Source organism: Kogia breviceps, chromosome 3 (genome assembly GCF_026419965.1).
Source record: "Kogia breviceps isolate mKogBre1 chromosome 3, mKogBre1 haplotype 1, whole genome shotgun sequence".
NCBI classification, from domain to species: Eukaryota; Metazoa; Chordata; class Mammalia; order Artiodactyla; family Physeteridae; genus Kogia; species Kogia breviceps.
In genome coordinates, this window is record NC_081312.1 from 25,264,685 (window position 1) to 25,833,814 (window position 569,130).

The window sequence follows — 569,130 nt, forward strand, 5'->3', positions numbered from 1 at the left end:
GAAGATCCCACATGCCGCGGAGCGGCTGGGCCCGTGAGCCATGGCCGCTGAGCCTGCGCGTCTGGAGCCTGTGCTCCGCAATGGGAGAGGCCACAACAGTGAAAGGCCCGCGTACCACAAAAAAAAAAAAAAAAAAAAGGTCACAAATGTTAGGTCTGGGGAAACTGGCACTCTGATGCTCTGCAAGTGGCAGTGTAACTTGCTATAACCTCTAAGGCTCAGTTTGGCATCATGTAACCTGTAATTCTGTTGTACATCCCAGTTGGGCCAGGGCAGTCCTGAATGATGTTCCCTTTTCCTCTCAGAAGGGTTCTGGTTTGATGATAAATTATATGGTCATCCTAATTATGTTCTAAAATGTGTACCATTTGACCCAATAAATTTCACTTCTAGTTGAGTCTAAGGGAGTAATTAGAGCTGTCTGCAAGATTTTTGTATAAAAATGTAATAGTCGGGCTTCCCTGGTGGCGCAGTGGTTGAGAGTCCGCCTGCCGATGCAGGGGACACGGGTTCGTGCCCCGGTCCGGGAAGATCCCACATGCCGCGGAGCAGCTGGGCCCGTGAGCCATGGCCGCTGAGCCTGCGCGTCCGGAGCCTGCGCTCCGCAATGGGAGAGACCACAGCAGTGAGAGGCCCGCGTACCACAAAAAAAAAATGTAATAGTCTGTTTGAAATAAGCTCAATATCCAGCAACAAGGAGCTGGTTGATTAAATTCATGTATGTGTTCAATAAATGGTTATTGAGCACTGTTCTTTGATTTGCACAAAGTACCTGCTTTTGTGGTGCTTATATCCTAGTGGAAATGATATAACCATACAGAGGAAAACTATAGCCATTAAAATTCATGTTTTGGAAGAACAAAGATATGAGGAAATACTTGTGTTTAATGAGAAAATCCAGTTAGGAAACCATGCATAGTAACCTAATTCTGTATAGATTGTTTATATATTTTTTAAAAACTGGAAGGATAGGTACACCAAAGTGAATGATAGTGGGATTATAGTTGATGTTTCTTCTATTTGTGCTTTTCTGTATCTCTTTATTTTTACATTGAAAATTTTTTTGTCTTTTTTTAAAAATAAATTTATTTATGGCTGCGTTGGCTTCATTGCTGCGTGCAGGCTTTCTCTGGTTGCAGAGAGCGGAAGCTACTCTTTGTTGTGATGTGCAGGCTTCTCGTTGCAGTGGCTTCTCGTTGGAGAGCATGGGCTCTAGGCGTGCAGGCTTCAGTAGTTGTGGCACGCGGGGTTCAGTAGTCGTGGCTCGCGGGCTCTAGAGCGCAGGCTCAGTAGTTGTGGTGCATGGGCTTAGTTGCTCTGCGGCATGTGGGATCTTCCCAGACCAGGGCTCGAACCCGTGTCCCCTGCATTGGCAGGCGAATTCTTAACCACTGCACCACGAGGGAAGTCCCTGAGTCATTTTTTAAATAAAGAATACATGCTTGAATTTTTTTCCAATTAAAAAAAGTCCTTTACCTTGTAATTCTGCCTCTACTTGAAATATATTAGAATGCAAATCTAAGAACATCAACATTGTCTAACAAGAAGAGCTTGGTGGAGGAAACTATTTTATGTAATAAGATACTATATAACCACTACCAATCACATTTTAGAGACATATTCAGTAATCAGAAGAACTGCTCAATATGTTAACTGAGAAAAACAGCTTAACAACAGAACGCACAGCATTTTACCAGTGCTTTTTGTATGCACAGAAAAGGCTGGAGGGTTATAATCTTACATCTCCCAAATTTTCTATCACCAGCACAAATTGCTCTTTTGAAGGCCTTTGTGATGCTTTTTTGGAAGGGGCAGGTAAGGCACACACTGCACTCAGCAGCAGTAGCTTTGTAGAGTGTCCACTCACCTTTTTAACTGCCCTCATCAGCTCCATTCCAGTCTGAGGCCCTTTCATCTGGCTAAGATGGATCTTGTCACTACTGCTTGTTTATTATTTCAGTAGAGCCTCTTGCCTGTTTCCAGCACCCTACATCAGATTTTTCCTAAAGCATCCCAGGCCCGCAGTGAGACAGAGATGGGCTGAACAGGACAAACTCAGCAAGACTTGGCTTGCCACGTTCTAATTTTCCCAATTCCTTTTTTACTAAGATAAGCTGGTCTTATCCATTTTCTGTTTTCCCTTAATCTAAAAGGTTGGTTTATTAGAATAGGGGAAAAAAATAAAACCCTAATACCCTAGGTAGATTCTACTAAGGCACATTAGAATGGCAATGAGGTGGAAAGGAGCCCGAGGAATGATTATTGATCTCAGTGTGAATGAGGGGCTGGCAGAGCTAGGCAGGAAAGACACCTCACCTGTTTTCTCCTGCTTCGAAGATTACAGTGGAAAAAGCAATGCAAATCTAGTTTCTTGGCCTGCGTAGTACATTTTTATTGAGGATCCTTTTGATCAACTATCCTATCCAAATTTGAGCCCTCATGGAAATGAGTTTGTTGGTTCTTAATTAGATTTATTGGAAAAACAGGTTTCTAAGATAAGATGGTATAGACGATGGGAAGTGAAATAGAGTGGTTATCAGGAAAGCTAAATTTTAATAAAGCTCCAACACTTAGCTGTGTGACCTTGAATAAGTCACTCCACTGAGCCTCAGTTAACCTTTTTTGAGCAACCCAGTTTTCTCACCTTTAAGGAGGTTTGACCAAGTAATCCTGTGTTACCTACCAGCTCCGCAATGCTGGTTCTTCTAAAATGAGAAATTAATCTCAGAGTTTGGCTAAACAGCAAGGCTACCCAGTAAGCAGGATTTTTGGTAAGGAAATCAAGTGTTAACCAAGGGAAAGAGGAGGGTAAGGAGGGGTTAGGGAAATGCAAATCAAAGCAATGAGATGTAAGTAAATGAGATGTTTGTACCCATCTATTGGAAAATTTAAGGAGATTTTTAACCTCTTGACTGTTCTTTTTACTTCCACCCCATTTCTTAATGGTAAATACGGCTCTGCTTTCAAAGTATCCAGAGTCTAATCCCTTCTTTTTGCCTGTAGCGCCCTGACCCAAGCCACTATCATCCGTCAACTGGATTATTATTGCAGTAGCCTTCTGACTTCTTCCATGCTTGTCCCCACCTACTCCTATAGTTGATTCATAGTTTATTCTTAACTGTGGCCAGAGAGAAGTTGTTAACACCTACGGCAGCTCATGTCACTCTGGTGCTCAAAACTTTCTAATGTCACTTGTTGCTCTGAGTAAAAGCCAAAGCCCTTTTAGTTGACTACCAGTCCCTCCCCATCCTGGCCCCCCATTTTCTCTTGGTCCTCTTGCCCACTCTGTTCAAGCCACACTGGCCGCCTTGCTGCCCCTCTGAACAGACCAAGCACATACCTGCCCTTTGAGCTGGACTTGCCTTTGCGTAGAACACTCTCTTCTCTGAGATTTGTACTCACTTCCTTCAAGGAGGGCTCAGAATCAGCGGGGTGAGGCCTGCCTTCACTCTCCTATTCAAAATCTCAACCCCAGTGCCATTCCTCATTTTCTTTACCACGCTATTTTCCATAGCATTTATGACATAAAACTTCATTATAGGAAATAATTTCTTTTCTTTTCTTATTTATTTATTTATTTATTTTTTTTTAATTTTATTTATTTTTTTTTTTAATGCGGTATGCGGGCCTCTCACCGCTGTGGCCTCTCCCGTTGCGGAGCACAGGCTCCGGACGCACAGGCTCAGCGGCCATGGCTCACGGGCCCAGCCGCTCCGTGGCATGTGGGATCCTCCCGGACCAGGGCACGAACCCGCGTCTCCCGCATCGGCAGGCGGACTCTCAACCACTGCGCCACCAGGGAAGCCCATAATTTCTTTTTAATAGTAATTTCTTTTTTCCTTATGTTTAAGAAATAAGGAAATAATATTGTTTCCCCCCACTAGACTCTAAGTGCCCTGAGGCAGAGGTGTGCCCTAGTTTTCTAGAACAGTGCCTGGCACATAGTAGTTTCTCACTATATATTTGTTGAATGAATGGTTGCCCAGTGTTGGTGGGATGTGTGAAAATGAAATTTACATTGATAAAGCTATTATCAGTGTTTAGCTAAATTTTGACCCAGCAATTCTACTTCTAGGTATCTTCCCTATAGAAATGCCTGTCAGGGACACAATGATATGTGTAAGAAGGTGTTCATTACAGTGTTCAAAATAGTGGAAAACTAGAAACAACCCAAATGTTAACCAGTAGGGAAAGAGTTATTTGAATTATGGTTCATACACACTATGGAATATTAATACTATGGAGCCCTTCACAATACTGTACTGACATGAAAAGTGCTCCAGGGGACTTCCCTGGTGGTCCAGTGGTTAAGACTCCACGCTTCCACTGCAGGGGGCTCTGGTCCAGGAACTAAGATCCCACATGCCGCGCAGTGTGGCCGCCCAAAAAAAGGGCTCCAAGACACATTGGTTATTGAAAAACATGAAATAGCAAAATTCTACGTACAGTGTATGAATTAAAATGTAAAAACTAAACAAGACTATTACCTGTATATGCACATACATGTGTGTAAAGATGGGGGAAAAGATACATCCATACGTAACAGTGGGAAGGAGAGGGGTTGGGAGGTGGTAGAAGGGAGTTTTTACTCTATATGCTTCTTTGTGGTCTGATTTCTTTATAAGAACATATTTATGTATTACTCATATAATTTTTTAAAATTATGCATAGCAAACCCTGTAAAGAATTATATTCAAGGGCTTCCCTGGTGGCGCAGTGGTTGAGAATCCGCCTGCCGATGCAGGGGACACGGGTTCGTGCCCCGGTCTGGGAAGATCCCACATGCCGCGGAGCGGCTGGGCCCGTGAGCCATGGCCGCTGAGCCTGCGTGTCCGGAGCCTGTGCTCCGCAACGGAAGAGGCCACAACAGTGAGGCCCGCATACCACAAAAAAAAAAAAAAAAAAGAATTATATTCAATAATGAAAAATGGAGGAAATAAATCTCCAAACTCTCTGGAAGTTTCCTGTTATAAATAAGATCAGGTACTGTATTAAGTGATGCAGAAAGCAACCAGTTTCAGCTGCTCCCACAAAGCCTTTAGTTCTGGTTTCTGGATTGGGATTCTCCGTGGGCTGACTGGGGAATGTATGATCCTATCTATCCAGGCAAGAGAATCAACCTCCATCACGTTTGTGTCTGTCCTAAGCTCAGGTAGCTTGCCACGCCTGGAAACCTTGTTCTACCTCTGCCATGGAAACGCCAGCGTGGGCTTTGGTTGCTAGGGCAGTAAATAGTCAGCCTTAAGGTTGAACCAGTTGGCGAGGGCCACAGTCCTCCCCTGAAAAAGATTATTCTAGGGACATGGATGGCTAGATAGCATTGAAGTCCACAGGGCCCTGAGATTTATTATGTATTATTTGTTAGGTGAGGGAGAGAGGGAGGGAGAGGTAAAATCTGCTGTTCGAGGCACACTGGTGGGTGTTCGTGCGCGTGTACTTTTCCTGGGTTCAGTGTGTGTTCCCTTTTATTAGATGTTAACTGTCCTGTCTCCAAAGTGAGATTAGGCCTGAAAATGTGCCCAATTGACGGCCGGCTGCTCCCATCAACAGGAATGAAGCACTTCCTGAGAGCCACCAGATAGAGGCCCTAAACGTTTTGCCTTCGTTTTTAAGAGGTGCTCGACACAAAGGCTCCAATCTCAACAGCTGTAAAAGAGTCAACAAACCACCTTGCCTGGGTTCTGGCCATGGAAGCTTCTTCTATCTCTGAAGACAACCATGCCATATCTGTGTCATTATCCAACTACTCCTGCCTTTGGAGGGGTCACATGGTAGAAGAATTGCCTACAGGAGTTGCAGAAACATCAGCGTTGCTGCTGCTGTCTGTCAGGCAGCAGCCCTTGTTATTTATTAATCCAGCAACTTTATTAAGCATCTATGCAGTGTGAGTCACTGTGTTATGTGAATGTGATGGGCATTGTTCCTGCCCTCAGGTCCTCCAGTAAGTGGGAAAAATACCTCTGTAAACAGGCAATAAAATATGCTGTGATGAGCCAAGTACAAGGTGCAACAGGAGGGGCATATAACAGAGAGCTGGAAGGGAAAGGCTTCCTACAGTCAGGAACATAAAAGCTGGCAAAGAATGAGCTGGATGTAGCTTCACTACCCTCCTGTGTGGCTAAAGGCCATTTATTATCTCTATTGTTTCTTTGGCCTTGTGGGAATAAAAGCATCTGGAAACTTTTGAGGACTTTTTCAAACCTTAATAGTTTATGATTCTGTGTGATTCATTCGTTTTGTTCATAGCCCTTAGCAATGTCTGCTATCATGTCCTTTGTTCTCTCTATTATCTGTGTCCTCCAAAGAACAAGCTCTCTAAGGGCAGGCTGTCTTCTGTCTCGTTCACTGATATTTCCCTAACATCTAGAATACTGCTTGGTACAGAGCTGCTCAATAAGATACTGTTGGACAATTGAAAATGTTCCAGGCAACCTTTTTTGAGGAGTTTACTGCTTATCCTGAGTGGGAATGTGGCTAGAAGAGGCACTTCCAGCATCATCAACCAAACCCTATCCAAGTGCTCCTTATGCCTTAATCAGGGACCATTCCACTGCAAGACACAAACTTACCAAATTACAAAAAGCACCTGAGGGCAGGAAATGGCACAGAGCCTCCCTGAGAACCAGAAGCAGGAAAGACCCCTGGACCAAAGCACCTGCCACATGTCCTTCCCTCCACCACTCTCTCTGGTCTTTGCTCCCCTCTGCCTGTGTCTGCTTCCTGCGACTGCAGACCCTCTTTGCTGACTTTACTTACACAAAGCTGCCCCCAGGTTGCACCTTAAACCTTCCAGGCTGTTTGCAAGTAGATAAATTAACCCCCATCCAGACTGCTGGAGGAGAATCTGCTTGGTATTCTTCATATTCCCCCTGTGCGGTCAGCTGTGGCCATGGACACAGGGATACTTTGCTCATCAAAATCAAAGGAAGGATGATGGGTGGAAGGAAAGGAAATCATTAGTGGAAGAAATGATGGGCATCTCTACTGACATCCATTGTACAAATTTCCTTCTAGAATGAAGTGCTGGAGAATGTTAACCCCAGTTCACTGGACCCAGACATAATAGAAAGGGGGGCCTATCCATGGCTGACCCCAAGCCCCTTCACCAGAGGCTACTCCCAGGGCCTCCCCCAGACAAGATTCCTCAGTGCCCCCATGACACCTCCCCTGCTTACCACCTCTTGGGCTTTGTGAAAAGGTTGGAGATGAGCGTGAGGCATCTGCTGCCCCCGGACCCCCATTGCTTGGGAGACCAGAGATGATTGAGGCGCTTTCAGCCAGAAAAATATAATTTAAGGGCTTGGCATCTGGCTGGGAACAGAGAGCTGTGTTGCCATGGCAATGCCTCGCTTCATTTAACAGCAGCATATCCCTGAGTTTGGTCACATCCACACTCAGGCACATGTAGCTCCCTGTCAGCAGCCCCCACGATGCACACACACACACACACACACACACACACACACACACACACACACACACACACACACACACACACAACCTCTGGCAGAAATCCCTCTGCAGAAGCAAAGCCCATTCCTGCGCCTGCCTCCCCATCATAGACACCCAAGCTCATACCCTTTCCTGCAACACCTCGGCCAATCACGTGGACTCCAAAAGCACTCCCCCCAGACAGCACAGAGCCCTCCAGGGAATTTAAAGGGCTACATGAGTGCAGAGCCCCCGTACAGGTCCACATGGAAGCCTGCCAGGGTCCATATGCTTTCCTACGTTCCTAACACACAGCCGTATCTCCATCTTCCTTTATAAGTCTTTGTGCATCATCTCCAACCCTTTCATGATGCCCAAGAAGATAAGAAAGAGAGAGAGGAACAGTGGTAGCCCGGTACACAAATGCTTCTTTGTTTTCTAGAGAGGAAAGGGGTTAGGCCAAAACCTTGCAGGTATTTACCCAGAGGCCCCTAAGCACCTACTGAGGTTCTGTTCCTGCCCCTCCCTTAACTCAGGCAGCAGTGGACAGGATGGATCAGGGCAGGGAGACCTGAAAGCACAAGGATTTTCGTAGCAATGATATTTGTGGCGGTGAACAATCAGAAATAACCTAAATGTCCATTAGTAAGGAACAGGTAAATAAATTTAGAGAAAGAGCAAAGAAAGTATAGCTATTTCACTAGATTCCCAATGATAAGAAATAAATGTAATCAGACTTTGAAATAGCTGTATATGTGAAATAGATGTGCATATTATTACTGAGCTATCAAAATGGATGACAGGATTTTCTGTTCTCTTCTGGATCTCTGCCACTGCTTGCTGATCATTAAGTAATTTTCAGAACCACATTTTCACCCATAAAATGTAATGATTCTCCTTGATGAGGTCTTTGTTAAAAAAAAAAAAAGAAGAAGATTGATGATTTCACACATACAATATTCCTGCAAAGATGGTGGTTTGGTCCATCGGCACTGATAATAAAACAGTGCCCCCAAGGCTAGAACAAGAGTGCAAGCTAAAGAGAAAATAGAAGACCTCAGTCTCCAAATGGCAAGTTTAACGCATTGTGATTCCCAGTATGTCCTGAGTGAGGGCCTGTTATATGCAGAGCACTGTGCAAAGCATCAAGTTCCCAGGTCACTATAGGCATAAGAAAAACACCATTAGAAAGATGCCAGGGGTGCCAACCCTAGAGGGAAGAAAGAGGTCACAGGTCACATGCATGGGATAGGACCACAGACAGATAGAAAGGAAGGATATGAGGGAGGGAATTTCTTCCTCACTCCTGACATTTCCTCCCAGTGAAGGAAGCTTAATTAGTGGAACTTCTGGAACTCTCTCTGCCCCACTGCTCCTCCTGCCCTGGTGAGTAGAGTGGTGAAGAGTGAGTAGTGACTTACTGTTAATTTTGGAAAGAATACTTGGGCATCCTTGACTCGGTCCACATCTTGTCTCTCTTGGGTGTGAGCCCACCTGTTGAGTAAACATTCTTCACACCTTCTTGCTTTTACTCTTATAGGGCAGGACCCCTCTGCGAGGGGAAGGACTGTCTCCACTCAGTGTTGGGATTGGGTGGGTATGTCTGCTTAAATTCTGGGTCTCAGTATTAGCAGACTCAGTTGGCTAAAGACTGGTCTCTCTTACTACCAATAAAGGTGATATTTCATCTTGCACGTTTTGTTTGTTTTATGTCTTAACTTATGCAAAACCCAGGCAGGAAATAAGAATGCTAACTTTGGGGAACCCCTTGAAGCCTGCAGTAGTTATCTGTTGCTGCATAACAAACTACCACCAGACTTAAAATGACAAATGTGTATTATCTCACACCGTGTCCCAGGGGCACCGTAGCTGAATGGTCATGAGGCTGCAGGTCAGGGCTGCCTTCGTCTGAAGCTTGTTCAGAGCTAGGGCATCAGCTTCCAGCATGGCTGCTGGCAGGAGGCCTCAGCTCCACCCTACGCAGCCTCTCCACAGGACTGCCTGCGGGCCCCCTTGACACAGCTGAGGGCTTCACCAGAGCAATGATCTAACTGACACAGAGGAGGAAGTCACAGTGCCTTTATAACCTAGTTTCCAACGTTGAACACCATCAGTTTCTCTGTATTCTTCAGACAAGAGTCCAGCCCAGAAGGGGAATTGAGCTCCATTTCTCCAGAAGAGTGTCAAAGAACTCGGGATCTTTCTTAAAACCACAGAGTCCTTGACAAAGGAAAAGTGACTGTGCTCTCTCACACAAGAGGCCAGTCAAGAGCTGGAGAAGGAGAAGCCATTCGTTCAAACAGCTTTTACTGCCCACTAGCTTCTGGGCTTCAAGCTGGATATCACGTGGAAAGACAGAAATAACACAAAATCCTTCACTCAGGATCTGGGTGAAACAGGACACATCCTTTGCTCCCTGCTTTAGCCACAATCCTCTCCTCAAGGCCCAACAGAGGTGCCTACCCAGAGCTCTTAACCTCGTTCTAGACTGTGCTCTGAGCACCCAGAATCCCAAAATTCTCTTCCCAAATGGCCCAAGCCTGCTCGCTGGGCCTTTGCAGGCCTCATCCTCAGGTTCATTTTCCCACCAGCATATGCACCCCTGGGCCCGCAGGTTACTTGCTGGAGTGTGGACAAAGCTTGGCCATGCAGGCTGGGGTGTCCTCACACATGGTGTGGAGAGGAGGCAAGGCAGGGACAGGAAGAGAAGGAAGATGGGCTGGGAGGGAGATGAGAGGTCGGTTGTAAGATGCATGGAGGTCAAGGTGCCCACAGCATACCAGGGGCGTTCCTGTTCTTCCTAACTTGCCAGTGCGCTTGTCCATAATCTAGCAAGCCTGCCTCAGCTGAAGGGCTGATGTGAGTCAGGATTTGACTGCCTCCGTAGCATCCCTTTTAGGCCAGGGACCAGCAGACTGTCAACAACAGGCAGTGAGGTGCCACTTCTGAGCCCAGGCCTCCCTCTAGTGACCAGTCTGGGGACAACAGCTAGAGGCTGTTGGCCACTCTCGTGAATGGACACCTCTTCCAGAACCTACTTTCCCAAACCTGTATCTGATCCTATTGTTCTTTGCTTAGAAACCTCAAATACAAGCAAAATTTCTCAAGCTCCCCACACACCCCTCCGTGGGCTTCAAGTGAAAAATAAAGCCCAGCCCTCAGGCTTCCCTGGTGGTGCAGCGGTTAAGAATCCACCTGCCAATTCAGGGAACACGGGTTCTAGCCCTGGCCCAGGAAGGTCCCACATGCTGTGGAGCAACTAAGCCCGCGAGCCACACCTACTGAGCCCACATACCACAACTAGTGAATCCCACGCGCCTAAAGCCAGTGCTCCACAACAAGAGAAGCCACGACAATGAGAGGCCCGTGCACCACAACGAAGAGTAGCCCCCACTCGCCGCAACTAGAGAAAAGCCCGCAAGCAGCAACGAAGACCCAAAGCAGCCAAAAATAAATAAATAAATTTATTTTTTAAAAAAAAAAAAAAGCCCAAGTCTCTTAGCCTGGTTGACAAGGTCCTTCACAATGTTAAGGAAGCCTACGTTTCCAGGACCCGCCTCTGCCCCACCACCACACACACACACACACGCGTGCGCGCACACACCTCCACCCCCGCAACCTCTGCCTCCCACATGGCACACACACCTGTGCTTAGGTCAGGCCAGAGGGCTTGATCTTTTCGCACCTCTGTTCTTTTGCTGGCAATAAACTGCCCATCAAACAAACTCTTACTCCTCCATAGAGACCCACTTCACTCTTCTTTGTGGCTCCCTGGGGGAGAATTCACGACCCCTCAGGGGGTCCCTCTGAGCACTTTTCTATAGAACAATAGCTAATGCTGACTGAGCAGTAATGCCAGTCCCAGCGCTGAGGGTTCTAGAGGCATTATGTCCTTTAATCCTCACTATAACCCCAAAGCCAGGCGCTATGATCATCCCCATTTTACAGACCAGGAAACTGACCAGGAGAGGGGTTAAGTCATATTCCCATGGACACATGAACAGCAAGCGAGAGTGGGGCAGCCACAGCGCTCTCTTGCGCTCCAAGCCACCTCCTCGACCGCGGCTCTTGGACACATGTCCTTGTTTCCTGCCTAAGAGCCTGAGAGAAGCCTGTTCTTCTGTCTCTGGATCTTGAGCATGGGACATGACCACCCCTGTGACTGGTGCCTGGAAAGCCCTCAGTCTAGTTCCTGAACTAACGGCAGACAGGAAGTGTTTGCCTGCCATTTGCTTTGCCTGCCACACTTCTTCTCAGGTTCTTTGGTTCTGAATCTTTAAAAAAATTTTTTATTTATTTTTGGCTGCCTTGGGTCTTTGTTGCTGCGCACGGGCTTTCTCTAGTTGCGGCGAGCAGGGGCTACTCTTGTTGCAGTGCTCGGGCATCTCATTGCGGTGGCTTCTCTTGTTGCAGAGCACGGGCTCTAGGTGCACGGGCTTCAGTAGTTGTGGCACATGGGCTCAGTAGTTGTGGCTCACGGGCTCTAGAGCGCAGGGTCAGTAGTTGTGGCGCACAGGCTTAGTTGCTCCGTGGCATGTGGGATCTTCCCGGACCAGGGCTTGAACCCGTGTCCCCTGTACTGGTAGGCAGATTCTTAACCACTGAGCCACCAGGGAAGTTCCTGGTTCTGAATCTTGATTCTAAATCTCCCATCTTGTTCCACACTAAGAGCCGGTCACACATTCTTAATAAAGAAGGGCAGACCCGTGGGCATAGTTTGCAGTGTAAAGATTAAGAATAAGAAACAGGGTGTAACTTTAAGCTGGTTGCCAAAACAACTGATCCCTGATTCCCCATCTCTAAATTAATAACCCAAATTGGCGAACTGTCAGGGTTTGTGCTGACACAGCCAGCTGCTCCCACAGGACTCTCTGTGCCCCGGAGGGCCGCCCACAGCCTCTGCTGTCCCCCTTCCCCTAGCGGGACCAGCGTGTGTCATCTGTGCTCCCTCCTTCCTTTCCCTCGACTGCCTGCCTTCTCTGCTCTCTGTCCTCTAATTTAGGCAACAAGCATTAAATTAACACTTTTTTGTCCACCCGAAATACTCAAGTGACGAGGCTGCTATCATTTCTTCCTTTTTTTCTTCAAAATGGAAATACAGGATCATTTTTGTTTTCCTCCTGATTATGAAAGTAATACAGTCTTGTGAAAAATGCAAGCATACAAATGTTGAAAGTAGAAAGTGAAAGTTGCCAGCCATCCCACCTGAACAAGATAATCACTGTTTTCAGTTTGGTTTATGGCATTCCAGATGTGTGTGTGTGTGTGTGTGTGTGTGTGTGTGTGTGTGTGTGTGTGTGTGTGTGTGTGTGTGTGTGTGTGTGTGCGCGTGTGATTCCATATTAGTCTGAATTGTAAATGAAGACCTATCTCATGGTAATTTTATTCCAGCAGTCCTGGGTTGAAACAATAAAGCTGCTACAAGATCCAGGTCAAAAACCAACCAGATTCACCTGAACAGAATTCTCAAACTTCCATGGGGGAGGATTAAAAACAGGGATAGGGAATATTGGAACCGTTGGCTCCAGGAGATTCCTGAGGTCCTTATACCAGTTGGTCATAAAAGGTCTATGTATAAAGTGGCCTTTACTAAAGCCATAGGAACGTCATCTTATACTATTTGCTCGAAGTTCCTACCTACTCATATTACCAAAACTAAGGGAGCCAAGTGACATGGTATTTCCCTCCATAGTAATGAAACAACACTGTTCTCTTGGGTAATTTGCTCTCTTCCCTTTACAAATGAGCAGACCATGGCACAGTGTTGAGGGAGAGAGAGGGAGACGAAACCACTTCAGCAGACAGCAGGCTTTCATCCCTTCCACAAGCACGGACTGTGAAGCTAATACCTGGTTCCTGCCCAGAGAAGCCCACAGACTGTGAGAATAATCCCTCCAGAGTGGGAGGCCCTAAGGGTAAATTTCTCAGCAAAAGGAAAAATGCCAGACCGTGTGAAGCAGGACTCATGCCCCAATGGCTGATTCACACCACCAAACCCCAAGAGACCGAGGCATAAAACCGGGAGAGCAGTTTAATCATTTTCTAATAAGAAGTAAAACTTGTAAACGGATTGATAGCCTCCTTGTGTTTGCTAACCAGCAAGTTCTCTCCCTAAGGGCTTATGACTACAAAGGAAAATAATAACATATAAATAGTAACGATAACAATTACAGTTACTCTGTTGAGTGCATCTTGTGTGCTAGGTATTGTGTTGTGCATTTTATCTTCATTAATAAGTCTCTCTACAACACTATACAGTGGGTACTATTTTTATCCCCACTTTGCATTGGGGTTCAGAAATGTTTAGAGCAAATAAGTGGTGGACCCACAATTCAAACCCAGTTCTTCCTGCCTCTGAGACCCAAGCTCTGAATTTCCCACCTCCCCGGCCTCTCCTCCCATCTGGGAAACTGGATTGCGATCTGGACTCAGAACAAGGGGCATTATGTGGATACTCAAACACAACTCAAATGTAACTGGGCCTCTTTGCAGCCAGTCTCAACACAGTGATGTACAGGGTCTGCATCCCACATACGAAGCACCCACTGTACTAGCTATCTGACATAGAGGACTTGAGCATCCTCGGATTTAGGTATCCGCAGGGGTCCTGGAACCGAGGGACCACTGTACAAAGAAAGCACAGATCTGACTCCCAAAGCGCCAGGGCTGAAAGCCTTATTTTCCTGAAGGTTTTATGAAAAGAAGAGTGAAGAGTTTACACATCATGAAGCTTTCTAAATATTCTGTCTCAACATGTCTGTCTTTTTTTCCAGGTCCCCTGTCCCTCTAGGAACCGTCCCCATCCCTTTCCTCCTCCTGCTCTCCTCCATTCCACCTTCCCTCCTTTGGGAGTCCTCCTCTACTTCTCTCCAGATTTCTCCTCCCTCCTCCAAATCTCTGTCCTGGTTTACCTACTTCACAGATGGCAGATTGATAGCTCGAAACTTAGCCTACAACAGTGTTTAGATTGGCTCACACAGTTATTCAAAAATTTGAATTAGTGACAAAATTTAAAATCAGCAGGTTTCACACATAAATTTAATTTGCAACTTAAGGAAAAAAAGGTGGGTGGGCTTCCCTGGCGGCGCAGTGGTTGAGAGTCCGCCTGCTGATGCAGGGGACACGGGTTCGTGCCCCGGTCTGGGAAGAACCCACATGCCACAGAGTGGCTGGGGCCGTGAGCCATGGCTGCTGAGCCTGCACGTCCAGAGCCTGTGCTCTGCAATGGGAGAGGCCACAACAATGAGAGGCCCGCGTACCGCAAAAAAAAAAAAAAGGTGTCTTTTTTTTTTCTACATAGCAACCACTGGTTGACTGGTTGGAGCTGAGTAGCACCTGCTTTTTCTAGAAGCTCAGATTCTTCCCTTTGTCAGTCTCCTCCCTTCCCCTTGGCCTGCTGACAATGAGTTTGAGGGTCAAGTGCTCTTTGTCATCCTTTTTATCACTAAAGTTATCGCCTGACCTTTTCAGGTATTCGAATTTCCAAGCCCTATTTCTTTATTTGGATACCACAGCATGGTAACTAGTGCAACTAGACTTTGGAGCAGTCCTTGGGATGGGTTTTCCTGGCACGTCTATGAATATACTTGAACACCTTGTAAATGGGACACTGACGGAGAAGACTGTAGTTCTGTACTGGTGTTTATTGAAAATACTAGGCCTGGGCATGTATGCTCATGGGAAATTATCCAAGTAGGTGCACCACAGGAGCACATGCCCTGTGCACTCAATTGAATACCGAGCAAAGGTCAGGTTTATCTCCTAGAGAGTTGCTCTTATCACAGGGTAAGAATCAGTCGGGTAATAAAACATGAATACTTAACACATCACATGGTGATAGTAACATAATATAGAGAGTTTAATGTTTGCTCTAAGATGGGTGCTTCTGATCTGACTTTTATATTTATGATAAGAATAATCTTAGTGCCTAGTGATTCATCTTTGAAATAAACTTTCTCATTTTTACTTCAAGCTTGGGATTCATTTAATTAGAATCCTTGAGATTGTCAGGTGAGCTTTTATCATTTCTAATGAATCCAGTTTCTGTAGTATCTTGCTGTGGTAGACTGTACTGTTGGCTAAGAGTATTCACTGCTTCTCCCTTGGATGAGATTATATGTCCTTGCCTTGTTGACATCAGGCTTGACCATGTGATTTGTTTGGGACAATAAAATGCAAGTGGAAGTGATATGTGTCACTTCAGAGCCAGAGCTCTAACAGAAGTTCATCGTTGTTCTCTCTTCTCTGGACCACGATGAGGAGAGCCAGGATCTGGGGTGAAGGCAACATGGAGCAGAGTCTGCTCCCTGCTGGATATAGAGCCTGAATGAGGAATAAACCTGCGTTACATGCCACTGAGATGTTGGGATCGTTTGTTACGGCAGCATAGGTTAACTTATCCTGACCAAGACATGGGCAAGCAAAGCAGAAATACCAACTCTGATGCCTCTGCTAACACAACAGATCGCAAAAATTTCAATTTTTTTCTGTGTATCAGAATGATTTACATTTTCTCATTCATTGAGAAGTAAATGCCATAAATTTATTTATTTATTTACTTACTTACTTATTTTTGGCTGCGTTGGGTCTTCGTTGCTGCACGCGGGCTTTCTCTAGTTGCCACCCAGTCTGTGGTATTTTGTTATAGCAGCTTGAACAGACGAAGACACCCTTGCAGCTGAGGATCTCTGGTAGCTGCCTGGCATTGCTAATTTCTGGGCTGTCTCACTGTCTCCTTCGGGCTTCTCAGCTTTGCTAGCACCAATTCTCTGCATTAAACTCCCTCTATTTCAAGCGCTCACAGTGGTTTCCCGTTTCCTGATCAGACCCTGAATGATTCACTCTATCATTCTCAAAGACATTGTATGGACTAAGATATATCCAGCTCCCTGCACTGACAACACAGTGTACTGCTTAAGAAAGACACTATCAAATTAGGCTGACCTGAGTTTGAATCCCGACCCTACCCACTTCCTTGTTCAATTGCCAAAGTGTAACATTAGTCTCACTAAGCTTCAGTTTCTTCATCTGCAAAATGGGGATAAAAATATTAAAGTCTAGCCCACAGAGGAAATATGCTTGAAAGGTACTTAGCATAGTGCCTGACACAGAGAAAGTGTTCAGTAAGTGTTAGCTAATAAGATGGGACAGGGCCTGGTGAGAAGCTGACATCGTCAGCCATAATTACCAGAGCATTCTTATAATTTGCGATATGTAATCAGTCTCCTAACAGTACTGGGAGCCTCTTGCGCAGCATCCTAGAAACTTGTTTGTAATCCCCTCGTTTATAATCAGTGTCCAGAACACATTATGGGAGAGTCTCAGAAAGTCAGGTTGGCCCTGATTTCCTAATTACCACAGAACACCTTACATTAGGCCTGCCTTTTTTTCTGTACTACCTACAGCTGGCCCTGAACTCGCCCTTGGTTTCCGGGCCTTTAACCAAAGGACCCCAATATCGGCCTTCCCTGGTGACTCAGTGGTTAAGAATCTGCCTGCCAATGCAGGGGACACGGGTTCAAGCCCTGGTCCGGGCAGATCCCACATGCCGCGGAGCAGCTAAGCCCGTGCACCACAGCTACTGAAGTCCACGCACCTAGAGCCCGTGCCCTGCAACGAGAAGCCACCTCAGTGAGAAGCCTGAGCACTGCAACAAAGCGTAGCCCCCGCTCACCGCAACTAGAGAAAGCCCGCGCGCAGCAACCAAGACCCAACACAGCCAAAAAAAAAAAAAAAGCACCCCGATATCTGCAGTCCTCTCTCCCCTCATCCCTCACCCTTCACATACCCCAGGCAGTCCCCAGCATCTGAGGCCTTCCAAAGCCATCGAAAACCTAAGGAACTGCTGACAATTCCCGACCTGGAGTCAGCAAATGTTTTCTGTAAAGGGCCAGATAGGAAATATTTCAAGGTTTGTTTGCAGGCCACTTACAGTTTGCATGCTAACTACTCAGTTCCACCTTTTTTTTTTTTTTTTTTTTTTTGCGGTACGCGGGCCTCTCACTGTTGTGGCCTCTCCCTTTGCGGAGCACAGGCTCCGGACGCGCAGGCGCAGCGGCCATGGCTCACGGGCCCAGCCTCTTCGCGGCATGTGGGATCTTCCCGGACCGGGGCACGAACCCTTGTCCCCTGCATCGGCAGGCGGACTCGCAACCACTGCGCCACCAGGGAAGCCCTCAGTTCCACCTTTTTAGTGTGAAAGGAGCAGTAAGTGAATGGGCATGGCTGTGTACTAATCAAACTGTATTTATAGACACTGATATTTGACTTTCATATAATTTTTACCTGTCACAACATATTATTCTCTTGAGTTTTAACTACCTAAAATATAAAAAATATTCTTAGCTCTCAGCCTGTACAAAAACAGGTAGCACGCAGAATATGGCCTGCAGGCCATAGTTTTCTGATGGCTTTTACTCAAGTTCCTGTGCTTTTTTAGTTGTTGCCCTCTTTCTTTCCTTCTTTGCTGTGTGACACTGGGTAAGTCACTTAGCCTCTCTGGGCTTCAGGGTTTTTTAAAAATTAAATTATTCTTCAGTTTTATTGAGATATAATTGACATACAATACTGTATAAGTTTAAGGTGTGCAGCATAATGATTTGACATACATATATTGTGAAATGATTACCACAGTAATTTTTTTTTTTTTCTTTTTGGCCCTGCTGGCCAGCATGCAGGATCTTAGTTCCCCAATCAGGGATCGAAACTGCATTCCCCTGCAGTGGAAGCCCGGAGTCTGAACCACTGGACCGCCAGGGAAGTCCCATACCACAATAATTTTAGTTCACATCCATCTGGGCTTCAGTTCTTTCCCAGTAACCCCGGAGTAGTAATAAAGGAGTGTTTATTAAAACCAGCTCTTCGGTGAGGATGGGGCAGGAGAGCAGGTGTTGGTTTTGCTGTTCCTGTTTTCAATCTTTTTTTAATTGTTTAGGTTTCCAGGTAAAAATGTCATTTCAACAAAAGTTCCCCGCGAACGAATTAATTTGGGAAATTACTAATTGATCCAGGGGTTCCAAATCTTTTCCCTGCCTCCTCATTCTTTACCAGCACAAAACAAATCCAACATTTCCAAGAGACGAAATGGTGTAAAAGTTTACTTTCCTCCCTGAGTACTCCCTTATCAGACGATCAGTATGTTTGTTTATGTCTTGTTTATATATTTGTTCTACGCACAAAGTTCCATTCACTCATTAAAGAAACATTTGTGGAGCATCTCCTATGTGCAGCGCACACCCTGGAGGTTCTGAAGTGAACAAAACAGACTTGATTTCTCCCGAAGGAGCGGAGTGATGAAAGAAGGGGCGGGGGTGGGGTGGGGGGATGGCTAGTGCTGTGCGGATGGACCACGTACGAATGCAGGGAAAGAGGGAGGGACAGTTGGATGGAAATCGACCCCAGCTTCTGTGTTCCCAGAATTGTCCAACTGTCACTCTGAACCCCTGCTATCTTACCTCCCCGACTTCCTTCCGGTGCTTTCTCCAAACACAGGCTTCAGTTTCCCGGGCTAGCGCCTGCGCCACCACATCCTTTCCGCCCCTGCCGTCCCCAGCGCACAGGATGGGAAAGAGCTTGGAAGTCACACCCTCCTGCCCCGCAAGCCCCCAGCCCCCCTCCCTCGCGCTTCTCAGCACTGCTCACTGCCCCGCTCACAACCGCCGCCCCATTACTGCACTTACCAGTTCGAGCCACGTGAAAACCTGGCGACCCGCAGGGCGGCGTTCTGGCCTCCACGCCAAGTGTTCTGACCTCTGTAGGGAAACAGTATTAAGGCTGACCCCAATCAACCCCCAACGTTGCTGCCAACTATTGCTAGGGAATGCACACAAACGCACGTTCTCTGGGGGACTTCGGCCTGAAATAGCCTCAAGTCCTGGCTTTCACTCTTCTGGGGTGGGCCTGGGCTGAGAGGTTAGAGGGACGCCTAATCCTACCCTCTATTTTCTCAGTGACAACTCTTTTTCTTCTCTAGGACCAGTCCTTTCTTTCCTTCTTATTTCTTTACCCACCTCTTTTCTTCACTCCTCATTCAAGAGAAGTCCTTACAAGATCGAATTTTGACTTCTTTTCTGAGGAATTTTCAGCAATGCCCAGGGATAGCTTTTACCTCTCAGCTTTTCACCTGCTGTTGGAATCCGTTTCTCTCAGGCTGATTGGCCCCTTCTCACCCACTCCCTAAAGTACTTAACATGATTTTTATCTCCCTTCCTTTCTTCCTCACCCAATATGGTAGACACTTAGGGGTATCTTTTAGCCCCTGTCTCTCCCTTCTTTGAGAACTTCACACACACCGCACTTCTGGGTGAGCCCTTGGCAGCCATGTTTGAGTTTGAGCACATGACCTTGCCTCCATGGTAGTAACTGGGCTAGGGAGGTACGGGACTCACAACTGGGTCAAGCCTAGTCTCTCTTCCAGACTTTGGAACTGAGCTGGAGACTCCAATGGCAACCTGAGCTGGTCTCTTAGGTGGGAAATGCAGACAGGGAAAGCTTTGCCGTGTGAATGTTAAATCAGTGAAAACTGGTTTGTAGAGAAGAAAGAAGGACACAGATTCTCAGAAGCAGAGATGAGGCTAGAAGAGTAACTCCCTAAGGATGTGACAGCTTTCTTGTTCCTGCTTCCTGACCTTTGAGAGCAGCTGCTCTTGGGTTCCTTGAGATTCGCAGTGAATGTGATATATAAGCCTGTGTGAGATAGGATGTATTTTACTGCAAGTAAGAGATAACCTAAATCAGGGGTCCCCAACCAGGCTGCACAGCAGGAGGTGAGCGGCGGGTAAGCCAGCAAAGCTTCATCTGCCACCCCCCAATCGCTCCGCATCGCTCACATCACCGCCCGAACCACCCCCCCACCCGCTGCTGTCTGTGGAAGAATTGTCTTCCACGAAACCGGTCCCTGATGCCAAAAAGGTTGGGGACCTCCGACCTAAATGACAGTTGCTTGAACATTTTTTTCGTTTAGAAAGTCTGGAGGCAGGCATAGTTGGGGTGTGTTCAGTTCAGCTATGTCATTAAGGACCCAGGTTCTTTCCACCTTTTGGCTATGCTACTCAGCATGATGAATTTCCATTCTTGTGCTTGTTGTTGCCTCATGGTCTCAATATCGCTGCCATGGCTCTAGACATCATGTTTTCACATCATTGCATCAAGTAAGAAAGAAGAGAGGAGAGAGGAAGGGGCTCAATTTTTGTTAATAAAGAGAAATACCTCTTTCTCAGAGGCTCCGCAGAAGACTTCCTCTTACGTTGGCTAGAACAGTGTTGAATATCTACTCTACCTGCAAGGGAGGCTGGAAAAGTGGGTGGCAAAGGGGAATTAGATTTCCATGATTAGCTTAGACCAATTATGATTGGTGGGGTTGGCAGGACATCTGCTGTGAAATCAAGGAATTTCCTTCCTGTACCTGAATAAGATCAACAAGGAAGAAGGTAAGAGGGGGAGGGGGGGTTGGTGTTGCATATAAAACAAACAGTGTCTGCCACACCTTCCTCAAACTTCCTGTTCCATTTAGGCTAATTTAACTCTATCTGTTACTTGTAACTAAAAGAATCTTGACTAAGACTCCTGTAAAAAGAGAATGCCTCCTTTCCCATTTCTCTGACTTACCTCCTGCCCCTCCTTCCCCAGGGAGGTGGAAAGGGGTACCTGGTTGGTGTGGGATATGTTCTCCCCTGGGTGGGGTTGCTCTATTGACAGTCCTGGCTAGAAGGATCTGGTTTCTTTCTGTCTCTCTCCACCAGGACCATTGGGAGACAGAAACATGCATATGTGTTGCAGACCCAAACTTTCCCTTAGGTGGACTGCCCAAGGTCTAGATTGGAGGTGAGAAGTTGTCACTCACACACAAGCCACAGATCCCGTATAACAGTAATAAAGGTGACATTTTGTCAGGTGACATTTTTGTAAGCTACGTAATTTGGGGGGCCCAGTACAAAATGAGTCACTGAAAATTTCAAGATGGTGACAGCAGAACATTAAACCAAGTACAGGGCCCTGTGCAATTCACATAGGCCCCAAGCCCATGAATTTAACCCAACACTTTAATTCTGCATCTGGTGACCCTTTTGTCTTACTTCTCAGTTGATTCAGAACTTTAGTGAAGTTAAGGGTATTATTTACTGGGCCCCTTTGAACCCCAGTGACACTTAACTTGGATTTTCAGCAGTTTTCCCTTTCTTTCCCTTCCCAGCACCCCCAATCAATACCCTGATGCATCTACAGTTCTCTTACTCATATCAAGATAGCTGAGATTCACCCCTATATTTTGAAATCTGTCCTTAAGCCTCACCACCAGAATTACAGAAATTAATATGCAGGCTATTGGCTTCGGTGTATACAGCCTTGGGTTCTCACTTTCCCTCTGCTGTTCACTACTAGTATATGGATTTGAGTCTGTTACTGAGCCTCTAGGACAGCGGCCCCAACCTTTTTGGCACCGGGGACCGGTTTCATGGAAGACAATTTTTCCATGGATGGGGGTGGGGCAAGGGGAGTGGGGTGGTGGTTCAGGCGGCAATGTGCGCGATGGGGTTCGCTCGCCCTCCGCTAACCTCCTGCTGTGCGTCTGGGTTCCTAACAGGCCGAGGAGTTGGGGACCCCTATTCTAGGAGATTCAGTTTCTTCATATGCAAGGTGGGCCCAGTGATAATGTATGTTAGCTCTCGGCACACTATAGAAAGTGAATAGTTTTTGAAGGAATATCACAGTCATATCCTCCCTCCCCCCTTTTCCCCTCCCTCCCCCCTTCTCCCCTCCTTCCCTCCCTTCCTTCCTTCCTTTTATTCAATTATTATCAAGTACTCCATGGGCCAGGTACTGAGGTATGTGCTGCTGAAATTACAGAGTTTATAAAACACAGACCCTTTCCTATCAATGAAGACGACCGTATCCTGGTGAGAGTTGGTTATTTTTTTGTTTTGTTTTGTTTAGTAAAGTGTCTTAGGTTTTGTTTTTCACAGCTTTATCATGATGTAATTTATATATATTAAACTTCAACACCTATAGTATACAATGCAGTGAGTGGTTTTTAGTATATTTATAGAGTTGCACCGCCATCACCATAATCTAATTTTAGACTATTTTCATGGCCCACCCCCAAAACCTGTACCCATTAGCAGTCATTCCCAATCCCTTTGCCCTCTCCTTATTCTACCCCACATATACCCCACCACACCCCAGCCCAAGACAATCACTAATTTATTTTCTGTCTCTGGTTTGCCTGTTCTGGACCAATATATAGTTTTTTTTGGTCTGGCTTCTTTCACTTAGCATAACGTTTTCAAGTTTCATGTATGTTGTAGCATGTATCAGTACTTCACTTCTTTTTTATTGCTAAATAATATTCCATTGTATGGATATATGACCCTTTGTTTATCTGTTCAACAGCTGATGTACATTTGAGTTGTTTCTACATTTTAGATATTATGAATGATGCTGCTATGAAGATTTGTATACAAGTTTCTGTATTGACATATGTTTTCATTTTTCCTGTGTAGGTATCTAGGAGTGGAATCACAGGGTCATATGCTAACCCTATGTTTAACATTTTGAGGACCTGCCAAACTGTTTTACAAAGCTGCTGAACCATTGTACATTCCCACCAGCAATGTATGAGGGTTCCAGTTCCTCCACATCCTCATTAACATTTACTATTGTCTGGCTTTTAGTTTTAGCTATCCTAGTGGTTATGAAGTTGTGGTTTTGATTTACATTTCCCAAATGACTAATATTGTTGAGCATGTTTTCATTTGCTTATTAGACATTTGCATGTCCTCTCTGGAGAAATGTTTATTCAAATCCTTTGCCCATTTAAAAATCAAGTTATTTGTCTTTTTATTATTAAACTATAAGAGTTCTCTATATGCTCTGGATACAAGTCTCTTATCAGATGAATGATTTGCAAATGTTTGTTCCCATTCTTTTTTAAAAAAATAAATTTATTTATTTATTTTTGGCTGCGTTGGGTCTTCGTTGCTGCACGCAGGCTTTCTCTAGTTGCGGTGAGCAGGAGCTACTCTTCTTTGCAGTGCGCAGGCTTCTCATTGCTATGGCTTCTCTTGTTGTGGAGCAGAGACTCTAGGCACACAGGCCTCAGTAGTTGTGGCTCGCAGCCTCAGTAGTTGTGGCTTGCAGGCCCTAGAGCTCAGGCTCAGTAGTTGTGGTGCACGGGCTCAGTTGCTCCATAACATGTGGGATCTTCCCGGACCAGGGCTCGAACCCGTGTCCCCTGCATTGGCAGGCAGATTCTTAACCACTTGCCACCAGGGAAGTCCCTATTTGTTCCCACTCTGTAGGTTGTTTTTCTACTTTCTTAATGGTGTCCTTTGAATACTAAAAATTCTTAATTTTGATGAAATCCAATCTTGCTATTTTTTCTTTGGTTGCTTGTGCTTTTGATATCATATGTAAAACCATTGCTAAATCCATAGTCATGAAGATTTATACCATTATTTTCTTCTAAGGATTTTATAGTTTTTAGCTCTTACCTTTAGTTCTTTGACCCATTTTGATTTTGCTCACTTCCTATGTTGTGTCACTCTTACTTGGGCTTTCCTTGTGGTAGCCAAATGGCTTCAGCAGCTGTAGGCTTCACATTCATACAGCACACCTTCTGGAAGAACAGGTAGATTTCCTCGCTCCAAGCATTGAACCCAAATCTCCAGTCTTAACCATGACTGAATCAACTAAGTTCCTGTGTCTGTCCCTGAACCAATCACTGTGGCAAGGCTCCGGGCAATAGTTAACTCTAAATATATGACTATTGACCAGTGAAGGAAGAATGGAATAGATGATGGAGAAGCAACCAGTTGAAATGTGAGATATAGACTGGCAGATTAGCATGGAATGGTCAGCATGGGGAAAGGCAGGTTTGGATTGAAATAGAAGGTGACTCTATAGTTGTCATTTATGTCTTAAAATGTGTTATTGATATAAAACAGAAATAGACTATATTTTGAAATGTTAGAGTATCAGTGTCTTAAAGTAGGTACAAGAAAGTTCCTTTTCCCTGTCAACTGCTTGAGCACCTCTGTTGCATCCCCAGAACTTGTTCTAATTCCTGTGCTTTTCAGGACATCTACTGAGAGAACTTGTTGTGTGACTTTGGAGATACCCCGAGAGCATAAACAACAGAATAGCCCTCTTCTAGATACAAGTTGAAATGGCTCTCCCAGACAGCAGGTACCAGAATTGGTTTTGGGGGTAGTAAAAGGTAGGAAAAAAAGTGCAAAAAAGTTAGGAAATATTGAGGATAGGGGAAGAACCCCAAAAGGCCATTTTAAAGGAAGTTATTTTCTACAAGAATTATGTAGCATTGTCAAGTGAATATAAAGAGAGTGATGGGGTAGACAGCAAAATCTTTGAAGAGTTCTATAATGAAGTGGAAAAGAAATGGCTGCCTCGCCGTAAACAAATTCTGCTTAACTACGTAAACGTCACCACTCCATAGAATACATATGCCACCTTGCCTCAGGACGAATGATCCTTCTTATTTATGTCATTTTTCTTTTAACTATTTTTTTATTGAGGTATACTTTACATATAGTACAATTTAATTTATGTCATTTAAAATTGACAATGCATAACATTCAGAGCTGGTATGGTTGTCTCTGAGTCCTTTGTCACAGTTAATGCTCTCTTAAGGAGTAAATTCTGTCTGTAGAGATGATATTTCTATTTTTCTTCTACAACTACATACACAGAGGATGTTTATTAATTGCTTTGAGATGACAGTTTGATGAAGATGATAAGATATTAATCACTTTAATCAGTTTAAACGTAAATTGGGGGTAAATTTTAGAGGTTAGATTTGGGAAGAGGGAGCATCTAGAACCAGTATTTCTTTTCTTTTCTTTTTTTTTTTTTTGGTACGCGGGCCTCTCCCGTTGTGGAGCGCAGGCTCAGCGGCCATGGCTCACGGGCTTAGTTGCTCCGCGGCATGTGGGATCTTCCCGGACCAGGGCACGAACCCGTGTCTCCTGCATCGGCAGGCGGATTCTCAACCACTGCGCCACCAGGGAAGCCCTCCCCTGCTTCTTGTTATCATCATATTCAACATGAGCAGTATAATGGATATCTGTTGTTTATGCCTGCCCAACGCCCCTTTTTCTGGTAACAGCACCCATCTCTTCCATTTGGGAAACCACTGATCTCCCATTCTCAGAGCCTGTGGCTCAGAATTGGAGGAGTGGGTGGGCACAAGATTCAGGCCTGGCCAATCAATTCAGCATCCACCTGAGACCTGTGACCTGAGCTGGGCCAATGAGAGCTTAGCTAGGACTCTCACTGGGACCTCAGAAAAGAGGCATTCTCTCTCAGCTGAGATTTTAAAGCTGGTGGAAGGCAAGCTTGCCAGCCGTGAGCCATCTTTAACATCACTTGGTGAATCTATCTGGGATTGAAGCCAACCCAGAGGGACGCTAAACCAAGGAGTCTGTTTCTGATTCCTGATCACCTGGATCCAGTCAGATCCACCTCTAGTCTTTCTGGTTATGTGAGCCGAACCTCCTCTACGCTTAATCCAGTTTGAACTCAGTTTCAAAACTTGCAAAGCAGAGTCTTGACTAATACCACCACCATCATTCATAATCGTTATCTGCAACACCACCCCCTCCTCCTTCCTGGAGCTAGACACAAAAGTCCACTTCCTGAAGCAGAGCCTCAGATGATTACAATAATCAGTGGAGCGAGTGCCCACAGGAAGTCCAGGGTGGCAGTGCGGGTGTCGTGGTTGAGTAGGGCAAAGGAAACACCAGGCAGAGCTCTACCACTGAGAGACAGGCTCCAGCTGCCTATTCTTGGAGTGTTCATCTGTCTCATCTCTGAGCTCTGATTGCAGATGCCTTGTTAGATACAGATTAAAATCACTCTACTGGATGCTCAGCAAGCACCCCAAACCAATCAGGAAACATCATTCCTCTTAAAGCTTTGCTTTTGCAATCATTCCTTTGAACAGCTCAGGCCTCACAACAATGCAATTCTAAACTCTTGTCTCAGGGCCTACTAAGTTTTGTGAATGCAAACATTGTCACTGAAAATGATCCAAAAACGTTATTCAAGATTATTCAAGATATTCCAGCAAAAATAGGGCCAGAAACTCTAGGAGAGAAGAAGTAACTCTAAATTCATTGTATTAGCTTAAGAGTAATAAAAAGGGAACTAGCAGACCCATTTCTTGTAAATCAAGACTGTAAATTCGGGGACTTCCCTGGTGGTCCAGTGGTAAAGAATCCATCTTGCAATACAGGGGACGCGGGTTGGATCCCTGGTCAGGGAACTAAGATTCCCACAGGCTGCAGGGCAAGTAAGCCTGAGTGACACAACTTCTGAGCTTGCGTGCCTCAACAAGAGAGCCCACATGCCACAAACTACAGAGCCCTTGTGCCCTGGAGCCTGCACACCACAACTAGAGAAGAGAAAACCCACACACCACAACTAGAGAGAACCCCACGCACCACAACGAAGAGCCCGCACGACATAATGAAAGATCCCACGTGCTTCAACTAAGACCTGATGCAGCCAAAAATAAATAAATAATAAATAAAATCTTAAAAAAAAAAAGATTGTAAGCTCCACAAGAGCAGAGACCATGTTCCTATCTGCTTATCATTGTAATTGCAATACCTAGAATGATGCCCTGAAAAAAAATTTGTTGAATGATTGGCCAAAGTGATAACTGATTTTTTAAAATTAATTAGTTAATTAATTAATTTTTGGCTGCGTTGGGTCTTCATTGCTGCGCGCGGGCTTTCTCTAGTTGTGGTGAGTGGGGGCTACTCTTTGCTGCGGAGCCTGGGCTTCTCATTGTGGTGGCTTCTCTTGTTGTGGAGCATGGGCTCCAGGCACATGGGCCTCAGTACTTGTGGCTTGTGGGCTCTAGAGCGCAGGCTCAGTAGTTGTGGCGTGTGGGCTTAGTTGCTCCGGGGCATGTGGGATGTTTCTGGACCAGGGCTCAAACCCGTGTCCTCTGCATTGGCAGGCAGATTCTTAACTACTACTCCACCAGGGAAGTCCAAAAGAGATAACTGATTGAATGAAGCATGAAAGGTTTGGAAAGGGAAGACCAAGTGATGCCCTCAGAGTCAGGATCAGATCGACTCAGCTCTGAGTTGCCCAGCGCTGGGTTTTGTACCAAAGCAGATTTCTTCTGGAAGGCCCTTTCTACCTTATGATTCTATTGTCATTTTAACTACTTGGACATTGGTCATTTTCGCCTGACCAGTGTTTGTTCCCTTTTTCTATGAGGTCTTCAGTTTCCTTTTGGGAAAGTCCTCTGCTCATTTTTTTTTTTTTTTTTTTTTTTTTTTGCGGTACGCGGGCCTCTCACTATTGTGGCCTCTCCCGTTGCGGAGCACAGGCTCCGGACGCGCAGGCTCAGTGGCCATGGCTCACAGGGCCCAGCCGCTCCGCGGCATGTGGGATCTTCCCGGACCGGGGCCCGAACCCGCATCCCCTGCATTGGCAGGCGGACTCTCAACCACTGCGCCACCAGGGAAGCCCCCTCTGCTCATTTTGTGTCCTCTTTTGGAGAGGTGGATCCTGTTAGGCACCTTCCACCATGAAAGATGAAGGTATCACACCCTTTTCTTTGTTTGCCACCCACCCCCATGGACCAATGTGAGCTAAAGTCAGCCAATCAGATACTCTCTCCCATGACTGACTCTTGGGCAAGTGACTCAAGGATGGAAGGGCTGGTTAGAGCTCATTTATTTTGGTGGTGGTGCACTCACCAGTTTCTGCCACAAACCCTTGCTGAGGTCTTAGCTGCCTAGCCCTCTGGATCTCCCCTCACTCCTGAGTTTTTCTAAGCCTGGTCCCCCAGCCTTCAGCCAGGTCTCTGAGCTGCTAATAACCTTCCAATGAATTCCCATCTGTGCAAGTCAGGCAGCATTAACTCGTGCTGCATGCAACCAAGACCCCTATTTGACAGTGCAGGCCAGCTGCTCCTCCAGCTGTATTGTTTCTCTCACTTTATTTCTCTTCCTAGGCTGCAGTCCTGCATGGCCCTTAAAAAAATACTATACGGGAAGCCTCCTCCTTTAATACTGATTCCAAGCAATTGTTATTTGTCCTTTCCATTCCATTCCTTGTAGTGGACAATGATAGGGTTGTTCCTTCCTTCTCCACAGTGAATCCTCCTTCTCTGTAACTGATTCCTCACATCCAGCAGCTTGACCTTGGGCTTTGACCATCATTGATTGGTCAAGCATTAGATATCTCACCTTAACCTGGACCAATCAGATTTCTGTTTCCTGGGAGTTTATAAGCTTTACCTAGGGAATGTGAAAGTTGTAAGTGGCTGACAGCTAAGCCTCAGAAGTGAGTTGGTTCTACGGGGAAGGTCTATAATTTTCTGTTGCTGAGGTTTGGCATTCTTTTCTGGGTCCCAACACTTACCTATCTTGAGGAGAGTGCCAATAAATATATATAACTCTCTCTTTTTTTAACATCTTTATTGGAATATAATTGCTTTACAATGGTGTGTTAGTTTCTGCTTTAAAACAAAGTGAATCAGCTATACATATACATATATCCCCATATCCCCTCCCTCTTGCATCTCCCTCCCACCATCCCTATCCCACCCCTCTAGGTGGTCACAAAGCACTGAGCTGATTTCCCTGTGCTATGCTGCTGTTTCCCACTAGCTATCTATTTTACATTTGGTAGTGTATAAAATATAACTTTCTTAAGTTTTCTAATATTGGCTTATCTGCAATCAAAACAACCTTAATTCAGTTCACAGTCTTCATGTGATAGGAGGCTCTTTGGAGGCAGGGCCAGATTTTCATTCATTCATCCATTTATTCACTGATCAAACATTTATTGGGCACTTACTATGTTTCAGGTAGGTGCTGAGAACACCAAGAGGAATCAGACAGTCCCCTGAATTCATGGAGCCTGCTCTCTGTCTAGTTAGGGTATTAATGTCTTCAATCATTCATTCATTTAACAAATAGTTCATTTATTCTAATGAACTAATCATCACCAGCACTTATTGAATATTATGTGACAGGCCCTGGCACTAAATCCTTTTCTTATTTAATTCTCATAATTCTATGAGATATGTCCCAATTTACAGACAAAGGAACTGAGTCACCGAGAGGTTAGGCAGCTTTGCCAAAGTCACAAAGCTTCTAAGTGCGGAGATGGGGCTCCAATCCTGTCTGACTACAGAGCTCTTGCTTCTAATCATTGTGTAACCTCCCTCTCAAAATAAAGAATCCCAAAGCAATGTGACATATGCCTACACAGGTGTGTATAAAATTCACAGAGAGGAAAGTGACTGATTTTGCCGAGAGGTTGGAGTTCCAGAAAGGTTTCGCAGCTGAAGAGGTCTGAGCAATCTTGGAGGAGGAGAAGAATTGTAAGCCTGGTGCCGTGCACAGAACTTTGCACGTGAACTCAGTAAAATGATGATAAGGCAGCTTATGCCTCTGGAAGGAGTTGTTTTCCTGTGTACATGGAGGCTGGGGTGTTTCCTACTGCCTTCTGAGGCATCCCTTTTGTGATTTAGCAATGGTGTACAAGATCATCAGATCATTTATATACTATATCATTCATGTTCACAAAAACTTTGTGAGGTAAGTAGTACAGATATTAACTTCGTAAGATGGGCAAGGAAGCCAAGGTTGCTGCTGCATGACTTGTACAAGACCACACATGGAGAGTAAGTGGCAGAACAAGACAAGGCCCTGGTGTCCTACCCTCTGGAGGGAGGGATTGCCTAGCAGGATTCCTTAATCTAGCCAGGCTCCTTAACTGTTACTCTCCAGTAAGGCATTGCTGTTTCCAGCCTCTATACCTAAGCTTCCAAAGGTTCCCTCTCCCAGGATCACCCGCCCCTTCCTTCTCATTTCCAGCTCTCCAAATACTGCTCATCCTTCAAGATCAAGCTCATTCCACATCTTCCTCCCAGGCCTTCTCTAGCTTCATTCAGCCCACTGTCTAAGCCCCAGTTAAATCTGTTAGCCCTGCTTCCAACCAGATTCCTGCCCTGAAAACTTCCTGTATAGAAAGTCTAGACTTGTCGCTGTCAACCAGCCTTCCTCATCAGAACTCCTGTTGCCTAATCACTCCAGCCTTTGGTCAGCCTTTTATTGTTGTTTATTTATTTATTTTAACATCTTTATTGGAATATAATTGCTTTACTATGGTGTGTTAGTTTCTGCTTTATAACAAAGCGAATCAGCTATACATATACATATCTCCCCGTATCTCCTCCCTCTTGGGTGTCCCTCCCACCCTCCCTATCCCACCCCTCTAGGTGGTCACAAAGCACCGGGCTGATCTCCCTTATTGTTTAGTTTATATATGTACATCTTTTCTCTCATAGAATGTGAGCGGCAAACCATATGCTTCTTTTTTAACGTCATATATCGATTGCAAAACTGCGCTCTTTGGGATCATAGTGTTTGTTGACTCCAAGAGTATATCTGTGCTGCCTACCTGCTGTTAGATTATTCAGCTTCTAAATCATGAAAAATGGATATCCTGTCAACGCCCTTTCTAAAGCTCCTAGGGGGTGGGGGAAGAATGCAGGGGCATGAACGCATTCAGCAATTAATAATAACCAACACTTAGTCATGTATACTAATTGCCAGGTCTTGTACAAAATACACTACATGTAATAACTCATTAAATCCTCAGGACCTTTATTAGCATCCCCCCTGAACAGCTGAAGACATATAGAGGTCACTCAGGTAGTAAGTGGCACAGCCAGTATTCAAACCCAGACTGATTCCAGAGTCCATACTCTTAAACATGACACTAAATTTTTTATGGGTAAACAAAAGTTTCTTGCTACAATGTAGATCCATTTCCTCTCTTTCTAATAACTATGGGAATATAGAGCCAAAGAGATGAAAAATAATATGTATACATTATGCTTCTAATATGAGCCAGGTATTGTGATAGGTGCAAAATGGCTTATTCATGTAATTCTTGCAATGAGTCTATGAAGCAGGAAGTATTAACTCCATTTTAAAGAATTTGGCTCCCGAAGTGGTTAACACTCAAGGTTTAGCTTCTGGTTACTGGCAGAGCTGGAACAAGACCAGGTTTCTTGACTTTCAAGGAAGTGTTCTGAAAAGGAAGTTGTACAGAAAACCCTGATAGGGACAGATGTGAAGGGCAAAGAGACACCCGAATCATTACTTAAAATGTGTTAATGTATGATGCACATTGAAGAATGGTGAGGGAATGTCGAAAAAGGCGTACTATAAAAACCCACAGAAGAATTAGCTAATTAAATTAAGGGCTGGGATTCAAACCCGAGAACTTCCTGGGAGGCAAGGGCAGAGAGGGTGCCACCTGTCCAGAAGAGGGAACCCGCTCTAGAGACCTGGTCCCACCCGCGAGCCGCTTTATTCCATCCCGTGATTGGCCAGGTAGGAGCCTGGGGTCCGCCTCCTCCTCCTCCAGATTGGTCAGCGGTCCTCAGGCTCACTACACTCCTGCGCGCCCCGCCTGGTCTCCAGCTCCCGGGCCCAGCCTACGGCGAGCCGCGGCTTCGAGGGGGAGTGGGGTCCCGCCCACAAGTGACGGCCCGGCAGGGAATTGGCGGCGGCGTGCAGCCATTTCCGGTTTCGGGGAGGTTGGAGGGGTGCGGAGCGGGACTTGGAGCTGCTGCCGCCTCGGCCGCCGCTTACGGATCCTGGCTTGCGCCTAGTGCTGCCGAGACGATGCGGACGGAGCCCGGAGGCTGCTGCTGCCGTCGCCCGCTGCGGGCGAACGACTGCGTGGCGAACGGGGAGGTGCGCAACGGGTACGTGAGGAGCAGCGCCGCTACTGCCGCAGCCGCTGCCGGCCAGGTACTGTGGGACCAGGCGGCCGGGCCGGGCTGGGAGCGGTGGGCCGGTACCCCGCGGGCTGGCGCCCTTTCGGAGGGGCGGCGGGGCCGGGCGGCGTCGCGGTGACTGTCCGCGGGGCCGGGCGCGGCTCAGGTGTGCTGGCGGCAGTGTCCGGGCGCTGACTGGGCCTGCCCCGGGCCGGAAGGCTCAAGGGCGGCGCTGGGGCTCTCCCGTCTCTCCGCGCCTGAGGTCTTCCTCTCCTCCCCCCGGAGGTTGGGCTCTACTTCCTCTACCCGATCCCGCCAGAAGTGGGGGCTGCCCCCTAGGAGAGGCAGGGAGTGCCCCCATGGACCCCAGGAGGATCCCCCCGAGGCTCCCTCCTATGGCCTTCGGGTGGCTGCTTCCTCCTAGAGCTCTGAAGCCCTCCAGGGAAAACCACATTTAGGATCCTCAGGAGGCAAAGCAAGTTAGGAGGTGGTACCAGGCGGAAACACACCCAGTTTTTTCCTACCACGTACCTACCTCCGTCTACAAGTAAGGCCTTGGACCACAAGTCTGGCGGTGAACCCGGTCCAGAGCCTAAAAAGTGTTATGGTCTTGGCCCGAGGTGAGACCCCATCTCGGGCTCCAGGTTGAGTTAGGTAGTCCTGCTGACCCCTTGAGCAAGAGTGCTATCCCACAAGGGGATGGTTTAGCCTGGTGGTGACTTGTGATGAGTCTGTACTAATTTCACCAAGGCAGAATCACCAACCCAGTCCAGGCAGTTCTGAAATGTTTTGAAAAGTTCTGAATTCAAGGCAGTAATTATTATCAAGCTTCACGTTCTCTGGACTGACAACTATTCTGCTGAAATGTGTTTTTAATGATGAGCTGGTTAAAAAGATGCAAGGTCAGTGTTGGTGGAAGAGAGTGTTGAGATGTCTGCAGTTGACTTTGGTACTTAAAAATCTCTAAGAAATTAAGGAAATCATTTTTTTTTTTTTTTTCACAAATAGTCCGTTCCCCACGGCAGGAAATGTGACTTGTAATTTGGCATTACCATAAATATCTGGCAGCCTTCTCTCCCAGTCAGTAGATAGGAGAGATAGGCCTGTTACTGTTTGGTGTGAAACAGAAAATAAAGCATTTCTCCGGGTCAGGTTGAGATATTAAGACCACAAGAGGTGGGGGGAAATACATAAAAGAGACTTGACCTCCCCTGAAGTTGTAAGGTGTAAGGCAGCATAATATACAGATTCAAAAAATTTGTTTTCATTTTTGAAGAAATAATTGGGTGAGACAGGAAGTGATAAGAATCAGCTTATTGTAAGCCATGGAAAAAGTTGTTTTCCCAGCAGTGTAAATGGCTAATAAGACAAAATTGTTGTGGTATAAATTGTAAAAGGGAAACCTAATGGTGGGAGTTAGAAAATACATTGCAGGCCAATGAGTGCATTATGATTTTTAAGAGGGAAAAGGAAATAAAGAGCAAGGTGTCCACACGATCGAGGTGCTTTGTGTTTAAGTGCTCTTTTCACACTTACGTTTTGAGTTAGTAGTAAATCAGATTTCTCCCTCCCATAATCCTGAACAGTTTAGCGTTGGTGAGCATGACATTTCTTCAGAGATTGCAGACTGATAAGTTGAAGAAATATCAAGTTGCTAACATGAAATTTAAAAATCTGTATAACTGGAAAATCTGCCTGACTTTTTCTAATACATTTTAGTGAAAAATTTCACTCAAGGCACAATGGTGGCATTTGGAAGAATGGTCTGGTGGAATGTCCTAAAGAATGTTTAAGGCTGCAGTATCCATTTCTAGAAAACAATTTCTCAGGAGTCTTTTTAAAACAAAGACTTTAGGTATGTAGCTTTTACACTACTAGGAGGACTACTGTCTTTGGGGTGTTTTTTTCCCCCTTTTTCCTTAAGCAAAAGAAACTTCATGAGAATCTTTAAAATATTTTTGAAAGTCTTTTTTGTTTCGATTAAAGTGATCTGCTAGTGCTCCCAGCCCTGTGTATTTTTCCCCAGTTTCTGGGGGAAATATTGCCAATTATGCCGTAAAAATACACATAAGATGTCAAGTGCACAGGCGTGTGTCTTGCCTTTACTAAAATAGAGTGTAACAGGGTTTGTTTTTTTTTAATATAAACTTATTTATTTTTGGCTGCGTTGGGTCTTGGTTGCTGCACACAAGATTTCTCTAGTTGCTGCACACAAGATTTCTCTAGCTGTGGCGAGCAGGGGCTACCCTTTGTTGCCATGCATGGACTTCTCATCGCAGTGGCTTCTCTTGTTGTGGAGCACTGGCTCTAGGCACGCGGGCTTCAGTAGTTGTGGCTGCAGGCTCTAGAGCACAATCTCAGTAGTTGTGGTGCACGGGCTTAGTTGCTCTGTGGCATGTGGGATCTTCCCGGACCCATGTCCCCTGCACTGGCAGACAGATTCTTAACCACTGTGCCACCAGGGAAGCCCTGTAACAGGGTTTTCAAACCCAGGATATAAGTTCATTTCCTCACATATTCCACCATTTGTCTTTTAACGAAAAGAAGAGAAGTTAGAAACTTCTAAGATCCCTCTACCCTCTCAGGAGTCTATATGCTTTGCCTCTTTGTTGGATTTGGGTTTAGAGTTTGAGTAAATAGCTCCTGTGGTAGAAAGGATGTTATGAAACAATCAGACGTTACTGTTTTTTGTTTTCTGTTTTTTTTTTCCCAATTTTTTTTTTGTGTGTGGTAAAATACACATAACATAAAATTTACCATCTTAACCATTTTTAAGTGTACAATTCAGTGGAATTAAATACATTCATAATGTTGTGCAGCCATCAACACCATCCATCTCCATAACTCTTTTCATCATGTAAAACTGAAACTCTATACCCATTAAACAGTATCTCTGCATTCTCCCCTCCTCCCAGTCCCTAGCAACCATCATTCTACTTTCTGTCTCTAGGAATTTGACTACCGTAAGTACCTCATATAAGTAAAAGTACTTGTCTTTTTGTGACTGACTTTATTTCCTTTAGCATAACATCCTCATGGTTCATGCATGTTGTAGCATACATCAGAATTTACTTCCTTTTTAAGGCTGAATAATATTCCATTGTATGTATATACCACATTTTGCTTAGCCATTCACGTGTCATTGTACACTCAGGTTGCTTCCATGTTTCAGTTGTTGTGAATAATGACACTATCAACATGGATGTACAAATATCTCTTAGACCATGAATTCTTTTGGGTATATACCTAGCAGTGGAACTGCTGGATCATGTGGTAATTGTATTTTTAATTTTTTGAGGTAACACAGTACTGTTTACACAGTGGCTGTACCATTTTACATTTCCATCAATAGTGCATAAGGGTTCCAATTTCTCCACAATCTCACCAACAATTGTTATTTTCTTTCTTTTTCTTTTTTGATAGTAGCTGTGAGATTATAGGGACAAAAAATATATGTATATAACTTCCTCTGCTGCTGGCATAGAACTCCTAAAACCTGTGTAGTTTCCTTAGTGATAAGAGCGCTAGGAACATCTTTTGTCCTAATGTTTAGTCTTTGACCTCCAGTTTCTGACACAGAGCTCCTAAATCCCTTGACATTTCCTAGACAATAGAAACATCTTTAGTTTTAATGAGCTGACTCTTGGTGGGCTCCTGGATGGGGTCACCAGAAAGACCAAGCCATGAATAGAAGCTTGGAATTCTCAGCCCCAACCCCCAATTCTCCAGAGAGGGGAGAGAGGCTGGAAATGGAGTTAATGATCAATCATGCCTACATGATGAAGCCTCTGTAAAAGTCCCCAAAGTACTGGGTTTAGAGAGCTTCTGGGCTGCTGACTACGTGGAGATGCTGGGAGAGTGGCCCACCTGGAAGCTCCATGACCCTCCCCACATTCCTTGCCCTGCATATCTCTTCCATCTGGGTGTTCATCTGGGTCCTTTATAATAAACTGGTAAACAGTAAGTGAGCAATTTTCCTGAGTTCTGTGAGCTGCTCTACGAAGAGAGCGTCCCAGGAACCTCTGGTTGGTCAGAAGCACAGGTGACAACCTGGACTTGAGATTGGCATCTGAAGTTGAGGTGGAGGCAGTCTTGTGGGACTGAGCCCTTACCTGTGGGATCTGACGCTATCTCCAGGTAGACAGTGATAGAAGTAAGTTAAAGTGTAGGACACCTGCACTTGAAACTAACACAACGTTGTAAATTAACTATATACTTCAATTTTTAAAAAAAGGAAATAACAATGTAGGACACCCAGCTGATGTCACAGTATTGCTTAGTGGTGTGTACCCCGCCGCCCCCAAACATCTGGTCAGAAGTGTTAGCGGCAAGGTAGTGTGAGAGTAAAGGAGAGACATCGCAGGAGAATTAGGTTTTTTCTTTACGGTAGCCATCCTTATGGGTGTAGACATTACTGGGTTTTTTTTTTTTTTAATTTCTTTATTGGAGTATACTTGCTTTACAATGGTATGTTAGTTTCTGCTTTATGACAAAGTGAATCAGCTATACATATATCCCCATATCTCTTCCCTCTTGTGTCTCCCTCCCTCCCACCCTCCCTATCCCACCCCTCTAGGTGGTCACAAACCTCCTAGCTGATCTCCCTGTGCTATGCGGCTGCTTCCCACTAGCTATCCACCCTATGTTTGGTAGTGTATATATGTCCATGCTACTCTCTCACTTTGTGACATTACTGTTTTTTAATGATGACGGTGGATAGAGTTTTCACAAGGAAGAGAAACGGTAATTTTTCCTCCCTACCATTCAGAGGAGTGAGACAAGAGCGTCATCCTTTTTTGAGGTAACAGGTGGCAAATAATATTAAGGAAACTTAGAAAGAGAATTGGAAGCTTTGGCAGAATTAGAGCTGGAAGGAACCTTTAGGGGTTTATGTAATTCATTCCCTTTTCTATTTGTAGGACTTTATTAAAACTAATCTTGATAAATGATTCTATCCTATTTTTAAAGACCTCTAGAGGCTTTGCAGGAAATTTTCTCAGCAGCGATTTGGAGTATTCAGTGATCTTAATTACCAGGAGTTTATTACTGTGGCTTTAACATTTGATTAAATAAATGCCATATTTTGGTTGCACCTGAAATATAATACAGTTGGTTTCTACTTTTAAAGCCCCTTGTTAACATTACTTTCTTTTGGTCTTCCATTTCTTTAAAGAACTTTTGAGATTTGTTCACACATTTAACCTTCCTTAATTAGTTAACAGATATGGAAGAAAAAAATTATCTGCCTTTGAGAGAGTTTGGACCTAAGATTCTTCCCTTTAGGAATAGTTTTAATGAGATATTAGAAGGATGATAGCCTTCTAGCTGCCAGAATAAATAAGATTCTTAAAGAGGAATTGGGGCACAAGTTATGTTCTTATTTAAATGATAAGAAAAGTAGAAAGAACAAAGTGCTGGTTTTGCTTCTTATACTTAGAAGAAGGCAAATGAATAACTAATGAGAGGTGGTTTACTAAGTAGCTACTAGGCTTTTGTTTCCACTGAGAGGAAACATTACCTGGGAAAAGGAGAAGTTAGTTATGACACAGGAACTGGAGGAGTAGCTAGAATGGCCAGTATACCTGTTCAAGTTTTTCGGGGCCTGGTGAGACATCCAGAGACCTCAAAGCTTTGCAGAAATAATGTTGTTAACTGTTTACAACTTGTGGGACTAGATTTTTGTTTCAAACGCTTTTTGTTCCAAGGGGAAGAACATTTCAAGTCTTACTAGTTGGATGTGAAAGATTGTAGAGTCATTTGAGGTACTCAGGAATTCTCTTTAATAAAAATTCTTGGGAAATGAGACCCGTGTTTAATATATAAACCACTGTATTGTTAATATACTATTTTAGAACTTGGATATTCAGGGAATGCAGACTTGCCCACTTTTTAAGGTTGGACTGGGTGCCCCCAGAAACTTCATAGTGTTCTGAACGAGTAGTTAATTGGTTGAGATTCAATCAGATTCCATTTTTGAAAGAAAGAAGCAGTGTTTATTGGCAGGATAGTCAATTGAGAGGATGGGTAGAGGCTGTTTGCATTCTGAGTGGGTGTGCCTTTGATTAAATACATGGTTTGTGGCCTCAAAAGCCAGTTGCCTTCTGAATAGCTTCTAAGGCTTCTATAATATAATTTGTAATTTGTGACCCATTAAACCCATTAAGCAAGTAAGCCTTTTGCTCTTGACTGATTTAAGCTCAGAAAATTTATTTTAACATTTGTTGTCTTTAAGACTACCTTCAAGACCCATTATGAAGGTTAAGGTAGCAATTTTTCCTTTTGTTTTAAAATAATTTTTGCTTCTGATTGTAGAAAAAAATAGATGTGTACTGTAAGACCCTAAAGGATTGAGATAACCCCTGTGTTGGTGGCTCATTTTTATTATTATTATTTTTAAAAATATTTATTTATTTATTTATTTAGCTACACTAGGTCTTAGTTGCAGCACGCGGGATCTTTCATTGCTGCGCAGGGGTTCTTCATTGCAGTGCAGGGGCTTCTCTCTAGTTGTGGTGCGCAGGCTCAGTAGTTGTGGTGTGCGGGTTTAGTTGCCCCGCTGCGTGTGGGATCTTAGTTCCCCGACCAGGGATCAAACCCACGTCCCTGCATTGGAAGGCAAATTCTTAACCAATGGACCACCAGGGAAGTCCCAGCTTTCTGATAATTTCTAAGTACAGTGAAATATGCAGTTATACTGAGACTATGGGTGTGATCCAGCCTTACTCCAAATAATACATATTGAGGTCGGGGAAAATATTCAACAATTTTTATGACTTGGAAAGCTTTAGAAACTACTATACAGATAAAGTACTGACCTTTCAAATGTGGTGGTTTTGAATTATTCTAAATAAGCCTCTTGCTGCCTAATAATATGTAAGCCCCTTCAGCAAACACCTGAGGTTTTACTCTTTGAATTGTGCCTGGTATGTAATATGAGCTCAGGAAATCTTAGTTGAAGGAATGAATGGGTGGTAGTTAAAGCCATGGGAATTGGTAAAGTAGATAGAAGAGTTCATTAAGCAAGAAGAGGAGGCACCAAGGATGTAATATTGGGGAATCAATGTTCTTGCGAGAAGGCAAGCACAAACACACACCACTGCTGCAGAAGGTTGATTGAGAAAGAACAGGAGTGTTGGCAGGTGGTGTGTGAAAGCCCAAGGAAATGGAGGGTGTTTCTTTCTTTTTTTTTTTTTTAAGGAGAATTTATGTATTTAATTATTTAGTTATTATTTATTTTTGGCTGTGTTGGGTCTTCATTGCTGTGCACAGTAGTTGTGGCACACAGGCTCAGTAATTGTGGCTCGTGGGCTCTAGAGCACAGGCTCAGTAGTTGTGGCACACAGGCTTAGTTGCTCTGTGGTATGTGGGGTCTTCCCAGACCAGGGCTCGAACCTGTATCCCTTGCATTGGCCAGGAGATTCTTAACCACTACACCACCAGGCAAGCCCGAGGGTGTTTCTTTAAGCAGTGGTAAGCAACATCTTGGTGGTCAGAAACTGAGAATAATAATAGTAATAAGTATCATTTACTGTGGCCAGGGCTTCACCCAGCCTTTTAACCTATCTGATCTTCACAGGGCCCTTGGTAGGTGAATATTATCTCCATTTTTACAAATAAGACTGAAATCCAAATCATTTAAATAACTGCCCCAGTTAGGAAGTTAATAGAGCCTGGGTTGTATTCTTTGTCTTACTCTATCATGTCACTGGATTTGGCAATTCAGAACTTACTGGTAATTTTTGAGAAGTTTAAATTAGATATTAGGGATGACAATAGATTTCATCTCTTGAAAGTTGGTTATAGAGGCTGATCTTTTCTTGGAATTTTACTGAAATGTACTAGCCTCTCACTACTGCCTACTACCCATACTAGAGAAAATAGTTTGGAGCTTTACGCCCATCACACAAGCTGTGCCACACTCTGAACATATATTTCCAGAAGTGTCCTCTTTTTCTTGGCAGGCAAATTTTGAAAAGTAGGGAGTCCACATTTTTTCTTGCAATCAGGATAAGTTCCCGAATTTTTGTGGGTAAGTATCTCGTATGGAATGGACTAAGATGTGCTTCCAAAGCCAGCTGTGAAACAAACCTATATTTTGACATTACCATATTCCTATTGAAAACTCAAAGATGCAGACCTCCAAGTAGATATGTATGCATTGCAGGATTTCAGTCAGTGTCGTCCTGTGCACTCCGGGCAGTGATGTTCTGCACGGGAGTTACTATTTTCACTTGCCACTCACAGCTCTGTAGCACTTCCCTATCTCTAGATCAGCATCAAGGTATGACAGACGATGTAATAGGAGATTTGCGTACCAGTGCAGCTCTGCCACAAATTCCACATCTTCTTCTGAGCTCTGTTCCACCTCTAACATGTTCTAGGCCTGTTAACACTGTGCCCTCCACTCTGGCTTTGCAGTTGACACAAACTGGAAAGGCAACCCAGTTCGCATCAGTCTCCCTTTTCTGGGAATACTCCCTTATACCAGGGGTGGGTCCCTGGTGGTCACATCTGTGCAATGTGACCGATTTCCTGGGTCATAACTGACTGGCACAGCGGTAGGCACCTATGCCAAAATGAACCCAACAACCGTCTCTCGTGGGATTTAAAATTTCAGTGGGGAGAGTTTGCCCTTACGTAGACTAGCACCTGTGTTACACTCTTTACAAGAGTTTATATACTTGAAAGTTCTAAATTTTTTAGTTTTAAAAACAAGTATTTCTTGAAAATTTGCATATTTTCAATAAGATTTAAAATGAACAGATGTAGTGTTTCTCTTGTAAAGTCAACATACTTTGCATACTATTTTATATGAAAATATAGGAGTTGGAAAAATACAATACTTGCAGAACATTAAACCAACACATTAAAATATGAAGAAAATAAATTCAGTTGACCCTTGAACAACTCAGGTCTGAACTGCACCAGTTCACTTATATGCAGATATTATTCAATAGTAAATACTACAGTACTGCACGGTCTGTGGTTGGTTGAATCCGTGGATGTGGAGAAACCTTGGATATGGAGGGCCAACTATAAATTAAACTGAGATTAACTGCAGCATTGTTCAAGGGTCAGCTTTATCTCCTGAAATTCTATAACCTGGAGATAATACTGTAACATTTTGATATAAATCCTACCATATATTTATATATGTATGTGTGTGTGTGTGTGTGTGTGTGTGTGTGTGTGTATATATATATATATATACACACATATAAATGTGTGTGTGTGTGTATATATATATATATATATAAATGTGAGAGGGAGTGGGTTACAATTTTACATAAAAGAGATCATACTACATCTGTTTTACAGTTTTTTCTCTTAGTATCATGAATATAATCTATCATCAGTCAGTAGAGACAAACATCATTTTTTTACAATGTATTTTTAAAAATATTATTTACCTGTTTATTTGACTTTGTCGGTCTTCGTGCAGCATGCGGGGTCTTCGTTGCGGCATGTGGGATCCTTCGTTGTGGCGCAGGCTTCTCTCTAGGTGTGGTGCACGGGCTCCAGAGTGTGTGGGCTCTCTAGTTGCGGCATGCAAGCTCGGTAGTTGTGGCATGGGCTTAGTTGGCCTGCAGCGTGTGGGATCTTAGTTCCCTGACCAGGGATCGAACCTGCGTCCCCTGCACTTGAAGGCAGATTCTTAACCACTGGACCACCAGGGAAGTCCCTATAATGTATTTTTTTTTTTTTTACTTGAATGAAAGATTCTGTAAATTCTATAGTGCTTTACAATTTTCAAAAGTTTCACACGGGGGAATTCCCTGGCTTAGTCCAGTGGCTAAGACTCCGTGCTTCCACTGCCGAGGGTGCGGGTTCAATTCTTAGTCCGGGAACTAAGATCCTGCAAACTGTGTGGCATGGCCAAAAAAAGAAAAAAGTTTCACACACATGATTTCATATAATCCCATAATAACCCTTTTTCCCCTTACCCCTGTATAGCCCCTCCCCCACAAACATCATTCTTTTAAAGGGTGCATAAATTCCATAGTACAGATACATAGCGTAATTTATTTAACCAATCCTCATGCGTAATGTTTAGACTTTTCTCAGTATTTCTGATATATGAGCCCTTTGTACTTCTCTTCTCTTAACACTTTTGGGTTTTTTTGTTAGGATAAATGCCAAGAAATGAGATTGCTCACTCAGAAGATGTGTGAGTGTGTGTGTGTGTGTGCGCGCGCGTGCGCACGCGCACATGTGTATAAAATCAGAATATCATTTTGTAAAATAAAGGAGATTTAAAGATTAAAAAATTTTTTTTCTGATTTCTAAAATTCAGTGAACCACCATTTAAGTGATCCAAACCGTCTCATTAAATGAATAAAACCACTTTCTCAAAATATAATGTTACACAGAGTCAGCTTGGGTTCCTAAAATTCACAGGTGAAAATGTGTTACAAGCGTCAGTTTCCTCAAATTGATCTTTAAGACAATGCAGTTCCAGTTAAAATCCTACCCTCCAAGTGTTTTTTCTTCTCTTTTTCTCCCTCCCTCTCTCTTATTCTTTCTTTCTTTCTTTCTTTTTTTTGGTACGCGGGCCTCTCACTGCTGTGGCCTCTCATGTTGGGGAGCATAGGCTCCAGACGCGCAGGCCCAGCGGTCATGGCTCACAGGCCCAGCCACTCCGTGGCACATGGGATCCTCCCGGACCGGGGCACGAACCCGCATCTCCTGCATCAGCAGGCGGACTCTCAACCACTGTGCCACAAGGGAAGCCCTCTTATTCTTTCTTGACAAATTGATTCTAAAATGTATGTGCAAAAGCAAAGGGCCAAGAAGAGCCAAGGCAGTTTTGAAGAAAAATTGGGTGGGAGTAGTCATCTTCATTAGATAATAAGACTTGCCATAAAACTACAGTTATTTAGGCAGTAGATTTTGATCAGATAGTATATAAATGGAGCAGAATAGAAAACCCAGGAAGAGTACACTATGAATATGGAATTTGATAGATAAGGGTGGTGGCATTTCAAATCATTGGGGAATGGATTGCCTTTTTATTAAGTGGTGCTGAGACAAGTAGTATGGAAAAAAAAAAAAAGATCCCAACTTCACACCACTCTGTAAAATCGATCCTAGGTTGTTAGATATTCATATGTGAACATCAAAAAACATAAAGCTCTAGCATAAAAAGAAAATGTTTATGATCTTAGCATATAGAGTGATTACCCTAAAGTCATCAAAGCACAACTTTTGTACACAATAGCATCAAAAAGAATTAAATGATTAGGAAAAAATGCAACAGAAAAAGTGTAAGACTTGTACACCGAAAACTACAAAACATTTTGAAAGAAATAAAAAAAGATATAAATAAATGCAAAGACATCCAATGTTCAGGGATTGAAAGATTTAATATTAAGATTAATCTACAAATTCAGTGCAACTCATTGAAATCCCAGCTGGGTTCTTTTTGGTGATATTTACAAGCTGATCCTAAAATTCATATGAAAATGTAAGGGACCCAGAATAGACTAAGTCTTGAAAAAGAAGAACAAAGTTGGAGATCAGTGGAATATAATTGAGAGTCCAGAAATAAACCCTTACATTTATGGACAACTGATTTTTTTTTACAAGAGTAGATAATTCGAGGGGGGGAAAGAATGACCTTTTTAAAACAATGGTATGGGGGGAACTGGATGTCCACTGGTAAAAGGACTAGCTTGGATCCCTGCCTTATACCACGTACAGAAAAATTACTCGAAATGGATCAAAGACCTAAAAATAAGAGTTACAGCTATAAAATTCTTAGGAAAAAACATAGGTATAAACCTTTGCAGACTTTGATCAGGCAGTGGTTTTTTGGCTATGACTCCAAAAGTATAAGCAACCAAAGAAAAAGTAGATAAATTGTACTAGATCAAAATTATAAGCTTGTATTTCAAAGGACACCATGAAGAAAGTGAAATGGCAATCCACAGAATGAGAGAAAATATTTGAAAATCATATAGCAGGTAAGAGACTTGTTATCTAGAATGTATAAAACATTCTTATAACTCAACAATAAAAAGACAACCCAAGGAAGTTCCCTGGCGATCCAGTGGTTAGGACTTCGCACTTTCACTTTCGTGGCCTCAGTTCAATGCCTGGTTGGGGAACTAAGGTCCCACAAGCCTCCATGCAGCAGGGCCAGAACAGAAAAAGACAACCCAGTGTTAAAATGGACAGAAGACTGTGATAGAAGTATCTGTTGGAGACCTCTGCTGTACATGGTAAAGGATAATATCTTTATCGCCTCCGGTACAATTGTGGCTTTGTATGTAGGCAAAGGAAGCAGGTTATTTCCAGGGCAGCTAAGTTAATTAGTGTTAGTTCTGGTTTCCTAAGAACAGACATTTTTTTAGCAGGGGAAACGAAACTCATATAACTATTTATCTCAATCCATGTATAGCTGATAATATGAATAGCAAAAATAGGTAATTATATGAAATAGCAAAAATGAGCACGAAGGTTGAGTTTAAAGTTAAATTCTAATTTTAAGCCACTGATAATTTTAAAACAATCAGATTAAGTTGTATTATCTCTGAAATAATTAAAAGAACATTTGATTCATAGAAAATCTCAGGGATATGACTAAGAAATGGTAACAAATGGAAAATATAGAGACTTGGATTCTCATCCTGATTTTGAATCTGACTTTCTTGTGACTGGACAAATAGCTTAAATTTTCCTTGGTTTTGTCATTAGTAATGTGAAGAAGAAAAGTGAGACAACTTGAGAATTGCTTGTAATAGAAATGCTTCTCACTTTGTGTGCATTTTTCGTCCTCTGCATTTATATATAAATCCCTTTATACAGTATCCCTTAAAATAGTTTCTTTATTCTTTTATCTCAAAAATCATGTTGATCTTTGCATGCTTTTTCTCTTAAAAAATGCAGAATTCTTGAAGACTAGAAAAAGGACTATCTCTTATTTGTATGGTCAGATACCTTGTACAGATCTTGACATGTAGATAGAAATGAAATATTTGTTGAATGAGTAAAAAGAATGTTGATCTTTGCATGCTTTTTCTCTTAAAAATGCAGAATTCTTGAAGACTGTCTCTTATTTGTATGGTCAAATACCTTGTACAGATCTTGACATATAGATAGAAATGAAATATTTGTTGAATGAGTGAAAATAATGAGATGATTATGATGATTTTGAGCTCTTTGGTAGAAAGGGGGCTCTGGGTTCCTAGGGGAGTCTTTGATGTCTGAAAATTATTTTTGCAGTTTTAGAAATGTTAAAAAACTTAAATAGGAATCTACACTTCTGGGGACATGAAATTAAAGGGAGGGATCAAGGGGTGAGAGATTTCCCAAGACTAGCAGTACTGAAATATAAGGTGACTGTAGACTACTGTATACCATGACTTCTCTTTTTCAGTCATACTCCTATTTTCTCTCCCAGCCTCCTGGGAAAGCAGGATTTTTTCATTGATTGCTAGACACTGAATAAAAGACTTAAGTCAGTGTTGTTTTTGCCTTTTGCTGTCTTAGATATGGCAAGGGCCTTAGCACCTCCATCTAACCAGGGATTGAGCTGGGTGGGCTGGGCTGAGTTTTGGGTTTTTTTTAAATAAATTTATTTGTTTATTTTTGGCTGTGTTGGGTCTTCATTGCTGTGCACGGGCTTTTTCTAGTTGCGGCGAGTGGGGGCTACTTTTCATTGCGGTACGCGGGCTTCTCATTGTGGTGGCTTCTCTTGTTGCGGAGCACGGGCTCCAGGCGCGTGGGCTTCAGTAGTTGTGGCACGCGGGCTCAGTAGTTTTGGCTCACGGGCTTAATTGCTCCGCGGCATGTGTGATCTTCCCAGACCAGGGATCGAACCTGTGTCCCCTGTATTGGCAGGCGGATTCCTAACCACTGCATCACCAGGGAAGTCCTGGGCTGAGTTTTTCGGTAGATTCAGTTCACTTTAGTGAGTACAGCGTCTCAAGGATGAGATCCATTGTGTGTTTGTTGTAGGCCCCTCCCTCTGGTATGACTTTACCTCTTAAGCATTGTAAGACTGTGGTTGATTTCAAGTCACCTTTCTAGTCCATCTCTCCAGCTTCTCCAGCACTTAGTAAACGTTCTATGCAGAAAACTGGTCACGTATCTGGGACTCTTCATACTAACCTATATAGCTGTTATAGACTGTTGGTTTTTCTTTCTCTTGGTAGAGTTTCTCTGTGTCTGGCAAGACCAGTTACGATCAGTTCCTGTCAAACTTTGCAAGTACCACGAGGAGAGAAAATGCAATTTCAGCTCACTAAGGAAAGGCTTTTCCCTCTTTGGAATTTTAGGTCATCTTGTCCTCTTTGCATGGAAAACAATTCCTCATTGTCTTTAAAACTACTTCTTGTTTTGAGTAATCTGTTTAGTTTTATGTATTTTTTCTGTGAAAGTGATGGCTTGCCTCTACGTACTACCTCCAACTTGGAAGCAAAAGTCTCAATATTGTTTTCTGATTTTTTTGTTTTTGTTGCTATAAATGTGACAGTTAAATAAACAAGATGGAAATGATTTCTCTTTGTGAAGTCTGGAGATAGACAGGTAGTCCTGGGCAGGTAGGTTATGAGGTATCTTCTTTGTTGTCTTGCCGTCTTTGAGCATGTTGTCTTCAGTTAGCATCTTCAACCACATCTGTGTTCTAGGCCACAGGCAGAAGGAAAGAGAAGTGAAGGAAAGCAATTGCTGTTTTAAAGGATGTAATCCAGCCCTGGTACTCATCATTTCTATTCATTTCCTATTGGCCCAAATTCCTCACACGGTTACCTTTTGCTGCAAGAGAGATTGGGAGTGTGGACTGTAGCTGGGTAGCCTTGTACCCAGCTAAAACTGAGAGAGTCTATTACTAACGGGAACTTATGGAGAATATATACAAGGGGCGGATTAGCTGTCTCTTCCACAGTATGGTATGAGGAAAAGCTCTAACTAGGGTGGGTTTTTTTTTTTCCTAAACAGTCAATTTTCTTCAAATTTTTTTTTACATTTTATTTTATTTTTTTGGCTGCTTTGTATGGCTTCCAGGATCTTAGTTCCCTCACCGGGGATTGAACCTTGGCCCACGGCAGGGAAAGCGTGGAGTCCCAACCACACCACCAGGGAATTCCCTACATCTTAGTTTATTTTTTTGCAAATTAAAGGTACATTGAAAAATAAACTAATGAAGAGAAATGAGAGGTCCAGAGCAGGGGTATCCCAGGCTGGGAACAGGCAAGCCTGGCCACCATCGAGCCTAGCCCTTGTCCTGCCACAGCCAGGTCAGGTTGGGAGATAACCGTCAGCCACTCTGTCAGTACGAAAGCCTGAGTGGTGTCCTGGCAGGAGAGACTAGCCACCTCTGCCTCTCTCCCCAGCAACCCCAGCTTGGAGAGCAGTGATTCCAGCAGGAGCTCAGAGTGGGATGCGGGCTGGCTCTGTGAGGTACTGCAAGTTGATAGCCAGGCTCCCTACAGAACCATCCAGTGTTGGGGCCTCTCCAGCTGGAAAGGAGGCTGATACCTCTCCCAGGTCTTAATACACTTTACAACTCTGTTCCCAAGCTCATTCATCTCTTGATAATGTTCCTCTGTCCACCAGGCGATCACCAATCATTGCAGGAGAGAGAAAGAACAGTGGAAGCAGAGCGAGAAAGCTAGTCAACCACCCTTAGTGACTCTTGTGTTGGCTATTGACTTCCAGGCCCTAGAAGACTGACCCCTTTTCTCTCTACTGTGTATGGTCTATACCCGACTCTTGTGTACCTGTATGTATGTTTATCCCTAATAGAGGAAGTTGTTGATTACACTGAGATGAATTAGCAGCCCCTCTCCCTGGGATCCCTACTCCTTCCCACGTGCCCTTCTCTTCTTGGAGGCTGGCCCAGAGGGACACATAATATTGTGAGGGTCTGGGTGGCTCCAAATCCTCCAACACCAAATCATATACAGTGAACTGAGAAACTACATTCATTACAACAGGATTAGTAGGAAAAGGAGGGTAAAGTGAGGGGATAGGGGCACCTTCCAACAGCAGGACGTGACAGAGCGGTAGGATACTTGAGCCCAGAAAAAACGTGTCTCCTTATACCTTCCCCTTCCTCCAAAGAGGCTGAGGTCAGCTTACATGACTTATAAGATATGGAACTGTCCCAATTTCTCTGCTGTTCTGGGGTACTTTCTGGAAGCTGGCCTGGACCCTATGCTGTTTACCCACTTGCTATAGCTTGGTAGCTGCCAAATCTCCTTGTGCATATTGACAGACAGGGTCCACATCGGATGCTCCCCCACTCAGACTCTTGTCTTCCACTGGGAAGTGTTTGAACAGCATCTCCAGCTTGTCCTCTTATTTCACCATGATAAGCTTCAGGTACCGTCATCTCTGTGCCCTCAAACTATCAACGAGGCCTCGCACCTTCTTGGACAGCAGATTATCCAGAACTGGCAGAACGCTCCAGCCACTGGTGATCTGACTGAAGGAGGAGAAGCCGAAGAGGCTCTGGACAACACCTTGCTGGACACTTGCTCCCACGCAGAGGAAGAGGTTGAGCCCATTCTCCAGCAAGTATTGGGTTGGCCAGAAAGTTTGTTCCATAAGATGTTATGAAAAATGAACGAACTTTTTGGCCAACCCAATATATATCCCCGTTGTTTAGATGCTCTTCAGATGCTCGAACTGCCTGTGGTTCAGTCGTATTCTCAGTGGGGAGACTTGGTTAATGGTAGGAGCTGAGGATAGAAGAAGACGTTGGTCTCAGCCATTTCCGTGGAGGTAACTAGCTGTCAGGCATAGGCGTGGTCATCAGTAGTGACTTCAGCTCCAGGCTGCAGGACGTCACTCTTCAACAAAGAGTTCAGGTAGACTGGGAGTAGCTTCATGCACTCAAGAAGGATCAGCTGTCCCACAGAGGAGGGGCTGGCACAGTTCTTTCTGTAACAGGCCAAGATCTGGGCACACTGAGTGATGAGAGTGTCACAAATAATTTTCACAGGGCTGTTCAGGAGCCCCCAGTATGCAAACTTGGCCATGTAGTTGATGAGCGCGTCAGTCTCACAGTTTCAGTACAGATCAGTCAGCTGGATGCAGCAGTTGAGGGGCAGGTTGTGGATGCAGAGCCATCACTGCCCTGCGCAGCTGGTGTAGAGCAAGGCACACTGCAGGAGGGCTCCACTCTCTTCATTGAGCCAATCGTCATGCTTGAACTCCACAGTCACCGTCTTATCCCCATCCAGCCCAACCAGCTCCACATCTTTTGTGTTGCTCATGTAGAAAGCCCCAAAGAAATCTACAGCACGGATACCAGTGCTTGTCGGGACCCTCTTTACAGCATCAAAGCCAATGACCTTCTGTACATTCTGACCCAGGTTACTAAGGAACCATTCCTGGTCATTCTCCACCTGAAAGCAAGCATATTTATAGACAGAGCCACCACTTAGCTGGGGTGTGACAGAGAGGATGGCCACTTCCACATACTGGTGGGGGAAAAGGAAGAGGTGTACACAGCAGCCTTGGGCCACACACTCTTTGGCCAGTGTCTGATAGGCACCTGTCTGAGGCTGTAACAGAGTCTCCTCCTTGTCTGTGTTGATCAACTTCCTGTCGTCTCTGTTCTTCAGTTTCCCTGGGACCTCTGTAATGGGCAGGGAGGTGTGGAACAGAAATAGCTTCCCTGCACACTCAGCAGCCTTCAGAGCCTCCACGCCAGCCTGGGTAACAGGAGCAAATACTGTTTCTGTCTCCCTTGTGTCTGCAAATGTTTCTGGAATCTGATCCAATAAGCCGGTGATGACTGCCTGAGACTCATTGACGTTGACCAGGAAGCCATCCATCAGTGGCACAAACATGTCACCCACATCAGATACAACCATCATCTGTGGCTGGGCCAATGAGCTCTTCACATTGTAGACGCAGAGCACCTTACTATAGGTGACAAAGTCAACGTGGATTGCTGACTTCTCTGCCCTGCCCTCCCTAGGCAGAAAGTCTAACAGTGACTTGAGCTCCTCACAGAGGAGCCTAACAAGACCACTTCTGACGCCATTGTAGGAGACATCAATCATGAAGATAAGGCAGGAGGGCTGGGGAACTTACTGTTTTTGCAGTAATCTACAGTGGGCAAGAATTCATAAGAGCCCCGGGATAGCTCAGGACGGTCATAAGCATCCACACATTTGCCAGTATGATCCGGATGTTGAAAATTCTTGGGGGGGACATCATTGATACAGCTGCAAAAGCAGCACTGGAAACGCCTCCCTCCCTCAGTGAACTGCATGAAGGGGCACATGTATGCTTTGCAGTGATTGCAGCGCAAAGGGCCAGGTTCCCTGTGGTCAACGGTATATGGTGAAGCCTCCTCTGGGGGCAGGCTTGCCAGCAGCTTGATGACAGCTGCCAGGGGCTCCTGAGCCTGCTAGACACATCACATGTGCATCAGATATATCGGGGACTTGGCATTCCCTTGGTCTTTCACCAGGAAGTTGGTGTTGACTAAAGGTGGCACCTGGCCCCATACACCAGTAACCAGTGGCTCTGAACCCTGGTTGTTCCTGTTACCCTCAATAACCTGAATAGGGCTCGGGATGGCATCAGGGTACAGACGCTTAGGAGGCAATAGATGAGGTGTCCCAGGCTGGCTGCCCAAAGTGTCTGCTCCTGGGTAGGGACTTCCATAATTGGGCTGAGGGCCCTGGGTTGGTCCAGAGGAACCATTTTGTTGCAGCTGGTAGCCTGGCTGCTGGGAGGAGTGCATAGGTGGTGGTGGTCCTGGGAGCCCAGTCATTTGGGTGCCAGAGGGCAGAGCTTGAGGAGGTGAGGACACATGGTTGGGCTCGCTCCCTGGGGGCCCCCCCAAACTCTGTCCAGGCAGGAGTGGACCAGTCATCAAAGGCATTCAAGGACACCCTGAAGCTGGGGGGTGTGAAGCTGGAGGCCTGTGGTGGGACAGATTGCTGGGAAGGCTGGGCCCCAGGATGACCCTGGGCCTGGCTAAGGGGAGGAGCCTGGCCCTGAGGGGAGGAGCCATGCAGACTGGTGTTAGGGAAACTTCTGAGGCTGAGGCAAGTGATGTTGGTGGACCATAGCCTAGACCCGGAGTGGGAGGTGCTGGGGCCACAGCACCACTGATCTGCATTCTGGCCAGCTGAGCAGTCACCTGTGTACTTGTCAGGAGAGGGCCATAGGGCTGAAGCACAGCTGTCTGGCTGACCACGGGAGCCAATGGGACTCTTGAAACACCTGGGGGAGGGGTTTGCCCATAGCCTGGCACTGGGCCGCTGGAGGCTCCACAGGGGATGGGGCTGTGGGTCCTGGTTGCCCACCACAGCCAGATTGATGACACGCTGGGTGGACAGACTGAGGCTCCCCAAATGGCAGCACAGGTGGGGCTGACTGACTTGGTTTCACCCGGCTCCAGATCCAGGTTGGACTTCATTCCTAATGATGTCAAGGCTCCCAGGCTCCACTTCCAGTTCCCTTAAAATCGTGTATTAAATAGTCTATTACTTGCCCTTTAGTTTGTGATTTTACTACTCTGAAAAGTTGGTCTTGTTTAATGGTTATGAGCATGTTCTCTGTAGTTAGAAGAACTTAGCAGACAGATACTGTCTGAATTTTGATTTGTGGCCTTTTATTGCCCTTTTTAAAAAAAATACTAGTTTTGACTTTTTTTCTTTTTTGGCTCTGTCTTCGTGGGTATTATTGAGAACCTGGGAAGAGGTTAGTTGTAGCGGGCAGTTAGAATCTGATGTCCCTTAATATAGGGAAGTAAGTACTTAGGATTTTGAACCAGGTATCCCTTATACTGGATTAGACAGTCAACAATATTCCAAACGCACAAAAATGACAAAGTGGGGAGCCATTTAAAAAAATTTGCTAAAGACGTAAAAGTTTGCAGGCTATGCCAACATATAAAAACCTGTTCAGTAAGTGCAGAAAAGAAGTTCTAAGAATTTTAACGTAGAGTCTGTATCTGTTAAATTTCTTTCAGTTGATAACAACTAACTCTAGCTAAACAAAAAGGTGATTTGTTTCAAGGATGATAGGTATACAACAAAAGAAAAGGAAAAAGTAGGGAGGAATTGATTAACAACTCAGAAAAGGTAAAATGGCAGGAAATAACACAGCGCTTGACACCTTGGCAACAGGAGTTTATGGACCTTTTCTCCAGGACGTTGGCAGTCCAGTGTCCTTCAGACTCCTTCCCCACTGAAATTTTAAATCCCACGAGAGACGGTTGTTGGGTTCATTTTGGCATAGGTGCCTACCGCTGTGCCAGTCAGTTATGACCCAGGAAATCGGTCATATTGCACAGATGTGACCACCAGGGACCCACCCCTGGTATAAGGGAGTATTCCCAGAAAAGGGAGACTGATGCGAACTGGGTTGCCTTTCCGGTTTGTGTCAACTGCAAAGCCAGAGTGGAGGGCACAGTGTTAACAGGCCTAGAACATGTTAGAGGTGGAACAGAGCTCAGAAGAAGATGTGGAATTTGTGGCAGAGCTGCACTGGTACGCAAATCTCCTATTACATCGTCTGTCATACCTTGATGCTGATCTAGAGATAGGGAAGTGCTACAGAGCTGTGAGTGGCAAGTGAAAATAGTAACTCCCGTGCAGAACATCACTGCCCGGAGTGCACAGGATGACACTGACTGAAATCCTGCAGTGCATACATATATACTTGGAGGTCTGCAGCTTTGAGTTTTCAATAGGAATATGGTAATGTCAAAATATAGGTTTGTTTCACAGCTGGCTTCGGAAGCACTTCTTAGTCCATTCCGTACGAGATACTTACCCCCAAAAATTCGGGAACTTATCCTGATTGCAAGAAAAAATGTGGACTCCCTACTTTTCAAAATTTGCCTGCCAAGAAAAAGGGGACACTTCTGGAAATATATGTTCAGAGTGTGGTATAGCTTGTGTGATAGGCATAAAGCTCCAAACTGTTTTCTCTAGTATGTGTGGTAGGCAGTAGCGAGAGGCTAGTATATTTTCAGTAAAATTCCAATAAAGAACCATTTCAGCAGAACTTATTTTAAGGAACAACACAGCGTATCACTGGAAATGAATAGGGTTCATTTAAAGGAAAAGACACAACAGTCCTTTGATTGCTGATGCATAATGGGTGGTTCATACTGGACATTAATTTTAAAAATAATGTCCCAGGCTATCTACCAGGTGGGCAGGTTCTGTTGTGATAGGCAGGTTCTGTCATCCTGCTGTCAAATTAAGCGGGAATGTGTTTATTTGCTTTAAAAAATCATGCTTTTGTGATTTTGTATCTATGTCAGAAATGTAAGCTTCTGTTTTCCAGTAATTACTTCCCCAAAATCGCATAGTTACTTTGTGTCCTTTCATGGGATTCTCGAAACCTCTGCTCAGGATTATTCCTTCTAAGTCATTTTACAGTGTAATGAAAACCCCCTTTTTTTTCTTTTCTGAAACTAAAGAGAGAATACAATACATTATCCAGGACTTTCTTTTGCTACAAAGGACACTCTTAGGACGATTAGCAGAATCTAAATAAAGTATGTATTAGTATTCTAGCAATTTCCTGATTTTGATAATTGTTCTATAGTTATGTAAAAGAATGTCTTTGTTTTTAGAAATATGCACTGAAGTATTAAAAGATAAAGGTACAGTATAACTGCAGCTGACTCAAATGTTCATGAAGAAATTCTCCATCATTCTCTCTACACACACACACACACACACACACACACACACACACACACACACACACATTTTTTCCTGAACCAATTGAGAGTAGGTTATGTGCATTATGTCTCTTTACCTCTGTCTTAGTTCAGGCTGCTATAACAAAATACCATAGATGGGGTGGCTTAAACAACAGATATTTATTTCTCACGATTCTGGAGGCTGGTAAGTCCAAGATCAGAGGTGCTGGCAGGTTCAGTTCTTGGCAAGGACCCTCTTCCTGGCTTGTAGGCAGCCACTTTCTCATAGTATGCTCACATGGCCTTTCCTCAATGGAGATCTCTGCCTTCTCTTCTTATTAGAGCACTAACCACATCAAGAGAGGGTCCCACCCTCATGACGTAAACATAATTACCTCCCAAAGGCCCAACCTTCAAATACCTTCACACTGGGGGTTTAGGGCTTTAACATATGAATGGGGGCAGAGACACAAACACTAAGCCTCTAACATTCTGCCCATGGCCCTCCTAAAAGTCATGTTTTATGGTGTGTGCTTAGTCTTGACTTTAAAAAAATTTCTTCCTTTGCCTTTTTTTTTTCCTTCTTCATTTTCTGGAAAAAAAATTACTGTTCAGGCAAATGTGTCTTGGTATTCATTGGCGTTCTTAAACTTCCGTTGAATAATGATAGAGAGTGTAACACTCTTGTCTGCTTAATGTAAAATTTTTTTTTTTTTTTTTTTTTTTTTTTTTTTTTTTTTTTTTTTTTTTTTTTTTTGCGGTATGCGGGCCTCTCACTGCTGTGGCCTCTCCCGTTGCGCAGCACAGGCTCCGGACGCGCAGGCCTAGCGGCCACGGCTCACGAGCTTGGTTGCTCCGCGGCATGTGGGATCTTCCCGGACCAGGGCACGAACCCGTGTCTCCTGCATCGGCAGGCGGATTCTCAACCACTGCGCCACCAGGGAAGCCCGAATGTAAAATTTTTTGACCTGGAGGGAGTGATATGCTAATATTTTTTCTTGATTGCCTTGTCAACAGTGTAATTCTCAAGTCAGAGTGACTGAAAGGCCTCTTAAGAGCCCTCTTGCATGGTGAATCCAGAATATGAAATATTCTGTAAGGGTTTGATAGCCTGTGTTTGTTTAGAGTGAACTTGATCTCCAGTCCAGTTGAGACTAGAAGGTGTCAGATACGGGTTTTAGAAATGTTCTAATATTAATTGTGTAATCATCTTAAGTTAACCCCTTCTATGACAGAGCAAAGAGCATAATGTGTATTTTCATTTACAAATACTTGTTGAGCTCCTATAAGGTGCCACTTTCTGTAATACTAATAGTAATAAAAGGAAACGTGTTTTTTTTCCCTTTTTTTTTTTGGCCACTCTGCACAGCTTGCAGGATCTTAGTTCCCCAACCAGGGATCAAACCCATGCCCTTGGCAGTGAAAGCTCGGAGTCTAACCACTGGACTGCCAGGGAATTCCCAAAAGGAAACATTATTGAGTACTTATTATTTGTTAGCACTTAATAAATACTATACTGAGTGCTAGTTGTGCAGTGAACAAAATAAGCCTGGTGCTTTCCCTTATAGAATATTATACACGTATAAGATGGTAATACCATTATTTTTATTTGAATCATGTCAGAGATAGCATTCAGCATCTGCATTTGAAGATCAAGTAATTTTGTTTTCTCTGAGTTCTAAGACTTTTTTCACCTATCAAGTTTGCATGTCAGTTGGTCTGTCCATTCTGACTCTGAATGATCATAGTGAACTGTGCTTTGAGGCCACATTGTAAAAGTTACTTCATAATTGAATCTCAGTTCCTTAAAATGCATTTAATTTTATTAAATGAGGCTATGATAGAATCACACAATATTTAAAAGCAAACTAATGATTTAACTTTCTCCTTCCTTCCTAGTCAGCTCAACCAACTGTATAAATTTACTTGGTCTTGCTGGTTTGGGTGTGTCTGAAATAAAGGTGGATCTCTTTTTAAAGAGATCCACCCACAGCATTCCTGGCATATAAATCTGCCACACATTTGTTAGAGACTTAGGAGCTCTGAAAATTGCCTTACTTTTTACTAGTATGTTCAGTTGAGAGAAAATAGTGTAAACAATTTTAGAGTTACAGTGAGTTGGGTACTGGTGTGTTCTTATGGCAAAATATTTTTAGATATAGTTTTTTAAAAAGATAATCAGGGGCTTCCCTGGAGGCGCAGTGGTTAAGAATCTGCCTGCCAGTGCAGGGGACACGGGTTTGAGCCCTGTTCCGGGAAGATCCCACATGCCACAGAGCAGCCAAGCCCACGCGGCACAACTACTGAGCCTGCACTCTAGAGCCCGTGAGCCACAACTACTGAGCCCATGTGCCACAGCTACTGAAGTCCGCATGCTTAGAGCCCGCACTCGGCAACAAGAGAAGCCACCGCAATGAGAAGGCGGCACACTGCAGCGAAGACCCAATGCAGCCAAAAATAAATAAATAAAATAAATAAATTTATTAAAAAACAAGATAATCAGAATGTTATTTTTCTTGTGTTTTAAGTGCTCTTGATTTTGCTTTTTCCAGCTTAATTGCTTGCTTACATGTTATTACTAATTTTTAAACAATTTTCTATCTTCAGATATTGGTTCATTTTTAGCTATTCTGTTCTAAACACATTACAACTTTGCTCCTGCATGAAAATTTAAGCAGTAAATGTTAGCACAAAATTCCACCACGGGGGAAGAGATTGGTGAAGACCTAAGCCAGTTTTACAAATAGTTTTCAGAGGTTCTTTAGGCCATCAAATTGAATCATTACCAACAGATTTCATGTATCATGCCTATCCAAATGTCTTTCCTTTGTCAAATACAGTAATTTGTTTCCAAACTGTTCTAACATGTAGCATTCTAGTAGCTTTCCCAAACTAATATTTAGCCCTTCCATCAGGTTGCCTGAGAGACCAGGAGAGAATCTTTTATTCCTTTGGAATTCTTCTTAACTCTAGTACAATGCTCAGTAGAAAATATGTTCCTGGTAAATTGTGATTGACCATCCTCACAGCAATCAGTTGTTCAGAGTTAAGATTAAAGTTGGCACACAGACTACTTTAGTGGAATTTTTCTGTAAAACAACATTTCCATTAAAATTGACCAAAGAGTAAACAGCTTTCAGCTATGAGATCAAAAATACAGTACCTTGGTGTTTGTATGTTAAAATTTTGATATCCCTAAAGAGGAAACTAGGGATAATCTTATGTTTGGAAAAGGTCACTAGGTCAAGATGAAGGAGGACAGAATGATTTCAGGACTGTTAGTGATCACTCTAACAGCTTTTCCCCTTGTGTTGGATTTCACTTTCTTCTTGTGTTATACAATGCTGGATCACTCTTAATGTAAGCATTTTATTTTTGTGAATAATTTATTTGTGTTACCACTGACAACAAAGGCTAGTATAAACTATGTGTTTCCATAGAGGCCTAATGCTAATAATCATTTGAAATGCTGTGGCTCGGTGGCTTTAAGAATATTTAGCAGTAAAACATTTACAAATATTTTATTCTAAAACTGAATTTATTTTTGATTATTTGTAAGCTAATATACTATTTTCAGGATAGGCTTGCTCTTTGTTGATTTATATTTTTTATTTTCTTCCTTAGGACAAAGAAAATTATGCATTCTCTAACCATAGCATTTTAGGATCTCTTTCATGAAATCAAGTGATAGAAATCAGGGTTAAGCGTTGTTCTTACACAGTCCTTCTCCCCTTGTTTTTCTTTGCTGTTCATCTGAAGTATATATAACTTAAAACTTATTTCCACAGAAAAAAATTATGCCCTGCTTAGAACTTAGCAGATGTTTGGTGGTGGTGGTGGGGGTTGACAATTACTTAGAGAATTCTGAAGGTATGCAAATCTGTAAGGACTCAGATTTTAAGTAGCACTCTGTCTTACCATGACTGAAAGAAACATTTTTAACCTCCCTCTTAGATACATCATGTTACACAGAATGGAGGACTATATAAAAGACCATTTAATGAAGGTTTTGAAGAGACGCCAATGCTGGTCGCTGTGCTTACTTATGTGGGGTATGGTGTTCTCACTCTCTTTGGATATCTTCGAGATTTCTTAAGGCATTGGAGAATTGAAAAGTGTCACCATGCAACAGAAAGAGAAGAACAAAAGGTAATTGTTAGTCTTTGATTCTGTAAATGGAACCCTATTATCTTGCTGTTTTCACTCATTTTTTTCTTTAGATATTTGGGTATACATTAAAATAAAAAATATTCTAGATGCAGTTAAATGAAAACATTCCACAAGGGAAGCTAAAAACAAGGGTAAAGGCATGGAGAAATCAAAGCATTTAACATGTTTTAATTTTATCGTCACAAGAATCTATTCTTTTTTGTGTGTGGTACGGGGGCCTTTCACTGTTGTGGCCTCTCCCATTGTGGAGCACAGGCTCCGGACGCGCAGGCTTAGCGGCCATGGCTCACGGGCCCAGCCGCTTCGCGGCATGTGGGATCCTCCTGGACCGGGGCACGAACCCGTGTCCCCTGCATCGGCAGGCAGACTCTACCACTGCGCCAACCAGGAAGCCCCAAAATAAACCTTTTTAAAGAGTTTTATTGTACATTATTACTGTGTGTGTTTCTGTGTGCTTCTGTGTGTGCTTGCACATACACACATGCTGGCTGTAGGCCAACCATAGAAAAGGGGTGGGAAGGCCAATAGTCCAGTGGTCTTAACATGCTTTGAATGCCGTAGAAAGCTATTACAGATTGACTTAGTAGGAGCACAGAATGGGAGGCATTGTGGCTAGGGTTAGGAGCATAGACTCTGGAATTCAAAGACCTGGATCAGTTCCTGGCACTGCTGGCCAATTCTCTAGGTGGGGAAGCCATTTTGCCTTTCTGAAAATGGGAGTAATAGCCTCTGTAAGGGAGTTCAGGGATACTTAAGAGAAAATATATGTGAAGCACTTGGCAACACATATCATAAGTACTTAGTAATTGGGAACTCTTGTTTCTCTTGATGTGATTATTCATCATCTTTATCCTCATCATATAAAAGTTATCTGGGCATGCATCTGTGTTGGCCTGAATTGTCTTAACGAACATGGCCAAATTTTATAAAGTCAACTTCTGAAAGTGGTACCACCCAACCTTTCTCCCCTGTGATTTTTTTTAAAATTAGCTTTCAGAACTCAATTATGTGCAGAGGTTAATGTGGTGCCTAAATATGTAAATACCAGAATAATACTTGTGTTACTGAACCAGGTCTGTTTGCCCAAGATGCCGCAAGCCAAACACTGAGACTCGGGTTGGTTTACAGGCAAGAGTTTATTCACAAGGCAGCCAAGCAAGGAGACGGAAGAACAAGTCTCAGGTCCACCTCCCTGAAGGCAAGGAGGTCGGCGTATTTATGGTATAAGCAGGTGTGGTCTTAGGCATAGAGAAAGGTAATTAAAGGCAGGGAAAGGGTGAGGTAATCCTTGTTCTGCACTGGCACATCTGGGTTACATGCTTCTTCATATTCAAACTAGTGTCGCCTAGCTTGATCTGAGGGTGGAGTTTTCTGGCCCTCTGATGTTAAAAGGCCATTTACTGAACATCTGTGCAGCCCCAGTTTTAGGGTCAGTGGTCCCAAGCAGCCCCCAGCCAGCTTACACTGGGCAGGAGCTGACTCCAAGTTCCTTTAAAACAACTGGGGCTGTGTGAAAGCTGGGAAGGCCTGCAGTTATAAAAGAGGCAAAAAGAGAGAAAGAAAAAAACTAAGGCGAACTTAATCAATGAAAGCAGTTTACGAGCAAAGGGGTTTTTTTTGTTTTGTTTTTTGCTGTACGCGGGCCTCTCACTGTTGTGGCCTCTCCCGTTGCGGGGGCACAGGCTCCGGACAAGCAGGCCCAGCGGCCATGGCTCACAGGCCCAGTCGCTCCGTGGCATGTGGGATCTTCCCGGACCGGGGCACGAACCCGCGTCCCCTGCATCAGCAGGCAGACTCTCAACCACTGTGCCACCAGGGAAGCCCGAGCAAAGGGTTTTTAACAAGCTGTTCTCTTATCTGTTGTTCTGTAAGACAAGTTCAAGACTTTATCTTAGTTATCAACTTCTGTTAACTCTTCGGGGCACAATTTCACTTGTCAGGATCATCCTATATTTTTCCAGAAGGTTCACAGTCCCCTATCTACAATCAAAACTCTAAAATATCTGAAAACCAAAAGTTGTTTTTAACACATTTGGTGGCAAAACCTGACCTGAACAGATGCGTTGCTCTTTACAGCTCTTTTTTATCCCACTTGGTATGAACAATCATAGCTTTCCTGCAGATATATTAAAGTGTTGGGTTTTGGGGTGCTTCAGATCCCACTGGTTATATATTAATAGATTGCCCTGTGATATTAAGGCCTGTATAGACACTAGAATAGGTGCCTATTTATTTTAAACAATATATAGGATGTTTTCTACGAGACTTAACCTCAAATAGGCTTAAATAATAAAGGATATTTATTGGGTAATTAAGATGACCCCAGACTACTTTTGGTAAGGTCTTCACTGATCCCTAATTAACAAATCCATGAATTTCAATTTTACCTTTTAGGCCAGTAGTAGAAGTCACTTAACTTACGAGTACCTCAAGCCCAACAATCCAATGTGGTCTCAGCTAGGTTTTATTTCTGCTTATCATGGATATGTGCTAGTATATGGGGTTTGTAAAGATCTTCAGCTGTCCATGAGGAAGGTATCCGTAAGGCTGTTTGAACTTGACTCTATCATTGCCACTCACCTACCAGTTAGGCTGTCTCTGGGCAAGCCTCCCTCTACAGTACTTGTTATATTGTGTTGTAACTTTATCTGTGTGCCTCTCCACTACATTAAGAGATCCTTCAGTGTGTAGAGGTTGTGTCCTACTCATTTTTATCCCCAGTGCCTTGCTTAGTGCCTGGAAAGTACTGCTCAGTAAATGTTGGTTCAGTGCCTGAACAAATGAGTATTAGGTTGGCCCTGACTAAAGTCATTTCACAGTGACTAAACTGAGGAGGAAGAAGAGGGGGAGGGGGATGTGGAGCAGGATGGGGTGTGGGGTGTCATTGTTTGCAGAGAGAACTATCATGTTCCTTAATGTATCCCAAGTCTAGCAATGAATCAAACATATATTGAGTGTCCAATAAAAGATTTGAATGAATGAATGAAAAGATAAGTCCTCTAGTTTACCCCTAGTCCTAAAATATTTATAGTGTAAAGTGTATATGTTTTTAGAAACAGACGTTCTTATTGCCTAGAACTAGAACCTCAAATCGTGGTCCCCTTGCATCCCCTTTCTTACTTCATTGCAAGGCTGCAGCGAGTTTGGCTAGCATCCCTTCAGATCTCTACCGAACCTTCTACCTGCAGTCAAAGCTGCTACCCTGGCCACAAGTCCCTGTGTACTACCATCTGTCTCACCTGCTTTTGGTCTTTAACATCCCTCACTGTGACAACTTCCTCACTGTGCAAGCCTGTTCCCTTCTCAGGGACTTAGTTGTTCTCTCCGTGTAAGGAGAGGCAGAGCTCCCTGATCTTGGCGGTCTCTGTTCAGATCAGAGCCCATCCCTGCCCTCCTAACCTCAGACAGCTCTGTCACAGGTTACCCAAAGCTCACCTCATTCTGGTCTGCAGCCCTTTTCTCTTTGGGGTTTAGTAACCCTTCTGGTAGATAGGACCAGACTCTACGTTTTTTCTGGTATTTATATACTAAAAGCAAAAAATACTGCTTTTGGTCGCTAATAAAAATTTGTCCATGTTGGAGTATTTCTCTCAAGTATTTGAGTTAATACCTTTAACATTGATGTGCAGTTTTACGAAGTTGTAAAGAAATGAGATCAAGAAGAGTTAGTACTGTTTACCCATTGAAAAGGACTGGAGACTGGTGTTTTGTTTTTTCCTTTGTGAAATAAATGCATGGTGAATAATAGTTAAAGGAAAGTCCTTAATTAGAATTTGGGTGTCTCTGTTCCAGTTTTAATTGATCCAGTATGTTGAAAGAAAAGACTATCAAATAGGACTTAGTATTTAAGTAATAAATTTCCAGTTGTGACAGACACATTATGGATGTTTTCTCTTAAGGAAATGTAAATGTTAGAACCAATTGCAGGAGAGATGGTATCAGCTACCACAAATTCCTGAGTACTTTGTGACTCTGCTTAGCTTTATTTAAGGAGATTTTTATCTACTGTGAGGCTTATTTAGTAGGCACTTTTAGAGTCCAATGTCATAGAAGGTTGTTAATTTTAAAGTTTTATGTAGAGCCTTCTTTAGCAATGAAAATCTTTTACAGAATAAGGCTTAAACTTTTAATGTGTTTGACTACCTTATTTAAAAGATGAATTTAGATTGGCACCAAGCCAGATCTGAGGGCTAGAAGCTCAGTGATTTGCTGGCTATCATAAAGCTGTAGTACAGTTTTCTTTTTGTTTGGTTTACTCTACCTTCAAGTAGACCTCATGTGGTCTGGTCGCTGTGTTCTGAGCAGAACATTATGCATTAATTAAAGCTCCACTGTGACTTAATTTTTACAGACTTAAATTTTAGCATAACTTAATTTCAGGGAGGAAAGGAGAGCTTTAAATTCCTGATCATGAAAATTCATTTTGAGATTTTTTTTTTAAATTATTCTTTGGCTGCACTGGGTCTTCGTTGCTGTGTGCGATCTTTTTCTAGTTGAGGCAAGTGGAGGCTACTCTTCCTTGCGGTGCGCAGGCTTCTCATTGTGGTGGCTTCTCTTGTTGCGGAGCACGGGCTCTAGGTGCGTGGGCTTCAGTAGTTGTGGTTCATGGGCTCTAGAGCGCAGGCTCAGTAGTTGTGACGCACAGGCTTAGTTGCTCCGCGGTACGTGGGATCTTCCCAGACCAGGACTCGAACCCGTGTCCCCTGCATTGGCAGGCGGATTCTTAATCACTGCGCCACCAGGGAAGTCCCATTTTGAGATTTTTTAAAAAACCGCCCATCCAAGGAAAGAAACCTCAAGTAGGTGTCTTTCTATAACCTACCTTTTAGTGTTTCTTGTTTATAATTTTTCTTTGGATTTGTTTCATTTTGATCCTTGAAAGTATGCAGAGGATGAAATCTTAATTTTGGAATTATTTTTCTTGGTTGAAACTGGAATTATAGGGGTTTTTATGGCATTTCCCCTAATATATTACTGGTGAGGGTGGGGCAGAAGAGCCATGTTTTTAAGGTTTTTAGGAAGGAAAACCACTTAATAACAGAATTGTACAAACCAGGTTGTATTTTTATGAGGCCTGCTTTACTAAGTTAAATTCTTTGGCTCTACTTTCGAGCAGTCATATAGTTACTTGCAACCATTTCTTATAGCTCAATGGTCAAAGCTAAGTAACTTTTACCTGATTGAGTTGTTTTAAAGTAACATAAGGAATCGATGCCTTTCCAGATGTTTTCCATATCAGTTAATTCTGTATAATTGACATCTTAGTCTAAAGTGCTCTTGCATTACGAAAAGGGAGGTTATAAAACTTCAAAGGAACTGTTTAATTTATAGTGTTTTCACCATTTTTTGGCAGGACTTTGTGTCATTGTATCAGGATTTTGAAAACTTCTATACAAGGAACCTCTACATGAGGATTAGAGACAACTGGAATCGGCCCATCTGCAGTGTGCCTGGGGCCAGGGTGGACATCATGGAGAGACAGTCTCATGATTACAACTGGTCGTTCAAGTGAGTCTCGGTTGGGAAATTGTTTCTTGACAATAAAAAAAGAATTTCTTCACTTCAGAAGATATTGTATTGCAATTTGAATATTCTGTCAAAATAGGAGTGGAAGCTGAGAGTATGATACAGCATGATTAGTTTCCTTGCATATTGTTCATTGTTACTGAGATTTTTTTTAAATAAATTTATGTATTTAAATTTGGCTGCGATGGGGCTTTGTTGTTGCACGCGGGCTTTCTCTGGTTGCGGTGAGCGGGGGTGGGGGGGTAGGGGGGGCTACTCTTTGTTGCAGTGCACAGGCTTCTCACTGTGGTGGCTTCTCTTGTTGTAGAGCATGGGCTCTAGGTGGCTTCAGTAGTTGTGGCGCGAGGGCTTAGTAGTTGTGGCTCACAGGCTCTAGAGTGCAGGCTCAGTAGTTGTGGCACATGGGCTTAGTTGCCCCGTGTCATGTAGGATCTTCCCGGACCAGGACTTGAACCCGTGTCCCCTTCATTGGCAGGCGGATTCTTAACCACTGTGCCACCAGGGAAGTCCTGAGATTTTTTTAAATGCATTTTGCTACTACATTTGTCACTGTGTTGGATTATAGTTGAAAACAAAATTGACTTATTAAAAAAACTCACACAAAGAAAAACCATCCTTTCTGTTATGCCATTTACCAGAATCAGTTATCTGAATTTATTTATGGATATTTTGATTTCTCAAATGATTCAAGGAGTGTTTTTACTTAAATGGATTGAATTGTTTAGAAAACTTTTTATATTCATAAGATTTTGTTTTGTTTTTATTGTACAGGCATTACATGGTTGTATGGTCATTATTTTTTTAAAAAGACAAATAATACAAATAAACTGAAGGTCCCCTATGACAGCTAACCACTATCCTTTTGCAAATCCACTTCCCCACAAATCCTCACTTCCCAGAGGTGACCATTGTTATCAGTTTATTGTATATTATTCCTCCATATGTTTTCTATGGCATGTATATATATATATATATATATATATATAGTGTATTAATGGGGTTGCACACAGGTAGTTTTTGATTTACAAAAATGGGATCATACTATAGAAATTATTTTATATCTTGCTTTTTTTACTTGCTAACATACTGGTAACAGCATCCTTCTTGTGTACATTCACAGCAAGCTCACTTTTTGTAGTGGCTGCTTAGTGGTCTACAGTATAGATACATATAATGTAGAGTAGATTGGGCTACATCATCCTGTGTTAAAAACCCCCAAAACCTCAGCATTAAGACAGAAGCAGTTTATTTCTTGTCCATACTTCATGTCCATCTTAGATCGGTGGAGCCTCTGAACCATGTTGTCCTCACTTGGGGTCCCAGGCTGACTGAGCTTCCACCATGTGGAAAGTCACTGGTCTGTGTGCCTGGGAAAGGGACACAGTAGATAAATTGTGTAGTGACTCTTAAAGGATCCTTAAGCGTATATCCTTTTATATGTGTGTAGGAATTGCTGAGTCAAAGATATGTATATCTTTTAATAGAGAAGTACTGTCAAACTGCCCTCCGAAGAAAGGTACTGACTGATATTCTTATCTACAGCGTTTGAGAGTGTTCTGGCCAACACTGGATGTAGTCAGTTTTTATTTTTATTTATTTATTTTAAAAAATTTAAAAAAATTTTTTTTGGCTTTGCCTTATGGCTTGCAGGATCTTAGTTCCCTGACCAGGGATTGAACCAGGGCCACAGAAGTGAAAGCACCAAGTTCTAACCATTGGACTGCCAGGGAATTCCCACGATATGGTCAGTTTTTAAACATCCCTATTGATAAGTAAAAACTGGTATTTTGTTTTAACTTCTGTCTTCCTAATTGGTAGTGAGTTTGAGTTGCTTTTCATCTAGACCATATTCTCTCTACTTCCTATAGATGGTGCTTCCTTTTATATTATCAATAAGTTTATTATCACATGTATTTGATTTGCTTTTGAGTTTCATGAACTTTTATGCTATTGAAATACAGGTACACAGGGAATGTAATTAAAGATGTTATAAACATGGGTTCCTACAACTATCTTGGGTTTGCACGGAATACTGGACCATGTCAAGAGGCAGCTGCCAAAGTCCTGGAGGAATATGGAGTTGGAGTGTGCAGCCCTCGGCAGGAAATTGGTAAGTGTAGTCTCTGTTTGGCCAGCTGATGTTCTTATTCTTAACTTTTTTACTCAGGAGGGAATAGTACTGAGATGGAGCTAGAATACTGTATAGAGCATCCAAATACATACTTTGCCATGTAGTTTAGATCAGGTAAAGAATGCTTTATTTTTCTGAAGGGATGGATGATTTTAATGCTTTCAGTGTGTTTTGAGATGTATTTATCTTTTCCATTACGTTATACTTACAGAATATCTCTAGGAAAGATCCATTAAGTATTTGTTTCATTTATAACTTTAATGTAGACTTTATTGGCTTTTGGAAATGATAGTGGGTGAGAGTACTACTTACTAGTACTTGAGCTCATGGGCATATGAGCGTTAATCTGCTTCCATACTGGTAAATTGGGGCTAATAATAATTCCTACACTATAGGGGTGTTTCAAGAATTAAATAAGCTAATTCATGTAAAGTGCTTGTAACATGGTAAACCCTCAATGAACATTAACTCTTTTATTATTATTACAAGTCTATAAAATGTGAAAGTGAACAGATTTCTACAACGAGATTTAATTAAGTTCAAAGGAGGATTCTTAATTTTTCCATTTTGTTCAAGAGAACTGATAACCATAAAAGTTATAAGGCGGGGCTTCCCTGGAGGCACAGTGGTTGAGAATCTGCCTGCTAATGCAGGGGACACAGGTTCGAGCCCTGGTCTGGGAGGATCCCACGTGCTGCGGAGCAACTAGGCCCGTGAGCCACATCTACTGAGCCTGCGCGTCTGGAGCCTGTGTGCCACAACAGGAGAGGCCATGATAGTGAGAGGCCCGTGTACTGCGATGAAGAGTGGCCCCCGCTTGCCACAACTAGAGAAAGCCCTCGCACAGAAATGAAGACCCAACACAGCAAAAATAAATAAAAAAATTAATAAACTCCTACCCCTAACATCTTATTTAAAAAAAAAAAGTTATAAGACAACTCTCTGGATGTTTATTACTGTGGATCACCCCAAAACTTAGTAGATTAAAACAACAATTCATTATTATTTCACGTGGGTCTATCCCCAGTGATGTGGTTAAGGGAGCATTATGCAGTGATGACATAGAGTAATCATACCGTACATCTTTTTTTAAAGGATACTTTTAAAATTTTATTTATTTATTTTTAGCTGCATTGGGTCTTCGTTGCTGCACAAGCTTGCTCTAGTTGTGATGAGCGGGGGCTACTCTTTGCTGCGGTGTGTGGGCTTCTCACTGCAGTGGCTTCTCGTGGCAGAGCACAGGCTCTAGGTGCGTGGGCTTCAGTAGTTGTGGCGCATGGGCTCAGTAGTTGTGGCTCACGGGCTCTAGAGCACAGGCTCAGTAGTTGTGGGATCTTCCCGGGCCAGGGCTTGAACCTGTGTCCCCTGCATTGGCAGGCGGATTCTTAACTGCTGCGCCACCAGGGAAGCCCACCTTAACGTCTTTACGGAACTTTATATTGTATAAATTTCTTGAACATCTTATTCCTTCTGATCTTTACAACAATGTCATTGGGTAGATAAAACAAATATTATTATTGGTATTTAACAGATAAGAAACAGGCCCAGAGAGGATAAATGACTTGCTTAAGCTTTAAGGACACATGGTATCCAAGTTCAGCAGTCTTTTTTCTCTGCATCTTTTCTCTCTGCATGTAGCCATTTTCATTAATCAGTGTTGTTCGATCCTTAAGGATTTGAGCACTTGATATAAAATTTGAGCATTTGATGTAAAATCATAATACAAAGTGAGTGAAGGTGTTTTTTAACTTGGCTTTTGCTACATAACAGATCATTCCAAAACTTAATGGCTTAAAACAGAAACATGTATTTATTTGCTTGTGATTCTGTAATTTGGAAAGGACTTGACATTTTATCTCAGCTCCATGTGGAGTTGGGTGGAGCATTATGACTGATGATAGAGTATCCAAGATAGTGTCACTTACATGTCTGGCACCTCAGCTGAGTGGTGAGCCCTGCCCCTTCCTTCCATAGTCCCTCATCCTCCAGAGCCCCTCCCTGTCCACGTGGTCTATCTTTACAACAGGCTAGTTAGACTATTTTACATGGCAGCTGACTTCAAATGTATAAAAGCAGAGGCTGCCAGTCCCCTTAAGGCATAGACTTGGAACCAGCATGTGTGAACAGGAATGGGAGAAATTGTTGGCAACCCTTTTTATAGAAATGCCACCACAGGTGCTGCATCTGATTTTATTCAGCTATTGTATTCTTTATGAGCCTTTACTCTTCGTAATACTGACTCCTTCATAGACCTTAGTCTGAAAATGTTATAACACATAGACTATGATTTCTTTTTATAAAGTAATGAGTAATTCTTAAATTGGGGGTTTGGTGGTATTGACTTCATTAACTTCTTCACACAGGAAACCTGGACAAGCATGAAGAACTAGAGAAGCTTGTGGCAAGTTTCTTGGGAGTGGAAGCTGCTATGACATATGGCATGGGATTTGCAACAAACTCAATGAACATTCCTGCTCTTGTTAGCAAAGTAAGATTTAGTCTGTCATTTATGAAAACTCCCTTGTATCTATATTCTTTTGTTTTGTGAGGCATTCAGGCAAGCCAGAAGCTATTGTAAACTTTAAACATAGTTTACCCAAAGATATTTCTATCATAAAATTTTATATAATTTGTGTATAAGTGTATCCCATGGAGACTTTTATCAGTTGAAGCTTTTTCTCTGGAACCCATGATCTTTTCTCCTTCCATTAGATGACTCTTGCCTTCTTCGTTTCATACAGTTTTAAAGGGATTCTCATAAATAAATTCTTAGACTAAAATTATGGAAGAAAGTATGTTTAGTTTGGAAATTATTTATCAGGTGTTTTTTTCTAATAGAAAAATATGAAAATATATAGGTCCCTAATACTTGTTCTTACTGTAATGCATGTTCAGAGATATGTGGGCCAATTATGTATGTGTGTGTGTATATATATATATATATATATATATATATAAAATATATATATGTATAGTATAGGTAATAATATAGGTTAAAAGTAATAATATAGGTAAATAATAAGTTAAAAGTAATATATAGGTATGTATTTTATTTTCTGTGGGTAGAGATTGTGAGGGGACAGTAGAAGAGATAAAAGATAAGAGACCTTGTAAATCACATTTTAACAGATTGGCACTATCAACTTGAAAGGGCCCTCAAGGGCTGGCCCTACACATCTCATTTTAACATTGATATCTAGGCATGGTATATTGAAAAATCAGTGTATTAATGAGCAGAAGACCTGAGATATTTTTGGTTGGTTATATGGTCAGATTTAGCTGTGTGACCATGAGCATGTCACAACCTTTCTGAGCCTCAAATTTTCCTTTGTGAAATGAGGTACTTGGACTAGGTTAACATACATGTATGGTTCCTCAAGGAATAGATGGGACCAATAGAAAACAAAAAGCAAGAGAAGAGATTGAAACACAACTATATTGATATCATATTAGATATGAATGGTTTATGTATCCCAATTAGAAGATAGAGATTGTCAGACTAGAAAAAATTAAATAAGCTTCCACCAGAGACCTACTTTAAATTTAAAGACACAGGGAATTCCCTGGTCCAGTGATTAGGACTCAGTGCTTTCACTGCTGTGAGCCCAGGTTCAATCACTAGTTGGGTAACTAAGATCCTGCAAGCTACACGGCATGGCCAAAATTTTTTAAAAAAATAAAAAAATTAAAGACAGGTTAAAAGTAAAAGGATGGAAAAAGTTATAGCATGTAAACAGTAATCATGATTTATATAATATTATAATATAATAAACTAATAAATACTATATATAATATCAATATCATATATAATATAATATAAACAAAGATTTCAGAACAGATTGATAACTTTGCCATTGTGCAGGCTTTCCTTAATAAGATATAATTATTAATGATTTTAGCATTTTGTAGTTTGTCTAACGAAACCTTTCCCCCCAGCTTCTTACCTTCCTGTGCTTGTGGTTTTGCAGGGTTGCCTGATTCTGAGCGATGAGCTGAACCATGCATCACTGGTTCTAGGAGCCAGACTCTCAGGAGCAACCATTCGAGTCTTCAAACACAACAGTGAGTTTGTTGTGGAATTTACTGCTGGCTTTAGTGTTTAATATTCTTTGCATTAGTGGCAGTGGTAACATTAATTACATTAATAGGAAATATAAGTGAAACTGAAGTAGCAACATTTAAAATGTCTTTCTTGTCCAGTCTTTTAAAAGTTATTATCTTTCTCATTGGAATAAAAATAAAGGCTGAAGGAAGCCTTTTGGTACAAAGTAAAAACATTGTTCTTTTTTTTTGACTTTGAACTTTCTCATCTTCCTAGTTTACAAGTCACTTGTTCAGTATGCATTTGCTAGATGCCTGTGGTATGTCTTGCCATAACATTAGAGGTATTAAGGTGAATAAAGCAAGCTCCCTGGATCTCAAGGATCTCTGACTGGTTGCTAAAGAGACTATAGACAAACCAGTAGTTAGAATACAACAGACGAATACTGAAATGCAGATATGAACAGGTGCTGTAAAAGCACGGAGAAGAGTGGCACTAAGCCAGACCTTTCTCCCTAAATGGAAATATCTGTGCATTATTAAAATAATCCCAATAAAAAGGCATAACTTTCCAAGTTAAAACCCTCATGTAGAGAGGAAAGATTACCAAAGTGTTCAATATCATCATTTACCAAACTGTGTACATGTATAGACAAAAGTCTAAAAGAATATATGCCCAAATGTTAGGTCTGTGCCTCTGGATGGAAGGTTTATGGATGGTAATAACTTTCTTCCTTTTGTCTTTGTCTAAAATGTTTTACAGTGAGAATGGTATATATACAGTATTTTGTTTTATGTAAATGGGGTTTATTAAACACTGTTGTGTGACTTGCTGTTTTCTTGCAACACATCAGGAACTTTGGCAGTACGTGTGACTGTCCTCCTCCCGTAATGCCAGGGTGGCAGGCAGTGCCCTCATTCAGTCCATCTCTCAGTTTGAACATCCAGGTTGTTTCTGAATTTTTCTGCTAGAAACAGTACTACTTAACATTCACATTTTTACTCACTGGTCTGATTAGTACCTTAGGATAAATTCCCAGCAGTCTTTAGAGTGCATGGTTAAAACGGTATAAATTTGCTATGCTTTTCCAGATTGCCTCCAAATACGGTACAAATTTTTACACAGCAGCTCAACTCAAAAACAGTGACTGTTTCTACTTACAGGCCAACATAGGCCATTATGCATCATTTAAAATCTTTTCTAATCTAATAAGTCCAATAACATTAATTTTTATTGCTTTGATTAAGTGTTGAGCAACTTTTTATACAGAGTTTTTGTCTGTATTTCTTTGTAAATTGGCCATTTTCAAACTGTTTCTCTTTTTACTGATTATAAGAGCCCTTTATGTTGCAATATTTTTTATTTTTAACTTTGTTTTTAGTGTCTTGCTGTGCAGACTTATTAAAATGTTTATGTTGTCACATTTATTGTTTTAAGACTTTTGTTTGGATTTTGTGTAATGGCCTTCCCCATTTTTATCTAAATGTTTAATTTACATGGGATTTGGACAGTATACTATGAGAGAGGTATTGAATTTTTTTTTCCTGAGTAGATAACATGGTCAAGCATTCCATAGATATTTCCTTTCATCTAAAATTTTGAAGCAGTGTTTATTTTTCCCTTCCCTTCTGTATATAAACAGAGGAAACTGAAACAATGAGTCCATTTTTACTTGTCTCCTGCTGTTTGCCACACATTGCCCTCTGCAGCAAGACTAGTGGCTTCAGATGAGACTTTTTACTTTGTGGGAGCATCTCCTATCTCTAGGTTAGATAGCAGATAGATTGTTTTGTTATGAATAACAAAGGTGTAAACACAATCACAGCTTTTGGCCATTTTGTGTTTGTAGTATGTGTTTTTATTATCTTATTTCTCTTTTCTACCAATTTGCTCTCTTCTTTTATGAAGAGAGCAAGTTCATGTAAGTTTGTAACCCCTTCCTTCAGTGATGAACAGTAAAGAATATAAAATCAGATTTATGATGGGATGCCTCCCACGCCCGATAAACACACCCTAGACTTAATGTTGCATAAATTTGGGGGCTGGTGGTTCGTAGGGGCATTGTTTCAGGGCAGATATTTTAAGTATGCAGTCTGTAGTGGTGGTAACAGTGGTCTTCAAAGCATTTATCTTTAACAGGAAAATTATGCTCCTCATTAATGGTAGTACTAGCCAAGTGTTTCCTGGGCCTGTTAACCACCTTAATGACCAACAGAGCCAGAAGAACTTGGCTGTGGACAGGCAACTGGTCAAGTCAGACATGGAACAACAATCTCAACTGATGACCAAGCTTGCTAACACACAGATTCATGCATGCCCAGACTGGTGTATTTTCAACCCACTACCAAGACAAAGCATGATTTTATTGAATATATCCTAGGTGAAAGGAAACGGGGTGTACACTTCGAAGTTTTTCTCCCATATTTTGCTTCGTAGGAGGTGTATGTATTTGTAGTAGTTCATTCACACTTTCTTGCTCAGCCTTCTTTGTGCATTTACTTCTGAATGATTAAAGATACAGTTGATTCTGTAAATACAAAAAAAGCTGACTAAATGGCAAGGTATTTCACATGAAACACTGGTCATTTCATAAGCATGCTAACCAACTGAATCAGCTGTGCCACACTCACTTAGTCGAGTTTCTGTGGTTTTGAACACTTGTTACATTCTAGATGAGATTTTAATTCAAGCCAGCAGTAGTTTACCCATTTGGCCCTATCTTTTTCTGCCCAGTTCTAATTATGTTAATGGCCTTTGCTATCTGAGACACACTTCCTGAATAAGAAATGTATATTTGCATCTTAGGAATAAAGTTAGCAAAGAGGAAGATACTTTGTGCTGAAATTATTTTGTGTGTGCCATAGATATGCAAAGCCTAGAGAAGTTGTTGAAAGATGCCATTGTTTATGGTCAACCTCGAACACGAAGGCCCTGGAAGAAAATTCTCATCCTCGTGGAGGGAATATATAGGTAATCCTGCTTTATTATTCTTATGTCTCATTTGCCCCATGGAGTCATAGAAGTTTTAAGCTGAAGGGGACACTAATCTAGACCCCTCTGGAAACTAAGGAGACAGGGTTTCTGACTTGTTAAAATAACTGGCTCTTCTTTTATTCTTTCCATCATGCTGTATGATCTCTAGATCTCCTTTCTATTTGGCTCCTTTATTTTTCCACTGTTTGTAGAGGGGGTTTATACATAGGGGAAAGAATTGGAATATGTTTTCTAATATGTCAACAAATCACACGCCATTTAATTTTAAGAAATATTTTATTTTGCTTACCTATTTGCAGCCCTTGCATCATTTATTCTCTCATCTTCTAATGTTTTTTATTCTTTGCATGTAATTTTTTTTTTTTTTTTTGTGGTACGTGGGCCTCTCACTGTTGTGGCCTCTCCCGTTGCGGAGCACAGGCTCCGGACACGCAGGCTCAGCGGCCATGGCTCACGGGCCCAGCCGCACCGCAGCATGTGGGATCTTCCCGGACTGGGGCATGAACCCGTGTCCCCTGCATCGGCAGGCGGACTCTCAACCACTGCGCCACCAGGGAAGCCCTTTTCATGTAATTTTAATTACACATGCAGTGTGATGCAAAGTCTAATGTTGCCTATAATTACAAACTTTAGAAGAATCTACTGTGACCTCTATGCCTCTGTGGTGAATTAAGATCACTTGTATTCTGGTGTTTGTTTTAAAAGATCCAGTCTCCTTTCCTTTAGACATCTGCCTAGCCATGACATTGTCTATCTTTGCCAGTTTAAAACCACAGGCATGCTTCTTTTAAGGCTGGCTAATTTCCTTCACCATGTGCTGCTTTGTAGTTTAGCCTTCAGAGGGTAATCTTATTTTTTCTTGTTCCCAAATCTTGTTGTAACTCTGAATATGGAAAACTAGTGTAATGAACTCGGCACCTTGTTGATGTTCAATAAATATTAATCCTTTCTTTTTCCTTTGGGGTATAAAAAACCATTGCAGTCTATTCATAGACAAAGATTTAATAAGTGCTGCAAGAGAGTAGTGAGTTCATAACAGAACTGCCTTATAAAATATACTGGAAAAGTAAGTTAAGAACTGTTACGTGTTTTATGTAGAAGACTAATAATATAGATTGCAACTTGGTTCCAATGGTATTGTTGAGACTGAATGAGAAGATTATGGACCACAATTGTAATATATCTGGGGAAAATTTTTTTATTCTAAAGTTGTCTGGAAGTTCACCTGAGTTAGTATGAACCCAAGGAAATAAAGAATTGTTAAAACTGCTAAAATAAAAAAAAAAAACACAGGCAGAGTTGTCAGACCATTAAAAAAGGCAGTAAACTCAAAAAATTCATAATAATAAAGTGTCCAACTCCTAATTTTTGAGAGTTAAGAAGTCTCAGTGTGTGTATTTTGTACCCTGTTTTGCCAGCATGGAGGGATCTATTGTTCGCCTTCCTGAAGTGATTGCCCTTAAGAAGAAATACAAGGCATACTTGTATCTAGATGAGGCTCACAGCATTGGGGCTCTGGGCCCTACAGGACGAGGTGTGGTGGATTACTTTGGCCTGGATCCTGAGGATGTGGACATTATGATGGGAACATTCACAAAGAGCTTTGGTGCTTCTGGAGGATACATCGGAGGGAAGAAGGTAAATGGACCCTGAGAATCAAGCAGTTAAGGTTCATAAAGGTACTGGCTACTAGATTTCGATTTGGTTACTCACATTTAGCAGATAGAGTCCCAAACTTAGATGTGGAGATCCTAAATTTGTTTGTGATTTAGGCGTATAATGCCAGCACACTTCACACTTCAGCTGCCTGGTGAGTGACTCTGATCAACTAAAAGCTGGTTCTGTTCATTGTTTGTTGTTTTCTTATTCGTTCTAAACTACATCCCGGTCTGAGTACAGAATACCCTCCTGTATGAAAGAACACACAGTGGTGCTGCCTGTTTGCCATAGTCTTCTATTGGGTTTGAGTTGTGCTCACTATTTCAAACGCAGTGGGGATGTCATGGGAACCGGTGGGGGATAGAAGACCAGTTTCTTCCCCTGCCCTTGGATTCAGATGCATCTTGGGTGAGCATCAAGACAGGAAGAAAAAAGATTACTTTGCTAGCTCTGGTGTGCTAACAAGGCATTCATTGTATTTTCCAATTCAAAAATTACATAATGAAGGCTTCCCTGGTGGCGCAGTGGTTGAGAGTCCGCCTGCCGATGCAGGGGACACGGGCTCGTGCCCCAGTCCGGTAGGATCCCCACATGCCGCGGAGCGGCTAGGCCTGTGAGCCATGGCCCCTGAACCTGCGCGTCCGGAGCCCATGCTCCGCAATGGGAGAGGCTACAGCAGTGAGAGGCCCGCGTACCGCCAAAAAAAAAAAAAAAAAAAAAAACCATGATGAACTCTGGGGTATTTGAGAATCATTGTAGCATGGTGGAAATGGTTCAACCATGGAGACAGAGCCCTAGGTTTGAGTATTTCCCAAACTTTATGAGACCTTGGGCAAAGTATTTAACCTTTGGATTTCCTTATCAGGAAAACAGATAAATGTACCTGGCTTATAAGATTGTAGTTAGGGTTTAAAAAATATATATGTCCATGCCATAACGTAGAAATAACCTTGAAAGCCTTATGTTAAATTAAAGAAGTCAGTCCCAAAAGGCTAAAGTATTTTTTTTATATGATATATCCAGAATAGGCAAATCATAGAGACAAAAATAGGTTAGTGGTTTCCAGGGGCTCAGGAGACAGGGGAAGTGGAAAGTGACTGCTAATGGGTATGAGGTTTCTTTTTGAGGAAATGAAAATGTTCTAAAATTAGATAGTGATGAAAGTTGTACAGCTCTGTGAATATACTGAAAGCCACTGAATTATACACTTTGAAAAAGTGAATACTATGGTATGTGAATTGTATATCAATAAAACTGTTATTTTTTAAAACTCCAGTATTAGGAAAAAAAACAATGTATGTCAAGTATTTGTACATAGTACATGGTAGGTGCTTAAATGTCCTTAAATAAATGTCCTTAAATTCCTCTTTAAAATTCCTCTTTAAAATTTGACGCTGGGAGTCTTAAAGCATGGACTTGCTCTTAATAATTCATTGTCTTTTAGAGAAACCCCATTATCAGTGGTTTTAGTCAAGTTCAGTAGATAACTAACTTCAATTTTTAAAAGGACCAGGCTCACTTTGGAGAATTGATTGCTTTTTGGTAAGATTTGTTGCTAAACAAAAGGATAGAAAAATAATACTCTGGGAGATCATTGAGGTACAGTGTATTTATGGTTTTTTTGGTTTTGTACAATTTTTAGTATCTACACTGTTTTCTGGCTGCATTTTGTGTCTCCTGTTTTGGTTCTGGAACATAAGCTTCTTTTTGTGCACATTTTATATAAAGACTTAGTGAAGTTAAAAGGTATCAGAGAATAGAGATATACAACTGATTGTTTTGAAATTTTTGTGACTGACAGAGAAGATTTTTTTTTTATTCAGTGAGATGGCTTTAGTGTCCTTATGAAAGACCCAATGAATTTCTGTTTAACTTTTGCCACATTTATATCATTTTATAAATCTCTGTGTATCTGGAGAGGACATTTAGTGTCTTTAAAATTGATATTAGAGAACTGTCTCTTATTCGGGAATGTAAGGATGGGCTTTGTAGGCATGGGATAAGATGCAAATGATATTTTCTGTAATACTTAGAAGTAAGTTGTATCTAAACAGCAATTCAAATGCTTTCTTGTTTAATTTAGCATTGCAGAGCTGTTTATAACATTCAATGATATGTTCTCTAAGTTTAGAGGTCTTCTTTAAAGCTCGTTTTTCTTCCTTTCATGTTGTGGCATGTTTAAAAAACGAAACAGAGAATTCCCTGGTGGTCCAGTGGTCAGGACTCCTCGCTTTCACTGCTGAGGAGTGCGGGTTCAATCCCTGGCCTGGGAGCTAAGATCCCACAAGCTGCGCAGCACAGCCAAAAAAACAAAACAAAACAAAGCCTAAGGATGTTGCCATGTGTCTGACCCAGCTGTTGCTGACAGTGTGCTTTGACCATATTGGTTGATCTCGTGTCTCAGATAGGTGTCCCTATTCCAGTGCTATTGAAGGGAGGAGGCTTCTGTCACCTGGGAGGAAGGCAGTGACATTGCCAGTGAATTCACGCACTGCCTCTAATAATTTGCTTCTATGAACTCCCCAGGAGCTGATCGACTATCTGCGGACACATTCTCATAGTGCAGTGTACGCCACATCACTGTCACCACCTGTTGTGGAGCAGATCATCACTTCTATGAAGTGCATCATGGGGCAGGATGGCACCACCCTTGGTAAGTCTTTTCTTTTCTTGGAAAATTTCCTGGGCTCAGTAAATACTTTGCAACCAAAAGCACTCTTTTTCTTGAGCTTTTTTCCTAAAAGGAGGAATCAGGTATACTAATGGGCAGTGCTGGCAGGTATGTGAAGTCTTGGTTTCTAGGGACACTTTTCAGTGTGTTTACACACATCATGAGAACTAGCCTGGCTCGTTTCCTGTTGAATTTTCTTGTCTACAGATGGTGAGGCTTTAATCTCACTATCCTACGTATTCTCATATCTTAGGTGATAAGTCTTCAGGGTCTTTCTTGAATTGCATAATTTTATGTGAAGATGTAATTCACTGTGTAGCGATGTTTTGTTCCCATAGTATTTTAAAGCTGCTGTTTCCATGAATTAGTGTCCTTGATTTAATGCCTTTTAAAAGAGTTTCTAATTTAACATACAGTATATAATAAAGGTCATCCTGAATCTATTTATTCTGTCTTTGGTGGGATTTGTAGTCCAAACTAGATGCTCTGACTAAAACATACTCAAGTGAACCAACAGTGATGTTCGCTCTCTGATATTTGACTTTTATATCACTAGAGGGCAGTGTTGACTACGGAAAAGTTATAATAAAGGGAAGGGGGACAGCAATTGGATTTTTTTGTTTTGTTTTTTCACTTTGAGAAGAATCTCCATTGTGAGTATGAGACATACATTTGCTTTTTGCATGCTTCTAAAATCACTTTTGCTTTAGTGAAATAGTTCATGTTATCAGCCTTGAGCTCTCTACTCTTCAGCTGTGTAATATTTTGTGGTAAGATTGATCTGATTTGCTTTGAAAAACAAAAAAGTAGTATGTCACATTTTCATTGATTTAAGCCTGTTTTCTTAAATCAGAATTTTCCCTTAATATTTTTTTTGATCTGTGGTACATGCATCCTTGTTATCTCTTGGAAGTGTTGATCATTTTCAGTTTCATAAATTGATTCCTTGGGGAAGAATATAATTCATCAATGTCATGAACACCACATGGAGCCTTGTGAGAAGCTCCCTGCTTACAAAGCTACAAATGTTATCTTCTCTCTCTCATATAAGATATTACTAGAAATAGTGTGCTTTGACCTGAGTGTACATATATGCTCATATATGTAAATGTGTGTGTATCTGTGTTCAGATATGTATATATATGTACATAGCACTTAGCTAGGTGCATCAGCCTTGTTGATTCAGCACACAGATTTAGGTGACTGAAAAACTAATGGTAACAGCTCTCAAAGTTACCTTAGATAATTTCTTTGTCCTATCCGAGAGCATGGATCCATTTGATGCGTGACCTCTGGATAAATGACTTATCTGTGCTCAATAATGAAATCTAGGCTCTACTGGTAGACAGAAAATGAAATATGGTAATTAGATACAGACTCTGGGTTAGCACTCATTTTCCAGTTTATCTTTTGCCTCTCTAACCACCCCCTAAGCTTAGTGGTGTGAAACAACAGCCATCTTATTATGCTCACAGATTCTGCGGGTCAGGAATTCGGTCAGGGCACAGCAGGGATAGCTTGTCTTTGCTCCACAATGTCTGGGGCTTGAACTTGGAAGACCCAGGCGGCTGGGGAAGACTCTGATGGCTGGGGGCTGGGATCATCTGGAGGCTTCTTCACTTACACATCACCTGGGCTGGAGTGACTTGAAGGCTGGGCTCACCTGAGGCTGTTGACCAGAGCACCTTCATGTGTCCTTTCCATGTGGCGTGGGCTCCTCACAGCGTGGTGACCAGGCATCCAGATAGGACCCTGCAGAGAGCAAGCATTCCCAAAGAACCTGCTGAAACCCCGTGACCTTCTGTGATCTGTTGTTAACAAGCAAGTCACCAAGGCCAGCCCAGATTGCAGGGCATAGGGAATCAGACTGCACTGCAAATGGGAGGCAGGTTAAAGAATTTGTGGCAATTTTTAAAACTTGCCACTACCAGCCTTTAGATAATATATTTTAAAATTAGTCCCTAAAACTTTTAATTAGTGTGACAGACTTCTGCTGGTTACGTTGTTTCTCTCCCAGAATAGAGGATAATAAAAATCTAACCATTTCTCATAAAGCCTGCTACCTGATCCTATTTAAATTTGGCCTGATTTCTTTTAGATTTGAGTGGGTTAAGGCAATGCTTATTTTTATGACATCATGTAATGCATCTTTTCATTGTCCTTGAAGAAAAAAAGGTGGAACCAGACAGTATCTTTTTGACTATGCCTTAAGGTGACCTTTAAAAAAGAGGTATCTGCAATTAATTATCTGAGTGTGATTTTATAATAGAAGTCACCTGCCTTAAGAGAAACTTAATCTCATATGTTCAGAACATTGAATTTCATTAATTCTACAAACATTGAGTATCTCACTACGTGTTAGACTCTGTGAATCAGAATCCATAGGCAATGGGCATCCAAGCAGATCATTTGAATGAGGTGTATACTCAGGGGTTACTGGGGCTGTAGAGGGTAGTGGGCTGTTGTATTAATCCCAGAGATTACTGTACCATAGAAAAATTGAAGTTTTATTAATCATTCACCAAATATTTGAGTGCCTGCAGTGTGTGGTAGGTGTTGATTCATCAAAGAATAAAATACCCCCAAATTCCTGCCTTGTGGGGTTTCTAATAAGGGAAATAAATTATATAGTTGCTAGAAAGTGGTAAGTACTCTGGGAAAAAGCAGGAAAGGTAGGTGTTGAGGAGTTGTGGAGACACAGTTTGTAATTCTAAATAGGGTGGTCATTGAGAAGGTAAGATTTTATGGAGCACTTGAGAGAGGTGGGAATTTAACCCTGAAAATCCAGTGCTAGAAGGCCCTGAGATGTAGGTGACTCCATGTTCAGCAATAGTATGAAGGCCACTGTGGCAGGAGCATAATAGTATAGGTAGAGTGCCTGAGGGTGAGTGAGTGAGGTGAGGACAGCGGGGAGAGTCTTGTCCTGCAGGGTTGTTAGGTTGGTATGGAAACACAGACACACTAGTTCTCTTGCCTTGTCTAGTATCAAACTGAAATTCTTGAATAGTTTCTGTGAGCTTTTTAATATTGGCAGGCTGTGTCCTGTTTCAGATAGGTTAAGAATTTTACTGGCCCTTCAGATTTCATGAAAAGTACAGAATATAATATACCCATGATTATATTTTGAAGAAATTTGTCTAGAAAGAGTCAGATTTGCCTAAGACCTATACCAGTGTTTTTCTTTCAGTGAATTTCAGTAGCGCTGGGAGTTGGGAATGGGGGACGCAAAGTGTAACCCATATATGAACAGAAGAGACTGTTACATGATAATACTGATATTGCAAATGGAAGAACTCTTTCTTTACTTTGGTAAATATCTCACATATGATTTCTATTTAGGAATGAGAGGGGAAAAGATCATATAATGTTAGGGCTTGGTCCTAGATTTAATGTTGGTTTAAGGGAATATTAGAAGTAAGAAGCTGGTTTTCTTGTCATGTCCTTACTATTATTCTCTGACTTTTGTTACCAGGCATACAAATATTAAGCATTATTTGAAAAAGCTCATTTTTGACATAATATTTTCTCCTTCTTGTAAGACATAGTAGTTTTATATATTGCATGTTTTTAATTTCTCTATTGTGTAAACTTATTTCATCATAAACAGTCCTTCCTGTGGGGCCACTCCAGAAGCTTTTCTCACCAAACAGGATGCAGACCCAATGGAATTCCCTTGCAGATGGGACTAAAGAGTCACCAGGAACTTGATTTCCTTTTTTTATTTATTTTTTCTTCCTGTTTCATTTTCAAATAATTCAAAGAATTATAGGACTAGAGGCTTTAAATAAGCTACAGTTAGCACAGCATTTATTTATTTATTTATTTATTTACAACTGGTTCTTTTTAGTTATCTCTTTTATACATCTTAGTATATACATGTAAATCCCAATCTCCCAATTCATCCCACCACCCCATCACCCCCCCCCACTTCTCCCCTTGGTGTCCATACGTTTGTTCTCTACATCTGTGTCTCTATTTCTGCCTTGCAAACTGGTTCATCTGTACCATTTTTCTAGATTCCACATATGTGTTAATATAAGATATTTGTTTTTTCTCTTTCTAACTTATTTCACTCTGTATGACAGTCTCTAAGTCCATCCATGTCTCTACAAATGGCCCAATTTTGTTCCTTTTTATGGCTGGCTGAGTAATATTCCATTGTATATATGTACCACATCTTCTTTTATCCATTCATCTGTCGATGGGCATTTAAGTTGCTTCCATGACCTGGCTATTGTAAATAGTGCTGCAGTGAACAGTGGGGTGCATGTGTCTTTTTGAATTATGGTTTTCTCTGGGTATATGCCCAGTAGTGGGATTGATGGATCATATGGTAGTTCTATTTTTAGTTTTTTAAGGAACCTCCATACTGTTCTCCATAGTGGCTGTATCAATTTACATTCCCACCAACAGTGCAAGAGAGTTCCGTTTTCTCCACACCCTCTCCAGCATTTGTTTGTAGATTTTCTGATGATGCCCATTCTGACCAGTGTGAGGTGATACCTCATTGTAGTTTTGATTTGCATTCCTCTATTAATTAGTGACGTTGAGCAGCTTTTCATGTGCCTCTTGACCATCTGTATGTCTTCTTTGGAGAGATGTCTATTTAGGTCTTCTGCCCATTGTTTGATCGGATTGTTTGTTTGTTCTTAATATTGAGCTGCATGAGCGGTTTACATATTTTGGAGATTAATCCTTTGTCCATTGATTTGTTTGCAAATATTTTCTCCTATTCTGAAGGTTGTCTTTTTGTTTTGTTTATACTTCCTTTGCTGTGCAAAAAACTTTTACGTTTCATTAGATCCCATTTGTTTATTTTTGTTTTTATTTCCATTAGTCTAGGAGGTGGGTCAAGAAAGATCTTGCTGTGATTTATGTCAAAGAGTGTTCTTCCTATGTTTTCCTCTAAGAGTTTTATAGTGTCCGGTCTTACGTTTAGGTCTCTAATCCATTTTGAGTTTATTTTTGTGTATGGTGTTAGGAAGTGTTCTAATTTCATTCTTTTACATGTAGCTGTCCAGTTTTCCCAGCACCACTTATTGAAGAGACTGTCTTTTCTCCATTGTATATCCTTGCCTCCTTTGTCACAGATTAGTTGACCACAGGTGTGTGGGTTTATGTCTGGGCTTTCTATCTTTTTCCATTGATCTATGTTTCTGGTTTTTGCCAATACCATATTGTCTTGATTACTGTAGCTTTGTAGTATAGTCTGAAGTCAGGGAGTCTGATTCCTCCAACTCTGTTTTTTTCCCTCAAGACTGCTTTGGCTATTCTGGGTCTTTTGTGTGTGTACAGATATTAAGATTTTTTTGTTCTAGTTCTGTAAAAAATGCCATTGGTAATTTGATAGGGATTGCATTGCATCTGTAGATTGCTTTGGGTAGTATAGTCATTTTCACAATATTGAGTCTTCCAATCCAAGAGCATGATATATCTCTCCATGTGTTTGTGTCATCTTTGATTTCCTTCATCAGTGCCTTATAGTTTTCTGAGTACAGGTCTTTTACCTCTTAGGTAGGTTTATTCCTAGGTATTTTATTCTTTTTGTAGCAGTGGTGAATAGGATTGTTTCCTTAATTTCTCTTTCTGATCTCTTGTTGTTAGTGTATAGGAATGCAAGAGATTTTTGTGCATTAATTTTGTATCGTGCAACTTTACCAAATTCATTGATTAGCTCTCGTGTTTTACTGGTGGCATCTTTAGGATTCTCTATGTATAGTATCATGTCATCTGCAAATAGTGACAGTTTTACTTCTTTTCCAATTTGCATTCCTTTTATTTCTTTTTCTTCTCTGATTGCCATGGCTAGGACTTCCAAAACTGTGTCAAATAATAGTGGCAAGGGTGGGCATCCTTGCTTGCCTTGTTCCTGATCTTAGAGGAAATGCTTTCAGTTTTTCACCATTGAGAATGATGTTTGCTGTGGGTTTGTCATATGTGGCCTTTATTATGTTGAGGTAGTTCCCTCTGTGCCCACTTTCTGGAGAGTTTTTATCATAAATGGGTGTTGAATTTTGTCAAAAGCTTTTTCTGCATCTATTGAGATGATCATATGGTTTTTCTCCTTTAATTTGTTAATATGGTGTATCACATTGATTGATTTGCATATGTTGAAGAATCCTTGCATTCCTGAGATAAACCCCACTTGATCATGGTGTATGATCCTTGGATTGGATTCTGTTTGCTACTATTTTGTTGAGGACTTTTGCATATATGTTCATCAGTGATACTGGCCTGTAATTTTCTTTTTTTGTAGTATCTCTGTCTGGTTTTGGTATCAGTGTGATGGTGGCCTCGTAGAATGAGTTTGGGAGTGTTCCTTCCTATGCAGTTTTTTGGAAGAGTTTGAGAAGGATGGGTGTTATCTCTTCTCTAAATTTTTGATAGAATTCACCTGTGAAGCCATGTGGTCCTGGACTTTTGTTTGTTGGAAGATTTTTAATCACAGTTTCAGTGTCATTACTTGTGATTGGTCTCTTATTTTCTGTTTCTTCCTGGTTCAGTCTTGGAAGGTTATATGTATCTTTCAAAGAATTTGTCCATTTCTTCCAGGTTGTCCATTTTATTGGCATAGAGTTGCTTGTAGTAGTCTCTTAACGATGCTTTCTGTTTCTTCAGTGTCCGTTGTAATTTTTCCTTTTTCATTTCTAATTTTACTGATTTGAGTCCTCTCCCTCTTTTTCTTCATGAATCTGGCTAAAGGTTTATCAGTTTTGTTTATCTTCTCAAAGAAGCAGCTTTGGGCTTCCCTGGTGGCGCAGTGGTTGAGAGTTCGCCTGCCAATGCAGGGGACACAGGTTCGTGCCCCGGTCTGGGAAGATCCCACGTGCCGCGGAGCGGCTGGGCCCGTGAGCCATGGCCGCTGAGCCTGCGCGTCCAGAGCCTGTGCTCCGCAACGGGAGAGGCCACAACAGAATGAGGCCCGCGTACCGCAAAAAAAAAATAAATAAATAAATTTAAAAAAAAAAAAAAAAAAAAAAAAGAAGCAGCTTTTCGTTTTATTGATATTTGCTACTGTTTTCTTTGCTTCAATTTCATTTATTTCTGCTCTGATCTTTATAATTTCTTTTCCTCTACTAACTTTGGGTTTTGTTTGTTCTTCTTTCTCTTTTTCTTCTAGGTGTAAGGTTAGTTTGTTTATCTGAGATTTTTCTTGTTTCTTGAGGTAGGCTTGTATTGCTATAGACTTCCTCTTAGAACTGCTTTTGCTGCATCCCATAGGTTTTGGATCATCGTGTTTTCGTTGCCATTTCTCTCTAGGTATTTTTTGATTTCCTCTTTGATTTCTTCAGTGATCTCTTGGTTATTTAATAACACATTGTTTAGCCTCCATGTGTTTGTGTTTTTTACATTTTTTTCCCTGTAATTAATTTCTAATCTCATAGCATTGTCAAAAAAGATGTTTGATATGATTTCAAGTTTGTTAAATTTATTGAGGCTTGATTTGTTACCCAAGATGTGATCTATCCTGGAGAGTGTTCCATGCGCACTTGAGAAGAAAGTGTAATCTGCTGTTTTTGGATGGAATGTCCTATTAATATCAGTTAAATCTATCTGGTCTATTGTGTCATTTAAAGCTTGTGTTTCCTTATTAATTTTCAGTCTGGATGATCTGTCCATTAGTGTAAGTGAGGTGTTAAAGTCCCCTAGTATTATTGTGCTACTGTCGATTTCCTCTTATATAGCTGTTAGCATTTGCCTTATGTATTGAGGTGCTTCTGTGTTGGCTCATACATATTTATAAATGTAATATCTTCTTCTTGGATTGGTCCCTTGATCATTATATAGTGTCCTTCCTTGTCTCTTGTAACAGTCTTTTTTTTAAGTCTATTTTATCTGATACGAGTATTGCTACTCCAGCTTCTTTTGATTTCCATTTGCATCCCCTGACTTTCAGTCTGTATGTGTCTCTAGGTCTGAAGTGGGTCTCTTGTAGACAGCATACATATGGGTCTTGTTTTTGTATCCATTCAGCAAGCCTGTGTCTTTTGGTTGGAGCATTAAACCATTCACGTTTAGGGTAATTATTGACATGTATGTTCCTATTACCATTTTCTTAATTGTTATGGGTTTGTTTTTGTAGGTCTTTTTCTTCTCTTGTGTTTTCCACTTAGAGAAATTCCTTTAGCATTTGTTGTAGAGCTGGTTTGGTGGTGCTGAATTCTCTTAGCTTTTGCTTGTCTGTAAAGCTTTTGATTTCCCCATCGAATCTGAATGAGATACTTGCCAGGTAAAGTAATCTTGGTTGAAGGTTCTTCCCTTTCATCACTTTAAATATATCATGTCACTCCCTTCTGGCTTGTAGAGTTTCTGATGAGAAATCAGCTGTTAACCTTATGGGAGTTCCCTTATATGTTGTCATTTTACCCTTGTTGCTTTCAGTAATTTTTCTTTGTCTTTAATTTTTGTCAAGTTGATTACTGTGTGTCTTGGCGTGTTTCTCCTTGGGTTTATCCTGCCTGGGACTCTCTGCCCTTCCTGGACTTAGGTGGCTATTTCCTTTCCCATGTTAGGGAAGTTTTTGACTATAAACTCTTCAAAGATTTTTTCGTGTCCTTTCTCTCTCTCTTCTCCTCTGGGACCCCTATAATGTGAATGTTGTTGTGTTTAATGTTGTCCCAGAGGTCTCTTAGGCTGTCTTCATTTCTTTTCATTCTTTTTTCTTTATGCTGTTCCGCAGCAGTGAATTCCACCATTCTGTCTTACAGGTCACTTATCTGTTCTTCTGCCTCAGTTATTCTGCTATTGATCCCTTCTAGTGTAATTTTCATTTCAGTTATTGTATTGTTCATCTCTGTTTGTTCTTTAATTCCTCTAGGTATTTGTTCTTTAATTCTTCTAGGTCTTTGTTAAACATATCTTGCATCTTCTCGATCTTTGCCTCCATTCTTTTTCCGAGGTCCTGGATCATCTTCACTATCATTATTCTGAATTCTTTTTCTGGAAGGTTGCCTATCTCTATCTCATTTAGTTGTTTTTCTTGGGTTTTATCTTGTTCCTTCATCTGGTACATAGTCCTCTGCCTTTTCATTTTGTCTTTCTATGAATGTGGTTTTGGTTCCAAGGGCTGCAGAATTGTAGTTCTACTTGTTTCTACTGTCTGCCCTCTGGTGGACGAGGCTATCTATAGGCTTGTGCAAGCTTCCTGATGGGAGGCACTGGTGGTGGGTAGAGCTGGGTGTTGCTCTGGGGGGCAGAGCTCAGTAAAACTTTAATCCGCCTGTCTGTTGATGGGTGGTGCTGTGTTCCTTCCCTGTTGGTGGTTTGGCCTCAGGCGACCCACCACTGGAGCCTGGCCGGCTCTTTGGTGGGGCTGATGGCGGACTCTAGGAGGGCTCATGCCAAGGAGTACTTCCCAGAGTTTCTGCTGCCAGTGTCCTTGTCCCCGTGGTGAGCCACAGCCACCCCCGCCTCTGCAGGAGACCCTCCAATACTAGCAGGTAGGTCTGGTTCAGTCTCCTATGGGGTCACTGCTCCTTCCCCTGGGTCCTGATGCACACACTACTTTGTGTGTGCCCTCCAAGAGTGGAGTCTCTGTTTCCCCCAGTCCTGTTGACCTGCTGCAGTCAGATCCCTCTAGCCTTCAAAATCTGATTCTCTAGGAATTCCTCCTCCTGTTGCCGGACCCCCAGGTTGGGAAGCCTGATGTGGGGCTCAGAACCTTCACTCCAATGGGTGGACTTCTGTGATATAAGTGTTCTCCAGTTTGTGAGTCACCAACCCAGCGGTTATAGGATTTGATTTTATTGTGATTGTGTCCCTCCTTCCATCTCATTGTGGTTTCTCCTTTGTCTTTGGATGTGGGGTATCTTTTTTGTTGAGTTGTAGTGTCTTCCTGTCAACGATTGTTCAGCAGTTAGTTGTGATTTCTGTGCTTTCGCAAGAGGGAGTGAGCACATGTCCTTCTAGTCCGCCATCTTGAACAGCACAGCATTTTTTGGTTTGCTTTTTTCCCTGGGCCAGTTGCACTACCGTCTATGGGTTCTAATCTCATTACCACACCCTTACCCCTTTGAGACTCAGATTCACTGTTCTGAACATACGGTGTTTGAAAGATGTGTGTGTGTGTGTGTGTGTGTATTTTAAGATCATGAATTTATATATCTTCTCTAAGCTACTCTGTTATTAGAGCTGTTAGCATTTTATATATGATCATAAATTTGAGGCACAATTTCTTTTTTTTTCTTTTCTTTTTTTTTTTTTTTTTTGCCGTACGCGGGCCTCTCACTGTTGTGGCCTCTCCTGTTGCGGAGCACAGGCTCCAGACGTGCAGGTTCAGCGGCCATGGATCACGGGCCTAGCCGTTCCGCGGCATGTGGGATCTTCCCAGACCGGGGCATGAATCCTTGTTCCCTGCATCGGCAGGCAGACTCTCAACCACTGCGCCACTAGGGAAGCCCCACAATTTCACTTTTGAGACTGATTTAGGAACTTAAGGAGCTCATATATTACATCTACAAAAGTATTTATTTTCTTCTTTCTTGGCCCAATATGGACCCTTGTGCATATGTAGTGCACATCTCTTGTTGCTACAATGATTATCTTTCCTATGTCTTTTATTTTTAAATGTGTATATTATTTCATTTTTTGAAACTTCCTGCAACTTCGGACACAAATGGACATTGTAGGGAAAAACAGGAGCATTCTAATCTTCCTTGGTGTTCTTGCTTTTACCTATTGGCTTTAAGGAACTGGGGACTGGAGAAGAGAACTAAAAATTATGAAAAAAAAGTCACAACAATTTAAAATGTTTGTCCCTAAATTCTGTGAAGTAGACCTGTAGTCATATGGCAGAGTTGATGTTTCTCATCATAATTTTTTTGAATACTTATTTTATTTACTTATTTATTTATATTTTTGGCTGTGTTGGGTCTTAGTTGTGGCATGAGGGATCTTTCATTGTGGCTTGTGGGCTCTTCGTTGTGGCACGAGGGCTTCTCTCTAGTTGTGGCACATGGGCTCTGTAGTTTGTGCCGTGCACACTCCCTAGTGGTGGCATGTGGGCTTAGTTGCCCCAAGGCATGTGGGATCTTAGTTCCCCAACCAGGGATCGAACCCACATCCCCTGCATTGGAAGGCAGATTCTTTACCACTGGACCACCAGGGATGTCCCCTCATCATAATGTTTTAAAATCTTTTTCTTATCTGTAAAACAATCACAAACTTACATAAAAGTTGGAAGTACAGCCCAAAAAAACTTTTTTCCTGAACCAGTTGAGAGTTAGTTGCTGCTCTGAAGCCCCATCATCCCAAATGCTTTAGTGTGTACTTCCTACAAAGGCATTTTCCTACAGAACCATAATACAACTGACCACAGCAAGAAATTTACACTAATATGTTAATTAACTAATATGAACATGTTATTAATTATTTCAGTAACTAATAATGATAACATTATTACTGTCTGTTCCTCAGATCAGCGTCCTGAGGCTGTGGATGTGGTTTGGAGTCACCTTTTGTACTTAGTCACGTCTCTTTACTCTTCTTCGTCACAGTTCCTCAGTCTTTCTTTGACTTCCATGACATTGACACTTTTAACAATTACAGGCCAGTTATTATACAGAATATCCCTCAATTTGGGTTCATCTAGTGTTTCCTCATGATTAAGATTCAGCCTATGTATCTTTAACAGGAACAGCACAGAAGTTATGCTGCTTTTTCTCATTGTATCCTCTCTTCATCTTCTCAACTAAAAATATATAACTGTCTTCAGGTTATGTAGTCCTGAAATCGTAGCCACATTTCCCCATGTCTAAGTCAAAATCTGTTGATTCTGCCTGTCACTTCTGCTTATTCCCACTGCCATGTGACTATTTCAGGCCCTGACTCCCTGTTCCTTAAACGGTTGTACCACCCATAACTGCCTTTTCCTTGCTGCAGTCTTTCCTGTACCACTTATTAATCTTCCTAACATACAGCTTCTGTTGTCTGCCTAAAGATGCCGAAATATAGAATAACAGTCTTTAATAACTCCTAGTTGCCTACAGAATAAAGTTCAATTCTTTATATGATGTTTGAGATCCTCTACAGTTTGATTTTAGCTTAACCATCTTTTCCTGTACCCTCATTTAAACCAATTTGATGCCTCTGACAGAATGCTCATCCTCCTGTCACCGAAATTCTGTTCATTCTTCACAACAAACTGAAATGCTGTCTTTTATGACACCTTTGTGCTGATTCATTTTTTCCTTCCAAAAGCCATGTTTCACAACTTTATATCTCACATTTATAATTTTGTCTCACAGAGCCAGTGCTTAATGTTTGAACACAATGTTTTCTTCAAAGTGTGTAAGTCAGTCAGTAGACTTACATGATAGTTGTTACAATTGTTGTCCCAGTCCTAAAATACTAAACATATAATGAAATCTCTAAGCCTTTTCATTGCAATTCTCTAAGCCTTTTCATTGCAATTTTTTAAATTTAAATAAGATTTTTTTAGTTTAAAAAATCTTTAATTTTTTAAACAATTTTTAAAGGTTAATTTCCATTTACAGTTATTACTAAATGTTGGCTATATTCTCTGTGTTGTACCCTACATTCTTGAGCCTATCTTATACCCAATAGTTTGTGCCTCCCACCCCTCATCCCTCTATTGCCCCCCCTTCATTGTAATTTTGACTGTGTATCTCAAGTATTTTATGTTACTGAAGTTTGATTTTTTTCTCTTTAACATGTCGCTAATTGGTTAATAATAGCATAATTCCAATGAGTATATGAAGTTTATTATTGCCACATTCAGCATGTCTAATAATTTTCGGGTTTGTCCTGAATGAATTAAGTTTCTGAGTTCTGTGTATCTTATTAGTATTCATACTTTATTTTTTCTCTTCAGAGTCAGTAGATACCGTCTTAAGTATAAACAACACATTTTGAAATTATGGAATAGTCTTTAGGGAACTCCCTGGCAGTACAGTGGTTAGGACTCGGTGCTTTCACGTCTGTGACCTGGGTTCGGTCCCTGGTTGGGGAACTGAGATTCTGCAAGCCACACAGCACAACCAAAAAAGAGAAAAAAGAAAGAAATAGTCTTTAAATTTATAAAGATAACTAGCCACTAGAAGAATTTTAAAATAGTAATTTTGCAAAAAGTGGTGGTGATTAGTGGAGGAAACATGGAAAGTAGGAGTACAGTTGCCTTATCTAAGCACCATCCAGGGTTGATGGAAGAGGCAGCAGAGGTGTACGTTTATTATTCAGCATTTTGGTTCTAGCCACAAAGAGAGCCAGAAACAGAGCCTGGAACTTCTTGCTGGGAGTGGGAATGGAGGTGGCTGGGTGGAAGAGGGAAACTTCTATTTTTTTTTTTTTTAAATAATTTTCTGTACTATTAGAATTTTATTTTACCAGATTGAATATGTTACTTTTATATTTAAAACTTTTTTTGTTTTAGACTCCCGAGTACATTAATAACTTACATGAAAGTAAATCCTGCCTAAGATAAGTTTGGAAGTAAGCCTTAAACATACACACAAATAGTCTGTGGTTGATTATTGATAAATGTTTTCATCCTTTTTGTGGGAAGACGTGTTATTCTTTGGTGATGAGAGTGTAGAGCCTTCAGAAAAGCTGCAGCATGCAGGGGCAGTTGAGATCCTTTCCCTACCCTACTTTGTAAGCACTCCTTTCTTCTTTCTCCCCATCTTTTCCACATTTCCCCTCCAATTCCTATCCTTTTCTCAAAGAGAGGGCCATGTGACTAGAGTGATGGGTAGATACTGAGAGCCGTCTTACCTAGGAACCACCTAAGAGCTGTCTTACCTAAGATAACAGTGGTTAGGAATTGTGTTTGTATCTTGAGTAGACATACTGAGTTACAACAGGCTGGTGAGCAGAAAAAAATGAGACCTAGGAAATTCTGACAAATTACACAAGACATTTGAAATTCTAGGTTTTACTTCACACGTCACTAATCCATGTCCAGTAATAGAAATTTAGCTGTAAGATCTATTTATGAATCAAGGCAAAATATCTGACCAAAGGAACTAAAATTGCACTTTTCCATTTTCCAGAGTTGCGTTTTGATATATTTTATTTCTGTCCAAAGGTGTAGTTAATAACAAGCACAGCACCTAGCTTAGTATCTGAAATCTAGTAGCCTTTTGACAAATTTGGTGAATGAATGAACACACACATGATCGAGAAATATTAGAAAATGGATGTGTTCTTAAAGTACGTTGCTTGTTAAGCCAGAATGGCCAAATTGTGGAACAAAATAAACTAGATAGGTACATTTTACTAGATAAATTTTAATATGATGACAGAAATAACTTTCTTTGCAGAACACTGCACTTTTTGTACTTCTTAGTATTGAAGGGAACTGAGAGCTCATTCAGGTGGCTGTTGGCATAGGAGGAAGAAAAAGAATACCTTGGGCAGATCGAGGTTTAATTAAAATTCGGTTTGGCTCATTTGAATTAATTCCTATAATAGACTTGTTAATGAGGTGTTAAATTATCACCTTGAGAATCCCAGGAACTGTCAAAAGCTAATTAGAACTGAGAAGCTTTTTTTAAAAATTTCTATTCAGATTCTCTGCCCATCCTTTTTTTTAAAGCTTTTTTTTTTTTTTTTTTTTTAAAGCATTCCAAGATCCCCATGCTGAGGGGGCAGAACTGTTAAAGAAAACAGTCTTTAGAGAGGGTGGCGGTGGGAGTGGTCATAAAGAGAATTTCCTGCTTCTGGAGAGGGGGTGCTGACATCCACTTGTTACCTTTGGCAGGCGGGCTTTTCATTTGGTTGAACCTGGGTACCCTTCTTTCCAATCCCTATGCTTTCTGAGCCTAGGAATATTTGGGTTCCACTTCTTTCTTTATTATTGCGTATCTGCTTTTATATGTAATTTGTTTATTTCACTATTAGAGATTCATCTAAGTAAAAATCAAGTTTTCTAGTGAACACAGTTTAATTCTTAGCCACAGTGCAGTTTAGCAGTATATCTAATGCTGGAGAGCAGTATATCTAATGTTCCTTTCTGGTAACTTACTGCCTAGACCACTGCTGAGAAATATTTAATTCTTCATTTATCAAACATTTCTCAAGCACTTGCTCTGTATCCTGTGGTGGGTATGCTGTTGAGGGGTACAGAGTTGAACAATACATGATCCTTGCCTTTGAAAATGCTTATAGTCTAGTGGTAGGGGTAAGATTCCAGAAAGGACTGGTTTCACAATAATTTCACAATAATAATTTCACAATATTTCACAGTAATTTCACAAATAAATTCTTCTTTTGTTCAGCTTCCCCTTTTCTTGGTTTCCCTCCTTCCTTCTCCTCCTCCCTCACCCCCACCCCCAGAAAACCCCCTTAAACGTCCTTAAATCCAGCTAATTATTTGAAGCAAATTCAGATCTTATTGATTTTACATTTCTTACTACTTTTTCTATCTAAGTGGATTTTTCCTATGGAATGTATATCACTTTAGTAAATTACCAGCAATCAAAGAAAAAGATTTTCTTTCTGTAAAGTAGCCTCTTTATTATCTAGCAAAAAGGGCTTTTTAACGAGTGGCTAAAGCCTTCTGAAACCAGCAAGCAGTATAACCACATTACAGGTAGAGAAAATTGAGCTCACACACAAGATAAGTTTTCTCAATATTTTGTCTTCAAGTAGAATGTGGCTTTCCTGAACTCCATCCACTTCATAATCTATTTTAAATTTTCTGATTTCTTGTCTGCGAATTTTCCAAAAAACAGCTATGTTTAGTTGTGAGTAATCGCCCCTACAAATGAAAGCCTACGTCTTTCCTCTCCATGGATCAGTAACCCCTTTAACCTCTCTCTCTGCTTCAGAAATCTATCCTCAATACTCAAGAGCTTTTGTAGCACGGTCTGTCTATTACTTCTTCCACTCCCATTTCTTTCTTCCAAATCCAAGTGCTAATAAAAATTTCTTGCCACAAGAGTGGTCTCTCCTTTTGTGTCTTGTTTCAGAGTTTGTTTTAAGCTGGCTGTTAAGATGCCCACAGGCAGCAGGCTGGAAGCTAACCTTTGAACAAATGTAGACTTGTTCATTTAGTAGAATGTTGTTATTAATGCACAACATAAATAAGGAGTTTGAGGATGTTCCCCTTGGACAGGAAAGGAGCCCCAAAGTCGATGTCCCTCATATTGGAGAAGATGTGGTAAGATGATATAAGGGAAATAAACTCTTAATTAAACTACTGTGAATAACATTATTATTTTTTTTAAGATTGAAGTGAGTGAACTACCTTAGTTTTATTTCATAATAAAATTAATTTTAAAGATTTTTTTCCATGATTTGATTTTTTTCAGTTACTGTTTGGCTGAGATGAATGACCATTTCTTCTCATCACTTATAATTCGTCAACTTTATAGCCCAGTGTCTGTTTTGGTTGTTGAAGAGGAATAACTTTCTCAATCTTTTCTTTTTTAATATTAATTTAATTTATTTATTTGGTTGTGCCAGGTCTTAGTTGCAGCAGGTGGGCTCCTTAGTTGCGGCTCATGGGCTCCTTAGTTGTGGCATGTGAACTCTTAGTTGTGGCATGCATGTGGGATCTAGTTCCCTGACCAGGGATTGAACCCGGGCTCCAGGCATTGGGAGCACAGAGTCTTAACCGCTGCGCCACCAGGGAAGTCCCTTTCTCAATATTAACACAGTTGGAACTGCTTTTTTCCCAAAAAATTATTTTTTTATTTTTCTTTTCTTTTATTTAATTTTGGCTGCACTGTGCAGCATGTGGGGTCTCAGTTCCCTGACCAAGGATCAAACCTGTGACCCCTGCAGTGGAAGCACAGAGTCTTAACCTCTGGACCACCAGGGAAGTCCCTCCCCCAGAATTATTTTTGAGGGCTTTATCTAGGAGATTTGATTCTAGATTTTCATCAACTTTATTGCAGTTTATAGCCACAGGAATACTTAATATGTATAAATATGTGACAAGATAGATGGACTCTTCTCAGTTAAGAACCAGATATCCTCCTTAAGGCTTTCCTTAAGATTTGACAGCTTTTTGAAGAGCAGTTGATATTTTTTTAATTGTCACCTGTAGTTTAGAAAAAATAAATTATCTGAATACTTGTATCTGCCTGCTATCTATGTTGACAGTGGAATGAGTTTCAGAAGGATCTCATTAAGGTGTACTCTTTCAAAGCCCCTAGCCCCTGTTCTCAAACTTTGTCCATGGACCACCTGCGTCAAAGTTACTTCTAGTATGGTGGTTCGTAACCTTGCTCACACACAGGAAAGCTTAAAAATTAGTAATAATGCCAGTGTCACGTCCCTTTGCAGACCCATGACTATCTGCGGGTGAGGCTCCTGCAGGATGTTATTTAAAAGCACCCCAGATGATTCTAATGTGCAGCCAGGGTTGAGCACCACAGTTATAGAGCTTGTTAAAAATGAGGATTCGAGTCTGTTCCACCAGACCTTGAGTCCTGGTGTACAAGGCCTTAGACTATGTATTTTAAAGAAAATCTCAATTAATAATGCAAACTAACTTTTAAGAGATTTGAGGATTCTCTCTCTATATTTTTTTTTCTTAAGCTCGTTTACATCAATGAGAACCAAAAGCAACTCTACTGATTGGTGGTAATTGGGGAAAAGAAAGGAAATTGGAAGCCAAGATATTTGATCTGTTTCTTTTAAAAGAAAAATAAGGGAAATATTGGCTTGTGGAACAGGAGTTTGGTGGTTATGTTAAGTTGCCAATTTTCATTGTTTTTGGAAATCTAAATGCATTGATGCTTCCTTCTAAAGAGCTGATGATCCTTGCTGAATGAATCAGTGGCATAGGTGAAGTTAGAACAAATTAGGGGAGGGAAAAGAGACAACTATGTTGTCTCTTTATTCAGTAGATTCAGAGACCTATAGATTCAGAGACCTATGTTCAGCTCTTAAGGCTGGTTGGAATTATTTTGTTTTACTTTTTTTTAATGCTACTTGTATTTTTTATAGCCTATTAATTCAGATTCTCAAATTTTGTACGTAACCTACAAAAGGCCTTGCTCACTATATACTATTATTTCTAAATGTTCAATACTAATCAGTTTTGTGGAATTCTTACTTATTGCCTTGCCTTCTGCCTCTGAAACTAGTTTAATTCCAAGCCTCGCCTTCACCAGTGATTGCTGTATTTGCTAACCCTCTTCATCTGTGCGTGGGTGCTTGACCACAGTATGCATATTTCCTCATCCCTTCATGTCTATCTAAAAGTAGCTTGTGATATGTTCCAGTACCAAAGGAGGACAGTAGGACAGTCTTTGGACAAATTAAGCCTTTCTGTCCTAATTGTGAGCTGGCACCCTTTAAAACTCAGTTCCTTAATTTTTCAGAGGCACTTGGCCTCTTTTCTTCCTTTTGTTTAGGGCCCCGTTTCTGGCTCTGCGTTAGCAACCATTTTTAAAAATTCTTGATTATATTGAATCAACAACTTAAAGCCTTGGCCCCTGCTGTTTGTTGCACATCCTGTGGCAGTCCTCAGGAAATCCTAGTTTGGGGCATTAAAACTAATTAAAGGATTAAACTACTACTAGGGAGAGGGTGATAAACAAGTGCTTGTGAAAGGAATTCACTGTGCAGTGCTTGGTGTTAACGGGCTGCTCTAGTTGTTGAGGAGAGAAATAGCAGTAGTAATAATGGGAGAGTAGATTCAAATACGTGTATGCATTCTTGTAGGGAGATAAAGAACCAAAGGGCTGCTTTAGAACAGCATCCCTAGGGTAGGGAGGGGCGGGCTGTCTCCTTTGATGTTCATTAACTTGACAATTGCCCAAGCTGAGCACTTTGATATTTGTTGACAGTCTAGCAAAACGGGCTGCATCTAGAAGATGGTAAACCTAGTTCCCACTCATTTTGCTTCAGTGTTCCAAAATTCCTGAACTCTTTCTTCCTGAAAGTCCCTTATAAATATCCCTTTTACAAGACTGTTTACTGGAGCAGAAAGGTACATTTATTTTCCTGTTCCCTGGAACTCTTAAGAGCCTAACGGGAAGATTTTCTAGTGCCGTTTAATTGGGACTTAAGTGTTATTAAAGTCAGTCTGCCCTGCCTTTTAGCTAATATTTCTTTTACTTTTGTTTTAGGTAACATTTTAATTTTTATTTTATTTATTTATTTATTTATTTATTTATTTTTGGCTGCATTGGGTCTTCGTTACTGCGCATGGGCTTTCTCTAGTTGTGGCTAGAGGGGGCTACTCTTTGTTGCAGTGTGTGGGCTTCTCATTGCGGTGGCTTCTCTTGTTGCGGAGTACGGGGTCTAGGTGTACGGGCTTCAGTAGTTTTGGCACGTGGGTTCAGTAGTTGTGGCTTGCAGGCTCTAGAGCGCAGGCTCAGTAGTTGTGGCGCACAGGCTTAGTTGTTCTGCGGCATGTGGGATCTTCCCGAACCAGGGCTCAAACCCATATCCCTTGCATTGGCAGGTGGATTCTTAACTACTGCGCCACCAGGGGAAGTCCCAAGGTAACATTTTTAAATAGGATACTTTATCCTTCTTTGTCTGAGATCATGTGAAAAACATGAACAGATAAATTCAAGTTCCAGCATAGTGTGGTTTTAAAAATAGCTTCACTGATGTTTTTCTTTACCTCCTATGCTCTATTCTCTCTTCCACCACTACTTCCTTCTCCAGTCCCTTTTGGTATCTTAAGATATTTTTAGATATAATGATGTTACTTTTCATCTACATCTCTGCAGGTGTTCATGTAGAAGTTAAAGAACTAAGGATGACCATAAAGGTCAGTTGATTTGTGTGTTTGCTGGCATTCTTTTGTCTCTCTTGCTCCTTTCCAGGAGGCCATGAGTTGCTGCTCTTCATGATGCATCCTGACTGGATACTTGTGACAAGTACATAATTTATTGATCTAGAAAGTGCTGTGATGAGAGTTGAGAGCATTGCCTGCTGCTTTGCCCCCTCACTTTAGAGCTGTTCAAAGAGAGTGACCATTGATGATTTAAAAAGACGAATGAAGAAGAGACTGATTCTTTTTTTTTTATTTTTTATTTTTTTTATTATTATTTTTTTTATTTTTATTTTTATTTTTATTTTTTTAACATCTTTATTTGAGTATAACTGTTTTACAATAGTGTGTTAGTTTCTCTTTTACAACAAAGTGAATCAGTTATACATATACATATGTTCCCATAACTCTTCCCTCTTTTGTCACCCTCCCTCCCACCCTCCCTATCCCACCCCTCTAGGTGGTCACTAAGTACAGAGATGAACTCCCTGTGCTATGCTGTAGCTTCCCACTAGCTATCTAATTTACATTTGGTAGTGTGTATATGTCCCTGCCACTCTCTCACATCGTCACAGCTTACCCTTCCCCCTCCCCATATCCTCAAGTCCATGCTCTAGTAGGTCTGTGTTTTATTCCCATCCTACCACTAATCTCTTCATGACATTTTTTTTTTTTTTTTAAGATTCCATATATATGTGTTAGCATACGGTATTTGTTTTTGTCCTTCTGACTTACTTCACTCTGTATGACAGATTCCAGGTCTATCCACCTCATTACAAATAACTCAGTTTCATTTCTTTTTATGGCTGAGTAATATTCCATTGTATATATGTGCCACATCTTCCTTATCCATTCATCTGTTGATGGACACTTAGGTTGCTTCCATGTCCTGGCTATCGTAAATAGAGCTGCAATAAACATTTTGGTACATGACTCTTTTTGAATTATGGTTTTCTCAGGGTATATGCCCAGTAGTGGGATTGCTGGGTCATATGGTAGTTCTATTTGTAGTTTTTTAAGGAACCTCCATACTGTTCTCCATAGTGGCTGTATCATTTTACATTCCCACCAGCAGTGCAAGAGTGTTCCCTTTTCTCCACACCCTCTCCAGCATTTATTGTTTCTAGAGTTTTTGATGATGGCCAATCTGGCCGGTGTGAGATGATATCTCATTGTAGTTTTGATTTGCATTTCTCTAATGATTAATGATGTTGAGCATTCTTTCATGTGTTTGTTGGAAATCTGTATATCTTCTTTGGAGAAATGTCTATTTAGTTCTTCTGCCCATTTTTGGATTGGGCTGTTTGTTTTTTTGTTATTGAGCTGCATGAGTTGCTTATAAATTTTGGATATTAATCCTTTGTCAGTTGCTTCATTTGCAAATATTTTCTCCCATTCTGAGGGTTGTCTTTTGGTCTTGTTTATGGTATCCTTTGCTGTGCAAAAGCTTTTAAGTTTCATTAGATCCCATTTGTTTATTTTTGTTTTTATTTCCATTTCTCTAGGAGATGGGTCAAAAAGGATCTTGCTGTGATTGATGTCATAGAGTGTTCTGCCTATGTTTTCCTCTAAGAGTTTGATAGTGTCTGGCCTTACATTTAGGTCTTTAACCCATTTTGAGTTTATTTTTGTGTATGGTGTTAGGGAGTGTTCTAATTTCATACTTCTACAGGTAGCTGTCCAGTTTTCCCAGCACCACTTATTGAAGAGGCTGTCTTTTCTCCAATGTATATTCTTGCCTCCTTTATCAAAGATAAGGTGACCATATGTGTGTGGGTTTATCTCTGGGCTTTCTATCCTGTTCCATTGATCTATATTTCTGTTTTTGTGCCAGTACCATACTGTCTTGATTACTGTGGACTTGTAGTATAGTCTGAAGTCAGGGAGCCTGATTCCTCCAGCTCCATTTTTTGTTCTCAAGATTGCTTTGGCTATTCGGGGTCTTTTGTGTTTCCATACAAATTGTGAAATTCTTTTTTCTAGTTCTGTAAAAAATGCCAGTGGCAATTTGATAGGGATTGCATTGAATCTGTATATTGCTTTGGGTAATACAGTCATTTTCACTATGTTGATTCTTCCAATCCAAGAACATGGTATATTTCTCCACCTATTTGTATCATCTTTAATTTCTTTCATCAGTGTTTTATAGTTTTCTGCATACAAGTCTTTTGTCTCCTTAGGTAGGTTTATTCCTAGATATTTTATTCTTTTTGTTGCAATGGTAAATGGGAGTGTTTTCTTAATTTCATTCTCAGATTTTTCATCATTAGTGTATAAGAATGCCAGAGATTTCTGTGCATTAACTTTGTATCCTACTACTTTACCAAATTCATTGATTAGTTCTAGTAGTTTTCTGGTAGCATCCTTAGTATTCTCTATATATAGTATCATGAAGAGACTGATTCTTTAACGAAGAAAACTTTAGGACCTAGTTAAGGATTAATCCCTGTTCTGCCCAGCTCACACACTACAGTATCATCTAAATGTGAAAAATATATATATCATGAAGTAGAAGTTCCTTCATGGTTTAACCTTGTTAATTACCAATATATTTCTGTTGGCATGAAAATCGACTTCAGTATCTATACATTTGTAAGATTCATAAAATAAGCCAAAATTATCAAAATTTTAACAAGTACCAAATATTTGCTACTACTTATAGAAAAGGTTTTTCCCCTTGTTGTTACCTTTACTTATTCAGTTTTTTTTAAACAAATATTTTGTTTATTTTAATGAAGCTGGTACAGACAGTGTTCATTTAAAACCCATATCCCAGGCCAAAAAGTACCAAAAAGAGCAGTGTTCTGTTGTATACACTTCTGCATGAATAACTTTAACTGCTAATGAAAAGTAGAACTTTTCTGGGATCTTCAAACAAGGTTTTTCTTTCATCTTAAAATGCTTTCTCTGCAGTGAAGCCATCTTTGGAATTAGTCATTATTCTCACCACCTCTGTCATCTTGACTCCAACCTGATATTCCTGCTCTTTGGGTCCAGACCCTCAGATTTTAAAAGTAGCTTTAAGTTAAGGAAAGGGCATTTTTCCACAGTTCAGTTCTCTGAAAAACTTCCATCTCCTACTGAAAGTCACAGTCCAGGAGTAAAGCAATCACATGCTAGAACTTCACGGCCAATTGGAAAGCCGTTATGAACACTCGCGTTAGTCGCTGTTATTTATCACAAGTGTGCAAACGCACAGTCCTGGAAAAGGCGGCCTCTCTGTGCACACATGAAACTTTTAAATATGAAGGAGGCTGAGGTTTGATCCCCAAAACTCAGCACAGTGAAAACAAACAATAATGAATAATGGGCACTAGAATTCAAATTACCAGATGTTTTAAAGAGATGGGGTGCCAGTTTTCAATTCTGTTTTGAACACTACATTACAAAAGAACTATTTTTAAAAATAAAAAAGTATTAAGGGAGAAGAATAAAAAATAAAAATATCTAAACCATTGAATGCCCCTGTTTTTTCCTGATAAACTTCAATCACATCTTCTTCCTCCATTCCCAGTTCTTTTGGAGTGTAATTATCAGCAGTTCTCTGACCTTCAAAGAGAAACCTGAGTGAATTCATGGGAACTCCCTGTCTTTGACAGTATGATTCTTTGAGTTTCTTGTGATGCGTCATCGTTTTCACTTTGAAGTGAATCTCTCTGCTATCCTGTCTGATGACTTTGAGTTTAGTGTTCTCTCCTTCCTTCTTATCCTCCAAGTCCTCAGTTGGAGGTTTTGCCTCCTGTTCAGACATGGTGACAGTGGCGTCCCCCAGGGTCTCCACCCAGCAGTGGCCTCGGGTAGGCAGAACCTTGCTCTAGGATTTACAAATCCGTCTCTTCCCCACAACACAGCACTGTGGCTGGAGGGACTTCCGCTATGCCTCTTACTTGTTCAGTTTTTAATTATTTAGGAAGCCTGCCTGCTCTTGTGGGGATTTATAGAGAGCATGGCTACAAGATTTTTTATTCTAAGATATTTGCTGCTCTATGTGATTTTGAGTAATGTCTCCCATTCAGTTTTTCCTGAACAACACCCTGTCTGTGACAGGGTGCTCTGTTCCCGGGTCCTAGAGAGCTGTTTGTTTTTGCAGTTGATAAAGGATAAAAGAAATACTTGGTCATTTTTATATTTGATGCGAGGAGTGGTTCTTATCTCTTCTTTATAACCAAAACCATTTAAGTGAAGTACAGTAATTATATGGGTTAGTATTCTTTCCAATTCTATGCTTATACTTCAAACGGTAGTACCAGGGATTGTGGCCATTTGCAGAGAGAAGTAGAAAAGAGAGTAGAAGATAAGTGGCTCTAACAGCAGTTAGAAATTGTTCTTAACTTCTAAGTAAAAGTATGGCCATTATTCAAGAAAATTTTCTGTTAAGTATCATCTAAGTCCCATTGGACCTGGAATAACTTGGTCAAATGAATAGATTGGTGTCTCTTGGAGAGGGTTCCACGCTTTCTAAGGCATCAGTGCTAAAATCATCATCATAAAGCATTTGCCTGACTTTCCTTGTGCAGTATTTTTACAGGGAGGTAGAGGGAACGAGGGAGAGAAAGATGTTATAAGGAATCAGCTCATGCAGTTATAGAGACTGACAAGATTCAAGATCTACAGCAGGCAGACTGGAGACCCAAATGATCTAGTCCAGATACCATCAGTCTCAAGATCCAGGAGGAGCTGACGCTTCAGTTCAAGTATGAAGGCAGGAGAAAAAAAAAAAAACAACCAAAATGTCCCACCTTAACAGTCAGGCAAGAGGAATTCCTTCTTACCTGGAGGCCCTTTTTGTCCTATTTTGGCTTTCATCTGATTGGATGTGGCTCACCCACATAGGGCAGTCAGCCAATTTAAATGTTACTCTCATTCAAAACACCCCCACAGACACATACAGAATAATGTTTGACTAAATATCTGGGGCCCATGAAGCCTAGTCAGGGTGTTACATAAAATCAGCCATCACAGGGACCTCCCTGGTGGCACAGTGGTTAAGACTCTGCACTCCCAATGCAGGGGGCCCGGGTTCAATCCCTGGTCAGGGAACTAGATCCCACATGCATGCTGCAGCTAAGAGTTCACATGCCACAACTAAGGAGCTGGCAAGCCGTAACTAAAGAGCCTGTGAGCCGTGACTAAGGAGCCTGTTGTGCAACTAAGGAGCCTGCATGCTGCAACTAAGACCTGGTGCAACCAAATAAATAAATAAAAATAAATATATTTTTTTAAAAAAAGAGCCATCACAGTATCCTCAGTTGATTAGCCCACTTTTTTTGGATACTGAAATTTGCCTCTAATGTTTTTCAGCTTCAGGAGAAGTAAATGAGTGAATAAACTCTGTCTAAGCCTATCAACTTTTTTCCCTCCATATTGGGCTTGGCAGTGAAGACCCAGCTTGGGTCCTAAACTCTGGTTCCCTTGGAATGTTGACAGTTTTACAATATTAAGTTCAGTTAACTTTATATTTTAGTTTCTATTCATTAATTGATTTTTAGTTGGTTCCATACATGATGTTTATACCCTTGGCAGTTTGCTAGAAAGTAGATCATCAGTAACAGCCAAGAAGAACAAATGAATTAATTTGGGAACATTGTTATATGATTCTAATTAAGAAAGTAAGAGACCAACAAGTAAAACTGATGGATATCGAGTTTATGTTTATCTGTACAAATATGAAGATGTGTTTTTATGTTCTGATTTAAGTTCTCATTTTGGAATTTATATATAGTTTTATTTTGTTTGAGTCCTCTTGCTGTATGAATATATGCAGTTCAGGGATCAGCCTGTTAAGGATCCAAATACAGAATTTTAATACTCCTTTTTTTTTTTGGCCACACCGCGTGGCTTGCAGGATCTTAGTTCCCCAACCAGGGATTGAACCCGGGCCCACAACAGTGAAAGGGCTGAGTCCTAACCCTTTAATACTATGTTTAAATGTATTTACCCATTCATTCATTCTTGTTTTGTTTATAGAAGCAATACATGCTCATTTTCAAAAACCCAAATATATGTCACAGAAAATAAACAGGAATAACCTGTGTCAGTTATTTGGCATATGGTCTACAGATTTCTTTTGCATGCACATATATACACCTATATACAAATAATATACATATATACAAATAATAATTTTGTTTGTGTTATTTTTAGCAGTGGCACATAAATAACACCACAGGATTAGAAGAGTTTTGACTAGTAGTCATTGATGGGAGGGAAGAAAATGAGGATATTAATTGCCTGTTTAGCAGTTTTGGAGGACAGTTTCATTCTAGGATTGTTAGAATTTACTCCATAATTTTGGCAAGAAGAAAAAGCAGATGAGTTCTGCTAGGATACTTCCCCTCCCACACAGTGTTTAATGGTGCCTACGAATAACGAAAGATAAGGAAGTCACATTGTGAGAGGTCTGTCAGCTTGTGAATCCAACATAAATGGGGACTCTGACAAAGCATAAAAGAACTGACAATATTTAAAACAAAAAGTCATAAAAATTATAATCATCTTCATCAGTTCATTTAGTCCCATGGAATTAACTCATGGTTTTGATCTTTTGTTAACAGTTTTATGAAGTCATCAATTTCTAAGTTAGAATTCTGTAAATTCTTACCCAGTTCAGTGGTATGATCTGAAAGTTTATGAAAACTTTAGAAACTCGTATCTAAGAGTAAGTGTCAGAGTCCTTTCCAAGAATCTTTCTGACTCTGAAACTTATTTGTAAAAGCATCAGAATAAAACAAAAGCTCTCTGAAAATGACAAAAGACTTAAACCTGGCATGGTTAGAGATCTGATTACAGTGTAGTTGACAAGGAAGTTAGGTTATTTCTGTGACATACAACATTTTAAGATAACTAGAATTATGACTGATAACATTATTCCAGGATATGCCAGATTTCTAGGAATTTCACATAGTTTCTGAAATACTTATAACATATCTATACAGATATAACAATAAAGACAGTTTAGTATTACTTATTTGGAAATGCTTCCCATGTAATTTAATATATGAAATAAGCCTAGTTAGCTTAACATATCCCTTTTTATAAGGAGAGAACCAATCTTTGAGATATTTCAGGGGCCTTGAAATAATATTTCAAAGTTAGTTCTAAGTCAAAAAAGACTTTATTTAAAATTTTATTTGGAAATTTGTCAAAAATATCAAAAGTTTTAAAAATACTTCATCATATAGGATCATAGGTCACTGTGGAACAATGCTTAGTTATCCATTTAATCAAAGTGACAAAGATTTCACAGGCAATTATTGAAGGTTACATATTTAGTACTTTGCAAAACTTAGCTCTTTTAATATTGAGAGGACTAGGTTTACTTAAATAATCAAAGATCTGATAAAGACAACATAGAACGTAAGTGATTATTTTGACAAAACATAGGATCTGTCTTTTATAATCTTACTATCAAGAGCAGACGAATAGGGGGAAAAAGCTTGTCCTTTTAACATAAGGAGGAACCAAATTTTAATTTTGTAACAGCTTACTCTTCGTTGTGGTGCGCAGGCTTCTCATTGCAGTGGCTTATCTTGTTGCGGAGCATGGGCTCTAGGCACATGCGCTCAGTAGTTGTGGCTCGTGGGCTCTAGAGTGCAGGCTCAGTAGTTGTGGCGCACGGGCTTAGTTGCTCCGCAGCATGTGGGATCTTCCTGGACCAGGGCTCGAACCTGTGTCCCCTGCATTGGCAGGTGGATTCTTAACCATTTAACCACTGCACCACCAGGGAAGTCCCTAGTTGTTTTAATAACATATATTAATTAGAATTTTTATTATTGAAACCTTAATTTATTATTGAAACCTTTGAAACCTTAATTTCTAGTAAAAACTAAAAAGAACAATTATGAACTGCCCTTTACATTAGCATTCTGTAGATTGGCAAACTTATAAATACTTTTTATAATTTCTAGAAACATATGCTGCTTCATAGTACAGTCTTTCAGTAAGGCACAAGATATACATATTTACTAATAGACCCAAACATATTTAGTCTCTGCAAAAGAGGTCAAATGTAGGTAAATGTAGACTTGTTTAACAATTCATGTTTCAGTATTTTATCTTACTTGGAAATGATGTAGACATTCAGTGAATTCCCATCATTTAACTTGAAACTTTAAAGTTTCAAGTTACCAAGAAGATTTTTGGAAACTACAAGGAGGGAAATATATAATAGAAGACATGTATTATGTTTACTATGTACTGAGCACTATTCTAAGTGCTTTTCATTAAATTCTCAGAACAAGTATTACACATAATTCTTCTTTTATAAAATGAGGCAACTGAGAGGTAAGTAGCTTATCTAAGGACACAAAGTTACTAGGTGGTGAAGCCAGGATTTGAACCGAGTGTTTAGTGCCAGAATGCTTTCTGTGTACTAGACATTAAGTTTAATTTTTGTTTGTTGTTTTTGGCCACGCCACATGGCTTGCAGGATCTTAGTTCCCCGACCAAGGATTGAACCCGTGCCCTTGGCAGTGAAAACACAAAGTCCTAACCACTGGACTGCCAGGGAATTCCCAGATATTTAATTAGCATTTGCCTTAATGTAATTGAATACAGGTAATTCTGCTGAGGAATTCAGATTACTTTGAACACATCTCAGAAAATTCATCCTGAATGTCGGCTGTGTATTCTTGGGGGAGGTACTAGGGAAAAAAAACCATAGTATTTACCCTCAGACTTTGCAGTTTGTTCTGGGGACACAAGACCACACATGAAAGGTGTATGAACAGAAACAGGAACTTATAAACAAGAGCAAATTAATGAGGTACAAAGTAGAGGCATGTCTTAAAACGTGCCAGGAATTTTCTCATAATTTAATTTTTAAATTTCTGCCCTTCATCTTTTATAGTACTCTTGGTTCTTTTGGAGTTTTTAAAGATTAGAGATACATAAACACTGGTAGAAAATAACAAAAACAAACTGAAAATGAAAAAACAAGTTGCTTGTATTTACTGATTGGCATGATTTTCATCTAAACTGCAGGAAAATTGTGTATAAGAATTTTCATTAGCAGAGTTGTATGTAAGTTGTATTTAAGTATTCCTTAAATATGACATATAGGCTGGAAAGGTTTAGGTGAAATAGGGAATGACTGACTGCTAATGGGTGCTGGTTTCTTTTGGGGGTGAAGAAAATATTCTAAAATTAATTACTGTAATGGTTGTAAATTCTCCAAGTACACTAAAAAACGCTGAATTGTATACTTCAAATGGGTGAATTGTATAAAAAATCGGACTTTAGAGCAGAAGCAAGAAGAACTACAGTCCTGCAGCCTGTGGAACAAAATCCACATTCACAGAAAGATAGACAAGATGAAAAGGCAGAAGGCTATGTACCAGATGAAGGAACAAGGTAAAACCCCAGAAAAACAACTAAATGAAGTGGAGATAGGCAACCTTTCAGAAAAAGAATTCACAATAATGATAGTGAAGATGATCCAGGACCTCAGAAAACGAATGGAGGCAAAGATTGAGAAGGTGCAAGATATGTTTAACAAAGACCTAGAAGAATTAAAGAACAAACAGAGATGAACAATACAATAACTGACATGAAAACTACACTAGAAGGAATCAATAGCAGAATAACTGAGGCAGAAGAACAGATAAGTGACCTGGAAGACAGAATGGTGGAATTCACTGCTGCGGAACAGCATAAAGAAAAAAGAATGAAAAGAAATGAAGACAGCCTAAGAGACCTCTGGGACAACATTAAACACAACAACATTTGCATTATAGGGGTCCCAGAGGAGAAGAGAGAGAGAAAGGACACGAAAAAACCTTTGAAGAGTTTATAGTCGAAAAATTCCCTAACATGGGAAGGGAAATAGCCACCCAAGTCCAGGAAGCGCAAGAGTCCCATACAGGATAAACCCAAGGAGAAACATGCGGAGACACATAATAATCAAACTGGCAAAAATTAAAGACAAAGAAAAATTATTGAAAGCAGCAAGGGAAAAATGACAAATAACATACAAGGGAGCTCCCATAAGGTTAACAGCAGATTTCTCATCAGAAACTCTACAAGCCAGAAGGGAGTGGCACGGTATATTTAAAGTGATGAAAGGGAAGAACTTATAACCAAGATTACTCTACCCAGCAAGGATCTCATTCAGATTCGATGGAGAAATCAAAAGCTTTACAGACAAGCAAAAGCTAAGAGAATTCAGCACCACCAAACCAGCTCTACAACAAATGCTAAAGAAACTTCTCTAAGTGGGAAACACAAGAGAAGGCAGGGACCTACAAAAACAAACCCAAAACAATTAAGAAAATGGTCATAGGAACATACATGTCGATAATTACCCTAAACGTGAATGGATTAAATGCTCCAACCAAAAGACACAGGCTCGCTGAATGGATACAAAAACAAGACCCATCTATATGCTGTCTACAAGAGACCCACTTCAGACCTAGGGACACATACAGACTGAAAGTGAGGGGATGAAAAAAGATATTCCATGCAAATGGAAATCAGAAGAAAGCTGGAGTAGCAATACTCATATCAGATAAAATAGACTTTAAAATAAAGAATGTTACAAGAGACAAGTAAGGACACTACATAATGATCAAGCGAAATCTGAGAAGAAGATATAACAATTATGAATATATATGCACCCAGCATAGGAGCACCTCAATACATAAGGCAACTGCTAACAGCTATAAAAGAGGAAATTGACAGTAGCACAATAATACTAGGGGACTTTAACACCTCACTTACACCAGTGGACAGATCATCCAAACAGAAAATTAATAAGGAAACACAAGCTTTAAATGACACAACAGACCAGATAAATTTAATTGATATTTATAGGAAATTCCATCCAGAAACAGCAGATTACACTTTCTTCTCAAGTGCGCACGGAACATTCTCCAGGATAGATCACATCTTGGGTCACAAATCAAGCCACAGTAAATTCAAGAAAATTGAAATCATATCAAGCATCTTTTCTGACTGCGCTATGAGATTAGAAATGAATTACAGGGAAAATAACCGTAAAAAACACGAACACATGGAGGCTAAACAATGTGTTATTAAATAACCAAGAGATCACTGAAGAAATCAAAGAGGAAATCAAAAAATACCTAGAGACAAATCACAATGAAATCATGATTATCCAAAACCTATGGGATGCAGCAAAAGCAGTTCTAAGAGGGAAGTTTATAGCTATACAAGCCTACCTCAAGAAACGAGAAAAATCTCAGATAAACAATCTAACCTTACACCTAAAGGAACTAGAGAAAGAAGAACAAACAAAACCCAAAGTTAGCAGAAGGAAAGAAATCATAAAGATCAGAGCAGAAATAGAAACAAAGAAAACAATAGCAAAGATCAATAAAACTAAAAGCTGGTTCTTCGAGAAGATAAAATTGATAAACCATTAGCCAGACTCATGAAGAATAAGAGGGAGAGGACTCAAATCAATAAAGTTAGAAATGAAAAAAGGAGAAGTTACAACAGAAACAGAAAGCATCATTAAGAGACTACTACAAGCAACTGTAAGCCAATAAAATGGACAACGTGGAAGAAGTGGACAAATTCTTAGAAAGGTATAACCTTCCAAGACTGAACCAGGAAGAAATAGAAAATATGAACAGACCGGTCACAAGTAATGAAATTGGAACTGTGATTAAAAATCTTCCAATAAACAGAAGTCCAGGACCAGATGGTTTCACAGGTGAATTCTATCAAATATTTAGAGAAGAGCTAACACCCATCCTTCTCAAACTCTTCCCAAAAGTTGCAGAGGAAGGAACACTCCCAAACTCATTCTGTGAGGCCACCATCACCCTGATACCAAAGCCAGACAAAGATACTACAAAAAAAGAATGAATATAGATGCACAAATCCTCAACAAAATACTAGCAAACAGAATCCAACAGCACATTAAAAGGATTATACACCATGATCAAGTGAGATTTATCCCAGGGATGCAAGGATTCTTCCGTATATGTAAATCAATTAGTGTGATAAACCATATTGACAAGTTGAAGAATAAAAACCATATGATCATCTCAATAGATGCAGAAAAAGCTTTTGACAAAATTCAACACCCATTTATGATAAAAACTCTCCAGAAAGTGGACATAGAAAGAACTTACCCTCAACATAATAAAGGCCATATACGACAAACCCTCAGCAAACATGATTTTCAGTGGTGAAAAACTGAAAGCATTTCGTCTAAGATCAGGAACAAGGCAAGGACGTCCACTCTCACCACTATTATTCAGCATAGTTTTGAAAGGCCTAGCCACGGCAATAAGAGAAGAAAAAGAAATAAAAGGAACAGAAATTGGAAAAGAAGAAGTAAAACTGTCACTGTTTGCAGACATGATACTATACCTAGAGAATCCTAAAGATGCCACCAGAAAACTACTAGAGGTAATCAATGAATTTGGTAAAGTTGCAGGATACAAAGTTAATGCACAGAAATCTCTTGCATTCCTATACACTAATGATGAAATACTGAAAGAGATATTAAGGAAACACTCCCATTTACCATTTCAACAAAAAGAATAAAATACCTAGGAATTAACCTACCTAGGGAGACAAAAGACCTGTATGCAGAAAACTATAAGACACTGATGAAAGAAATTTAAAGATGATACCAACAGATGGAGAGATATACCATGTTCTTGGATTGGAAGAATCAACATTGTGAAAATGACTATACTACACAAAGCAATCTACAGATTCAATGCAATCCCTATCAAGCTACCAAAGGCATTTCTTACAGAACTAGAACAAAAAAAATCTTAAAATCTGTATGGAGACACAAAAGACCCCGAATAGCCAAAGCAGTCTTGAGGGGAAAAAACGGAGCTGGAGGAGTCAGACTCTCTGACTTCAGACTATACTACAAAGCTACAGGAATCAAGACAATATGCTACTAGCACAAAAAAACAGGAACATAGATCAATGGAACAAGATAGAAAGCCCAGACATAAACCCATGCACCTGTGGTCAACTAATCTGTGACAGAGGAGGCAAGGATATACAATGTAGAAAAGACAGTCTCTTCAATAAATGGTGCTGGGAAAACTGGACAGCTACATGTAAAAGAATGAAATTAGAACACTTCCTAGCACCATACACAAAAATAAACTCAGAATGGATTAGAGACCTAATCCATTATAATATATAAACAGCTCATGCAGCTCAATATTAAAAAAACAAACAACCCAATCCAAAAATGGGCAGAAGACCTAAAGAGACATTTCTCCAAAGAAGACATACAGATGGCCAATAGGAAGCACATGAAAAGCCGTTCAACATCACTAATTATTAGAGAAATGCAAATCAGAAGTATAATGAGGTATCACCTCACACCAGTTAGAATGGGCATCATCAGAAAATCTACAAACAACAAATGCTGGAGAGAGTGTGGAGAAAAGGGAACCCTCTTGCACTGTTGGTGGGAATGTAAATTGATACAGCTACTATGGAGAACAGTATGGAGGTTTCTTAAAAAACTAAAAATAGAATTACCATATGATCCAGCAATCCCCCTACTGGGCATATACCCAGAGAAAAGCATAATTCAAAAAGACACATGCACCCCACTGTTCACTGCAGCACTATTTACAATAGCCAGGTCATGGAAGCAACATAAATGCCCATCTACAGACGAATGGATAAAGATGTGGTACGTATATATAGAATGGAATATTACTCAGCCGTAAAAAAGGATGAAGTTGGGTCATTTGTAGAGACATGGATGGATCTAGAGACTGTCATACAGAGTGAAGTAAGTCAGAAAAAGAAAAACCAATATCATGTATTAACGCATATGTGTGGAATCTAGAAAAATGGTACAAATGAACCGGTTTGCAGGGCAGAAATTGAGACACAGATGTAGAGAACAAACGTATGGACACCATGGGGGGAAAGTGGCAGGGGGTGGGTTTGGTGGTATGATGAATTGGGCAATTGCGATTGACATGTATACACTGATGTGTATAAAATTAATGACTAATAAGGACCTGCTGTATAAAAAAATAAAATAAAGTTCAAAAATTAAAAAAAAAACGGACTTTACCTCTACTGAGTGATGTTGTGATAAAATATACATAACATTCTAACCAATTTTAGGTATTTATTTTATTTTTGGCTGTGTTGGGTCTTAGTTGCAGCATGCAGGATCTTTGTTGTGGCTTGTGGGCTCTTCATTGTGGCGCTCAGGCTTCTCTCTAGTTGTGGCACAAAGGTTTTTCCCTCTCTAGTTGTGGTGCGTGGGCTCCAGAGTGTATGAGCTCTGTAGTTGCAGCATCCAATCTCCCTTGCTCTGGCTTGTGTGCTTAGTAGTTGAGGTGCTCGGGCTTAGTTGCCCCACGGCATGTGGAATCTTAGTTCCCCGACCAGGGATCAAACCCACATCTCCTGCATTGGAAAGCAATTCTTAACCACTGGACCACCAGGGAAATCCCTGGAAGCTGTAGTCTTGATCTGCTTAATTTTAAACCTTTAGACTCCAAAAATACTTGTTCCCCTAAATTGTTTTGTTTCTCTAAAGTTTTTAGCCTTTTCTATTTGTTTCCCCTCAAGCCTGCTTTTTCTTTTGTGTTCCCTATTTCATATAATGGCATCTTTATTCATGAAGTTGTCCGAAGAAGAAATCGTTATTATATTTTCTCTCCTTCTTTATTCCATATATTTAATCACCAGAGCCTGTGGATTATGCCTCCTTAATGTCTTTAAACCTCTCTACTTCACTGTAATCCCCACTGTTATTTATTTGACTTAGACTCCTGTCTATTTTCACCTGGATTTAATAACCAGTTATAGTAGAGGGATCAGTCAAGCAAAAAATGGTTTAGAAGGATTCAGATAAATAAACAATGCTGAAAATTTGGAATAGGAGCTATCCATACAGAGTACCACTAAAATTTTATGACTGATACCTTTCTTGAGTACTCTAGTTCACATTGGTTTCTCCCACCTTTCAAGATTCATATATTTATTTAGCATTTTCTGTGTGCTTTAAGCATTGGTAACACTTCAGTCTACCTTCAAGATATATACTCCCTCCACTTTTTATACCTATTGCTGTCACCCTAGTCCAAACCACAGTCATCTCTCCAGTGCTCTCTCTGCTTCTGTCTTAGACTCTCTTCTAAATATATCACTCAGGGTGATCCTGTTGAAACATAGGAGGTCATGTCAGTTTTGTTTAAGAACTCTCCCAGAGGGCTTTTCCTGCTTCTTAAAGTCAGAGTCTTAACATGAAGACCTATGAGGCCCCTCTGATTTGGCCCTCTGGACTTCCCTGGTGGCGCAGTGGTTAAGAATCTGCCTACCAATGCAGGGGACACAGGTTTGAGCCCTGGTTCAGAAAGATCCCACATGCCACGGAGCAACTAAGCCTGTGTGCCACAACTACTGAGCCTGTGCCCTGGAGCCCGTGAGCCACAAGTACTGAGCCCACATGCCACAGCTACTGAAGCCCACATGCCTAGAGCACATGCTCTACAATAAGAGAAGCCACCAGAATGAGAAGCCAGCGCACCGCAAGGATGAGTAGCCCCCGCTCGCCGCAACCAGAGGACGACCGTGTAGCTACGAAGACCCAGTGCAGCCAAAAATAAATAAGTAAAATAAATAAATTTATGATTTGGCCCTTTGTCGACCTCCTCTGGTCCCACTCTTCCCCACTTGGCTTGCTTAGCTCCAACCAGACTGGCTTACTTGGTCCTTGGAAATGTAGGTGTGCTTTGCTTTTGGGTCTTGACGCTTTATGGAGGCAGCTCTTGAGCAGAATGAGTGCTTAAGCGAGGCGTTCATCTTTTTATTGTCTGTCCCCCATACTGGAATGTAAGCTTGTAGCAGGCAGGGGTTTTTGTGTCAAAAAATGTTAGTAGCCTCTAAATTCAGCTTCTTTAATGTTTAAGTTTCTCTAAGAAATCCTGAAGCATATACACAACTGCTGTACATGCAGGGTTTTTTTTAAACTCTTACTTGATAGACTTACCAATATAAATTGGTCATCTTTCTCAAATATGAGCACTTTTGTTTTAATTGACAATATTGAATGTGATGAAAGAGTTCATCATTTATATGGAGTAAGAAGATGTGGAACAAATTTACATGTTCTGTTGAGTTTTATAGATGTGCATATTTATTTTTATAAAAATAAGTAGCCATTATAATAGGGATTCAAAATTCAGTTGGTTTCCACTGGGCTCCCCAAAATTTCGAGATTACAGAATAATTCTTATTACTGTTGGTGTCAAATCTAAGTGTTCACTTGCCAACCCACTTCCCCTTTCTTGGAAGAAGTAAAAGTTATTTTTGGAACTCTGATTTCCTGACTAATTGGAGTCAGGAATCCCAGCAATTCCCCCTATTAAAGGATGTGCAAATGTCCCATAGCTCTCCTAAAAGGCAGTCAGTCTTAACAGTAGGCAGTGTGAACCAGATGTGTTAGCAATACTTGGTGCCACCGTTTTATCAGCCTCTCTCTCTTGACAAAGTATGTATAAGAAAAACTAATACTCAAACATCCTAGGAAAAAATAACTTTATGGGAATGAAAGTAGATGCACAAATGAAAAATAAATACTTTCTGGCCAGTATTGTCTGATTTGTGCATTCATTCATATGATTTTTTAAAAATTATTTATGTATTTGTTTTTTTGGCTGCATTGGCTGCTGCTGCTTTCTCTAGTTGCGGTGAGCGGGGGCTACTCTTTGTTGCGGTGCGCGGGCTTCTCTCTATGGTGGCTTCTCTTGTGGAGCATGGGCTCTAGGCACCTGGGCTTCAGTAGTTGCGGCACACGGGCTCAATAATTGTGGCTCACAGGCTCTAGAGTGCAGACTCAGTAGTTGTGGTGCACAGGCTTAGGTGCTGCATGGCATGTGGGATCTCACCGGACCAGGGATCGAACCCGTGTCCCCTGCATTGGCAGGCAGATTCTTAACCACTGCGCCACCAGGGAAGTCCAGTATCTTTTTTTTTAACAAGGCTCACCTTTCTTTGTTTTTAAATTTGTGTTAGACCAGATACTTGCTGCAGCTCTGCAGTAAGAAAACTCTTTAGAACTGAGCTAGCAGATTGGACTTAAGTACCATGCTTCTTGTATTAATATTAACTGGTATTTTATATGATATTTAATTCAAAATGGGTAACAGTGTTGTCTTTAAAATTCAGTGTCACCTCAGGAATAAGGGACAACCACTTTCCCAATATGTATAACTGCAAAAGCTTACTGATTTGTAAGTAACTTAACTTGGCTGCTTTTCCTATTATTATCTTTGAAATTATTAGGTTGAATCAGAAGAAATCGCCTTTTTAAGGTCAAAAATAGTCAAATATTGGCAATTTCTTGGTTCAGCCTAGTAGTTTTGTTGGATAAACAGACCGCTTAATTTCTGGGATTCACTATGACCACTGTTTCTAATTTAGTTTGGTTCTTTCTCCAGCACTGGTCTTGATTCTTCCCCTTAGTCTTTATTCCCTGCTCGCCAGTGATGATTACAGTTTGCTATTCCAGATGAGTTTATTGGAAGAACTACTTTCCACTTGTCTCATACTTGCCCTGTGTCTTAGGCTCCTTCACCCCATTCATCCCTATCCTATTCATTTGCTAGTAAGTGCCGTTTAAAAAGTAAAATAAAGATATTGTTACCCAGCAAAGGGTTAAACACTTTAAAGTTTGAAAAGTACATAATTTCTTGCTGTGGTGTAGAAGAAAAAGCACTAAACGGGGGTCAGAACCTTGATCTTCCTCCTACTGAATGAAAGGCCTTAGAGAAAGTAGTTTAACATTTATGGGCCTGTTTCTTTGTGTATAAAGTTTAAATACAGTTTACCTGTGAACAACAAGGTTTAAACTGCCCGGGTCCACTTACATGTAGATATTTTTCAACAGTAAATGCTGTAGTACTACGTGGTCCCTGGTTGGTTGAATCTGGAGATTCAGAGACCTCAGCTATGGAGGGCCGACTATAAATTATATGTGGATTAAGGGTCAACTGTAGTACATTCTTTTACCATATTCACCTAAAGCAGTTAGAATCAAATGAAACTGAGCTGTTAGTTGCTAATTATAGTAATTCTTCCCTTATTTGGGAATGACTAGGATGCTTAAATAAATATTTAGGAGAGAATTTTTTTTAATTGAAGTATAGTTGATTTACAATATTGTGTTAGTTTCAGGAGTATAGCACAGTGATTCATTATTTTTGCAGATTATATTCCATTATAGGTTATTATAAGATAATGGGTATAATTCCCTGTGCTATACAGTAAATTCTTTTGCTTATCTATTTTATGTATAGTAGTTTATATCTGTTAAACCCATACTTTTAATTTGTCCCTCCCCCCTTCCCTCTCTCCTTTGGTAACCATAAGTTTGTTTTCTAAGTCTGTAAGTCTATTTCTGTTTTGTAGATAAGTTCATTTGTATCACTTTTTTAGATTCCACATATAAGTGATATCATATGATATTTGTCTTTCTCTGTCTGACCTTAGTATGATAATCTCTAGGTCCATCCATGGTGCTGCAGATGGCATTAGTTCTTTTTTTAATGGCTGAGTAATATTCCACTGTGTGTGTATGTATACACACACACACACACACGTGCACACACACATCTTTGTCCATTCATCTGTTGATGGACATTTAGGTTGCTTCCATGTCTTGGCTGTTGTAAATAGTGCTGTGAATACTGGGGTACATGTATCTTTTAGAATTAGAGTTTTCGTCTTTTCCAGATATATGCCCATATGAGTGATACCGTATAGTATTTGTCTTTCTCTTTCTGACTTATTTAACTAAGCATAATATTCTCTAGGTCAGTTCCTGTTGCTGCAAATGGCATTATTTGATTCTTTCTTACAGCTGAGTAATATTCCATTGTGTATATATTCCATATCTTCTTAATCCAGTCATCTGTTGATGGACACTTGGGTTGCTTTCATGTCTTGGCTACTGTAAATAGTGCTGCTGTGAACATTGGGGTGCATATATCTTTTAGAATTAGTGTTTTCTTTTTTTCCAGATATATACCCAGAGGTGGAATTGCTGGATTATATGGTAGTTCTATTTTTATCAGTAGTTTTTTATGGAACCTCCATACTGTTTTCCATAGTGTCTGCACCAATTTACATTCTCACCAGCAGTGTACAAGGGTCCCTTTTATCCACATCCTCTATTTAGGAGAGAATTCTTTTTTTTGTTGTTTTTAATTTTTTGGCTGCACCACGTGGCATGTGGGATCTTAGTTCTCTGACCAGGGATCAAACCTGTGCCCCCTGCATTGACAGCACAGAGTCTTAACCACTGGACTGCCAGGGAAGTCCCTCAGAGAGAATTCTTATAAATCTGAACTTTATAACTGCCAAAATGAAAGTTAGTAATCTCAACTCTAATGTCCATTAACATATAAATGGGTGAACAAATTGTGGTATATCTTTGGTAAGGAATACTGTTCAGCAATAATAAGGATATATAAGTTGGGAATTTTAAATGCCTATTCTCAGTATCTTCCAGTTTTGCCTATGAATGTTATTTTAGATGTGTTTTCTTTGGGGACTCTTCTTGTCAAGGAACAGATGACAATGAATGGTGAGACTGAGGTTTCCACTTGCTTTTGTTACAGAGAACTTGCTTAGAATGATATAGCCATAGGTGGAAAAGGTAAGGTCTAAATCTCTTAGCATTTCTTCGTTTCCTTGATAATTTTTCTTGATAATCTTGGAATAAGAACAAAAGTTTTAACAAAAGGTAGTTAGTTTGTGATAAGAAAAAGGTAGCAAGTTGTAAAATAATAAGTGGTACAGGAAAAATTAATGTACACTAAATTAGCAAATGTGTCACTCAGTTTCTAAAAATCTTTAATATAATTTATATAAAATTCACCAATTTTAAGTGTGTAATTCCATGAGTTTTGACAAATGTATACAGTCATGTAACCATACCATAACTGAAGTATAAAATGTTTTTGTCACCTCTGAAAAGTCCCCTTCAATACCGCTCTGTCAGTCCTCTCTCCATTCCCAGGCAACCACTAATCTGTTTTCTATCATTGTAATTATGTCTTTTTAAGAATTTCCTATAAATGAATTCACAAGAGTGTAGTCTTTTGTGTCTGACTTATTTCATTTAACATAATCCTTTTGAGATTCATCATTTTTGCATGTATCAGTTGTTCCCTTTTTATGTATTTTCTTTCTTCATCCTGTGTCCTCTACTTTTCTGAATGTATGGAGTATACTTATAATAGCATTTTTATATCATTGTCTGCTAATATTCTGTCATTTCTGGTCTGTTTCTATTGAAAGACCTTTCTCCTAGTTGGTGGGTCATATTTTCCTGTTTCTTTGAATGCCTAGAATTTTTTATTATACGTCACACATTGTGAATTTTACATTACTAGGGGCTGCATTTTGTATTCATTTAGGTAATAATGTTGGACTTTGTTCTTGGAATCAATTGGATCCTTTTAAGACTTGCTTTTTAAGGGGTGTTAGGGTGGGCCAGAGCAACTTTTAGTTTACGGCTAATTTAGCTCCACTACTAGTGTGATTCTGAGGTCTTTCCATTTTGGTTGGTGAAAATAGAAGCTATTCCCAACTGTATGAGTGCTGGGAATTGTTCAGTCTGCTGCTTTCTGTTGGAGCTTTCTCCAGCCCCTCATAGTTTCTTCTCGTCCGTGTTCAGATCAGCACTTTGCCAAATGCTCTTCTGTAGACTTCCAAAGGTCTCTCTGTGTACCTTCCTCCTCTCCTGTTGTGTGCCCAGTGAATTCTAGCCACCTTAGCTTCCCCAACTCCAAAATCTGATGTCTTCGACTGACAAAACTAGGTCCCCACTCCTGGAGCAGCCTGGGGCCTGTCTCCAGGTGGTATGGGGACAATCCAGAGACTCACTTCTGTTTTCCCTTATCTCCAGCAACACAGTCCTCCACTGCCTGGGGCCCAATGTCTGAAAACCATTTTGTAATATACTCTGTCCAGCTTTCTGTTGTTTACAAACAGGAAAGAAAATCCAGTTCCTGGTACTTTATCATGGCTGGAAGTGGAAGTCTCTTATTCTAAATGTAGAGTAAGCATGTGTTGGTATTTCTAGGGGAAAATTAGAGTACGTGGCTCATCAATTGTCAACATAAACTTAACATACTTTAATGTCTGTTTTAATATGTGTAAGATGTATGTCATAACTTAAGTGATGTTCTTCAGTGTTCACACTAAACTAATCTCAGCTTGTATGTGCTTCTCCAGTCAACTTGAAATTATTTACATATAGAGTTAATTTAGGGTTATTTGTAGCAAACTTATCTAGAGTAGTTTCCCATCAATGACAGATATGTTAGTGTTTTGATTCTAAGGACATTTGTTAGTCATCTGTATTTGCAATTGATTAACTTACCTTTGAGCTGTATGGTTGTATTTTTTTAAATATGAATTTGCTGGCTTTCTAATATATGTGAAAATGACTGCAACCTTTTCTTATTTGTGAGTATTTGTGATTTAGAAAACCATAAAACAGTTCTTAGCCCTTTGCAAGCTGATCTTTTGAATTTATGTCTTGCTCTCTGTAACAGAATGATGGTTTTGGGACATATGTTCATAGATTGACCTACCATAAAGTCAAAACCGGGCCAAATATTTAGTCAGTCAGCAGTTAGAGAAATGTGTGTCTTAATCCATTTGTGTTTTAGGGAAGATGAACGAAGTAGGATTAAAAATATGATTTTTACATTATTATATGTATATGCTATTGCTGTCTGGTAGAAGTTTTAGGGAAATGGTAACATAAACTCAAACTCTTAAGAGGAAAATGTGGGGCTCTGAATGGTTCTGTCTCTGGTCTTATGTGTAAAATTATTTGCAGCACAGTTTTTGGAATGAATATTGAAGTTGAGAGGCCTAGCTTCTAGTCAACTGTGCCACTCATTATTGTGTAACTGTAGGCCAGTCACAACCTTTGTGAGTCTCCTAATATATAAAATGAAAATGATAATAATTATCCAACCTACTGTAAAGGGGTGGTAGAATGTTAAATGAGGTAGTATCAATGAAAATGTTTGAAGATGCTAATGTGCCATGGAAATACTGGTCATTAAACTTTATTTTGTACATTACTATAAAATCTGCTATCAACACCTACTGTGACACAATACAAACGCAAGATATATTTGTTTCTACTTATATTCCATACAGTTTACTGTGCAAAAATATTTTATATGGGAAAGAAAGAAACAAAACATAGAATTGATTGATAGAATAGAGATGGAGGAGATTGCTGTCTTTTTCCACTTCTTCTTTCTTAGTATTATTTTGTTTCCCTCCCCATGATTTTCCAGGCAAAGAGTGTATACAGCAGTTAGCTGAAAATGTCAGATATTTCAGGAGACGTCTGAAAAATATGGGCTTCATCATCTATGGAAATGAAGATTCTCCAGTGGTGCCTCTGATGCTCTACATGCCAGCCAAAATTGGGTACCTTTTTGCAGATTACAGATTGCCCTCTTATTAGACTTAAGGTTTACGATGATGTGAGACCAGGCTTATATATTTTGTTAGGTAAAATTGTCTTGGCCTCATTATGTTAACCTTTGTTTGCTAGATCTGCCGTAGATTAAACAAGTGGATTCCAGTTTGTAAAATATGTTAACTTGTTAGTCTTTCCTTAAACAAACATTTGAGTTTAATGCACTCTTCTGGGGGATTGGGATAGATCAGTGAACAAAACACAGAAAAATCCATGTCCTTGTGGAGTTTATGCTCTACTGGGACAAGAGTCAGACAAACATAATAAATAAGGAAATTATGTAACATGCCAGAAGATGTTAAGGGCTATAGGAAAAAATAGAGCAGGATATGGGGTTTGAGAGTGCACTGTGGGTGGGCAGATTACAGTATTAAATGGGGTAGTCACCCTGGAGAGCCTCAGGGGTAAGGGAAGATGACATCTGAGCTTGAACTAGCTGAGCAAGTTAGTCACTTGGAGGAAGACGCTTCTGTGCGTAGGCCACAGTGCAGGAACATACTTAGCTGATGGAAGACTAGCAGGAGGTGAGTGGAGCTGAAGTGCAGTGTCCAAGGGGGAACAGTGAGCTATGAGGTCAGATGTGTACTTTACACCAGCCTCTCTGGCTTGTGCAAGGCATATATAATGGAAATCTTTGCCCTGGAATAGCTTTCAATGTATTTGAGAAGTACAGATGTATAACGAAACCAAAATATATTTGAAAAGCAGATATGAAGTGGACAGATCTAACTATTTGCAAAATAATTATGTGCAAAATTGCACCAGAGATATAAAATAAAGGAGTCAGACTTCCCTGGTGGCGCAGTGGTTAAGAATCCGCCTGCCAGTGCAGGGGACACGGGTTCGAACCCTGGTCCAGGAATATCCCACATACCGTGGAGCAGCTAAGCCCGTGCGCCACAGCTACTGAGCCTGTGCTAGAGCCCGCGAGCCACAACTGCTGAGCCTGCGTGCCACAACTACTGAAGCCCACGCACCTAGAGCCCGCGCACCGCAACAGAGTAGCGCCCGCTTGTCGCAACTAGAGAAAGCCCGTGCACAGCAACGAAGACCCAACACAGCCAAAAATAAATAAATAAATTTATTTTAAAAATAAAATAGGTCTTCCCTGGTGGTGCAGTGGTTGAGAGTCCGCCTGCCAATGCAGGGGACACGGGTTCGTGCCCCGGTCCAGGAGGATCCCACATGCCGCAGAGCAGCTGGGCCCGTGAGCCATGGCCGCTGAGCCTGCGCGTCCGGAGCCTGTGCTCCGCAACGGGAGAGGCCACGGCAGTGAGAGGCCCGTGTACCGCAAAAAAAAATAAAAATAAAAATAAAATAAAATAAGGGGGTCATCTGCTTAGTATAGGTTCAGTAAAAAAGGCACATCTTTTCAGATTTGTGAGTTTTGACTAGATTGTAAATATAAAATTGAGTAAGGATCATTTCTCAGGTTTAATGGAACTCATTAAAGGAGCAAATATTTTTATTCATCTTTGAATCCCCAGCGCCCACCACAGCTCCTCGCACTCAATAAATGTTGATTAAAGTGAATATAGGAGGGAACATTAAATCAGGGAACCTGGAAGTATGGTGATTCCAAAGTTAATGAAGGGGGGATATTGGGAAAGGGTGCTCATTGAGGGAAAAAGAGGAGATTAGTTTCCAGTAGGAAGTCATATGGGCAATTGGCATTATGGCCTTCAGAGGAAATGGAGGAAATGAGGGAATCCTGCACCAAAGCAGAGGTGTAGGATTTCCCTCATTCTTCTTTAAATGGAATTATCATCATAAATAAACTCAAAAAGTTACCTGTTCTGGAGGATTGACTTAGTCTAGAACCCTTCCTTTAGAGAGGACTGTGTCTGATTTATTCTATACAGGTGAAACTGACTATGTACATTATAATTAAGATTTAGAGAGAGTAAGGCAGAACTGGAATAAAGCACTAGACAGTTCGGGAGCATGTGCTAAAGATGCAGGACTTAGCCTGACACAAAGGAAATACATTGAAGAGGATGTACCGTTACCAGGAGTGGGGAAAGCTGGTGCTATTACTAAAGTGAGTGGAATTTTTTATTCTCAAACAAATGCTTTAAACAGCTAAGGGAAAAGTCAAAAAGGAATAAGATAGGCCAACAAGAGAAAAGGACAAAGAATAACATAATTTAGTAAATAACAAAATTTACATGAAAGTTAGAATTGTGTTAATTAGGCAAGATACAGATGACTGGATTGTAAATATAAAATTGAGTAAGGATCATTTCTCAGGTTTAATGGAACTCATTAAAGGAGCAGATATTTTTATTCATCCTATTCATTTTATTCATGTAAGGTCACATGCCACGAGTTTGGCTTGGGATGGGGGGTTAAACAAGAACTGTGTGGTCTGAGTGGTCATCTGAAGGCTGGGGATGAGCTGGCCTCACAAACACCGAAGGAAACCCTGAATTACAAAGGCAGCTCAACACTTCAGTCGATCCAAAAAATGCCTGGTCTGGAAGGCTAGTGCTTGGCCTTTCTGCCAGCAGAAAGATGTCCAGATCCTTTGCATCCTTAATCTTAAGAATTTTTTAAACTGCCAAGCCTAACATTTCAAAGACCAGGTTTTAAACTCAGGTTCATTTTGAAACCTCTGAACCACTGTTATATGTCAGTGACACCTTAAGGCTACAGTTGCAAATTACTTTAGGCAAGCCCTATTAAAAATTGGTCTGTGCCAACAATATTCCTTCCCCTTTCTGAAGGAAACCATTTGGGAGAAGACCACTTTAGGGTTGAATAAAAGAAGTCTTTGTAAACTGTCAATTTTAACTCTCATAGAAGTTAGAAGAAATTCCTAATAGAACTGTCTAGTGCCTGTATCACCCAAGAGTTTACAGGCCTTTGTACTGTGTGCTTTATTATTCTTCCTGATTTCTTTTCTTGTTTTCCCTCTGCAGCGCCTTTGGACGGGAGATGCTAAAGCGGAATATCGGTGTAGTTGTGGTAGGATTTCCTGCTACCCCAATCATTGAGTCCAGAGCCAGGTTTTGCCTGTCGGCAGCTCATACCAAAGAAATGCTTGATACTGTAAGTAGACATTTTCACTTTGATATAAATATACCTTATACTAAGAAGGCCTGTATATCAGATGAAATTAATCATCTGTTGGTCCTGATGTTCTTTGAGCACCTGAGATATTTACTGGTAAAGTAGAGGAGGGAGTGCACAATGCTGCTGAATACATAGCTATTTACAAAAAATTGCAAAACTGTTAGCATCACCCACCAGACCCTGCATGATCAGGGCTCTAGGGAATTTTCTGGTTTCATCTTGTTCCACTCTCTCTCTCATTATGATCTCTACATCTCTACATTCTCCTTCTACTCTAGCTGTTTCTCCTCTGAGCTTTCTTGTGTCTTGTTCTGTCTGTGGCAGTTTCTCTCTTGACCTTTCTCTCCCCTTTGGCTGGCTGACTGCTACTCATTCTTAACATCTCCACTTAAAAGAAACTTGTTCAAGGGTTTTCCCAAACCCTCTTGGCTAGATATTTCTGGAACTCCTAAGACTCTCCCCTAGGAAATTCTTTACACCTGTAATTATTTAATGGCAATCTTTACCATTAAATAAATCTTTAGGAGGGACTAAGTCTGTTTTTCTCATTCTGTATCCCCAGGACCTACCATAGTGCCAGGCACATAGTAGGAGCTCGTAATTATTACTGAATGTAATTATTTATGGTCTCTTACTATGTTCTCATCTCTTGATATTCTCTTAATATGCTATTATTTCACACCTGAGACTTCAGACTTTTTATTTAGCATTTTTTATTTAATTTTTCTTTTTTTTTTAGAATTTCTAGTGTATTTTTCCCTTTTGAATTTTTTCTTATCCTTCCGTTGGTTTATTTTGCTATTATTTTCTAACTTTTTGATTTGGGTATGGATTTTCCAACGAACACCATGTCAGTGGAATCCCACATATTTTAGTAAAGCACACCTTCATATCAATATCAATATTTCTAATGTTTTTCTTATTTCTCTCTGAATTAGGATTGGCTTATTAATTTTTAAAAAATATTTATTTTTGGCCACGTCCGGTCTTAGTTGTGGCATGAGGGATCTTCAGTATGGCATGCAGGATCCTCCACTGTGGTGCACAGGCTTCTCTCTAGTTATGGCATCTGAGCTTAGTTGCCCTGTATGTAGCATGTGGGATCTTAGTGCCCTGACCAGGGATCGAAGCTGCGTCCATTATACTTTTAAATTCTAGTCCCTCTAATATGTATATTGGATAACATGATGACTTTAGATTGTATTTCCCTAATCACAAATGTTGTTGAACCATTTTTTTTTTAATGTGCTCAGTTGCCATCTGTGTATCTTCTGTGATAAAGTATCTGTACAAGTTTATGTCCAAGTTTCATTGTTTATCTTTTATTTTCATATTATCAAGTTTTTAGAGGTCTTTTAGGCTATTATTCATATTCAGCATTATTTTTTGAAAAAAGGCTATCATTCCTCCATGTGTTTTCCTTAACAACTTTGTCAAAAATCAGTTGAATATATTGTGTAAATTCATTTCTGAAAAGTCTGTTCTGTTTCATTGATTTAGGTGTCTGTCTTCTCACCAGTATCTTGATTATTTTTATTTTTTAACATTTTTATTTTATATTGGAGTATAGTTGATTTACAATGTTGTGTTAGTTTCAAGTGTACAATAGTGATTCAGTTTATACGTATACATATATCTATTCTTTTTCAGATTCTTTTCCCATATAGGTTATTACAGAGGAGTGAGTAGAGTTCCCTGAGCTATACAGTAGGTCCTTGTTATCTATTTTATATATAGTCGTGTGTATATGTTCACCCCAAACTCCTAATTTATCCCCCACCCCCACCTTTCCCCTTTGGTAGCCATAAGTTCATTCTCTAAGTCTGTGAGTCTATTTCTGTTTTGTAAATAAGTTCATTTGTATCATTTCTTTAGATTCCACATATGAATGTTATCATACGATATTTCTCTTTCTCTGTCTGACTTCACTTAGTATGATAATCACTAGGTCCATCCATGTTGCTGCAAATGGCATTATTTCATTCTTTTTTATGGCTGAGTGATGTTCCATTGTATATATTACCACATTTTCTTTATCCATTCCTCTGTTGATGGACATTTAGTTTGTTTCCATGTCTTGGCTATTGTAAATAGTGCCGCTAGGAACATAGGGATGCATGCATCTTTTTAAATTTTAGTTTTGTCTGGATATATACCCAGGAGTGGGACTGCTGGATCATATGGTAGTTCTAGTTTTAGTTTTCTGAGGAATCTCTGTACCATTTTCCAAAGTGGTTGCACCAACTTACATTCCCACCAAGAGTGTAGGAGGGTTCCCTTTTCTCCACACCCTCTCTAGCATTTATTGTTTGTAGACTTTGTAGACTATTTTTTTTTGAAGTGTGCGCAGTGGTGAAGAGTACCATGATGTCTAGTCAAGACTGGTCCACTGTCTTTTTTTTTTTTAATTTATTTTTGGCTGCATTGGGTCTTTATTGATGCACGTGGGCTTCTCGTTGCAGTAGCTTCTCTCATTGTGGAGCACGGGCTCTAGGTGCGTGGGCTTCAGTAGTTGTGGCACACAGGCTCAGTAGTTGTGGCTTGCAGGCTCTAGAGCACAGGCTCAGTAGTTGTGGTGCATGGGCTTAGCTGCTCTGTGGCATGTGGGATCTTCCCAGACCAGGGCTCGAACCTGTGTCCTTTGCATTGACAGGTGGATTCGTAACCACTGCGCCACCAAGGAAGCCCTGTTAGTAGACTTTTTGATGATGGCCATTCTGACCGGTGTGAGGTGATACCTCACTGTAGTTTTGATTTGCTTTTCTCTAATAATTAGTGATGTTAGGCATCTTTTCATGTGCTTTTTGGCCCTCTCTATGTCTTCTTTGGGGAATTGTCTGTTTAGATCTTTGCCCATTTTTTTATTGGGGTGTTTGTTTTTGTGATATTGAGCTGCACGAGCCATTCATATATTTTGGAAATTAATCACTTGTCGGTTGCATCACTTGCAAATATTTTCTCCCATTCTGTGGGCTGTCTCTGTTTGTTTATTTATTTATTTGGCTGCGTTGGATCTTCATTGCTGCACGTGGCCTTTCTCTAGTTAGCGGCAAGCAGGGTCTACTCTTCATTGTGGTGCATGGGCTTCTCATTGCGGTGGCTTCTCTTGTTGCAGTGCATGGGCTCTAGGCATGCGGGCTTCAGTAGTTGTAGCACATGGGCTCAGTAGTTGTGGTATGCGGGCTCTAGGTCACAGGGGCTTCAGTAGTTGTGGCACATGGGCTTGGTAGTTGTGGCTCACAGGCTCTAGAACGCAGGCTCAGTAGTTGTGGCGCACGGGCTTAGTTGCTCTGCCGCATGTGGGATCTTCCCATACCAGAGATTGAACCCGTGTCCCCTGCGTTCAAAAGCGGATTCTTAACCACTGTGCCACCAGGGAAGTCCTATCTCTTTGTTTGATTATGGTTTCCTTTGCTGTGCAGAAGCTTTTAAGTTTAATTAGATCCCATTTGTTTATTTTTGTTTTTATTTTCATTACTCTAGGAGGTGGATCCAAAAAGATATTGCTGTGATTTATGTCAAAGATTTATTCTGCCTATGTTTTCGTCTAAGAATTTTATAGTATCTGGTCTTACATTTAGGTCTTTAATCCATTTTGAGGGTTTTTTTGTATATGGTGTTAGACAATGTTCTGATTTCATTCTTTTACATGTAACTGTCTAGTTTTCCCAGCACCACTTATTGAAGAGATTGTCTTTTCTCCATTGTATATCCTTGCCTCCTTTGTCACAGATTAATTGACCATAGGTTCGTGGGTTTATTTCTGGGCTTTCTATCCTGTTCCGTTGATCTAGAAGTCTGTCTTTGTGCCCATACCATGCTGTTTTGATTACTGTAGCTTTTATTGTATAGTCTGAAGTCAGTATAGCCTGATTCCTCCAGGTCCATTTTTCTTTCTCAGGATTGCTTTACCTATTCAGAGTCTTTTATGTCTCCATACAGATTTTAAGATTTTTTGTTCTAGATCTGCAAAAAATGCCCTTGGTAATTTGATAGGGATTGCATTGAATCTGCAGATTGCCTTGGGTAGTATAGTCATTTTGACAATATTGATTCTTCCAATCCAAGAACATGGTTTATCTTTCCATCTGTCTGTGTCATCTTTGATTTCTTTCATCAGCGTCACATAGTTTTCAGAGTACAGGTCTTCTGCCTCCGTAGGTAGGTTTATTCCTAGGTATTTTATTCTTTTTGATGTGATGGCAAATGGGATCGTTTCCTTAATTTCTCTTTCTGATCTTTTGGTGTTAGTGTATAGGAATGCAAGAGATTTCTGTGTATTAATTTTGTATCCTGCAACTTTACCAAATACATTGATGAGCTCTAGTAGTTTTCTGGTAACATCTTTAGGATTTTCTATGTATAGTATCATGTCATTTGCAAACAGTGACAGTTTTACTTCTTTTCCAATTTGGATTCCTTTTATTTTGCTTTCTTCTCTGATTGCTATGTCTAGGACTTCCAAAACTATGTTGAATAAAAGTGGCAAGAGTGGACATCCTTGTCTTGTTACTGATCTTAGAGGAAATGCTTTCAACTTTTCGCAATTGAGTATGATGTTAGCTGTGTCATATATGGGCTTTACTATGTTGAGGTAGGTTCCCTCTTCTTTTGGCTGCGCTACACGGCTTGTGGGATCTCAGTTCCCCAACCAGGGATCAAGCCCAGGCCACTGCAGTGACAGCACTGAATCCTAACCACTAGGCAACCAGGCAACTCCCAGAAGTAGATTCCCTCTGTGCTCACTTTCTGGAGAGTTTTTATCATAAATGGGTGTTGAATTTTGTCAAAAGCTTTTTCTGCATCTATTGAGATGATCATACAGTTTTTATTCTTCAATTTGTTAATGTGGTGTATCACACTGATTGATTTGCGGACATTGAAAAATTCTTGTATTCCTGGGATAAATCTCACTTGGTCATGGTGTATGATCCTTTTAATGTATCGTTGGATTCAGTTTGCTAGTATTTTGTTGAGGATTTTTGTGACCATGTTCATCAGTGTTACTGGCCTGTAATTTTCTTCCATTGTGGTGTTGTGTGGTTTTGGTATCAGGGTGATAGTGGCCTTATAGAATGAGTAAGGGAGTGTTCCTTACTTGGCAATTTTGGGGAATAGTTTCAGAAGGATAGGTGTTAACTCTTCTCTAAATGTTTGATAGAACTCACCTGCAAAGCCATCTGGTCTTGGACTTCAGTTTGTTGGGAGTTTTTGTACACATACAGACACACGCACAAAGTATTTTTATTTTTATTTATTTATTTTTTGGCCACGCTGCACGGCATGTGAGATCCTAGTTCCCCGACCAGGGATCGAACCCACACCCCCTGCATTGGAAGTGCGGAGTCTCAACACTGGACCACCAGAGAAGTCCCTGTTGGCAGTTTTTTAACCACAGTTTCAATTTCAGTGCTTGTGATTGGTTGGTTCATATTTTCTGTTTCTTCCTGAATCGGTCTTGGGAGATTGTACCTTTCTAGGAATTTGTCCGTTTCTTTTAGGTTGTCATTTTATTGGCATATAGTTTGCTTATAGTAGTCTCTTATGGTCCTTTGTATTTCTGTGGTGTCAGTTGTAACTTCTCCCTTTTCGTTTCTAATTTTACTGATTTGAGCCCTCTACCTTTCTTCTTGATGAGTCTGTCTAAAGGTTTATCAATTTTGTTTATCTTTTCAAAGAGCCAGCTTTTAGTTTCATTGATCTTTTCTGTTTTTTTTTTTAGTCTGTATTTCATTTATTTCTGCTCTGATCTTTATGATTTCTTTTCTTCTACTAACTTTGGGTTTTGTTTGTTCTTTCTCTAGTTGCTTTAGGTGTTAGGTTAGGTTGTTTCTTTGAGATTTTTCTTATTTCCTGAGGTAAGCTTGTATTGCTATAAAGTTCCCTCTTAGAGCTGCTTTTGCTGTGTCCCATAGGTTTTGGATCATCATGTTTTCATTTGTCTCTAGGTATTTTTTGATTTCCTCTTTGATATCTTCAGTGATCCATTGCTTGTTTAGTAGCATATAGTTTGGCCTCCACTTGTTTGTGTTTTTTACAGTTTTTTTTCTTGTAATTGACTTCTAATCTCATAGCATTGTGGTTGGAAAAGATACTTTGATTTCAGTTTTCTTAAATTTACTGAGGCCTGCTTTCTGGTCCAGCATGTGATTTATCCTGGAGAAGTGTTCCATGTGCACCTGAAAAGAATGTGTATTCTGCTGCTTTCAGATGGAATGCTCTATAAATATCAATTAAGACCATCAAATCCAATGTGTCATTTAAGGCCTGTGTTTCCTTATTGATTTTCTGTCTGGATGATCTGTTCATTGATGTAAGTGGGGTGTTAAAGTTCCCCCACTATTATCATGTTATTGTTGACTTCCCCTTTTATGGCATTTGCCTTATAGATTGGGGTGCTCCTATTTTGGGTGCATATATATTTCTAATTGTTATATCTTCTTTGCTTGATCCCTTGATTATTATGTAGTGTCCTTCTTTGTCTCTTGTAACAGTCTTTATTTTATTTTAAAGTCTATTTTATCTGATACGAGTATTGCTACTCCAGCTTTCTTTTGAATTCTATTTGTATGGAATACCTTTTTCCATCCCCTCACTTTCACTCTGTATACATCCCTAGATCTGAAGTGGGTCTCTTGTAGACAACATGTATACGAGTATTGTTTTTGTATCCATTCAGCCAGTCTGTATCTTTTGGTTGGAACATTTAATCCATTTACATTTAAGGTAATTATCCATGTGTATGTTTTTATTACCATTATGTTAATTGTTTTGGACTTGTTTTCATAGGTCTTTTTTCTTCCCTTCCTCTTCTGTTCTCTTGTTATTTGATGACTATCTTTAGTGTTGTGTTTGGATTCCTTTCTTTTTTGTTTGTGTGTACCTATTGTAGATTTTTGGTTTGCAGTTACCATGAGGTTTTGATATAGCAGTCTGTCTGTATACAAGATTGTTTTAAGTTGCTGGTCTCTTAATTTCAAATGCATTTCTAATATCCTGCATTTGTACTCTCCTCATGATTGTTGGTTTTGATATCGTATTTGTGTGGATGATTTCCTACCTTTACTGTGTGTTTGCCTTTACCAGTGAGCTTTACCATTTGTAATTTTCTTGTTTCTAATTGTGGCCTTTTCTTTTCAACCTAGAGAATTTCCTTACACAATTGTTGTAAACCTGGTTTGATGGTGCTGAATTCTGTCAGCTTTTGCTTGTCTGTAAAGCTTTTGATTTCTCCATCAAATCTGAATGAGAGCCTAGCTGTATAGAGTATTCTTGGTTGTAGGTTTTTCCCTTTCATCACTTTTTTTTTTTTTTTTTTTATGTGGTACGTGGGCCTCTCACTGTTGTGGCCTCTCCTGTTGCGGAGCACAGGCTCCCGACGCGCAGGCTCAGAGGCCATGGCTCACAGGCCCAGCCGCTCCGCGGCATGTGGGACCTTCCCAGACCCGGGCACAAACCCGTGTCTCCTGCATTGGCAGGCGGATTCTCAACCACTGCGCCACCAGGGAAGCCCCCTTTCATCACTTTAAATACATTGTGCCACTTCCTTCTACTCTGCAGAGTTTCTGGTGAAAAAATCAGCAGATAACCTTATGGAGATTCCCTTGTATGTTATTTGGTGCTTTTCCCTTGTTGCTTTTAATATTTTCTCTTTACCTTTAATTTTTGTCAGTTTGATTAATATGTGTCTCAGCATGTTCCTCCTTGGTTTTATGCTATATGGGTCTCTGCACTTCCTGGAGTTGGGTGACTGTTTTTTTTTTACCCATGTTAGGGAAGTTTTTAGCTATTATCTCTTCACGTATTTTCTTAGGCCCTATCTCTCTCTCTTCTCCTTCTGGAATCCCTGTAATGCGAATGTTGGTGTGTTTAATGTTGTTCCAGAGGTCTCTGAAACTGTCCTTATTTCTTTGCATTCTTTTTTCTTTATTCTGTTCTGCTGCAGTGATTTCCACCATTCTGTCTTCCAGCTCACTTATCCTTTCTTCTGCCTCATTTATTCTGTTATAGATTCCTCCTAGTGTATTTTTCATTTCTGTTATTGTTTTGTTCAACTATGTTTGTTTGTTCTTTATATCTTCTAGCTCTTTGTAATACATTTGTTGTACCTTCTTGGTCTGTGCCTCCATTCTTTTTCAGGTAGATTGCCTATCTACACTTGACTTAGTTGTTCAGTTGTTCTTCTGGGGTTTTTATCTTGTTCCTTCTGTGGAATATATTCCTCTGCCGTTTCATTTTGTCTAACTTTCTGTGTTTGCAGTCTCCATTCCACAGGCTGCAGGGTTGTAGTTTCTCTTCCTTCTGGTGTCTGCCCCTTGGTGGGTGAGGCTGGTCTAGAGGCTTGTGCAGGCCTCCTGGTGCTGGTGCCTGCCCACTGGTGGGTAGAGCTGGGTCTTGTCCCTCTGGTGGACAGGGCCATGTCAAGGGGTGTGTTTAGAGGTGGCTGTAGGCTCAGGAAGACTTTAGGCAGCCTGTCTGCTGATGGTTGGGACTGTGTTCTCGCTGTATTGGTTGTTTGGTCTGAGACGTCCCAGCACTGGAGCCTACAGGCTGTTGGGTAGGGGCCAGGTCTTGGTGTCAAAATGGCAGACTCCCGGAGAGCTCATGCCAATGAGTACTCCCCAGTACTTCCACCACCAGTGTCCTTGTCCCCACAGTGCGCCACATCCACCCCCCAACCTCCCCAAGCAACCCTCCGAGACCAGCATGTAGGTCTGGCCCTGGCTCCTATGTAGTTACTGCTTTTCCCCCTGGGTCCTGGTGCTCATAAGACCTTGTGTGTGCCTTTCAAGAGTGGAGTTTCTGTTTCCCTCAGTCCTGTGGAGTTCCTGCGATCAAGCCCCACTGACCTTCAAAGCCAAATGCTCTGGGGGCTCCTCCTTCTGATGCCAGACCCTCAGTCCAGGATGCCTGATGTGGGGCTCAGAACTCTCATTCCTGTGAGAGAACCTCTACCATGTAATTATTTTCTAGTTTGTGGGTCACCTACCCGGTGGGTATGGGATTTGATTATATTGTGAATGCGCCCCTCCTACCATCTCACTGTGGCCTTTTCTTTGTCTTTGGATGTAGAATATCTTTTTTAGCAGGTTCCAGTGTTTTTTGTCGATGGTTGTTCAGCAGTTACTTGTGATTTTGGTGTTTTCATGAGAGGGGGTGAACTCAAGTCCTTCTATTCCACCACCTTGTCTCCAACATCTTCAAGATCTCAGACTTTACATTACATAAGTATTACTTTCTGAGAGTTTATAGAGCTCTAGAACATATTTGCATAAAATTAGTTGATAGAAATATCAGAATATTAATTTATTGGAGAGCTACTAATCTTAAGGAGTATTATGAATGCATGTTTTTAAAAGTTTAATTGACATTTTAATTTTCTTAACTGCTAAAGATTTTGATTTTTCTTCTCTATTTCTTAATAGCAAAACTTCTACCAGTATGAGTATATTCTTAATTTTCTTCTGACACTGAAATTGAATTCAGTTTATTGATACTGTATCTTTGTTTTTCTTCTTTTTTATTTTGATTATACCTTTCGGATTTTTTCCAATTGATTTTCCCTTTACTCAAAAATCTTACTGGTGAATTTCATTGATTATTTTTTAACCCAGCAATATTAACTTTTCTTCCACTCTACTTTATTTGGGTGTTTAGGAGTTTCAGCACACCTTTAAAAAAATATCTGTGTCATTAAATGCAATGGCTATAGTAATTCACTGTGTTTTCTAAGAGTTTTTACTCCTGATAACTGTACACATTCAAGAAATCATTTAAGGACTTCCCTGGTGGTCCAGCAGTTAAGACTCCACACTCCCAAGCAGCAGGCCCGGGTTCAATCCCTGGTCAGGGAACTAGATCCAGCATGCCACAACTAAGAGCCCACATGCTATAACGAAGATCCTGCATGCCACAACTAAAGACCTGGCCCAGCCAAATAAATAAATAATTTTTTAAAAAAAGAGAAATAATTTAGATGTAACCAGTATATCTTGTTAGATTTCTGTTGCCAACAAACATGTTTACCAGTTGAGAGTGCTAATATTTTTCTCATAAGATCCACTTGCAGGATTATTTGACTTTGCCTTCATTTAGGTTTTTTTTAAGCATAAAGTGCATTTTTTGATACCACAGGTTTGTTGAAGTCATTTTGTCTTATGATATTTTTATGGAAGTAAACATGAACATTGTGAGATAAAAATGAACTTTCATTTATTAATGGGCCCCATGACATGATTCTGTATATAGAAAATGCTATACAATTCACACACAAAAAACTAATCTGCTAGAGCTAATAAATATTTTAAGCAAAATTGCAGAGTAAAAGACACAAATATTAGTGTATTTCTATATACCGGCAATGAACACATGGAAATTAATATTTCATTTACGAGAGCATTCAAAAGAATATACTACCTAGGAATAAATTTAACCACGGGAGGTGAAAGACTTGCATATTTCTATGAAACATTACTGAAAGAAATGAAAGAAGATTTAAATAAATGGAAAGATATCCTATGTTCATGGGCTGGAAGATTTAGTATTGTTAATATGGAGTACAGCAAGATCTGTAGATCCATTGCAATCCCTATCAAAATTATAATGGCCTTTTTTTTTTTTTTTGCAGAAGTAGAAAAGCTAATCATCAAATTCATATGGAATTGTAGGGAGCCCCAGATAGCCAAAACAATGTTGAAAAAGAAAATAGAAGTTGGGGGACTCAAATTTCCTGATTTTAAAACTTAGCTCAAAGCTACAGTCATTGAAACAGCAGAGTACTAGCATAAAGATAGACTTATAGACCAATGGAATAGAATTAAGAGTCAAGAAATAAACCCAAACATCTATGGCTAATTGATTTTCAACAAGGGGCTAAGACTAGTTAATGGGGAAAGTATAGTCTCTTCAACCAGTGGTTCTAGACAGCTGGATAACCACATGCAAACGAATGAATTTGTACCCTTACAACATGGATGAGCCTTGAAAACATTATGCTAAGTGAAAGAAGACACAGAAGACCACATTTATATGAAATGTCTGAAATAAACAAATTCATTGGGTCAGAAAATAGATTGCTGGTTGTCAGGGCCTGGGAAAGGAGGAGTGAGGATATGAGTATGGGGTTTATTTTTTGAGGTGATAATGCTTTAAAATTAAATAGTGATGAAAGTTGTACAACTCTGAATATACTCAGAAGCACTGAATTGTAAACTTTTAAAAAGGTGAATTTTTTGGCATGTGAATTGTATCTCAATAAAGCTATTATTTTTTAAAAGAAGAAGAGCAAGCTTATTAGCTCAGGGGTGCACAACTATCCTAGAATATTCTCTTATTCAAGGGCCATACTCAACCCTAAATTAACATGTTTTTTCCCTAAGAACCCATCTTACCCTGTGATCTGGAGGTTCAATGTAAGTGTAGACTATTTGTTAACAGTTGGTACTTGTAATGCTTCATTATTCCTAATCTAACCAGGTAACCCCACATCATGACCAGCAGTTTCTAGTTACAATTTTATCTCTTTTTTTTCTTTTTACTATTTATTTATTTGGCTGCACCAAGTCTTTAGTTGCGGCACACGGGATGTTTAGTTGTGGCATGTGGGCTCTTTTAGTTGTGGCATGTGGGATCTAGTTCCCCGTCCAGGGATTGAACTCGGGCACCCTGCATTGGAAGCACAGAGTCTTAACCACTGGACTACCAGGGAAGTCGCATAATTTTACCTTTTATAGAAACAAAACCCATTCATCTGAGATATTTGGTATGGTATCAGTCATAATCTTGTTATCTAGATCCCTTTGGGCTACTGTGGCTTTTTTTTCTGTCTCTATTCATTTTCTTTTTTACTTGATGAAAAATATCATGTTCTTCTGAATATCCTTTGCTTTGTGATCTTAGTAAGTCATGTATTGTTTTAAATTAATAAATCCTGTATCAGAGGTCAGGGGAATAAACAGTTAATGGGTTCACTCAGCTGAAATTCAATCTTAAATTGTTTCCATATGGAGCTTTTAATTAAACCTCTTCTCAAAGGTACCACTGTTCTGATAGCATATTGAAGTCCAGCTCTTATTTGCTTTTTATATTTTTCACATTTGGAGTGAAGAGTATTTTTTTCTTATGCTAGAATAAATAAGGAATACTATTTATTGGTGTTCTTTTTCCTCTCTACAAACACTGATTTTTTTAAAAGTTAAATTTAGGAACAGATATATGTGTGTATTTACTGATAATCAACTGATTCCCTTTTCTGAACTAGAAGATGTACATTTTCATATGAAATTACAACCATGAGAATGGACAGAAGATTTATATGATGTGATAGAAATTTGGAGAGTCACACTTAGGCAATAGGGTTTCTACTGCCCACATTACCCTTTCTTAGTCTAATGCGATGGTGTCCTAGATAGAGCCATTGTCTCCAGAGCTGAGGCCTATTAGACCCACTAGGCAACATACACATGTGCCTGGGGAGTGAATAACAGGGCTGGAGAGCTGCCATGAGCTGAAAATGCATTCTGTGACCTGCGCCAGGTGCTTTTATTAGAAAGCCTTAGAATCTAGGATTCCAAAATTTTTGCTGTCTTCCGTGGATTTCTCTGAGAGGTATCTGGGGTTTGGAATTTCCTTGTCCTTCCATTAAATATTTTCTAAGAAATTCTGAACACATATCCCTTTCTTATATTGTCATTCTCCATTCTGACTCTCTGTGTGCTGCTTTTTGGAAAGTTAACTGTGAGAACTGTGATTTGTGTACTTTGCTGTGTGTATGTATACTTCAACCAGGAGTTGGGTTTTGTTTGTTTGTTTTTAAGTACATGTAAGAAACCATACACAGATTACCAGGTAGGGCTAGTATTGCAATCAGGAAGAGACTTTTCATCACTTGTCTTAGTGTTTTAATTTTTATAAGAAACATATTTGAAAAATAAAAGAGCAAGTTTTATAGAAAAGAAAGTTATACTGAGATAGAGTTTTGATGGAAAGACAAGATAATCTCTCAATGGTAGGATTTGGGGGTTTTAAATCAAACCTGAGTTTAAATGCTGGCTCTGTTTCTTTCCTTGCTGGCTTCCACTTTTTCTTACTAAGTCTGCACAGCAGCCCACTTTGGGGACTCTCTTCATCTTGCATCTAGGAAGAATCCCAATGCAGACTTCTCATCACTTTTTTGGTAGTGTGATAACAGAAAGAGCAAGTACTGGAGGGTAAAAGGAGAAATGACAAATTATAGCCAGCCTGGCAAATTCAGGATACATATTCCTTCTTCTTCCAAGCATGTCATATATTTTTTTTAATATTGAAATGCTCTTTCTCTTTTTTTAAAATATTGATTGATTGATTGATGGCTGCGCTGGGTCTTCATTGCTGTGCGCAGGCTTTCTCTAGTTGTGGCAGGTGGGGGCTACTCTTTGTTGTGGTGCGTGGGCTTCTTATTGTGGTGGCTTCTCTTGTGGAGCACCAGCTCTAGGCGTGTGGGCTTCAGTAGTTGTGGCGCACGAGCTCAGTACTTGTGGCTCTCGGGCTCTAGAGCACAGGCTCAGTAGTTGTGGTACACGGGGTTAGTTGCTCCACAGCATGTGGGATCTTCCCGGACCAGGGCTCGAACCTATGTCCCCTGCATTGGCAGGCGGATTCTTAACCACTGCGTCACCAAGGAAGTCTAAGCATGTCCTATTTTGATGAATTATACCCTTTTTTCTGTATCCCTGCTCTTCACAACGTGTTCTTCATGGTCAGCCTGATGTCCTTGCTCAAAAAGCAGCTCTTTCCATTGCGAGGCTCTAGTCTGCTCAGGGTAAAAGCATCGGACATGGTCCCACCAGAGGAGAGTCTTGCCATGATTGTTTTTAGAAAACTAAAGCACCAAGTGTGTCTTCCTCCTCCTGGTTCTGACTACCCTCTGCTCTGTCTTGTATATTTTAGGCTTTAAAGGAGATAGATGAAGTTGGGGACCTTTTGCACCTGAAGTATTCCCGTCATCGGTCAGTACCTCTATTGGACAGGCCCTTTGACGAGACTACATACGAAGAAACAGAAGACTGAGCCTTTTGGTGCTCCCCTAAAGGAACTCTTCCTCACCCAGGAGTGTGTATGGCCTTTCCAGTCCAGTTGCAGGAACCACACTTCTTGTGCAAGAGATTTCCTCAACTACTGATGGTGGCCACCTCCACTCTAAATGGTATTTTGTAAATAGTGAAAAACTGCTTCATATCCTTCCTTTGCTACATCACCTTTAAAGAAAGAGGTGACTCACTTTGCTTTTTTGTCCATTAAAAAAATGTTTTATTTTATAACTATTCTACTTGTGAAATCACACTGACCCTACCCTGTCTCTGGCTAACCACGCAGACCATTTTCCTCTCCCAGCCGCCTCACAGACGTGGGCCCATCCACAGCTCCTGCTGGCCCTGGCACTACAGCCTCGAGACTCACCTGGCCCTCCTTCCTGAGGAGCAAGTGTCTTCCACTAACTTCCAGTCCAGTTCTCAGAGGTTGCCAGCCTTGGAATCCTTGTTTAACCAGTCACGTAATCAACCAAAGCATTTTAATGTGTCTTAAGTTTAGCCATTTAAGAAAAGTAGTAAACACTAACATTGCTGAAACTCCCCCTCATTGTATATCCCTCCCAGGCCAGGAGCCTCCAAGGCTTGGTCTTACTCCATTTTGTTCTGGTCACCAGATGATACCTTCCTTCACCATCAAATGTTTCTTTGTAATGGTCACCATCTGAGGGTATGTCCAGTTTCTGGGTTCTTCCCAAGCTGGAATCTAACACTCCCACCCCCTGTTTAAAATACTTAAATGGTTTTAAAAGCACCCACATCCCCCCCGGTCAGACCTCGGTGCCGAAGCCGACTCACAGCGCACTATTCTGTGTACAAAGCTGCTCCACAGAGTTATACGCCCTCCTGCTCGGGTGAGAGGGCAGGGGTGGTGGGGAAAGGGGTGATTGCTCCTTGTAGAATGTCTGTGGTTTCCTTCTGACTGCTTTCTACTTTTCAAAATTATGACAGCTTCTGCCTGTTTGGGTCCATGTTAGGATTTCAACTGATGAAGGAGAATGTTGGTAAATCCTCTGCTCAGAAATCATTTGTCATGTTCCTAATTTAAGGATTAAAGTTTATTAACTTACCCTTTTTAGAAGATGACCCATTTAAATATCACTCTGAGTGATATTTCTCTTTTATTCTTGATGTCCTAATGCAGTTCTAACCTGGCACCTGGGGGCTTTTAGGGGCTCCATCTCCTTCCATTACCCCTTATTTTTTCCCTGAGAAATTGTGAACACTTATTTTTTGGTAAACTGGGATCCTCTATTTTGACTCTGTTTTCATACCAAGTAAGGGGATTTCTTTCAGCGAGCTTTATACTGCTTGACCAAAGAGCAAATCTGAAAATCACCATGTTAAATTTCTTGCTTTCTCCTGTTGACCAAAGCTTAAGTGAAGAGAACTTTTGACTTTTTTTATACCCAAGATCAGCTTGTCTTTTAGTAGCCATCAGGTATTATAGGGGAAGGACTGGGAACAGAATGGAAAACATTGTGTGAAAGTAGTTTTGTACATCTCTATTTTTGAAATCACTCCTTTTATTGGTAAAAATTTTCAGTCCAAATTCTCCTGGGCATCTTGTCATCAGCTGTGGTATTTTTGTGCAGATACATGTAGTGGAGGATGTAAGCAATGCTATTGTTTGTGAAGTTTTGTTTTCATGTCTTAAGTTATCTTTGGTCACTCTCAGCATCTGAGAGCCTTAAGCCCTTGAAATATTCCAAGGTTTTATTTTAATTTTTTAAAGAATAGAAAAAAGTGAAAAGAACCAAGCAGAGATGCAGGGACTGCATTTAGCATGTACAAGTTGAAGTAAAAAAGATTGTGGTAACTAAGTAATTAGTCCTGTAAAATAAAATACATTACTAACCTTTCCTGCACATCTAGGTCCTCACCATAGAACCCCATTAGAACCAGAGAGCTTTTGCACTTCAGTTACTATTTAGTGATGTAGGGTTTGCAGAAGTCACAAACTTAAAGCAATGAACTTAATGGCCAGTCTTTTATTTTGGCTTGCATGAAGTCACTGCAACTTAAAATGTCAGTTAAGTGGGCATTTAAATATATATATATATATATATATATATATATATATCACTTTGCTATGCAGTTATTTCAGGATAAATGCAGTTAAGTTACAGATTTATTTTGAAGAGAGAAAACTCCTGTGATCTCTCTAGGACCTCTCCTTTCTAGAGGATAAAACATTACACACACTGGTTGTCTCTTCTTGAAACTGTAATATAAATCTAGGGTCCAGTCATATCACAAATATCATTACTTAACCAAGCACTTGGGGAAACACAAGTGTATATAAATACTGTCATTGGGAATGAGTAGAAATCTGGGACAAATAAGTATTGTTTAGTACATGGTTTAACACAGCCTACTTCAAGAATCTGATGGGATTCGAACAGGCATCAGCTAACCATTACTACCAAGGCTCATCATCAGAGTTAGTCGATAGAGGTGTGACTAATCGTTATTACTTTTTCTCATCCCTCTTTTTATTTAGCTTTGTCTTCATCCATTTCAGGTTTATACAACCTTTTTCTGCAGATCACGTCAGAAACCAGGAAGTTTAACTAGGGGACATCAAAATCACACCCAAAGAATGGATCAAGTGGCGATGGCAGATTCTCCTCCCAGCTTTATTTTAAAAGCCTTACTGTAGAATATGGCGTACATTCTAGAGCATTGAAAGAGAATGTTCAGGCGCAGGGTCTTTGAAGCACTAAACTTTTCTCTTTGCTTTGGAAAATTTTTTCCCTTTAAAAACACATTCTGGTCTCCAGACCCCAGAGTACTGTTTGCTTGTTTGAAGAACTTCTCATCACTGTCTTAAACTTTCGTGATAGGGTGAGGATCTCAGATGGTCAGACACCTCTCTTCCTCATGTAGTCATGGAAGGTGAACAGAAATAACCCGACACAACTACTAAGGGCTGCGTGTTTGCCTTATGCCCTTTCAGAGGCCAAGGCTCTATTTCTTCCCCCATGTGCCTCTTTCCAAATTGATCAGGATCTCTGGCCCCTCGTCATACCGGATTGGGCAGCAGCACAGAACTTCTAGTCATGTCATAGGCAGTGAAGAAAGAGAATTTGGGTTCTTGTTTTATATGAATTGGTGGCAAAACCACCTAGAAAAGGTTAAATGCAATTGACTATCTCCTGGTTCTCTCTCTCTCTCTCTCTTTTTTTTTTGGCTGTGCCACATGGCATACAGGATCCTAGTTCCCCAACCACGGATCAAACCCGCGCCCCCTGCAGAGGAAGCGCGGTGTCTTAACCACTGAACCGCCAGGGAGGTCCCTCCTGGTTCTCTTGTATAAAGAATTGCTGTGCCCTGATTCCCAGGGTGTCTTTCCTGGTGTTCTAGGTAAGCCAGAATAGGTTTTAATCTGTACTTGCTATAACCCATGTGGTTAGAAAAAATGGGAAAGTTGTGGTTTTCCTTCTGTCCACTTTCATGAAGGTCAAGCACTGTTGAGTACTTCACACAGGTAAAATCATCTTAGCCCAAAGGAGTTATGAAGGAGGAGTTATGAAAATCAAAGGATTCTTCTTGGCTGTTGAGCAGCTGTTTGCTTAATCCGTTAAGCCAGTTAGTTAAAACACCTTCCACGTAAAGAAAAGCTTGTCCATTCTCTCTTCAGCTTTATCCACATGAAATGCAGTGTTCAGGCTCTTAGCCACTTGCCATGTGCCCAGATAGCTGGATTAGAAGGCTGGCTTCCTCCCTTATCATACAGAGGAAATGCCAGGACTAGCCATTGATCCCTTTGCTTTTAATGTGTAGAAAATGCCGTTGCCCCTTTTGTCATTTCTAGTGACTTCTGTTTTCTAAGCACCTTTTGCTATAGGTTGAGCCTTTTCTAGGGAGGAAACCGAAGGGGCTAGCTCAAGCCCTTATTGGAAATGTTTATTCTAATATCTCTGCTGAGTCTGAGGTATCACATTCCCAGTCATGCTTGGGACTGACTTGGGGGAGCTGTGGGCAAGGTCTCGTTTACTGTGTAGTACACGTGATAAATGGCCTTATAAACTGTGATTTTTTTTGTGGTATGAGGAGCTTATTAAACTGACCATAAAGAATTTAGTGGCTCTTAAACTGCCTTTACTGTGTTTTTAATGAAGCACACCAAAAGCTCTCTTCTTTTGGAGCAGTTATGGGGAGATTGAATGACAGGTACAAATTAGAGCAGTGCCCTGATGTGCCAAGTGTCCTGCCTTGTTGCTGTCTGCATGGATAGTGGGTCCTTCCATACACAAGGAGCCTTAAGCCCACTCAGTGTCTGCTTTTTCCAACACGGTTTCCGAGTTTCTTGTGCAAAGCTTTGTCGTTTGGCCCAGGCCTTCCAAGGAAGTGTGGGACAAATCACTGACTAGGGGGCAGTGGTGACTTGTCTTCACCCTTGATGTTAGGTCTTGTTACCTCAGCGGTGTTAATGGTTGGAACGATAAAAAGCATCCTTGATGGTTCTTCACAGGATACTAGTGAGATCACCATGTCAGCCAGCATGCCAACAGTCTTGATGATCCCTCTCTGGATAAAGGCAGCTAACATTAAGAGAAGGGGGAAAGAGATATAATAAGAATAGAGAAATACCTTATGGAGAGCCGAGCTCTTATTTTGTTGGCCCATACTTTTTCATTCCTGTAAACTGGAATTTGCAAGAGGTGCTGTGATAATCCTTCTCCAGTCCTGTAATGCTCATATAATCTGAGAAGGAGAAGGGGAAATACAAATAAACCCTTTTAAAATTTAGTATTGTGTTAAAATGTCACTCTCTCCCTTACCCACCCACCCCCCATCTCCCTTTTTTGCCGGATGATTTTTCGTTGCTGTTGTTGTTGGATGACTGTCAAGCTATAAATGATGCGTTGGGGGAGGTGTATCCATTTTGAGAGTGCCTGTTAAGAGCCGAAGGGAAACTACTTGAGATGGCTTAAGAATCATCCCATGAAATATATTGTTTTGTTCCAATAAAATACTCTGAAAGCTGTATCTGCCTTTATTTATTAAACCAATAAATACTGAGTGCTGTTTCCATGCCAGGCACTGCACTGAGCATTACCAATACCAGCAACAAACAGAAAGTTACAGTTCCTACTTTTGTAAACAAATAGGCACATGAACCATATATGTCATGTTAGAAACTGCCAAGTGCCATGAAGGAAAGGTAAAGAGCCTGATAAGATTGGAACCGGTGTCTGGTTTAGATAGGTGATAGAGGAAGCTTTTCTAAGGATTGGAGGATCTGAAAGAAAGAGTGTGGTTGATGCTCGCAAGAATGGTGAAGTGGGGCTCACCAGGAGGCGGTAGAGGCTGCCACACCGGGTGACTTGATCTTACACACTGGGGAAAACCAGTGAAAAGTTGTAAGCATTGAAAAAATAAATACCCATTTGGGACTTCACTGGTGGCGCAGTGGTTAAGAATCCGCCTGCCAATGCAGGGGACACAGTTTGAGCCCTGGTCCGGGAAGACCCCACATGCCGCGGAGCAACTAGGCCCGTGCGCCACAACTACTGAGCCTGTGCTCTAGAGCCCGCGAGCCATGACTACTGAACCCACGTGCCGCAACTACTGAAGCCCGTATGCCTAGATCCTGTGCTCCACAACAAGAGAAGACACCGCAGTGAGAAGCCCGTGCACCACAACAAAGAGTAGCCCCCCCTCGCCACAACTAGAGAAAGCCCATGCGCAGCAACAAAGACCCAACGCAGCCAAAAATAAATAAGATAAATTTTTAAAAATTAAAAAAAAAAATACCCATTAGCATGCTTTTTTGTAGACAATGACAAGTTGATAAAATTTATGTGGAAATGCAAAGGACCTAGAATGGTCAAAACAATTTTGTAAAGAAACTTACACTACCTGATTTCAAAACTTTGTACAAAGCTACAGTAACCAAGACTGCAACTGGCATTAGATTAGTCATACAGAACAATAAAACAGAATAGGGAGTCCAGAAATAGACCCACAAGTGTATGGTTACTGGGCTTCATCAAAATGAAAATTTCAGAAGACAGTGTAGTTCGCAGACTGGGATAAAATATCCACAGTACATATATCTGACAAAGGCTCTCTATTTAGAATATATAAAGAATCCTTAAAGCTCAATAAGGCAAGATTAAATTAAAAATTGGCAAAAGATTTGAATAGACACTTCACAAAAGGAAGTATACTAATGGCCAATAAACATGCAGAAACGCTCAATCTCATTGGTCATTAAGGAAAGGCCAGTTAAAATTGCAATAAGATTCTACTACCCACCCTCTAGAATGGCTAAATATAAAAAGAATTACAGGGCTTCCCTGGTGGCGCAGTGGTTGGGAATCTGCCTGCTAATGCAGGGGACATGGGTTCGTGCCCTGGTCTGGGAAGATCCCACATGCCGCGAAGCAGCTAGGCCCGTGCGCCACAACTACTGAGCCTGTGCGTCAGGAGGCTGTGTTCCGCAACAAGAGAGGCCGCGGGCTTCCCTGGTGGTGCAGTGGTTGAGAGTCCGCCTGCCGATGCAGGGGACACGGGTTCGTGCCCCGGTCCGGGAGGAACCCACGTGCCGCGGAGCGGCTGGGCCCGTGAGCCATGGCCGCTGGGCCTGCGCGTCCGGAGCCTGTGCTCCGCAACGGGAGAGGCCGCAACGGTGAGAGGCCCGCGTACCACAAAAAATAAAAAAAATTAAAAAAAAAAAGAGAGGCCGCGATAGTGAAGAGGCCCGCGCACCGTGATGAAGAGTGGCCCCCGCTTGCTGCAACTAGAGAAAGCCCTCGCACAGAAACGAAGACCCAACACAGTCAAAAATAAATAAATAAATAAATAAAAGATTACTGCAAAAAAATTACAATACCAAGTGTTGACAAAGGTGGGAAAGCAAAATGGTACAGTCATTGGAGAAAACAATTTGGCAGGTTTTTGACACGATTTCACCCGAGAAGTGAAAGCATGTCCACAAGAAAATTGGCACTTGAATATTCATAGCTCCTTTATTCATAATAGCCCCAAACTGGAAACAATCCAAATGCTATCATAGTTAATGGGAAAAGCAGCAGAATGGTCCTATGATGAATACTACTCAGCTGTGAAAAGGAACAAATTACTGACACCTACAGCTAGATGGATGAACCTCAAAACCATGCTCAAAGAAAGACGCCAAACAAAAGAATACATGAATGTGACTACACGGATACAAACTTCTAAAAAGGCAAGACTAACCTATGATGACAGAGGAGAAGTGCTTACCAGGAGCCAAGGGTAGGGAGGTAGGGATTAACTGTACAAAGGGACTGTTAAAAGATAATTTTCAAAAACGAATAAAATCATGACTCTCTTACAGATGTAAAAATGAAAGATTTTATTTAACTCATTAATGAGAAAACTGTTAAGGGTATTACAGCCAATTCAAAGGAGATATTGAAAAACAAACTTTATAGATCAGGAATACTGAAGTGTGAATGTACAAATGAAGACAAAACTGATTTCTTCCACACTGGGGGAGAGAGGTCAGTCGAACCTCCACAGAACAGGACAGAATTTGCATTTATATAGACAAGAAGTATTTTGCTTTGCTATTTGTTACCTACAACCTACAAAGTTGTAAAACAGCCCCAAGACAATGAAATAACTCAAAAGGATGCACTGTATGTAGACAATGCATTATTTTCCACTGAAGCATATTTATTTTTCCTGCAGTGCACAGAAGGATATTGAAGTGATGAGAAATTTCTAAGTCATGATGGTGGTGGTGGTTACCTGGATGTATACATTTGTCAAAACTCATTGAAATGTACAATTAAAATAGGTGTGTTTATTGTATGTAAGTTATATCTCAATAAAGTTGATTTAAAAGAAAATCACCAACAGCATTTGGGGAGGAGAGAGTGAGAACGAGTAGATATAGCAGGACTAAGCGGGAGGCTGTTATAGCTGTCCAGGTAAGGGGGAGAAGGGCTCCCGTTAGCGGTAGTTACTGACTTGGAGACAGATACACATGAATGAATGAATTCCTTATTTTCAAATTCCATGTTTAATCTGGGGGAAGGTTCAAAAGTTTGATGAAAAGATAAACTATTCGACTGGATGTGAAAATAGTTTTACCAAAAAAAATCCTATAAAACAACACAGTGGCCTCGCATTTAGTAAAAGCAATATGACGTAGCAGGTTGCTCAAATGCTAGGTTTCTTTGGGCTAATATTTGAGTGTTTACCATGTACCAGGCATCTTATTAGGCTGAACCACATGAAATTGCCAACATTTGACCCTTTTGACCCAGAAAGTGGCAACTTCATGTAGTTCATCCTACTATAAGTCCTTAGATTCTTATTTACTCCTCACACCTGTGAGGTGGGTAGCCCCTCCCTACACCCCACACTTTTACAGATGACAAAAGCACCCACCAAGGGGTCAAAGAATTTTCCCAATAATATCACCTTCTTAGTAAATGATAGAAGCAGTGTTCAAACCCCTGTGGCGGACTCCAGACGGGCATTGTAACTAACCCCTGTGATGCACTATTCAAAACACTGCAGAAGGACTTCCCTGGTGGTGCAGTGGTTAAGAATCTGCCCGCCAATGCCGGGGACATGGGTTCGAGCCCTGGTCCAGGAATATTCCACATGCCGTGGAACAACGAAGCCCGTGCGCCACAACTACTGAGCCTTGTGCTCTAGAGCCGGCGAGGGGGCGCCCCATGCCACAACTACTGAGCCCGTGCGCCTAGAGCCTGTGCTCCACAACAAGAGAAGCCCGCGCACCGCAACAAAAAGCCCCCTCTCGACGCAACTAGAGAAAAGCCCGCATACAGCAACGAAGACCCAATGCAGCCAAAAATAAATTTATTTATTTATTTTACAACTGCAGAGTCCTGGGCAGTGCTGTTGGGGATAGGAATGGTTTCTTAGAAATGTGCCCAGTCTCCTAAGAGTTTCTAAGGCTAAACCCAGATTCCAAATTTTACCCTATGGCCAGGTTTCTGGCATCCTTCCCAGCACCTCCAGGGATCTGCTGTCCCTGCCCAGAAACCAGGCAGCCTTTGTGTTCCTCCATATGGCCCCTGTGTAGTCATCTTCCTAATAACGCCTTCTGACTGCTCCTCACCTACCTGTCAAAACCCCACCCCACCTGCCCTGTGTCACGGGGCTCACAGTGCTTAACAGCCCCCAGCCATGAAAATCGTCGCTGCCATTCATAGTTCCTGATCATTATCATAAGCTGAGGTTTTATTTCATGACTGCACGCTCTACACGGAAGGATCCCTGCACGAGTGTCCCTCTGGAGGGAGTGGGTGGCCCCACTGTTTTACCCAGGATGAAACTAGGTGACACCCAGTGGCAGGGCAGGATCTTCTGACCATTCCTTCAAATATGGCTAGCGGCTGTCCTTCTGGGTCTTTATCCTCACATCTGAGTCTCAGCTCTCTCCTGGCTGTTGAAGTGCCGAACCCCCCGGGGGAAATTGGGTGCAGAGTGGCAGGTGTTTTTTCGAGTCTCCACCTCCAGCAGGGGAGCTGGAAGAGTCTTGGGGGAGTTATTTTCAGGCCTTCCTCCCCAGGCCAACCTACCTTGATGCACATTTGCCCAAGAGCTGAAGGCTCCCGCGTTGGGCTGCGGCGCGTCCCTCGCCCGCGAGGCTCTGGCGGTCGGTGAGCCCCGGCGTCGCCCTCAGGACCCCGCAGGAGTCGCACAGCTGGACTGGAGAGCGCCGGCAGGCGGGCTGCGACTTTCCCCGAACAGGAATTCGCTTGGGGCTGCGCCGGCGACAGCGGCGGGCACTCGGGGCTGGGAGGCGGCCAGATCAAAGGAAGCCGCCCGCTGGGCCAAGACTTGTCCGGGAGCGCGAGGGGCCACCCCTCCGGGGAGAGCGGGGAACATCCCGAGCGCCGACCCGAGAGCAGCCAGGGCGCCCACGCCGGGCCAGAGAGAGAGAGAGGGAGAGAGAGAGGGAGGGAGAGAGAAGAGAGAGAGAAGAGAGAGGAGAGGAGAGGAGAGAGAGAAAAGAGAGAGAAGAGAGAGGGCAGGAGAGAAAAGAGAGAGGAGAGAGCAAAGAGGGAGAGAGCAAAGAGAGAGAGAGAAAGAGAAGAGAGAGAAGACAGAAGAGAGAGCAGAGAGACAGAGGAGAGAGAGAGGAGAGCCGCGCGCCCCCGCCCCGCGCGCCCCCGCGGCCGCCGGAGCTCCCCTCCCGAGCCCTGAGCGCTGGCGCTGCCGGGCCTGCGCCGCCGTCCCAGCGCTCCCGCCCCCGGAGGAGGCGAGGCCCGGCGTTAACAGACTCGCCGGAGCGGCCCGGGAGGCGCGAAGGCGCCGGGCGGAGCAGCCTCGGGACGGAGAGGATGCCTCGACTCCCCGGCCGCGCGGCGCTCCCCCTCTGCGTGGTGCTGCTGACCGCGCTGCTGGCCGCGGTGCGAGGGCTCCCCCTGCGGAAGCCGCGGGGCCCCGGCTGGAGCCACGTGAGGCTGGCGGAGGTGAGCGGCGGGGCGCGGGCTGCGGAGCTCTGGGTCCCTGCTCCCCCGGCCCCCAGCTCTGGCCGCGCGGGGAGCACGACCGGGACGCGAGTGGCGGCCCCCGAGTGCGAGGGGCGGGACCGGCCCGGACGTCGGCGGGCACCGGGCGGTGGCCAGGTGCGCCGGACCTGCGGGAAACACCCCTGGGCTGTGAAGCTGGTCACCCTGGGGAGAAACGTTATTTCTGTGCTGAGTGAGGTGCGCAGACACCCTGCAGCCGGCCCGGCTTCCTTTCCCATCCGCCCGCCGCGTCCCCGCGGCTGCCTCGCCCTGAGCGAACCTCTCCTGCAGCCATGCGGTTCAGGTGCGCGCTCCGAGAGGAGTCCGGAGGATGCTCGAGGACCGCAGCGCTTTGCGGAGTGGCGGGCGGGTGTTGCTGAGGTTCCAGCGGTCAAGTGAGCCCCTGGTGCAGCCTCTTCAATCAAATCTTCAAAGGATTTGGGTCCTTTGGGGTGTGACTTGAGAGAAGGTGAGGTAGTAAGCGGGGACCTCCAACTCGCTGGGTGGGACCTTTATATCATTAGGTACTTGAACAAGCAGAAGAGGTCGGTAAGAGGTAGAGGAGCGCTTTCTGGGGGTGGGGAGGGGCTGTGAGTGGGCTTTTGGGGGCGCCTGAAGACAGAAGAGTGAGACCAAGAGTAGTTTAGACACGAAGAGAAATCACTGTCTGTCAGAACCCGCGTCTCCCGTCGCCAGGGGTCAACGGTCCAGCCGTTCCCTCCTGAACCACAGCGGACCCATCCCCATGGGGACAAAGCCCGCCAGACTTGTTGCAGGGTTCGAAGGATCAGGCCTGTGTGGTAGGGGGTCCTGGCCTCTCAGTGCACGGAGCAATTCTAGGGGGAGGCCAGAGTGGCTCTTCTCATTTTCCAGCTGAAGACACTCAGGGCCCGAGGCGGGTGCAGGAGAGCAGTGAAGTGAGCGAGAGCCCGAGCTTGGGACCCTGTCAGTGTCCAGGCTGCTGAGGCCCTCCAGAGGCAACGGGAAGAAAGCACGTCCCCTGCATTTTAGGGGGGGATCTCGGTGGACCCTTGTTTGTGCATCTTTTTTTCATGACTGCCCTCCCTCCTAAGGAGATTTTTAGACTCTATTTGTTCTAAGTGCCTCCCCATGAAATTTTAATACCACAGATATGCTCTCTATTCATGCACTAAGGCCCTTTGGAGTGTTACAAACCGTTGTATTGCAATAATACTTAGATTTTTTTGCCACCTCCTCCGAGATCTAATTTTTGCCCCTGTTGAGAGTACATCCTGTAGACCAGGGGTTCTCAGCCTCCACACTACCATCATCTTGGGGTTACACACTTCTTTGTTGTGAGTTGTAGCATTGTAGGATGTTTAGCAGCATCTCTGGCCTCGGCACCCACTGCCCAACAGAACCAGACATTATTTCCCATGGGATACCCCCCTCTTCCTGCCCGTTGTTGGGAGCCACAGCTGAAGACAAATCCAGAGGCATACATACTTTTTTACTTACCCCTTTGATTGTTTTTTGTTTTTTGGTTTTTTTTTTTTTTGCGGCACGCTGGCCTCTCACTGTTGTGGCCTCTCCCGTCGCGGAGCACAGGCTCCGGACGCGCAGGCTCAGCAGCCATGGCTCACGGGCCCAGCAGCTCTGCAGCATGTGGGATCTTCCCGGACCGGGATGATCTGGCCTGAACCAGATTCCCCTGCATCGGCAGGCGGACTCTCAACCACTGCGCCACCAGGGAAGCCCGGTTGTAATTGTTTTTAGTATGTTTGCCATATCTTCCCCCAAGACCAGCCCAGAGGATGAGTTACTTCAGAGCCAAAGTACATCCCCAACCCTGGTATAGAGCCTGGCAGAGCCCTCAAAAACATTTTCAAGCAAATTACTGGCATGCAGGAAAAAACAGAGCTTGGAGCCCAAGGCCTGGGGTTCTTGTCCCAGCTGGTTATCAACTCATGTGTGACTCGCCTTGGACAATTTCCTTACATTTGAAATGAGGGGCTAAGTCATCTCCATGGTCCCGACCAGCTCAAATGTTGTTTCCCAAGTGTGAACGATGTGTGCTAAAGCAGTCACACATCAAAGGTGTGAGCTGAGGAATCATGTTAAGAGAGTGCACACTGCTATTCTAGGGCCTTGGTGATGTGTCAGACATAGCTGACCAGCCCAGAGAGCTTTGTGAAGAAGCTGAAGAACATAAACCCGCCCTGGATCCAAAGGTGTAGGATGACTGCAGGCAAGTAAGCATCCCTTGGGCCTGGCAGACTCAGTACAATGTACTTAACATGGTGTTATTTCATTGTCAAGTATCTGACATGGGCATCATTCCCATTTTCCAGATGAAAACAATCGAGGCACAGAGATGGTAAGCCTCAGTGGGATTGGGGGCCAGATCTGTCTTTCCAGAGCTACACTGAGACCTTTGCGTGTCATGCTCCAGCCTGCTCATCTAAAGTCTTGAAATCATTACTCTCGTGAACAAAATATGCCATCCTCTCTCTGGGCAGGCCTGTTGCTGAGCCTCAGTTTACTCCCACCGTCAAGTGGGAATGAGAACCCATTTTGTTGGGTGGCATTGCGGGGTGAGAAAGCACTGTCCACGTGGGTGGCCTCGTCGTTACAAGGGGCTGGGGCCACGCAATTTGTTGGGTGCTGGGCGAGCGAAGAATGATACAGCTCTGCCTTGGGTATCTTCTATTCTAGTCGGGATCAGAACGACACCCAAACAGCTACAGGGCATTTTGTGTTCCTAGTCTTGTTGTCCTCATTTGAAGGACAAGAAAACTGACAGTGGGTTCAATAACTAAGCCAGGACCCAAACCCAGCTTTGCTTAATTCTCCAGCCCCTGGGCACCTAAGCCTGGCACCCACCACCTCCTAGGCCAGCAAGGGAAGGCCCTGGGGCAGGGCGGAGGGGAGGTGGTGACTTGTAGCCACAAGAGGGTAATGGAGGTTAGAACTAGGCAAGAGAGAAGAATTGATAGAGGGGACAGCTCCTCGGCTTCAAGGAGTGTCCCGCAGGAAGGATTCCCCCACGGGGCAGAGCTGGGCACGTTTCAGGCTGCGGCAGCAGGGATTCAGCTGCCATGGGAGGAAGTACTTTGTGAGGGTGCAGGCTGAGATGAAGGACTAAACACAGAGGAAGGAGCTCCCCAGCCCGGGGCAGCGTCATGCACGTAGTAGGGGTACTTAGGCAGCACTTCAGTCCTGGTGCATCATCCAGCCAGTTACCTGGCAGCAGGGCCTGGACTGCAGGAGGGGCATGGTGGGTTGAAAGGCCTCATCTGCCAGGTGGGTGGCGCCGGGAAACAGTATTTTTCTGAAGATTGGCCTTCTTTGGTTGGGGTCTTTCTGGCCTAATCAGTGAGCAACTGACAGAAGGGGAACTGGAACCCAGGTCTGTGTGATGCGAGCCTGTGGCCTTGCCCTCCGCCACCTCCTGCAGCTGGGCACCTTCCCGCCCCTTGACTATGAACTTTGTTCTCCCTGCAGACCATTCTTCTCGCTCTGAGAGGTCAGAACCACTGGGAAGGTGGTTGAGGGAGAGAAGGAAGGTCAGGAACTGAGGCCTGGAGGCTTGGCTGCTCAGTGGTCCCAGGCAAGTCCCAGCCTCACTGGATCTCGGTCTCCTCATTGTCCCTGCCCTTCTCACCTTACTTGGTTGTTATGAGGGTCAACGGGAAGGATGGATATGAAAAGCAGCACATCCTGTCCTAGTGTTTTGTGCATTCAACACATTCCGCACCCCACAGTGGGAGGCGATGAACCAGAAGGTGCTGCCCGTGCCTGGAGCTGGCAAAGCACAAGGGTTAAGAGCACAGACTCTCTAGCCAGATCATCTGCCTCCAAACCTGGTCTGCCAGCCCCCTGTGTAACCCTGAGCAAGTTCCTTCACCTCTCGGATCCTTGGCTGCCTCCTCTAGGAAGTGAGGGTGATGCTGGTACCTCGTGGTTGGGAGAATTCATTGACTCAGTACCTGCAGGGTGCTCGACGGCACCGGCTTCATAGTTCATGGGGCCCAGTGCAGAATGAAAATGTGGGGTCTCTGAAGCATTTCGAGATGGCAACAGCAGAGCAGTAAACCCGGTGCAGCGTGCTGTACAAGTGCACAGGTCACAGCACGAAGCCAGCCCTGGTGCTTGGAGGGTGTGCTCTGAGGTAGGTCTCCCTCCCAGGCCAGGGTGGGCTGGGTTAGAACAGTGCACACCAGTGAGGAGGGTGACGTCCAACCCCATTCCTCTGCCGGTGGTCCTCTGGCCTGTCTGGAGAAGCAACTGCCTTTGAATGATGGGGCTCCAGTACCTCCGGGAAGCCGTGGTGACTGTGTGTGCAGCCGGGCTCTTAGGGATGCACTCGGGGCCTCAGCAGTGGCTGCGGGGAGGAGAGATGCTGGACTGCACCTGGCAACTGGATTTCATTATCCAGAACAAGTTCCTGACCCCTGAGAGGAGGCAAAGGGGAGAAGGGTGAGTGGGGGGACTGTGAGGGGAGCTGAAGCGGGTTAGCAGGCAATGCTCAAGCAATGCAATGAGGGTGTGTGGGTAGGGAGGGCTCTTATGTTAACTGCAAACACATGGGTCAGGGCTGCCCTGCCAAGCCTGGGAGCATATGCGTGGGCCCGTGTGTGTGTGTGTGTGTGTGTGTGTGTGTGTGTGTGTGTGTGTGTGTGTGTGTGTGTGAGAGAGAGAGAAAGAGAGAGAGAGAGAGAATGAATGGTGGGGACATATCTTGATGTATATCTATATATCTCATGTTTATCTGGGTAATGACACCATCCCCAAAAGAATGGAGCTGCGTGAAACTCACATTTAAGCACAAAAGATGTGGGAGGTGGTCCCGTGGGAGAGGGCAGGTGTTCTTAAACAGGCCGGAGCCTCAGAATTTGCTTCAGAATGTCATGGAAATACACCGCCCGGAGATCTGCATCAGTAGTGGAGGGGGGCGGTCTTCAGACCAAATAAGATGTAAAGAACCAACACCGTGCTGGTGAGAGGGGTGCTGCCCGCTCTCTCTCTGAGAATTATCTATCCCCACCTCTAGGTAATGCTCACTGCCTGCGCCAGGCGCCCTTCTAACTCGACAGCCCTATGAGACAGGGATGGCCGGCCCTTTCCCTAATTTACAGGAGGAGAAACTAAGGCACATTAAGTAACCTGCCCATGGTCATACAGCCAGTAGGTGTCCAAGTTGGGGTTTGATCCCAGGTGATGTGGCCTCCAGCCTGCACTCGTTAGTTACCACCACCTTCAGGGGCCAGACAAGAAGATGAAAGCCGAAGCGCTTTTTGAATGCAGAGGGGGTTGTGCTTGAGGGGTAATTGGCCTGAGTGTCTGTCTGTCTGTGCAGGCTCATGTGCACCGATGCCTGGGCGTTGAGATTCGGCAGAGCTGAGTTTGAACCTAAGCTCCCATAGTGTAACCTGTGAGACCTTATGTAAATCCCTTATCCTCTCTGAGCCTCCACAGCCTCATCGTTAACACAGAGAGAGTCACACTCACCCCTCATCATTGCTGGCATTCATTCAATCACTCAGACATGATTTACTGAGTGCCTGTAGCATGCCAGGCACTGTGCTAGGCATGAGATACAGCGTGAACAAAGCAGACAAACATGTTTACCTGCACGGAGCTTACACCCTAGCTGGAGTTAAGTGTCAGAAGGTATGTAAAGGGCCTGGTCCAGGCGTGGTACGGAAGATGCGCTCAGACAGTGCTTACACGTCAGGGCTCTGAGTGCTCTGCCCACATCCCTGCAGGCCTCACTTCCAGTTGCCTGAGGGTTTTTGCTGGCACTAGAGCCTGCTCCGCGCTGTGCACGGCCACCCCGAAGCGCCTGGAGTGCCCATCCTCTCCCCCACCCAGCCTCCCTCAACCGACGACTGATGGCGTAACTGAGGTGCCCAGTTGGATGCCCTCCAGTTGTGCACCGTGGTCGCTGGCTTCATGGAGCATTCTTTATGAGCTGCCTCCCTTCCCTGACTTGCTCCCTCACTCCCTGCTGGCGTCTCCAGGGATCACCTTCCAAAGGAACCACTTGCCCTTGAATCTTTGTCTCAGGGTCGGCTTCTCAGGGAACCCAAACTAAGATCAGATGTCCCCGTCTGCTCTGGGGAGTCCCCCAGGGGCTGACACACAGGGCAGGAGGCTCCAAGAGAGGAAGGGTGGTGTGTGTGGCTGTGATGTTGAGCCAGGGCTTTCTATGGTCCCTGCTCATCGTCTGGTCCGATTGGGCACCAGGGTGGAGAGGGCAGGAAATGGACACTTTGAATGCCTGCTCGGTACCAGCTCTGTCCCATCACCGTTTCCATTTTACAGATGAGGATGCTCACAGAGGTTATGTCGCCTGCCAGGGTCCCACAGGTCAGAAGCCAGGCCACCACTGGCATTCAGACCCAGGCAGCCTTACTCTAGAGCAGGGTTTCTTAACTGCAGCACTGTTGACATTCTGGGCTGGATAATCCTTGCTGTGAGGTTGTGCTATGTATGCATTGTAAGATTTCTGGCTTCTACCCACTAGATGCCAGTAGCACTGCTTTCCCCGCCCCAGCTGTGACAACTACAAATGTCATTGCCAAATGTCCGCAGATGAAACCTGGTGTTTGTGCCCAGGAGGCTGGGGCATCTAAATCAGCTAGAAAGGCTGCAGACTCTGAACTGCTGCTGCCCTGCCTGTTTCTGTGCCCAGAGGCTGCAGACAGAGAAACTGCTGAGCAAAGTCGCGGGGACAGTTAGAGCTTCCATGGAATTATGGGTGGGAACTGCTAGGAAGGTGGCATCTGGAGAAGCTCCAGGCCTCCAGGATTGGCCAGAGAAGGGGTTGGGTTGTTCCATTACTCATCTATCCATCTTCTCTCATCCGTCCTGGCTATCTGGACCAGAACACTTTCACTCATCCAGAGACTCTGGGCCCCGGTTGAGATGGGCCCACATCTGTCCTGGGACCAGGTGTTTAGTGCAGGAGCCTTGTTTGTTTTGGTTCTGTTTTTTGTTTTGTTTCGTTTTTTTGGCTGCGCCGCATGGCATGCGAGATCTTAGTTCCTTGACCAGGGATCGAACGCGTGCTCCCTGCAGTGGAAGCACGGAGTCTTAACCACTGGACCACCAGGGAAGTCCCAGTGCAGGAGCCTTGGAGCCAGGCCTCTAGGGACCACAGAAGGAGGGGGTCAAATGGGAGAGACATGAGAGACAAGACTGCTTCAGCCCCTGATTTGTGAAGTAGACTCTCAGCGCTCTCACCTGCAGTGTTGGAACATGATGGTTAAGAGTGTGAGCTCTGGCTGCCTGGTTCAAATCCTGGTTCTAACAGTAAATGTCTGTGTGACCTCAGTCAAGTTACTTGCCTTTGCTGTGCCTTAGTTTTCATGATCACAATGGAGATGACAGCTAGCCCTTACCTCTGAGGATTGTTGGGAGGGTTAAACGAGTGATTTAAGTGTTTAGAATAGTGCCTGGCACACAGTGGATGCTGTGGAAGTGTTTGATAAATAAAATTTTGATGATCCTTCCAGGTAGGAATTATTATTCTCGTTTTGTTGATGGGAAATCATCAAATTGAATGAGCAAGTAAGAAGGAGAGCTGGGATTTGAACCCAAGCTGATATGACTCTCCAGACCCATGTTTTTCAGCCGTACCACACTGCCCGAGGTATGAGGCGGGAGGTGGGCTGAAGGCTGTGGCCTGGGTGAGGCAGGGTCCACAGGCTTCTGGCCCCTGAGGCTCACGAGGCAGCTCTGGACAGGGCTCTTTCTGCCCTGGTGTAGAGACCTGGGCAATGGCTGCAGCCTGGAGGTAGGTGCTACCCAGTGCTCCACTGTCTGAGCAGGGAAGGCCAGAGCAAGGGTCAGAGACGTCCAGGATCTGCTTTCACTTACTATTTGAGCTGCATCAAGGACAGTCCCAGTGTGGACCTCATGGCACTGGCTGGTGGAAGGAATTAACTGGCAGACAGACGGCCACACAAGCAGCCTGGAATAGGAAAAGGGGCCGGGCCCCAGGTGAGCAGGCGGAGGAAGGTTGCTATGATCAGGGATGCCAAGAAATACAGCCCCCGCACGGATGACTTGGGAAGGCCAGGTGGCAGGGGAGGGTGCTGAGGGGAAGGGCCTGGGCCTGCTGCCCACGCCCCTGTCGGCTTTCCTGAGCCTTCCTGCCCTGACGTGGGAGGGCCTGGGTGTCTGTTCTCTGACAAGGGCCCTAGGGGATTCTGAGGCAAGTGTCTGCAAACTGCACTTTGGAACCACTGCCTTAGACATCTCACTTCCCCTCTGGACCTCAGTTTGTTCATCTGTGAAATGAGCAGGTTGGCTTGTGTTTCTTCCACATGTGGAAACCTGATTTGAACCCTCCTTCTCGTGCCTCATGCTGGCATCATTTGCCCGAGCGCTTTGTGGACGCAATCCACCCTCTGAGGTGTTAAAGCAGACATGTTTGGATACACGGTCTCAAGATGAGTTTGTGACCTGGTCTGCCCTCAGGGGTCCCGAATCTCCCCCTGCTCCCGCCCCCCACCAGCCTTTTCCGGGTTCGCATGGGCTCTGACCTCAGGCACCCCTCCCCCCATCTCTCCCTCAGGTCTCTGCCTCCCCAGACCCCAGCTCTCCTAGAGAAGAAGAGGAGACCCGTCTGCTCTCCAGAGCCCGCCTCCAGGCAGGGCTGCGCCGACACAGACGCTGGGCTCTCACTGAGCCAGCAGCCCTGACCCTGGACAAGACCTCCTTGCCAGGGACCCTAGAGGACGCTCCCTTGCTGCTGGAGCTGCAGAAGCTGCCTGGATTGGCCAACACAGACTTGAGTGCCCCAAACCCCAATATCCAGGTGAGAGCTACAGGGGGGCCGTGGGCCCAGTGGACACCTGGAGAGAAGCTGGGCTGAAGAGCTCAGCTCTGAGGTCAGGCGTCCCATCCGGTATTGCTTGGAGGGCAGGGGTCCTGTGCAGGTCGGAGAAGGTGACAGCCCCCACCCTGCCTGTGGAGCAGTGGGAGGTGGAAGTGCTCCCCCCCTTTCTAGCTGCAGACCGTGAGCAAGTCCCGTGGCTCTCTGAGCCTCCGTTTCCTAGACCATAGCAAGGGGCAAACAGCACCAACCCGGCAGGGCTGTCCTGAGGACCAAATGAGCAGAGAATGTTTTGTGAGCTGCAGGAGATTCCTGGAATGTGGGGAGAGGTCTAGTAGAAAGGCTGAAGGTCTGATCATCCCCCAGGCCCAGCCCTTACTGCAGGCTCCTGACGAAGGACCAGGTGGGCTGGAGGGGCGGCGGCCTGCCCACCAGAGGGGCTTTATGGGAGAGAAAGCTAGAGGGACTGGTGGAATTCCAAGTTTACATACTCCACCGTCAGTCCCGAATCCCTAATGACAATAATTCCTGCATTTTGTGTACCATCTATAGCTTACAAAACACTTTCACCAAAAGAGAAAAAAGGTCACAAAAATATAGAACACACAACATTCTAAAGCTGTTTAAAAGTGTGTGTATGTGTGTGTGTGTCTATATATCTAAACTTGGAAGGTTAATCACCAAAATGTTACCTGTCAGAGATGGAATATGGGTGATTTCCATTTTCTTCTTTATAGTTTGCTTGTTCTTTTCCCCAAATTTTGTTCTGTGACCTCATATCACTTTGTAATAGCCCAAAGTGATGTTTTTAAAGTTCACGTTCACATAAATGGTTTCACGTTACTTATTTCCTGTCCGCAATGTAGTGGGCGAGAGCCCTCCCCGGGACTGTTGTGGAGATCTGCTGTCATTTGGCCTCATTTTCCAGCCCTAGAATGAGGAAATGGAGATTCAGGGCCGTCAGTGGCCCCAGCAGTTGGGCAGCCTGTGGGCTGGTGGAGCCAGAATTGAAACCCAGCTTTTCTTAAATGAGTGGGTCTCCACCCTGGCACATGTTAGGACCACTACGCCTGGCCCTACCTCATACCAGTTAAATCCATGTCTGGGGTGGGGCCAGGGGGTCAGGAATCTCCAGCAGATTCTGATGCACAGCTGGGTCTTAGACTGTGACCCTATGTGCCCGGGGAGACCAAGAAGGTGCACCAAGAGGATGGGCTGGTTTGGAGAAAAGGTTGGACCTCTTCCGCTGCCCCCAGGCTTGCCATCTCCCCTGCCTTTGGAGTCTGGCTCTGAGCCCCCTCCCTCACTGGCCGGGCGTGTCTGTACCTCTGCAGGTGACCATCGAAGTGGTGGAGGACCCCCAGGCTGAGGTGGAGATGGACCTGCTGGCTGAGCCTAACAATCACTGGTCCCAGGGTGCCCCCAGCTGGCTGCCTGCCAAGGAACTCTTCTGGCCCCTCTTCTGGGGCTACCTGGAGGGCGAGGAAGGGAGGCCCCGTGTCAAGGGCAGAGCCCCAGGGGAAGAGGAGGAGGAGGAAGAGGAGGATTACCCTCCAGAGTACAGTGAGAGTGAGGACCAAGAGGACAGCGATGAGCAAGACAGTGGTGATGCCCAGGAGCACGGGTTCAGCGGGGCCGCAGGAGGCTGGGAGCGGGGCTGGCTGTCCCCCGGGGACTGGGCCTTCAAGGAGCCTCATAGCTACGGTGAGCGCCCCCGTCTTGACATCCCCGGCCCTGGAGGTCCTGAGTGGAAATGGGAGTGAGAGCTTCCTGGGCAGGGGCAGCTGGGGAGGCCTGGAGCTTAGGCCTGTGCAGACACCATCATCAGTTAAACATTACCCATAGCTTGCAAAGTTTGTGTTGTTTCTTTTTTTTTTTCGAACATTTGACCCACACGACAGCCCTGAGATCCCCTAAGCAGAACAGACATTTGTTAATAATATATATATTCATATCTGTTTCCAACAAATTAAGAAGTATTATAAATCCCACCACTCACAACTGACCTCATCTTGAGATTGTGTGAGTTTGATTGGGTGAGTTTGGGTCCGCTGCTTACCAGCTGAGCGACCTTGGGCAAGTTAACCTCTCTGGGCCTCAGTTCCTTCTTCTCTAGAATGGACACGGGTACAACCCTGACTACGTAGAATTGGGTGTAGAGAGTAGGAAGTGAGTTAATACTTTTAAAGTGCCAGTACCTAGTAAACAAAGTAGGGGCTATTACTTTTTTTTTTTAGAAAGCAACATAACAACGTAGACTATTCAGAAAATATCACCTAAAGCCCGCCCCCCGCCCCATGACAGGCATTTTTATTTTGGCATATTGCAGTTTCAGTTTTCCCTGGGTACAGACATGTTTCACACACAGGTACAGCCCTTCTTCCCCAGAGCCCTGGTGTCTCATCGTTGGTTCAGACTAAGTCGTAGCAGTCTTTTTCCATTTCACCAAAGTCATGTAAGCTAACAGGCAGAATTTTCATGACTTTCAGCTTTTCTTCCTTTGATTTTCCTTAAACACTTGGTACCAGCCTGCTCAGGCCTGCCTGGGAAGCGAGGAGAGAGCTGGGTGTGTGTGTGTCAGTACTTTGGGGGTTCCACAGAGAGCCCTGGGTCTCAGGCCCGCGTAGCCAAAGGCCTGTGGGTGCTGTCGTGGTGCATTTCGGGTCCCTCAGACAAGGACGTGGGGAGCAGGGACATTCTTTAATACCCCCAGCGCCAGGGAAGTATTGTCACCCTCGGTTTTGATGATTGGCACAAAAACTGTAGCTCAGAGATGTCGGGGGACTTGCCCAAGGTCCCCTCAGCCATGGTCAGGTGGCCTCCAGGTGGCTTTACCTCTATGTTGCTGTGTGGGCATAGAGTGGGTGGCTGGGAGTTGCGACACCTCCTGCATTTGCCCGGGTGTTCACTGCACAGGGGTACCCAGATGAGAAGATGAGTGGGGCTGAAATTCAGCCCATGCTCCGTCCACTAGGGGCGTCCTGGCCCGGGCCGTATCCTCCCGAGGAAGGGGTGCCTTCTGCTAATTCACACCAAGGCACCCCGTGGGCTCTGCTCCCTCACCCCTGGCTCCCTGCCTTGACGCAGACTCTGAGCTTCAAGAGGAATGGAGCCCCTGGTCTCCCTGCTGTGGGAGCTGAGGCAGCCAGCAGAGGACTCGGCCCCGTGGCTACGCCTGCACTGCCACCGAGTCCCAGCCTGCGACCTGCCCCCCTGTCCTGGTGAGACGAGCCCCAGCTCCTGCAGATGGAGCAGCCTACACGCTGGACTTGGTCCCCTGGGAATGTGGGCGTGTAAGCCTTGTATAGGGTGGGCTTGGGAGAGGGGAGGCAGGAAGCTCACACACACGGTGGTCCTGCCCCGTGCCAGGCCTGTCCCAGATGCCGCGGGCACCGAGAGCCTAGTGAGGGCTGGGCTCCCATCGGGAGCACAGAGGTGCCCTGCGGCACCACCAGCCTGGCCTCCTCTCTTCCCAAAGGCGCTGAGGACAAGGACCCCTTGGGCTTCCCCAGTGAGGGGTGGCGGCCCCTGGCCCACAATGCTACGGACATGCTCAGCCCAGGTCAGTGGGGGGCTAGGCCCTGCCCCTGGGGGTTTGGGGGAAACCTCTCTCGGGAGGGTGGAGCCTCACCGCACGGGCAGGAATCTTGCCTCCATCCACTGAGGCAGAGAGTACATCTTCCAGGTGGAAGGTTAGCCTCCCCAGCAAGGGGACCGTAACATTTCCAAGCCCCCTAGCCAGGCCCATTGGCCTTTCCCAGCCTGATATTCCTGCTGGGAAGAAGGTCTTGAGGGGACCCCAGAGCTTGGAGATCATCCACTGGGGCGTACGCTCCCTGGCAGCAGGATAGGATGGGGACATTCTGGCTTCCACTCCCTGGTCACTCTTGGAGGCTCGTGGCAGGCTCTGTGTGGGGAGAAGTTGCCCTCAAAAACAGGTCAGGGTCCAGAGCTCCAGGACTGCTCCTTCCGGCAGCTTGGAGCGGGCCGCGCTTTCCCCGGCACACTCCACATCTGTGTCTCTTGCACCCCACAAGGAGGCAGGCAGCTGCCGACGGCCCCCTTGCAGATGGGTCTTATGCTCAACGCTGCAGAAGCTCACTGAGCCGGGAGGGTGCACCAGGCCCTGTGTGGGGCAGGGGATTCCCAGAAGACCAAGCGCAGTCCCTGCCCTCAAGGGGCTCAGGTCTTCAGGGGAAAGACACACACAACCAACTTAGGTACAGCACTACCAAGTGGGCCCAAGGGTCTGCAGCAAAGAGGGAGGAGCAGTTCGTTCTGGGTGGCCAGGGTCAGAGGCCACATTTTCCAAGGTAGGGAGAGGGGAGGAGGGCAGCATAGACAGAGGGGTCACAGGGGGCCCAGAAAGACAGAGTGAGCCTGAGAAAGGCAAAGAACAAGAATGGGCCAGTGGTGAAAACAGTGAAACATTTTCTTATCAGGAGGCTAAAACTGCTGTCCCTGCCCCCACCCACCCCAGCTCATTCCCCACGATCCCAGGATCTTTCCCGCCATCCAGCATCTAAAGGGACAAGGCCTAGCTCCGGAGAGGGCCTGTAGGCCCCTCCTGCAGCCCCTTGGCCGACGTCCATTCGGCCACGGCCTGTTGCTTCAGCTTGCCTGGGTGGTGTGTGGTTGCCCTTATCTGTCAACAGAGGTGGCCAGGTCAGACTGCCCCCCGCTCTGGTGTGGGTCCTTCCCCTCCTGCCCCTACAGCCCTACCAAGCCACAGCTTTGCACCAGCTGGGGCCTAGGCCTTCTCCCTCCGTGCCTTGGCCCTTGACCAGTCCCCCCCACCCCAGGGGCTGACCGGTCGGTCCCCTTCCCACGCTCCCCTGCCCTCTGCAGATGTGGACAGCTGTGAGAAGTGGCTGAACTGCAAGAGTGACTTCCTAGCCAAGTACCTGAGCCAGGTGCTGCGGGACCTGCCCAGCTGCCCGTGTGCGTACCCACTGGAGGCTGTGTCCAGCGCCGTGAGCCTTCAGGACGAGCACCAGGGCCGCAGCTTCCGGTGGAGGGACGCCAGCGGCCCACGCGAGCGCCTGGACGTGTACCAGCCCACGGCCCGCTTCTGCCTGCGTTCTCTGCTGTCCGGGGAGAGCAGCACGCTGGCCGCCCAGCACTGCTGCTACGACGCGGGCAGCCGGCTGCTGACCCGAGGCAAGGGCGCCGGCGCGCCCGACCTCGTCAGCACCGACTTCTCGCCCGAGCTGCACTTCAAGGTGGACACGCTGCCCTGGATCCTGTGTAAGGGGGACTGGAGCCGCTACCACGCCGTGCGGCCCCCGAACAATGGCCGGGCCTGCACAGACAACCCCCCCGAGGAGGAATACCTGGCGCAGTTGCAGGAGGCCAAGGAGTTCTAATGAGGGCTGCTGGGCTGGAGAACTTTCCTCGCGGGCCGCTCCCCCTGCCTGGCCCAGACCTGGTGAGGCCAGTCTGGTGCCTCGAGCCCTCTGCCTCTGAACCTGAGGCGGGGAGGTCAGCGCCCCAAGGTGTCGGTGTGGGGTTGGGGAGAAGGTTGAAGCGTGTATAAGGCCCAGGGTGAGAGGAGGGAGCTCAGCTCCCAAGGCCCCCAGGGCTGCCCCGAGATGCGTATCCGGGGCGGCCTTACCTCTTGCCCGCTGGGAGGCGCTGTCGCAGCCTGGACGCCCATGTCCTCCCTCTCCCTCTGTGCTCAGGTGTGCGCCCGGCTCTCCACACACCCTGATTCCCGGACCTGCGGTGAGTCACTTAGAGCCCCAGCCCTGAGGGCCGGTCTCGTCCCGGCCCGCGGGCCAGCGGCCAGCCAGCCCTGGGCCGGCAGCCCTCCTTAGCGCTGAGCGGTCGCACGTGGCCCACTTGCCCACCCCCGCTGGGAGGGTTAACCTCAGCCCTGAGCGGCCTTTCGTTGGACACCACTTTAGTCTAGGTTTGAAGGCCATCGGTGGGACCGTAAGTGGAGAGACAGGCCGTGGCAGCCAAGACAAGGCGGGATCCAGGTGCAGAACGGATCAATGAATTCTGGTCCCTTTCGTTGTCCAGCTCACCTCTGTTCTGTCCAGGTTGTAGGAATGCGTGGGGCTGGGAGATCACAGCGCCCTGAATGAGCACAGCGGCCAGGCTTGGGGTGGGTTCAGAACCAGCCCAGAAGGATGGGTCATGTGCAGGGTGAGCTGGTAACTCAGCTCTCACGGCGGGGCGGTGGCAGGGGGACAGCCCCAATTTGTAGCATTTGGGCAATTTCTGTGGTGTAAATGTTCCCACTGTGGCCCACGTCAAGCTCCCAAGGTTATGTCGCTGAATACACTGAACTCAGAGTTGGGAAGAGATGGATATGATCAGCTCTCCCAGCACACCTCGTGCCTCTTCCCTACCTCCCCTCACCCCCCATCTCCCCCTCCCCTCTGCAACCACACTTTCTTGCCTTCGGTGGGGTTGAAATGCTGATATCCCAACTGTCTCTGTTCATAAAAGCCTCCAAAAGTAGGGAACTTCAGTCCTAGCCCCTAGGCAGCCGCCCTGAAACTCTCTGAGAACCTCAGCAATAAAGCATTTTATTTTCAAATTCTGTCTGATGAAGAGTTCGGAGCCCCACCAGAGCAGAGGGGTGTAGGGAGCCCTTGCTTACAATCCAAGCCGAGCTCCCCTGGGCTGCGTTTGTGATTACCTAACCCTGCTGGGCAGGCAGAGCTCTGGGGTGCAGAGTTTAGTTTAGACTAAACATCAGTTAGTTTATCTTTAGTCAGTTATCTTTAGTCAAACTCGTCAAGGGTTACCTGGGAGGCAGGGAAGAGCTAGCAGGACCTTAGGGGCACATTCACTCCAAGTCCTTTGGTCAGATAGATCAATTGCATTTACACCAGAGGAAGTGACCCCACTTCCCCAAGCAACTTGCTGCAAGGGGATCCAATGCAGAGTTGTCCCAAGAACTACATCTATGAGAGAGGTGGACCCGCCCTACCTTAGTTGGTACCCTTACCACACACTCCACTGTCACTGCTGGCATTTGGGGAAGTCACATCAGGAAGCAGAATGAGACAAGGTGTGTTCAGAGCCACTACCTGGAGAAACTCAGAGAGCCAGATATTTCCAATTACATCACACCTAGAGGGAGGTTTATTAGTCTGGTCCGGGATCACCGTCTAACAGCCCTCTGGTACAACTAGAATATTACAGGGTCAGAGAGGCCAGGATCTTGGGTCACTAGGTGGGAGCCAAGTTCCCTTCCCTGTCTCTTGTCCGGGGAATTCAATACGATTAGCACAGGAATGTTTTAATTATGTTTTAGCTGAAACTTTAAAAAAGTAAATAACAAGATAGAGATATCCCAGAGTCTGTTTTCACAGGAAACTGCTAATTCCCCTCCTTTCTAATATAATTTACCTTGACACTTAAACACACTGTCTAAATTTAATCTATACCTAACGCCTTTGTCTATTACCCAAACTGAACTTAACCAGCCCCATTTTTAATCCAAGTGACATGCTAAATTGCTACCACGTCAGGCCACAGATGAGGGAAACTAAAGAAAAGGGGGCTCGAAAGGGGCCTTGGAGGGGCTGGGGCATTGATCAGCTATAAAATGGTGTTTATTCAAACTGTACAAAGGAGAAAGAGATGCTGTGCAGGTGGCTGCCGGCTTAGGGAACACCTGTGTGTGAGGAGAAAGAGTCACAGAGGGGTCACTGACCCTGATAAATGGGAGGATTTTAGGAGCCGCTGGCATCAGAGCCAGGAGAGGCCCATGAAACCAGAGAGGACCCTCCCCCGCTCTGGTCCAGTGTAGGCCGTCCTGGCTCACCTGGCTGTTCTTCCCACCCCGGAAACCAGGAGCCATCCGTGGCTACGCATCCAGCACGAACACCACAGCTGTTTCTAACGTAGCTGCCCCGGCCACCTGGAATTTTTGCCCCATTTTCCCCCTCTGGGTTACCTCAGAAAAGGTTCTAGGCTAGGCAAGACTGGTCACGTTGCGAGCTTCCCTGGTGGCCCAGTGGTTAAGAATCCGCCTGCCAATGCAGGGGACACGGGTTCGAGCCCTGGTCTTGGAAGATCCCACATGCCGCGGAGCAGCTAAGCCCGTATGCCACAACTACTGAGCCTGCGCTCTAGAGCCTGTGAGCCACAACTACTGAGCCCGTGTGCCACAACTACTGAAGCCCGTGCACCTGGAGCCTGTGCTCTGCAACAAGCCACCTCAATGAGAAGCCCACGCACCACAACGAAGAGTAGCCCCTACTCGTCGCAACTAGAGAAAGCCGGCACGCAGCAACGAAGACCCAACGCAGCCAAAAATAAATTAAAAAAAAAGACTGGTCACATTGAATTCTTACTAGGGTTTAAAACAACCAACAGTACAAACCTGCCAGATCCTGCTGGCCTCCCTCATCTCTTGGAAGACAGGATGTTTCAGATCCTTTGTCTCAATCACAAAAGGGACCCAGATGTGCTCCTTTGGCTCCTCTATTACAATTAGATTTTTTTTGTGTGTGTGGTACACGGGCCTCTCATTGTTGCGGAGCACAGGCTCCGGACGCACAGGCTCAAGCAGCCATGGCTCACGGGCCTAGCCGCTCCGCGGCATGTGGGCTCTTCCGGGATTTATCCCAGACCAGGGCACGAACCCATGTCCCCTGCATCAGGCAGGCGGACTCTCAACCGCTGCGCCACCAGGGAAGCCCATGCAGTTAGATTTTCTTAACATGTTGAAGTGCTCCTCAAAATCCACCCCTGGTAGCAATATCACCTGGGACATTAAAATGTAAGCTCATAGGCCACACCCCACACCCACTAAGAGTATCTAGGGGTGGAGTCCACTTTCCTGCATTTAACAGGTTCCCCTCAGGTGGTTCTTAGTTGAGGAGAACCCTTGGCCTAGGATTTGCAATTTGGTCAATTAACCAGATTTTCAAAAGATCAATTCCTGCCCAAGGGAAAATGTGTGGGCTTGGGAGCCCAGAAGTCAGCAGGTAACATGCCACCAGGGGCCAGAGCTTCTACATCCATCTCTAATGCTCTTATAGGTACCTATTATACTACGCATTTTACAGATGAGGAAATTTGCCCAATTTGTTAGGAAGTGACACATTTACAATTCAAACCCAAGTCCAAAGTTCTGTTTTTAGCTCTTTCTGCTTTTTAGGATCCGATGGCTAGCCAAAATGTTATCAGTGAAATGGAAGTGGTGAAAATTGGAACAGCCATCATTACTGGGGATATGAATGTTACCGAGCTGTCGTATAACAGGAACTTTGCCTGGTGCTTTGGTTATTACTAAGACACTTGTAAACTTCACTTCGGATTTTTCCTAGGTATTCTGGAATTGGTAACTCTCCCGCCAGGTGTGAAAGGGGTCCTTTTTTGTCACTGGTCTCCGTGTTAGAAGGGGTCCTTGATTTGCTTTTTATTTTTGTTGATTTTGGCCACGCCGTGCAGCACGCAGGATCTTAGTTCCCTGACCAGGGATTGAACCTGTACCCCCTGCATTGCGAGCACGGGGTCTTAACCACTGGACTGCCAGGGAAGTCCCAAGGGGTCCTTGATTTGATTCAAGCTAGAGCACAGGTACTTTATCAAAAAGTATCTGTTCGGAACCCCAGGAAGCAGATATAATGCCGAACTAGATGCAAATTAGTTCAGCCCAGCACCTGTTGATTAATTCAAGCCAAAGGATATTGGGGGTCTAAATTATCCAGATCAGTACTGATTTCCTACTTTAATTACATTTTGGCCAAGTCATGTTGGTTGGATTAGCCTGCAGACCTCACTGCCACCTAATAAAGCAGGCAAGGACAGATGAAGGAAACAGCTGTAACTGCAGGAGGTAGTGTCTGGATTAGAGGGTGCTGACTCACACTGGGGTCACCAGGGTGGGGCTTGTCGAGGAAAACGACCCTCCCTGTGAAGGTACAGTTTACCTCTTCCTGCAACGTGGCAGTCTGCACCCCACTGGAACCCCTTCGTCAGTGCTCAGTAAACTTGCTTAATGGAACCAGGTATTTAAAAACACTCTACATTCTTTTTTTCTTCTTTCTGGGAGTAACAGGCCTGGAATTTCCTATTCCAGGAAGGATGCCTAACATGCTAGAAATGCAGCTGCTTCTTTTCAGGGATGAACGCGACAAGGCAGTAGACAGTGGTCTGGACTTGAGCACTGGCTCTGCCATTATGGTCCTTGTTCCAAATTCCAACTCTGCTAAATTATCTGTTGTACGGTCTGGGATATGCATTAAGAAATCCAAGGACTAGGTTCTTGTAAAACAGAAATGATGGTAGTACCTGTTTCATAGGGGCTAAATTATGGGGGCTAAATAAGCTACTGTAAGGGAACTGCTTAGTACAGTGTCTGGTACATAGTAACCGCTCAATAAACAGAAAAGCTCAGTGAACAGAAACCCAAAGCCCACAGTTCCCCTTGGTCACAGGGTGGGGAATCTCTTTCCACACCTCAAACCAGCACCTGGTTGATCACCTCTTCTTGGAAGAGGATAAGAGGCCATGGAGAGTGGGAAGCCCAGGATGCCACCTGGACCAGCGATACAGTTTCTTGGTACCGTTCACCCCAGGGAAACTCCACCCCACGTTTCCCTCAGTGAGGGGAAGAGACCCTTTTTGCCAGTCTGCAGTATGAAAGGACATGAGCTCAGGAATGCTTCCTAGTGAGAAGCAGACTCTTTTCAGGACTCTTAATTACGTACACTTACACAGAACGGAGATAAAACCCCTCCGTTGTTTTTTTTGTTGTTGTTCAAAACCTTCAAGGGAACTCTTAATACCAGCCAGCCCATCAACACAGGTTCCAGACATACACGATTTTTAAATTACGTTTATTTAGCGTATGTACACATAAAAGAGAAATCACCCTCTGTTCCCACCCAGCAGAAAACATGCACAAACCCAAGGTATACATGAAGGGAAGGGGCCCCGGCCCCAAGTTAGTGGTTGGGATGGTGCAATCCTGTAAGTCACAAGCCCCAGTCAGGAGAGGGCTGGACTGAAGTGTTCGGCGGGCTGTACCCCCTGCTGCTGGTCCTAAAATAAGCGTGCGCCATAGCCAAAGGTCTGTTTGATGCCCTCAAAGTAGTACCGCTGCCAGCCCTGCCGTGTCCTCTCCTCCTCAGGGGCAGGGATGCCTCGGCCTTCCATACACAGCTCAGTCTCTCCATTCTTGTCAATGAAGGTCAAGGTGATGGTGGCAAAGTGCCCTGGGGAAAGGCAAAGGGGAAGGAGGTTTCAGATCCAGGGTTTCCATGTGGGTCTGAGGCTAAGGGGAAAAGACAACGTTCTGGGGGCAACGGCAACAAATACATATGCTTACTTACCTTCTGGCCAAGATTTAAACCTCCACTTCATCACAATATGTTTCTCAGGGATCTAAAATAATCAAAGAGGTCAGCCTATACTATAGACTGCAATGTACCCAATCCTAGCAAGCATCACCCATCTGCCTTTCATACGGAGCCCGTCATCTGCAGCTGTACTACTGATGAGGACAAAGCGGACCAGAGTTGGTAGCTTCTGCACTGACATCAGCCACAGCCTCTCCTCTTACTCCTAAGTTGGGTCCAGTCAGCTGTGCCCACGTGAAATTTCAGTGTCGCGAACGGAAAGCCGTAAGCCACTAATGTAGTCAACCTCTCTTCCATGTTTGATTTTTCGAGGAAGAAGCAATTTTACCCCACTAAAGAAAAATTTATATGAAAGCAAGAGAATTCAATGGTAGCATTCTTTTGAAAAACAAAATGAGGTTTTTACTAACCAAAGAGATTACAGCCTTAAATTTTATCTACAGAGTTGACCAGACAAAAGCTGTATCCTGGCAAGCCCATACTCACCAGATCAGTAAATTCTCCAGAGACACTGCCATCTACCAGGTGAAACTTGCCACCTTTGTCTGCTTCTAACATTGCAGGGGCATGGGTAAAGGCCTGAACAAGCTGCAGAGAAAAAGGAGGTAAGAAGATGCATGGCTTTCAGTGGGACCCGGGAGAAACGCCAGCTGACACCTGCATGCCTCAGCTCTCACTTCCAAAGACACTACTCTGCCCAAGAACCAGGTTTAGGCTCTTTTCTGTTCCACTAGAGACCAGGCTTCGACTCAAGTAACTCTTTCTGAAGCTAGGATGCCGTTACTTCGAATCCATTTACTTTTCTAACGAGAATGATTCCAGTGGTTCCCACTTACATGACCCAAAACTGGCATAAAAGGGAAAAAAGAAGACGAATCCACTTTGATGAGTGGGTTGAACACAAGTGTTTTCCCTTTGCCCCTGAGCGCACAAAGAAAGCCTCACGGTTCCACTCAGCACTTCCTCCGCACAACGCGGGGATGTGCCCACGGCTCCAGTCACTCGGGACGGCAGATGCCAGGAGCTGGAAGGACAAGACTATACTTACCTCCTGGGTGGTGAAAACTCTATAGAGCTCCTCTGGCGATGTCAGGAAGGTTTCTCTAAGGGTGATCTTACAAGTGGGGATTTTGACACCAACAGGTCTTGCCTGGGTTTTTGAAGGCGCAGACTTAGCCTGTGGACGTGGCAGTGAAATCGTCAGTTTAGAGGGATGATGAAACCTCAGTTAACAGGGCTTCAGGGACAGCCCTGCTATGCATTCTCACAAACGTTTTCACCTCCAAGGCTAATTATTCCAGGGAGTTAGAGGAAATTGATGTGCACGGGCATTTCAGTCAGAAGGGGAACTTTCCCAGAAAATCCTCAGTGCCTCTCTAGGTGAAAGAAGCGTGACACTCGTTTAAAAGCCCATTGCTGAAGGGCACACCAAATCATGAGGTATCTCTGAAGAGCCCCGTGTGATTCTCAAGCAGAATTTCTACGCTTAAATAGCTGGAAGCAGCACCCCCAGAATATCCTTCAGTGTACTGACAAAAGGGCAACAGGGCTGAAAACCAAGTGCTGAGCCCAAACCACACAAATTCCATCTCCAGAAAAAATATTTGCTCACCCTGCCAATGGAGTGAAATCCGTCAGTTTCCTGTTAGGTGAAGTTAGTGATCTAAGTAACCCCTGATACCTTGATGACACCTTTAGTATCAAAGTGTGAGGTGTAGACATAATACTTAAGATGCATATAGGTGAAGACCACCCTGCGTCCACAACCTCCTCACTGGGGTTAAACGCAACAGTCGGACTCTGAAGTCCCTGATGGCTTCCATTTGCTCTAAGGGGTCTGTTACAAATGAATAAACACCAGGTTAAAGATGGGGAGACAGGCAACTACACGCTGTGGACTCTCTACAAAGCACCAACTCTGGCTCAGAGATTAGAGTGGGAGAGAAAGAGCTGAGATAGAGACTTCTGAAGGAGGCAGTGCCTTAACCCCCTTTCCAGACAGCCTCCCGCCCCAGCACGTGGGGACACCGGTTACCTTGTGCTCCTCAGTTTTCAGTGCTGGCTGCCCGGCTGGGTCTACTGACTCTCCATTCATTGTAGGCAAGATCATACCCTGCGTGAACTCTGAAAAGATAAAATCCCAGCTCTTGGAAGTTACTTCTTAGTAGCTGAGACTCAGGGCTTCATTGTAGTTTGACAAACATGGCCGTCTTAACTCAGATGGAGGTCACGACAAGGGAGGGAAAAGTAATACACTTTAGCGTCTTTAACTTTGATCTAAGCCAGACGGGTATCTGAGTGTATGCTACAGAACACAGTATGTTCACTGGGATTATTTTAAACCCCTGACTCAATTAGAAGCATCACGACTTGTTAAATGTACATGAGGTCTACTGTGGATGGTAGCCAATGAATGCAGTGGCACTTTCCAAAGACTTCAAGAGTGTGTCAAGATACCCACAGTTGCATATTTAGTCCCCTTTCTCCGCTCTGCCTTACCTCTGTAGGACAGCCACAACTAGTTATGGCATCAGAGCACTGGTTCCCACCAAAAAAGGTTTCCGCCTCTATATTGGCTCCCTCCGATGATTATGACGTGTACTCTGACGCCAAGATCAGAACACACTGGCAGAACTAGACTTCTAGGAGACAGCTGAGCTGACTGCTATTCAAATAACCCTCTAAATGTCCCTGGAGAACGCACGTCAAAAATAGTGCAGGACGACGCTCACGTGGTGAGTCTGGGGCTGCCAAGTCTTTAGATCAGCAAGTCTCACAGAAATACAATCTCAACCTCAAATGTAATATTAAATTTTCTAGTAGCCACACTAAAGCATTACAACAAACAGGTGAAGTTAATTTTAACACTATACTTAACCTAATATAACCTAACTACCATTTTGATACATTATCAGTATCAAAAAATTATTGAGACATTTTACTTTTAAAAAAAAATACTAAGTCTTCAAAATCCATTGTGTTTTTTGGACTCACAGCACATCTCAATTTGGACTAGCCACATTTCAAGTGCTCAACAGCCAACACATTAGATGACGTATCTCTAGATCTTTCCCTTAAAGTTTATAGACTGATTTTAAGATGAAATAAGCCTCCTCCCCCTAAATTTTTATCCATTTGCCAAAGAAAGACCTGTCAAGCCCCTTAATTAGCATCTGACAGGTGGAAAACTATCTTCTCAAGGCACTCATAACTACTCAAGGTATACCTGTTTTGAGGGTGCTGATGTAAATTCCCATTGCTTCTCTTAGAAGTTTCACCCCTTCTTCCTTCATTAAGGCCACGAGATTTGTGTCAGGCTCATCCTTGGCAAGGCTCACACTAATCTGAGTGAAAGATCAGAAGCAGGTGGTAAATAACTTGAGAGGCACCCACATTGTGGAGTGTCGGTGCTGAGCAATCAGACAACTGCTAACATTTCCGCAGGAAGGGAGGGTTGAGGTTTTTGTACAATCCCCACGAGTGTTCCTTCTCGAGGTCTCTCTGCCAAGACAATGGTGGCTAATGTTAGAACCCACACTACTCACTAAAGCAAAGTAATTAAATAAGCACAAGCTGCTCTGGGAGCTCCCGATGGCACCAAAGACCTAGAAAATCACCTGCAGACTGGGGTTCTGAATGCTGGGGCCAAGCCTGGCCTGTAATCTTGAATGACAGGTCATTTTTCTCATCTGAGAATAAGAGGATGTGGAAGACTCAGACAGATGAGGAAACAGAAAGCACAAACCTCCACTTCATCCACGCTATTTTCATCAGACAAATTGGGGATCTCCACATGGCCCTTGTACTGCACCCCAGACTTAGAAGTACCTGTCAAAAGTAATGCAATGTTATCAGTCTCCTTCTCTTCTCTCCTCCTCTTCTGCTCTGGAGTGCTAACTACTATTCTGCTTACGCTTCTTTTGGACAACTGAACTGACCTTCTTTATTCTGAGAGAATGCCACGCCAGATGCAGCCACTGCCCCCCACCCTGAAATGTCTTTCCCCATCAGATTTCTTGAAGCTGTGCTATTACAGTGTGGGACACAGAACTATGTGAATTTGGCACCAGCATGAACTCTGCTAAGGAGGACTTGGTTAATAGTCAACACAGACAGCTCTGTTAGAACGTCTGTCTTGAAAATACAAATTTGTTCCAATACTATTGATATATTAAGGGACGATGTGGTCATAACATGAATTTCATGTTTGCTTATATGTGATTTCATCCTTGAGAAACAAACACTAGGTGAACCCAAAGAAACCCAAACCCAGCTGAATGGAGCTGTATAGGAATACGCGAAATACACATCTCAAACATCTGTCTGCCAGTGACTTCAGTTCACTGTGTGTGTTAGGAGCCACACCATCCACTAGCGGTGTTATAATGCTCCTTCTCATTTCAGGTGACTCCCCTCCCACCACCTCACAATAACCCACATGTCTCAATGCTTCTGACGCCCACTTTCACAAGCAAACTTCAGGTCTTTGTCAAGGTAAAGCATCATATTTATCATGTTATTTATGTATTTCTTATGATTTAACATGTGTAAACTGTGCCATCAATTTTTACATTCCTAAATTTTAAAAAAATCACTGATAAAACTTTTGAGTATAGTGTCACGTCCCTAACCCCATCTTCCCTACAAGCCCTGTGGATTTTGTTGCAAGATTTTGCATAGCGTGGTGATTTTTAGAAACCACATGTGTCACGTTATAGCAGAACTATCTGTAATTCAAAGTTAACTCACAAAAACACTTATTTATCTTTACTTCTCTAGGCCTCAGTTTCTCAATCTATAAAAAGGAGACTGGGCAAGATGATACCTAAGGTTTCTTCCAGACTGCTGTGCTTCAGTAGTTTAAAAAACAAAAAAAGACAATAAATACATTTCCCCTTTTTATTAACATTCACTTGAGAAATGTTTATTGAAACAAAAATTTATTTCATGCTTTGCCCCATACATGTACCCTCTTAACTTTACTGTCTTTTAAAATTCAGCCTCCCAACAGTCAGGACCATCTAACCATGGGCCCAATTCTATGTTAATATCTTCACAAAAGGGACGTTAAGATAGAGAATAAAACTGACCCAAGTTATAATCAGATGCAAGCTTCATTACCACAGCACTCTGAACTGTTAGGGTCACACTGGAGAGAGTTTAAAAAAATTTTAAAAAGAAAGAAAACCAAAAAACTCCCCCTCTCCACTTTAAAATCATCCAAGAGGCAGAAACAGCTAGTCTGAGAAATGTCACATTATATGTCCCAACACAGACCAGGTCCAAAGATTCAGCAGCTCAGCTGCTTATCATCAGTGGGGACCTATGAGACCCAGAGAGTGGAAACCCATTTATAGTGTCCCACAGTGGCAGAAGAATTTCAGCATCCAATACTGTTTTCAATAGGACTCCAAAACAGCACTATCTCCCTTGAAAAAAGTTCATAACCTCTCAAAAACTGTCCTCCGCGGCTCCTGAACAGGTCAATCAAAATGCGGTTAACCTCTGTTCTAAAAGCCAAGCATAGACTTACCTGTCCAGTTTAGTTTGATGCTCCACTCATAAAAGAAGATAAGTTTGCCTTTGCGATTGTTAATAGATGCCTCTCCATCAAGCTTATTCACTTCTGTCACCTCGCACTTGCCTTCCTCATTTTGCACACGCACTGCCAGGAACAGTGTTTTCAGCTTATCTGTGGACCAATTTGAAGCATCTCTCTCTGTCCTGCAAAACAGAAACAAAGCTATGGACCAGCAGCTAAATGAAGGATACAACTGCTTGCTCTATGCAAGAGCATCCAAGGCTAAAGGAGGCTGGAAAAGAACACAAAACCCTCAGCCCCACTCCAGTATGTCCACAAACGTGTTACTCCTTATTGACAGTATGGGACTCCTAAAAGGAAGACCAGGAGTCCCATACTGTCAATAAGGACAATTGCTGTAATACAACAGTTTCAAACTAAATGGAAAATTCTGCTTTCCTTTCTCAGCATGATGGTGCTGGGGTCAGCATTAGACACTTTAACGTAGCGCCCCCGTCTGACCAAGTGGAAAACTGTGCACATCTTGCTGAAGTCAGGAGCACACAACGGGGCCACAGAATGCAGTATTGAGCTAAAAGGTCCAGTAACGAATAAACCAATAACCTTGATCTCATTAGCACAGTGTTTTGACCTGTCAAATTCAGGCTATGCTATAAAGGCTCTACACATTCTATGCCCTCTAAATGGCCATGAAAACAATGTAAGTCTAGCACTTCAAAACAAACAAAAATTAAGTCAAACACTCTGTGCTAAGAGGAAAGGAGGCAGGCTGAGATATAGAGAAGAAAAACTATCTACCTCCCCACTTTCTAACTAGTATAGAAAACAATAGTGAAAAGAGCTGCAATAAAGTAAAAATACAGTAAAGACAGTATGAACAAAGTTCACTAGACTCAAAAGATAAGACATTACTTGTAGAGGATTTCATGAAAGGGAGCAAGCTTTTAAGAGTGGTTGGGTTATAAACCATGTTTGCCCGGCAACCAGGGGCAGTCCCTGGAGCTACAATACAACTAACTTAATAGTTCCGGGTGAGAGGCCACGGCGCCTTCAGCATCACTGAGCTGTGGGCACCGGCAGAACACGTTCTAAACCTTAACCTTCTGGAGTGAAGCAGCAGTCCCCTATGACTGACTTTTAATTCCACCCGTAAGCCGGAAAATAGGAATTCCTACCCTCCCGAGTCTAACACTGCAGTCTCCCAACACAATCCACGGCGGTTTGGGTCTCACTGACTCCTGCGGCCACGAGTGGGAAGCATCTCCCCGCTCAGGCTGAATGCAGCAGCCAAGGGGTTCTGTTCTCATATCTGAAACCCCTCGTCTGGAGCGCAGCCCTCCATGTCGTCCCCTCGCCTCCCCCGCCAATGAAACAGAGACCGGAGAGTGGAGGGATCTGAGACTACGGACCCCTGCAACAGGAAGGACCCACGCCCATCTCCGGGCAGGAAGGGCTGCCTCGGCCCCAGCTTTGTCCCGGCCGAGGTTCCAGGGACTCTGCAACCCTGGCCCGGCCGGAGCGCTCCCGCGGCCTGGCCCGCTGGCTCTCACCAATGCCAGTTGTTGACGTTGGTGGCGTCCGCCCGCTCCTCCACGATCCAGCGTGGGTCGCCCTCACCCCACTTGGCCATCAGCTCTCCAGTCGCGCCGCCACCAGCTCCCGAGCAGCCACAGCCACAGCCACAGCTTCAGGACCGCGCGGAGCCAGCCGCCCGGCAGCGCCTGGAAACTACTAGAAGCGGCCGCTAAACCTCCTGGCTTGCTTTTCCCTCCACCTCCCCGCCCCCGCCCCCTCCCCGCCTTAACTTCCGGCTCCTCCTCCCTCCCACCAGGTGCTTCCGTTCCGACTCGCCGGACCTTAACTTCTGTCTGTTCTAGGGATCCTTCAAACTCCTTCGGGTTATCGCCCAAAAGACACGAAATGCAACCGCTCACACGGTCATTCCTCACCAGTGGAGACACAAAGGACACTTCTCATTGTTTCCCTGAACCCTTAATCGGCTATGCTAAGCCTCATGGGAGTTGTAGTCTTGTTGACTGACCCGCCTAATAACCGAGGAAAATGTAGAGGAAAAGACTTAAGCACGGTATGCTGTGGATTCTGGGAGTTGTAGTCAATAGGCTCCTGTGGCCCGTCCAGGCAGCGCCCGATGACAGAGGCGGAAGGAACTACAACTTCCAGCATGCCCTGCGGCCGCTTTTTTTGACCCCACGGTCTTCATCCCCACAACCGACCGCCTCTCCCCGGGACTATCCCCTTCCGCCTCTTTTCTATGCCGCATAGCCTGTCTAGGAAGGCCGGTCCAAGGGCTGAGGACTCTGACGCTGACCTGAGAGGGAGGGCTCGGTGTGGAAGAGGTGAGGGTGTCCCAAAGCCCTTGGGCCACATATCTGGCCAAGTGAAGCTTCTCCGCATCCATATCCTTTCACCCTGTTCTCTGAGGCGTCCCTAGACCCGCCAGACCTGACTCTGTTATTCCAGTCCCGGCGACCCGTGGGCTGGGAGCCACTGTCCACTGGGGGTTGGGGCCGCGAGTGAGCCCGGACAGCTGATTTTGAACGAGCATTTACTGTACCAGGGTTCTGGGCTCTGGCCACTGCGGTTGATCCGTGTTTCCTGGACGTTCGCCCGTAGAGTCTTCCTAGTTTAACCCACATTTCCTCGTCTCAGTTCGTAGCCTGGCTCTAAAAAAATGATAAATGAATCCGAATGTAACTTCTCAGTAGCGGGTTTCTGGGGTGTCCTAAGGCCGGGAGCGTGTTGGTTAAGATATTTTTGTTTGAATCGTTTTCCTTTCTTTGTCGTGTTCTTGTTCTTCCCTCGGATCTACTACCCTATATGGTGGGGTCTCAGTAAACAAGTGACAAGGACAAGCCTTTGAAATATTTTAAATCATGTTGAAGCAGCTTTCTCAGTCCTTCTTAAAATTGTACCTGGTTGCTTTATAAATTCTAGAACCATTAAATCATTATCTTTTTACTTGCTAAGTAAATCTGTGTTCTGACTTGGCGCTAGAAGTACAGATAAGTGTCAGATGTCCACTGCTGTTGCATGGTTTAAAAAGATTCCAGAAATCCTCTGGTGGATTTTTGGGTTTGTTAGACACATTCTATGCCTATCCGTAGATGTTTACATTTATTTATTTACTGTAGTAATGACCTGCCCTCGTTTTCCCTAGAGTGATAAAAGGACCATGCAAATCAGAGTGGAAATGACCCAGGAGACAGAAAACCTGGATTAGGTAGGAGCAGCTAGCTTTAGCTTAATACTTTGATAACTAATCCTTTTGTGTCTCATTTCCCTCATCGGTGAAATGGAATCTGCCAGGCCTACGTTACAGGTTTGTTCTGAGGATTACAAAGTGCTTTATAACCGGCATCAGTACCAGAGGCATTTACCTGCTGTATGCACACCTTCAGTGTTTGTGATGGCTACTCAGAATTTTTGTATCAAAATTTTTTTAAGCTTCAGGAATGCTTTGAAATATTCTTCTAGCTTTTTCCAAGATAGCGATTTATTAATAATAAAAATTAATACTGAACATTAATTTTCTGTCAGCACATGTGCTTTACATGTATTGTTTTAACTGGTTTAAGTCTCACACCAGTCTTCAAAGGTAGGTTTCTATTGTTATGCCCAAATTTTGCAGATGGCCGAGATAGAAAGATGGCAGAAGATACCCTATACTAAAAAGAACTAACATTTAGTATTTCCTTTATACTAGGCACTTTGTTAGCTGTTTCTTGACTCCTGTTCTTCACTGCAACCCTGTGAGGTTAGGATATCACTTTCTCCAAGGCTTAGAAGTAAATAACAATATTTACCCAGTTTGCTCAGAATTGGAGAAGCGACATTTGAATTCAAGTCTGCCTGACTACAAAGCCTATGCTTGTTCCAATATAAGGGATGATTTTATTGTTTCTGCTAGCTTTTTTATTTGGTTTTGACTCCCTGGGTTAAATATACAAAAAGATTTTTAAGCCATATTTGGGTTCAGTAGAAATCCATTAGTGATGTCCACAATGGGAAAGGATCAGATAGTAAAAAATTCTCATCCTACCTGTGCCATCCCTAGATCCCCTGAAAACACAGTGAGAGCAGAGTGTGTTAAGGGCCATTGGGAGCCTCAATGGGGCTGCCATGATGAGAGTTTCTTAACCTTCTACTGAGAAAGGTGCTACTGAGATGAAAGAAAAAGCAAATTGATACTTTAGAATTTGACACTTTGTAGACTTTGGAGTTATTTTGGGTGCTGTGGAAGGTTCAGTACCTGGTTCTTGGCTTACATCAGTTTTCACTCTAATCCAGCTGGCACTGATCGTTTAGTCTTTAATTCTAAGGCAAAACTTTTTTTTCGGGGTGAAATCTAATTTTAGAGTAGTTATGAGAGGGACTTGTCGTGTTTTGACTGATTCTTTATATACTTTTTTGGCCATGCCCTCATTTCCCACATTTTGGCCAATACTTGTTAATAAATTAATCATGATTTGAAGGTACAAGGGGGATAATTTAGCTTCCTTTAATTGCTTGCTTGCCTTCAGGCATTTAACAAGCACACATGAGAGCAAGATATATGTCAGTTTTATTCACTGTAGTATTCCCAGAGCCTAGAACATTGCCTCAGAGATGGCACTCAATAGTTATATGTTGAGTACATGAATGCAGTTATTATCTGTTTTATTCATGCTTTGATATTGTATATTCAGCAAAGTTCATGATGCATTCTTTTAACACTTGCCTGCTTTGTACTATTACCTTTATACATAACCTATGCTGAATACCCGAGTTCTGTTGTAGGGTCCTTCAGAGAGGGACTATTTTTTGCACTTTAAATATTCCTTACAGCACCTGAGAGAGTGCCATGAAGAAAGTAGCTGCTCTAGGAATGAATGACTACTTGTGGGTAATCAGAAGATCAAAAGAATTATTTGATTGGAGACCCAAGGATCTGATTTTATATGACATGTTCAGTATTTGCTTTACCAGACACTTTCATACATCTCTGATTACTGTGGGGAGTTTGTAGTCTAGGAACTTAAAGCTTTTGGAGCTCTTTTGAGGGGAATCCAGAAAGGGACATATATCTATCTTCCTCTCACTCCAGATGAATCGGACAAAGGGTGATGAGGAGGAGTATTGGAATAGCTCCAAGTTCAAGGCTTTCACCTTTGATGACGAAGATGATGAGCTCTCACAGGTAGGTTTCCATGAACAATTGCTGAAGGTCTCACCCTCTTTCACTGTGTACCCTTCCCCTTGCATCCTCAGTAACCTGTCTCCATGAGGCTCAGAAGTGTTTTCAGTCAGATCTTTAGAAAAATCTTCATGGAAAAGAACCCTGAGAAAAGAGGGGGATTGTAAAAACCAACTCTCTGCCCTTTTTCCTTTACATTCTTAAGATGATTCATTTCTTTGAGTTTTGTTTTTCAAGAACCCTAAGTCTTATCATGTGATATAATTTATTATTTTTGAAGGATGAACTGGATTGAAGTTTGTCTTTATTGTGTCTATTTTACAAATGGAGAAGCAGATTCATTTTTGGAGAGATGGATAACCTCACTACAAAGCAAGTCAATACCAGGAGTGTGATTAGAATTCAAAAGCTGCTTTGATTCCTCCTAACCTTTTGCCACTGGACTCCAGTGTTGGCTAGAAAGCAAATTGTTTTCTTGGCAAATGTCTAGCAGGCTAGGCTTTCAGTTGCAGAGGGTGAAAATGTTGGCCATCTTCAAGTCCCAGTTCCTCAGCCTTCTTGGCTGTCAGAGAAGAGAGGTGAGAAGTGGTGACTGCCTGAGTGCCCTGCCTTATGTCTGTCTGCAGTTAAAGGAATCCAAGCGGGCAGTGAATAGCCTTCGAGACTTCGTGGATGATGATGATGACGATGACCTGGAGAGAGTCAGCTGGAGCAGGGAACCTGTGGGAAGTAAGTAGAAGAGGCCCTAGGAAGGATTAATTATTCAGGGTTCTTACCACTAGTAAAGTCTCCTCAATACTCGTCAGGAAAGGGAATGAGGCTAAACTATTTTCAGTTGGGCATACATCTGGAAATTTAACCCAGGAGAAGATACTGGGGAAATACAGCTGTAGTTTCCATACGGCTATCTAGGCCTGCTACCCTAGGGCTAATGCTTGGCTGGCTATTTCATACTTATTTGGGGTGCTTGTTAAAATTAGATTTCTAGGCTTCACTCCAGAGACTCTGCTTCAGTAGGTCTTGGGGATGGGGTGGTTGGGGGGTAGGGTGGGGTCTCAACTGATAATAAGCACTGCAAATGCTTCTGATATGCAGTCATATTTGGGAATTGCTGACTGAAATGCTCATAACTGGCTGGCAGAACTGATTTCCTTAGCCACCAAGTCTCACTGCCTAGCTGTTCTATAATACCATTTAACACCTTTGCAGAGTCCGTCTGACTTTAAAAAAAATGTTTTCATTTATTTACTTATTTACTTATTCAGGCTGCCTTGGGCCTTCGTTGCTGCTGGCAGGCAGTGCTCAGGCTTCTCACTGCCGTGCTCGGGCTTCTTGTTGCAGAGTTCTAGGCTCGCAGGCTCTACAGCACAGGCTCAGTAGTTGTGGTGCGCGGGCTCTAAGAGCACAGGCTCAGTAGTTGTGGCACATGGGCTTAGTTGCTCCACGGCATGTGGGATCTTCCCGGACCAGGGCTTGAACCCGTGTCCCTTGCATTGGCAGGCAGATTCTTAACCACTGCGCCACCAGGGAAGTCCATTCATCTGACTTTTAAGTGTATTTTTATTTTATTTTATTTTATTTTATTTTTTGCGGTACGTGGGCCTCTCACTGTTGTGGCCTCTCCCGTTGCAGAGCACAGGCTCCTGACGCGCAGGCTCAGCGGCCATGGCTCACAGGCCTAGCCACTCTGCCGCATGTGGGATCTTCCCGGACCAGGGCACGAACCCGTGTCCCCTACATCAGCAGGCAGACTCTCAACCACTGCGCCACCAGGGAAGCCCCTTAAGTGTATTTTTAAAGGCTGTTTTTTTAAAAACTCTGCTAATTCAGTGGGGGGATTTTTTTAAAATTAATTAATTAATTTTTGCTGTGTTGGGTCTTTGTTGCTGTGCACGGGCTTTCTCTAGTTGCAGCAAGCGGGGGCCACTCTTCATCGCGGTACATGGGCCTCTCACTATTGCGGCCTCTCTTGTTGTGGAGCACAGGCTCCAGACGCACAGGCTCAGTAGTTGTGGCTCACAGGCCTAGTTTCTCCGCAGCATGTGGGATCTTCCCAGACCAGGGCTCAAACCCGTGTCCCCTGCATTGGCAGGCAGTTTTGCAACCACTGCGCCACCAGGGAAGCCCAAGGTTTTTTTTAAAAAATAGGAAATACTGGGCTTCCCTGGTGGCGCAGTGGTTGAGAGTCCGCCTGCTGATGCTAGGGGACATGGGTTCGTGCCCTGGTCCGGGAGGATCCCACATGCCGCGGAGTGGCTAGGCCCGTGAGCCATGGCCGCTGAGCCTGCACGTCCGGAGCCTGTGCTCCGCAACGGGAGAGGCCGCAACAGTGAGATGCCCGTGTACCACAAAAAAAATAAAAAAATTAAATTAAATTAAAATAAAATAGGAAATACTTTCACATGATTTAAAAAGTAAAAAGTATTTAAGGCATACAGTGAAGTTTCCCTCCCCCACTGTCATGCATCTACTCGGTTCTCAGGCCCTGGCCACCCAAAAAGAAAACTGTTGTTTGCTTTCTGTGTATTCATCTAAAGATTCTTTTTGCATTTGGAAATACATATAGGAATAAATATTTCTACTCCCTTTTTTACACCAGTGGTAGCATACTTTATACCCTGCTCTTTTCACTTGACAGTATAGCTTGAAGATCTTTCCATATCAGTACATAAAGAGCTTTCTCATTCTGCCTCTTCTCTTTTAAAAATAGCAGCGTAGTATACATTGTATGGATTTCTCATAATTTATTTAACCAGTCCACTGTTGATGAACTTTAGATTGTTTCCAATCTTTTGTTGTTTATATTGCTGTCAATAATCTTGTATTTTGCCCATATAAGAGTGTCCGAAAGATCAATTCCTAGAGTGGAATTACTGGCAGAGAGTATTTGCATCTGTGTTGGTTAGATATTGCCAAGTTGCCTTCCACAGGGGTTGCACCAGTTTGCACTCCCACCAGCAGTGTCAGAGTATTCCTTTCTCTACCACAGCCTTGGCAACACAAGGTATTACCAGACTTCTGGGTCTTTGCCAATCTTATAGCGGGCCAGTGGTATCTCAGTGTACTTTTATTTTGTGTAATTCTCTCATTAAGAGTGAGGTTGAGCATCTTTTCACATGTTTAATAACCACTTGTATTTCCTTTTCTGTGTTCCATTTATTCAGTTCCTTTGCCCCTTTTTTCTTTTGATTGGTCTGTTTGATTCTGTCCTTTCTCCCTGCCCCAATTTTTTAAGTTCATGTTGACAAGGGACCAGAGCCTCTGATGAAAAGCTTTTAGAGTTTATTGGAATGCTGGATGCCAAGGCGTTATTTTGGATGAATTACTGATCTAGATCTTATTATCTTACAGGTATCTCATGGTCCATCAAAGAGACTGCTAGTAATAGTGGGTCAAACCATGAGCGTGAACAGCTAAAGAACCAAAACAGCTTCTCATCCTATGCACAACTACCCAAACCTGCTTCTACCTACTCCCTGAGCAGCTTTTTTAGAGGTAGAGTGATGGTTAAAGGGACAGGGAGTCCTTTTCTTTTTTTAAAAAAAAACCACTGAGGCTATAATTTTCATTTACTCTGTAAGAAAAAGATTATTGAGGGATAAAAAATCTTTGGAGCTGGCAGTTGGGGACCAGGAAGGGCAGAAATGAGGGAAATTCAGAGGGGTTGGACTGGGTTTCTAGAACATGATGAACAAAACTGACATTAACCCTGTGACAGGTACTGAAGAAATTCGGCTAGGTCAAAATTCCTCCCTACCCCTGTGCGTTTCTGTTGGAAATCGTTGTGCACTGCTGGTGGGAATATAAAATGGTACAACTACTGTGGAAGACAGTTTGGTAGTTCCTCAAAAAATTCAACATAGAACAATCATATGATCCAGCAGGCCACTTCTAGGTATATACCGAATAGTGTTCAAAGCAGGGACTTGAACAGATATTTATACACCAGTGTTCATAATACCATTATTCAGAATAGCCACAATATGGAAACAACCCAAATGTCCATTGACTGAAGAATGAATAAGCAAAATGTGGCATGTATGTGCAGTGGAATATTATGCAGCATTAAAAAGGATCAAAATTCTCATACATGCTACAACATGAATGAACCTTGAGGACATTATGCTAAGTGAATTAAGCCAGACATACAAGGACATATACTGTATGATTCCATTTCTATGAGATACCTAGAATAGTCAGATTCATAGAGATAAAAAGTAGAATAGTGGTTACCAGGGGATGAGAGTGAGGCAGAATGGGAGTTATTGTTTAATGGGTACAGAGTCTCAGTTTGGGATGATGAGAAGTTTCTGGAGATGGATAGTAGTGATGATTGTGCAGTGTGGGTGTACTCAGTACCACTGAACTGTGTACTTAAAAATGGTAAAGTTTACGTTATGTATATATATATATTTTTTTTTTGCGGTATGCGGGCCTCTCACTGTTGTGGCCTCTCCCGTTGCGGAGCACAGGCTCCGGACGCGCAGGCTCAGCGGCCATGGCTCACGGGCCTAGCTGCTCCGCGGCATGTGGGATCTTCCCGGACCAGGGCACGAACCCGTGTCTCCTGCATCGGCAGGCAGATTCTCAACCACTGCGCCACCAGGGAAGCCCACGTTATGTATATTTTAACCACAATTTTAAAAACTGTTCCTCAGTGCCTTTATTTTTTCGTAGCACCTCAAATTTCTGAAGTTGAATAAAAACTTTTTTTAAGCCTAAGTTCTCATATTGCATAAAAATGTTCTATGTGCACTGCATCCTTAACCAAGTCTGAATGGCTCTGACTTGAACTGTTGACCTTATGTGTACTTTACCTTTAGGGAGAACTAGACCTGGAAGTTTCCAGTCCCTCTCTGATGGTAGGCATTGACCCTCTTCTCTTGATTACTGTGGGAGATGTTACTGATCTGGGGTACAACCTGGGGAGTCATGGGGACAAGTGATAATTAGATGGTGACATTTCTTCTGAATCTATCATCATTATTAGAAAAATTTTCTGATGCTGAGTAAGGAGGTCAAGACCATTCTGGTTACAGGGGCAAAGGGTAACTTCTAGGGATGCTGTCTTTGGGGGAGGAATGGGATCTACTTTGGGCCATAATGATGCCTTGGGGGCCAAATGAAAAAAAAAATGTGCCTGAGAAGGAAGCAGTAGAGGAAGGGAATGGCAGGAGATGGTACCCTTCTGAATCAGTTGCCTGTTCTTTTTTCAGCTCTGTCAGACACACCTGCCAAGAGCTATGCTCCAGAGCTAGGGAGACCCAAGGGGGAGTATAAGGTGAGTTATATCTTACACTGTGTTATATCTTTACAGAGTTTGACATACTTTGACGTATGTTATCTTGCTTGATTTTCTCAAATCTTTGAGCAGGTATTATTTTAAACCCCTTTGATAGGTAAGAAAACTGGATTTCTAAACATTAGAACTTGCCTGGAGTCTCACAGCTAGTTAAATGGTAGAGCTTGGGCTCAGAATCTCTATTTTCTGATCCAGTCCTGGCACACTTTCCTTACCCATTATGCTGCCTTTTTTTAGGTTGTACTTTGAAACTTTTGATCATCACTGTGGTCTGGAAGCTTGGTGGAACTCATATTCCCATGAAGCACATAAAAAAGCAAATCGATTCAAAAGGAAGAAACGATATCATAAGGTCCAAAAAAGGAACATGTTTCTCTCTTTCCCTCTGTTGGCAAAGCCGTTAATTAGAGTCCCAAAACTGCATTTAGGGGTTGAAATCCTGAACCACTTAGGCATAGCATTGCTGGTTTTGTTAGTTGATCCATTCTCCCCTGTATGATGCAACTCCTCCTGCCTTTATTGTCTCTGTTCTAGTTCCTTAAGAAACTCAGAACAAGACCATCCCAGTTCTTGTTTTTTCATCCATTTCCTAACACAAAATATCTTCCCTTTAGGGACTAAGATTATGAGTTTGAGATGAGGAGCAGGCATACTTATAATTCTGATCCCTTAACTTCCTGGGATTCATACGTTGCTAATATTCCAGGATTACAGCAATGATTGGAGCCCCAGTGACACAGTGCGACGCCTTCGGAAGGGCAAGGTAAGGCCACTGGGGAGAGAATTCTTGTAAGATTTTTTAGGAAGTTAGGCAGCTTGACCTTTCTCTTCAGTTATATTTGTTAAATGAAGTGGTTTTCAGGAGGAAAATCAATCCACTAAGATGACAAGTCAGCTGCAAAATTTCTGATTCTCCAGGGTTTAGTGTTGCTTTGATGGGGAAGGGAGAAAAGAGTGGTGGATGAGAGTGAAAAGTAGTGCCTTTAAGAGTGAGAACAATCTTTTATGTTTAGGTCTGATCCATTGTGAGTTAACTTTTGTATATAGTGTGAGGTAAAAATTGACATTCATTTCTTCCCATGTGGTTCTCCGTTTGTTCCAGCAGTTATTTGTTGAAAAGACTTCTTTCCACATTGAATTACTTTGGTGCCTTTGTCAAAAATGAATTGACCATATATATGTAGGTCCCTTTTTGGACTCTCTTCTAGTTGATTGATTTATTTGTCTGTCCTTATGCCATTACCAAGGCCTTGATTATTGTAGCTTTGTAGTAAATCTTGAAATCAGGTAATATAAGTTATTCAGCTTTATTCTTCTCTTCCAAAATTATTTCAGCTATTCTAGATCCTTTGTATTTTCATATAAATTTTACTGTCAGCTTGTCAGTGTCTACAAAAGAGCTGCTGGGATTTTGATTGGGATTGATTGCATTGAAACTATATACCAATTTTGGGAGAATTGACATCATAATAATTAATGGATCAAAATGGATCATAAACCTAAATGTAGAATAAGTGCTAAAACTATAAAATTAGAAGAAAATATAGGTGAAACTCTTTGTGACCTTGGGTTAGGCAAAGATTTATTACCTAAGCACACAAAAACCATCAAATGGAAAGGGAAAAATTGAAAAGATGGACTTCACCAAAATTAAGAACTTTTGTTCTTTAGAAACACTGTTAGAAACACAAAAAGACGGGCTTCCCTGCTGGCACAGTGGTTAAGAATCCGCCTGCCAATGCAGGGGACATGGGTTCGAGCCCTGATCCAGGAAGATCCCACATGCCATGGAGCAACTAAGCCTGTGTGCCACAACTACGGAGCCTGCTCTCTAGAGCCTGCAAGCCACAACTACTAAAGCCTGCATGCCTAGAGCCTGTGCTCCACAACGAGAGAAACCACCGCAATGAGAAGCCCACTCACCTCAACAAAGAGTAGCCCCCACTTGATGCAGTTAGAGAAAGCCCTCACTCAGCAACGAAGACCCAATACAGCCCAAAATAAATAAAATAAAATAAATTCAAACAGACAAACAAACGAGAGAAACCACAAAAAGACCATAGCTGGGAGAAAATATTTGCAAAATACATGTGTCATAAAGGATTTTATCCAGAATATGTATATAAAAAAATAATGAATTATCTTCAGTAATAAGAAGATAAACAATCCAATTTATTTTTTTAAAAAAACTTTAAAAAATCTTTTTGGCTGTGTTGGGTCTTTGTTGCCGTGCGCCGCAGGCTTTTCTAGTTGCGGCAAGCGCGGGCTACTCTTCGTTGCAGTGCACTGGCTTCTCATTGTGGTGGCTTCCCTTGTTGTGGAGCACGGGCTCTAGGTGCGCGGGCTTCAATAGTTGTAGCAGGCGGTCTCTAGCTGCACAGGCTTCAGTAGTTGTGGCACATGGGCTTAGTTGTTCCTCAGCATGTGGGATCTTCCCGGACCAGGGATCAAACCCATGTCCTCTGCATTGGCAGGCAGATTCTTAACCGCTGCACCACTAGGGAAGTCCCAAACAATCCAATTTAGAAATTGGCTCAAGAGGACTTCACTGGTGGTCCAGTGGTAAAGAATCTGCCTTACAATGAAGGGAACGCAGATTTGACCCCTGGTCAGGGAACTAAGATCCCACATGCCATGGGTCAACTAAGCCCACGAGGCACAACTACTGAGCTCGTGTGCCTCAACTAGAGAGCCTGTGTGCTGCAAACTACAGAGCCCACACACTCTGGAACTCGTGCGCCTCAACTACAGAGCCCACACACCCTTGAGCCTGCATGCCACAACTAGAGAGAGAAAATTGACATGCCACAACTAGAGAGAAGCCCGCATGCTGCAACGAAGAGCCCATGTGGCAACGAAAGATCCTGCATGCCTCAACCAAGATCCCGTGTGCCACAACTAAGACCTGATGCAACCAAAAATAAATTAAATAAAAAATAAATAAATCTTTAAAAATAAATAAATAAAAATTGGCTCAAGATTTGACTAGTTATATCACAAAAAAGATGCATGAATAGCCAGTAAGCACTTGAAAAGATGCTCAACATTATCAGTTATCAAGAAAACATGAATTAAAACTGAGATATCACTATACAGCCACTATAATGGCTAAATTTAAAAATACTGATCTTACCACGCATTGGGAGGATGTGGAGCAGCTGGAACTCTCATACAGTGCAAGCAAGAAGGTAGAATGGTAAAACTACTTTGGAAAGTAGTCTGACAGTTTCTTACAAAATTAAACACATTTAGTTTCACTACTAGACATTTACAATCCAGGAGGAATGAAAATATGTTCCTACAAAGACTTGTACACAGATGTTCATAGTAACTTTATTTGTTACAGCCCCTAAAGTGGAAATAACTCAAATATCCATCAGTAAGTAAATGGATTAAAAAATGGTGGTATGCCCATACAATGGAAAATGACTCACCAGTAGATAGGAGCAAACTACTAATACCACAACATATAGATCCATCTCAGAAACATTATATTGAGTGAAAAGCCAGATACAAAAGAGTACATATTATGTGATTCTGTTTTTCTGAAAGTCTAGAAAAGGCAAAATTTTAGTGACAAAACAGCAGTGGTTGTTGGGGGGTAGGGATGGGAGAAGGGTATTGACATCAGAGTGGACAAGGGAACTTTCTGGGGTGATGGAAATGTTCTATATCTTGATTGTGGTAGTAGTTACCTGGAATTATTTACTTGTCAAAACTCACTGAACTGTACACTTAAATAGGGTAGTTTTATGCTATGTAAATTATGCCTCATTAAAAAGAGAACAAGTTGGCCTCAGATAGCTGGTCCCCCACTGTCCCCGGTGGCGTGGCGTACCCTGTGGCACTTCAGGACCGAGGTCCGGTGCAGAGAGCCCTTCATCCTAGGACATGGGGTGCCGCTGGAAAGGCGGCCGCCGCCTTGCCCATCACACACCACATGTTCCTGGGGAACCTGGTCCTAAACTATTCATAGACGACCTGCTTCTGGGTCGGCATCTTGTTCGTAGCAGAGCAGCTCCCTCAGCGCGACCTACTGAAAGTCGGCCCTGGACACAAGGGTTTGAAAAAAAACAACCAAACAAACAAACCGAAAAACCAGATTTAAAGAAAAAGGAAAAGAGAACAAGTGAGCTCTCTACCCGTTGACTTTGGCAAGAGTTCATCAGGACATCAGCATCTTCTAGGGCATAAGGCTGAACTAGGGAGGGTGTGATGGGAATCTCTTGGCTCATAGAGTGCTGGGGGCTGTTGTGTAAAAACAAAGAAGCTCTCCTTGGGGACATTTTAGTTTATTCTTGCCCATTCTTCAGTATCCAGTGACAAATGAATATAGGAAATTGTCTTCTTCCTTGCACACCAATTCTGTTCTTACTCTGCCAGGTCTGCTCCCTGGAAAGATTCCGCTCCTTACAGGACAAGCTACAACTCCTAGAAGAAGCAGTAAGCATGCATGATGGAAATGTCATTACTGCGGTGAGTTGTGGGTTTTGTTTGTTGTTTAAGTATTGTTTTCATTAGTTTCTGAAAGTCTAATCAGAATAGATTTTTTAAAAATCTCTTTATTTGAAGTATAGTTGATTTACAGTGTTGTGTTAGTTTCGGGTGTACAGTGAAGTGATCCAGTTATATATGTAGCTATTCTTTTTCAGATACTATTGGGTATAGTTCTCTGTGCTATACAGTAGGTCCTTGTTGGTAATGTCAAGTAGAGACCCTGGGTTTCCTCTTGAAGTGGAAGATTCTCAGAAGTACATGTTCTGAGGCTTAGCTGGCAGGATATGCATTGTGTGTGGCACTCTTGATTATGACCCAGAAGCAGTAGGTTGGCCACTTTGTGTTCTCAGAGATAATCTGAAGGAGGAGAGATGTGAAAGCAGCTTCTCACACAGGAAGGGAGGTGCCTGTCACCAGTAGGGACACAGGTATGTGGACTCCAAAGACACAGCTCATTCCATATGTCCATCACCTGTCTTTCTATCACATAGAGAAACCTGTTGTATAGACCGGCAGAGATTCCTAATGAGTTGCTGGCCTCATTCCTAGACATCAGGTGCTCAGGCAGGGCCTTGTGTTTGGAAGGTTACACAGGATAATTCATTCTTGGTTCTCTTTTTCCTCTAGGTTCTAATCTTCCTGAAGAGGACACTGAGCAAAGGTGAGCATGGTTTGAGGGAAATCTTCAGTCAGTAAGGTGTCTACTACATTTGAAGGGAGAATGGCATTGTGGCTTTCATACCAGAATTTACCAGCATCAAGTCTACTTTAGGGACAGCTGGGGTGACCTGAGACGTCTGAGTACACATCACAACCCCAAGGGCAGTTGTTCTTCCTTTAGGGTGATAACTACAGTAACTACAAAGCCCCTCCATTTATTGGACAGACTGTGTGGGTTTGAGGATGTGAAAGTCCGTGCTCAGTGCCTGATGTTTGGGTTGGTGAGAACTGAAAAGTTAACACAAAGGCTAAGCATTGCCCTGGACCATGGAGTATGTTGCTGGTGGGTTGAGCCATAGGGATGGGCACCATAGAAAACCATTCCTAGCTTCTGATGGATTTTGAGGAGATCATGTTTGGAATGTGTGAGTAGGGAGAGCAATTTCCTATTGAGTAATAGGCTTTGATCTTTCCCCATTTAACTCCTTCTTCCTGCCTGCTAGAGATCCTCTTCCGAGAGCTGGAAGTGCGGCAGGTTGCCCTGAGACATCTCATTCACTTCCTTAAGGAGATAGGGGATCAAAAGCTGCTTTGGGACCTCTTTAGGTAAGAACTGATCATCTGGTCTATAAAGTTCATTAAGTACTTTGTTCAAAGCACTCTGGGCGATAATACAAAGAAAGAGAAGACACTGCCCCTCTTTTATGGAAATGCTTATCAGACGGGATATTGAGACGTGATGGGAGAATTCCTTGGCGGTCCAGTGGTTAGGACTTGGCACTTTTCTCCAGGGCCAGGGTTCAGTCCGGGTTAGGGAATTAAGATCCTGCAAGCCACACAGCACGGCCGAAAAAAAAAGAAAGAAAGAAAAAAGAAACGTGATGGGATAACTAATAATGAACCACAACCTGTGATAAAGTGACCGTGCAGCAGGTGGTTAAGAACCAGGCTCTGGAGTCAAGCACCTGCATTGAATGTTGTCTCCACCACTTAGTTCATAGTGTGACCTTGAGCAGGTTACTCAACCTCTCCAAGCATCAGTTTTCACATCTGTAAAATGGAGATGATGATACCCACCCCACAGGTCATTATGAAGATGAAAAGAGTTCGTGTGTGTAAAGCACTCAACATAATGCCTAGTCTGTAGTATTAATATTTATTAAGTATTTTCTTACAAAAGACCTAGAATAAAGGTATCTTTTATTACTTGGTACCCAGTGATGCCAGTGAGAAGTACAGTGGAAGAGCAGAAGAAGCAAATATAATTTTCAATCAGGATATCTGCAGAGAGCCTCATGGAAGTGATTAGGAATTGAGTTGGGCCTGTGAAACTAGGTAGGATTCCAATAGTTAGAGAGGCAAGACGTAGGTGTATCTACTGGGGGCGGCTGTCTTCTATCGTGTGTTTCTTCCCTGTCTCATTTCAACTGGTAGGGACTATTTTATGTCCTTTCTTCACTTTCAGAGAATGGGTTGGAACCTCTGTTTAGGCTGACATGTGGCCCAAGGTAACTTCATTTACCCCATGGCTTCAGCACAGTGATGAGCTGCCCCGAAGACTAAGGTGGGGAAAGCAGGTCACCTGGGCAGGGTCAAGATTACAGATGGTTAGCCAGGAATTTGCAGAAGACATGTTCATCGAGACAGGTTGTTCCCCCAACCCTTTCCTCCCTCCCTCCTTCCTTCCCTCCTAATCAACAAGGCTTTATTAAGTATCACCTCTATGCCAGATTAGTGATGTTAATTATAGTGGTCCATTCAGGGTAAGAAGGAATCAGAAGACAAGTCCTTGTTCTCCAAGGCCTTACCACCTTTGGGGAGAGACCAAACACATTGTATGCTGTACCTGAAAACAACAGAGGGCAGTATAGACAATCTGTTTCCAAGATTGTACTGACAGAGAAGAGTGTTTTCATCTTTAAAAACAAAACAGGGCTTTCCTGGTGGTGCAGTGGTTAAGAATCCACCTGCCAATGCAGTGAACATGGGTTCGAGTCCTGGTCAGGGAAGATCCCGTATGCCATGGAGCAACTGAGCCCGTGCACCACAACTACTGAGCCTGCACTCTAGATCCTGCGAGCCACAACTACAGAGCCTGCGAGCCACAACTACTGAAGACTGCACTCCTAGAGCCCGTGCTCCACAACAAGAGAAGCCACCACAATGAGAAGCCCGTGCACCACAATGAAGGGTAGCCCCCACTCACCACAACCAGAGAAAGCCTGCGTGCAGCAACGAAGACCCAACACAGCCAAAAATAAACAAATAAATAAATACATTTTTAAAAAAATAAAACTCTTCAGCTCTATTTTTAAAAAAAACAACAGAAGACTGCTGTGGGCTAAGGTTTTGCGGAGGCTCTGAGCCTTTCTGTTAGATCTGTTAACATTACAGTTATTAGTGCTCTGCAGTGTCTTCTTGTCCTTGCTCTTTGCTCAGCTGGGTAGATGGGGGAACGATGATACCTGATCCACCATGTGTTCTCAAGGGATTGCTGAATAGTAGAGAGTTTCAGAAGAGAAGGGCTTGGGCTTCCCTGGTGGCGCAGTGGTTGAGAGTCTGCCTGCCAGTGCAGGGAACACGGGTTCGAGCCCTGGTCCGGGAAGATCCCACATGCTGCGGAGCAGCTAGGCCCCTGAGCCACAGCTGCTGAGCCTGCGCATCTGGAGCTTGTGCTCCTCAACAAGAGAGGCCACGATAGTGAGAGGCCCGCGCACCGTGATGAAGAGTGGCCCCCACTTGCCGCAACTAGAGAAAGCCCTCGCACAGAAACGAGGACCCAACACAGCCAAAAATAAATAAATAAATAAATAAAAGAGAAGAGAAGGGCTTATCTTATGTATGGAGGCAAATGAGTTTGAATTGTGTTTCTTTTAGAGCAGTCATCTTATTTTGTGAGGTTATACTGCCACACATCAATAAATAAAAATGCCCTGCTCCCTTCTGCTTCTTCCCAGGTTCCTAGATAGAACAGAAGAGCTTGCGGTAAGTGTGGCCTTTGTTTCAGTTGGGGGCCTCTTAAACAGAAGTCTAAGCCAAAACCCAGCCTCCAAGATCCCAAACTGATTGAATATTTTCTTTCCTTTGGTATTGATTATATCCAGGAGAGAAAGGCCTCTGGGAAGCCTAAAAACAATCCAAAGAAGATGTACCATTTTGTTTCTTTTTATATGCTGTTTTGATTGGGCTTATGAATTTTTTTTTAAGAGCTGAATGAAAACTGGCCTGGTCAATTTGGAATTTGTCTCTTAATATCTAGTTGTTTTCCATTCTTGGTTTGTTGGAGCTTTAGGGTTTTGGCTTCTAATACTAAAGATAATACTAAAAGCAAAGAGGGATAAGAAACCAGATACAGGTCATGAAGGAAGATAGGTCAGGCTGCTGGTGGTGCACCAATGCACATTTTGGCTGAGAGCTCAATGACTAAGTGTTAAAATTGATTTTGGGCAGATTTTCACCATTAGAGAAGAAGCTCCTGGAATACAAAAATAAATCTGAAATTTTACCAATAATGTAACTGTATTATTCAGACTTCAGGGATCCATTTAAAAAGTTGAACATTATAGTGCAGGGGTAAGAATTTCTCAGTGCCGTCAATGTCAGGATTGTCCTTTTAGTCGCTGTACCACACGTTGGTGGTAAATATTTTTAACCTTCTTTGTGCAACAGAATATAATTCAGGAAAATGTTTTTCAGTGATATTTTGTAAAAGGAACTTGTATTTAATATTCAAGGTTCAAGGCATGGGAAAATCTCAAAAACCCTTTATCTAAATCTACTCAAAATGATTGAGAATCTGTAGTAATCATTTTGAAAAACTTTTTGTTTACATTTTTAATTTCTGTAGGTTCAAAACTATAAGGAATTTTCTTCAAATAGCATTCTTATAAAGTTTGTTATTTTGACGTTTGATTAATCAGTGAAAAATAAATGTGTTTTGCATAACTTATTTTTATCTAAAACGTTCATATTTTCTTCATATTCTGTATTATGTTTGAATTGCATGCTGTTATCTTTGCATGCATGCTGTTGTATATAAATTTGGGGTTTTTCAACCTTGTAAACTTTGGAATTGGCAAAGCCGATAGTCTGCTTTTAGTTTATCCCCGTAGAGTATGAAGATTTCCTAAGAACAACTTTTTCTTGAAACTAGTGGCTAGTGGCTACCATACTGGATAATGCAGTTAGAGATAATAATTTTGAATCATTCTTTACCCTCCTCCCCACCCGCTGCCCCCTCATCTATTCACAGAGGAATCTCTGGTAATGAGAACTTAGTTTTTAAGCATGGGAAATCTACTTACAGAGCTACCTTGCCCTTCTGAGGAAAAGAAATAGCTCAAAGCCTTTCTCTGTTTTTTTGTAGCTAACCCATTATCGAGAGCATTTGAACATTCAGGACCCCGAGAAACGAAAAGAATTTCTTAAGACCTGCATTGAGTAAGTGGGGGAGAAATGTTTTTAACTATAAATACTCTTATACAGAGCAATGAAGAGACTAAAAAAGGGTAGAATGGATAGATGGTTGCAGGGAAAGGCTAACAGTGGATCATACAGTCATCGTTAATGATCATCTCATTCAGTGGTTCCAAACACTAGTCCTCCACAGAGTTTTCTCTGATAGGTGGTAAGTTGAGAATAATAAGGACAATGTAGAGAGTTTTCTCCTAAAGTTAAATTTATTTAATTTGAAAGACTGCCTTTTATTCTGGGATTTTTTTTCCCCTCCTCCTTCACCCCGTTTTTGGTAGAAAAATGGGTTATAATTTTTTGTGTGTGACCTTATGTATTAAAAGAAAAAGTTGGCAACATTTTACCTTATATATTATTTTCAGTGTTACTGGTCCTTGAAACTCCACGGTCCAAGAACTACTGATTCAGTCCAGCTTTCATTCAGAATATAAATCCCTGTAAAAACCAGCCCCACATATTATTCTTCCAGTGATGGGGCACACAATTCTCTGGGAAGTAGCTTATTTTATTGTCAGACAGCCTTCATTATTGGAAAGTGCTTCCTTAAATTGAGCTAAAACTTGCTTCCCTGTGTCTGTCAAGACAGGTGTGGAGTCTACCCAGTAGACCTTGCTCGAGGTTCAGTGGTCACAGTTGTTTTAGTCATTCCTCATGTGACATGATTTCCAGGTTTCACGTTTAGAAATTTGTTTATTTCAGTGCAATCGTAATTTTAACTTTATCAGCTACTGAGCTGATACGTCGTATGGCCTCTCGTAAACAAAGAGAAGTTAGAATAGTGAAGTAACTGGAACCTTTTGCTGTCTTCTTTATCTCTTCCAGAAATTGGCTGGGGATCACATTTATCTGGGAGAGTGTAATTGAATTTCAGAATCCTTCCTGGAGTGAGTGGAGTAGGGGAATAAGGCAGCACTTTCTGAAGGAAGGTCTGGGAACTGGGAGTTTAAAATCTGGCTTCTATTCCTGGCCTTACTCACTGTCTTACCATATAGCTTTTAGGCAAGACAATATTTGTCCCTCAACTTCTTCATGTGTAAAAATATAATGTAGTGTTGAAGATGGGACCCTTGACATTATGTAGAGCTCTGAGATCTTTACTAATCTACAAACATAACGCCGTGCTGTGTAACTTGATTTTACCTTATTACTCTGCATTAAAAAATGGCTAACATGATTGACTTTGCTGTACAGCAGAAACTAACACAACATTGTAAAGCAACTATACCCCAATAAAAATTGCTCAGAAAAAAAATTGCTAACAAATGTAAGTGCCCCTTAAGGAGAGTTAAGCATTGGCATTAAGCAATGACAGGAACTGCTGTGCTTCACGGGGATGTGGATGATAGGCAGCTGGCTAGGCTCACTCACTAGCTAAGTGACTCGTTCATCAAACATTCCAACTCCCACAATGAGGGGATTCTCATTCATTCCTCAGCAAAATCACCAGTGACTGTGTATATTTCGTGGACTTTCAGGCTCCCTCTCAAATTGACAAAACCTTAAATATAAAATCCCAGCCAACGGTCTCCTCTATTTTCTGCTTTCTCTCTCTCTGCCTCTCAGGGATGCTCTAAAGGTGAACTGAGATCAGATTTATGAAACCCCATGAGCTTTTTATGCTTACAGTGGTGATTTGGTTTAGTTGGGTTTGTTTCCTGTTTGAGTAGAGAATGAGGTACTAACCTTCTGGCCCTCTCCCAGTTTGCCATTTTCAGCAGAAGATTCTGCACACATCCAAGACCATTACACGCTCCTGGAACGTCAGATCATTATCGAGGTTAGACTCCTCATCTCTACACTTTCTGCTTCAGTGCCAAAGCTCACTGCCATTCAGCAGCTAGGAGACTTCTGCTCTGCCCACATAGGTCATTTCCTGTTACATTTTCTAAGAGCCTTTCATTCTCTCTCTACGTGGTAGCCTTCTGTCCATTGTCTTCAGGCATCCTTTTTCTTCTCATTTGCTATTAACCTGGAAGTATTTCCTCTTCATCCCAGAACTCCATTTCATCACTATTTTTCTGGTCTTCCTCCATCCAACTTGGACCTGTCATCATTTTCTGGATGTTAAGCTCCTCTGGGCTATCCTAGGCAATTTCTTTCTTTTTCTCTTCTTTGCCTCTTTCCTAGGGTAGAAAGCACAACTGCTGTAATAGTAAAGGCTTCTCTCCTGCCTCTACTCCATGGACATTGTTTTTTTTTCACTTGGCTCACGCCACCACAGGCAAATGATCGACATCTAGAATCAGCAGGACAGACTGAAATCTTTCGGAAGCACCCCCGCAAAGCTTCTATCCTCAACATGCCGTTAGTGACGACGCTTTTCTACTCCTGCTTCTACCACTACACAGAGGCTGAGGTACAGGCAGAATGTGAAAGAAAGGCCCCACACATTCTCACTGCACAAGATGAGCATATTTCAAAGCCAGTACTTCAGCATATCCTATTTACAATGGGTGCACATAATTCTCGGCAATCCATCTGGGAAGCTTTCCCGGCTCTCAGCAGGGGTGAACCAAGAGGAGAAAAGAGGTCTGTAAGGGTTTGCATGGCTTCCAGTGAGCTGGCATGCAGCAGTGCTGCTCCCATAGCAGTCTCTGTTCAAAGGTCCTTAGTTTCAAATGGATTCGCACAGTATAGAGGAGAGCAGCGGGGGATAGTTACTTGTGGGTACTTCAAAAAAATTTTTTGAAGAGGTGTAAATTTAATGACCACATGTGGGCATGATCGTAGTGATCATAGGATTAGCATAAAGTTGGGAAATACACCATACCTATTAATCCAGTCCTCTTAAGCTGGCTTATGGTGATATCCAATTAGACCTGATGGAGCTTTTCTCTTAAATTAATTTCCGGGTTTAAATGGTTACAGAGTGAAATGTAGGCTGTCTGTGTAGTGGAAAAGAGAAGGGGAGATTGGTAGTATTTGAGAAATACCACTAAACTTCCTTCTTCACTTTCATCCTAGGGCACATTCAGCAGTCCGGTCAACCTGAAGAAGACGTTTAAGGTAGATACAAATTAGTCAGTGTTTGGTAAAAGTAGTATCAGAGTAACTACATGGAGTGGATGTTGCTTTCTGTCCCTGCACAGTAGTAAGTCCCTTAACGTTCAAGCTTAAGGGGAAAATGGGGGAAGTTTGTGGGAAGTGAGGGAAGGTTTTCACTGAATGGCCTGCAGCAGTGCTGGGGCTTGGAAACCTGAGAGATTTGTGGATTTTAAGAGGCAGAATCAACACCAGGGAATATTTTTGCTTATCTTTCCACAATTCTCAAGCACCTCCCCTGATGCATTTCTATTTCTCCTTAATTTCCCCTGGCCTCTGCTTTCTAGATCCCAGAAAAACAGTATGTGCTGACAGCCCTGGCTGCTCGCGCCAAGCTTCGGGCCTGGCATGATGTCGATGCCCTCTTTACCACAAAGGTGGGTGCCCTGGGACTGACTGTTCCATGCCGCTGATGCCTTGGCGATACCATCTTGTCATCCCATGCCTCCTGGGAGTCTCAAGTTCTAGCTACTGGTAGACATTTTTCCTTCAGATTTTTATTTTCCGAAGTTTCAAACCTAAAGAAAAGCTGAAAGAATAGGTAACAGTCTTCACCTGCTTCACGAATTTGTTAACATTTTTGCCATACGCTTTTTTCGTTTGCTGAAACATTTGAAAGTAAGTTGCAGATATCATGATACTTTTCCTTTAATTACTTAGGCATTTATCTCATTTGTAACCACAGTATTATCATTCTCAAGAAATTTAACATTAATATAAGAATATTATCATACACATGAATTAGCACTTTAGAGCTGCTTTTTGTTTGTTTTTGTTTGCTGATGTCAGGATCCAGTCAAGGATCTTGCATTACATTTGGTTGTCATGTCTCTATTAGTTTATGTTTAAATATCCATTTTTCCCTTATGGGTTTGACAGTTTTTTGTTCTCCCCCTTTATTAGTTATTTAATTGGCTACATAAACTACCAAAGCAATATATGCCTGTGTCAAAATCAAACAGGATATGACAGTGTAGAGGGTAAAGAGTGAAGTTCCTCTTTCATTGTCTACCTGTTCCTTTCTCAGTCCCTTCCTCAAGGCAAGCACTGTGAAAGGTTTGATGGGTGGCTTTCCAGACCTTTCCTCATGAACGGACAAGTAAACATTTATATGAATATAAAGATGTAAAGGGTAGGATTAGTCTACCCAGATAAGTTCATACTACAGGGGTTGTTAAGTAAATTGCTTATTTTATTTAGCCATATTTCACAGACATTTTTCTGCATTCGTGCCTATAGATCTAAGAACTTATTTCATACCTCTGACTCTTTTCCACCCTCCTGAGTTCCTTGACTTTTTTGAAACTCTCATCTCTCTTCATTTCTCTTTCCCCCACCTCCCATTCATCCACTCCTCATCACCATGTTATTCTAGTCTGACCATAAAACATAGGGAGATTAGCTCAGATGTCTGGCCTACCCACGGCTACCCCATCTTCCTTTTTCAGAACTGGCTGGGCTATACCAAGAAGAGAGCACCCATTGGCTTCCATCGGGTTGTGGAAATTTTGCACAAGAACAGTGCCCCTGTCCAGGTAATGGCTCTTAGAGGGTACAGGATCTTCTAGGAAACCTAACTTTCAGCCTCTAGTGCTCAGCGATGGGAAACTTGACCTGCTCTGGTCTTATCTTAAAGGCAGCATAATGGCTATACTGCACCTTGACATAGAAAAGGCCAGGGAAGGAAGTTCTCCTCTGCCCTTAAGAAGTAATCCCAGTCTGCCCTCTCTGAGGAGCATCTACTGTGTTTAGCCCGAGTGGAGTTCTGACATACTATTCAAATGATACAAAAAGAGAACTTAATGAGAAAGGACATCAAGGGCAAGGGGGCACAGCACGGGGTCAGATCTAGGGCACACCTGTTGCTGGCATGGGTATCTAGCTCCGGGATAAGGAGGAATGGGCCCTTCCCTTCTTTCCTGGGGGAGCATGGAGGTACTGCAGAGAGTCTACCTCATTTCCCTCTGCAAAACTAGTCCTGTGGTTATTGATGGGAATTGTAGACTGCAGATACTGACTCTTCCTTCTTCAGGATTTTTTTTCTACCTTTCAGAGCTCTGGGTTTAATACATCTGGGAATCATTAATCAGAAGTACTTCTTTTCACAGATATTACAGGAGTATGTCAATCTGGTGGAAGATGTGGACACAAAGTTGAACTTAGCCACCAAGTTCAAGTGTCATGATGTCGTCATTGATGTGAGTCCGTAAGAAATGAAAACCCTGAGTTAGACCTCAGTGGAAAGTGGGAGATTATAGTCTCAAGTCCTAGATCCTGAGGTTTGTCTGTCAGTTTCAACTCAGTGGATAAAGTGGTCTGGCAAGAGTTAGTTTGGAGACCAACACTCCTGTATAATTTTCCCAGCCCTCTGACTGGTTTCTCTCTGCTTTTATAAATTCATTGCACTTGGAGAATTCATGGAACTGAATCAAGCCACGTAACCTCTGTAGACTTCTCTTCAGCATGAAGTTCAGTGGGTGCTTGACCCCACTGTCATCCCACTGTAGCTTCCTGGCTTCTCCTTGAACCTTAGCTCAAAACGGGAGTGACAAAAGGAAAAAGGCCCTTCTGGAGACGGCTGATTGGTGGTTTTTATTGTTGTCTGTTTTGGTGATAGACTTGCCGGGACCTGAAGGATCGTCAGCAGTTGCTGGCGTACAGGAGCAAGGTGGATAAAGGATCTGCCGAGGAAGAGAAGATTGATGCCATTCTCAACAGCTCGGTGAGCAGCTGCAGCTTACCCCTCCAGCAGTGTCAGTAGACAGTTCATAGAGGAGCACAGTTTATATTCCCACGGCCTGGATGGGATTGCTGTCAGCCAAGCCTGTGGATCTCTTGATAAGGGTCGCCTATGGGCCTACAGGGCAAAAGCACTGGTTAGAACAGCAGAAATCACTCCTGAGATGTGGGATGACATAAGGGTGATGTGGGGACCTTGGCTGACAATTGTAGTCCTCTGATCATTGTTAAACGTAGCAGGTAGGAAGGACTAACTACTGGGAGTCTAGAAACAAACGTTACAGATTCAGAATATCCAAACTGTATAGTTTCCTGGGGCTGGATGTGACTTACCTGTTGGAAGAAAGAAGTGGGTGAAATAGATTTTAGCTATTTGGGGAACACAGCTGACTCATCTCTCATAGCATAAGATTGCTGAGCTTATTGTTAACGTGGAGCTTAGGTCCCTGTTAGACATTTTGGAACCTTCCACAAGCTAAAGCTAGTGAATCTTTGTCCTCAGGTGGGCAGAACCAGAATAAATGCCCTAAATAAGGCTTGTAAGATACAGAATAGGTATTTAATCCATCTTGAAATGAATGAACTCCCCCCCACATTAAAAAATTTATTTCCTCAACCTCCCTCCTCCATCCTTGTTTTCCTTACACTACCTATAGCTGTGGGCCTTGTTTTCCGTACACTACCCGTAGCTGTGGGCCTTGTTTTCCGTACATTACCTGTAGCTGTTTGTTTTCTTCACAGCAAATTCGATGGAAGAATTAAGTGGCATCAGCTCCCTTGAGACCTGCCTCATTTCTTCCTTTCCTGCCCGTGAAAGTAGAGAGCGCTCTTCTTGGGAGAGTTAAGCATCACATCACTTGGGCCCATCGTCAACAGGCAGTGCCTGCTACCCGTGGGACAGAGGCTAGCACCTGGGCGCCGACAGCTTCAGACCGATCTTTTGTCCAGGGGCCATCCTCTGAGGGGCAAGATCTGAAGCTTTGCCTCATGAGAGACTCTCTCCACCTGGTGCTCCTGTGAAGGTGGGAATAATTTCTAGATTGGGCCCATATTGGGCAAGATCTCTCTTGGTCTGCGGAAAGTGACTGCTCCAGAAAGGAAGTCTCCTCGACTGAGAGGTACAGGTGTCATAGGGTGGCCACTCCATTCCCCTCAGCTAATTATGACCCTGGACTTGGTGCTGGACATTGGCAGTTTTGCTCTGAAGGAAGTCAGGACAGAACCGGAAGGGCTGTCTCCCAGGGGGCCTCAGGAAGGGCTGCCAGTGTTGCCAGGACCTGTTGGAGGCGCCCTCACACTGTACAGAGTCCTCCGCCTCATGACAGAGATTGCCAGCGTCCCTCTGCTGCCACGGTCTTCCCTTTGTACAGAAACTGTGGTTCTTCTCTCACTTGCACCCCGAGGTGGCCTCGTGTGAGAGATGAGAGCATCCTCCTTACCTTTCCCTCCCACCCAGACCCCTAACCTTATATGGAGCTCAGATTCAGCATTGCTGGAGCAAGCTCTCCTTTTCTGCACAAACCTCATTATTTCACTAGGACCTTCCACAAGTTTCACCGGGGCTAAACTCAGCAGCTTTTCTGTTAGGCTATTAAGATGGAGGTTTTAGTTTCATGGTTGGTTTTCGAGAGGATATTCTGTAATGTCAGTTTCCTGCATTCCTGTACCAATATTAGCCTTTCTTCTCTGTGACTGAACCGGGTTTCCCAGACATGCCTAGACTCCTAATAAAGCTGCTTCTTCCTTGGTGCCTTCTGTTTCCCTCCCAGTTATTTTGTACGGAACAGTGAAGCATTTGCCCCATCTCTTGGGACCACTACAAATCTGCCTTGGTGACAGCATTCAGCAGCCTGTCAACACTTCCGGTTGTGGAGTAACAGTGCTTACGGCAAGGCAGGGCCGTGTGGTTAACAGAGGGAGCACTGCCCGCTGGCTAAAGACCTGGCCTCTCGTCCCAGCTCTGCCACTGACAAGCTGTGTGGCGCTGGGCGAGTCCCCTTCTCTCTGGACTCATTATCTTAATCTGTGAGGGGAGGGCACGATTCTCTCAGAGCTTGTAGGATTCTGTGCTCTCGTGGCTGTGTTGAGTGGGTGAAGTGGTAGGGGGAAGAGAAGATGCTCGTACAGAGGCACACAGCAGGCTTTAAGGCAATGTGGTTCTCATCTGGAGGCAATTTTGCCCCCCAGGAGACGTGTCAATATCCGGACAAGTTTTTTTTTTTTTTTTTTAAAGAATTTATTATTTATTTATCTATTTATTTATTTATTGGCTGCGTTGGGTCTTCGTTGCTGTGCGTGGGCTTTCTCTAGTTGCGGCGAGCAAGGGTTACTCTGTGTTGTGGAGCACGGGCTCTAGGCGCATGGGCTTCAGTAGTTGTGGCTTGTGGGCTCTAGAGCGCAGGCTCAGTAGTCGTGGTGCACGGGCTTCGTTGCCCCGCAGCATGTGGGATCTAACCGGACCAGGACTCGAACCCGTGTCCCCTGCATTGGCAGGCGGATTCTTAACCACTGCGCCACTAGGGAAGCCCTGGAGACACTTTTTGTTGCCACAGCTGGATGGAATTCCTGGCATCTAGTGGATAGAGGCCAGGGATGCTACTAAAGAGCCTACAATGCACAGGCAGCTCCCTACAACAAAGAATGATCGGGCCCCAAATATCAGTAGTGCCAATGCGGAGAAAGCCTGCTCTAAGGGGATCAGATTCCATCCTTTGCTCCTGTACTTTGCAATTCCAGGTAACCTCATATTTGGTTCCTTTCCAGATCAACCCTCTTGCTATTGAAGAAACAGGAGTTTAATTTGCTAAGTTGTGCTGAAGTTTATTGGCCGATCTTCATATAAACAGTGGTGACCTAACTAGTGTATGAGGGTTCATTTAGAGAAGCAGAACAACTAGGAGTATATAGCCTGCCAGTCTGTCTACCTGTCTTATCCATATGTGGGACTCATTACAGGGCTTTGACCTTGCTCAAGTATGGCAGCTGGTACAGTCTCTGGAAGGTTATCTTCATGTCTGGTGGTAGAGCTAGAAATCCATAGGGCAGGCAGTGGGGAAGGGAAGATGGATAAAAAGCGAGGGGAGGGGGAGCAAGGATGAGCTGGAGCCCATGAGGATGGACTGGAACCCCGGCCAGTTCGCACCGCCTCCAGCCTGAGGAAGTGGATGACCTGCAGGGGAAGCTCACTGGTGGCCTTTGTCACACAGCTGAACACAAACCTGGCCCAGGAGTGTGAGAAGCTACAGGAGGATCCCAGGGAAGGTGTATCAGTTGCGGGCCCAACTGCTGCCCCACAGCAACAGCGCCGCCCGCAGACAGCGAAAGTGCCCACCCAGCCTCGCAAGCACAAACGGCTGCTGCACTTCCACCTCCAGATCCTGCACGGAAACCTGTCCTGTGGTGGCACACCCTAACTGGAAACAGACAGGGAAGGGAATGCGGGAAAATGTAGTTCAGCCTAGCCAACTCGATGTGTTACAAAGCCACAAGCAGCAGATCCCCATTTTTGAGAATGCGTGAGTAAAGGATGGCTCTAGAATCCACGCTTATACAAGTTAACGTGTGCTGCGTTGTCATGCTGAGCTGGAAGGTTTTGAGCATATCTTTCCTTCGGATCAGGAAACATCACTTGCAACATTCAGATGCCCTACCCACTGTTACGGTCTAAGGAAGGGTTTCTTAGACTTGAAAACTTGTCTGCTCTTCACTTCAAGTGCTGCAGACTTTGCTTTTAAAGCGATTGAGAGAGTGACCTAACAGCCCTCCTACAAAAGGGATTAGAGAAGCCAGATACTAAAGGTCACATTTTGTATGATTCCATTCATGTGAAATAGCCAGAAAAGGTAATTCCACAGAGATTAAAAAACAGATATGTGGTTGCCAGGGGCTGAGTGGGAGGGTGGGGAGGAAATGGGGAGTAACTGCTTATTGGGTATAGCTTTTCTTTTGGTGGGAGTTGAAAATGTTTTGGAACTAGAGGTAGTGGGTGAACAACACTGAATATACTGAATTGTTCACTTTTTAATGGCTGTTTTGTGAATTTCACCTCAATAAAAATTTTTTTTAAATTTAAAAAGCAGGTTAGAGAGGAGCAGTTTTGAATTCTGATCTCAATTTTGCCATTTCTATAAAATAGATTAGGGTTTTGAATATTATTTTTCCCAGCTTTATTGAGGTATAATTGACAAATAAATATTGTATATATTTAAGTGATAACAATATAATGATTTGATATACACTGCGAAATTAGTACCACAGTCAAGTTAATTTAACGTGTCGTGTCCATCACCTCACAGTTACCTTTTTTGTGTGTGTGGTGAGAACACTTAAGATCTACTCTTAGCAAATTTCAAGTAGACAATACAGTATTCTTACCTATAGTCACCATGATGTATATTAGATCCCCAGAGTTTATTTTATCTATTGTTTTGTTTATTGTTTTATTTATTATTATTCATTGATTTCTTGAACACAAAAAGAAGGGGTTTGAAAAATAACTCTTTGAGTAGTGCTAAGATCTGTATGATATTGCAGTCTGCAAAAACAAAAACAAAAAAAACTAGAAGTCTAGAAACTTCTGTGGGGAAAAGGGGTATCCCATACTGCCCTGGTGTAGTACTCCAAGAAGTAGTGAAGGAATTCTTGCCCTCATGTTGCAGGTCTGGAAAACCTCTAAGTGGGGCTGGCCCCTTTAAGGCTCCAAGACTGAAGTAATCTGGTAGCTAAGGAGTCATAATGAGAAGCTTCTTGGGTAATTCTCCCTGAAAGTGTAGTTCTTACCCTCCAGGACCAGAACCACTGAGGAGCAGAGCCATCTTCTCCTCTGTTTGGTTGGTGAGAGATGTATGTGGATGGGCTTATACCTCTCTGGCTTCATTTTCTAAAATCTAGATGTCCCCGCCCTAGACAAAGGACCGTGATATTTAGTTTGGGTTCTTTTCTACCCTGTGGGGAACACAGAGTTTCATGAAAGGGGAGAATTTCTGTGAAATGTGGTCTAAGTGTTCAGTCCTACTTCTACAATCTAGGAGAGAACGGAAGGGAGAAGAGTGCCTGTGAAACCCATTGTTAATGTAAACGCATCTGCTGAAAACTGTGCCTGGAGCCTATATGGATTTTGTCCAGGTTTTTCATGAATTCAGTATTCCTGATTCACGGGTAGTCAGTGCTTAGGAATTCTCCAGGACTCACACTCAGAGAAGCGGATGAGAGCTGCCAGTTCAGAACTGGGAGGAGAGGTGCTGAAGCCACCATCAGGAGATCCTGAGACTTGGGCACACACACCCTCCTGCATAGACTCCCTCTTCTTCCTGGACAGGGAGCCGAGTTGATTGGTATCTGTTGTTGCAGGAGATGCTGGTTTGGAGATGGACATGCTAGAGGACCTTGAGACACTGCAGTTTGAGTATGGGATTCAAGAGGAAGACCACAGCTGGCTGTATTTGCTGGGCCGTTCTCATGGGCTAATGACCAAGGCCTGTGCCCACGCAACCTTCTTCTGCAAGATACTCCATAATTTGAGGTAAGCTGGGTCTCCAAGGTCAGGCAGATGGAAAAGAATCTCACTGCAGAGAATCCAGATGACTTAAACTTTTTATATTGGAGAATAACTTTGGCAGGGGGAGTGTCCTCCTACCTTTTCCAATCCACACTCAAGTACTCCTGGTCCGAAAGCACCAGGGAAATGCACACCAGGGTCCCTTGGCTGTGTTTATGTAATAAAGCACGGATTAGTGGTGATTTCCTTTTGGTGAGTAGACATTAAATAATCCATTCATTCATTCGTTCATCCATCCATCCTGTCCTTCACTCCTTCATCAGGATGACCAGCTTGTCTGCCACAGCTACTAATCACTAGCCATTCCATGGCTATTGGCTGAAAATTGGGTCATTTTTTTCTTTTGGGGCTGAGCTAACAGTGGAATGCTTCCTCACAAGAAAGCCTCCTGGGAATTTGGGTGTCCTTATGGCTGGATGACTTGCCTGAAACCAGGAATACTGATTTTCAAAGAAGCTCTCAGTCCAGTCCTGGCTTCTGACGCTTAAATAGGAGGTGTGTGAGAGCCAAGTACCTAGGACTAGGCTCCTGGATTCTGTAACTCTAGGTCACTCCTGGAGCATTTGTCCCCACCCCCCAACCCCTCAGTCTGCTTCTCAGTTTACTTTTCTCTGAAATTAGATTAATTCCTAGATGGTGGGACCAGATCTGAATTAAGCATGTTATAGATACAGCACATACCCGAGGAGGCAGACTACTCAAGAAGTGTGCTGACTGGCTGACTGATAAGGATGCGTAAACCTATTGGCTGCCTCCAAGATGAGTGATGAGAAACCAATATGGGAAACTTCCAGGAGGCGTCTTCTATTTGGAAGCATCAGGCACAGAGAGAAAATGCTCTCCTTTTAACCAAAAGAGAAGCCTTAAGTAGAATGGGGCTTGTGATGCTTACATGGAAACTCCAGAGCTTTAAGACTCCAATTTTCACAGAAATACGGAACAAATACAAGATTGCCATATAACAACATAAAAAATGCCTTATGTATTCAGAGGTCAGACTTTTTCATCTTGGGTCAAGTGAACCTCCAGAAAGAGTGGCCTCAGATCCTTGATCCTCAGTTTCTTAGGTCTGTTTTCCCTTATAAACCATTTACTTTTATAAATCATTACGTTTGGAAAAAAGCTAAGTTATGTGGTTTCCTGGGTTTGTGCAGAACTGAAATAGCAAACTAGAAAGAGGAGGTGTATAGTAGGAGAGGGGTGCACTCATCCTGATGGAGATGGAAATTGACAGCTGTCTGCACAGGAAACAATGAAGGAACTGGGTCCCCATGTTCCAGGATAAGGTGTAATTGTAATTAGGCTGTTCACAGTGATGGTCCTGAGTCAAAGAAATGGTTAAATAGTCAGACCTTGTATTTAAGAAGGCAGGGAAATGCACAATACATATAACCAAAAAAATGTTCACTTGAGAATGTTTTAAACAAGTTCTGATCCTTTGAAAGGGGTATGCTTTACTTCCTGGAAAATTCACTCAGGAGTAACATTTCATTCCATCATTGAAGCTGGATCAGTGGGACATAATTGGAATTCTTCTCTCTGAAGTACTTAAGGTGTCACAGCAGGCTGCATGTGAGGCAATTAAAAAAGAGAACGTCAGAGGTTGACAGTCAAGAAGGACTAAGGGTCTGCGTTTACTTGGGTGTGTGTCTGTGTTCATTCTCCAGAGAATCATTCTCCAGAAAATCATTACAGGAGAAGCAAACTTCTAGATGTCACTTGACTGGATTGCGTGAAGACACTCCTGATGACAATGAGTTAAAGGTGGGCATCATTGGAGGCGGCCACCTTGGGAAGCAGCTGGCTCATACACTGCTTCAGCTTGTCCCCATCCCAGCTGGCAGCCTGAGGATCTCCACTCGGAGGCCAGAGGCCCTGGGTGAGGAGCACTGCGCGGTAGAAGGGAGGCTTGGGTGTGCTCTTTAGGTGGTGACGAGGCCATTTTGAAAAGGTCCCTCAAAAGAGGAATCCTCGCATACAGCATGCCGAGTTCTCAGCTTGCCGGCCCTGAGAAAAGCCAGAAAGATGGTTTTTTAACTTGTTCCTTAAAGCAACTTTCTTCTCCACCTAAATATTTATATCCATCTCTCCTCCCTGTGTCCTTGGTGGTGAGATATCTTTCTGGGTCTTTGATATAGAAAAGCTTTCCAAACAGAATTCAAATTTTCTAACTGGACCAGTTAGCGTCTGAGTGGTGTTTACCAGTTCCAAATATTTGGCCTTATTTTTTTAAAATAACATTTACTGAAAAATTTTTTTTAAGTTTTATAATGATTCCATTTATTAACTTATGGTGATAGAAATCAGAAGAGTGATTGCTTCTGGGGAGACTGAGAAGAGGCCCAAGGGAACTTTCTGGGGAGTTGGAAATATTCTGTATCTTGAGAGAGGTGTGAGTTACATAGGTGTATGCATTTGTCAAAGTTGATCAAACTATTTACTTCAGATCTGTGTGTTGCATTATGTGTAAATTATACTTCAAAAAAATTTTAATGTAAAATAATATTTGAATGTTATAGAAAATTTAGAAAACTACTCTACAGGGAAGTAAATAATAACTACCTATAATTCTCCTAGCAGGGTTATCATTTCTTTCCCATTTTTTCCTCTCATTATATCAGATTATATCAGTAATTAACACTCTACAAAGCTTTTTGTATCCTGCCTTTTTCACTTAATGTATCATGAGCCTATTCTTATATTATTTGACAGTCTTCAAACTCATGATTTTAAGGTTGTGTAGTATTCCTAAGTATGACTGTATGATAATTTATGTAACTGTGCCTTATTTTGTAGGACTTCCTTGTACATAATTAAAAAAACAAAATTACTAGGTCAAAGTACAGGTACAGCTTTATTAAGATATACTTTGTATATAATAAACTGCACATAAAAAAAAAATTTCTTGGCCAGGCTACAAGGCATGTGGGATCTTAGTTCCCCAACCAGGGATCGAACCTGTGCCCCTTGCATTGAAGTGCGGAGTCTTAACCACTGGACCACCGGGGAAGTCCTAAACTGCACATTTTAAAAGTGTACATGGGGACTTCCCCGGTGGTCCAGTGGTAAATAATCTGCCTTCCAAAGCAGGGGACGTGGGTTCAATCCCTGGTCAGGGAACTAAGATCCCACACGCTGCGGGGCAACTAAGCCCGTGTGCCACAACTGCTGAGCTCACGCACCTCAACAAGAGAGCCCACAAGCCGCAAAGTACAGAGCCCACATGCTCTGGAGTCCGCGTGCCACAACTAGAGAGAGAAAATCCACAGCCACAACGAGAGAGAAGCCCGAGCACCACAATGAAGAGCCTACACACGGCAACGAAAAGAAGATCCCGCATGCCTCAACCAAGATCCCGCATACTGCAATGAAGACCCAACGCAGCCAAAAAAAAGGAAAATAAATAAATAAATAAATATATATTTTGAAAAGTGTACAGGGACTTCCGTGGTGGTCCAGTGGGTAAGACTTAGCTCCCAATGCAGGGGTCCCAGGTTCAATCCCTGGTCGGAGAACTAGATCCCACATGCATGCCACAATTAAGAAGTCCGCATGCTGCAACTAAGAAGCCTGCATGCTGCAACTGAAAGATCCTGCGTGCAGCAACTAAGGACCCAGTGCAGCCTAAGTAAATAAATAAATATTTTTAAAATAAATTTAAAAAATAAAAGTGTACAGTTTGATGTTTTGTGACACATGTATGCTCCTGTGAAACCATCAACATAATCAAGGTAATGAATCTCTCTACCTCCCTGCAGAACCCACTCAGGAAACCACTGATCTGATTCCTTTTTTTTTTTTTAATTAATTAATTGTTTATTTTATTTTATTTTTTTAGCTGCGTTAGGTCTTCGTTGCTGCATGTGGGCTTTCCCTAGTTGCAGAGAGCAGGGGCTACTCTTCATTGTGGTGTGCGGGCTTCTCATTGCATTGGCTTCTCTTGTTGCGGAGCACAGGTTCTAGGCGCGCAGGCTTCAGTAGTTACGGTGTGCAGACTCTAGAGCACAGGCTCAGTAGTTGTGGCGCGTGGGCTTAGTTGCTCCACAGCATGTGGGATCTTCCCAGACCAGGGCTCGAACCCGTGTCCCCTGCCTTGGCAGGTGGACTCCCAACCACTGTGCCACCAAGGAAATCCCCACTGATCTGATTTCTGTCACTACCAATTAGTTTGCATTTTGTAGAATTTTGTATAAATGGAGTCATACAGTTTGTACTTTTTCTTTGGTCTGAATTCTTTTTATAATTAATTTTTTTTATTGAAGTATTGATTTATAATGTTGTGTTAGTTTCAGATGTACAGCAAAGTGATTCAGTTATATATATTCAGTTATATGTATATATATAGAATATATTATACAGAATATATTCTATATACATACATTCTTTTTCAGATTCTTTTCCCATATAGGTTATTACAAAATATTGAATGTAGTTCCCTGTGCTATACAGTAGGTCCTTATTGTTTATTTTGTATATAGTAGTGTGTATATGTTACTCCCAAACTCCTAATTTATTCCTCCCTGCAATGGTCTGAATTCTTTCACTCTGCATAATTATTTTGAGATATATCCATGTTGTTTCATGTATTGATATTCTTTTTATTTCTGAGTAGTGTTTTATTGCATGGATATTCCATATTTCATCTATTCCTCTGTTGATGGACATTCAGGTTGTTTCCAGTTTGGGGCTATTACAAATAAAACTATTATGAACATTTGTGTTACAAATATTGGTGTGGAGAAATGCTTTAATTTTTCTTGAGTAAACACTTGGGAATGGGGTGGCTGGGTCATATGGTAGGTATATTTAATTTTTAAAGAAACTTCTAATATATTTTTTCAAACTGACCTACAAAGGATGTTGCTCAGGTATAAACTTTCATCAACAGTGTGTAAGAATAGCCATTTTACTACACGCTTGTCAGTTCTGGGAATCTTTTTTTTTTAATCACCATTTTAATATGCCTTTACAATTTTTCTTATTTTAATATGTCTTTCACTGATCACTAGAAGAATTAAAATTTTTTATAGGCTTATTGCAATTTCATCATTTTTGAGTTCTTTTTTGTTCAATTTTTCTGTTGGATGCCTATATGATTTTTCTTATTGATTTGTAAATGTTCCTTCTATATTAAGGAAACTAAAAAAATCTTAACCCCTCAAGGCAGATTTCTTAAATCTCATCAATAGGACCAGTATATATGACATTTCAATAAAATGCATATATTTTTCTGGGAAGCAATATGTTTATTAATAATAAAATTACAGTTAGAGAATATCACTGTATGTTGTATTAAGGAAGCAAGAATTCAAAATGCTCGAGCTTCCCTGGTGGCGCAATGGTTGAGAGTCCTCCTGCCGATGCAGGGGACACGGGTTCGTGCCCCGGTCCGGGAGGATCCCACATGCCGCGGAGTGGCTGGGCCCGTGAGCCATGGCCGCTGAGCCTGCGTGTCTGGAGCCTTTGCCCCGCAACGGAAGAGGCCATAGCAGTGAGAGGCCCGGGTACCGCAAAAAAAAAAAAAAATTCAAAATTCTCAGAATCAGCTTCTGTACACTTTTGAGAACCACATATGGAAGACGAGCGGATGTGCATGTTTTCTAAAGTTCTTTGTCCTGTGTATCTTCCTACCTGGAAGTACCTGAGTACCCAGATAACCTCTTTATCACATACTTGTGGTGGTTAAGAGAAGAACTGACCTCTGCAACGTCTAACATCCTGTTCTCTGATAACACTTAAAACATACTACCATGTGTGAGTTCACATTTTTACTTTGGAGGATCCAGATCACAATAAGTACAATTAAATGATTAACTACCAAGAAGTGTTTTTAGCAACTACATGAGTTATCACATTTCTTTCTACATTTATAAATATCTTATTGACATTAAATTGTGTATACTTTACTGAAACTGTAAGCATATTTTTCCAAATTCCTCCCATCCTCTGCCCTATACTCTTCTACTCTCTCAGTCTTTCCCACCATTTCAAGCCAGTTAAGCTGTTTAACTTCGGCCCAGTCACAGAATTCTTGAAGCCTCAGTTTCTGCATCTATAATATAGGAATAATACTAGCCTCTGTCTCATAAGGTCCTTATGAGATTCCCTTAGATAACGTATGTACTTTATCTGGTACACGATGAATTCTGTACATTGGAGAAGGCTTCATTCAGACTTTTTTTCTTCCTAAAAAAAAAAAAATCTGAAAAATTCTAGCATTTGGTCTAAAACATAAGATAAGGATGAATTATCTTACAATCTCGAGCACTGCTGCAGTGGCACCTGCTGCCATAGTCACGGGGTCAGGGCTTTGCCGCGTGGCTTTTAGAAGGCATGAGGGAATCTCTTTTGATTTATGTGGTGACAAGACTTGAGATAAAATAATTGTCATCCTCTCCCCACCGTTGATGTTGAGTTCAAAGTTTTTTGTACTGTGATCTTTCTGACTTCCTTTATTCCCTCCCAGATGAATTCAAGAACCTGGGAATCCAGTGCTTTTACCATAACTCTTCTCTGGTGGAGTGGGCCAACGTGATATTCCTCTGCTGCCTGCCATCTCAGCTGTCTAATATCTGCGTAGAAATTCAAACCAGCCTTGGAAAAGCCTGCATTGTGTACAGCTTTGTAGCTGCCGTCCCCCTACCCAGGTATCTTGTTAGGGTGAGCACAGGATTGGCAGAACTGCTCTGTCTCCTCATCTCCACCCTGGCCCCTACCTCTTGGGGTTGGTCATTTCCCAGTCATAAGGTGGAAGCAGCTTCATTGGCAGAAGGACCCAGCCAGCCTTTGAAATTGTGTCTTGCCCGCTTTTCCACTAACAGCACTTGTGGGTGGGACCTTTTCTTTGATGTGCAAATGTTTAGAACTGCAGCAGAGCATTACTTCCAACCACTTGAAGCTGATTAGTGTTCCCCTTGTACACCACTCAACAGCATGAAAATTGATCTGGAGCATGTGTCAGAAATTATTTTTGTACCTCGAGTGTCTAGCTCAGTGCCTGGCTCGTGGTGACATTGAATAAGTGTTAAGTGGATGGGTGAACAATCCAGCTAAGATGTAGTGCCCCAAACCTGCGTTTGCCTGTGAGCAGTGCTGTGCAGGCGACTACATTGCTGGGGCTGGATGGAAACTCAGTGGGTCACGTGGTGCTTTATTCCAGTCTGGGCCCTGCACTTCCTGCCTTGGTGGCTTTACTTTCAGGTTGAAACTCCTACTGAACCACACCAATGTCTTGCGGCCTCAGTATCAGTGTGTTGAAGATCTTGCCAGCATCTGGGGGGCCAATAAGGAAATCACAGCTGCTCTCCAAGACCCTGTGATTCTTCAGGCTACCTTTCCCTACAGTCCTGCTGGTAATGGCTCACGATATTTTTGGCACTTTTAAAAATTACCTTCCTCTTGGCCTGTTGCTATCTTATTAAATCCCTGAGTGTGTGTGTGTGTGCATGTGCGTGCACGTGCGTGCATGCATGTGTGCTGAGGGTGTGTGTGTGTGTGTGTGTGTGTGTGTGTGTAAGTACAAGCTAGATACATTCTCAGCTATTTAGGTTTTACATGGGAACAGCTTTGGTGGCAAAAAGTAGCCTTTTTAGGGAAAGCTAAGAAGTGTGATTAATCGGACCCTTTAAGGATGAATTGGAAACAACCAGAGGAGAGTGCCTATTTAAACCAGAGGATGCAGTGTCTGGGACTGAATGGCTTTTCCTTACAGTAACCTTGCAGTTTGCCTTATTGGCAAGGACCATTCTAGAGATTTCTAGAGATGCATTTGTCATCAGCGATGCCTACATTAACATATCTGTCTTCCTCTGGTAGGGTCAACACGTGATGTGTTATAAAGGACACACACAGGGCTCTTGGCCTGGAAAGGAAGAGCGCTTATCTTGAGGTTCATATAACCAAACTGTCTTGGACAGAAGGTGGCTGTTCACCGTCTGGGGTTTGTCCTAGGTTCCCTGCAAACCTTTTTGGTGGTGCTAACTGGTATTTCCTTTCTCATTGATGTTTAGGGGGAATAATCCTCAATATCAAGTGGTTGGAAGGAGTGTTCTATGCAGCCATAAATGTCTGCACAGCAAAGGACATGCCCCACTCACAAGTGCTGCAGCTTCTGAATGAACTGTTCCTCTCCAAGCACTTGGAAGCCTGTGAGAAAGACAGAGTGTCTTTCCAAAAATTTCAAGCACAAGATTTTGTCAGCAAAGCCTATGCCAAGAACCTATCTCGGAACAGGTAAAGTATTAGACGAGTGGCCATTCTAACTTCTCCCACACTGTTTTCTTAGCAGATGCTTGTTATCTTTTTCCTTTATGTTATCTTTAGAAATGTATAAAATGAACACATTCTTATAAAAAAAAATCCAACTAGTAGAAAAGTGAGAGCCCTCCTTTGCCCCCCAAATCCCTTTTCATAGACTTTACCTCTGATGGTTTTTGTATTTTTGTCTTTCTACCTATGCATTTACAAACATATATTTATATTGTCATTATATTGTATATGCATATCTGTATCTCTATATACATTTTAGAAACATGGGGATTATACTTACTACATCATAGGTACCATTCTATGTTAGTACAATCATATCTATTTCATTTATGAACACTGTGCAGGCAACCATTGGATATACTTCTTTAGCTACATTCAGTCATCCTATTTCCTCTTGATGGCAGTGTAGTTCCCTCTGCCCCACATTTTGCACAAAGGGCTGCTTTGAACATTTCATCCTTAAACTTTGCACACTTGTACCAATAGAATTTCTGGGTCAGAGGTTATATATAGTTTATGTTTGATAGGTATTCCTAAATTGCTTATCAAAAAAGTGATACTTATATTTCTACCAATAGTGTATGAGAGTGCCATTTCACTATAGGTTGATAACTGTTAGATCATTCTTTTTTTTTTTTTTTTTTTTCGCGGTACGCGGGCCTCTCACTGTTGTGGCCTCTCCCGTTGAGGAGCACAGGCTCCGGACGCACAGGCTCAGCCGCCATGGCTCACGGGCCCAGCCGCTCCACGGAATGTGGGATCTTCCCGGACCGGGGCATGAACCCGTGTCCCCTGCATCGGCAGGCGGACTCTCAACCACTGAGCCACCAGGGAAGCCCTAGATCATTCTTGTTAATCTTTAATAATCTAATAGGGACAAATGGTTGCCCTTGTTACCAGTGACTTCCATGTCACTAAATTCACTAGACACTTTTAAATCCTTTTCTTCCTTGGCTATTGAACATGCCTTCCTTCTTGAAATAATCTTTTCTCTTAGCTTTCATGATACCCTCACATTCTCTTCATTTTCCTCCTGTCCCTCTGATCACTCCTTTGTCAGCTCCTCTTCTGCCCCATCCTTAAATCTGGGAGTTTTCAGGGCTTTGTCCTAGGCCTTCTTTTCTTTTCATCTATACTTTGTTCCTGGGTGATCTTTTCCACTTCGGGGACTTCGGTTGCCATTACATGCTCCTTCGCAGAGTTGTTCAGGCCAGAACCTGGAAGTAATCCTTGATCTTCCCCCCTCTTCTATTTTGTGTTCTAATTAATCATCAATGACCTGTGGTACACTTTCAGGTTGGGAATTTTCCTTCCCCCTTATCCTGGGATTCTCTTCACCTCTCTCTTATGGTGGATCTCTTTTTCCTGGACCCCTCTTCCTCTGGCTTCATTTCCTTCTTTATTATGGTGGAATCTGTCCTTCTCCAGTAGCTTCCTAAGAAAAGCCTGCGTAGGAAGTAATTTTTAGGGACTATGTCTGAAAATGTTTTTATTCTAACCTAATATTTTATTGAGAACATAGCCAGGTATAGAATCTAGGTTAGAGCAGAAGCAAGAACTACAGTCCTTCAGCCTGTGGAAAGAAAACCACATTCACAGAAAAATAGACAAAATGAAAAGGCAGAGGACTTTGTACCAGATGAAGGAACAAGATAAAACCCCAGAAAAACAAATAAATGAAGTGGAGATAGGCAACATTCCAGAAAAAGAATTCAGAATAATGATAGTGAAGATGATCCAGGACCTCGGAAAAAGAAGAGTCAAAGATCGAGAAGATGCAAGAAATGTTTAACAAAGACCTAGAAGAATTAAAGAACAAACAAACAGAGATGAACAATACAATAACTGAAATGAAAACTACACTACAAGGAATCAATAGCAGAATAACTGAGGTAGAAGAACGGATAAGTGACCTGGAAGACGCAATGGTGGAATTCACTGCCACGGAACAGAATAAAGAGAAAAGAATGAAAAGAAATGAAGACAGCCTAATAGACCTCTGGGACAATATTAAACGCAACAACATTTGCATTATAGTGGTCCCAGAAGGAGAAGAGAGAGAGAAGGGACCCAAGAAAATCTTTGAAGAGATTATAGTTGAAAACTTCCCTAACATGGGAAAGGAATAGCCACTCAAGTCCAGGAAGCGGAGAGAGTCCCAGGCAGGATAAACCCAAGGAGAAACATGCCGAGACACATAGTAATCAAATTGACAAAAATTAAACACAAAAATTTTTGAAAGCAACAAGGGAAAACATGACAAATAACATACAAGGGAACCCCTCCCATAAGGTTAACAGCTGATTTCTCAGTAGGAACTCTACAAGCCAGAAGGGAGTGGCACGATATATTTAAAGTGATGAAAGGGAAGAACCTACAACCAAGATTACTGTACCCAGCAAGGATCTCATTCAGATTCAAAGGAGAAATCAAAAGCTTTACAGATAAGCAAAAGCTAAGAGAATTCAGCACTACCAAAACAGCTCTACAACAAATGCTAAACGAACTTCTCTAAGTGGGAAACACAAGAGAAGACAAGGACCTACAAAAACAAACCCATAACAATTAACAAAATGGTAATAGGAACATACATATCGATAATTACCTTAAACGTGAATGGATTAAATGCTCCAACCAAAAGACACAGGCTCGCTGAATGGGTACAAAAACAAGACCCATATGTATGCTGTCTACAAGATACCCACTTCAGACCTAGGGACACATACAGACTGAAAGTGAGGGGATGGAAAAAATATTCCATGCAAATGGAAATCAAAAGAAAGCTGGAGTAGCAATACTCATATCAGATAAAATAGACTTTAAAATAAAGAATGTTACAAGAGACAAGGAAGGACACTGCATAATGATCAAGGGATCAATCTGAGAAGAAGATATACAATTATAAATATATATGCACCCAATGTAGGAGCACCTCAATACATAAGGCAACTGCTAACAGCTATAAAATAGGAAACCGACAGTAACACAATAATAGTGGGGGACTTTAACACCTCACTTACACCAATGGACAGATAATCCAAACAGAAAATTAATAAGAAAACACAAGCTTTAAATGACACAATAGACCAGATAGATTTAATTGATATTTATAGGACATTCCATACAAAAACAACAGATTACACTTTCTTCTCAAGTGCACACAGAACATTCTCCAGGATAGATCACATCTTGGGTCACAAATCAAGCCTCATAAAATTTAAGAAAATTGAAATCATATCAAGCATCTTTTCCCACCACAATGCTATGAGATTGGAAATCCATTACAGGGAAAAAAATGTAAAAAAACACAAACACATGGAGGCTAAACAATACATTACTAAATAACCAAGAGATCACTGAAGAAATCAAAGAGGAAATCAAAAACTACCTAGAGACAAATGACAATGAAAACACGATGATCCAAAACTTATGGGATGCAGCAAAAGCAGTTCTAAGAGGGAAGTTTATAGCAATACAAGCCTACCTGAAGAAACAAGAAAAATCTCAAATAAACAATCTAACCTTACACCTAAAGGAACTAGAGAAAGAAGAAAAAACCCAAAGTTAGTAGAAGGAAAGAAATCATAAAGATCAGAGCAGAAATAAATGAAATAGAAATGAAGAAAACAATAGCAAATATCAGTAAAACGAAAAGCTGGTTCTTTGAGAAGATAAAATTGATAAACCTTTAGCCGGACTCATAACAATAAAATTAGAAATGAAAAAGAAGAAGTTACCATGGACACCACAGAAATACAAAGCAACAAGGATGTCCACTCTTGCCACTATCATTCAACATAGTTTTGGAAGTCCTAGCAACAGCAATCAGAAGAAAAAGAAATACAAATTGGAAAAGAAGAAGTAAAACTGTCACTCTTTGCAGATGACATGATACTATACATAGAGAATCCTAAAGATGCCACCAGAAAACTACTAGAGCTAATCAATGCATTTGGTAAAGTTGCAGGATACAAAATAAATGCACAGAAATCTCTTGCATTCCTATACATGAACAACGAAAGATCAGAAAGAGTAATTAAGGAAACAATCCCATTCACCATTGCAACAAAAAGAATTTTTAAAAAAAGAATCTAGGGTAGAAACAATTTTCTCTCAGAATTTTGAAGGCATTGCTCCATCATCTTTCAGCTTTTAAATTGCTGTTGAGAGGTACAGTGCCCTTCTAATTCTTCAATTCATGCTTGGTCTGAAATCTATTCCTTTTCTCTCTGGAAGCTTATAGTATCTTTTGACTTCAGCATCCTGAAATTTTATTATGTGTCATGATGTGTGTCTATTTTAATGCACTGTGTTGAGCAGTTGATGGACCTCTCCCTTTTTCCCCCTTAACTTAAAACAAATTGTAAAATATGTACACAGAAAAGTACCTATTCCATAAATTCATAAATATACAGTTTAATGAATTATTGTAAGGCAAATATCCATGTAATTGCCACCCATAAAAGAAACAGAACATTCAATGGTCCTTCTCAATCTGAACGTCAAGTTCTCCAATTTTCTCCTATTATGTCTTTGATAATTTCCTCCCCTTCCCTCTGTTTTCTCTGTTCTCTTTTCTGAATATTTTATTAGCCAAATGTTGGACCTCCTGGGCTGATCTGATTTTCTTTAGCTCTCCTATTTTCATTATCTTTTCTTTTTGTTCTGCTTTCTGAGAGATTTCCTCAACTATCCTGTTTTTACTATTATATTTAGAACATATTTTCATTTTGCTATATTTTGACTTTCAAAGATTTTTTTAGTCTCCAAATATTCTTTTTTTATGTAGCACCTGTTGTCATTTCCCTATGCAATACCATCTCTTATCCCTTTGAGAATGTAAATGATAGAGTTTTTTCTTCTCTGAGGAGTCTTCCCTTCAGGATTTTTTTGACGATTTATTTTGGTCTCTATCATTCATTTTAGAGGCTTTCTTCAAGTATATGGAGAACCTTGATTGTCTGCTCATTTTTAAAAAATAAATAAATAAATAAATTTATTTATTTTGGTTGCGTTGGACCTTCTTTGCTGTGCACGGGCTTTCTCTAGTTGTGGCGAGCGGGGGCTACTGTTCATTGCAGTGCAGGGCTTCTCATTGCGGTGGCTTCTCATTGCGGAGCACAGGCTCTAGGCATATGGATTTAGTAGTTGTGGCTCATGGGCTCTAGAGCACAGGCTCAGTAGTTGTGTTGCACGGGCTTAGTTGCTCTGTGGCATGTGAGATCTTCCCAGATAAGGGCTCGAACCCATGTCCCCTGCACTGGCAGGCAGATTCTTAACCACTGTGCCACCAGGGAAGTCCTGTCTGCTCATATTTAATATCCTGGTTACTAAAAAGTTGCTTGGAAACTCTGTGTTTACTACTGTGGTCTTTACTACAGAGTGGTTTGATCAGCTTTTTCCTTGGGAAACCCTGAATATTTGTATCTTTAAGTCTTTGGGACCCAACTTGGGGAATGAAAGCTGCACATGTGTAGGGAGAGGGGTGGTCTTATCATTCAGAATATATTTTTTCACTTTATTTCTCCCCTTTTCAGCATATCCTTGCCACTCAAACTGCCTGATAACCATGCCATCATCTGGGAGTTTGTTTAGAAATGCAGATTATGGGTCCCCACCCCAGATGTATGGAATCAGAATCTGCCTTTATACAAGCTCCCAAGTGATATGTCCATTAACGTTGGAAGAGTGCTGCTCTATGGTCTTTTTCATCAGATGACCTGTTAGAATGGGAGGCATGGCATATTAACATTTCTACTATGATTGTAGTTTCTCAAATTCTCTTTATATTTCTAATCTTTATTTTATAAAGTTTGAAGCCATATCATCTGATGAACAGAAGTTTGTACTTTTTACATCTTCTTGGTAGATTATACTTTTTAATTCTATCCCCCCTTCAAAAAAACTTTTTAGATAATTTTGATTCACATGCAGTTATTAAGAAATAATACAAAGAAATCTCATGTATCCATTTATCCAGTTTCCCCCAATGGAACAAACCATAGTACAATATCTATACACAGATATTGTAAAACTATAGTACAATACCGCGACCAGGATATTGACACTGATACAGTCAAGATACAGAACAATTCTATAACTAGGGATCCTTTATCTTGATCCTTCCTCCCCAACTTGGCAACCATTGAGCTGTTCTCCATTTCTATGATTTTGTCACTTCAAGAATATTATATAGGGCTTCCCTGGTGGTGCAGTGGTTGAGAGTCCGCCTGCCGATGCAGAGGATGCAGGTTCATGCCCAGGTCTGGGAAGATCCCACATGCCGCAGAGCGGCTGGGCCCGTGAGCCATGGCTGCTGAGCCTGCGCGTCCGGAGCCTGTGCTCCATAACGGGAAAGGGCACGACAGTGAGAGGCCCGCGTACTGCAAAAAAAAAGAATATTATATAAAAGGAATCATATATTATGCAACCTTTGGGGATTGGCCTTTTTCATTTAGCATAATTCTCTGGAGATTCATCCAAGTTGCTGTGTGTATCAATAATTTATTCCTTTTTTATTGCTGCATAGTTTTCACGGCAGTTATGTTTTCATGACATGTATGCACCATAGTTTGTTTAATCATTCACCTGTTGAAGGACATCTAGGATGTTTCCAGTTTTGGGCTATTATGAATAAAGATGCTTTGAACATTCATGTACAGGTTTTTGTGTAAACATAAGTTTTAATTTCTCTGGGACAAATGCTCAGGGGTGCAATGACTGGTTGCATGTTTATTTTTTTTAAGACACTGCCAAACTTTTTCAAAGTCGTTATATCCTTTTACATCATTAGCAATGTATGATTCAGTTTCTCTGCATCCTCACCAGCATTTGGTGTTGTCACTAATTTTTGTTTTACCATTACATCTATAGATCAATTTGTGGAGAGTTGACATCTTTATAATGTTAAATTTTCCCATCCATGTACACAGTATATCTCTCCATTTATATCTTCTTTATTTCATCAGCATTTCATAGTTTTCAGTATACAAGTCCTGTACATGTTTTGTTAGATTTACACCTAAGTATTCTATTTTGTGTGTGTGAAAGGAACTGCATTTTTAGGTTTTTTTTGCCCAAGTGTTCATTGCTAATATATATAAATAAAATTTATTTTATGTTTATTTTATATCCTGTGACCTTGCTGAATTCATTTATTAGTTCTAGGAGATTTTTTTGTTTTGTTTTTAGATTCCTTTGGATTTTCTACATGGACAATCATGTCATCTATATATAGCAACAGTTTCAGTTCTCCCTTTCCAGTATGTGTGCTTTTTATTTCCTTTTCTTGCATTGTTGCACTGGCTACAACTTCTAGTGGTATGTTGAATAAGTGTGGTGAGAGCAGATATCCTTGCCTTACTCCTGATTTTTTTTAATACTATAAAACCCTATGTCTTAATGCTTTTTAAGTTGAATTCCACTACAGACTAATACTTAACATTGCTTCATTTTTATTTGCCTGTTAACTCCTACTTCTTTTCCTATACAGTTGAAGAGGGTATCTTTTTTTTTTTTTTGAAGAGGATATTGTAAAAGAAACGAGGTCTCTTCCATTCCTAATGTCCATGATCCTCTTATGTATTTTCTTTCTAAATTCAAGGAAAATATACTGAAAAGGATGTTGATTTTATTGTCATAATCATTCTCTAATTATGAAATCCTCCCCAAATGCACTTAGAGAATTGTAAGTGTGAAAACTCATAAGTACAATTAAATCCACGTGTTGAATAGACCCAGATGAATTTTTAATTTAACTAAGAATTTTAATTAGTTTGATATAGAAAATGAAGAACCTTATTTCCAAGTGGAGGAGAACTTTCTTTAAAGGAAATGTTTAACAGCAAAATCAGATGTATTAAACAGACATAAAAAAGTAACACTATTTTTTTCTCCTACCCCAGGCCTTTCCCCTGGTTTGATCTGACTGCTGTGCAACTCAAGGAAACTCCCTTTAGCCAGTATCTCTCACACAGCACTACTTTTCAGGACAACCTTACCCATCTATACTGTGATTCATTTGGCATCACCCTAACCAAAGAACAAGAGCCAGAGGTTTCCACGGGTTTTTCATCCCAATAAGAGAAGAGACCTCAGGAATCAGGATTTTTTTCTCCCTCTACAGTGGTAATGCCCTGATTATCATAATTGACAGTGGAAGTCATGTGACTGTATGGTGTTTGCCATATGTTAGGCAGTAAGGAATTAGAAAATTGTACTGATTGCTCTTTAAAATCTAGAATAAAACAAGAGGTTCTTTACATCAGTATATTTGCGTGTGTCTGGCTTTTGGAAGCAATTGAATGAAACCACATAACCTGATACACTTCAGTAAGCTGCTTCCCCAGCAGCTAATTATCAATTCAGTTAATTCAAATTATCTTTTGTCTAAAAGCTAAATTCAAGAAGTTATATTGTCATTATTAAATGGTTACATACTTCTTCTGTAGCATTCTTTTCCTACAATATGTAGCTACAGTATGTAGTTACATTCTTTCCCTGTAGCAGTATGTAGCTGACAAATGATACACCTTGATTGTCCCACACTTTGAATAGAAAAATAAAATATGTGGTAAACAATCTTAATTGAATTATGACTCATTTTAGGCTTATTTCAGCTAAACACGACTGTTCTGGTACTATCTTATTTAAAGCTGTTCCCCTTTAAACTATTTTAAACCATAAAACCATTTTTAAAAATAGCTGGCATTACAACTACTGAAGACTGTGTGCTCTGGAGCCTGCGTGCCCTGGGCCCACATGCCGCAACTACTGAAGCCTGCGCACCCTAGAGCCCATGTGCCATAACTACTGAGCCCGTGTGCTGCAACTACTGAAGCCTGCATGCCTAGAGCCCATGCTCTGCAAGAAGAGAAGCCACCGCAATGAGAAGCCCACGCACCACAAGGAAGAGTAGCCTCCACTTGCTGCAACTAGAGAAAGCCCGTGTGCAGCAACGAAGACCCAACACAGCACACCCCCCCCAAAAAATGCCAGCATTTATATTAAATGGCTAAAAATAATTCTGCAAAATATAGATTTTATTCCTACAGTTCAAATTTATTTCCTTTACGTTTTGCAATTACTTTATGTCAGTTATAATAGAGTAGAAAACAAAGCAGTAACCATAAAGTTGAGAAAGCATGGTGCTGACTATGCTCTGTCACTAAACAGAACTATTGTTTGCCAAATGCTAAAGTGCTTTGGAACAAAACCATTCACTCTACATGTAAACCACCATGGTCTTAGGTTAATCATTTACATTTTTCTTTTTTGCTTGCTTGTGAGCCAAGCAGACTCAATGGTATGGTGTTAAATAACGTAAGATAAAATTTTGCTAGTCCACTTGGGAAAAAACTAGGTTCATCATCAAACATTAACACATGACACGAATGCTAATTTGAGGCACTGTTTTTTCTCTCAGTAGGAAAAGAAATGGATTCCTTTGACTATTCATTCAGATGTAAGGAACTGGATAGGGTACATTATTGCCCTTCTGGATTATGGTAGCCCTACAGTGGTTCTTAGGATTAAGAAGTGTGGCTGGGAAGAGAAAGAGAAGTTATTCTATAAAACTAGAGTGGAATTGGAGTCATTCAAGCATCAAGAAGTATTTTTAATTTCTTTTGAACAGTCCAGTCACAGGTAGACTCTGGTCTGAATTTCATTTTATAAAAGTCTGGAGTTACCACATAAAACGCCTTGTAAACAAACCCCGGACCCTAGTCCATGGTCAATGATATACTTCTATAAGCCATGTTGTTTTAACAGGTAAATACAAATCTAAAAAAATATTTTTAAAATTTTGTTCTCTGATGCCAAAAAGGAATGAGAACTTCTCCCATCCTTTTTCATAACACATTTCCTTTTATTTTTTTTAACATCTTTATTGGAGTATAATTGCTTTACAATGGTGTGTTAGTTCCTGCTTTATAACAAAGTGAATCAGTTATACATATACACGTTCCCATATCTCTTCCCTCTTGCGTCTCCCTCCTTCCCAATCCCACCCCTCTAGGTGGTCACAAACCACCGAGCTGATCTCCCTGTGCCATGCGGCTGCTTCCCACTAGCTATTTTACGTTTGGTATTGTATAAATGTCCATGCCACTCTCTCACTTTGTCACAGCTTATCCTTCCTCCTCCCCATAGCCTCAAGTCTATGCTCTAGTAGGTCTGTGTCTTTATTCCCGTCTTACCCCTAGGTTCTTCATGACCTTTTTTTTTTCTTCTTAGATTCCATATATATGTGTTAGCATACAGTATTTGTTTTCCTCTTTCTGACTCACTTCACTCTGTATGACAGACTCTAGGTCCATCCACCTCACTACAAATAACTCAATTTCGTTTCTTTTTATGGCTGAGTAGTATTCCATTGTATATATGTGCCACATCTTTATCCATTCATCTGTTGATGGACACTTAGGTTGCTTCCATGTCCTGGCTATTGTAAGTAGAGCTGCAATGAACATTGTGGTACAAGACTTTTTGAATTATGGTTTTCTCAGGGTATATACCCAATAGTGGAATTGCTGGGTTGTATGGTAATTCTATTTGTAGTTTTTTGTTTGTTTGTTTGTTTTTGCGGTACACGGGCCTCTCACTGTTGTGGCCTCTCCCGTTGCGGAGCACAGGCTCCGGACGCACAGGCCCAGTGGCCATGGCTCATGGGCCCAGCCGCTCTGCGGCATGTGGGATCCTCCCGGACTGGGGCACGAACCCGTGTCCCCTGCATCGGCAGGCGGACTCTCAATCACTGCGCCACCAGGGAAGCCCTGTTTGTAGTTTTCTAAGGAACCTCCATACTATTCTCCATAGTGGCTGTATCAATTTACATTCCCACCAACAGCATAACACATTTCCTTCTAAAAACTTGTAATATAAATCCTTTTTCTCTGTTTTTGAGATGTATGCTAATCTTTTAAAAAGGTGAATAATCTTTCTGCCAGTTTTACATCCCAGGACTGTCTTTTGGGGGAGGGGGCCCTTGGAGACACCTCTTTGAAATGTGAGCATTTAGAAGGATGGCACTCTTGTCTCCCTGACTCTGGAGGTTTAGCCTAAGTGCTTGGCTCCAGGTAGTAACTTCCTGTTTGTCACAAAGATATGAGAACTTTTATTTTTCCTTTGGATACAGACAGATAACATGTAAATAATGGATTATATCTGCCTGGCTATATAGAAGGGTAAGATTTCCTTGTCTTGGCAATCTCTTTAGTGGCCTGCCTATAATGTGCATCACAGTCTGATTTTATGCTGATTCAATAATAAAACTGTTTCCTTGTCTGCACTTATGAAGAGGATTATCTGGGTTGGCAGGTGATTTTACTTTTAGTCTTTTTCTCCAACATGTTCCTACTACCAGATGAAGTATGAGAATTTATCAGGAATTCTTACAATTACCCAGGAAGAGAAATATTGCTATCTTTGTTTTAACAAGGGACTAAATTGACACACAAATAAAGGGAAGGTGCTGTGAGTCAGTGGCAGAACTAGGAATGGAGCCAGTAGTTCTAACTCTGATCCTGAATGAAGAGAAAAAGAAAATGCAGAAATACCACACTTCTTCCCCCACATAATTTGGTTTTCAAGCTAAGAGAAACGGCTTGCCCTATGGTTCAATGGAATATAATGCTGCATCCTCTTCAGGGGTGGTTATTTCTGGAGCATAATCCTGTAATCCCACTGCTTGCACAAATTCAGACAAGGTCAAGGAATCAGATTTAACTCCACTATGACATTTTTGCTCTAAAAATAAGCCAATATTGTCCCTGTAGGGAAGGCTGATGGAGCGTGTGAATAATGGCTCTTCAAGTCCCAGTAGCTCCCGGGTATGCTGAGAAATTACCTGTAATGCAAGGATAATTTTTTAATGGGATTAACCTGAAAATACAACTAAATCAAGTAAGTTTTACTTAGTTTCCTAGACCTCTTGAATGCTAACCCCCTTAAGCTAATTATATGGGGAAATAATAATGAAATAACACATTGAAAGACTTCCTACCCTGGCATTATCAAAACACAGTTCTTAAGATAAACATCACATGATTTATCTTCTTAAAAGTACCACTTAAAGATGTTTCTAGGCCCTTGCATCAGATAGCCATGGATGGGTTCATTTCTTTTTTTTGGCTGAGCAATTTGACCAACGATAAGAGCAGATAGTATGTTCAGATTAGGAGCCATGACTTTCTCTAGGAAGGTTAATAAATAACTTTATAAGGGGCTCAGTTAACTAAGAAAAAAATTATTACTCAGTTATTCAATTTATTTGCCTGGAAAGAAATCTCAAACACTAAAAAGCAGACATTAAAGTTCCAGTTATTTTATTAGTGCCTATACTTGTATATTCTTTCAAAATATCTTTTGCCACAATTTCAGTGTCTCTAAAACATACTTTGTATTCATTGACTACCATGCCACTTGATATCCTAAACTGTCTTTGCATTTTCAAAGTCTAGTTTTAATTGCAGGTCTGTTATAACACTACTATTTGAATTCATATTCTGCCTCTGGGTGAGAATGTAGTCCGTGAAATTGCTGCTAGAACACAGTCAAAGGAGTATGTGGAATGGATTTTTGTTTGTTTAAAACTACTGGCCATAGTTATAAGGCTGGAAAATTCACACCACAGACAATTCTTAACCTGATGCAAAACCGCCCATTAGGAGTACATTTTAGATAGGTAAAATACCATTATTAAAGCAGATGTATAATGTCCTTAAGATCTGCTTGTTGATTCATATAACAGTGTGGATTAATCTTAAATGCATTTTGCTAAGGGAAAGAAGCAAGACTAAAGGTCTACATATTATTTCGTTTCATTCGTGTGACATTCTGGAAAAGGTAAAACTATAGGGACAAAAACCAGATTAATGGTTGCCAGGGATTAGGTGGAGGGATAGGCTGACTACAGTGGGGACACGGGAAGTTTTAGGGTGATAGAATCGTTCTATACAGTTCTGTGGTGGTGGATACATGACCCTGTGCATTTGTCAAAACCCACAGAACTGTATACTAAAAAGAGTGACTTTATTGCAGGTAAAAATTTTAAAAGCCATGATGTTGTGGGAACCCATGATGGAATATAAACTCTGGGCAGATGAATCTAACTTTATTATAAATTAAGATATAATCTCTGAAGGGGGCTGGGAAGAAAGGAGCTGACCTAAATAACTTTGAAAAACAGTGCTTTGTCTAGTTAGTGTAAGGCTAATGACAAAAAAAACTGTATACAAATACTGTACTCTTTTGGTAAATTTGTTTCTCATAGGGATACATATGTATAAATAAGCAGAGCCAGGTTTCTCACTGTCAGAGAAAGAAATTATAAAGAAGCAAAGTGGGGTAGGGAGTAGGAAGGATGAAAGCTAGTATGAACCCTGTGGTGATGGACTAGAGTCAGGGATATCAGTACGAACACATGCTTACAGAAATAAGATAAATATTTGTGTACACATGGGTTAGTATATATACATATATTTCCTACATCCTTCTGCTGAGAGTGCCTAGAAGCAGTAACACCTCAGTAGCAACAAGCACAACTAGTGACCACATCTTGGTTTCTAAATACCATTCTCTAATAAAAGCAACCAGGGCTCCTTGGAGACATGCCTGCTTCTAGGGCTGTAGCAAGGAAAAGAGAAAATGAGTCTGAAGTAAAGTGTAGTGCCAAAAAAATGCTAAAAATATATAAAATAAAATAACAGGAACATGTCAAAAGGACACAAGAGACAAACTGAAAGAGTTCCTAAATAGGGAAGAAGGGACAATTAAACAGAAGAGTTCCTTAAGCACAGTTCCAATTAAACATGGAAGGAACAAGGAAATAGAAAATCATCATTAGAACAACATAGTAATAACTGATGCAGGCAAGATACACTGATGAATGCTAAAATTAGTGGGCAAAACTTTAAGAAGAAACAGGTAATTTGCATAGCCTCAAAATACCTCCCCCAGTATATCTATTACTGTGGTATTTACTCTATGTCCATAAACTCTTTGATACTCTTCCCTCCAGGAGGTGGAGCTTAATTTCCCTCTCTTTGAGTATGGGCTGGACTCAGTAACTCACTTATAATGAATAGAATATGAAAAGGGAAACACAATAACCTTGTAGTGAAGAAACCTGCAGGCACCACCTTGACCAAATGATCAAAGTTAACATCTCCAGTAATAAATCACATTGATACCATGTACTCCCTGATATGATTAGATGAGAAGGGCTCCTCATCTCTGTGATGGTCTCTTCCCAAAGCATAATCTCATGGGAAACATGAGACAAAATCAAACTGAGGGAAATCTACAAAATACCTGATCACTACTCTTCAAAGTGTCAAGGTCATGAAAGATAAAGATCAAGAAATTGTCATATATTGGAGGAGACCAAGGAAACATAACAGCTAAACACAAGATAGTATCCCCAACTGGATCCTGGAACGAAAAAAGGACATCAGTGGAAAAACTGCAGAAATCTGAATAAAGTCTGTAGTTTGTTTAATAGTACTGTGCTGGTGTTAATTTCTTAGTTTTGATAAATATATAAATGGTTTGATAAATGGTTACATAAGATGTTAACATTAGGGTAAGCTGGGTTAAGAGTATATGGGGGACTTCCCTGGTGGTCCAGTGGTTAAGAATTGGTCTTGCAATGCAGGGGACGCCAGTTCTATCCCTGGTCAGTGAACTAAGATCCCACATGCCGTGGGGCAACTAAGCCCATGTGCCACAACTAGAGAGCCCAAGTGCTGCAACTACAGAGCCCATGTGCCACAATGAAAGATCCCACGTGCTGCAACTGAGACTGATGCAGCCAAAAAATAAATACTCTTTTTAAAAGAGAGTATATGGGAACTCTCTTTGCAACTGTTCTGTAAAAATAAAATCATTTGAAAATTTAAAAAATATATATTTTTGTTTAGTGACGATTGCTGACATGTTGTTATGAATTTGTGCTATTTAAATAGTTTGCAATAAGGCAGGTATAATAAAATTCCTGAGATATTATTAAGCTTATAAGGCTCTACTTTGTAACATAAAATCATGCATATGAAAGGAATAAGCAATTCATCTATATTCCTCTCCAAATATTTATCACAGAGTTCTTTTGTTCACTTGATGGAGTGAATAGTTTAAAATATTTTGTGAATTATTTTCTAAGACAGAAAGCTGAAGCAAGTGCTATCTTGTCTAGCTTGTCCCTAGAATAAATAAGATTGACTTTCTCTCCCCTTTTTACCAAGCTAGTGCATCACTATAAATGGGAAAGACAGGATAGTGGTTTCCAGTGCTCCCTTGGCCAGGTGAGAAGAATCAGTGTTTCTCTTTCACAGAACTAGAACAAAAAATCTTAAACTTTGTATGGAGACACAAAAGACCTGAATAGGCAAAGCAATCTTGAGAAAGAAAAACGGAGCTGGAGGAATCAGGCTCCCTGACTTCAGACTATCCTACAAAACTATAATCATCAAAACAGTATGGTACTGGCACAAAAACAGACATACAGCTCAACGGAACAGGATAGAAAGCCCAGAAATAAACCCACCACAACTATGGCCAATTCATCTACAACAAAGGAGGCAAGAATATAAAATGGAGGAAAGATAGTCTCTTCAATAAATGGTGCTGGAAAACTGGACAGCTACACGTAAAAAAAAAGAAATCAGAACATTCTTTAACACCATACACAAAAATAAAGTCAAAATGGATTAAAGACCAAAATGTAAGACTGGTTATTATAAAACAGAGAAAAACATAGGCAGAACATGCTTTGACATAAATCGCAACAATATGTTTTTTGATCCATATCCCAGAGTAATAGAAAACAACTGGGACCTAATTAAACTCAAAAGAAACCATAAACAAAATGAAAAGACAACCCACAGAATGAGAGAAAATAGTTGCAAATGATGCAACTGACAAAGGATTAGTCTCCAAAATTTACAAACAGCTCATGTAGCTCAATATCAAAAAAACAACCCAGGGCTTCCCTGGTGGCGCAGTGGTTGAGAATCCGCCTGCTGATGCAGGAGACACGGGTTCGTGCCCCGGTCCGGGAAGATCCCACGTGCCGCGGAGCAACTAAATCCGTGAGCCATGGCCGCTAGGCCTGCGCATCCGGAGCCTATGCTCCGCAAAGGGAGAGGCCACAACAGTGAGAGGCCCGCATACTGAAAAAAAAAAAAAAAACCAATCAAAAAATGGGCAGAAGACCTAAAGAGACACTTCTCCAAAGAAGATATACAGATTGCCAACAAGCACATGAAAGGATGCTCAACATCACTAATCATTAGAGAAATGCAAGTCAAAACTGCAATGAGGTATCACCCCACACCCGCCAGAATGGCCATCTTCAAAAAATCTGCAAACAGTAAATGCTGGCAAGGGTGTGGAGAAAAGGGAAACCTCCTACACTGTTGGTGGGAATGTAAATTGATACAGCCACTGTGGAGAACAGTGTGGTGGTTCCTTAAAAAACTAAAAGTAGAGCTACTGTATGATTCAGCAATCACACTCTTGGGCATATATCCAGAGAAAAACATGGTTCAAAATGATACATGCACCCCAGTGTTCATTGCAGCACTGTTTACAATAGCCAAGACATGGAGACAACCTAAATGTCCATCAACAGATGAACAGATAAAGATGTGGTATATATAAAAGAATATTACTCAGCCATTAAAAAGAATGAAATAATGCCATTTGCAGCAACATGGATGGAACTGGAGATTATCATACTAAGTGAAGTAAGTCAGACATAGAAAGACAAATATCATATGATATTGCTTATATGTGGAATCTAAAAAAAACGATACCATGAACTTATTTACAAAACAGAAACAGACTCACAGACTTAGAGAACGAACTTATGGTTACCAGTGGAGAGGGGAGGGATAGATTGGGATTTGGGGATTGACATGTACACATTGCTATATTTTAAATGTCCTTCCATGAAAAAAGAAAAAAAAATTAGTGTTTCCTTATTCCTGCACCTGTCACCAGTCTCACCTATACATTCTCTGGTAATCTTAGTATTTTGTAGGAAGAACAAAGGGAAATGTGAGTCATTTCTGTAGGTGTTAGAGACATAAAATGTATGAGAGCTTTGGAGGAGAGGTTACTGTGGACTGGGAAGATGAGGAAAGACTTCATGGGGAGATGAGAATTAAGTTGGGTCCTGAGGGATGGTTAAGATTCATATTAGTCTTGCGGGGGAGGGGGGAACTGAGCAAAGATGTAGAGGGAGGAATGCACAAGACAGGTTTGTGAGGGTGTGAGCTGGACCTGTGAGGCTGAAGCAGAAGATTCACCTAGAAGAGTACCAGGCAAGAGAACGGTGGTGGGAGAAAACTTGTGGAGGGCCCTGAATCCTAAGCTGAGGAGTTGAGACTACCTTGTAAGTAGAGGGGATCCAAAGAAGCTTTGAGTAGTACGCTGTATAAATAGTTGGAAGGTGAGAGTCTAAAAGCAGGGTCCTTGAATCCAAAGGGCCTATAGACAGAAGCTAAAAGCAGGCTACTGGAACATTCTAAGTACATTCTAGTAAAGGTCTGATAAAGGTCTGAACAGGTGGGAATGGAGAAAACCAGATGCTATAGGAGGAACTGATAGTTCTTGGGATCTTTGTGGGGATCAAAGGAAAGAGAGGAAGCAACCACTCTGAGCCTGGGAAACTAGGAGTATGATAACACCGTTGGGAGAAATTGGAGGCCAGGTTGGAATAAAAGGAGGATGGTTTGAGATGGTAGCACTGTTTCAGTGCTCTAGTGGGAAACTATACACAACTCACCTTCATGTCCTCGAAATCTGTTATACCCATCTGAGGGAGGTTTGAGCAGTTTATGTGGATGAGTTTTCGGCCACTGATGAAGTTTGTGGTAAAACACTCCTGTCAGTACAATGAGAACATCACTCAAAAGATGTATGGCAAATACAGGAAGACAAAAAGCAAGAAAGAGAAAAGGAGGTGGGAAGGAAGGAAAGAGGGAGGGAAGGGAGGAGGAATAAATAAATCATGTTTGTCTCTAGCTCTGTACTGAGAAAAAATTTTAATTTAATAATCCCACATATTTTCCATCTAAACTCTTGAATAAATTTCATACTGCTGATTAATTTTTTTTTGGTATGATACAACCAGTGCTTCTTTCTTGCCTCAACTACATTTTTAACTACAGTGGTACCAAAGATTTCAGACCTTGTTTTGTTTGTGGAACATAGTTGGCAGTGAAATAATAGGATTCACCCTATTTAAAAAAGAAAACTATCCCTGGTTAATTGGCTATATAAATTAGTACTGTTAGGTGATCATGATACATATAACACACTTGGGGCAGACACTAAGATTAATAGTACAAGTTCAAGTTAAGGGAGGTGCTACTAAAACAACCTAACAAAGTACCAAAAAGTCTACCTTGGATGAAATCTTTTTAGAAATACATATTTCTATGAAAAGAAACCTACATAAATTTCTTAGTCTTTATTTAAGGACTGCAGAGAAGTATAATCACTGTGATGAATAGGAAAAACAAATGTGACCTTTCCTTCCTCTCCCAATATACAAATATGTGTGTATCAGTGGAAAGGCCAAAATTAAAATCCAAGTTACCTCTACCATAGTCCATGCCTCTTCTACACTCCTTCGAGTGAAGATGCAAAAGCTCAGGTAAGGATAGAGGAATAAGAGGTAGAGGAATGAGAGTATACGATTTCAAAAAATTTTATTTTTGTATACCTTGTACTGAGGGAAGCCTAGCTGGCAAATCCACTCTGCAACTTTCTCTGGGCTCCATTCAAGATACTCAAATTGTAGGTCAGTACTTTTTTTTGGCTGGGTTTCTTTATCTTTAGGTACCAGTGTCATTGACTCTGGGGACAGATCTTTCTTTTCATTAGAAGACTCTTCTAAATCCCTCTGAGACTCAGAGAAATATGAGTAGAATTCATAATTGGTATCAGAAAGGTGAAACAGATTTTGGAGTTCTTTAGAAAACTCATAATCTGTATTCACTGAGTCTACTTCACTTACTGGAAGAGACTCTAACACAGAGTCTTTTGAAACGTCTTTCGTTTCTTTTACTAACAACTTTCTTGTTTGATAGTCAGAGTACTCTGGCTCATCCCTGTCTACAGAATGCTTAAGTCTGATTGGTTCTGGCCTATCTTCCTTGGCAAATTCTACATGTGTCTCTCTTCTAAGTAGTGGTTTGGCTTTATATGGTAACTCTGAATCCATCTTCTTAGTTGGCTCTGTTTGTGTCTTCTCTTGCACCTCAGGTATGATCTTCTGTGGTGGCACCTGACCTGTTTCTTCAGTTGACTTTCTCGGTTCTTTCTTTGGAAACTCTGGTTTAGTCTGTTCTGGTGGCTCTGGAACCTTCTCCTCAGTTGACTCTCTTAGTGTCTCCTCTGATCTGGATTTCTGTGATGGTGCTAGACCTGTCTCCTCAGTTGATTTTTTCTGCTTATCTTTTTGATCTGGGGGTTTGGTGTCCTCTGGTGGCTCTAGAACTTTCTCTGCAGTTGACTTTCTTTGTGTCTCCTCTTGAACTTCTGGTTTGGTCTTTCCTGATGGCTCTAGAACTGTTTCCTCAATTGGTTTTCTTGATTTTTCCTCAGAAAACTCTGACTCGATCTCTTCTAGTGGCTCTGGAATTTTCTCTTCAGTTGACTTCCTTTGTGTTTCCTCAGTAGACATACTTGGTTTCTCTTCTGGAAACTCTGGTATGGCCTGCTCAGGTGGCTCTGACCTTTTCTCCTCAGGTGACTGACTTTGTGTTTGTGTCTCCTCTGGAATCTCTGGTGTGGTCATCTTTGGTGGCTGCAGATCTGCCTCTTCAATTGATCTTCTTGGTTTCTCACTTGGAAATTCCGGTTTGGACTGTTCTGTAGGTTCCAGACCCGTCTTTCCATGTTGCTCTCTAACTGACTCCTCCCAAACCTCTGGTTTGGTCCCCTCTTGTAACTCTAATCTTGTCTCACTGATTGTGGCCCGTGGAACCTCAGACTCAGTTTCCTTTCGTAGCTCTAGATCTGTTTCCTTAGCTGCCTCTATGAGTATATCCTCTACGACATCCGGTTTGGCTTCTTCCTCTGGCTCCCCACGCTTTTCGTCCACAGGGACCTCCAAATCCTTGAAAAGCTCTACCTCTATCTCTCTGGATATCTTCGACTTTACCTCTTTGGGAATCCCTAGCTCAATCTCGCTAGAAAGGTCTGTCTTGGACTTGTGGGGAGCCTCTTCCTCGGACATCCAGGTGGGTTTCTGGCGTAGATGTATATTCTTAGCATTCGCCGGTGTCTCCTCTTTGAAGCCCTCTTCTTCCGTCTCTGGTTGTGGCTCTTGGTCAGTTTCTACAGGCAGCTCTGGGCCTGCCTCTGCCATGCTGCCTGGTTCGACATCTTCAGTCACCTTAAGAAACTGAATTTTTGTTCTCTCAGGCTGCAGGTCTTCATCTTCACCGGGGCGGCAATCATAATCTTCTGGGACTTCAGCCGTGACGCAGACTAGCCGACGCGCCCAGGCCTCCTAGCAACCCCAATTTCCGATAGCGTGTCTATGGATACCACGACTTCCGGCCGGGTCTCACAGACTCTTCCCCAGGTTTCGTTTGTTCTTTCAAGCACTGACTTTAAAAACCTGCGATCATAAGCACGCAGTAACCCTCCCCGAGCCCGCGTCGCAGGCCTCCGCTAGCCAGAGCTCTCGCGACCGCTCGGGGACCGACGCTCTGCCCCTTCCGGCCCGCGCGGTCTCTGCTCGGCTCTTCCCGGCGCTCTGGGCCTTCGGCTCTTTCCGGAGCCACTTGCGGCAGGCTGCGGAGGCGCTGCGGACGCTGGCTGCAGATGTCGGACCGGCGGGCGGCTGAGGGGCCGGGCGTCTGGAGCCCCGCAGCCCGCCGAGGGCCGGCGCGCGGCGTCGGGGACGGCCCGGGAGTGGAGGGGAGCCAGGCGGCCGCCTCAGGTACGCAAGGCCGGGCGCCGGCGGGTGGGTGCCGCCGGCTTCGGGGCCCCGCACCTCGGTGCGAGGCTCGGCCGCGCTCTGCCCCGCGCTGCCCGGGGGAGCGGACCGGCCTGGGCAGCCCCTTCGCGCGCGGAGCCCCTGCCTTCGCTCCTGCCCGGGCCCGGCTCCCCCGGGCCGCGACTCCCGCCCCCGCCGCTGCCATCTTTCGGGCCTGGTTTTCGCTCGAGATTATTTTCTACTCCTGTTTCGAAATGCCTTGGTTCCTGCCCCAATTCCTTTCTCAGAACAGCCCGCATGGTAGTGACAGGGCATCTCTCATCCTGGCGCCTCTTCAGCTTCAGCACGCCTGCCCATCACTCCTTGGCTGCCGACCCCGACCCCACCGGCCTCGCTGCCCCTGCTTCTGGCTCCCCACCCCGATCCTCACCTCTGTCCCAGGTCCCAGCCTTTCCACGCGCCTCTCTGCCCCCATCCGAATAGGCAGCCTCGCCTTCATCTGTCCAGAATCCCGTTTGCTCTAGCCTCCCCGCACCTCACCTCGCGTGCATCCCCTCCGCCTCTCAGAGTGGGCGAGATGAAAAGCGCCGTTGGAAATAGGTGGGCTCTGGGGTCTTTTGAATGAACATAGCGGCCAGAGCCAAGACAGGAAATCGGGGCTGAAATAGGAACTTTGGCGACCTCCCTCATTCTCCGGGACCCTCCTCTTGTTCCGGCGACTGTCTTACTTCTACCCACGCTAGTTCCTCCGTGTGGATTACTTCATTGTCAGTGTCCGAAGGCGAAAGTGTCCAGCGATTACACTTTTACCTTCCAAGCCTCGTTATGATCACCACACGGGATGCAACTAAAAAGATGCTCATTTGAAATACGGAAGGGTAGGTAGGGGGAGAGTACTGGTCTCACTAAGTAGCAAGTAAAAATTAAATTTCCAGTTCTGAAATTAAAATAGACACCATGAAGTATAGCGGTAGAGGTGGTGCCATGATGCCTGGGTTGCAGTGTGAATCTTTAATTCACTTGGGCAAGCCACTAATCTGTGTTTGTTTCCTCATCTATAAAATATGGGCACTATAGGATTGCATGGACCACTATGAATGAGGCACTTGGTGCCTAAGCCACGGTACACACTAAACTGGTGTTATCCATTATGAGAATAAGGTCTGTTTTTGCTCACCGAAACTCCACGTGTTGTCAGAGGAGGTGTTCCTGGATGTGAATCTCCGGGTATGGTGACTTTCCCCGTCTTTTACTTCTAAATATATCCCATTTTCTAATGCTGCTTGGGTCAAACACACACACACACACACACACACACACACACACACAGCTTTGAATCACCCAGCTTTTTCATGTGACTTTATATTCTCTTACAATTGTTGTCTTTTTTCCTTCTTATGAACTCTTATGCTATGTAGTAAATTCAGAATTGCTGGCATGTATTTAACATTATAGCAATAGAAATTTTAAGCATACTTTCTGAACGATTAAGCAAATGAACACTTAGAAAGTCTCATAAACATCTGTCCCTTGCATGTGTTAATATTTATAAATTAAGGATTTTTTGTTGTTGTTTACTTCCTCTTTAGATCCTTGTGGCAAATATACCCAAGCATTTTAAACAGAAAGGTCTTAAGAATAGTCCAGGAATGTATTGGAGGATAGTGGGTTTGTCTCTGAGTGTGTCTCCCCCCACCCCCAAACCTTGTAATTGGTTCCTGCATTCACATTTTCCTCCCAGGATGTTGATGGAAATACTTATGTTTACTTTCCTCCTCTTGCCCTCAGAAAGCAGGGTGAGTGTTGATTTCTTTTATGTCATGTAGGGGTTTGTTATTGTAGCTCAGAGCAAGACAAGCTCTTCCCCTTGAGGTAAGATTTGTTGCTAATAAAATAATAGTAATGATAGCTTACATTAATTGAATGCTTACTCTGTGCCAGAATGTGGAAAAAGATTTCCTTGTATTATCTGACTTAATCCTGTCAACAGTCATTTCCTCCCTGTTTTACAGAAGAACAAACTACAGCTGAGAGAAGTTAACTTATCTGCCCAAGTTAGGTGTGGAGTTTTTACTGTCTGTGTGAAATTGTCACCTTGTTATGATGAAGTTCAGAATAGTTTATTTTTTATTTTTATTGGCCATTAATCAGTTATTGGTATTCTAGGGCAGGTTATGGTCTTTGCTGTCTAGGGGTTTTTAGTTTGGTAAGATGAGAGTACCCAGGAAGAAAAATCGACAATTCAAAACTTTATATAATTGGGTGTCTTTTATTGCAATTCTTGCCACGCCGTGCAGCATGTGGTATCTTAGTTCCCTGACCAGGGATTGAACCCTCGCCCCCTGCAGTGGAAGCACAGAGTCCTAACCACTGGACCACCAGGGAAGTCCCTATTACAATTCTTTATGTACATACTCCCAAGAAACCAGCTTAAGGGTAGGGACAGAATCTATCTTGTCTGTGTCTCTCCTAGAGTCCTTGATGTGTCCTAGAGGTTCTGTAAATATTTGCTGGATTGTGAGACAAAGTCTCAACACAGATTTGAAGGAGCATCAAATGAGTATGAGGAATTAGGGTTGAGATATCAAGAATGCTCTTTAGGTTAAAGCAGTTGTTCTCAACCAGCAGCGATTTTGCCTCTCCCAGGGGACATTTTGATTGTCACAACTTGGGTTGGGAAGGAGGGGGAGCACTGTTATTGACATCTTGTGGGTAGAGGCCAGCGAACCTGCTAAACATCCTTCAATGCACAGAACTGCCCCCACAATGAAGAATTATCTGGCTCAGATGTCAGTAGTGCAGCTGTTGAGAAACCTTGAGTTAGAGTTCAGCTGGGTTTCCAAAGTGGTGTGCAAAGCATGCATTTGGCTTAACTCAGAGTTGTATAGGCTTGGGAGTAAACTCAAAACATTGCTTAGAACTAGCAGTTTGTGTGATTGGATCTTTCTGCCACCTTCCTCTGGAAAATGATCCAATGAGTAAGCAGTAGAGGCCTAAGAATGAAATCAAAAGAGGTTTCAGGGGACTTCCCTGGTGGTCCAGTGGTTGAAGACTCCATGCTTCTACTGCCAGTGGAGCAGGTTCAATCCCTGGTTGGGGAACTAAGATCGCACATGCCACGTGGCCAAAAACAACAATAACAACAAAAGAGTTTTCTGTCATTCTCTTAGCAATAAGAAATGAGATTGGACATTCAGTTCTTATTGAATTAAGGGTTTTGATTTTTTTCAATGTGTCTTGTTCCTTCAAAGCAAGAATTTATAATTATCCAGAATAACCATGACTTGTTTTTTAAAAGTATTCTAGGCAAAGAATACCTTTTGAGGGTCTTCGTGTTTATCAGCTGCGGTTTTGGTTATAAAGTATGAAAAATGTTGATGTTCTTCTGAACTAAGCTCACCATTGGTCATAGTGTTCTTGTTGTTTTATGAACTGTAATTGTTTTTAATAGTCTTTTATTTGGGGGCACATGAGTCCTTCAGTTCCCAAGAGGAGAGAGAGATCACTCTTTATATAGTGAAACTCTCTGAGGCATATGTTACATCACTTAAGAACAGGGCTTTTCTTTCTTTCGTCTTTTTTTTGTTTGTTTGTTTGTTTGTTTTTTAAGTTTAGGGAGCTTTGGGGAAAATAAAGGGCAAAGTCTGTTATGACCTTGAAGTGAGCAGAACTTGGTCTGGTATATATGACCCTGAGAGCTATCAATGCATGTAGACGTCAAGGACTGCAAACAGGTCAGGTGAACTTGTTCATTATTCTTTTTTTTTTTTTTTTTTTTTTTTGGTACACGGGCCTCTCACTGTTGTGGTCTCTCCCGTTGCGGAGCAGAAGCTCCGGACGCGCAGGCCCAGCACCCACGGCCCACGGGCCCAGCCACTCCGCGGCATGTGGGATCTTCCCGGACTGGGGCACGAACCCGTGTCCCCTGCATTGGCAGGCGGACTCTCAACCACTGCGCCACCAGGGAAGCTCCATTATTCTTATGTAGGACTTAGAGCCGTGCAATAAGTCTTTCTGCAGTGATGGAAATGTTGCTTATCTGTGGCTATTTCGATTTCAATTAAAATTTAAAAATTGGTGGTTACTATATTACGTGGAGCAAAAGAGTGGAAGTCTATGCCAAAAAGCCCCAGTGGTTTTTTGGGCTTCTGTTGTTGTTGTTGTTGTTTTAAATTAATTAATTAATTAATTTATTTATTGGCTGCGTTGGGTCTTCGTTGCTGTGTGCGGGCTTTTTCTAGTTGCGGTGAGCGTGGGCTACTCTTTGTTGCGGTGAGCATTCTTCTCATTGCGGTGGCTTCTCTTGTTGCTGGGCACGGGCTCTACCCGCGCAGGCTCAGTAGTTGTGGCTCACTGGCTCTAGAGCGCAGGCCCAGCAGCTGTGAAGCTCGGGCCTAGTTGCTCTGCAGCGTGTGGGATCCTCCCGAAGCAGGGCCCAAACCTGCATCCCCTGCATTGGCAGGAGGACTCTCAACCACTGCGCCACCAGGGAAGCCCTGTTTTCTCTCTCTTTAAAACAGAACTGCATCTTCCACAATTTAAACTTCTGGAAATAAACATATATTTCATTCTCCTTTTCTTACTTCCTGCCTCTCTGAATCCAATTACAAGTTGTTTTACCAGTAGTTCTTACATAGTTTAGCAAATATCTTTAACCTTCAAAATCGAAAACAATATCTCTTCACTTTTTTTCCCTGCATACGTTAAGTTGTTAAGATGCTATGAGAAGTGGCTCTCCACATATGAAAGATGCTCAACCTAACTCACAATAAGGGAAGTGGAAATCGTAACTACGCTGGGTAGTTCAGTATCTCACTATGTTGGTAATGGTGTGCAGAAACAAAAACTTTAATGTATTGCTGATGGGTGTGGAAATTGATGCAAATGCTATGGAGGGCAATTTGTCAATATCTTTCAAAATTACAATATATGTCCTCACTGATACATTTTTTTCCAGGAGTTTATCCTATAGATCACACACCTGTTTAATGACACAGACACAAGGTTATTATAGCATTGCTTGTAATGGTAAAAGATTAGAAAGGACATAAATGTCAATAGGGATGTGGTTAAATAAATTATGGAATATCCAGCCATTGAAATATTAATCAGCTGTGGAAAAGAATGAGGAAGTTTTTTATATATAGTTATGGAAAGATCTCTGAGATGTTAAGTAGAAAAAACAATGTGTATGCTAGCATGTCTAGTATGTCCATTATTTGTGTGAAAAAGTATATATATATTCTTTTTTATTTTTATTTTTTAATTTTTTTGTGGTACGTGGGCCTCTCACTGTTGTGGCCTCTCCCGTTGTGGAGCACAGGCTCCGGACATGCAGGCTCAGCGGCCATGGCTCACGGGCCCAGCAGCTCCGCAGCATGTGGGATCTTCCCGGACCGGGTCACGAACCCATGTCCCCTGCATCGGCAGGCGGATTCTCAACCACTGCGCCACCAGGGAAGCCCTATATATTCTTTTTATATACATATACACACTTTTTAAATGCAAACTATCTCTTGAAGACTATACAAAACCTAGTAACATTGGAGGTAGGGACTGAGATGGGAGGAAGTTTTCACTGTATACTTTTATGCTTTTTGAATTTTGAATAATGTGCATATATTACCTATTCAGAAAAAATACACACAAGCATGTCATGAGATTCTTCACTGTGTTTATATTGTAAGTTGGAGCCATTCTGTGTATCTCTTTTTGCCTTTCTGCTCCTCAGAAACTGACCTCTTCTGAGTTTTTTTAATCTCAGATGAAGTTTCTATGAAATACAGTTTGTAAATCTCCTTAGGGATTATTTTCATACAATTCTTTTTAAAATTGAAGTATAGTTGATATATAATATGTAAATTACAGGTGTACAATATAGTGAATCACAATTTTAAAATGTTATACTCCGTTTATAGTTATTATAAAATATTTGCTATGTTCCCTGTGTTGTACAGTATATCCTTACAGCTTATTTTATTATGTTACTCTTTAAATCCACTACTGACTTCCTTTATTCTTGTGCTAATTTTCATTTCTGTCTAAAAATTGAACCTTATCGAAGTCTTCATTGTGATCCACTACTTACAGAGGCTGATACTGTTAGCCAGTGACAGAAAGAAGGCAGATTTGTAAAAATTCTATTTTGTTTCCACTTTATTCACTAAGGTATCTTAAAACTGAAAAGGGTAGAGGCAATGCAGGTTTCTGTTTTGAGTAATGGTAGACTAGGTAATTGGGATTATTTTTCCCACTGGGGACAATTAGGAAATAATTGTCAAAATATAAACATCTGCTTGAAGATCCTGGAAAGCTAGTCAGCTAGTCAGATCATGAATAATTATTAGGCTATGATCCATGTGAAGGCAGAAGTATAAAGATAGAGGTCCAAGGATAAGAGTCCAATTTGGGGTTCCTTTCTCCTCTGAGAGGTTATGCTGAACTCCTAAGTGGGGAGGCTGAATGGCAAGACTGTGGAAGTGCTTCTCTGAACTAAAGCAACAGGGGTTAATCAAGTAGGGGGAACCCTGGTTAACCCCCTTTTCTCTGGGTTAGGACCATGAAAGGCCATGTTCTAGAAGTAAGGGTAAGTTAGAAGCAGACCATTGCAAAAACTACAGCTCAGCTTCAGAAACATCTGAGTTCATGAAATTGGATTAAGTTAACCCCAGGGTGCTAGTGCCCCCAGGTATGTGGAAGAAGCAAAGGCAAATCTTTTCTGAAGGGTCACTGTAGTCTTCAAATTATTTTGACAAACAGTTTTACAAGAAAAATTTCTGGCATGTATCAAAAATGACCAAATGCATGAAAAGACACAATATGAACAAAAATCAAAAGAAACGACAGTAAAAATGGATCCATAGGAGCATCAGATTTTGGAGTTACCAGATACAGACTTAAAAATAATTATATTGTAAGTCAACTATACTTCAATTAAAAATTATATTTATTATGTTCAAGGAGGTAAAAGAGAAAGTTGAGAAATTTGGCAGAGAATTGAAATTTATAAAAATAGAACCAAATAGTAATTCTGTAACTGAAAAATACAGATGAAAATGAAGAATTCTGTTGATAGGTTTAACAACAAGTTATTAGACCTGAAGAGAGAACAGTGGACTGGAAGAAAGGTCAGAAGAAAATATGAAAAATACAACAATGGAAAATTCAGGAAAGAGATGAGACATAGAGGATATGGTAAAAAGGTCTAACATTTGTATAATTGGAGTCCTAGAAGATAAGGAGAGCAAGAATGGACAGAAGCAATGTTTGATGAGATAATAGCTATGAATTTTCCAAAACTAATGGAATCTACAGATTCACAAAGCCCTGTATACCCCGGGTAGGGAGATATAATCCACAGTAGGTACACATTAAATTAAAACTGCTATAAAACCAAAACAAAGACAAAATATTAAAAGTAGCCAGAAAAAAATTACAGTTTGCCTTCAAAGGAATAGTAATTAGACTGAAAGCTGACTTATGCACAGAGCAGTGAAAGCTAAATTATCTTTAGAATACTGAAAGAAAATAACTACCAATATAGAATTTTTTTCAGTGAAAATAGTCTTCAAGAATGAAGGTGAAATAAAGATATTTTCAGGTAATCAAAAGCAGGATTTATCACCTACAGGTAACTAAATTCTTTAGGCAGAATCAAAATGATCCCAGATGAAAAGAAAATTGCAGTTTAATCTCCCTCATTAACATAGATGCAAAAAGTCATTAGCAAAAGATTAACAGACTGAATCCAGCAATATATATGATGAAGTTGGGTTTTTCCAGGAATGCAAAGTTGCTTTAACATTTTTTTTAAAAAAGTCAGCTGTATAATCACCATTTTAATACAGTAGAGGATAAAAATTATCAGTTTAGTAGAAGCAGAAAAAAGTGATAAAATTCAGCCTCTACTTATGATTCAAAACTCTTAGCAAATGAGGAATAAAAGAAAACTTTCTTAATTGGATAAAGCATATCTACAAAATCCCTACAAGCAGCATCAAACTTAATGGGGGAAATTTAAAAGTTTTCCTTTTGAGATTAGGAATAGGACAAGGTTGTCCACTCTCACCACTTGCTTTTCATCATTTTACTGGATATTCTAGCTAGAACAGTCAGGCAAAATAAAATATATGAGGATTATAAAGGAATCCTATTCAGTCTGTTCTTTGCAGATGATGATTGTGTACATGGAAATCCAAAAGAATCTATAGATAATTTACTGAAATTAATAAATTTATCCAGATTGTTGGATATAGGTCAATATGCAAAATTCCATTGCATTCATGTATACTAGTAAAGAAGTTAAATATATATATATATGTAATTTACTGTAGAGTAAAGAAACTTCAAATACCTAGGAATAAATCTCACAAAATAGGGCTTCCCTGGTGGCGCAGTGGTTGAGAGTCCGCTTGCCGATGCAGGGGACACGGGTTCATGCCCCGGTCCGGGAAGATCTCACCTGCCGCGGAGCGGCTGGGCCCGTGAGCCACGGCCGCTGGGCCTGTGCGTCCGGAGCCTGTGCTCCGCAACGGGAGAGGCCACAACAGTGAGAGGCCCACGTACCGCAAAAAAAAAAAAAAACTCACAAAATATATGCAAAAACTTTATGCAGAAGATTATAATACATTATTATTGAGAGAAATTAAAGAATAAGTAAATGGAAGGATCTACCATATTCTTAGTTTGGAAGACTCAGTATTGTAAAGATGTCAATTCTCCCCAACTTGATTTATAGATAAAATACAATCCCAATAAAAATCCTAGCAGGTTTTGGTGGGCCTTTTAGGTGGAGTTTGACAAGCTGGTTCTAAAATATATATAGAAATGAAAGGCCATAAATACCAAAGACACTCAAGTAAGAACAACAAGATGGGAAGATTTGGTCTATCAGGTATCAAGACTTTTTAAAAAAGTTTTATTGAAATATAGTTGATTTACAATCAAGACTTATTTTAAGGCTTTTACAGAATAGCCCAGTTAAGCCCTAGGAATAGAATAAAAGCCTAGAAACAAAATCTTTCATTTGCAACAAAGTTTGTACTGTAGAGTAGTGGGGCAAGAATGGTAAATAGGGCTTCCCTGGTGGCGCAGTGGTTGAGAGTCCCAAGGGTTCGTGCCCCGGTCCGGGAGGATCCCGCATGCCGTGGAGCGGCTGGGCCCGTGAGCCGTGGCCGGACCTGCGTGTCCGGAGCCTGTGCTCCACAACGGGAGAGGCCACAACAGTGAGAGGCCCGCATACCGCAAAAAAAAAAAAAAAGAATGGTAAATATTGCTGGTAAAATTGATTATCCTAAGAGAAAGAAGGAAAAGAAAAAAAACCTTGATCCTTATCTCACACACCATAAACACAAAAAATCAACTCTAGTTGGATTGTAGATCAAAATGTGAAAAAAAATACAATAAGCTCCTAGATGATAATAAAGGAGAATATTTTCTTGATCTCAGTGTAGGGAAAGACATCTTAAACAGGACACACAAAGACTAATAAAGGAAAAGATTGATAAATTTTGATACATTAAAATTAAGAACTTTGGTTCATCAAAGGGCAGACACCATTAGAAGAGTGAAAAGGTAAATCACAGAGTGGAAGCAGGTATTTATAATATACAATTGACATAAATTTGTATCCAGAACTCCTATAAATAATAAAGTGACAATCTAGCTCTCAGCTTTTGGCTCAGAGGAAGCCAAGGTGCAGCTTTCTTTGGTTGTCCCTGATCTGGGTTCACCTGGCACCAGCTGCCTGGACCCCACCACGCCTTGTTTCTTTTTGCTTGAATGCCTTATTTTCTGTCTCTGACAGTTGTCTCCTCTGCTTAGTCATCTGCTTTTGCATGGCATGAAAAGGCTTCTTCCAAAAGGTAGCCTCAGTCCCTGACCCGACTGAGGTTCTTCACAGTTTGTTTTGGTCTCTGGTACCAACCACAGACTTGGGGGAAGAGATGTGGGGCAGATGTTCACCCAAAACCAATAGCCAACATAATGTTCCCTGGTCACAGGACTGCCCCTTCAAGGCTGTGAACAGGCAAAGTTCTTAAGAGAAGGTTGTAGACATCTCTAATATAACATCATTCTCTATAACAGGGAGAGATTTGAAACAGAGTCTAGCTCTAACAATAGGGGCTTGAGGATTGGTTAAAGAAATAATGGTACAGCCTATGGGATAATATGCAGCCATTTAAAATTATTTTTTTAGTCCCATTTTTATTGACCCTGAAAAATTTTCATGAATAATGTTCAATAACATTAGGTACATGTCCTTTTGGAAATATAGGTATATATATAGAATTTTTATATAAATATTTATGTAATATATACATATATAAATATTATATATACATTTATATTTGTACTGAGCCCTAGAATGAGTAGAAACTATGAAACATTAATGGAATAATTAATGAAAAGCTGTATTCATACCTGAGCTAGTAGGTATTATAGTCCAACTGATCAACTCATGGTACAGTATTGTCCCGTAGAACCTGTGGTCTCCATGTCCCACCCAAAGTTGATTGCTGGGGATAGGGGGGAAATAGATAAATATATAGATGTATATATGTATACATTTATCTACATATGTAATACATATAAATATGCACATATATGTATATGTATATGTATAAATATATTTCTGAAAGGATATGCACCAAAATGTTAACAATGGTTATTTTTGGCTAGGAGGATTGTGTTTGGTTGTTTTGTTTATTTCTTGTCTGTATTTCCTGATTTTTCTACACTGAATAATGGATTATTTGTATATTAAAGTCTGGAAGGGTAAATGCAGAATGTTTTCTTATCTGTATTTAATTTGTTCTACAATGCGCAAAGCATGTACTTGTGTCATTTCAAAAACCTAATTTAAAATCAGTAATACGGATACATGAAGTCCTGCATTTAAGTTAAGAAGTCAGTTATTTTCCAAAAATCTGTTTCAAAAATAGAGTATAGGAGAGACTGAGCTTGGAATAAGTTTATTTTTATAAGCCCTTGGAGATCTTGATTGACTTATTTAGGCCAACGGGCTAAGTTTGCAGTTAAAAAAATCTAGTGCCCAGTTAATGTCTTACGTCAAGAAGTACTGTGTCCTTATTAAGAGTTGATTGTCTCCATGTACTCTGCATGGTTTAGAACTCATCTGAAAAAGTTGTCCATTTTAGCTCTTTTCTTGAAATGGAACAAAGAGATGATGGAGAGAACTGGAGATGGTCGGCCTGGGAAGGAACTTGCAGGAAATGTGATAGCAGGCTGTAAATATTTGAAAGGATATTGTGGGGAGTAGTGATCGAAGAGCAGAATTTATTAGGAAGCAAATTTTACTTAGGTCAACATAGGGAAGAACTTTCTATTCTCATTATCTCTTGGTGAAAAGGGCCTCTTCACAGACTAGGGGACCCTGGGGAACGTCTGACTTTTGTCTTAGACTCAGTTCCTTTGTTGAGAGGTGTAAAGAAAACCTCAGTCCTCCTGTGTTTCTCCTTTACTCTCTCACACAGCCACACTCTCAACACTTCTGACACCAGATGTGTGGAGTTTTTTCCCCACACCAAGCAATTCTGCAACACCAGCTGGGTGTCCTACAATTTAACTCAATTCTAAACACCGTCTACCTGGAGATAGTGTCAGATCCCACTGGTTAAGGGCTCAATCCTACAAGATTGCTCCCATCCCACTTCAGATGCCAATCGCCAGTAGTAGTTCCCCCGGTTACCCACAACTTCTGTCAGACTTGACTACAAATTGGTAGTTCCCATGACTTCCTCTCCCTTGGGTTTGATTAAATGCCAGAACAGCTCAGAGGACTCAAGGAAACACTTATGTTTACCAGTTTATTAAAAGATATGGTAAAGGTTACAGATGAACAGTCAGATACAGAGGTCTGGGAGGGTCCCAAGCGAAGGAGCTTCTGTCCCCACAGAGTTGGGGTGGGTCACCCTCCTGCTATAGAGATGTGTTCACTGAGCTGGCCACTCTCCAAACCCAGTACTTTTGGGATTTTTATGAAGGCTTCATCATGTAGGTGTGATCAGTCATTAACTCCATTTCCAGCCCCTCTCCCCTCTCTGGAGAATGGGTGGTGGGGTTGAAAATCCCAAGCTTCTAATCATGGCTTTGTCTTTCTCGGTACCAGCCCCCATGTAGGGGCCCAGGAGGCACCTCATTAGAACAAGAGACATTGTTATCACCCAGGAAGTTCCATGGGATTAAGGAACTCTGTGGCAGGAACCAAAGTCAAAGACCAAATATTAGAATAAAAGGTACTCATAGTGCTCTAATCACTTAGGGAATTATAAAGGTTTTAGTTCTGTGCCAGGAACTGCGGGCGGAAACTAATATATGTATTTTCTGTTTATCTCACAAGAGGAAAATCAAGTGGCATAAGCTGTAAGGTCTTTCTACCTATGAGAATGTGAGTTGACAAAAAGAAAATAGATCCTATTCACATACCAAAAAAAAAAAAAGAGACTAAAGTTGAATCACAAATATTTACCTGTCATTTATACTTTTATGTTGCTACCAAACTCTGAAATTTTCAGTGTTTGAGGTTTACATCAATAAGTTATATTTTTATATTGAGAAGTGAACTTTGGGCTTCAGTTTTTTTGCTGTCTTAACTAGAGGAGATTCACCAGGGGTTATCTAAATACACTAAACCATATGCTTCTCTTAGTACTCATGGAAAGGCTAAATGAATACACCATGAAACTTAGTAACACTAATGGTTAAGAGCATAATTGCCTGGGTTTGCATCCTATCTCTATGCCTTAGTTTCCTTACCTGCAAAATGGCAATGGTAATACCAGTCACAGGCTTGTTGTGAGCCTGGGAAACTGGTCTTTGTTCTACATTTCATCTGTATATTCCTTGACGATGCCCAGCAGTTATTCAGTAAGTCATTGGTGAATGAGTGAGTGAGTAAATGAATGAAATTACAAAAATCCTTTACCTGACCCTGGATACAGTGAGGTGAGCTGATCAAATGTAGAGGTGGCACTCTCTACTTTGGCACTGAATTCCAGTTCATTTCAGTCTACATTCCATTCTGTCCTCTACGTTCTGCCTAGTTTAACCATTTGCTTTCTGTGAAATGTGATCCTTGAATTAGGATGAATTCTGTGGGGACATGTTTTGGAAAATGACTGATTTTTTTTATGAGTGGGTTATAATGGTCTGAGAATACTTGGATGTGATGACTTAAATAATTTATGTACTGGGCCTCCCAGAGTATAAAGTTTGTGCCTAGATTATTTTTAGAAAGAGAAAGTTGGTTGAAACTGCCGATATTTTTAAAAGATACAAGATAATTATGATTGTGTTCCTTCTCCAGTATTGAATTTTTCTTCCTGTGATTTTCTAGAGAATGAAGACCTAGAAGTCACCAAGGTCACCTCTCTAGCAGCTTCTGCCTCTGATCCAGAACCCCATTCCTCACCCTACAGGTAGGGACAGCAACTACTTTGGATATAATGCTTCTCGGGGTTTTATCTTCTGAGATAGTAATTGATGAAAGAAGTAAACCGTGACTTTAAGGGGGAAAGACAAGATGAAGTGAAGAGTATGGAGTGTTTTGTCATTAATTAATCAATCCTTAAGTGTGTTTAGGGGGAATGGAGGTCTATTTCAGGTTATAAAATTTTCTTTAACTCTCACAGAATAGAACTGTAACAAATAGTGTAGTGTCTTCATTTATCTCCTCTTGAAGGCCAAGTTCAAATGTTAAAACATTAGAAATGGATCCCAGGGACTTCCCTGGTGGCGCAGTGGTTAAGAATCTGCCTGCCAATGCCGGGGACATGAGTTCGATCCCCGGTCCATGAAGATCCCACGTGCCGTGGAGCAACTAAGCCCGTGTGCCACAGCTACTGAGCCCGCACACACACCACAACTGAAGGCCATACACTCTAGGGCCCATGTGCCGCACCTACTGAGTCCATATGCTGTAACTACTGAAGCCTGCGCGCCTAGAGCCCATGCTCTGCAACAAGAGAAGCCACCGCAATGAGAAGCCTGTGCACCGCAACGAAGAGTAGCCCCTGCTTGCCGTGACTAGAGAAAGCCAGTACACAGCAACGAAGACCCAATGCAGCCCCCCCCCCAAAAAAAGAAAGAAAAAGAGTGTCCACAGGTGGACTTTCAAGAGAACATGTGTTTGGTTTTGACCCATAAAATGCACACCCACACACACAAACACAGTGTTGGAGGCAGTTTTTTATTACATAATTTTCAGATTAAACCATGATGATGACCTTCAGGTTGTCATTCTTAATTTCCCTCTCCACCCATCTCATCCTCCTGCCATCACTGATATCAGAGTATATAGCAGAAAGGGAATAATAGTACTGAGCCCTAGAATAAGTGGAAGCCACGAAACATTAATGGAATAATTAATGAAAAACTGTTATTTTGGAGAATGCTGAGCTAGTGAATATTATAGTCCAACTGATCAGCTCATGGTACAGTGTTGTCCAGTAGAACCTGTGGTCTCCATGCCCCACCCAAAGTTGATTGCTGGGGGTGGGGGTATGTTAAGATTTCTTTTTCTTTTGGCTACGCCACACAGCATGCAGGATCTTAGTTCCCCGACTAGGGATCGAACCTGTGCCCTCTGCTGTGGAAGCGTGGAGTCTTAACCAGTGGACCACCAGGGAAGTTCCATGATATTTTAAAAATGTTATTTCTTAAGTAGAAATTCTCTCTTCTTACCTTTGTATATGAAATAAAACTTTTTCCTCCAGAATTCAGACAATGGAAAATAATAATAATTAATATAATTTTAATACAGTTGGTGATAATATAATAGCCACCCTTTATTGAATGCCTCTCTGTAATAATGATAATAAAATAGTTACTTTTTATCAAATATTTCTGTTCGCTCAATACTGTACTAGGTGTTAAAATGTATTATCTCAGGGGCTTCCCTGGTGGCGCAGTGGTTGAGAGTCTGCCTGCCGATGCAGGAGACACGGGTTCGTGCCCCGGTCCGGGAAGATCTCACATGCCGCGGAGCGGCTGGGCCTGTGAGCCATGGCCACTGAGCCTGCGCGTCCAGAGCCTCTGCTCCACAACGGGAGAGGCCTCAACAGTGAGAGACCCACGTACCGCAAAAAAAAAAAAAAAAAAAAAAATGTATTATCTCAGTTAATCCTCATAACAAACCGAATAAAGTATTTTTTTTAAGATGAGGAAAATGAAACAGTGAATTTAATAATTTTCCCAAGTTCACACAACTTTAGTTTTGTTTACTCTAAAGCTTATTTCTCATAAGTAGCAACAGAAGGGTTTTGAGTTCTATGCTTAGAGCTACTAGGTTATTACATATAAGGATACTTTTAGAAGACATAGCCTCCTCCAGGCATTGATTATTTGAGATAATTCATGTTCTCATCACATCCTGTGAGAAGAGTGTCCTTCTGTCCTTCCGTTTTCCTGCCACCACGCTTTTTCTGCACATGTTGATTTTTGTTTGTTCCATGGCCACGGCCCGTGGCATGCGGGATCTTAATTCCCTGACCAGGGATCGAACCCCTGTCCCCAGCAGTGGAAGTGCAGAGAATTAACCACTGGACCACCAGGGAAGTCCCTGCATGTGTTGATTTGAAGGATCCTTGGGGGATGGCTTTTGGTACAGAGCTGATTTTTAGATACTAAGAGTAAATAAATTTTTTGAGTGAAGAATATAGACTATTCTTAGAAAAAAGGAGGTTAAAATTTCAAGTTTTATTTCTAAAATCTAATGTGTGAAGAAAAAAAATCCAGCATGCATGACGCCTGCAGTCTGGTGTTTGTGTTTTGTATATTTTAGAAATGGAAACGGCATGACTCTCGATCTTTTCTAGTGAGGCTGGCTGGCCAATCTCTCCCTCCCTTTGGGATGGCCTCCCTGCTCTGGGTTAGCATAAACCAGAAGGCTTACAGTGAGAGTTTTTCCTTTACATGGGTTATCATCTGCATCAAGTGATTTGCAATTTATCTTTCCCAAAGTACCTTTCACTAATTCTTCAGAGCATAAAATGCTAATGTGAATATTAAATTTATGTAGCTGTGCATGTCCTGTTTAAAATATTTTTTAAATAAGCAGAACCATATTTATACAAAGTAGCATGCACAAAGGCAAAGAAGAAACTACATTTTAGATGCCATATACAGTAAGGTCAGGCTGATGGTCAGATTAACTATTGTGTTCTCACATTCTGAATAGTCCTTTTGTTCCCAAACAAAAGTTAACTTATTCATTTATTCATTCAACAGATATTTATTGAGAACCTGCTATTACCTGGCACTGTTCTAGGCACTGAAGATACCTCAAATGAACAGACAATCCACATCCCAGGTCTCATGTAGCTTATATTCTAGTTGGGGAGGTAGATGGAAAAAAAGTATACATCGTATTTCATAGAATCTAAGTTGTCATCAACTATAAGATGTACTGTTATTTTATTTTATTTTTTTTTTCGGTACGCGGGCCTCTCACTGTTGTGGCCTCTCCCATTGCAGAGCACAGGCTGCGGACGCGCAGGCTCAGCGGCCATGGCTCACGGGCCCAGCCGCTCCGCGGCATGTGGGATCTTCCCGGACCGGGGCACGAACCCGTGTCCCCTGCATCGGCAGGCAGACTCTCAACCACTGCGCCACCAGGGAAGCCCTGTACTGTTATTTTTTATACCACCAAGAAAGGAAAGAATGCCCAAGATAGGCTAATAAGAGATCTCCTGCAAAAGCCTGCACCTTCAGTGAAAAGAGAAACGAGGAAAGAGATTGCCCCACACAGAAAAGGAGAGCAGGGCAACTTGAATGTCTCAACCTTGGCGCTGTGTAAGGGGGGAAAAATACCTCCCCTGAGAATATGAGCCACAAGTCTGTTGTGTAAATTCACTCTGCCAGTGTGGTCCAAACAAAACTCTTAAACAGAACATAATTCAAGTCACCTCAGTTGGTAGCATTCCCAAGCCCTGGCAGAAGCAAATGCAAATCCCCTGAGGAGGGATTCCATGTCACTCCAGGCCCACGGCAGTTTTAAGATACCACCAGGTTTTAGGACATCCTGTATTTCAGTTGTATTAAAATCTGAAAACAAATATGCATCTCGCAGTCAACAAAATATGGTATATAATATGTCAGGCAGTCATCAGTGCAGTGAAGCAAAATGAAGCAGGGTAAGGGTGTGAAGAATGATGAGCCAGGGAGGGGAAGCCTCTCCGAAAGTGATGGCTGAGCAGAAACCTGAAGGACAGAAGGAAGCCCTGAGTAACTGGGGGAAGAGTATTCTAGGCTGAGGCCATAGCAGGCCCCCAGACCCTCAGTGGGGCAGTGCTTGAGGTGCTTGAGGACACTCAGAGATTCAACAGGCCATTGTGACTGGCGTGGACTGGGCAAGGCAAGAGGAGGTCATTCTAGGAGATGAGGTCAGAGTTCAAAGGGCCTTAGGGTTCCATGCGACAAGCTTGGCTATGGAAGCTGTTAGTCTAGAGGGAGTAAGACCCAGTCCCCGCCATCAAGCTCACCTCCTAATAGAGGAGGAGACATAATAAGTAGTGCCAAGGACCCAAAATGGGCTCTAATCTCTGGGTTTAAGAGAATAAAATAGGCTCACGGCCTAGACCAATTTACAGTTTACACAGAATAATCAACCACAGCTCCTCTGATTTTCATAGTAACCACCTCTTGTTTGTTCTGAGGTAAATTGCAGTGACTTAGATATTCCAAAAGATGGCTCTGTTTTATCTGAAGAAGAGGTAATTTATAAACTAGGAGTGATCTTTCTTGTTTATGTTAAAAAAGAAAGAAAGAAGAAACTAATGAACTCCAAAATAAGCCCTCTGTTTCCCCATGCAGTTGTGCTGTTTCCCAGTTGTTTGCTCAGCCTGTCTGAGGAAATGGACGATACCCTAAAGCAGCAGTTCTCAAAACTTTACACTCTTTAAAATTATTGAGGACCTCAAAGAATTTTTGTTTTTGTGAATTATATCTTACAATGTTTACTATACTAGTAATTAAAACTAGAAAATTAAAAAATAGTTATCCATTCATTTAAAATAATAAGGAACTCATTACATGTTAACATAAATAACATGTCTTTAATGAAAAACAGTTGTTTTCCAAAGAAAAAATAATTTAGTGAGAAGAGGGATGTTGTAAATCTCTTTAATGTGTGTCTTAACAAAAGACAATTGGATTCTCAGATCTGCTTCTGCATTCATTCTGTTGTGATATCATATGTCATGTAGTCTCTGGAAAACTCCACTGTAAACTCTTGAGAAGATGAAAATGAAAAAAGGCAAATAATATTTTAGAATTATTATGAAATGGTTTTGACTTCACAGACTCCCCTGAAAGAGTCTTAAGGACGCCAGGGGTCCCTGGACCATACTTTGCTAACTGCTTGTCTAAAGACTCTACTCCACTTTTTGTTGGCAACAGATTTCCACGAGGCCTGGAGTATTGTGCTACAGCCCCGGCTCTTAACTCACTTTCTAGTCTCTCCAAAGCCAGAAGAAATGGAAGAGAGCATAAATTATTCCCTTGCTTCTTTAAAATCAACTATTGGAATAGTGGTTTTCTTTTTTTTAATTTTATTTTTGGCTGTATTGGGTCTTTGTTGCTGTGTGTAGGCTTTGTCTAGCTGTGGCGAATGGGGGCTACTCTTTGTTGTGGTGCATGGGCTTCTCATTGCAGCGGCTTCTCTGTTGCGGAACACGGGCTCTAGGTGCGCGGGCTTCGGTAGTTGCAGAACGTGGGCTCAGTAGTTGCGGCACACAGGCCCTAGAGCACGCAGGCTTCAGTAGTTGTGGCACATGGGATCAATAGTTGTGGCGCATGGGCTTAGTTGCTCCATGGCATGTGGGATCTTCCCGGACCAGGGCTCGAACCTGTGTCCCCTGCATTGGCAGGCAGATTCTTAACCACTGCGCCACCAGGGAAGTCCCAATAGTTGTGTTTTAAGTTATTGGGATAGTAGATTAACGTGCTTAAAAAAGTGAACTGGATGTGCTATGGATATCAGTGATAGGGTGTGAATGGAAACGCTGAATGGCTCCTGGGATAACGGCGAGAGGGTTGCCTTGCTAATCAGTCTGTACTTCCTTTGTTCTGTGATCAGTTTCTGGCTTAGGTGAGGCCTTCTTCCTTTGCTTCTAACAGCAGCTTTATGTGTGGAACAGAACTGGGATTCTAACTCTTCTTTTGTTGAAATTCTGTGCAGAGCAAATGGCATGGGTCCCAGAGTGAGGAATAAAAACCAGACCTGTGGTCTACCTCAGATGACTGAGCTGTGTGTTTACCATGGTTCTCAGAGCCTGGGATGTGGTGTTGTCAGTCCTGAGCCCTCACATGCTGTCACTGCTTCATTGTAGGCCATTTCAGCCCTGGGCAGTGGTCAGCTGAAATGACGGTGGGCCCAAATGCCAGATGAAAGCAGGGGTTAGGGGTACCCTTTGAAGGTTTTTTTTCTTTCTGAGTTTCTCCAGGACCATTGTGCCTTTGAAAAGAGTCCTTGAGGGGAATTCCCTGGTGGTCCAGTGGTTAAGACTCCATGCTGTCATTGCCAAGGGGCCGGGTTCAGTCCCCAGCTAGGGAACTAAGATCCCACAAGGGAACTAAGATCTCACAAGCTGCACGGTGTGGCCGGAAAAATAAAAAAAGAGTCGTTGAACTGACATGCTCTTTTTGTCTGGGAGGCCACAGATGGTATCTCCGGTGAGGGAGGATGCCACAGAAGGCCAGCAGAAGGCAGCTGGTGCCATGGAGGCACAGGCCTCGGTGGAACAGGAATTGCTGTCTGCAGACCAGGCCCAGGTCCTCAGCAAGGTAGGGTGCACATTCTTACTCTCTCTCTCTGAAAAGCACTGGTTTGTGGCAACAGAATTTAGATGAATTTGGATGGGTTGGAATTAGAAAGCACTGTCATCTCAGGTTTAATTATTTGGGGAATGATCATGTGTATCCTCCCCAGGGTCCATCACTGTACTAGCACCCAGTAAGCATCTATTCAAAAAATGAAGTGTTATAATGAATGTTCCCATGTTGTCTAAAATCCACTCGATGTGAGGAAACTTTAACCATTCGATTATATGTTAGTCTCAGTTTTCTTGTGGTAGATCTACTCGGTATTTATGATAAAGATTCCATAGAAATGGTATCAGTAGTAGTGGTCTCCCTGCCATGGAGAGATGGTTGCTTGTATCATTATTAACATATATATTAGAATAACAAATGGTGTCAGTAAAGACAATGCCGAACATTATAGTTACATTTGTATGATGCTTTAGAGTTTACAAAGCATTTTTATCCATAATACAATATTTCATTTACTCCTGAGAACAACCCTGTGAGATAGGTACCATTATGTTCCCATTTTAAAGATGAGGAAACTGACACTAAGAGCTGTTAGTGACTTTACTAAGTCTATGCATCTAATAAGTTGCAAACTAAATCTTTTGTTTAACCTTCTGTAAGAGGAAGGACTCATTCAAGCAAGTTAGTCAAAGTCTGATTTACCTCATTTAACATTGGAAATAAGAGCTGAAGGACTTACTCTTCAGAAACAGATATTATGAGAAAATAGTCTGGGAGGATTACAGCATTCATTTATTCATTCATTCATTTATTGCAAATATAATTCTGATTCCTTAACTGGACTGCTGTCTCACTGGTGTGCTCTTCCGTGTTGGCAGTAGGCGTACATTTCTTCTTGAGTTGCTTGTCAACTGCTTGGAGAAGGAGCAGGAAATTAAGGCATAATAGCATGAAATAGGGGAATGGTAATCTGAGTGGTTTGAAGTGAAACCCACTAGGGAGAGACTCTAGGCTCCTGCCATGGGTCAGTGAGGGTTTTGAGTATCAAGTGATATTTGCACTTACATGCAAGTTGGATGTCTGGCAGCAAATACACTGTTTAAATGCAAATCCTGGGGCTGGTCTAAGGTGAGACTGTGATTATACAACATTGTTAGTGAATGAGACAACCTATAGGGTGAGACATCCAAGGTGTGCCATGGGTGAGAGAGAGAGACAGAGATAGCCAGAGAGTAGGAGCCAGATTCTCTCTCTGCAGCAGTTTGGTGAACTGATTGACAGTGACCTGGAAGTAACCTTTGGATGGAAATTGTAGCAGGAGGACGTGTGGCCGAGTGAAGGTTGAGCTGAAGCCCAGATGAAAGAGCTGTTCTGAGAGGAGCCGAAGGGAGGGACTGTGCAGGCGTGGCCCAGAAACGCTGCACCCAGAAACGCTGTCGATGGAAACGTCAGTAGCAAATTTTGAGGATGTTCATGGGCAAGGATTTTATGAAGAGTCTGAAGTGGGAAAGTTGCAAAAAGCAGGAGAGAACAAGAAAGAAGCTTTAAACTAGGGAACATGTTGATGGCATTAAAAAAAAGTTGGTAGAATTTATTAGCAACCTGTAGCTGGAGGAGAGAGCAGGAATGTTGACTAGCACTCAGACTGTGAGTTGGGAGAGTGGAGGTAATAGGGCAGGGGAGGCAGCCCTCAGGTGGAAAGAGGCTAACTGGAATCCGCCTTTATATATGTCCCGTAACCAGAGTTCTCTTGTTCAGATGGCCAAGTACCATGGTCTGCCAAGGTCTGGGGACATCGTTATGATCCAGTCTGAGCACACAGGAGCTGTAGATATTCTTTCAGCTGATTTGGAATCTGCAGACCTTCTTGGGGACCACAGGAGAGGTGAGACCTTTGGGGGTGTGGAGGGTGTTTTTTTGTTTGTTTTTTTTTTTGGTTCGCAGTGGGTATTTAAAGAAAGGCAGGCAGACAGATGGAAGGAAAGAAAGAAAGGAAGGAGAAAGCATAAGATTACATAGGTGATTATATTACAAAAGGAGGAAAAACAACTAGTGTCTGAATATTACATTCTGGATAGAGTACCAGGTATATATATGGTACTTAAAGAGACCTATTTCTTAAGCTGAGTAGCTGACACACCTCAGGGCAGTGCTCTCTCTTTCCTTGTGAAAAGAAGTCAGGGAAGCCAGTAGGAAGAATGTCTTCGACTATGACAACCTCCCTAAGCAAAATGACGGGTGTGGCAGCATTTCCTCCGGGTTTCTTTCTCAGTAGTAAGCTGCCTGTCCTTTTAGTCTCCCCACCTCTGATGGCTCCTCCGTGCATCTGGACCTTTGCCAAGATGAAGGAATTCAAAAGCAAGCTGGGCAAAGAGAAGAACAGCCGTCTGGTGGTGAAGCGGGGTGAGGTGGTGACCATCCGGGTACCTACCCACCCAGAGGGGAAGCGTGTCTGCTGGGAGTTTGCGACCGATGACTATGACATTGGCTTTGGAGTTTACTTTGACTGGACCCCTGTAACCAGCACGGACATAACGGTGCAGGTCAGTGATTCCAGTGAGGATGAGGATGAAGATGAGGAAGAAGAGGAGGAGATTGAAGGTAAATTTAATTTTAACATAATTTTCAGTTTCCTTTTCTGTCTCAACCTAATTTGCAGCGATCACTTCCTGTGTTATACCGGTCATCCTCTTCCTGAGAATGCAGGTGAAGAATCCCTTTCAGCATGGCAAGCTAAGTTGAGTGATGCAGGTCAAAGTCAGACCCTCAAAGAACATTCTGATGGGGTGGCTTTGATCAAGCCTTAGTGGAAAGCTTCTTTTCTTTTTAATCAGTACCTAGCCATGTCCCCCAAGATCTCCTTGGGGACAGGGATAGGTTGGGGGCAGGAAAAGGGGTGGGTCCGTGCTGGTGTATGTATGGGCAGTGTTTTTCAGATCACATGTATAAATCTGAGATTATTTTATGTTTCTCTCTTACTTGTGGGATATTTACATTTATTCTTGGTCTGGAACCAAACTAAGTGATTACAATTTGCTAAATGTACCCATTCTCTCCTCCCTCCAAACTGTCACAGCTGGTTGACAAGAGCAGTTTTAAAAATAGTCTCTGTGCTCTGTTCCAGCTGTTACTTGCAGCGCCTACTCACATGGCCCTGAAGCTGCTTTTTTTTGTTTGTTTTGTAGTATAAGAGTAGGTTCTAAGCATTAGCCTTATTCCTTTATTTTCCCGTATAATCTTACAGGAAAGATTAAGTCATTAAGTCATTCCCTTAACTCGCTTCTTCATGGAAAAGCAAGTCTGCAGGGAATTCTGCATGTATTCAGGAAAGAGGAGAACCTCAGATCTTATTTGCTGCCCTTCAGGGGGACCAGTAGGAGTTTGGGGTCACTCCATATAGCACTTTCAGCATTTCAGCACTTTTTCGCATTTCCTACCTCCTTTAGCTAGTTCTTTTACCTGTTGGATGAAAGGATGTCAGAATTTTCCCTTCTAAATATCTTTTTCTCCCCCTTGGAAATTTCCAGATACTCCTGGAGCTAGGAAGGCTCTATAAGGCTAAATCATTGTTTCTCAGTGCAGATACTATTGGCATTTGGGGTGAGACACTGCTTTGTTGAGAAGGTACTATCCTGATATTTAGCACTCCAGGACCCTTGTGCACTAAATGCCCGTATCACACACTGGTCACTGATGGCCCGAAGGCCACCAGACATTTCCAAATGCCCGTAGGAGGGCAGTAGTATCTCCCCTGAGTGAAAGCCACTGGGTTACCTGGTCCATCTTTTCACCCTCAGGTAGGCGCACTTGGTCTCTGAACTCGTATCCAGACACTGCCTTTTGCTCATGCAGACCCTGTCCCAGCTGGAGACGTGGAGCGAGGCTCCAGGAGCTCCCTGCGGGGCCGCTATGGGGAGGTCATGCCCGTGTACCGGCGGGACAGCCACCGAGACGTGCAGGCCGGCAGCCACGACTACCCTGGCGAGGGCATCTACCTGCTCAAGTTCGACAACTCCTACTCCCTGCTGCGCAACAAGACTCTCTACTTCCACATCTACTACACCAGCTGAAGGCCCGCTGGGACAGGGGGCAGGCAGTGTTTGGTGGCTGGAGCAGGCTGCCAGCTGGGGCCTCTTGTTTTGGATAGGCAAGAGCTAAAAGTTGAGCGTGGGGCTCCTGACCCTCACGCCCTGGCTGGTGTGCCTGACTGTTGACCCCACGTAGCTTTTCCCCCTCCCAGGCTTCTGCAGATGGTGGTGTAGTGCCCCTGTTCCGTGGTCCCTGGCTCACGCTCTTCTGGCTTTAGACTCCAGCAAAATCTCTCTGTGGAGGAAACTATCAGGCAAAAGCCTGAAAGTTGGGTGTTGCCTTTTAAAAATAGTTTTGTTTTGGTACAAGGTGTATTATTTCAGTTGCTGTTCTCTTCTCTTCCAGAGCTTTTATTGCAGATGTGTTTAGTGGCACCCACTCTCTTCACGTTTTGAAAGGGCTGGAAGAGAGCAAAGCACATTGTCCATGAAGGATCCCAGTTTCCTGGATGGAGAAAGCTCTGTCCAGCCTCTCACCACTGCCATATTCCTACCTGCTGTTTCTTTGTGGTCTCTAGCACAGGCTGGGAGCCCTCACTGCCTTTGGAGTGGTGTTATTAGTCCTGATCGTTTGACTCCACCTCTTTCTCTCCTCTTTTCCCTTTTCTAAGTCTGTGTCTTTGCCATTACAGCAAGAACTTCCATGCAATCCAAAATGATGATCACTGTAGTCTAAGATCTTCTGGGAAGAAAAACTGCCTCCATCACTTCCTATTTCAAGAGGCACTGGTGGTCAAAGGGGAAAGGGTGGAAATTAGGTACTGGATTGATGTCAGAACCCACATTTTTGAAAGTCAAGTGTTAGTAAATTATTATTTTTTGTATAATCAAAGAAGGAGGGGTACAATCTGAGAGAGGAGGTTAAAAAAACAAATAAAACAACACTCCAGATTCCCCACAGCTTTTTTTTTTTTTTTTTTTTTTTAGTCTTTAGGAGTGTTATTATTTAGAAATTTTGCTTTGGAACCATTCAGATTTCCAGAGTTTCTGGATTTAGGTTTCTTGCATTGAGGGCTCAAAGCTTTTGGTGTTCAAAGTCTCTCAGGAAAGGTGATAATGAAACTTCACTGTTGCTGCTGGTGTATTTGTTCTTTAGTCCCTGGTGACCGCATTTTCCACCCTGTGAGCCCTGAGGCCCCAGGGTGCTGCAGCCAGTGTCACCAGAGCAGTAGGGTGTCCGGGCCCCCAGTGGAGGAGGGGGCAGAGAAGGGACCACTGCGATTATCTGTACCTCCTTTCTTATCCCTTGTGTCAAGCCTGTTACTGCCTTAGGATTTTGAGGAATAGTTAGATTTATTTATTACTTTATTTATTTTCTTTTTTGTTGGTTTTTTTTTTTTTTTTTTTTTTGCGATACACGGGCCTCTCTGTTGTGGCCTCTCCTGTTGCGGAGCACAGGCTCCGGACGCGCAGGCTCAGTGGCCATGGGTCACGGGCCTAGCTGCTCCGCAGCATGTGGGATCTTCCCGGACCGGGGCACGAGCCCGTGTCCCCTGCATTAGCAGGCGGACTCTCAACCACTGCGCCACCAGGGAAGCCCACTTTATTTATTTTTAAAGCACATTTCATTTTGCCTTTGAAACAGTTTCCATCTGTTTCTCAGAAGGCTTCCATCTGCTTTGAGCCATTGAGGGTACCTCTTCTGTGGAGTTAAAGCTGACAATTTCAGGAGAAGTGGGGAAGGGATAATGTTCCACTCCTGCAGGTCAGTCCTGTGATGCTTTGGGAAGAGTCTGCCCCTTCTCAGATGGATGGATTACGCCAGCTTACCCCAGCACTCCCTGTTAGGAATTCTAGATTGTGAGGGAATCTGCCCATTTGCCCCAGATTGTGCAGAGGACTTGACTAGCCAACCAGAGGAATCCTGTGATTCTAGGACTTCAAAGTCCTTTGCCTACTCTGAGGAGTCAGCTTCTTCATGATGTTTCCTTTAGCTCATTCATTCCTTGTGTGGGTACCTCACACCAAGCCTTCCCTCTGCACAGAGGCAGAAACTCAAAGAACAGGGCTTCTCACAATAGGCCTGTAGTGGCACCTACGTTATGAACAAAGGGCGATACAGCCGCACCTTCTGTTCCTCTGGGGGCAAAGCCCCAAGTAGGAGAGGATGCTGTGGACCACCATAGCATCCCCATCCTCTGAGCGGCCTCATACCTCCATTATTTTATATTTGAGTACATTTTATAGAAGATTATACTGGCCCAAATTTATATACCTTGTAAGAAGTTAGAAATTATTTTAGTGACTGCCTGTTTGGGCAGTGAAAGCAAACTTGCTATGCGTTATCCCATCTGGTAACTGTATGACTGATCTTTTCATCACTGAAGTTGAATCATGCCTTAGCTAATTGAATAGAATCTTTATAAAATAATTTTCTACTGAGCTGTTCCCCAGTCAGCTAAAGCCTGGCTTATTTTTCCTGTTTATTATTAACTTCTGACTTTCTCTTAAAATGGAGCTGTCAGGCCATTGGAAGCTCCCTGGGATAACATTTATTGTTGTTTATTTTTGCCATCAGAGCCTGTACTTATTTTCTTTGGAATCCTAGTTCTGTTGAATCAGGGAAGCCTGAGGGACTTGTTCCCATAGCCTCTGTGTGCCTCTTATAGTCTGGTCACTTTTGAAGTCCTGGACATTGTTACATTTCATTCTGTACTGGTGTTTCATTAACAGTCAGTGCTTCATCGATCCATTCACAAAATATAGGTAAATTAATTCACCATCTAATTAATTCACTATCCTATATTAAGTATCTGAAATTATTGAACTTTAGGGACAAAATATTACTTACCAAACACAGGTAATTACTGAGAATTTCATAGTCCACCAGACCCTAAGAGGTAGTCACTTCCTTAGTCTCTCCCTGTCTGAGTTTACAGAACCAAACAATCAAATGAAAATCATTGCTTTCACCTTCACCCTCTTCTTTAGAGGATAAATAAATATTAACATACAATGGAAAGAAGGTACTTCACAGTAGGAGAGAGACTGGAAGTCTCTCTACAGAGTGGCTGAGTTCTTCAGTTTCTTCAGTTTGTTTAGTTTTGCTACTTTGTTGAGAGACGGGGCTTTTAGAAAGTTTAGAGTATTCATTTTTCCTAACATTTTATTTTGAAAAATTTTCAGCAAACAAAATTTAAAAGAGGGCTTCCCTGGTGGCGCAGTGGTTAAGAATCCGCCTGCCGATGCAGGAGACACGGGTTCGAGCCCTGGTCCGGGAAGATCCCACATGCCGCGGAGCAACTAAGCCCGTGCGCCACAACTACTGAGCCTGCGCTCTAGATCCCGCGAGCCGTAACTACTGAAGCCTGCATGCCTAGAGCTCATGCTCCGCAACACGAGAAGCCACCGCAATGAGAAGCCCACGCACCGCAACAAAAAGTAGCCCCCACTCTCTGCAACTAGAGAAAGCCCACGCACAACAATTAAGACCCAACACAGCCAAAAATAAATAAAATAAATTTTAAAAAAAGAATGTTTAAAAAAAATTTAAAAGAACTATATAGTAAGCACCCTTATGTATATCCAGCACATAGATTTTAAAATTATAAACTGCTAATTTTTTTTTTTTTTTTTTGCTGTACGCGGGCCTCTCACTGTTGTGGCCTCTCCCATTGCGGAGCACAGGCTCCGGACATACAGGCTCAGCGGCCATGGCTCACGGGCCCAGCCGCTCCGCGGCATGTGGGATCTTCCCAGACCAGGGCACGAACCCGTGTCCCCTGCATCGGCAGGCGGACTCTCAACCACTGCGCCACCAGGGAAGCCCGAAACTGCTAATTTTTAAACAAAGATGATTCTGCCATTCTGTTCCTTTTGACAGGTATCCAATAGAGTATGTTCCCTGCACAGACATCAGCTCTCCTATGTCAGAGAGCTCCTGGTTTATTAGCAAAATTATTTCATTCAATGCCAGTTACCTGGGGGAGGTGGTCCTCATAAAAATGTTTCTTGGTCTCCATCTTTCAAAACTCATGCTGTATTTCCTCTCTCCCTCAGGCCATAATTTCTAATGTTTTCTTCTCTACCTGGCATGTCAGAGTGAAGGTAATTGTGAAACTGCTCTGGAAGGACTTTATTCTAATTTCTGTTCCTTTCCAACACATCCTCAGGACTCTGAAATTAAAACTCAATCCTCAGATAATATGTAGCTTTAAAAGGGAAGTAGGTAGCAACTTGAAATTAGGCCATTCTTCGTTATTTTTTTTCTTAATTGATTCATGCACTTTAAAAATATTTTAATCTGTTATTTAGGAAAGAAAATCTTAGACTTTTAAAAAGTATATATTGTCCCTTTATAATATGTATATGGAAGAGTTAAACCTGAAAGCTCACTGTCTTATCTTGATCACTGGGTTTAGATATTGTTGTAAAACATCGTTTAGAGAAAATATGTGTTTGCATGTTTTTGATGAGCCCTATCCAGTCCCTCTTTGAAAGAATTAGGTGAAGCCCAAACACAAAGGCCGTATTTTTATATTTATTTTAAGACTGCTTTTCTGCAAAAGGTTGCCTTTTAACCCCAAAGTATAAGGTTCTAAGGTACAGAGCTGAGTGACCCTAACATTTACACAAAAGGCTATTGTTTTAGAGGAAGGGGCAAGAGTGAAACAGTTCATGCAGCTTGTGAACTGACTTTTTATATTGATAGTAAGGAATGAAAACAATGAGAGGAAGAGAGAAAAGCTATCAAATGTATCCCAGAATTCTGCACATATCCTGATTTTGTGTAGTTCTTTAGTTTGCATTTCATCCGTTGGAATTGTTCTTTAGGCCAGAAGCCTCACTGGTTCTCACTGTGCTTGTTGGAGAAATCCCAAACCTACTTGTCTTTTCCAACAGGATCGACTTTAGAAATATTTTTCAGTAGGTCTCCTCTGCTAAGTGTAATCCTGACGTGAAGATTGATTCCATCTCTATATTCTCTGAGACTTGTGAGTCCAGTGCCATGAAAAAAGATGGTGAGTTTAGAAAGAGGCTAGGAGGAGTTCCAGCTGTGTCACTGTAGCCTCAGTTGGTTTTGACTATGGCTAAAAAGGTATGAAACAGGTTAATTTTTTTGTTTGTTTGTTTGTTTTTGCGGTACGCGGGCCTCTCACTGTTGCAGCCTCTCTTGTTGCGGAGCACAGGCTCCAGATGCTCAGGCTCAGTACTTGTGGCTCACGGGCCCAGCCGCTCCGCGGCATGTGGGATCTTCCCGGACCAGGGCACGAACCCGTGTCCCCTGCATCGGCAGGCGGACTCTCAACCACTGCACCACCAGGGAAGCCCGAAACAGGTTAATTTTAATCAACATCCCAGAAGAGCCTCAAGCCACAAGAGTGTGTTTGTGAACAAGCTCTGCCCTCTGTAGGCTGACTTCCCTGTGAGGTGTAGGAATCGCCATCTTTAATCTGTGTGGGACAGTCACACACACACTGCAGGCAATGGGACCAACCAAACAGACACAGTTTGTTCTTCCTTTTAGAGCTTCCATTTAGAATTTCTCCCGGGTCTAAAAGGTCCAAATCAACCACTTTAACTAGTCTCTTTCCACCTGGCCAAAAGTGTAGACCTTTTAGAAACCTGAATTTGCTAGAAAAGAAAGAGCACCATCCATGTAGAATCTCAGTGGTTGAAAAGGGAAAGTGAGTTTCCGTCTGAAGGAAGGTGATTTCATTTTTTGTTGTTGTGAGGGGTAGCTTGTTAAGGGATTTATGCTCTTTAGAGAGCAAGTCATTGTATTCATTGTATTTGATTGTGCTCATGGAGCCATGATGTGTGATTCTTTGGGGAGTAAATAGGGAATGGGTGTCTAAAACCAGTCACAAGTTGGGTGCTTTCCAGCAACCCAGTAGATGGTGAATATTCCTATGGCCAGAGTCCCAATTTTCATGCACATGGGATCCTGCCCCTAGGCCTTCATTTCCACACAGCTGAGAGGTAAAGAGAGGGACTTAGGCCCCCCTCCACTTCTCTTATTTATGGTGTTGTTTAGCACTGGCAGCATGGTATCCAAGGCCTCAGTTTACTGCTTAACCAGAATTAAATAATAACTGAGTTGAGTTGATAAAGGCGATCAACCGAGGTTGGAAGTAGGGCTGAGGAGGGATTATGACGTATAGTCCCACATTGGGGTAGCTGGGTAACTCGTGTATGGCTGTGTGGTTGGAACTCCTATTAACTTTACCAGGTGAGTGCAGAGGATGTGATAATGCTATGCTGATGAGGACGACAAATTAATTGAGTTGGCTAAGAAATAGAGCAAGGCCTCCATCTACGGGAAGTAGATTCTGTCACTGGCTGTGAGTGGAATCTCAGAGTGAGTGTGAGCTCTGCAGGTTTCAGAGTCTGGCTTCAGAGCCCACCAAAGGAACCAGTCTTCTGTGGGCAGTGACTCTGGCTTTCTGCAAAGGAGAACCTTCTGGGAGTTGGTTCCTGGTGGTCCCTTTTCTGGGAATGGGCGGAGTCACCCCGGCAAGAGCTGCTTTGGCTCTCTTGGTACCTGGTTATGGTCAGTGTTGCCCCTTTGCTCTGTGCAACCAGTCCAGCACCTGTGGGCATTCCTTTGACATCTACCCAGTTATTTAGGTAGTGAGGTTAGGGTAGGATTTGGGACCCAAAGCGTGAGAGAAACTTTGCTAAGTATTGCATGGCCAGATTTCAGAAATCACTTTTCCCTCTGGGGTGTTGCATGTCCCTGCTGGAACCAAGAAGGCCAAACAAAACTCCTCATATTTAAAAGTCTTGTCACCAACCTGAGAAAACCCAATTAATTGCCTAAAGCCTTGATAGTGGGGTTCATTTACAGTCAGTCCCTCAAAAACTAAGTCCAAAGGCACAAGACTCTGGCTTTGAAATTATTTGTAGTCTCAGTCACTGGTTTGAACTCATGATCTGATTTCTTTTAGTCCCCTAGGCATGTGGACCAGAGTTAATTTCATGGCTGTTCTTCACTCTTAAGAGATAAGGAAAAGGTGCCCCAGAAGTCTAGAGATACAGGCTTTTTCAAAATTAAATTCCACAGTTTTCTGTCATTTTAAGCAGATGGTTTTGACTTATCTAGGGATAAAATAATATATGTGAAATGATTTCCAGGGGACAAAATGTATTTTCTGAATGTTCTGATATAGGGTCATGAACAATTGTTAAGTTTTGGTTTGAAATATTATAGTATATGGGATTACAGAAGACCCCTAAACTCACCATCATGTAAAGGAGCTCTCTTCCTGAACTCTTTCTCTCACTCAGGTTTGAAATGCCTCATCTGTAATGTTACCTGTAAGTGATTGTTATTGTTGGTTTTCAGGTTCAGGCAAGAATCATCTGGAAAACATTATCCTAATTCCTTCTCTCATGTCCTAAGCAGTACATTTTACTAAGAAATTCTGTATTAAAATCACTAATAGCCCTTTCTGAGATTATTGTCCCATAAATGAATTTGTTTTTATTTAATCAAGTTGAATTATTTCCATTTAGCCATGTTCAAGAGCAAGTAAAGGCTGGAGAAAGCAATCCAGTAACCCATGAATCTGGTGTACCCATTTCCCTTAATAATGGGAAGTGTTTTGAAATCCCCAGAAGAAAGCTGCTTTGTAATTAAAGTGATGGATTATAAGGAAGCCAGACTTTGGGTAAGGATTTTCCTAAACTACTTTATGCCATTTAGCTTATGTTTCTGAAAGGCCTGCTTTGGTGCCATGCACTGAGATATATCAGTGGATTGAAAGATGATCACGCTTTCTTGGTAAATATTTAAGCAACAGGCAACCACAACGGCATTCTTTCCTTATCATTCTGTATCATGCCCTGATGCTGACGTTACAAAAAGGGGTCTGGAAGGGAAACAGTGTCACAGTCTTTTCTTTAATATCAAAGTATCCCAAGCAATCGTTTATTGAGGTCAACTTGTTTTACATGTCCCCTTTCATGAGGAATGTTGTCAGCATCTCCTATGATTTCTAAGAGCTCTGACCGAAATTGTTACTTGTTATGTCCTGCTGAGTGGTTTTTCCTTTAAAACACCATATTTTTACCACCCTGTGGGACTGAATGTGTTGCTGAGATACATAGATGATACTGAACTATGGTTCCTGAAATAGCTCAGTTCTTGTGTTTTTATATTATGTAACAGTTTTGTGATGCTTTTGTGCATTCTTTGTCTTCTCTTCCGAATTTTGAAGTCTGTCATAAATAAACTTTTTCACTATGCACCTGAAACATTTGAGTTATATCTTAATGAACGTGACTTAGAGTTAAAATTTTTTTATTCATCTCTCTTCTGCATCTTAAGAAGAAAAGTATTCCTTAAATCTATACCAATTATTTTATAATCTATTATTATAAAAATTAAGAAAAATTAACAATTAAGAAAAATGGAGAATGAGGTTAATGATAGATCTTTCATCTGCATTTAAATTTATGGCTGAGTATGAACTGGGATGTGGGTTTGGCCCAAGGGCAGAAAAATTGGGTTTAGAGTAATGATTACTTAATTGACTATTACTGAGTTTTGTTAGTATTTGGTCCCCAGTGATGTTCATTTTCCAGTGTACTCACTTACTCTATTCAAATTTGGAATCAGTAGTTTGGACACCACAGTAATCATTTAACATAGTCTAGGTGATATTAATCCAGCCTACTTTCATTTACAGAAATGACAGCATAAGATATCTTTGACATCTCTCAGAATGCTGCCTCTGCACATCCTTGGTGCCTATTACAGAACAGGAAGGACTCACATCTGGCAGAGAGGGGTGGTGCCATTTAAATATTTTCTTCGGTGATATCTGTGGTCTAAGATGAGCCTGTTAGATCTTTCCCTGCTTTCCTTGGCCACATATTTTAGAGGCTGATGTATAAAGGAGGAAGAGATCTGAACTAATTGTGAGTTAAATGAGTATACTGTTCCCACCAAACTACACCACAAGCAATAATAAAGAGCCCAGGCAGACTCCACATAGCTGGGGATCTTTAAGGCGTTTGTGTTTGGGTGAGCCAAATGTAGTGTGTCACTGATGACACGGAACATACTGGAGATTATTTTCTAACTTTTAAAGGCACTTATATCTGCCATATCATTGACCCTGACATAGTTCAGGATCATATAAATTTGTGCAGGCCACACATTGCAGCCTTGACATCCAGCCTGATGTTCCTTAGCCACTGAGGTTCTGGCTACACTCAGCAGCCATCTTAGTTCAGGTATTTGCCCAAATGGGATCACACCTGCTTACGACCTTGGAATCAAGAGCTACATAGGTTATCTTTAAAAGTTTGGAGGGACTTCCCTGGTGGCGCAGTGGTTAAGAATCCGCCTGCCAATGCAGGGGACACGGGTTCAAGCCCTGGTCTGGGAAGATCCCACATGCTGTGGAGCAACTAAGCCCGCATGCCACAACTATGGAGCCTGCGCTCTAGAGCCCATGAGACACAAACTACTGAGCCTGCGTGCTGCAACTACTGAAGCCCATGTGCCTAGAGCCTGTGCTCTTCAACAAGAGAAGCCACTGCAACGAGGAGCCTGCGCACAACAAAGAAAGCCCGTGCACAGCAACGAAGACCCAACACAGCCAAAAATAAATAAATAAATAAATATTTTTTAAAAAGTTAGGAGGAGCCAGTAGAGTGAGTACTTATGAATATGTGTCCAGGTATGGTCCACTACCTGCTTGTCCAGTAAGTTTACTACTTTCCTTAATGGTTATATAAAATTGCTTTGGAATAAAATCGTATATATTTTGCTTTGTTCTCAAAGATTTCCTGGCAGCAGCCCCTTCCTGCTTTCATCCTTCTAAACTCTTTGCCAGGACTTACTACTTCCACAGAGTTGGAAGATCCTCCACATCTAATTACCAGCATCAGGCCACTCCAACGTCTGTTCTTCATCTGCTGTGGCCACAGCCACTGTGGGAAGATGGCAGATCAGATCTCCCTGTGGTCCCTGGCGTCCCAAGATCAGGTGTCTGCAGATCGTTCTTCACAGATCTAACAACTGATGTGGAAATGAAGAAGGACCTGACTCACCATTCAGTCAGCCTTTGGGGAGAAACCCCTCCTGGAAAACATCCTCTGAATAGGTGATGGTTTTTGGTTTGAGAGATACATCTGACCCCCCAAAATAAGAATTTATTTGCAGACTTGAGGGAATTGCAGGGGGGGGGGGTAGTTTTTTAAAACCCTTTATAGAAGCTTAATTATTGCTAAGCCTTGGAGCCATTGTATGACCTCTAGAGAAAAGTCTATGCACTTGGGGAAATATTTGCTCCTTCATGATCTTCCCGGGCCCTGAAAGAGGAGACATTCAGGGAGGGAGGGGGTAGCCAGCCACGGTTGTACGGGAAGGATATGTCTCACTTTCCCATGCATTCAAGGAGCAGGGCGAGTCATCTTGCTCGGTACTGGGGCAAGAGAGGTCAGGAGTGTAGCCCTAGAAGAGCTTGAGGGAGCTCTGCTCTCACGCAGGGAAGAAGTCTTAGTAACGCTGCATTCTCTTACTCCTCAGAGCACAGCTAAGTTCCTCTGGGAATAGAGAAGAGGCTTCTCTTCTCGCCCATGTATCCAGCCCCAGGTCCTGGGAGGATGGTTCCCTAAGGGGAGGGGCTGCAGTCGGCCAAACCTCAGGTCTCCACGTTCCTGAGTAGCAGGGCAGCTACGCATGTCGATGACCTGGACCCCACGGAGGCCCTGGGCCTGGAACACGTGATAGCTTCTCTGACATAAAACTGCAGGCCCAGGAATCCACAGAGGCTCTTCTTTCTCATGAGCTGTGGTCATTCGGTGAGGCCTCAACTCTACTCATCTCACTGCCCCCCGCCCCCAGTCCTTCCCATCCCTCAGGGGGTCCTGAGCCGGTGCCCCGCCGGGCCTGCCTTCTCTTGGCAGCCCTTCTGAATCCATCTCCCCAGGTCCCCTCACCTCTACAGCCCCAGCCCCCAAAGGCCACAGGAGACTCCAGAAAGTGCTGGTAGGCCCTTGGGAGCTGAGTTGGTCCTGCGTTAGTCTCCTTGGCTCCAGGTGAAGAAGGCAGCAAGGGTGGTTCCCAGCCCTGGCCTGGAGACCAGCTTGTGTTGCTACAGACTGTGCGCAGAGCTCTATGGCTTAGGTTCTAGCTTTTTTTATTTTTTGGCCGAACCGCACAGCGGGGTCTTAGTTTCCCAACCAGGGATCAAACCCGGGCCCCCCTGCAGTGGAAGCGCGAAGTCCTAACCACTGGACCGCCAGGGAAGTCCCATGGTTCTAGCTTTAAAATACAAAAATCTCCTTCACAACGGAGAAGGGCTCCTTTGTGAAGTCCTTGAAACATCATGAACCAAGGAGAAGGGCTATGGTTCTCCTACAGCTGAGAACCACAAAGGTTAGTCAGCCGTGTCTCTGGGTGGCTCAGGTAATGGATGTGGGGACACTTGAAGAACCCAGCACTTCCCAGGTGAGGCAGCTCAGAGGAGCCTGAGGTGACTTTCTTTGGCTTAGACACATCTGTTTTTGTGAGGAAGGACAGGTTTGTCTGGGTTTGGGGAAAACCAGATAAATAAAGGAGGGCCTCAGAAATGGCATGGACTCCAAGGATCTCACTGAGCCCAGAGGAAAAGCCACAGCGTTTGATCCCTCCCCTCCCCTCCCCTCCCCTCCCCTCCCCTCCCCATGGCTGGTTTTCACCTCACACTCGGCCACGTATCACAAAATTCCTGTTGAACTAGAGGACCAGAACTGTGAGAGAAATATTAAAATGAGTTTTGTGCATTACATGAGGATGGTTTTTATAAATGCTTGATAACGGAGGCTGTATCGCCTCTTTACCTGATTTAGATTTCCTTAAAATCTAAATTTTAAGGTGGTCAACTCAGCTTTGGCCACCAGTTTTAGGATGGCTGATGGAGCCTCAGGTTTACCAAATTAATATTTTGAGGCCGTCCAGGAGGAGACCTGAGTCAACTCTTAGACGCTATCTCAGATCAGACAGACAAGCAGATAGGCAACAGGCCCACAATGTTGAGGGGTGGAGATAAGAGACGGCAGTTAAATTTCCAGGAATAAGTGGAGAGACATAAGCTCAGTAAGAGCAGGGGCCATGTCTGCCACATCCCCAGTCACACAGCCACACACCCAGCTCCCAGTGCGGGAGTCCCCCAGGAGGGCTCACTGCATGCTGAGTTGGGGGGAGTGGGACATGCACTGCCAGCTGGAGCAGCACAGCCACCAGATAGTTTCCTTCTAGGAAGAACCCCAGTCCGCCCACTCATTATACCTAGTTCCCCATAGAATCATTTGGGGCTGGGGAGTGGTCTCAGGTTGTCTCTGTGCCTGTACCTTGTCCTAGATGTGGATTCTATCTACTGCCTGTACTTCCCAGAAGTCTCTGTGCTCCTCTGTTGCCTGGAAACGAGACTGGGAGGAGGGAGGAGTAGGGGAACCTGGTAACCTCAGCAGTACTGGAAATTGTTTTGGATTATTTGGGCTCCCAAAGGCACCTGTTAGTGACAGGCACAGCCAGCTGCCTCCTTGATCTGGGAAAGTGCTGGCAGCTCCCCATTTGGCCAAGGCTAGCCCCTGCAGCTTGCCCGCTGCTCCTTGCTGGCCCCATTGTCTCTCCAGGGCCAGGGAGCACACTGCCGTGGGAGTTGTAGGAGCACAGCCTGAAGTATGGGGCCACCCTCCTTTCCCCTGAGTTCATTTTCTCTTTAAAATCCACAGGAGCTTGAATCACCTTCAATTTCAAAAGTCCAAGTCAGGTGACGGTTACTGATCCCTGAGCTGAGGAGACTGGTCTCTTATCTCAAGTCCATGTTTCTTGACGAGAGCCCAGGTGAGCGTTATGCAGCCAGGCAGGTCTGGAGTAATCTGAGGAAAAGGTCCAGATGGCAGCAGGGCAGGACAGGAACAGTCTCCCTCACCATTGCTGTGTCTCCTCTACCTTCCTGGGCTTCTCTCTTGGCTCTGCCAGGACAAATTCACTTTGGGAACAAGAGTGGCCTACCTTGGTCATTCTAAAGTCTGGAGCCCAGGCCATCTAAGAGAGAAGGAGAGGCCACTAAGGAGCCCAGGATGAGAGGGGAGAACTAGGGGCCCTGGGTTTGGAGCTAAAGAAAAGGGACTCATGGCCGAGAAAGTTGGCTTCCACTTGGACCAGACACATCTATCTTAATTCCTTGTTTAAACCTCAGCTACACAGGGGAAATGAAATCTCACGTATGGAACATAAATGTCATCTTGTTTCACTCCCAGAAGTGACGCGCATCTGCCTACAGTATCTCTGCCCGAGGTGATCCTGGCTCTGGCTAAGCACTGCCAGGCACGGGGACCTGCTCCCTCCAGGGCAGCCCAAGGTAAGCCGTCACCCGGCTGGCCTCCTGCTAGCTCGGTCAGTAGCTGTTCATACTCTGCCCACAGAGGAGCCTGCCTCCAGCTCCCAGCACCGCTCACAAGTGGGTGTATCCTAAGCGCCTAATTCTGAGGCTGGTCCAGAGAACGCTGCCCCTGAAGGTGAGGGACTGGGCTGGGAGGGCCAGCGTCTCCTCAGCGCTGCCACGGAAGTGAGCAACGGGGCCACTCCCAGGCCTGGGCACTCAGCTGGTCACAGGAGGCTCTCCTTCCTGCTTCTTATACCTGTTCTCTTCTGGATCTTGTCTGATTTTCTCAGGCAGGCTTTTGGGCTTATTTCTCTTCCTTGCCCTTAGGTCCCAGGGACCAGGCCAACCACAGGGTAGGCAAGTGCCTGGCTGGCTTTCTCTCCTGGTCCAGACGCAGAGGGATTCCAGCTAGGGAGAGTGTTTACCCTGTGGAACCCAGCTCAACTTTAAGTGAACAACCCGGAGGCCTGGGCTTTAGTTTAATTATGAGATTTCAGTGTGGGCATTCTTTGGAGTCAGGTACAGTCGAGGGGACAGGAAGAGGCACTCAGACTTCCTCATGGCTCTCTGGTAAACTCGCCATACATTTTAGTCTACGTTCACCCCATCTTCACGACTGCCCGCTACACAGTCATGAAGGCCTCCTGCCTACCCGCCTCCCGGCATTCTCCCACCCCATTCTGCCCGCAGGTGACAGATGAAGGGGCTGAGGCAGAAGGAGTTTCAGTGGGAAGGCAAATCCAGGGCTAGAGTTCAAGTTCAAGGGCTAGGAGTTCAGGTCTTCTGCCTCTGCAGTTAAGTCTCACTCGTTTCCAGACCTCTTCGGCCCATGCAGCTTTTGCCCCTGCACCACTCCCGGCCCCTGCACCAGTGGGGCGCGGTTTGAGAGCTAGGCCCTCAGCTCAGGGGGTGTATCTGGTTGCCGGCAGGGGTGAGACACTTGGAAGGCCTCCAAGGCCAGCAGTGACTTGTTGATACGGCTGATGGTAGGGTAGGGAGTGAGATCCACCTTGAACCTGTGGCAGAGAAACATCCACCTAATCCAAGGTCTGCACGGGTACAGGGAGACTGCCCTGCAGGCGATGGGGGAAGCACAGAGGCAGGGCTGGATGAGTCCCCTGGGGCTGGCCAGGGAAGGCCTCGGAAGGCAGCCCTGCCAGGTTGGGGGCCCTTGTTCACAGGTAGCTCTCTGGGGAGGGACAGGTCTTGTGCAGTATCCTTTGGCATCTCAGTTTCCTACTGCTCCTGTCCCAGGCTATGGCTATCTATACACCCTGCTATGTGTAAGGCCAGTGCTGGGCATTTATATACAGATTATCTCCCCACCCATGCCATAAGCTTCTCAGGGGCAGGGAATGTGTCACACATTTCCATACCCCTAACAGTGCCCAGCAAGAGGCCTTCCACAGAGAGGTTCTCATCCATGCCTTCCTGAAGGGCTGATGGAGCAAAGCAGAGGCAGAGCTCACTGCTGGGCACAGACACACCACGTCTGCGGAGAGCAGGCTCTTGGAGTGGACTCTTGCAGGGGCGTCCACCAGGTGACACGCCTCCTCTTAGGAGCGGGGGCTATGCGGTATCATCTGGGCTGCAGTGGGCATGGGAAGGGTGTTTACACCGGCTTCTGCCCGTCTCTTACGGCTACAGTGGCTGCTGGGGGCAGTGGGGGAGAGTCTGCATGAGATGCTACCTCAGTAGATGAAGTCAGGGCCTGACTATACGAGGGAACTGGGCATTTTAAGGGGAGGAGCCAGGAGGAAGAGGGAGGGTGGCAGGGCTCTCTCTTACCTGTCAGCATTTGCCACCTGAGGCGCTAAGCACAGATCAGCCATGGACACCTGCAAAGAGGGTCAGGCGGGCTTGCATCAGGGTGTGCACCCCGGACTCCCACCGGGGACAGCACTGGGGTGCTGGCCCCTGGCATTCCCCTCTGCTTCTGGCTCTTCTACCCCACCCCCACTGCCCCACCCCCTCCTCATCTCCCCGGGCCTGGCTGGGTCTGTCCCTGCAGCTGAAGCGCTTCTCCCAGGCTACACTGCAGTTGTGCTGACAACCAACTCTGTGGGTAGCCAGAGAAGGCTCGGTTGCCTTAGTGGATGTTACTGCGCTTGTTCAAAATTGCCACTACAGGCACTTAGTGAGGGCTCCCAGCAGGGAGGGAAAGCCTGGGTGCAAGTGGGGGGCTCTGGAACCAGAATTACCATAGAAACCAGGGCCTTAGCCTGTAGGAGTCAAGGGCACCTGAATCCTAGAATCCTAGCATTGGAAGGGAATGGGGACATCACCTCGTCTAGACATCACCTAGACATCCCTCATCTGATGGCTGGACCACCTCCTCATCTCAGAGATGAGGTCTTCAACTTGAATACCTCCAGCAATGAGAAACTCACTTCCTCTTGAGGCAGCTGACCAGGAAGGAAGGAGCTGAGGAGCTCCCTGTGAGCTAACTTCTGCTTAATGCAGAGAGGACGACTTTGGGCTGCTGGCTCCCCACCCTTGCTACAGCTGCCCCCTCAGGAAGCTCTCTGAGCTGTGCCTGCCCTGGGCTGGAGGGAGGTAGCTGAGTCTAGGTGGAAGACAGTGGCAGCCTGAGGGAGGAGGCCACCCCCATGGGCCTGGGGAGAGCTTACCTCGTCTCCCACACAGTACTTTCCCGCTGTGCTCTGCAGGATCTGCTCCAGAGCTGGAGGGAAGCAACATGAATACTCTAAGGGGAGAGCAGCCTTTCTGGGCCTTGGTGCATAGCTATGACATGGCAGCTATCTGAGTGGCAGGCTGGAGTGTGTGCTAGAGGGAACATGGCAGTCAGATCTGGAGAGAGGTGATGGGCACATGGGGATAAGATGGTGCCTCCCTGTGCTCTGCAAGTTCAGCTACCATTCCCTCCCCTGAGGGGATAAGGCCTGCCACTGGCCAAGGCAGCAGTTCTCACACTGATGTGCTGGAGCTTTGCTGGCCTTGGCTTCCTGCCTGGAGTGGGCAATGGAGCGGAAGTTGGGCCATCCATCTCCAAAAGGCCTCAGGCATGAGGTTCCCAGAAGTGCCAGGGTTTGAGGCCAGGTTGGATTCTGCCCAGCCCACTGCCTCCTCGGCCCTGCCCCCACCCCCCCCTCATCCATGCCACTGTCAAGGCCAAAGAGCCCGGGAGGCTGCCAGATGCCAGGGCCCCCGGTGTGAGGGCCATTTCTCTAAGAGGTCACCAGGGGGCAGCTCACAGGGGCAGGGACTCACCGTTAAAGCCAGAACGGATGGCCTGCTGGGCCCAGGTCAGCTGGTTCTCCTGTCCCACTTGCTTCAGGACAGACAGGTTCTGTGTAGCCCAAGAAAAATCTGGGATGAGCTTTGGGAGCCAGGCTGAGCCCACACACTCAGCCAAGTCCCCTCAGGAGAGCCTGGTTCCCATGTGTCCCTGGCTGTACACCTGTCCTACCCTGGACCCTGTGAGCTCCCATCTGGGCCCTGAGGTGGAAGGGAGGTGACGATCCCAGAGGCCACCTTCTCTGGCTGCCCCCGTGGCCCCTGTCACCCTGGCAGAGATGTGTAAGGGTGGAGGCACAACCCAAGGCCTCTCTCCCTTGCATCCAGTGCTTCTCCCTGACATGGTCCCTTGTGAGGAGAGGGAGTGTGACACAGGGTTGGGGAGGGCAGCATGGGGGAGGCACATAGGATTGGCTTTCAGGAGATTTGGATGTCTGTCTGCTTCAACCTCCTCTGTTAAAAAAAAAGTGACATGGGGCGGGGTGACACAGATACACAGTCGGGGGGTCTGTCACACTTAAAGTGACTCCGTAGTCACTCCACCTTTCTGGGGCTATTTCTTTACTTGCAAAGTCAGGGATTAGCACAGATGAATTTTTTTTTTAAACAGATGAATTGTTTTAATACTTTTTTTGTTTTACCAGTGAAAACTTACCCAAAAAATCTTAGGGGAATCCCAATCTATGACACAGAACAGGTGAAAGGAAGGCTGCTCTGGTTAAAGGCGGGAGGCGGGGACATGTGCTGCTCAGCCTCTCCCTGCCCCCTGGCCCTTTCCCCACCTCCACAACTCCGGACGTGTCCTTAGAAACCTGGGGCTTCCCGGAAGGCGGTTGGGGTCCCAGGGAGTGGATGCTTTCTGGCCTCCCTCCTCCCTCTGCCACAGGGGCCAGGGCCAAGCCCGAGAATCCCCTCTGTCCTCCTGCCACCCCGCAAGCTGGGCACCTCACGGTGCGCACGGAGGGGAGAGCGCGTGCGTGTGGGGAGGCGAGGGTGAGAGGCACGGGAGCCGCACCTGCAGGGGCTGGATGCCGCTGGCCAGGAGGTGGGAAATCATGCGCACGTGGGCCCTCTTCTTTGGGTCCTGAGGCAGGAGTCGTGGCGTGGGCCGGGTCTCCTCCAGGTACTCAATGATGGCCAGCTGTCCGGAGGGGAGCAGTGAGGCAGGGACCATGGGGGGACTGTAAACTCCTCTTCCTCCCCGACTTCCACACCACCGTCGTCACCATCCCCCTTCTTACCATCCTCCCCTTGAGCCCTTGTGAAGCCAAGAGGCTCCCCAGAAGGATGAGATCATTTTGGACCCTTGTCCTACAGAACTTAGTCCCCCATATGCTTGAGTCTCCCTTCACTTCCCACAGCAAGCAAGCAACCTCCCTGCTTCCCCACCTCCACCCTGCTAAGAGCTGGGTGCCTTGGGCAGACACAGGCAGGAAGAGCTGTGAGGTCGTCTTGCTCAGGGCACCACGCTCATGAGGGGCCTCCCAAAGCCGCCACTCACTGACTGGCCAATGGTGATTCCATCAATCTTCAGGGCTGGCACCTGCTTCATGGGATTCAGGGCCCGGAATTCTTCAGAGAACTGTGGAGACAAGGCCCTGGTGGACTGGGCAGCCTGGCCTGTGCTGGCTAAAGCAGAGTCTGGCAAGCAGGAAGCCCCTCACCCACTGCCCACCTGTACCTCCCTCCCCTGGGAAAGGCCCTGGCTCCTAGGCCCAGGGTGATACCTGGGGGATCTGTGAAGTATCCTGAACCCCAGTGGCTGCTGAGATACAGGTTTCATCCCAGTGGCGTGGCTATGTTCTTGTCCCTGCACCTTATCTGTGGTCACCGAGGCACATCCAGAGGGCCTGGCATGGGGCAAGGACCCGCTTACCACCCACACTTCCGGAGTCAGACACGGAGAGGCCAGGCTGTGGTGTGGAGTCTGGGCCCTTCCCATGGCTCCTCTTGCTGCACAGCTGGCCGCCCTGTCCCACAAGGGAGAGCCAGCAGCCTCCTCTGGCCATGGGGACCACAGGGCGCGTGTTCATCTCTTGCCTGCAGAAGTCTGCACCCCCTGCCGGGTCCCTCTCCAAGGCCTCTAACTCCCACATTGTGGCCTGGGGGCAGCCTCCTTACCTGCTGCCCCCCATCCTTTGTGAGGTTGATGGTTATCATCTCATAGTCCATGTTTTTCAAGGCCAGAGCTAGGAGAGACAGCAGGTCACAGTCGGTGACGGCCTCTGACCACACTTCCCAGAGTGATGAGAGGGAAGGAGGCTTCTTTCTCCACACTGCTGGGTAGCCCTGTTGCCTTCTTCCCAGCTTCCTGGGTCACCACCTGCTCCCCTACCCCAGGGCCATGATGCTCTGCCTCCCTTGCCCCTGGACTCTCTGTATCCCCAGCGGACGTCTCATGCCTCTAGGTGGTGCTACGAAGGTGTGTGCCCTGGCCCGCTGAGGGCTGCTGGAGGACAGCAGGGAAATGTCCCTTGCATCTCTGCCCCCGGCAGGGCCTTCCCCAGTGGCAAGCAGGGCTTATTTGCTGGAGACATGCAATCATTGCCCCATAAAGGTCATCTGAGGGCCAAGGGAAGGTGCTCAGTGACTACGCAGGGCCCACACAGGCAGAGGACACTCTTGTTCTGTTTAGAGGAGAACCCCTTTCTAATCCATTCTCTCTCTTCTCGGGGCTGTTCACTACAGATTCCAAGGCATCGGGGCTTTCTGGTGACCTCAGCACATCTGCTGTGACTCCCAATGGCTGGTTTTCCTCTCCATCTCCTTTGATGTTTTCCTCCCAGCAAGGTGAGGGCAAAACACTCTCCTCCAGTGGAGGAGACTGTGTGTGTAAGTGTGCACACTTGTGCATTAAAATATGGCAACGGCCGGTATCAGGCAAACGAGGGCAAGACGTGTCACAGTCTGCAGACAGCCCAGGAGACGCGGGGCTCCTCCTCAGCGCTGGTCAGCTCCACCCTGGAGAGTGGAAGCGGTCGGGACCAGGCAGGAGGCCGATGCATGGTGGCCCTGCAGAGACAGTGCCCACACTGCTGGTCTGGCCCCGTCAGGGCAGAGGCTCTGGGCCCAGGGAGGGCGTCGTCTTGGAGAAATGTGACCTCAGGCACCCCAGTGCTCTTGCCTACTGATTCTAGCAAATACCAAGTGACTGTGGGAGGGGGAGGGTCATGAGGATGGCTTCCGAGTCAGGACCAGGCTCCTGGCAGCAGGCTACCTGGGTTTAAATGTCATCACATTCACCTGCTAGCTGTGTGGCCCTGGGCAAGTGAGTCAGCCTCTGTGCCTGCTTCCCCATCTGACAGGCAGCACAGCGTAGTAAAGAGCGTGGACTAGCTGGAGCTAGGCTAGCTGGTTCAGATTCCAGCCCTGCCCCTTACTAGCTACACGAACTTGGGCAAGTTATTTAACCTCCCTGTGCCCCAGTTTTCCCACCTGTACAATGGTGACGATAATAATACCTCCCTCCCAGGGTCGTTGCGGTTTAAATGGAATCATGTACACAAAAACACTCAGCACCATTCTCTTTCTGTATGAGCTGTTACGACTATGACCTTGGCCGAGGGCTGACTTAAGCTGAGGGAAAGAAGGGTCAAACCAGGACTAAACCAGAGGGCCCACTTTCTCCTTCCCTGAAGCCTCTGGGGTCCACAATGGCCAGCTCTGTTTAATCTGCCGGATCAAATAAGATAAGAGCTGAGGAAGGCCAGCTGTTCCCTGCCAGTTACCAAGGATCTCTGGATTCTGTGAGCCTGTCTGAAGCATGGTTGCTAAGGGGCTTTGGAGAGCAGAGTAGGAGACGTGGCAGGCCCAAAAGAAAAAACACCCCTCCCTCCCTTCCTCTAGTTGGACTTCCGAGATGGAGGCACCATTCAAGGCTGAGGGCTCCAGGAGACTGGGGATGCTGTGGCTGGTGCCCTGTCTGACAGAGGCTTTTCACCCAGGCCTCCCTCCACCCCATACCACCCCACTCCAGCTCTCGGTGGAGGTACAGCTCTTACCGATTCGAACTCTCCATGAGCAGGAGCTTCGGAAATAGGAATAGAGGATGGGCTGAGGAGAGAAGACGAGGATGCATGTTAACCCATGCTTGGTGGGTTCTCAGCCCCAGGAGCCTACTGGAGGGGAGGCAACAGCTCCCAGCAAGGGGGGCTCCAAGCCAGCACTGTTTCTTCCCAGCCTGCTAGGCCTCCTTCCTCAGGCCTGCGTCTGGAAAACTCAGGCCAGACTCAGAGCTCTCTGGGTTAGAGGCCTTGGGAGTCATGTGGGGTCCCTCAGCTCCAAACTGTGCTGTCATGCATTCCTGATGTCCGGGGGGCCCCCAAAGGGGCAGCCAGACAGCAAGTGCCCTCCTTACCTTGCTAGACTCAGCCATGATGATGTGGTGACCCTTGGCCTCTCAGGGAATGTCCCCTCCCACAGAACTGCGGAGCAGGGGGAGGAACCCTCAAGGGGTGGATCCCATGAGCCAATGGGGAAGCTGGGCTAAACAGGCATCAGGTGAACTTTGACTCTGGTCAGAAAGGGCATCTCTTTCTAACCTGGGGGAAGCTTTTTATGCTCCTGGTGGAGCCAGGTCTGGTGTCCTGGGCAGACAGTGAGGCCTGGTTTTGAAGCAGTAGTTCATGTGGTACAGTGGGCTGGGAGCTGGCATACCGGGAGTCTGGTCCCAGTGCAGGAACCAGCCCCGCATGACTGGGGACAAATCCCTGCCTTCTCTAGCCTTCAGCTCCCTCACCTGTAAAACGAAGGGCTGCCCTAAAATGATAGCTTATTTCCTCCCAACAGTGGCAGAAAGACCAGGAAATCTAGTTTTCTGCGCTTTGGTGCCCATCTCTTTCAACATTCCACCCACCAGTCCTCTAGACTCTTGGATGATCTCATAAAAATAGCATCTGGAAAACTCAGGCCAGACTCAGAGGGGGGAGCTTTCCTGGCGGTCCAGAGGTTAAGACTTTGCCTTCCAATGCAGGGGGTGTGGGTTCGATCCCTGGTCAGGAAACCAAGATCCCATGTCTTGCAGCCAAAAAACCAAAAAACATTTTAAAAAACCAGAAGCAATACTGTAACAAATTCAATAAAGACTTTAAAAATGGTACACATCAAAAAAAATCTATAAAAAAATATAGCTGGGGAATAAAATATGCCCACTGACTTCAAAGCTGAGGTCATAAGCTGGCAGCCCACAGTGTTCTGTTTGGTCTATACTGTATTTAAAAATGTTTCAATTCATTGCTAACATTAAAAGTCACATTGTTTCATATACAAATCCCGTTGTCCGTTTTTTCTTTAAAAAAAAATCTGGAGGTAGTGAACTCAGTTTCCTGAAGAGCAAAACTGATCAGAGCCAATTAATGGCCCCCTTTAGAATGGGCATGCCCTCTCAGATCTTCCATGGCCCCCACCTGGCCCATTTCTCTCATTTTTGTTACTCTGAGGCCCCTGAAGGCAGCAGGGTGTGTGACCTCTCCTCTAAAGTTTAGGGGACTCAAAGTTAATTTCTCTGGTGCTTCTTGGTCACCAGCATTTCAAAGCAGAACCCAGAACAGAGTTACCAGTAATTAGCACTCAAGAATCTTCTGGCAGATACATATGTAGCCTTTTGGATGAGGGAGAACTCAATAGAATTTCTTAGATCACCCTTGTCTACCATCCCTCTGACTACAGACATTTCAACCAAGTTTGCTCTCCCTTCTATATGCCCCAGCTCACCAAGCTGCTACCTGACCTTGCTTTCATCATCCCTGAACTACCAACTCCAACTTCTACTCCATCTTCTACATGGGCAAGGGCACAGGTGGGAACCCAGTCCCTTCCAAGTTAGTTCCTGAGCCTGGGAGTTCCAGTCTATCCTGAAGGCAACTTTCGAGGGGAAAGTGAAGATAGTTCTGGCACAAAGGTCAAGTGATAGGCAGCAGGCATCCTTGGAAGGAGAAGAGTTTGTTGGCTACAACTGGATGTACCTTGTTCCAGGGTGCATCCCTTTCCTTATTTGGTTAGGCTGGAGGGGACCCTGGGGCCAAGAGGCAGCAACACCGAAACAGAATGGAATCACTAGAGAGCTGCAGACATCAGCTTAGAATCCTTAAAGAAATGCCTTACCTAATTACTAAATGTTACACCTTTGACCTGGACGAAGGACGACCACAGAATCACTGTAAATGCCCTGCCCTCAGGTTTACTTATGAGCCATCAGGAGATGTAATGGAGGGCGGTTTCTGATCTTTCTTTTACCAATGATAACCGCATAAACCATCCCATGTTCCTTTTTGCATTTGTAGGGCTAAATTTTAAGCCCAAGTAAAATATCCATTTAATCACCACTCCTGGAGGAATCGTTTTTAATTCAAATATGGATTCTCTCCCCTCTAGCAGATTTTATTTTAAAATCATCTCTTACACATGATTTTCTAGAAAGACTCCTAAACTCCCATTTAGGAGTGGAAGGGCTATACATTGTTAAAGTGATGCTATATCCCACCTGATGTGCCTGCCACCATCCTTTGAGCTACAATAGCTGTTCTCAATCTTTAATAGAGATTGATAACAGTGGTTCTGCGGCGGTCCTGGGAAACGCAAATTAAAACTGGTAATAAGGTCCCCAAGTGATTGTGATGACTATAAGTGCCACAGCCTCCCCTCGCCCCTGGCGCTCTTTCAAAATGCAAACAACCCTGAGAGGCTATTTGTTAACTGTTAAGACCTGCTGGGCCGACCGCCAGGAAAGGGGTACACAGGGCTGTGCGGAACAGGGAGACGGGGGACGACGCTTGGAAGACCTAGCAGGTCGAGTGGGGTTGGGGGTGGGTGGAGAGTCAGATGAAGAGCAAGGGGACAGCCACCAAACCAAGCCGGGTACTCTCTACGAGGTCCGCGCACCTCTCGCCCAATCCTCTCGGGATCACAGGCCACAGCGGGTAGCGCGCAGGTGCAGGGCGGTGCCAGCGCGGCGCATTGCATGCTGGGAGTCGCCGTAGGAGCTGTGGGCGGGGCCGAGCGGCTCACCTTTGACCCCCGCCCCCCAAGATTTCTCGTGTTTCTAAGTAGAGCCTCTCTCCCCGGTTGCGTGACACAGACCTTCCCCACTTGCATCTCGCACTCTGGGCGACCCCTCTTCCAGGCCAGGAAACTTCGCGCCTGCGACTCTCCGAGTCGTCGACGATTCAGGCCCAGTGAGACCCTGACACGTCAGAACTTCGGTTTTTGTCGTGGTAAAGCGAGGGCTTGTACTAGAATGAGCTTTACGGTCTTTTCTAGCTTGCCCTCCCTGCCGCCACGCCCCCAACTTCTGGCGCTGCTGGGAATTGCAGTTCCCTGAGCCCGCTTCCTCCCCGGCCCGCTCGGACGTCATGCTCTGCGCCACTAGCCTCCTAGCGGCCCGGGCGGCGACCGCGCTTCCCTTCCAGCCCAGAGGCCGGGGCAGGGAACTATATTTCCCAGGGACCCCCGCTGCCGGCGTAGGGAACTACATTTCCCAGGGCACCCCGAGCCGCCCCTTGGTGACTTCTTGGCGGGGCGGTTCGCAAGACCCAGCGTGCTTGTGGGCCGGAGGGCCATCCTGAGGAGGGGAAGGATGCCGCCGGCCGTAGGCGGAGGCCTGGCAGGGCCCGAGCTGCGTCCCCGGAGGGGCCGCTGTGGGTCCCAGGCTGCTAGGGCCGTGGGCCCGGACGTGGCCACCGAGGCTACAGCGTGGAGCCCCAAACGGCCTGCTCCGAGCTCGCGGCTCTTCGAGGCGCCAGGCCGGTGGGCTCTGCTGGCCCTGGTGACGCTGATGTCCTTCGCCACCCGCTTCCACCGTCTGGACCAGCCGCCGCACATCTGGTGAGCGACTGGAGGGACTGGGCAGGCACCATGGCAACTGGGAGGGAGGGGCGCGCCTTCTCATTGGTCCGGAGGCACGGAGAGGGCGGGATTCACAGGAGGAGGGGCGGGGCTGCGCTGGAGGGGAAACAGGTTTCTGGTGGTTGCCTCTGCCCAGGTGCAGTCTCCGTGAGAGAAATCTTTTTGTTCCGGTGTGTGGCGGTGGGATTCCTTAGGATCCGAGGAAGCAGTCTTCATGTCTTGCAGGTTATACTTTAGCGTCTCACCTGGCTCTCAAATGGTAGCTTTTAAAGGTGCTTTGAACTGACCCAGGAGAATTGGACATTCTTAGTACAGAATTTCCTAAGGCCTGAGTTCCTAATCTGCAGGATTTACAGACCTCTGCGGAGGGGAACATTCCTATCTGAGTACCACATTCTCGGGAGCCGGAACAACCTGTGTGTCCACGGATGATAACAAGGGTCCCAGGAAGCAGGTCTGGGACTGCTTTCCTGGATTTCTCTGGATTTCCATCAGATTTGATTTAGACCTACAAGCAGGTCTTGTAGGACTAAGGTGCAGGAGTCAAATTTCATTAAAAAGCTTAAAAAGTCTCCAGCTCGAAGGAGGAAAATTTTTACACAGTTTGAAAATGCTTGATTTGTTTGGCCAAGACGTGATACCATGTGTCCTCAGTATCACTGAGAAGAAAGTTAGTGTAGAGGTTGTTAGAAATGGAACTCCTTGACTAAAAAGCAAGCAGGCTAACAAACTATCAGGGTTACCCTACTTGGAAGTTAATGAATTAGCTTGTTACTATTTCATGAGTGCTGGCGGAAGATGTGAGACTCCTGGGTCAGAGTCAAAAGACTTACTACTCGTAGCAGAGGAAGCAGGATGAACATCGGCATATTGGATTCAGTTTCTCATGGCTCTGAAGTCCCGCGGGGTGACGCTATGGGCTCAGATGGATGACTGCACACACTGTGCGTTGCCTTGCAGCTAAGGAGCAACAAGCTTGGGGAACTTACAAAAAGCACGCGTACTTTTTGTCCTGGAGAGAGATGTTACCTCATCTCTCAAGGCTGCTTGGTGCAAACACAACTTTGGGAAATGGCCCAGGTAAAGTGCAGTCAAGGCCCTGCATTCTCCGCATACCCAGCAAGATGTGTGGAAGTACAAGAGACCCATGGAGGACTGTCTCTCCCAACAGTCTCACTCCTTGATTTTACACTCTCTTGGCTTCTAGCAAATTTTCACATGAATGTGTAACTCCATTCGCCTCTCTGATTAACCTGTCTGAGGCAGGGACCCAGTCTGTTTAGTTTGTCTCATACAACATTTAATTACGGCTGCTCTCACCAGGAGTCAAAGCAGCAGGGTGAGGCCAACCAGTGCCCCCCCGGGGGTGCTGGATCCAGCCCCCTGTTAATAATTGTGTGTGTTGCAGGGTGGAGTGGGCTGGCGAGGGACCAGGAAGTCTTATTTCAGATGGCTGAGATGTAGTCTAAGGCCAGTCTGTTATCCATTATAGTCTGTCACAGGTGACCTCTGATTTTTGATGTCACTGCCAATAATTACAATGAGTTCTCCCATTTAAAAAGCAACTCCCATGCCCAGTGGAAAGACATTCCACAGCACATTCTTCCCTGCATTCTAATATATTACCTGAAGGGGTGCAGATCACTCTGGTTCAGGATTTTTTGTTAAATTTTATTTGGATTTCCATCAGATTTTATTTAGATCATCATTACAATGATTTGGTTAAGCCCCATGGGCAGTGAGAGTCACTGCCTAGTTGCAGCCTCAGTCACTATACAAGGCATAACCTAAGGTCCCTAGGATGTCAGGAGAAGCTTATGAATTTATATCAGTCATACTACCAGAAGGTTGTGCCAGTCTGTGTTTTTGCACACATGCGAGGGAGGTCCATGTTTGGGAGTTAATGTTGATGTCGTCAGGGACATGAGGATAGTTCAAGACCAGCCATGTCCACATGAGTTTTTCTGATTTCATAGTGGAATAACAGAGTCAGCAATAGGTCAGACTGCTAGCTACAGCTGCCACTTGACTTAGTTGAACCGTGTTAGTATTTTGCCAGGCTGGGTGCCGGGCCTAGCAGGCAAAGAGAGCATTAATTGTTTCCCTTCTCTTTACATTTCCAGGGGCCTAAGATGTTCCTTCTGCAGGTGGAAAGGATGTTTCTTTCCTTCCACTGCCATATAATCAGTGTGTCCCACTCTAGTACCTGTAATTGCACCTTTACTCCAATTATTGCGTACTACTAATATCCAGACCTTTCTGTCATGGGCACTGTCAGAAACTTGACAGAGACTTCTTATGTCTCCCACCTTGGCCCATGTGAGCCACTGTAGCGGGACTTCACAAGCAGTGTGCTCAACCAGGTGATCTTTATGCACTAAAACCACGTCACTCCAACAAGAAAACCCAAGTGACTGAACTAGAATTAAGTTTGAATCCCATAAATCCCCAACTGCACCCCCAGGCTGATCCAGAATTGCTGTTAGGGGAGACCAGTCGAGCCCAGGAATAGTCAAGGAAGAATCTCAAATTTTCAAAATACATTTTTATAACCTTCTATCCCTTTTGTTCTGATCATTACCCAGTTGGTGGCCAAGAGGAGATGAACACCTAGTTAGGTGACCAAACTACTTGACTAAGGTGTGTGAACAAGGAGGAAGGTGAGGGAAGTTGACTCAGAAATCTTTTTGAGAAGACTGTTCAGTGCTTGACAATATCAGATACCTGTGGATGGTCTGGAGTGTGGAATGTCATCAGATTTTTGGCTATTCAGCCATTGCAAAAAAAAAAAAAAAGGTGTACCATTGTCAGACTGTAGATGGTTTGGAAAGCTGAAAACAACACAGTTTAGTTTCAAGGGCCACAGTGATATATCTAGAGTCAGATGATTGGACTGGAACAGTATCATCAACACTAACCTGAAACGGTGTCAACAGCAGTGGGGCACCAGTGATAGCCTGGAACGCGGAACAAAGTCCTAATACAGTCAGTTTCCTTGGAGTGGTCAATACCCCATGCAATGTGGCTTCCTTTACTGCAAGACAAACATGTCAACTTTTGGCAGGAGTCACAAGTTACCACAATGTAGCAATGGCTTCTGCTTTGGAGACGTATAGTCCTTTACTTTGTGCCCAGTCCATGGTGGTAGATGTGTTTCCATGTCTGGTGTATTGATGTATCCAGGTAGCAATGGCAGCAGTCTGGATGGTGCAGGTTTGATCAACAGCTTGATTCTAATCAGTCTTATCAGAATACTGGCTCTTACTGGGGGCATCTACATGAGTGATCCAGACTGTCCCATTGGCAGGCAGCCATGATTTTTTTCCACAGTTCTTGGCTCCGAAGAGGGGTGTTTTACATTTCTTAGTATATAGCCTTACAAGTGACACACCAGATGGTTAGGCCAATGGCAAAAGCCTAAGGGAAAATAAAAATATAACTTGTCTGTTTCTTAGGAGTATTGTCTAAGGCAAGGGTGATGACTTTCAATTCAGTGCATTGTGCTATTGCAGTCGGTCTTCCAGAAATGTCAGTGGGGCTGGATGATAGCTACTGCCCTGTGGACACCATCTGCTATTTTTCTTTTTTTTTTTTTGGTACGCGGGCCTCTCAGTGCTGTGGCCTCTCCCATCACGGAGCACAGGCTCCGGACAAGCAGGCCCAGCGGCCATGGCTCACAGGCCCAGCCGCTCCGCGGCATGTGGGATCTTCCCGGACCAGGGCACGAACCCGTGTCCCCTGCATCGGCAGGTGGACTCCCAACCACTGCACCACCAGGGAAGCCCACCATCTGCTTTTAATTTAGCCTAACCATCAGTGAACCAGGCACAAACATTAGGAGGAACCTCTGGGAATCAAGACCCCACTGAGTGAGCGGCTTTGCTTCAGGTGGTGGAGTGGAAGATAGTTTCTTCCAAAGGGGCAGCTGCCACCTCTTCTTGAAAAACCAAGATGCCTCTAGGGCCAGGCCAGCTATCTTCTTGAATATACCACTTCCATTTCACCAGCGAGGCTTGTGAGCCCTTCTGTCGTTAGCCATTGATTTCATGTTGACCCACCCCAAAGTGACAGTATTGGGCCAAAGAGTCCTAAGGTCTTCATGGTTCAGGCCCTCAAGTTCAACAAGAGCTTAGTAGTAGGTTGACAGTTGCCCCTTTAAAAGGGTGTGTACTTGGTGCCTATGTCCAGCAGATGGCGCTGTTATCATGGAGCACTCCAAGCCCCCCTCCTCAACTCCCCCACCCTGAAATTCCATCTTTAAAGCTGTAATGTCCCTTTCTCATCTTGCGATTTATATTATTTCTGTAGGACCACTTGGGAGGGGACAGGATCACCTCTCACTAATGTAGCAGTCTCTCAATGGGATAATCTTGGACACATATGGGATAAATACGACTATGCCTTCAGCAGTGGGAGACACAACAGTAGTTGCAAGGGCCCTACCCACAAGGCCACTTTCCCTTCCCTTCCCTGCTGGGAACTTGGCTCAGACCCTATCAGTTGAATTTGGGTGCTTTTCCCCCTTTCAACTAACAAGTCTAATAGGCCTGTATCAGGAGCTATAATGACAGCCACCTAGAGGTTATGCCATTCCTAGGTGGGAGGTGTGGTGAATGCTGGATGCAGGGCGCAGGAGGAGGCCTTTTTGTTCCTTCAGCCCCTCAGCAGGCTTGGCACCACTTCTTCCCAGCCTGCTTTCCTGTGTCTGGGGAGCACCTGGGCTTAGGGCCTTTTTCTTTCAGTCCCTGTACACTCTGCTGTGGTCCTCCCTGCAGTCCTCGGCACCTTTGGTAATCCCTGCGCCTAGCAAATCCTCCTACTCCAAGAGATGGAGTAGGGTGCTCCTGTATCCAGTAGGACTTTGAGCTTGAGTCCCTCTCCTCCCCAGAGTTCCCCACCACACTAGGATGGGTGTGTATGGCCTTTAGTCCCCTTTAGGGACAGGGAGACCTTAGTCCCACCTGTAATCATCTTACTCTTTTTTTTTTTTTTTTTTTTTGCGGTACGCGGGCCTCTCACTGTTGTGGCCTCTCCTGTTGCGGAGCGCAGGCTCCGGACACGCAGGCTCAGCGGCCATGGCTCACGGGCCCAGCCGCTCCACAGCATGTGGGATCCTTCCAGACCGGGGCACGAACCCATGTCCCCTGCATCGGCAGGCGGACTCTCAACCACTGTACCACCAGGGAAGCCCTCATCCTACTCTTTAAAGCAGCTGAGATTGTGGCAGGGGGGGAGGGATCATGGGACATGGAGGGACGGAGTGGCTCTGAGCCTCTAAGCAAGGCACACCTTTAGCTTGAGCACACAGCTCACCCGAGAACCTTTCAATGTTTTCATTTTACCCAGAGTTCTGCAAGGTCCTTACTGCTGGCACCATTTATATAAGCTTTGGGGCCTCCTAGATTCATTGCCTTTTGGCTGGGGCTGCTTAGCTTATTGCCCCAGGGTTGTGATTATATCCTTTCCTCCTTTTGCCCAGAAGGCCATGGGCAGTAACCAAGGCAGCATTCAGAGGGTTTGTTTCAACCCTGCCTCTCTCCACTCAACCTCATTCATAGGCAGGACAATGGGGCATTCTTACTACCTGCCTTCCCCACCACTTGGGCAAGAGCATTCACTACCAGATTCCAGGGAGTCTTCTCTTATCCCCTAACCCAGTCCTTGATGGCCCTTGTCCTTTCTCTTAAGGAAAGCTATGACTCAGCATCCTATGCTTGTCACCAAAACTGTCAGGGTTTGGGGTTTTATTTTTACTCTACTTGCCAACTAATGAGTTAGCCTGTCAGTGTTTTATGGATGCTGGCAGGAGACAAAGTCCTGGGTCGGAGACAAAGGCCTTTGTTTCTCACAGCACAGCAAGCAGGATGAGCATCAGTATGTTGGCACCAGTTCCCCTTGCCCCCAGTGTCCCATGTGATACCCTGGGTCTGGATGAATGCCTGCACATGCAGGGGGTTGAATCACCGCTGAGGAGTACTGATCTTGGGGAATCCGCTGTTTTATAATAAGCAGTAAACAAGACTGCTCTCTGTCCCAGAGGGAGACGTGGTGTCTTCCTCAAGGTTGCTGCAAGCATTAACCCTGAGAAGTGGCCTGGGTAAAGAGCAGCTGGGACCTTGCATTCTTGGCGTACCCTGCAAGGTCTGTAGAGCAAGAGAGAGCCAAAGAAGGCCATCCATCCCACCGCAAACCACAGTAAAAGCCAAGAGGAAGCATGACTATTGCTGCTAGTTTTACTTGAAGTAAAAATCTTATACCCCTTTATCAATATGTTTCCTAACGGACTTCAAAACTAACCACAAATGTTGGGACAGTTTAAATAGTGCCCAGCATGGGTGGGACTTTATAGTCTGCAGAGTTCTTTCCCATGTGTTACCTGATACCTACCTCCCTGCGAGGTGGACTGGCAGATACTACTGTTGTCTTCATCACGTAGATGAGAAAAGAGATCCGCAGAGGGTGAGTGATTTTGCCCGGTCATGCTCCCACAGTGGGTGGCGGAGCTGGGACCGGATCTCTCTTTTTTCTGCAAATGCATTTTGTCACACTGCTTGGAAGTTATTTTTCTGTTTGACATCGCCATGTCACTGTCCTCATTTCATGTCAAGCAATGTGCTTAGCAGACGCAGAAGTAGATTTACCCTTCTGCCTATTTATTAGACTCAGTGTGTAAAACACACAAACAAAAAAAAAGAACCCTACATTTTTGGTAAGAGCATGTTTTGCCCCTTATTTTGTAGGACAGTGATAACTACTTATAGAAGCTGACCTGGGGATGGATAGTCACTAGAAAGCAACTGTTCTTCTGAGCTGCAGGGAGAGATTGACAAACAGAAGTGGCCAGGTTCTGCTGGATTACTAGCCTGCCGCTGTGAAGCCCCCGTGTAGGGTGTGAAAGGTTTACTGTGGTTGTGTAGAAGAACAAGATTTTTGCATTGTGTTTAAAAGCTAGTGTATTAGAATCACTTATTTACTTGCAAAATAATTTGTAAGTAATTTGTAAATAATGAAGATAGGTTTTTAGACTGGTTGTTAACTTAGTAAGAAAGCCCTCACTTTTTGTATACTGGTTAGTTCATTATAATAAGGTCAGTGAGTTCATAGTTAGCAAGTTAATTATCACAATGTTGGGAGCAAAATCAGACTCCCGGCACAACCATGGTCTATAGGCTCTTACTGATCAGTAGCCCACAGTGTAGTTTGTAACAGCAAGAGTAATGTAGTTTCTAGTGGCAAAAATAGTCTTAGGGTTAGAAGTTAGCAGACTTGGGGCTTCCCTGGTGGTGCAGTAGTTAAGAATCCACCTGCCAAGGCAGGGGACACAGGTTCAAGCCCTGGTCCAGGAAGATCCTACATGCCACAGAGCAACTAAGGCCGTGCGCCACAATGACTGAGCCTGTGCTCTAGAGCCCACGAGCCACAACTACTGAGCCCACGTACCACAACTACAGAAGCCTGTGCACCTAGAGCCCATGCTCTGCAACAAGAGAAGCCACTGCGATGAGAAGCCCTTGCACCACAACGAAGAGTAGCTCCTGCAACTAGAGAAAGCCCATGCACAGCCACAAAGACCCAATGCAGCCAAAAATAAATAATTAATAAATAAATTATTTTATTTTATTTTTTTTGCGGTACACGGGCCTCTTACTGTCTCCCATTGTGGAGCACAGGCTCCAGACACACAGGCTCAGCGGCCATGGCTCACGGGCCCAGCCGCTCCATGGCATGTGGGATCTTCCTGGACTGGGGCACAAACCCATGTCCCCTGCCTTGGCAGGCGGACTCTCAACCACTGTGCCACCAGGGAAGCCTCTAAATAAATTTATTTAATAAAAAAGAAGTTAGCAGACTTGGAAGAAAACTCTTATTGCAAAACTTTTTATAGTATAGGAAACTCTTTGCCTTTTTAAAATAAATAGAAACTCAAGATACAGAATAGGTATAGATTTAACTTAAATTTATGGTAACTGGTTGGTAAGTATTTGCTAGCCTTTCTCATCTGTCTAAATGAAGATTAAGAACCAGCCTGATGTCTTGCTTCCTCAAATCACTTGTGTCAAAAGCTTTTTTTGTTTAAAATCCAGATTTTCTCATTAACTGCTTGAAACTTATAACCTTTGGTTTTAACTGTAATTTTAACCATGCTTTATTAAGGTTGTTTGGGTTGTATGATAATTTTAAGAATTTCATTTCTCTTTCTGTTTTCTTTTTAGTTGGGATGAAACTCACTTTGGAAAAATGGGAAGCTACTATATCAACCGCACCTTTTTCTTTGATGTGCACCCGCCTCTGGGAAAGGTGAGCAGTGTGGTGAATGAAAGTGCTGTCCTAAGAGTTGGAGCCAAGTCTTAGTAGATTTGGATTTAATTCTTGGGCTGTAGAAAGAATTCCTTGACATTCAAGAACAGCTGCTTTCATGGGAAAACTTTGGTGTTTTTAGGAGTCCTCTGGGCTCAGAAATGGAGAGAAATTCCATCAACTGATGGATGGATAAACAAAATGTGGTATTATCTGTACAATGGAATATTATTGAGCCATAAAAAGGAGTGAAGTATTGACACATGCTACAACATGGATGAGTCTCATAAACATTATATTATGTGGAAGAAGTCAGACATAAAGGGCCACATGTTATATGTTTCCAGAATTGGCAAATCCACAGAGACAGAAACTAGATTAGCAGTTGCCAGGGTCTGGGGGGAGGGAGGATTGGGGAATGACTGTAAATGGGTGTGGAATTTCTTTTTGGGGTGATGAAATAGTCTGGAATTAGGTAGTGGTGATGGTCGCACAACCTTGTGAGTAAACTAAAAGCCACTGAATTGTACACCTGAAAATGGTGAATTTAATGGTATATGAATTTTATCTTAATTGAAAAAAAAAAAGAGATGGAGAGAAGGAATCTGTTGCATAAAGCAGAAATACCTTAGGGGAGCTGATTGTCCACAATGACCTGAAACTTCTTTCCACTCCCCGCTCCCAGTGTGCATGTTGTTTAGCTTGTTCCTTTCACATGATGTACAATTAGAAATTCCACCAATCAGAGTTCATTTTAATCTCTTAAAAACAAGCACCCCTGAGAAGGCTAATGGATTAACCCTGGCATTTCGCTCAGTCCTTTCTTCCTAACTGGAAACTGAGCTCTCTGGTACTAAGGGGATAGGAATTTGCCTGGTATGAAGATGGGGAGTGTTCTTGGAGCATGGAGTACTTGGGGATGAAGGCAGGGGGTGAGGGGTGGCAGGGGTGGTGATCTGTGACAGGTGGGCTTAGGGGGAAAGCACCAGAGCATGGGGTAGAGACCAGGGACAAGGCCCTGCAGATGGGAGGGGTGGAGACGAAGGTGGGATAGGTGGCCTATTTCTTTCTTTCTTTCTTTTTTAAATATTTAATTTATTTATTTGGCTGCACCGGGTCTCAGTTGTGGCACATGTGATCTTTAGTTGCGGCATGCGGGCTCTTAGTTGCGGCATGCAGGATCTAGTTCCATGACCAGGGATCGAATCCAGGCCCCCTGCGCTGGACCACCAGGGAAGTCCCTAAGTAACCTATTTCAAAATTAGCTCCAAGCCCAGAGAAGGAGCAAAAAATGTAATGCCTCTTTCTGTCTCCTTTATAAGATAACAACAATAAGATAGGAGCAATTGAACAGTCTCTTTTAGTCACTTTAGATGCATTAACTTATATAATGCTCAGAACAACCTTATGAAGTAGGTACTGTTGTATCGTCATTTTACGGAGGTGGAAACTGGGACTCAGAGACGATAAGTAGTTTGCCATAGGGATTAAAGCTAGTAAGTGGCAGATTCAAGGTTCAGACTGGCTTAGAGTCTTCTCACTTAACCATTATACCACTGCCTGATGAACTTGCCTTGCCTCAGTATTCGGGCAAGTACATCTGTTACCGCCGTAGAATTAAGCCACAGAACGTGCTGAATATTTGCACTGGGCTAGCCTGGGAACCAGCCCGCCAGTAAAGGAGATCTTCATGGGAAACCTAGCCCAGTCTTTCAACTGGGGACTGCCTGTCTGTTTTTGGAGTCTGCTAGCGCTCAGCACAGTGAAGGCGTGTGGAAAACACTTGCTGATTTGTTTTTGCTGAAGCCTTCCCTTCCTCACATGTGGCCCCTGTGTGAAGGGAGAAATATGAGGCTTCTTTCTAAGGCTGCCCCCAGAGAGTGTGATACATCTGTCCCTCTAATTTATCTCCTGATGGTCCTGTGCTCTACCTGGATGAAAGAGAGTGATAAGCAAAGTAAGTCAGTCAAAGAATCAAAAAGCCCCATGAAGTGGTGAGTAGAACGTTTTCTCCTACAGTACTGACCCCAATACCTGCCCCTTCACACTGGTCCCAGCCCTAGGCGCCAGGGGCTCCAAGGAAATAGGTACTTTTAAAAGAAATAAAAATACCTGCACGTAGCAAAAAGTTTGGTCAGTACAGAAGGCAATAAAAGGTCAAAAGTTACCTTCCCTCACATTTTTATTCCTCAGAGGCAGCCAGGGTCACCTTTATTAACAGTTTCTTATATATCCTCTCAGAAACTTTATACAAATATGTGTGTATGCAGTTCTACACACACATATATATTAGCGCATGTGAACAGCACATTATATATGCAAATGGGATCAGACCAAAATTGTTGAGCAACTTGTATTTTATTTTATTTTATTTATTTATTTATTTTTTGTGGTACGCGGGCCTCTCACTGTTGTGGCCTCTCCCATTGCGGGGCACAGGCTCCGAACGCGCAGGCTCAGCGGCCATGGCTCACGGGCCCAGCTGCTCCGCGGCATGTGGGATCTTCCCGGACCGGGGCACGAACCCGTGTCCCCTGCATCGGCAGGCGGACTCTCAACCACTGCGCCACCAGGGAAGCCCCAACTTGTATTTTAAACATAATATATCTTAACTTCTTTCCACATCAGTACATAAAATGTATCCCATTCTTTTTCATGGCTGTAGATTATTCTGTTATACAGTTGTGCCATAAATTATTTTGCCTCTCTTCAACTGGTGGGCATTTATGTTATTTCCAGTTTTTAGCCATTACAAAAGGTAGTGCAGTGAACATCCTTGTACATTTATCTTTTCATAGTTTTGCAGGTGTAGCCAAAAGAGCTTCAGCGGCTGAACGAAAGAGTCAAATGATATGCACATTTAGATTTGTGCTAGACATTGTTAAGTTTTCCTGCAAAAATGCTGTGATAATATATACTCCCACCAACAGTGTATGAGGGTGCTTGCTTCCCTCACATCATTGCCAGCACTGGTATGATCGTACTTCCAAAATTTTGCGAATTTGAGAGTAAAAAATGGTATATCACTGTTTTCATTTGCCTGTCTTTCTGAATTACGTTGAACGTTTTTCCATATGTTTATTAGCCATCTGTGTTTTGTTTTCTATGAAAACATTTTTCTAGTAAGTTGCTCTTATTCTTATTGATTTGAATGAGTTCTTTAGTTAAGAAATTAGCTCAGGGCTACTTTTAACCTTATGGAAACTGAGAGGGAACTGAATTTTGAGTGCTTGTTAAACGCTTGTCAGAGTGCTAGGTGTTTTACCTCCAACATTACCTCTAAGCCTCACAACCATCTGCAAGGAAGGTTTTATTACCTGTAGTTAAGAGATTATTAAGTATTGTCTATGATCAGAGAGCTAGTATGGGGGACTCTGAGATCCAAACCATCTGTGCATTTCTTCACTCTACCAGACCAGCCAAGAAGTCTGGGAATTTATGCCAGCACCAGGCAGGTCTGTCCTCTGAAATCCCAGGGGGGCAGGGACATTCGTTTGATTGTCATTTGTCAGTTTAAGTTCACCTGGTTATTCGATGGCTCTGTCTTCTCAATACCTTATATTACTTTACATTACATTAATTAATATTAAATTAACTTCTGGACCCTGGGATTCCTTTTTTTTTTTTTTTGCGGTATGCGGGCCTCTCACTGTTGTGGCCTCTCCCGTTGCGGAGCACAGGCTCCGGACGCGCAGGCTCAGCGGCCATGGCTCACGGGCCTAGTTGCTCCGCGGCATGTGGGATCTTCCCGGACCAGGGCACGAACCCGTGTCTCCTGCATCGGCAGACGGATTCTCAACCACTGCGCCACCAGGGAAGCCCTGGGATTCCTTTTTTTAAAAAAATAAGGCTTCATAATAATTTACTGCTGAACTTTGCCTTCTGTACCTTGACACAGAACTACAGAGAGTGACTGTGTTTAGAACTACTTAGAGAAAAAAGTGAGCTGGTTAGTGGTCCAAATCCAAGCCCCGCACAAGCAGCATCGCTGGGAAGGGCTTTCCCTCCACACAGCCAGTGTATTCTGCCCCTCCACACAGCCGAACCCGAGCACAGGGGTCAGGCCGAGGCAGCCTGGGGCTATTACAGATGCTTGATATTTGCTGACAGTTTTTATGTTTTAGCTGCTTCTGATTACGTGTGTGGAAAAGAAAATTTTACACTGTTGACGGTCAAGGAAAGAGAGAAATGAAGAGGCTGATCCTCTCGAACGTTTTGAAGGATTTACAACTCGCAGTCTTAGTTTACAGTTGCTTTGTTCTGTTTTGGGATGTGCCAGGGTGGCCTCCCTTTGGAATACTGGTGGTAGAAGAAACCAGTCCCTGGCCTTTTGGCATTGTTTCCACTGGAACTTCTCTCTTCCCCTCTGGGGAAATGCATCTGTGTTTGCATTCTGCTTTCCCATTTTCTTCCCTTCTCTCTATTCCTGGTGTGTAGCAACTTGGCCACTTTCCTCCCTCCTCATTCTGACTTGGAACCTCATTTTCTTTTCAGTGGCCCAGTCTCCCAGGAATCAGCCCCTGCCCACGGTCTCCCCCATGAGCTGTCGTGCTTTACTTCCTAACAAATGAAAGAAGGCTGAATGAGAGAGCCCCTCACTGGCCCTGCCCTTCGAATTGTGGGATTTTTTTCTTCCTAAATACTCAATCTGCTCTGTTCCCAAGAACTTGGCCTTAACACAAGAGAGGATTTGTTTCAAGCAATGAGCTCTGTAGACAAAAGATTCTTTGCTCTGCAGCAGCTGCCGGAGAAAATGTCACAATGGAGGCTCCTTCTATGGACAGTTGTCAAGGGAAGCCAAGGTCTGGGTGCAGCTGGAGGGAAGTTCAGGGGGCGGAGGAATCTTCTCTCTGAGGTCTCTCATCTGTTTGTTCTCCTGCTCTCCTCAGATGCTGATAGGTCTTGCTGGCTACCTGAGTGGATATGATGGCACCTTTTTGTTCCAGAAGCCTGGGGACAAGTATGAGCATCACAGCTACTTGGGAATGAGAGGAGTAAGGCTTCCTGACTTGCTATTGCCCGACTCAACCCTGGGGCCGCACTCAGTCAGAAATGTTACATTTGGAAGCCCTGGAGTGGTGGCAGGTGTAGATAAAAGGACTTCGGTGGGGGAGGATGATTGGACCTGTACCCTGTAGTAGAGATTCAGAGCTGGGGTGGGCAGGAAGGGAGAGGGAGGCCACAGATAATACAGCGATGACACAGACAGGAGCGGTCGCACCCCGTCACCTGTTCTCCTGCCAAAGTGAGGCATCAGATTTCAGATCAGAGGGCAGCCTGGGACTCAGGCAGCCAGGAATCTCCTGCAGTCCCAACATTGGCCTCAGCACATTGGGCAGGCTACGCGTCCTTCCCCTGCGGCCACAATTGCTAGGGTGTCGCCTACCTCTGAGGGCCTTTATTAACATTTCAGCATCCCCACACCCCTGTCACCAGGTTCTTCTTTCTTTCCCCACGAAGGTGTCAGGCACGCAAGGGGTTTTCCAGTCTTCTAAGGGAAGTGTGTGTCTGCCTGGTCCCTCTGTGCTCTGAGCCCCAGCACCAGCCTTGCTGGGGCATGGCAGGGCCTAAACACCCAACTCTCTGGGGACCTTGTACCTGGAGCTAATAAGACCCGTGGAAACTGCCCTCCAATGTGGAGCTCTCGGAGCAGGTTGCATTTACAAGCCCCTCTCCTCAAGGAAACTGGTTTATTAAAGCAGTTTAGATAAATGCCATGTGATTACTTGGGCTAATCACCTGGCTTGTTTGTGTGGTCATATCATTCCATATTAAACAAGAAGTGTCCACTACCCTCAAGTTCATATTCTTAAGTGATTCTGTGTCTTCCTAATGATGTTTGAATACCACATAGCATACATAATTGGATATAGGCCTGACTCACTGTGAACTTGCTATGGAAATGAGAAGGCCAAATATATCAGCCCTGTTCCCTTTCACACTAGAGCACAATGCTTTCTGCTAACAAAAAGCGACAACCCAAATGTGAGAATTTCCATTCCCCTGGGTTTGTCTGATTACTTTTGATGGACAGGGTAGGGGGATGGAGAGAACACTGGTGGTTAAAAACAAAACAAAACTGAAAAACAACCCTCCAGATGCTGAAGTGTCCAGCAGTCTTTTTTCTAAAATCAAAATACAACCTATAGATTAAAGAGTGATTCCTGGTGTGATTGAATAAAAGGACCAAGGGAGAAATAACAGAAATAACATTAGAGTTCTCTAAAATATTAAAACACCTTCAGAGAGGTATTTCTCAACTTGCACCCAGTTTCGTAACAGAAGCTAGCGTTTATCAAGAAGTTTCTGTGTGGTAATAAACTTTAGCTCATTTAATCTAAAAAGTAAACCCTATGAGGCAGGAACTCTTAAGTTTCACATTACACAGAAGGATAGGCTGAGATACAGAGATGTGACTTTGTCAAGGTCACAGCTAGCAATGATGGGACGGTCCATTCCCGGAATCTCCCACTTGAAATTGTGGGCCGTCTTGCCCACACCTCCCTGGCTGAACTTTGCTGATTTCTTGTCAGTGCACAAGTTGGTGCTTAATGGGAACGTAAATATTGCTTGAGGGGTGTTACAGGGGTGTAACACCCTTTAAGGGGTGTTACACCACCCCTTTCATATTTAAACGTATTGCAGGTGATTTTAGGTCACCAAGTCATGCCATCATCAGGGCCCTCCATCTTAAAAGATTAGTTTGTACCAAGCCAAGTAGGTCCCTGATGCTTTGCTTAGTTAGTTACTTGACTGCTTCTCCTGTCCTTCCATAGTTCTGTGCATTCCTCGGCGCTTTGCTGATCCCCTTTGCCTACCTCACTGTACTGGAGCTGTCCCAGTCCCTCCCAGCAGCGCTGCTCACAGCCGCCCTCCTCACCTTTGGTAAGTTGTCCTAGACCACGTTTCTTGGGATGTTGACTGCCACCCTATGAATGTAGCTGGAAATCAATATGCTTAAAGATCCTGTCTACAGGCCCAGTTCTTAAGTAACTTTAGGATTGGGTAAATGTATTACAAGTCACCTTTTATTCACTAGTAATACTTACATATATAAATACTTATATGTAGCAAGCCTTTATATTATTGGAGTGGTGAGTTGGTATGGTTAATCCCAAGGAATAGATTATCTCCAAGTTATCCACATTTGAGTTTGGCATGGATAACAAGTTTATGTGTGCTTGTGTGTAAGTGTGTTGTGTGTGTGTGTGTAAGTGTGTTTGTGTGTGTGTGTGTGTGTGTGTGTGTTTGAAGGAGGCTTACAGTTCTAATTCTGCTTCTCTTAGGTTACTGTCAAGATTAGTTTGCATTCCTTAAACTAATTTCAACTGAATGCAAAGGTAGATGCCGCAGAAGTAGGTGGGTGGCAGAGGATAACAAAATGGGAACTTTATTTCTGTGGATAATTCTCACATGGCTAATTGAGAGTTGATCCATAGAAATTGATCCTATTTCTAGCCTTGCTCATATGAAAGTGAATTCCTGACCTCATAGAGCTTAAAATTTGAAGAAATCCAGACCAGTTTAGGTGGTTAATTTAGGGGCGATTCTGGCTTTGCTTTTTTTTTTCTTTGTCTTCGTTGGGTCTTCGTTGCTGCGCGCAGGCTTTCTCTAGTTGCAGTGAGCAGGGACTACTCTTCGTTGTGGTGTGCATACTTCTCATTGTGGTGGCTTCTCTTGTTGCGGAGCATGGGCTCTAGACGCATGGGTTCAGTAGTTGTGGCACACAGGCCTTAGAGTGTGTGGACTTCAGTAGTTGCTGTGTGTGGGCTCAGTAGTTATGGCTCGCGGGCTCTAGGGTGTGCAGGCTTCAGCAGTTGTGGTGCACAGGCTTAGCTGCTCTGCGGCATGTGGGATCTTCCCGGACCAGGGATCAAACCCGTGTCCCCTGCATTGTCAGGCGGATTCTTAACCACTGCACCACCAGGGAAGTCCCTCTGGCTTTGATTTGACAGATAATGTTGCAAGAGTACAGGGTCTCTTTCTAGAGGACTGGTGGCTTTTTCCTTGGGTCTTTAACTTCCCTCTTCAGTTATTTGTTTATTCATTTTTCATTCCACAACTATTTTCAAGCATCCACTCTGTGCTAAGCCACTTTCTTGGCCTCAGAGGATATATGCTGACAAGACACTGCTATCATGGAGCTTGCTCATTACTGGGGCAGATGATAAATAAGGAAGTAAATTAAGTCTGTAATGTAGCACCTTAAGCAATAAGTACAATGTAGAAAATAGGGTAGGGTAAGGGATAGAGTTGTGGGGAGTGATTCTGTTTTAGGCAGGGTGGTCTGTGAAGAGCCCCCTGAGGAGGTGGCCTTGAGCAGAGACCTGAGTGAAGCCAAAGATTAAGCCATGCAGAGATCTGAGGGAAGAGTGTTGAGGCAGAGGAGGAAATAGCATGTGCAGTGGTCCTGGTGCAAGGCAGCACTTGGTGGATTCAGGGAACAGCAAGAAGACCAGTGAGGCCAGAGTAGAGTGAGTGAGGCAGAGGGTATTGGGAGAGGAGGCTGGATAGGTGGGGAGACCCTGAAGGTTTTGGTGGCCGTCTTGAGGCTGTCTGAAGGAGCTTGTTAGTCTGAATGAGATGGGAAGACATTGGAGGACTTAGACCAGGCCATGATGTAATGAAATTTTGTTTAAAAAAAAAAATCACTTCAGCACCTGCATGGAGAACCAACTCCCAACAGAGACTTCATATGAAATGTTAAGAATCTTTTCTGGGTGTATGTAGTTTGTGGCTGCATAAGCATGGTAGCAGAACTCCCTTTTTGATGGTGGAAAGTAGCAGGAGCCCTCCTCTCAGGATCATTGTATCTGAATGAATGACATGATCCCTTTGTGGGTCAAGGGCCTGGAAGCAGTGTGCGATATTCTTTCATATCATTGGGCTTTGGTGTACCCCAAAGCTGTGGCCTTCCACCTTCCAGATGACTCAGTTGCCCATCTGATCTTGACTGTACAAATGCAATTAAGCACAAGGGGGACTGTTTCTTACCACTGGGGTGTTTGGTTCTCAGGGGGGCCCATCTCTGATTCCACTTTTTGACCACTGAGCTCATGTTTTTCAGACACAGGATGCCTCACTCTGTCCCAGTACATCCTCCTTGACCCCATCTTGATGTTCTTCATCATGGCTGCCACGCTGAGCATGGTCAAGTACAACTCCTGTGCCAGCAGGTCAGAAACGCCATCTTTGGGAGTGGGTGTCAGAAGCTGTGGCAGCTCTAGAATTTCTATAATGGCCAGGGACAGGGTGGGTATGGTGCTTAGGGCGGGGGGCACCAAAATAGATATTGCCTGGGAACTGTTTGTCTCCCTGCCCTCAGCGGTTGCAGCCAGTCCTGACGTGGTGATGAGAATAAGGTATATAAAGGTTGGCTTGAAGGGTCTACATCAGTCAGGAGGATCCCTGCAGGCCCCAGTCAATTCTAAAGCTGTTCTGGAGGGCCTGGCCTTCTTCCGGAATAGTCCCTTCCAGATCATCCTTCTGCCTCTGAGAGAGTAGAGTAGGTCATTCATTTTATTCAAACCAAAAGAGCTGGCTCTGCCAAGACTTTTTCAGAAGTCACCTTGGTTTCACCACAACCAAGCAATGACCACCAGCTCTCTCGGGATTTGGGTTATCTTCTACTTGCACCACATCCCCTTCCACCTGCCATTTCTTGAATATATACTATGTACCAGGTACTGTGCCAGGAGCTAGAGGTACAGGAACACATAGGTTTTGGCCGTTCAGGAGCATTTGCTGTGGCAGGGGGTCAGCCAAGGGATGAGGAGACTGCAGCTCAGAGCACCAGGTGATCTAAGTGCAGCAGGCTTGGCAACCGACTGCTGGGCTTAGCGCTGTGCTGCCTTGCTGGCTGGCTGTATTACCTAACCTCTCTGTACCTCAAGTCCTCGTGTGGAAGAAGAGGCTGATGACAGGATCTGCCTCCAGGGGGTTGTAGGGAAGGCTAAAGAGTTAATACTTGTAAAGTGCTTGCAACAGTGCCTGACACACAGTAGGCACTCAGTACCTGCTGGCTTTTACAGGGTTCAGAGGTGGCACAAAGGACGGGGCTGACTGAATCCATCAGGCTTCTCTGGATTTTCCTTTTCCTTCCACTTGATTGGTCACCACTGAAGAATAAGCCTCTTGCTTACTTGAAGCCCTGTACTTAGCGAGGAAAGCGATGGCCCTTCTCCCCAGAAGAATCACCTACTGACTCTCACACTGTGCTTCCTGCAGTTTCAGGGGTTTCACAGACCACATCCTCCTCAGAGCCATGCATGGTCCCTGAGGTTGGGAGCCCTCAAGACAGAGGCCACAGTGCAGCCTCCCAGAGTCAGAGGACCTCTGCCTTCCCCGTTGCTGCTCTTGCTTTTGAGTTTGGTTCCAGCTGCCAAACTGAACTCTGTGCCTTGTTGATTTTCAGGCCCTTCTCTGCCCCCTGGTGGCTCTGGCTCAGCCTGACTGGCATTAATCTAGCTGGTGCTCTGGGGGTCAAGTTTGTTGGCCTCTTTATCATCCTGCAAGTGGGGTGGAACACCCTTTCAGACCTTTGGCACCTGTTTGGAGACCTCAGTCTTTCAATGGTGAGAACCCAAGTGCTTGTAGAAATGTCTTTGCTCCCCCGCTCCTCGCTTAGCAGAGCCAGTGGTCTTTCTCCGCTTCTGCTGCAGGTGGCAGAACAGCTGTGTTCTGGTCCCGAGGTGGGCTGCATCCGGCTGCCCTCTGTAGGGAGCAGGGCAGCAGGGAGTGGGCCATGGCTGATAGGCTGGTGAGGTATAAAGAGAGAGGATGGACTGATATCCTTGGGATTCTCTTTTGGCATTTGTTCCTGCATTGGTTTTTAAATGCTTTGCAAACAACCCAGCCATGGGATTCTGTCCATCTGGGCTCATGCCAAATGTGTGACAGACACTGACTGCCTGGGACTTGAGGTAAAATTGGTAGACTGACTTTCTGAACTTAAAATTTTCTTTTCCTGACTCAGAGTCTCTAGATCTGGAGGCTGGTAAGGGCCTTATGGTTTATTACAATATTATTTATTAAGAGCTGACTCTGTGTCAGGCAGTATGCAAAATGCTTTACCTTCATCATCTCATTTCCTCCTCATAACAGACCCGTGAGGCAGGTAGTTATTACCCTATTGACAAATGAGGAAATTGAGACCTAGAGAGGTAATAACGTTCCCAAATTCATACAAGTAGTAAGAGGTAGATCTAGGATTCAAACAAGCGAGGTTGACTATTGATACTTTGCTGTAATGCACCTCTGAACCAGAGTCCCAACAAGTTCATTTATTCATTCACAACATATAGACAGACCATCCGCTAAGTGTGAGACACAGAATATACAGATGATTAAGACAAGATTCCTCTAGAGACAATGGAGAGAGAGAAATAAGAAAGAAAGAAAAGAAAAAATAAGTCATGGTCCAGCCAACAGGTGCTGTGAAAGCACAGAGGAGAGCACAAGCCCCGTCTTGGGCAATCCAGGAAGGCTTCTAGGAGGAAGCTGAGGCCCAAAGTTAAGATAAGGGGCAGTTATCAATGTGATGGGTGGGGCTGGTACAGTGCAAGAAGCATGGGGAAAGTGCAGGGCGTCAGTGTGACTAGGATGGAGAGGGAGTGATGAGTGATGATGCTGAAGATGCAGGCCACACCTTGGCAGTAACGTGGAGACAGCCCGGGGTCCTGGGTGAGGGTCTGGACAGACAGCGGAGGGCTGGCCCAAGTTCAGCCCCTTGCAGTTCTTGGTTGGTGGGGGGTGTTATGGGAAGGCTTAGGGTTTCCCCATATCTTTCTTTCTTGATAGCCATTTGTTTTTCAATTGTTTCTGATCATGACTTACACATAAAAACTTACAGATAACACACATGTCAGGCATAAGGCATAATAATGCCTCATATGCCCAGCACCCTGCACTGGCTTGGTTTGCAGGTGACTGTGGGAAAACATCTGACCGCTCGCATCCTGTGCCTCATAGTGCTGCCGCTGGCTCTCTACACGGCCACCTACGCTGTTCACTTCATGGTGCTGAATAAAAGGTACAACCAGAGCCTTTCCAGTGTCTCGCTTCTGGTCTTCCTCTTGCCCCTAAGCCCTGGAGGGGCCGTGTGATTTCCTGGGTCTGGTTGGGATGCTCGGAGGGGACCCAGGGTTTTTTCCCTGCTGGTTTCCTCCTATGTTCTATCTTTTGGGTACCCTGGCCTGAAGGAAGAAGAGAATGTTCTAATAGCCAAACTGCCCCTTATCCCTAAACACAGTTCCTTGTGCTTAACAGGGATGCGCCGCCATAAGCATGTGCAGTTGGAGTGAGGATAATAATAACAATACCACCAGCAGCAGCTCCCATTTAACAGGTAGCGACTATGTGTCAGGAACTGTGTTCAGCATTTTATATACGTTATCTCATTTAGTCATAATAATTCTTTTTTAAAAAAAAAATTTTTGGCCGTGCCACATGGCATGCGGGATCTTAGTTCCCCGACCAGGGATCTAACCCGCGCCCCTTGCATTGTAAGCACAGAGTCTTAACCACTGGACCACCAGGGAAGTCCCATAATAATTCTTTTGATTTTTTTTTTAAATCCCTGATTTATAAATGAAGAATTGAGGCTAAACAAGGCCAGGTATCTTCCAAAGTTCACCTAGCTAGTAAGTGGCTGAGTTGTCATTTGGACCCCAGTTTGCCTGACTCTATCCCCCTTGTCTGTCCACAATACCACACTGCACTCCCTTGTACTTCTTTTAAACCAGCTGTGCAGAGCTCTTCCTAGGGCTCCTGGGAAATCAGTTTCACCCCATTAATTTGGCTGTCTTCCCTCTGCCTTTCCCCACAGTGGTCCTGGTGATGGCTTCTTCAGTTCTGCCTTCCAGGCCCGGCTTTCAGGAAACAACCTTCACAATGCTTCCATCCCTGAACGTGAGTGTCTCTTGTCCTTTACAAAAGTAGGAGGACAGAAGGGATTCCTGGGAGTTGAATTGGAAAAGATGCTATGACAGCCTGAGTTATTTTAGATGGGCAAAGTGGGAGAAAGATACAGGTAAATCTGGTCCGAGCACTCAAGAGAGTGAACAGGAACACAGGAAGTGCAGAGGAAGACGTCCTGAGCAACGAGCTCTTTGACCCTAAGGAATAACTTGTCCGTCGTGGCTGTGGGAAGACCAACAGAGAGAATCTGGTGAAGGAACAAGGCCCTTCAGGGCTAGAGGTCAGTTCCCACCAGAGTATCCTGCTACTCGCATCCATTCACTATTCACACTGGGTAACTGAGCAAATGTTATCCATGTCAGAGGCTGTAAGTGGATGCCCTCCAGAGCAGAGAGTCTGGAGTAGAGTCCGCAGTAGAGGACCTCTACACGATGTGACCATATGTGTTAAGTATAGAAAGAGGGAACGCAGAGCTGTGGGGATCAAAGATGTAAGAGATCACTTCTGTTAGGGGGTTGGGGGGTGATCAGAGTGAGTGAGTTGCCTTGGAGTCAGGCCCTGGAAAAATGGGTAGGTTTCAACAGAGGGAGATGGGGGAGAGGGCGTATCAGGCAGAAGGGAGAGCGTGATCAAAGCCAAGAACAGGGCAAAACTTAAGGCATAGGTTATATGCAGAAAAATTCTGGAAGATAAGATTGACAAGATAGGTCGGGCCCAGGTCATTGCTTCCTGGAGGCAAGGACAACGTCTTTTAGTCTCTCCAGGGCCTAGTACACAGTGGGCCCACCCAGAGTGTGGAAAGAATGAAAACTAGGAAAGCAGGCAAAAATTGGTTCGGAAAGGCAGGCACTGGATTCCACATTGGAGAAATCAGCTCTGAGATGCTTGAGGAAATCCATGCAGTGGGGCCAGTGGGCTTGGGGCTGAGGCTTTCAAAGGAGGACTAGCCAAGTAAGGGATAGTCGATGCTGTGCAGTGGCTGTGGTCTGTGAGGAAACTGTAGAAAGAGGAAGACGATAGGGTGCAGTCAGGCCACTGGGGCTGCAACAGGAAGGGGCTGCTCAGGAGCAGTCCGTGAGGGAGTGTGGGGTTGAGATGGGGCACAGAGCATAATCGAGAAGCAGCTGCGGTCAGCAGCATGCGGGGCTGCGTGTGTTGACCAGCACGAGGACTTAGAAGGATGGAGCGGTGGGGTTAGCAAATTTCTACTCGTTATTTAAAAGGCCTAGCTCAGCCGTATTCTCTTCCATCAAGTCCTCCTCTTTTTACTCTTTGGGCAAGGATTCGTTCTGCCCTACTCTGGGCTCCCACCATGTCACACATTGTCACACCTTTGCTGGAGTGTTTGCTGGTCATCCTGTGCTGCTCAGTGTGTGACGCCATCATTCCCAAGACTGGGCTCACTAGGTCTGCATCCAGGTCTCCTCCACCTTTGGATCCACCATGTAATCGATACCGTCTAGCGACCAAATGAATGAACAAAGGGAGACGGGAGCAGCCAGCACTGGTGCAGTGAGACCTGTTTCGGTGGAGTGGGGAATGGCAGGCAGCCAGATTGCAGGGCGTGGAGAAGAGGGACGGTAAAGAAGGCAAAGAGGCTCCTCCGTAAGCCGGGGCCTGTGTGGGGAGGGGATGGATGCTCTTGGGTAAGCCGTTTACTCTGGGTTTTTGCTTTTGTCTTTTTAAATTCAGAGTAAAAACCCCAAACACCATTGAGCAGTTACTACATGTGGTACTAGATTCAAAAGGCACAAAAGGATATATAGTGAAAAGTCTCTCTTAACAGTCTATAGTAACACTATATCTTGGAGAACATTCCATATGAAGATATAAGATGCTTCTTCCTTCTTTATTCCGTGGAATGTATATGATAGACCTTGACTGAAGGACAAGTTGTTCCTAGTCTTTTGCTTTGATAATAGCATTGTTAATACCCAGCTTCTTCTGAAGTCCTTAAGAGGGAGGGGAGGGGACAGGCGAGACTATTTGGTGAACTCCTCTTGAGTTGATTCCACTGGAGTGAGAAGGCAGCCGCGCATCTTGCTTTCGGCCGTCCGGGGCCCAGTGGAGTCTGTTAGGGGTTGGGGAGGCCTGTGGCTTCGGCGGCCCCTGCAGTCAGGGCCAGGTCTAGCGCTGCGCCAGCTCACGCCGTCGCCGTCTGCCCGCAGACCTGGCCTATGGCTCTGTGATCACCGTGAAGAGCGCGCGGATGGCCGTCGGCTACCTCCACTCGCACGGGCACCTCTACCCCGAGGGCATCGGCGCCCGCCAGCAGCAGGTCAGTGAGCCCTTTGTGCGCTTGTGTTGCGGCAGCACTAAGCTATTTGCCGTGACTGAACCCTCCGTTCTCTTTCTGGCTTCCCCTCCTTTACCCGCACTGTTTCCCCGGCTTGAAACATCCTTTTCCTCTGCCTAACTCCAGCTTCCTTAGGCTTCAGCTGGGGAGTTCCCCTCTGACCACCATGACCTACCTCTGCCTGCTCCTGGGTTAGGTGCGTCTGGTGTGGGCGGCTTTCTCGGCACCTTTACAAGCCTGTGTGGTAACCCTCTTCGCATTGAATTGTGAGTGCTTCCTTCCTCCTGTCTCTTTGCTGTTTGATTGCTGGCTCCTGGAAGGCTCAGTGCCTGGCACGAAGTGGATGATGGGTAGAGCGTAATGGTTATAAACACAGGCCTGGGAACCTGACTAGTGTATCTGGGTTCGAATCCTGGTTCCACTAGAGTGTGACTTTGAACAAATTCCTTAACCTTTCTGTGCTTCAGTGGGCTCATCTTTAAATTGGGGAAAATAAATAGTACTTCTCTCCATCGTAAGGTTGTTTTGAGGATTAAGTGAGATAATCTGTATGACGTGCACGCTGGAGGATTAGCTGTGTGTATGATCTGAACGAGTGAGCGATACTGTCTGCATCTACGTTAAGGAGTGGTAGATGTGGCTGTGGTGGATGATGCCTGAGAGGGAGAAGGATGGGGTTGGAGAGGTCTGTGGGGCCAGATTATGGAGAGGCCTTACGTGTTACAGGAGAATTAATTTTGTTCTGTAGACGCTGGGGAGGCATTGAAACTTATTAAGGGATAAGATGTGCTTAGATTTCTAGTTTAGAAGAACAGCTCTAGCAGGAGTGTGATGGATTGGAAGGAGGAGACTAGAGGCAGTAATCATGACAAAGGATGGTGAACGGAGGCAGAGACCACAGGGAGAGAGGTGGGAAGTGATTCAGGAAACTCTTCACAGGTTGAATGTCAGGGCCTGGTAACTGATAGATGTCAGGGATGAGCCATGTCCAGGTCTGTACTCTGGAGGTCAAGGTGTTTGTGTGATAATGCTGTTTCACCATAATCAGAAATGGAGGAGGAAGCATGGCTTTGGAGATGAGTTTTCTTTGTGTACTTTAGGTCTGGGGCTTGTCTCAGGAAAGAGACGTGAGTGTGTAGTGTACGGGTGTCAGTGACACAGTGGGATGGGTGACATTGCCCTGAAGGGGTGTGCAGAGGAGGAGGGCCAGCAGAGACGCCCTGGGGGGCAGCAGCACGTAAGGCAGCATTAAAGGCACTCAGAGTGGCGCTGGTAGAAGTGGCTGAGAAGGAAGGGGTGGACGGGGAGGTTGGAGGAGAACGGGAGGAGAGTGCTGAGCAGAGGGTCTCCAGTGGGAGGAGACGCCAGCAGTTCAGGTGCTGCAGAGACCTCGGAGAAGGTGAGGACAGAGGAAGAGGCCTTCGAAGGGCAACGTGGGAGGCCTGGCAACTCTGACAAGGATGGCTTCCATGGTGTGGGCAGGGCGGAGGCCTCGGATGCAGTGACCGGAGGAGAGGAGAGTGCGGAGGTCGGGGCTTCAGGGCTGGCTGCTGCTCTGGGAAGCTTGAAGTGAAGTTTCTCTTCCTGCAAAATGACCAAAATCTTTACTTTTTGAAAAACTTTTGCTTCTCAAAATATTTTATTGTTATGATTTCCTTATTTACTAGAAAGTTGACCCAAAGTATTGGGTTTTGGTATCGGTTTCCCATTCTTGACTCTCCGCTTCTCTCTAGCGCAGTGGTTCTCAACCCTGGCTGTGCTTTAGAGTCCACTGGAGAGCTTTTAAAAAATTCTGACGCCTGAGGTCCACCCCAGAGATTCTGACTTAATTGATCTAGGATGGGGCCCATGCATTGTGCATTTTTGTTTTGGTTTTAAGCTCTCCAGAAGAGTCTAATGTACTGCTAGCCCTTCCATAGTGATACCTTGCTACTGGTGTCACGTAGGAGATAAAGTTACAGATGTGGTGACCAGGAACATCTATACTGTGCAAAGGGAGAGAAGAGCCACGTTCTGCCCTATTAAGCTGGTCTTAGTGTTACACACTTGAAGCCCATGGGTGGAGGCATGAAGTTGTGACAGTCATCTAGAGAGAGCATATTAGGCCAAGGGACAGAGAGTCTGGCTTTGTCACTGACTGAGTCACTGAGTCTTTTTCAGCCTGTGTCTTCATCGGTAAATTGCAGGGACCGTACTAAATAACCTCAGTAGCCCTCCCTGCCCTATAGTTTAATGTCTTGTTAACAGTTCTAGGTCTCGATTTTTAAATGTTTTTAAAGCATAACATTTATAAAGTAAGATTGGAAAGTGTAGAAAAGTATAAAAAAAACCCAAAGTTACACATAATCCAAGGATCAATGTTTATCCACGTAGTTTGATGTACAACATTCTGCTGTAATAGCATACCTGTGTCCCTAGGAGACCTCATATTATAAAAAAACTCCATTGTAAAAATAAATGTTTCAAGGGGAAAAAGAGGCCATGGACTATATTCACAATAAATAAGTGATTTTTCTAATAGGAATATTAATAATAATGATTTTTGTAAAAGAAAAACCCAAAACCAAAATGACAGCACAGAGTGCACACACGAGCACCACAAAAGCTTAACATCCTTGAGCAAAATCAAGTTGGGTGAACTTGCTGTATGCAGCTTTTGTTGGGGAGTGTGGACTTACTTTCTCTATGGCTGCCACAACTTTTAACTTGTATGTTCTTAATACCATTATCCCTAATTGTTTCTGAGAAAGCAAAAGCCACTGAAACAAAGCAGCCATAATACACGCATAATTATTTTCCTACACGCTAATTCCAAATCTCTCTGCAAGTAAATAAGTCATGTTTTGTCCAATTGGAATTATTAAAACTCACGTTGTAAGAGAGATGCCTTTGTTTCTGTTGCCTCTGGGTATTTATGTGCTTGTGTACAGAATTAGCATAACTGTATGTATGCAGTCTCTATCCTGGGAGTTTTGGAGCTAGCTCCCTCCGTTTGAACCTGTCTCTCCAGCTGACAAGCTGTGAGACCTTTACTTAACCTCAGTGAATTACTTACCCTCAGTTTGCTTGTAAGTAAGGTGGGGGTAACCATAGTACCTACAACCTAGAGATAAGACGTGTCCAGTGCTTAGAGCAGTGCCTAGTGATAAATGGTAACCATTTTCAACAGCGGCATATTATACGCCTTCTCCTGTGCTGGGTAAAAATGCCCTGAAACATTTCCTGTGGCTGTATAATATTCTATCCTGTGGACATAACTCTTCCTTTAGTATTGGACATTTATATTGTTCCCAGGATTTTTGCTGGTAGTTTAATTGCAGCATTACATGCGTGTACACACATGCACACACATACAATTTTTAAAAAATCAGTGTATACAAAATGGGTATGTCTAAGACTTCAGGCTTCTAGGATAAGATATTAATAGAGCTTTTTTCGTTTCATTGGGCCATATTCTAGAAAATATTTGGTCATATTCTAGAAAATATCATAGCATGAATTTTTCATTTAGAAAGTTTGAGGCATGATCTTGATGACTTTTTAAAAATGCACTAAATCCTCTTTGTGTGCTGGAGACTGTTACACAAGGTGTTATGGTTCCTCCCTCTAGGATGTGGGAAGTTGAAAGATAGGATGCAGAGGGGTACACAGAGACAAATCAAAAAGGCTTTTGTGGGAAAAGACCTCTAAATGCAGAAGGAAGGAGAGAAAGTAGCATTCACCAAATGCTACTTCTGAGCCTTGTCAGGAAACACAGCCCCTCGGGTTGGTAGCTGGGGATTCTGAAAAAGGCTTAAGCAACATTGGCTTGCTGTTGATTGTCCTGTGGCCAGCTCTGCTGATAGTGACTGTCTTCTCCCTCCCACCTCCTCCTCCCACCCCACCCAGGTCACCACCTATTTGCACAAGGACTACAACAACCTGTGGATTATCAAGAAACATAATACAAACTCAGGTAAAGCGGTAGGGAATTGGCGCTTCTTGTATTATTACTTACTCTGAGCCCTCCTTAACATTTCTCATGCCTCCAAAAGAATGGTACTGGGATGGGCTTTCCTGAGCATTCTTTGCCATCTTTACGGATCTCAGTTATCCTTTCAACAGTTATTTATTGAGCCCCTGCTAAGTTCCAAGGACTGTTGTTGGCATAGGGATAAGCAGTGAGCAAGACAGATAAGATCTCACTCTTAGAGCTGTCTTTTTTTTTTAAATTTTATTTATTTGTTTTTTTGTGGTATGTGGGCCTCTCACTGTTGTGGCCTCTCCCATTGCGGAGCACAGACTCCGGACGCGCAGGCTCAGCGGCCATGGCTCACGGGCCCAGCCGCTCCACGGCATGTGGGATCTTCCTGGACCGGGGCAAGAACCCGTGTCCCCTGCATCGGCAGGCGGACTCTCAACCACTGCTCCACCAGGGAAGCCCCAGAGCTGTCTTTTTTTTAAAATTTTAATTTTATTTATTTTTTTATACAGCAGGTTCTTATTAGTCATCCATTTTATAGACATCAGTGTATACATGTCAATTCCAATCTCCCAATTCATCACACAGCCACTACCACCACCCACCTGCTGCTTTCCCCCCTTGGTGTCCATACGTTTGTTCTCTATGTCTGTGTCTCAATTTCTGCCCTGCAAACTGGTTCATCTGTACCATTTTTCTAGGTTCCACATATATGGGTTAATATATGATATTTGTTTTTCTCTTTCTCACTTACTTCACTCTCTGTGACAGTCTCTAGATCCATCCATGTCTCTACAAATGACCCAATTTCGTTCCTTTTTATGACTGAGTAATATTCTATTGTATATATGTACCACATCTTCTTTATCCATTCATCTGTCGATGGGCATTTAGGTTGCTTCCATGACCTGGCTATTGTAAATAGTGCTTCAGTGAACAGTGGGGTGCATGTGTCTTTTTGAATTATGGTTTTCTCTGGGTATATGCCCAGTAGTGAAATTGCTGGGTCATTTGGTAATTCTATTTTTAGTATTTTAAGGAACCTCCATACTGTTCTCCATAGTGGCTGTATCAATTTACATTCCCACCAGTAGTGCAAGAGGGTTCCTTTTTCTCCACACCTTCTCCAGCATTTGATGTTTGTAGATTTTCTGATGATGCCCATTCTGACCAGTGTGAGGTGATACCTCATTGTAGTTTTTTTTTTTTTTTTTTTTTTTTTTTTTGCGATACGCGGGCCTCTCACTGTTGTGGCCTCTCCCGTTGCGGAGCACAGGCTCCGGACGCACCAGCTCAGCGGCCACGGCTCACGGGCCCAGCCGCTCCGCGGCACGTGGGATCTTCCCGGACCGGGGCACGAACCCGTGTCCCCTGCATCGGCAGGCGGACTCTCGACCACTGCGCCACCAGGGAAGCCCCCTCATTGTAGTTTTGATTTGCATTTCTCAAATAATTAGTGATGTTGAGCAGCTTTTCATGTGCTTCTTGGCCATCTGCATGTCTTCTTTGGAGAAATGTCTCTTTAGGTCTTCTGCCCATTTTTGGATTGGGTTGTTTGTTTTTTTAATATTGAGCTGCATGAGCTGTTTATATATTTTGGAGATTAATCCTTTGTCCACTGATTTGTTTGCAAATATTTTCTCCCATTCTGAGTGTTGTCTTTTCATCTTGTTTGTAGTTTCCTTTGCTTTGCAAAAGCTTTTAAGTTTCATTAGGTCCCATTTGTTTATTTTTGTTTTTATTTCCATTACTCTAGGAGGTGGATCAAAAAAGATCTTGCTGTGATTTATGCCAAAGAGTGTTCTTCCTCTGTTTTTCTCTAAGAGTTTTATAGTGTCCAATCTTACATTTAGGTCTCTAATCCATTTTGAGTTTATTTTTGTTTATGGTGTTAGGGAGTGTTCTAATTTCATTCTTTTACATGTACCTGTCCAATTTTCCCAGCACCACTTATTGAAGAGACTGTCTTTTCTCTGTTGTATATCCTTGCCTCCTTTGTCATAGATTAGATGACCATAGGTGCATGAGTTTATCTCTGGGCTTTTGTTCCTGTTCCATTGATCTATATTTCTGGTTTTGTGCCAGTACCATATTATCTTGATTACTATAGCTTTGTAGTATAGTCTGAAGTCAGGGAGTCTGATTCCTCCAGCTCTGTTTTTTTCCCTCAAGACTGCTTTGGCTATTCGGGGTCTTTAGTGTCTCCATACAAATTTTAAGATTTTTTGTTCTAGTTCTGTAAAGAATGACATTGGTAATTTGATAGGGATTGCATTGAATCTGTAGATTACTTTGAGTAGTATAGTCATTTTCACAATATTGATTCTTCCAATCCAAGAACATGGTATATATCTCTTCATCTGTTTGTATCATCTTTAATTTCTTTCATCAGTGTCTTATAGTTTTCTGCATACAGGTCTTTTGTCTCCCTAGGTAGGTTTATTCCTAGGTATTTTATTCTTTTTGTTGCAGTGGTAAATGGGAATGTTTCCTTAATTTCTCTTTCAGATTTTTCATCATTAGTGTACAGAAATGCAAGAGATTTTTGTACATTAATTTTGTATCCTTCAACTTTTCCAAATTCATTGATTAGCTCTAGTAGTTTTCTGGTGGCATCTTTAGGATTCTCTCTGTGTAGTACCATGTCATCTGCAAACAGTGACAGTTTTACTTCTTCTTTTCCAATTTGTATTTCTTTTTCTTCTCTGATTGCTGTGGCTAGGACTTCCAAGACCATGATGAATAATAGTGGTGAGAGTGGACATCCTTGTCTTGTTCCCAGTCTTAGAAGAAATGCTTTCAGCTTTTCACCATTGAGAATGATGTTTGCTGTGGGTTTGTCGTATGTGGCCTTTATTATGTTGAGGTAGGTTCCCCCTGTGCCCACTTTCTGGAGAGTTTTTATCATAAATGGGTGTTGAATTTTGTCAAAAGCTTTTTCTGCATCTATTGAGATGATCATATGGTTTTCCTCCTTCAGTTTGTTAATATGGTGTATCACATTGATTGATTTGAGTATATTGAAGAATCCTTGCATCCCTGGAATAAATCCCACTTGATCATGGTGTATGATCCTTTCAATGTGTTGTTGGATTCCGTTTGCTAGTACTTTGTTGAGGATTTTTGCATCTATATTCATGAGTGATATTGGTCTGTAATTTTCTTTTTTTGTAGTATCTTTTTCTGGTTTTGGTATCAGGGTGATGGTGGCCTCATAGAATGAGTTTGGGAGTGTTCCTTCCTCTGCCATTTTTTGGAAGAGTTTGAGAAGGATGGGTGTTAGCTCTTCTCTAAATGTTTGATAGAATTCGCCTGTGAAGGCATCTGGTCCTGGACTTTTGTTTGTTGCAAGATTTTTAATCACAGTTTCAATTCCATTACTTGTGATTGGTCTGTTCATATTTTCTATTTCTTCCTGGTTCAGTCTTGGAAGGTTATATGTTTCTAAGAATTTGTCCATTTATTCCACATTGTCCATTTTATTGGCATAGAGTTGCTTGTAGTAGTCTCTTAGGATGCTTTGTATTTCTGTGGTGTCTGTTGTAACTTCTCCTTTTTCATTTTGAATTTTATTGATTTGAGTCCTCTCCCTCTTTTTCTTGATGAGTCTGGCTAATGGTTTATCAATTTTGTTTATCTTCTCAAAGAATGAGCTTTTAGTTTTATTGATCTTTGCTATTGTGTTCTTTGTTTCTATTTCATTTATTTCTGCTCTGATCTTTATGATTTCTTTCCTTCTACTAACTTTGGGTTCTGTTTTCTTCTTCTTTCTCTAGTTTCTTTAGGTGTAAGGTTAGATTGTTTATTTGAGATTTTTCTTGTTTCTTCAGGTAGGCTTGTATTGCTATAAACTTCCCTCTTAGAACTGCTTTTGCTGCGTCCCATAGGTTTTGGATCGTCGTGTTTTCATTGTCATTTGTCTCTAGGTATTTTTTGATTTCCTCTTTGATTTCTTCAGTGATCTCTTGGTTATTTATTAACATACTCTTTAGCCTGCATGTGTTTGTGTTTTTTACAGTTTTTTTCCCTGTAATGGATTTCTAATCTCATAGCATTGTGGTCAGAAAAGATGCTTGATATGATTTCAATTTTCTTAAATTTACTGAGGCTTGATTTGTGACCCAAGATGTGATCTATCCTGGAGAATGTTCTGTGTGCACTTGAGAAGAAAGTTTAATCTGTTTTTGGATGTAATGTCCTATAAATATGAATTAAATCTGTCTGGTCTACTGTGTCATTTAAAGCTTGTGTTTCCTTATTAATTTTCTGTTTGGATGTTCTCTCCATTGGTGTAAGTGAGGTGTTAAAGTCCCCTACTATTATTGTGTTACTGTTGATTTCCCCTTTTATAGCTGTTAGCAGTTGCCTTATGTATTGAGGTGCTCCTATGTTGGGTGCATATATATTTATAATTGTTATATCTTCTTCTCAGATTGATCCCTTGATCATTATGTAGTGTCCTTCCTTGTCTCTTGTAACATTCTTTATTTTCAAGTGTATTTTATCTGATACGAGTATTGCTACTCCAGCTTTCTTTTGATTTTCAAGTGCATGGAATATCTTTTTCCATCCCCTCACTTTCAGTCTGTATGTGGCTCTAGGTCTGAAGTGGGTCTCTTGTAGATAGCATATATATGGGACTCAGACAGCTGAGGCTCAGACTTAATCCAGAAGAGGTTACCTGGACACGTGCCTGGGGCACACTGTGGCTGCTTTCATTTCTGATTTAGAGTACACCAAGCCTTGCAGACCCCAGCATGTAGTACAGCTCAGGTTGTCTGGATGTGATAGAGGGCTGCTGTCCACTGGTCATCCCAGGCCTGGGCCAGTCTCTTGGAGATCTGCAGGCCTTCCAGCCCTGTGGCTGGGCTCATCTAGGCTGGTGCCTGGGACCTCCCTCAATGCCTGCGCATCTGCCTCTGACAGTCCAGGGTGAAGCTCCTCTGAAGCACACCTATCGGGCTCCCACGGCTTTGTGACAAGGGCTATGTCTGATTTTCTGGTTTTTTGGTCAGACAGCTGGCTACCTGCAGACTGTGCCTTTTGCTGCAGCCGAGAAGAGATCAGAACAGAGGGCATCTCCCGCTCACCTTCTGATTGTCTTATGCCATAGGTGTTCTCTCCTCAGCAAACACCACCTGGCTCAGCCTGTCTTGAGTCAGCTGCTCCTGGCCTTTGTGGGGAGGTGGGCAGCTGCTCATCTAAATTTACCTTCTCTGTTCCTTTCCCCACCTTCCCTTATTGTCATGGGTTTTAGGCTTGAAATGTGGCCTACATGACCACTGTCTTTGCATCCTACTCCTCAGTAATATAAATTATGACACCATTGGGCAGGATCTATTTCTGTCCCTTATAGTACTGTTATAGATTGTGTTTTTATTCAACAGGCCAAACATAAGCAGTCTATTGCAATGAGGGGTTCTGAGGGAAGACCAGCTTTACTTCTGAAGTCATGTGGGCATGGACCAAGTCTTTGAACGTCCCTGTACTGTTATTCCACTGTGGCTTCCAGGTTAAGGTGGCTGCATATCACTCCGGTGACTAAGGATTCGTGTGAAGGCAGATCACTACATGCATTCTGGGAAGAGGGAACTGTCTAGACAAAGGTCTTTGTGTTCTTGATGGCCATAAGTGCCCCTCCCCCACAGATCCATATTAAGTAAAACTTCCCTCCCCTTTGACTTATTTGATTTGTCATCTTGCTGATTCTTCTTCTTTTTTAAAAAATTAATTTATTAATTTATTTTGGGCCGTGTTGGGTCTTCGTTGCTGTGTGCACAGGCTTTCTCTAGTTGCGGTGAGCAGGGGCTACTCTTGGTTGTGGTGCATGGGCTTCTCATTGCAGTGGCTTCTTTTGTTGTGGAGCACGGGCTCTAGGGAGCATGGGCTTCAGTAGTTGTGGCACACAGGCTCAGTAGTTGCAGCTTGCAGGCTCAGTGGTTGTGGCTCGTGGGCTCTAGAGCGCAGGCTCAGTAGTTGTGGTGCATGGGCTTAGTTGCTCCGTGGCATGTGGGATCTTCCCGGATCAGGGATCGAACCTGTGTCCCCTGCATTGGCAGGTGGATTCTTAACCACTGTGCCACCAGGGAAGTCCTGCTTATTCTTCTTAAGAGACCTTAGAAGGCAGCGCAGGAATGGGCATTTCTATAGTTGAGTTCTCTAATTCTCTTGAGAGCCAGTGATTTGTCCTGGCAGATTTGTCTTTCCTGACCTTGAGTGTTAGTGTCCACTGCCTGGGACAGAAATTTGCAAGGACTTTCTGTATTGCTGTGATTACTGCCAACTCCTTTTCCACTGTCATCACTTTTCTAGATCCTCACTGGTCTTGACTTCTTGACGATACAGAAGTAATTCTTTTTCATCATTTTCTTTGCCTCACGTTTATCAAGTCTATTGCCAGAGACAAGATAATCACTGGCAAAATATGCAGGGTTTAACATTTGATTTTGAAGAGAGCTGGTCAAATGGTCTTTTGCATGGAATTAATATTTGTAAGACTATATTTTTACTTCTAAAAGGAAAATCTTATTATTTAGCTTCCTAGCTTAAAAATCCTCTAGTGGGAGCTTCAGTGCTTGTCAGATAAAGGCCACATTTCCTAGCATGGCATACACAGTATGGCCCCACTTGTCCACACCCTCACCTATGCCCACTCTCCTCCCTGCCCGCCCTCCCTAACCATGTGAATTAATTTGCCACTGATTCAGATGAGTTTTGCTCTTTCATACCTCTGTGGCCTTTCCCCACTTGTTCACCTGACGAGTTCTCCCTCTCCTTTGAGAGTCTTTTCAGTCATTATCTCTGGGACACCCTTCCCTCATCCTCCGAGACAGTTCGCTTTGGTCCCACAGCACTCTATCAGTACCTCATGCACATACCACGTTGTACTATAACTCTTTACCAGTAAGCCCTTGATTAATGCTAGCTTAATGAGTGAACGGTTTCAGATATCAATGCTTGTTTCTTCTTGACAGATCCCCTAGACCCTTCACTCCCGGTGGAGTTTGTAAGACATGGAGACGTCATTCGACTAGAACACAAAGAGTAAGTAAATTTGCTGTTTGGGATAAATGAGTGGCATGAGCATCAAAGGTACAGAGCTCTTTTAAGCTGGAAATAAACAGAAGTCACATGTGGATGAGGCTCTAGTAAATGGAACAAGGCTGCTGTGCTAGAATGGGAGGATGATTACTTTGCCTATTTTGGCTTTGGGAAGCTTTGGATTTTGAAGGTACCTTTCAACTGCCCTTTTCCTAGGGGGAAGAAAGAAAAAAATTGAGTTGCCCAAAGCTTCTTCTTAAGGGGCTGCCTTTAGAAAAGTATAGGAGTCCGTTTCTGAATATGGCAAACTGGTTCATTTAACCAGTGTTCTCACTGAAAATGACTAAAAATGCTGGAAAATGTAGAAACATCTTCTTAAAAGCATAAAGAACTGACAAGATAGTAAGGAGTTACTAGGTCAAAATCTCAGTGAAAGGGGGAATCCAGGGAAAAAGTGGGACACTGTGGCCACTTCTGCCTTGAACCCACAATCTTGAGTTTTGATTTTTGGGTTTTGACTGCCTCTAGAGAGAAGAAGTTTTGAAGTCAAAGCTCTAGGCTCACCCAAAGTGGTAAATTATTGTGATCTTCCCCCAAATTTGTAACTCCCAAAGGCTTAGGGTTAGGATAAATCCACCCCATCTACCTATATCCAGAGTGTGTTTGGGAGAGCAGGGCGGGGGGTGAGGTTGATGGGGACACGAAATCTGGTTCCTGAGAAGTTGTAATTACCAGTTGATCTTCACATAGATTTGCAACCCAAATTCATTTCACCTGGATGGTCTCAAAATCTTCAGGCCATGAATTTAAATGAACATGGTCCTAAGACTATGGTAATGTTCCCTAGGTGCCTGGCTAAAAGCAAATGTTAATCCTCTTTTAGGAAAGATGTGGTTATCCATTCCTATAAATAGTTTTTCAGTGACAGTGAATAGTACACAGTAAAAAATAACTAAGCACACAAGGAAATAGGGCACCATGTGCAAGAATGAACAGGAAAAATAAGCAACAGAAGCAGCCCTGCAAAAATTTCATATGAATTGTCAGATACAGAATTTTTCTTTTTAATCAGGGATTTTTTATTTTTATTTTTTTGCGGTACGCGGGCCTCTCACTGTTCTGGCCTTTCCTGTTGTGGAGCACAGGCTCCGGACGCACAGGCTCAGCGGTCATGGCTCATGGGCCCAGCCGCTCCGCGCCACGTGGGATCTTCCTGGACCGGGGCACTAACCCGCGTGCCCTGCATTGGCAGGCGGACTCTCAACCACTGTGCCACCAGGGAAGCCCCAGGGATTTTTTAATATACATATAGAAAAGCTATGAGTAATGTTTTTCCCTAGTCAGTGAGATTATGGATACTTAAAATTTTAAATTTATTATTATTAAATAAATTTTATTTTTTAAATAAATTAAAATTTATTAACTAAATTTTATTTTTGCAAATTTCCAATATTTTTATAACAAACTGATTACTTGTTATGGATAAAAGTAAGGATTATTACAAAAAGTACAAAGTAAAATCTAAATTAAACCCTCCACCTCCCCCACATATCCCCACTTTGTAAAACTGGTGATAGGAGTAGAAAGCACAGATGGTAGGGAGGCAGTTTACCTAACTCAGGCATACGTAGATTACAAATTTTAATTTTCTTCTCCCTAAACCTGCCTCATAAGTCAGGCTAGCTTGTCTCAAAGCCACCAATGTGTTCAGTCATTCCCCTGCCCCCCACCTGAAGTTGTGGGGTGAACAGGAAGTGAAGCCCCTTTCTTGGCATATGGTCCAGTACTCCTACCATCTGTCCCTCCCGATATGTTGGATTTAATGGTTTGGATTCTAATTTTTCTTATCCAAACAGATGACTCTGAGTAGCCTTGGTAAAAGAAGAAACATTGCACATCTCTTTTCTTCAGGATAGTGGCACTTCTCTCTTTTAATTTCTAGGACTTCTCGGAACTTGCACAGTCACTATCACGAGGCCCCCCTGACCCGGAAGCACTATCAGGTCACAGGCTATGGCATAGTAAGTGAGCCACTCGAGTGTTGAGCAGGATGTCAAAAACTGTGGGGCCTGGCTCAGGGCCAGGTGGCGGAACACATCCTCTCCAGAATTCTGGAATGTTCCTAACGATTGGCTGCACAGGGACTCTTAACATTTAGGAACTTTCTGGCTAGGCTTTTTGCTGTGGGAAAGGCAGCCTATGAAGTCTATTTGTTTCCATCTCTTGCCTCCCATAATTACCATGCCATTTTTATGTTCTGACACTTAATAAATGTCAAATATGAATACTGTAAGGGTCTCTTTTAAAATCATATTATACTTAGAAGCCACAGGGCCACAATATGACCCCAGATGAATATACAAGTTTATCCTTTGCCAGATCCCAAATTCTCATTGGCTTTATTTTTAAGGATTACTTCCCTGTTCCACAGAGGGATATTGTCCACATTGCTTTGGAATTTTACTGCCTTGGGGTGGATGCAGTTAATAGAGGAAGCTCTATGAGTATTTATGGCTTGGGGAGTAATTTGAAAACAGAAACAACTAGTGGGAAAGTAGATTTATGACTATCTGTTACGTTCCCTTCCAAGGGCTTTGGTGCTTCAGTAAAGATTCTGGGTTCCTTAAGGTGGAATTCCCAACCCTCTTTCTATTTGCTCATCCCACATTATACTAGAGCCAAGACTCTGAACTTCATCTTTTTCTGGTGGGCATTCCCTGAGGAGAATTAGACACAACTGTCTTGATTTCCACAGTACGATATCTAGGCCAGACCTTTCTTCGATGAGTGAGTTGTCCCCATGGCCACAGTAATGGATGCAAATAGCCCAAATTTATTTCTGTTGGCACACAGTGATGTCTTGAGTTTAGTTTAAGGGCAAAAACATTTATTTAGAACTTAAACTCAAGTTCTATAAAGTGAAGAATTAGACTTCAGGTTCCAGGAATTATACTACTTTTCTTGGTTGTAATAGCGAGTGCTGGGGCAATGGCAGTCACTTGGTATATTTCCATGGCGTCTTGTTCCCGTTCCCATCTCAATCATTTAGGCCAGTTTGGTCTTTGACCAAATTGTAACATGATGCCATCTGAAAGGGTGACCATCTCCCTTTTCTGATACGTCTTCTCTAAAGTCATCTTACTTTCTTTGTATTTTTGTCTTGATTTATGTGGCAGAATGGGACAGGAGACTCAAATGACTTCTGGCGGATTGAGGTTGTAAACAGAAAATTTGGAAACCGAATCAAAGTGCTGAGAAGTCGAATTCGCCTTATCCATCTGGTGACAGGTTGTGTCCTGGGCTCCTCGGGAAAGGTCCTGCCCAAGTGGTGAGTCTCTGGAGTTTTGATGTCCTGTTAGTGGCTCATGCTTTTCCTTTCACACTACAAGGAGTGTATCAAAAACTTCCATTTCACAATGGTTGATGTTCACCTCAGGTTTGCTTTTTCTTTGTGGTGGATGGAGGGAGGAGAGGCATCAGGAGTTTTATGGAGCCCAGAGCTCCAGAGTTCCTTTGGTGTTTCATGTGTTGTAATAGTTGAGCATTTGTGCATCTGGCTTGTGATAACTCTCTGGATCTATGTCTCTTTCTAAAATGGGAATGTTGTGAGCTAGACTCCTCCTAGGACAGTTGTGGAATATAGAAGTGTGAGGCTGAAAAAAGCATGGCCACTGGGTTGGAAAGAGAGGGGCGCCGTAGATTGAAGAGCAGTTGGCAGTGTTACTCTCCGGTGGGTTTCAGGTCTTCTGAGAGACATCTGTGACTACTTTTCACAGGGGCTGGGAGCAGCTGGAAGTCACCTGCACTCCATACCTAAAGGAAACCCTCAACTCCATCTGGAATGTGGAAGACCATATCAATCCCAAACGTGAGTGAGGCCATGTCCTGGGCTGGCTCTGAAGGGAACATTTCTAACTAACTCTCATCTTAGGAAAAGAAACCTTTACAGACTCTGCTGCCACTTTATCTTATTGGTGCCATTTTCTTCCTTTTTTAAACCTAATCTCTTCATATGAATTGTCTAGATAGGGAGCTCCTTTTTTCTCCCCATCCACTTAAACTTCCCGTCCTCTTTAAACTCCTCTGCCTAAAGCGACCAACGAACGACCTCACTCGGGGCCAGAGCTGCTTGTCTCTGGTCACTTTCCTTGCCTCCTGCTGGATATGACTCTCTTGCCACCTGTAATGCAGGTCCATCTGCTTGCCTCCCGGGCTATTCTATCCCCTCTGTGGTTACCTCCCTACCCTCAAGGCTTAGAGCAGGCCGGTGCTTTCCCTTTCCGCCCCTGTGTGGGCTCCTCCCCTCCCCACATCCAGCCAAGGCTTGTACAGAAAGCAGTGGCTGCAGCCCTTCATCTGATCCCCATATTTATACTACCAGGCTCCAATGGACATTTCCACTCCCGTGTCATCTTCAGCTCAACGAGTGTCTGGATTCATCACCTGTCCTCTTAAGCTACCCCCTTCGCGCTTCTGCTCGATTTCTCCTCTTCATGCTTCCCATTTCATTCTTTTTACCACCTCATTTAACCAACCAGCTAATTAACTGAGTAATTAAACAGCTCTTTGTTTAGATGCTGGGAGCCATGTGGGGCCCTGGGGATGCCTTGGTGAATGAGACAGGCTCTGTCACTGTCCCCACAGCCCTGCCTCGCGGGGGGAGCAGCCTTTGAGGGAGCAGCGTCATGAAGGCTGGCGGTGCCGAGGGCTGTGGGAGCTCCGGGGCCCAGGGCTCTTCATCTCTTGCCATTGCCTCCCTCCGAATATCTGCTGAGTGCTTAATACGTGCTGAGTGAATGATCGAGAATCCTTCTGTCTCCTCAACACTCTCACCTGCTTGTTAGCTTGTCAGGAAGGCTACACTCAGACCCTGACAACAGTGTGGATACCATGGACAGACAGCCACGAGGAGGGGGTGTGTGAGAAAGGTTTACGCCTCTGTCATTTCTTTTTCTAGTGCCAAACATCAGCCTGGACGTGCTGCAGCCCAGTTTTCCTGAGATATTGCTGGAGGCCCACATGGTGATGATCCGGGTACTGTGGCCCCTTCGCATTTGGTGGCTTCTCTAAGAGCTCTTGGGCATCCACAGATTTGGATCATGGATCAGTAACCATGGTATAGACCCACTGCCCCCTTGTGGAGGACTTAGAAAGTGTCTGCACCTATACTGGCTTACTTGGTCTTCAGAGGCATTGAATGGTGGTGGCGATGATGGTGACGGTAATGCTGATGAACACTTATGTAGCTCGTACGTGCCAGGCACTACTCTAAGCACTGCACGTATATTAACTTAATACTTATTACAGTCCTCCAGAGATGATCGTTCCCAGTTTACAGATGAGGGAATTGAGGCACAGAGGTTAAGGAGCTTGCCCAGGGTCACACAGCTAAATGTAAGAGGTGGATCCAGGCCTTCAGAGTCAGTGCTAGTTACCACTACACTCCCCTGCCTCTAGGTGATTCTCACATCTGTTGAAGTGGCAGAGCTCCTGAAAATCATAGTGCCCTTGGTTGAAAATCATGAGACGCTGATGGGTGATTCCATCATATGAAATTAGGATTAGTTAGGATGAACAGCTAATTTGAGTGTGTTGTTTATATGCAGCATAATATCCCAACCAAGAGCCCACTCAGGTTCCCAGACAGAAACAAACTGTTTAGGGGGCATGGTTGATTCTTTTTAAGGTTTTAAAGACTCATCGTTTGTACTCTCTATTGTTAGTAGCTGACAGCTGACATCAAAGGTTTAAGAACAATTGAGAGAAAAAAAATCTTTAAATTGAGAAAGTTCTACCTAGTAGCTTAAAGTTTCCCCTGTGAATTGGAAAAACCCTGATGTGGTTGGTCTTGACGTTGAGGGGGAAACCTATTTACTTTGGCTTCTGGGAAACCAGTGTTCTGCAGGAACGATGTTTAAGAATCACGGTATCTCAAGCCAGGTTCGTGTATCTGTGCAGGGTTGCAGAGAGGTGTAGCAGTTGTTATTTTTTCCCCTGGTGAGCCATTGTCAATTGGTCTTTCCTGGAAGTGATTATGTACTCAGTAAATATGGTTGACTTATTTCAACAGATTAAATTTAAAAATTCAAATTTTGTCATTTCTGCACATTGGGAGGTGATGAGTTGACAATAAGCAATCTCTGGGACCCTTCTTCTCTGACTCTCTGCTTGTAGCTGTCACTCTGGCCTGATGACATAGTTCTTTTGAATATGTGCCTGTCAGTCAAAATATCATTTTAGATCTGGGTAGAATTTTAAGACTAAGTCTAAATAAATAGTCTCATTTTTCCTTTCATTATCTAAGAGGTAGAGTCAAAGAAGAAAAGGGACATAAGGAACCTTTCTTATTCAACTGATGTAGAGTCAGGATGGGGAGAGAGATCAAAATTGTCTGGACTATAGAAACTGCAGGGGACAGGGCTTCTGCTCGCTGAGCAGAGGACCTAAGGCCTGGGCGGAGAAGGCCGCCCAGCCTGCTGAAGTTAGCTGGAATAAGCCCACTAGGCGTTAAGCATAGAGAACAATGTACAGATACACATGCCTATAATGGTTACAGATTTTCCTTCCTTCCGTTTCTTGGTTTACTAAAGGAGCTGGATTTCTTAAGAGTTTAATGTGTAGGATGCCCTTGGCTTGTTATAGCTCTGGCTGGAGTCCCTGGGTTTGGAACTGGACGGTACTGGTTTGACGGAATTGATTTTCCTCAGCAGCTGCTCTGGGGTCCAGAATGATTCATTCTTCATTCAAAGGCCCTTCAGATGGCCATAATGGTCCAGGGGCTGTGCAGCTGACCCCTTTGGGTGTGACACCCCACTGGCACTTTTAACCCTGGAGGATCAATCCAGCCACCGTTGGGAGGCCTGCAAATGATTCCCAAGACCTCAAGGAGTTGGGTTAGTAAGGCACTGGGTGGTGGTTCACTGAACCAGACCTGGATCTTTCTTGGGCTAGGCCAGTGGTTCTCAATAGAGGGCGATTTTTGCCTCTGAGGGGATATTTAACAATGTCTGGAGACATTTTCGGCTGGCATCATGGAGGGGTAGGAATGCTTCTGGCATCTAGTGAGTAGAGGCGAGGGAGGCTAAACACCCTACACTGCACAGGCCAGCCCACACCAGAGATTTCTCCAGCCCCAAATGTCAATAGTGCCAAGGTGGAGAAACCCCAGCCCAACTCCTAGCACCTCACTCCCCTTCTTGGGAATGACTTCTCAGTCTGTCCTGATGATGAGGCTGACGCCATCCTGCTGGGTAGGATCCAGGATCCTGCTCCTTTTCCTTCTTGTTTTAGCAAAGGCCTGATTTTGCCATTTAGAGACAGGTTGCTGAATATTCTTGGCTGTTGGACTAAATGGGCTGTGTCTGGGTCCTTCAGGCTAAGGTGTGCATTCTCAACCAGAGAGAGCGATATCGCTCCCAGGGGGTAAAACGTATTCTTGGAGGGTGGGAAAAAAAACCAACAACCCTTAACTTTTTAATGTATAAAGCACAGGTATTCCTGCATTATGTAAACAGATATACAGAATAGCTATGGTATTAAAATGTCATGAGGGGACTTATTGTGGTGATTGTTTTGCAATATATACAAATATTAAATCCTTATGTTGTATATCTGAAACGAATATGTTATATATGAATTATACCTCAATAAAAATTTCTTTAAAGTGTCATGGCTGGGGAGTGTTTAGGGAATAGATGTCTTAAAAAGGTTGAGTGGGGGCAGGCAATAATGGGAAAAAACGCTGAGAAACACGAGGCTAAAGTAACTTTTTCAAAGTCCAGGAACTTAGAGTTTCTGGGTTTGTGTTTGAAATTGACCTTCCAAGGGAACAAGCAAGTCAGCCCTGATTTTATATGCCCCTCCTCATCCTCTTGACACCTTATCCTTGGCCTGGAGATGGATGTGTATTTTGTGCCTGTGGGAAACAAGTCTCCCATTCCTCTTTCTCTCGAGCAGAGAGGGTCTGAACGGACTGTCTTTGCTGGGATATGGAGGCTTGCTTGTTGGGAAAAGTCAGTCAGTGTTTGTGAGCAGGTGGGCAGTGACTGAGAATGAGTGCCTGATTCTTCCCTGCAAGGGAAGGAGAGGGGAGAGGGTTTCTCTTGACACCTGGCCACACATCAGATCCCCGTCCCTCACGTTCCTGTCGGCCTTCTAGAGCTCGGCTTTGACTAGTTTTTCTTTGCCACTCTCCTGCAGGGGAACAATGGCCTCAAACCCAAAGACAACGAGTTCACGTCCAAACCCTGGCACTGGCCTATCAACTATCAGGTAGGGCCCGAGGCAAGAAAGAGGGCGTTGAGATTTGGTGGACGTGGGGTGCGCTTGGGGGGCAGGGCGCGGCCTCGCCTGGCTCGGGGTGGCCAGAGGCGGGCTCTGTCTTCTGCCCCGATTCGGATCAGCCTTCCCAGGGAGCTCCCGTAGGATGCGCCCACTCCAAGCCTCCCGTCAGGGCTCCCTGTCCACGAAGGGTGACCCGTCTTCCTCCTCCCGGAGCTCGCGTGGCTGGGAGGAGCTAAGCTCTGGGCCAGCAGCGTGTCCTCTGCTCCACAGGGCCTGCGCTTCTCAGGGATCAATGACACCGACTTCCGAGTGTATCTGCTCGGCAACCCGGTGAGTGCCCCGCGCACCGCGCTTTGGGCCCTGAGCTGTGCCCGTGGAGAGCTGCTGCTTTCCCTCACCCTCCTGTTCTCGTTTCCCCGCAGGTGGTTTGGTGGCTGAATCTGCTGAGCATCGCCCTCTACCTCCTCTCAGGGAGCATCTTTGCTGTGGCTGTGCAGAGAGGGGCACGTCTGCCTGCCGAGGTTGAAGGTCAGGTCCCTGGGCTCTCCCGCCCGCCCACCTAGCAGTCAGGAGGGCACCTGCACTGGGGGAGGGCCCGCCTGCTGATGGGCCATCCTTTGCCTTTCCCTCCCCTTCTTCCCTTCTCTTTTGCTTTTTAGAACTCAGTCACCAAATGCCCAGTGCTGTGTTAAACACTACATCCTCCCAACAACCCTATAAAGTAGAGTTTATTACTCCTGCTTTGTGGGTTAGGAAATCAAGGCACAAAGAGGTTAAGAAACTTGTCCCAGTAAGGGATAGAACGGAGGTTCACACCCAAGTGGACTGAGTTCAGAGCCTTCACTTTTGACCTCTATGCTCTACGCAGAGCTGCCCACCTTTTCTCTTCTGCCCCTTCCTCGTCCCATGGCCCTGTCCTCTAGTCACGTAGAGAGCAGCCCCCAGGCCGTGGGCCACAGCATCTGAGACATTCACACGGGCTCTCTCTGCCTCTGCAGCTCTGCGTCTGAACAGACATAGTCCCAGACCGCCCCCTCTCCCACCTCCATCCTTACCTCTGCCCGCACCCCCGCCCCGTCTGCTGCTGCAAAGACCTGCATGATAGCAGAGATGTGGGAGCTGGAGCTGGAGGCCAGGCTGCCTGCTGTCGGGGTTTGGCGCCCCTGCCGTGGGTGCCGAGGCCTCCCTGGGCCGGGTAGCAAGCAGTTGCTCCTCTCCTGCCAGCTGCTGTAGGATTGTTCAGCTTGGGCAGAGGAGGGAAGGAAGGCCCAACGAGGTGATGTGGCTTATGCAAGTCACACAGCAAGGAAGGGGCAGAGCTGGGCTAGACCAGGCTCTCTGCCCCGTCCCTGTCGGCTGACTGGTCTGTGCTGCTTGGGGCCCAGGGCTGTCCCAGGTCCTGCTGCAAGGAGGCGGGCAGCTCCTGTTGGGCTGGATGATCCATTACTTCCCGTTCTTCCTGATGGGCCGGATCCTCTACTTCCACCACTACTTCCCCGCCATGCTCTTCTCCAGCATGCTGACAGGTCAGCACTGCCCTCCTGGACCTGGGTAATAAGGGCGGGGCAGGGGAGGAGGCCACCATGGAGCGCCAGTGCTGAGGGGGAGCCCTCTGCTTCCCTGACCTGGGGGGCTCCGTCTGCTGCCTCCCCAGAAGGCAACCTCTGCCAGACCGGTGCAAGGTTTCTCTTCCTTCCATAGGCCTTCTGTGGGACACGCTCCTGCGGCTCTGTGCCTGGAGCCTGGCCTCCTTTTCTCTGGCTGGGCACGTACACGCGCTGGGAATCCTGAGTCTGCTCCTGGGAATTGCCTACAGGTGAGCACCCCCTGCACCTTGCATTGCTGCCCCCCAGCACCGAGGCCTCGGTCCCGGGTGTGTTTTAGAACCCTCGGGCATGCTTTTGAAGCACACAGGGGCCCGGCTCTGTCTCCAGACGTTCTGATTCAGTTGAGCCCAGTTTGGGTCCTGTCAGCCAGTTTTTAAAGCTCCCCACGTGACCCGAACGTGCAGCCAGATGGGAGAAGCACGGGCTACCTCTCTGCGTTCTTTCCTCTTGCCAGTGGCTCCCAGCTTATGGACCACTCCGGCCCATGTGGGAGGGTGCCCCTCTTTAGCCACGTGGCTCCCAACCAGAACAGCTCTCAGTGTGGTGAGGGAGCGGGTGGTGGAGGGGCACCGGGGCTGTGATGCGGGGCTCAGAATGACTAGGAGGGGGGTGTCGTTTGGTAAGCCGCCCTCTTCCCCACCTCGCAGGTCTCACAGATCCACGCTGCGAATCACTGGCCTTTAGGGGCGGCGGGCAACATAAAAGCCTGAGCAGGGAATCGGGGGCCTGAGGCCCAGGAGCATTTACACATTTTAACAAATAGTCTGGGCCGAACAGTCCATGACCAGACCCTGGACTGCTCTGTCTCCTGGGCCTCTTGGGAAGAGCCCTTTCTCTCCCTGGCATTAAGCCAGCCTCTTCCAAGTTCGCAGACTATGGTATGGCCAGGTGGCAAACTCACGCAGACATGGTGACCAAAAGGGGTGGGCCTTGTAGGTAGAGACGGTCCGATGAGCTCCGGCAGGAGGAGCTGAATCTCAAAGGTCTGCAGGGCTCCTCGCCTCCACTGAGGCTCTAGGGCGCCCACTGCCTCCCCCTGGATTCTCTCCCTCAGCTTCTACCTCTTCCATCCTCTGGCGTATGGGATGGTTGGTCCGCTAGCCCAAGACCCCCGAAGTCCGATGGCAGGACTAAGGTGGCTGGAATCATGGGACTTCTGAGGCCACTGCAAGGACTCCAGCCTGGGTCCAGGAGCTTCCTGGGGACAGCCAGCTGTGGAGCCAGTCCCTGGACCCTCCCAGCTGTGGAGGAAGCTGCCTGAGGAGCCTGCGGAATTCTGCCACCTGCCAGGACCACGCCCTGGGAGCATACCCGGAGTTTAAGCCTCTAGAGAGGGCCATGGCTCTGCTCTAACCGCAGAGGTTCCTCCGCTGGGGCTGGCTCAGCAACAGGCGACGACATCTCTCAGGCCCGTTTCCCCGAGTGTGCAGCATGAGGAGGGATGAGTGTGTGAGAGGGTGGGTGTGAGTGTGGGGGGCAGTGTGCATGTGAGGGTACGTGTGTCCGTATACCTGTGGAGTATAGACCGTGACTGTGGACAGCTGAGTGTCATAAACTCTAAGAAATCGTCCAGGGCTACAGTAGTATTCTCTGAGGTTTTTTTTCACGCTGGATTTGGTTTGTAAGATTCATCAAGAATTCTCAGACCTCCAAGAAGGCTGAAAGCACTGACCCCACCTTGGTATGTCACCAAGGGCAGAGCAGATGGTATTGTCACGGCAGTGCTGCCCTCCTTCCCACAAATAAGCAAATACAGCTAAGGCCCCTGAGCTGGAGGGCCCGCCTCCCAGCTGCTTCCCCATGTGGCTGCTGCCGGGAAGTCTCCTCCGTGGCTGCAGGCGGCTGGACTTCTGCCTGCAATGTGCACAGAGGACTGGGCCCCAGAGCGAGGCAGCTGAGGACTCACCAGCCCTGTTGGCCCTCCTCAGCCCTCGGTTCCTCGCTGTCTGAGAACGTCACATCACAAGGTTGGCGGGAGGGACAGCACCCTGTCCTTGGCTACTGTGTGTTCTCAGGCCCTGTGAGCCAGAGGTGATTTCTGGCTGCCCGTCCCTTACCCTCTGCATCCAGCCTGACTGAGGGTGGGCCCGATGCATTCTCCTGATTGCAGGGAGAGGCTTTGGGGCCCCTCTCTTAGCAGCTGAGGTGGATGTGTGCAGAGCAGGGATGTGTATGGTGCTGGTCTGGGGTCCCAGCAGGGCGTCAGGGTGTGGGCTGCCTTGGCCTTTCTGGGCTGGTGTTCCTGTCCCTCACTAAGCTTTCCCCATTTTTACTTCTCTAGTCCTCCCCTGCTGACAGCCCCCCTCCCTTTCACTTCATTTCATTTCCCTTACTCTGTCACTGTCTCACCAATCTCTTTTTCCCCAAAGACCCAGAGCACCTAGAAATGCCTTGGAGCTTCTCCTCTCTACTACTTTGAAGCCCAAGCAAGAAGCTCAGAGCTGTTGCTTTTACTTCCTCCTCATACGAAAGAGATAAAGAAAACCCTTGGGTTAGAACTGAACAAACCCAAGCCCAATCCTTCAGCCGGCCTCCGGCCTCCTGGTGCATGACAAAATATTATTTTGTCTCAGAGGACTGTGATGCTTCAAGGTTTAATGATGCATCTCTGCTACACTCCATCTTCCCTCTTCTGTAGCCCCCACCAGCTCTGACAGGGTCAGAGCTCTTTAGAGCATCTTTGCTAGGCGGTTGCCACGGAGACTGGAAATTGGTCCCAAGGACAGGCTGTGCTACCTACTGGGTGGTGGGGAGGGAAGCTTCTGGCCATGTTCGGACATTCAGACCAACCGTCATTAATGTTAATAGAGGAAATGCAGCAATGTCAAAAGCAAGGCAGGTTTGTTAATTAGATCTGGGGCCTGATGACCTCCCTTTCCCAGGGCTGCAGCCCTTTTGATTTCCCCCAGCAGGAAGCGCTGCCGGGTGCTGAGTCTGGGCTGCTTTGCTTAATTGCATTTCTGGAAGGGAAGGAGAGCTGGGATGGAGAACCTCCCGCTCTCCCCTCCTCCCCCGCTTCTCCCTTTCTCTCCCCCAGGCCAGTTTCGTTTCCTCTGAGCTGGGTGGGGGCAGCCATCTTGGTGGGCTCTCCTGGAGGTGGAATTCAGGAACCTGTGCTTGGCTCTTAGCAAAGAACAACGGCCCCACGATGGCAACCAGAAGGTGGCCGATGTTCCCTTGTGCCTTATTTCCTAATAGGAACTTGTTGGAAGGGAGGTGCTCTGAAGGCAGCCACTCTGAGTGAGGGTGAGGAAGGAGGAAGCTCAGCCGGCTTCCTGCCCATCCATCCCTCCCTCCTAATTTGGCCACACTGGGGACAAAAGTTTCCTTTGTCTCTTGCACTGCTTTCCAAAGATGGAGAAGAACTGTCCGCCCACTCCCTCCTCTTCTTCCTTGCCCAGACTGGCAGACACTTCTCTGGGGACGAGGCCGCATGGGTTGATGCAGCTTCAAGTACTCAGGTTCTGTTGTTGGAAGATGCTGAGGGAAGGGGCTGCCGTGGCGGTGCTCTGAATATGGGCTCCAGCCCCCGGGGAGCAGGCAGAACGTGACACGCCCCACAGACCTGCTGGCGGAGGGAGACGTTTGTTAGCTCAACCTCCAGCCGGCTTCCTGAACCACACTTTATATTTAAAAAAAACTTTCCGCAGATAATCAGAGGCCGTTTACTTTTGTAATAAATAGCGCTTATTTTGAACGCCATGTTGTTCTTGTTGTACTTAATCGAACCTGACTTGCCCTCTGGCTCCCAGAAAGAAGAGAAGAATGTTTGAGTGCAGGAACCATTCCACTGTGTCTGGAGTATAAGGCCATTCTAATTCCAGCAGAGGCCCTGGGTGGGCTGGGCAGGTGAGCCTGATTACACCAGGGAACATTTAGGCCCTCTCATGGATAAGGTTACTTGAGTAATGTTGGTAGTTATTTTGATTTATTTAAACTTATTCTAAAATAAGTAGGAAGCTGGACCTTACCTTTTCTCTTTTAACCTCCTCACGCAAGTATAGAAAGGAATGAGAGAGAGAGTAACGGTTGTCCACTTCTGAGATAGCTGAGCGGCCCAGCATGGGTAGCAGCAATGTCCATTCTGCTTACAAAGAGGCCCCCATCTTTTTTGTTTTGTTTTATTTTGGTTTGGTTTTTTTTGTTGGTTTCTTGGCTGCACCATGCGGCCTGCGGGATCTTAGTTCCCTGATCAGGAATCGAACCCGTGCCCCCTGCATTGGAAGCACGGAGTCCTAGCCGCTGGACCGCCAGGGAAGTCCCAGAGGCCCCCATCTTGACAGGGGTCATCTGTTATCAGGAGTCATGTTAAGGGTCCAAAGGAGGTAAGAGCTGACATGTTTTGGACAGAAGCTGAGGGAGAAGAGGAGTCCACTGCACCGTGAAACTGGGGATCTTCTGGGCTGTCTGAACGACCTCCTTCTTAGGACCAAGAGTAGCTGGAGGTGAGAGAAAGGGGATCCTGCAGATCCTCAGGAGATGGAACTGCCGAGGATAGGCAGATTAGAAAAGGACCAGACACTTCTTGACAGGCACAACTTAGTTTACCAACTCATGATGCATCTGTGACACTGAATCCTCATGAAGGCCCAGTGAAGGCAGTGCCGTTTTTGTCCCCGTTCTACCCAGGAGAGATTCAGTTAATTGCCTGATTAGTAAATAGTAGAGCCAGGACTAGGTGCCTTGTTGGGCTTTTTCTGCCCCTCCAGCCTGGTCCTGGGACTAGGAGCACCTGCCCAGGACGACCTGGGTCCCCTGCAGAAAAGGCTTAGACTCAGATTAGCACGTTCCTTCGTACCTTCTGCCTAAAGCATCGATAGCTCATCCAGGGCCCAGTGTTTCCCGGTGCACCCAGGCCAGTGGTTTTCTGGGAGGAAAAAAGCCCTGATTTGTAGTATATGCCAACTTTCATGGTGTATATACTCCACCATGGCCTATTTCAGGCTACCAGCCTAATGTTCCTGAATGAGAAGCTGGACAGATGAGCACAGTTGGCTGTCACAAGCCATCCAAGAGCCAGCTCTGACACACCTTTGAGCCAGACCCAGTGATCCTGGCTTGGTGTGAACTTTGGACACAGCTCTTGGTCACAGTCCATTAGAGTGAGGAAGGCAGTGGAGCACGGAGGCCTACTGGAGGTGCCAGGGTCAGTCCAGAGGTCAAATCCTGTCCCTACCACTTATTAGCTGTGTGACCTCAGGCCAGTTACTTAACTTCGTTGCCTCCATTTCCTCAACAGTAAAACAGGCTATAATAAATAGGATCTACTTCGCAGAGTTAGGATGAGAATGAAAAAAGTTAATGATGCAAAGTCCCTTGCACAGTGTCTGGACATGGATGCTCAATAAATTCTAACCCTTTCCTGTTGGTGATAAATCGGCCTCAGTGACAGCACTGGCTCTAGAACAGTACTCGAAGCCTCTCCTCGATTAGAACCTCCTGCCCAAGTTGTGGGCAGATGCCAGGGAGGGGAGCTCCGGTGACTTTCCCCCAGCCCCTCAAATGTGGAGTCAGACCCCCTGTCTCCTGGCTGGAATACACCACCCTGACTGCTGAGGCCCAGCCAGGTTCTTGGGCCTTTTCACTAACGGGAGCGGAGACTAGAGTGTACTCAGCTCTCTCCTCCTACCTCCTGGCTCTAGAAAGGCGGAGTGAGTGCTGGCTTCACCACTTACTAGCTAAGGCCATCAACTCATTAACCTATCAGACTCCAGACTCTGCCCAAAGGAGAAAACAGGCAAGGAGGGTCCTGAGTGTAGACTGTTGCCAGGAAGTGCAAACTGGGTGGCGTGGGAAGCCTTAAGACAATCCAGGTGGCCTGGAGCATCGGACATCTGGGCACTGAAAGGTAAAGGTCGCCGGAGATATATGTGGTTTTCCCCTGTGACCTGCTGACCTGGCTGCAGGGCCGTGGGACACCAACCTGGGAGTCCAATCCCTGAGCACCCCGGCCTTCTCCCTTCAGCCCCCAGGCCCTTTGTGTTCTCACTTGGGGATCTCCTGGACTCTTTAGGACACAAGCCAGCCTGCCTTACAGCTCTGCTCCCCTGCTCCAGCCCAGAGCCCCCCAAGACATGGGGAGGAATGGGGAAGAGAGGAATAGGGTAATATTCCTGTATTATTAGCTAAATTCCTAATAGCTTTAAACTCTCGAGTCCCCGGAAGAGGGAGGGCGGCAGAACGGTCACTGGGCTCGGCTGGGAGCAAGAAAGAGGAGTTCTGCTGAGGCCTTCAGTCCTGACGGGGGGCCAGTAGGAGAAGTTCTAGAAGGCAAAGATTCAACACTCCAGGCCTAGCACAGGGTTGGGCATGGAGCCTCAGCCTGTTCATGACCCAAGGCCCCAGCACGCCCACCTTGTACCCAGGGACCGAAGGAGGTGGGCTGAGAGGCTCCTGGAGACCTCGCTCCCAGCACCCCCCCCCCCATACAGCTTAGGAAACGGAAAAAGAGAGGTGGGCAGACTGAGAGGAGACAGGCTCGGAGACTTGACAGAATGAAAGATAAATGAGGGTCTTGCTCTTCAAAACCTGGGCCACTGGAACTGGGCCGGGGCCTGAGGAACTTTCATGCTTGAAAGGAAGGTTTAGGACTTCCTCAGTGGCGCAGTGGTTAAGAATCCGCCTGCCAATTCAGGGGATACGGCTTCAAGCCCTGGTCCAGGAAGATCCCACATGCCGCGGAGCAACTAAGCCCATGCACCACAACTACTGAGCCTGCGCTCTAGAGCCCGGGAGCCACAGCTACTGGAACCCGCGAGCCACAACTACTGAAGCCTGTGCGCCTAGAGCCCGTGCTCTGCAACAAGAGAAGCCACCACCGTGAGAAGCCCGTGCACCGCAACAAAGAGTAGCCCCCGCTCGCCGCAACTAGAGAAACCCCGTGTGCAGCAACGAAAACCCAACGCAGCCTAAATAAATAAATTTATATTTTAAAAAAAAGAAAGAGAAAGGTTTAGGCCTAATTGACTTCACACCCTGAATGGCAAACATGAGATTCTGTATCCTGAACTTCAAATTAAAGAAATAAATAGTACTTCTATCTAAACATTTACAAAAGTCTATTAAAAATTGCTGAATAGTAGAATGTTCTAGTGTAACGCCCTTAATGTCCAAGTAGTGGAATGCTCACAGCTGCTGCACCCAAGACCCCACCCTGGCAAAGCAGAGCTGGGTTTAGAACCTGAGCTGACAAATTTCTAAAGATGGCAGCTGACAGATTTCTCAAGAAAACCCAGGCCTGGCTGGAAATGGCTGTGGTCTTGTCCCTGTCCCTTAAAGCTGAGAGTCCTGGTGGTCCCCAAATGTCACGGGGTGCCTCAGTCAGACCCAGAACTAGGGCAGACCTCCTCCCCCCCTTCCCTGGCTTCTGCCTTGTCACACAGGTAGGCGCCCTGGCATTCTCTGGCCCACCTTGGGGCATAAGGAAGGGGACCCTGTACCAAGGGGTCAGATGCCTCCAGGCAGTGTTTGAGTGGGGCTCTTGGAGAGCTGGCTCTCGCAGAGCTTACCGAAGACGATCAAATTGAACTCCTTGCCCTAACTAGGGAGTGTCACCAGATGAGAAACTGAGGTCCCGAGAGGCTCGACGATTTCTGCGAAGCTCTGAAGCCCGGTCGTTTCCTAGGCCACCGGGTCGTCCCCGGCCGGAGCCAGTTGCCCAGAGATGTGCGTCCTTACGAACGAGAGGAGGGCGGGGGCCGCGGTTGCTTTAAAGCGCCCCAGCCCGGGCGGCGCGGGGCGGGGCGCTCTCGGAGCCGTGGGGGTGCAGGGAGCAGCGGCCGGAGCGGGGTCCCCGGAAGCGCCAGCGGGGCCGGCCCAGCGGGGGCTCCTCCACCTGGTCGGGGAAGGAGCGGTTGCAGGACCCCGCCCGGCCGAGGCGCGGGGGCCGTAGGAGGTGCCAACTGGCCGCGTCGCCGCGGAGATGGCGCGGCACGTGCGGTGACGGTGCCCGCGCCCCGAGGGTCCCAGCCTAGCGCCCCGCGTCCCCGGGCGAGCATGGAGCGCCCGGCGCCTGAGCTGATCCGGCAGAGCTGGCGGGAGGTGAGCCGCAGCCCGCTGGAGCATGGCACCGTCCTGTTCGCCAGGTGAGGGCGGCCCGAGCGCCCCCGGGGTGCGGGTAGTGGGGTGCCTCGCTAGCAATGGGTTCGAGGAGGCTGAGCTGGCGCCAGAGGAGGGAAACTAGCCCGCGGCTGGGGTGCTGGGGCGCTAGGGCGCCTCCAGATGAGCGCCAGAGGAGCGGCGCAGGGCGACGGGTGGCGCGGCCCCTGCTGCTCTCTTCCTGCGGCGATGGCCCGTCTTGCGAGCCAGCACGCCCTGCTCTCTATGGGGCTCTCTGGGTGCCGGCCAGGGTCCGCTCCGGCGGACCTCCTTACACTTTGGCCAGCGGCCTCCGGTCCCCACGCTGCGCCCCCTCCCTGGCTGTGTGCCTCCTGAGTGGTCTTTTCTTGGGTGTTGACTGCAGGGCTGCCCACCACTGCCCATACGGGTAGATTGGGGTGTCCCGAGGGCTTGTGTGGGGAGGGCGTACTGGGCACCTGGCCTGCGGAGCACAGGGTCTGGGCCCCAGAAGTGTGAGCTTCCAGCAACCAACAGAAGAATAAACCTTTCTGAGGAAAGGACTGGGCTAGGACCAAAGGACTGCCAGGGAAAGGATGACAGATGCCCGTTTCTCACCACTGGAGAGAGGGGTAAGGGGGTGTGCAGACCCCAAAGGGGAAGGGGAGGCCAGTCTTCAACCTCAGCGTGAGGGTGTCTAGGTAACCCCTCTGCCATCGCCAAAGAGGCAATGCTACCTCACCATGGTGTTTCAGGAGCCTTGCCTCCCCAAGCCAGCCCAGAACTTCTGAAGAGGCTTTCGCAAAACCTCCCCCAGACAAAAAGGGAATACATTTGCAGAGTTACACAAAACCCCAGTGGCTTTCCCAGATGTGGCTGAGAGCTTCTGCTTGTGCCTCCCAGCTTTCCCCAAACCCACTGTTTTCTCAGGCACCCTCTGTGGCTCTGCTACTCCTAAGCTGTGTGACCTTAGGCAAGTTACTTAACCTCTCTGGGCTTCTGTTTCCTCCTCTATAAACTTGGGATAGCAGTTACACCCACTGCTTAGGATTGTGAGGAATACATGAGTTAGCCACGTGTAAAGTACTCAATTCTCAGTAAGTGTAAGGGGTTCTATATACTATAATTATCATTGCTGGCCCAAGCCCCCTTGGGTATGATGACATTGGGAGGTTCTGACCCAAGAAGGGGAGGGAGGGAGAGGGGTAGAGGCAGAGAGGGGGGTGGGTGGGGAGAGAGGGGGAGATAGGGAGAGAGAGAGGTTTCCCTTTCTCCACCATGGACTCCAGGCTTCCTGTTTGAGAACCCCTTCCTGTCCCAGTCCACACCCCTCAATGGTTTCTGGACGGGCTACCCTATGCCAGGTCGTATGAGAGGCCTGGGGACACATTGTTTTGTCCAGGATGCCACTTCCAGGTTGCGGAAGAGGTGAGAGAGGGGCACCGGCAAAGCTGGCCAAGGGGTGCATGCTAGGTTGGAGGGTGTGCTGTAGTTTGCAGCCGAGGCTCTGCCCACCCTCTCCTGCTGCTGGGCAGCCAGGGCGCATGGAGCCTGCAGGGGCAACACCCCAGGGCTGACACCGGGCCTCCACCCACAGGCTGTTTGACCTGGAGCCGGACCTGCTGCCCCTCTTCCAGTACAACTGCCGCCAGTTCTCCAGCCCGGAGGACTGCCTCTCTTCCCCTGAGTTCCTGGACCACATCAGGAAGGTGAGGGGTAGGCGGAGCACCTTCCTGGGAGAGAACGAGGAACTCGGGAGAGTTACTTGCGTGTCCTGCCCCAGCCCTGGTCTTAGTCCCCTCCTGCTTCCTCCTGTCAGAGGCATCTGCCCCTTTCCCTTTGCGCTGAGCTGGGCAGAGTTTGGGGCACCCGAGTCAGCCTTCTCCCCCACCCTGTTCTCAGCCAGCTGCTCCCAGCTCTGCCATTTGCCCTTGGCCTTGACCCCTGGCTCCTGTAGGTGGTGTTGGCGCTGATCCGCCAGGGGCCATCTGCCTGTGAAAACCAAGCTGGGGTTTTCGTAGAGGCTGGCGACTCTCACAGGGCCTCCGTGTCCCCTCGTCCCGGGAGGACAACACTGTCCAGCGGGTGTGTTTAGGGCTTTGAGCCCCTCAGAAGAGAGCAGCTTCCTCCATGGTGTAACATTAGTAGTTTGGCCACCATATGTTGAGCGCCTACTGTATGCAGACGCAGGCTGCCTTTCGTCTCTGATACCGGAAAACTGAGGGTCCTCTCTTCCTTCTGGTTGGGACCCCCAGGTTCTGGATTATGGTCGTGAGTGGGGATGGGGAGTTGCTTCGGTCTCTGTTTCACCACCACCTTGGCCTTGGCAGGTGATGCTCGTGATTGATGCTGCGGTGACCAACGTGGGGGACCTGTCCTCGCTGGAGGAGTACCTTGCCAGCCTGGGCAAGAAGCACCGGGCAGTGGGTGTGAAGCTCAGCTCCTTCTCGGTGGGTAAAGGGGCTCTTTCTCTCTCCAAAGCTCCTGGCCTGAGGCCACCACTCTCTCCTGGGCCTCTCCTATCCACCTGTTCACCCTTCCCACTCCTGTACCCTCAGATGACTAGGGCTGGGGCATGCATTGTTCTGTACTTGCTGTGTGACCCTGGCACTCCCTTGACCTCTCTGAGCCTCCAATCTTTCTTCTCTGGTATGGTTTCCCTTAGAACCATAGGAAGTGAAGGAGTCTTTGGGATTAGCTGGTCTGCTCAGTTTTATATTGCTGTGTATAAAACCATCCCAGAACAACCTGGCTTAAAACAATGATTTCTGATTTCTCTGGGCTCAGTTGAGCGGTTCTTCTGTTCCACGTGCTGTGGCTGGAGCCACGCGTGCACTGCATTCAGCTGGGAGCTCAGCTGGGGCTGGAATGTCCAAGATGGCCTGTCATCCTTTGGGATCTCTCTCCGTGTGGCCTCTTATTGCTCAATAGTCTAGCTGAGATTCTTTACGGAGTGGCACCTGAGTTCCGAAACAGAGCGTTTCAAGAGGACAAGCCAGCCTCTGCATGCATCACTCTTGCTAATGTTCCATTGGCCAAAGCCAGTCACATGGATGAGCCCAGTGTCAAGGGTGTGAATCCTTGAGGTGTGGCTCACTGGGGACCCTGACCTGACAGCCTACCACACAGTCACCTTGCCAGATGTACGCACCTTGAGGAAGGCACTGAGTTTGTCTTGTCATTTTCTCCATCCCCAGCACTAGAACAGTATCTGGTATTTAGTGCATATTCAGTAAATATTTGTGGAATAAATAAACTGTATTTTATGATTACTAATAAAACATGAGAACCGTTATTATTGTTGAAGACTTACTGTGTGTAGATGCTGTGCTAAGAGCTTTTCCTAGATGATCTCATTTAATCATCCCAACAATCTGATGAGTTGGAAATTTTACATTCCCTGTTTGACTGATGAAGCATCTGAGGCTCAGAGAGGTTACCTAACTTGCTCAAGGTCACACAGCTCGTAAATAGTAGAGGCAGAAAGTGAACTCAGGTTCATCTCAGGTTGCAGAGCCTGGACTCTTAACATCATGACTGCTGTCTTGCAGAGGAGGAAACAGGTCTGGAGGCATGACTTTGCTTGGTCTGAGCTGGAGGTCCCAGGCAATGCCTCGCCTCCACTCATGGGGTGGTTGTGTGGCTGGGAGTGGCGTGAAATGCTTTGTTCACCTTAAAGCCTCACCTTTAAGGTGTACATAAGGATTGGGGCAGAATCCTGCTCAGGAAGCATGGACCCCCGTGCAGGAGAGAAGAAAAGCCCAGGAGTCCTTACCAGCCCCAAGCCTCAGTTTTCTCACCTGTGGAATGAGGGCACGCCTTCCTGCCTTTGGGAATGACAGGTGTCCCTTGCCTCTGCAGACGGTGGGTGAGTCCCTGCTCTACATGCTGGAGAAGTGCCTGGGCCCTGCCTTCACACCAGCCATGCGGGCTGCCTGGAGCCAGCTCTATGGAGCCGTGGTACAGGCCATGAGTCGTGGCTGGGATGGTGATTAAGAGGCGGCCCTGCCCAGCGGCCTCCGCCTGGTGGCCCCTGACGGTCTGTGTCTACCTGTTGGTCTGTGTCCATTGTAGCCCAGGCTCCCCTAGGCCTCCCTGCATCATTCATGGTCCTTGTTCCCTTGGCCATGCCAGAGAGGTGATGGAGCAGGGCTGCGTCTCAGTCTCCCTCACCCCCCAACTGCAGACAGGGTGGCTTTTCCTTGGAAAGGGGCCTTCGGATTTCCTTGAATTTCCAGTAGCTTCCTCCCTGCCGGCCTTCTTTCCTCTGTGGCCTCCCCTCTTCTTCCAGGAGGAGGAGCAGCGTTTTGGTAGCAGAGGTGGCATGGACCCAGAGGGTATGGCGCTTTGAGGGAATGGGCTCTTCTGTCACCCTCCCTTCCCAGGCGAACCTGGGCCGAGCGGGGCAGTGGCGTGGCTGAGCTTCAGGCACCTTCCCAGCTTGCCTGCTTCAGTGCTCTTCTCTCCCAGGGGTGTTTGCTTTTCACAAGGAGAGGTGGGATAGCTTCGGCCTTCGTGGTGGAGCCACGGGCAGCAGGAGCAGGGGACCAGGAGAGCTGCTGAGGAAGGGAAACCTGGCTCCGTGATGGGGCTCATCGGGGTCTTGGGGACCCACTCAGATGCCACCCGATGACAGAGTAGTTTTTCTTTTGTAGTGTCTGGTGGGAGCTCCCCTATTATCGCTCTGTAAGAACCAGCCAGCCAGCCAGGGTGGGGCGAGGCTGCGGAAGGGCAAGGAAGGAAGAGGGCTTCATTCCCAAGACACCTGACTCCCAGCGGCTCCTGCTCACCCCGGACTCCGTCAGACCCTGAGTCTCATTTCCCTCACCACCCTTTCTGCCTCTGCCCATACCGACGGCGGGTCCCTAGCTCCCCATATTTAATACCTGCTGTGTGCCTGTACTTAGCTGGATGGATAGAAGAGAAAGCTGCAGGAGAGGCCCCCTGCCCTCGCCCCGAGCTGTCTCCACTTTTATCTTCTGCTACGTGCTGTGGTTGTATAAACTTATGAGAAATAAACCTATTTTGTGTGCCCCTCTGACCCACTGGGACTGGTTTCTTCTTTGGTGTTGGCTTGTGGCCAGATGAAGATGCAGGGCGATGGATGTAGGACAGGGTGGGAGGATGGGTTCAGCAGGGCCAAGACCAGAGTGGGTGGAAAAGTAGGGAAAGGTGTGGGGAAGCCAGTGGCCGAGATGGAACCAAGGGTCTGTGGTGGAAACTGGCTGGCAGGGCACACAACTGGACTACATTTCCCAGCGTCCCTTGCATTTAGGTGGGACATGTGACTGAGTTCTGGCCAGTGGAATGTGTGGACATGTATACCACTTCCAGACCTGGTCCCCACAAACTCCTGCATGCCCCTCTGTGCTCTGTCATCCTCCCACCAGCTTGATGCAGACCTCACAGTGACCTTGAGGGCCACGCATTGAACGTGGCAGAGTCACAGGTGGAAGGAGCTGGGTCCCTGAATCACTGTTTGGAGGAGAGCATCCACTAATCAGAAGTGCCTTGCAGGGTCCAAGTACTTCTCCAGCATGTAGAGCAAGGGCTCACTGATTTTGAATTTTACAGGAAAGAGACATAAACTTCTACTGTGTGCCATTGTACATTTGGGGGTTGGTTTGTTACAACATATACCCACACTAGTCCAGAGTCTGAAGCAGTTCACTGCTCAGGGGTCTGGGAGCCCACCTGCTGGTGGACAAGGTGAGGCCAGAGATTGAATGGATTAGGTGCCAGGACAGCAGCACCAAATCTTGCAGTGTTTCTGAGGAAAGCTTCTAGATCCTCTTGGCAGGGGTAGGTGCCAATCCCAGGGTGGTCTTTTTAAGGAGACTAAACGTGATAACCTGGGGTGCACATTGGAGTTGAAGAGCAGGTGTGAGTGTGAGTGTGGGTGTGTGGTTATGAGGAGCATGCAGACGACAGTAGAGACGTAGCCAGGGGCATGGGGAGCGAGTGACTTTAGGAGCGGGCTTCCCGCGAGCAGGCTTGGGCTTAACCCGCCACGTGCTCCTGGCCTCCTAGGTGTGGGGTCCTGGAGCTGGGCTGTGAATGGCTGGAGGGACTGAACCCAGGCCAGCTACCCACACCACGAGGTCTGGTTTTCTCAGCCCAGACCAATGCCACTGACACCAGCAGAGCCTCCCTAGCTCCAGCTGGCGCCTCATTTTTGTTGAGCTCAGGGGGCCAGGCCTGCCAGGCTGTGTGACTGCAGACATTGGGTCTGGAGCGTGTTAAGAGTGCTTTTCCCACTGGGGCATCAAAAGTATCTTTTTCTTGTGCTCACACAGGCTCCAGTGAGGAGGCCTCCTCTGCTGTGTGACCAAACAGTGGCTCAGGATCCGGTGGCCAAGCCTGGCCTAGGGCTCATGAATGTTTGACACCCACCCAGGAGACTGGGGTGACCTGCCTCTGAAGAGGCCAAACAGCCTCTTCTGATGTGTCTTAAGCCATCCTAAGCATGGGTGCTTTCACCTCTCTTGAAGGCCTCTCTTCCACTTGTCCGTGTCTGCATGTACGTGTGTGTGAGTGTGTAGTGTGTGTGTGTGTGTGTGTGTGTGTGTGTGTGTGTGCGCGCGCGCGCGCATGGGGGGGGATAGTTCCTTCCTCCTCCATTCCAGGTCTCAGCCCTGGAATCCTCTCTCTCTTCTCCTCATTCCATCAGCCCATATCTCACGTTCTACACAAAGAACTTCCCCTCCCTCACCGCCCCCTTCCCTCTCCAGCTACCACCCTATTTCTTTACTTCCTTTGATGCAAAACTCTTCAGAAGAGCTGTCTTTCCTCGCCGTTCTCACGTCCTCACTCCTGTGACAGGATGGTAACCCATTTCAACCAGGCTTTCATCCACCCACCAATCTCACCGTCAAGGTCACCAACAATCTCTATCCTGCCAAACTCAGGGGCCACGTCGCAGTGTTCATCTTCCCCTTCTGCTTAGCAGCACTTGGAAGAGTTGATCACCCCTTCTTCTATCTTTAAACTTTTTATCATGGAGACATGTTAACATACACAAAAATCAGAGCCTAACAGATCTCCATGTACCCTTCACCCAGAATCTGCAGTGAAGCAACTCAAGACCTCCCCTGCCCTTTTCTTTTGCTGGACAGTTTCAAAGCTAATCCCAGACATCATGTTCTTTCACTCGTAAAGTCTTCCATATGAATTTCTAGCTGATTTTCTTTTTCTTTTTTTTACCTTTTAACTCATGCTATCAACATACCTACCAAGATGAACAGTTATCTCCTCAACATCACCTAATAACACCCAGTTCATATTCAAATTTCCCTGGTATCTCAAAGATGTCTTTGTGCAGCTGGTTTGTTCAATTCAAGAGGCAATCAAGGTCCGCACGCTGTATCTGGTTGTATCTCCTAAACCTCTCGTTCTCTACCAGCCTCTCGCCTCCTCCCCCAGGCTATTGATTTGTGGGTGAAACCTGGTTATTTGTTCAGTGGCATGTCCAGCATTTGACTTGGCTGATGCTCCTTGGTGGCGTCTTTGAGCTCATTCCTCTCTGCCCCGTATTTGTTGTCAAGTGTGATTAGAGCTGGGGTCCCCCCCGCTTCCCCTTTGAGTCCCTTTCTTCCCTTGGCTTCCGGGACACCAGGCTTTCCTGGTTTTCCTCCTTCCCCTCCGCCATTCCCTTTCAGTCCCCCTTGCAGATTCTCCTTCCCATCTCTCTCCGACCTATGCTTGTGCCTGTAGAGGTCTCAGCCAGTCCCATGCTTTCAACACCATCCGGATGCTGATGACTCTGGAGTTTACACCTCCAGCCCAGCTCTCCCTTACTCCAGACTCTGTATCCAGCCACCCGCCCAGCGTCCACACGACGCACCATCTCAGAGGTCACACAACCAAAACGGAACGCTTGGTCTTTTTCCCAGACCTGCTCCTTCCCAGCGTTCTCTGCTTTGGTAAACCAGCTTACCCAGTTGTTTAGACTGACGAACTGGGAGTCATCCTTACCTCCTTGCTTTCTCTCAGACCCCCCATCGAATCTATCCAGGGATCCCCAGGCCCTATTCCAAATTTCACTACCTCTCTCCTCTTTCACTGCCCTGTCCCTGGCTGAGCTACTGTACTGTCGCCCCCTGGATGCCTCAGCAGAGTCCCCAACGGGGCTTTCTGCTTCTGTCTTGTCCCCACCCAGTGGCTAGTAAGGAGATCATGTCTCTGCCCTGCTCAGAACCCTCCAGTAGCTTAGCCCGCAGAACCCCATGGGGCCCTCAGACCTCGCCTCCTTCCTCTCCTCCCCTCGCGCACTCTGCAGCGGCCACTCTGGCCTCCTGGCTGGTCCTCGCCCCGCATTAGGTCCCCACGCCCCTCACGCAGCCTCCAGCGGCTCACGCGCGCCTCATGTCGCGGTCGCACAGTGCTCGTCCCCCGCCCTCCCCATCTCTAGACAGCGCCCCCCATCCTGCTTTCTTTTTTCTTCAAAGCACCTATCCCGACCTCCCACTAGGTCAATTTGTTTACTGTACTTATAATCTATTGCGTTCCACATGGGAAGGCTGTCAGGAAAGCCACTTTGGGCTCTATGTTTGGATGGAAGAGGAGAGGCTTCAAAGCAGTGCTGAAGGGGACCAGACAGGCAGAAATGACCCCTGAAGCTGGTGTGTGTGTCTCTCTGGCCCAACAGTAGTACTTACTGCAAAGTAAGATGATTACAACAGAAGTTGTGCCCACGCCAGGCATTAACTGCTTGTAAGCCCAAGGGAAAATGCTCGTTTGGGCCTAATCTTTGATTCTCTGCCAGGCACCTGCCTTTTGAGCTCTCTGGAGGCAGAGTGAAGGGAGGAGAGGTTTCCCAGCCTATGGATCTGTCACTACCTACAAGCTACAGGGCCACCCCCTCCCTGAGGTGAGGGGTAGTGTGAGGGGCTGAGACCAGTTTGCCCGGTTCCAGGGCCATGAGGCTGGGATGGTTTTCCTTACGGCTCCATGAGAGCCTTGCTCACTCAACCCTCCTACACACCAGAGTCACCGGGGGGATTTCGTAAAATAGAAATGTCGGGGCCCCACCCCCAGAAATTCTGGCTTGTTCACGGAGGGGGCCTGGATGTTGGGATTGTTTCAAATCTCCCAGGATACTCCAATTTGCAGCTGGGCTAGAGACCCGGCACTTGAAGCTTGAGAGATGCCGGGCTGCTGGTTGTCAAGGTGGGACCTCAGATGTTCAAAAAACAGCCTCTGTTGAAAAAAAACCTGTGAACTGTCTTCCCGTAAGCCAGGCTCCGCCATGCTTCCCCGGGCCCTTCACAGGGCGAGCTCAGAAACCCAGAGTCGGCCAGCATGGAGCTTCCCGAGCATGACAGCTTGGAGAGGGTGGCAGGGAGCTGCCCCAAGCTTGGCCTCCTGGAGCCCAGGCCCCTTCTGCTTCCTCCCCGGTCCCACAGAGCCCAACCCGGCACTCAGTCCGGTACACCAATGCCCTCTTGGGCGGAGCCCCATGGAGCTGGCATCCTGGACCTCCCTGGCACCAGGCCTCCCTCTTGGCCACCTGCCCACTGCCCCCGTCCTTAACCCCCTGATTCCCATCTGCAGGCGGCAGGTCCTAGCCCCTCCCACCCAGCCAGGGTGGTCTTCCTGTGGATTTCATCTGACTCGACTTGGAGGATAATTGCTTTGAGAGGAGAAGGGTCAAGGGGATGGGCCCTGGCCCCCTGCCCCGGTTCACACCCTGGGGGGCTTTGAGCCCTTGCCCATGGGTGGACTATGAAAGCTTGAGGAGAAGGTCCAGCGAGGGGGGCTCGGGAGAATCCCTTGGGCACCGTGCCCCTGAGAGTGGCCTCTGTCCTCACGAGGAGCAGCGGGGGAGGAGCCCCCACCCCACCCTGTTCCCTCTGTCCCTGTGGTGAATCTGCTCTATTCAGTAATGAGACACAGTGGTCAGCCTCCTGTCCTCCTGCTTTCAGGATGAGGTGACCAGCCCAGGGTCAGCGAGCTAGCCAGAGGAAGGGCCAGGACACGTGTCCCCCAGGGCAGGGAATTTACCCCCCTTGCCACAGGGGGGTGCGACAGCAGACATAACTACCCTTTGCTAGAGGGTTTTCTTGTCCCGTGCAGGCCTGCTGTGACAGCGCCACCGACCCCCCAATGCCCTACCTCCCCCTGCCCTCTTGCTGCTGGCGGGGGCTGGTGCAGACCTGAGCCGGCTGCTGCTCCCTGGGGGCTCCCACCTGAAGTCGTCTTGTCAAGTCCGGCTGCTCATCTGGCCGGGGGCCCGCTCTCAGGGCCCAGCACTCACCCCGGGGCTTCTGCTGCCCAGAAAAGGCTGCCCTGGTGGGTTCCCGGGTAGCCCATGGACCGGAAAGTTCTCCCCTACTGCCCAGGGGACTCTCAGAGCATCCGCAGTGGAAAGAGGCAGATTCACTTCCTGTTTCTCCAACAGACGAGGGAGCATTTGCCGGGCCTTTCCCTGTGAGGACAGGGGCCAGGGAAGGCCTCAGGGGTCAAGGGCCCCAGAGTGGCAGCTCTGGCCCCAGGGGCCAAAGCCACAAAGCAAGTTGTGGTGCTCCAGCCTGGCCACCTCAGGGAGCTCTGGCTCCTCCTAGATGGAGGGAAAGCCCCGCTGGGCTGGCTCAGATGCGGAGGCACAGGCTAGCAGAGGTTGGGAGGACTTGTTTATTCAAGGCACGGTCATAGCGTTAATAACAAGAAGATTCGGCGTTCTGGCACATTCCTTTAGTGGTGATGGCCAAGGGAAGTCCACACTCCCCACCGGGGGTCCCCAGAGGATGCAATGCTGCTGATAGGCACTTTGCTTCCAGAAGTGTCTGAGGAAGAGGCAGGCAAGCCTGGAGCTGCCCTAGGCCCCGGGAGGGGCACTTCTCAAAGGCTCTAGGCAACACCTGGTCCCCCGAGGCAGAGATCCTCCAGAGAGGATCAGGTCTGAGAGGCGGGGCTTGGGGGAACAGATGGGACAGGGGCCGCTGGGATGGGGTGGATGGTGGTAGGCGGAGGCCAGTGGGTGAGAAGCGTGTGGGCCGCGAGAGCAGGTTGGGGGGGGAGATGCTCGAGGAGGGCCTGGATGTGACGTGTAAAGAGCCAAAGTACGCCCACACCCGTGGCGGTGACCACGGGAGGCCGAGCGGCTGTGGCCGGGGTGTCTGGGAAGAGTAGAGAAGCGAGTAGACGCAGCAACTTCCCCAACATCCTCACCGTCTTCTCTCAGAAGCAGACTGCACTTGACCCAGCTTCAGAGGGGGAAGCCGCAGCCATGCCGCCATAGCATCTGCTGGGACCTCTCCGTATGTAGCTTCCACAGGCTGCCAGCTGGGCAGTGGCAGGCGAGACAAAAGCAGCGGGAACAGTCCAGCAGGGGCTGCGCAGGCCCGGGCGGACGCCAGCAAGTAGTGCCAAGTGAAGGAGAGCCCTCGGGCCAGCTTCTGGCAGGACGGCCCTCGCCACACACCTGGGGGTGGGGCAGGGCCTGGAGCTGCCACCTCCCCATGGCGGGCAGGGCTCCGTGCCGGACTGTCCTGGAAAGGACCACTTCCCCCTGTTGGCTGGTGAAATGCCTGGGGGAGATAGCCCTACGGGGCCTGGGTTTACGAGGGACCAGCTGGGTATAATTTCCTCCTTATTCCTACCTGGACGAGGAGAGACGGCCTCCTCCCAGATGAGCCAGGCTCTCTGGAAAGATCCCTCATGCCAAGGTCTGGGCTGAGCTCTCGGGGGAGAGTAATATTTGCCCCTCAAGTGCTACTTCTCCTCTGGGGTCAAGCTTGGAGCTTCTGGAGCTGGGATGTGGGCACGGGTGGAGCAGAAGTGAGGCTCACGTGACCTGAGCTCGAGAGCATCTGTGTGCCCGGCAGCCGGTGGGAAACACCCAGGTGAGGTGAACCTGTACGCCCACCTTCAGTAGGTTGGCTGCGGGGGCCCAGACCTTTGGAGGCGGGAGCTCAGGAGAGCTCTAGAGCATGCAGACCCCATTTGACTTGGCTCATTCTGGTGCACCCAGGCCCTAGCCAGCCCTTCTTCGTGTCCCCCGCCCGCTGGCTGCCCGGTGGTCCTGATGGGGGCCTGTCCCCAGAGGCCTGCACACCCCCGGCCTGCAGCAGTGGTGTCACCAGCGTCGTTCCCACTCAGGATTCGGCTCCTCCAGGCCTCGGGTGGGGGCGGCCCCGGGAGGGCAGCCTTACTCTGCCTGTCCATGGAGGACGCAGCTCCCGTCTGCGCCCCTCAATCCCCCGCAGGGTATCCGCAGTGTCTGAGCCAGGACCACACTGGAGGCCCCTGGACTGCTCTTCAGTGCAGAGTGCAGGGCGGCCCCAAGGAGAGGAAGGGTCCTGCTCGGAGGCCGGGGAGAGGCCAGTGCCTTCATTTTGCAGCATGGGCTTCTCACCCTCAGCTACCCCCCACCTTGGTCACCCTGGGGGCCTAGGCACTCAGATGGGCATGCGGCCGGAGCAGCTCTCAGTGGCCACATCCTCGACCTTGGGGGTCCTCTCATTAGGCCCTGGGGCTTGGGGAGGTATATCGGGTTTCTCATCACTCAGCGTTTCGGGAGAAGACCTCCTTCCATGAATTCTGCCTCTGCCCCGCCCACTTTACAGTAACCAGCAGCCTTCATCAAAATGCACACAGGTCCCATTTAATGAGCCCTGAGTGACCACATCCCAGCTACTCTTGCAGGAATAGAAAGGAGAAGGCTCTCCACCCTGCGGCTCCTGGGGACATCTGATGAGGGGCTAGAGGAATAGGAAGGGGCTCAGTCACCTCCTTTAAGTCTGTGGTCTCAGCTGCCCCTTCCTGCGGGTGGGTGCAGAGACTTTCTCTTTACAGATCCCCATGCAGGGAAACCCGGAGGTGGCGGCCGTCTGTGTCTTGCTGGCGAGGCCCAGCATACATACCTTTGCTTCCTCAGACTGCAGGAGAGGGGTGGGCTGGGAGCGAGGGTGAGGGTAGGACAGCAGCAGAAGCTCCTTGGGCGGGGCAGCTGGTGGAAGGGTGGCGAAGACCCCAGACAGTCTTCAGTGGGCTTCCTCCTGCCTCTTCTCTTCCCTGACGCCAACCGTCTCCACCGTGACCCCAGGCAAGTCCCCCGGCCTTCAGTCTCTGTGCTCAGGGCTCCAGCCCCTGCTCCCAAGACACGGTGCTCGCCGGTATCCTCCATCCCATCCTGGGGTCCCTTCGACACTGCCTGTCATCTCCCGTTCTAGCTGGTCAGCAGGTCGGGGCCTCCACGTGGCCGACAGATAGCCAGGGCTCCGTTGGGGCCTTCCCAAAGTCTGCAGGAGGTAGTGGGGCGGTCCAGGCCACCCTCCTGCCTCCCCCTGCTGGGCTCTCCCCTGGCCGCCACTCCCGGCCGGCGTCGCCAGGTGGAGGCCTTGGGTCCTGGTCAGTGGTACTGGCTCTGGCCCTCCAGTTCCAGCCCTTCCTGGAACTGGGCCGAGTCCAGCTCCCTTGCAAAGCCCCTCACACCACTCTCCTCTTCTCCCTCTTCCGGCTGTCCGTTCATGGTGCCGTAGGTGTGCCGGGCGGGGGAGGAGGCTGGGGTCAGGTTCATCTCCGGCTCTTGCAGCACGGTGGCCACATACAGCTGCTCGGGACAGAGAGGGGAGATGGGGTGAGGTCACGTCTGGGGCAAGGCCCTGGGCACACGTTTCCCCCTCACGCTTTACCCGCAGAGCCTCTGCCCCTCTAAGCCATGGCTCCTTCCTTCTTCCCCCGCGGCCCAAGCCCTGGCCATCCTCCCTGCCCAGTTGCTCTCGATCATTTATCGAGCATCTAGGTGCTCCCTGGGCTAGTTAGTGTGAGTCTCCTACTCCAAGTCCACTCTTCCTTCAGCACATGTGCCCATTCATTCTTGGTTCCAGATCAGGCTGAACCCAGGGGGAGAGGACATGAGTCTCCCTTACACTGGGGTCTGGAGGGACCCCCCCCCATTCCTGAGCTAGCGCATCTTCTAACACAGCTTCAGAGGCGCATCCAACTCCCTCAGGCTGTGTCATTGGGTGGCCTGTGAATCAGGATTTGAAACTGAGGCTGCTATCTGAGGTCTTGGTCATGTGACCTGTGAAATCCAGGCATGGGCCCACGAATGCCTGGGATGGCAGCAGACTAGAAAAACACAAGAAGTACTAGGGTCAGAGCTGTTTGGCATCCTTTGAAGGGACTTTTAAACCAACTCCTTATTTTGAAAATAGGTAATTATTGGATAGAATTAAACCCTTCCTGTGGGAATTTATTTCAGTGAAACTAAACAGCCCTAGTTGATGAGAGAACACTCCTTCTACAGAAGAACTGAGGTATTTTCATAAGGCCAAAATAAACTGCATAGATGACTTTTGGGTCCTAGGGGGAAAATGGTAACTGAACAATGGAAGAAGGCAGCAGTCATCCCTGCATCAGGGAGTCACTTCAGCATCATTAATGGCAATAAATGGGATATTATATATTGCCTGTAATGTGTTCTATCTAGCCCCTAGTGTTGAACTTGAATCTATCAAGCCTTTGGATCGAACTTCTAGTTTTCAGGAAATACAGGAGATAGTGTAACCTCCTGTAAGATACCATGAAGAAACAGCCAGAAAAAGCCAGACGTTGGGCCATTCTGCAGGACTACTGGCTTGGTCTCTCCAACAAGTCATAAAACAGAGACGGTGCTAAAATAAAAGGGACATGCACAGGTGCCAGATTATTCTAGCACAGAGACTGTATTGGATCTTGGTCTGGACAAGCTGTAAAAGATATTTCTGAAACATGTAGGGCAAGTTGAATATGGACTGGGTATATGAAGAGGTAAAAATGCATATATGTAGAAAGACAGAGATTGTTAATTTAAAATGCAGGTTATAAAATAGTATACAGTATTATGCCATTTAAAAAATATCTATATATCTGAAAAAATATACATTAAAGTATCAGTGGTCATCTCTAGGTGGTAGAAACATGGACTTTGTGTGTGTGTGTGTGTGGTACGCGGCCCTCTGCTGTGGCCTCTCCCGTTGCGGAGCACAGGCTCCGGACGCGCAGGCTCAGCGGCCATGGCTCACGGGCCCAGCAGCTCCGCGGCACGTGAGATCTTCCCGGACCGGGGTACGAACCCATGTCCCCTGCATCGGCAGGCGGACTCTCAACCACTGCGCCACCAGGGAAGCCCATGGACTTTTTATTTTCTTATTTTTGCTTCTCTTTTTTTCCCCCATAATTATCTACAATGCTCAGACCCCTCTGTTATAATAATGAAAGATTTTTAAAAATCAATTACAGTAATTTTTTTTTTTTAAAGCTCAAACTCTAGAGTCTGACAGACCTGGTTCAAATCTTGTTCTGCCACTTCCTTGCATAGTAGTACTCTAGGGTCTATATTAATTCACCTTTTTGAGCCTCAGTTTCACCATCTGTAAAATAAGGATAAAAACTCCTACTGTGCAGGTTTATCATAAAGATCAAGAGCGAGAAGGGTGAAGCGTCTAGTCTGTAAGGTTTCAATAACCGATTGCTGACAATATTCCAGAGGGGTCATCTTGGAAGGGCCCCAGGGGAGATGCTATGTGAAGAGAGACTTCCCTGCTTCGCAACCTTTGTTGTCTCTCTGGTGCTGGAGCTCCTTCTTGCCTGCCACCTCCCAGGGCCCATCGGGCCCTATGTGTAGGGTTCGTTTCAGAGTGAGGCAGACCTGTAGTTCTATGCACCCGGCGTGGGCACATCCGCCCACTGTTGTATCTGTGAGCTTTCACCCAACGCTGCCATGACTAAAGGGCCTCCCCTCCCACCGGTCCCTGCTGCCCACTCCGCATTTGCACCAGGCCCCAAACTGTCTTAGGTTCCCCAGTGCTCCAGATTCTCTCTCTGGGGTCTTTGCACAGGCTGATCCTCTTCCCTGAATGCTCTTCCCCCATACCCTCTTCCACCTGGTAACCCCTACTCTCCCATTCCTGGGGTCGGATTAGATGTTCCCTCCGCCAGGAAGCCTTCTCTGAGTGCCCAGGCTGGCTGGTACCCTTCTTCAGTGCTCCCCAAGGCACCCTGGCATCGGGGCACAGGCTGACCCGGTAGCCTGCTCAGTGCATGTATTAGTGGCCCTGCAGCCACACTTGTGGCCGGGCTGCGGGTGAGCGCTCATGCCCCTCCAGGCTGAGCCACAGCGTGGGAGTTAACGCCCAGCCTGCTGGACCCCCTGCACTCTGAGTCTGGCCTCGTCTCTTCACAAGCTGACGGGCTCACTCATCCGGCACGGCCCCTGCCTTACCATGCGGTGCAGACTTCCAATAGCTCGCTGCGGCTCTGTCTGCGCCGCTCTCCCTGGCCCCTGCACCCTTGGAGGCAGCCTTCGGTCCTGAGGCCGAGCCCCAGCACGGCCCTGCGTCTACACGACTGAGCTCGCCATGGCTGGGTTCGCCCTGACCGTTCTCGTTCTCTCTGAGCTCCTTCTAGAGAATGTCCTGGAGTAAATCCCGGATCTTCTATCTCTCTGAAGGCTCTTCAGCCAGGGCCACGGCAGCAGTTTGACCTGGGCCAAGTCCTGCTGCGTCAGAGGAGGGGGTCCAGGGACGCCCGGCTCCTCCCCAGTACCCAGGGTGGCCACTAACTGCTGGTATCCCCGCAGTGCTGCTGGAGTAGCCCATCCCTGAAAGCACCCGCCTCCTGACACGTCCCAGGGAGAAGGCACTGACTCACAAGGGAAGTTGGCGTGGAGGAGGTGCTGCTGGGCTCCAGGTCAAACACGGTCTCCATCTCCTCCTCGGGCTGCAGCGGCGGGAGAGACAAGGAGGGTCACGGGGTGCCCTCACCCTCCCCACGTCCAGAGAAGCCTGGACCTTAAACTCAGGCTTAAGGGGCCTACTGCTCCCCTTAAACTCAACTCATCTTCTATTTTTTTCAGACCCGCAGCCCACTGCAGGGCTGAAGCCCAGGGGGACAGAGAGTGGACTGGGAAGCCGGGGAGACCCTTCTGAAATATTCCATTCGCAAGGACCACAGTGGGAGAGAGTAAGCAGAGTGGAGGCTGCGGTTCAAAGATGAGACTGCTTTGACTCTAGGAGGAGCCTTGACTTCCATAATACCCTTTCTCCTGCCAGAATTTCCCCTCTACCTCTGTAATGAGATGAGGGGTTAGGTCCCCTGTCACCTTCTGTCTCTAGAATGGACCCTTGAGCAACCAGATCCCAGGACATCGTTGTATTGGGAAGACAGAGCCAGAGGTGTCATTAGCTCCGGCTCTTCGCCAGCGTGGACTCGGGACAGGGGATGGTGGAGGGTCCAGGTAGAAAGGGCAGCAGGCACCTGTGCCCAGGGCCACAGATACGGAACCACTGGAAGCAAGAAGATTCTCTTCTCAGAGAGCCTCTTCTCAGAGGCTCCCTCCTCTGACTCAGCAGGATGCTAGTGCTTTAAATCAACTTTCTTTCTTATTTAAATTCATTTGAAAAGGAAACAATTCACTGTTATGAACAGAAATCCTGTGTCAGTTGCCTGTAAGCAAGGTGAAGTAGAAAAATACATGTGTAACCATGAAAAATATAAAACGTTTTAGTCCACTGGAAATCATTCCAGTACACCTCTACGGTCACCCCACTTCAGGAAGTGCTGATCTAGAGCACACAGTTCTGTTGGCATGGATTAGATCCCTTCTCTAGTAACTGGCTGGGCCCCACTGGCAAAGAGCTGAAAGAGTCATGGGGCCCAGCGAGCCAGGCTTCCCTTCCAGACAAGTTCAATATCCTGAGACTCTTCAAAGTGAGATGACTGTCCCCCTTCCCCAGGTTATCTTCCTTTACCACCCCCTCTTTTACTCCTGCACTCCATCCTCTCTCTCAACCCTCCGTGCCTTGGAACGGTCCTCGCAGCTCAGTGGCTGAATAGGCTCACACCGTAGGAGGGATGGGCCAGCAGCCTGTGGTTCGGAGGAGATGTCAGAGAGGAGAAGAGGAGAGGACAGCTGTCTTCTGGATTTCCCCGCCCCGGGAGGTGCGATTCCGGGGCCAGTGCAAGGACACATGCAGCACGTACAGCCGGCACTGAGTCTGCACATCCCGTCATCAGAGAGAAAGGCAAGAGCCTCTCGTCATCGTGGTGCTTCGGGTGGGCGTCCGGGAGCTGTGTGCCCCGGGACCGGGAGAACCAGCGGGGGAAAGCCAGGCTGGCGACTCACCTCATAGTCAGACGTTTTCCGAAGCTTCCCCAGAAAAGTGCCAACGCAGGCCAGTATCATGGAAACAATAAGGGTGGAGAGGGAAAAGAAGGTGATGGCGTGTAGCAGCCCTGCAAGGAGAAGGAAAGGCATAGGCGTGGTGCTTGAGGACCAGAGCTGTGGGCAGGGGTGCCGGCTGAGATGCCGCCCGGGGCTGACAGATGCCGGGGCCCAGCTCAGCACCCCTGTAGGAGTTTGGAGCCTGGGGCAGAGATGTCCCTGCCCAGTTCTACCCTTAACAACTTGATCAATGAGCCCGACACAGGGACATCAACCCTCTGTGCTATTTGGCCAGTTTAGGATTTGGCATCCGGTGGATTCCATGAAAAAAAATTAATTGACTTAAATATCCATCTAGGTGCCCATTAAATGTCCTCCTCGATGTCAGTTACCTTCCACCTCACGGTCCCTGGGAAGTATCTCTGAGTCACTCATTTATGCCACTGCCCCAAAATACAGTCACTCTCAGACCCACACGTTTTCTTGTAAGCCCTTTTTTAAAAAAAAAATTGTTTAAAATTTTATACTGGAGTATAGTTGATTAACAATGTTGTGTTAGTTTCAGGTGTTCAGCAAAGCGACTCAGTTATACATATACACGTATCTATTCTCGTTTCAAGTTCTTTTCCCATTTAGGTTATTACAGGATATTGAGCAGAGTTCCCTGCGCTCTACAGTAGGTCCTTGTTGGTTATCTGTTTTAAATATAGCAGTGTGTACGTGTCAATCCCAAGCTCCCGATCTATCCCTCCCCCTCTTCCGCCCTGGTAACCATAAGTGCATTCTCTAAGTCTGTGAGTCTGTTTCTGTTTTGTAGATAAGTGCATTTGTCATTATTTTTCTTTTTAGATTCCACATATACGCGATATCATATGATGTTTGTCTTTCTCTGTCTGGCCCTTGTAAGCCCTTTCGAAGTGCGTGTGCTCAGTTACACGTGCTAATGGCATGGAAAAGCAATTCAGAATTTTTGTTTGGGGATGTTTGGCAACTTTTTTACGGCACCAGTTTTCTACCTATATAAATATCGAAAATCAGTCTTTACGGTCAGAAGTTATTGAATAATGATGTTTATTGTTGTGTTTTTAGAAAAGCAAAAAATGATCAACAACTTCAATATCCCAACAATGGAGAACTGACTAAAGGTGACAGAGTTTAACGCAGACGTTAAAAGGCGTGTACTCAACAGTATATTGATAATGCAAGAAATTGCTCAGAACATAATGTTCAGTGAAGAAACTCAGGATACAAGTCTGAATAGTATAAAATGGATATCACAATTTTGTAAAGTAAGAGTCAACCAATAAATGCCCTCCACTTTGCCCTGTTCCCCAAAACGTATGCACAGGGTGAGGTGTGGGAGCGACAGACAGGAGGCTGTAGGGGAGCTGGTAGGTCATTCAAATTTTGATCTTTCGGGCTTCCCTGGTGGCGCAGTGGTTGAGAATCCGCCTGCCGATGCAGGAGACACGGGTTCGTGCCCTGGTCTGGGAAGATCCCACATGCCACGGAGCAACTAAGCCCGTGAGCCATGGCCGCTGAGCCTGCGCGTCCGGAGCCTGTGCTCCGCAACGGGAGAGGCCACAACAGTGAGAGGCCCGCGTACAGAAAAAAAAAAAAAAAAAAAAAAAAAAAAAATTTTGATCTTTCAATTTTCTCTATTTTGGATAAGAAACATGTAGTCCTTTATACTTAGAAAAAAAACGCATTATTAAAAAAATGAAGTCTGCTGGGGCAGGAAAGGCTTTGGGGGTGACAACAAATGGCCAATGCACAGAAATAACTGTGAGCTGAGTGTTGCCTGACACCACTCTGACAGGCAGTGAAAAAACATGGACTTTCCCTTCTCCACTCCTCTGAGAAGGTTAAGGTCAAGTGTCTTGAGGGAAGGCAAGTGTGGCGGGGGAAGAAGGAGGGTGGGGAGGTCAGCATGAGCCTTTTCTAAGAGTGGGAAGGAGCTGGCAGAGACTTGCTGCCTGGGGCATGGGTGACTCTGAGGGGAGGGGGGGGTTCCAGTCTGTGGCCTGCGGGGACTCTCTCTGTGAGGGTGTCTCTGAGCTCAGCTGGGCGGGGACAGCAGCTTTGCACAGCCAAGCTGGCTGCTGGGGCAGGCTCTGAATCCTCCTCCAGGTTTGTTTTTTTTTTTTTTTTTTTTGCGGTACGCGGGCCTCTCACCGTTGTGGCCCCTCCCGTTGCGGAACAGGCTCAGCGGCCATGGCTCACGGGCCCAGCCGCTCTGCGGCATGTGGGATTTTCCCGGACCGGGGCACGAACCCGTGTCCCCTGCATCGGCAGGCGGACTCTCAACCACTGCTGCCACCTGGGAAGCCCCTCCTCCAGGTTTTTGACAACACATAAAACCAGGCATCTTCTAGGAGCCCAGAGGGAATGTCTTGCAAATGGAGCCTGATAGCTAATATTTTATTTCCTGCCAGCCTTGAGTTAGAATGAAGGAATAGGATGTTTTTTTTAAATTATTTTTTGTTTGTTTGTTTTGCTTTGGTTTTGCCCTGAAAGTTGTAAACCAACATATGTATATGATTTGGACCACGTTGGTCCTCCGCTTAGCTTCCAAGGTCTGCCGGGACTCTATGACACGAGCCCTCTAGGCCTAGAGAAGGCACTGGGCTTTGCCCTGTTCCATAAGTAACACCTTGCTCTTCCCAGGCTTTGTCTGCTCCTACAGAGCTGTTGTTGAGGGGTGACAGAGCGATGGGGCACAGGCAGAGGCGGGATGCTGGGGCAGGCTTGGTACCTACCTAATCGCAGGATGGAGAAGAAGAGCATCCAGAACAGACCCAGGAGCGGCGCGAAGGCGGCCTGGTGGACAGCAGCCACGTGGATCTGCTCGTTGAGTTTGGTGGGTGCGTAGGAGTAGTACATGTTATAGCGGTCCGTGACGTGTTTCATGCACAAGTAGAGTAGCCCTGGGGGCCGGGAGACGGAGGCACACTCAGCGGCCGCCCCAAGGCTCCCCCATCAGGCCTGAGATGCTAGATTCAGGTCTGTCAGAGTGGCAAGGGCCAAGAACAGGCTGTGGGAGCTCCATGGTGCTGACCTCTGGGACCAGCAGCTTCCCTTGAGCCCCTAGAACCTATTCTGTCAACAAACAGCCTATGTAAACAGCCACCCAACCTTGGCCCCCTGACTGGCTTGGCTCTGACCCGGCCCCTCCCCACCCTTCCGACAGTCTGTCCCAGGTCTCCTCCTGATCCAGGAGGGAGCTGGATGCTGTGGGGCTCCCAGTCCAAGGGTGTGCAGTCCCCAGTGAGCTTCGGGGATGACTCACCAAAAGGAACGATGATGGGGCAGGTGATGCTGTACGCCATCACCACGCTGAAGACATTCAACATCCACGCGTACTCGCGCCCATACTGGAAGTCCATGGCCTGGTTCTGGGGCAGAAGGCAGGGGTCCTCCTGAGGTGGCCTGGTCCGCTTGGCTTGGCTGCTTCTGTGCTCCTCGTCCGGGATGGCAACCTCCCTTCCAACCCTGGTGTCCGAGAAGCACCTCGCCCCACCTCACCATGCCTCCATCTCCGGTCCCTCCGTGCTTCTAACAGGCCCCCTTCCTGACTCCCGCCCAAGGGAAACTGTGGGCTGTGCGCAGGGAAGGGCCTGGCCCTCACCATTCTGATGTGGACTCTCTCTGGCTCCGACCTGGAGAAGAAGAGGCGGGTGGTGTACAGAAAGAGTGACCCCAGGCGCAACAGCTCCATGCCTGTGCCAATCAAAGCTGACGTGATCACGTAGTTGACAAAGAAGGCGCCATTGTCTGGCAGGAACACACACCTGGATGGAAGACAGCCACAGAAGCCAAGGAAGAGGGAAAGGGCAGAGATATTGGGAGGAAGGAGGAGAGAGAGGAAACGAATTGAGGAAGTGGGGATGGGGTGGAGGTAGAGAAGGGGAGAATAGCTTTCAAATACAGTCATCCCTCGGTATCCGTGAGGGATTGTTTCTAGGAGCCCCTGTGGTTACCAGATCCAGGGATGCCCAAGTCCCTTATATGAACTGGCATAATATTTGCATATAACCTAGGCACATCCTCCTGTATACTCTAAATCATCTCTAGATCATCTGTAATGCCTAACACAATGTAAACAGCTGTAAATACAACGTACATGCTGTGCAAGTAGCTGCCTGCACACAGCAAATTCAAGTTTTGCTTTTGGGAACTTTCTGGAATTCTTTTCCTGAATATTTTTGATCTGCAGTAGGTCAAATCCGAAGATGTGGAACCCATGGATATGGAGGGCTGACTGTATACATGTGTTCTCAGACCAGTTTAGGTTAACAAGGGCCCTTCTGAGCAGGGCTGGGGGTGGTCTATGGCATTTGTGGATGGGTTAGGAGATACATGCACTGGCTTGCTCTAAAGAAGGGCTGTTTGACGAATGGATAAAGAAGATGTGGTACATGTATACAAAGGAACATTACTCAGCCATGAAAAGGAACAAAATTGGGTCATTTGTAGAGATGTGGATGGACCTAGAGACTGTCATACAGAGTGAAGTAAGTCAGAAAGAGAAAAAAAATATCATATATTAACACATATATGTGGAATCTAGATAAATGGTACAGGTGAACCGGTTTGCAAGGCAGAAATAGAGACACAGATGTAGAGAACAAACGTATAGACACCAAGAGGGGGAAGTGGGGGGCGGGTGGTGGTGGTGGGTTGAATTGGGAGATTGGGATTGACATGTATACACTAATATGTATAAAATAGATAACTAATAAGAACCTGCTGTATAAAAAATAAATTAAAATAAAATTCAAAAAAACTAATAAAGAAGGACTGTTTGACTTGGATCCACAGACCCTGGAGAGTCCATAAGTAGAATTTTGGGGGTCTGTGACCTCGAATAGGGAAAAGATTATGTCTTTACTTTCTCCGATTTAGCACCTCCTTCCATTAAGAGCGTGGGCAACAAATCACAGTGATGTCCGCCATAGCCATGAGTCTGTCACCAGTTGAAATGAGGTATTTTCATATCGTGTTGTACTTATTGCTGAGCTCTTACGATACCATTTGCGCTCATCATCATTTCAAAATGATGCTAGTTATTAGTCAGGCCGCTAAATTAGATATGCTAAATTCACACGATTGAGATTCTTCTGTCTGCACGTGCGTGTTTGACATAGCTAGTGGGCCGACTTCAACTAGTAGTCATTCAGACACCTGAATGGGTCGTCACACTGCCTGTTCTCACGTTGGTGACCCAGGCATCTCTGCTGCTTTCCAGTGTCTCCATCTACACAATTCTGTCACCTTCCTTGAAAAGAGAAATCCAGTAAGCCCCTGGACATATTTCAGAACTCCTTCAAAAGCTATTCTTTCTTGAGGGCGTCGGAGTTGAGTCATGAACTCACAATTCTTTTCTTTCTCATATACAAACTGTACTGAAGATAATGACCTAGCCAAAGATGAACTCACTCATCTTGGAAATAAATCAACTTATTACAGTTATAGTTTAATTGTAGAAAGCTTGGGGAATTCTGGTCCTTGCCCTATAAAGCAAGCTATGAAAGCCTGCATGTCATTTGCAATAATATACCTTTGAAAATTGGGACTTTCAACATTTGGAACCCTAAAAACAAAACAAAACAAAAGAGAAATTGGCTGGATATCTAACACGACCTAAATGTTGCTTTGTCAAAAATCCACTCCCCTGCCCAATTTAATATTCTTCTTCTAGCTAAGTAAAATCAGCTTTCACACCGATGCCTTTCAAACAATAAAATGTAACTTTTGCTTGCCTACCTTTAGAATGCATCGGCCTATTATTAAATGCGTTAATAGAGATTGCATTACAAATTTGAATTTTGAAATATTTTGATAACTATGTTTAAGCATAATTGGTTTTTGTTCTAACCCAGGTATCTTGTACATTTAAAGAAATCTACTCAGAGTACATGTAAAACTGGCAAAATCTGAACAAGCTCTGTGGATTGTTTCAACATCAGTTTTCTGGTTGTGATATTGTACTATAGTTACACAAGATGTTACCATTGGGGGAAACTGGATAAAGGGTACATAGGACATTTTTTGGGGCAATTTCCTTTGAGTCTACAGTTAGTTCAAAAACTTCATTCAGAGAAGGAGTCCCTGGGCTTTACCCCCAAAGGGGTCCATGGCACAGAAAATGTTAAGAGGCTGCCTAATGAGAGTGTTAACATGCATTCATCTCTACCTGTATGAGCAAATAAAGGATACACATATCCACCTGGTGTGAAGCCCCAATGCACATTGGGAGTACACCTGAAACATGCACTCTAGTACTCACTGGAACCTGATGGATGCCTGTTCCAGATAGTAGATGTCAAATAGCCAACGGAAAAAGACGTCCAAACTAGAGTAAAGAATAAAGAATAAAGCACAAGAAAAAGGACAAGAATAAAGCAGACCCTTCAGTTAATGAATCTATGACCTAAGGCCTGGGGTTCAGTTCCTCTTGGGCTGGCCTCCTTCCTTTCAACCTCCCTTGCCCAATCCCCAAAGACTCTTGCATCTTAATATTCTAGCTGGCCAATCCACACTGCCTCTCTTCTTAATGCTGGGCCCTAACCCTTTGGCCTTTCAGCTCAAGGCCTCCCCTCTAGCAAACCTTCGCCAGCCATTGCTCCCACAGTGTTCTCTCCCTCTTCTGAATTTCTACTGCATATTCTTCCCACCTTGGGCTGTCAGTTAGCTGATAGGTACATCTTGTTTCCCCAGCTGGAGGATAAGCTCTTTGAGGTCAGAGTTCATGACTGACAGCCTAGAGTTCACATGATACCTGACTCATGCTACGCTCATGACAGGCACTGGACTGTCATTCGAGGAATGGATTTGCAGCAACCAGAGGTGGGCCTACAGTGTCTGAAAGAGGAGGTTCCAACTCTAGGGTGAGCCTGGCTGACACAGGAGAGAGAATTGGAGGTGAGGTACCTGGTCAGTCCCATAGAGGGCAGAATGACCACCATAAACACCAGAAAGATGTAGCACTTGTGCACTATGATCAGATTCTGAGTTGATCTGGAAGGAAACAAAGAGAGACACGATAAGAACCAAACGCCTTACTACAGAATGAAGAGAGAGAGAGACGGCTACCTGGCCTAGAAAATGGTTTCATAGTGCATACCGGTGCCATCTCCACGGAGCACTGTGAGCTGTGCTGTGGCTGGGAGCAGCAGGAAAGAGTAGCATGATCAACTAGTGATGTCTGCCTTGGCCATAAGAAAAGGAAGGGAAGGCACACACATACCATATACTTGACATCTCTGTTCAACGGACATTACTAATGATACTCGGAATTCTTGCAGAGTTTCAATAAGCAACATGAGCCCTGTTCTTGGCCAGAGGAAAGACCAGTAAGGATTTCTGTTAAGATAAACCTCCTGGCTTACTACCTGATAGGATGATAGAAACTTCTGGTGCAGGAAATAACTTTTGAGACCCACGCAGTCTTCAGGCCAAAAAGCAGGTCCACCTGCCCCAGCATACGGTAAATCCTTTCTAACTAATTAGCTCCTACCATAGAACTATTAGTGCTAATAAATAGGAAATAGCTCTTAATTGTTTAAGATGTGGGCCCTGTGTAGGCTACATGGGTCTACAGTCAGATTGAGTGCAGGGGCTCCTCTGCTATGGCCATAGCAGCTCTTCTGACATTTTCCAAACAAGTCCTGCCCTCTCACTCTCATCCTCTGCCCTCTGCCTGGAATTCCTGGCACTGCCTATCTCTGCACGCAGCTCCAGACCCTCAGCACGTGGCTGGAGGCTGAGGGAGCAGCCCGAGGAGGGCTGGGTTTTGACCCCACACGCCTGGTATGGTGGGCCCATCTCAGCATCCCTGAGGCCAGAGGCCCAGAGGCAAACCTGTCCCCTTTCCAAAGAAAAAAATATCCGTTAGTGTTTTGGGATGGTTTCAGGCATCAAAACCTCCCCATATCTATTCCATTCCTGAGGCCAGACAGGAAGCCAGAGTACTAAGCTGGTGGGGTTTGTGGGGGCAGAGGAAGAAGGAGGTGCCAAGAGCAGGGCTAGGAGGGGAGACCCCCAGCTCACCTGGTCCAGTGGGCTTCAAGGAAGGCGGAGAGGTAGACGAGCAGAGGCATTATCACCGTAAAGGCCCAGAGCAACAAGGAGGGGAAGAACTGAGTCACGATGGGGCTCTGTAGGGGTGGAGTGGAGGAGGGCAGAGAGACGTCAATGCAAGAAGCGCCATTCTCCTTGCAGGCTTCCCTCACCTTCTCCCACATCCCTGGCCTCTTCTTCAGCTCAGTCCCAGAGCAGGTCTGGTGTCCCCGAGGCTGCACAGCGCGCCTGGCCTTTCTGACCCGCCTTCCTGGTCAGGGGTCTGCCTGGCTGGGGCAGCCAGAGGCTGACACCCCAAAGTCAAGTGACATCCCCAAGGAGTGCAGGCCTTCGACACTGAGGTCACTGGAGGGGTGCCCTAGGCTGCCCCTAGTGACTGGGCCCTAAGGCCACAGCCAGCTGCTGTCACTCATGTCTCGGACCTCAGGGAGGAGACGCTGCTTCTGTTGTGATGTTGTGTGAGAAGTGGCGAAGAGGGGGAGGGTATGGAGCAAGAATTCCCAGGGAGAGCTGTGGTCCCCTTGCCTGGGGCCTACTGTGAAGTTGACAAAGGAGGGCAAAGGTAAGCAGCAGCGGGGGCGGGGAGTGCTTAGCTTGACTGCTCGCACGTGCTTGCGTGCGCGTGCGCACCCGTGGGTGCGTGGGTGCGTGTGTTTTGCTGGAACAGGCAGGGGGATAACAGGAAAGGTGGGGCTTTCTAGGATCACTACAACAGCCTTGAGGCGATAGAACTTGGAAACGAGCCAGTCCAGTTCCTCGGAATGCCTCTGTCCATAGGAAGCGGCCCTTCCCTCCAGGGACGGCTCCGGTGAGCCGCCCCGCACGCCCAGCCAGGTGTGGGTGTGTCTGGAAGCGCGGGAAGTGGAGACAGAGCTGGAGGGCCTTCTCCTCTAGAAGGGCTGCCTTGGAACTAACCTCTGCCTGCCCCGCCCTCAACCCTGTCTTCAGAGCAGGGAGCCCAGCTCTAGAGAACGTGGGGAGAACAGAGCTGGCACGCTCGCCACACCTTCTGCTGCCCCTTTTGTACCTCTGGTTTGGCCTAATGTAAAGGAGCCCTCCAAGCCCACCCCCCAAACTCACCCCAGAACTCGCCTGGGGCTCCCCCACGCTTCAGCCCCGGTCCCTGAGATGGGCAACGACCCACATCCATGCCCTTTAGAGCACGGGAAGCGCTGTGCCACCATTTACACCACTGCCACTGCCACAGGCGTGCGGGCATCGGAGTCACGTCCCAGTGGGCCTCCCACCCCCTCCTCGCCTGAGTTCTTCCTTCATCTCCCTGGGGCCCCCGCGCCTGGCCTGAGCAGAGGAGGCACCTTCAGCTTCTCGATGGGGCGGGTGACGTTGTACATGTCGATGGTGTTGATGATGATGGCAGGCGTGGTGAGGAAGAAGAAGAGGAAGAAGAGGAAGGTGTTGATTGCGATGAAGCGGGCCCACCAATGGAAGCGGTGGACAGACAGGTGTTTCCTGGGCGGGACGGAGGAGGGAGACGCACTTAGGACCCCGGGTCTCAGCCCTCAGACACAGCCCGTGCTGTGTCCTGCATGCCGGCCGTGGGCCGGGCTGCCCTGGTCTCATTCAACCCCGTGGGCCCACCCACACCTGCATGAATCAGCCCTGGGCCTTCCCGTCAGTCACACCGCTTGTAAAGCCTCTGAGTATAATCCATAGGCGAGCCAAAAAAACGATCCGAATTCTTTCTGCAGGAAAAAAGTCTTTCCCCAAAGGTTGGGTGCCTTCCACGCTTGTGGTGGGGTGGGCTTGGGGGTGGGAGGAGGCTGTGATGCCCACAAGAGAAACAGCCCAGCGGGGGCTGTGTGTGGCAGCAGAGCAGGAGGACAGGCCCTCGTTCCCTCCCCCGTCCTACGGCCTTCTTCAGTCCCAGAGGAGCTCAAAGGAGAGGGGAGGGACAGAGAGGGCTTACCAAATAATGTCTTTGGGGTGTGGGGCAAGGACAACCCTCCAATGGTCAGATTTGACGATGGTGGTCACCGAGGACTGTTGGGCCGACACGCCGCACTGGATGAACTTGTAATCCTCCAGGATGCTGCGGAGATGCGGGAGCAGACAGAGGTCCAGGGGTGAGGACGATGATCTGGGGATGGGGGCGGTGCTCATGCCAGGGGCCCGGGGCTGCTGTGGCCATCCCACAGGTAGAGGCTCATCCACTTCCTGGGAACTCTTGGAGACTTGGATATGTCTCTCTCAACCTTGTAAGTGGGCAGTCCCCAAGGCCTACTCACTGAACGAAAAGGGGCATTAGAGGGAGGGACTGTCCAGGAAAAAAAGGGGACCACACGGTTCTCAGTTCATGTCTTTTCCCCTTAACGGTAGTGACAGCACAAAGACCCGCTCTTTCTGTGAGGCTGACAGGAGAGGTATTCATTTCAGCCCCGTCTTAGTATCCGTAGCTACCGACTATTGAGTTCTACACAGCGCATGACGCTGTGCTAATTGGTGATTAACATCGTCTTAATTGCACAGATTACTGAAGACACAACCAAAGAGGGGCGGGTGCTGGCACTGGAGCCTCATCTTTGGTTTTCCAATTCACACATCTGCTGTAATTAAACCTTAGATCCTCTCTACAGAGAGTGTTCTCAGAAAGTTATTGTCTTACACAGATGTATTGTTGTACATGACACATGCACTAACTAGAACACATATCCCTTCTTAACCCTCTGGGAGGAGGACAGGGAAGATATAAGTAATCAAATTTGATAGATAAGAAATTTGAGGGTGTAAGTGACTTGCAAAATTGTACACAATTTTTTGTGACTAAACTCTAGCCTGTGCCACTCTTCCTTGGTAGGGTTGGGGTGGGCGAGGACAAATGTTTTGAGTGATCAGACTCCCTCGGGGAGGGGAGGGCCCCATAATCCTCAAAAGACTGATTCTGAGGCTCCCATCTATTTGACCCAGTCCTAAGATTCCTTCCAGAACATTCCAGAGTGGCCCTCATCCACTCCCTATCAAGGTGGGGCTGCTAGAGGCTGGCGCGGAGGAGAGAGGAGGAGGGCTACGAATTAGGGGAGGCTTGCAGCAGGAGAGGAGAAATGGCAAGCAGGGCTTCTCTACCCTGACTCTGTCACTTGTGGTGAGGGGAGGGGTGATGTGCAATGAGGGAGAACTGGGTGCCATTCTTGTCAAGGCCTGGAAGGGGAACCAAGATGTCAACAGCTACTCTGACCACTTCTGTGCTGAAGCAAGAACATATGGGAGTGAAGAGCCCAGGGCCTGGGCATCTCTGGAGATAAGCTGAGCCTGGCAGCTGGGGGAAGACGGATGTGGCCATGCTCTAGAAAGCAAGATGGCGGCTGCCATGCCCATGAGGAACATGGAGGGGTCGACGGGAGGGCAGGCTTCAGAGAAGCAGAGGCCCACTGTCAGGGCTGGGCTGGACACAGCAAGCAGCTGGCCCTGGCACTCACTGCTTTGTCATCCTGGAGTCCTGGAAGGTGACAAAGATCAGGTCCAGACGCTTCAGCCGAACGCGGTTGAGCTCAGCGTTGAACTCATCAGTCAGCTGCTCCTCCAGCTCACTATAATATTGCTCTGCGTCTACCTGGGGTGAGATGTGGCCCTCAGAGCTGGAGCAGCCAGAGTTCCAGGCCTCACGCTTGGATGTGAGGCCTCTCTCCACTCAGGCAGCAGGCCCGAGGTCTTGGTTCCATCCCCGGCTCCCTTTGAAGCCCAGCAAAAAGCTCAGGACCCCAGGTGGGATCCAAGATCCCAGCTCTAGAAGAGGAAGAGGCTATGACTCTGAAATTAGCTCCCTGCTCTTAGATCTAGGGAAAGCGAGGCATTGCTGGGGGTAAGCAGGTGCCTTTGGACTCGGAGGAGCCTCCAGATGAGTGATAGAATATATGTCTGTAGCATTTTCAGGAAAGGGGATGATTCGTTTTCTGGACTCGCTAGAGTTCAGTCCTGCCAAGCAAGACCTCCTTCTAGCCACGGTGGTTGGGCGATAAGACTGAATCCACTGCTTTCAAATATTCCTGTCCTAGCTCTGTGAAGCCCTGAGGCCTGGGAGCCTATAGCAGCCTGCTGTGTCCTCGCTGGTCCTCCCATCCAAGCCCAGGAGGGGTCAAGAACAAGCCTCCCTGGATCATTCTGGAGGGGGCCCCGAGGAATACTCCTCTCAACAGGGAGACAGGACGGGTGGAAAGGAAAGCAGGAGCCAGGTGCTGCAGCACAGAGCAGACCTGAATGAGGCCTGTGGCCCCAGGGTGCGGGCAAGGGGCACTGCCCAGAGCCCTGGACAAAGCCTGGAAACCCGGTGCCCTAGCCCCTCCACTGTGTCCCCCCCATGCCCTTGCCAGTTACCTCTTTAAAGCAAACCCAGCACTTGCAGAAGCACAGCCGGGAACAGGGGTGGATCTTGATCATCACCTTCCCCTTCTTCTTGGCCTTGGCAGTATAATAGAGCCGGCCCCGCATTGCATGGCGCCTGTCAGCCAAAGGGCAACAGGAGAAGGATCTTGTGGTCAGGGTGCCAGCAGAGCCACAACCTCTCCTTCTCTCCCCACCCCAGATTCAGACAGGTCCCGCTACAGCCTCACCTCTGATCGTCCAAGTCAATCAGGGTCCTGACGTCGTAGCAGAAGTGGACTCTGGTCACTACGCACCCTGGATAGGCCTCACTGAAGCCACAGACATGGAGGTTGAGCCATTCTGTAGGGCTGGGGACCTCCCCCCACCCACCCCCTACCCAGAGCTACAGCCTACAGGGCTAGGGGGCTCAGCTACCCATGGTTCCTCGTGCTTGGATGGTAGAATCCACCCCTTGCTCCTAAGGCTGGATGTCAGGGTTGATCCCTGTTAATCTGAGAGTTGCCACATCTCTCCCAGATGACACAGAACAGGGCCAGGGAGCAGAGCTGGAAATTGCTGCTCATGGAGAGATAATTAGCTCCTGTGGCTAGGAACTCGGGTCACAAAAGTTGCCTCAAGATGACCTGCTCTAGATAACTGTGGTCTGGCAGCTCCCTGGGCTCCACAGTTGGAGGTACAAGGGAAAGGCATCCCCCATCACACCCCCCATGCCATGCAGAAATTCCCTGACTTCAGAAACCCTGCTCTGGCCCCAACCAAGGCCTCCCCCATTCTGAAAGGTTGATCCTGAGCTGAATCTAGGGTGAGCCACAGCCCCACTCCACCATCCTCAGCCCACCCGACCCACTTACTGAAAATGCTTAATGATGATCTCTGGGTCTTGGATGTCCGTGGGGACATAGGTGATCATTAGTGTCCTTGTGACCTAGGTGGGGAAGGTCAATGGAGAAAGAAGCCCGTGCTCACACAGGACTCCTGGAGTCTGGAACTTCAGGTGGCCCACAACCACCTGGAGTAGGTTATCTACTCACATCAGGCCGCCTCCCTGCTGGGTAAGCCACGTGTCAGCTTCCCTAGCCTGTGTCCCTGAGGTCAGCAGGCCGTGGGAAGCTGCAGCCAGGGAAGCTACACCTCCGTTCATCTCTGTGCCCCCCATGGACCCCTTGCCATAGACGGCTGTGATCGAGGGAGGAGGAGCCAGAGGCTGCAGACAGGGCCTGGGGAAGGACCACAGCTCCACGCCCCGCAAGGGCTGTTCATGCTCTCTTGCCGATTTACAGTCTCCCTGCACCTCCGCTGCTCCATGTGACGTCCCACCTCGCGGGGTCGTCCCTCCCGTCGGACTGCGCAGGGGAGTCAGGAGGTGAGCTACACTCTGGGGAGGGAGTGTGGAAGCCCCTCAAAGTCCACATTTTATTCTGTGAGCGGGAAATGTCTTCCCGAGCCATCGCCTCGAGGCGACAGTCTGGTAAACTGTGCTGCAAGAGAGGGTAGTCTGGGTAGAAGCTTCTGGTGGCAAGAAGGAAAGCTGAAGTGGCCGAGTCCGGACTGGTCAGGGGTGCCCAAGCCTCCATGACTGGCAGGCTGAAACGTTTGGGATTACCTTCCAGGGGTATGTGCCTTTGCATTCTGGGGTGGGGTAACGTGAATCCGTCCTTTAGGATGGACAGCTTGAAGGAGCTGATCTCGCTTTTACCTGCCATCTTCCCCCACAGACGCCCCTACCCACCTAGTGGTCCTTCCTGGGATCACCTCCCAAATAAGTGAACGCTACTCAAATCCCTGTCTCGGGGTCTGCTTGGGGAGGTAGGATGGGGAAAACACAAACCGAGACAGTGGGGACAACACCGGGGCAGGACATGGGGTCTCTGACCTCAGGGAGATGGTGGGAGGGCAAGGAGCTTGGGCACAGCAAGAGTGGGCAAAGTAGTCAAAATATCTACCCAGAGGGTCAGCAGGGGGCACTGGCCGCTGAGGATGGAGGCCTCCCGCAGGTTCAGGGCTTAGTTAAGCCTGTAGTTTTCTGATGGTGGGGAGGTCCAGGGGTCCTCGGAGAGGGTCCAGGGCAGCAGGGGTGCAGGGGGAGGAGGCACCTGCGAGCAGCTATTTACCAATTGGTTTGGAAGTGTGTTAGTGGTTTAACAGCCCGGACAGATGTGCCAGGTGACCGTTCCCAGGGATAAGCGGAGGAGGCTTGCCCTACTCAGGTGAGTCTGCCCCCTGCCAGGTGTGCAGCACACACCAAGCTGGGATGCCTCTGAAGTATGGGAGTGGGATGGTGCCCAGCTGGGGAGAGCCTCTAGCCGAGAGGGTGTTGTTCTAGTAGCACTTTTCACTTACTCACCTTGTAGCTCTTCTTGGGCGCAAACCCTAAGCAGTGATGAGTCATGAAGAGGAAGTTGGTGACAAAGTATAAGAAAGCGAAGCAGCTGTGCAGCCACAGGAACTTACTCCTGCCAAGAACAAGACACAGGAGGCGTGAGACCCCCACTTCCACCCCGCACGGTCTTCCCAGGGCCACCCTCTGGTGCCTCCAGACACTCGGGCACCTTGGAAGGGAATGGAGAAGGGGCTGTCCACTCCAACGAATAGAGGCTAACATTAATTGAGTGTTTACTCTACGTCAGGCCCAGGGTGGGACTAGATGCTTCGTGTACAACTTCTCACTAGACTCTTGTACCTCGTGAAGGTGGTACTGTGAATGTCTTCATTTAACTCGTAGGGAAACAAGGGCTAGAGTGACGGCTCAAGGTCACTCCTCGCTGGGGCGGTGCCGGGAGGTGAGCCTGGACTGTGTCGTGCTGCCAGCGGCTGTGGCTCAGACCGCCCCCGCCGACCGTGAGGACAACAGGAGGGGCCACCCGGCCTCTGTGGTAAGGGACTCTGGGGTCACACGCAGGCCTGCCGATTCGGCCCGCCTCCCTGGGGTAGGAAGAGTGCTGGCCCTTGGGCTCTGTGCTCACGTGATGCTGTCCCAAGGCATCCGGCCAGGGTGACTGCTCGGAAATAGGGCCCGCCTTATTTGGTGCAGTTGGAGGAGAGAAAGGCTGCCTTGCTTCAAAATATCTCCTCACCACTGTCCCCGCGCTGGCATTTCACCTAACCTTCCCCATCTAGTTACATGTTTCTCTCCTCGGTGCTCTCAGAGGGAGCAAGGTGACACAGTCCCTAAGGGACATTCCAGCTCTCTGCCAGCATGGATTTACCAACGTTGAAGGCTCTTTGCTGCCCTATTCAAATTCACTTCTCGTTGGGAAGTTGTAGGTGCCACACTTACAACAGTGGCCAGCCTGGGAGAGGCTGGTAAGCTCTACTCTGGTGTTGCCAGTACCCGGGAAAGAGTTGGTTGAAGGTGGAGGCGAGAGGGTGCCCAACGATTGTGCTGAGTTTGGACTTTGATGGATTTGGCATTTGATGGTTTGCAGGGGTGCAGGGGCAGAGGATCAGGGGTGGGGCAAGGGGAGGTGGGGCAGGAGTGTGCAAAACCCCACTCACACCTGCTGGAAGTGCTGCTCCAGCTTTGTCAGGAAGCTGGCCAAGCCTGGCCATGAGACCTGGCGGGCGGGCTGATGTCTCAGCCTGGACCAGCAGGGCCACACCTGGCTCAGTGCAGATTGACCTGGCCACCAACTGGGTTGGCTGATGTTAAAATCCACAGGTTCCTGGACCATGAGGGCTGGAGGGGGGCTTAGAGGTCATGTCCAACAGCTCTTCCCCCACCACGGACTAGGGATGAAGCTCAGAGGCGGAGGGTACACTGCCCCAGACCCAGGGCCGGCTAATGGCAAAGCCGGGGCATGAACCCAGCTCCTGTGGTTCCTTAGTCTCGCTGCTGTGGGAATCAGGTCTGAGCTTCACTCGGTTATATGAGGGTTGACCTCAACTATTTTGTGGGCAGGGAAGCAGTACCTTAAACATCTGCTTACTACAGTAATCCTGTTGGGAGCTGGACATACTAAGCAAATAGGACCATCTTTCCAAATCTTCAGGAGTGACCGGTTTAGGTCGTTCCATCCATTACAGATATGGGGACACTGAGGCACCAAGAATACTTCCCCACCAAGAGGATGCAACTTCTGGCATCCCACTTGGAACCTGGGTTCCCAAGGAAACCAGGCCTTTCTTATCAGCAGAGCGGTGCTCATGTTTTGGACCCACGCATTGGACCATCTCTCCACGCTAACACCCGCCCCACCCTCCCCGAGCCAGTAGAATGGGAGGTAAGAGGATCAGGTACCTACTCTGTGGAGACATTGACAATGGTGGTCCGGCCAAAGTGACTATTCCAGTCTGAAAGAGAAGAAAGGTGCTGACCTCAAGCCTGGCACCTTGACTGGTTGGGTGCCAGACTTCAGGGTTCCTGAGTGAATGCCCGGGGTCTAGAGATGCTTGCCTACGCCCTGGTCTTCCTTCTAGTTCCCCAGAGCTTGTCCCCAGCTTCCAAACAGCCCCATCAGAGGCCTCCTCTCTTCCCTGGGACTGCTGACTGGGCTCCCCGGCTGTGAAGCAAGACCGAGCGTTGGTGCGGCAACCCCAGAGCATGACTGACTCAGGGTGGACACCGGTGAATGCTTGTGGGAGGGACCCGGCAGCCCCACCGTGAGCGGAATGATGAAATTAGCAACACCGTTACCGCTGGTGACAATCAGAAAACCCAGAACTTCTGAAAATGCATTGCTGCCTCATTCAAACGGAGTCAGTCCTTCTGGCTGAGTGTCTTCGTGTGCTGGTTTAGACATCTCCAAGTTTTATGAAATCATACTATCATCATTGCCAACATACTAGCTCTTAGGATGAGAATCTGGGAAGGCAGGGCTCAGTAGTTATTTACTCTGGTGGTGGTATTTGGTAGCATGAGAAATGGGTGCTACCTTGAAGTAACTGAGGTCTACCTCTGGCCGAGGAGAAATAGGTGGAAACTTGAGCAATCGGTACACCTGGCTGCCACCTGGGCATTTAAGGTGCTATCCTGTACCACCTATAGCTGTATGGGCCTCATCCAGCTCTATGTTTGCATTTCCTAGTGAGACCCTGGCTGTTATTCACAGCGCCTACTATCAGGCACTGTGCCAACCACCTGACATGCATTGTCTCTCAATCGCTATGACAGTTGAGGAAACTGAGGCCTGAGGACACTGTATAAGATGAAATAATTTTCTGGGAAGCAGACATGGGTAAAAGTTGGGGAACCATGATTTTTCTGTCTTTGAAGCCCAAGCCCTCAGCCACCACATTATTGTGTGAAAAGTTACCCTGTGATAAGGAGTGTGGATAGATTCCCTATGAGAAATTCTGCATGCTGTGTCCATCAGAGCGGGTACGGAGAGAGATCAGGTCCAGAGATCTTTGTAGTGGGTCACATGTCATAACAAGGCCTCCAGGAGCACCTGAACAGGTGCAGTGTGGGGTCATAAATAAACATTCAGTTTTAGACTGAATTACTACTATCTGTCTTCTGTGTGCCAGGCCCTGGGCCAAATTTATACCCAAAGAGGTATCATCTCCAGTTTCCATGTGAGAGAACTGAAGCGTGGGTTGCCTAAGGTCACGTAACTAATTTTGAGACGTGCAATTAAAATTTAGATTCCTAGATGCTCAAGACCCAAGCTCTGTCCTGCCTACCGGGCTGCCCCTTAGGTCTAGTGGGCCCGGCCCAGGACCTGCTGAGCTCTGCCTACCCAGAACATTTCCAGTGTAGTTGATGGGCAAAATGATGCCCAAGGAGGGGATGCAGAGGATAAGCACAAGGACGATGAGATGATACTGGAACATGATGTAGATACGGGCATCGTCTCCACACTTGCTAATCAGATCTTCGTTCCTGGAAGAGACACAGAGAAAAGGACTTTGCTCAGGAGCCAACATGGCTACAACGGAAGTCGGAGGTAGACAGAGGAAAGGGAGAGAAGGTGACCCCCCTGCCCCCGAGTTTTTATCTTTAGAAATATCACCCTTGGGCTTCCCTGGTGGCGCAGTGGTTGAGAGTCCGCCTGCCGATGCAGGGGACACGGGTTCGTGCCCCGGTCCGGGAAGATCCCACATGCCGCGGAGCGGCTGGGCCCGTGAGCCATGGCCGCTGAGCCTGCGCGTCCGGAGCCTGTGCTCCACAGCGGGAGAAGCCACAATAGTGAGAGGCCCATGTACCGCAAAAAAAAAAAGAAATATCACCCTTCTCAAAACTTGTTATGCCTGAAATGTATTTCACTGAATTTCACAGGCGTATCAAAGATAGAGGCTACAGATACACTCCTGGGAACCCAGAAACTCTCTTAAATCAGGCATTTATTTCCTCTTTTATTGCTTCTTCAAACATTTTGAGTGCTTGCTATAGCGTAGGCACTGAATAGACCATTAGTGATAACAGGATTCATCCTATTTTTCAAAAAGTTGTTCCTTAAATTAAAAAGGGGTACTTAAAGCCACAATGAGGTATCACTCCACACTGCCAGACTGGCCAAAGTTGGAAAGTCGGCGAGGAAAGTGTTGGTGAGAAAGTGCTGGCGAGGGTGTGGGATGCCTGGAGCTCTCTCACACTCATGGGTACTTACTCTGGCACACAGCTTTGGATAAGAGTGGACATTATCTACAGAAGTTGACTCTAAGTATACCCTAGGACCTAGCAATTCCACTCCTAGGTTTATACCCAACAGAAATACATGCACATGGGCACCAAGAGATATGTATAAGAATGTCACAGATGCATTATTTGTAACAGCCCCAAACTAGAAACAACCTAATTGTCTATCAAAGGTAGAATAGACACAAGAATGGAAATATATATGTAGGGCTTCCCTGGTGGCGCAGTGGTTGGGAGTCCGCCTGCCGATGCAGGGGACACGGGTTCGTGCCCCGGTCCAGGAAGATCCCACATGCCACGGAGCGGCTGGGCCCGTGAGCCATGGCCGTTGGGCCTGCGTGTCCGGAGTCTGTGCTCCGCAACGGGAGAGGCCACAACAGTGAGAGGCCCGCATAACACACACACAAAAAAATTTTTTTTTAAAAAGAAATATATATGTAGTAAAATATATATAGTGAGCTATATATATCACATTATATGTATGTAATGAAATACCATACAGAGATAAAAATGAATGACCATAGCTGAACCCCACAAATGCAACATTGAGTGAAAGATGCCAGGCACAAACAATACATACCATGTCATTTCACATACAAAGTTCAAAAATAGGCAATATTGAACTACAGAGTTAGAAGTCAGGATACTGGTTACCTTTGGAGAGGCAGGAGGTGACAGGAGATTGGGAGGGAGAAGGAGGAGGGCTTCTGGGGTCTTGGCAATGTTCTAATTCTTTATGAGGATGGTGTTTGTATAGGCTTTGCTTGTGATGATTGAGCTGGACACATTTTTTGTACACTTTTCTGTACGTGTGTTATACTTCAATTAAAAAAATTTAAAGCAATACATGCTTATTATAGAAACTTTGGAAAATACAAAAGAAGAAAATCATTCACCTACAATCTCATCAAACCTAAGATAATGGCTGTTAATCATTTTGGCCAATTTCCTTTAGTTTCTTATTGTATTGCTGGTTTAACTTGTGACTGTAGTATAAACAGCATTTGATGTATTGCTCTTTTTTGCTTAGCATTTAATCTTAAGTCTTTTCTGACTGTTTTACATTTTGTCTAAATATTTTTATGGCTGCCCAATAATAATGGTGACAATAGCCTCTGTTTGTGGATTACTGATTCACACCCAGCCCCAAGCTGCACGCCCGCCTTTGGTGGATGTACCATAGTTTTCTCACCCTTGCCCCCCGATCAAACTTGAAGCTTGTATGCAACTTCTAGCATTCAGTCCAGGATTCAGATTTATTGTTCAACAATATTACAAAGAGCATATCTTCAAGGCTTTCAATATCACCATTTAGGTAATTATTTAGAGCTCTCAAACTTTTTTTAGCTTCAAGCAGTTAAAATACTTCCTGCCTTAGACTTGAGAATTAAATCCCAAGAATGGGGTGGATGAGAACTGGTGAGAAGGGAGAATGGAGGAATGTCCCCCTGCAGGCTTGGGATGCCAAGATCTGCTCACCTGATAGAAACTGTGTGCCAGAGGCAGGGTGAGAGCCTCCAACCAGGTGGAGGCAGTAGAGGGCTGGACGGGACTGAGAACACAAGAATCTCCTTTCTGGGCTGACAATCCCTGCCTCCCCACTGGGCCCACTGCTCCATCTGCACCGGAAGCGCAGGTTATACTCAGCAGCCTATCTTACTGTTCTGAGGGAAGCCTGAAGTTTTGAGTCTGCCTATACATACTCCTCTACTCAATTCTTTTCTCTTCCCACCACTCTTTAAAGTGCCGGCCCCCCTGACATCCCAGGCATCACTCTTTCTCCTACTCACAATTAATTCTCATCTCTGCTCTAATCGCTTCCTCTCCTCTACCTCTTGCTGGAGACTTGCTCTCCCGGTCTCATCTTTAAATTAACATCCATCTGTCTCTACAGATGCCCACACTTCTTCCCTTTCAACTACAGCCAGGTTCAAGTGCTCATTTGCTACTCTTAAAAAAAAAAAACAAACCCAAGAAACTCCTTAAGCATCCACTCCTTCACCAGTTTCCCTTCAAGTTCCATCCAATATCCTTCCTTCCCTGCTCCCTGCCCACCTCTTGAAAAAGGTGGCTTCCATTCTCTGCCTCGACTTCTTGGACATCTCCTCATCCTGGAACTGCCCGCCCAGTGGAGACTCAAATCTCCAAAGTCGACATCCTCTGCTGAGCGCTCATGTTACTCAACCTGGTAGGGCTGGAGGCTGCTGACCACACCCTGTCTGGACCTCGCACCTGCCTGGCTTCAGTGAGCCCGTGCCCTAGAGGTTGCCACCTTCTCCTCTTGTCCCAACCACTCACTTCCTTGGGCCCTTTCCCTTGGGTGTCCCATCTGCTCCCATGACTTCAACTACGACCTCTGTGCACCCATATCCCAAGTCTAAATCTGTAGCTCCATCCTTTTTTCCTAAGCTTTAATCCTGTTTTTCAACAGCTTGCTGGTCAACTCACACGCTCACCCTGGCCCGATGTCATTAATTTCCCAACTTATCATATCTCCTCATCTCCCAACTGGTGGTATTATTATCCTCCCCAGAAACCAGACCTCAATTTCTCCCTTTTTCCTAACCAGGTGGAAGCCAGGTGGAAACAACAACCCACTGACTGTTGTTGCCCCATCATCTCCCTCCCCATGTCTCCTCCGCATTGTTTCCCTGGTCACCACCACCTCTCACCTGGAGAAACCTTCTTAGCTGCTCACGTTGCCTTTGGGCTCTTCCTGCTGCCATCCACCCCTCATGCCCCTGCCTACAAACAGACGTCACCTGAGTGTCCTGCTCAGTAGTCACTGAGCTCCCTGCTGTAAAGTAGTCACTGGCTCCCTGCTGCCTCTAAATCAAAAGCCAAGATTCTCCGTATGGTAGTCAAGATCCCAGCTGATCCTTCTGGCCCAATCTTTCGTCCCCTCTCTTGCTATGTACTCTTGCTTCTAGCCACACCAGAAGATTTACCATTTCTGGACACTCCCTGCCCATCTCTGCCCCAAACCTTTGCTCACGTAGTCCTTACTTTCTGATGGGCCCTCCACATCACAACGGTCAAAATTCTCCCCGTTCCTCAAGGCCTCGCCCAAAACTCTGCTTCTTCTGAACCCCCAAATTGGAATTAATTTCTCGCTCTCCCAAATGCCCTTTGCACAGCAATTACGCTCTCCCCATTATCAATTATGTGTAGCGGGTCTTGTTAACCCGTGTTTTTCTAACTAGACTGAGTGGGCTTTGTGCGCAGGGACTTTGACTTCTGCAGGAAAGCGTGGTCATGAAGAGGGGCATGGGAGACTGGAGGTATAGGTTTCTCTTAATAAAAATGTATTTATGCAAGCTTGTGCATGTTTTAAAAATTAACAAAGCAAAACCAGAGAAGGTGGCAAGAAATAAAAGTCTCCCCTCCACTCCCCCAACATGTGGCTAAGATTCCCACCCACGCACAAACTAGCTGTATCACTTCCTCGAGACTCTGGTGAACGACAAATGAAGACGAGAGGCCAAGGCCATGGGGAGTCCTCCACCAGTGGAGCTGGGGCTCAGACCTCAGAGGTTGCTGGTCCCAAGCCCAGCTCTGGATTCCCAAGGCCCAGTCATGGTATCTTGTGCCCCCAAAGGGTCCCAGGCCCTTCAACAGGTCTGGGGAAAGAGAGGTGCCCTGGTGTAGCTCATGGGGGTGGATGGGATCTTGCAGCAATGTCTGAAGGCTCCCAGCAAGGCCCTTGAATGGTGTGGGCATGGAGGTACATGAAGGAAGAAGCCCTAAGGGCCTTGGCAAAGAAGCAGGCTTGCAGGTCCAGGCAGGCCCCTGGTGCAGGCGGCCTCCGCGGAGCACTGAGGCTGCACTCTAAGGCAGGCATCGCCAGGCAAGGACGGACCCTGGAGGAGGGGTTCGGAGGACAGGCAGGGCAGGCCAGATGGGGGATATTTAGGGAGAGCCCAGGAACATACAGCGCTGTGAGGTGGAGACAGAGCCGTGTGCACACATGTAAGTGCGTATGCACGTGTGTGTGCATGTGTGTCCACACGCGCAGCGGAGGCATGGAGCTCTGACAGGTGTCTGCTCTGCGGAGGCGTCTGGCTCGTATGAGGCCATCGGGAGATGACAGGTGACTCGGGGTCTCTCTCCTTGCTAAGTGGGGTCTCACACTAAAGAGATCCAGAAGGTGTGGTGGGCCAGGGGCTGTCCCTCCGTAATGGGCATGGAGGCTGGGAGAGGAAGCCTGCCCTTCTGCTTGGTGGTTTTTGTTTTTTCCATCTAGGCAAATATGAGGAATGATGTTCACAGAAGTAAAGCAAAGAGTACCCAGGAAGGGTTTCTTTTTCCTCGTGTGGGCTTCATAAAAGCATTTTTACAAGCATGTGAGAGGGGTCTTTCCTGAGAACTGTGGCAGAGGGAAAATGGGCTGTGGGCAGCGTCCAGTTCCCATTTCACCAACGGAACGCCGGAAAGCGTCCTCTGCCAGGGCCGGGCTGTGGTGGGCCAAAGGGGGAGTGGGGATTGGAAGGTGGGGCACAGAATTTAGGCCCAAGGCCTGGTCCTGCGGGGCAGGAGACCCTGTCCCCACCCTCCCCCAGATAAGGCTCAGGAAGCTCAGGCACTTACTTCATGGTGATGGTGTTGAAAAACCAGGAATAGAAGCCCTGGGGAAAAAGAAGAGAAAGTGTGAGAAAACTCAGCGCGGGGGCGTCTGAGGCAGTGAGGCAGTGTCCAGGGCTTCCTCCCCCGGCCAGGTCTGGACTGGAATCGGTGCTGAGGGAGATGTCTTTTCAGAAGTCGGGCATCCTGTTACAGCAAGTGGTGGCTTAGAGGGTGGGCCTCAGACTGGAGGGAGAGGAGGGACTTTGGGGTGGATGTCAATTGCTTTCTGTCTGTCCCTCGTTGCTTCCTTCTGGGAAATGCCCCTGCCCTATGCATGTGGCCCGGTGGACTGTCCGTCAAGAAGGTGTCTGCTACCAGTGGTCAGTTGACCAACGGGAGCATGACCCAAGAGGGGCCAAGCAAAATGCTCTTCAGGGGATATGGGGTGTTGGGAGAAGGGGCTTCCTCTGAGTTCTTGCATCTCGGTCAACACCAGGCATCCTGGAGGGGCTTGGTGAGTCTTTGATGCCACATGCAGGACCTTGTCTGAGATAAAAAGCCTGCTCAGAGGAGAGAGGACCACAGAGGGGATCCTGGTGGCAATGCTGGACTTCCTGGATCTAGCTGAACCTGAAGCAGCTGCTTCCCTTAGATTTCCCCGCACTGAGGCCGCCCATCACCCTTTTGTTATAATGCTAACTTGAGCTGGGTTTCTTCTTCTGCCATCTGAGGGTCCTGTTGATTATACATGTCTCTCAGGGTCTTGCTGTCTGGAGTTGCCAGGTGGTGGGAAAAGACGGCCTCAGCGGGGGGCTGGGAGGGGCTAGAGAGGCAGTCAGCTCGGGAACTGTATGTATAGGGTAGGCAGAGGGCCACAGCTCTCAAAGCTGCCAGAGTGGTAGCTGATTCAGTTACCCTGGTGCATGCTTCCTTCTGGGGTCCCAGAGGGTCTGGCAAAACCTTGGAAAAGGTTGCAGTTCTTGATTGGGTCACGAGCCCATCAGCGACCCAGGCAGGCCCACTTGGCTGACAGGCCCCCAGAACCACATGGATCGGGGAAGGCGTATTTCCCAAAAGGAAGAAATGAGGGGCAGGCAAACATGAAACAGAAGGAAGTTCCTTTGCTCCCTTAGGTGTAAGGCCCACCTTCTAGGCCTCCTCCCTGAGCTGGGTGGGTTGACAGTGGAATGGCCATCAGGAATGTCCACTTGTGGGGGGACCATTTCCCCAGCTATATCCTAGGGGGCTAAAGTAGAGATAAAAGCCCAGGTAGGAGGCGGAGCAATGACGGGAAATGTCATGATGGTGGCAGTGGCGACTGGGAAAGTCCCAGGGAGGGGGTGAATTGCTAGACAACACTTGAGCTGAGAGTCTGGCCACCCCTTCCCTACCTGGGGAGTCTTTCCTCACCTCCCACCTCTGGGCCAACATGCAATTCATTAGGGGAGCAAGCAGGTTTGCTGACGGGCCCTGGTGGATATGCGGAGTGGAGGAGTATCAGTAGGAGGGCAGAGGCAGTGAGTAGAAGTGTGGCCTATGTACCCGTGAAAGACGCATGGACACAGATGTGTGAGTGACCAGGTATGGACCCATATTCTCTCCTTCTCTCTCCCTCTCCCTCTCTCTCTCTCTCTCACACACACACGTGCACGTATACACACACACACACACACACACACACACACACACTCCCCTGCATATATACTGTACCTCTGAAAGGCATAAACCATTCAGAAAACTTAGCAGCTGAACAGCGGGGCTGAGAAGCACACACATCTCCCCTCTTCTCCCCACCCCGAGGAAAGGGCCACAGGCTCCCAGGAGCCAGCTCAGCTGCCAAGACTGAGTGACAGCGGTCAGTTCACCGCACCCACCTCGGTGGCTCCATCCTCCCCACTCCCGTCACATCTGCCCTGACTTGCTCAGGGTGCTATGGGGAGACCTGTTCACTTCACCCACTCCACTCAGCCTGGCTGAAGCCTCGCCATCTGCCTGGGGCCCTGCAGGGTCTACCTCACCGCACTCCTCCTCCGTGTCTAATTTCTACCCTCTTCTGTTTGCTTACCCCACTGCTGCCATCATGATTTATCTTCTAGATAGTTGAAAAATAAAATGGCAGTGTACAGAAAAAAACTGCACAAAGCTCAAGTGATGTTTCTAAAGATCAATCTGAGAATTGCCTTGCAAGGTACGTGTCACTGTCCTTATTCGACAGAGGAAACCTCCAGGATGTGAACCTGTCTGAGGCTCCCGTTCTTGTCGGGGGCAGGTCTTGGCAAGTAAAGGGACCAGGTCTCTTGGAGGGATGAAAATGGATGAAAATTTGCTTCCAACAAACACATATCAGATACTAATTACACGACAGGCTGGACCGCTGGGACAGTGGTGAGTAAGACCAGTATAGCTCTCACTGGGGGAAGTGGGCACACTAGATTAACTGTGTAGATGAGGAGTCATCACAGACTGGGTTAAGAGCGCTGGAGAAAAGGAATGCAGGGACTTCACTGGCGGTCCAGCGGTTGAGAATCCATCTTGCAACGCAGGGGATGCCGGTTTGATCCCTGGTCAGGGAACTAAGATCCCACACGCCGCGGGGCAACTAAGCCCGCATGCCACAACTAGAGAGAAGCCCGCGCGCTGCCACGAAAGATCCCGCATGCCGCAACTAAGACCTGACGCAGACAATAAATAAATAAATATTTTTTAAAAAATAAAACGAATATACGTTATTTTAAAAACTTAAAAAGAAAAGGAGAGCATTTTCCATGAGGGTATAACAACAGATCTGGACCCAGATTTGGGGGCAGACAGGGGTCCCCAGGGAAGCGGTACTTGAGCTGAAATCTGAACAAAGGTTGGGTGTGTTAGCCAGAGGGGAACCAGTGGGGAAGGGGGAGAGGGGAGAACAGGTGAAAGGCCTGGGGAGAGAAGGAGGTGGTGCTTCTGAGGATCTAAAAGATGGCCAACGTGGTGGAGGGTGGGGCAGTTGGGAGGAGAGAGACTGGACAGGTGGGCAACAGGCCAAACCATGAGACCATGGCAAGGCACCCGCAACTGACTCCAAGAGCATTAGGAAGCCACTGAAAGCTTACACTTACACAGCCACGTGTCGCTGTTCACGGAGCTCGCTCTGGATGGAGTAGGGGACACGTGTGGACCTAAAGAGATCAGTTGGAAGCTACCACGCTCCTCCAAGCAAGAGACTGATGGAGGCTGGACTGGGGGATGGTGGGAGAGGTGGAGAGAAACAAAACTGGGAAGGTAAAGGCAACACAACTTCGTAATGAACTGGCCATGCCCAGGGGCCTGGGCAAGAGCAAGGCGTGTGCACCTGAATGGATGGTGGGAAGCCTGCGACCAGCAATCCAGGGACGGGTGGAGGGGGAGGGAGATCACAGCATGTTTTGGACAAATTGAATCCAAAATGCCCTTACAACATCCACATGGAGATATTTTGAAGGCCATTGGATGAATGGGGCTGGAGCCCAGAGGAATTTAGCTGGAGCCAGGAATTTAGGAGGGATCTGTGTAGAGGTGGCAATTGAAGTCCTGAGTGTGGATGACACTGCCTGGGAGAGAGACGGGGAGGGTCTGGGATCTGCTGGGGGGACTCCCGGTGTGGAGGAGGCACTGACCGAGGGAAAACCCAGAGAGCAGGATGCCATGGAAGCAGCGGGAAGTGCTTCCCCTCTATTCAAGAAGGGAAGATGATCTGCAGGCTCAGGTGTTTCTGAGAGATGAGAACTGAGGCAAGCCCACTGGATTTCGTCGCATGGGACCGTTGGTGGCCCTGGGGCCGTCTGGGTGGGAGCCACGTGTGAGGGGTTGAGGAGTGAGAGGGAGGTAAGGAGGTGGAGACAGCAAGCCAGACCTCTCTTCTGGAGTTCAGCTCGGACCAGCCCCGAGCGCCATCTAGAGCGCTTAGGCTCCACTCCATCGCTCTGGAGGGCCTTCCTTGCTCCCTTTCTCCTTCATGCACTTACTGCCACCACCTTCCTGGCACCCTAGGAGGCAGGTACGGTCGGTATCTCCAGTATATTTCCGATGGGGAAACAGGCTTGGCAAGGCAGAGGCATTTGTCCAAGGTCACGTTGCTAGGAGTGGTTGGTTGGGTGGCTGATTGCAAAGCCCCTGCTGATGAGCCCGCCCCTTCCTGCAGATGCCCGGGCCGCCTGTCCAGAGCTTGAACCCCTGCCCCCGCCCTCACTAGGCCCAGGCCCACCCCAGCACCCACCTTGTCCCTGTGTTCCATATCCAGGGAAACATCCGAGGGAGACGTCTTCTCGCTCTGCTCCCCATAGATCAGCGAGGTCAGGCTGCCGGCCAGGAAAGGTAGCGGGGAGGTGGAAATGGAGAAAGTTCTTAGGTGCCTGCCTTGCTCCCTGCGCTGAGGGCTCTGGTCCCCTCCTGCCCAGGAGCAGACACGCCTCAACTTGTTTGCTGAACACACAGCTCTGGGCACAGACAGGTGGCCAACGCATCTTGGGAGTCATGAGATCAAGAAAGGCTGGGATCTGAGAAAAAAGTGGCCTCGTGCCCAGAGGTGGCTGCTCTCCAAGTCACCTTAACGCAGGGAGGGCTAGAACGCGGGCAGGGGTGGTAATGAGATGCCACCTGCTGACAAGACACCTGTGCAGTTTGGGCACTGGTCAGAGCCGTCTCCTGGTCACGGCAGCACATCCCCCGATGAAGCAAGCGGCTCACTCCCAAGGCCCAGCCTCTCCTCACCTGTCGTTGTGTATCAGCAGAGCCAGGCGTCCGTAGTCCCACGCGGCTTTCCGGAGGAAGGAGTAAACCAAGACGATGACCTATAGGTCAGGAAAAGCAATACGGAGCAAGAGAGCTCATGGATGCCTTCCCCTCGACGGAGCCCTGAATTCCCATGGGGAAGACTGTCCCTGAGGTCCCCAGGGGCTCCCCCTAGGTGGCCAGCTCTGTCAGGATAGGGGTCATGCCTTCTGCAACTCTAGCTTCCCAGCGCCCAGCAGCATCCTAGCACAGAGTGGATGCTCAGAGTGGTTGAATGAAGGCGCTGGTGGCATGTTTAGAACAATAGACAGAGCACTCGTTGAATAAATCATCAAGGGGACAGAGGGGAGGCTCAAGGGCACTGGCCAGGGGGACCTTTGGACAAGGGTGCAAGGAAGAGAATCAGGGATTCCACTCTTCTCCAAGGCCCACCCACCCTGGGCCGCCCTGGGCAGGACGGACATTCAGACAGTTCCCACCACTGTGGCTGGCATCTAGGGACAGCTGGGGCCCCTTGTACATCACTTGTGAAAGCTGGACCATCCACCCTGGTGAGACCTCTCTGTCTGCACACTGCAGTGCCCAGAACTCACCACCCACAAGATAACGTTGAGGAACAGCACAGTGGGGATACCCCCAAAGGGCTGCCCCTGCAGGACAGTGCTCCGAGAGTGGAAGCAGTCGTCAGCCGAGAAGTTCCGGGACTTTTCCACCGTATTCAGGTTGCCCGACGAGACAGTCATCCTGGGAGGCTCCCTGGTGAACAGAGGGGTTTCCAGGTCAAACATGAGGCCCCCCTCCCCCCGCATCATGCAACACGCAGAAGCCTGCCGGGGAGCTGGGAGGGGTGCACTGAGCTTATAAATGGTCAAGGCGGGAGGCTCAGCCCTGAGATGGCATGCAGACCTGTCCTGTAAGACAGGGTTCCCCAGCCCCCTGGGGGGACGGGGTCACACAGCAGGAGGTGAGCAGGAAGTGAGTGAGCAAAAAGCTTCATCTGTATTTACAGTCACTCCCTGTCACTTTGCATTACCGCCTGAGCTCCGCCTCCTGTCAGATCGGGGCGGCATTAGATTCTCATAGGAGTGCGAACCCTGCTGTGAACTGCGCAGGCGAGGGATCTAGGCTGCGTGCTCCTTATGAGAATCTAACGCCTGATGATCTGAGGTGGGGCTGAGGCGGTGATGCTAGTGCTGGAGAGCGGCTGCAAATACAGATTATCATTAGCAGAGAGGTTTGACTGCACAGAGGCCATCATAAATCAGTCGCGTGCAGACTCATATCAAAACCCTATCAGCGGGGCTTCCCTGGTGGCTCAGTGGTTGAGAATCCGCCTGCCGATGCAGGGGACGCGGGTTCGTGTCCCGGTCCGGGAAGATCCCACGTGCCGCGGAGCGGCTGGGCCCGTGAGCCATGGCCGCTGAGCCTGCGCGTCCGGAGCCTGTGCTCCGCAACGGGAGAGGCCACAGCAGTGAGAGGCCCGCATACCACAAAACAAACCAAACAAAAAAACCCCTAAACCCCTATCAGTGAGTGGCAAGTGACAATTAAGCTACATCTTACAGAGCAGACTGGACATAAGCAACACACTTGGGGTATCACTGTCTCCCATCACCCCCAGATGGGACCAGATAGTTGCAGGAAAACAAGCTCAGGGCTCCCACTGATTCTGCATTACTCTGACGTGTATAATTATTTCATTATATATTACAATGTAATAATAACAGAAATAAAGTGCCCAATAAATGTAATGTGCTTGAATCATCCCCAAACCCTCCCCACCCCCGCCCCCGGTCCATGGAAAAATTGTCTTCCATGAAGCCGGTTCCTTGTGACAAACAGGTCGGGGACTGCTACTGTAAGAGAACACTTCCTCAAACCCAGGGCCAAGATGGCAGAATAGCCCAGATTCCCTGGGAGAGTGTTTATTTTGTACCACTTGCTCCTTTTGCTAAAAGAGTTGTAAAATGCATATCCAATGGGTCTTCCTACTTCTACCTTTGTGAAGCTTTTCTTGTATATAAATGAACAAGCCTCACAAAGGTCTCAGAGAGGAAAGATTCAGTTTAGAGGAAGGAACCACTGCATCACGGGGTGCCCGCGCAGAGAGGGCCACTGACGATCATCTTTCACATCTTACGATTCTCTGATCTAGTTTCCAAGAGAGGCAATAGCTCCCAAGACTAAGTAAGGAAAGGATGCAGAGTGCCTGACACACAGCAATGACTCCCTGTTTCACCTAGAACTTGAACCGGGGAGATCAACACCTGTTCAGGGTCGTGAGCCAATGCAGTGAGTGGGAGATGCAGAGCTCATGGTCACGGGCATCCGTATTCTTCAGGCCTGGGTAAGAGCGGAAAGTACGAGCAAACGCTGGATGTGACCAGCAGCTGCTTGCACTTATCTGCAAGGTTGCTCTGATTTTAAAAGATCATTTGTTTTGGCTCCAGACTGCATCACACCCCAGAAATTCTTCACTCCCATTCAAGAAAAGTAGGCTTGTTCATTCGACAAATATCTGGTGAACGACTGCTTTGTGTTAGACTAATGCTGGTGCTATATCAGTGAACGAGACAAAAAAAAAAATCCCTCCCTCGTGGGGTTCTAGTGGGGAGAAGCAGTGCACGGGTCGGAGTGAGATTAGGATTGTAAAGAGGGTGATTGCGGAAAGCCTCACTGAGAGGATGACATCTGAGCGAAGACTTGAAGAGAGGGGAGCAGACCGTACAGCCGTGAGGGAAAGACACTGCAGGCAGAGCAAAAGCCTGGGGGCGGTGGTAGCGGGTGGTGCACGCTTGCCTGGAGCAGAGGAAAAGCTAATGGGCCAATTTTCATAAATGTGAGAATCTCTGGCAAGGGGGGCAGAACTGAACTGGCTTTACAAACCGCCACTGAATTTGACGATTGTTTTGCAATGGCATAGGCTGTGTGATGCCACCTCTGGCCGTGTCTCTGGTCTCCCTGCTTTTCAACTCATCACATCATTATGCAGCCATGATCAAGGGAATGTAACTGCTGAAAACTAGCTCGTGATTGGCATATTATGGAGTTAATGGTTTAATAATAAAAAATATATATATATGCATACTAAAAAAAAAAAAAAAAAAGCTAATGGGCCGGTGTGGCTGGACAGGGGAGAGGGAAGGGCATGGGGGGGGTACCTGAGCAAAGGAGTGACTTGAAGTGACTCATGTTTTAAAGGGGTCACTTTGACCCTGGCACTGAGAATAAATGGGGGTGAGGGCAAGCAGAGAGGTCATTTGGGAGGGCTGTGGCAACCCAGGCAAGAGATAGCGGTAGCCTGGACTGGGATGAGAGCAGTGAAGTGGTCAGAAATGGTCCGATTTGGGAAATATTTTGCAGGTGGAGCCAACCAGATTTGCTGATAGATTGAACGGGGAGCGTGAAAGAGAGGAGTCCAGGATGACTAAGGCTTGTGGACTGAGCAACTGGAGGTGCTGCCATTGGATGACAAGGACAGGAAGTGCTGGATGGGAAGTGCAGGACGGCGAGCTGGGTTGTGGACATCCAGGCAGGTGGCTGGATGTGTGTCTGCGGTTCAGAGGAGAGACTGGACACACAACATGGGAGTTGCCAGCATGGAGACAGATGACAGTTCGAGGTGTAGGACTGGATCACTGAAGGAGGGAGTGGAGAGTGAGGGTCAAGTTCTGAGCCTTGGGATGCTGCTTTAATATATACAAGTTGGTCAGATGAGGAGGAAGCAGAAAAAGAGACTGAGACGAGCAGGCAGTGAGGATGGAGGAACATCAGGAAACGGTGCTGTCCTGGAAGCCAGGTAAAGAAAATGCTTCCCGGAGAAGGGAGGGACCAGTTGTGCTGATGTGGTCAAGTAAGAGTAGAACTGAGGAGGAGACCTAGTTGAAGCAAGGCGGAGGTTATCGGTGGCCAGACTAGAAGAGCTGCAAGAGGGAATGATAGGAGAGTATTTGGAGCCGGGGCATCGGCAACTCTTTCGAAGGGCATGGAGAGGTGGAAGTGGTTAGGAAGGGAGAAATAGCTGCACATGGTATGCTGATGGGAACGATCCAATAGAAAATAAAAATCTGGTGATGTAAGAGATGCAGAATCACCAGAGCAAAGCGAGGATGTAGGAGGGGTTGGGAACTAGTGCCCAAGGAGAGAAGTTGGCCTCTGCTGAGAGCTGAGGGCGGAGAGCTGACCCACTGTAGCAGGAGTGCTGGTGGAGATTGTGGACAAGCTTTCCTTACAGTTTCTATTTTCTCAGTAAAAGAGGGAACAAGGTCTCAGGTGAGTGTGTGATGCTGGTGGTAGGCAGATGTGGGCTGTTTGAGAACAGAAAAAAAAGGTAGAACCAGGAATCCAGAGGAGTGAATGGGTGAGGGGAATGTAGCAGGACGGATGGGGCAGCTCTAGGGGCCCACTGAGGTTCACGGTCTTGAATTTCCAACAAGAGCAGCCAGACTTACTGTGCATTTCCCTCAACTGTATTCATCTGTGTGCTTACAGGTGTGAAAGAGTCACACAGAGAGTTTTAACCAGGGTAGAGTTTTTCCCAAGCAAGTATGAGAATGAAACAAGAGGATTGAAGGTGCAAGGGAGTAATTTTAATGACTGGCCGTGGAATTTAAGGCACGTAAGGAGAGAAATGAGACATGAGAAGGGCGAGGAACAGTGAAAGCTGTTGGAGCTCCAGTGGGTAGAAGAATTTTTGAGTCCTAGAGGGTGTGAGTTGACAGATAGGAACTGGCTGTTGGAAATGATCTTGGGTGATGTTGAGATTAAAAAGGGATTGCAGCTATTGGTAGTGATAAGGTCTAGGGCATTTCCATGGAGTGAGAGGCTGAGTAGTGTCAGAGAACTGAGGGGCTAGACTGTTAGACGGATCATCTCTGTGGATATCTGGATACTGAAATCAGCAAGAATGAAGACAGGAGCAGTAGTGTCATGACATTGAGAAAGGAACTGAACTCTTCCAGGAAGGAGGGGTGTGACCCGGGTTGGGGGGAGTAGATGCCTATGACAGAGGGGGGGAACAGGATGTCTAGGCTGACACCCGTGGGTACAAGACGGGGGCTTTTGAAGAGAGAAGGGAAGAATAGTCTGAAAGTTACAAAGAAGAGCAAGAAAGACATCTCTCCCATCCCCAGGTCCATGGTGCTGGGAGAGAAACAGAAACCACTCCCGGAGAGGGTGGTAAGGGTCCTGGGGAGTCTTGGGTTTCAGTTCCCAGTGAAAAGGTGATGCTCTGAGGATCTGAGGGGTGTTTCTGGGCACTGTGGGCTCTGGCACTGAATCGCAGTTCCAACTCCTACTTGCCAAGCGACATGGAGCAAACTCTTTATCCATGCCTCATTTACTCATCTGTAAAATGGGGATGGTGCTATCAATTAGTACCCACTTCACAGTGCTGTTAAGAGGGATATGTGGATTAAGGTTTGTCAGTCATGGAGAAAAATGCCTGGAACACAGGAAGTATCACATAGCTATTTGTAAAATGAAAAGTGGACACAGAGTTCCAGGGGACACATTGGAATGGTTCTAGGTATTAGGGATGGTTGGGTGCTGGGGATGGAGAAGGGAATAAAGGTAAAGGGACTGGAGTACAGGAGACAAGACGTGGCCCGGGAGTCTGGATTCCCTGTGCTAACTCACAAAAATAGGGGAAAAGGGTGTAATGAGATTAGCCCTGGAAAAAGGAAGGAGAACGACACCTGCCTCCGGATTAGCATCTAATGGGAGCAGGGAGCCTCTTGCCTATCTTCTTAAGTTTTCCGACTTTCTGCTCCCCTCTCTTTATGCCTAGTCTGCCCACGGTTTAATTACCCCAGGTCACTGGTTTCCATGTATTTACACTAACATGTTTAGCCAAATGTAAAATTATAATAGTTTACATTGAACACAGTATATTTTAACAGTAAGCCATCTGCCAGGGAGTCAGGGTAGCAGCGATGGCATTCCCGGGGTCTCTTGGCAGATGAAGCAGGCATCTCAGCCATCCCAGGCTCTGGGTCAGCTGTGGCAGGAATCTACAGTTCTGCTGGTGGCTACTCAGGGGAACCCTTGTTGAGGAAGCAGGTGGAAAAAGGAGGAAGGTGCATCTGGTAAGTCTGCAGGCCTTGGGAGAGACTTTTCTTACCTGGGTCAGTTCTCCAGCGAGAGTCCCAGTCAGGCCTGGAGGCCCCACTCAGCTACGGGGCTGCTGCAGAAGAACAAATGCAGTGGAGAGTCCACGAGACTTAGGAACCCAGGCTGTCTTTGCTGGCGGCATCATCCCTCAGGGCCCCTTTCCTCATCTTTAAGCTTGGAATGCTCTTCCTTTATCATGTGTGTGTTTTGCCAATAGTTTTTTGCAGTCTTTTGCTTATCTTTTCATTTTCTTCGTGGTGTCTTTTGAAGCCAAAGTTATAACCAAAGTTATGAATTTTGACAAAGTCCAATTTATAAAATTTTCTTTTATGGACCATGTTTTTGGCACTGTATCTAAGAAGTCTTTGCCTAACCCAAAGCCTCCAATGTTTCTAAAAACCTTATAGTTTTAGCTCTTACAGTAAAGTTGATGATCCATTTTGAGTTAATCTTTGCATATGGTGTGAAGTAAGGGTCTAAGTTCATCTTTGGGCATGTGGCTATCCAGTTGCCCAGCACCTTAAAATGTAGGGAACAATTCATAAGGCCCTCTCTTCAAGGCTGTCTGGGGACTGGAACCTGGCCAAGGATGTGAAAGAGCTCGGTGAGCTGCTGCACAACCACAAAAACTTGGGACTGTTGCCATTATTTGGTTAACACTATGAATGATGAGGGCAGGGGAGGGGGTCCTGGGCTGTGAAGAGCTCTGGCTTCTATCCGACTCTAAGAAGGTTTGAGTTCTGGATGCTGCTCTTTTCACTCATCAACTCCCACTCCCTCATTCTCTCTTATTCCAAGAGAACCACCCCGTCCTTGCTGACCTTTCACAAAGAAGAGCTTCACGCTTACTATGAGCCAGGCCTCATGCCAGGATCGAGGGGCCTGGCAGACATGGTTTCCACCTGTATGAGGCTCCCAGACTCACTAGGGAGACACGCAAGCACACAAGGCACATGCCTCTGCACCCCAGCACACTCCCATAGCCCAGGGGCCATGGGGAGGGCCCACCATCAAGCAGTCACAGAAACCTTCTGTGGGAATGTGACCTCCAAGCTGAGACATGAGGTGTCAGAATCAGCACAGACCCAGAAGGGAGACAGAGCATGGAGGTTTGGGAAAGTGAAAATGAATACTCGTAGCTCTAGTATAGGATGGATTGCTGGTTTGTTCTTTCATTTGTTCATTCATTCATTCAGTAAGAATCCATTGAGTGTCTACTCTTGCCAGGCCCTGTGTAGACCCTGGAAGTACAAACATGAGGTCCTCTTTAGGGAGTTCACAGCCTTTGGGATCTGGGGAGGGGAATGCTGTTGAGAGGCCTGGCCCAGGCTGCCATTCTACCCAGGAGGACTCCAGCTACAAGGTCCCAGCCTCTAAGCTTGGAGTCAGGTGGAATCCAGCCAGCAAGGCTGTGTCAGGTGCAGGCTTTCAGCTCACCTGGCTGCCCAGCCTGAAGGGGTGGTGAGGAAGGAAACGGAGAGAAGAGAGCCTCACCCCCACCTCACCACCCTCCTCAGGTTTCTCAGCAGCAAACAAAGCAGTAATGAAGGCTGTTGCGTTGCCATGGAAACACAGAGCAGCACCCAGCCTTTTCTCCTCACCCCTAAACCATGCCTGGACCTTCCTTCTCTCTTCTTTCCGGGAGGAGAGCTTTCTGGAGGTGGCACTCGCTCTTGTGTGTGAAGAAGATGACAGAAAGCTTTCTGGAGACCAGAGTAGCAGCACTGGAAATAATAAAACTTGAAATTCGGAGGGTACTAAAGGAACACAGAGCAGGGACACCAACCTGCCTGGTGCGGGGGGCATAAAGGAACTCCTCCTCTCTTGGGGCATGAATTTCACAGCCGAGCACAGGGAGGCTGTTCAGAGCATCAGAGGAAAGTAGGCTCTCTGGACCCAGAGTGTCTGAGCTTAAGTCCCAGATCCACCCTTGCTAGCTGTGTGACCATGGACAGTGACTTCACCTCTCTGAGCCTCAGTTTCCAAATCTGGAAAGTGGGGATAACAACAGTACTGCCTCTCAGGGTTATTGTGAAGATGAAGTAAGATAATTCCCATAAAGCTCTTCACATGGTGCTTGGAAACATATGCGTTCAAAATTCGCCAGCACTGTCATCACTGTCATTAGCTTCTTTGTGAGATGGTACCATTCCTAGCATCCTTCCCGCTACTCTGCTCTGGAACAGGAAAGGGGAGATGCAGAGTAAGGGAAGGACCTTACAATATCCTCGAACTGCAGCCTGTGGCTGCTGCTGCTTCCGTTCTTCCTGTACATGAAAAGCAAATGTCAGCCTTGCTTTTGGGGCCAAGGAGGGGAGATGGTGTTAAGGCTGACTGGTGAGTCAGGATTCTGAGTTGCCCTCAGTTGCACTTATCTGATAAGGAAGTGTGAGGCCTTCCTCCTCTCCCATTTCTGCCCCATCAGTCTCCTGTGGCACAAGCTGGAGGCTCAGCAGTCCTATAGGCCTGGCCAAAGTTTTCCTCAGAAACTGGGCAAAGGCTTCAGAAAGAACTGGTTCTGTCCTTATTACTCCTCTGGTCCATCGTTCACTTCCAGGCTTCCAGACCTGGCCTGGTTTCAGCTACTGCCGTCCTAACTAGACAGGCCAGCACTTTGCTCCCCACTTCTCCTTCCAGGTGAGCTGGCCATCTCAAGGCCAAGTCCAAATCCCAGAGTTTAGGTGGTCCAGGAAGTCCTAGAAGGGGCCAATCTTATTAACCCCTAACACTTTATTGAGCATTTATTATAGGAAAATATTTCCTATTGAAGTACTAGCTCATTTAATCCTCAGAAGTACCCTAGGGTACTAGAAGCTCCCCTAGATGAAAAAGAAAATTCAGGCTCACAGAGGTTAAATAACTTGCCCCAAATCACAGTGCTGGTAAGTGGCAGAGCTGGGCCTTGAACCTGGGCAGTTCATAGCCTTCTGCTCTGATACCTCCTAGACCCTCTGGGCCTCTGCTGGGCTGGCAGTTCTGGGCAGGAGTCAGAGGGAGAGGATGACCTCGCTCAAGCCCTAGTCCAGGGACAGAACTTTTCCCAGCCTCTCAGGGCGGTGCAGTGGAAGGTACTGTGGTCTGAGGGATCCCAGGAGAGCTGGTCTCTAGGCCATCTGGGTGACCTTGGGCAGGTGCCTTCCCTTCTCTGGGCTGGGGTTTTCGTAGGAGGCTTCCGAGGTCCAGGCTGGAGCCAGGATTCCAGGTGTCCCAGAGACACAGCCTACAGCCACACGGCCTGCATTCCTGGCACTGGCCAGAGCCAACTCTGCTCCACCATCCCCAAGAGCTCTCAGGAACTGGTCCATAGGGCCCACGTTTTGATTTGGAGAAGCAAATCACTGTAGTCACAAGCCACGTCCTAGGAGAAGCAGTTGTGGGCGGGAAGTCACCCCGATCCCACCCCCGAAATCTCCCCCACCCAGAGTACACAAAGCCATAGCACCTGCCCTGCACCCCCTGCCATCTGGCCTTCTCAGTCTCTTCAATAATTCATCACCTCTTGTTACCAACAAGAAAGATTATTCCCCATGGTTCTGGACCTTAAAAAAATAGCGTTCCTGGCCATGGGCACCCCTCTCATGTCCCTTTCCTCTCTGGGTCTTTCCTTAAATCCCCTTTGCATGCCCTCTGCTCTCAGATGTGCTCCCGCCCGCACCCTTTCCAGGACAAAAGCTCAGGGGCTCAGGTTCACTCTCACCACTAGGGGGCAGTGAAGGGATTTGAGGACAGGGAGGAGGGGAAGCGGGTGTAACCGCCGTGAGGGTTCTGGTTAATGTCTTCCCCTACCCGCCATGCAAGCTGGCCATGACTCTTCCCCAAGTGTCAGTAAGCCCTTCCTTGCTCTAAACTGCTCTTGGGTCTCCTCATATCTTCACAGGATGGTTTGCCCAACTTTACACATGAAGAAACTGGGTCACCAGCAGGCTAAGAGATCTGCCTAAGGCTGGGAAAAGTGGTAGATTTGGGATCAGAACTTGGGTTTTCTGGTTCCCCATTCGGCACTCTTGGGCTTGGACCAGTGATCCTCAGCCTGGGGTGGGGGACACTGGAATTACCTGGAAGGTGTTTAGTCGATCCAGATACTCACGCCCCACTCCAGACTTTAGGAATGAGGCTCTCCAGTCAATTCTTACATAGAGCCAAGAAAGAGAAACACCAGCTTAAGATTTCTAGGGTTATTTGCATCTAGATAAGGAGTGCTTGAAGACTCAAAAGGTTTTCTGACACCCCCTAAATAAGCAGGGAGGATGAGGAGATTGGGGGATAAAGGATGGAAGCTCAGTGCCCCTTAAATCGTGCCACTGTGGGGCAGCTCATGAGACCGATCCTTATATTCCTCTCTCCGGAGAGCTCCCCTCCCCTCCCCAGCTCGTTCTGAGTCTGCGGAAAGTTGGCTGGAAATCTAGAGAGGCCCACACCACCTCTTCACTAGAACCCCCAAACTCTTGCATTTCTCCCTATGTCAGAGAACAATGGCCTGGCCGCTTCTCCACGGTGCACCATGCCTGCCCTCTGTCCTGTCCCCATATCTATCAGGGCTGCTCCTTCTGCCCTGACTGAGCTTGAGCCACTTCTTCCTGGCCTTGGCTGCAGCCTTGGTCTCAGCAGCCTTACAGCCCCTGGGTCCAGCTCAAAGCCTTCCTCCAGTGAGCAGCCCGGTCTGTCCCTTGTCCCCACCCTCTTTTCACAGCTGGCCTCTGCTACCACCACCTGGCACACTTCTCCGGGTTTTCCATGCACAAGAGTGGCCAGTTCCCTGACAAATCTGTGGGCTTCTTGATGGCAAGGCCTATGTCATTGCGGTTCCCCCACCATGACCAACATTTATAGGCCTCAATGAAATAGACAGGTCTTTGTCCAGGGTCACATTTGGGGCGGGAAATAAAATGTGGGTGATTTGCATATGCTTGCATAGTGGGCAGAGAGTACCTGAGTCTCTCCACAGCACATCGTTGGTTAACAAGTCTTGAGCCTCATGTCACAGAATAGAGGAAAGGCGACGTATGATTTGGGGTCAGGAGATGGGGTGTGGATCTGGCTCTATTATTTGCTGTTACTTAACCTCTTGATGCTCAGTTTTCTCTTTTATACAATGGACATAATTATGTCCATCCTGCCTATCTATACCAGGGTGTTATGAAGATTGCTTAAAGGAGATGAGGAGACATTTTTATAAACTATAAGTACCCCCAAATATGGGTGGCTGCCTCTGCTATCCTCTTCCTAGGGTTGAGGATAGCCCCTAAAGGATCCCCTCAATCACCCCTCTGGCCAGCCCCAGCACGGGGTGAGCGGGTCGGTGTTCCATTTTGCCGTCACTCCAGCTAAAATCAGAAAGGCACTCAGCACCACGGACAGCACCACACAGAGCAACTCATTTCCGCTGCTGCTTCTCTCTGCCAGGGCTCTGTGGGCAGTGCTTGCTGATACCCCTGGCCCAATAATAAGAAGGCCAGGTAACAGCTATTGAATGAGTTCTACATGCCAGGCACTGTGCCAAGTCTCTTAATGCATCATCTGGGTTAACAAAGCTATCAGATTGCCTGTTGGATATGGTCGATGGCCTTCGGCATCCATCCCCACCTCTTTCTAGTGTGCCTTCCTCTACTGCAGAAGCTGGAAAGCTGAAAACTACATTTACAACACCCCCTTGCAGCTGGGGTTCTGAATACAGATCAGGTTCAGTCGATTAGATGCACTGGAGATAGATTTATAAGGCAGAGTGGGGCGGAGGCCATCTTCCTGCTGCTCCGGCTGTGCTCGGCTGACAAGCAATGTCGAGGAGGGGAAGGAGTTGTCTGCAGCAGACCAATGCCCAGTCTTTGGCTCCTGGGGAAGGGAGGGCAAGAAGAAACTGTGCTGCAGGCTGCAGAGGCTCCCTGGTCCTGGCTTGCGGGTGAGAGGATGTGAATTCATGGCTCCAGTAGTCCCATCCTGGCTGTAGCTGAGGAGCAGTTTGTCTAGTGGGTCAGTTCTGTTCTATTTTAAAGACTCAGCTTCTAACCCTTCTGGTGATTTTATGAGCATGTAATTCTCTGGTTTAAACTCTGTTTGCTTAAAGTTCTTAAAGAGGTTTTTGCTTCCTGTACTAACAACAGGTAGGTACTATTATTATCCCATCTTGGGCACAGAGAATCTCAGGCACAGAGAGGCTAAGTGACTAGCCTAGTTCGGGCAGCCAGTGGGCACTGAGCCCAGGACATCCACCTAGCCAGCCCCCTCCTAATCATTCTGCTATGCGCCACCCCCAAGGCAGAGAACACGGGCAAGCATCCCAGCAAACAGGAATAAAGCCCCCAGGCTAAATACAGAAGCTAAACGGAGAAAAGGAAAAGATGACAGAGAATTCTGGAAACAAAAAGAATTCTGTGCCCGAGTGGACACAGCTCATGACAAATCCTCAGAAGAAGGAGGGGAAGGAGAGGACACAGATGTCAGTGAAGGGCCAGGCATGGTACTGGTGCCTTCGTATGGTTATATCCCACTGACCAACACTCATACTTCACAAGCAAGCTAAGAGGTAGCAGCCTAAAAGGTAGGTATCATCAGTATCCCCATTTTACAGGTAGAGAAACTGAGGCTCAAAGAGGTCAAGTAATGGGCCTAAAGCTACACAGCTGGAGAGAGACAGAGGCAGGATTGGAATCTAAGGGTCTGGTTCTACTACAGCATGTGACCTCTGAAGGCACAACCAGGGAGAGAGCTGCTTTGTCCATTCCAGGAGGGCTGTATTCCTGGGGTACAGGAAGACAGGCCCCCCCCCCTCAGATCTGTACTACATACAAGGGACTCTCCACTAACAGGGAGGAAAGGCTGCGGTGGGCACAGAGGGAGCTGCAGCACAGCCAGGGCAGATGGTAGCCATCTGGACCCAGGCTGGAGGCTGAGTGCGCCCGCTTCCCCCTCACCCGTCTTACCTCTGGGACCTCCACAGGAGGCCCTCTTCGTGCTGGGAAGGTTCCTTCCCTTGCCCTCCAGACCCTGCACCCCAACCCAGGGCTCAGGCCTTTTTGCCTATGGCCCCCAAGTCGGTGAGCAGCCATGGTCATGTCCCAATGGGGCTGGGGGCAGGGGTGAGGCAGTGGTGGCGATGTCTTTGACACCAGCCCCTGGGAGCTGGGCAGTGACAGGGGGACACTGGGAGATGGAGGAGAAACTGCCTACTTGTGCCAAAAAGACAAAGGAGGAAGTAAAAACAGCAGGATATAATGAAGTTAAACTAGATGATTTCAATTCTAAACGCAAGGCTGGGGATGGGGGGAGAATAAAAAACCAAAATAATACCTGTCCAAAAAAAGACCAGTTATCCCTGGTGGTGAGACTATGTTCTTTCACTGGTCTTTAAAAAATTTTTCTGAATTTGAAAAACTATTGAATATGAGCATGAATTATCATTTATAATTAGAAAAAATCATATTTTAAAAGGCAGGCTTGATACTTCTAAGCCTACATACAATCAGCTTCCCTTCATCCTTCGGCATCAAATCCTTCTTCTTCCCCCCTCAAGTGCCCTCATTTTGACCAGCTACCACTCAAGCTTGTCAGGGGGGGTCGAGGAGGTAGTGCGGGGTGCAGGGGCCTGGCCCTCGGGATGATATGTGGTCCAGGGGTTCCTGTGCAGGCTGCCTGCTCAGAAAGAAGATTCAAGGCCTGAATCTGAGGCCACCTCCTCCTCCCTCCAACCGCAGGGCCTGGCTTGGCCAGGTGCAGGAAGGTCAAGGCTTGACCTTGCACCACGTGGGCCAAGGTAGCCGCCAGGGCCCTGGGGGTCAGCCTGACAGCCGAGGCAGCTCAGTAGCTCCTCTGGCAGCTGTGGTGCTGTCCGCAGCGTGAAGACCCAGGTGCGGTGATCAGGGAGGGGGCTCCGTGGCTCCCCAGCATGGTTTCACCTGGGCGGGCGGGGGCCAGCCCGCCCTGCCCCCTGCTCAGCCTCTCCCTTCCTCCCCAGCCCACCCCAATCAATCAGTGGAAGATGGGACCGCTGAGGCCCCTACACCCCACTTGGCGGGTGGTCTGAATCCAGATTCCCATGGGGAAGGGAACAAAGAGAAACAGGAGCCTGCTGGGCTGGGCCTGACCTCTGGACTGTCTCTGAGGTGTCTGACAGGCTCTGGTGCACACTCCCTTCCAGGTTATGAAATGTGTTTACAGCTGTCATCCCACCTGACCCCCAACAGCCCTGTGGGGGCAGGAGTGATGACGGTCCCCACCTTACCAATGAGGATGCTGAGGCCCAGAGAGGGTGAGGAGCCTGCCCAGGGTCACACAGCCGGCAGTGGTAAAGCAGATGGAGGTGGGGGTCTGAAGTCAACGCCTGAGCTTTTCCAAAGCCCACTGCTCCTTCTGACATCTGAGCTCTTGACTCCTGGCCTGCTCCAGGGGGAGGCCCCCTTGGCCCCAGGGACTCCTCCAGTCTTAACTCCCCCATTTCTCTCTAAGAAGCCTCAGTTCCAGCAGACGGGTAGACCCCTGTCCCTCAAAGGCCTTGGCTTTCTCTGCTCCCTCCATTCTTCCGCTTTGTGGAAAGGCCTCGTGAGCCTCCCCACAACAGGATGCTCCACTGTCAAGCCAGCTCGGCTCCGCTTCCTCCAGGCACCCTGGGTCTCAGCAATTTCATCCTCCCCTCAACTCTTAGAGCCCTCACTTATCCTTTCTTGAGTTCTCTAAGGGTAGTAGGTGCTAAAGAGAATGAGATGTGTCTCTCACTTCACCAATCTCATTCTAGAAGGGACGTGACAACGGCCTTGCTTGGCTAAGAGGCAATTATAACATATAGTGTGTAAAAATGGTTGCCACAGGGGCAGGACTCACTGTGAGAGGAGCTGAGCCCAACCTGGAGTGTCTAGGGACCCTTCCAGGATCAGGGGAGCCTAAGTTGTCCTGCAGGTCATGATGGACTCTGCTGGAAGGGCTCTCTGTAGCTCTCCTTAACTTGGCCAACAAGGCCTGCCTATGGCTCTAGCTTCATCTCACCCAACTCTCCCCTCATTTCCATCCCCTGACCCCTCTGTCTGTCCCCTCAATGCCTGCAGCATGCCACCTTCCCTCTTGCCACAGGGCCTTTGCATATGCTCGTCCTCCTACCTGGAATGTTCCCCTTCCCATGAGTTAACTCTTTCTCCCACTAGTTGATCTCAGCTCAATTTTTGCTTCCTTAGGGAAGAACTCCAGACCAGGTCAAGCCCACACATTCCATCCTGGGAGACAGACATAGGGGGCATTTAGATGTGGGTCCCTAGGGAGAGCTAGACTCCTTGGGTCCAAATCCTGCCTCTGCTGTTTACTAGCTTCATGTCTTTAGGTGAGTGTCTTAACCTCCCAGGCCTCAGTTTCCTTATTTGTAAAATGAGAATGTTAATAGCATTTACCTTACTGGGTGAATGTGAGGAGTACATGAACCAATTCACAAGAAACACTCAGAACAGTGCCTAGCACAGAGCCATGGCTCAATACAGTGAAGTATTATTTCCTTGTGAGTACCTAGTACCTCTGATTTTATTTATGCGATGACACAGCAAATGGCTGACTCCCCCAGTGGATGGAAAGCTCCTTGATGACACAGCCCAGGGCTGTATGTGCTCATTATTTTCTCTGCTGTGCTGGGTAGAGCATAGTGCTTTACAAATATTTGTTGAAGAAAGGGACAATTGGCAGTGGGGCTAGGGCGGGTCTCATTTGGCCCCAGGATCTCAAACTCAAGTGTTTTGGCTGGAGAGGCTCTTACAAATCCTCTAACCTAAGCCCCTCCTTCCCCAGATGAGCGAAGGTTGCTGCTGGCTAACATTTCCCTGGCTTCCAGTCTCTCGGGGCTCCTGCCCAACTCCCTCTCTCCCTGCGCTCTGCTCATTCAGTGGATTGAGGGCATGGTGAAATCTTGGACTGAGGCATCCATTTCTGTCGATTTAGGGGGAAAAAAGTGGCACATCATCTCATATCTGAGGGTTGTGGAAAAAAATACATGCCCACCACAGCCTTGTGAAGCTGCAGGCTTCCATTCAAACCTGAGTTATTGCCGTAATTCCCGTCTCCGTGGTAACAAGTCCAGACTAAGCCTTTAGCTAGCGGAGACTGAGCAAAAGGCTTGTCAGCAGCAAGACCCCATCCCCCAGCCTAAGACGCCAGCAGTGCTGTTCTCTTTTCAGCCTCTTCCCTGATGGATTCCTCTGCAGGAGTCCTGAGTGGACTGAGAGGAGGGCAGGGGAGATGCAGCCACAGCAGAGGCCCCAATCCATCCCAGAGTCAGCTCCAGTTAGAGCCGGGATGAAGGCGCCTGCAGCAGGAGCAAATAGGCAGGATGCTACTGGGTGCTGTCCTACCCCAGCTGTGTCTGCCGCCAGATGGGCTCTGGTGGATGGTGCCACATGCTGAGGGAGACAGAGAGACCCAAGGCTCTGCAGCCGGGAGGCTGAGCCCTAGTCCACGCAGACCAACCAGCTGTTGATGATTCGCTGGTGTGCAGACAGAGACAGCCTTAACTGAACACCTGCTCTGTGCCCGGCACAGGACTAGGAAGTGGGGAGGAAAGATACACAGCAGACGGATCTGCCCTCAGTGAGCTCACAGTCAGGCGAGAGCACACAATCAGAACAAAGAAGAACAGGTGCTCTGTTAAGTGAAGAAAGCAAGATGCAGATGCCACCGCCCGTGCACCTGCCTGTGCCTGGATTTCCTCCAGAAGGAGACTCAAGAAACTCTTGACAGTGGTTGTCTCCTGGGAGAGGAATACCACCTGGGGGGTGGAGGCCGAGGCAGGGAGAGGAAGGCTTTCTTTTCACGATATTCTCATTTTAATTTTTGGATTTTGTACCGAGTTCACATCTAACCAAACCAAACCAAAAAAAGCAAAACAAAGATGAAAAGCACCACGTGACAGGTACTACAATAGGGTGTGGCAAGTTTGTGCTGGGCTTGGGGAGGAGGAACCTGCAGCTCTGACATCAAGGGACTCAAAGTTCTCATCTGCAAGGGGTGTGCGTGTGTATCTGTGTGGGTCTGTCTCTGTACCTGTGTGTTTGGGATGTGTGGACCTACTGGGTTGAAGAGCGTCCCTCCAAAGTTCATGTCCACCTGGAACCACAGAATATGACCTTATTTATGTAACTGCGTATGGTGATGGAGGTTAACTGGATGTTAACTGGACTTATTGCGGTGGTGATCATTTTGCAATATAAGCAAATATCCAATCATTATGCAGTATATCTGAAACTCATATAATGTTATCAATTATACCTCAACAACTGGGACTTCCCTGGTGGCTCAGTGGTTAAGAATCCACCTGCCAATGCAGAGGACACGGGTTCGAGCCCTGGTCCGGGAAGATCCCACGTGCCGCAGAGCAACTAAGCCCGTGCGCCACAACTACTGAGCCTGCGCTCTAGACCCCGCGAGCCACAACTACTGAAGCCCGCGCACCTAGAGCCCGTGCTCTGCAACAAGAGAAGCCACCGTAACAAGAAGCCTGCGCACCGCAACGAAGAGTAGCCCCCACTCGCCACAGCTAGAGAAAGCCCATGCACAGTAACAGACACAATGCAGCCAAAAATAAATAAATTAAATAAATAAATTTATTTTAAAAAATTATACCTCAACTAAAGAGAAAGAATACACCCTTATTTAAAAATAGGATCTCTGCAGAGATAGTTAGTTAAAATGAAGCCATACTAGATTAGGGTGGGCTCTAAATTCAATGACTGGTGTCCTTACAATAAGGCTTACATAGAGACACACAGAGAAGAAAACCATGTGAAGACAGAGGGAGAGACAAGCAAAGGAACACCCAGGGCTGTCAGCAACCACCAGAAGCTGGAAGAGGCAAGGAAGGATTCTTCCCTAGAGCCTCTGCAGAGGGAGCGTGGCCCTTCCAACAGCTTGATTTTGGACTTACAGCCTCCAGAACTACAACAGAACAGATGTCTGTTAAGTCACCCTGTTTATGGTAATTTGTTACAGCTGCCCTAGGAAATGAATACAATAGCTCTATGCATTTGTGTTTGTGTATTTTGAGCTGTGTGTATCAATGGGTTTTGAATGTGTGTGTATCTGTGTATGTTTTGGGGGTATTTGGATGTGCTTGGGAAAGTACTCATGACTATAATTTGAATTTGGGGTTCTTGTGTGCGTTTTGGGGTTGCATGCGTGTTTATGTGTTCATATATGTGTAGTTGAGTTATGTGTGTGCATTTATGTATGTGTGTATGTGTGTTTTGGTGTGTTTGTGAGCATGTGTGTATACAGCCAATGATCTACCTCTAGGGTCTCGCTCAGCCCTAACATTCCAGAAGTCTGCCCTGGGGCCCCTGTTATAGAGGTTGGCCTCCAGAGGATGCAGGCCAGTGGTCGTGGAGACGGACTAGCATCAAGGCTAGGTTGGGGCAGCACCCCGTCTGGTCTAGAGCCACCTGGGAAAGGGGAGGTCCGTGGGGAGAGTGTCCTCCATTGCACCTGTCCTGTCGGCGTAAGGGTCTCAAGGTCAGCATGTGGGTCTAGCAGGAGCCATACGCTGGGGGCCTAGCCTGACAGCCTTCTTGGAAGCCTTCAGCAGAACGGAGGCCCTTGAGAGAGAGACCCCCTCCCGTGAATCTGAGTAACTTGGAAACATTAGAGCAGTGGTTCTCAAACTTCGGTACCTCAGCATCACCTGGAGGGCTTGTTACACCACAGATGGTTGGGCCCCACCCCAGAGTGTCTGATACACTAGGTCTGGGGTGGAGCCTGAGAATTTGCATCTCGAATAAATTCTAGGGTGATGCTGACACCGCTGGACCTGGGACCTCGTTTTGAGAATCACTGTGTTAGACCATACAACAGGTGATGGGGTTCCTCCTCCCCCTTCCGTAGGCCTTGCAGCAGGCTTCCAGCTCTTTTAGGACAGGCCCTGGAAAAGTCAGGGCTGGTAGGCTTAATCCTTTTCTCACAGTCTGTCTCTCACAGTTACCCACCTGTCACTCAGGAAATCATTTATTCAGCAAAATAATGGGGTCTGTTCCCTGCACTCAAGGCACTTACAGTCTAGGCACAAGATTCTGGTGGGTACACAGACCCCCAAAGTAACCACGACACGTCTGCATAAGTGGACTCAGGAAGCCTGCTGAAGGGATGCTGAGAGCATTGAGGAGCCCTTGACTAAGCCTGGGGCAATCCGGAAAGGATGCCTGGGGGAGGTTTCAGCCAAGGCAGCTCTTAAGGGAAGAACAGCAGTAGCTGCACTAATGGAAGGCTTACTGCCAGGCACTGTGCTAAGACTTTGCAAGTATGAGCTCTTTCAATCCTTACAACAATCCCAAGATGGGAACTCCTGTCACTGAAGGGAGATCTGAGCCCAGTCTGCAGCCTCAGTCCCAGCCTTGAGCATCTATGGGGATCCTGACCTGAAGAGGAGCTGTGGTGTGGGGGCCAGCACAGGACATTCCAGGAGGAGACCACGTGTGCATCCCGGCAGAGAGGGAGGTGGGCTCAGATTGTGTCCAGGCTTTCCCGCTGGAAAAGCACCACCCCTCCCTCGGGGCCGCAGACTGGGGAGGGACGCCCCGCTGGCTGCCTGGCTGCCTTGGGCAGGAGCTGGAGCGACGCGGACGGAGGGTGCTCGCTCTCTGAGTGCAGCTGCTCCAGCCAAGGGTGGGAGCCAGACGGCAGAGGCTGCAGGTCTGCCTCACATGGTTTCCCTTGGCCGGGGCCAAAGTGGGGACACAGGGGCCTGAGACTCCCAGTGCTGCAGGGGTGCGGCCCGCTATGTACAGACTTGTTTGTGATGAAGTTTAGCCCTGAAGACAGGCTGAGGGGTGACTGGCTGCCAAAACCTCCATGACTTAGCGTGGCCCCCAGGCAGTCTCTGTGTGGCTCTAGGGGTCCCTGACCTCCTCAACTAGAGCACAAGCCCCCAGGCCAGGGGCCAGCCTCCTTACAACCTTGCTCCTGCCCCTTGGGCGAGGGGTAAGGAAAGCCACTCTGAGCCATGCTAAATGAGTACTCAAACAGTGACCTGAATCTGGAGTTTGGAGCCAGAGGAAATGAGCTCCAGCCACAGCAAGAGGTATTCTAGTTAGAAACCAGGAAGCACTGGCCTAGGATGCTCAAGAGAGAAGAGAGACCTTCTTCTGGGGAAGAAGAGGGACCTAACCTTGTGTCTTTGACAGTCTGCCTGTCTGGGAAAAATATGGTGGGGAGTTCTCTCTCTCTCTTTCCTTCACTAGTTTCTCCATCAAATCTTACCTACATTTTAGTTCCTTCTCTCCTTTCCTGCTGACCTCCCATTTCTGCCTTCTTTGTCTGAGTAGGCAAAGGCCCTCTCAGCTTGTCTCAGTGTTGCTGGGGGCCTTTGAGCCTGGGCACACTCAATTCAGCCAATGTTCACTCAGCCCTATATCTGCTGGGCTCTGCCTGTCAGGTGGGAGATCAGACAGTTAAACCAATGCCCACACCCAAGGCAGCGTAAAGGGCCACACAACGAGAAAGGTACAAGCCAAGGTGATGGGGCCGAAAGACCACAGCCTCAGGGGCCAGGGATGGCTTCAGAGAAAGGCAGGTGGGATTTCTAGGCTGGCAGAAACCAGTGGGGGCAGGGGCAGTTCAAGCAGAGGGGACAAATGAGTGGAGAAGGGAAGCATAGCATGGACTATTCCAGAAATAGCAGGTAGACTGGCTTGGCTGCAGAAGTGGGGTGAGAAGAATCTTGTAAGGTAACAGGCAGGTCGGGGACCATGAGGTCCTGAATTTCAGGCTGAATGTTTTGCACTTACTTGTGCAGGCAGTAGGGAGCTATTGAAGGTTTTGGAGGAAGAGCATGACATTATCTGGGCTGAGATTGGAAGGGATTCTAGATTTTTCTCCTCTGCTAGGAGCTCCCAAAAGGCATCTGGCCCTGATTCTGAGACCACAGACTTCTCAGGGGTTCCCAAGGGGAGCAGACAACTGGTGTCTCAGATGTCACCTTTTTGGTGAGGCCTATCCTGATGACCTTGTTTAATAACTCAATTTCCCCAGCACTCCCCATCCCCTTCTCCTTCTTTGTTTTCCCATCACATTCATTGCCTTCTAACATACTTCATCCATGGTTTATGCTGTTTATTGTCTGCCCCAGCCTCATTAGAATGAAGGCCTCTTGAGGGCAGGGTCCATGTCTGTTTTACTTGCTGCTGAATGTTTCAGTGCCTATAGCATAGTGCCTGGAATCCCAACAAATCCATTCACGTGTGAAATGAATCAAGAGAAAAATACCACCCTGCACGAACCAGCACAGTCTGGTTTGTTTCCTCTCTGTCACTTCGCTCCTGGCTTCCTAAGCTTGGCAGTGCCTGAGTGGAGAAATCTCTGAGAAAATCAGACAGAATTCTGCTTCTTTCCCTGCTGCGCCTCTCACCCTTGCCAGGAGTCTGAGAAGATTTGGACTGTTCCTTCTTCCTTATGCTGCCCAAACCGCCACCACTTCCTTTCATCTTGGAGTGGGGGCCAGTCGAGGAAAATTTCAGTTAAGGGAAGCAAGAAGCTTGCAGGACTGAGGCAACCCCACTCGGTAGCCTGGAAGAACCACCCTGACGGACTCATCAGAATAACTGCACCTTAACGAGCTTCCACCACTGCATGCACTATACAGGGGCTCTAGGCATTTTGTTCCATTCTGACCTCCCATCAACCCTGTGGAGTGGGTATTATCCTCCCATGTTACAGATGGAAAAACAGAGGCTCAGAGAAGCTAATCGATAAGGCCAAGTTCTTCCCACCAGATGAGGAGCCCCGTTTTGAACATGGATCTATCCTCCTCCAACCCAGTGCTTGCTCTCCATGGCACACGGCCTCTCTTCTGCCAGAGAAGCTGAGATGCGTGGAGCGGAGCTGGCTGAGATCTCTGTCCTAGGTGCCACATCATGGGTGGTCTCTGCTGGCCTCGGGCTTTCCCACCTGAGCTATGGGAGCTGAAGTTTTGACCACGTCCCAAGGATGAACGAGGACAATGATGTCACATCTGCCACCTGGCCTGAGCTTATCAGAGTGTGAACACTGCCTGTTTTGGTCTATGGCCAAGCATCCCCTCCTCACTCCGGTGTGCACCACGAGAGCTGTAGTCCAAAAGAGGGTTCCCTGCCTTTGCGGCCCCAGCAGATGCAGGGAAACCAAACCTACCCCTGTGTACAGATCTAGCGCCCAACAGATCTAGCTTCCCACCAGTGGGGAGGCCAAAGAGCTTGGATCAAAAACCCAGCTGTGGGCTCCCAGCCAAGGAATGCAGTTAACCTACCTTGAAGGTAGAAACTCTCTCTCTCAGCAAACACTCAGCACCGTCACTAAATAGGCAATGGGGAGCCATGGATGATTTTAGAGCAGGGGAGTAAGATGACTGCATGGAGGTTTAGGGAGGTGAATCAGGCAGCAAAGCATGGTTGGGGGAGAACAGGCTTTCGTAATGATCCAAGCTAACGTGTTAAGAACTCACTTAATGAGTGCGAGAGTTGTTTCAAGTGCTTTACAGATATCAACTTTTCCCTTCATAGTAACCCTAGGGTACGTTGTTATTCCCATTTTACAGATGACAAGACTGATGGGTAGAGAAATTGCAAGGCTAGTAGGTGGTGGAGCTGGGAGCTGAACTCACCGGGCTCCCAAGCCTGCCTCCTTTACCATTGCTTGATGCTGCCTCTCGCAGTGATCTGGATTGGGGGAACAAGGGTCCAGCATGGTCTGGGCAGTGGGCAGGGCCAAAGGAAGAGAAGTGAAACACTGCCTGCAGTTTAGACTCCTTGCCTTGGAGGGCTCTCACAAGGCCAGACCAGGAAAGTATAAGGGAGATGTGAACATCAAGCACTTTGATCTGAACGGAAAAGAACTATAGCTAAGATCACTTTTATTGATAATAGCAACAATCACAATGTTCTTGGCCAAGAGCCCATACAGGATAACTTCTTTCATGGAAAAGAAATTTTAGAGACTCTCAGACAAAGAAACCTTATCACAGTTTTAGCCTCCCTTGACTAGCCAATCCTTTCTTGGTTTTATGTATTAACTTATTTACTTAAATAGGAGAGAAAGCCTCACTTTGATGCTAACCTGGCTTTAATACCTTCTAGCTTTGGAGGTCTGATCACCACCAGCATCCCTTTCGCAAAGGAGGATGAGTTTCTGGGGGTCACCAGGTAGATGGAAGGAGAGGGAGGGAGCAGGAGCTCAGGGTGGCTGAGGCCGTGTGGGGAGGAGGCAGCTGCACCCAGGAAGGGCCCTGAGACCCAGGGCTTCCTGTGCTGTTTTAACGAGATTAAGCTTGATTCCTCTGAGATGTTCGCCTACACCATTTTAAATGACACTCTTCATATAAGTAATGCTTGAGAAGTTAAAAGAAATTGAGGTTGGAACATATCACTAAGAGTCCTTCCAGCTCCAACAGTCTATGAAGATACCATCTGTCGTAACCTTTTCCCAGGGAAAAATTGTCAAGAGGCAGGGAACTCTCAGAAGGGCCTTGTCTGGCTGGGACTAGGCCCGTTCCCAAACGGGAGTCAGCTGGGCAGCAGCCACTTGGAACTCAGCTAGCAGCTCGGGCTGGGGGCATCCTAACCAGAGCCAGAGAGTCTTTGGCCCCTTTCCCAGGTCTCAGGAGCCAGGGTCACCTGGGACAGTGTCCTTCCTGGCCTCTCCTGTTAGGCTACGGATTTAGGAGGGCTGGGGAGGGCGTTTGCTCAAGCGTTGACTAGACAGCCATGGGCCATGGGCTTGAGGAAGGAGCTGGTGGTAGGGGCTTAGCCCTGCTGGGTAGGATGACGGCAAGAGCACCTACCTGGAGGAGCAGGTGAGGTCGGGGACTCAGGAGATGGGCTGTCACTGGCCCTCCCTCCTCTCAATCAGTCCTCAGGTGTTTCCAAGCGTCCCGGCTGCGTCCCTGCTTAATTCCTGACCGCAAGATGGGTCCTCCAAGGCTCTGTGGCACAGGGACAAAGAAGCGCTCTCAGGGCAGGCGGGCATGGATTGCAGTCCTCCCTGAGCCTCCCTGTGGCTCCTCCCCCAGCCCAAGCAGGCCAGGCCCCTCCCAGGTCCAACGTGCTTGTCAGCATGTTCCCACGAGGCCTGACTCAGGGGAGCTCTGATGGGGTGAGGGACACCCCGGATGCAGCCATGACCCCCAGTCTGCCCCCCACCTCCACATCCAGCTGCCCAGCCCTGGGGTGGCTGAGCCAGGGAGCCATCCTTCATCACAGATGCGCAAGGGCCCAAAGGGAGGGGGGCCATGGACGGAACACTGCACTGGAGTCCCGGCACCTAGGTCCGCTCTGCCACTTCCCCCCTGGTGAGCTAAAACACTCCCACTTTCCCTCAGTGGGGCGGAGGCTTCAGCGAGATACACAGACACTGCCTGCAGGGCTGAGCTGGGGAGATCAGAGGGACCCATAACCATCAGGTGACTTCAAGTAAGACCAGGATCATCTTGGGGTGGAGGTCTCGCTAAACTGCAGGTTTAAGGGCCCTATCCTAGCCCATCTCCAGGAATGTGCCTGGGAACATGCATTTTAACAGGTTCCCCACGTGAGTGCAAATGAACTAGGACTCGCTGCACTATGGGCTGGGAAAGGGTCTACAAGTCCAAGGATGAAACTTTGATCATACGCATGAGGGGGTCATCAGTCCCTCCTCTAAAAACAGCATCATAGAAGCCCAGTCTCTGCAGCAGACTAGTCAGGGGCCCTGGGCAGCCCCTGAAAACCTCTCTGGGTCTCATTTTCCTCGTGGACAAAATGCAGATTGGAGATGACCTCTTGGGCCTTTCCAGGTGTAAAATTATGAATGTAAGGAGAGGTGAACCCACTGAGAAGTGAATTTAAAAAGAAAGTTCAGGGCTTCCCTGGTGGCGCAGTGGTTCAGAGTCCACCTGCCAATGCAGGGGACACGGGTTCGTGCCCCGGTCCGGGAAGATCCCACGTGCCGCGGAGCGGCTGGGCCCGTGAGCCGTGGCCGCTGAGCCTGTGCGTCCAGAGCCTGTGCTCCGCAATGGGAGAGGCCACAGCAGTGACAGGCCCGCGTACCACAAAAAAAAAGAAAGTTCAGGGAGGCATTTTAAGTAGTATTCTCCCTGTATAAATAGTTTTTCTTAAATTCACTTTTTGAATTCTGAAAATAACATACTTACGGTGGGACAAATCAAACCATTCAAAATAATTCAGAACGAAAAGTCTCCCTGCTATTCCAGACCTCTGTTCCACTCCCAAACATAAACATTGTTAAATTTCCTGTTTGTTTTCTTCAAGGATTTTTCCATAAATATTGACAAATATATATCTATGCCTGTATCTTTATTTTAAACCCAACCAGGACCATATTCCTGGTACTCTTTGTTTCTTAGTATACATCACACATCTCTGCATACCAAGAGACAGATCCTTCCTTCCTGTAGCAGCTCATAACGTTCCACTGAAGGATGCACTATGATTTACATGAATCTATCCTTGTTGGTGGATGTTTAGATTGTTGCTACATTTTTGCTGCACAAACAAAGCTGCAGTGAACAGCTTTGATTATACATCTTTGTGCATAAGTGTGAGGTTAGCTGTAGGATAAATCCCTAGGCGTAAGGAGTCAAAAGTTAGGTGGATCTAAAATTCTGATATTGCCAAATTGTCCTCCAAAGAGGGTGAACCAGTTGGCGCTGCCCAGCCATGCGTGAAGAGCGCCTGTTACCCTCCCCACCCTTGACAACACTGTGAATTATCGAATTTTTAAACTTTACCAATGTGCAAGTTGAAAATGGCATCTTGTTTCAATGTGTAATTCTTGAAATATCAGAAAGGGCAGGCATTATTTTCATGTTTATTGACTGACTGGCCTCTGCCTTTATTTTTCTGTGAACTATGTTCTTTCTAATTTATCTTACTGATTTTTAAGAGGTTTTTCTAAATTAAGGCAATTAACTTTTACATGTATTACAAATTGTCATTTGTCTCTTTTTTTAACTTTATTTATGGCATCTTTTGCTTACAGAAATTTCAGACTTTTCTGTAGTCAAAAGTATTTCCTGGGGCTTCCCTGGTGGCACAGTGGTTAAGAATCCGCCTGCCAGGGCTTCCCTGGTGGCCTAGTGGTTGAGAGTCCGCCTGCCGATGCAGGGGACACGGGTTCATGCCCCGGTCTGGAAGGATCCCACATGCTGCGGAGCGGCTGGTCCCGTGAGCCATGGCCACTGGGCCTGTGCGTCCGGAGCCTGTGCTCCGCAAAGGGAGAGGCCACAACAATGAGAGGCCCGCGTACCACACACACACAAAAAAATCCGCCTGCCAATGCAAGGGACACAGGTTCAACCCCTGGTCCAAGAAGATCCTACATGCCACAGAGCAACTAAGACTGTGCACCACAACTACTGAGCCCGCGTGCCACAACTACTGAAGCCCACATGCCTAGAGCCCATGCTCTGCAACAAGAGAAGCAACTGCAATGAGGAAACCGTGCACCACAATGAAGAGTGGCCCCTGCTTGCCGCAACTAGAGAAAGACTGTACGTAGCAACAAAGACCCAACACAGCCAAAAAGAAATAAATAAAACAAAATAAATTTATATTAAAAAAAATATTTCCTACTAGAGGATTCTAAAAATATTTGCCCATGTTTTCCACTAGTATTAGGAATTTTTTTTCCTTTTAATCTCTCCTTCTTTTTAATTTTCTTTCTAGAATTTATTTTGGTGTTACAAGTGTGGTAGGCCAGCTTTATTTCTTTCTCCAAGGAGCTAATTACCTCAAAGCCATGTTTGAATAATTCATTTTCTGCCCGTCACCCCTCTACATTCAAAATCTCAATTTAACTATGGATTAGGATAGATAACAAAGAGTCGAGTGCTGAGTCAAATGCTAACTTCATTGGATCTAAGAGAAGTTACCTAACCTTCCTGTGCCTCAGTCTCCTTGTCTAAAAATGGGGTTAACTGAATTATGTAGGGGAAAATATAGGGAAACAAAGTATTGTGGGGATTTTCAGGCAGTTCACTAAGAAAAATATTATATTATTTCTATGGATTTTAGGATATTTGTGGTACTTGACAGCTTTCTGACACATTATTTGATATAATTTCATTTCTCATTCTAAATAAATAAATATTTCTAACTTTGGGAAGAAATGAGGACAACAATAGCACCATCTGCTTAGGGTTATTATGAGAATTCAATGAGTTATTTCAGAAAAAGGATGTAGAAAGATGAAACTATGAGACTCACCTTCGCCGTAAAGACACACACAGGCTATAAGTGAAAGGATGAAAGAAGATATTCCATGCAAATGGTAAACAAAAGAGACCAGGGGTGGCCACACTTATATCAGATAAAATAGACTTTAGGTCAAAAGCTGCCACAAGAGACAAAGAAGGATATTATATAATGATAAAAAGTCAATTCCCCAGGAAGAAATAACGATTATAAATATATATGCACCTAACAGCAGAGCACCCAAATATATGAAGAAAGCATTGACAGAATGGAAGGGAGGAATAGTAACACAATAATAGTGGGAGATTTCAATAAACTTCTTTCAATAATGGGTAGAATAACCAGACAGAAGATAAATAAGGAAACAGAGGACTTGGATATATTCAACACTATAGACCAACTGGACCCAACGGACATAAAGAGAACACTCCACCCAACAGCAGCAGAATACACATTCTTCTCAAGGGCACACAGAATATTCTCCATGATAGATCACGTATTAGGCTACAGGTGAGGGCCATAGAACAGTGCCTGGCACATGGGAATTACTATATGTTGGTGATTACTATTATCATCACCACATAGGAAATGTGCTTGGGTCTTTGTCTAGATATACTTTTCTGTTTCATTCATCTGTGAGGCAGTTCCATCACTCGACAAATATCTATAATTATGTGTGAAGCCCTGTTCTAAGTAAGTGTTGCGAACCAGTAGTGAGCAGCAGTAATAAGGGCTGTTCTTTCCCCCTCTGGTTAGACTCACTTCTAGTTATTTTTAGCACTTTTACTGATATAAAAAATATTTTTTTCGGGCTTCCCTGGTGGCGCAGTGGTTGAGAATCCGCCTGCCAATGCAGGAGACACGGGTTCGTGCCCTGGTCCGGGAAGATCCCACATGCCGCGGAGCAACTAAGCCCGTGAGCCATGGCCGCTAGGCCTGCGTGTCCGGAGCCTGTGCTCCGCAACGGGAGAGGCCACAACAGTGAGAGGCCCGCATACCGAAAAAAAAAAAAAAAAAAAAAAGAAAAATATTTTTTTCATTATATTTTATTTTATTTATTTATTTATTTTTTTGCGGTACGCGGGCCTCTCACTGTTGTGGCCTCTCCCATTGCGGAGCACAGGCTCAGCGGCCATGGCTCACAGGCCTAGCCGCTCCGTGGCATGTGGGATCTTCCTGGACCGGGGCATGAACCCGTGTCCCCTGCATCGGCAAGCAGACTCTCAACCACTGCGCCACCAGGGAAGCCCCATTATATTTTAAAAGAGGCTAAAGTTTATATACAGGAAAGCTATACATTTTTGTTCTTAATACTTATTAGCAGTCATCTTAGTATATTCCATTATTATTTCTAATAGTTTTTCAGTGGATTATCTTCTTCTTTTTTTCTCCAGATGGCCAATCTCATAATCTACAATTTAAATTGATAAACTAGCCTCCTTTTATAACTCATATTTTCAAACTTTGTATTGGCTTGTACTTCTAGGGAAGTGTTAAAGAATGAAGGTAATGGTGGTCACTTGTTCCTTGTAGGTATGTCTTTGTACACACATATACACATACATACACACACACATAAAATGGTAAGCAATATCCATCTATTCCTATTAAGTAAGAGTTAAGATCAGGGACATATGTTGAACTTTATCAAATGCCTTTGAAGTATTTTTAGCATTTATGGAGCTGCTTATATGATTTTTCATCTCTTTTGAACTGTTAGTTTGTTCAATTATATTAATAGTTCTCCTAATATTGAATCTATATCTCTGGAATACTACCCCACTTGCTTGTGGTATATTCATTTTTTAAACATAATGTTGTGTGAGTCTATCTGTTTCTAGTAATTTATGAATTTTGCACCAATATTCATAAATGAGATTTTTTTGTAGTACTTTTTCTCTTTTTTGTGTGTGCTGTTTTTGTCAGTGTTGTGCTGGCTTCATAGACTACTTTGGAATCTTTCCTTCTCTGTTATCTGGCACAGTTGGTGCAGTTTAAGTAACATTGGAATTATCTCTTCCTTGAAGGTTTGATAGAAATTAAGAGCTGTTTAAACCTGGGGTTTTTTGGAGTAGAGTTTTATGAAAACTCAGTTTCTTCCATGATTATTGGTCTGTTGGGGTTTTCTAGTTCTTCTGGGGTCAAACTGATGATTTGTATTTTCTCGGAAAACTCTCAGTTTCAGATGGTTTTCAACTTGCATGTGGTCGAGCACAGTATCCTTAAAGAATTCTTTCTGTTTTCTCTGTATCACTGGCTACTTCTCCATTTTAATGTTCAATTTTATGTACTTGACTCATTCCTCCCCCAGCTCACATTAGATTATCTGGACTTTAAAAAATCATAAAGTGACACATGATTTTTTTTTCCAGGAGACTATTTTGTACAGCCCACAAATAGAGGAGCTAGAATGAGGGATGAGGATGAGGAAAGTAGCAGGGGAGGGGCAGCTTGATGAACATTTGAAAAGTGGAGAGAGCCTGCCCACATACTCCCTGGCCTTGAACACCCTACATCTCCTTTCCCCAACTCCCCCCACCCAGTTAAACCCACCAACTCCCACCCTTCCTTCAACATCCAGCTGTCACCTCCTCTTGGAACCTTCCCTGATTTCCCTGGGAAAAGTCAGCACCTTTCCTCCAACAACCCAGATTACTCAATTTTTTTTTAATTTTGAAAACTTTTAGACACAAAAAAGTTAAAAGTACAAAACCAACAAAATTAACAAATGTTAATATTCTATGGACCTAATCAAACTTACAAGCTTTTGCACAGCGAAGGAAACCATTAAAAAAAAACGAAAAGACAACCTATGGAATGGGAGAAAATATCTGCAAATAATGTGACAGACAAGTGCTTAATCTCCAAAATATACAAACAGCTCATACAACTCAACAAAAAACCCCAAACAACCCAACTGAAAAATGGGCAGAAGCCCTTAATAGACATTTCTCCAAAGAAGACCTACAGATGGCCAGTAAGCACATGAAAAGATGCTCAACATCACTAATTATTAGAGAAATGCAAATCAAAACTGCAATGAGGTACCACCTCACACCAGTCAGAATGGCCATCATTAAAAAGTCTACAAATAACAAACACTGGAGAGGGTGTGGAGAAAAGGGAACCCTGGGGCTTCCCTGGTGGCGCAGTGGTTGAGAGTCCGCCTGCCAATGCAGGGGACATGGGTTCGTGCCCCGGTCCGGGAAGATCCCACATGCCGCGGAGCGGCTGGGCCCGTGAGCCATGGCCGCTGAGCCTGCGCGTCTGGAGCCTGTGCTCCGCAACGGGAGAGGCCACAAGAGTGAGAGGCCCACGTACCGCAAAAAAAAAAAAAAAGAAAAAAAGAAAAGGGAACACTCCTACACTGCTGGTGGGAATGTAAGTTGGTGCAGCCACTATGGAAAACAGTATGGAGGTTCCTCAGAAAACTAAAAATAGAATTACCAGATGATCCAGCTATCCCACTCCTGGGCATATACCCAGACAAAACTATAATTCAAAAAGATACATGAACCCCTATGTTCATAGCAGCACTATTCACAATAGCCAAGTCACGTAAACAACCAAAATGTCTATCGACAGACGAATGGATAAAGAAGATGTGGCACATATATACAATGGAATAGCACTCAGCCATAAAGAAGAACAAAATGATGCCATTTGCAGCAACATGGAAACGACCAGAGATTATCATACCAAGTGAAGTAAGTCAGAAGGAGAAAGACAAATGGCATATGATATCACTTATATGTGGAATCTAAAATGTGGCACAAATGAACCAATCTACAAAACAGAAACAGACTCACAGACATAGAGAACAGACTTGTGGTTGCCAAGGGGGAGGGGGCGGGGAAGGGGAGGACTGGGAGTGTGGGATTAGCAGATGTAAACTAGTATATAGAGGATGGATAAACAGCAAGGTCCTACTGTATAGCTCAGGGAACTGTAGTCAATCTCCTGGGATAAACCATAATGGAAAAGAATATTTAAAAAACCATGTCTATGTGTGTATAGCTGAGTCACTTTGCCATACAGCAGAGATTGGCACAGCACTGTAAATCAACTCTACTTCAACAAAAAAAAGTTAAAAAGAACCCAAATGTTAACATTCTGTCATTTTTGCTTCCGATCTTTCCTGTCAAAAGAAGTGTTACAAATTAGAAATCCTTTCTTTTCCCCTTTCAGTCTCAGTGCCCTCTCTCTGCTTCTCCAAAGACCAGCACAAGCATGAACTCGGTAGGTATTACAGCACTGCAACATGTTTGTGTCCATGAGTCACAGACATTGTTTTGTGATTTTTATTAAAATTAAATTTTCACTAATGGTACTATTCTGCAATTTCCTTTTTTTGCAATATTGTTTTTGAGATTGATGCACGATAATAAAGGATATGTGTGTGTGTGTGTGTGTGTATATATATATATATCAACTTTTTTGAGGTATAATTTATAAAACATAAAATTCTCCAATTATTTATATTTTAACTGCTGTTGTAACATCACATTTTTACTTGTCTACTCCATTACTGTAGATATTGAGGTCGAGACCTCTTTTTTTGTGTTTCAAACACTGCTGCCCTAGATATCCATGGAACCGTCTCCTTACGCACATGTTCTCTGGATGATTATACAGCCAGATGTGAAACTGTTGGTCATAAAGTATGTACATTTTCACCTTTAATTGCCATTGCCCAAATGTCCCCTGGTGTTTGTACTGCCATTATTGGAGCATTTCTGAAGCTGTCGTCATCATCTGGTGACTTGCCTACCTGCCCCTTCCCCATGAATTACTGGAGGGCATGTATGTGACCAGCACTCAATGAACACGACAAATGAAAGGATGAGCTCACCGTCTAGCAGAAGAGACAGACTCAAATGGGACAAGCGCATTAAAGGCTATGAGACCGCCTCTGCCTGGGATCCAGGGAAGGCTTCATGGAGGAGAAGGCATTCAAATTGGGGTTTGAAGACCAGGGAGACTCTGAACAGATGAGGATGGGGATGAGGACAGGACTGGGATGGGAGGAGGACGTGGGTGGGATAATCCAGGGTACACCTGATTTGCCAGAGTAATGGCTCTTAGCCGAGCTGGGGGTGGGGCGGTGTGTATTTTGTAAAAACTTCAAGGTGATCCGATACCTCCCCTGTCCCCATGCAGGAAGAGCCTCTGAGCCAGAGCAGGGTGCGAGGGAAGGGTGAAGGAAGCAGGAGGGCAGACTGGAAAAGGTATCTGGGGCTTAATCCAAGATGACCGTTCAGTGGCGGGCTCTGGGGAGCCAGTAAGAAGGGACCAGGTCAGAGCTGGGCTCCAAGATGACTCATCCGATAAGCAGGCAGGTAGCTGCTCTCGGCCCCTGGAATAAGGTCTGTGTCAGAGAGCCTGCTCCTCCCAAACTCCTTTTCTCCTCTGTCTCCGGGAAAAAAAATCAGGGCTGTGGGGCCTGGGTTTCCTCCCCAGACCCACAGGAGGGAGGGAGCTCTACCTGCTCCTCCACTTGGCAGCTCTGGGAGCCCAGGCCAGGGGCTTGCACATCGCTTCCTGTCCCCTCCACGCCCCCTGCTCCGCGCAGGTGCCTGGACCAGGGCTCTGAGGAGTCCCTCTGTGAAGTGCGGAGCATCTCCACCCTCTGCCTGGGCTCAGGCATCCTGAACATGCCTTCAGTGTGTCCCAGGGCATGGGTGGGGTGGGGTGGGAATCCTATCCTTCCATTTTCCCTGTTGCCCTTCAGCAGAACCCAGCTCTGGGCACCCTGCCCAGAGTGGAGGGGAAGGGGAAAACGCATGACCTTCACCTCGTCTTAAGCAACTTCAGCAAAACCACCAGCGGCGAGCTGAGGATGTGTCAGCTGCGCTCCAGGGAGGAGGAACTGTCCCCTGGAGACGGACCAGCCTTGGGCCAGTTTAGGCTCCGCCACTGTTGTGCGTGGGTGTGGCTGTGCCTATTACGACCTCTCTGAGCCCCAGCTTTTTCTTCTATCGAGTGGGCTACTCACACCTGCTCTGTCCCTCTCCTGGGTGTGCAGAGGACTAGGAAGTAATGACAAGGAATGTGAGGTCACTGAGTGGCACCAGGGCCACTGTTCAGGCTCTTGCTCTTCCGGTGCCTGAGGAAGTCTCCCCAAAGTCTGGCCTAATTTGCAGGCCTGGGCACACTAGGTCCTGGCCCAGGAGGGATCCCTGACCTGGTACCAACCTGTTTGCTGTACTGAAGGATGTCCCACTCTGGCTCTGAGATGTCCCCCTCTACCAGGTCCTCAGGGATCTGAAGCTCTATTTTTTTTTTTTTTTTTTTTTTTTGCGGTACGCGGGCCTCCCACCACCGCAGCCTCTCCCGTTGTGGAGCACAGGCTCCGGACGCGCAGGCTCAGCGGCCATGGCTCACGGGCCCAGCCACTCCGCGGCATGTGGGATCTTCCCGGACCGGGGCACGAACCCGTGTCCCCTGCATCGGCAGGCGGACTCTCAACCACTGCGCCACCAGGGAAGCCCTGAAGCTCTTTTTAAGGGAACAGCTCAGCTCCAACAGTGCCTAGGGCCACCAACACCATTGGTCAGCTACTGCCACCAAAGCATGGCCAGCCAGCCCAGAGACTCCAGGACAGCTGGCCACTCGGCAGGTAGAAGGGTGAGCAGTTGGGAAGAAGGGGGCTCCCAGTCACCAGTCACATGCCAGACACCTTTCTGCTTCCTCCCACTCATCCTCCGAATGGCCCATTGCAGTGGGGGTTATTCTGCCATGTTGTGAACGGAAGACTCACAGAGGTGAAGCAAGCAGTTAATGAAGCAGGTGGAAACTCAGCTCCCAAGTGCCCCCAGGCAGTGTGTCTGGTGTGCCGGCCTCCACTCTCCCAAGCCCTCCATCAAGCATGGTTGGTCTCCACATCAAAAACCTAACAAATAGCCGTATCCTTGGCCAACTGGTCAGAAGTCCACCTTGCTCATCAGTACCTCCACAGATCTCAGGATGCCTTACTCTTTTGCCAGGACCCCATGGCCTGGGGCCAGTGTCCCACTGGCTGGGTACAATTTTGAGAAGACTCAGCCAGAGGAAGGAGAAAGCTCCTGTCTCCGGGGTCACCTTCCTTGGCGAGGCCACTCAGTCATGGGGAGGGCAGGCTTGGCTTCTGGTTGGAAGCTGGCCTGACCCCTCTGCCTCTGATCCTCTGAGGCTGCCAGAGGCCCCGACTTGGCATCAACAAGGGTCTGCAGGTGGCACAGGGCTGTGCCGTACCTCAGCCACCCCAGCTCAGCTCTTCAGAGCCTGCCTTCCGGGTGCTCGTGTGAAACGGCAGAGCAGAAAGTGAGAAAAGCAGAAGAAGGGAGCCCAGGACACTTGGATCCTGGTTTTCTAACTGGGCCCAGGCTTCAGGTTCCTTTTGGAGCATTGCTAATCACGAGGAGGCCGGAGGCGACAGTGGGACACCCCCTCCCCCTGCCTCTGCAGGTTCCAGTACCAGCCCCAGGCACGCTGGGAAGGACCGTGGCAGCTTGGGTACCTACCCTGCCCTAGAAACACAGGACTCAGAGTTCTGGCCACTGGTGCTCTTCTAAAGAGCCGCCCTTGGTTGGTCCAGAGCAATCCAGACAGATCTAGAACAAGGACACAGCATACCTCATGAGCTGCCCATGTCATGTTCTCATCTCAACTCCCCCATTACCCTGTTTTGCACAAGTTGCACCAGCCACCTCGTGGGCAAGAACGAGGGGCCCGCTGTACACCACCCATGCTGACCTGTGAGTGAGCTGCAAAAACCACTGCTCTCCCGGAGAGGGAAGAGGAGGGAATGCCGGGCCCCACGTCAGGCAAAACAGTGCACTAAAAGCTGCTGGTCTCGGGCTTCCCTGGTGGCGCAGTGGTTGAGAATCCGCCTGCCGATGCAGGGGACATGGGTTCATGCCCCGGTCTGGGAAGATCCCACATACCATGGAGCGGCTGGGCCCGTGAGCCATGGCCGCTGAGCCTGCGCGTCCGGAGCCTGCGCTCCACAAAGGGAGAGGCCACAACAGTGAGAGGCCCGCGTACCGGAAAAAAAAAAAAAAAAAGCTGCTGGTCTCATGTGAAGCTGAGTGCTTCCCCTAACCGCTTACATTACAGCCTTCCCAGGGCAAGACTGCCCATGGCCCTGAATGCTCTGCGGCCTCCCTGCACCCTGGACACTCTGTGCAAAGAGCTCCCAGCACTTTACGCCCATTATCTCTACAGTTCTTTCACCAGCTCCTTCCCAGGAAGAACCAGAGTGGAGAGACCATGGGATTCGAGAGTCCGTGGCGAGGATCCAGGCCTGCAGGCAGGTCTGCTGTGCCGCCAGTCATCAACACTTTACGGTGTGGAGATCATGTTAAATGTCACAGGTGGTTGAGGAGGGGGAAAGGAAGTCCTCAAGGGCCAAATCACAACATGAACCGGGCTGGGGAAGGATGGCCTGCCTGCCAAACCTAGAAGGGTGCTCTAGACTGGCCGTGGCGCGGAGAGGGCAGCCTCTGCAGAGGGATTGGCCACATTTCCCCCATCGAGGCCGGAAACAGATGGCTTCAATCTAGACCAGAGTCTCCAGGAATAACATTTCCCATCTGCAATAAACACTTGACATGTGTCCAGAGCCCTCCCACCCATCAGGGGAAGGTGTTTTCATGTTTTCAGGTAGGGAAACTTGGAGGGCAGAGTGCCAGCTAATAGGGGCTCTGGTCCAGAAGCAGGTACTATGTTCTGTAAGTGGTTCTCCTCCCACTACCCGAGGGCCTCTCCAAGGCCTGACTCTGCCTCTGCCTCTGCCAACCAGGAGCGTTCACCACCAGCTTCCCTGGGTCATGGGGCAGTGGCCTTCCTCCTGGAGAAGCGCTAGAAGGGACCCTTGGGGGGCAGAGGAGCCAGACACACGGTGGGTACTCCTCTCTCTGTCATTGTACTGTCACTCCACGGGCAGCTAGCTGCGATCTGGGAACCCCATCCCCTCCCACAGGTCACCCCAGTGATTACTGGTGGTCATCACGTAGCCCAGGGCATGTGATGGAATCACCAGGGGCCAGCTTTCAGGGGCTCTGTGCTCAGAGCGTGTGTCTGAAAAGCATCAACTCATGCACCAGGCACATGGTAACTGTTTTGCTCAGAATCACAGACCTCCCATCCTGTGATGCTGTCAGAGGGATAACTGAAGTCTCTCTGCCCGTGGGCCCCCTCAGGGGCTGTGATCACAGCTGGCACCAGGGCAGGAGAAATAGCTGCTCTTGGCAGCTCTGAGAGGCCCACAGAAATTGTGTGTCCACTCTGGGTGCACGATGGAAAGGTAACCAAGAGACTTTGGCTCCCCCTCTTCAAGTGGCTTCTTTCCTAAGAAACCTGAAAACACATCTTAATGGAGGAGAAGATGCTGGAGCTGTCCCCTACCACTGACACCCCCCTCCCCATCAGAAGGCACTCACAGCCTCACCTCACCGGGGCAGGGGCTGAAGGTGGAGAGGAGGAGAGAGGAAGGGGCCTCATCCAGTCTGCCCTGCGATGGGCCGGGGCAGTCAGCAGACCTGGGTGCGGATAAGAGCCCTGGAGCAATTCGCTGCACCCTCTGTGCCTCAGCTTCCTCACCTGTACAGTGACACTGCCTGGCTCCAGCTCTAAAATAAAATACAGCTCTCTGCCCGCCTCAGTTTCCCCCCAGAGAAAGGCATCTGCACCAGCGAGGAGGAGGACAAGGTGAATTCAGGAAAAGTTCACCTCCAAGGGCAAGAGATCCTATGCAGTCCATTTCTCCGGGGGACAGGAGCTGGGGAGAGAGCAAGGTTGAGATCCACGGGGTGGAGGTGGGGCTGGCGCTGGACTCAGTTCCCCCAGCTCTTCTCCAGGGAGAGGAGGGCTGTTAACGGAGGAAGTCCATCTGCCTGTGTCCCCCTCCTTCCCACAGCAGCCTGGGGACTTCCAATTGGCTTTCGTCAAGGCTGGTACACGAGACTGAAGCCCAGAACTGGGCTGCCCCTTCCGGCCTTCCTCTCCTGGAAGCCAACTCTCATTCTCTCTCTGAGCCCCTAAGGAGAGCAGGGGCCCGTAGCTCCTCTGCTTAGATGACTGTTTTTCATGAGTAATTTTTCCCTGTGCTCATACAATTCTGATCCCTGCAACGTTCACAGCCACGACACTCTGGAGCCTCCACAGAAGTTATATCTCCCTCCATTCTCAGGAATGAGGAAAGGGGGCACTGGGGATGGGGGGAGTCCACCCCAGATTGGAACGGAGGCCTACAGAGTAAGCTCAGCCCCCTGCCCCTCCAGAGAGCATCAGGGCAAGGCAGTGCCTGAAAGGCCAGCTCTGCAGGACCTGCTGAGCGACCTTGGTGAAGCCACAGCACCCCTGGGCCTCAGTTTCCCCAGGTCCGTCATCCAGATCCAAAGTTTCTCTCTCAAGGCCAAGGGGAGGATGAACGCAAGAACCTTTCTTTGAAAGCATATGAGAAAAGGTGTCATATTTTGCCCCTGAGAGCCCAGAAGTCCAGCCCACTCAGCACAGAATGAGATCCGCCCCCCCCCCCCACGCACCGCCCGCAACTGCAGCGCAGCCGTGACGCTGCCATAACTCATAACCGCGTTGTAGACTGCGGGGGACAGTGCGCCCCTCCCATGCCAGCCCAGTGAGTGGGAGGCACAGCCCCAGGGAATCCCTGCATGGGGGTGGTCCAGAGAGGTAACCAACAGGCAGACAGAGGGGGACCCCAGGCAACCCCCCTGTCCACCCACCCCCCGCCCCCGACCCAATGAATACGGTCGAACGAGGCCACGGCCCTTCCTGGTGGGCGGCTCCTTCCACCCTGCCCTGGGTCCACGCTGGGGGAGAGCCGGCGAGGCCAGGGAGTGTGACGCAGTCTCCCCCGCCCCCATCCCTGCCATTCCGAGGTCCCGGAAAGCGTAGAGCAAGCAGTCCTGCCCCACCCCCTCCCCTGTCCAGGACCCGGATTGTGCGCCCCTTCTTCCAGCCGGGAAGACCAGTTCCAGCTGATACCAGCCGCTTGCTCACCACGTCTGCGCCCCCGGCGCCACGGCCCCAGCGCCAGGCAAGGTACGCAGGCCGCCGGGATGCGGTGACAGACAACACGCTCCCTACCTGGGAGGAGACTGCCAGCCGGTCCTCGTCCTCGCGGGCCTAGTGAAGCCAGCCCCACCTGGCAAGGGACTGTCAGCAAATTCCCCGCTGCATCACCATGGGAGCGGCATCCCGGCTCCTCCCAGGCAGAAGCCAACCTTGGCCCCGCCCCAATGCTGCTGGACCCGCGAGGGAACCCAGGCTGGATTTTCATATGCAAAGGCCCAGGCTCCGCCTTAGAGACTTCGTAGCTACCAGGAACCATCAGCAAATTACCATCGCAAATATACAAGGCTGGCGGTCCCTTGCTGTAGACACTCCAGCACCCTCCGAAGCTCTGGGCCCCGGCAGGCGTCCTGCTGCCCTCTGCCCACCCTACAGCCTTCACCCCCACTTCAAGCTCTCCTTTGAGGCACGTGCCCCTTTCAACCCACCCAACCCCTCCAGCCAAAGCGAGAAAAGACACAACCGCACAAAGGTAACAGCGCTTAGCCCCGCCCAGGGACCAGCTCCTGGCACCGGCCTACTGATTGGTTCCTTCTTCCCCAGCAAAGGGAAGATCTACACATTGACCACAGCCCTGTCCAGGAGGCCCAGGAGGGTGGGCTGGGTCATTTCCAGTTTGCCATGGGCCACAGTCCTGTACGTCTCCAGTTTCTACAAAGTCCTGGCTACTCTGCTGGAGACACAAGTTTTGACCCTGGGGGCAGGTGCCAGTGTTTGAGCCCCCAAAGATCAGTATACAAACTAAGGGGCAGTAGTAAACAGCCACTCTCCTCTCTCCCAGGAAGGGGCCTAAGCATGTTTATTTAATAGACCTTAGGAGAGAGGCAGGCTGCTGACCATCTTTGAAAGTGACTCTCTTTTAACAGTTATGTAATGGTAAGATACTGACTGAGTTGTTAGCAATGTGCTAAGAAGGCCACAGAGTAATCAATCAGTGTGAATCTAAGGCCATGGGACACTGACAGGAGGGTCAAAGGGTAACTAGGCTTTCAGGGGTTGGTTCGCCATAACCAGCAGCACCGTGCTTCCTCCAGGCTGGCGCACCCTAGTCATGTCTCTCCCTCCCCTGCACCTGCCCCCGCCCCCTCATCCCCTGGTTCTTCTGACCCAGCCGTGCCATGAAAACCCAAAGTGAGCCACTAGGCATTCTGCTGAGATCTGTCCATTTCTTCGCTCCCTCACCCATTCATTTATTCATTCATTCAAGGGCTAGGAAGGCTTTTGGTTGTCTATCATGCAATGGCAACAGGGTATCAAGGGTCTGGGTTCTAGCCTGGGCTCAGCTGCTAGTGTGCTTTGCAATCTTGGGTAACTTGCTTGATCTCTCTTTCTTTCTTTTTCCCTCTCATCTGTAATACTGAGCGGGCTGGGCTAGTTGGGAATTAAGGCCCCTCTGGCCCTAACATTTCTATTCCTCTCTTCTAGGATAAAGTCTGGTGGGAACAAATATAAACCAGATAAGTACAAAAGTAATGTTTAAGAACTCTAGCTGCCCGGATTCCAATCCCAGCTGGGCCATCTAAATATGGGACTTAACCTCTCTGAGCTTCATTCTTTGCATATGCAAAATGGCAGGAATAATAATAACAAACTTAAAGGGTAGTTGTGAGGATTAAATGAGATATTGTATACAAAGTAGATGCTCAATAAATATTGTTTTTGCTGTCGTTGTTATGGTACTGGCGGGAGAGAGTAAAACCTGGACAAAAGCAGCTTGTCCTCCTCTCTGCTTTCTCACTACAGAACTAGTGTCTGACTCCAGGGTGGGAGGATTAAGCGTCTTATGTATGAGGGTAACAGCCGTTCCTTTAGAAAGACCCTGTGTTAAGTGGAAAGAACATGGTCTTTGGATCCAGTTGAAACTTGGTTCAAATCTGGGCTCTGCCTCTTAGTAGCTGGGTGACTTTGTATTAGTTACTTAGCCACTCTGAGATTAATTTTCACATCTATAAAACGGAGATGGAAATAAAAGGAGTCCAACAGTAGTACCGACCTCACAGAGTCACTGTGAATATAAAATACATGTAAATTACTTGGGTCAGTTTTTCACAAACAGAGGCTGGTCAACATTAATCTCTCCCTTCCAGGAAGGACCTAGATAGAATGGAGGGGAGAGCCTAGCGCTGAAATTTCTAGGCATCCTTGACTGAGTGTCCTGTGAGAAGACTGGGTAGTGGGTATTCTAGCTCAGACCCAGAGCTGGCATCACAGCTCTCCAACCCCCTTTGCCCAGGTGCCATCCACACAGAACCTATGAACCAGCCTCCCTGGATGAGCCCGATCCCTGAACATGCCCTCTGCTGGGAGCTGAGACCAGAATGGGAGGCTGAAAGCAGGTCTTGAAAGGCCTCACACGCGGGGCTCAGGAGTTTAGACTTTGCTCAGCAGGCAAAGGGAGCCGTGGAAAGTTTTTGAACAGCAGCCACGGGATAAAATTTTTGAGCCAACACCCAACCCACTCCAGTTCCTGGAGGCGAGACCTGATAGGCATCAAGGATGTACAACAAAGGGAGATACAGAAAAGGCCGGGGTGGGGGGGAATCCATGGGAATACCAGGTGGGCTGTATGGTGGGACAATCAGAGAGATAATCCCATGTCCCAACCAACTGAACGCCAACGACCTAGACGAGTGTCAGGCTGGTAGAAGGTGCTTTGTCAAGGCATGAAGGTGTGTGGGAATGAATAGGTGAGGCTTTTGTGAATAGCTGTGGCCTTGAGAGGCTTTCAAAGAAAAGGTGCTTCTGGCCTGTGGGTGCTGAGAACATCTTTCGTGTTCTCACTCATGTGGATTAAGGTGGGAGATCTCTGAAAGATGATGAGTGTTGTCTTCGTGACTGCTTTCTTAACCTCCAGTGTCTTGTCTGGCATCATAATCCAGGACAACAAACACACAAAAGTCCTCTGAGCAATCCAAACAGAAGGAACTGCTGTCAAAATCAGATGCTTTTTCTGTAGGAGAGCACCTTGTGTCTTCAATGACAGCCCCCCTGCATTTATTCTACGCATGGTTTAAACAGATCCAGGGTGGCAGAGACCGCTAAGTATCCGCTTATGTCCTTTTTCCCCCTCTTTAAGCAGTAGAGCTTGCAAGGTTAAAACTTGGTTACATGGCTACCCTACTAGAGACTACATATCCCAGCCTCCCTTGCAGGCAGGTGCAGCAATAGGACTAAGTTATAACCAATGGGATGTGAGTGGAAGTGATCCGTTTCATTTCTGGGCCACATTCTTTTTTTTTTTTTTTTTTTTTTGTGGTACGCGGGCCTCTCACTGTTGTGGCCTCTCCCGTTGCGGAGCACAGGCTCCGGATGCACAGGCTCAGCAGCCATGGCTCACGGGCCCAGCCGCTCCGCGGCACGTGGGATCCTCCCGGACCGGGGCACGAACCCGTGTGCCCTGCATCGGCAGGCGGACTCTCAACCACTGCGCCACCAGGGAAGCCCCTGGGCCACATTCTTAAAAGGAAGCTGCCTGCTCTCCAGTTCCTCTTTCCCCTTGTGCAGACTGGACCACGGACAGGGGGGTGGAGGTGGGGACAACTTTGATGATGCTGACAAGGACCTGAGTTTGGCCAATCTACAAGACCTGAGTTTCATGATGACCTGGACAAGAAGAGCCCTGAACTATTGACACCTTGGTCTATGGCAGCAGCTGAACCGATAGCCTGATTAACCTAGTTTCCTGATTTTCAAGCCCACGGTAGGCGGGAAAGAGCATATTGGAAGGAGAAAGGACTTACAAAAAGCAAGCACAGTGAAATTAGCAAAAGCCTAGAGCAAGAGGATATAGAACAACTTATATAAACAAGAGGATATAAAACAAACTCAGAGTTTGGGGCCATTTAGTTCAGGGCCATGCCAAGAAGCCTTGGAGGCACCACTGTATTACAAGATAATGTTGGAAATGCTCAGAATAACAATCTTGAATCATTAAGAGGAGGTTAATTCTGATGGAATATTTTATTTTAAAAGGAAAGCAATTATATGATATGTTTAGTGTGTCTGAAAATGGTTAACATAAAACTTGTATGCTTAAGGGTAGAAACCTTCAGCATCCATTCAAAATAATACCTTTCCTGATGGGTCAGAAAGTAGAGATTTTGACTCATTGATATATACCTTCTCCCACTAGATTATACATCCTTTTAAGATCAGATTGTATCTCCATTTTCTTTTTATTCCTAGTGTCTAGCACAGTGTTAACTCAAATCAAGATTTTTTAATAACTAAGGGAGTGAAATCTGTGTTACCTTAGATGCCAGAGCTTAGTTGGGTCCCACCAGCCGATGTGGAATATTGAGCAGTGAAATTGCCTGAGGTCCCAAAACACCCTGGTGGAGAGCTGCAGGGCCACAGCCCTCACAGCCAAGAGTGTTACGAGCCCGTGGTGACCCTACCCCTGTTGTCTAGAAATCATTTCATCAGAAACACTCCCCTGAGCTCACAAGACCAACATGCACAGGATTTTCATTGCAGAACTGGTTGTAATTCCAAAAACAAACACAACTGTACACAGGCTTCACAACGGTGCATGGCCTTTCTTCACTGTCCAGGGGAGATGTTCAGGAAAATTCAAAATGAGAGGGAAAAAAGTGGGAGGTCCAGGAAAGAGTCAGCTAAGTGTGCCCACTGCTTGTGTCACATCATTTCCATGGCTTCGAGGCAAGAGAGCTACACCGGTGTCCCCATCATCCTAAAGACCGGTGCTAGTCACCTAGCTAAGTAGGGGGTAAGAAGGGGGGTGGCAGGTCTGGAGGTCCTGAGAGTCTGCAGATTTTGCTGTAGGATCCAGAAGTAAACGTACGCCACTGACAGGGACAGTATTTTTCAAGGCAGAACCACATCACTATTCACACTTTGTGACAATCCAGATCCTCTAGGGTATCCCCTATCCCCAAGAGCCCAATCAAGAGTCTCCAAGAAAGTGGGTCTATTTGGGGAGCTCAGGCTTCTGTCACACACTCTAATCTGCCTTTCCAAACAGAAGGAAATTTGATTACCTATTCCAAAAGTAGGCAAGCAATGTACTGGGATTGAATACTATTTTTTCAGTGTCCTCTGTCTAATCAGACATGGGGTTGTGGGTTTTGAGAGACACACAGCACTGACCCCTCACTGGAAGCTGGCACTCCCCAGGCTGGTGGGGCCAGAGTGGAGAAGTCAGGGCCCTCTAACCACATGGTCCTCAGGGCAGAGAACCTAAGCCTCCCCTCTGCTGGGACAGCCCTGGCCTCCCTGCCCTCCCTCACCCATATGGCCTCAGGCTGGGTCCCCACTCACCAAGGCCCCACCAGGTAGATGCTCTTAGCTAGCTGCGGCTTCTTTTACTTCTGTCCTGGAAGAGGAGAAATTCATGACTAGTGGGAGGTCACTGTCATCTACCTCCAACAGTCACTACCAATTATCAATATTGGAAACTTCTGGTGGGCCCGGGTCAGAGGCGGATGCGGATGACATCACAAAGGAAGTACCACTGTGTGCTGGAACTCTGGAGACACTTTGGAGAGGGAGGGCTTCCCCATCCAGAATTGAGCTAAACTGATCATTTCCAGGGCAGATCTGGAGGTCTGACGCCTGCACAACCTCACCTCAGTTCTGTCTTGAGCCTGGCTGATGCCCTGCAGGATTAGGTTGTTAAAGAATACTTGGAAACTAAATTATCAGTGGTGAGCATGCCGTAGTATATACTGAAGTAGAAATATAATGTAGACATGAAACATATAATGTTAGAAACCAATGTTACCTCAATAAAAAATAATTAAATACTTGGGTCCTCATGTTGATATTTATTGAGGCTATAGACCACCCCTCACCCCTCAAGCAGATCCTCATAGGGCAGAAATATGGTTTTCCTATTGGATTTCTTCTGGGCTTCAAAGTGAAGATCCCGTCTCCATGGCCAGCCTCTTGAAAGCAGCTCTGCTGTACTCTGGGAGTTGGCGTTTGTTTCCAGTAATGAACACATTCTTTATTTTATACCTTTATTAACTTGTGAAATATAATACACAGACAGGGAATTCCCTGGTGGTCCAGTGGTTAGGACTCCATGCTCTCACTGCTGAGGGCCCACATTCAATCCCTGGTCAGGGAATTAAGAATCCCGCAAGCCACACAGCACGGCCAAAAAAAAAAATACGCATAAGAGAAGTGTATATAAAACAGAAATGAGGGCTTCCCTGGTGGCGCAGTGGTTGAGAGTCCACCTGCCTATGCAGGGGACACGTGTTCGTGCCCCGGTCCGGGAAGATCCCACATGCCGCGGAGCGGCTGGGCCTGTGAGCCATGGCCGCTGAGCCTGCGCCTCCGGAGCCTGTGCTCTGCAACAGGAGAGGCCACAGGAGTGAAAGGCCCGCGTACCGCAAAAAACACACACACAAACAAACTGCCATCTTGCTATTTCTTCCCATTTTTCCCATATGTTCTTTGTTCTTTTTCACCTTCCCTGCCTTCTGGGGATTGAGTATTTTTTAGGAGCTTGTTTTATCTATTGGCTTATTAGTTATTCCTTTCTCTTTTTTTAGTGTTTGCTCTAAAGTTTACAATGTGCATCTTTAATTTCTACCTTTAAATAATATTATCCCACTTCACATAGTACACAAGAAACTTACAACACTGTAGTTCCTTTTCTTCCTCTCTTGTCTTTTGTGCTTTTTGTCATACATTCTACTTCTATATTTATTATAAGCTCCACAGTTAATTGTCATTTTTTTAAAAATTATTTTAAAAAGTTTTTTTGCAGTACGCGGGCCTCTCACCGTTGTGGCCTCTCCCGTTGCGCAGCACAGGCTCCAGATGCGCAGGCTCAGCGGCCATGGCTCACGGGCCCAGCCGCTCCGCGGCATGTGGGATCTTCCTGGACCGGGGCACGAACCCGTGTCCCCTGCATCGGCAGGCGGACTCTCAACCACTGAGCCACCAGGGAAGCCCAATTGTCATTATTTTTGTTTAAACTTTTACTTATCTTTAACATAAATTTTAAAATGAAGAGAAAACATCTTTTACTTTTACCATTTCCCATATTCATTTCTTTCTATTTATTTCCTTGCAGGGATTTGAGTTTCCACCTGGTATCATTTCGTTCAAGCCTTCAACAGGTCTGCAGGTGATGATTTCCCTCAGCTTTATCACTGGAAACAGAATTCTAGGTTGACAGTTTTTTCATTTTTCTTGTAGGACGTTAAAGATTTAGTTCCATAGTCTCCTGACTTGTATTATTTCTAATGAGAAGTCAGAGATTATTCATGTATTTTTCTTCCTTTATATAATGTTTCTTTTTTCCTCTGGCTCCTTGAAAAAAATTTCTTTATCATTGATTTTCAGCAATTATTTTAATCAGCAATTTAAATATGATGTGCCTTGGTGTCATGTTCTTGTGCTTGGCATTGATTCGGTTTCTTGGATCTGTGGGTTTATATTTTTCATCAAATATGAAAATTTTACAGCCATTATCTTTTCAAGTATATGCCTCCCTCAAGTATATGGAATAATTCCATATATTATTCCAGTTGATATTGTCACAGGCTACTGAGACTCTCTTCCTTTTTACAGCCTTTTATTTCCCTCTCTGCTTCTCCTGTAGCCTCTTTGGAAGTCATCCAGATCCTGCTGGAGAACCTAAAAGTCCTTCACTGGAACACAAATTTCTATAAACAACCTATCCTTTCTGTCAGATTTATTCATGTATTTGAAAAATAAAAAAGAGTACAAGGACATAATCAACCTCAGGGTTCAGCATAGTGGTTACCTCTTATGAAAAGGTAGGAAAATTTAACTGTGTTGGCAATGTTTTATTTCTTAAGCTGGTAGCAAGAACATGGGTTTTGTTGTGTTATTCTTTACATCCTTTTGTTGTAAATATTGCATAATTTTTAAAGAGACACAAGGACATGAATCTCAACCTGTTAGAATGTCTGAAAGTGTAATGAAAGAGTTGAAATGAGACATTTGGGACATAGAAAGCCTTTGGGGGTCTAGATTTTGACTACCTGATACTGTTTTTCTGGCCCTTCAAAGATACTTCCTTGGTTTTCGTCCTCTTCTCTCTGTTTCCTGAAGAAGGGGTCCATATGATAGAGCAGGGATAGAGGCAGTAGATACCCATGGGTCATTCTTTGAGTCTGGTATCACTAGGCTGGCACTATCTGCTTTCCAGCATATTTTAATCCTGACATTATTACCAGCATATTATCAGTATGCAGGAAAATATGGCTACAAGTATAAGTATTTTTCAACTGCAGCAAGATGACTCTTCCCCCAGCCCTCATTTCCCCTGTGGCTGAGCAATGCTTAATACTCTCAGCCATGTTCACTGCATCCTTTCACGTGCTTCTAGTCCCAGCAGAAATCCTCCCTCCCTCCTGTGTCTCAGTCTAATGAGCTGGAGAACCAGCTACTTCCCTGCCCCAGCAATCCCCTCTGTAGCCTGGCCCCTCACCAAGACGCATAATAGTTAATAGCTAACATTTGTTACTTTTGCCATATTAACTCATCTAATCCTCATGACAACTGTACATGGTAGATATTATTATTATAGTTCTCGTTTGATCTTCAAAATATCTCAGGTAAGGGAGACATCACTGTTATCATCTGTAAATTGTTACAGATATATTACAGTGTATATGTAATAATATATGTATTATTATTGTATTGTGTTATTTATTATTTATTAATACTTATATTATTAAGTATTAAGTATTATTAATTAATAACTATATTATTATTTTATTATATGTATATATAATCTGTATATGATATATACAGATTATATGTTACAGATATTCCTCATACAGGAAAATGAGGTTCAATTACTTGACCAAGGTCACACAAGCAGGAAGTGGCTCAGCTAACACTGGAACCCAGTTTTTCTCCCTCTAGTTTTTGTATTTCTTGTGAATGATCAGGACTGTCTGGTCAACCCATAGAATAATGAGAAACAATCAATCACTGTTGATTTAAGCCCTGGGTTTGGGGTGGTTTGTAACCCAGCAATATGTACCTGAAACAGATGTTGAAAGTTAGATTATAGATGGGTATTTGCTCCATGAAAATATATTTTCAAAGTATTGTTAAGTGAAAAAAGCAGGCTATAAAACAATCTATTCAACATGATCTTATTTTTGTAAGAAACACGAAAAAAGCACATAATCTGAACGTGTTCAACTCGCAATTTGGATAGTGTGTTTGATGTCAAAGGATGCTTATATTCCTAACAGGATGCTGGTTAGTTCATATCCTGTGGCCTGGGAGCTGATGACTGGAACCCAAAGGGGAGGATAATAGAGTGGGGAGCACCCCTCACTCTAAAGAGAGGTGGAAGTCACTGTGGGGTAGCACTTCCCAGGGCATTTACAGCCTCTGGGACCAGCCCTGCTACTCTACAAGCTGATGAGGATGGTCAGAACAGTCAGTCCCAGGGGAGACCAGGTACATAGTTTTCCAGGGTCAGTGAAAAGTAAAAATGAATGGCTCCTTGTTCAAATATCATGAAGAATTTAAAGACAGCAGAGCATCAGACCAAAGGGAGGGGCACTTCTGGGCGTGGAACACTATATGACTGCACAGATCAAGTGTTCCCAGGCTAGGGCAGGAGTGCCCTGGTTTTCCCTCCACTTTCTGGCTGTGGAGAAAGGGCTGCTAGAAAGGGCTGCTCCCCTCCCTCCGGAGGGAGGGGTGCCTGTGAGAGGAGAGTTGGGCACCCCATTTCTTAGATGAGTGCCTGCTGACTGGCCAACCTGTCCCACCCATGGTGAGGGGGGATGGAAAGGAGGGTGGACAGAGACAGCAGGGCAGAGCTGGGGTAGTGAAGGTGGCCTGCATGCCCCCATTTGGCTAGGCAAGAATGCAGGAGTTTCCTGTAGGCCAGTACCTCCCAAGGAGGTAACTGAGGAGGAATTCCAATGACGGGCATCCAGGGGTGAGTGTTGACAGGGTGTGTTGACAGTCTAGCCAGATGACCCTTCTCCCCAGAGAATGCAACTGCTCACCCCACTTGGAAGACTTTACCCCGAGGAGGCACTGCTCATTAGGCAGTGTTGGCCGAGAGAACAAGACCTGTGGCCGCCCCCTCCCAGCTCTTATCCCCCAACCCCCATCATACCCCAACCTCAAACCCAGTGGGGGAGGAGGGGGGTAGGATCAGCCTATATTTGCATATGATGTTTAACTTTTAAATTGGACTAAACTAACCTGAATTTTTAATCATTGAAAAAAAAACTAGGAAATTTGATCAGAAAACTAGAAATCTGCCAGGAATATTGTTCAAGCCAGAAGAAGAGATTTGACGGAGCATGGTTGAAGGCTGTGACGAGAGACAAAGCAAAACTGTGTCCGCCTCATGGGGACCCAGCACTCAGGCGGCTCTGGGGTAGAGGGGGATGAACTCCAATCTCAGCCTCCCCACCCCACAGGGTATATACAGCCCCTCCGGGCACAAGGACCCAGCCGCCCTCATCTGTCTTCCACAGTGCCAGGAAGAGTCTGGTAGGTACATCAGGACACCACCTCAGAGCCAGGAAAGCGTCTATCACCTGAGAGGGGCCAGGTGGGCACGATTCACAGGGGGATGGGTGCACAATGAGGAGGGGATGGAGGTGGGCAAATAAGGTGAGCAACTTGTCCCTGGAACTGTCTATCACCGCCCTGGGGGCAGGGTCGGGGTTGATGGATCGCAGGGCTGGTGGAAATGGGGTGAGGTTAGAGAGAGGGGACAGAAACGGCAGCTGAGGGGTGGTGGAAACTGCCTTTCTTTTGTTTCCGTGGCTTTTACACCTTGTGGGGAACAAAGCCTCTCTCTGCTGGGAGGGGCTCCTTTTCCTTAAGGTGTGTGTGTGTGTGTGTGTGTGTGTGTGTGTGTGTGTGTGTGTGTGTGTGTGTGTGTGTGTGTTATGTGCGAAAGCTCTTGCTCTCTCTCTCTCTCTCTCTCTCTCTCTCTCCCCCCTCTCTCTCGCTTTTACACCTTGTGGGGAACAAAGCCTCTCTCTGCTGAGAGGGGCTCCTTTTCCTTAAGGTGCATGTGTGTGTGTGTGTGTGTGTGTGTGTGTGTTATGTGCGAGAGAGCTCTCTCTCTCTCTCTCTCTCTCTCTCCCCCCTCTCTCTCCCACTCTCTCCCCCTCTCCCTCACACAGGCCTGCCCGCCTCTTTAAAAGCTCCAGTGGGAATGACTCAGCAGGATAAGCCAGGCCTGCTCCTCCCTCAGGCTCCAGTGCAGCTGCTGGGTCCCCACCCACCGGCTCCCCGCTGGGCTTCTCCTCCCTGTGGCTCTCACACTGGCCGGCCAGAGGCTTGGATCTCTGACCCAATCGCCAGGGCGGGGAGCTTCCCAGGCCGAGGCCCCTGTGACGTCACTTGATGGCCTGGAGGACGGGAGCTGGGCAGCCCCTGCCGGTCAGCAGGGCACTGTCCCCTCAGGGGCTTACATTTCTGGCTCCTGTGCTGGGCACTGTGCTGGCTGCTCAGCGTGCATGGTTTTATCTCATCCTTACCTAGCGAGGTTGGTACTCTGATTGTTGCCATCTACGGTGTCCGAAAGTTAGGTGCAAGAGGCCGAACAACTGGGCGGAGTTGCTCCTTCACACCCCGCTCTGACGGGTCCTCACGCCCATGTGGGCTAGTGTCCAGCACGCACCGCTGAAGAAGCGAAGGGAGCAGCAAATACGGCAAAGCGACAGCTGGAAACAATCCGTGCTCACCCGGCAGGGCACGTTAAATCAGTCACGGTGCACATGCATGACGGGACCAGGCCGTGATTTGAAAGGATGAGGTGCTCTGCGTGCACGGGGACGGGAGCAGTCCCGGCTATGGCTACCAGGCTGGGAGATGGTGTCAGGCGACCTCTCAGCAGCTCAGAGGGCTGATAGACACTGCGGAGAGCCCAGGCGGAGCCTTTGCACACACCGGAAATAAAGCAGCGTGCAGAGTGCTGTGCCCATGGACTGCCGTGTGTGTGTGTGTGTGTGTGTGTGTGTGCGCATGCACACGTGTTGCATGCACACTTAGCTAGAGGCTGTCGTCTGCACACCAGCTCTAGAAGCAGAGACGAGGAAGTGGTGACAACAACAGCCCCTGGGGGAGGGGAACAAGAGACTGGAAGCATGGGGAGAAGGAAGACAGAGTGCTCGTGGCACCTCTGTATGGCTTGAATCTCCCACAATGCCTTTGGAAAATGAGAAACCATTGTTTAGAAACTATCGTACGTACGTAGAAGCCAGCTCCGGGTCTGTCTGACTTCAGAGCTCAGACTCTGAACCGTAAGAGTATACTGGACAAAGGTGTGTGTGTGTGTGTTTGTGAATGTCTGGGTGTGTGGGTATGTGTGTGCTCGTGTGCATGAGTGAGAATGTGTTTGTATGTAGGAGCAGGTGTCTGCGCATAAACTTTCAGCACATCCAGCCCCTGGTCCCCAAGTCCCGTTTCTAGGAGGTGGGCTGAGATGTCTTAACCCTTGACTGCCCTCCCAGCCCTCTCCCCATCCTCCTTCCTTGACTGCTGAATGGGGCTGTGGGCGAGGAGAGCAGGCTGCCCAGCGAGGCCCGCCCTTTCAGGGCCCTCTGGGGGATTCCCAGCCCTACCCTGATCTGGCGGCCCTGAGACTGAGATGCAAGGAGAGAAGCCGAGAGCCAAGGGGAAGAATGGGGGCACTGAAGGCACCTCCCTTGCTGAGTGGAAGGATGATATTGGCGGGGTTGGAGACAGGGCAGAGCCAGTGTCCCTGGAGATCAGGGGTCAGGGAGTTGGGAAGCTGTGGGGAGTCGAAGCAGCCAGTGCTGCTCACAGCTCTCGGTCTCAAAGTGACGGCCAAACCACAGGCCAGGTATGTGGCTTATAGCCAACACTACCAGCAAGGTCCTATTTTCTCTCCCTGCTCCAAACTTATCCCTGAAAAGCTGGCGAGGACAGTCAGTGCTGTGAATATTCTCGTGCCCCCAGAGTCGCCTGCACTATCTGGCAGGCTGCTTAAAGTTCTGCCATCAGAACCCTACCTGGGATGGCGAACTCATGAAGGTGTCGTGGGCTTTAGAGTCAGCTGGTTCCTGTCACAGGGCTGCCACCTACAAGCTGGGTGACTGGGCCAGCTGCCTGGCAGCTCTCAGTTTCTTGATCTGTCAAATGGGGATGGGGTACCTAAGGGGCAGGGCTGGTGTGAGGGTGCATGGAACAAGAACGTTAATGTCCAATCCCTTATCCACACCCTAGGGTGCCTGAGACCCCTTCGGACAAGAGCAGGTAATGAGCAGGCAAGTGAGTATTTTAAAAGGAGGCCGAGGAAAGAACAAGGTGGGACTGAGGAACCTCAGCCCCCAAGAGGTGTCTCCTAGGCAGGAAATAGAAGGGGGTAGCGAGCAGGTCAGGAGAAACACTTGGCCGCATCCTGGAAACGTCTTCGCCCAACTCACCCAGGCAACTGCTGTCACTTCAGCCAAACTCCACTCTAGAAAGGGAGGGGGCAGTGTTGGGTGCATAGGAGGTGGGGGAAGGGATGCCATAGCTGGACCAGCAGGGACAGGACTGTGGGCAGCCGAGAGCACGGGGGTGTTGGCAGTGGTGATAATTACAACAGAAAACAAATGTCATTTATATGTGGAGAAGAAATAACCCCATTGCTGTCTTTGGATAATTCTTGTTCTGTGGTCTTATGGTTATTGGTTATTTCCCAGATTAATTTATGCTGAGGAGACTTCTAGGTAGAGGCACCTCCTGTAGGCAGAGGATGATACCTTATAGGCAAGATGTGGTAGAGAATTCTCCTGGTTCCTCAATAACCATTCTCCTTTCCTTGCCCAGGAATTGGATGTCCCTGGAATAAAGATTCATTTCCTAGCCCTCTTTGCACCTAGATATTGTCATGTGACAAAGTTCTAACCAATGGGAGATAAAATGGAAGTATCACAAATAATTTCCAAGGAGTGTCCTTAGGTAGAGAGGGTATGTCCTTGCTCAGCCTTCTTTCACACTTCCTGCCTGTGGAATGTTGGTTTGATGGCTGGAGATTGAGCAGCCTTTTTGGACCTTGAGATGCATACTAAGAATTATGGGGAAAAGATATAGAAGGAGCCTGGGGACTTCCCTCATGGTCCAGTGGTAAAGAATCTGCCTTCCAATGCAGGAGATGCAGGTTTGATCCCTGGTTGGGGAACTAAGATCCCATATGCCGTGGGGCAACTAAGCCTGTGCACCACAACTACTGAGCTCTCCTGCCTCAACTAGAGAGGCTGCGTGCTGCAAACTACAGAGCCCACGCGCTTGGGAGCCCGCATGCCACAACTAGAGAAGAGAAAACCCACATGCCACAACTAGAGACAAGCCCACATGCCACAACTAAGACCCCACACAGGTATAAAAATAAAAATTAAAAATAAAATAAAATACACAGCAATTAAAGAAATAAAAGATCCTGCATGCCACAACTAAGACCTGGAGCAGCCTAAATAAATAAAAAGAAAGAAAAAAGAAAGGAAGGAAGGAAGGAAGAAAGATCGAGCCTGGGTCCTGATATCATGAAGGTCTTTGCCAGCCCTGCACCGCTACCTCCACCATGAGGATGAGGACTACACCTGAGCAATGACAGAACAAGGTACCGGAAAGGGACTGGGTCCTTCCTGACACTGCAGAGTGTCTATGTGAGCTGTGGATGGCCTGCCTCTAGACTTCATTTACATGAGAGGGCAGTACAAGTCTATCTCATTTAAGCCAATCCTACTTTGAGTTTCTTGTCCCTTCACAGCCAAACCAAATTCTAAGTGAAACCCATAGTGAGTTTGTTCTCTCCTTCCCTCACCTAGGCTTTCACCAGTATGAGATGGGCAGGGAAGACCCCAGCTAAGCCTCTCTTGGTTTGGACCTTGGAGGATATTTAATGATGGGGGCCAAAGACAGTGTCCGGTCATTAAGTGGCCTAGGAGCCAGAAAGGGAGGGACTGGGCAAGGCCTCTTTCTCCTCAGGGTCCCAGCAGACAGACACCTTGATTTTTAGCCCAGTGAGACCCAGGACAGACTTCTGACCTCCAGAACTGGATGCTGGGTGGACACTTATATATGTTGGAACAGAAAAACAGTGTGTAATCCTCCCTTCCTGGAAGCATCCAGCTATCATGGAAACAGAACATGTGGAAATACAGTTCTAATATCCACCTGACAGCCAGCAGAAGAGGAATAGAGACACAGCTTCTAGAAAGAATAATTTCCATTTCCAGTATTAACAATTTTGAGCTGAATTCTCCTCTGCCGCATTTAAACAAGGCAGGTCTTCATTCAATGAACTTCAATAGAGTAGCAATAGTAAACCTAAAAGAAAGAGTACATTTGAAAAATATTCTGGCCTCTAATTACTTCCTATGAAAAGAAAATCCCTTCCCTTTAAAACACCTATGTAACAACACTCAAAAGTGTTTTAAAAATGAGAATGAGGGGCTTCCCTGGTGGCGCAGTGGTTGGGAGTCCGCCTGCCGATGCAGGGGACACGGGTTCGTGCCCCGGTCCGGGGGGATCCCACATGCTGCAGAGCGGCTGGGCCCGTGAGCCAAGGTCGCTGAGCCTGCGCATCCGGAGCCTGCGCTCCGCAATGGGAGGGGCCACAACAGTGAGAGGCCCGCGTACCACCAAAAAAAAAAAAAAAAAAAAATGAGAATGAGGTCTGAAGACTCAGAAACAAGATGGTGACCGTGTTAACTTTATGCCCCCATGGGACTATGAGAAACTAAAAGGTAGAGACCAGCACAGCACCCAGCGCATAGAAGATGCTGGCTGAGTATTTGTTTAATGGCAGACTGACTATTCTGTACTGTACTAAGGAGTTTGGAGCCGAGACTGAAGGGGACCGAAGCACCCCTGGGGGTGGAATAGTGGTGGAGACCAGGAAAGAGATAACATAGGAGAAGAGAAGATGATTCTGGGGGGTGGGGCCGTGATGATAAAATAGGAGTCGTGTGGTATGTAGCACACCCCTGCTCAGATAGTGCAATCCTCCTGGGGTCAGCTGGGAAAGTCCTGCATGTTATTAAGGCAGGATATTCCTAGGAAGAGGTGCTTTACAGCTAGCAATGGCACGACCATGTTCACGGTAGCATTGTTCCTCACAACCTCAAGGGCAGGGATTATTACTGCATTCTTTCTGGAAGAGAAAGCTAGGTCCTAGAACTGCAGAGTCACTTGCCCAAGACCACTCACTAGGAAATGCAGCAGTTGGAACTTGAACCTGGGGCTTCTGATCACAAACATCACCTTCTTTGGAACAAAGGATGCAATTGGGGATTTCTGGCTTTCATGGCCCTGGGTGTGGTTTGTAAAGCCCTGAAGTGAAGAGGAGGTGGGAAAAGGCTGGGGGCGTTAGGCAACCTCTCAGCACATTGGAGGGCTGGTAGACAGGTGCTCCCAGCACTAGAGAACCCAAACAGTGCATTTGCACAAACAGGGAAAAAAATGCCCCTCACTCAAGATGCTTTACTGCCATCTACTGGAAAATTGTCATAATAACCATGCAAATCTAGGATGACTCAAGTGTGAAAATGATGCCCCCTGGAACTGTAAAGTGCAGAACCTGAACAACTGTACTGGGTGGCCCTAGATACATCTTCTCTTGCCTGACAGATTGAAAAGACAGGTTCCCTGAAACCATGGTAGCTAAAGCCCTGCCCTCCTCTTTCTTGCCTGGGATTCCCTGGCTCAAACAGAGGTTCTGTTGTAGTCTGTCTCCCATAGTTTTGCTACTCAGGCCCCTGTAGACTCTATTCATCCTTCTACTTTGTGCACATGTCCTGAGCATCTGCTCTGGGCCAAGTTCCATGCTGGGCTCTGTGGTTACAACATGGGCAGAACCTATTCTCTACACTTCAGGAGCTCACAGTTCAATGGAGAACAGGACATTAAAACTCGGTGTGGGGCTTCCCTGGTGGCACAGTGGTTGAGAGTCCGCCTGCCGATGTAGGGGACGTGGGTTCGTGGCCCGGTCCGGGAAGATCCCACATGCCGTGGAGCAGCTAGGCCCTTGAGCCACAACTACTGAGCCTGAGAATCCGGAGCCTGTGCTCCGCAACGGGAGAGGCCACAACAGTGAGAGGCCCGCGTACCGCAAAAAAAAAAAGAGTCTGAGTTACTACACACACACACACACACGCCAGGCAGAGGGGCAGCTTGCTCAGGGATAACAGAGGCTCTGGCACAGTTTCCTTCAGAAACAACCAAGAAGCAATGGACATGCAAGCTCGTAAAGTGCCCAGCACAGAGCCCAGCCCAGAGCAGGGGTGGGTTCGGTCGGCACTGCCTTTCACCTTTCTTCTACCTTCAAGCCCTGGCTGGAATGGATGCAGGTACGAGGCCTCAGGGAGCCTGTTAGCTTCCAGGGACTGAATAGTTGGCCTAATGGGGTTTGGAGTTTACAGTTTCATTTACTTGCAGGAAATGACTTTCACTCTGCTGCTTGGCCAGCCTCTGGAGGCTTCCATTAGGGCTGGGAGCAGGGCCACCCAACCTTTGAGCTTCAGTTTCCTCATGTATAAAATGAGGATTAAAATGCAAGAAGTACCTAAAGGGTCCATCACAATGCCAGAAACAAGATAAACCCAAAAGGAAGTATAGCTATGATCACAATGGTGGGATCCAGGAGGGTTTGGAGCTATCTGAAGGATGCTACTCTCAATCAACCCACTGCCAACCACCGTGGGAGGTTGAGACTGCAGGTACCATAGCTGTTGAGGAGGCAGGAGCCAATCTCACCCTGCTCCACTCCTCTTATGGGAGAGAAGCTGGTACAAACTTTCTGGGGGCGGGGAGTTGACAATAGGGATCCTTTCCTCTCAGCCACTCCACTTCTAGAAATTCAGCCAAGGAAATAATCATAGAGCCCCACAGTGTTGTTTGTGCTAGGACATTCACTGCAATGTTACTAATAATAGTGAGAAATTGAGAATAATCTAAAGTCAGAGATGCACTCAACACACACTTTGGTTGAATGCCAAATGGCCAAGATCAGTACTACTCAGCTGAAGTCCAGGTCAATGTCTAATATGACCTTTATGGAACAAACATCTTTGATAAAGGAGTACATCTAAAATTTTATCAGAGATTACTGTGACGATAATTTCATTATTAATGAATGTCATTGTCAATGCTTAACCATTTAACATTTTAGAGCTAGAACAATACTTACTTCCCCAGTGCTGGCAGTAGTGAGCTTGCTCCTGTATTGTATACTACGCACATTTGTGTTAATAAATTGATGCTTACTTTCAGCTGAGCATGGTGGAGAAGTGTGATCCTCACTTGTTCTAATAATTTCTACTTTTCTTTAAATTCTTTATATCTCTTCCCATGTTGGGTCACTATACATTTGCCATGGATAGTGTTACACATTATTTTAGAGGTTAGCCTCCTCATGAAATTGGGAGGTTGGTTGACATTCTGTTTTTACTTTATCTTTACAAGGTGTAAATAATGACAAATAGGGCTTTCTATTAAAGCTTCATGCTCTAGATAGAATAAGGTGACTAAAAGTTGACTACATTTTAAAAGATTGGGGCTTCCCTGGTGGTGCAGTGGTTAAGAATCCACCTGCCAGTGCAGGGGACACGGGTTTGATCCCTGGTCCGGCCACGGAGCAACTAAGCCCGTGCGCCACAACTACTGAGCCCACACACCACAACTACTGAAGCTCACATGCCTAGAGCCCATGCTCCACAACAAGAGAAGCCACCACAATGAGAAGCCTACGCACTGCACCGAAGAGTAGCCCCCACTCAGCGCAACTGGAGAAAGCCCGCATGCAGCAACGAAGACCCAGTGCAGCCAAAAATAAATAAATAAATTTTAAAAAATAAAATAAAACATTATTTTGTTTAGTGTTGCAAATGCTAGTGTCAAAAACAATTCTACAAAATTAGAACTATGATACAATCTAATCTCTATCATTCTGCTTCATATTATTTTAATGTTTTATTGCTGTTGCCTCAAAAAGTATCTTCTAAAAATATTTGGCTGACATGCTTTCTCAATATTTGTATTAGCTATCAATGTTTCCTTCTATATTTAAACATTTGAAAGGCTTAATAATGATTTCTGTACCCAAAAAAAGGGACAGTGTTTATAATTATCATGAGTGATACAGCATCTTACTTTTGCAATAATAAATATACATTTATTCTTTAACTGATAGAATTTCAACAAATAGAGCACAAAACAAGATACTCATTACAAGTTACTTCTAGAAGGTGATCTACATTAGAAAGTGATTATTAGCAGTAGAGCCAAATGACATGCCATGTGTGTATAATGGAGATTATTTTGCTTCTTGGATGCAAAGGTTATGTAACACAGTCATAGCTCATGGATCATACACAAGTCCAGGGAACCCAGAAATGATGCTGAAGTCTGAACTTAGCTATTCAGCCTTTCAAAGACCAAGGCTGAAGATGAAGTTGAAGAGCATATTCTGACCAGATACCAAGGTCAAAGCCAAATTGCATCCCTACTATACTGTGTCCCTTCTGTAAGAGAGACATACAAATTGTCCATTGAAAATGATGTGGTTGAGTCTGTCATACAGAGTGAAGTAAGTCAGAAGGAGAAAAACAAATACCGTATGCTAACACATATATATGGAATCTAAGAAAAAAAAATGTCATGAAGAGATTAGTGGTAGGATGGGAATAAAACACAGACCTACTAGAGCATGGACTTGAGGATATGGGTAGGGGGAAGGGTAAGCTGTGATGAAGTGAGAGAGTGATATGGACATATATACACTACCAAATGCAAAATAGATAGCTAGTGGGAAGCAGCCGCATAGCACAGGGAGGTCAGCTCAGTGCTTTGTGACCACCTAGAGGGGTGGGATAGGGAGGGTGGGAGGGAGGGAGACGCAAGAGGGAAGAGATATGGGAACACATGTATATGTATTCACTTTGTTGTAAAGCAGAAACTAACGCACCATTGTAAAACAGTTATACTCCAATAAAGATGTTTTAAAAAAAAGAAAATGATGTGGGAAATGTATTTATCAACATGGAAGGACTGTTTTATTATTGCTGAATTTTAAACACTAGTTATAAAAGAGGATGAAGTGTGAGCCCAAATTTGTAATTAAGGAGGAAAAGTCTGAATAGAGGATTGAAGGACACATATGAAACGTAAATGATGATTATCTCTGGGTTTAGTATTAAAGGATTTCTGCTTTGTTTTAATAAAAGTTCTTGTGTTTTCTTTTTTTTTTTTGCGGTACGTGGGCCTCTCACTGCTGTGGCCTCTCCCGTTGCGGAGCACAGGCTCCGGACGCGCAGGCTCAGTGGCCATGGCTCACGGGCCCAGCCGCTCCGCAGCATGTGGGATCTTCCCGGACTGGGCCACGAACCCGTGTCCCCTGCATCGGCAGGCAGACCTTCAACCACTGCGCCACCAGGGAAGCCCTGTATTTTCTTATAAAACATGTTACTCATATGATTTTTAAAAATAGAAAATATTCAAAGTTCATCTTTTCTGTCTCTTCTTTCTGTTTCATCCAGGGCCAGATTTCAAGCTTGCTGAGCTGGCCAGATGTCCTGGGACACTGACCACAGCTGACTGTAGTGCTCACCGTGCATGTTCATTTGAGGTCAAGGCTTTGGCGGGTTGGAGCTGCCTTTCCTGGGCCTCTTTCTGTGAGGAGAGATGCCAAGAGCAAGGCAAAGGTCAGTGGGGTGGGGGGAAGGGCAGGGGGTAGTAGCTCCATTTGAGCAGTGAGGAACTGGGATCTCAGAGAGGCTGGAAGTGCCAGGAAAATCTTGTGTCTGTCCTGAGACCTGGGGGATAAATAACTTGAATATGCCTAAACTTTTCCATAGTAGAAGAAAGCACTCCAAGGTGTCCTCCAAATTAATTTTACTTTTCCTTCTTATCAGTACAACTCACAATTTTAGCTGATTACCTAGCTATCTGTAGCTAAGTGTGGTCTTGTGACTACATTCTGGGTGATGAGAAGTAAATGGATGTGTTGTGTGCAACTTCCAGGAAACATCCTTAAGGAGAGGGACATGTCCTTTCTCCTTGTCCCCTTCTTGCTGGTTGGAATATGGATATGATGGCAGGGGTAGGAGCAACCTTTCTGGACCATCAGGCAACATGCTTGGGATGATGGAGCAACAAAGGAGAAGGAGTCTGGGCAGATGAACATTGAGCCTCCATAGCAGCCCTGGACTGGCTCCTTTAAACTTCACTGATGTGAGAGTGAAGTAAACTTCCATCTTAGTTTAAACTGGTGCTCTCTTGGGGTTTCTGCCACACTTCACAGAACCTAACCTTAATTAATTACAATAGCTACCTCTTACTTAATATTTCTGCCCCAGCCACTATTCTAAGTGCTTTACAAGTGTTACCTTGTTTAATCCATATAAAACTTCTATGAGGTGGGAACTATAATTAACCTTGTTTCACAAATCAGGAACCTGAGACACAGAGAGGTTGATTAACTTGCTCAAAGTCACACTAGTGACTGGTGGAACTGAAATCTGAGCCTAGGTCATCTGGCGCCAAAGGCTATCCTCTGACTGCTCTTCTGGACCCTCTCCTTTGGCTCCCGGTCCCAGCTGACACTTCCATCCCCTACTGCAGACCTCTTTATGTTATCTCTAGTCCCCATTCCCTGTCTCCAGCAAAAAGCCCATTCTCTCTACACCTTGTTTCACTGAGAAAAGATTCTGGCTGGCTAACTCAGGCTAAAAAGCATAAGAGACCAACGTCAGCATGATATGTTCCCTCTCCATAAGAAAAGCAGGCTCTTTATTTCTATGTCAGTGTGCGGGTTTAAGTGTCAGAAACACAGAAGGAACCACACCGGGTGAGGCTTGGGCACTGGAATCAAATAAAGTGAATTTTATACCTGCTTCCAGCAAGCTCTGCAATCTTGGCAAATCTCATAAACACTCTGAGCCTCCATTTTCCCCTCTACAAAATAGGTAGAATCAGACTTTCATTAGGCATGGGTGCTGTAAGGATTAAATGAAATAACCAGTGTGAGGGCTCCTGGCCCCCATCAGCCGGGCACAATAAGTATCAGTGAATATGAATCTTTATATAGTGGGATTCTGTTTATCTGTTGCTCCCTCTAGCCTATTTTTAAAGGTCAGACATTGAGATACAGTAATGTCCACCTTCTTGAAGGGTACAGATCTGTAAGTTTTGACAAACATATAGTCATATAACTACCACCACAATCAAGGTATAGATTTTCACACCCAAATTGTTCCCTCCTTTGTCCCCAAGACTGTTTCTTACTCATTCTAATATTTATTGAGCACCTACTGTGTGCCAGGCTCTGTGCTGGGTCCAAGCTACAGAAACAAAGCTGACAGGTAAGTCCCTGCCCTTGGCAGTTTATAGTTTATCAGATGGAAGGGGACAATAAACAAGAAAATAAACATACAAACAAACAGGATCATCATAGAAGCAGTAAATGCTATGCAGCAAGCAGGATTATTTGGTAATTAGTAGCTGGGGGATTATTTCAGTTGAAAAGGCAGGTGCTATCCTTGTCATTTAAAATTCACAACCAAAGCTGCAGGTTAGTTAAAAATCCCCATTTAGGGCTTCCCTGGTGGCGCAGTGGTTGAGAGTCCACCTGTCAATGCAGGGGACACGGGTTCGTGCCCCGGTCCGGGAAGATCCCACATGCCATGGAGCAGCTAGGCCCGTGAACCATGGCCGCTGAGCCTGCGCGTCCGGAGCCTGTGCTCCGCAACAGGAGAGACCACAACAGTGAGAGGCACGCGTACAGAAAAAAAAAAAAATCCCTATTTAATGGGCAAGGTATTTGAGGTTCAAAGGAAGGAACTTCCTCAAGGTCACACAGCAAGTGAATGGGAAAACAAGGCTTCAAGCTCAAGTCAGCAGACACCAAAAGCTCACACCAAAAGCTCGTGCTTTTTCCATCACATCACACCAGGCCCTGGGCCATCTCTGCTGGAGCAGCGGGGGTTCTGGGGTGTGAGGTCTGGGCTGCCTGATGCTCTGCGGCCGTAAGGGCATAGCCAAGAGCCCTATGACAGCCAAGCGCACTGCAGTGACCTCACTCTCCTGGTCTCCCCTCCCTCCTCCTCTAATTAAGATGTCAACCTTCTGCCTCATACCCTCCCATCCTGGACACCTGGCATTGCAGGGCTCTCCACGGAGACAGCTAACCTCCTCCTGTGCCTCCCGAGCTTCTCCATTCTGAAGGCATAAACTGAGGTTGCGTCAGACAGGTGAATGTCCACTCTCTCAGCACCCCTTTCCTTTCCTTTCCTCTCTCCTTTTCCTTCTTCTCCCCTCTGCCTTCTACCTCCTTCTTCTTTTCCCTCCCTCTTTCTCTCTCTCTCTCGGCCCCCTGCATGCTTTGAGATGAAAGGGCCAATTAATCTTGCTCTGTCCGCTAAGCTGTGTACTGTTCCACAGGCATAGGCATTCCTACCACGACTGCCTGAGCAGTCCCTGAAAACCATGGCTGATGGCTAAAAGACTGCATTCGTTTTTCCATAGCCTGAACACTTCAAAGGAGGCTCTGCCAAAGCCAAGCCAAGGTTGCCACCCCGATCCATCAATCACTAGGGAGACCGCTGAGGTTACCTGTCACCCAGAGGGTGACATTCATACCTGCTGTTTCTGCCTTGGCATGTGGTCTTGGATGATGGACAATCACATTCACACTCTCCAGCACCACAAACAGCAGCATGTCAGAGAGCATTTGATTAATGTACTGCAGGCTTACTTCATTTATGCAATTTTACCCAAATATCTTATGTAAAGAGATAGCATGCAGATCTCTTATTCTGAGGGGGCATGCTTTGTACCTGCATCCTTTATTCATCTTCCAGAAAAGTTAACTATCAATGAGCTTTTTACATGTTAAGTCACATTTTAAATCGAACATAGGCAAGGCTTGCAAATTAATGTGCAGCAAATCTCTGAACCTCAGTTTCCTCCTAAGAAAAATGGGTTTAATAATTTTTCCCCAGCTACCTTACAGGGCTGTTGAGAGGCTTGTGGAATGAAATTTTAATTTGTTAGATGTACTTTATAAACTGCAAAGCAGTATATTGCATCAAGGTAATGTTATTGTTAAAATGAAGATGCAGTTGGCCAAGTAAATTATCACCTCCAAATAGAAATTCTGTGATAGTCCAATTTTCATGTATTCTGCTGGCTAAAACAAAGATTACACTTGTATGTGTTTTGAATCCAGGCAGGCAGGATCTCACTAAACTTTCTGAGACTTGGGGAGCATTTTGTGGTTGCCTCTGGCTATGACTTGGTATTGACAGTAAAGAGCATCCTGTCTGAGGCTGTCTATTAAAATCTTAATTTCAGGGCACCAGGCAAAGCGTTCAATCCGGGCAAGATCTTCAAGTGACCATCTCCTGCCATCGCCTAGCTGCCTGCACCCGCCCTTCAGGGAGAATGGGGGTCATTAAAGGAAACTGAACATTGGGGGAAAAAAAGGTAACCTTGAGACCCCAGTCTATCTTCACCGTGATCAATCAGAAATAAGAGCATGAGAATGAAGGAAACCCACCCCCACTGCCTCCTTAGGTGTGGCCCTTGCATCTTGGAATGTTCTCGGTCCCAGACATTTGGGGAGTTGTAGGGCCAGACAGACATGTGTAGGGTTCCCCATCCAAGGGAGAAGCTGCTTACTGCATAGAGTTCTTCTCTTTGCACACAACATTTTGAAGCAAAATGGAATATTGCCACTGGGAAGGGACTTCATTTTATTCAGATAACCTCAGCAAATAGCAAGATTTGTGGCACATATTTCTGGGAAAGTGTTCATAAGCAATCAGATGCCTGTCTGTGTTCCTGACCCCTTGGGATCGCCTGCAGGTACAGTCATAGCTTGACTATGAGAACATATGATAAGGGCGATGGAGAGTGTGGCTTATAAATCATTTTCTGGCACTGTTTGTGGAGGATGAGACGGTAGTTGGGGTGGGTGGTGGCGGGATGCAAGATTAATGAGAAATGTGTCCTCAGCAGACATGTCAAAGACCTTGGGATGTAGCTTTTTTTGACAAAGATCAGTATCAATTCATCATTGATACACTTTTACTCAGTGTCCCTTCTGGACAAATCATCATGTTAGGCGATATGGAGGAGACCCCCAAATATTTCCAACATAGACCGGGAGCTCTCATTTTAGTTAGAAAGATAAGGCATTCTTGTCGATAAAGATAAGAACCCAGAAGAGAGACAGGAGGAGAAAGAAGCTAATACTGTCCAGTCTCCTTCTGGGACTGAGGCACTTATGTTGTCCCATTTGATCATCCGCAACAGCACAAGGTAACATCTTCACCCCGTTTTATGGATGAGAATACTGAGATCAGAGAGGTTCGATGACTTGCTCCAGGTGCCACGGCTGGTGGCTGGTTAGTGGCAATAAAGTGTCCATTCTTAGTCTGCTTAATTCTGGCGGGGCCAGAATTGAAAGGAAGTTTTCAAATTGCCTTCTATATTGATTTTGTCAGAGAGAATCACCAATTTTTAGAAAAACAGAATAACATTTGGCTGTGCTTCGTCTTACTCCGTTCACTTAGGAGCGGGGTGCCGAGGAACTACTAGCTCTAGATCTGAAGCTTTAATGTCCTTTCCTGTTGATAAACCATATTTCTAAATAAATCATTGTTTTTGTCCATTTGTGTTTCCAAGGCCAGATCTCTGTCTCTTTCCTAGCTGAATACTCCCTTCCCCCACCAACATCTTCCCACGTGCCTTTAGCTTCTCCTTTCTCTCTCTCCTTCCCTACCCTCTCACACACACACACACACACACACACACACACACACACACACACACAGAGAGAGAGAAATTCAGACGCACACCTTCCCACCACACACCCATATGCAAAATAAAATTAGAAATACCCCCCAACTCTCAAAGTATTTAGGGAATGGAGATCTTCAACCAATAGAGCCAAGTGCTCCATTCCCTCCCTCCCAAGCCAGGGTGAGAGTCAGACTGAGCTTGTGAAAAGGGTCCAGACAGCCATGATTTTGACACCAAGAAGCTCTAAAGGAAAAAAAAAAGGCACCTGTGCTTTCCTCTATCTGCCCTGTGGCCACTGGATCTCACAGGGCTACCAGATTCTCAGAGCCAACACCTGGCCAGCTGTTCTTTTGTTTGTATGTAAAAATCCTTTCAGAACGTGAAAAGGTTCCCTGGTCCCCTCTTTTATTTTGATGCCATACTGTTGAAATCCATAGAAAACAGTATCTGATGTTTCGAAACTACAGGCTGGGCTGATAAGCATATTGTCCTCGTTTTTAAGGGATTGTTCTTGTTTTAATCAACCAGTTGAGGAAGCAATAAATAATCACCTATTTATGATGTTTGCCTTCACCCAGAGGAGTGGAACAGGGCAGGTAGGTGAGCTCCGACAGCCCAAGAAACCGAGGTAGTGGTGGTGTCAACATTCCTGCAGTGGTTCAAAGCTCTCTCTGCTCCCTCCAACCTCCATTTGACACACACTGGCCAACTGTCCCCACCCTCTTGGTACCCACCTCAGACTAGTGGGATCAGAAAAAGAAAGGAAATAGGAACAGGGAGATGAGGGCAGAACTCCAGGCAGAAGCTCCTGGTTCAAGCTGTTCAAGCTCTGTGTCTGGATAAACCACTCATTTGTCCTCCCTTCTCCCAAGTCAGAGCTCCCCCTGGGTCTCAGGGTGATGCTGGGTTGTGCAGAGGCTGAGAGCAGGTCCATTAGTTCAAATCCAGGCTCTGTCACTTACCCGCTGTGTGTCCTTGGGCATGTGACTTAGCTTCTCTGTGCCCCATTCTCCTCATCCATACAAGGGGATCATGGAGCTTCTGCTGAGAGGATTAACGAAGCTGCCTTATGCTAAAGGCTTATTAGCACAGTGCCTGGTTCATAGTAAGGACCCGATACATAGAGTCAATGATTATAAAACAATGCTCAAATAGTGCTCACCATAGGTAGGCCCTGTTTAAGGGCTTTACATAAATTGTTGTCATATAACCCTCACATCTCTGTTTTACAGATGGGGAAACTGGAATCTGAAGATCACACAGTAGTGAATGATGGATATTCAGACCCGGGCAGACAGGAATCCAGAGTCCGGGCGCTCAGCACTTCTGTGCACAATGACGTTGATCTTTACGGGTGTTGCCCCTGGCAAGCTGGACTCCTAAACCCCCAGGTTTTCCTCGGTCCGAGAATGGAGAGCAACGGAGGGCTGTTAGCCACAGTGGGGAGGGGAGGAGCAGATGATGGTTAGAGCATCACATCAGGATGGAATCCAGAGCTCCCAGCTGGAACCAGTGGCTGAAGTCAGGCGAGGAGCCCCAGCCCGCTCCAGAGGAGTGAGGGGAGGAAGGGGGGCAAGTCCCCGAGGCTGAGAGGGGTGGCCAGAGCACCGCCCCTAGGAGGGGAGGGAGGGGTGGCGGGGCTGGGGGCGGGGGTGCCCAGCTGCCATCCCCGCCGTCTCCTGGCCCCCACTCGCCGGCGCCCCAGTGGGAGGACGGCAGCTGCCCGCTCCCTCCTCCCCACACCCCCGCTACCTGCCCAGTCCCCGACGCGAAGCGTGAGGAGGCTGAGAGCCAGCGGGGCCGAGCCCACAACTTTGCAGCCTCGGGGAGGGCGAGAGCCGGCGTCCGGGGCTCCTCTTGTCCGCGACCAGAGCTTGGTGAGTTCATTTCCCCACTGCTCTGCGGCGGGGCGGCGGCGGCGCCGGCCGCGCGCGGGGCGGCTTCCCGAGCGCCCGGGAGGCGGTGGCCGAGAAGCCGGCGGCCACCCGCGCTGCCTGCCTCGCTAGGGCTCGGGCTGTGCTGCCCGCCGCCGCGGGCGCGGCCGGCGCGGGTGCTAAACGGCCCCCGGGCCGCCCCGGCGGTCTCCGCTGTCCCTTCTCCCGCACGGGGCCGGGGCTGCGGTGCGGCCGCCCGCTGTGCGCCCCTCACTCCCGCAGCCCGTCCTTCGCCTTCCAGGCGCCGCGGCGCATCTGGAGGCTGCTCCCGCGGCCCCCCTGGCGACCAGCGTGGGGAAGACACTTGCTTCGCCGGATCCCGGGCCGCGGGCTCTCTGGGGTGGGCAGCGCCGCAGCAGCCCCCGGGAGCCCCCAGCGACCACCCCCGGGCGTGCCCTGCGCTGAGCCCCTGCGGCGGAGAGACACCCGCGGTCCCCACGGCGGCCGCGAGTCTCCTGGGGCACTGGCACCTGCAAAGGGGACTCCAAGGTGATCAGTCACCCAGAGGGGACGGGACAGCCTGGACGGAGGCCTAGTGGCATTCGCCCGTCCTGGGTGCAGCAGCCTTCCCAGAACTTTTCTCGCGCCTTGGGTTCGCCTGCTCCTGAGCCCCCGGAAAAGTTCTCGCAGGCGCCCGGAATCCTATTTTTCGGGGGCTTCCGAAGCTGGGCAGGAACCGGGGCTGTGGGGCGGGGTGGAATAAATTTGTGGTAGGGCTGCGCTCGGCGGCGGGGGTCGATCCCCTGGAAACCTGGCCAAGCATCCACGCCTGCGCCCAGGGAGAGCTTGTTGGCATCGAAGGGGTTTCAGCGCCATCGGGGTTGTTTGGGTTTCTCGCTCCAGGAGGGCGGGAGGAAAGAGCGGAGAGTGGGGGGGGGGGATTTTAATTTCGTCGCCTCAAATGAAAACGTTCTTTGCCAAGAAATAGCTAGGGCAGCCAGCTTCGGAGAGATGGGCTGACCGGAAACGGCTGACACAGGTATTCCTGCTGCGCTCCCCATCCCACCCATCGTCTAAGTGCTTGTGGGAATGTATCGATTGTTGTAATTGATTTTTTCTAAAAAGCCAGGTGGCAGCGGCTGCGTGTGTGTACACACACATACACACATACACAAACACAGATACCGAGGCGCACACAGATTACACATACAAAATCACACACAAGGAACACCCGCCGCGCGCGCGCGCGCACACACACACACACACACACACACACACACACACACACACACAGAGGCAAGCACACATACCCCCAAAGCTCTTTGCGTTATGGGTAAGGTCCCTGAGTATTGCCCAATATGAGGGGGTGGCACGGAGAAAGGAGAGGTGAAACAGTACTTCCAATAGGTCATTTCTACCTGCCCCCACCCCAAATCTTCTGCTTTCTCCTCCTAGGGGGTCTGAAGGAGGAATCCCAAACCTGGGCACGTCTCCACTGCCATAAGAAAGCAGAGCCCAAGGCAGCCCCCCCGCCCCGCTCCTCCACCCGCACCCACCTCCTACGGACTGAGAACAAGTCCCCACCTCGCCCTCCTTGTACCTGACCCCCCCGGGGGCGTCAAGGCGCCGAGCTTCCTCATAAACGGAGGAGGTGGGCACCAGAAGGTAGGGCTTGGCTCCCAGAGGCTGTCATGATCTGGGGGTCTCACGCCTGCTTGGTCACGGGTTAGGGAAGAGAGGAGCGGTGATCCGAGGGCCATGGATTTGCGTGGAGCAGAACGGACAGATGGCGCCGGGGAGCGCCCTAGGGAGCCCTCTGGACGCTGCAGTGAGTCTTCCTCTCACCCTAGGCCCCTTAGGAATGTAATCGAGGATGCTGGCCCTGAGGCTGCTCAACGTGGTGGCCCCTGCCTACTTCCTGTGCATCTCCCTGGTGACCTTCGTGCTGCAGCTCTTCCTCTTCCTGCCTAGTATGCGTGAGGACCCCTCGGCCGCCCGGCTCTTGTCACCTGCGCTGCTCCATGGGGCATTCTTCCTGTTCCTCTCAACCAACGCCCTGGGGAATTATGTCCTGGTCATCCAGAACTCCCCAGACGACCTGGACGCCGGCCAGGGGACCGCAGCCAGGAGGGCCCTGTGCCCTCCGCCCAGCACCCACTTCTGCCGAGTGTGTGCCAGAGTCACCCTGAGGCACGACCATCACTGTTTCTTCACCGGCAACTGCATCGGAAGCAGGAACATGCGCAACTTCATCCTGTTCTGCCTCTACACCTCCCTGGCCTGCCTCTACTCCATGGTGGCCGGCGTGGCCTACATCTCCGCAGTCCTTTCCATCTCCTTCGCCCACCCCCTGGCCTTCCTCACGCTCCTGCCCACCTCCATCAGCCAGTTCTTCTCCGGTGAGTGGGCCTTGGCAGGCAAGTTGGGCCCTGTGCAAAGACCTTCTACCTCAACCCCAAGTTTGCCGGGTTTAGCCAATACACGATGCCCGATTAAATTGTAATTTCAAGTAAACAATGCATAACCATTTAATGTAAGTATTTCCTGAATATCGCAGGAAATTTCTTTTACACTAAATTTTTTTAGTTATCTGTCTGAAATTCAGACTAACTGGGCACGCTGTATGTCACCCGGCAACCTCCCTCCGCAAACCCCATCCTTATTCATCTTCTCCTCGTTGCTCGCCACTGTCCATTGGCTCGTAGAATCGTGGCAAACCAGGCAACAGACCTGCCCTGTGTCAGGAGGGGCTGATTGCTGGCCATCCCTCCGTGCAGCCTGCGAGGTACCCCCATGCTATGTCCTTCCTCGGCCTGGACCCCAATCCTGCTCACACACTCCTCCGAGGACTTTGCCCTCCAGAGGTCTTGCTGATCAACCACAGTAAGGTTGACCAGGGTGCCGGGCCAGTCCCAGCAGAAGGCTATAACCCTCGCCCTCCTACCCACTATATTTGACCCCCTCCAGGTCGTTCTGCAGTCTGCAGATGGCTCAGAGCAGGGAGCATTCTGGTTGGAGATGCAGCCATATTTAAGGACTCCATCTTCACACCACAGAGCCATGGGACTGGTGTGGGATCTGACCCTCCAGGAGGCTCTTATGCTTGCAGGAGCCAGGCATGCAGACCTTCACCCTGGGGCTCAGCTATGCACCCTGGTGAGGACTGTGCTTTATATAGCATACCCCAAGGAGAGTGGGGTACCAGGCCCAGAGAGACCTGGTTCCTGCTGGCAGGAACCAGGCCCTGACACCGGTCAGGAACCACCCTACCTGGCCATGAAATTCGCCCCTACCTCATTTCCTTCACTCCACCTACCCTGGCCTTTGACTCTGACTGACTTGGCTCTTACAATTAGTAGCATGCACATGTGGACACGTAGCTGTGCGTGTGTGACGTCATCGCCATTTCTCATGAAGAAACTGAGGCTCAGGTGGGGTTAAATGGCTGCCCAGGATCTTACTACTTCCGAGCAGCAGGCTCTGGCCTGCCTCCCAGGTCTTTAGCCAACGCACGACAGCAGGGGGAATACGGCATGTTTCATACCCCCACTGACCTTTCAGGGACAAAAAAGACAGAGTGCAGCTTCTTCCACTGAGAACCCCAAATTGTCTTGATATGCCTGGGCTGGACATTCATAAAATTCTGCCCCACTCTGGGGAAAGCCATCGTTTGGGTCTTTGTTGGGGCCTCAGCCCAGTCCTCTGCAGGCATAAAACTTTGTTTCATTTGGCAGTGGGAACACAGAGGCCCTGGAAGAAGGACCCAGCTATGAGGGTTGCCTTGAGGGCTGGTGGTTGAGCTGGGCCCAGAACGCAGAGCTCTCGGACCTTCTGGATCCTGGAGCCAGCACAGGAGGCTGCTGGGACTGAAATAACCAGGATGGGGGAGGGCAAGTGGGCGGGCTAGGCGGTGGAGTGTGAGCGCAGGCCGGTGGAGACATGGGGAGAGCCAGAGAGACTGATTACACTTTCTTTTCCAAGTAGTTTCATCACATAAAAATGGGTGCTTCCAAAGAGAGGATCTTGAAATGGTTTGATTTAAGCCTGGGCTTGAGGCCTGTCCATATGTGCTAGGTTTGGGTGGGAGACAGGAAAGTAAAGAAGAGGAACCTCTTGCTTTGATCTGATGGGGGGAACAGAGCCAGTCAGTGCCTATCTTGGGGCCCAGATCCCTATTCTAGCAGAAAAATGAGTCCCACTATCTTTTACCTCCTCACCAGACCCACTAGGAAAAGGAGGCCAAGATTTCTTTTTCTTTTTATTATTTGACTGCATTGGGTCTTAGCTGCGGCACTCAGGATCTTCACTGTCGCACGCGGGATCTTTTGTTGCAGTTCATGGGCTCTTCGCTGCGGCGCGCGAGCTTCTCTCTAGTTGTGGTGCCTGGGCTCCAAGGCGCGCGGGTCCGTAGTTGTGGTGCCGGGGCTCTCTAGTTGTCCCGCGGGCTCTAGAGTGCACGGGCTTAGTTGCCCCATGTGTGGGATCTTAGTTCCCCGACCAGGGATCAAACCCACATCCCCTGCACTGGAAGGCAGATTCCTAACCACTGGACCACCAGGGAAGTCCCGAGGCCATGATTTCTCATCTCCAACTCTCCCATCTCATCTTCCTCCTTTGCTGGCCTTTCATCTTTCCCCTTGGCAGCCCTTCTCTCTCCTGCCCTGACACACACCTCACTGTTCACCTTCTCCCTTCCCGTCCCTTCTCCCTCTCTTCTCAACCCAAATGGTTGAGGGCACCGCCCTCTCATCTGCTCCAGAGGCCAGGTGGACAGGAGGGTGTAAAAAGGGACCAGTCGTTTGCTAGATTGAGCCGTCCCCAACTGTGGTACTGCCCCTAAGGCAGATCTGCCACCAGAGCATGGGATGGCTGGGTGTGGGCCCCGTGAGCCAGAAGTGGGAGGGGTCTTCTGGTAGCTGTACCCACATGCCCTCCGTTGATGCCAGAGAGGAAGGAGACTGGCCAGTTAGATTTTAGAAGCTGTTCTTTCTTTTGGCTTTGTGGGACCAGTACAGGTTGTGTCACTTCTCTGAGCCTCACTCTTCTCATCTGGGAAATGGAGATGACACCATCCGACCTGTGTCATGGCATTTGGAAAAGTACGCCAGTGTGGTGGGTGCCAGAAAGTCCAGTAGAAGGGAAAAGGGGTTAATATTTGTTGAGCAAATATTATGTGCTAACCACTGTGCAGGTCTCATTTCATCCAATCGTCAGGGCAAGTTTGTGAGGTAGGTATTATTATATCATTTTTAAAGACTCAGCAACCAAAGGCTTAACAAGGTTAAGTTGCTTTGAAAGCACCCAGCTAGTATGAGTCCAACCCAAGCTTTGGACTCAGAGCCGCTATAGCCTCCAGAGCCCACATTCTTCCCACAATACTGCCTCTGTGAAGTTGCTTCTTGATGAATGAGCCACTTTGGGAGGGAGAGAGCTTCTTATCCCAGGATGTATATTAAAGATGCTGGGTGATGATCTGTCAAAGGTGCTATAGGTGCTTGGTGGAAAGCCAGGGTGGAGTGATTGGACGGTGTGACCCTTCAGGCCTATATAGGAAAATTCTATGATTTTCGAAAAGAAGCAGAACTATTATTAAATAGTTCAGAGGAGCTGAGGCAGCCAGGCTAGGCAGCTTCAAACACTTTGAGAGAAAGCATGTCCCCAGAAAAGCCCTTTGTAGCTGCTGCAAGGGGCCGGGGAAAGGCCACAAGGTCTTTTCTGCATGCCTTGATTTAGCACCAGAAAAAAGAGACTGTGGAAAACAGCTTCCATCAGCCCAAGGCTTGTCCCTGAGGCTGAGGTGCAAGGCAGGCTTGCTCTTGACAGCTCTGATGTTTGCATATCCCAGCTTGAAGGCCATCTTTGCCTGTAGCATTCCTGCACCCCAGAGGGCACCATGGTCCCAGGATCCTTCATCCTGCACATGGCTGCCTGAGCTAACCTGTGCTGACAAGGAAGAAGTGGGTCAGGGGCATGGCACAGCCCAAGGGGAGCCCTGTCCCGTTGCTGCCCCCTGCCCCCCGTGCAAGCCAGCTGGACTGAGCTTTCCATCCCCTGGGCAGCAGGACTTTATTTGTCCCCAAGTTTGCAAAGAGAAACCTGCTATCAAAGCTGCTAGGGCTGAGGGCAAGAGGGGAATGCTAATGAGAAAACCCGAATCACACCCACATCCTCCTGGCCACTGAGTCCACCATTGCTCAGATTGGAAAAGTTTTCATTTTTCATTTATTTATTTGGTTGCGCTGGGTCTTAGTTGTGACAGGCGGGCTCCTTAGTTGAGGCTCACAGGCTGCTTAAATGTGGCATGCGAACTCTTAGTTGCGGCATGCATGTGGGATCTAGTTCCCCGACCAGGGATCGAACCCGGGCCCCCTGCATAGGGAGCGTGAAGTCTTAACCACTGCGCCACCAGGGAAATCCCTGGAAAAGTTTTAAAAGCCCAGCCCTCAGGGGTCTGGGACGTGGGGAGATGAGAAGAGGTCCGTGGGCGCCAGGGGAAGCTGGAGAAGGGAGGAATAGGGTTGAGATTTGCAGAGGTTGAATAGGTTGTAAGGGAGGGGGTCTCTGGCAGGTACCCGCATCTCACTGGAGCAAGTGATGGTGAGCTCGCCCTGCTGGAGAGAGGGGCTGAGGAGGGCTTTTGAGTTCTCTCCTGGGCCCACTGCCCTGGCTGCTGGGCATGTCAAGGCTGCTAAAGTTGTAGCCCAGCCAGATCTCCAAGCCCTGGAAAGGAGAAGGAGAAAGCATGATGGTCTTGAGAGTTAAACTTGAGCCCCTTTCGGAGGTAGTCTCCTCATCTGTGAAGGATGGCCAGCAGGGAGTGCTGCGCTGAGCGTGAACCAGAATGCTGGCCCCTGCGCACACAATTTCTCTGCATCATGCAACCCTATGGGGGCGTTGTCGTCATACCCATTTTACATTATGAGCAAACTGCAGCTCAGAGAAGTTAAGAAACTTGTGCAAGACCACAGAGCTGGGAGATTCAAACCTAGCACGGACCGACCACCGCAACTCGGAGGAAGGGTGGGGAATCTCTTACTCAATGATGTTTAAACCAGTCATGGAAAGTGCTGGCTTAGAGGGGTTTAGGGAAGGTCCAGCTCAAGGCAGGGACCTAGATTGATGACCTTGGGGGCCTCTTCCAGCCTTAGCAAGCTCTGACAGGATGGCTCTGGCTGAAAGTTCCAGTGGCCATACTGTCCTCTTTTTAACATTGATGACTGAATTATCCTCTGCACTGCCTTGAAACTCATGATTTATTCTTCTTGATGACTGGCCCTGTTCTCCATCATGCTGTCGCTTTCCCAAGTCCTCCCAGCCAGTGCTCGTGGCTCCGAAGAGAAGGCACTGCAGTCTAGACAGCTGCCCAGGCACCAGCTCCCTCTCCAGGGTCCTCAGCTCACTCCTCTCTCCTCCTGAAAAAAAAAACCCTTCTCCCTGTTTCTAGCCCCAAAAGAGAAGGCAGAGAGAGACAGAGAGAGAGAGAGAGAGAGAGAGAGAGAGAGAGAGAGAGAGAGAAAGAGAGAGAGAGAGATGGTATCACGGACCCTGAGGAAATGCTAGCATCTAGGCACTGCCCATAGAAGTTTCCTTTCCTTTCCCCGCCACGTCCCCAGTTCTCCTCTCTCGCCTCAGGAGCCATCAGCACGAAGAAAAAGTTAAGACAGCCTGTTCCTCTCCCTCGCTGCAGAGCTGAGATGTAGCTTCAATCTCATGAATCTCCCTCCCTAGCGGAAAGCGCCTGCTTGGGTGGCGGTTCAGTGCGTGGCCTGGGTGTAAAGTGATTCTGCCGTTTTCCCGACCCCCGCAGGAGCTGTCCTGGGTCCTGAAATGTTCGTCATCCTCATGCTCTACCTCTGGTTTGCCGTCGGCCTGGCCTGCGCTGGCTTCTGCTGCCATCAGCTGCTGTTGATCCTCCGGGGGCAGACCCGCCACCAGGTGCGGAAGGGGGTGGCAGTGAGGGCCCGGCCTTGGCGCAAGAACTTACAGGAGGTCTTCGGAAAGAGGTGGCTCCTGGGCCTGCTGGTCCCCATGTTCAATGTTGGAAGTGAGAGCTCCAAGCAGCGGGACAAGTAGCAGGCACTCCCATCATTTCTCTCTCTGTGTGTGTATTGACTCCTCGTGAACATAAGACCACAACACCCTGTCTCCGCCCATGGCCCACTACAACTTTGGACTGGTAAGGTCCTAGCATCCACCCCTGGTCTGTAACATACAGAGAACAGCGTTGGCTGGTGGATCATGACCAGGAGGGAAAATGGCCACCGAGGCATTGCTAGGTTCCCCATGAGCCAGCCTGGTGGCTGCTAACAGTTCAGAGCTTCTGCTTTTGTTTCTTCCCCCTTGGGGTGCCTGCTTTCCCCCTCTGCCTGGTTCACCCACGCTCCACCAAGTCTCATGTCATCACTGCTATGTGCTAGAGCTCTTCCTCTCAGCCCCATGTTAGGAGTGGGGAGTGGATTCTTGCTGCTGGTGTGAAGCTCCCCGGGACCTGGAGTCTGGCAAAAGGTTTGAAATTACCATGTGTGAGAGGCAGCCAAGTCAGCTCTGCCAACTGCCAGTGAGGTTGGGAAAGGAGAGGTGTGTGTCCTCATCCCCTCTGTGGAATTTTGAACAGTGGAAGGAGAAAAGAACTCAGTAGCTTGCTGCCCAGCCCTCAAGTTGCAAGGCCTTTCTCTGGGAGACAGCAGCCAATGGCCTGGGATTTCTAGCTGCTGTCCCCTGTCCACCCCGCCCCAGCTGGCTACCCAGTCCAATCCAGGACCTGGCTGGAGGCTTCCTTTCCCTAGCACTCTTCCAGCCTTTCCCATTGGTCTCCAGTCTCTGGGTCTTTGCTAAATGCTGGGAAGGCAAGGAAGAAGAGAGAAGGAAAGGGAGATACTGATAAATGAGAGTGGTATGTGATTGCACAACCATATAGAAGGGGGCATGTGATTGTGTGTGTGTGTGTGTGTGTGTGTGTGTGTGTGTGTGTGTGAATGAGAGAGAGAGAGAGAGAGAGAGAGAGAGAGAAGTGGTGAGGAATGTTTTTATGAAAATAGAGAAAGAATGGGAAGAGAGAGGGTCACACAGAAATTGGGCACTCGGATATTTGGGGACTGAGAATGAAAGGGGCAAATGGGTTCATTTCTGAAGGACATTCTAGCAGCTAAAACTGTTCAGTGTTTGAATAGTTGCCTGGGAAGGTAGTGAGTGCCTCACAACTGGAGGTATTCCAGAAGGGACTAGGCGGTCATCTGGCAGGCATGCTGCAGAAGGAATTTCTGCACAGTGTCAGGGAAAGGAAGCTCCTTTCCCACCCCAAGATGCCAGTGTCTTCTTCATGATTCCCAGGTCAAGAGGCAAGATCTGCAGAGATACCTGTGAATTATTTGCTTTCGTGGAGGATGGGGCGGGCATGGAGTAGTCTGAAAATCATGATGCAAACTTTCAGGACCCTACCCGACCACCAGGGAAATGGGACTACTAGGTATTAATGCTCGTTGAGGGGGTGGGGCTTTGGGAACAGGGAGACAGAACAGTGTCAGGGGCAGGTCGGGGCAGTGGTGGGGAGAGCAAAGCTGGAAAATCATGTTCAACTCTGAGGAGTGAAATTGGGAGAGTTGAGGCTCAGGAATGGGGGTGCAATTGGGAGACCAGCCCTGACTGGCTCTGGAGGAGGGCACTGCTCTGCATTCTGGGACCCAGAAGACCAGACTCCCAGGGCACATGAGGGAGTGGGGACAACACAAGTGCCCCCTCCTGACTGGGTCCCAAGGCCATTCTGCCATCCAGTCTGCTGGAGCCCACACTCTGCAGTGTCCAGCTGGTGGCCACAGTGACCCCAACCGTTGCCACACGACACTGCACAACACCTCAAGCTCTTGAGCAGAGCTTGGGAGGACTTTATCTTGGTTCTGCCTTCACACCCCCTGGAGAACTAACGTAGTAATGGTGCCACCTGTTCACACTTCTCCCTCTTATTCATTCATTCATCCTACATGTATTTACTGAGCGCCAACTGTGTGCCAAGTCTCTACCAGGCACTGGTATACAGCGGTGAACAAGATGAAATCCCTGCCACCAAGGGCATCCTGTTGCTGCCCCCATGTCCCCACCCCCTGAAAAATAGCCACTCTGCCATCTTGCTGGTCAGCAGGATAGGTCACTTGGAGGGGAAGGATGGGGCAGAGAGGGTTGAAGGGGAGCCCAGGCTTCCTGGATGGAGGGGTCATTGGGGCGGGGGGGGGCATCCTCACCCTCAGTTCTGACCATATTGAATCAGTGGGAGTGGAAGGCGAGAAGGGAAAGGGCCTGGCTCACTCCTGACCCCAAAGCTCAAGCTTGGAAGCCAGCCCTGCCATGCTCAATCTCCTGGAGGCTCAGCACTGTGAGGGAGCAAAAGGGATACGTGCAGGGAGGCATCTCCTGGCTGATTGGTCAGTGGGGGTGACAGTGGGGAGGTTGCCAGGTGTAGGACTTGAGAAATATTTGTACACATGGCCCTATACTGTCGATGAAGAACATCAATAAAATATGTGGTTTTAAATTGGACTTGATGTGATTGTTTTGGCACTGTGGTTGGTAGCGGGGCTGGCAAGGCTGGAGTACACTGACACAGTCATACTAGCTGCTACAATATTTAAGGTAAGTATTAAAAATGCTTCTGTTCCAGTCGGTAAATAACCACTGTCCAGACTCCCTGAGCAATCCACCCCTGCGCTCCCAGCTTCTCCTGCTCCTTCCCTGGGATCCCGGGCTCACCTCGAATCCAGCTATGAAAAGGGCAGTGCTTGGCAGCTGCGTGGGGCCCCCAGGATGCCTCTCCAGCCCTTCAGCCGGTGTCCGTGGTGAGCGGTCAGGATTGTGCTGTGTGGTTGGTAAAAGTGTGGGTATCAACCCTGGTTGGTAGCAGGTCTATGTGCTGGGACCTGTGGACCCACAGGCACCAGGGGTGGAATGTCCCACCTGGGAACTTGCCTCCTCCTCCTTCTCCCAATCCTCCTCTCCCACTCCTTCCCATGACAGTTGGGGAGTGAATGAAGAGGGGCACCTGCTCCTCCATCTCAGCCAGAACTGACCACCACTGAGCATCAGCCAGGGCCCCCTGCCCTCTTGGCCCCTATAATACGTGGACACCTTGGTAGCCGGGAGGGTGTTGAGCCCTGCAGGGAGGGAGTGGTCCCTGAGCAGGTGAATGGGCGTAGCCTCTGATGCATCCACAGATGTGCAGGCCTGGACTGATGGAGGACACAGCTGCAAAGTGCTCATTCTCCTTGGGCTGATGAAGAACCTTCAGCCAAGGTCAGTGTTGTGTATGGGTCGGCATTCCCTGAACACACACCGAGGGGCAACCAGCAAGGCAGCCCTGAGATATGCTGGGGCCAGCGGGAAGGGATGAATGGAGCTGCAGCTAACCCGCAGCACATTCTAGAGTGTGAGCTATCCATACGCCACAGGGCAGACACACCTGCCTTGTTCACACTGTACCCTGGATGCCTGGCAGGGACCAGGCACGTAGTAGGTGTTCAATGATGGCACAGATCAGTGCTCACTCACTCACTCCATACCTCTTCTTCCCCTGATGTGCCCAGCACTGGGCTGTGCACACAGTGGGGCTGGAAGACAAATGAGACAGCTCTGTTCTCCAGGGCTTCACATCCCGGGAGAGGTTCCTGGGGGTGCTCAAAGGACGAAGAGGGCACATCCAGAGGTAGGGAGCAGGGAGCTTCCATTTGGGCAGAGCCTGGAAGGAGGGATGAGATCTCCGCAGGTGGAGAGGGATGGAGAGGGCTGTCTAGGTGGAGGGAACAGGCCTGGAGCCTTGGAATGATCGTGGAACAGTTAGTATAGGGGACATCACAGTGAGGCAGGGGAGGTAAGGCTAAAAGTTGGGACCTGAGCAGAGGGGCTTTGCATGCCAAGCTTAGAGATCTGGAATAAATTTGACTGGTAATAGGGAACCATTGAAGGTCTTGAGCAAAGGCATTACCTGATTAGAGCTATCAGAGTTCAGAAAACAGAGCCTTGACAGGTAGACTGGAAGCGGAAGGGACCAGATAAGAGGCATTTGCTATGATCTGCGTATGATGTAACCAGGGTCTGGGGGGTAGTGGCTGTAGGCTGGTAAGGAAGGGAAGATATCAGAGGCACGTCACAGACATGGAGCCTGACTGGAGGGGCACTGGTGAAAGGACCCAAGGTGATCCTGAAGGTTGAGGTGGGGTGATCAGTGTGACCTCAAAGGACAGGCCATCAAGAGCACTGGGATTGGGAGGAGAACATGACCCTGGGCAGGGTTCGGGGCCCCCGAAGCACTCGCCACTGTCATTGGCCCATTGGTTGGTGGTTAGTTGATGGTGTCACCCTTAATAACCACTCTGCAACCTTGAGCGGAGGAAGGGGTTCAGAGCTTTTTTATGCACAACCCTCTGACTCCCAAAGCCGGGGGGTGGGGAGCCATCTGCCTGTGGCAATAGAGGTCATAGGTCCTCTGGTCTCCACACCCAGTGTCAGACACAGTGAGATACTGGGCTCCCCAGCGCTCGGGAACCAAAGGAGCTTTGGGGAAAGGATGTACTTGCGGAGACCTAAACCACATCCCCCTCCGCTATAATGAGGAGCCCGATCCTTCGGTCCTGGCAGCCATCTTTCAGCCAGTCTCCTCCACTAAGAACATGGTTGCCACTGTCACTCCATGTTTTTGGTCCCCCAGTGCCCTGGCTCCTCTCTGTACCCTGTGTCCTCCAGCTGGCCTAATTGTTCCCCCTCATGTCCCTCCTGCCCTGCTGCTGGGCATGCACTCAGGGATGCTTGGGAAGCAGCCCCTCCTGCTGGGGAGAAAAGGGGGTGATAGGCAGAGAGCAAGGATGCCTGACTCCTGTCTTATCCCAGGTGCCTTAGAGATGAGGCAGAACCTTGGACCTGCTTACCAGCCAGGCAAGATTGCTGGTGGGGCAGGTGGTGTCTCGGGTAGCTCAGCTGCTCTTGGTGTTCGCCTCCGCCTCTGCCCTATTCCTCTCTCTCTGGGTCGTGCTGGCCCAGTTTCTCTATTCATGCCTCAAACATTCATTGATGCTCACTCGATGCCAGGCATGGTGCCAAAAACCAGGAAGGCAAAGATGAATGAGACCCATTGCCTGACCTGGGGGAGCTCACAGGGAAGAGGCCCAATCACAGACGGTCCTGTGGTGTGAGAGCGCTGATGGAAGGAGGAGGACAGGGTGCTAGGGAAGCCTGGAGGAGAGCACTCACTCAGCCGTGGGTAGGCTGGAAGACTTCCCAGAGGAGGTGGCATCTGGGTCACAGAGGATGAATAGGAGTTGGCTAGGCAGAAAAGCAAGACTGTGGGTGGAAGTGGGGATGGGAAGGACTATCCGGGGTCAGGGATGCCGATTGATTTCTGGGAATTTCAAGTCTCCATTTAGGAGGGATAGGAGCATGAGTATGCAACCACAGTCAGAGAAGATTTTAGTCCTGAGGGCACGCTCCCCCTTCTCCTCCCTCTGATCACTTCTTACAAACTCTTGGCTCATCCTAGGTCAAGGGTGTCCTGCTTGGGTGCATCAGGCACGAACTGATGTCTAGATCAGCAGCGTCCTCCAGGTTGGAGACCAAAGGCGGGGGGTCATGTTCGTTGCCCAGAGTTTCAGGGCAATGAAGCTGCTGGAAAACTCAATTGGGACCATCGGAGATCCCTAGACCTCACCCTGGGCCCAAAGAGGGGCCCCTGGGAGCTCCCCATCACTCTTTCCTTCCCACCCAGACTCAGCAAATGGGGTTGGAAGGGAACTGTTTCTGCCAAGATGGCCTCCAGGAGCTAGAGTAGAATTGAAAAGCTGAAAACCCACATGATGTACAATCTCCTGACTTGACTGGCAAGGTCCACATCCCCCTTGTGGCCCTCTGCCCCCTCGTGGGTGACCCCACACCCCACAACTACATGCCTCTTCCATCAGCCTAGGCCTCTCCCAGCCCCACTACATCCCACAGGGCCTCTCCTCAACTAGTCCAGCCCTGGGGGCATCTTCCCCTCCACATGGCAACTCTAACTTCCTCCCTCCTTGTGGATTTCATCTCCTAACTCTGCTGTGAACCCTAGAGGGCGGGAATGGAGATGATGAAGTGCCCTGGTTTCCCCCATCCAGAGTGTAGAGTGCAGTCCACTGACACTACTGTCGCAGTAATTCTACCGTGAGTGAGAATGACCAACACTTACTGAGCATTCTCTGCATGGCAGGCCCTTGTCGTACACGCACTTTACCTGCACTATTTATTCCTCATAGCAACCCCTTGAGGTATGATTTATTACTACCCCTATTTTCCAAATAAAGAAACTGAGGCCCAGAGAGGTTATATAACTTGCCCAAAGCCTTGTGGCAGAGCTGGGATTCAAACCCAGGCTGCCTGCTCCTGACTTTATCCTTTTAACCTAGACAGTAGATTGTCTTTCTACCTGGACTGTTGTAGACATCCAATCAATTCCCTGCTGAAAAGTAACAAGGAGTTGCATTTTTATTCATCAATTCATTGACTGACTGATTCATCCAACACATTTATTGAGCACCTACTATGTGACAGGCCCCGGTGGGACTAGAGAGAGGAACAAGGCTCAGCCTCTCTCTTCACAGAGCAGACAGTCAGCTGCTTCAGGTGACTGTGCAGGTGAAAACAGGCTGATTTCAGGAACTATGAGGTGTATCTGGTTCCTCCCAGATTGATGATGATGGCGAGTTGCCCTGGATGAATCAGCTTCTACCAGAGGCAGACTGTGCGGGTCTGAGGACAGTCCAGGATGGGGCCATCCTCCAGGGCTCAGGGGCAATGCCTAGCCAGGGGAAAAGGCCTCAGTTATTTCCGGGCTGCTGCCCTCCCAGGCAGTATCAGGGCATCTGCAGGAGGGGACCAGACACTGCCAGAAGGCTGAGCACAGCCGGGCACCTCTCACACCCCCTCCTACAGAGACCAGAGCAGGGGAGGCACCAAAGACCCTAAGATGGAGTGGGCTCTGAGGAGGAAGAGACACAGCCGCCAAAGCGCATCTACAACCTATGTGAAAAGAGAAGCCTCCGGAGGGGCCAAAGGGATAGCTGGTGAAGCGAGATCACATGTGAATGTCCTCCCCACTGAAGGCAGCCTTAGCCAGAAGCTGGCAGGCAGGGAGCAGGGCACTGACCTGAAACTCTGAGCCGAGAGCAGCTGAGAGCCAGTGCTGGGAGGCTTCCAGAGGGGAGGCAGTCCTGTGTGTGGACTCCTTCCCAGAGTCCCTGTCCTCAAATGCCCCTTTCTGGCCTCCTTGTGATGCCTGAAATCCCCACCACCAGTATCTCCTTAAAGACAGCACACACCCCCACCCCCTGCCACAACTCCTCCTTTCAAATTCTGGGATCCTCTCGAGCTGCCTTCTTTTTCTGCCTGATACAGAGCTGAGAGTTGGGCCAGATGCGGTCTGAATGGGGAATTTTAGATAGAGAGGAGGGGAGAGTGGCATCCAAGACATGAGGAGATGTGAGGGGAAGGGGGGCCCTGCATGAGCGGTGGGAGGGGTGACAGCCTGGGAACCTTCTCCACAGCATGGGCAGAACTAGGCCTTGGATGGGCAGGCATGGGGGTGGGGCTCACATGTCCCCTAAGCAGTAAGTGGCATCTTGGAAAGATCACCACACGGTGAGTCCAAAGTGCCCAGTAGTTCTGGTCACTGCCATCCTCGGACATTGGACTCACTCTTTTCTTTTTTATAGTTAAATGTGCAATATTAATTTTTTACTGAAGTATAGTTGAATTACAATGTTTCAGGTGTACAGCAAAATGATTCAGTTGTACATATATACGTACATAGATATATACGTACATCTATCTATCTCTGGATAGATAGATATTCTTTTTCAGATTCTTTCCCATTATAGCTTATTACAAGATATTGATCCCTGTGCTATACAGTAGGTCCTCGTTGTTTATCTATTTTATATAGAGTAGTATGTATCCGTTAATCCCAAATTCCTAATTCATCCATCTCCTCTACTTTCCACTTTGGTAATGATTAGTTTTTCTATGGCTGTGGGTCTGTTTCTGTTTTGTAAATAAATTCATTTGTATCATTTTTTTAAGATTCCACATATAAGTGATATCATGATATTCGTCTTTCTCTGTCTGACTTACTTCACTCAGTACGATAGTCTCTAGATCCATCTACGTTGCTGCAAATGGCATTATTTCCTTCTTTTTTATGGCTGAGTAATATTCCATAGTATATATGTGCCACATCTTCTTTATCCGTTCATCTGTTGATGGACGTTTAGGTTGCTTCCATGTCTTGGCTATTGTAAATAGTGCTGCTATGAACACTGGGGTGAATGTATGTTTCTGAATTAGAATTTTCACCGTTTCCAAATTATATGCCTAGGAGTGGAATTGCTTAAACTTTAGTTTTAGTTTTTTAAGGGACTTCCATACTGTTTTTGGCTGCACCAATTTCCATCCCCATCAACAGTGTAGGAGGCTTCCCTTTTCTCCACACCCTCTTTGGACTCACTCTTATTATTATTATTATTATTTTTTGCGGTATGCGGGCCTCTCACTGTTGTGGCCTCTCCCGTTGCGGAGCACAGGCTCCGGACGCGCAGGCTCAGTGGCCATGGCTCACGAGCCCAGCCGCTCCGCGGCATGTGGGATCTTCCCGGACCGGGGCACGAACCCGCATCCCCTGCGTCGGCAGGCGGATTCTCAACCACTGCGCCACCAGGGAAGCCCTGGACTCACTCTTAGACTTATCAAGAAGTGGACATTCTCGGCCCTCAGTGGGGCACACTGAATGAACCCCCCCAAAGGGGCAAGCACAGCTCTCCCTTGCCACAGACTCCACCCCTCCCCACTGTGCAACACACAGGGCCCCTGGAGCCTTCTGAGTTCATGACCCCTGAGAGGCTAAGCTTCAGGGGAGCTGAGTTCTAGTCCCGACTGTGCCTTAGATAAGCTGTGAGACCTTCCACAAGCCACTGGGCTCAGTGTGGCAAACCTCTGCCTAGCGTGTTGTGCACTGGACGGTGGGGGGAAAGGCAGAAGAGTGCTTAGGGGAAAAAGCAGTGAGGAGTACGATTTCAGAGGTGGAAAGACAGGGGAGGTGAAATGCAATGAATTGGATTTTGATGGATTCCAAGCCAGCAGAGGTCAGCAGCAGCAGAAAAAGGGCTGTTCCTGCTTTTAATCAGACTTGTAAGGACTGCTCACGTGGTCCGGGTGGAAAGAGCCCTGGGAGACCCAAGGAAGGGGCCGAGCAGGCGGCCAGTAGAGCGAGCAGCCAGGCCCATCCACCTGAGCGCACCTGGCAGCTGGGGCCGAGAGCTCCCTCGCACGTGCTGAGTAATTAATAAACTGAGGAGCAGGGGAGGGGGACGACGGCTCGCCGGAGAAAGGATTTAATTAGCAACGCCTTCAGGAGAGAAAATTAAATTACAGGAAACAATGGTGGGACTCCGAGGAACACGAAACCCCTAAACCGATTCCGCAGACCCGACCCCTGCGCGGGCCTGGGCCGCAATTCCACGGCCGGGGCCCCACTCCGTGGGACCAGAGCCGCGCGGGGCGCGGTCTCAGCCGGCTTGGCTGCGCTTCCCCGTCGCCCTTGGCAAGCCTGGGACTCGCCTGGGCCCGCTGCCGTGGCTCGGCTCCGCCGGAAGGGGGCGCCCGCGCTTCGCAGGCCAAGGTGGGGCGCAGGAGAAGACCTCGGGCGAATCAAGCCCGGGTCTGGAGGAGCTACTCGGTGTCTTGCCTCGAGGAACCACAAAGGGCTTCAAGGGGCCAAGGGCGAGATCTAGGCCCAGATTTATGCTGCTTCTAGTGGTCTGATTCATCTACTCGTCAGAAAAGTGGGAAGAACCAGCCTGATCCAGAGAAATGAGGCCAGGCAGTGCGAGGACAGGGCAGCCTTGTCCACACCTCAGCTCCTCCCGCGTGCATCACCTCCTGGGAGGTTCTTGGAGTTCACGACCTCGCTCACATCCCTGCGGCCTCTCCGCAGGCACCACTGTGGCCTGGTGTCCCTCTACCCCACTCCCCCTCCTCCCCACAACCTGGTAGTATTTTTACTAGTATAAACAATAGCAACCATTCTTGAGCTCACGCTAGATTCAAGCCTTTTGGTGAGTACTTGGCCTAGGGGAAATCACTGAATCATGACCACAGCCCAGATCTGCAGAAGAGGAAACCGGAGCTCAGAGAAGCCAAGGAAGTCGCCCATGAACACACAGCTGTTAAGTGATAACGCTGACATCATACCCCATTGGTCTCTAAGCACTAGTCCAGCAGGGGAGCGCCCTTTTTGTTCCCCAGTCCCTAGTACGGAGCTTCTCTCATATTAGGCACTCAGGAAGGATTTGTTGAACGAATGGCAGGTGTCTCCTTGTTTGTCAGAGGGGGCGCTAACAGCTGAGAGGCTGTGAGGCTGAAATGAGATGGCATGTGTAAATACCTGGCACCGCACTTGGACCACTGTGAGCGCCTAGTAAAAGCTGGTGCCAGTGCTTCTCAAACTTGACAGTGTGCAGGAATCACCCGGGAACCTGGTACAAATGCAGATTCACAATCAGCTAGTCCTCTGATTCTGCATTTCTAACAAGCTCCAGGCGATGGCGACGCTACCGATCAACTGCACAGTGCAGGGCTAGTCCCTTCTCCTCGGCCCCAGCCCCAAACCCAAGCCCACGATGGGGAGCCACTGCAGGAGCTCCCAGTTTTGTCTGTGCATTCCCAGTCCTCTGAGGAGCTTTAATTACTGATGGGGATAGGGAAGGGGAGGTCCTACCTCCCAGAGAATCTGACAGAATTGGTCTGGGGTGTGGCCTTGGGCATCAGGATTTTCAAGGGCTTCCACTATGCAGCCAAGGCTAGACCCGCTGCCCTGGAGGTGCCTGCAGAGGGCAGTAATGTGAGCAAGAGGGTCTGAAGAAGTTCGCCCCGTACAGGTGTGCGGACAGAATGTGCCTAGACTGGAGGCTGAGTCATCAGCTAGGAGTCTGGGCCACATGTGAGATTAGGATCCTGGCTAGGGTGGGGCCTGCAATCAATATGGATTCCTCAATAGCTCCCCACCCCCTGGCTGTATAGGCCTAAAGAGGGGTGAGGCCTAGGACAGGCTGGGCGAGCAGTGCGCAGTGCTTGCCAAGTGTGTGTGTTAAGGAGGGGCTCTGTTTTCGGTACAGCAGGGTGTGGGAGGCCGGCAGGGAGCTGGGCTGATTGGCTGCTCACTGCCCGTTCAGGACTACGTGAAAGGCTGACCCTGGACGGAGGCCAGCTCAGCTGGCTCCATCCTACCCCCTTGATCTTCGAACTTGGTGCTTTGCCTGCAGCAACGATAGTATGATTACTGCTTCTTGAGCACCCCCTCCCCACCCCCCATGTAGAGCCACTGCAGTAGACACTTTACACCTTATGGCACAGTAACCCTTTAGAGGAGACAGTAATCTAACAAACTTGGAAAGGAGGCCCAGGGAGGGTATGTAACTTGCCAGGATCACACAGAAACCAGATCCAGATCCCAAGTTGTATTTCCATCTCACCATGATGCCTCTACTCAGACTCTTTCCTTTGGCTAAAATGCTGTTCCCCTTTCTCTCAGCTTATCTAAACTCCACCCAACGCCAAGGCTGCGCTCAAAGTTCAACTCACCTTGTGTTCCTTTCGAGACCTTGGAGAGCTCCTACAGCTCTGGTCTGTAGTTGACCTTGGGCACCAGCCACACTACCTTGCCATTGCTACTCTCCCACTAGAACAGAAGCAGGAAACATGTCTGTTTCATTCACCATTTCATACCCTACAACTAGGTCAGCACCTGGGACATAAATGTATTGACAATTTTATGTATTTGTTACTCTGAAGTTAACAATGATAATGTCTTGGTGAGGTAAGCTTCAGGAAACATTAAAACTTTCAGAAGTGGAAATGATCAGGGTTTGAGAGTAATACAGATTTTAGGGGGGTAGGGGGAGTGAAAAATCTGAGTAGTGAAGACCACATTTGAGGATTTTTAAAGGTCCCCAAAGTGGGACCTACCATGGGGCTGACCTGTGCTGTCAGATGCCTGCTCACCTCTGAGTCTGTGGGTCCCAGAATGCTTGCTTCCCTCGATTGAAAACTCAGTGCAACAGAGACACTTACGGCCGGGTACATGCTCTCCCATGCTTCCCTATGCCCTGCAGTTGGCAGCGCCAGGAGGCCAGTCCTGTCACTGCGGCCCGACCTGACGAGTACAACTGGCAACTCTGGTAACTGACTAGCTAGGGGCTTCGCAGAGTAACTGAGCCTGGAAAATGCTTCAAGAATGCAAGCAGCATAAACTTCCAAGTACATCTTGACTAGACAAGCATCGGCTTGAGGCTTTAAAGAAAAGGCTTTCACCTTAAAGTTACCCTGGCGCCTCTGGCCTGCTCGATCTCCGGGACCATGAGTGAAAGCACGCTCTCTAAACCAGGCCTGGGACTGCCCTGTCGGCTGTGGGCATCCTGGGCTGTTGGTTTTGGTGGTTCACTGCCCTTCCTCCGTGTGTTTTGCTTAAGGGAACACACACCTGCATTTCCCGAGCAGCCGAGTGACAGGCGAGAAGCCTTGCTGGAGAACAGAGGGGAGTCAGAATTAATCATTCTCTAGGGGGACCACCTGACCTCCAGAACCAGGCTTTCCTGCATTTGTTAAATAGGATGCAGGGCCCACTGAAGGTGCAGTTTTTTATTTGTGGGCATCTTTAAGCTTCTTCTCTTCCCCTGACTCTGGGGCGACTTATGAATCTGTATCGGGGGTGAGCAGAAGACATGGTGACCTCAGCCCAGCTCTCTGGAGGGGTTTTATGGCTTTACTATCTGCGAGTAGGAGCAGGTCTGGGTTTTTCGGCCAGGGCTCAGGAGCTGCCATGCTCTCGGCCCCAGACAGAGGACAGGCTCCAAGCCAAGCACTCCCATCTGCCCAGCCAGAGGCCAGAGGCTTGTGGGTGGCCCTGGAGAACAGAGGCCCTGGCCCACCCCTGTTATACAGACATTTACCGGAATTAGCGAGCAGTCCTGCAAGGCCCCTGCAATTCCTGAGATAACGTGAGGCTTTAGGAAGATTAAAGGCAGCTATTTTTACTCTCACGCTCTCCAGCCACTCTGAAGGCCTTGCTCCAAACGCTCATCATTCAACCTGACTTGGGCCCTCACGCGGGCTGGCCTCGGGATCCTACTTTCAGTTTTTATTCCCTTTCATTTCCTAACAGCTTCCACCCACTCACTGTGTTACTCCACAGGATTTTCTCTTTCTTTCTCATCTCCTCCAGATGCTGTAATGTGAGGCAGGAACCACACAGACTGTTCTTTCAAGCAATTCTCTCATGCCTTGCATAACCATCCTTCAGAAAGAGAAACAGATAGGAAAGCCACGTGTCATAAGCACGAAGAGAGGAAAAAGCCAGAGTGGTCACAGGAGCCCATGGACCCACAGAATATCTCCTTCCAGGAAACCAGTCAAAGGCTGGGTTGAGATCTGCTTTCTTCCCATTAGTGGTCAGTGTGATTTGGGTAGAAAATACTGTGGATTATTCCAAGCAAATGACAACCCTTAAGGGGTGGAAGGCCATCACTTGAATTCCATTGCTGGGCTTTTGTGCAGAAAGGCTGCCTTGCTCTGTGGAGCAATTTCAAAGTACTTTAGAGACATCGTTTTTTTGTGCTTCACCATAATCCCTGGATGTCAAGGGGACAGCGAGGACCCTTCTCTTACAAGAAAGGGAACTGAGCTAGAGCTGCTTTCTGCTGCCTCTTCCTCTCCAGCCACTCTGCTCGTGCTGTGTCGCCCAGGCGGGCCTCTTCTCATCTCTTACCTCTCTCCCTGTGGGGATGAAAGGTGATACCCAGAGCCTGGGACCCGAATAAAGTCCTTACAAAGTACCACCACATCTACATGGTCTATGACTATTTACCATTAAAATAATGTTAAACCAACCTAAGAGCCTCCTTAGAAAACACGCAGAAGCATCTTCTCTTTCCCAAAAGGAAGCTTCCGGGGCTTCCCTGGTGGCGCAGTGGTTGAGAGTCCGCCTGCCGATGCAGGGGACACGGGTTTGTGCCCCAGTCCAGGAGGATCCCACATGCCGCGGAGCGGCTGGGCCCGTGAGCCATGGCCGTTGAGCCTGTGCTTCTGGAGCCTGTGCTCCGCAACGGGAGAGGCCACAGCAGTGAGAGGCCCGCGTACCGCAAAAAAAAAAAACCAAAAGGAAGCTTCCTAGCACGGTGCACAGGGAAGAGCTGAGGCAGCATCACACAGATTCCAGGGAGGCAAAGGGAGTGGGCCAAGAAAAAAATATTAAAAGGTTATGGGGAGAGAAATCTGGAACAAAATAAAAGCAAACTGACATATTCTCTAAAATATAAAAACCCATTATGTCCTTCATTTCAGATGAAACCGCTATTGGCAGATGACTGACTAGGAAAGGACATAATTTGATTTAATCCCCAATTATTCTCCTTTGGGGCTAATGAGTCTTCATTCGAGGGCAGTCTCTTATATGGGAATTAGTAAATCCATGTTAGCTGCAACCAGGTAATCGAAACCAATGCAGGCTGGCAAAATGCTTCTCCCAGAGTCACATATAATAAGTTTAAAATCTGACAGAACACCTTAAAATCAACTAACCAGAGCACCAGGAACCTACTTTGTAGGCACCCAGGGTTTTCTTTAAAACTTAATTGATTACCGACAGTCTCCGACTTAGGATTTTTTGACTTTACGATGGTGCGAAAGAGAGAGGCATTCTGCAGAAACCCTACTTCAAATTTTGAATTTTGATCTCTTCCCCGGCCTAGTGACGTGCGGTAGGGTCCCCTCGTGACGCTGGGCAGCCCCCAGTCAGCCACACGATCACGAAGGTCAACAACCAATATACCTACCGCCATTCTGTACTCAGACAACCGTTCTGTTTTCACTTTCAGTACAGCAGTCAACAAATTACATGAGCTATCCAACACATCATTATATAATAGGCTTTGTGTGAGATGATCTTGCCCAACTATAGGCTAATGTTAAGTGTTCTGGGCAAGTTTAAGGTTGGTTGGGCTAAGCTGTGATGTTCGGTAGGTCAGGTGTACCACATGCATTTTTGACTGAGGGTATTTTCAGCTTATGATGGGTTTATCAGGATGTAACCCCACTGTAAAATGAGGAAGATGTGTACTTTAAGCCTCACCTGTAACACAGATAGAAATCTTACAAATGGTTAGAGTTGGGAAGCACCACAGAGAGAACCAATGCCAATTCTTTATTACTCAACTGAGAGGAGTGATACCTAGAGGTCCAGTGACTTATCCAAAGTCACCCAGTTAATGAGTGACAGATATGACAGGTGCATGGAGGTCTTTAGACCCCACTAAACCAGCTACAATCTGCAATGATGTCACAAAAGATGTGGATTAAACAGACATGTTTGCAACGGGCAGGTATTTCCCCATACAGGAATCATGTCCAAGGGCCAGGGATGACAATAACAGGGCTCTCCTGAGCCTTTTGCAGGATCCACTCTGTGGCTCTCGTGTCTCTAGATTCCATCTCTTATGGGAGGGTGGTTCTCTATTTCAGGAGGGGCCTCTTCTAGCCATCTTTACTCATTTTTGTTCGTTTTAGTGGTCTTACAGCCATCTTTTTAAAAGTCACTTAGAAAACTGTGTACAACAGAAATAATGTTGTAAGAATTAGACTATGGCGACCCTACAGGCCTTTAAATGATGATAAGCTTTTTATTTTCCCAGTGACTTAAAAACCCCAGGACGGCTGACCTGATGGGCCTCGGAGAGCAGAGAAGACTACACATCTCCCTGTTGAGACTCTGTAGGTGAACCTTGATGAGGAGGAGCAGAGCCTTAGGAATTAACTCGGCGAAGCAGGAAGGAAAAGGCTTGGAGATGTGCTTGCTAAGGACCTCTCTGTGGTAAAAGAACTTCACTTGATATGGCTTTAGGTTATCCCAGGAGACAACTGTAGTGGTTCTGTCACTTAAAAGTTCTGTTTGTGAACGTGTCGTTATCAGATGGAAGAAATCATTGGATTGTATTCTCCTCTCTCTCCTCCCAACCTACCCAATATAAACCTCCATGACTCTAGGGAAAGTTGTACTATCCATTTGCCTTAAGAGTGCCTGCATCTCCCTTAAGTTCACACTGGTGAGGGTCTGAACAATGAATTTCCACAAGTTCAGTAACTAATCCCAGTATCCCCAAATGACACGAGTCCATATGTATGAAACCTAAATCAATCAAACATTTACTCTTGATTTCACTTAGCATTTTAAGCAGTTATAAAGCCCAAAGGCCAAATAGTTTTCAAGTAAGTGACTTTTATTTTTCTCTGACATTTCACAGTCAATTTCTACAAAACTTCATACTTTCCTCAAAAGAATTCACATTTGGTAAATAAATCTCTACCCTAAAGAATCCATAGCTGGAAAAACACTTCAATATATGCACGAGAGTTACTTTTCTGCTGAAGGAATCATAGTAAAGTCAGACAATACCACAATCGATAAAAAGCAATGAGTATAGTAAATTACAAATGTCACCGAACTCCATTCCCGTAACCAATTCAATCAGCAGCTTTTTCTAGACGTGTTTCAATACTGCCAACACAGTCTGCCAAAACTTCTCTTAAGGGTTGGTTTGAGCTAAGAATGGCTTTTAGAAAACAGCAGCTTTGCCACAGAACTTCATACCAGATCAAATCACGCATCACTAAAACCATTACTACTTACAGCCTTGTGAAACCAACGGAGATCCTTCCAGTCCACTCCGAGGTTCCTCCATTTGCCGATCTGGTTTCTGGCTTCACATGTCTGCTAGCCTCAGTGGATCTCTCCTTCCATGCCCAGCTTCTCTAAGTGGCTTCATCTGCTTACTGCTCCACTAGGTAAAGAGCACCCACGCTAAGAGCCCAGAGAGACTTCCACACTGAGTTACAACATCAGAGAAGAGCCGGGGGGCGGTGCTGCTTCTCCGTCACTCAGCAGTGAAGATCAATGACGGCTTTCATCATCTTTTACCTGACAGGAGGGAATGCAAACCTTAATCTAGGAAGAAGAGTCCAAGACGTACAAAGCTCCACAGAGGGTTTTTCTGAAGGAATAAATTTGGTTCTCAGCAAGTGTGTTCAGATTTTTGACTCGGTAAGACTCATGACTGGTACCCAGGCTGTCCTGAAGGCACCTGTTTCTAGAGCCTTGCTGCCAAACGTACTCTGCCAAAAAGGAAGCTTCCTAGCATGGCGTGCACAGCAGAGCTCCTGCAGCACCACACAGATTCAGGGGAGGCAAAGGGTGTGGGCCAAGAGAAAAATATGAAAAGGAGCAGAGTCTGCTGAAAGACACATTTGCTCTGAGTCTTGAAATCTTTCAGAAAGCAAATGGCAGGTAATCTTTCTGCATTCACCAGGAGAGTCTAAAGATTTTACTGAGTTGTTTACTTCTAAGTTGGTCATATCTAAGTTGTACATGTTTGAGAACAAAATGCAGGCAATCCGAAGCCTTGTAATTTTAAAACTATGTTAAGAGTTACAACTACCTAGCAAACATGAGCATTAGCTTCTGGCCTTGGTAGAACTTCAAGAACATTTTCCTTGCAGAAAAGATGAAGCTGGTCATACAGAATTTCTTACTAAACTAACTGGTACAAAGATTTTTCAAGAGGATGAAATTTGTAAATGGGAGGATAAAAAGCTGGCAACTTTACGACTTAGAAATCTAGTTTACAATGAGGCTGAAAGAGCGTGTATCATCTGCAAGTTCTCATAACACTCTCCACTTCTAGGTAGACTTCACATAACCCACTATACCTTTGGCTTTGCGGCCAATTCCAGTGCATGAAAGAAACACAGAAGACTGCTCCCCATCACTGTGACATAAGACAAATGAAAACTCTGGATGTGGAAAGAAAATGGATAACAAGAACATTTTCCAATTTTTTTGTGGACTTAATGTCATAACCTTATGATGATTTCAATTCAAAGTTTATCAAGCTTAATAATCATTTCTTTCCTCTTTTGTAAAAACAAAGGGGGAAAAAAGATGGTAGCAGAGGGCTGACATGTATTACACAATCGGGAACCATGAAGCTCTCTTTTAGGATTTTCACATATAAGAAAATCTTCTTTTGCATTGTTTCAAAAGGAGAGAGAGAGAGAGAGAGAGAGAGAGAGAGAGAGAGAAAAGCATAAATTATCAGAATCTTCCAGCTCTCAACCAAGAGATGCTAGCCATTTCTCCTTCTTCAGACTCTGAGTCAAAAAAGCATAACTGTAGCTCCAGATGGTCCTAAATCCATTCCATACTTTACAAATCTGAAATATTTCACCTACCAGTTTAACAGAAATCTGGCTTATGATTAAAGTGTATGAGTTAACGGTACTACCCTTTCCCCTTGACTTGCGAGTTTAAAGAAACAAAGCTTTAAGTGATTAAGTGCTTGCATCCGAGGACCAATGTGTGCCCAAAGCATTTTAAAGCATTTTAGGTTTCTCCCAAATGGCACAATGCCTCGTAAAATGCAAACACCCTCCTCTTTTATTTTCCTCTGTGACTAAGACCTTCAAGGGAAGAGCCACGAAGGGCTCCTTACGTCACCTACTCCCTGGCTTGACAGGTGTCACTCTGTATGCTTGTCTGCATCACGGCATCCCTGATCGCGGTTAGTGAGTGGGATGGTGGGAAGTGACAGCTGCCACCCAAGCATCTTTCCCACTTTGCCTCGTGATCCATCGAAGTGCCTGCAGGCTAAGGAAGAGGGACTCGAGGACACCCAAATCTGAGGTCCTCAGTGGAACGGAGACAAAGGTAAACTGTGCATAGACCACAGGTTAAGACAGTAGCCAGGTATTGGCATGTGGCTTCGTAAGTGAACCGCTGAACAGTTTAAGTTTAAAAGGAAAGCTCTCACATAAGCTTTGGGAAACAGGAGTAGATAACGGTAAAAGAGTTACAAAGAACCACTCAAGTAACAGGAAAATATGCCTTCTATGTCATATGTCTGGCTGATCGGAGAATGCTTCTAGGTCACTGCCAGTATGACCTGACCCTGATGTTAAAGACGCCTGCAGCTTGGCCCAAGCCTGAGGAGCCCTGCTCTTGGCCGCCTCGATAAATAGCCGGGTCTGCTCCTTTAGCTGGTCTAGTTCCACCTGAGTCGCCTGGTTCTGACGAATCAACTCCTTGGTTTTCAAAGTGATCTCCAGCAGACCAGATTTGTGTAGGACTACGAGGGTATTCTGAAAGCGCCTGTGCTTGCTCTGCCGCCGCTCTGAAAAGCTATCTGGGCTGCGGCAGAGGTGCTCTGCGGCCCACAGAGGGGAGCTGTAACTAGCTGACAGTGGGGACAGCGGGGAGTTGCTCTCCATCCCATGCAGGGTACTGTCTGACGCACAGACAGGGCTGGCGGGGGAAGCAAAGGTCAGGCTGGGAGCTTTAGCCACATGGCTGCTGGACACTGGCTGAAGCGTCTGTGGACTTCCACCTGCCACCAGGCAGGGCACACCCTGGAGAGCTGAGTCCTCGGCGAGCTTGGTGCTGGCGGGCGCTGGAGTCGGGGGCCTGGATGGGCCAGCACCAGTCTTGGTCGGCTCACTAGAAGACAGGCTTGGCCCAAGTCTCTCAGTACAGATCTTCTTCTGCATTCCACCTTCCCCCCTTTCTTCTGGGCTGAGGGAAAGGCCCCTTTTGCCTGGGTGTGGGGCTATTTTGGTGTAAGAATTGAGAATGGGCAAGTAGTTCCTGGAGTCTGACTTTTTCTCACCAGCGTGACATGGGCTGACAGGAGACGGTACAGGTGGATGAAGGAATAAGAGCTGGGGCTGTGCTGAGATCACTTCAAAGGAGGGCTGCACAGACCACGACTGGAGCTGGGACGAGCTGCTGCCCTGAAGGAAAAAGCAAAGGAAGAGAGCAGCACACCACGTGTTACCTGCAGCTGTCCCAAGAGGCAAAGCAAATACTCAGATATAAGTACAGCGCTTCCCTCACACACGGGGTAGCCCTTCTTAACATGACTGGAGATGTGGCTTAAAAGTTCATTTGGGTCTGACATCATATATTTTTTTCCTTAAGGGAAAACTGGAGGAAATAGCTATCTTTATTCAAGTGTTATCACTTGAGAAAAAGAAACTGTAGGAGGGTGAAGTAGTGACATAGCTAAGGTCACAAGTAAGGCAATAAGAGTACGGATAGGGGACTTCCCTGGTGGTCCAGTGGCTAAGACTCCACGCTTCTACTGCAGGGGGCGCGGGTTTGATCCCTGGCGAGGGAACTAAGATCCCGCATGCCGTGCAGTGCGACAAAAAAACTTTAAAATAAATTAATTAATTAAAATTTAAACAAAAAAATTTTTTTAATTTTTTTTTTTAAAAAAAAGGATGGATAGTACAATTTGCCGGCATTAAGTTAAAATGTGCTCATCTCAATACTATAAATGTGACTTCACACCAGTCTATCTTCATTTAGTTACATCTGGAACCTCTTTTACCTGAAAACAACTATTGATTAAAAAGTTACACGTTGTCAGGAGTCCATGGGCCCCTGTATTTAAGGCCATGACGCCCGACTACCACAAAGCTCTGCGAGGCAGGAACAGCCACCGAGTACGGGTGCTTAACCACAGGCTGGCACTGTGTGCGATGTGTCACGTGCGTTGTCTCATTGAATCACCATAATGATCCCATGAGGTAGCTATCATTTCCTTTCACAAACAGGAAACTGAGGCTTAGGAAGTTGAAATAACTTGCTTTCAGTCCCCAAGCTACTAAGTGGTGAAGATAGGATTCCATCCTCTGACTCTAAAACCCATCCAAACCGTTCTGCTACATTGCTTTTGTTCTATTACTCCTCAATTACACATTTTAATTTTTAATTAAAGTACTGATTCAGACAGTAATCTAATAAAGAAGGGCATGGCTACTTTTCTCATGTACTTATTCATTTAAAAGATGGACTCAGACTCCTTATTACAAGGACTTTCCATGAACTTGTCTCTAATATTTAAAAGCCAGTCCAATTCCAACCCGGGCCCAAAGATACGAGTGTAGATGAGGCTAGGCAGAGAGAGAGACTGACAGAGGCTCTTACCCTTACTGCAGTCATGTGATTTGCCGGAGGAAAGCAATGGACTCTGCTCTCACACCGGCATCTGATTTGCACACATTTCAGCTTCTTGGATACCTGCTTAGGAACTCTTGGCCAAGTTCAACTACAGTTCATCTCCTGTGCAAAGGCTGGGATGACGTGGAGAGTCCATTCTGGAGCCCTCTTGGTGTTCAAATATACTCTGGGATGTCCATTAGCAAGCAATACTGGGCCTAGCAACCACACTCTCCCGTCAGAGGAGATACAAAAATCAGGGGTCTTTCAAAGAAGAGATCAGCCTAGTCCGGATCAGTCAAGAGCAGAACTTCAGGCTGTCCCCCTGCTCACTCATGCCATAAGGGTTGACCTACAAGGCATAATGGATCCAGAAAATACCTAACTCGTTGCTTTCCCAAGGTGATTTCACTGGATTGTTCCTCCTAATGCTATTGTTATGCCCACTTAGATACTTAGCTTGTTTGTTCTAATTTAGATTTTACAAGGTACCACTCCTATTGAAATCACCTGAGGGAATACCAGACAAGATTTTAGACTTGGATAGGATCTCAGAATCATAGGGTCTTGGATAAGACCTCTAGAATCAATCCTAGCCTCATGTTAAAGATGAGGACAATGAAGTTCACAGTGATTAAGTAATTGTGTGTAAGATCACGCAGTCTGGTGACAGAACTGGAATCAGAGCCTCAAAAGAAAAATCCTAAAACCAAGAGGCAATAATTAAGACATTATGCAATAAGCGAAGATTTTAAAACGTGTATAATGCTTTTAAATTTGGAATGCGCTAGATTCTAGCATATGTGAAAAAACAAAACTCCTAGACTGCTCCATCAGGTCAGTCTGCCCCCAAGCCTCCTGTCTCCTGATCAAGCCCAGCAGCCTTCCCAGTGGGTCTTTGTCCTGAAGAAGATGGCTCTGCTGGACCCGCCTACTCACCCTGCAACTGCGGGCTGTTCTCAGCCCTCTGGAGCTGCCAGCCTCGCCCACAACAATCAACAAAGATGCCTAAGAAAGAGTGACCAGGGGGCCAGAGAGGAAGGCAGGGAGGAAAGAGCAGGAGACAGGAAGCCCTGAGAAGCACCGGTGGGGCCTGGACAATATCATTTGGGCTCCATCTCATGTCTTTATTCTCTCGCCTCATTTCAGTGAGGAGAGCTGTGCTTCAGCTGAGATGTGATCTGCCAAGCAAATATCTGCAAATTCTTTTTCCAAACTCACCAGGTTGCCTTGTCGAAAATCAGTTTGTGTTGTTCAGCAATAATTAGGTAATAGCTAAGACATTAAGGTCTCCTGTCAGGCTACAGCCACATTCTTCTACCTAAGGTGGGAAGGTCAACAACATACAGCCAGATTTCAAACTTCACTAGCTTTGAGCAGCCACACCAACGGACCCATGCGAGGACTGATCTATTTTAGAGCAAAGTAGGGTAAGGTTACATGTTCTTTAAGTTCATATGATTGAGTTGTTTGTTTCAAACACTGGGGCTTAGCTTAGATTTTTATCTAAATCTTCTTTTCTTTCGTATCTAGACAATAATCACATAATTTTCACAGTTATATAAGAAAGCCTGAAACAGGGTTATTTTTCAATTCCTCAGTAATGCTGTGTGGAGTCTGCTGATATAGCCATACCTAAACCAAAGAGCTCCTTTTTCTCACTAACGACATAGCTTTGGCTGATTACTAAGAAAGTGCTCAGAATGTAACATGAGAAACAGGGAAACTGCCTCTACTTCTCAAAAAAGTATTTCTAAAAGTCCCGGTCAAATTAAAAAGAGATCCTCTTGTTTCTACCTTAAATTCTGTCATATCTTAGAATGCACTATAGAAGTTGGGACATTTCTGCTTGGTTCCTTTAAACATGACTAAAGTACTCCAGATCGCTTTGGACAAACTAGGGATACAGAAATAAAATAGTCTTACTATCTGGAAAATGAGAACACACGTGATGACTCTTATTTCCCTTTTTCGAACACTGTCAGCAGTTGAAAGGACACATCCTCTTCCCAGCACAGAAGCACGTGTCGGTGTGGTGCCGGTGGTCTGCTTCTCACATCTCTCCTCCACAGAGAGGGAGAAGCTCTGTGCACAGGAAGCTCAGAAACTCCAGTGTGCAAAGAAGTTACGAGAGCTTGGTCCTCCTCACCTGTTTGACCAGCACGTTCTTCATGACGACCATGGGAGCCAGTGTTGGAAAGGCACCGCTCGCAGGCTTGGCGCTCGGCCTTGGCCTGTCTTCTCGGCTCCAGCCTAGGGCGCTCAGCATGTCCTCAGACTCCATCTGCTCTGCCGAGCTCAGGCATTCAGAGCTCCCATCTGGTGGGCAGAAAAATGGTCAGTTCACTCAGGCTCTTAACCAGTCCTCCCGCGGAGCCATGGACCCCTTGAAACGGAATGGAACATTTGTGATATGTGTTTTTGTGAATTTTTCTGAGGAGTAGGTCTTTAACTTTCACTGGATTCTCAATGGGAGCCATAACTTTCCCTCCCACCCAAAAGATTGAGAATCACTGCCCTAGGATAGCTGACTTCCCTTCTAACTCCATTACAGACAAAAGCCTGCATCCATTTGGGTTCATGAGAAAGTAACCATCACCAGTCTACAGGAGAAGGGGGTAAAGCCTTCAAAGTTAGCTCATTACTTTAAAGAATCTGTTGTTGAAAGGGAAGAGGAGTATGCGTGTGACTTGGGGCAAGATTAACAAGACCTTTAGAAGCTCTGGGCACAGAGCTTCTACAAGAGGTAACAATAATAACAAAAACAAAATCAACCTATAAAACCTCAAGACTTACTTCCACGCTGAAATTAAAATAGCTTCCTCCTAAGTTTTCTAATTGTAAAATTCGGGATAAGTTCATGAAGATGAGGTTTACAATGTGTTTTTCTTTGTTTTCCTCATCCACCCAGTTAAGCACCTCCTTTGTTAGTGTCCTAAATGCATGCTGAGTGTGCCCACTGGGGGTTCTGTGCAGTGGGTGATGGAAAGGTACTCTCTGCCACAAAGAAAAGAAGGCTGCTCTACATGAAATCCATACAGAAAGGGCTTAATTAGCTCCCTGCTGGAGTAAACCAAGAGACTGCAGTAACCCTGCCTGTGAGGAGTCTGGGAGTACCCTAAATGCTCATCAAGAATCTCAGAGTCGTCTGGATGAGGCAGGACTGGAATGTGACTATAATTTAGAAGAGAGCAACTGTCAACACTTGCATTTTATCAGATTCTCCAAAGATGCTTTTTAGAAATTACTGGTGTTGGGGTCTTCCCCTCACTCTACTGAATTGATTTATCTGGTGTCCAGACACGTGTTATTCTTACAAAGCACTACAAGGAATCCAAATGTGCACCTCTAATTAAGAACTATTAGGCCAGAAACAAAGGACTTCAGAAGAAAAGTGCGTACCTTGTACACGTATCTTGGTTTCTAAATGACATTCTGCACAAAAAGGAAACCAGGGCTCCTTGGAGAAATGGCTGATATCTTTGGCAGGGAAGGTGCAAGATGAGCCTGGACATCTTTATTGTCCCAGAAAGCAAGGAAGTGCTCCAACACAAATGGGGACATGTCAAAGACACAGGCGCCACCTAGAAGGGACTCACACTGACCAAATGTGGGACAATTTGAGTATCAAAACGAATGATAATGGATTGACAAACAAAATCACAAAAAAATTCCGTGAATCCACAGTGATGCTCAAAAAAGGGGGCAGAGGAGAGAAGTACTTCTTTAGAGAAGACTGTCAGCTAATATACAAGGAATGATAGAATTAGATCACCATTTTCAAACCACAAATGTTGTAATTGGTTCAGGCATGGATCAATGGATGCTAAGATCACTAGTCAAGAGTTTGTCGGGGAACAAGATAGTCACACAATCTCAAAGTATCATCCCATAAATTGCTCATTAATTACAAAGAGAAAAGAGTACTTTTGCAATAAAGAAATCTGGTATACACCTACTCCTTTAATCAGAGTGTCACCAAGAATAAGACACACTTAGGAGTCACCTTATGTGTTGCAATGAGAAGGATATAACATCAAAAATTTAGTTTTCTATTATAAAAATGTTTAGCCTATTTCTGATAATGGGGAAGCTACCAGAGAAATCCAGTGGGAAACATTCTACAAAACAACAGGCCTAACTCCTTTAAAGATGACGATGTCCCAAAGGAAAGAACGGGAAGACGAGGGAGCTGGTCTAGACTAAATAAGATTTAAAAGACAGGGACAGGGCTTCCCTGGTGGCACAGTGGTTAAAAATCCACCTGCCAAGGCAGGGGACATGGGTTCAAGCCCTGGTCCGGGAAGATCCCACATGCCACGGAGCAACTAAGCCAGTGTGCCACAACTACTAAGCCTGTGCTCTAGAGCCTGCGAGCCACAACTACTGAGCCCACGTGCCACGACTACTGAAGCCCATGCACCTAGAGCCTGTGCTCCGCAACAAGAGAAGCCACCGCAGTGAGAAGCTCACACACCACAATGAAGAGTAGCCCCAGCTCGTCGCAACTAAAGAAAGCCAGCGCAGCAAAGACCCAACGCAGCCAAAAAATAAACAAATAAATGAATTTTAAAAGTTAAAAAAAAAGACAGGGACAATTAAATGAAATGCACAGCCTTCAACTGGGTTCTGGACCCAAAACAAACAAATATGCAAAAAGACTAACAATTATAAAGGCCACTATTGGGACAATGGGAAAAATCTCAATATGGACTGCAGCTAATTAATAATTGCAAATTACATCACATCCCAAGGTAACTGGAATGATAACACAGGCAGTGACAAAACCACTGGCACCTGGCCCTGATGTGGCTGAAGGTATTCACTAGGGCCACTTTCTGGAGCATAGTAAATTTGAGTATTTTTGATACTGCCTTATGTCTGAACAGCACAATACTTCTTAAGGCACTTCTGCATAGAGAAAAGGAAACTTTCAGAAAAACTATCCAGACTTTGGGACATGCTACTGAACAGCTGGTCTGACAGAACTGATGTTATTGGAAGAAGTACCAAAATGGCCACAGTATTGAGAATAACAGGGGGGTGGGATTATGGTTAATGTTTGTTTTCTTCTTTGCATGTACCTAAATTTCTAAGCTTCTACCATGAGCATGTATTACTTTCATGATATGAAAAACAGACAAAAAACAAACACGATGTTAAAAGAAAGAAAAAAAAAAGACACTAGGCCTGCAAAGTTTCCCAAACCTGTCTGATCACAGGAATCACCAGAGACACTTGTAAAAATATAAAACTCACATTCCAGGTCCTCCCCGAGACCCTCAATATCAGTCTCAGAAGAGGGGTCTGGTGATCAGTATTTTTAACAAATGCCTCAGATGAGCCTTATGATGAGGCAAGCCTGGGAAACAATGCTAAAAGATTGAGAAGAAAAACCCAAAGGGCTATAAACCTGCCCTCTCTTCCCTGAACTGTCCTTATTCTAATCCCTAGGACGGTGCTCTGTTCCTCTGAGCAACAGTCTATTTATAATTTGGCTTCCCGTGCAGCATACCTACAGGGAGAAAATACACCAATCCAAGGATGACAGAGTTCTAGTTTTCCTAACAGTTGCATTTCTCACTATAAATTAATAAATCAACACAGTGGATTGGTAAGTCTCTGTGGGCTGGATAATATAAATCTTTCTCCAGGAGAAGGCTCCACTCTCAGGATGCTAACCCAGCCAGAATCCCCTGGCACCACCCCTCTGCATCCCCTGGGCCAAAATGTTGACACTAGAGCCATCTTTAAGCCACTACTCTCAGACTTGGAAATAAAAAAGCCTCGGCACAAACTTAAAAGATTTACTGGGTATGCAACTAGTCCTTTTAGATAAAGTTTAAGACAAACCAATAAGGAAAACTGCCTTGCTTTCTTGTCTCTAACCGATACTCAAGTTTGGAATTGGGCCAGGAGGCTCATAGTCCAAATACAAAAGGCACAAATACTGGCAAGGATGGGTTATGGGGGGGAAATGTTTTTAAACACAGCAAATACTTTCTCAGCAAAAAAGTTATCTTAACAAATTATATACTACTTTTGTTTAATTTGTTATACGTGGTGACAACATGCAGGTTTTTTTCCCTGCAATGTAACTATTCCTATGAAAAAGGAGGTAAGACAATAGAATTATGAGTATTTAAATATATTTTTCCAGTAACCACTTGCCACAGTTGGAAATATAAGATTTAAAGTTGAGAGTCTAAATCGAAAAAAGATGTCAAATCATTCCTTCAGAACAAACCCCAGTGTGACTGGGACAGTACCCCACCATATGGCAACAGAATTACCATTTGAAGAGATCAGAAAAGTATTTCTCCTGTGGGTGAAATCTTCCCATCCTTATCACACAAATGAGTTTTTACGGAGGCCGTTTTTCAGGCAAATCATTCATTACAATGTAGAAATGATAAGGTATTTTTAACCTGAAAATCCAGAGTCCTTATCTGACTCAGCAGCTGCCATGCCGAGTTGACGAGACACTTTTTTCATCTCTGGGCCTTTGCTTAGTTTGGCTGAGAGCCTTCTAGAGCCCTCTCTGGATGGGTTCTTCCTCTCCATGTTTTACTGGGCTGGAAGTGCATTCATCGGTACTCTTTTCATCTGGACTGCCCTGTGAAAAACAATTACATAAGAAGTCACTGCCTGAAGAGCTGAGATAGGTGAGGCAAATGATGAGTAAACTAAGGGCAAAGAACACCGGCCACGCCCACTTGCTCTGTATGCACTTTCTCAGCGGTCTCAGCTGACAAAGGCTACAAGTTTACTCAACAGTAGAATGGTTTCCACCCAAAAGGAGGTTCACTGTCCTCTCAGTGCCCTCTAATTCCATTACAAATGCAAAGCACACAAACCACATTCTCAGTGGAAGCTTTGTAAACTGCTAACAAAGGCACATTTGATTAGGCTTTCTGGAATGCTCCCTGAGGGAGGAAAGCAGAGGGGATGCCCACCTCGGACCAGGCTTGCTTCCCAGGATACATCTGCAGGCCCCGGACTTTCTGCCACCTCCCAGAGTGTAGTTTCTCAAATTAACTTCCCACTTCTTTGGATGAGGTAGTGAACAGAGTAAAACCAACTCCTTATATAAGCATGCTACATTTTGGCTTAAAAAGCACTTCTATGCACACATAAGACCATATGTAATAGTGCTTTGATTCCACAAACGCCCATAACATTCTTGCTGTTAAGGTTCTTTCCTTGAGCCTCACAATGTCCTCCTCAGTTGCTATCCCACTTTACACAGGAGGAAGTTGAGGCTCAGATAAGTTACATTCAGTCATTTAAAAATATTTATTGGACTTCCCTAGTGGTGCAGTGGTTAAGAATCCGCCTGCCAATGCAGGGGACATGGGTTCAACCCTGGTCCAGGAAGATCCCACATGATGCACAGCAACTAAGCCCGTGTGCGCCACAACTACTGAGCCTGCGCTCTAGAGCCCGTCAGCCACAACTACTGAGCCCGTGCGCCACAACTACTGAGCCCGTGTGCCACAACTACTGAGCCCATGCACCACAACTACTGAAGCCCATGCGCTTAGAGCCCGTGCTCCGCAACAAGAGAAGCCACGACAACGAGAAGCCCATGCACGGCGACGAAGAGTAGCCGCCGCGCGCCACAACTAGAGAAAGCCCGCACGCAGCAACGAAGACCCAACGCAGCCAAAAATAAATAGATAAATAATTGTAAACAGATAAATAAATAAATAAAAATATTTATCGAGTGCCTGCTATGAACCAGGCATCGTGCTAGGAGTGGGGGTATAGAGTGAATCAAACAGACCTGGTCGCCCACTTCCTGGAAAGAAGCCTAGATTTGATCCAGTGACACACAGCTAGACCAAAGCAGATCCAGAACTAGGCTAACAGTGCAAAGTATGAGAGCAGTGAGCCCTTCAAGATATTTTATAACAAGGCCCTCTGAATCGCCAAGGGATGCCAGCTGTAAGGATACTGCAGGGATAAAGAGAACAGGGGACCAACAGGGAAAACAATAATAATAATGGAACTGCAAAGTGCTATAGTCTGAATGTTTGTGTCCCCCCCAAATTCATATATGAAATCCTGACCCCCAAAGATGATGGTATTAGGAGGTGGGGCTTAAGTCATGAGGGCTTCACCTCATGGGATCAGAGCTTTACAAGAGGCTCCTGAGGGGTTCCTAGCGCCTCCCACCACAGTCAGTGAGAAGTCTGTGACCTGAAAGAGGGCCTTCCCTGGACCACGCTGGCACCCTGAGCTTGGACTTTCAACCTCTAGAACTGTGAGAAATAAATTTCTGTGGTTTATAAGCTACCCAGTCTGCGGTATTTTGTTATGACAGCCCAAATGGACTAAGATAGTAGGTTTAAGCAACACCCAGTGGCATTTTTATTCACGATCCATTCTCGACTCCATCCATTTGTCCTTCTGAGTAGAGAGAAACATGGCCCCCTGCCAAACAGCACTGTATCTGAAATACCCTGAAAATGCCAAGTGTGAACATTTCTGCTAATACGGGATCTAGTGAAGAGCATTAACTACTCCAGAAGCAGAGGAAGGATTCAACATAAAATTAAATAGAAGACAAGGAGGTTTACAGGCATCCCTGAGAAACCCTCTTGCTCATACTTTTGCAGACAGTAGAAGTGGACTAAAGGGAGTGCACACTGATCAGAATTTTAAACTCAATTGCAAGTAAAAATTATTTTGTACCATATCTAACTCATTTAAGGGGACTGGCTTCCTCATTCAATCCACATCAACCAAGCACTCTTTGACAGAGCACGTTTAGTTCTACGTGCATGAAAGATAAACAAATGGCACGGTCCCATCTTGCACCGCACTATGCAAAAGCACATCTCCCTACTGGACGGCTATGAAGTTTGACAGCGTGGACAATCCAGGTTAAAAAGCAGAATAAAATGTAAAACTATCTCTAATTAAATCAGGATCCTTTTGTATGAAACCCAACAAATGTACATAGTTTCATTTTCCTGAAATAATACTGTCTGAAAGTGAATAGAGGGCTTTTTCAAAACGGAAGCAGACATCGTTGGTGGATGGGCAATTAGACTTAATTCAAGTCTGACCCTACTATTGACTGAGATTAGGAAGACAGCTCATGTTAGTTGCAACTAATTAAGACCTTGACAAAGTTTCCCATTATCTTATGAAATGGATTGTTTCACAGGCATTTTAGATAAAGCACTCCAACTTCTACAATCCTTGTGACAAGACAACGAACAAGGTCTTGCTACTGTTATTAAAGTGTAGTCAATGGAGCTACAGAAAATACACAGGAATTTATCTGGCTCATCTGAGAATAGGACAATATTGGTTGTGGAATCAAAATGCTGAAACGTTGATGTTAAAAGGAGAACAGATGCTAAAATTTTAGATCCTGGGGAATTGGTGGCAATTGGAAATAAAGAATGCATAATCTACTTTAGAATAGTAAACTGACCGCTTTGGATGTGGAAGCCTCTGTCCTAAGTAAAGTTCTCTTCAAGCAGCAGATAGTCTTAGTGTCCCAGGGAAGTTCAAGTGGGAAAGAGAATGAAGGGCTACATGCCATCTTGACCTATTCTCCACGAGAGAGGCACTTCCCTCCTGGAAGTGACGCTGAGGACGTCAATTAGCCAGTGAACAACAGACCCATTCATACACAGCACCAGACGAGGCCCTCAACAAGAAAGAGGCAGAGTGATGGCATTTACTACTGGGGCTCTCAAACCCAGGGCCACACCAATGGCGAAGTCTGAGAACCTCAAGAAGATTTTTTTTTTTGCCTCTTCAGTATTATTTTACAATAAAGTTAGATGCTCATAAGCTGACCAGGGGTTGAAAATGGGTTACCAAGCTCATACCCACTGTGCCATCTCTGCTTCCTGACATAAACTGGAAACCACTACGACTGCCTTACAAACATCTCAGATCCTCACGAGCCTAACTCTGCATTAGGAGGACTCCAAGTTAAGCTTGGATTGACCCTAAATAGGCCTCTTACAAGTGCACATGTAACACTGTCCAAAAGGTTCCCACAGAGGACAATATACACTAAAACTCACAATGGAAAGTGAATCAATAAATCTAGAGGTTTACGTAAATAGGTATAAGATAAAATTCTAACAAGTGCTCCACAGCACTTGGTTCTTCTATTTATGCACTTCTTACATTAGAGTCTAATTATCTGTTCATCTCTTCAACCTCAAGGGTTGTCTTTTCATCTTTGCAACCTCAGCACCCAACAATTAATGTGTGAGGTACTCACAGAATAATAAATTCCAACAACTCTTCTGTCGTGCTGAGTCTTGCTGACAGCCCTAGCAGCTTAGCTGTCACCAAAATACCTGAACAGCTTGAAGGTCAACAGTCTGCATTTCCAAACACCATGGTCACCTCACGTCCAGGTCTTGTCTCCCGCAGGAAACAGGTATCTCATCCACCCCTTATTCTAAGCTGAAACCTCAGGGGTAAATCCAGCAACCACATTAGAGGTTGGTCTAATCCACAAACAATCTCTATGGAAATTTAGGCCTATGATAAAAAGGAGACCCAAGGTGTACAAGGGAAGGATCTGAAATGCTGCACACAGATCTCTCCTTTTATAGATACTTGGCAACTTTCCTGAGAGCTCAAGTTCTTTTTAAAATGTGTCATGTGTTTAACAGGCATGCATGGACAGAGGTATGAGGTGAAAGCCCAAGCAGAGGCTTAAATACAGTAAAGCGACAAGGCCATCGAAAATTAAGACCTTACCACCCAGAAAGCCATGAGTAATTGCTGGAATTATAAATACATTACCAGGAATTATAAATACATTACTAGGTTTTCTCTGAAGTCATTTTCTCTTGGTCTGCATATTTGGAGATACCATTCTGGGGGAATGTCTGTGGATTTTTTAACAAAGGAAAAAAAAAACCATCTACCTAAATCTCTAATATTCATCTTCCCCTTCACATCCATTTCCATGCTCCAGCTTGGCTGCAAATTCATGTCAAAGATCCTGAACATACAATGTCCTCCGTTTAGAACCTGGTATGGCTCACTCCACTCTCCTCTTTCAAAGAGGAGATAAGATTAGAGAACTTCCTCAAATCCCCTGCTTGGAGAAGGGTTCACAGTTAACAGTGCCCACCCACCCCCCATTCGCACCAGCCCACGATGCATCTGTGCCAGACAGCAGGAGCGCCCTCCAGGCATCCACCAGCCTGCCAGCTCAGCAGGGCAGAACTGGGCAGACCCTAGGACAGTGCTGTGACTGGCATACCACCAGACTCCCAGGGCAAACGCCCAGGCAACACTTACTGCCAGGACTTGGGCAATAACAGGGAGCCTGGCTGCGGCCTGTGCCCTGGGCCTGGATCAGAGGTCCTCTGAACCCGCCCACACTAACCATTAACTCCTTACTTGGCAATGCCCACCTTCTCTCCCACCTCCCCACCCCCTGGCACCACGGCTGGCAAGCTGGTCACCCAGGGGAAAGAACCAGCCAAGTGGGTGACAGCAAGTCTGAAAAAGACAGCACACCTGTGCCCCGGGCCCAGAACAGAGCACTACCCCTCATCCCCAAACGGGAGGCCCAGGACCCTCACAGGGTTACCAGCCCCCGCGCTCACTCGCCTGCTCATTCCCTGCCCCTCTGCTCACAGCACGGCGGGCCTCCAGGCGCTCCCCCGCCGGCTGTTGCCCCCAGGGCTAGACCAGGGCTAACCCGCCCTAACAGTCTTACCCCAATTGCTCCCCACACACAGCCCCCTCCTCAACCGCGATCTCCTCTGCCATGTAGTCCTGACCCTCGCAGCAAAACCGACCAACTAAATGGGGGAGGAACGCATCACCCCCTACTCCCATCATTTGGCCCTCTGTCCCCCGAAAGTCCCGGCTCTGCCTCTTGCCTACCTTGCTTCCCTTCTTCTCTCCCCTACTCCCACTTCCTTTTCCCACGCTCTCCGCCCAGACCCTCCCCCTTCACCCTCAGCCCTCCTTCTCTCACCTAGGACCGGGGTCGCCGCTCCGCGACCGGACGACCCGCGAGTAGAGTGGCGCATGCGCGAGCCCAGCCCCGCGGCTCCATGACAACCCCATCGTCGTCGGGTCTCAAGCTATCCCCCAGTCCTCCCGCCCATTTCTCCTCCCCGCAGCCTCCGCGACGGCTTTCGCCAGCCACGTGACACAGCTCGGATGACCCAGCACCACCGAGACTGCGCGCTGTTCTCCTAGAAGGGCCCTTGGCGGCGCCTGCTGCTTCGTCTCCGCCGGAAGACGACGTCGGCACTCCTCTCAGGGAGGCGGGGGCGTCCTTAAGAGGTCGGCGCGCTCTCCGCGGAAGGTGGGCGTCTCTATGGTTGGTTCTCCAGGCCCAGCCGCCATTTTGTACGGGGATCTTGAGCAACGAGCAGCTGGGGGGCGTGGTTCAGAGGCGGGGTCCGGAGAAGCCGGGGGTGGGCCGGCTTCTAGCGGACAAGGGAGGAGGAGTGATTCTCCCGGGGGCGTGGGTGGAAGTCGGTCGGGGGAAACAGCTCTTTCGGTTAGTACACCGGCACGCCGTTAGGGTTGGGGACCGGGACAGGCCATGCTGACTTGCACGTGAGCTCGTGCGGAGGCGGCCGGCGTAGGAGGGGAGGCTGGCAGCCTCGCCTTGTCTCGGCCCGAAGGAGGCTTGGCCGGACCGCCCGGCGCGCTGATCACTTTGCTGCCACGCCTGTTGCAGCGGTTGGTTTGCGTCCCCTACCATCCCTCCAGACGGTGCTTCACGAGGCAGGGACGCAATCAGTATTTCTTGTGGGATGATTTCATGTCATTTGATGTATGACTCACTTCGTCCTGTGCGACTGACCGAGATGTTGAGTTTCACATGGATCCTGTTTCTCACGCCAGTTCTTGAAGTGTCACAACGAACCCACTAAAGAAAAAAAGGGGTTGGGATCATTTAAAGTTCTGATGCATTGAATCAGTGAAGATTACTTCTTAGGTTAGAAAAATTCCTTCACAGGTGGAAAACAGGACAGGTGTGAATGTAAAGATTGCTCACAGGTAGAGGCAAGTTCTAGAGCTGACGTGTCCAGTAGGTTAGCCACTAGTCATTAGGAGGTATTGAAACTGATTAAAATTAAATAAGGTGAAAATTGGGTTTCTCATTCACGCTGTCCACATTTCAAGTCCTCAATATCCACATGTAGCTAATGGCTACTTTATTGGTACAGCACATTGCCGGCATCATAGAGAATTACATTGGTTCTAGATGGTGGGGCAGGGGAAGCTCTCCCTATGTTGGTAATCTAAGCCTTGCTAAGTGCTGCTAGGTCATAAGTAATCACATTAGTCCTCCAGACACAGATAATGCTAATGCATTACCAGGCATGCATGTATTTATTAGCATAAGCTCTACCAACAAATAATAATTGAATGCCTGCAGCATGTAAGGCTTTTGTTTAGGGGATGGAGGGAGTGAAAACTATAGTTAACAAGTGTCTAGTAATTTAAGAGCCAGGCAGCTTTACATGCATTCTCTTATGACGCCTGTACAAATTAATGAGGTCGCTGTTATTAACGTCTCCATTTTATAAATGAGGGCACTGACGTTTATGTCCATGATGACAAAACTACTAAGCCCTGGATCTTTATGAGGCAGAATAAAACAGTTTTTGCCCTCAAATACCTTAGAATCCGATATGGGAAAAAGACATGTTCTAATAAATAGTATGAGAGAGAACGTGATAAATGTCAGAGGATTCTGAACAAAATCGAGTTAATAAAATCAAGGGAGTGAAAAATAACCCTCTGTTTGTTTTCTGTTTGTTCTTGAAAGAGGAAGAGACCAGGAAGTAAAACTGTAAGAAGGACAGGTAAAAGTAGGATATCCGGTAATGGAAGCCGGTGAGAGCAGAATGCATACCAGCCAAAAGAGAATAAATGAAATAAGCAAAGGCATGAGGATTATTTTAATCCCCCAAAAGTGCAAATAAGTCAAACTTCCCTGATTTTAGCTATCTTATGACCAGACGGCCATGCTGTATCAATAACTTGAACTTCAAAGACAAATGCCGTAGTGGGACCAAATGAATCAGACTAATTTACTGATAGGCGTAATTTTAATTGAGCTACTGTACGGTCCTACGTAATTAGATACATAGAATCAGCAATTCATGAAAATGGGTAATGAATCTTTTTATAGAGCCAAACGAATGTAAAAATCTTTCTTTCTTTGCTAATTCACCAGGGTTTGTAAATCAGCATCTCTGTTGATAGTTTCCTATCAGAGTGCTGCGAGTTCTTTCAATCTTTGCTGTCACACTCTTGTTTAGGCTAAGGTTTCCGTGGCGGAGAGTGGTTTTCCAAGCACCATTGCTTCTTGCTGTAGAACCCTTTCCTATTTGAGTCCTCACTACCAGTTGTGGTTCAAGACTCATTTTGCCACCACCGCTGCCAGCAGGGGGAGACCTGCTCCTTTAAATGCTACACTTAGCGAATTGCAAGTAGGCTTTTCCTTTCTGCCCTCACGGAGTGTCACAGACTGGAGGTCAGAAACTGCACCTCTGCCCAGCCTACTTCATTAAGTTCTTCGCGGCCCTGTCCATGTGACGATTTGAGTTTTCAGTCCTGTATAGTATGCCACAAAGAGTTAACCCTGTGCTGTTTTATTTGAAGATATTTTCAAGTATCCAATCTAGTCTATAATTTACAATATTATATTATTATATAATTATTATATAATTATTATAATATATATTATTATATACACTATTATAATTTACAATATTTATAAATAATTCTTTACTACTTATTTTAACATTTAAAGTTGAATTTAAAATTAAAGTTATGGGCTTCCCTGGTGGCGCAGTGGTTGAGAGTCCGCCTGCCTGGCGACTTCCCTTCCCTGGCGGGGAACACGGGTTCGTGCCCCGGTCCGGGAAGATCCCACGTGCCGCGGAGCGGCTGGGCCCGTGAGCCACGGCCGCTGAGCCTGCGCATCCGGAGCCTGTGCTCCGCAACGGGAGAGACCACAGCAGTGAGAGGCCCGCGTACCACAAAAAAAAAAAAAAATTAAAGTTATTTATAAATTATTTTAAAGTAATTAAAATAGTATAGTAACAGTGAAAGTATGCAAAAGATCTAGTTTCAAATCCCAGCTCCTATCGATATCATTTTATAAAAGATGGGGCATTCAACATCTTCTCTCAGACATAGGAAGGACGATAGGCCATAATCTCACAATTCAAAAATTGAATAATTTCTGCTTTATGAAAAACTCATTGCTATTCTTATTTTTCCAATTTTGCTGAGGATCAGTGAAAACATCGCTACAAGGACTGGCATCAGTTCTTGGAGTGACACCTGAGAACCATCTTCTTTTCCTGAACCTTAGTTTGGCCATCTGTAACATATCTGAATCTGGCATCCAGCATTACTGCTGACCACTTCACAGTTTTTTAAGATGATTTGATGGGATGGTAGGTGTGTGTATGCCCCAGAGTTCCAGCAAGAGGAAAGGGGCTCCAGCCTGTGCATGGGGAGAGAGACCTACAGGTCCCAGGCTGGCAGATGCAGATTTGGGTGATAGCAGGATGCATGTTCCTTGTTTCCTTAGCAGCCAAGAGACTGGGCACCCACCAGCCAGGTTAGTTCTTAGCTCATATTTTTAGGGTTATCTAGAAGAGCAGAGACAATAAAAAGGCACTTGGATTACAGTCAGGGTGTTGATATATAGGCACAGGTTTGATTTCAGGGACAATGGAAACCCCTCCCTAATAGCTCTCCATCTTCTTGCCCAAACCTGAAATTCCTTTAAGAGTAATTGCTCGACATGCAAATACTCCAGAACCCAAGACAAATTCTCTCATAACAACTGACACAGAGTGCTATTTCCAGACACTGTCCTAAGTGATTTGCCCAGATTTACTTATTTAATCCTCCCACAGTCCTGTGACATGGTTGTGGTATCATTATCCTCGTTTTACAGAGGAGGAAACTAAGGTAAAGAGGCCATATCACTTGCCAAGGTGACTGGTGGTAAGTGGTGGAGCCAGGAACTGAATTCCAGAGTCCTTGCTTTTGGCCGCTCTGCTAGGCTGCGTGTTCAGTGGAAATGGTGCTACCACACCCTTTCCTGCTGTGCTGAGCAGGAGGCCAGTGGGGAGCGGAGCTGGAAGGCACTAGGTACAAGCACTTGTGTGGGAAAGGTTGCCAGGAATGAAGACTGGGCATTGTAAAGGCAAAGTGCAGAAAACACCTCCATCTGATCCTCTCTTTCTTTCACTCTGCACATGGTAGAGATATTTTGTTGTGTGTGACAGGGTATATGCTGATGTCAACCCACCTATCTTTCCAAACCACTCAGCAGCTGCATTTTACTTGTTAGATCCCCTGTCTAGAATCTTTTTAGTGGAAAGATTTTTAAAGTTTCATCTCCCCGCACTGAATGTGAAGTCTTTGATTTAAACTCACAACTTTTTTCTTTCTCTGGATGACTCAGAAAGCTGTTCAGTTGTCCCTTTGTGTAGAACCATTTGATTTTTGACAAAGGTTCTCCTTGGCCTGTATCTTGCCCAATGGGCTTCTGTCCCATTCCGTAAACAGCTTTCAGATCACAGCTGACATCCCCACCACGGGCTCGCCCAAAGGCAAGAAATACAGGCCACCACAGCAGAAAGCCAGACGGAGCTGAGGCTTTTCAGTGGAACCTGATGCTCTGTTACCGAGTCCAGGCTCACTGTGCTCGCCGAACGACAGGCCAATGAATCGGAGACGAGGCGCTGAGGCAGGGAATACGACTTTATTCGGAAAGCCGGCAGACGGAGAAGATGGCAGACCAGTGTCTCTGAAAAACCATCTTACCTGGGTCTGGATGCTAGTTTCGTTTATAGAATCAGAGAGAGAGAGGTGGTGAAGAATCAAAGTAAAAAGGCAGAATAGAGAGTGAGAGGTGGTGAGGAAGTAAAGTAAAAGGGTCGTCAGTCTTGCAAAATATCTCCTGGAATGACCAGCCTCCGTGAGGGCATGTGTTAGTTTCTTTTTTCTTACAGCCATTCACAGGTGGGCAGGGTTCCCTGAGGCAGGCCATTATGTATGATTACAATAACAAAAGCAACGAAAAGCAAAGGTTAAAGTTAAAGAAACACATCGAACATGGAGGCTGGTTTAGCTCTTCCATGTTACAACTCCGGTAATAGAAAGCTGGCTACAGAGCCCAAGATCAGGGGCAGCCTCCACACAGACATTCATTATTCCCGAATTGAACACTTTCCGCCTCTTGTGCCTTAATCCAGACTGGTTTGCATTATAATTTCTTGGGTACCCATCTGTCTCCCCCACTGGGGTCTAAACTCCTTCAGGGCAGGGATTATATGGAATGTTTTTCTCCCACAAAGCAAGTTCTACGTAGTAAGTGTTCAACCAACTTGACATCAGTGGGACCCCAGGTTCCTGAAAATTTAACAGTGGGCTTACCCATCACTGACTGGACTCCAGAGAAGGAAGATGCCACCAACCTGGAGGATGAGTGGCTGCCGGGGCCACTGGTGCAAGGGACGAATGGACATCCCCTTTTCTTTTGTTGGTTCCCTGACACTCTCTGCTCTCTCCCACTTCCAGGCCTTTTGCACACGTATGTGTCATGTTGAAAAGATGGAGTGAAGGTAGCTGCCGAAAGGTTTTTCTCCATACTTGTAATTCTGGCACAGAAATTCCAGAGCCTCTGTGGCTCCTCCTATGTCACCTCACGCCAAGCCCAGTCATTGGAGGGTCTTTTGAGCATTTGTTCAAGAATGCCCTGGAATCCTCCTTCCTCACATTTGATTTGGTTCGTGGCTGAGTCTATTTGGAATTCCATGAAGACCTTTGTAAAACTTGGTAGTCAGTAGAGATGACGGATGCCGTGGCTTTCCTTTGCAGATGGAGACGTGCCCAGGAACTTTGCAACCAGCACTCCCCTTTCCAGCGCTGGATAGGCAGGGCTGGTGCTTTTGACAGCCTTCACGCCGCAGGGTTGGCCAGCTGGGCTTCAGTCAGCATCTCAAACAGGTTGGATAAATCAGGTTGGCACCAGATGTTAGGTTAAAGCCTTGCCCAGTTGTTCATCAAAACTGGTGATTTTATCTCCAACAGATTGCCTGATCCCAGGTCCAAGATCTTAAGTCTCAAACAAGAGACAAGCAAGTAAATTCCGGAAAAGACTTAAATATGATATTTGTGGGAATAGGTTGTGGGCAAATATTCCTGTTTTATTTATTTATTTTATTTTTCATTGTGTTGGGTCTTCGTTGCTGCGCGCAGGCTTTCTCTCGTTGCAGCGAGCGGGGGGCTACTCTTCGTTGCGGTGCGCTGGCTTCTCACTGCGGTGGCTTCTCTTGTTGCGGAGCACAGGCTCTAGGTACAAAGGCTTCAGTAGTTGTGGCTCGAGGGTTCTAGAGCTCAGGCTCAGTAGTTGCTGCACACGGGATTAGTTGCTCCACGGCATGTGGGATCTTCCTGGACCAGGGCTCAAACCCATGTCCCTTGCATTGCAGGCGGATTCTTTTTTTTTTTTTTTTTTGGTCTGCATGGACTCTCTAGTTGTAGCACATGGGAGTAGTTGCCCCACGGCATGTGGGATCTTAGTTCCCCGGCCAGGGTTCAAACCTGTGTCCCCCTGCATTGGAAAGCAGATTCTTAACCACTGGACCACCAGGGAAGCCCTCCTATCTTTTTTAATCTGGGGAGTGGTCCTTTTGAAATTCATATGAAAAAGATGAGTACTCTTAGTCTTCCAAATTTGAAGTGGCATTTAAATTTAAGTTCTTAATGTCAGAGACACTTTCAGACATTCCTTATGCATTCATTCTCCAATGCTTTATTGGGTTTTCAGTCTATTTCAAAGACAGTGATGTCAGTACCTACAGTGGAGTGGGGTCTTTACAAGGCAGCTCATTTGCCTAAAATGTCTGGGAAATCATGTCCAAAGACATTACTAAGAGCATTTTCTTCTGGTATAAAAGAGTATGGTTTGTTCACCCAGAACTTGGGTTTCTTTGAGATGTTGAGTGTCCCTTTTAAGACTTAAAAGGATGCTTTTATCTGGTAAAATTTTATCCCAGCTGGAGTCATGGGACCCGCTGATCTGGAGGCCTTATTGGATTGACAGCCATCCACATGCTGAACTTCAGGGTTTTTGGTCCCTGGCTTTGTGGACAGGGATAACAGGATCACCCGCAGGATTCACCCACAGGGTAAATCCAAGAAAATTCACCGGATGTCTTGTGCTAATAGTTTAATGAAATTCTCCCTCCAGCACTTTCTGCAGGGCATGGGGATTTTCTCCAATGTCATCACACTTCAGGAGTGATTGTGTCATCCAGGTGTAGGTGTTCTTGGCTGTCCTTTACCTGTTGTCTCCTCATGTCACATATAGCCAAGAAAGCAGATGACAGGTTCATCTCTATTACATGGGGGAATTACCAAGTGGTTGCCTAGCAACTCACACAGCACAATCAACACGGTCTCTGTTGTGGAATGTAGAGTGGTTGACTTGCCTTTCGAGAATGACTGTATTTGCATATTTCTTTTGGTCTTCTGGAAAAATAGGTATGTTTTTCCTGGATTTGAGGCTATTACAATGGCCTTTTGTACTGCTTTACCCTAGTATTCATTTTATAGTAGCCCATTATTGTAAAAAATGACAATGATCTGATTAAATCATTAATACAGCAATTGCTTCGATTAAATTCAATTCAGTAAGCATCTTCCATGTGCCAGATACTATGCTAAATGCTGTCAGGAGTTATAAGGATGAGCAAGTATGGTCCCTGTCGCAAGGAACTTATGCGTTTAATAGATGTGTATAAATCATTTGTTTACACATGTGAGACAGCTATGATGTGTATGTAAAATAAAGGTATTTTTATTTGGAAGAGTTCCTTTGTGTTTGATCAAAGGATTTTTCACTTTTATTTAGATTCCTTCCTTTATAGCTTACAGCTGCGATCAGTTCAAAAAGCTGCAATCAGTTTGAAATCACTTTTAAGACAGAGCTCTTACTGGAATCTCAGTAATTAGCAGCTTTTAAACAGCTCTTTTGGAGTATGACACTGCCAGCGTTGTCGGGTAGGATGGTACTGCCCTGTGTCTGTACCGCAGTCTTTCTGCGTAATTGCTGCCCCACCCCCCTCTATTTTACTCGGTTCAGTTTAAAAGAAGCCCCTTCCTTTTCTTTGTCTACTTTGCAGCAGTGCCATCAGCCTCCCTCCACTTAAGGAGGGACTTTGGAATGTTCCAGATCTTGCATTAAGGAGTCTTTTGATCCCTTGAGCTAAGTTCTTTCCCACTGGGGAGACAATGGCTAGACAGAGCCTGGGGTTTGACTAGCCCCTTTCCCTTGAGTTGATTCCTCTGGGGGATTGGTTTGGCATCTTTTCTTCCTCAGGAAGGTGCCAGGCCATGGTGTGAAGGATCTGTTCCTGATAACACTGGTGCCCGACCCTGTGCACACTCACTGACTGCCCCTCCTGAATGGACGGGATCCACAGAGGAAGGAGGTAGCTCTTGGGGGTAGCCATACCCTGGCACCAGAATTGTCCCCCCTCCCCCATTTTTGTTAGCACACTTGGTTTCTCTGCTTGCTGTCCCAGTTCCCAGGGCGGGACCTGCAGCTTGCTCATCTTCTCTGCCTTCCATTTCCCTCCGATCCTTTGCCATTCTTGAGAAATCATTCAGACCTCCCATCTTCACATAGAGCACCTGACCTTTGCTTCCAGACCTGATGTCAGGCAGAAGGAAGGGGACAGAGGGGAGAAGGGGACTGTATGAGACCAGGCATTGTAGAGATTTTTCCTGACGCTTCCTCATTGCATCCTTACGACAGCTTCCAGTAGCCGCTCACGGCCCATTCCCCAGGTAAAGCTCAAAAGTGTGAACACATGCTGCTCTAACAAGTACTGACGTATCCTCCAGTCTCCTAGCAGCTTTTCCCTTATGATCAGACCAACATTTACTGTGTGCTTTGTTAACTCCTAAGGGTCAAGGACACATTAAAGAATAAGACACAGTCTCTACCCCTGGGCAGTTCACAGCTCAGTGTTGTTAAGTGCTGTGATGAGGGTGTAGAACACAGATGGAACACCAGTGAACTCAGGAAGAGGGTGGGAGTTCAGGAAAAGATATGTAGAGAGCCATTTCAAGATCTGGAAGGTTGACAGACAAGGGAGGCCTCTCTATTTACCTTTAAAAATGGGCCTAGAGCAGAGAATCATCAGTTCCCTTTGATGTTGGGAAATTCTTTACTGCTCTAATCTAAATCCTTCTCGCTGCAGCCTACCCCCCAGATTCTCTCATTCCAACTTCAGGTGAAATAGCAAAAATCTTTGCCTAATAACCTCGTCACTCAGAAGCCTTCAGCAAATCATATCTGGTGCTGTACCTTAACATAGAAAAGAGTTATTTCTTTTCCTCCCAGCCCCAAACCCTGCAGGTAGACTTCTCCAGCTGCTGCCCTAAGATTTCCCCCTTATTAGGGCCCTCAGTAGAAGGGTGGGCGGAGGCAGGGCCATCAGCTAGTGGGAGAATTGCTCTTGGAAGGAGTCTGCACTGTAAGCACGTTTCATGGTATCTTCACTAAAGACAGGATTTTTTAAGTTGAACGGCATATAGAGGAGAAGAATAAAGTGCACCGGCCTGTGGGTGCCAATGAGGTCAACACTGACATCCAGACTAAATTTTATTAGCTCTGAGCCCCTCTTGAAGGTCTGTAGAAGTTTCTACTTATCCTGGGCCCTGCCAACTCTTCCTCAGTTACTTCTGGAGGCCCCTGAGGTGTCTCCCAGAGGAAACAGGGAAGATCCACTGTGCTCTTCCACCGTGACCTCTTACTGATGGTCTACTCTTCACAGCCCCTTAAAAAGGATACCTCATCAGCACGTGTGTCTTCTGTAAGGACGCTGTTCTTATAGCGGTCACTCCTGTTGCCCGGGCATGGCATTCTCTCCTGGGGCCACGGGGAACAAATAACCTCCTCCCCGAATGGCTGTACTTTGCTGCCTGTGTCCCATAGCAGAACCACTTGTATCTTTAGTTGCTCAAAGTCTTACATGATTACTCCTCTCTCCATTTATCACCATAACTCTTCCCTCCCTGGGGCTGGAAATGAGTCTCTCAGGCAGAGAGAGGGGAGGGACAGGGGAGGACAGCTCATCAATTCCTTCCATTATTCTTATCTTTCTCCTCAGGAAGCTCTGCACCCAAACAAAACAACTCCCACAAAACAAAACGAACAAAACTCAAAACCCTTCTACTTCAATAAAAATAACAAAAATGTGCCAACTGATACAAATTGATACTAATACTTGGGGTGGGGGTGGGGCAGGGGACTTGGTGGCAATCTGTAAACTCCATCATACAGTTTATAAAACCCAAGAGTACTGAGGGTTTTGTTGTATAACATGAAGATGAGATAAAGACTACCCACCCCATTCTTTTTTTTTTTTAATTTTTTTATTTTTTAACATCTTTATTTGAGTATAACTGTTTTACAATAGTGTGTTAGTTTCTCCTTTACAACAAAGTGAATCAGTTATACATATACATATGTTCCCATATCTCTTCCCTCTTGTGTCACCCTCCCTCCCACCCTCCCTATCCCACCCCTCTAGGTGGTCACAAAGCACAGAGGTGAACTCCCTGTGCTACACCCCATTCTTAACGGTACCTCTTTTTTCCATAAGGGATACGATGCATGAAAGCTGCTATCTCACGGGCAATCTGCGAGAATGTCATTTAAGAGAAATTAGCAATGGTTGCAGTCAAACGGGGTTCTTGCTCTACAAGAATTTTCACCATAGACTAGAAACATCCATCCCTAAAAATACCAAAAAAACTAAAAAAACCCAACCAACACAAAACAAACTATTTGTTGGGTTGGCCAAAAGGTTCGTTTGGTTTTAAGTAGAAATAAAAGACATTTTTCATTTCCACGAAGAACTTTATTGAACAACGCATTCACTAACCGAATGAACTTTTGGGCCAACCCAATAGCTCCAAGTAATGCAAAAGACAAAGATAGAAATGGAATTTCCCTGAAAGTAGACTTCCTGGTATGGTGGACAGAGCCCAGGGTGTGGCATGAAAGATGTCAGTCAAATCCAGTCTTTGTCACAACCCAGGGTTCCCTGATTAAGTTCCCTTACCTCGCTGAGCTGCTATTTTTCAGTTCTAAATTGGAGTGATGATAATGTCTGCCTTTCTTTTCAGGGTTGTGAGAATGGGATAAGATAATGTAAGTGAAAGTGCTTTACAAACTGTAAAGCATTTGTTATTCTCTAAAGGAAAGCTGGAGGAAATCACAGCAGCTGCCACATCCATGTGGCTTTTACTAGGCTGGTGGGGTCATTCCCGGGCTGGCTCTGTGCCCACACATCATGTGTCTTCAGCACAAATGTGAGGCCTGGAACTGACGGAACCCATCTTGATACACTGCCTTGTCTTAAGGTCCAGTGGAAAACAATCCAGCCTGGTGAGGCCAGTCCTAGAACCAGAGATGATGGAACTGACCATGTAGTGAACGTGTGTGCTCACTGACGTCAAGCATCCGATCCTCTTCTCCATCAGAAGCCAACTCTTCTGAATCACTTTCCATCTCAGAATCATTACTGCATTTTCCCCAACATCATTCTTCATGTCAAGAGCATTGGTGATTGATGCTGCTTATCTTAAAAGAGTATTTTCACTATTATTTTGCGGGATTTTTTTCCAAGGTAGGGACACTTTTTGGGTTTTGATGCTGGCACTTTCTTGATCTTGCCAGAAGGATCCTGCATAGTGACTAACACCAGTACCAGGAAAAGCAGAGCCCCTGCCCTTGCCTGGAGTCTACTCACCATTGGCACAAAGATTTATTATGATAAAAAAGGAATGCTGTATTGCATCATATCCTTGGAAAGTCCAGCCTGTGTCACTAAATGGTCATGACTTTAGTATTAACAAAGGTTTTGTGACATGACTGGCCTCCACCAAAGATCTAACCCCAGCAGCAAAGGCTGCTCCAAGTCTAGGCATCCTTCATGCACCTCCCAAGCTTTTGGCCAGATCTGTGAACCTAAGTGAAGCTCTGGATATTGGATGATGACTGCAGTTATAGTAGTAGATGGATTAGCTTTTTTTTTTTTTTTTCCCTAAAGGATTCGACTTACATTGTTTTGATACAAAGGTTCTGTTAACACAGGATCTTGTCCCATTACCTGCCATTTCCCACTCAGAACATTGTCCCTTATGCTGTTTCTGTATAATGTGGCCTGTGGCTCACCCATTCATGGCTCCTTTGCTGACTCCTGGCTGGTCTTGCACCAGCCTCCAAGGTGAAAGTCTCAGCCCCGGGAAGAGCCAGCGCGGAGGAAGGGTCCTGTCGCCCTGCAGGTTCCCCCAACTGGTTGCGTTCTAGCGCCCCTAGTCGCACCCCTGCTCTCCAGGCTCTTCTCATCTTCCTGATGTCCACCCCCAAGGTCAAACTTCCAGGCTCATAGTCGGTCCCACCCACCTAGGCGCCTCACCACTCGGTCCGGTCCGCTGCTGGTGCGAGTCCAAGAGCCTCGCGTACCCAGAGCACCTAGAGGGGTGCGGAGAAAGGGTGTGGCGGGCAAGGGCGTCCTGATGGCATCTGCGCAGGCGCGCACAGTACCGTGCTCCCTAGGACTTGGGCACACACCCCGTGCTCTGCTACCTAGAGTAACCAGACTCTGCGGCGCCGGGACCTGCCCAAGGGCTGGAAAGCAAGTAAGGAACTCACTTTACACCTTCTTCAAGTGGTGAAAGAAACTGTAGAAACTAGCTTTTGTGGTCTAAATATATTCTAAAATCAAAACCCAAATGTTCCGTTATCACTGTTACTTGTTTAAAAATCCCTTTTAACATTCGCGTTGGCCAACGAGGGTATCAGGGACCAGAAACACATAGGATCTCTATCAAATGAGCACAGAATATCACTTCCACACATTATGCAATTTCCAGAATGGAGACAAAACCTCAATAAATATCAAATGGTCAATGGCAGCAACAAAGGCAAGTAAAGGCTGACATAGAACTCTGTCATTCTGTTCTGAAAAAAATAATATTATGTGTCCAGTATTTAGTCAACATAATGATGTATCACTACTATTTTCTTCTGGTGGGAGACCTGAAATTATGAAGAGATAGATTTCTGGATCTAAACAGGAAGAGATGGTGTCTGGCCTGGAGGAAGAATCTTCACGTGCATTGATGAGACAATAAACAAATACATAAGCAGCTCTTCTCTACCCGTTGTTCTGAATCTTCATTGATAAATCACTATATCTCACATGAACTTATGAATTTTTATAATATGTTAATTTTAATTTATTTATATAGACAAGAGCCTCACAAAAATATTTTCCTGGGGCCTGACTTAAGGGTGGCCACTGCCTGGCCGATGGTGTCATGGATTTTGGAGATATTAAAATATGAAAAAAACTTGCATCTTAAAATAGAGGAAATGCAACCATTTAGTGGCTTAGAAAAGACAGACATTTCTTTCTTTTTCACTTGAGGTACCCATTCCAGTCTAACAGGAGGCTCTGCTCCACCTGGTCATTCAGGGATCCAGATTCCTCTGCATTTTCCTCCGTCATCCCTTAAGGCATCATTCTCTCTTGTGTGGTCAAACCCTGGGCCTCAGGAAAGTTCATGTTCTGGTTCAAGAGAAGGAGAAAGAGTGTGGATGAGACAGCCACTATCTTAAGGCATAGGTCTGGCCATCTCTTCTGTTCCTGTAGTGTTCACTTAGCCTCATGGTCACACCTAACTGCAAGGGAGTCTGGGAAATGCTGTGCCCAGCTGGGCAGCTATGGGCCCAACTGCAAATATGTTACTATGGAAGAAGGGGGGAAAGATCTTGGTGAGATTCTTGTGGTCTCCGTTTCAGGCAGCAATTGAATGAATCGTGTCAATTGCTAGTTTGTCCTAGAGACACCTATGAGGGTTTTGTTTGTCACCTGGAGGTTGACTAGGACAGTCATGGCACAGCCTTTGTACTGCCATTCATTGAAGTCCTCATTACACTCTTATTACTGCTCACCTTGATGGATGAGTTTCTGAACTTCTTTTTGGTCTAGACTGTGGTAGCGACCTGTTGCTTTTTGTCATCTGGAATCCTTTCACCTGTCCCCTGGTAGTTGTACCCTGATTTTCCTCTTGGGAAACCTCACATTTCCGTCTTTGGTGCCCTGTATGCAGAGCTGACTGTGCTCCGAGATCCAGAGGTGGGCATGTGACTACAGCCTGGCCATGGTGTTTTGCTTTTGCTTGGTGACGGACTCTTGACCAAATCGGAGCCAAGAAAATGCAATGACGCTTTCGCTAGGACTGCAGAAAGGAAAACACTTCCCATCTTTTCTTCCACAAGTCGCCAACCTAGGAAGATATAGGACTGGAGCTCTGGCAGCCATCTTGCCCCTACAAGAATTCCAAAGCTGGAGAAAAGCAGAATCCAGAATCAAGTCCTGATGATATTGCTTGAGTCCTGGTTCAAACTGGGCCTGAGCCACCAGTGTGCCTAAATCCCTGGTCTTCTCAGTCACAAGAGACAGCATCCACCCCTCACCCTTGGTAAGTCATTTAGAGCTGTATCCAACACAGCATTAACTGATACAAGGGCTGTGTAGACTTGGTCCCTTTTTTCCTGGAGTGAAAACTCCCTTGAGATATGGGTGGCCCAGCTCTACCCTGGATCTCCTTAGCTGTCTAGTCATGGAATGAGCACTGCTCCTAGCCAGTGCTTCTCAATCGGGAATGGTATTGACCTTGAGGACATTTGGTAATGTGTGGAGGCAGTTTAGATTGCCACGATGGAGGAGAAGTGGGGAGAGGATGCTACTGGCATCTTGTGCATGGAGGCCAGGCATAGTCCTAAATATCCTAGAAGGCACAGGACCACCTCCACAACAAAGAGCTATCCGGCCCAAATGCCATTAGTGCTGAAGTTGAAAAGCCCTGCTAACCCCACACGGCTCTCAGTGCTCTGGAGTTACTCCCCAGTGCAAACACGCACTGAGGAAGAGAGGCTTCCGGAAGGGCTGTGTTCTCACCAGGGAAGGCCTCATCCTGAGACCCTCCTGGGCTTCTCAGCTCCAGGCCAAGTGACAGCAATTTGTTCGTGATTAAGCTTTTCGGGAAACTGATCCAAGAGTGCTGCCGTTGGCTGATGGGGGGTTGTGACTGTTTCTTGGCACCAGGGCCCAGGGGAGAGAGAAACGGGTGGCCTGGTGACAAGGGATTTTATTTAGGGTCTAGCAGCTTTTAAAGATTGTTAGGAGCCCCCTATCCTACAGACTGTGAAAAACTAGGCTTGTTTAGGTCCTGAAAAATCACTGACATCATCAGCACGATAAATGCTTTTTATTGAAATATAGAGAACCAGAGTCGCTACTCCCTGCAGCCTCTGTGCTGGGGAAGGCAGGCTTTTCTAGAAGCGCCGACTGTGGAATGCCCCTGCATTCCAGGCTTTCATCCCCACTTGTATTCCAGCCCATGCCTGTGCTCAGCTGTGTCCTTGCTGGGAGCTGGAACCTTCCTGGTGGGTGTCTGATCTGCAGGCCTGTGGGCTGAAGACCTTGGACTCTTGCTGCAGAGCCCCAGCTTCTGCCCGGTCCTAGTGCCTAATCTCGAGGGCCCTTCTTTTCAGAGCCTGACTCCTAAAGAAGGAAGGAGGCTTTGGTCCCAAGCTTGGTGCAAGGACAGTGAGAGAGGAGAGACTCACCGGCAGCCTTCTTCTTCTTCTTCTTCTTCTTTTTTTAAAATAAATTTATTTATTTTTTATTTTTGGCTGCATTGGGTCTTCATTGCTACTTGCAGGCTTTTTCTAGTTGTGGCAAGCGGGGGCTACTCTTTGCTGCAGTGCACGGGCTTCTCATTGTGGTGGCTTCTCTTGCTGTGAGGCATGGGATCTAGGGGCACAGGCTTAGTTGCTCCGCGGCATGTGGGATCTTCCCGGACCAGGGCTCGAACCCGTGTCCCCTGCATTGGCAGGCGGATTCTTAACCACTGTGCCACCAGGGAAGCCCCAACCTTCTTTTTTTCAATAATAACAAGACACTTAAAGGACTGATCAGATCACAGCTCCAACATCCCTGCGGAATTTAAATTTTTTTTAGCAGAACTTTCTCCCCTGATGCTCTCTCCTGTCTTTGCTCAGACCCCTCCCTCACTTAGTTGAAGTGCACAAAGCTTTCAGAAAAACAGCTTTTGTTCCCAGGCCAGGCGTATCCTTCCAGGAACGTTTCTGCCAACCTCATACCTCACCTCCCCATCCCAGGGTGAAGTCAGAACACAGCAGGGTGAAGAGTTCAGAGGGTGTGGGTGTTCTGCACGGGGACAAGTTGTCCTTTTTAATTTTCCCCCCTGTTCTTGGTGTCATTTCCAGACAATAGGAAGGAAAAATGAGTAAACATTCCTCAATTTTGGACAAAAGTTGAGACGGACTTTTCTTCAGGAACTTCCCTGTGGATCAAGGCTGGGCCCCGGGGGTGACGAGTGGGGAATATAAGGCCCAACTTGCCTTGAGAAAGCTCGAGCTCAGTGAGACCAACCCCTGAACGTGGGATGTAATCAAAATGCAGCTCAGTTTGTGCCTCTCACTGTCCACTTGAACTTTTTTTTTCGGCCAGGCCATGCCACTTGTGGGATCTTAGCCCTCGGCAGTGAGAACGCAGAGCCCTAATCACTGGACCGCCAGGGAATTCCCTCCACTTGAACTTTCGCATGAAGGAGGCATTTCCCCTTCACCCTCCTTGGATGAAAGCCCAGCTGACCCCATGTCTCTTCCGGTCAGGCTCAGGTATGGTCATTGCACGTCATAAAATCCATGATCGATTTAGAGGTTTAAAGCAGCTGGTTATAGATATCACCTGACACGTTCGTCTCCCTTCGGAGACCAATTTTTCTTCTGCTGCTCCAAGGTCTGGAGTTCGGGTGCCGGCCTTCAGGGACTGCGCTGTGGGAGGCTTTTGTCTATTTTCTCACCTGACCACCTCTGCTCCCCACATGCTGATGCTTGCAGGGTCTAAGGGGGAGGAGTGAGCGGGGAGAAGAAATGAGGGAACAGAGGAATAGGGCAATTCTTATATGATTGCAAAATTGCCAGCCCCCTGGGCCTGACAGATGGTGAACACTGTTTCCCGGGGGTTCCCCTGGGTTCTACAGAGGTTCCCGTCTCTGAGGCTCTCTGCTGATCTTTGTCTGATCTTCATCTCTCCTCCAGGTAATGGCTGGTGACTTCATCTTCAGCCCCAAGAATCCAGCATCCCCTTCCACCTTCTTCCTGCCCATTAGGAAGCGCTACAGGACTTAAAATGACGCCGCGCCAGCCCTCTCTCCCCAGAGGCCCCAGGAAGCACTCACAGGGCCCCTGCCCAATCCCAGTGCAGCCCGTCCTCTTGGCCCAGGCCCGTGGGGGCCGATGGCTGTGAATGACTTTGTGGAAGCCCCCATCACGAGACTTGAGATGGAGGTGGAGCTCTCCACATAGCTTTACTCTCTTGGACGATTTCTATTTCCAGACCCTTCTGTTCCCCACACTCTGCCCCTTTGTATATTCTTGACCGTATGGGGGGCCTAAGTGCTGTGCAACTGGTTCTCCATTGTTTCCTTTGTGAATACTGCGCCCGAGGGTGGCTCTCATGCTCAGATTGCCATCTGATCTCCTGGGAGCCAGCCTCCAAGATGGCGCCCCGTTATCCTCACCTCCTGACGTTCACCCTCTGTGTGGTCTCCTCCTGCCCTGAACAGGGCTGACCCTTATAACCACTTGCTACTGAAGAAATGATGGTATGTGACTTCCAAGGCTAGGTCATTGTTGTGGGCCAACTGTGTACCCCAGAAGGTATATATTGAAGTCCTAACCCTGCCTCATACCTGTGAAGGTGACCTTATTTGGGAGTAGGGTCTTCGCAAATGTAATTACGGGTTGTAACGGATTAGCTCAGGCCCTAAATCCAATGACTGGTATCTTTATAAGAGAGACACAGAACAGACAGACACAGGGGAGAAGGCCGTGAAGTGCGGAGTCTGGATTCTAGTTCCCTCTACCTCCCACTGCTCTTGTGGACCCTTGAACCTGGCTCTCTTCCTGCCTCTGCAGGGTCACGCCACTGAAGGCTTCTCCTTTCAGTGTCTCAACGCCCCCTCCTCCTCCCGCCTCTGCAGACGAGCGCTGTCCTTTTCACATATCTGTCTACTAGCAGACCTATGGCCATAATGGCCACGGGCCATGAACATGACTGTTCACATCTATAGCCGCAGCCGGTAACACAGTGTCTGGCACATGAAAGGTGCTCATGGGGAAACGAATAACAGGGACACCTGTGGAGCCCAGTGTCGGAAACATCCCCAGAGAGAATGGCACTGGGGCCCCTGATCCATTTCAAGTGATGTATGAGGATTAAAAAATGCAGCTCTCTCTGTTTCAGGTTATACTGGGGCCCCAATATGATAAATATGAGTATTAGGCAGCTATTGCTGTGTAACAGATGACTCCAGTACTCAGTAGCTTCAAACAATAATAAACGTCTATTATCTCACAGTTTCTGTAGGCCAGGAACTGGGGAAAGGTTTAACTGACTGTTCTGGCTCCAGGCTTCTTTTGTGGTTTTTTTTTGTTAGTTTGTTTTGTTTTGTTTGGCTGCACCACACAAGATGCAGGATCTTAGTTCCCTGACCAGGGATCAAACCCATGCTCCCTGCATTAGAAGTGCAGAGTCTTAACCACTGAACCACCAGGGAAGTCCCAGGCTCCAGGCTTCTTAGAAGGGCTGCAGTCATCTGAAGGTTTGACTGGGGCTGTCAGATCTGCTTCCAAGGAGGCTCACCCACAGGGTGCCAAGCTGGTAGCTGACTTTGACAGAAGGCCTCAGATCCTTGCCACGCGGACCTCTCACAGGTCTGCTTGAGTAGCCTCATGACATAGCAGCTGGCTTCCCCCAGGATGAGTGGTTCAAGGGAGAGCAAGGGGGAAGTCACAGTATCTCTCATGACCATGTTAGTTTCTTAGGGCTGTGGTAACAAAGTACCGCAAATGGGGCATTGGCTGCTTCATGGCACCCGAGTCTCTGCAGATACCTAGAGGCATGGACCTGAATCCTGCCGGGACACTGTTCTTTGCATAATGGGGTCTCTGAGGAAAGATTGGGCCCAAAGTCACAGGATCTTGTGTCTGCTCTGCCAACTTGGTTAAGTCAGTCCCTTCGGGGATCCTTTAAACCATGACCATGAGCTGCTCCCTCCGAAATCGGACGAGCCTAAGGGTGAGAAAGCTGGCCCTCACCTTCATCCTAGCCCTTCTTGGTCGTGGTATTTTCTAAAGAGGCTGAATTAGAATTTGCCACCTACAGAAATCTTCCAGGCTGGCTCCTCCCAAGATCAATGGGCACACCCTGCAGACAAGAGTAGCCACCATTTCTGGAGCATCCACTCAGCACCAAATGATTTCTCTAACCTTCACAGCACCCTCCAAGGCAAGGGATTATTATGCACATTTGGCAGTTCAGGAGAGTGAAACTCACGGATAAGCCCAAGGTCACATAGCTAATGAGGGACAGAGCTGGGACTCCAACCCAGGCCTATTGAACCCTAAAGCCCCTCATGTCCACCTGCCTCTCACTGCCCCAGAGGGTGACTCAGGGGAATCCAGTCTGAGGATTCAAGCCGGTGCCCTAGGAATTGGGATTTTTCTCCAGCCTCGAGCGATTACCATGGTGGGTAGACACTGGGGGAAGTGAGGTTGCACAGACTGATGTTTAAAGAGAATGGGGTCTGATGCCAGATTGCCCGGGTTTGAAACTTAGCTTCCCCTTATGCTCCAAGTCTCTGATTCCTCCTCTGAATGTTGGGGGTAAGAGCACATACCTGCACGGTTTGCTGGGAAGATTAAATGAGATAATGCATGAAATTCATGGCAAAAGTAAACAGCCCTCTACATATTTCCTCTATGAATATTATTGTTGACGTTACTCTCCCTCCATGGCCACTAGATACTTCTATCAGGTCAATATTTGAAAAGGGACAAGTTGAAACGGAACAGGTGTTTAGCTGGAGGCTGATGGAAATGTGTGGCTGGAGGGTTGTTTTCTGGTTTGGGGAAGGATTCTTTTTCAGCTATAAGACAGCTCCCTGTGAAAGGTGATGAGTGTGATTAATTGCAATCAGCTCCTCTCCACATAATGAAGAAAGTTGAATGTCATCCTGTGGCTTCCGTCCAGGTGGCTGCAGTTACCCACTGTGTCCACGGAGTGTCGCTATCAATCACGCTTCGACTCCCTGTCCCCAAACGGAGATGCTCAGGGCGTGGAACTCATTACCAGACCCCCATTAAGGGAGGAGACGCTGCCGGGGGCTGAGCATTCTTCAGCAGCACCCTTAGAAGCCCTTCTTAACGCCACAACACCGTGTAGGTAGAAGGGGAGGTGTGGTGGTGAGGAGTGACTTGGCCTAGATGACCCGGGGGCTAGGTACAGAGCTCAAAGGGTACCAGGGAGGGTCTCCTGCCTCCCAAATAAGTGTGCAAGCTGCCACATTTGTCCTGTGTGTGGAGGCTTGGCAGGGATGGGAGCCTGGTTCCTGAGTCTCTGGGGACGGCCACCTCAGGGAATGTGATTTGAAGGTTGGGGGTTCAGAGTGACACTAAAGGTCCTCTGCTCCTTTCCCTTGAACCCTAGGTTCTGTTGGCTTGCCGGCTAGCTCTCTGGGCCCGCTAGGCTGCCTTTCTGATGGCTGCTGTTCTAATGGCCAGAACAATGAATGACATTAGCAACCTTCATCATTAAACTAGCAGGTGCTCAGAGGGCTGGCCCCTTCTGGACAGCGCTTGGTCCCAGCTGCTGCTTCTGAGCAAAGGAGTGTCTCCGGCTCTTGGGGAGCCTGGGCAGTGGCTAACATGGCGGGGGTGGGTGGGAGAAGACACTGCCCACCAACGCTAATTTCTCCATCCAGAGACCTTTTCAGGAGCCTACTCTGTCGTGAAACACAGTGGCGTGAAGCACCAGAGATGCAGGAAGCTAAGGCCCAGGCGCTTTTCTGCCTCGGTGGCCTCGCCCGCACAAAGTGAGGGGCAAGGGCGTGTCTTTGGAGGGTCCACTGGGTGGACCCAGTAAATGCTCAGGAATCTCCGTTCCCATCTCCTTCCTAGTTTCCTCAGATCCTTCTGGAAGGGGCAGCATAGCCCTCTCCTGAAGCACTGCTCTTTCTTTTCTGATGATCAGGAGCTTCTGTCACTTCTTTTCCCTCACTCTTCATTTTGCCATAATCACCTCTCGACAGTGGAACCATTTGCCCTGGGGCTCCAGTCCATGTGATGGAGGGTTGGGCTGCCTCTGAGCCTCTCAGCCTCAGGGAAGTCGGCTCAGCCTGCAGGAGCAAACAATGCAGTAGAAAGCAGAGCATTTCCTCTTCTGTGAAAAGGCACCAGAGGGAGGGAAGAGGGCCTCCAGGCACTGTGCATTTGGGCAGAGCTGGGTCAGTGAAAAAAATGCCCCCTGGGCAAAGAAGCCTTCACACCTCCCATTAGTCAGGGGAAGGCTTCCTGGAGCAGGTAGGAATCCTCCCCCCACCTCCAACCAACACACTCCGGCTGAGATGTGGAAGTGACAGGAGAGAGAAAGGAAGGTCCAGGAATATGGATCTGTGATTATTTTTTGGAGAGCTGTTGGGGGTAGGGAGGAGGACGGGAAGATGTACAATCAGTCAGGGATTGTTTTATTTTTATTGCTTTAAAAAATTATCTGGGTAATTGATGTTCATTGACAAAAATAGAAAACACAGGTAAGCCAAGAGAAGAAAATAAAAATCATCTGTTAACATCTTGGCCAATATCCTCTTTCTAATAATTAGTTACATAGAGAATATTTTTGTTTAATTAATAAAATGTTCTCTTGCTGTACACAGCTTTAAAACCTGCTTTCTCCCCCCTCACACACACACACCTTTTTTTTTTAACAACGCAATATACTAGGACATCTTTTTAGGTCAACAGATATGTAAACTTCACCTCTATCGATGTTATTGGCTCTGGGGTACGAACTGGTGGTTGGGAATTTCCCTGGCCTTCGTGCCTCCCTCTCCTCAGCCGCAAAATAACCTGGGCACTTGCACTGGGGCTGGGACTGGGTGTGGGTCCTTGGCAGCTGGGAAGGCTGGAGAACAGCAAGGAGGAAGGAGGGAGGAGGGAGATGCAGGGCTGTGGGCCCAGGCCACACGAGGGCAGCAAAAGCCCCTCTGGAATGGGGGCTGCCTCCCTCTCCTGCCTCCCAGCCTGTTTGCGGATGGGCAGCCCTGAAACCAGCCCCTGCCTGGGTCCAGGTGGTGAGGTGTTGCCCCGAGCAAGTTCCACCGTCCTCGGGCTGAGCTGGCCAGGCCAGCCAAAGTGTTTCCTGGCACGCAGGGTGGGCTGTCAGTTTTTACTGGCCTGGAGGGGGCCTGGGTGTGCTCATGAGAGAGTCAGAGAATCTGGACACGGAGAAGATGTGAGGGTCTTTCCTCTGCCAGGAACCCACACAGCTCCAGGGACCGGAAGCCGCAGCCCCACCCAGTCTGGGGGGCAGCCTGAGGAATTGGCCAGCTCAACCCGGTCCTTGGGACAACCCAGAAGAAGGAATGAGATGAAGTAAGTGGGAGCCAGGGTAGCACAACGGTTAAGCTCATAGCCTTGGAGAATGATGGGGACCTGGTTTCCAGTCCTGGCTCTAGCATTCACCAGCTGTGTGACCTGAATCAAGTCACTTACCCTCTCTGAGCCTCCATTTCCCCACCTGTAAATCATTAGCAGTATCTACCATGTAGAGTTTGCGAAAATTGTCAGATATATACATAAAGCACTTGGCACACTGCCCAATAGATATAGCTAGAGTTATTTTTTAAGTCATTATCAGGTAAATAGGCCTGGAGAGCTGGGAGACAGCTGCATACAGAAAACGATTGCGTAGTTCCCCACGTTCACAGCTGTGGCTGGGTTTTCTGTGCGCGGCCAGGTGTGGGTGTGGGTGGGTGGAATCAAGAAGGGGAGGAACGGGGGTGAGGGGTGGAGGGTGAGGAATTATGAACCTAGCTGCTATGAAACCAGGTAAAGGCTCAGGTCACCCTCCCGGGTAAGGAAAATGTTGGATTTGTCCACTGGTACCTCCTTCAACGGCACTGCGCTCAGAGGCCCCCCTTCTCCCGGAGGTGCAGGGCAAGGATGTCAAGCTGGATAGTAAGAACTGAGGCCACGGTGCCGGCACCTCTGTTTGAACAGAGGGAGGAAGGAGGGCTGAATGCAGCTGCAGGATCCGTTGGCCTGGGGACTGGGTGGAGGGGAATCACTGGAGGATCGCTGCCTGGCTGCCAGATGGTCTTTCTAGGGGGCGGCGGAAGGGGGCAGGTATCTTGACCTTGAGCAGCTAAGGGCCCTGTGGTCCACTGGGTTTACCCTCCAGGGAAGCAGGCGTCCCCACTGGCCTCCTTGCCTGCACAGCGGCGGCCTGGGCCCTGGACCAGCCTCCCCCTTCCCAGCAGTCCTGCTACTGAGGAGCGGCTTCTCCAAGGACAGAGGGCTGTGCTTCCGGCAGGTGGACTGGTGGTGGATGATGGAGGGTGAGTGTGTCTGCCTGTGTTCTTTTAACTTCTCCGGAAAGGTCACCAAGGGGTCTCCATTACCAGCAGTCTTGAGCCGGGTAGGATTTTCTCCTACAATTTCATCCACTCCCTGGATGGCCCCCCGTGTGTGAGCTGCTGACAATCCTCAGTCTTTGCAATTGATTTCCTGGAAGTGGCGGCCCAGCCAGCAGCCAGTGATGGATATGTACTGTGGGGACGGGGGCAGAGGAGGCTGTCAGCACCCTCCCACACCTTGGCAGGGCATGTACTTCTACCCACTCGAGGTATCAACACCCACAGAAATACTTGTACGTGTGCACCAAGAGGTATGGGCAAGGATGCTGGTTGTAGAATTGTTTGCATGGGAAAAAAAATCTGTTCATGGGAGGTGGGAGGGGCAGCTGCAGCCTGAGTGTGGATGGGGCCCCCTGGACTGTGCAGCAGTGCCACTTACCACAAACGCCCCCCAGAGTCGGGCTGCAACAGGGACCCTGAGCGAGGGAGTGAGTGGAAAGGGGGTGGTTGAATCAACTGTGTTACATTCGCACATGCAATACTATGCAGAAATTAGAAAAAAAAAAAAAAGCAACAGCAGACGAGGATGCTCCATATATGTGGTCATGAAAAAAAATGTCCGAGATATATTGTTATGGGGGAGAAGTTGCAGGACAATATGGTCGGCTTGATCCCATTTATGTAAAAGCAAAGAAAAACAAACATCCTGGCATCATACACACATGGGTGTGTGTGTATGTGTGTATGTGTGTATATGTGTGTGTGTGTGTGTGTGTGTGTGTGTGTGTGTGTGTGTAAATGCCCAGAAAAGGTCTGGGATGATATACAGCCAACTGCTAATATAGGTTACTGCTAAGGAAGCAGGGATATTGGTGAGAGACGGGAAAAAAAGGAACTTTTCACTTTTTCTCTCTTTACGTCTGTGTTCACATTTTTTTATGGAGAGAAAAAAGCTAGTGTAAAGAAAAGTACCCGGGACTTCCCTGGTAGCACAGTGGATAAGATGTCATGCTCCCATTGCAGGGGGCCCAGGTTCGATCCCTGGTCAGGGAACTAGATCCCACGTGCATGCCACAACTAAAGAGTTTGCATGCCACAACTAAGGAGCCCATGAGCCGCAACTAAGACCCGGTGCAACCAAATAAATAAATATTTTTTAAAAAGAAAAGTACCCTCCTTTCCTCTGTGCTCTTTGCCTAACTCCCTCATCTACCAGAGCCTTCTGCAAGTTTCCAATCCTTACTGTACTTTTTGGGACAGTGAGTTCCTCCAAGGTCTCTTAGTTTTTTTCTTTTGAAGGAGGAACCCTGGCTGGGAGAGCTGGACGTGACCTGGATCCATATCAAAGGCCCCTGTGACATTGGAGCGGACCAACAACAGCCCAATATCCATCCTGGTCTCTGACCTGCACCCCCTGCTCTGGTGGCCAGGTTGTCTAGTAGACCCTGCAGAGACAGCCTGTGGGGTGAAGCCCCTCTGAGGGCGGTGGCCTGCAGCAGGGGAGGTGCGTGGGAAGGAGCCCAACAAGGGGCCCAACAAGGCTGTTTGGTGGTCACCAACTCTGATCTATTCTATGCTGACACCTCTGCAAGCAGGTGCGACCACATCCAGTTCGTCCAGGCTCAGCTAGGGAACTTCACTCTGTCCCTCTCCTGCAATGAACCTGGCTTCAGGTGCTCTCAGTGTTGACATCCAGCCAGCTTGCGACTCAGTGGGTCATAGCCACCTGCTGCTGCTGGTGTTTTACTGGGATGCTCCTTGAGGATAGGGAGAAGTTTCTCTCCTAAGTTCCTTTCCCAGCATTGAGGATGGAGGTACTTCCCCAGCCACAGGATCCACCTTCTCACCAGTGCTTCCTGAAAGTTAAAACATTGGCAAGAGGTCAGGTGACTGGTCAGAAGCCATATGATGCAGCCACTCCCGTCCTCTCGACTCAGCCAGACTGGACACCTGGGTGACCTGCTACTCCTGAGGGTCCACAGGGCCGAGGAACCCTCTGACTGGGCTTCTTGGCGATGGGAGCTGATGCAGGGCTGCACCACTTAGGATGCCTACAAGGCCAAGGTGACCCAAATCCTGTCCAGCTCATCTTAGGCACTCCATCCCCTGCCCGGACACCACCTGCAGTTGCTCTAGCATGCCTGCTCCTGCTTGCATCAGGGCCTTTGCATAAGCCAGTAGGTCTTAAACTTGTGTGGGCATCAAAATCCCCCCGAGGGCTTACTCAAGATTTCTCGGCCTCACCCGCAGAGTCCCCGATTCAGTAAGTCTGGGGTGAGGCCCAATAATCTGCTTTTCTAACAAGTTCCCAGGTGATCTCATGCTGCCCATCCAGGGACCACCCTTTGAGAACTGCAGATGTAAGCCATCCCCTCATCTGTCACTCCCTTGGGAAGCCTTCCTGGACTTTTCCAAGGGACATGAGTGTCCCCCACCATGTGCTTTCATGGGACCTGGTACTTCTCTTCATGGCACTTATCACATTTTGCAATTACTATAAATTTGTGAGAATGTTAAATTGATGCCAGTCTCCTTCTTAAGTGTATGTCTGTTTTGTTTCCCCTTGTCTCCCTGGTGCCCAGCACAGTGCCTGGTACACAGTAGGTGCTCAACAAATAGTTGCTGTGTGAATGAATGAATAAATACATGCAAAAGACACTCAGGAGACTCTGAGTGGTTACCACTGGCTCAGGAGACTCTGGGCTCTAGTAGCACAATGAGGGGGAAGCAGAGGGAAATGGTTTGGAACACAGCTGTGGGGGTTCAAACCCAGCTGGTGTTACTAGCTGTGTGACCTTGGGTTGGTTACCTAACCTCTCTGTGTGTTGCCTTGCTCATCTATACGATGGGACTAGTAAGGGTACCCAGTTCACAGGGTTATATGAGGATTAACTGAGTAATCCATCTAGAATGCTTACATGTATGCCTGTCACATGTTAAGTGCTATCTAAAATTATGTCTTATTGTTATCAAAGTGCCTGGCAGTGAGGCCCTTCTTGCTTTTATCAGACTCTGTCCAGGGAGCAGCTTCTGGAGGGTTCCCTCTGGTAGACTTGGGTACGACCTGGACGAAGGAATTAACCCAGAGTCTGCATTTGGATGGACTTGCCCAGAATTTGCTGTGCCCACCTGCCCAGGCTCAATGATGGTTGTGGGCAGCGTGTGTCTGGGGGGTGGGGACATGGCTGCCGCCCTTCTGCCTGCCCCCACGTGCTTGGAGCGGGCGTTTCTGACCTTCCCTCACTGCCTGCCTGGCATGGAGCTGACTCACCGCCAGGAGCGGGTGGTGATTAGTATGCAGGGCAGGTACCGGGAGGAAAGCTGTCTCCATGCAACAGCTCTTGATGTGTTTCTCTGATTAATGTGGCAGAGAGAACATTGCAGCTTTTTCCTGAATGGTTGCCACGTGGAGCCGGAGTCATTAGCATTGCATCTCCGGCTTGCCATGACCTGCTGACCACCCTAAGTAGATAAAAATGAAAATGGCCAAGACAGCTGCAAGGCTCAGAAACAAACTGCCTGGTGGCTCTGCAGCCACGGGAGAGTCTTTCAGGTGGAAGTTTTCCGGAACGGCCCCGCCTTCCCCATCCTCTCGCACCCCTGCTAAACTAACTAGAGCCATCCTTAAAGTTTCTGCTTCTGTCACTGCTGGTCCCCAGTGAGGGCAGAACCCCCTTCTGGGCAATGGAGCCCAAGTATGAGTAAGCATCATTGCCTCGCCCACAGGTGTGTGCCCAGGTGAAATATGATGGGCGGAGGGGAAAGGGTACCAGGTACAGGGATCAGACTGGGTGAAGGACAAGGTGGTGGGAGGGAGCTAGAGCACCGAGGGGTCCGTGCTGGGCAGAGAGAGCAAGTGGGGTGGAACAAGAAAGGGGACTGGGGACCCAGAGTTTATCCTGAGGGCAATGGGGAGTAACATTGCATGGACGGATGGTATCTCATCAGCAGGAAGACCAGGCATTATAAAGATCCCTCTGTCTCCAGCGTGATGGATATTGGGGGCCCCCGTGTAGAAGTGTGGGGAACAGTTAGGAGGCCATTGCCATAATCCAGGTGGGTGATGCTGCTGCCTTGAATTAACACCACACATTCCTCAGGGCAGTTCCTCCAAAACCCCAGGAGTTGGGGTATCAAAAGCTTGTGTTGGAGCTTCCCTGGTGGCGCAGTGGTTGAGGGTCCACCTGCCGATGCAGGGGACACGGGTTTGTGCCCCGGACTGGGAGGATCCCATGTGCCGCGGAGTGGCTGGGCCCGTGAGCCGTGGCCGCTGAGCCTGCGCGTCCGGAGCCTGTGCTCCGCAACGGGAGAGGCCACAACAGTGAGAGGCCCGCGTACCGCAAAAAAAAAAAAAAAAAGATAAAAAGCTTGCGTTGCTCGGGGAAACTGAGACAAGCAGTGGTGGCTTGGGAGGTGACAGCCTCACCAGGATGGGAGTGATGTTGGGGAGTTCTTTCTGTAACTTTGCTCTTTCCTCAGCTCTGTGGGGCTGGATTCATGTTACCGCGCTGTTCTGAATTAGTGGTCTCGGATTTTTTTTCCTAATTTGCTATTTTTGTTCTCTGGGTCTCAGTTTCCCAGTCCATGCAGTGGGGGAGGGGCACGGAGCTCAGAGAATGGCCCCTGGGCTTCCTGGGAAGGATAAAGAACGATAAGGCGGGCCCAGGTAGCCCGCTCAAGCTCCTGCCAGCTCCATCCTCCGCCCTGCCCCCCCCCCCCCACCGCCACGGAGCCTCTGCCACCACCCGGCACATCACCGGCACTGCCCCATTTGGAAGCTGGTCTTCAAAGCCGGCCCCACCGCACCCACCTGCCAGGAAGCAGGCCTCTGAACTCAGCCCAGGCTGGAAGGGAATGAGCAATGGCGCTAATTGTGGAGTCGGCAGGAGAGGCTGGGAGGGGCAGCGGAGAGAGAGAGAAATCATCTTGTGATGCGCCAATTACTGATCAGCTGGGACATAATTGCGGGGCTGCCATCCCGGCTGCTGGAGGTGCCAGGCCTCCCTCTCGTTAATCAACGATAATCCAGAATTACGACCCTTAATGATTTGCAAAGACACTTATGCACACACACACACACACATATGCTCTCACACGGACACAAGTAATTGATAATCAACCATGTGATTTGAGGCAATAATTCTGTCCGGGCCAGAGAACAGGCTCCACCCGGCCAGCAAAACAGAGCCCAAATCACAGCCGACCCAGCGATGGGTGGCAGCTTCCCTAGGGGAGGGAGGCTCCTTCCCTTCTCTAGAGTGGGTGCCGAGGGGGCCCCCCCCATTATCCCTAGGCAGAAGGAGTACAGACCTTTTTTTGTTTCCTACTTTTACTTACCTGTATCTTCTAATTTTTGCACATTATGCTTTGTAGCATTTAGAAACATCATCGCCATTGTTGTTGCTTATTCAGGGCCCTAACCCAATGATCTCTAACTTAGTGCAGATTCAAATCATCTAGAGAGATGGTTAAAAATGTGGATTCCTGCGTCTTGCTCCCGGATATTTAGACTCAAGAACCGGGTGTGGGACCCAGGAATCTACAAATTTAATCAGTCTCTCAAGTGATTTGGGCAGAGATGATCCGCAGACTACACTTTAAGAAGCAATACCCTAAACCAGTGGCTCCCCACCCTGACTGCACGATGAGATCGCTTAAGGAGCTTTTAGAAAATTCTGTGGCCTGGGCTCCGCCCCCAGGGATGTAAGACTTAATTGACTGGGCTGCACACTGGGGTTCAGGATTTTTTTTTAAAGGACCACAGGTGATTCTGACCATCAGCCAAGGGTGAGACCCATGCCTTATCATTCCAGATGGGCTCAGCTGGCATCTGTCTTCCCAGCCTGTTCCTGTTCTTTACCTTGGGAACTGCTACGTCGATTGCCTCAAACTTGAACACGCGTATGAATCACGTGGGCTTTTGTTAAAATGCAAGTTCTGGTTCAGGAGGTGGGGATGGGAGGGCCGAGACCCTAGACACATTTCTTCCAGGGGATGATGATGTTGCTGGTCCTGGAGAGGTTAAGACTCTCTTTTCCTTGGTGCAAGGCCCAAGTGTGTGAATTTTGGTGCCAGAAAGTCCTGTTTACGGAGCTTATTCTGGGGAAAACTCAGTGCTGGTGCTGGCTCTGCAAAGAGGAATCCAACCCACTCTTGTTCAGGTGGCTGACTGTCTGCAAGTCACACGTTTGGTTCTTTTAGGGTCCTGAGAACAAGACATGCTCAGGCTAACTCAGGTGATGGGGCCCCTGGGAAGCAGGGGAAAATGGTGCCTGCCTTGGAGGAAACAAGATAAGATAAATTTTTGTAAAGCCAGGCACAGAGCATGAAGCAGTCATTGGGCTGGAGGGACAGGTAAGACAGAACATAGGCATGTGCCTCGTGGTGGGGGCCTTGTGGGCTTTAGCAAATCCCTGGAAATGAGAGCTTCCTGGGATTAGACATGGGAGGAAGGCTGCCAGTGGGGAAGCTGGGGATGTTTGTTAGTCTCTCACCATGGCCACAAGCATCTCGCATTCCAGGATGAGGATGCTGCTGTGTCCATCTAGAGGAGAAATCTGTTTCCCTTACTCCTGAACTTGGACTGGCCACATGACTTGCTTTGACCAGTAGAATTCAGTGCAAGTGACGCTATGCCAGCTCCACAGCTGGCCCCTAAGGAGCCTGGCAGCTTCTGCTTTCATCCTTTGGAAGCCAGCTGCCATGTAAGAAACCAACCCCCATGAAGCCACCATGCTGGCCACATGGGGGGGGGGCATGTAGAGGAGCGCTCAGCTGCCAGGCATGTGAATAAGCCTTCTCAGCCCTTCCCTCCCAGTCCAGCTGCCAGTGCAGAATGATGCCAGCCGATGCCACGTGAAGCAGAAGAACCACCAAGTCGAGCCCAGATTCCTGACTCACAAAATCATAAGAGCAAGTGCGTTATTGTTTAAAGCCACTACGTCTCAGGTCCACTGTTACACGGCAGTAGGTAAAAGAAAAACGTGCGTTCTTGTCTCAGTTCTCACACCCATAGGTGAGACCAGTACCCTTGTCAGACCTCAGTTTCTTCCTCCACAAAATGAGGGTTAAATGAAATCATGCATCTCAAACCTGGTGCCGAGGGCCTGGCACACTGCTTGGCTCACGAGATAATCATAATCTATGATTATTACTGAAGCCGTGCCAAGGTTCCCATACCTCTGCTCCACCCAGACTGAGCGATGGCCATTTGGATCCTCTTGTCCCAGGTCCTCACATGAATGGCCGTCATTCTCCTCTGATGGGAATGGCCTGTCACCATGGCAGCACACTGGCTAAGAGCAGTGGCTTCCGAGCCAGAAAAGCATGGATGTCCTTTTCTGCCAGTTTCTAGCTTTGTGACCTCAGGCAAGTTATTTAATGTCCCCGAGCCTTAGTTTCGTTGCCTGAAAAGACAGGAAGTCAGCCAAGCTCCTCCTCCAGGAAGCCTACCCTGATTAACCTCTCCCCACCATATGTCTCTAAGTAGTGTTCTGTCGTGTCCCATTTACAAGGCAGGTGCTAATTTCTGAACTTTCAGAAGAGGGATGAAATTACCTACCCAGCTTGGAAAAAGGGTGTGGAGGACCCTTGAGCATGCTTCACTAATAAAAATAACTCCTCTTCATCAAGTCCAAAGAGTTTGCTAAGTACTTTGCATGTATTGTCCTCACAACACACCTGTGAGGGAAGGACCATTGTCACCATTTCCCCTGTGGGGTGTGAGGGTCCTTACCTTAGGAGCTGGGTGGGGCCTCGCAGTGGACACTCGGTCGTTGCTGTGTCAAGCGTATTTGTGCGTATGAACACTAATCCTTCTTCCTACATACCTTAGGGACTAATAACAAAATATGCAAGAGAAATATTTATAGAAATCAAAACAGATGATTTTTCATCTAACTTGTGCAACCTGCCCTGACTTCAGGGCTGCATCCAGAAATGGATCCCTCCTCACTAACCTTGCTACCACCTGCCTGGTTCCAGCCACCATCCCTTTGCCTCTATCCCTCCAATAGCCTGGTCCCCCTGCTCTCCCGCCGTTCTCCTGACAATGATCCTGCTCAAGTGCAGGACAGATGATGTCACCCGTCTGCTGAAAACCCTGCAATGGCTCCATCTCACTCAGAGTAAACACCACTGTCCTCCCAATGGCCCTCAGAGCCCAACACCACCTGCTCCTCCCCATTCCCTCTCTGACCACATGTCCTATTCCCCTTCCTTGTTCTCTCCAGGACGGCTTCTCTGTCATCAGGCGTGTTCCTGCATCAGGGCCTTTGCATGGCCATTTCCTCTGCCTGGAAGCCTCTTTTACTAAATAACTACGTGGTCCACTCTCTCACCTCCTTTAGATCTTTACTTAAATGTCACCTTTTTAATGAGGTCTTCCCTGACCACTCCATTTAAAATTAACCCCCTATTCTGGGGCACCCAAACCCCCTCTTTTGCTGTAGTTTTCTCCATAGCACATATTACCAGCAAATGTCATGTTTGTGCCACTTGCTTATTTATTTTTCTATCAACACACACACACACACACACACACACACACACACACACACACAAACATAGTGGAATGTAAGCTCTGGGTGGGGTTTGTGTCTGTTTTATTTACTGCTATTGCTTCAATACCTGGCAGTAGCTCAATAAAACCTTGTTACATGAATGAATGCAAAAGCACACATACACACAGAGTGTGAGATGATACTACAGACACCCTTAAAAAATAAACCAGACCCAACTTGGGTAGTTTTGATACGGGTGTGAAAACATTCCTCTGGCATCAGTTGGTTTCAACCCTCACCTTTGCTCTGTGTGTGCGTGTGTGCACACACATGTGTGTACATCCGTGCACTTCTACAGCAAAGGCCACTGGGAATGGAAACTTGTTGATTGTGGTAGCGATGATGGATCTTAATAAAAATTCATTGAGAACATCTTTCCTTATCCTCCTCAAGCCCTCAAAATCATACCACGTGAGACCGGATTCTCCCAATGGTCTGGGAGAGAACAGGGATCCGGGAAGGCAAAGGCCCCCACCAGGCGACACTGTGAGGTGAAGCAGTCCAATTAACTCAAGGAGAAATACCCCCTGTGGCCTGGATCGTGCAGCGTGGGGACTTGCCATCCCAGTAACATGCCCACGATCCTCCCACGTCCACTCCGATGGTCTCTCATTAGAGGTTAGGGCCCCATCATTATCCTGGAGCGGAAGGGTCTAGAGCCAGGGGTCTGCTGGGGTACCTGGTGGGTGGGAGAACCTGGGCAGCCTGGCATGCCAGAGGAGCGTGACAGGGTCCCTTCCGAATGAACCAGAGCCACAGCCCAGGTTCAAAGGGATGAAGTTTTCCTTGAGAACACATGGCTGTTGGTGATGGCTTTCAACTCCCCCCAAATGAGAGAGTCCTTGAGACCCACACCTAGGGTCCCTACCCTCTGGTATGGGGGTAAAGGGTAGAGAAGACTTAAGTGTTACAGATGAGGAAACTGAAGCTCAGAGGGATTATGTGGCCTGTCCAAAGTCACTCCACCCACTACAAGTCCAAGATACAAGCAATTTTGCTCACTGCTGTATCCAACACAGATGGTTTCTGGGGTGGTCTCTGAGCTTGAACTGATGCCTTGTTGACTCTCAAATTAATTGGCTCCAAAAACCGAGCTTACCTGTCACTCATTTTGTTTGTAATTAACTGTCAGTCATCCTTCCAACAACCTGGCGCGTTGCCAGGTGGGTGACACCTCATGGGTGCTCTGTGACTACTGGGTACAATCTACCAGGCAGCAGCACGCTGTGCTAACAAGGATCCCCCTTCACGGCCCCAGCACCCTGAGCCTGAAGGCCTGCACCTTTGCTCCCAGCCAGCAGGGGGCGCACACACATTGTTTCTAGTGGGCTTCTCACCAACCTCCCCAGGTGCCCTTTGCGGTTCTCCTCTCCTGTGATTGTGTGTTGCACACACAGGGGCCCTACTTGAAGCAGCCTATTTCATGTCAGAGGCCTTCAAATTGTGCGGTCGTCCCCAGCAGGCAGCCGCTTGGCAATGCACAGGATCTAATATTTACTGAGTGGTTCCTACCCCAGGCACCGTGCTAGGCACTTGACAAGCATGATCAATTTTACAAATAAGAATACTGGGCTTCCCTAGTGGAGCAGTGGTTGAGAGTCCGCCTGCCGATGCAGGGGACATGGGTTCGTGCCCCGGTCCGGGAAGATCCCACATGCCACGGAGCGGCTGGGCCCGTAAGCCACGGCCGCTGAGCCTGCGTGTCCGGAGCCTGTGCTCCACAACGGGAGAGGCCACGACAGTGAGAGGCCCGCGTACCACACACACAAAAAAAAAACCCACTAAGTCTCTATTTTTACCTCATTTTAAAAGCAAGAATACTGAGGTTTGGGGCTAAGTGGCTACCCTTGAGAACTCCTCTTTCTGCTCCAAGGTGGTGGGCGTGGGGTGGTGATGGGGGGCACTGGCTGAGGCCTGGGCCTCCAGAGAGGACTGGATTAGAAAGAACCCTTCCCAGAAGAGGAATGGTTTCTGCCCCAGTTCTGCCTGGGTTCCAGCCTCCTCGTGTTTTGTCACTGTTCTCCAAAGCTCTGGGCGGGCCCCTTGAGCAGGCCCGCCAGCTCCGTGCTGCTCTGATGGAGCACCCAGGGACACTTCCTCTTGGTGTCGATTCCAGCCACCTGGCATACACTGGCGAGTGTCCTGGGTGGTGACGTTGGTAGTGATGGTAGGGAGGGGAGGGCCAGCCTCATGGGAGGGGAGAAAGCATCAGAGCATGTCACAGTGGACAAGCTAGCTCACCCCCTCTGCCATTTTACATGCAAGGAAACAAACCCAGAGAGGGGAGGCCACTGGCCCAAGGTCACCCAGCTTGTAATGGCAGAGCCAGGGTTGGAACCCAGGTCTCTGAGCTGCCAGGCTTTCTTCAGGGTTTAAGTGACCATGTTATTTGAGGCCTGGAATTGCCTCTTTCCCACCACCCAACTGCCCACCACATCCCTGCCATGTTCCATGTCAAATCCTGACCATCTTGATCGAGGCCCGGCCTCCTGCCCCTCTGCCATGAGGGCTTCTCTCCCTGTGTTGGAACCATCGCTCTTTAACTGGCCTGTAGCACGTGCATTCTATTCTGTGTTGACTTGCCTCTTCTCTCCAGTGGATCTTTGAAACAAGTGCCAAGGGGTAGGGCAGTACAATGGATAAGGCACTGGGCCAGGCACTCAGACACCTGAATTTGAACTTGGCTGAGCCGCTAACTTGCAGTGTGTCTCAGGGAGGTCACTTCCCTGGGCCTCAGTTTCCCCTCTGGTCTAGATCAGGACTTCTCAGACTCTGTCCGTGGAGTCTGCCTCTGACCAGGGTGGACAGGGCCCTCCAGATTCAACTGCAGAAATCTTGCTTTAATTCTTTCTTAAATACTTGGGTTTTTGTGAGGGGGAGTGGGGGAAGGTTCTGAGGCCAAGAGAAGTGTGAAAACCGTTTTGAGGTCCTTTCTAGTCTAATCTTGCTGTTCTTTGTATCTCTCTCACCCCCCAGTCGCTAGCAGGAATATGGCATCTTGCATAGAATAGTCTAAATAAATATTTGGTGGACAGAATGAATGTCAGTGCCAGGAAGCAGGGCTGTGCTGAACCTGGCTGGGCAGGGGAGGGGCCCAGCAGGAAGAAAACAGCCAGAGGGCAGCTGGAGGGAAAGGGGGCCTGGAACCGGCTTCTAAGGGGAAGAGGGCCTTCGAAAAGGGGGCCGAGGATGTCTTGGGTCTGCAGCTTTCTGCTCCCCACCTCCTCCAGGTTCCCTCTTGGCTTGCCCCTGAGGTGACACTGCCTCCCCTGGAACCCTGCTGCAGGGGCCACAGTGTCCTCGCACAAACCCTGCTCGATACCCTGCTGCCAGGGCCACCCACGCAGACGGGCGGACATGAGTCTGGCAGACGCTGGTGTGGAAGAAAACTCTGGCCTGGTCAGCCGGACAAAAGCTAGGTGGGACACCCAGCCCCAAGGCCCCCAAAGGCAGGCCTTTCGAGCTGCAGGGGTCTGCGGGGCCTCCCTGGACATTCTTGGAGGGAGCGGGTGTTGTGTGCCTTTTGTCGGTGGTAGGCCATGTTCTACGTGGTGTGGGTGTGTTGGTTCTGCTTCTGAATCATGGCTCCTCCTGGAGCTACAAATTACACTCTAGGCTTCATCCCGGAGCAGGGCTTCCATGCCCCAGGGTAATCAGGGACCACCCCGATTGCACAAGTGCGGCTGCCCCCAATTAGAAAAGCCTGTGTCGTGCAGTGTTTAACTCTGACCGGAATAAGAGGAGGCCTGAGAAGTACAAAGGAAAACCATGGTTACAGCCCCAAGAAGCTCCATCAGGACACATCCTAACATAATGTTTAAATTTCACTGTCATTGTCATCTTCGTTGTCATTCCAGTACCCACCCACCTCTGCACTGCTTTAACCTTACTGCGTTACCATATGCCACGTCTTTGGGGTCATTCATGCATTCACCTCAGAATGTCTCAGCAGGAAGTTCTTTAATCTTTGTTAAGAACCAAACATGCCAGGCACTGTGTTAGGTACTTTATCAACTTTATTTTATTTAGTCATCACCACAACTCCATGAAGTTGATCTGTTAGAATCCTTTAATCTGCAAGTAACAGCTACCTTAACAATACTGGATTGAGCTAGGAGTCCCTCACTGAACAGTGAAGGAACTGATGATCTTAGGAAAAAGTTCAGAGATGGGTGGCTCTAGGTGCTGAATGTGGCACCGGGACCCCAGTTCTTACCACGGTTCCATTCTGTCGTCCTTAGTGTGTTGGCTTGACTCTCTGAGTAGTTGCCTTCATCACAACAAGATGGCTGCTGTGGCCCCAGCCATCACTCCAGACATAACGTCCAGCTGCAGAAGGACAACTGTTTCTCTCATGTTTTAAGAGGAGGGGAATATTTCCTAGAACAACTCTCTAGACAAACCCCTCAAAGATCCCTCCCTACATCTCATTGACCAGAACTGAGTCACAGATCTATCCTAAAAAGTATCACTGGCAAGGGGAATATTATACCAAGATTTGTTTAGACTCATCAGGATTTCCCCCTTTCCCACCCTGGGCACGAGGAAGAGGGGGTGGATTCCTGAAAAAAAAAATTTAGGACACTAAGGAAGAAAGCAGGAGTGACTATTGGGTGGTAATCAACAATGTCTGCCACACAGGTAATTACTGTTATCTCCATTTTACAGATGGGAAAACTGAAGCTAAGAGAGATGAAGCAATGACTTAAAGTCACAGTAAGAGGCCAAGTTAAGATCTGAACCCAGAACTGTTTGACTCTAAAGTCCTAGCTCTTTCTACTGTAGGATGCACCAAGCACTATTCTACATCTGCTTTTGAGTAAGAAAGACTGTTATATGCACATCTACTTCAAATTCTTCCTGAAACAAGGGAGGGTATAAATAATATACAGATACAGTCATATATTATTTTACTGCCAATAAAATTATGTCATAAGAGTTTACATTAAGGTATGCATTTATTAGCATTTATTTAGGGCCTTCTAGGTGACTTGGGGATAGCAGGGTAAGCCCTAGACTTGAACTTCATGAGTCCCCAGTGGGGGAGTTATATGAACAGATAACTACAGTTCTTTGTGATACATGCAGACGGTCATTGAAGTAAGAGCAGGAAAATGTGGGAGACCAGTTTCACAGGAAAGGTAAAAACTGAGTTGGGTTTTGAAAGATACACAGAAGTTTGCTCAAAGAAGAAGAGGGGAAAGCCTTCTTTCTAGGCAGAGAAAAGAGCCCTGCAAAGGCACGGGGCAGGAAGAGACAGAAAGGTGGGTGGGAGGCAGTTTCCCAGGGGCCTAGCATTCCAAACTAAGGAGTTTGTCTTGATTCTGTTAGGCGCCTGGAAGATTTTTAAGTAGGAAAGTAAAGCAATCAGATTTGAATGATTTTGAAGACTCGGAACCCCTAATGAACCCAAGTGAACATGAGTAGGCAACGTGGAAGTGAGGAATCAACGGCTAAGACACAGATGCGTGCTCCAGACGTGCAGATCCGACACAAGTTAAGTCACAGAGGAGGAACAAGAAGGAGTTCTCCCCTCATCAGCACTGCGTCCAGCTGTTCTTGGGGCCCAATGTGCTACACAGGGATATGCGGGGCCTTGCAAGGGCTTGAGAAAACCCACAGAGACTATGAATAACTTGATTAATGTATCCATACAGAACAAACATACAGACTCTGAGATTGTTACTAAAAGGTATCATTGAGTGTTTACTGTATTCTAGGCACTCTGCTAAGTACTCTATATACATTATCTTATTTAATTCTTAACAACAATCTAATAAAGAAGGTTTAGGCTAAATTACATGAAATTGCCAGTATTTGATGTGTTTAATTTATGAGAACAGGGAAGGAACCTGGAGGTTGGCACGGGTCACACAATCACACAAAGCCAACTTACGATTCAAACTCAGGTCTGTCTGATAAGGACTCTGGAGCAGGGGTCCCTAACCCCCGGGCCACAGATCAGTAGTGGTCTGAGGCCTGTTAGGAACCAGGCTGCACAGCAGGAGGTGAGCGGCGGGCAGCAAGTGAAGCTTCATCTGCCTCTCCCCATCACTTGCATTACCGCCAGAACCACCCCGCCTCCCCCCAGCCGTGGAAAAATTGTCTTCCAGGAGACTGGTCCCTGGTGCCAAAAAGGTAGGGGACCGCTGCTCTAGAGTAAGGCAAACCTGAGTTCTAACTGCAGCCACCACTTACTAGCTGTGTGTCCTGGGACAGGTTGCTTAACCTCTCTGAGCTTCCTTTTCTTTATCTATACAGTGAGGAAAATAACGGAACCCCTTCATTAGGTGTGGATTAGAATAGAGAATGTATTAAAACTCTCAGCACAATGCCAGACACAGAAGAGCCTCCCAATGAATGTTAGCTGTGCCTATCATTGTTGTTATTAATATTCCAAAGTCTGGGCTGTTAAGCACCTTCTCAAGACGCTGCGGGGTGAGATGCCTTCTGGAGTCACTGTGTCCCTTGGGCGGAAAGGCAAGAGATTCTATTGCAGGAACCATGACAGTGTTACTGGTAAATAATCTTCAAGCTCATGGGCCGAGGAGAGCCAGAAGCTGTGTCCTCTAGTTTCCAGCACTGCAGACCCCTTCTTGCCCCTTCCTCTCCTGAGGTCTCTGGGCCCTCACAGCCACAGGGGATGACCCAGGAGGAAGCAGCCTTTGCACTGGAGAGTGGCTGGGACAGCTCTGCCCTCATTTGGGGCGGCCCTCCTATGGAGCTATTTCTGCTCTTTTTCTCATGAACCAGCCTAAATGGAGTGTATTTCCAGGAAAGCCTGGCTGCCTTTGCTTTCAAGAACTGTGACTACCAGTGAGGGGTCCTGTGAGTCCCCATAGCCCTGGGGCCTCATGTATGCGCTTTCTGGTTTTGTGTACAGATGTTTCCGATACATGCATGCATGCAGCTGTGTTTGTGTTTCTGGGCCCAAGGGGAGCTGTGCTGGCATGGGCTGGAGGTTGACACCACCCTTGGCAGCAAGCGCCCCAGGATACCTTATGCCCATTACATTCCATGCCTGGGTGGGATCCCTGCCTGCTGGGTGAGTATTGACCTCCTGCACATTTCCAGCTAAATTTCCAAGTGTTCTTTAGGCAGAAATTATAAATGCTGTTAACTTGAGAATGAAGTTCAAACCCCGACACCCAGCTGTTCTCAGGTCATCTACTGGAGATGGGGTGCCTCTCGCACAAACTGACATTGAGGCAGCTGCGGTAATAAAAGACCGAAAGAAGAGAGCAGGCGGGCCAGCTAAACCGTACCTTCGTTTCAGTGCTTTTGGATGTGCACAGATCTTTCTGGTACCGTCTGCCCTTTTGCTTGGCTGGCCTCTTGCACAAGACCTGACTGCCCCCAGCTCAGTCTCTCTGAAAAACATGGTTAGTTAGCCCCCTCCAGAGAAACGCAAAATACAGACACTCCTTATGCATTTTCCTGGAAGCATTCTATAGCTCCAGCCTGGAAAAGCTTCCACAAGTTTTTTGAACCAAAGATAATAATAATAATAATAATAAAAAGAGGTGGGGGAGGAGAAAAGCTTGGGCAAACGTTCCTGTTGATTAATATTCAAGGGAACAGACTTGGATTGTAGGGAAAGGAAAAAGGAAGGGTTTTCCAGGTCAATATAAACATTTGTGCTGTTTGCTTTAAAGGCAGTTTCAAAATAGTTGGCCTCCCCAAAGCGATTTTTTGGAATCTACCCAGAGGGCAAAAACTTACCCTTCCTTCCCCCATCTGGAAAGCTTTCACACCAGAGGCCCCACTCATTCCTGAGCTCTGGCTTTAGAAAGAGGACTTTCCCAACCTTCCAAGATTCCTTGCCCTCCCTCACCCGGCTGACCCGCAAGGAGTTTGTGTTGGCTCCACCCTGCAGCAGCTGCATTCCAGCTGTGGCGCTGCTGTTAGGAAACATTTAGGAATCCTCTGGCTGGAAAGGTAAATGAGAAATGTGTCCTAATGACACCTTAATGCTGGCGGAAATCTGCAAACAGAGACGCCCAAGGAACAGACTCTGGACTTTGAGTCCCCTTTACAATTCTGCTGTGCAAAGAGCCAGCTGTTAGCTCACAGGAAAGGTTTTTATTGGTCTCATGGATAAAAGTGCTGACCAGCCTGACCCCCCACCCCCACCCCAACTGTGACATGCAAGAAAATGAAAGTCAAACATATTTGTGAAGCGTCAAAAATATTTTCACTTACTCATGAGCGCTCATCTTTTTAATTAAAGCATAGCATCTTGCTCAAAACAAGCCTCTGGAACAACAGAGTAATCAGAACCTTAATTTAGGGATTTGCCAGCTGATCTTGATGCTGTGGGAAGGTTACAGCAGTAGCTTAGAGGCAGACGACGGGGTGAATGTCTCCCAGGAGCTTCCCTAGTCTTCGGAAAACAGTGTCTGCTAGAGGATTCGGGTGTAGAGGGGGTGCCTCAGAAACCAGAAAGGATCCTTGAAATGCATAGAAGTTGCCAGACAGGGCAAGGCTGAGCAAATGGCTTTTTAGGCAGCTGAAGCCCTCAGCAGCTGTTAGGACAAATGCCACCAAGCTGACCTGGTTGCCAGGAGTGCTGCAGCCTTAACTGGGGTCTTTCCCCTCAGTCTCTTTGCCATCATGTTATCTTCTGGGACTGTGCTGTAGACCCCCAGATTAATGATAGCCCATGTCATTACCTGGTGTTAGAATAGCCGGCAGTAGCTGCCGAGCTACACTCTATCTTATCCTAACCTCTTCCTTTCTTGGCTCTTGAGATTCGGTACCTTTTCCCTAGCTTCATCAGCCACCCAGCCAGACAGCAACAATTAACCACCATGGAAATGCTTTGAGAACCCAGTATCCAGGGTGAGAATCTCCGTGAAGTCCTCCATTAATTCCTGGTACTGAAAACGGATATGGAAATTTAGTAGGAGAGCTGGTGGCCTATGTTCCAGGGGGGCCACCCAGCCATTGTGAAAGCTTCCTTCTCTCCACTTCTTCCTCCTTCTGCTGTCCCACTTCAAACACTCCCTACCATCTACCTTTTAACACCTCCAAGGCCACCACCGCCACTGCCACCACCGCCCCTCGCCCCCCCAACAACCCACTTCCCATCCAGGTCCTTTAAGAGTGCTGTCTGCATGGTTGCCATGGAGAGCACCCCCCACCCCCAGTACCCTTGGGGGCTTTGACACCCTAGAAGGAAAGCACCAGGAAACCAGAAATCAGCTCCCTCCCGAAAACAATGGCTTCCAGGGTCTGTGCCAGACACACTCACAGCACCCGAAATAGAATCATTGTCCTCTTGTGCAATATCCAGGAATTTGGTGAAACTCATCATTTTTCAGGTTACCAATAATGCAAGTTTGGAAACTGAAACAGGAAGGAACACAGGCTGAAAAAGCTTTTATCCAGCACACAGCATTTCTCTCTCCAGATGCAAGACCATTTTTTTGGTTGTTGTTTTTTTATTTTTTTTCCAGCAGTACTTTGGTGGGGTTAAAATTAGCTGGCAGCATTCTGGTCACATGCTAGACAGCAAAACAAAAGGGAGTTGTTCCCTCGCAGCCCCTGAAGCAGATCTTCCTAATCCACGGACTTCTGGGAAGCTGGCTCCTCAGGCCCTGGGACTGAGGTGCCACACCACCGACTCCCCTCTGTCGTCATCTTGCTGTAATGGGAAGAACTGGGTAGTGTCTAGGCTGTTTTGAATCTCAGGGCATGCCTCCATTTGGAAAGACATTCAAGGGCCCCAAAATGGCTTTTGCGGATCCTCCCATTTGGGAGAGGAAGGTTGAAAAAAGGAAGAACTTTTGAAGGCAACAAAGAAGCAGACACCACAAGGACATTGAGAGAGAGAGAGAGAGAGGGAGAGAGAAAGGTGGGGGACAGTGTCTGAAATGTGAGCGCAGGCACCCCCTTCTGGGGGCATGGGCTGCTCTGGGCATGGCTAAAACGCAAAATCATACATCTGAGCTCTATGTAGCCAGCTCTTTGGATAGAACCTTTATCTCTGGACCCTGATGATAGGGGCTCATCATGATCTGCTTTGTTCTTTCCAGCTTAAAACTGTTATCAGAAGCCCTAGATGAAAAATACAGCCTCTGATTCACGCACACAGTCAGGAAACATCCCTTGCGCTCAGTGCAGAAACATGCCGGTCAACCTGAGAAAGAAATCACCACCACAAAATATGCTTTTGGCTTGCCAAAGCTCAGCAGCTGTGAGAGCCAATAACTCAGCTGCCTGGATTTTCTGGGGAAGGTGGGGGCCGAGTAGGGGGTGGTATGGGGGTGGCGATGGGGGAGAGAGAGGGGCTTTCTCAATCACCTGATTATTGCCTCCCACTCCTGTTTAATTCCAAGCCCCAAACCACCTGGAAACATCTCAAGAGCCAACTGCTCCTAAAAATCACGTTCAGCACTATCCCATCCAGCTCTGCGCCTGCTGGCAAAGGTGAAGCAGATGGCTTTTATTGATTAATATATTTAGTTGGAAGGGGCTCCTCCAAGTAAGGAAATTCCAGCGAAATAGAACGCCCTGGCCAGAACCGCCATGACAATCATATGCAGACAGCTGTGACGATGTGAGAGAGTGGCAGGGACATATACACACTACCAAATGTAAATTAGATAGCTAGTGGGAAGCTGCAGCATAGCACAGGGAGTTCACCTCTGTACTTAGTGACCACCTAGAGGGGTGGGATAGGGAGGGTGGGAGGGAGGGTGACAAAAGAGGGAAGAGTTATGGGAACATATGTATATGTATAACTGATTCACTTTGTTGTAAAAGAGAAACTATCACACTATTGTAAAACAGTTATACTCAAATAAAGATGTTAAAAAAAAAAAAAAAAAAGACACTGCAGCTTAGCCCCAGGAAGCTGGGGCATTTTCCATCTTTCTCCCGGCCGGCCTCTGTGTCAGCCGTGCACTTATGAAGAAATACCTCATTTGGTTCAACCTTCTGTGGTATTCAAGGGTTTGAGTGAGCTACGTGGAGCCCACTTTGTCAAAAGGGCTTCACAAACCAAACAGGCCTCTGACTTGGATCTTATCCTGAAGCCTTCATTATATAGACAGACCCAACAGCAATTCCTACTGCCTTAACGCCCAGCACATAAAGTCCTCTTTAATACACGTATACCATTTTTCAGTGGAACAGCCTCAAGGTGTCAAAAGTACATAAAGGTCTGAAAGCTGAAACCCTTGATAAACACTGTGCTGAAATATATTTAGCAGAAAATATTGAAAGCCACAGGAAAAATATGTTCTCTTCCCGGGATGTTAACGAAGGTTTAGGTTCAGGAAACCTTCAGGAAATAGGGAGTTGGGTTGAGAAGGAATACTGCTCAATGTAAATAAATTGCTAAACCTCCTTGGCCTCCACAGGCCTTGGCTGGAATGGAGTATTTCATTTTTTCTCCCCATTAAACAGGCCACCCGGAGAGTTGGCATTACAGACCTGAACGTGTACCAAATCTGAGTGTGCTATTTTGTTTCTGTACATTGAATCAGAATGCATTTCAAATAGCAGCTTGTGCAAAATGGGCGGGCGGAGGGGGGGGGCGGGGGGAGCGGCTAGTCATCCAGACAGGCACACCCTAACACTCAGCGTAAATGAAAGACCTGTTTCACCTCCAATCACCAGATGTCTTGTCTCAGACAGGAACGTATCCTCTGTTGTTGTTGCCCAGGGTGATGTCATGCTCATTCTAAAGCCCATGGTTCTGAGGGACTCGGTTGCTGCAATACCGTGCCTTCAGAAAGACCTAGATTTCCTGAGGTCTCAGGGTAGGGAGAGAGAGAACAAGGAAAGGACAGGCAGCCACTCTCCCCAAGATGGATGCTGTATGATGTAAGTTGCTGGCTAAAATATCTGGCATCCTTGCCGTTTTAAGTTGCCAGCTAAATATTATTAAAAAGATAAAATACACGCAAACTGTGCAGAATGTAGGGCTGCTGTGTTTACATCCGGGTTGTGATGACTCAAAGACTTAGACTTGGGCTTACTGAAAAGCTCTATTAAAAACACAGCTTTGTGAGAGCCCCCAGGGAGAGGGAAGCAGGGCTCGGGGAGGGGGATTGCTTGGGTGGCTGGTGGGGAGTATGGTGACCCGCCCAAGGACGGTGCCGAGGCCTGTGGTCCCGGTTGGCACTTCAGGCCAGGGAAGTGCTAGGGGTTAATCTCCGCTTCGGCTTCGGCACCAGAGCGGGGAGGGTTAACCTTTTTCCAGAACATTTATTTCACCATCTCACTGACTAGAGGGAGGAGGGGCGGGGAGGCAGAGCGAGAGCCTGCCGAGCTGAGAGGCTGCGGATCACAAGGCCATTCTGATAGCCTCCTGTCCCCATGGCAACCGCAACGGCATTTATCAGTTCCTTCTGCGCACAGGCACAGCAAATCTGCATTGCACATGGCAGGCTTCCAGCATTTCAAATGAAAGAACACTTTGAACGGCTGCCAAGTTTGGAAGGAGCATAACTGTCAGGGCTGCTTAAAGCTGGCAGTTTATACTGGGGAGGCTTTCGTTTCCCAGAATCCTCCGGGCCTGGCGAGCTGCCAAGTACTTAGCGGAAGCTAAAAAGTAACTCGCTCCCCTCCCTCCCCTCCCCCTGCTCACGCTCCCCCTCCACGCCATTCACCGCAGTGCTCTCAAAATTTTCCACATGTCCTGTGTCACCAGTGCAGACTGTACAATGAAAACCAGAACGCCGGCTACCCATGACAGGGCTTTTATTAATAATTGGGGGACGGAGGGCCGGCTGGGATCAGACACTGACAGCCGGGGCACCAGGTCTGCGCTGTACCTGCCAGAACCACTGGGTGTGAACCTATGTGGGGTGTGTGCGTGTGTGCCTTTCAGCCTTAAAAATACATTAATAAAAATAAAAGCAGCTTCAGAACTGTAGACACCCTGAGTACCAGGGCCCGGACGCGGGGTGGGGGGTTCGGTTGGGTGCTTTGGAGCTTCCTTTTGGGTGGGGAATTGAGGTCATGCAGGCAGTGTTGTTCAGATCCAGCCTTTCCAAGAGCTCTGGGGAAAAGGGTTGTTATTGAGAACGGAGTCTGTTTCTGGAGCTTTCCTTGAATCTCTCGGGTGTCGTGGTGAGAGCTCTGAGGCCACCGATGGGGAGAGAGCTCGGAGATGGTTTTCAATGGAAAGTTTACCAGATAACTTCTGTCAGGCACAGCCCAGAGCACAAGGGCTTCTACCAGCAGAAACTGGAAATTGGCATAGCGTTCACTGTGCTAATTTTTTTTTTTTTTAATCATAATCTACACTGAGATCAAGGGCCCGGGCTTTATTTTCCAGCACAAATAGAATGAAAATTGTCTGCTGCTTAGGCGGTTGGATAGAGTTCAGGAAAACTATGTCTGGCATTAATTCCAAAGTGGAGGTTTTGGTTCAAACGAGGCCCATTAATTTCAGTAAACTGTTTTCACTAGTCCAGACCCTGCTGTGCAAGGACTATTTATTACCTTTTGCTAACCTGATGTCTGCAGAGTTGTAAAGCAAAGGAAAAAAAAAATCCAGGGTGGAGATATCTATATCTTGGATCAAATCGGTTTTGCACCTTCGCTTTGGGGGCCATGTTTTATGGGGCATTTTCTATTCCTGTTTTTTCTTTCTTTCTTTTTTTTTTTTTTTTTAAATTTTGGGCTGCGTTGGATCTTCGTTGCCACACACGGGCTTTCGATAGTTGCAGTGAGCGAGGGCTACTCTTCGTTACAGTGCACAGGCCTCTCATTGCGGTGGCCTCTCCCGTTACGGAGCACGGGCTCTAGGCATGCAGTCTCAGCAGTTGTGGCGCACAGGCTCAGTTGCTCCTCGGCACGTAAGATCCTCCCGGACCAGGGCTCGAACCCGTGTCCCCTGCACTGGCAGGCGGACTCCCAACCACTGAGCCACCAGGGAAGCCCCCCTGGTTTTTCTTTATCAGACTGTTTTTTTAAATCCATCTTGCAATGAATTTGAGAAAAAATCCTGATGGAGAAGAACCTGGCAAGAGTAAATATCTATTTCTTGCCTACTTCAGAAGGATACCTCCCAGCCGCAGGGATGTTTTGTGTGCCTGTCCCTGGCTTGCAGGCTGCAGGTCCAGTGCAAAGTCCTGACGTGATTCACCCTGACGATCTGGTCTAAAATACACCAAGACAGTCAATTTTGGCATTTGTTCTCCCCTAGGAATTTTACTAGCTGCCTTAGAAAAGCACATAAATTGCTTCCCCCTCCCTTTTTTTCCATGCCTCCTCTCTTCATTCCCCGCCCCCCAGTCCATCTAGATGTCATTTCAAAGGGAAGGATGAAAAGGGGGGATCTGTCAGGTGGTCAGGTTTGTGAATATGTCTTTCCAGCCCCCAACATACACACACCACACACATACACACACACACACACACACACACAGAGCTGAGAATGTTAATCAGAATTAAAAGCCAGTCAGTACTATTAAAGCATCAAACATGAAAACTTAAAGAAGGAGGGGAAATATGGGGGGTAGAGGCAGTGTAAATGGAATATACGGAATATAATGGAATATAATTCAGTCCTCTGCGCTGACATTCTAAAATAAAGGAGGGGAAAGGTAGCACCAATTTGGTCACCTTGTCAAATGTCAAAATTATTGGTCTTTCCTTTTAACTACCCTCCCCACTCTCCCCCCCTCTGCCCCGCCCCACACAGTCAAGTTCTTGACTTTCCCAAGTGTGATTAATGTCTGGCAGAGGCCAGAAACAGGAGTAGGGTTCTTGGCTGCCCGTTCTGATAAACAATCTGTTCTTGGGAAGAGTAGGTGAAGGTGGGGGGCGGTAATCTCCGGGCCTTGTTGGTGGGGCTGGGGGAGGAGAAGGAGAGGAGGGGGCTCTCCAGGCCCGCCCTCCCGGAAAATGCAATTGCCCTTCCTTTGGAGCGCGCGGTTTTAGGGTGGGTCAGGTTTCCTGGCCTTAAAAATGTGAGTAGAGAGTGGATCCATTCTTGCTGCCGGTTCACAGCGTCCAGGAAACGTCGGAGGGCTCGGGCAGGGGCTTGAGAGGGGAGGGGAGCCCGCGTGCCCCAAGGCTTCAGACCCATTTCGGATGCTCCGGCATGGCACACCTGGGGCTCCTGTGCTGAGAGCGGCTCACCGGAGAAACCGAGGCCGCCGCGGGGAAGGTTGGGTGGGGCGGTGGTGGTCGAAGTACCGTAAAGCGGCACAGGAAAAGCCAGAAGATGTTCAAAACAAAAGGAGGGACTATTTCGCGGCGTCAGAGGTCGCTGGTATGGAAACTCCGTAGGCAAGAACACTAGCTGTGGATTTTGCCGTGGGTTTGTTGTGTGGGCAACCAGGCAGAAAGCGGCGATATGAAAAAGTGGGGAGGGGGAGAGTCTACGGTTGAAGGGAAATCAGTGCCGAGAAAGCTGCGAGCGGCTGGGAAATATCACCGAGGAGAGTGCAGTGGCACCGAATAAAAGATGAATAATCGGCTACCTTTTGGAAAAGGAGTGTAAAAATATGAATAAAGGCGAGAAACCCGCTTCTTCTCAGCCTGAAAAGCAAACACTTTTCTCACCTGCCTCTTCTCCCCGTCCCACACACACACACCTCTCTTGTCTACCCTGCATCCAAGCAGCCTCGGCCAGGCTCGCTTTCCTTTGGATTTAATTACATGAAAATGCTGAACAAAAAAACCTGTAATTACACCCTTAGTCCCTGCCACTCAGGCCCAGCACACTTCCTGCCTAGTTTTGTTTTTTTAAAGAAGAGGTCATTGCCTCTTTTCATTCCACATTGACCAAAACAGAAAAGTAAAAGCCCCAAATAAATCCAAACTGCTGCGAGCTTCAGGGCCACCAGGGATTTGGGGACGGGGATGGGAAGTCCTTGTCCGTCTAGGAGAGATGAGTAGACAGCCTACCTTGCTATTGTCTCCCTCTGGCTCTTAGGTCCAGAGGCAGTCACTATTTGTTTGTCCGTCAGCCCAGAAGAACAGAGATGCTGGGCTGGCCGGGAGGAAACCCGCTAAGGGCACGATGAAGAGTGTGGATCAGCCCTCTATTTTTCCAGCTATTTTACCTAGAAAGGCTTAACGCTGGCTTAAGGAGACTCCTGACAATCGCTTGCCTTTCTACACCCGTAGGTATTTACATACAGATTTTCACTGTAAGCCCCTGAAGTAAAGAAAACTGGTTTTAATATCAACACTTGACAGGTGAGGAAACTGAGGCCCAGAGAGAATAAGCAGATTGCTCTAAGTCAGTCATGTGGCTGGTGGGAGTGTTGTACAAACAGTGTCTCTGATGGCTTTGGGGCTATTGCTTCAGGACACCTAGGAGGATATGGAAGCTTGTAGATTCTGAGATGGAGCCAATCTGGCTTGGTTCATCATTAGATCCCTAGGACTGAGAGAGAAAGTGCTAATTAAATAGTTGAATAACCTAATGAATGGCAAACAGAAGGGCACTAGATTAGGAGCTGGAAAATGGAAACCCACCAGGCCATCTGGTACCCAAGTTTCAGGTTTGAAACAAAATGTAAGTGATGAGAATAGCTTCACACTCATAGGGACACATCAGGCGTGGATCCTATGGGTCTGGCCAGAGAGGGAAGTTCAGGTTATCTAGATGGTGGTCCTCTAGATGGGTCAGGGTTGAGGTCTCTTATTCCCTTGATTTCTGGCTCCAGTGATACCTAGGCCAGGCTTGACTGTCAGGGTATATGCCTCTCCTAGGCTAGAAGTGCTTTGAGGGGTAGTCTGCCATAGTCTAGTGGCCCCCAGCCCAAGTAAAGGACGGTACATATTGCATGAATGCATAGTCAGTATGACCTGAATTCGTTGAGAACCAAAGTTTGTTACTTGTGTGATGTGATCTGTGGTTTTGGAAAGAGGCTACTTCCACCATAAAGTGCACCTTCTCCACTTCCTTCCTTCCCTTTCATCATGCAGCCTGGGGTCCTCCAAAACGTAGCTATCCTCAGTAAGGGTAACTCAGTAAGTTCCTAAATGCTTTGCTATGTTCTAGAGCTTCAGATTTTCCTCCATCACCTCCGCCGAAGGCCAGGGTATAGAAAACCGAGGAAGGTCTCAGGGGATGCCAGGGAATCATGGCTACACAATTTTGCTCAAAGCTGAATGGTGACTGGTTTTAACTCCCCCAAAACTGGTGCTAACTTATGCATAATCTCACATCTACTAGGACAGTAGTGACATTCTTCACTTGCAAACTCCTGTGGGAGTTTTACTTTCTTGTAGTTCCTTACAGACAGCTAGGACACCCCCCACCTCCACTCCCACCCCCCCGAAAGGCTAGCACCGTGGAACAGAAGAAGGAACGCTGGGTTTAGAGCCAGAGAACTTGGTTTCCAACAATTCCGGACTAGCTCTGGACCTGCTTTCCTCACCTATACAGGAGGGTGATGAAAGTAACACCTACCTCACAGGGCTGGTGTGCAGATTGGTGAGATAATGTCTGGGGATGCCCTTTGGAGCTCTAGACAAATGTTGGTCATTATATTGTCCATAATCTCTTCCATTTTATTAAGTACATTATAATATTTATCTTCCACACAGACCAATGAGTCAGTGCAATTATTCCCATTTTACAGAGTAAGAAATCGAAGTCCAAGTGATGTGCTCAAGGTCACACAGCTATTTAGGGTCGGCCAAGTCCAAGTTGAACAACATAAATATGTACTCAGTGCTAAGCGCTCTCTTTTCCTCCCTCTCTCCTGAGTTTCGAGTTTAACAGCCCAGCTAAGAAAGGCAAGTCAAAATACTTGGCGATTCTGGCCCATCCGCCGCAACCAGGGACAGCAGTGATGGCTGCCCGTCTGTACCTGACTTGACCGAAGGCCAGTGAAGCAGCAGGGAGGGCTTCCCGCTCCTAGGCCCCGCCTTCTGGCGGCCCCAGCAGGAAAGCGCCGGCGGCGACGGGTCTCCGAAGCCGGGTGGTGGAAATCCCCAGCTCTGGTGCGGGGCCGGTAGGAACCCGCTGGCACTCTGGCTCTCTGCTGAGGCCCAGGCGCACGCGGGGTGGGGCGGGAGGGTCTGAGGGTGTGAGCACCTGTGGCCTTGACGGCCACCCGCCAACCTCTCCGCCTACTCTCGCCCTCCAAGTCCTTCCCGACTACCCCACTTCTTGGGGTGTGGGTGTTTGTTTCAACCCAAACAGGTCGGTGAATAGCACCCCTGTCTGGCGCTTCCCCTTTTTTCCCCCGCTAGGCCTGGTCCCTGGGAGACTCATTCCAGGGTTCTTTTATTTTTGAACTTGAAAAAACACACCGGCTTTTGCTGAGGGCAGCGCTGGGCTCCCCCGTGCCCTGGCACGCTGGCTAGGAGAGGAAGCGGGGAAAGCAGGAACCAGACGCGACTCCCCCCCGCCTTTCTTCTCTTCCCTGCTCCCCGCCCCTTCAGGAAGAAAGCAGTCGGAGATCTGATCGCTCGCAGCGGCCGCTGTGCCAGCACCAACCGCTACGTCCTCTTTTCCCTTCCACCCAATTTTGCACGGAGCGCCCGGCTGCCCGCGCGCCCCGGGCTGGGCAGGTCCTGGCGGGCGGCGCAGCCTCCCCTCCCCGGGGGTTCTTAGCGAATCACGTTGTTCCTGGGATTTCACGATCTAGTGGCTCTTGCGTAACCGTATGCCTTGGCCTAAATTAATCCTTTTTTTTTTTAATACCAGAATTAATCCTTTAGGAAAAGGCAAATACTTCCGCCACGGAAGCGGCCTGGGAGTAAATGTGTAAATCACAGTGCTGACTTGATTCCTCCACGCCCACAGCGCCCGGGGGGTTCCTGGCGTGGGGATGGGGGCCCTGGGAGAGGCCAGAGGAGGGCCCAGCCCACACGTTTGTTTTCATCTACTTCGAGGCGTCTCTAGCGGGCCGAAGAACCGGGTCCTGCTTTCTGCGGGCTTGAGCGTTACCAAAAAAGGCCTTTCTCCTGCCTGAGAGCTTGGCCCACACGTTGCAGTGGGGTGACGCGAGGTTCAAGCCTGGCCTCCTCGAAGGCCGAGCCAGCTGGCTGCAGGATGCCAGGGCAGATCCCCGCCCCCATCTCTGCCACAAACCGGCGGGGGCGTGGGGGGGGGGGGACAGGAGGGAGACTGCAGGGAGCTTCGAGGTGCTTGGGCCCGCTGCAACCTTCTCACCCCTAACGCTGTGCTGTGGCCTCTGGAAAGGCCAAGTGGAGAGCTGACCTTTTGCTCCAGTTTAAAGCTGGGTCCTCCGAGAATGCCAGCTCAGATGGCAAGCTGAGTGGGGGGTGGAGAGAGCAACTGTTGGAAGGAACTTCGGGAAAATTGCAGGCATTCCCCCTGCGCCAGATTGATCCCTGACTGCCATTCCCCAGACCCCACCACCCGCGTTCAGTCCCATCTGTGGGTCTCTCCACCTGGTGTCTTAGGTTGAAGCCCCCCTCCACCCCACCTTGCTCAGTTACTTCCCATTGTGGACGCAGTATTGTCACATGGAATCCTCCAAGGGAAATGTATCTCCCAAATATTGGTGTTCTTCCCTCTCACAATCCCTGACACACCCCAAACGGGGCCATCTGACAAGCAGTTAAGAAATTTATCACCACAAGTGATGGTGATTCTTTGAGGGGGAAGGATATCCAGAGAGCTATGCCTTTTAAATTAAAGGATTATGAGACTGTAATGGAAGTTTTTTAAATGCATGTTTATTTCTAACTCTGTGTGTCTGAAGACACCCAGCATGTATGTGTGTGTGTGTGTATATATATATATATCTCCTTTAGTAACAGCAAAGACAAGAGACAGACAAGGAGATGGAGACATATGTGTGTGCATACCAAATATAACACTATGACACAGAATCCGACTTGCTTTCTCTAGCAGCCTGGCTACAGGGTTGGGGCTAAGTTGCTTTCTTCAGTATTTCTGGTTTAATAAAGGGACAGACTGAATAAATATTAATATAAAGAAACATTAACCAGCCAAGCCAAAGCTAAGCAGCCTCAAGCCCCAGGCTGGTGGGAATGTCACTCCATTTCCTAGCCCTATGTTTTGACTCACTCCAGGGTAGCTGTGGTGTGGGGAGGGTTGAAGTCTGCAAGGGTGAGGCAGTGCTCCCAGCAGCTCTTTACAGAGGAATCACTGCCGGGAGCCAGCCGGCCAGATAAAGTTTATTATTGTTGGGGAGTGCACAGTGAGCTCACTGTTTTGCAAAAACCGAAATCTGGCTGCTTTGAGATGAAAGAGGGGCTCCCTAGGGCTCTTCCTTCCCCCTTTCTCCCTATCCTTAAAAACTCACCTTCTTTTGCATCTAGGGCCCCAGAATGAGTGGGAAATAGGGGTGCTGGGGAGGGCTGGATGCAGGGAAACAGGTTCTGAAGGTCAAGTGTCAAAATAAAAATAAATACTTCTTAGAACTTACTTCCCTGGTGGTGCAGTGGAGAAGACTCCACATTCCTAATGCAGGGGGCCCGGGTTCGATCCCCGGTCTGGGAACTAGATTCCCACATGCATGCTGCAACTGAGAGTTGGCATGCCACAACTAAGGAGCCCACCTGCTGCAAATACAGAACCAGTGCAACTAAATAAATAAATAAAACAAATACTTCTTGTTGCTTCAACTGAACTTTATTATAATTAGTAGCAATAGTAGTGATGAATACGGATCCTTACATTCTATGCAATTTGCAAAGTACTTCCACACGTTAACCAGCAATAGTACCAACATTAACATCAACACTAATAATAAACAACCCTTGCCGATGGCTTCCTGTGAACCGGACACTGTGTTCTACACACTGTACGGCGTTATTTATGCTAGAGTCTGTGGCAGTGGCAGATCCACAACTTCTGTATATGGAAGAATTCAATGGCACAATCTATTTGGAAGGGGAGCGTGGGGGTTGGTTATGAAGATGTAATCGCATAGCACTTTACGTGAGATTGTATGTATTGTAACAAATGGGGGGGCGCTGATGGAAAATTTGAGCACCCCAAACCACCTGTGAGAACTTAAGCTTGTCAAGGCACCATTCAAAGCAGACTTCCTAGATTCAGATCCCAGTTCTGTCTCTAATGGCTGTGTGACCCTGGGCAAGTTATTTAACCTCCTTGTTTTCTGAGCTTGTAAATCAGAGTTAATAATAGAATCTACCTTGTAGATAATACTGAGTTTAATGATGATGCAAGTAAACCACCTAGCAGTGCCTGGCCCATAGCAAGTCTCAGTGAGTTGCCTCCTGTTAAAACAAGAAACAAAATGAAATCTCAAACAGTCCTAATAGGTTGGGAGCTCTGATCCCATTTTACAGGTGGAAAACAGAGGCAGTAAGTGACGGAGAGGAAATTCCAACCTAGTGTGCCAGACTCCAGAACCTGAAATTCCATTATACTGCCACCCCTCTCCAGCCTCGCCCCGGATTATCTCAATCTTCATGGAAAAAAAAAAAAAAAAGCAGGACCAATACTTGGAAGAATCAGTTGAAATGCCCCAACTAGCCCTTTGACCAACATATTTGTTCTGCAATAAACACTAATGACAAGAGGTGATCTTGTAACGGAAAAGAAAGCAGGGCCTTGCTCAGCCTTCTGGGGCACTATGAAATGAAATCACAGCACACAAGAAAGAAGTTTGAAAACTGTGACTGTGCTTTACAAAGATATATCAACATTATTAAATGCTGCCCCCACCTTCTTTTATCAATCCCGAAGAAACCACTCACCTGTTTGGTCTTTCCAGCACCTCCCCCTCCCTGCCCCCAAATGCAGCTGTGCCCAGCCAGTAGACTGTTTTCCTTAAAGGCCTCCGGGTGCTCTAGCTTCTTTAGACATTCAGCCAAAATTTTTAGAGTACGGCTTGGGGGGAGGGGTATCTCACCCTGAATTCATTTAGCTCCGTCGCTGAAGCTCAGGTTCCTAGACCAGGGCACAAACACAAAGCGAAAAGGCAGTTTCTGAAAGACGGGAAAACAGCTAATTTTGCAGGTGCTTCGGCATCAGTGGTAGCAATGAATGTGACGTTCATTCCGTGGGGGGGGGAGGTTTGATTGCAGATGGAATGGGTAATACCCTTATGAAATTCACAGCGAAAATCTTGAAACAGGACATTTAAATTCACTGCTCGGAGTGGGGTGGGGAGCGGTATCGGAAACGACGCTTGTGGTTTTCAAACGCATTTTAACTTGGGAAAGCCGGGCGGAGAAAGGAAAGGTCATAGTCTGTTTAATTTCCACCCCCAACCCTGGTCTTCCAGCATTAGCTCGCTGGGCCTCAGCTGTTGTACACACACAGCTAGGGGGGAGGGGAGGGCGGAGGCGCGGAGGAGGGGCCGACTGGGAGGAATCTGGGCGCCCTGCCGCGCATGCGCTTTTTCCGAGCAACAAGTGGGCTCCACAGAGGAAGTGTAAAGGGGAGGGGGGAGAACTGGTGCAGAGCATGGCGGTGACGTCAGCGCTCCGCCTGGGCGGCATCCCGCGCGGCCGAGCCCGGGACAGCGCAAGCCGCAGCGCGAGCGGGAGCGCCGAGCCGCGCCTCCGGAACGTAGAGTAACAATCACAACCCCACATTCCGGGCGAGCGCGAGCGGGAAGGGATGCGACCCGGGTCGAGGCGCCGCGCGAGCGCCCTGCAGCCAACGTGAGCGCCGCCAGCCGGGGGGGCCCGGGCGCCCGCCAGGCCTGGGGGCGGCGGGAGCCTGCGTGCGTGCGCTCCTCTCCTCTGCTCTCGTGCGTCCTGGAAGCAGTGGCCGCGGCGGCTCCCTCCGGCCGTGCAAACCCAGCTGCCGCCAGCGGAACGGCCGACGCTGCGAGGGGAGAAGCTCCTCTCTCGGCTGCCACCCCCTCCCCCGGTCCTCCGGGGAAGCAGCGACTTCAGCAAGATTGGATTCGGGCACCGGGTGGCACTGAACCCTCTAGCCTTCATCCCAGAGAGCCTGGCGGGGAGAGGACGCAGGTCGTAGGGGGTCCCCCCCCCCAGGGGAGAGGAAGAGACAACCCCTTTCGAGCTTCCAGGCAGCAGCCACTCCGGGGAGGGGGCCAAGAACCAACGGCGGCCAGCACCCGGCACCCTCGCCCCCTCCCCCCGGGCCCGGAGCTTCCAGCCCGGGTCTGCGACACCAGGAAGAAGGCGCCTGAGCTCCCCTCCCGACGAAACAGCCGCAGTAGGAGGTGGGGGCGAGGAGCGGGCTGAACTCGTCCGCTGCCCGGGCGGTGGAGCCCCCGCAGCGAGGCGCTGCGCGGGCGGTGGAGACTCGCGCTCCCTCCAGCCCCTGGGGCAGAACTTTCTCGCCCCCCCTCTTTCCCCCGCAGCCGTACTCCCTCCCCAGCCGACCAGCCCTCCGGGAGGAGAAAGCACCGCGGAGACAGCTGGGGCGGGGGCCTACCTTCCCGAGGGCCGGCATCATGTCGGCGGCGCAGGTGTCCTCGTCCCGAAGACAATCTTGCTACCTGTGCGACCTGCCTCGCATGCCCTGGGCCATGATCTGGGACTTCTCGGAACCCGTATGCCGCGGTTGCGTCAACTACGAGGGCGCGGATCGCATCGAGTTTGTGATCGAGACCGCGCGTCAGCTGAAGCGGGCGCACGGCTGCTTCCAGGACGGCCGCTCCCCCGGGCCGCCGCCGCCCGTCGGGGTCAAGACGGTGGCCCTGTCGGCTAAAGAGGCGGCGGCCGCGGCTGCGGCAGCGGCCGCCGCACAGCAGCAGCAACAGCAGCAACAACAGCTCAACCACGTCGATGGTTCCAGCAAGCCTGCGGTGCTGGCGGCCCCGTCCGGCCTGGAGCGCTATGGCCTGAGCGCAGCCGCTGCTGCCGCCGCCGCCGCCGCCGCCGCGGTGGAACAGCGCAGCCGCTTCGAGTATCCTCCACCACCGGTGAGCCTGGGAACCAGCAGCCACTCGGCGCGGCTGCCCAATGGCCTGGGGGGCCCCAACGGCTTCCCCAAGCCCACACCGGAGGAGGGACCCCCGGAGCTGAACCGCCAGAGCCCCAACTCGTCTTCAGCGGCGGCGTCGGTGGCGTCTCGGCGCGGGACGCATGGTGGACTAGTGACAGGGCTGCCCAACCCGGGGGGTGGCGGAGGCCCCCAGCTTACCGTGCCCCCTAATCTGCTGCCGCAGACGCTGCTTAACGGCCCGGCCAGCGCCCCCGTGCTGCCCCCACCGCCGCCTCATGGTCTGGGCAGCCGTGGGCCCCCGACGCCCGCGCCCCCCGGGGCTCCCGGGGGCCCAGCTTGTCTCGGGGGAGCCCCAGGCGTATCGGCCGCGTCGTCCTCCGCGTCATCTTCGACCTCGTCGTCGGTGGCCGAGGTGGGCGGGGGTGCTGGTGGCAAAAGGCCCGGCTCCGTGTCGAGCACTGACCAGGAGCGCGAGCTGAAGGAGAAGCAGCGTAACGCCGAGGCCCTGGCTGAGCTGAGCGAGAGCCTGCGCAACCGCGCGGAGGAATGGGCCAACAAGCCCAAGATGGTCCGCGACACGCTGCTCACGCTGGCCGGCTGCACGCCCTACGAGGTGCGTTTTAAGAAAGACCACTCGCTGCTGGGCCGTGTCTTCGCCTTCGACGCCGTCTCCAAGCCTGGCATGGACTACGAGTTGAAGCTGTTCATTGAGTACCCCACGGGCTCGGGCAACGTGTATTCCAGCGCATCTGGTGTGGCCAAGCAGATGTACCAGGACTGTATGAAGGACTTCGGTCGGGGTCTCTCCTCCGGCTTCAAGTATCTGGAGTATGAGAAGAAACACGGTTCCGGGGACTGGCGCCTACTTGGAGACCTGCTGCCCGAGGCCGTGCGCTTCTTCAAGGAGGGCGTGCCCGGCGCCGACATGCTGCCCCAGCCCTACCTGGACGCCAGCTGCCCCATGCTGCCCACGGCTCTGGTGAGTCTAAGCCGCGCCCCCAGCGCGCCCCCGGGGACCGGGGCCCTGCCGCCCGCCGCCCCCTCGGGCCGGGGCGCAGCTGCCAGCCTGCGCAAGAGGAAGGCGTCCCCCGAGCCCCCGGACTCCGCCGAGGGCGCGCTGAAGCTGGGCGAGGAGCCGCAGAGGCAGCAGTGGATGGCGAACCAGAGCGAGGCATTAAAGCTCACCATGTCGGCCGGGGGCTTTGCGGCGCCGGGGCATGCGGCAGGGGGTCCGCCTCCGCCGCCCCCGCCCCTGGGACCCCATTCTAACCGGACCACCCCGCCCGAGTCAGCCCCTCAGAACGGTCCGTCGCCCATGGCTGCCCTCATGTCGGTGGCAGACACACTGGGCACGGCGCACTCGCCGAAGGATGGCAGTTCTGTGCACTCCACCACTGCGTCCGCACGGCGCAACAGCAGCAGCCCAGTGTCGCCGGCCTCCGTACCCGGGCAGCGCCGCTTGGCATCACGGAACGGGGACCTGAATTTACAGGTGGCGCCCCCGCCGCCTAGCACCCACCCGGGCATGGACCAAGTGCACCCCCAAAACATTCCGGATTCCCCTATGGCCAACAGCGGGCCCCTTTGCTGTACCATTTGCCACGAACGTTTGGAGGACACGCATTTCGTTCAGTGTCCCTCCGTTCCCAGCCACAAATTCTGCTTCCCTTGCTCTAGAGAGAGTATCAAGGCCCAGGGGGCGACCGGCGAGGTGTACTGCCCCAGCGGAGAGAAATGCCCCCTGGTTGGGTCGAATGTACCTTGGGCCTTCATGCAGGGCGAAATCGCGACGATCTTAGCTGGGGATGTTAAAGTGAAAAAGGAGAGAGACCCTTGAACCGCGAGACAGCCACTTCCTTAGCCCCAGACCAGCTCCTCTCCCGTCCAGAGGGCCCCTCCCCCACCCACATCGACCCTCTCTTCCCTCACTCTCAAGATGTAGAATTGTGAATATAACAAACTGCAAAAAGTTAGTCTTATGTATAGACATTATTTTCGTCGTATGTTTCTATATTTTGAAACAAAGGTATGTAACTTCTTCATTTGAAGGATAAGCTGGTTTGTGTTAAGCAGTATAATATTGGTTCGGTCATTTGCATCATATTCGTTAGCATTTATTGGTGGCAGAGTGTTTGCCTAGGTACAGAATTAATAGCCTTTAGCAACGACTGCTGCTGGTGTGTATTTTTGTAAATGTTATGCACTCACTGAAAGGAAGAAAAAAACACACACAAAAGAAAATGACTTTTTTTTTTTGCCAAGGCCAGTGTTGCTGCCTAAAAAAAAAAAATGATGCTATAAAATGGTGAGAGCTTCATTTCTGAACAGCCCCAAGTGTTGAAGTCTTCACTTTATTTCTGTTTTGTTTTGTTTTTCTGTTTCCTTTGCAAAATGGTAAGGGGGGTGTTGGGGGGTGGGTGTTTTTTGTTGCAAGTTTGTGAGGGAAAATGTTTTGGTTTGTTTCTACTGACCTGAATGTGTTGGATCTTCACGTGTTGTTTTGTTTTTGCTTTATTGATGCACGGATGCTTTTGAACAGTAGAGCGAAATGCTAGACATGGAGAATCTGCTCTGTTTGTCCTTTATACATTTCTGTAGTTAACAGAACACTGTAATGTGCCTTGGAGCTTAGTAACTTGTAATAAATTCAATTGATATTAATTCTGCCCCGAGTCAGTAAGTGTGTTTTTCTAGGGCTAAGACCACACAGCTCCAACATCGGGGACACCCTCACTACTTCCAACATGGAACACAAATGCTGGTGCCTTTGAAAGCCCTCAGAGGTGGCATCTGTAGAAGGCCCAGTGCTGGCTGACTGCCCCTCCCCTTCAGTACCAGACTATTTACACTCACCTCTCCGGGGCGGGACAGTTGCTGACTAAGCGATTTCTGTTTACTCTTCAGCATCTCTGTTTTCCCCTGATGCGAACCCCAGCTGCAAGTAGCATTGTCAGGAATGCTTTTTTGGTGCCTTTCCCTGTGGCCCTGAGTATATGCTTGATACCCAGTGCAGCTGTGACTTAATGCAAGTGGGGTGGGGGAAACAGGACAAAACCGGGATGCTTTGCCTCCTAGATGTGGCAAAAATCACTGTTATTGCACATTTAAAGCAAAAATGTCACAGAGCTGGGAGCCATCAGTGGAGGCAGGAGGGGTGTGGGAAGTGGGAAATAAATCCATGTGCTCAGGACTGAGTTCCCAGCAGCTTCCAGTTTCATGCATCGATTGGAAGAGCAGTTTCACCTCATTCATGATGTTTTTTTCTTTCCCTTCCTTTTTGATAATAATTTCAAAAGGCAGGACACTTAGCTGGTTGTGGAGAGTGGGAAAGAGAGAGTCCCAAACCGTGTTCCTGGGGAGCGATTGCTTATGACACCAAATAGAACCCGTCCCCACTGGTGAAGAAAGGCGATTATTCATCTAGTTGACTTTGGTGGCATTTGTGAGGTACAGAGGGATAGGGATGGGACTGGAATGTCCTTTAGGGCCCTGGAGCCCTCCCAGAGCTCTGAGGGAAGGCAAACAAACCTGGTTTGAACCTTGTACTTTCCTGGGAGGCAAATGGAAGGGGAGTAGGAAATGGGAGGGAGGAAGCAAAACAGAACCCCAGATCCTATCAGAAATCCATTCCTGGCCACACCCCATTCCTGGTGGAGGCAAGCTGGGCCAGGACTGTCCGCACAAGGCCAGAGGAATAGTGAATAAGGGAGCAGGTGAGTTTGGGGAAAAACAAGTCACTGGTTAGCCCAGAACACCGAGGTGGAGGTTGGGTTGGTGTTCAGACTTGCTGTTAACACGCTTTCGGTTTCTGTTCCTGCTTCGCCGCCACCATCACTGAAGTAGTGGAAACCGTGACTCTGTGTTGTGTGTGTGTGTGTGTGTGTGTGTGTGTGTGTGTGTGTGTTTGGAGGTGTAGATAAATGGCAGTTGATGGATCTGCTGCAGCCTCTTAATCCTGGTACCCGGGAGGTACCTGTCTCACCTCATCAAGAATCTCCCCACATATAAATAGATGTGCGTGTCAGCTTCCTGCAAATGTGTCCTTGCATTTTCATCTGCTGCCAAGTGTTGTATTGGTGCTTATGAGTCATGAAACCTATTTTCATCCTCAGGGGTAATTAACTTGGGGGTGATAATGCATAGCAGACTGTAGGAAGAGTTAATTCTAAAACCTATTCTCGCCTGGCTACCAAGCACACATTTCACTTAAAGGTCTGGGTTGGCTTTTCTCATCAGCTCATTAATAAAAACCAAGCATGTTTCGCCTGGAAGATCCTCTGAGGTGCTCCCAACCCCCATGCACACACCCATAAAATGGGTAAAGCTCAGCAGCCTGAGAATACAGAGATAGAGTGTCACAGGTGTAATTTAACCACCAGTGAATGAAGGCATGGTGGGTGCAGCCACAGCATTGAGCTGCACATGTCAACTTGGACACGTGGATGACGGGTCCAGGTGTGAACCCTATGAGTACTGTCCAGTGGATCCAAGTGGGAGTTGGCCCTGTTACCTGCCTCTGCGTGTGCATCCGCTCCTGCTGGCCTTCCACTGTCTCTTCATTGCTCTTGTATTACTTTCAGGAACTTTTAGGATTATGGGATCCTTGATTTAGTGCACATAGGTAGGAAAGGGGCCTGTCATGAAGAGCTGAGCACTGTAGTTTGCTCCCTCTTGTTGCTGGGTGCATTATTAGCGGGAGAGGCAGAGCTGTAATAATAAAGCATCCAGCACAGGCGGCCAGTTAGGTTTCACTAAGGAAACCTGCCTGATGAGACCTGGGGGAAAGGAAGGAGGGGTGGGAGTAAGAGGGAGAGCACGGACTGGAGTGGAAGTGAATTATAATGGTGCAGTTAATTAAAGTTTACCAGTGCCAGGAGCCTGTTTGTTAAATGGCAGCTCCCCCTTCTTTTTTTTGGGAACGGTGTGACCTTTCTCTTTGCTCTGACCCATTCAGCTGCTAGTGTGGTTGCCTTAGCCAGTCTTGCTTTGATCCCTCAGCTAGATTTCCCTTACCCTGACACTTTCCACATTGCACACCCCGGAAGCAATTTCCTCTCCAGTACACGAGGATTCTTGTGGGTTTCAGAGATTCCAATGGAGGTCTCTGATGAGCTAGTCTTCCTTCATCTCCAGTTCACCCTGGATCTCCCCACCTCCTCTATTTCCTCCTTCTCATTCTCTTCCCACTCCGAGCCAAAGTGGCCAACATTTAAAAATCCATATTGCTTTTATTTATAGGCATTGTTTGTGCAGCTAACCTAAGCCGGATGTTTCTTTGAGTGGGCACAGGGGTGGGGCAAAGAGGACCTAATTCAACAGCTTTGAGAGAAGAGGCTGATGATGGGCGTCATTTTTTGACCTTGATCTCTGAAGGTTGCAAGAGGGGAGATCCACCAGTGAGGACAGCTCACCATGTCAAGTCCGGCATTCACATCTGAACCCGCTCCGCTCACATGGGCGTGAACACCTATGTTTTTAAATGTGCTTTGAGGGTTCATTTTCACATTCATCCGGCCCAGGCTATTGATGTAACAAGGACTGAAATTCACTTTTATTTTCTCTTATACTTTGTCAAATCCAGGAAATTGGGACAGGGAATGACCCTTAAGGGCACTGTTGAAATGCTTTTTAAACCTTGCTGGGGTCCTCTGACCTTAGAAAAATTTGGTGAACATGATGGATCCTTCCTCAGAAAGTACAGGTGCGCCCCACACACACATGGACTTGCATACATTTTCTTTCCTTTTTAATTTTATGTACTTATATTTGAATAGGTAATATATTCCTTTGGTTCAAAGTTCAAAAGATGCAAAGGGGAATACAGTACAACCGTAAGGTTTCCTTTCTACAAGTGGCTCCTCGGCCACCTAGTTCCCTTCTGGGATGCAACCAGCATTACCCAATCTTTAAAGGGGTTCATGCACATCTAAAATCCATCCATGGAACTTGAGGTTAGAACCTAGGTCTAGTTCATCCACCTAGTAAAAACGAGGGCCCCATGGCACAGAGAGATGAAGGAACTTGCCTAAAGTCACACAGTGGCAGAGCCCAGGCTAGATTCCTGTTAAGAACAACTCTGGTGCACATTTTAAAAAATTAAGGACATTTAACTTACCTAGAGTTTTATATGACAGCAGGTGCTGACGAAGTGGGCAAAAGGAGAGTGAGCACCTGGTGGGGTGGGGCTCAGTGTTTTTAGTAGCTCTTGGAGGACAGCGAACAAGCATTTGTCTCTTGGTCTCTTTTGCAGCCATACCTTTGGGGGAAGGGGATGTGGAGAGCAGTGTCTAGGTTTCTGACGGTAAATATCAGGTGGGCCTTAATTTGTGGAGTCCTTTCTTAACCTTTGAGCTGTGGGCCCTCACACCACCTCCCCCTTTGCTGATTGGAAACTTCTGAAGGTTTAAAGACTGTCAGATAAGTAACCATTTGGACATAGAGGTCAGAGGTAGGGAGACGAGGACTCCTGCCTGCGACCTTCTCTTGAACTTGGGGCTTCTCTCTTCTCTTCCTGTCACCCACCTCTGCCTGGCCATCTAGGAGACAAGTGGCATGCCCGGTGCTGTGTGAGGTGCCGGGTAGGTGCACACTTCAGGCCAGCCTACGAGGAAGGTGTGATGACCCTCGTTTTACAGATGTGCCAACTGAGCTCAGAGAGGTTAAATGCCCAAAGCCATCGCTGGTATTCCATTCAAGCCCAGGGCAGCCTAGAGCCAGGACGCCTATATTGCTCCACGCAGAAGGCCTCTACTTTCTGACCCACGGGGCCCAGGAAACCCAGGCTCAGAGCTTGAGCCTGTCCCTCAGCCCTTTCCCCATCTCCCAAAGTCTCCATGTGAGCCTGGCCAGTGCCAGTGAGTGAGGCTGTCCCAGGGGGGGCGCTGTTGGGAAGCCCCTGGGAGAGGAGGGCATTTTCTAGGCTTGGTGTGCTTGGAACACACCCTGGTGCTGTCCAAGCCATATTTCCAATCAGGGATTCTGGAGCAAGACTGTTCTTCTGAAGTCTCCCTCAAGCTGCCTCCTACGCTTAAACTTAAGTAAAGAATGATCCACGAAAGCTTACCTCCTCGTGGGTACCACATTGTGGACCCATGATTGGTGGGTCCGCGCTTCAGGCTAGACTCAAGAGCAGTGTCCCAACCTCCCAACTGGTCTCCCGTGGGCTCCAGTCTCCACCCACTCCAGGCCAGGGCTCTGTAGCAGGCAATTCTTTTACATATCTGAACGTGTCATCTCCTTGCTTAGAAACCTCCCTTGGCTCTCTGCTGCCTACAGGATAAAGTCCAAATTCCTTAGCATGGCAAGCAAAGCGTTCCACCATTTCTCCATCCCAGGGGTAGAGTATGTTAATTTTTGAAAAGGTATTACATATACATGGCAAAAAAGAAAATCAAACAGCATGAAAAGATACTCAGTGAAAAGTCAGTCAGTCTCCTTCCCTTCCAGGTCTTCAGTTCCCCTCCGCTGAGGGAAGCACTGTTGGCAGTTATTTTGTGTATGTTTTCAGCAGTATTAGATGCACAAAGAAGCTTAGATTTATAATATATATCTCCTGGGGGTAGATCTTAGAATAAACCAGACAGGAAGGAAGGTCCAGGGCAGGGAACTAGACTTGGTCAGAGCCCCAGTCTGGGTCTGGGGTGTCCTCTACCTCCACAGCCAGGGACTAGCTATTATTTTTCTTTGGCTCCTGGACAAGGTGTGTGTGTGTGCCCTTGGCCCACGCCGGTGCACTTATACCTACCTACATCGCTGTGGTGCTAGCGCTGGGCTTCCTAAGCCAGCCCCATTGTGGCTTGGGGGGTGTTCTCTGGAAGGGATGGGGAGATGGAGGGGTGGGGCAGTGGCCATGGACACCAGGTATTCCCTGTGGTGTCCAGCGCTTTCCCCTACTGCCACATCCTTCTCCCTTTCCCATACCCCACAGCAGCTTGGTGAAGCTGGCAGAACTGCTTCCTCAGGTCTCTTAGGTGACAGACTGGGAAACTGTGGCTAAAAGAAAAGAGCGAGGGAGAAATGTTATTGAATGTAACCTCTGGACCCTCTGGGCTAAGCATGGTCATATACTATTTTTCCTTTATTATGGCAAGGTTTGGAGGCTGCTTGTTGGCATCATTCTCCTTTGACAGGAAAATACCCATAGTAGGTACTGTCATTACTCCCATTTTACAGACAAGACAACCAAGTCACAGAGCAGTGAGTAACTTCCCCCAGCTTGGCCTCACTCCCTCTCTCACAGGGGAAGGTCGTTCACATGCTCCCCAGGCCCACGCCCCAGCACTTCACTCTCCACCAGTGCAAACCCTTCCAGGGAGGCCTGGGTTTTTGTTGCAAGGAGGAGCCAGCATGTGAAATCCGGAGCCATGGGCAGTGGTTCAGAAACCACAGCTCCAGGAGGTCCAGCTGCCTCTGAGAACAGGTTCGGGTTGCTGAGGGTGCCGGGGGCAACGCTGGCAGCCAGCACCCGGGGACAGGCAGCTCTGGAACGCTGGGCCATGTGAACACGGAGGAATTAACTCTGAGCCCCTGGGTCTCCGCCCAGACGGTCACGTGACCACCTCCTACAAATCCCCACCCCCACCCCTGTTTGCCTGGTGCTGTAGGCAACTGATTCTTGACTCGGGAAGTCGCCAACAGGCCCATTCTGGTGGGGCTGGGGGACCCAGGGACTAGGAGAGGGAGCCTTCTGGAATTAGGAGCATTTTAGGGGAGGGGGAGCGAACGGTGGCTGGCAGCTTCCCGGGAGCAGGGGGGCCAGAGGAGGGGCTGCTGTGACGTCCTCTATCTCACCTGGGGTTAAAATACTGACCAAGCCATCTGCCCAGAGGTGGCTTCTCAGGTTCCAGGCTGCTTCCTGCCCCAGAAGGGCCTCCATGCCTCCTCGGTGACTGAGTACCACAGCTGGGGCAGGGGGAGGTAGGATGCCTTAACCCACTCCTGCTGTCCTCAACCCACCCTTCCCCAACAGGGGCAGAAGGGGTCAGCAGGTGGCGGGGGCAGGGGCCAGGGTTGGGAGGGCCTCTGAGAGCCTGTGCCTCCTTTTCTTAATCCCGCATGGGCCAGGTCAAGCCCTTTTCCCTGGGAACCAGCTGAGTCAGAGCCTGCGGCCTCCTTATCCCTTCATCTCCTGTCCCACCTGCCAGTGGCTCCTTCCCAGGGCTCTCTCTCCTCCCCACGGCGGCGAAGTGCCTGTAGCAGGCTTCCTTTTCCCTCCGGACGGCAGAGGTTGCCAGAGGAGCCTGGAGCCCAGGCCATGCGAGGGCACACAGCCAGGCTGCGGCTTCCGCCCTACAGTCTTGCTCCCCTCGCCTTCGTCCTCCTCTCGCCCCCTGCTTCTCCTTCTACGCTTATCAAAGGTCCACGCTTCACTGAAGACTTGGGTTCACCCCACAAACATTGATCCGTTGACATTTGGGTTCCACTCCTGGTTCTGCTGTTAACTTTGGGCAAGTTGCTTGATCTCTCAGGGCTTCAGTGTCCTACCTGTCGGTGGGAACACCCCTCACCAGGTTGTTGGAAGAATTAAAACAGATAGAGCATGTCAGTGTCAGCACAGCGCAGTCTGGTCGGCTCCCAGTGCAAGTTGGCTACTGTTGTTACCCTTGTTCGTGCTTGGCTCAGGCCCCGCCCATCACTGACACCCGCCCCCCCAGCACACATACATACGCACTCTCCGTGCTGGGAGGGGGAGGGGATGGCTAGGTGCTGTGACCACGGGGGCCCCAGGAGCACAGATCTGGATCGCTGGGGAAGACCCCTTCCAGAAAGCGGGGCCTGCGGAGGAAGGAGAGAGAGGGGAGAAAGGGACTAGGGGGCAGGAGAGTAAGTTTCTGCCGGAGAAGGACGAAGAGTTAGCTTGGTTGGTCTGGAATGGGGGGGAGAGGTGAGGCAGCACCAGCAGGCAAGACCTCATGAGCTAAGCTGAGGGACTTGGAATTAATCACGCAGGGCCACGGAAGGGTGTACGGGCAGAGGACTCCGTCTGACGTGCCATTTGGAAAGGTCTTTCTGGCAGCAGTGTGAGGACTAGATTATCCGGAAGGAGAAGCAAGCATGGGAAAGCAGCGAGGAGGGGGCTGCAGTGATCCAGGCAAGAGGGGATGAAGCCAATTCAGGAGGGACTGTGACGGCTGGCGGGGAGGGGGGAGGGGGGGAATCTGAGAGCTGTAAGGAGGAGAGATGGCAGGTGCCTGAGGGCGAGGTAGAGGAAGGAAGGAAGGAGGCAGGCTCATCCTCAGCTCAGGTGCCCAGGGAATGCAGCACGGCCTGACGCTGGCCTGACGTGCCATGGGCCAGCTCAGGGTGGACCTGCTGACCCGGGCTGTGCAGACAGGTCTGGGCAGGAACTGAGGGGTGGCAGTCAGAAGGGTGAGTTTAAGTGAGGTCCCTGAGGGAAAGTGGGCAGAAAATGAGAAGAGGATGGAATGCTGGGAGCACTCACCTTCCAGGGCTGGAGAGGAGGAGTCCGGGAGGAGAAGGGCGGCAGGAGAGAAGGGAGGACAATCACAGGAAGTGGCATCCTGCCTGCCAAAGCAGATGCTGCTGGATGGGGTCTTCAGTAGCGTCAGGCGCTGGGCTGAGATGGAGGAAGATAAGGCCCAAAAGGTGTCCGTTGAATTTAGCAGCAGGGAGGTGCCTGGAGACCCTGGCCAGAGAGGTATGTAGAGAGTGGAGGGGACAGAGGCTAGGACACAGTGTACTAAGGGGACAGCAAAAGGCCCAGTTTGTCCCAGGGTCTCGGCTCTGAAGGGAAGGAGTGAACCTGGCAGCCAGGGGGCGGGGGGGTGGGAGTCTCTCTGATCCAAGTTGAGGGAGACATAAGCATGTTTATAGGGAAAGAACTAGAAGGAGAGGTTGAATATACTAGGAGGGGGATCGGTATGAATGCATGACAGGCTCCAAGAGGGGAGGAGGCAGCAGGAGAAGCAGTATAGGGTACTGGAAAGTCGGATTAATAATAACTGCCAGGGGGCTTCCCTGGTGGCGCAGTGGTTGAGAGTCCGCCTGCCGATGCAGGGGATACAGGTTCGTGCCCCGGTCCGGAAAGATCCCACATGCCGCGGAGCGGCTGGGCCCGTGAGCCATGGCCGCTGAGCCTGCGCTCCACAGTGGGAGAGGCCACAACAGTGAGAGGCCCGCGTACCACAAAAAAAAAAATAAATAAAAAAAATAACTGCCAGGACTTCCCTGGTGGCACAGTGGTTGAGAGTCCGCCTGCCGATGCAGGGGATACGGGTTCGTGCCCCGGTACGGGAGGATCCCACATGCCGCGGAGCTGCTGGTCCCCTGAGTCACAACTACTGAGCCTGCGCGTCCGGAGCCTGTGCTCCGCAACGGGAGAGGCCACAACAGTGAGAGGCCCGCGTACTGAAAATAATAATAATAATAGCTGCCATTTAAGTGCTTGTTGTGTGCGTGGCACCGTTCTCAGCACTTTGCATTTGCTAGCCCACCTGGTCCACACAACAGCCTATGCAGTAGGCGCTCTTATTATCCTCATTTTACAGATGAACGGCCCTGACACAGAAACGGTAAGTAGCTTGCCCAACGTTGCACAGCTAACATGGGGTGCTGCCCGTGTGCCAGGACTTGAGTCCAGGCAGGGTGCCTCCAGGGGTGTGTAGTCGTCAAGACTTGACCTCCTGGGTTTAAATCCCAGCGCCTCCACTCGTTTGCTTTGTCCTCCTGTCCCTTAGTTTCCCTGCCAAAAAAAGGGCATGAGAATTGTACCCATTTCTTAGTGCTACTGGGTGGATCAAATGTGTAAATGCCCATAAAACACTTGGAGCAGGGCGTGGTGAACAGAAAGCACAGGTGGGGCGACTTGCCTGGGACAGATTTGGGTGCTTCTTATGCTGGGAGCGGAGGGAGGAAGCGAGCACAGGCTGATGGAGGGATCTGGGGAGTCCTTGGCCCTTTTGTACAGTGTTTATCTATTTATGGGCCCTCTCCTGGGTCAGAGATGGCACCTTGCAGGCAGGTGTCAGAGCAGCTTGTGCTGGAGTTGAAGCAGCCCTTGGGACCAGATCCCAGTCTCCTCACTCCACTCCATTGCCATGGGACCTTCTGCACGTTCCTCTCAGAGCCTTCGTCTCTTCCCAGGCCAAAGGGGCAGTGATGCCCACCTGCCGGGCTGTGGGGAGGGTGAAATGAGATCATGTGTGTGAGTTGGCATGCCCATAGCAATGCCAGGCACCTGGGTGACACTTGTTATACAGAAGCTACCTCCGCCACTTCTACAGACATTGATGGAGCAGGCGCCAGGTACTGTTCTAGAATGAAATTATTAATATTATCCCTGGAGCCTCAGCAGAGTACCTAGATGGTTACTAACTGTTGGGTAGATGAGGAAAGAGGGCGTCTCCAGCAAGGATTAAGGATGGAGTGAAGGAGGAGGTGCTAGGATGAATTAGTCAGAAAAGGAAAGTGGAGAGTTTGTTCGTAACCCGCTCTGTTAGATATCCGCGGGCCCACGTGCTGCACCCTACCCAAGACAGCATGCTACGGGTTGAGTTTGGCAGATCCCAAGTTACATGCAGATGTGACTTGGAAGATGAGAGTGTAGGATCCTGAGCACCTGAGGACTGGTGGCAGGGCATCCAGGGCTGGTGGGAAATTTTGTTATTTATTTATTTATTTATTATTTTTGGCTGCATTGGATCTTCGTTGCTGCGCACGGACTTTCTCTAGTTGCAGTGAGCAGGGGCTACTCTTCCTTGCGGTGCGTGGGCTTCTTATTGCAGTGGCTTCTCTTGTTGTGGAGCGCTGGCTCCAGGCTCATGGGCTTCATTAGTTGTGGCAGGTGGGCTCAGTGGTTGTGGCTCGTGGGCTGTAGAGTGCAGGCTCAGTAGCTGTGGCGCACAGGCTTGGTTGCTCCGCGGGATGTGGTATTTTCCCGGACCAGGGCTTGAACCCATGTCCCCTGCATTGGCAGGTGGACTCTTAACCACTGCGCCACGAGGGAAGCCCCTGGTGGGCAATTTACTTACCAAGGTCTGTCCTCTTGGGGATTGTGAAATCCAACCCACCTGACTTGGAGGTGGGATTTCCCGGTAAAGGAAGAAGTCTGTTTGGCGAATCGTTTGAGTTTTGGGCAGGACGGGCTTATGGGCGTGGACCTGTGCAGTAACACTGAGCACCATGTTCGAAAGGGACAGTTTAATGCTTTGCTTTTGCCGTCTTGAAATTCTTCACAATTTTGAACAAGGAGCCCCACGTTTTCATTTTGGCTTGAGCCCTGCAAGTTATGTAGCCTGTCCCGGTTCTAGGGCCTGAGGTGCTTGTCTGTCTCTTAGCCCATAATGAACGTGGCAGGGCCCACATGGGCACCTGGCCCTGGATGTGATGGGCCCAGAGAGGGATGAGGGAGGCCGCATGGAGCTCTGTCCCTCCGGAGGCCTGGAGCTGGGGTGAGACCTGTGGTATTAAGTGGAGCATGCTCGACAGAGTCAGACCACTGGATTGGTGTCCTCACCCTGCTACCAGCCAGCTGTGTGCTCTTCAGCAGGCTCTGGACATCTCTGAGCCTGTTTCCCCGTCTGCAGGCTGCAGATTGAGTGACCACATGACAGGAGGGTTAAATGAGGTAATGGGCAGAGAGTGCCTAGTACGTAGTAGGTGCTTAGCAGATGTTTGCTGGTGGGTGCCTGCTTGGGCCCAGAAGGCAGCTGGATCGGGAATAACATGCTCCTTACTCTAGGAGACGATGGGAGAAAAGGCACAATGTCCCTGCACTACCCTGTAGGGGATGCAGGGGGCTGAGTGCCATCCTTGGAAATGTCTTCCAGGAAATGGGCTGCCAGCTCCCCCCCTCCAGAGGGGCCACCATCTTTGGCCACTTCATTTCCAGAGTGAGCAAAGGGAGAACAAATCTGAGCCCTGGCCCAGAGGTGGGAATTCCAGGCCGTCGGGCCTCGTTCTGGGGCCCTGAGCTATCCTACCCCTCACTCCGCAACTGTCTCACACCTTAGTTTCCCCAGATCCTCTCCAGGGAGAGCAGCTTTCCCTGTGTAATAGGGCAGTGCCCCTTCTCTCTGGGAGGCCTCCCCGTCCAGGGGATATAGCTGTGGGCTGAGGTCATGTGTTCCCTCCTCCTCAACACCCCATTGTCCCGTCCCCACCCCTTTTCTGATCCTTGATCTACCCTGAGCTGGATTAAGACCTTTAGCCTCCCTCAGAGCTGAGAGGTTAAGGTGCACCTCCCCACACCCACTCACATACAAATTCAAAATAAAAACCACCCTAAGCCTTAAATCGGTGTGACAAAGTCCAACAAAGTTCTGATTTTTCCCAGGACGGCTACTTCCTTGCTATTTTTGAAATACTAAGAATTAGCTCTTAAAAAAAACAAACCATACCAAAACACTTTGTTGATGCCCTTTTACTGCCAGTGCTCTAAGCACATGCTTACTCTGCCTGTTCGGTAACCTGGCCTCGCCTGCCCCCTCCCCTGTGCCAGAGCGGGACAGAGGCCTGACCTGCAATACAGGGCATCGGGCCACTCTGCCCAGAGCCTTCCCCAGGGGAGAGGGAAGCCCTGGGCCAATCAGCCCCTCCTGGAGATGTGATGTCAGGAAAGCCCAGAAGGTTCCACTCCACCCCTGCCACAGGCTCACGCTGTCCTCCCGACCAGAGCAGCCCGGGCCAGCATGGGCCCTCGTCCAGTCCTCCAGCTGGCCAAGGACGGCTGGGCTGCGTTAGTGCCCAGGCCTGCGGCCCTTCACTCCACACCTGCCTGGGGGCTGGTCTCCCTGCCCCAGGCTCCTCCCCTTCCCGCTGTGGGGGAAGGAGCGAGCAAGTGCTGGAACTCCTGCAGACTGGCTCTTCCAGATCCTGCTTATAATCCCTGGTCAAAAATAAATCCTGTGTGTCTGAGCAGGAGAGGGTAGGAGGGTGAGATGGTGGGAGACAGAGGAGGCAGGCAGAAGGCCGCGGACAAGCAGGAAGACCAGGCCTCCTTAGCACCCCCAGTGAATGCCCCAAAGAAAGGGGCCGATACCGAGCATCCCAGAAAATTCCAGGTGGGAGGACCTTTTGGAGCACTTCATTTTGCTGAGAGATAACAGGCCCAGAAAGCGGGCAGGTCATTTCCCTAATGTCAGCAGCAAAGTGATCCACGCCGGTGGATCAGAGCCCCATGGGCCTTGCTCTGGCTCCTCGCTTTTCCCTGAGTGAGGCATGAGGACTGGCCCCCAACCTCCTGGGTGCTCCTCCCCTGAGCACCCCCCGATCAAGCCAGAAGGCACCTCTGCATCCCCTGCCTGCCCGCCACTGCCCACTTTCCTGCTCAGCTCTTTTTCTCCCCACACTACCCGGCACCCATCCAGCTTATCCCCCTTTCCCTCCACAAGGGAAGGGACATTTATTACTGTGTCTGGTGTGGTACCTACGAAGCTATATATCCCTCTCTATGATAAACCCAAGCCTGAGGTTAGATGTTTTCTGGAGAAAATTTCACATTCCAGGAGGGAGAAAGAAAGGATCGGTGGATTCTGAGCACTTTACATGTGCAAGGCACTTTCCTTACTTGACTTCCAACCCTTAAGGCAGTGCTGCAAAGCATCTTCCATCCGAGAGATGAGCCTTTGAGCCAGAGAGCTTTAAAGCTCTGGCTGAAGGTCGTGGAGCAGCAGTGCTCAGGGTAAACCCGTCTCCCATCCACTCCTTGCATCTCTGGGCCCCGCATCTGCAGCGCTAGGGATGTGGCTGGCCTGCAGCGAGTGGTCTCTAGGCATGATCTCAGTTTATCCTCACAGCACCCACGAGAGAGCTACTATTGGCCCCTCTTTTTACAGTGGAGGAAACGGAGGCACCAGGAGGTTAAGGGACTATGACCCCGCCACTAGACAGAAGTAGATGTGAAACCTGAATGCAGGGACTCTGCTGCAGGCCCCTGCTCTTAATCAGGCACAATCTGAGTCCTCCTCCATACTTCCAGGCCCCTGTCGCCGTGGCCTTGGGGATGTGGGTTTCAGGCCAGCCTCCTGGAGTCTCCTTGGGAGGTCAGCGGCTGTGGGTTCGCATTCCGCAGCCACTCTGGTTAAAGGCTCAGGGAAGGAGGAAGGAAAGATATGGGCTGAGAGTGGAGTTTGAGATTTGTGTCTTGCCCTTTAGAGTTTTAGCTTTGTCCCTGTGGCTTTAGGGGATTAAGGTTGTATGTTTCTTTCCTCAGCAGAGGCTTCCCCCAGAAAAGCCCATGAAATACACAGATGCAGGGGTATTTGGAAAGAGTTCATTCAGGCTTTGGGATTAGACAGAAGGGTTTCATGTTTCTTCTGTACTAGTGATCTTGGAAAAGTCACTCTGAGCCTTGAATTTCTTTCTGTCAAGTAAGAATAGTGCCTCCTTTGAAGAGTTATAAAGGGGGTCAAACTGTGAAGTCGTCTGTAGTTGTCAATTCTGACGCATTGATGCTATTACCTTCCTAAAGGAAAAAGTCAGCTTGAGGGGTAGTGAAGGTGGCTGTGGGAGTGACAACTGGGCAGTTAGGATGTTGGTAAAGTGAATTTTGTCCCAGAGCCCTGAGACCTCTAAGCTACAGGGGAGAGGCTGCAGATGGGTCAAGATTTGCTTTACTGGTGCCTTGAGGGGGCGATCAAGAAACTGACTTTGCCTGGGCTGCTGAGGGAGAAGCAGGAGGTTGCATTGCCCCGGGTGGAGCACACCCATTGCCCCTCCAGAGTGCAGGGCCCCTGGGCTCACACCGTCAGACAAGAGCAGTGACATTCTTCCAGTTGATTCCACCCCAGGGTCCCCCAAAGGGGAGGAGCTCCTGGCCATTTTCAGGAGTTCTCATTTCCAATCTGCCCAGGTGGTTGCAGGGAGATTGGAGGCTGGGGGAAAACATGAGGAACCTTTGCCTGAAGCGAGCCAGGGGTCCGTGGCACCAGGAGGAAGGGCTGCTGCAGGCGGATGCGGTCTCTCTGGCTTATGTAACCATTTCCCTCAGCCCCCCCCCCCCCCCCCACCGAGTATGCACAAACAATAACTTGGAATAGATACCAGTCTGGTTGAGGCAGGTCATCAAAACCTGGAACTGTCCCTGCCAAACAGGAACGTCCTGTCCCCTCAGCTGAGCAGATGCCTGGCTTATGGGGGGAGGAATGAGAGATGTAATCAGGCTCTCAGAGTCAGGAAGCATGGATTGTCCTTGCTTTGTTGGGTCATCTGGTCAATTATCACTTATTCAGCGTTCAGAATGTGGTCATAAATAAGCCAAAGTCCTTGTTGGTGTGCTTACAAGCTATCGGGGAAGGGTTCCAGAAACACAACACTTGGTAATAGAGGAGCAACTGCTTTAGCTTGGACAATTTGGCTTGGGTTTTGATGAGTGAATAGGAGTTCACTGATCAGGGAAGGGAAAATCCCAGGTCTTATTTGTCCACTGGTTTAAGATGAAAAAAAACAACCCTGTGCAGAATACATGAGTGCTAGGAGGTACTCTAAGGTGGCAGGAAAGCATGACTTAGGAATGAGACCATTCTGGGTCTGACGGTAGAGTTCCCTGATACTGTAATTTTGGCCTCTGCCCCATTGGTCAGGCCTCCAGCCCTTCTCTGGGCTCTATTGGAAGAAAACTTGGTCCAAAGCAAATTTCTCTCTCTGAGTGTGCCATCCAGTGCCTTGATAACTGGGAGCACAGAGGTCAAGGGAGGACATTTTATTGGTGCTGCGGAGAGTCAAAATACATGGATGGGAGGCCTTCCCCATCTCCCTGCCCCCTGCCCTCTTCCCTGCCTGCCCTGGCCACAACCACCAGGCACCCTCATCTCTCTTAACCTCTTCTTGCTTGGCACTGAAATAGCCTGGCTGAGTCCTTGACCTGACATTTTCTAGACCTCTCACTTGGCTCAGTGGTTCAGGACCCAGACTCCTATATGGCCATCTCCAGTTATTCCTTAGGTCCAGACCTTGCACACACAGTTTGATTGAGTCTGAAGCCCCATAAGGACTCACAGGTAAGACCTCTTGAATAGCAAAAGTACACAATCCCACGCTAGCTATGTGCCCACAGGCTGTCACCCACTTGAACATGTGAGCCCAGGCTCACAATTTCCAGGACCAGATGGATCAACTGTAGGGCAGAACTTGTGGAGTGGGCACGCCTGGGCTGTTTGTGACCATAGCCCATCATCGCTTAAACAGCAGGGAATGCAAAGCCACGCGTGGATTTGGTCTCAGCTGAATTTATTTGCATCTCCCTTTGCATGAGTCAAAAGCATGTCTGATTATCATGTATTATCTCTTTTCAAGTTAGAGTTTCCCCACGTGGCAAGTGAGAATGGGGCTTCCTCACCTATTTCACCGAAGGGAAAGTCAAGACATTAAAGAGTGATTTGCCCACAGTTCCTTTATTTAGCAGACACGTATGGAGCACCTACTCTCTGCCGCCGTCTCTGCAAACACAGGGTGTTCAGGAGAAAGCAAAACAAAGGGCCTGTCCCCAGGAAGCTTACATTCTGGTGGGGAACACCACCAACAAATAAATACGTCAAAATACGTCAGCATATGTCATATGCTATTCAGATGGATAAAAGTAGGGAGGGGGAGAGTGATTGACAGGATGGGGAGAGTGTTGTTGTTTCACACATTTGGTTCTGGAAGGTCCTGCAGAGGAGGTGACGTCAAAGAAGAGATATGATATATGTGAGGCTAAGGTGTTCCAGGCCATGTGACAATGTCATAACCACACTGAGTGCCCTCAATCTTTTCTCTCTCTACTGCTGGCTCCCTGCAGTGAGGCAGGGACTCTTTGAAAAAAAGGATGACAACTGCTCATCTTTGGGTCTTCGGTTCTGACTGCGGTTCAGATGCTATTGGCGTGTTTCCAACTCCCCCTCCAGAAGGGCTTGTGTGATACTGAATGCCCAGTCCAGGAACAGTGCCTGGAATAGAGGAGAATGTTTCTGACTGACTGCGTTGCAGATAGAATGCACGATTAGAAGCCTGCAGCTAGAGGTGAGGCATGGGCCTGGGGCCAGAAGCACATCCTAGGAGAGAGGCAGGAGTGATCTCTAATTTCAGTCCCTGCGATTGATCCAGTGGCTTCATGTTGGTCTTCTACAGAAAAACAACAGCAAACATCTATATTGTGCTAACCACTCTTCGGAGCGCTTTATATACATTAATGCATTTAATCCTCATAAAAGCCCTGTGTGACAAGTGCTATTATCATCCCGATTTTATAGGTCAAAGTTCTAAAGCACAGAGAGGTTAAGTGATTTAGCTGAGGTCACACAGCTAATAATTGGCAGAGCCAGAATGTAAGTAAGTCCAAGAGTCCCCGTTCTTATGCTTACACTATAGTTTCATACCCCATATCCTTATCCCATAGACTGGTTCCCTAGATCTTTAACTGGGGTGTTTGTGCCCTCAGAGTCTCTGGGATGAGCCAGAGGGTTTTTGAGACTCAACTTCCAAGAAGGTAATATTTAATTAAAGATTTCAGAAAAAAATTAAGTATTTAATTATAATTAATTTAATACATTTTTATACTGTGATGATGACAGATATAATAGCGAAAGCCAGGAGTATTTTTAATATAAAAAAGGACAAAGCTGGGCTTCCCTGGTGGCACAGTGGTTGAGAGTCCGCCTGCCGATGCAGGGGACACGGGTTCGTGTCCCGGTCCGGGGGGATCCCACATGCCACGAAGCGGCTAGACCCGTGAGCCATAGCCGCTGAGCCTGCGGGTCCGGAGCCTGTGCTCCGCAATGGGAGGGGCCACAACAGTGAGAGGCCCGCGTACCGCAAAAAAAAAAAAAAAAAAAAAAAAAAGAGCTTTCCAGGAAATGCCACCCTGATGGTGAGTTGCAGGGTTTCTGTCCTCAGACCCTTCCCAGGCCCCTAGCCCAGGGTGAACTGTCCTTGTCTGTGATTTCCCCTCATCCCAGCACAAGTATGCGAGTACACACCACACACAAATACACACACACACACACACACACACACACACGCACGCACAGAATCCCCAGCCACTGTGACTGTCTGGATGGAAGGGATCATGGGCCAAGTCAGGCTGGGCTGCAGTGCCTCTTTCTGATTATTCTTCTGTGGGCCTGGGCCACGGAGGCCAAGGGGGCCAGGCAGGGAGGGGGCTGGGCCTTGGCTCTCCACGGGAGCTTGCACAGGGCTCAGAGTTTCCAATCTGTGCCTGTGGGGTAGTGTAAGGCTGACCCTCCATAACACCACCAAGACAGTCACACAGGAGGCACCAGGAGGATCCCCTGGTCCTCTGCACCTGGGCTGGCATCCGATTCCCAGAGCACATCCTTTGCTCTTCCCTCCCTCAGGGTGAGAGGTATGTTCTGTGGCCCCTGTTTTCAATGTGTTTGCATGTGTCAAGCCCAGGGGTGCGTGTCCTCACTGCCATGTGCCACAGTATGGATCCCCCTGGGGAGGCAAGGCCCACAGGAGTTTTAAAGGCAGAGCGAGATGAATGTAAGCTGACACTTCCACCTTGACAAGGAGCTGAGGTGCCTTGCAGAGGACAGGCCTGGTAATTCACGTGCGGGTGTCTTCATTGACAAAGCCAAACAGCAAACACGCGAGCGAAGGAGGTGAGTCACGCAGGGAGAGGCCGTGGTGGAAGGAAAAGGGCAAGGATGTGTGTGTGTGTCTGGGGGGTAGGAAGGGCTCAGGCAGGGGAAGCTGAAAGGGAGAGAGGGAGAACAGGGCTGTCTGTGCATCTGTGAGGAAATGCATGTGTGAGAGGGAAAGAAACGGGAGAGTGTGTGTGAGAGGGAACGCAGGGGTGAGAAGAGATGTGTGTGTGACTGACAGCGGGAGGGAGGCAGGCAGGCAGGGTGGGGGACAGCGGGCCTCTCTCACCCCTCCTTCAGCCACAGGGGCTTCTGGAAAGCCCTGCAGTTTGGAGAGAGGGACGTGCAGGAGAGGTGAGATTTCATTACCTTTCCCTTTGTGTGATATTTTCGTGTTCGAAATGTAACACTGGAGCTATAAATAATCCAGTCACAGCTGCAGCATCCAGGAGATTTATGGCGCATGCCAATGCTTCCAGCTTTGGGCTGAGGGGGGTTTGCTTTACGAAGCCAAGATGAAAAGCTGATTTTCCAGCACTCGGTCCCCCCTCTGCCCGATCCTGCCCCCACCTACTCAATCCCTCCCTCCTGACCTATGGAGCCAAGGGAGAGAGAAGCTCATAAATGCTTAGACCCCCTTTGTCCTGGGCAGCCTGGGGCATGGCAGGAGCCGAGTTCCGAGTGGGCAGCTTGCAGAGGCTGGGGAGAGAGTGAGGGGCGCAGGGTGGGCAGAGGTGCGTGCCCTGCCCCAGGCTTCCACTTGGTCAGCTGCCTCAGACAAGGTACAGGCTGGCGGCGCCGACAGGTGGTCCAGACACAGATGGGCTCAGGCCTGATGAGGTGTCTGGGGCGATGACTCCCCAATCCTTGTTCTCCTCTGTGGGCGGGGCCCTTGTCCTCTGTTTCCTCAGCATAGACTGTGCTTGGTGCAGGACTCCATGGGGGCTGGGCTTCTCTCTGCCCCGGGAGAGGGGGCTTCCCTGTTGACCTGGGAAGGGGCCATTCCCCATGAACTTGGGGGCTGTTGGGTTGGACGGTGACACCGCCGGGCAGAGGCAAACAGTGTGTCTGGGGCAGTGAGAGGGCAGGGAGGAGGCATCCCGGTCTCCCCAGACCACCTCCTGGGATCTGCCTCCAGTGGTGAGGGTAGATGGAGAAGGTGAGGGGAGACATCGGGGAACCCAGCTTGTCCCCAGGACCCACGGGGCTGGAGGAAGAGGAGGAGGGTTGGGGTCTCGGGGAGAGGAGCTGGCTCAAGGCGCCCCTGCGACATGCTGGTGCCTCCCTGCAGTTTCCCACCAGAGCACTTAGCCCACTGTGTCCCCCACAAGCCCGAGGCGAGGCCTCCTGAGGGCAGGGAATATGCCCGCACTGCTCTCAATGCAGCCTGCTGACCGCACGGACCCTGGGCCCTCAGCGCAGGGCATCAGGCCTGCTGACTGGTCAGACCCTGGTGCTGACGTGTGCGCAAGCCCCGCGGGCCGGAGCCCCGGGTGCAGAGGGAGAGGCCAGAGCCCCCCGGGTCTCCGGACCCCACTTGGTCCCTCAGGCCAGTCCTCAGGCTGCCCTGCCCCTGGCCCTCCTGCCCACTCTGTGGCCCAGTTACCTCAGTGGTTTCCGCTTTGCTTTTCTTCTAATTCCCTAAGCAAATATGGAACATCCAGAGAGACACCCGAATCCTGGGTGGGGATGGAGGCAGTCACGCAGCTGACTACGTCCCAGGGCAGTTCAGTCAAGACAAACACACCTCACCTGCAGGCCTCTGGCAGAGGGTGCCTGCCCAGCGGGCAGGTGGGGCCCTTCCCTTCAAGGATTCCTCCGGGGAGAGGTGTCTGTCGCAGGACCGTCGACTTGAGGGCAGACACACGTGGGTTGTGGCAGGGTCTTGTCTTGGGACCGGGGCAGTCTGTCCGTCTTCAGCCTCCAAAAGCAAACCATGTGTGGGAATGGGAGCCTGACCACCTGAGTGGAGACATTGGTCTTCTCCTGCCCTTGGACTGGGACTTAACACTATTAACCCATAAACACTTCCTAGGAAGGGAAATTCCCACCCTCGGCCCCCAAACAGCAAAAGAACATGGGTGACTTTCTCAGTTTGCTCATCTAGAGCTCCATCCTTCTATCCTCCCGCTGGACCCCCGCTCTGACTCGGAGGTCCAGGAGGCTGACCGGCGTGGGCCACATCAGCTGAAGTCTCATGCTTTCTGCTTCCGGTTGGATTTGTCCAATGGGACTGTTTGGAGGGTGAGAGGACAGAGGCTGGGGTATTTGTTCCCCTGTCTACTTTCCTTTGCAGCTATGGCTCTCTCCAGCTTCCGGTCATCTCCCTCCCTGTCCCATCAGGGTCTTCACTGTTCTTTGTGGTTTCCCTTGGCACTGTCCACCCTTGGTAAAAGGGTGAGAGACTCCTCAGTTGCCCTGTTTGAGGCTAATACCTCTTTCCTGTTGGAATCTCAAATGATACAGGAACTTTGGAGATTGGGAGGCAACAGAGCCCCCACCAATGCCCACAACATGGTGACACAGATGCCTAGGGGAGGCAGGCAGCCTGGTAAAGTGGCAAGAGCATGAACTTGGGAGACAGACCTACTAGGGTCTGAATTTTCAGCCCAACTATCTGTGTGAACTTGGTCACGTTCCTCAACCAGGCTGACCCTTCTTTGTTCTTCATCTGGGAAATAAAAGTTAATTTTCATGTCCTGGATCTGTTGGGAGAACTGCATGAGAGATGTATTAAGCACCTGGCACTTAGGAGACCGGTGATGGCAAAAGGGTCTACCTTACGTGCCAGCTCCAACTGATCAGTAATGGCTCCTTGGAGCACTGTGTGGAGAAGTCTGACTCCCCCCGCTGGCCCGGAGGTGATGGGTGCACTCATGATTGATTCGCGAAGGCTGTCACGTTGTGGACCAGGAAGTGGCGGTAGAATGGGCTTGCCTTCCCTGTAGCAGACACTCACTAAATGAGAGCTATCAGTTTTCCTGTTTCTCTGCTCTTTGGGAAGAGAAGTAAGATTCTGCTGGGGTCAGAAAGACCAGGATCCCGTTTGACCAGTGTCCATTCCCGCCAGCACTGCCCAGGTCCTGAGTCACTGAGCCAGCTGTCCTGGCTCAGCACGGACTTCGCGGCAGCGAGGACGGTCCAGCCAGCCCTTTGCCTTTATCAGCAAACTGCTTCAGCCCTATCCAGATTGTTTAAGGTCTTCTTCCTCCTGGGACCTTCTCTTGCTCTTCTCAATCCTCAAATGCCAACCTTATCCTCCCGCCAACAGATGCCACGTACACACACACTCTCTCTCTCACATGTGCACCACCTCCTCCCCATAGTAAGTTATAGGGAATTATTAACTTGAGTTTCTCCACCCCGTGTCACCCCCCTTTCCAAATCTCCCCCATTATCTCCTGGACCTGACGTTATTCCAGCACCACATACCAGAGTTGGTTGAAGACAGAATAAGTAGAAGAGAAATCACAGCCGCAGGCACCCGATGGGGCGAGCTGGAGCCTTAGTGATTGCGAAGTGGCCCCTGGAGTAGCAAAGAGAGAAAAGGGAACAAGGAATCCTTTTCAAAAATCATTTTCTTTCTAGTTTCACTGGCACCTGGGAGTAACCTTCATGTACCCGTTTAGTTAAGAAACATTTATTGAGCACCTCTTAGGTGCTGGACACATATATGCTCTGTGCCCTGAAGGGGAGATGGACAAGTAGAACCCAGTGGGTGCTGAGCAGGACAGGGAGCACGGAGATGGAGGTGAGCACGGGGATGGAGGTGAGCACGGAGATGGAGGTGAGCACGGGGCCGGGGGGAACCTCTGATCGGAGCGACACGGTGGGACAATCAGAGATGACTTTCCTGAGAAAGGGGCTCCTAAGTCAAGTCTGGAGGGTTAAGGAAGCTGGTCCAGGCGGCAGCAGGGGCAGCATGTACCAAGATCCAAAGGTGTGTGTTTGAGGAGCTCCTGGTTGCTGGCAGGTCACGGGAGCTGGGGCTCCAAGCCAGAAGGGAAGAAGTGATGGGAGGACCCAGTGACAAGGGAGGGGTGGCGCAGGTCCTCCAGGGCCTTGAAAAGGCCTTTCTGAGGAGTCCAGGTTTTCCTAAAGTAGTCCCTACCCCTGCTACCTTCCCACCTCCTAGCCTGACCTCTGCCCTCCACCTGCCTTAGCAGGTGAGGCTCTCAAGGAAATCTCCCATTCCTCCTCCTCCCACTAGCTGTAGGACTTCCCAGGGATTTAGGGGCAGACAGGATGCCTTCCCCCCCATGCCCTGTTGATACCGACCAGGGGCCTTGGCCTTCCCCAAGCAATAGAAATTGACTACAGGCCAGATGAGAAATTCAGGCAAGGCTTTCCTAGGGCCCCTGCTGCAGCAGGGGGGAACTAGAACAGACAACAGGTTCCCTTGCTTGCTCGCTTGCTGAGGGGGGCAAGCTTTTTCCTTATATGGGGTAGGGGTAGGGGTGTATCCAGGGGTCAGGCCAGAGGGGTGGTTTAGGTGTTTTTCTCACCCCTTAGCTGGTGTTGAGTGTGGGGGGCATGCTCAGTGCCCTGCGTTTGCTTCTGACACCCTGTTTTTGCTCCAGGCTCTTCAGATATGGCAGTTGGGGTTTTTTTTGTCTTTTTGGGTCCGGAATTTGCCCCAACTGCGCAGGCTCACAGTTATTTTTAGTCCCATATAGTTTCTTTGTATTTTGTAGCTCTAGGGGAGGTGTGTCCAGGTGCAAGCTTTGCAGCACTGCAGCAAAGGGTCTCAGGTCCCAGGCCTGTCTCACTGTGAGTCCTCAAGAGTGTAGTGAGGGCTGATGGATGCTGGGGGTGGGTGGGCAGGGGGGTGGCAGTGCCTGAATGAGGAGGAACTACAGAACTGGGGACTGAGGCAACCTGATGAATGAAGGCTTTAATGCCGTCTGGCTAGTAACTGGCTGACCCAACCATCAGGTGCAATTTAGGGTGAAGCAGGCATTCGTTTGGGCATCTTGTTTCTCCCGTGACTATTCGCAATTATCACCTCCTCTTGTAAAAACCCTGACACCTTTCCCCAGCTACCTCCCCTGCTCAGACCTACTTCTCTTTGGAAAATGGGGAATGGTGTGTCTGTGTAGCTGT

At 46.7% G+C, this 569,130-nt stretch overlaps 15 protein-coding genes, 3 long non-coding RNA genes and 1 pseudogene across 63 annotated transcripts in view; 10 read left to right on the forward strand and 9 right to left on the reverse strand.

The window, feature by feature from the left end:
* The first annotated feature begins 31,938 nt into the window (after window positions 1-31,938).
* Window positions 31,939-141,349, forward strand: SPTLC2 (serine palmitoyltransferase long chain base subunit 2). Its single transcript, XM_059057626.2, has 12 exons — window positions 31,939-32,237; window positions 57,789-57,983; window positions 63,358-63,512; window positions 65,492-65,640; window positions 68,025-68,149; window positions 69,630-69,723; window positions 72,568-72,673; window positions 74,116-74,335; window positions 76,883-77,009; window positions 119,028-119,163; window positions 122,137-122,266; window positions 136,217-141,349. Exons 1-12 carry the CDS (start codon window positions 32,109-32,111, stop codon window positions 136,334-136,336), a joined length of 1,686 nt encoding a protein of 561 aa, XP_058913609.1. The 5' UTR covers window positions 31,939-32,108; the 3' UTR covers window positions 136,337-141,349.
* On the reverse strand, window positions 48,278-54,471 carry LOC131752937 (protein transport protein Sec24C pseudogene; annotated as a pseudogene).
* LOC136793776 (uncharacterized) lies at window positions 72,032-146,529 on the reverse strand. The gene is made up of 4 exons (XR_010839453.1): window positions 145,911-146,529; window positions 140,953-141,066; window positions 78,691-78,779; window positions 72,032-72,230 (listed from the first exon to the last, which is right to left on the reverse strand). It is a non-coding gene; the product is annotated as an uncharacterized lncRNA (long non-coding RNA).
* LOC131752958 (small ubiquitin-related modifier 1-like) lies at window positions 88,114-100,477 on the reverse strand. The gene is made up of 2 exons (XM_067027579.1): window positions 100,180-100,477; window positions 88,114-88,172 (listed from the first exon to the last, which is right to left on the reverse strand). The coding sequence occupies exons 1-2, from the start codon at window positions 100,475-100,477 to the stop codon at window positions 88,114-88,116; spliced, it is 357 nt and encodes a 118-aa protein (XP_066883680.1).
* Window positions 146,135-162,196, forward strand: ISM2 (isthmin 2). 2 transcript variants are annotated; one of them, XM_067027981.1, is made up of 5 exons: window positions 146,135-146,807; window positions 155,392-155,634; window positions 156,987-157,356; window positions 159,131-159,214; window positions 160,501-162,196. In XM_067027981.1, the coding sequence occupies exons 1-5, from the start codon at window positions 146,676-146,678 to the stop codon at window positions 161,016-161,018; spliced, it is 1,347 nt and encodes a 448-aa protein (XP_066884082.1). In that variant the 5' UTR covers window positions 146,135-146,675; the 3' UTR covers window positions 161,019-162,196. The 2 variants fall into 2 exon arrangements, with proteins under 2 accessions (XP_066884082.1, XP_066884083.1); XM_067027982.1 differs by lacking the exon at window positions 159,131-159,214.
* Window positions 162,197-166,443: 4,247 nt separating this feature from the next.
* AHSA1 (activator of HSP90 ATPase activity 1) lies at window positions 166,444-174,576 on the reverse strand. The gene is made up of 9 exons (XM_059057644.2): window positions 174,075-174,576; window positions 172,516-172,706; window positions 170,728-170,810; window positions 170,209-170,326; window positions 169,018-169,106; window positions 168,031-168,159; window positions 167,469-167,570; window positions 166,956-167,007; window positions 166,444-166,838 (listed from the first exon to the last, which is right to left on the reverse strand). Exons 1-9 carry the CDS (start codon window positions 174,152-174,154, stop codon window positions 166,666-166,668), a joined length of 1,017 nt encoding a protein of 338 aa, XP_058913627.1. The 5' UTR covers window positions 174,155-174,576; the 3' UTR covers window positions 166,444-166,665.
* Window positions 174,577-174,690: 114 nt separating this feature from the next.
* VIPAS39 (VPS33B interacting protein, apical-basolateral polarity regulator, spe-39 homolog) lies at window positions 174,691-200,180 on the forward strand. 4 transcript variants are annotated; one of them, XM_059057637.2, is made up of 21 exons: window positions 174,738-174,881; window positions 175,703-175,765; window positions 177,629-177,721; window positions 178,345-178,447; window positions 181,070-181,213; window positions 182,542-182,580; window positions 182,935-182,999; window positions 183,727-183,783; window positions 187,404-187,496; window positions 188,145-188,178; window positions 188,681-188,783; window positions 191,135-191,162; window positions 192,544-192,617; window positions 194,352-194,427; window positions 194,872-195,006; window positions 195,615-195,656; window positions 195,980-196,069; window positions 197,141-197,227; window positions 197,801-197,890; window positions 198,310-198,414; window positions 199,173-200,180. In XM_059057637.2, the coding sequence occupies exons 3-21, from the start codon at window positions 177,629-177,631 to the stop codon at window positions 199,191-199,193; spliced, it is 1,479 nt and encodes a 492-aa protein (XP_058913620.1). In that variant the 5' UTR covers window positions 174,738-174,881; window positions 175,703-175,765; the 3' UTR covers window positions 199,194-200,180. The 4 variants fall into 4 exon arrangements, with proteins under 4 accessions (XP_058913622.1, XP_066884086.1, XP_058913620.1 ...); XM_059057639.2 differs by lacking the exon at window positions 175,703-175,765 and having other exon boundaries at window positions 174,691-174,881; XM_067027985.1 differs by lacking the exon at window positions 181,070-181,213 and having other exon boundaries at window positions 174,716-174,881.
* A 1,417-nt stretch (window positions 200,181-201,597) lies between these two features.
* NOXRED1 (NADP dependent oxidoreductase domain containing 1) lies at window positions 201,598-220,503 on the forward strand. 3 transcript variants are annotated; one of them, XM_067027988.1, is made up of 7 exons: window positions 201,598-202,273; window positions 203,781-203,952; window positions 205,656-205,867; window positions 210,455-210,635; window positions 211,189-211,340; window positions 211,998-212,220; window positions 220,161-220,503. In XM_067027988.1, the coding sequence occupies exons 2-7, from the start codon at window positions 203,798-203,800 to the stop codon at window positions 220,336-220,338; spliced, it is 1,101 nt and encodes a 366-aa protein (XP_066884089.1). In that variant the 5' UTR covers window positions 201,598-202,273; window positions 203,781-203,797; the 3' UTR covers window positions 220,339-220,503. The 3 variants fall into 3 exon arrangements, with proteins under 3 accessions (XP_066884089.1, XP_066884090.1, XP_058913659.2); XM_067027989.1 differs by lacking the exon at window positions 201,598-202,273 and adding an exon at window positions 219,448-219,518 and having other exon boundaries at window positions 203,691-203,952; window positions 220,161-220,236; XM_059057676.2 differs by lacking the exon at window positions 201,598-202,273 and having other exon boundaries at window positions 203,691-203,952.
* A 1,632-nt stretch (window positions 220,504-222,135) lies between these two features.
* On the reverse strand, window positions 222,136-233,036 carry SAMD15 (sterile alpha motif domain containing 15). The gene is made up of 3 exons (XM_059057621.2): window positions 230,987-233,036; window positions 230,045-230,143; window positions 222,136-224,104 (listed from the first exon to the last, which is right to left on the reverse strand). Exons 1-3 carry the CDS (start codon window positions 232,634-232,636, stop codon window positions 223,868-223,870), a joined length of 1,986 nt encoding a protein of 661 aa, XP_058913604.1. The 5' UTR covers window positions 232,637-233,036; the 3' UTR covers window positions 222,136-223,867.
* TMED8 (transmembrane p24 trafficking protein family member 8) lies at window positions 232,848-260,245 on the forward strand. 5 transcript variants are annotated; one of them, XM_067027990.1, is made up of 7 exons: window positions 234,071-234,090; window positions 246,570-246,651; window positions 249,461-249,542; window positions 252,893-253,015; window positions 254,762-254,888; window positions 255,299-255,604; window positions 256,856-260,245. In XM_067027990.1, the coding sequence occupies exons 3-7, from the start codon at window positions 249,519-249,521 to the stop codon at window positions 257,071-257,073; spliced, it is 798 nt and encodes a 265-aa protein (XP_066884091.1). In that variant the 5' UTR covers window positions 234,071-234,090; window positions 246,570-246,651; window positions 249,461-249,518; the 3' UTR covers window positions 257,074-260,245. The 5 variants fall into 5 exon arrangements, with proteins under 5 accessions (XP_058913628.1, XP_066884091.1, XP_066884094.1 ...); XM_067027991.1 differs by lacking the exon at window positions 234,071-234,090 and adding an exon at window positions 245,428-245,469; XM_059057645.2 differs by lacking the exons at window positions 234,071-234,090; window positions 249,461-249,542 and adding an exon at window positions 232,848-233,215 and having other exon boundaries at window positions 252,886-253,015.
* Window positions 260,246-270,885: 10,640 nt separating this feature from the next.
* GSTZ1 (glutathione S-transferase zeta 1) lies at window positions 270,886-280,937 on the reverse strand. Of its 2 annotated transcripts, XM_059057671.2 has the most exons (9): window positions 280,755-280,937; window positions 277,679-277,730; window positions 275,799-275,866; window positions 275,179-275,259; window positions 274,693-274,818; window positions 273,651-273,729; window positions 273,050-273,102; window positions 272,208-272,257; window positions 270,886-271,435 (listed from the first exon to the last, which is right to left on the reverse strand). In XM_059057671.2, exons 1-9 carry the CDS (start codon window positions 280,767-280,769, stop codon window positions 271,309-271,311), a joined length of 651 nt encoding a protein of 216 aa, XP_058913654.1. In that variant the 5' UTR covers window positions 280,770-280,937; the 3' UTR covers window positions 270,886-271,308. The 2 variants fall into 2 exon arrangements, with proteins under 2 accessions (XP_058913654.1, XP_066884095.1); XM_067027994.1 differs by lacking the exon at window positions 275,799-275,866 and having other exon boundaries at window positions 280,755-280,913.
* Window positions 280,938-281,026: 89 nt separating this feature from the next.
* On the forward strand, window positions 281,027-329,620 carry POMT2 (protein O-mannosyltransferase 2). The gene is made up of 21 exons (XM_059057625.2): window positions 281,027-281,498; window positions 289,733-289,817; window positions 294,707-294,811; window positions 296,594-296,702; window positions 298,885-298,993; window positions 300,232-300,391; window positions 301,742-301,848; window positions 302,644-302,726; window positions 304,904-305,013; window positions 308,920-308,986; window positions 315,967-316,036; window positions 317,976-318,054; window positions 319,210-319,361; window positions 319,810-319,901; window positions 320,991-321,067; window positions 324,233-324,304; window positions 324,587-324,646; window positions 324,739-324,844; window positions 325,702-325,842; window positions 326,018-326,132; window positions 326,978-329,620. The coding sequence occupies exons 1-21, from the start codon at window positions 281,251-281,253 to the stop codon at window positions 327,081-327,083; spliced, it is 2,253 nt and encodes a 750-aa protein (XP_058913608.1). The 5' UTR covers window positions 281,027-281,250; the 3' UTR covers window positions 327,084-329,620.
* Window positions 329,621-333,669: 4,049 nt separating this feature from the next.
* On the forward strand, window positions 333,670-339,019 carry NGB (neuroglobin). Of its 3 annotated transcripts, none has more exons than XM_059057677.2 (4): window positions 333,670-334,007; window positions 335,576-335,687; window positions 336,309-336,428; window positions 337,840-339,019. In XM_059057677.2, the coding sequence occupies exons 1-4, from the start codon at window positions 333,919-333,921 to the stop codon at window positions 337,972-337,974; spliced, it is 456 nt and encodes a 151-aa protein (XP_058913660.1). In that variant the 5' UTR covers window positions 333,670-333,918; the 3' UTR covers window positions 337,975-339,019. The 3 variants fall into 3 exon arrangements, with proteins under 3 accessions (XP_058913660.1, XP_066884097.1, XP_066884096.1); XM_067027996.1 differs by having other exon boundaries at window positions 338,634-338,832; XM_067027995.1 differs by lacking the exon at window positions 337,840-339,019 and adding an exon at window positions 336,766-337,272.
* A 5,577-nt stretch (window positions 339,020-344,596) lies between these two features.
* TMEM63C (transmembrane protein 63C) lies at window positions 344,597-419,253 on the reverse strand. Of its 7 annotated transcripts, none has more exons than XM_067027999.1 (25): window positions 418,802-419,253; window positions 404,308-404,448; window positions 386,557-386,619; window positions 381,029-381,191; window positions 380,415-380,494; window positions 379,921-380,002; window positions 375,711-375,748; window positions 370,225-370,367; window positions 368,788-368,836; window positions 366,891-366,999; window positions 365,398-365,471; window positions 364,774-364,854; window positions 364,538-364,661; window positions 363,643-363,776; window positions 362,136-362,258; window positions 361,525-361,678; window positions 360,179-360,285; window positions 359,060-359,146; window positions 358,416-358,481; window positions 355,755-355,917; window positions 355,416-355,521; window positions 354,886-355,053; window positions 352,088-352,197; window positions 350,614-350,682; window positions 344,597-347,530 (listed from the first exon to the last, which is right to left on the reverse strand). In XM_067027999.1, the coding sequence occupies exons 4-25, from the start codon at window positions 381,176-381,178 to the stop codon at window positions 347,330-347,332; spliced, it is 2,418 nt and encodes an 805-aa protein (XP_066884100.1). In that variant the 5' UTR covers window positions 381,179-381,191; window positions 386,557-386,619; window positions 404,308-404,448; window positions 418,802-419,253; the 3' UTR covers window positions 344,597-347,329. The 7 variants fall into 7 exon arrangements, with proteins under 7 accessions (XP_066884100.1, XP_066884102.1, XP_066884105.1 ...); XM_067028001.1 differs by having other exon boundaries at window positions 386,557-386,616; window positions 418,802-419,191; XM_067028004.1 differs by having other exon boundaries at window positions 368,784-368,836; window positions 418,802-419,190.
* A 26,547-nt stretch (window positions 419,254-445,800) lies between these two features.
* On the forward strand, window positions 445,801-456,937 carry ZDHHC22 (zinc finger DHHC-type palmitoyltransferase 22). Of its 8 annotated transcripts, XM_067028010.1 has the most exons (5): window positions 446,695-446,961; window positions 447,395-447,451; window positions 447,868-448,077; window positions 448,263-448,811; window positions 454,220-456,937. In XM_067028010.1, the coding sequence occupies exons 4-5, from the start codon at window positions 448,286-448,288 to the stop codon at window positions 454,483-454,485; spliced, it is 792 nt and encodes a 263-aa protein (XP_066884111.1). In that variant the 5' UTR covers window positions 446,695-446,961; window positions 447,395-447,451; window positions 447,868-448,077; window positions 448,263-448,285; the 3' UTR covers window positions 454,486-456,937. The 8 variants fall into 8 exon arrangements, with proteins under 8 accessions (XP_058913940.1, XP_066884108.1, XP_066884106.1 ...); XM_067028007.1 differs by lacking the exons at window positions 446,695-446,961; window positions 447,395-447,451 and adding an exon at window positions 446,165-446,415; XM_067028009.1 differs by lacking the exon at window positions 447,868-448,077.
* A 13,780-nt stretch (window positions 456,938-470,717) lies between these two features.
* CIPC (CLOCK interacting pacemaker) lies at window positions 470,718-489,037 on the reverse strand. 16 transcript variants are annotated; one of them, XM_067028019.1, is made up of 7 exons: window positions 487,494-487,648; window positions 486,257-486,280; window positions 484,962-485,180; window positions 483,300-483,469; window positions 481,942-482,129; window positions 477,663-477,832; window positions 470,718-474,300 (listed from the first exon to the last, which is right to left on the reverse strand). In XM_067028019.1, the coding sequence occupies exons 5-7, from the start codon at window positions 482,075-482,077 to the stop codon at window positions 473,407-473,409; spliced, it is 1,200 nt and encodes a 399-aa protein (XP_066884120.1). In that variant the 5' UTR covers window positions 482,078-482,129; window positions 483,300-483,469; window positions 484,962-485,180; window positions 486,257-486,280; window positions 487,494-487,648; the 3' UTR covers window positions 470,718-473,406. The 16 variants fall into 16 exon arrangements, with proteins under 16 accessions (XP_066884120.1, XP_066884119.1, XP_066884124.1 ...); XM_067028018.1 differs by lacking the exon at window positions 486,257-486,280 and adding an exon at window positions 486,427-486,503; XM_067028023.1 differs by lacking the exon at window positions 483,300-483,469.
* LOC136793777 (uncharacterized) overlaps window positions 486,961-569,130 on the forward strand; it is an 87,146-nt gene continuing 4,976 nt past the window's right edge. Inside the window, exons 1-3 of one of the 5 annotated variants that reach the window (XR_010839456.1) lie at window positions 486,961-487,844; window positions 501,710-502,081; window positions 504,139-504,308. This is a non-coding gene — a long non-coding RNA (uncharacterized lncRNA). Of the gene's footprint in view, window positions 487,845-493,444; window positions 493,520-501,709; window positions 502,082-504,138; window positions 504,309-569,130 lie in introns of those variants that run through there. The other 4 variants (XR_010839454.1, XR_010839458.1, XR_010839455.1 and 1 more) reach the window with 4 other exon arrangements.
* On the forward strand, window positions 540,216-546,148 carry IRF2BPL (interferon regulatory factor 2 binding protein like). Its single transcript, XM_059057926.2, has one exon. It carries the CDS (start codon window positions 542,994-542,996, stop codon window positions 545,322-545,324), a length of 2,331 nt encoding a protein of 776 aa, XP_058913909.1. The 5' UTR covers window positions 540,216-542,993; the 3' UTR covers window positions 545,325-546,148.
* LOC136793778 (uncharacterized) lies at window positions 551,228-553,035 on the reverse strand. The gene is made up of 3 exons (XR_010839459.1): window positions 552,971-553,035; window positions 551,408-551,479; window positions 551,228-551,297 (listed from the first exon to the last, which is right to left on the reverse strand). It is a non-coding gene; the product is annotated as an uncharacterized lncRNA (long non-coding RNA).

Coding starts and splice junctions, on each gene's coding strand:
- GSTZ1 (XM_059057671.2), bottom strand. Junction 275,867..277,678: donor CTCATGGAGAGTTCGAATCG/GTAAGAGCTGTA, acceptor TGTCTCTCCTAG/CTCTGGCCTTGAAAAACATG. Junction 271,436..272,207: donor CAGGTGGCAAATGCTGACAG/GTAAGAGAGAGC, acceptor TCTCTGCCACAG/GTTCAAGGTGGATCTCACTC.
- NGB (XM_067027995.1), top strand. CDS start 333,919: ATGGAGCGCCCGGCGCCTGAGCTGATCCGGCAGAGCTGGCGGGAGGTG. Junction 334,008..335,575: donor GGCACCGTCCTGTTCGCCAG/GTGAGGGCGGCC, acceptor CTCCACCCACAG/GCTGTTTGACCTGGAGCCGG. Junction 335,688..336,308: donor TCCTGGACCACATCAGGAAG/GTGAGGGGTAGG, acceptor TGGCCTTGGCAG/GTGATGCTCGTGATTGATGC.
- POMT2 (XM_059057625.2), top strand. CDS start 281,251: ATGCCGCCGGCCGTAGGCGGAGGCCTGGCAGGGCCCGAGCTGCGTCCC. Junction 305,014..308,919: donor TCGGCGCCCGCCAGCAGCAG/GTCAGTGAGCCC, acceptor CACCCCACCCAG/GTCACCACCTATTTGCACAA. Junction 324,305..324,586: donor ACTGGCCTATCAACTATCAG/GTAGGGCCCGAG, acceptor TCTGCTCCACAG/GGCCTGCGCTTCTCAGGGAT.
- AHSA1 (XM_059057644.2), bottom strand. CDS start 174,154: ATGGCCAAGTGGGGTGAGGGCGACCCACGCTGGATCGTGGAGGAGCGG. Junction 169,107..170,208: donor CATCAGCACCCTCAAAACAG/GTATACCTTGAG, acceptor TTATCTTTTCAG/AGTTCACGCAGGGTATGATC. Junction 167,008..167,468: donor CTGGAGAATTTACTGATCTG/GTGAGTATGGGC, acceptor TGATTATTTTAG/ATCCCTGAGAAACATATTGT.
- NOXRED1 (XM_067027988.1), top strand. CDS start 203,798: ATGGACATGCTAGAGGACCTTGAGACACTGCAGTTTGAGTATGGGATT. Junction 203,953..205,655: donor AAGATACTCCATAATTTGAG/GTAAGCTGGGTC, acceptor TTCATTCTCCAG/AGAATCATTCTCCAGAAAAT. Junction 210,636..211,188: donor GCTGCCGTCCCCCTACCCAG/GTATCTTGTTAG, acceptor CTTTACTTTCAG/GTTGAAACTCCTACTGAACC.
- TMED8 (XM_059057645.2), top strand. CDS start 233,098: ATGTCGGACCGGCGGGCGGCTGAGGGGCCGGGCGTCTGGAGCCCCGCA. Junction 233,216..246,569: donor GAGCCAGGCGGCCGCCTCAG/GTACGCAAGGCC, acceptor GTGATTTTCTAG/AGAATGAAGACCTAGAAGTC. Junction 254,889..255,298: donor TCTTGGGGACCACAGGAGAG/GTGAGACCTTTG, acceptor CTGTCCTTTTAG/TCTCCCCACCTCTGATGGCT.
- SPTLC2 (XM_059057626.2), top strand. CDS start 32,109: ATGCGGACGGAGCCCGGAGGCTGCTGCTGCCGTCGCCCGCTGCGGGCG. Junction 69,724..72,567: donor TCGAGTCTTCAAACACAACA/GTGAGTTTGTTG, acceptor TGTGTGCCATAG/ATATGCAAAGCCTAGAGAAG. Junction 122,267..136,216: donor CCAAAGAAATGCTTGATACT/GTAAGTAGACAT, acceptor TGTATATTTTAG/GCTTTAAAGGAGATAGATGA.
- VIPAS39 (XM_059057639.2), top strand. CDS start 177,629: ATGAATCGGACAAAGGGTGATGAGGAGGAGTATTGGAATAGCTCCAAG. Junction 188,179..188,680: donor GAAGAGGACACTGAGCAAAG/GTGAGCATGGTT, acceptor CCTGCCTGCTAG/AGATCCTCTTCCGAGAGCTG. Junction 197,228..197,800: donor AGAACAGTGCCCCTGTCCAG/GTAATGGCTCTT, acceptor TTCTTTTCACAG/ATATTACAGGAGTATGTCAA.
- ISM2 (XM_067027981.1), top strand. CDS start 146,676: ATGCCTCGACTCCCCGGCCGCGCGGCGCTCCCCCTCTGCGTGGTGCTG. Junction 155,635..156,986: donor CCCCAAACCCCAATATCCAG/GTGAGAGCTACA, acceptor GTACCTCTGCAG/GTGACCATCGAAGTGGTGGA. Junction 157,357..159,130: donor CAAGGAGCCTCATAGCTACG/GTGAGCGCCCCC, acceptor CTCTTCCCAAAG/GCGCTGAGGACAAGGACCCC.
- CIPC (XM_059057952.2), bottom strand. CDS start 482,077: ATGGAGAGGAAGAACCCATCCAGAGAGGGCTCTAGAAGGCTCTCAGCC. Junction 477,833..481,941: donor TAAGGACTCTGGATTTTCAG/GTTAAAAATACC, acceptor TCTGCCCACCAG/ATGGGAGCTCTGAATGCCTG. Junction 474,301..477,662: donor AGAACGTGCTGGTCAAACAG/GTGAGGAGGACC, acceptor TTTTTCCTTCAG/GGCAGCAGCTCGTCCCAGCT.
- ZDHHC22 (XM_059057957.2), top strand. CDS start 448,286: ATGCTGGCCCTGAGGCTGCTCAACGTGGTGGCCCCTGCCTACTTCCTG. Junction 448,812..454,219: donor CATCAGCCAGTTCTTCTCCG/GTGAGTGGGCCT, acceptor CGACCCCCGCAG/GAGCTGTCCTGGGTCCTGAA.
- TMEM63C (XM_067027999.1), bottom strand. CDS start 381,178: ATGACTGTCTCGTCGGGCAACCTGAATACGGTGGAAAAGTCCCGGAAC. Junction 364,662..364,773: donor ATTGACTTGGACGATCAGAG/GTGAGGCTGTAG, acceptor TTTGGCTGACAG/GCGCCATGCAATGCGGGGCC. Junction 358,482..359,059: donor CCCTCTATGGGACTGACCAG/GTACCTCACCTC, acceptor TCTTTACTCTAG/TTTGGACGTCTTTTTCCGTT.
- SAMD15 (XM_059057621.2), bottom strand. CDS start 232,636: ATGGCAGAGGCAGGCCCAGAGCTGCCTGTAGAAACTGACCAAGAGCCA. Junction 230,144..230,986: donor TAGGCTTCCCTCAGTACAAG/GTATACAAAAAT, acceptor TTGTACTGACAG/GAGTGTTTTACCACAAACTT. Junction 224,105..230,044: donor CAGATTTCGAGGACATGAAG/GTGAGTTGTGTA, acceptor CTTGCATTACAG/GTAATTTCTCAGCATACCCG.
- IRF2BPL (XM_059057926.2), top strand. CDS start 542,994: ATGTCGGCGGCGCAGGTGTCCTCGTCCCGAAGACAATCTTGCTACCTG.
- LOC131752958 (XM_067027579.1), bottom strand. CDS start 100,477: ATGTCTGAACAGGAGGCAAAACCTCCAACTGAGGACTTGGAGGATAAG. Junction 88,173..100,179: donor AAAAACAGGGGCATTCAATG/GTTTAGATATTT, acceptor ATTGTTTTACAG/ATAAGAAAAAGATTTTAAAA.